Below are 533,229 nucleotides of genomic sequence, written 5' to 3' on the forward strand. Positions count from 1 at the left end.
TAAATGTTGCCATATACTGTGGTAATCTCTTTCGCTTTAATATAACTAGTTGTGCCACTTAATACAGTGAAGTAAACTCCTTCATCTGTCAAAAATAGATTTAGGAAATGTAGTCTGCAGCTCTTCCTCATGACCGGAAAGAAAGTCTTCCTGTGGTGTATGCAGGGCCGACGGACTGGGAGGAAAAGTGATACAGTCGTGGGGGGGCCCAAGGCAGAGGGGGGCCCGTAAAAACATTTTTTATTTTTATTTTTTTTTGTTAACAAGCTAAATGTGGGGCCCCGATCTTCGAAGGCCCTGAACAATGCCATTCCAAAAAAATAAATAATTGACTGGCTCGTGATAGGCCCCTGACCCTTGCATGTGTGCGGGAGAGTAAGCCGGAGCAAGCCGACATTGAATTGAACTGGTGGCGAAAATAAACGCAGCGATGTTTCTATGGGGATATTTAGCTGTACAGAAATGAGTGCTGGCAAAGCTAGAACAGTTTAATGGCGCTTTTCCACCGCACATGTAGCTCGACTCGACTCAACTCGACTCAGTTCAACTTGGTTTGGTAACAGCACGGGTCGTTTTCCACCGCAAATAGTACCTCCTGAACGTGGGCGGGGTTGTCGTAAGGGGCTGAAAGCCTACTCCGAGTCCGGAGCAAAGTAGCAAAGCAGAAATTGTGAGCAGTTGTTGCACTATTAACTGAACCAACCGCCAAAAACACGGATGAAAAATGTTTAAGAAATACCCCCCTTGTATCTGTTTGCTAAAAGAAGTAGAAGAATATTGTGACGGGTCATTAAAAGGGAGGATTGTTGTCCCGATGTGTGACTCTGCCACACAGTCAGCTGTAGGGATGCGTCACGTACATCCCTATGCACGTAAACACGGGCATGATAAAGTTGACTGTTCAGTGCTTGTTTCAGGATACGTGTTTTCAAATGCAAGCCGTGTCTCAGCCTGAATATTTTATTGAGGTAATCAGTTCAGTCCGAGGCTTGTAATGTAATCGCTCGCTATCATGTCTGTCCCAGCTGGCTACTATATTCTATTTAGCCTTGCTGCTAGCTGCTCTACATGTCTTCTCTCGTATGTTAAAAGTAACTTCCCCGACAACCAACACTGGGTGAGCTTAGCGAATATATGAAAAAAAATTTCGGATCTGTGATGCAAATCAAATGAAAGAGAGCCAGAGAAGGCTGCACGCGGCGTAAATACACTCAAAAGTCCCGGAGAGTTGGGGAGAATAAACAACAGAATGAAGCCGGTAGTCTCTGGCCAATCAGAAGCGTCGGCAGACGGCCGGCCACTGATTGGTTAGACAATAGTCTCTGGCCAATCAGTGGCCGGATGTCTGCCGACGTCACCTTTTAGCATCGGCTCAGCTCGTTTGGAACCTAGAGCGAGGCGATACCAAAAAAGCAGCCGCTACCAGGTACCAGGTACCATGAAATTGCGGTGGAAACGCCAAAAATGCGAGTTGAGTCGAATCGAGTTGAGCTGATACCATGCGGTGGAAAAGCGCCATAAGACTCCACATCACTGTGGCAACACAACCTATCTATCCGCTCAGACAGCGCAAAGAAAAGGCTGATGAATATATGAGAGTGATGGCCCCTGCAAGTTTCAGTAAGTTTAAAGAAGTGCCACACTGTTACTGTCTTTGAAATGCATTTAGTCATTTTAAGGGGAAAACACATTGGCCCTCATTTATCAAACTTGCGTGGAAACTGGTGCAGATTCTGGCGCAAATACCTCCCTACGCCAGGTATCGCGTGGGATTTATCAAACAGTCGTATCTCGCCAATCTCAGCGTACGCCAGGCCATTGCGGCGGCTGAAAACGATCGTATCACGCCCCTATATTATCTCAGTTTAGAGGCCTCGCCCAGAGGTTTTACGACATGGGTATGCGCATTACGGCACAGAAGAGGAACTTCTCTGAAGTAGAAATTGACAGAATAACAGCGAAAGTAGAAAAAAAAAGAGTTTCATTTCGGAGCATTACAAGCGGCATCAAAGAACGACAGAAGGAAGAAGTTCGGAAGGAAATAACTGCTGCGGTCAACAGCGTTGGCGTTGACAACAAACGATCTCCAGCTGAGGATTTTGCATTTTAGGTTTACATCAGTAGGCTACTATCGCTCAAATGCTATAAAACAGCATATACAATTATATGTCGCCATTTCTTTACATAGATGAAGAAAAAGGGGTCTGACTAAAAAATCGCCACTAAAAAAGCGTGTTGCTGTTCTGAAATGCAACCAACTGAGGGTGCGGGCACAATATAGCCTAAGTGGTAGAGGAGAAACAGAATGTATTGGCCCTTTTAGATAGCACTACTCAAAAGGGTTGTAAAAACTAAAAATAACACATCTTGCGTTTTACTGTATGACAGCACGAGTGGTCAGCCCGGCCGTCAGCTGCACAAGCCGACCCGGCAACGATCAGCTGTGAGAGCGCCCACTGTCCTGCTCCACCAGCAGATCGGAAAAATGTGCCGGTTAACGGTGGAAATAAATCGCTCGCTTAAGCGATCAATGACACATTAAAAGAGGAACTAACATCTAGTGCGTCAAATAAATAAAATGTTAAGCTGAATGTTGTGCCGTGCATTTTTTATCATAAAGAGCAGTGTAGGCCTACTACATATTTAATACTGTGGCTAACATTTTGAATGAATGCAGCCCCCGTGCCTCAGTGTCCCCCCAGCTGCTCCAGACGGAGACAACTGCCCTTACGCAGTCCCATGCAGCGCTCCTAAGTGGCCGGTGTGTGCACTATTGAATCAATGCTCCTACTCAGTTGCACACCATAAGCAGCACATTTTTAAGTATATTAATATATATATATATAATATATTATTTCGGTCTGAGCAAACACTGCATTTGTATTATCTTCTAATAATTGTCCAACAAAGTAATTGGCTACCCGGCACAGCCTGCACTGCGAGTCCATGCTGTTTACAAACTTGCGTACACGAGCTGAGAGCTGGCGTGGGATTTGAGCGTATCCTACGCTCACGTCCATATTGATAAATGCCGAGGTGTGCGTGGAAATGTGCGTACACCCACATTTCTGGTCTACGCAAGGTTGATAAATGAGGGCCAATGTATTTATTATTTCAACTATTGAGTTATTTGTAGAACAGCATGCTAATGTAGGCCAACAAGATTTATTTTCTGAATTTTCAATGCTGCTTTATTTTTATGTTTTAAATTGGGAAAGACATGTTCCAAACGACCTGTCTTTAAAAATAAATCAAGCAAGTAGGCTAATAATAACCATTAATTAATTATAGGCTATCGCATCACAGTAGGCCTATTGTCCACAATAATCACAGCCCCCCAATCAATAAAGGAACTTTAAAAAGTTGAATTTGCACTTGATGTGCATACACAAGTGTATGGTCTATTATTTGTATTTAGTGTGTCTGCATAGTATTGCACCAAAACAGTAGAAGTTTTCTTTAATTGTGTTTTGTACTGTCTGTAAAATTTTACCTGCACATAGCAAACAAAATTGCACAACTGTATTCAAATAAACAGTTGTTTATTTCTATAGTGCGCATTGGCATCTTTGAGCAAAATACCCCCAAAATTTTGCCGCGCCGCGCCTCCTGTGACCCTGGCCAGTGACCACATTGACTAAGACATATTATGGGGGAAACACTGGTAAAAGTAATAATTTGGTCATTCATCAAATTAAATATTGTGGAGTTGTCTGGCTCAGAGAGCCATGTGTATTGTAAGACCGCCTTTCAGGGGGCCCATCAGGACTTTTTGTTTAGGGGCCCAGAATTTGGTGCTACACCCCTGGGTGTATGTATCACCAAACCTACACACACACATACTTGTTTCTCACACTGAAAAATGTGTGAAAACAGAAGAGGATGTGGTCAGTGTCAGAGCGCATTTGGACAGAATAGAGTTAAAGTATAGGGACCAAGAAACGGAATAAGAACTGGACTGGGACCTGGATGACACTCCGCTGACACATATCAGAACACACAACAGGTAAGTTTAAGAAAAAAAAACTTTGGGGTAGATGTGCAGAATATACTTACAGACTTTGCTAAAGACACTTTACATAAAGACATGAAAAACAAAAATACAATAAATGTAAGAACTATAAATACTGTCATTAGGAATGTTTTTGTAGTGCCACAAGGCAAACCGAACAAAATTTCTGAACATTTGCAAGGCTTTTCTATTGTTCTATGTTTACGGGTTTCCATGTTATTTTGTCCACTTTCTGTAAACTGCATGTGACATACGATGGACTCCCTTCTTTGGTGAAAAAAAGTAATACTAGTATGTAAGCATCCAAATTAATTGAATGCTTATATTTTTAGACAACACTCATGGAGAGAAATACAGCTTTCCCACTGGTCCCCGGCAATCTAAACCACACCAACAGCACTTGTTCCCGTGACAACGCTTTGAAGACGGTGGTGTTTCCCGTTCTCTACTCCTTTCTCTTCCTGATGGGGTTGTCCCTTAACAGCATGGCAGTGTGGGTGTTTTTTCGCATCCCTTCAAAGTCCCACTTCATTATATACCTGAAGAATATCGTGGTTGCCGATGTTATCATGACCTTCACGTTCCCTTTCAAGGTTTGGTTGAACAAGTATTTACTTATTAGGCACACTTCAAAAAAGAGTTAATGAGTTGTGTGTGCTAATGGATTTTTAATTTTTTTTATAGATGCATTTCCAATAAATTTGTCTACAGTCATTTATACGAACAATGTTTTGGTTGCTAGGTTGTGAAAATCTCTTATGCCAGCAAGTCATCTCTATATTCAAGCCATCAGTAAAGGGTCACATGTTTCTTGCTTTGTAATAAAGAGTCGAGTGAGCAGTTATACATGTTAATTACTCATTAATACAAATTTTAAGTTACTTATGTTAATTGGCATTATGTAAAAGACAGGGCTTTCTCAGTATCAGCAATACTCAGTAAGAAATTAGTCATCCTCAGTAAGAAATTATTTGCGGTCAAAATAGCCAGCAGCCAAGAAAACAAATACTTTACGGTCTATGTAGGTCGAAAAAAAAAATGGTTCACCTAAAAGTGAACGTGTACTGTTTTGAGTAAAAGACTAAAAGCACTATCTTTCTTGCAGGTGTTGTCAGACTCCAACATGGCTTCCACTGGGCTGCGGATATTCGTGTGTCGAGTGTCCTCGGTGCTCTTCTACCTCACCATGTACATCAGCATCCTCTTCTTCGGCCTCATCAGCATCGATCGCTGCCGAAAGACCCTCAGGCCCTTCAGGAGGACTAACGCGGCCCGCTTGTTCCGTCGCAAACTCCTTTCGGGAGCCATCTGGACCTTTTTGCTGGCGATCTGTCTGCCCAATGTTATCCTGACGCGAAAGACCCCGACCACTCCATACTTCAAGTGCAGTGACCTGAAGACGCGGGCCGGGCTGCACTGGCACGAGGTGGTAAATCACGTGTGTCAAGTTATCTTCTGGAGCAACCTGGTGACCGTGATCGTATGCTACACGCTGATCACCAAAGAGCTGTACAGATCCTACTCCCGTACCAAGTCCCAGGGCACTGGTGGCGGTACCGTATGTCAGGAACCGAGCGGGGCGACGACAACAACTCGGAAATCAGGTCAAAAGGCCAAAAGGAAAATGAATGCAAATGTCTTCCTGGTTCTAGCAGTGTTCTTTGTGTGCTTCGTGCCGTTTCACTTTGCCCGTGTGCCGTACACCATGAGCCAGACCCGGGGGGTTCTCTTTGACTGTCAACTCAAACTCTTCTTCTTTCAGCTGAAGGAAAGCACACTCTTCCTCACATCTTTAAACTCTCTGCTGGACCCTCTCATCTACTTCTTTCTCTGTAAGGCCTTCAGGACAACTCTATTCAAGACCCTGAAGCTGCCTCCCGGTACCTGTAGCCGGCTAATAGGTAGAGGGTCAGACGCTGACACGGGCAGCACCCGTCTGGGAGACTCCTCTGTCTGTACATAAGACCACTGCTGGACATATATTCAAGAGTTTTCTAAAAAAGATATCTGTATGTGTACACTCTGTAGCCAGATCACGTTGTGTAGCAGCAATTGATGATACAGTTGTTATTCTATTTCCTATCATTTTTTAAGTAATCAACATTTTGACTGGGACTGTGGTCTGTCACAGAGAAGGAGATACATTGTTTCTGTTCATTATTATTAAAAAATGATTATAATAGCATGCCTTTAAAAATCAAGTTAAATGAATCAACTTATTTTTTTAATGGCTGTGGACAACAGTCAACAACAGAATTGTCTGTAAAATAAGTTTAAAAAGCTATACACATTAATACATTGCTGATTTTTACTTACTTGTGTGGAACCAGAGGATCTGACATTGACATGTAATCCTCTTCTATGTCCCCATACCCACTAATCCTGAAAATAAAAAATGTGAAGCATTCATTAACACTGAAAATAAATCTCATATTAAGGTCATACAAAGCATTCCTCTATAGTCTTTTTTAATAAAAAAGAAAATAATTTCTAGTCTTACAAATAATCTCCCGTCAATAAAACACAAAAACTTATCTTTTCCTGTTAAATGTGCATGGAGGCGTCAATTTTTAGGTGTGTAATCTTGACTGATTATTTAGGACAATCAAACCATGTAGCAGGTAAGTGTTTCAAAATGTTGTGACTGCATACAGTTGGGATTAATTCTTGTTCAGTTTTACTGTGAACAATGATCCTCATCTATCTAAATATGTAATAACATATGTAAGGAGTAGGAAAGTACTCAAGGGCAGAATATGTGGGGTTTTCCAAATGACAAGGCTTTTTGTTCTGTTATTGGTTTCTGTTATAACCACCCAATCAAAAGATTTGGGCGCACAAGGAACCCAGACATACATAATGAAACAATAATGAAGGAAGTAAATAAATGTATTTATTGCTTGTTGTTTCTATGGTTTGTGCCATATTTGTGCTTTTTCACATTGCCAATCAAGGCTCTCTTAGCCACAATACACAAAGACACACTTAGCAATATCGTCTTGCATGGGAGAAAAAAACTACACTTCCCAACTATTAAAATGTTATCATTGAAGATATATCTCTTGGAGATGAATAATGTAATAATAATGTCCTGTAATCTAACATAATATTAATGAAAAAAATTGAGCTCGCGATTGTCAAGTTCCTCAATCTACAGTACTGTGGAATGCAACCCAAAAGTAAAAAAAGAGATAACGATTACAACACACTGCCACTGAACAACCACAGGCCAACTATAACACAGAAAATGAAATTGTATTTATAAATTATAAATTTCAAATGTTTGGACAAGTGTTGCCTGGAAACACATGGTTTAGCACCACAACGTAAACTATTTGAATACTCCCACCCCACACAGCAGCTTTCTCCTTAGGAATTTGCATCTTGAATAGCCGCAAACACTTTGGTCATTCATCTTGTGAAGGTGTTAAACTATCGGGCGACACAGTGTGGAGTGAAGGACATAACCATCTGGTGAGTGAAAAAAAACAATGTTTTGTTTTGCAACTTTATTTTTGTTCTGATAGGTGATTGAAGAAGCCAACCCTACCTAAAAGGTGGTATCAGACATTCTGGCTACAAAGTTCTAGCTACAACTGCTTTAAAAGCTGAAAAAAATGCCCATGTTAATACACAGCCCAGTGTTAATACACAGCCTGTAAACTGGCATGTTGCTAGCTATGGTGGGCCCCCTTTGTTTACATACCAGTTTACCTAGCCTTGGCTGTGTATTAATACTGGATTTCTTTGTTTTCAGCACACACAGTATGAACAAGTAGCAGATCATGAGGAAATATTCCCAGATTTTGCCAAAAAGGTTATTTTGGCAACAAGCATTCTCCAGAATCGCAGAATCCACCACCATCCACCTGATCCAGGTCCATGGCTGAGAAACTATAATTGGGTCTTGTTAGTGAACCTACTCAAAGCCCAAGTAAATTGCGATCTTTCTGTAGCAGGTGAGGAATAGCTTAAATTTACCCAAATTTGAGGGTAAAAATATAATGCAGGCAAAACTGTATCATGCTAAGACTAAATGTATATTTTATTAAGTTTTCATTTAGGTTTCAAACTCAGATTTAATAACATCAAACAATGAATGCTTCTTGTTTTGCCACTGTTACACCAGGTAGTTATTACTGTTGAAACCTATTCTCTAAACAGTACACGCTTAATATCAATCTAAATTTAACTGCACAAATGAACCCAGCATGTGCACAAAGTTTATATTAAATACACTGGTGAGGTAAATACTCTAACTGATAACACTTAGTTATCAGAACTCCAAAGAAGACACATATTTAAATAGTTGAAGCAACTATTTTGCTGCAGAAGGGACTTTGACTCATTACCAGTACCTTAATATTGGTGGATCATTTGTGTTATACTACAGCGTATGTCTCTTTTGTCATGAGAAACTGATCCAACAAGTGCAAAACTTCCGTCTTCTAGTTTCAAAAGTAAAAGTATCAGGTTTCGCATCCAGAATGCATTCAAAAGCTCCGGGTGAGCATTCAAAACAGAAACAAAAGCCTTATTAGAATAATGACAAATGCAAACCAGGTCAAATTGGCCAAACAGGACACATTTAAAGCAGTTGTAGCTCCATGGTTTTAGTTCCAGTAAAACTCAGCTAAGCTTAATCACTTACTCTAATGTTGTTCTTACGTCAATAAAGTTAGCAAATGATCAAATTTCCTTGTTTCAATTCTAAACCTGTTCAATAAAGTCAAGAAATATTCATCAAAATCAAAAGATGTGCATGCGGGTCCAGTGTTCAAGGCCTACATAACTACTCAATTGTTTGCAGATGTAAACAAGTTAAGACTTAGAAAGCGAACTGAAACTTCTTGAGTTTATATTTGATGTCTGTATTATTTTTATTACAGATTTTGCGATGGCCAACACCACTGCACATTTCTCCTCTAATTGTGATCGAGTCGGCCATGTGACCTTAAACGTGGCTGTCTCGTGCTTTTACTTCATCTTGTTCCCCATCGCGCTACTGCTAAATGGGGTGGCAGCGTGGGTGTCTTTGAACCTCCGCTCCACCTCTACCTTCATAGTGTATCTGAAAAACCTGGTGGTTTCCGACCTGCTCATGACACTGACCCTACCGCCAGTGGCTGCTGCCATGTTACCTGGAATGGCAGTAGAGTTAAGGGCGTTCGACTGCCGCTTCTCTTCTGTGATTTTCTACTGCTGTTTGTACACAAGTATTTCTTTAATGGGTCTCATCAGCCTCGACCGCTTCTTCAAAATTGTTAGACCATTTGGAAAGTTGTTGGGACAAAACGTGGTCTTCAGTCTTGTAATGTCAGCCTTGGTTTGGTTGGTGTTGTTCGGCGGTACTGCTATCCCCACGATCATTCTCACTGATCGAAATCCTGTGAATGTTACACATGATTTCTGTATGTCCCTGAAAAGTCCAGCTGGTGTGACCCTTAACAAGTATGTGGTTCTGTCCATGGAGGTTCTCTTCTGGCTTGTCAGCGTACTGATTTCGTTCTGCTACATCTGCATCACCCTGAAAGTCCTGCAGTCCTTCAGAACTTCCGGGAGCAACAACAGCCAGGGAAAGAAGAAGACCAAACTACGAGTCTTCTTGATCCTCTTTGTGTTTTTTGTGTGTTTTGTGCCTCTTCACATTATCCGCATTCCATACACACTTCACGAAATCCACGCCATTGACGGCTGCAATCAAACGTGGGTGGCAATAGCCCATAAATTAGCCCTGTGGGTCTCTACCACAAACACATGCCTGGACCCTCTTCTCTACATCTACCTGTGCAGGGAATACAGGGACAAACTTGTTGACATGTTGAAAGCTAGAGGAATCCATCTCGGTTTTAATTCAGAGGGAGAGGAGACTTCACAGTAGAAAGAAGCTTTGAGATGTAGTTGTAAAGAAATGAAATATATTTAAATTAGAGAAATGATGTTATTATGTCATAAGTCATGAATTAGACTGTTGATGTGAATAACTTGGGCAGCAAGAGAACATTAGTAGACTTACAGTCATTTATTATCTTTAAATGTTTATGATGTACTGCCCTCTAGTGACCTTGTGAGGATTATCATCTACTTAGACTAATGGTACAATCAGAGAAACAGTAGTGTGAAAGTAAATTTAATGGCAAAAATACGCAAATCAATTGTTCACTGGGTTCAAGCTTTTGAACGCATATAGTCTGTGTTAAACTTCAGTGATCATGTGTGTCTTTCATGCATGTATAGTGTACTATAATCATGTGTGTAGATAGACTGTATGTATATGTACGTGGATTCTTTCAAATGTTGTTTGTATAACTCAACACTATGTTATAATCCCATATTGTGGTGTTATTGTGAGACCAATATATATAATTTGAATTTGAAGTCATCTTAATAGTTTTGTTGTTCTCTGATTGAGTGGCCACGGACACACTCCTAAGATTTGGCAGTTTGTTTGAATTATAATGTAACCCAGCCTTTCTTGTCTTCATTGTTATTCTCTCAATCATTATTACTATGTTTGTATTTCCTGCAACATTATAAAATAATAAAAACAGGGAATATTACTTCAAGGGTATAGCTTGAACAAATGGCAACATAAATTTTCCTTAAGCAATTTTCATAAATCCTGTATGCAACTTTAATTGCTTCACTATTACATTAATTTATTTAACTCAAATGTATTTCTTTAGTCTTTCACGCCACATTAAATGATTACATTTTTCTTTAATTACCCTCTTAGTAATACAATATGTGCAAAACTGTATTCTAGTGCTAAGCAGCGGAAAAAAAATATAAATTAAAACAAAGTACCAATGCATTGTTACTGAAAGCCCTATACTGTACAGTACATGTTCTTGCTATTGCACTTTCATTTAGTAGGTAGATTGCCAGTGCACGGTAAGAAAAAAGGGCATCTGGCCCGAAAACGTAATTAAATAAACCAATACAATTTGGAGTGTTGTCCTTATCTTCATCTACAATACTTTCTTTAGGTAGACAATAAGCTCCAGAGTAGCCTGTTTTGGTTGGCTTTACTGTAACAGCTGAAGTCAACCTTTGGTCACATGTTGCCACACTGAGCCAGTTGCTACAGAATTAGCTTTGCAATTCTCGCAGGAACTGGTGAAATCAATCAATCAATAAGCCACTCAAGTAATAAAAATAAACAAACTAACAAATTAAGAAAACAAAAAGAGAACGTTTTAAGAAAAAAAACTATTCAACTCAACTATTCATCAAATAATCACCAGTTGTTGCTGCAATATATAGCAAGGGAACGTTTATTTTCCTCTGCCAGCAATGAACAACCCAATTATGGTAAATGGGGAAGAAACAAAGTGTATTGAGCCCTCATAATGATGCTCAGAGCTAATAGCACATTTAATATTAGGAACATTTGTAATGCTAATGGCCCAGAGGATGTTGATGGCTAGCATCAGGTATTCAGGAGAGTTCAGGTAAAGGTTTCTTGTCTGTAAAAACATACTTTGTTCAACTCCATCTTTAGGCGGAGACAGGAATATTAATGTTGAAGGTTCACGTGCAGGCCAAAGGAAGCATTGAGCCAACCCTTCACCCCGTCCAATCATCCAATCTATTTTCATTTCATTTAACTTTTATTTATCCTCGAGAGACCAATTGAGGGGTGACCCTCATTTTCAATGACGTCGAGTTCAAACAAATTCCAAGGAAAAACAACAATGCATACACAATATTCAATGCAAATACATCAAATACACAACAACAGGTGAAGAGAAGAAAAAAAACAAAAAAAAAACAAAACAAAACAATTGAAACATTTACATAGTGGTGAAGAGTGGCAGCTGAAATGTTGAGTGGTTTTCTAGGAAAATCAACTGACACCTACCATATCAGTACATTGCCACTCCGGTTCAGCTTGCAGCTTTGTGTCAGAGAAGAGTGAGTCCAGTCATCAACTGTAAGTAATATGTGTCTTATTCCTATCATTAGTTCATATTGTAGGATCAGTCAATCAGCTAATTACTTTAAAATATCTCCAAATGAAATAGAATGTACACTGTGCCAAAAACAAAGCATTGCATGTTTAATAGTTTTGACCAAATGTACAATTGCTCTAGTTAAAATGCTCATCAATAAGGCTGTACATTTTTTTTTTTTTTAAATAACATAAATGTGAAAAGTCTAAATGAATAAATATGGATTTAAATATAGATTTTTTTATCTATAAAGTCAACTATTGTTTACTGATAGTTATATAGTACTTAAACACAGAAGGAAAATATTTGATTTGAGTTAATAAATATTTAGTTTGAGCATTGTGTTAGAGTAGAGGTGTTTAATTGGTTTAAATAATTATTGTAGTCTACTACAGTCATGCTGAAAGGAAACCTACGTGCTCCACTTAACTTTAAATGTGTCTTCAAATGTATTTACATTTATGATTAAGGTTGACAAAAATAGGGACAAAGGAGTACAAATACCACTGAATAAAAACGCAGGAAGATTATCATATAAAGATTTTAGACCAGAGCATGTTGTGAACAAACATCATAAACTACCCTCTGCTCCCTCTGCTTTGCATAGCCTGTAACCCTGACTCGGATAAGAGACGGGTGATGGATGAACGGATGGATCCTCTCTTTGACATTAACCGGCAGAGTGAGTTGAGAAATAAATTAAGCCACACTACTGATCCTAGAAAAGAAAAAAAAACACAACAGACACAAATGATTTCCTGTTGAACGATTTCTCTGGCTTCAGGACACTGTTAGGATCACCAACTGTCCAAATAAAATGGCAGATTTTCAGAGGGACAATCTGCTTACACAATGCATTCTATTCTTTATAACCTACATGAAGTTGATGTCTCGAATCAATTTGAATAGTGGGTACTAAAATGTATTTGTATATGTTCCTTTCCTCAGGTGCAGTGATGCCGTCCAACCAAACATCTGAAAATAGTTTGGAGTGTGGAGGTTTCATTAACGACCCCTATTTCATCCCAGCCCTCTACTTTTTATTGTCCCCCGTAGCGCTGCTGCTGAACGGTGTGGCAGCCTGGGTGTCCCTGCACCTCAAGTCCACCTCCACCTTCATGGTGTACCTGAGAAACCTAGTAGCTGCAGACATTGTTCTGGCCTTGATCATCCCTTTCAAAGTTGCGAGTGACTTGCCGGGCGCGTCCAACAGGTTGTTCATACTTTCATGCCGTATCTTCAGCACCGTTTTCTACAGTACAATGTACACATGCATCGCTTTGTTGGGCTTAATAAGTCTCGATCGTTTCTTCAAGATCATGACACCCAACAGCAAGTTGTTTGGGAATCTGACCTTTAGCAAGCTGATATCAGGGATGGTCTGGGTAATACTGTTTGTGGTCACAGCTCTACCAAATATGATTTTAACTAACAAATCAGTGGCCAATATGACAGTGATAGGCTCTTGTATGAATCTGAAAGGACCGGCCGGACTTGAATTCCATGAAAGTAGTGTGATTTTCCTGAACGCTTTTTTCTGGCTCGTGAGTGTGGTCATTGCAGTTTGTTATATTTGCATTACACACAAGGTCATCCAGTCTTTTAGAAACTCCGGCAGCAATAACAACCAGGGAAATCAGAAGGTCAAACTCCGTGTTTTTCTGGTCGTCATTGTGTTTTTTGTGTCATTCGGACCGTACCACATTGTCAGGATTCCATACACGTTTCAACAAGTCAACGATCCTTCCCACACTGGCTGCTCTTACTTAAAGATCAGGTTTGCCAAGAGACTGAGCCTCTGGTTTGCCGCCACAAACATCTGCATGAACCCACTTCTATATGTCTTTCTTTGTAGGGAGTTTATGGAAAAACTGATGTCCATGGTGAAAAATGTTTTTCAATCTCATTCCAAGTAGACTTAGCGGGGAATAGGAGACACCTCATCACCAAGTAGATATTGATTGGATTACTAAGATCTTGTACATTTTGTTTTAAATGCTTCCTCTTTTTAAAACGCTCTAACTTCCATGTTGATCTGTCACTTTAAATATTGTCACTCTCAACAGCTTGAAGACCATCAACAGGAAATACAGAAAGGGATGGTTGAGATAAACAGTATGAGACAAGAGGATTATGTAATGCTGTTTTTAATGGCAACAAGCAAATTTTTTATAGTTGCTCTGCAAATGCAAAATCAGAAAGCAAATAGAGTTTTAGTAGAAAGACTGTACATAAAGCTGCAATGTAAAGCAAGTTGAGTTAAAGGAATACTTCACTTAAAAGGAACCAGTGTTCTATCATTATAAAATAACTATTATAATATAATGAATGAGGTTTTTATTCCCTCAGTCTTCCCTTAGTCTTCCCTTGGCCCAGCTGTCCTGTTAATCCTAACCCTTACTGTGATGTCACAAGAAGGAAACTGTAGGGTTAGACAGTGAAACCATAAAACACTCTTTCTGCCTTTTCTCAGGCTAAGATGATCCGATTTAAAAAAAAATTTTTTGCACATTTATACTAAATAGGATCTCCGAGTTCAATACACCTTCATATTCCAACCAGTGAAGTAGGTCTTTAAAGCTAGTTAACATTTACATTTCTCACTGTAATCGTCTATTTGTGGTAATGGTTAAAATGCCTCATGTCATTAATAGGTTTTAGCGGATGTGTCTTTCCGCCGATGTTATCATTTTGCTGCATGCTACAGTAGTCAGCATTTAACGTGTGAAGTTACTGACTGCCTAGAATTAAGGATGTCAATGCATAAAAAGGAATGTTTTCATCTGTAAAACAAATAAAGTGTGCTGTAAATCTGTAAATTGTAGTAATCGATAAAAAAATAATAAAGTAAAATACAACATTGAGGCAATTCTGCTCAGAATTGAAATGAGGTTGAGGTTTCATAATACTAACTGGTGGGCTGCAAATATCCCTGTGTTACGTGCATAGAGTAAAAAAGATTCTGATAAAACAACAACATATCATCACAGAAGTGAAAGTTCACTTGCGGGTCCATGGAGAAAACACATGCATGTCATTTCTCAGCTACTTTTCCCCCCTCATCTGTCACAATTCCAGGCCCAGATCCAAGGAAAACCACACAGGAAATCGTGTTGTGTTGTTCTCAACAAGCACTATTTTTATCAAGAGACAGCACAAACCTCTACGAATGCAAAACTTGATCGGATATGAGCGGTGGGCAATTTTTCAGTCACTTATATACTGTACTTAGTCTGCAGCATTTATAGTTATAGACAACATATTCTATCTAAAACAGGGAGTATGTGGCCTTAGTAGTGTATAAAAATAAGGGAAAATACACTTTGTAGGAAAAAAAACTACTGTGCTAAATAACTTTGTAAAGGAGTTAAAGGAAACCACAACTTTTTTTATGGCCTCTAGTTCGTGCTACTTAGTCTCGTGCTGGTAAAAGACAGACAGATAAGTTGCAGGACGGGGGCGGTGCAGTGTGGTGCAGGAGATCTTTATAGTTGTGGGTCATGAAATGAGTCTATGGTTTCAATGTCAGCCTGTCAGAGGCTACACAAGACTGACGCAAGCTAGCGGAGGCAGGGGGACTGGCACGGAGCAGAACAAGCCTCTCAGCAGACAATTGGAACAGGAAGCAAGGACGGAAAGGGTCTTTCACCCGCAGGAAGACTGGCAAACTCCTTGGGATTGTGACAAGACAGCCACACAGTAGCTCCAGGGACCACCCATTGTAAGAGCATCAAACACACACACACACACACACACACTCACACTTAACGATAGAGCGAGGGAGAAACACTGAGAAAGAGAGAGATGCTAAAACCTCTTTAGGTTTAGCCTCTGTTTAAAGAACTTAAGTAACACTAAGAGGTTTTTAGGTTAGGGCTTTCCTTTGATTTCATTTATGCTGGTAAGAAGCAGAAAGGGGAAATAGGTATTTCACTTCCTACTTGTTTTTGAAATACTGTGTATGTTTTCATTGCTTTATTCATTATTCTTCTAATGCCCCGCAGTCAGGAGAGGATAAGGATACAATACGAAGGTAAGACTTAATTATTATACATCTTCTAGATAAAATACCAGTCTCATCTGGGCACACAGATAGAATTGGTGAAACAATACTTGTAACAGACCTAATTACCATTACTATACACACAGTACAACAGAACCAATGTTAAAGAGTATTGTATAACTTGGTTGCCATAGCACCTACTCCGGCCTCAATGTTATTCTGAGCTGTTAAGGATTCCAATGTAAAGACAGCACATAACAAGAGAGACATACTATCAGGGACGAGGGTAATTCAAAATGATCAAAGACAAAAGGTAGTTGCCGCATTGAGCTCTACAATATGTCTCATGCATTGTATTGAGTGACCGCTTATCTAAACGTGGTGAAACAGAGTGCTTACACTGTATTCAGTCTATTCAATGTTCATACAAAATAAAGTATTTAATGCTCCGGAAAGTTGCCTTCATTTGATGTTTAAAAAATAAACGAGAATCATGTGGATTAAGTCAGCGACAGTTCTTCTGAGGAATTTCTGTGTGATCCGGCAAACTGGTTGAATTGCATACGTTTACATGCGGGGAAAAAAAACATCATAGTGTTACCACTTTAAATAATTGATTTGCTTTTAGAAATCTCAACTGTCCCTTAATTTGCTTCCTCTGTGTATAAATCTTCCTCCCCTTTTATCATCGCTACTCTCTTTCACTCCTCCGAAGGTCCACTGAAGATCAGAAGATGAACAACAACACCCTGTCCAACGCTTCCATCAAGTGCGTTCGGGATACCAGTGTGACCGCTGTGGTTTTCCCCTGTCTATACAGCATCCTATTTATAGTAGCACTGATACTGAATTCCCTGGCTGCATGGATCTTCTTCACCATCCCCAGCACCTCTACATTTGTTGTCTTTCTTAAAAATGTGGTAAGACATGAGGACCTTTGCTTAAAATATTTGTTTTGCCAGACAGTGCGGGAAATTTTTAAAAAAAATCCTACATTAACAGGTGGTGGCTGACTTGCTGATGACCCTGACCATCCCTCTGAGAGTCTTGAGTGATGCAGGTGTGGGTTCCTGGCAACTTCGCGCCTTCCACTGCCGATACTCTGCGGTTCTCTTCTACATCACCATGTATATCAGTATCCTCTTGCTGGGCCTAATTAGCCTGGACCGCTACCTGAAGATAGTCAGGCCCATTGGGATGAGTGGCCTACAGCGGGTTCGTGTTGGTCAGGTGCTGAGTGCAGCCGTCTGGGTGGTGATGCTGTCTCTAGCGCTACCCAACGTTATTCTAAGTGACCAGCCACCAAAGGTCATTAGAGGCAAACTGAAGTGCAGCTCCATGAAGAGCAATGCCGGCCTGATCTGGCATGAAGGCTTCAACTACTTCTGTCAGGTAACTAAAGGAGTAGTTCGAAGTTTTTTGGGAAATGTGCTTTTTCTCTGAGAGTTAGAAGAAAAGATCAATACCACTTTTCTGTACAATATATGTATGGTAAATATAATGGAAATAGGTTGAAATAGCTCACCTTGCATTGTCAAAATGTAACATAATCAGCCCATCAGCACCTGAATTTGTTATGAGCTGCTGTCCCCACTATTTTCAGTCTTGACGTTAATTTTAACTAGCAAAACCTAAATATTTGCTGTACCACATGGGTGGTATACATCTTCGCCTCTAACTCTCAGCAGTTAAAAAAAAGTAGTTTGCCAAAATGTTGAATTATTTTTTTTGATTTTATATATGCACAGTGATATCAGAACATTGAAATAAACTACAGAGTTATTAAAATGTTGATACTACAACGAACCTTTGAAATACAGCACTTGTTGCGAGAAGAGCTTGTGAGAAGAGCTCACTGCTGTGCTTAATGTTTTTTTGTGTTTACTTTCAGGTGGTTTTCTGGGGCACACTGGCCCTGATGGTGGTTTGCTACACGTTCATTAGCAAGAAAGTGTATGAGTCATACAAAGCCTCGAAGAGCAAATCACAAGCAGCCAGTCGCAGAACCAAGGCAAAGGTCTTTGTGGTGGTCGGGGTATTTTTCATCTGCTTCGCTCCCTTCCACTTTACACGAGTTCCCTACACGCTGACCCAAACCCGCAACATGGCGAGTCCCTGCTGGGTAGAGAACGCAATCTACGTTGTCAAGGAAACCACCCTGTGGCTGTCGGCCACTAATGTATGTCTGGACCCGCTCATCTACGTGTTCCTGTGTAGGGTGTTTAGGAAAAGACTGACAGCCGCACTCTGTCGTAAGCCACTCCACCAAGGGGCCATGGACTCTCCCACAGCAACATCTACTCAACTGGAGATGTCAAAGATGGCCCAAAATAACATATAATGGGATGTCACAGTGGCAGGCTGGACAATGGGACCTCAAATACAGGTCCTTCTCATATAATTAGCATATTGTGATAAAGTTCAATATTTTCTGTAATGTACTGATAAACATTAGACTTTCATATATTTTAGATTCATTACACACAACTGAAGTAGTTCAAGCCTTTTATTGTTTTAATATTGATGATTTTGGCAAAAAAGTAAAGAAAAACCAAAAATCCCTATCTCAAAAAATTAGCATATTTCATCCGACCAATAAAAAAAAAGTGTTTTTAATACAAAAAAGTCAACCTTCAAATAATTATGTTCAGATATGCACTCAATACTTGGTCGGGAATCCTTTCGCAGAAATGACTGCTTCAATGCGGCGTGGCATGGAGGCAATCAGCCTGTGGCACTGCTGAGGTGTTATGGAGGCCCAGGATGCTTCGATAGCGGCCTTAAGCTCATCCACAGTGTTGGGTCTGGTGTCTCTCAACTTCCTCTTCACAATATCCCACAGATTCTCTATGGGGTTCAGGTCAGGAGAGTTGGCAGGCCAATTGAGCACAGTAATACCATGGTCAGTAAACCATTTACCAGTGGTTTTGGCACTGTGAGCAGGTGCCAGGTCTTGTTGAAAAATTAAATCTTCATCTCCATAAAGCTTTTCAGCAGATGGAAGCATGAAGTGCTCCAAAATCTCCTGGTAGCTAGCTGCATTGACCCTGCCTTTGATAAAACACAGTGGACCAACACCAGCAGCTGACATGGCACCCCAGACCATCACTGACTGTGGGTACTTGACACTGGACTTCAGGCATTTTGGCATTTCCTTCTCCCCAGTCTTCCTCCAGACTCTGGCACCTTGATTTCCGAATGACATGCAAAATTTGCTTTCATCCGAAAAAAGTACTGGACCACTGAGCAACAGTCCAGTGCTGCTTCTCTGTAGCCCAGGTCAGGCGCTTCTGCCGCTGTTTCTGGTTCAAAAGTGGCTTGACCTGGGGAATGCGGCACCTGTAGCCCATTTCCTGCACACGCCTGTGCACGGTGGTTCTGGATGTTTCTACTCCAGACTCAGTCCACTGCTTCCGCAGGTCCCCCAAGGTCTGGAATCGGCCCTTCTCCACAATCCTCCTCAGGGTCTGGTCACCTCTACTGGTTGTGCAGCGTTTTCTGCCACACTTTTTCCTTCCCACAGACTTCCCACTGAGGTGCCTTGATACAGCACTCTGGGAACAGCCTATTCGCTCAGAAATTTCTTTCTGTGTCTTACCCTCTTGCTTGAGGGTGTCAATGATGGCAGAGCTGTACAGTGCGACAGTTTTGATCGCATTTGCTACTGAAATTGATGACGTGCGATGATGAATACAAGTCCACTAGCACTAGTGCGACAGCTTGCTAATGAGCAGATGCTGTCCGTCTGAGACACAGAGGAGAGATGCACAACACTGCGCAACACTAAAGTCAACAGTAGTCGACATTAACACTCTCCAAATGCGGTCTAAGGCAAGTAAGTTATTGAGTCCACCCTCCACTTTGGCAGGTACTTGTGCGGAGATTCCAGCTTGTAATACACTTCATCAACGGTAATAACCGGAAGGAGATTACCGCAGTTAAGTTAGCGCGAGTGCAAACAGAACATTTCCTGTGCGCCTTCACATTAAAAGCCTGTTACTAGCCAAACGTGAGTTGACTTTTATTTTGAAGCCGGTAAGAACAGGAAGTTAGCGCTTCACAGCCCTGCAGTGCTCTAGCTAGAAAGGCAACTCATTCAGCTGCAGAGAAAAGTCAACAGTAGTCTAAAAACAAAGTTTGAAATAAGCCACTCAAGAACTACTCCCAACACATTCACAACAACCTATTTAACTTATCCTAAATTGTACCAATATGTATACTTATTTATTTAATAGGCTATATGTTTTAAAGTTTGGTTTTAATTAACAGAAAGACATTTACCAAAAATGTACAAAATATATAGCTATATATATTAATTTCATGGGGAGAAATTATTCTGAATCAGCAAAAAATTGCAATTGGCAGGTTAGATTATTTTGTCTAAATTGCAATCAGTGCACCCCTATTAATTTTTCTACAATTATTACTGCACACACTAGGATATCATATTAATTGAGAATTTCAAATGAGACCAAGATGACATGCTCAAAAGGTAATTAGAGCGAAATGCATGGGTTAAGGTTATGCAAGTTTTCGATCATACTTTGTGTGCTACTGAATTTATTTTTGTGCTACTGATTATTTTTGCTTGCTAGCACCAGTGCTACCACCTAAAAAAATAAGCGTACAGCCCTGGATGGCCTTCTGGACAGCAGTCAGGTCGGCAGTCTTACCCATGATTGCGGTTTTGAGTAATGAACCAGGCTGGGAGTTTTTAAAAGCCTCAGGAATCTTTTGCAGGTGTAGAGTTAATTAGTTGATTCAGATGATTAGGTTAAGAGCTCGTTTAGAGTACCTTTTCATGATATGCTAATTTTTTGAGATAGGAATTTGGGGTTTTCATGAGGTGTATGCCAAAATCATCAGTATTAAAACAACAAAAGACCTGAAATATTTCAGTTGGTGTGCAATGAATCTAAAATATATGAAAGTTCAATTATTATCATTACATTATGGAAAATAATCAACTTTATCACAATATGCTAATTATATGAGAAGGACCTGTATAACAGACTCTACATTTGTTTTGTTTTATATACGTGTAAATAGAATTTTATATTAATGACAAGGGTTGTAGAAATAGTAAAACAATTGCAAGGTGGTTCAAATTTGTTGGATGTACAGTGTTAACAGTCAAACTTACAGAACAGTACAGTATAGATACAGTTCTAACCGATCACTTCTGCCCCAGTTTGCTTAGTCATCCAGCACGTTTCCTTAACTGTGGATACTGTCATTTTCCACTTCCTTCTCTCTAATCTCGCTCTGACTGCACTTTCCCTTCACACAGCTTTGGCCAAATGGTGAACATCCTGGGAACATTTATTCTCAAATGATTACGACACATGCACAATGTGACCATGGGACTGAACGGTAACAAAATGAGGATGACAATAAGGAGTGCAATAGTCACCACTTTTAGCTATACCTTATGTAAAGTATATATAACCAATCATAAAATGTATATTTTGCATACTACAGCTGCATGGCGCTTAACTTTTATCATCTTTTTAAATCTTAATACCAGAGCTAATACTAGCATTAATATAAGGGCAATTTGGTTGGGGGGGGGGGGGGGGGGGGGGGGTTACAACATGAATCTAACAGTAGACAAGACGATTTCCACTCATCTTTTTATCTACCACTAGCAGTGCTCAGTATTTGAGGAACTTCTTAGGCCGGCAAGAACTGCAGACACATATTGCTCTCTGCTGGAGATAAGGTGCTTGATACCACTGAAAGCTAAACAAATCAATGTCCAGCAAAGGTGTAAGCTAGGCATTTGCAAGTATAGCAAGACACCTTTCACAATGTTGCAGTGGTGTCACTGCATTAATATTGTTTTAATTGAACAAGAGGAGGGAAATAAAATCGAAATGGAAAAATATCGATTTTTTTCCAACACCGCAAGACTCAAAGACTGGTTTCAGGACACATTCACAAACTGGTTCTGCAGGATTTAATGTTGCTTCCAATCTGATTTACAATCGTGTGTCCATGTGGGTCTGATTAATGCAATAATGAAATATGATGTTCCTTCATCCCACCCCCCTGTCGGCTACGGAAGAAGCTGATATTTGGGCAGGAAATTAACGAGCTACTGAGAGGGCTGGAGCAGGCGACCGCAGCCAGGGGAAGAACCGTTCGTCACCCTGCAGATTAAACCCTCTGACAGATGACCCCGCAGTATAGTGAGTTATGAGAAATTCTAAATGACATTCATGGAAATTAAATAAACCCTGGAGATAGTGTTGCCAGGCACTATGCAAAGACACAGGTTGGGGGACAGAAAAGTGCCATATAGTGGGCAGAGAGCAGAGGTGGGGGGGCTGACGGCTTCATATAACTGGATGCGTGCAGAGGGCTAAATGAAAGAAGCTTGCATGTCAGAGAAACCTGTCAAGTCAACATGTCAATGATGTCAAGCAGTGGAAGTTTATAAATGGTTTCATGTGGAGAGACGCCCCAGAGAAATGGCTTACAGGCAGCTTTGTGGAGCTTATAGACTTAAGCTTTAGGTCAAAAGAATCTCTTTATGACACATTGTTCAAACCCCTGGGTGAATTTTTTCAGGTTTACCTTACCCTTCTCATGCCCTTCAGTTCAAATGGGGGATGTACATATTATCACATATACATAAATTAATATTAAACTGTACTCACAAACAGAGCTGGAACTTGAAAATGTGCAAAGGTACAAAAGGTAACCTCAACTGTTACATATATGCAATAATTAACTTGACCACTAGGGGGTAAAATAACTCCCCCAAAAGCAAAGGGATACCCAGAGCCCAATTTCTTTCGCATGAGAGTGGAAACTAAACCCTTTCCTTCACAGTACTCTGTTTATGGGTGCGTAACATACAGTGTGGCGTCAGAGATTGCTGAAAATGTCTGCTGTTTGATGCTGAAAACAAAGAAATGGCAGCATTGAGACGGATCAATAAAAATGTCATGGTGAAAAAAAATGTATACAAATCTCAGTATAACCTTAAATTTGGGTTATAATTCCATATCGTTTCAATCTTCATAATACACATAACACTGGTAAGAAGAAGAAAGTGGATGGATTAAATCATCATCAATTAAAACAGACTGTTAGCAGTGCAGTGTATGCTACATCACCTATATAGCTTTGCTCTCCTGTAATATTGTGGAATACTAATGTATAGCAAAAAAAAAAAAAAAAAAACGAAAGTTACAGCAAGCAGTACCAGTAATAGGCTACTATCTTTTTTTTAATAACATGCATTCATAATACAGCCAAACAATGTGCCTACATTACCCATAATGCAACCTGACAGAACGGTCAGAATGTGTAAGATCCCTTTAAGTGGCAACATTTTTAAAATGTATGTAGATGTATCATTTGAATAGCCCTCCCCCTCTCTAATATAAAAGTAGCCATATGTAAAATGCATTTTCATCAAGCCCAAAATATTAATTTTATACTACAATTAGCCTAGAATGTAGTTGTAATCTTTTAGCCTAGTGCAATACTTATGATATAATCTGTTACTTACGAGATAGGCCTACCATTGTTTTTTTGTTTGTTTTTTTACTCTTAAAACTTTCCCTGGGAAATGCAGTAGTAGCCTACTATGTATTTCTGTCCAACCAATATCTGTGTAGCAAAGACCTTTCAGTCCGCGGCGTGGGCTGGCTGCAACCATCTGTCACTTCCTCCCAGGTGAAGATATGCCTTTATCCACCTGTCTACTCACAAATCAATGAAGCATCTGACGCTTTCGCGCGCTCTCCTCCGCCAGCACCGCGCTAGGATAAACACCGGCGTGTCACGTGACATGCCTGCCGGATCATGTGATCGATCTACGTCCTCTTCACTGCCTTCAACTTTTCCCCGTAGCAAATCCCAAACGGACAAACATGGCGGACTATGAGGAGCGGCAGAGCCTGTTGGGAGAGGAGGACGACGGGTCGCCTACCGGCCGACAGGCAGCGACTGGAACCGGCAGACCCATGCCGGCCATTTGCGACCCCAGCCACCTACTGCACCGAGTGGTTGTCCTGGGGTTCATGTGCTTCCTGGGATTTGGTGAGCAGGAGAAAGCAACTTCCTCAAGCCCCTTCAATGGTTATAGCAGACATATGTGTAGTCTAAGTGCAATACGTTAGCCTACACTCGATTTGAAAATATCTTGTATTGTTGGTGCTCAGCGTGGCTCATTAGCGTCAAAAGAACTGAAGTATCATTAATGTATCCTGTTGATGTAGCCTAGTTAATCTTTTCCAGGAAGCTACTTCTGTTATGACAACCCGGCTGCACTTCAAACTCAAGTCATCCAGGTAAATAACTCTGTGTGAATGCAAAGTTGTTCTCCAGGGTATTACACCTGTCGTGGGAGAAAAGCAGAATGATTGAACGTTGTTGAAGCAAAAGGGTTTATTTCAATAATAGCAAGGATCTCCGCTAGTTTTCCCCCACACACCATAAATGCAATCATTCACATTTCTGTCAGGCTGGGACTGAGTCCCCCATTAGTTAAAATATAAATATATATTGTTTGTGCATAGTTCTTATAGTGAAATATGCATAATAATCCAACCAAAACACTGAAATGAACCTGCTCCTAAATGCTCCAATTAGAGGCCTATTATTTAATCTCAGAACACAGTAGCCTTCAGCATATGGGGAAAACGAAATCCCAAAGCAGTCAAAGTTACCAACTGTGATTTGCTTCCTCCCTGACTGCACCAGAACCTGGACCTGAACACTGCAAAGTTCATGCAGCTGTACGCCTGGTACTCTTGGCCCAATGTGGTTCTCTGCTTCTTTGGGGGATTCCTGCTTGACAGGGTTTTTGGCATCAGGTACAAACACCAACAAGTGGCTTTTGTTTTGGCTATTAACTGTAAGTGAAAGTGAAAGAGCTGTGTTGTCTTTGTGCTTGTATTCTTTACCATTCTCATCTTTATTTTTTATTTTTTTAACTTAGGCTGGGAACCATCATCTTTTCCCTTTTTGTCTGTGTTGGGCAGGTAGGTTCACTTTGAAATCTAGATGATATGAAAAAGGTATTTTATTCTATGAAAGAGAAAATATAAGAAGAAAAATGCATGGCAATTAGCAATTGTTTTTCTTTGTTGCATTGTAACTTTCCCACAGGTAATATTTGCCACTGGAGCTTTGTTGGATCACTTCTGGCTGATGGAAGTTGGACGTTTCGTATTTGGGTGAGAAATGAATGTGCCATTTGTTTTCCCAATACAACGCAACAGCTTTGTCTCCGTATGTACGATACACACGGTCACACATCCAACACGAAGCCTAGTGTGTCCCAAACTTGCTCAACGTCCTTCTCCCGTGAAAAGAGCATTTTTGTCTCAAGTTGGTCTTGTTGTATCACATAGCTTAAATGCTATATGCAACTGTTTTTCTTGTCCTGGGTAGGATTGGAGGAGAGTCCTTGGCTGTGGCCCAGAACACCTATGCGGTCAACTGGTTCAAAGGAAAGGAGCTCAATCTAGTGTTTGGCCTTCAGCTGAGCATGGCTCGACTGGTAAGTACGCTTCCAACGGACCTGTTTTTAAAATAATATGTTGACGTTTTTTATTTATTTTTTTGTACTTAAAGTTGCACGATGCAGTTTCAGGGGAGGGGGGTTTACTCTAGAGTCTACATGTAATTCTCAGTATTGAATAATTCTATCATCATGAATCAAAACCAAATTATTTTGAGGCACCAGGAACCAAACATCAAACTGAAATATGTTTTTAAACAAAACTGCGGGCCCGCTGCTGTGAACAACAACAACAGTGAAACACTTAACTTTTCAGGTAGCTTTCTAACTTCAAACATTGTGTTAGAGATCCAATTTGCCTGTGAGGAAAGTTTGTTTATTCAGGAATATACCTTACAAAACTTTAGTTTCTCTGACACACCCAAAGTTACATAGTGCACCTTTTTTTTAAACATTGGGATTTTAAAGATAAATAAATAAATACATGTCATGGTGATTTGCCCTCTTCTCCACTCGTCTCAAGGGCAGCACAGTGAACATGAACATCATGGGCTGGGTGTACAGCAAAGTAGCAGACCTGGTTGGCTCTACTGGACACACCACACTGGGCATATCACTCATGATAGGTAAATAGTACTATACACTTTTGGTTTTAGCTGTGGTTACACAAAATTGGCATTGGCAAGTTTAAAACATTGGGACTCGGGTTACGTGCGCTTTAAACTCTGTCTCTGCTAGAAATACTAGATCCTTTCCTCTGTGACTTATGATCTCAGATAACACAGCCAGCAGATACAGAGAGAGAAGTGGTATAGAGAACTTAAAGTGCTTCTGCCTGCTACTACACATGAGTCACATGAGTTACAAGAAGTGTCAGTTCTTATATCCCCCCCCCCCCCCCCCCTCGTATAATGTGCTGAAATTGCCTCCATTTTTGCGCACCTTGCAGTAGTGTGTTTCCTTCTTTAGTCTGTCTCCACTGCCACTGTTGGTTAAACTTAAATATCACCATTTGAGCAATAGAAGCAGTCTGCAGTCGCCGGGCATCTTAATTTGCACTCCCTGATAATCTTATTGCAAAATTGTATTTCATTACTACTTTTTTTGTCTCCTTTATCTGTATTTATTACTTTTGATTTGTTTTTCTCCTTTCTCCCTAGCTTCAGTAACCTGCCTGTTTTCACTGTTCTGTGCCTTGGTGTTGGGATTCCTTGACAGAAGAGCAGAGAAGATACTCCACAAGGAAGAAGGCAAAACCGGTACAGATTACAAGATAAAGTCTTTTCTTATCTTTTGTTTTTTCCTCTTTGGCCTCACCTGTCAATATCTTGTAGAGAGAGCTTTGTTATTGTCTGTGGAGGCTTCAATGGGTTCAGTGTTTTGTTTTTCTTCCTAACATCGACCTTGTGCCTACACAGTTCATTGGCTTTAGGCGCTTTTTGTCCGATAAGCCGCTGTCCTCCTTTTGCAGATGGCGAAAGCAAGTAGTGCTCTCAAGCTAATCTGAATGTGTGTGTTCATGTCACATATTAGGTGAAGTGGTCAAGCTGACAGACGTGAAAGACTTCTCCTTCCCTCTTTGGCTCATCTTTATCATCTGTGTGGGCTACTATGTCGCCATTTTCCCCTTCATCGGCCTGGGACAGTGAGTATTGCATCAGTCCCGATACACACACATTTACTTTGTCTCTACATTTTCAGCGTTTGTCCCTTGGTCATCCTAATCAGTTAGGATGACCTAGGGTGTGGATCGTTAGCTAGGCCAAGGTTATTATGTGTTGGTACATTTTTGTTGTTAAAAGACAAAACCGATGTTGATTATAATTTTTCTTTCTATATATATTATACACTTTATTAGGGACACGTGTACAATTGAATGAAGCGACATAAAGTCAACTTTTATGATGCCTGTATTGTTTAGTTTGTGTCGACACTGTAATAAAGAAGTTGATTCAATTATGTGCTTTAGCACTGAGGTTATAGGTGATGATGTACTAGACATCTTTATATACTGTATGTAAACAGGGAGCACACAATATGAGAAACACCCTAATACAATGTAGTCCAGTACAAATATGACCTTAGTAATAAGCAGCATATCATTTAAATGACATGTTTAAAAAATGGAACATTACGAGCTGACTAAAGACGGATGTTGTGGCAGAACTGTTTTATTGGATTGAATTATATTGCACCGGGTGTATCTAATAAAGTTGCCACAGTTAATTTTTCTAATGGCAACAAATCCCACAACTTTTTGACCTCTATACCCTGTTTGTATAAGCAATTTTCTTACATGGCTGGTCCTGTAGTTTATTTCAAACAATAGAGTAAATAGTTCACTGCAGACTATCTTCAGCTTTGGCTCGCTACCATAGATAGTATATAAAATGGATGTAGCATCTGGGCTGACCTCAGTTTTTCCAACTGCATCCAATCGTCCTGGCTTATGCGCGTCGCCATCTTGTCAGATTTTTACTCTGCCTCATTTTCTCTTACCGAAAAAGGGCATTGATATACCTCCGAGGCGAAGTGAGGGCCAACTAGCTGTCACTCAAGAGGCTGCACCCCTAATTATTAATAAATTTTAACCCCCAATAGAATAAAAACTAGCCTGCTAGAAAACAAATCACCCTCCTCAGTGTTATCATGGAGATATGACTTAAACATACAGACTAGAATGTTTTAAATAGGTTTAATAATGCTGTGAAAAAGGCATATTTAACATGGGAGTCAATAAGAAATTGCTGTGTTTTGAAACCTGCCCTTAGTGGCCACTCGGTGAACTGCAATTGTTGTTACTTCCGCATTGGATGCTGGTAGAACTAGCTGTGGTTGGGGCTTGCTCGCTACACATGTGGTGCTCTAGTCCGTGTAGGCTACAGTATATGGCAGAAGGAAAGTTGACTCAAAAAAGGAGTGACTCAAAAATACTTGTTCATTTTAATATAGGAACATGCAACCCAGTTCAACAGTGGAGCTGACTGAGGTGTTTTGTATAGTTTCTGGACAATACTAGAACTCTGGCTGAGTGTCATAAGATACTGTAACTGTATATAGGGCTTTGAAAGCTCAACGTTTTCCTATTAAGGGTCTCTCTGTGTAAGATTTAAACATCTCTGAAAATTGGCAACCTCTGGCAAGTGCTTCCAGTTCTCACCAAGGTTTCTGACTCCAAAAGAGAAAAATTGAGAGATGCTAAAATCACATTCTAATTTATTTCCTATCCAGCATTTCAGGTGTTGTGCTTGATTAAAAATAGCTTCATCATTACACGACATCCTGTGTATAAAACAAAAAATTAGATTAAACGATTCGCTCAAAAAAAAGAAAGGATGGCATAATGATTCAATTGTTTTGTGTGAATTAAACGGATAACCTCCATTAAATCAATTACAATGCCTTGTGTCTGAGGACAACGTTGCAACCTGACAATGCTGTGTTGTCATCCAACCCACAAAGGGAGTCGGAGCAGGCCAGGAATGGAAAGAGCTTTGACAAATGGGTTTACAGTGAAAGAAACCAATTGAAGCTATCACAACCTGCATTTCCTTCGCTGAAAGGCACTCTCAAATCACTTAGCAACTGACATGTTTTTCACAAAGAGGGCAGGTGCTTACAGAGCAAATAGTTGTTATGCAAATGGGGCAAATACAACGTGCGGAGTGGCTGAGAGCTAACCTAAGGCTGAGCAGCAGTCTGCACTGTGAACTATTCATCTTAAGTTTTATTTTTCATTTACAGGGTGTTCTTCATTGAAAAATTCAACTTCTCCCCCGCTGAAGCAAGAGCTGTGAACAGGTAAATCAGATCAGGTGTAGTAGGCCATTGAGACCAATCTACCTTCAGGCACTAAAACCGTTATAGCCTGCCGTTGCTGATGTATCTTGCATTTCCTTTTGTGTGGGGGTGCATTTTTATTATCCCAACGGCGGCAGACTAGCCAAATGACTTTCCTCGTGTGGCAACAGCAGAGTTTGAGCTGAGAGATGTGCAGCTCCCGGAAACTTGGAACATGATACTAGACTTTTAAAACCCCCGCATACACAATGAAAACCAAAACAAGGTGGCATCGCATGCATTTGGCAAATTGATTTCCTGTACTCAGATTTATATCAGTAACCAGGTTGCCATTTAGTTGTGCCTGAAATTTGTATTAAATAAGTTGGACGTAGTTGTCTGAGGCCTATTTTCAGTCTACCTAACAACAGCCTCACTTTAACAGCATGGGTATTTAACAATCATTTTCCTTTTTAACAGATATTATCTCTTAAGCATTGCCCTCCCCCATCATGCCATTCTCTATCTTCCCCAGTATCGTGTACATCATCTCAGCCCCTGCATCTCCACTCCTGGGCTTCATGGTTGACCGGACCGGGAGGAATGTGATCTGGGTGCTAATCGCCGTGGTCGCCACACTCGCCGCTCACATGATGCTCGCGTTCACCTTCTGGAACCCATGGATCGCCATGGTAATGCCCCTGGAAATTTCCTTTCACCATACGCCCCCTCCCCCAACATAATTCTACTTTTGTTTAGTCATAAACAGTTGAATGATGAATAGAAGGAGTTGCACAACTTATTTTAGTATATTCAACAGTGCTGTTTGAGTTATTGGAGTCCATGCTAGATGGAAGCACTGCAAGTCATAATGGTCGTAGATGCAAAGTGAAATTCATTATCGTTTTGACTTATTTGTAAAAATTCATCTATTGAGTGTACTTCCAACCTTAGTTGGTACAAAAATGTTAAGTTTTACATATAAAGAAATTGGATTTTTATTTAATGTGGAATCTAAAAGTTTACATACCACTGTAGAAACATTCCTCAATTCCCAGAAGTGGAAAGTAAATGCATTTTATCATACCATTACATCATAGAAAATAAAAGTCAATTTTAGGTTGTAGATCATCCCCTGAAGTGATGACAGCAGGTGTGTCCTCTCTTGTTTCTCCAGTCCTTGCTGGGTGTGTCCTACTCCTTACTGGCCTGTGCACTGTGGCCCATGGTAGCCTTTGTGGTACCTGAGCATCAGCTGGGGACGGCCTATGGCTTGTACGTACCTGTAATGGCAATGCTTTGACTCATCGTATACATGTTAAAACACTGTTATGACTGTTCATTAATGTCATTGTGATTTTACATTGACCCCCTGCCGCCCGTCCTACAGCATGCAGTCCATCCAGAACCTGGGACTTGCTCTCATTGCCATGGCTGCAGGAGCCATCTTGGACACCAGGGGCTACCTGGTCCTGGAAGTGTTCTTCTGCATGTGCATTTGCTGTATGTATTTTTTCACTTTCTCTGTTTGTGTGTGGGGTTTATAAGATAATAGCTCTTTTTTTTTGCGAGTGATTTTCCACATTGTTTTCCCTCCCTTTTCCTGTCTTGCAGTGGCACTGATGGCAGTGGTGACGCTGTACTTTGTGGATTATCTCAGAGGTAAGAGAGAAGACCCGGAGCCCTCTTAATTTCTCTCACTCCTCTCACATTTCTCTTCTCTCTCCAAGCCTATACCTCTCTTTTTCTATTTCTCATTTTTCAAATCCTCCCTTCACTCTGTCGCTCTTCAGCAGGTCATCTCTCCTCTCTTCTACTCGCCACCAGACACGCACTCCATTCTTTAATCTCTCCGTCTCCCTCTCTCTTGCTCCAGGGGGAGATTTGAACCTGTCGGCCGCAGCCAGAGCCAAACTCCAGAAAGAAGCCACTTCAGACGCCGAGTGAGTAGATTTAACCTTTTTAAACCCTGCTTTTGCACCGACTACTACACCCTCCAAACAATAAGGCAAGCATCTCCAGAAAAAATAAATAAAAAATGAACAGGCACAGGCATATTTTTGGACAGGAGCACTTGTAAGAGTTCCTAATACAACATTTACACTGAATGTGTTCTTTGATTTTTTTTTTTATCCAACTCCACTCTTGGCCACATTTATCTATCTCATTCTAGTCTGAGGGTTTCCGTGAGATACAGAAATAAATCATTTAACTGGTTGAGCGTGATGGCTACGATCTGTGTCGATGTGTTCCTCATGAGAGAGATGTTTTTATAGATTTGTTCTTTGATCCCTCATTCCTGACCCCCAGCCACATGACTTAGTTGCAGAATCATGCTTCGTGTTACTGTATATCTACACAGCTCCAATCTTTTCATACTTTACAAGGTTAAGGCGTGTAAAGTGTGTGTGTGTGTGTGTGTGTGTGTGTGTGTGTGTGTGTTTTTGATCTTTCAAGTGATCATCGATTCGATCTGCTTACAGGGCTTTCAGTTATCATTGAGTGGTTATTACAGCAAAACGAGTGTCAAATGATTAGGACGCAGTATAGTGCATGTCCGTGTGTTGTAAGTGTGAGGGCACGGACTCTTTTTCGGCTTGTGAGAGTGGTTAGTGACACTGCATCAACTAATGCCAGTCAGTGCCACACACACCTGATTGCAATGAGTCGAGTGTCACTAACCCCTCTCACGGAGCTGAAAGATTCCGTGTCCTCACAGAAAGCGAATGAACGAGAGACAGCAGTATGGATCATGATGAGGTAATGTGTTTATGTTGTTATAAATAATGACTATTTCCGATGAATAATGGTCATCTGATGATGATGATGAAGCAAAGTAAACTTTGTTTTAGTACCGCTCATTCATTTAGGAGTAAACACTGCAGAACTAGTTCACTCCCGTGAAATTGTGTACACGTTGTTTGGCAACGCCCTCCTCCCGCCCGTCTATCACTCTCCCTTTTAGCTTTTCTTTATTGAAATTTCTTTTTTTCTTTGATGGTTCAGCCCCGTTATCAGTCATTATGACGACAAATAACTGTCTAAAACAAGGCTCCCGCTCCCCTTCCCTCACCTGGAGGGATAGGCTACTCAAATCGCGTTGCTGTGCTACACTGAAATCTGCGACCAATACGAATATGTGACCATAGAGCCTGCATGTGCAAGCCGAAAATCGGACTGGGTGTGCGACCAGACCAAATGCAGTAATAAAAACTATATAAAAACGTCTTTCATTCAGAGGAAAAATTTGCCTGTGTTAAAGATATTTAAAAGTTACTCATAGCCGCTTTAATGGTTGTCTCTTATAAACAAATAACATTTTATAAATGTGGCTCAAAAGAGAACAGTTTCTCTTACATTGACATACATTCTGAATGTCACATGTCAATAACCACCCACATGTGGTTGGTTTATTTTGTGTTTGGAACAGAAGGCCAGACCACAGCAGTTCTGTAAGTGGGCGTGATCTACTTTCTGTTCTCGTCTGGAATTCAAGTGGTCGCAATGAGCAGATGCTGCGGTTACATCTCTGTCTGTCTATCTATCTCCAAGTCCCTGTCTGCCTGTTCTATCTCTAGACAAATTGTTTTCTATGTTATATGTGAAATACAGACTAATATTTTCCGGTCCTTGCTGTGACTGATATTTTCCAGATGATGATGAGGATGGTGATGGGGGAACACACATAGTCCTGGGCTTGGGAGCGAGAAAGGCTGCACTGTCCACCCCAGAGCTGTCCATCAACATGCCAGGGGGTTGGGACTGCGCTACTGACTCCACCCAGTGCTGCCATGTGTGGCTCTTCCCACCCCAACTGACTGTCTGGCCCTGGCTATTACATAACCAAACTCGTATTCAGAGCGTACTGTGCCCTTATCAGGGCATTGACAAATGACACATCTCAGTCTTGGACTCCACAGATATTCTCTGACTTCTCATGCTGACTCATCTCCTCCAATTCACTGGACACTGACTGCCTGACTGACTGACTGACTGACTGTGTGTGTGTGTGTGTGTGTGTGTGTGTGTGTGTGTGTGTGTGTGTGTGTGTGTGTGTGTGTGTGTGTGTGTGTGTGTGTGTGTGTGTGTGTGTGTGTGTGTGTGTGTGTGTGTGTGTGTGTGTGTGTGTGTGTGTGTGTGTGTGTGTGTGTGTGTGTGTGTGTGTGTGTGTGTGTGTGTGTGTGTGTGTGTGTGTGTGTGTGTGCGAAACTTCAGCATTAAGTCTCCGTAAATTACAGAAGAAAGTGTAGATCAGGGGTGTCCAAACTTTTTTCACTGAGGGCCACATCCAGAAAAATCTACGAAGTGCTGGGCCACTTTGCAAAATAACACATTTATCAGGACATGTAGCTGCTCTGATGTTTAGTTTCATAGTGTCTTTGTAAATTGTAATCCTTCTTCACGGCAACACTTTCCTTGCAACCTAAACAGACACATTTCCCCTTAGGGCTGACCAAATCATTGACTATTGTTAAATGCCTTTGAGACACCCAGTGTTTTCTGCTATTGCCTCTAATGTAAAGCTGGGTGAAAATCGTAGCCAGCCGAGATCCCAACCCTCCTACGGGGGTCGGGGTATGCCCCCTCGGGAGATTTTTTTAACTTTTTAAAGTGAAATGCATGAATCTGGTGCACTTAGAGAGGAAAATTAGGAGGCTTAATCTGAAGAATTTTGTATGAAAAAAATAATTTGGAGACACTGTCAGATGAATTAGAAGCTATTGAAGAAGGACACATGGATTTTCCAAAAAATAAATAAAAAATAAAATAAATAAATAATATTACATTATATTTTCTAAATCGGCTGCAGGCCAACAAAAAGCGGGCTGCGGCCCGCGGGCCGTAGTTTGGACACCCCTGGTTTAGATGCTTGGAAAGTGTTGGTAGATATCTGAATAACTTTGCAGAAGATTCTTATCAACAGTACTTGATTTTATAACATGCCGATGCAACTCACAGTTCCTATATTAACTCAATTGTTTTATATGTACATAAGGATAATTTTTCTAAGTCTTTTTTTATATGTTCCCTTTTACCAAGTGTTTTTAGCTGCACTCTCATCTTACTTTGCCTTATTGCAGTCAACTTAGCACTTCATTTACGTCACCAATCATTTGTCAGCACTCGCAAATAATTGCCAACAGAATTCTTCCTTACTGGACTCTTCTTGGGAGCAGTGAGTTCATATTCAATTTTATTCCTAGTCATGCCTCATTGACCTTATATGATGTCTAATCTTGAAAAGAGCATAGCTCTTCTTTGTTTAAATCTTTATTGCTCAATGTTTCTTTTACTTATTAATTCCTTTATTGTTCATTGGTGTCTGAAGTTCATAAAAAAATATTTTTTCTGTTTCATCATCAAATGATACATACTGTAATGATAAGAAAGAGTAGAAAAAAGAGAGGGGCACACTTTTACCATTTACCCATGTAATGATATTCACAATTTAACGTTTTTGCAAACTGTTGTATTAAGTTGTTACAAGAATCAGTTTCACCTATAAATTATGTTTTGTAGACTGTGTTTCACTCATTTATCAACTCAGGTAATTAACTTTCTGTAACCACTGCCCCAAATCCTTGCTTTCTTCATCTGAACATTGGGACCTACTTCTTTTCTTTTGCACAATTTTTTTAAAGCATTCCAGTATCATGGCAATAGCTTTATACTGTATATACATGTGTTGTTAACAAGGTTGCAGACTGTGGATTATGAAAATTCACTACCTCAGTTGGGCAAAAAAGTCAATGAAATGCTCACAGTAACTAATCTTGTTTTCTGACCTCCCATTGTTTAACTGTGACATCACTGCCTGGTTTGGTTAAACCTGTCAGGGATGATGCGTGTGGTGAGTCAGGGGGGAAACAGATTTGTTAATTTGAATCAGAAATGAACCACTGATGCTCAGTTACTCTTTGAATAATGAAAAAGCCCAACTCGTGTAAGAAGTCGGTCAGTAGAATCAAATGTTGTGTTTGCACATTAACACGACCACAGTGTCAGACGGACAGAAACATGCTGCTCTCCTCACCTGTCACTCATTTGCACTATTGCGCTGTGGCAGCACTGCAGCCTGTTGCTTTAACTGAGAATATATTTGTGTCAAACTCAGTGCTAAATGATTTTGAGATTTGTACAAGAAATGATATGCCTTGAGAAATGACCGATCCATTGTACAATCAAAGACGAGGGGGTGGGTGGAGGTTGGAAGGGAAGTCACTTGGAAAAATCTATTTTTTGTAGAAGCAAATCACATTTGTTAACAGATTGTTCATGGAACAATGACATTTAATTAAACAAATGTATGAGAGCATTTGAGTTCTTTTTTATTGCACCACTTATTTTTCTGCAGTGTTGATTCACCCCCACACAACTTTTATGGCAATTAGTAATTTTCCTCAGCCTTTAGCTGCAGACGGTGGGCAATTACTCCTTTTGGTAATATAAATGTATTTGGTCTTGTGTTAGCGCTTTTGCTGTTGAGAAGATAAAGATGGCAACATTATTATTCCTGCAGGATTAAAAGACGACCCAGTAAACCCACAGAGGGTGAGTTTGCTAGATTAGCACCCATGTCTGCTTTTGGCTTACGCAACCGGTACCTCTCCAGGCTGGGCGCACAGGTATGCACAAATACACACACACACACACACACACTCACACACACACACCACTTATGAGTAGACACAATTCAAAGAAAAAAATCCATTTATTTTTCTGCTACAAATGATTGAAGAACGTCAGGAGCGTTTGGTTTTACTGCTAAGTTGTCGCTTATCCACTTTGACTGTGATCTTTCCATCCCTCCCAACCTTTAACGTTATCTTTCTTTTCCCCTTCAGCTCCCAGACCACTGTTCTACCCATCTGTCATCCCTTGCCTACAGGAGTGTTCTGAAATGATGCCCTTCATTCAGCTGTCTGCACCTCCAAACATGGGCACAGCTCTGTGGCTCCACTCGAAGTATGCACAAAAAGAAAGGAGGGTGCTAGTTTACAAAGGGCCCCCTTCTTTGAAAAAGACGTTGTACCACTATTTTACCTTGAAGGAACTTTTAACCTTCACATGACATGACTGTTCTGCTGGGTATTCTGGGGTTATCTGACTTTATTTTTTTTATCACCGTAGGGACTTTATTTATTATCACCAGAGAGAATATTTTTGGGCCTATCTTCACTTTTTATTTTCTATTTGCCCCACACTTGAGGTGCTGTGTGCCTTTTTTTGTTTTATAGAAACCACAAAACAGAAGTATTTCTTTTTCCCAGCCACGAGATTGTATCATCAAATTGAATTGATGCTTTATGGTGCCTAGATGTTTCTTTTGAGTATCAACCCCTCTGCAAACGACAGAGGGCACCAATTCCCTCCCATGTTTAATGTTCCGTCTGGTCACAGTATTATCACTGCTTTTTTTTAATGACCGCCTTTGGCAGGATCGGTGTGTGCACAAGTTAAGTTCCTTACTTTTTTGCTGTTCCTTCTGATTTTATTGCAATATGACTGAATAAGTGTTAATAAGAAAACATGCCTCACAAGTCGGTGACTTCTATGACCTGTTGAATGTTGCCAAATACATATTTTTAATAAAACGAGTTATTAAAAACAGATTGTAATCAAGTGTGTGTACAGTCCCTGGTTATTACGGCCCATATTGCTTGGTGATAAAAGTCCCTTATGGATTAATGAGACCTGTAATGCCCACGCTCTAGTCTCTACCATCCGGACCTGTTAGTGCTGCCTACATCCACCACCAGACACACGCTGGGCTGCACTCTCCTCTTCCTCCTCCACAGCCACGCGCGCAGCCTCTGGCGGTGCCGACCAGAGCCCAAGAAGTACAGGAGAGGATTGGCGCAGCAGTTCAAACTGACAGCAGGCTTCCACACCTTGAAGGAGATCATGACCACGTTCAGTGCATTGCAATCCTCGGGCATGTAGACCCTCACAAACAGGTAGACGGTGCGAGCAACGTGGTAAGGCACAAAACACACCACAAACAGGAGACACACAACTAGCAGGGTGTGCAGGGACTTTTTGCGCATACGCGATGTCCTGGCATTATAGATGCCAACTGCGGCCCTACAATAAAGCACCTTGATCATGGAGCAGTAACAGGTGATGACGACCAGGAATGGGATCAGAAACCCAGATATGGCTAGGAGTAGACCATAGGGGAAGTAGAGGTTAAATTGCCGCGGGTCTGTCATTTCAAAGCACACGGTCATGTTGTTAATTACGCCCGTGTGCGCAAAGACCAGCGTCGGTAAAATCTCTGCAGTGGCTACGATCCAAACCGAGGCCGTCGCACAGAGGGCCAGTTTTTTGGTCCTGAGGCGCACGGCGACGATGGGGAAGCACACTCCGATGAAACGGTGCACGCTGACACAGGTGAGGAACAACATGCTGCAGTAGAGGTTGACGAAAAAGAAAAACCTGACTGTTTTGCAGATGACGTTGCCAAAGGGCCACAGGTCGCCCATGGCATTGCTGATGATGAGAGGCGGTAAGGCCAGCACATAGAGGAGATCCGCCACGGCGAGGTTGGTCAGGTAGATGACCATGTTGCTCCAGCGACGCTTCTGGCCGCACACACACCAAAGCAGGGCACCGTTTAAAGCCAAGCCCAGCAGGAACACGAGGCTGTAGGACACGGGTAGAAGGATCCTTTGGTAGTAGGTATTCACTGGGCAGATTGGTAAATCCTCCATTCTAACTAAGTACATAGGCTATCAGTTTAGGTGTTCCGACAATTTGGAGGCCTGATCACTTTACTAAAAGTTGGACCAGTTCTCCTCATACCTCACCTGTCTGCATCTCACTGATGTATGACCAGTGCTTCTAAAAGAAAGAAAAAGATTAAAAAAAAAATGCAGGTGTTTGTTCAATTTATGCATGCCTCCTGTTCCCAGACCACACCTGTGTAATGCAAACCATTAAAGCGCCATATCTAGGAAGTGAGCAAACAGATTGGCACACTGTGAGGCGTTTCAAAAAGCCTGACATAATGGTGCCGAGATAGTGTAGTGTGCTATTGCCTTTTTCCCCGGAGAGGGAGAGAAAGAAGGCGTGCAGAGTAATCATTGCCGTGATTTAAACCGATTGCCAAGTTTTAAACGACACCGCTGTGACACGCGCTGTATAGAAGCGCGAGCACGCACGCTCAGCGTCCCATTGGCTGCGAGAATTTCTCCCAAGTCTGGTCTCTCTCCGGCTGCTCTCCGACTCAAAGTGTTCACTTCATCTCTGTCTGAGAGACTGAAAGCGAGAGAGAGGGAACAAGAGAGCTCATCATGCTGAGGAACGGCACACACAGGTTAGTGTCACATCCACCGACTGATCCTTCTCATAAATGCAGCAGGGCAACACTGTTTATTTAGGATTTTAAACGAGATGCTCCAGCACGCACTGCTCCGACATGCACTGATTGGTGATAAAATCCTGCGTGACGGACGGCACACTCTGAAGCTGGACAGAAATGAGCACAGGCTGTTGGGATAGGTTACTGAGGGCTTGTAGCATATTGCATATTTCTTGAGTTTTTTTTTTGTGTGTGTCTTAACTTGAGCGGTGTCCTTCCAGGAGCATGTACCAGGGACAGGAGGCGAGGCTGCGCGGCGGGAGTCTGGCTGTGGCTCGGGATAGGAAACACCTCGCTCTGTGCATTAATAACCAGGTAAGAGGCATCCAGGAGAGAGGGCAGGCTAGTGAACAGTCTATTACTTGATATGTCATTGCTGGGTACCTGGATGGTAGGCTATAGCCTAAATGTATCTACCTCTCTGGGAAAATATTGCTAAAGGAGGATGGTGTCTCTTTCCCGCGAGGGGACATTTCAGCAATGATGTAATTCACTTTCTGATCTTTTTTTAGGAGCAGCAGCAAGTTGGTGCTCATACTGCTCTTTCAGCAAAGACTCCCCTAAGGCAAAAGAAGAGAAGAAGCCCATAGACTTTGACAGCAAATTTAAGAGAAGTATGATTCTCAGCAGTATAACAACGCATATAGGCAACTATTCCCCAGTGGCTTAGCAGCTTGAGAGAGACCACATACTAGAAGTATCAGCACCATGGACAGTGAATCCTATACTGTATAACCCTTTGCAAAACTAAATCTCTCCCATCCATGCAGTAACCTTAACTGCCTCGAATCCTGCTCCCCTTATTCACCCTTTCCAGTTTGCACAGTCTGCTGAATGCAATATGGTTTGGGGGAAATTGCTTTTTTTCACGTTGGCTTTGGGCCACTTAAAGATTTTTTTGTCATGGCAGCTGCTGAAAAGGTCTCATTAATACTACATGTTGTACCTCGCGCTGCAAACAACTTTATAATCAGCAGGATATAGTGAAGGCATAGCTGAGCTGCCCTCGTCTTCAAGTTGAGACCAGAGCTCGTGTATGGGGATAATAGTTTTTGAAATAATCGCTTTCTTTAACGGAAGTATCTGGCGTTTTTCTTTTTTGTGCTTGGTTGAGCGTAGGTGCACAAGTTCACCTGGTTGTATTGAGCTTCTGAATATTTAATGCCACTGATGTAGTGTTGCGCATTATCGGTGGATGGGGATATTGAGCGTGTGAGCTCTGAAAGCTCTCTGTGCCAACACAGCTTCCGACTTACTCTGCAATATATTATGATGGTGCACCCCCCCCCCAACACACACACACCCACACACCTTGTTCATTTCATGTCCCCCCCCCCCCACACACACACACACACACACACACACACACACATCTTATTCATTGCATGTTCCCCTAAACTTTCTCATTTTGTCTCCAGATGTGTTCTAATCCGTTTCCACTGCACCACCTGACAGTTGAATTTCATTATCTCTTTCCCAAAATGACATTTTCAAATTGATCCAGCTTAACTCGGCGAGACGCCATGTCTCACACGGAGGAGGTTCATATCAGACTGCCGAGGAGGACACGAAAAAGCCTGCTGAATGACTAACCAGTAATTGGCGTGTGAAATATGAGTGAGGGTAGAAAATGCAGGTTATTGGATATGGAGGCTGCTCCACTCGCAGTGTCTGTGAGTGATTCATATTCATTCTCGAGGCTTGAACCCCCCGAGAAACACATCAATCTATCTAGCTATTACCCCATAATCAATGGGACAGCTGAATTTTACGGCCGCGGGCTCCGTGTTGTTAACCATTTTACACAGAGCTTATTTAAACAGCATGCCAACAAGGGTCACGTTTAATGGGGTTAATCAGAAAATACACAGCACCGGTGACGCTGTTGAACTCTTGCACCTTGAATCTTGAAATCGCTCTCATCAATATCACGCATGAAACCCGTTGTTGCTCTTAATCAGTCAAAATGCATAACAACACGAATGTCCCAGTTTGTCTATTCCTTTAAATTATCGTGTGGCTGTGCTCAATGGGAGCAGAAATCTAGCATACACAGGTTTCATTCAGATCCTGTGTCATAAAATAGGGCAGCAGCAGTTCGCCAACGCGACACAGATAGGCTACAGCATACTGTAATGTATAAAAAAAGATGTACATAGTGGGAGTGTGGTGCCAGGGAGGGGTGTCATATTTCAGAAGTGCATTATCGTCTCACCCCCAGTGGGACAGAGCTGTGCTGAGTGCTGTATGCGCCGGCTCACTCAAACGCTACGCGATTGAGCTGTAATATCCTGCGCAGGAGCGAGATGGGCCTGCACACTGACAGATAGGTGTCCCTCGACTCGCCATGGTCAAATGAGGGAGGGATGCTCTCTCTGTGTGTGTGTGTGTGTGTGTGTGTTTAATTTCTTATTTCTTATAAAATGCCATATAAATCCTTTCAAACATAGACAAAGACGCATGTGTATATGCACAGATGCACAAACACACACGCAAAAAAGTCCTGACAACATTGCAGTCGTAACCATTCTATTCCATTACCATATCTTGGAAGGTTGGTTGGGTTCCAATTTCCAATGAACTGTTACGCCTCTTCTTCCGTCTGACAGCTTCCTTGCCTCCCTCATTGTACACCCGGAATACTTTTTTTTCCCAACACGGCTCAACACTTATAGGGAGTAATCAGTACATCAAATGTGTCAGAAAATTAATCCACAACGATTTATCAAACTGAAAATTCAAGTATGAGCGCGTTCCAACTTCTCAAATGTAATGATTTGATGATGCTTTTGACTATTTTGATATCATTGTAAAATGAATACACTTAAGTTGTGGGCTGGTGTTGCTGGTTGCACAAAATAAGCACTTTAAGCACTTGTAGAATTTTCAAGAGTATGTGACTATAGTTTATTGACTCGTAGGGGAGCCATTCCTTTTGAAACATCCCTAGAAAACCTAAATATGCACTAAATCTTATATCCGAATGTGTGCATGATGTTCCTTATATACGCCTCGTCGGTCAGTTTACATTTACATCTTGTGTATCCAGACAAAATTTGAGCAAAAATTGCATAAAGGCATCCGTTTCCTCCAGTAATTTTACCCCGGAGCCAAAAGCACTGCAACAAAACAGCATTTCCAATCGTGTAATCACATGAGCACATCAGCAACACCTACATCTCTCAGCGGGTGGGTTTTTTTGTTCTCAGGGACTCAGGCGAAAAGAGTAAATGTTGACTTCCATGTTACTCCTTGCACGCACTGCGCATGTAAATTGATTTCCGATGTGGCAATTAATGAGCACCTCCACTGGTACAGCTCCTCTCCTGATTGGACATTTCCCCGTGTTGATCGGCAAGCTGAGCTGAGCAGTCTGATGCAGATGTTCCAGCGCATCACCAGGCTGAAATCAAATCGTGTGTGTGTGTGTGTGTGTGCTTACAACTGTGTGGGTATGTGTGCATACATGCCTGTTTGGTTCTCAATAAGAGACCATATTCATCTGAGGAGCACATCTTTCACACACCTAAAGGGAATGTGTTTGTGTGTGTGTGTGTGTGTGTCTGTGTGTGTGTGTGTGTGTGTGTGTGTGTGTGTGTGTGTGTGTGTGTGTGTGTGTGTGTGTGTGAGAGAATGTGTGTGTCTGTGCATGGGTGTGTGGATATTCAGCCAAGTCTGCCATCGATCTCTGTGACAGAACTAGGACTCTAGGAAATTATGATTTTAATAACTCGTAAATTAAAGGGCAGCAGACTTTCTTCTATGTGCTGTTGTTTCTCCTCCCCTCTTTTTCTTCCTTCTCTCATTTTTCAGTGACATGAGGCCTATTACTGTCCACTATCACCTTCCCTAGCCTTTCAGTCTATTGATTGTCCTGATTTCGCTATGGAAAATAATGTGATTAAGCTGTTTACATGCCCAGCAGAACAGGGTTCTGTTAATATCCTGGTTCTTTATGAAATCATGTATTCAGTTATTGATTGATGGTCACGTGTGCTATTAGGCTATAGGCTATAAGCAATGCGTGTCTTCAGCTGCAATTTGCTTGCTCCCTTGGACTTTCTTTGGCTCTCATATAACTTTTAGTAGGCTATGTTTTATCTGGTCCAGAGGCCCAAGACATTGGTTGATAATAACACACACAAGGTTGTTGCTGTAAAACATGTATATAAAGCAATTCTTGAAGGAATAGAAATAATTCATAATGAAATGTTAGCTGCTATAGTCCATGTTTTATTCATAGCAATAATAATGGTCTTAATGTTGGACCATTGTTCATGATAATGTCAGTATGACTGTGGCTTTAAATTGTAGATTTCTTTCATTGAACACAAATGTGTATTTCAGCATATAAAATGTAACTTTTTAGAATGTTATTTTAAAAACACATTCACTCATTTTCCCTCTCAAATTAAACACTACCATTGTCATTGGTCATGGATTCTTATTTTAGCTTCAGCACCTGGACAGAGTCTACGGTTGTTAAAGCGTGACACTTGTTGAAACCGTTATAATTTAAACCCTCTTTGGCCTTTTGCCTGGCATCCTGAACACTTAATCCCTGCTCACTGAGAGAAAAACCAAACACATTCAGAACTGTTGAAGTAATGCGAAAACAGAACATGCTGTCTGGACTGCATAATCTTGGATGGACACAAACACCCCCTATGTGTTGTGGAACATTTTGAAACCACAGTTTAAAACTGTGATAATATGCATTGTTTAGTTCGAGCAAATACTGCATGTAACTTTTGGTCAACGGGACAACATTCTTTAAAAAAAAAGGTATTTGCGCTTTCACACCAAAAATGAACAAACATGAACAAAAATACTCTCAGCTTACACCCTGTTGGCTAACTGGGATATTGAGTGAACACTTGAGATGGAGTGTGGAGCTGCTTTGCTGCTTCGGGAGCACATCCATCTGTCCAGTCCCATTTGAGCTTCATGGCAGTGGCCCCAGAGAGAGGTGCCTGGGCTCAGGCCTCGTCCCCCTGGCCTGCAGCTGCTGTCTGCCTGGCCGCTTGGCACCTGCAGAGCACACACATGCTGTTATGCATCAGCAACAGCCTAACTACACACCCACCCAGTTGTTTATCTTTCCCTACGACTATTTGTGTTTTGAGACTATGTATGCGCAGAGAACCCAGAGAAGCTGTTACTCTCGAGGTTAATAAACACATAACGGAAAGAAACCATAAAAAAGAGCAGTTTTTTTCTCCCCCCCGCTGCTCCGGCTTAGTTATGGAGCTATATACCAGACGAACAGTATGCGTGGGTGGATGATGTGATGCAATTACACATACAGGAAATGCTGCAAATAGCTCACTGTATCATATCGAGGCAAAGCTCCTCCCGTGTCATATCCTTGGCATGGAAAAAAAATTAAATAAAAAACTTGTTGACTTATCGGAGTGTTTTCGCCTTGCAGGATGAAGTGAAGAGGTATCATCGCTATTGCAACCACAGTGGAGGGCAAGCTGCTCCCAAAGTGGAGAGGTAAGACGCAAGACAGTATCCCCGAACAGAATCCTCTTTATTGTATTAAAAGCCCTTAATCTACAATGTGGATGGTAGACTGAACTGCTTTTCTCATTATTATAGCAGAAGCCGTCCTCGTAGGACTGAGGAAGAGGATGACAATAGCCCCCATCGCCGTGAGCAACGACAGCACCTGGAGATCAAGGCTATTGTGTGAGTAGTATCACCTGTGGCCCACTTATGTGTCTGTGTGATTTGTCTTGGAAAATATATGTTTCCTTCCTCCATTTTTAATACAATTTCCCATGAAGTGTCAGCGAACGTGCGTTACCTATGACCCCTTAAAGTGCATTATGTTTGTTGTGTTGGAGAGAGGGGGAGCAATTTGCGCGCGGCTATAACTCAATCTTCCGTCTGATAAGGTTTCAGCAGTCAGGGTCAGAGTGGACTCTTGAGTTCATGAACCCCGCGCAGACGGCCGTCAAGCACCATTTTACTTAAACACTGGCCCCACGCTTTTATAGGTGTAACAGAGAGAAGGACAACTCTCGCCTCAAGGCTTTCGTTTTCCCTGAAAGTCGAGGACAGAGAGAAAGAGATGGACAATGTTTCTGTGTGTGTGGAGTTAACATGATTGGGGTGTAGAAAGGTTAGAGACGGATAGGGGAGAGAATGAAGTGGAGCAGAGAACGGGGGGAATGGAGAGATAGAAGGAGAAAATAAAAGTGGAGAAAATAGGGATGGAGGAAGAAGAAGACGGTGGTGGTGGGGGGTGTATTGGTTTTTTTTGGATCTAGGAGTTATGGCTTCATTCAGTCTGTTCCATTTGGCTCAGCTGTCTCTCTGCTCCACTGGAGGTGAATGTGTTTCACCATCGGGTAATTGATCCAGCACTCCATCGTGGGCTGACTACAGGGATGAAAGGGAGTGGGAAGTGAGCGAGGGAGAGAGAGAGATCTGTGGAGTTTTGAGAACGGAGGGCGAGGTAGGTGGTGAGGGGTCAGGAGAGTATGTGGGCGAGAATTAAAGGGAGAATAAATAGGGGGAAAACGATGGTCAGGCTTAGAAATGAATGTATAAGATAGGAAAGCCCCAGCAGAAGAAATTATGAAGATGAGAGCGTAATGAGATATGGACATTGGGGTGACATCATGTTTTTATAATGGCAATGAGAAAGAATGATGACTAATTCTACAATAAACAACGTTATATTTCCTGTTATGCCTACCACAAGTATGTCCCACTAATTTGTGTGGGAAAAGCCAATTCTCTTCTTACAACTGTACATTTCCATTTCAAAGTTTTTTTTATTGATATTCTCACTGTTTATCAACAAAGAAATACTGGAGTTTATGTGACAATTAGACAATACCATAGTTTTATGTTTTGACCATCGGTTGGAATTCTTTCAACTATCTAATATCTAAAAAGGTTTTTCTTTACTAATTTTGTTTGGCTCTAAATACTACAGTACCCATGAGTCTTAGCTGCAATTGCAGTGGAATAGAAGCCAGGCAAAACCGCCTGAATCAATCCAAAATGTACCCAGAATCTGAAGGATAACGGTTTTAAATGGCTGGATTTGTGATCAGATTTAACAAAGCATATGTATTTGTTTCAAGCATTAATGCATGAGCATTTTATAATCACTAAAATGCTTCCTTGAAGTTGACTTAAATTGCTAATTTTATTTTTATATTAACAGACTTGCACCTTTTTTTAACCTTTAAAAAAAATCCAATAGCATGTTCCTCCTCTTTTTGTATTGATAATTTAACTCATTTCAGGCCCATCCAAACCTTGGAAAATCTCCCAACATTCAGTCCTTACAATGTTGTTGCAGTAAATAGATATGACTGACTCGCATTACTCCCTTCCACATGACAAATCCATATCTTCATCTAATGGACCGATCTGTGTATTTTGCCACTTATGTTCCCAGCATCCAGCGGGCCTGGCGTGCAAGCACGACCCGCAGGGGCAGCTGGCAGGAACAAGACAAGACCTGTAGCAGCCTTCCTTTGGGTGAGACGGAGCCTTCTGAGAGCCTCCCTGTGATGACCACCAATGGTTCTCCGGTAAGATGGCATGAAGAGAATGACGTAGACAAACAACTTTAAGTCATCGGCTGTGTAGTTAGTTAGTTAGTTAGTTAGTTAGTTTATTCGTCAAATGCACAACATAACAGGCAAGCAGTCATAGCTGGCAATGAAATTTTTGTGTTCCAAGCTCTCCTCAATAATGCAACAATAAAAAATTTAAAAATAGTATAGAGTATATAGAGTAAAAGAGTATCAACGTATAGTGCAATAAGAACCAAATTTTAGATAAAATAAACCTAGAATATATGTACAGTATATATACATATATATATGTATATAGTGTAGTGGTCGCTGGTGGGGATGCTTTTTTTCTGCAGTGGATGAAAGAAGAATGGGTGAGTGGATGTGTGAGTGGAAAGACCAATAAAGAAAAAGCAAAGGATGGAACGAGGGAGGGGTGTTTACCTCCAGTGTCATCTGGGGGGGGCAGCGGGGGGTCGTATTGTTGGAGGTGGATGGGATGCCAGCTGGCACCGTGCCCAGGTCTGTAATTAGGCGTTAATTAGGTACATTTTCAAAGCTGGTTGATTGATTAATGAAGTGCCTCTGCCCTTGTCCTCCCCCCGTCTCCCACCTCCTCACCCCTCTCTGTTCCCAAGGGAGCACGGCTGAGAATTAAACTGTGCTTACAGGGCATTGCAGCCAAACAAAAGCAAGGGGGAAAAACGACTGTATGAGCAGCAGATAAACAGTGAGAAGAAAAGAAGGGAGAAATAAATTATGTGTGTGTGTGTGTGTGTGTGTGTGTGTGTGTGTGTGTGTGTGTGTGTGTGTGTGTGTGTGTGTGTGTGTGTGTGTGTGTGTGTGTGTGTGTGTGTGTGTGTGTGTGTGTGTGTGTGTTGGGGGGCAAAGATAAGGCAATGAATGCCGAGATGCGGTAAGATGCCTTTAGATCGCCTGAGGTTCTAAGTGACAGACAAGGACATAGAGACACAAACAAACACATACGCACAGTCTGCTCTACAGTCTGTGTTGCCTTTCGCAGTGTAGTAATCCCACGGAGACACACTAGCTACCCGCGCACTCCTGCCCACGCTCTTTGCAGAGACTCGGCACAGAAAAATATGATGTCATGTATCCGTACTCGCTAGTGTGTGTGTGGGATGCATTCTCCCACTCTCCTCTAAAGCAAGATTCCCTGTGCAAACAGATGGGCTGGTATCCTGGTGAGACTGTGTGTGTGTGTGTGTGTGTGTGTGTGTGTGTGTGTGTGTGTGTGTGTGTGTGTGTGTGTGTGTGTGTGTGTGTGTGTGTGTGTGTGTGTGTGTTCTTTGTTTCTAGGTTGTTTGTTCTGCTTGAGAGAGTTTGTTGTTCATTAGCACAGCAGCAACTGTCTTCCTAATTAGAAAGTTACTATAACTTAAGAACCAAGATGATAAAGACACCCCCCCCCCACACACACACACACACACACACACACACACACACACACACACACACACTTCTTTTCTCTCCTCCATCTCTCCCCCTTTACATAATTTTTTGGGAAATATAAAACAATGTATTATATCTACAGTCCGGCCAATCCCAAACAACGCATTTGAAGTGCTATACAAAGTCTGCCAAATATGGCTTAACAGTCACTCAAAATCTTCAAAAACGAGCCATGTTTGTTTTGAGATTAAACATTTCGGTCTTCCAAACCCCCTTTAATTTTTTTCAGTTGGATTATGATTATTTATTTATTTATTGGACTCCTTTACCCTTTCCACTCCCTTGCATCACTCCTCTCGCCTTCGTCTGTCCTCATTCACATTGTATCACTCTCCTGTGGCTCTTGTGTTCTCCGAAGGACAGGCATTTATCAGCGTAAGGCCAGGGTGACACATTATTAGTGTGTGTGTGTGTGTGTGGGTGCACGAGGTTGGGGGTTCATGTGAGCTCAGGTGGGCTTGAAAGACCTTGCAACTGGCCTTTAGTGAGGGAGGAAGAAGGTCCAAACATATTTCATGCATATTTCATGAAACTGATATTGAGCTCTACACACACACACACACACACACACACACATGGATTCCCACATGCTGTCATATATAAGACACTTCAACACACAGTAGTTGTCTGCTATATAGAAAAACTCCTCAATCCAAACTCTCACTTTCTTAACACCTGCCAGAAATCACCTCTGTTCATATCAAAGCCAAGTTGTCTGCTTTGTTGGTTTGTGTCATGTGTACTGCATATGTTGTAGTTGCCCAGCGATGGTGGGCTCAAGCCAGTAGTCTTAACCCAAGACCTAAATTAATTATTTATACACAGAGGGGCCAGGCCCTACATGTCTTGCTTTTGTCCTGCCTGGTCCGTTGATAGTAAATCAATAGGTCTGACTGTTCTGAACACGCTCCAGCTGTATTCTGGCTAACATGTGGAGACTGCTGTGTAACTGATTATGTAAGATGTTGGGTTGCACCCAAAATGTAAAAGTAATAGCATGGAAAGTATGTGGGCATTTGAAAACCACAACTTCTCAGCAGCTGGCAAAGTATCAAAAAATAACGCTAAAAGAACCCATCAGATAGGGTCTTTGTGTTTATTGTTTTATTATTGGCTTGGAGTGAGAAGACTGATTCCACTTTCATTCCTGTTAATATGAAGCTACAGCACAGAGACAGTTAGCTTGGCTTGGCATACAAACAGGAAACAAATAATACAATGGTATGGTAAAATGGTTGCAAAATCCCTTTGCTTCCAGTCTTTATGCTAAGCTAACCATCTGTAGTTTCATACTTAGCGTAGACATAAGAACGTTATTGATATGCTCTACATCTGACTCCCTTTACCAAAACCTAAAATACAGTTATTTAGCAACACAACATGTTTAAAGCATACTACTGAATGCTAAATGTATAATAGTGAAAGCCATGCTTCTACACTACCTCGAGATTAGACTAAATACTGTGCATGTCCATTTATCCAGGCAAATCTGATAAAGTAATGCAGATGCAAATGTATTCTTGGAAATAGAGGAGAGGTCTAATAAATAAAGACCTGCAAGCTGTAATGGCGGGTTTTTCAGGGATGCTTTTAGCATAAACGTAGATTATTGTTTGGCAGCTTGTGCAATTTGCTCCATATTTAGCTTTGAAACTGTGCCTCCAATGTGAATGTGTGCATTAAGTGTGCATTTGCATGTGAGCGTCCGTATGTCCTGACTTTGATGCCTGAGTGGATCCCCGTGATTCACAGCTGAGTGAGCCCCTCCGGCATGGTTCGCTGACTTGTTTCATTCAGAGACACAAACCGGTGATCAAAGTCAGAGTGCTGAGATGAGGATGAAGATGAAATGCTTGGATGCTGTGCCTGTCTTTGCAAAAAAAAAACTAACGCGGCCACCGGGCTGCCTGATCACTAATGAAATGATTTCAGTGATGGATAGTTAAGAGAAAGAGAGAGCTGAGTGTGAAACATAGATAAAAACACATTACATCATCTACGCTCAGGCTGTTTGTGTGTGTGTGTGTGTGTGTGTGTGTGTGTGTGTGTGTGTGTGTGTGTGTGTGTGTGTGTGTGTGTTTGTCGATGGCTGTGTTTGTTTGCTAACAGTGTTTGTGGCAATTGATCCGGTTCTATCTCGGTGACATGTTTGCACCCCCTCCCCCACCCCCCCTCCTTATCTCAGGCCGAGGCAGAGGGGAAAGTGTTAGTGTAAGCATTCCTGCAGCCTGCTTGGGAGATCATTCTCTCATCTCTCACTGCCAAGAATATCACTAGGCGAAGTGATGGCTTCATCCATTCCTCCACCTCTACCCCCCTTAATCCATTTTTCCCACCCTCATTCTATGTCATCCCTCGCTTTTCCCTCCCATTGCCTTTTGACACACACACACACACGCACGCACGCTTGCACGCACGCACACACACACACACACACACACACACACACACACACACACACACACACACCAGTCGCCCATTTCTGTAGACGGATGCTAACAGATAACTTGTTTTATTGGTGTCAGTTGGTGTCTCATTGGAAATAAATTTATATACCCCCGGCCCGGAGTTGACATCGATCGGGCTTAACTCATATAATAGCCATGACATTTGCCTATTAGCTTATTTACTGTCAAAACAGGCCCAAGCTCCGCTAGCTTCTTGAAAGACTGTAAGTCCTGCATTTGTATCCATTAGGGGGAGAAATGAGATGGCTGGTGCAAAATATAGACTCCGGAGTAATATTCTATTCAGTTCACAGACATGGACTCCCACATTTAGAAGTTAACACTCATCATGTAGAAACTCAACTCATTTGTTGTAATGTACATTTCATAGATTTCCGGGGACTTTATTCCACCCTGCTGCACACGCTTGTATACTAGAGACTTCTCTACTCCCATTGTCCCAGTTTTGCTAAATATATTGTATCCTATTTTAGGGACATGTCTCCTTGTTTTTGTTTTCTAATAGGCTCCTCTTACTTTAGTTTGCTTCTGTTGCTGCTGTCTCCATGTATGGTAGTGCAAACAATATGATGTTTCCCTGTCGAAGTCCAAATATTATACATTTTCTCAGCGCCGATTCCATCAGTACAAACAGAGAAGCCTGCCATACCGCTACTGTGTTGCTCCGAGCTTCTCTTTGTTAACCCGTCCACTGAAAAGCAGTTGCCCAATAATAGCTTATAGCAAACTGAATGCAAAAGGAAATACTTGTTTTTTTCAAAAACTAAACAAAGAGTAGATTGGTGAGCATGACAGGACTGTTTGAGGTAGTGTAAATGTGCATTGTGCATGTGAGCCATTACAGCCCCCACCTCAATGTTCTTTCCCTGCCTTTGGTTGTTCACACTGTACATGCCCCCAGCTATTTCTCTGGGAACTCTGAAATTACTTTTAATAACACATTACTATTTGTGAGCTTTCAGGATTGTGAGAATATACATAGACATAGTATATATGCCTCAGCACGCACGCAATCTTATACTCAGGAAGTGATGCTCCGAAATAGCCATTGATTTTGTGAAAGGGAAGTTATCTTAGAGATTTATCGTGGCTATGTAGTAGAGAGGGTAAATGAGGAGAGAAGAGAGCTCATGTCTGCAGCAAGGTAGAGAGAGAACAATGAATGGCTTCAAAGCCGAGAGGAGGAGGAGGTGAGAGGAACATGGGGAAGACGCGGTAGATTTTGGAGTGATTATGAGGATAATAACTCTGCATTAGAGTCCCCATTTGTGTGGGTGTGTGAGATGGAGTGAGTGCGCAGGTGCAGGTATATGTCTGTCAAAGTGTCTCTTATTTCTTCTCCGTTGCTGTCTCAAACCGAACCGCACTAAAGATTCATGTGGCCCATTATGTCTCTTGGTGTCTGCATAAGTACCCACGCTTAAATGCCCACATCAGCTCATGTATACAAATATAAACACACCACACGGTCTTCAGTGGCACATTAAGACCGTCTTGTGACCCGCACAAAGAAAGGGACAAAATCAATAAAAGCTGTTTACGCAAATGGGAGAAGAGATGGATTTGGAAAAGGAGAAGAGGGGCAAGATGGATCTTGATGGAGGCATGCTGGTGGGAAAGACGGGGTTAATGTGGGGTGGAAAAAAGGGCGTGCGACATCTCAGCTCATTTTAAGTCGTCTCACTTTGTGGCATTTACTGTTGTTTTTTTGCGAGCACCGGGGTCCTGAATCACTTGATTGGTTATTTACAGGCAGGCTGTGTGCGGCATCCCAAATGAGAGCGATAGTTTACTGGTGTATGGGGATTTGATTTGGAGGCGGTAGCTCACTGCAAAACTCCCCCCTGAGCTTCTAAATGGTTATTTATCTAGAAAAAACAACGCCATTTAGCTGACATTACTTAAACACAACAAGCACATAGAGCCGCATGCATGCTCCCAATATGGCCCTCGTGCAGACATGGGATGTGACACACATGTACGCGCGCACACACTATAACGAAAGATAAATCTGCTGTAGGCGTCTCCCGAACCATCTGCAGCAGTAATGGCAATCTGGTACCTAAGGCTATATGCTGCACTGTTCTATTACAACACACACTTCTCTTCTCTCTCTCTCTCTCTCTCTCTCTCTCTCTCTCTCTCTCTCTCTCTCTCTCTCTCTCTCTCTGATCTGCAGCCTCAAGTTCTGCTGTCATCCGTTCCATCTCTTTCAGTCTCCTTCTTTCTCACCCCCACTCACTCCCTTCTTATTCTTACGCAGAAGGCTTGTCCCCTGTCTTTAGCCCATTTGGTAGGCATATAGGCTCAGTCCTCATGGAGAGCAGCGAGGCTTCCATAATGAGTTCCCTGGAGGAGAGTGGAGTAGCTAAAGAGCAGAGTATGGGAGTAAGGGAGGGAGAGGAAGAGTTGAGGGGTTGATCTCCCTCTTCTCTGACCTGCCTCGGTTAGGAATCCTCTGCAATAATCCCCCCTCCCCCAATACACTACACCGCCTTCTCTCTTTGAGCATTGTCTCTTCGCTCCTCTCTCCCTTGATCAGCCATTTACCATTACTGTCCACTGTGCGGATCAGAGGCATGGTAACCCCATTCTGACAGCATCCCTGCTGTGTGTACAGCCCAACCGGTGGGCGGACGGAAATTTAAAATTGGTAGCGGTGTAGTTTTATCTCATACGACGAGGTTGCAGGCGGGTCCCTGAGGTTTTCATTAATGCGTCTGTCCCGATCGGATCATTGGCACCTTGCCTTTGCACCACCAAGCCACAAAACCGCAGTCCTTAACGAGAGGAAGTCTATTGTCAGCCACAGAGCTCATTTGAAGTTAGTCCTCACCCCCCCTCTTTCTAAAATGACCTCTCTTCAGTCAAAATCATCAACAGTTTAGTCCTCTTTCCGTGGATCATAACAAGGGTAAGTAGCAAGGAGTGATGAGCCGGTCAATGACTGTTAAACTAAAGGCACCTCCCTGATATCATAAAGTCCAGGCGGTGACAGCTAGCCACTGATTGTGTCATTAGTCTGTTCCCTAACAGAGAGGGGCAAGCAGTCCTGCACTGTAAAACTTTTTACCACAAATTTACAGTATTTTACTGGCAGCAGCTTCGCCAGTAAAATACTGTTTAATTACAGTAAGCATACTGTTTTTAAAAACTATGGTATTTTACTGTAAATAGACATACAGTCTCTTACTGTATTATTTAAATTTACAGTATTTTACTGGCAGCAGATTCGCCAGTAAACTACTGTTTATTTACAGTAAGCATACTGTGTTTTAATTTACAGTATTTTACTGGCAGCAGATTCGCCAGTAAACTACTGTTTATTTACAGTAAGCATACTGTATTTTAATTTACAGTATTATACTGGCAGCAGATTCGCCAGTAAACTACTGTTTATTTACAGTAAGCATACTGTATTTTAATTTACAGTATTTTACTGGCAGCAGATTCGCCAGTAAACTACTGTTTATTTACAGCAAACATACTGTATTTTACTTTACAGTATTATACTGGCAGCAGATTCACCAGTAAGCTTCAAATTCCATCTTATAGGTACGATCAAATAAACAATCAGTCTTAAATAACAATGGAAAAAGAGAAAATAATCAATTTAATTAACTATTTATTTTGCAGTCACAAAATATAAGACTTTACATATATTCTAAAGAATGTGCCCCACCTTTTAACAGCTGCAACCTTACATTCATGTACTTATAATAATTCAAATCAGATCGACACACATGCACTCAATCAGTATACAGTATAAGCAACAACATTTTAACTCAACATTTCCATATGTATGAATATCCTAACAGAAGTCAAATACTAGTCAAACAGTTAAAGAAACATATATACAAACTGTAATGTAACCCCACCCAAAACTCACACGTAAAATAAATCAATCAAATCAAAAAATACAATACAGATAGATAGATAGATTGATTGATTCTTTTAAAACACTTTCAGTTTTATGGAGGGGCAAGGTCTAACCATTCAATTACATCTGTTTGGACCCAAACGCTGGTTGTTCATTTAAAGCTGCAGTGTGTAGAATATTGGGTTTCATTTCCTAGCAGATCTTGTAGAAAATAATTATAATATCCATAAGTACGGTTAATTTAGTGCATAATAGCTGATTTTTTATTTATTTAGAATTATTATTTTTTTCCTTAGAAAGGGTCTCATATATGTCCATTATTGTTTAAAATATAGAATTGTTCTTGTCCTTGAAGGCCACTGTAGCTTCTGTTATTATTCTAAAGGGTTGGGGTTACCCAGGTAACCCCAACTTTAGAATAATAACAGAAGCTACAGTGGCCTTCAAGGACAAGAACGATTCTACATTTTAAACAATGCACCTGATGACATTCCAACTATGACACTTTCAAGATGGCGGCACTAGGCCTTGGTCCAAAATATGCAGAAATATGGACATATATGAGACCCTTTCTAAGGGAAAAAATAATAATAAAAAAAAAAAATCAGCTATTATGCACTAAATTAAATGTACTTATGGATATTATAATTACTTTCTACAAAATCTGCTAGGAAATAAAACCCAAAATTCTACACACTGCAGGTTTAAGAAAACAGTGCCTAAATATGATGGTTCTCAATTGATATAAAAAACAAAAAAATTACATTACATTATTACACCCCTCAGGACTATGATACATACCAAAACACAACGCTGACCAAATGCTCCATATTAAAACAAACTGGGATGAGACTGATATAAAAGCAAGAGGCAAGATCAAGGCACCATGTTAGGATGAAATAAATAAGTAAAAGTATGTCCCAACGTATGTGCCTACTGCATCCTAACTAGATTATTTTTATGGTCAGATGTGTATAATAGAAAAAAGAAAGACAATGTGATTTGGAATGCAGGGCTATGCTGTGGATTCAGTAGAGCTACATTGGTCAGCTGCAGCCACCTGTGTTTATGTTTTGTGTGTGTTTGTGTATTGCCTCGCTTCCACCGAGCAGAGCGGGTCGGGTCGGGGCCGTTCAGTCCGCTTATTTTGGCTTTTCATTTTCCAAAAGTTGGGTAGGATCCCAAAAGAAGCGCACTGGTAGGGCGGGGTATAGGCTTCTTCTTGTCATACACTATTGATTAACTGTTTATTTTATTGTATTGTATTATATTGAATTTTTTAAAGTGTATTTTATATATTTTTGTAAAAGTGTAATATATATATAACCTTGTTTTCACTTTTAGCACTCCCCTCCCCCTTCCCCTTCAGGCTGCACTTGAACATAAGAATTTTGTTCTTAATTTGCTTGCCTGGGTAAATAAAGGTTAAATAAAATAAATAGGCTGGACTGCGATAGCCGCCGCCAGAATATGGGTCAAACTATCGTGCCGTGGAACAACTGTGGTCAAGCCAGCGTTCTCTTGTTTTTGCTTGGCCAAACCAGCCGCTTCTATATTCATTCCCCCGTGTTGTGAGCAGCCACCTGTGTTTGTGTTTTGTGTGTATTGCCTCGTTTCCACTGAGCAGAGCGGGTCAGGTCAGAGCGGTTCAATCCGCTTATTGTGGCTTTTCATTTGCTAAAAGTTGGGTATGGTCCCAAAAGATGCGCGCCTAACCGCTTTAAGCCGCTCCCATTTTCGGTACCCCTCCATTGGGGTACCACCCTTTTCGGCACCCTTTTCGGACATACTAAAAATGGGAGCAGTTCAGAGCGGTTTAGCGGACCAAGACGCTCTGACCCGACCCGCTCTGCTCGGTGGAAACGAGGCATTAGAGTGTGTGTGTGTGTGTGTGTGTATGTCCGTCCATGTGAGTGTGAGGGTGTTAACGAGACAAAGATTAGACAAAGTCCCACTTGAAATCAACGAGCTTCTTGATGAGTGACGAAACCTGGGGTTGACGGTGGAGGATTTTTTCTGGACCATCTTTCCAGTTTTTTTGCTAGGCGCCTGGCCATGGTATGCCTTTGATCCCCTCTCCGGATTGATCCCAAAGCAGATCCTAAATGACAATACAAACAGAAATACAGTATATGTATAAGTTTAAAAAATGTATCATACTATTTAATTTTTTTTTAAGATTATCTTTGGAGCATTTTTGCTTTTATCAGATAGGTTTGGAGGGACAGAGTTGAAGTGTGGCAGAGAGGGGAAGACATGCAAAGAACAACCCGGGCTGGATTCTAACCCGGGTCTGCTGCGGGTTCTGGGCACGGGGGGCGACGCTCTGACCACTGCCCCACAAATCATACTGTTTTAACCAATATACAGTATTAATACTTTCCAAAGGAAATAAACAACAAAGCTGCCAATAATCCAGAAATGTCCATAAATAATAATCTCTTAAAAACAATATTTAAAGCCTAACTTAATCATTAATTTGATAGTTTTCTCCTGCATTTTTTAAATGTCCAGGGCAATGATGCAAGGGCACCAGAAGTGCCCTTGCATCACCCAAAGATAAACTAGCATGGCTTACAATAAACTGAGTAGAAGCACTACTGCTAATGCGACTTATTTTACTATTGTTTATAGTTAACCAAATCAAATAGCATAGTATTTGTCATGTATAATTCAAATGTAACAGGTGGTGTCCTCCACACAGTCAAATGCTTAAAAGTTAAAATAGAAATATTGAAAAGTGTAAAACGTGTAAATAAGATTCTAGTTCTAGTGCTCATTCTGCAAGTGGGGGCTAGTACTCGTAGTATGAGCATTAGCACCAGTCATGTTACACAGTACTAGGAGTAGCAGCAGTATTATTGTTAGCCAATGCTGCTTGTAGTAGGACGACAACAGCAGTTTTAGCTATGCACATTCTAAGCTTGGAGCACTTGTAAGTAAATGTCAATCCAGGTGTGCGATGTGTGGAAAGTCTCCTACCTCTGAATGAATTCCTGCGTGCAAGCTGCATTTTCCTGGTACTGCAGGTTGAAATTGTAGTATGCAGAAAAGAGGACAGCAAGCCCCAGCACAAAGGACGATCCTTTGCTTACTACATGGCCCTCAATGCTCATGCACCACCGCTGGTCAGTCAGTGAAGTTGGACCTAAAATAATATGAATAGTTATTAGAAATGGCAACAAAATGATTCACTGTACATTCACTTGAATTAATGGTATATTCATTAGTTTTATCTATGGCATTTTGGCTTAACCCAACCAATTAAAACCCAGACAACAGCAATAAATAAGTTTAAGTATTGTTTGTCATAGGTCAATCCCCTATATCCACAACTTTGGCTAATGCAAAAAAGGTAGAAATGTTGTCAAAAAGCCCAAATTAAAGGATATTTCCTTATTAAAAAAAGCTGTTTCTTAATTGAAGAAAACAGTGCCTAAATATGATGGTTCTCAATTTGATTTAAAAAAATAAATAATAATAATTACATAACATTTTTATTTTTTTTACTTTATCTGTTATTTAATTCATTATTTTATTTATTTAGTTTTAATTATTTGTTTAAGATATAACGGCTATTTATAATAATAATTTAATTTGTTTTAATTTTGGTTGATCATTATAATGAATTCAAAAAGGCAAGGTATGCTTATTAGCTTTATTTTGACCATTTGTCTCATTTGTGGTCTTAGACTGCCATCTTGAGGCAAAACACTAGAATTGCCACGGGGTAAATTTGACCTTTTAGTGGGTGTAGCTATACAGCGAAACCTGGTGGTTCTAGCTTAGTGTTTTAAGTACATTTCCCCCCCCCCCACAGACTACATACCAAGCACAATTAAATTGTGTGCTTTATAGTCCAGAGCTGTAGGCCTACCCTCCAATCCACTTCGCGAGCGGGACAATACCAAGAGAGCCAAGTTAATATTAGGGATGTGAACGACTTATTAAGATCGCGAGTCAACAAATCAATCGAATTACTTTGCCCCTTTTTTTTCTTCCCACAGCAGAGGTTGAGATGCAGAAAATAAAAATGTTGAACCCTGCCTCTAGTGTTCTCTCATTGATGATGGCGTTGTCGCTACACAATCTGAGGAACGTGCACGATATGAGGAGCGCATGCGCAGAACAGCCACCATCTTGGATAGCCCGGTATGGCTACACCAGTTGTTCATATGTGTAGGCCTATACAGTAATACTTTACTGCAGCGCTTTCTAAGACAGTCGCCTAGGCAACGCATGTTTTGCGTGTATGACTATATCGGGGTTAGTTGCCTGCATACCCGTGACTTCTGTCTGCTCATCCAAGCCTTCAGCCTGCTCACTGACACACTCTTCCTGAATATTTGCTCCCATTTCTAAAGAGAGACCTCTCACTGCACTTTTTTTGTGATTTCTTGACAAATGTGACGAAAATGTAGACAACAGTGAATATTTTATCACAGTTTGTAAATGGACATGAAACTGACCTACCCTCTCTAATATGACTCTTCAAATGAGAGGATACATTCGAAATGCTGTAACACTTGACGGTGCAGAAATCCACATGACATGCTATGCTAGTTTCATGGCCAACAAAATGACTAGATGGCCTCTTAAGGCCAGGACACACCAGCCCGATAATCGCCGTCGTCAAAAAAAAAGACGAATCTGTTTGGTGTGTGCCGTGACGTCGGCCGACGTAGAGGTCGTCGGGCTTGTTTTGAGCCTGTCGGCCGCCGACTGAACATGTTCAATCGGCGGCCGACCGTCTTTCATTTGGAGCAATTTGATTGGTGGAGTACTTGCGAATCAGTGAAGCCCGGAAGTGAGGCGGGTAGCACAAACAGCTAACAACAGCTAGCCATCGTTTTAATGTGTTTGTTCGTTTCGTTTTGAGAGTACTCACATGCATCAACCCTTGTTGACTGCTCGACACTCTCTGCTAAAAATTGTGCTCTTATGGTCCATAAATATAAATACGTATTTCTATCTATGTTTATGCTCTAGAGAGATGTCCAATCATTTCCGGCTTTCGTATTTTTTCGGGCCACAATACAGATTAGCGCCGCCTGCTGTTGTGGAGACATTACGTCCCGCGAGTGTACGGAAAATAAACAGTCGTCTCGGTGTGTTCTTTGTCCGCGACGGGAAGACTGGAGCTTCCTGAAACGGCCGACTCCATTTTTTGCGTAGTCGGAACATGTCGGACTGGTGTGTCCTGGCCTTTATCTTTACCTGGGTGATTCCTATATACATCATGGGTTTTGAAAACTGTTATGTTTCTGAATGTACAATTACAATTAGGTAGGGCACATCTGAAGGACAAGTAAGGGAAACTCCTGTGAATTTTCATATGCCTCACAAATGCAAATTTAGTGTCACTGTCATGACCACAGAGTTGACAATGGAACATTGTGTTAGATAAATGATCAGATAGCAAAAAATAAATAAAAAAATAAAGGTTTGATGGCTAAAGTTAGTTCAAGAAGAAAAGCTGAGCCAATTTGAGACCAGAGCTTGCTACTAGGGGTGTGAACGTTTACAAAAATGTCTAAACATGTACGGAATTTGTTTCGTGTACACGGTTAACAGTGACGTCATTGTCCTCGTGCGCCCGCCGTCTTGTAGGCGCGCGCGCACACACACACACATACGCGTTCGTTCGCCTGTAAACCCACAGTTGACATGAACCACGCTCGTTTTTATATACTTTCTATGGTTTACACAGCTCTTATAATAGGTCCATGGCACACACATACACGTTCGCCTGTCATGTGTTTGCCGTCATTATCGCGCTTCATTAATTTCCTGATTAATATAGCCTATACGTGTATGCAGGTTGAACAGGTGTTATAAAGTTCGGGCTACTTACGAGCGTAGTTCACGTCAACCGGGTAACTTTAATCTTTAGGTTATCTTTCATCACTCGTGGCTGTGAGTCGAGCCCCAGCACCGCGACTCCCCGTGTGTGTTTGTGTGTGTGTGCGCCGATACACTCACTCACACACACTCGCCAAGGGACAGACAGATTCGGCAGACTAGCTTTTATCATCCCCACCATTTATCATCAGTTTATTAGTGATGTAAAATCAATCAATGCGTGTCTCCAGAACATAATTTGAAAAAAAGAATTTTAAATTTGAAGATTTTTTTTTAAACGGTTTTAGTTTATTGATTTTTCCTAAACGGTTATGATTTACTAAACGGTTACGTGCACACCCCTACTTGCTACAGAACATTTCCCAAGTAGATAGGCTACATGTTCGTTAGCATAAAAAAAGCCTGTATTAGCTAGTTAATTTTAGCAGAAACAAGGAGAAAATCTGAGGTTCAGCATTAGCATGAGGATTTTCAATACCTTTTTAGTATGTGTAGCTCGTGCTTCAAAATTCAAAATGTGTGTATGAAGTAGGCTAACTGTTAGTGGTTGTGATCGGTAGGCTGGCTAGCTCATGCTACCTAGCTCTGCTAAGTGAGCAGTTGCAATCACTTTTCTTGCAAAAAAAAACAAATACTAAAAAAATACACTTGATGTTCAAGGCTTGCAGGCAATACAGAGATTTAAACTTACATGAATGTCGATTTGTCGATGAATCACGGGTCTGTCCTCTTGACACAGCTACGCTGCTCCAATGTGCTTTGTTCCGAACAGACTGACACCGACTGATGCCGTGCGACAGTCCCTGTTCGAAAACCCCGCAGAGAAAAATGATAAAAAAAAAAAAACTAACGGTCTCCTTATTTCTTCGGTCCTGGCCAGTGGTAGTTCCAGAAACACAATACAACACAAGAATAGACACAAATAAAATCCTGGGATAGTCTTAAGTGAAACCATAGACTATAGGCTTTATAATAAGAGTGAAATGAGTTGTCTTAAAATGGACTAGAGAAAAATTGCCGCCTAAATATTTCAAATTTTAATTCCCGCCTCTTCCTTTATTTTCCCGTCATGCACTGCTTTTTACAGAAAATACCTGTAAACTGCAACATTCTCAGATATTGCTGTAAAATTATTATTTTCTCCCAAAATGCATTGCAATTTACAGTATGATCTTGTAGAACATCAATACAGTATGATACTGTAGGATTTTAGCTGTAAATTTACATCAAAGGTTTACAGTGTGTACAATGAACTGCTAGTAAACATGCTCTCTGACGCATTGTTTTTGGTGGCACATGCAGGATTCCCCATTCTCTGTCTCTAGTTATCAATCTATCTTCTCCTGCTTATGTACGTCTGCATACCCTTCTATTTGTCTATTGCTAAGGCCTACTTAAGAACTTGCAAGCGATTATGCGGAATATGCATTCAATTGAGTAGTTGACAAACGGATTCCATTCTGTAGCAACCCAATGATCTCTATCTTGTTAACGAGTTGCTTCGTCTTTGTCTTTCATTTTTATTTTTATTTTGGCATTGAAGGCATTTTCTCTAGTCATTGTCAAAGCCCACAGCTATAGAAGATTTGTGAGGCGCTACAGGCCTGTAGCTGCAAAGATCAATCAATTCTCGGTCTATGTTTTCAAGACTATTGGCGCTGGCTCTGAATAACTGACCTTGTGAGATTTAGGCCAGATTCTTCAAATCTAACCTACCACCCGGCTATGTTGAAGGGAGAGTGTCCCTGTGTGTCTTTGTATGCAAGTGTGCATTTGTAGTATTAGATAAGTGTTAGGTATGCCAGTAGAGCCTCCGGAGATGTCCCCCGGGTGGATTTCTAACATGCATGTTTGATCTCCGTCTGCCCCTTCAAGTGTCTTTTGGATCTGTGAGTCGGGGATGAAGGGAGGAATATTTGTCTTCTTTTTTTGACGCACACAATGGGTATCGGTTCTTTACCGCTTCACAAAGGAAAGAGCATAACACATATAAAGAATGGCTGAATGACAGGCCTTCCTCCAATGCAGTCCATGTGTGTGTATAAACTTAGTGTTGTCAGATGTGAGTTTGCTTTAGTGTGTTGGGGAAATCTTCTTCCCAGCCAAAAGCCTTTGCTTTGAAGTTGTGCTTTTGTCTATTATAGATTGTTGAATCTTTGAAGCCACTGTGAAAGTATTTGCATATGCATTTACATAAACTGTAAAGGTACTGTACAGGCATGTGTGTGCGCTCAGGAGGAGTGTGTGAGGAAATGGGCTAGGGAATGCACACTGTCAAAATGAGGGTCCTCACAAAGACAGATGTGTGTGTGTGTGTGTGTGTGTGTGTGTGTGTGTGTGTGTGTGTGTGTGTGTGTGTGTGTGTGTGTGTGTGTGTGTGTGTGTGTGTGTGTGTGTGTGTGTGTGCCAACGAATACAGCCCCTGTCTAGTTGACCCTCAACCAGTCTGCCATAGCCATGGTAATGGTGAAGTTGCTCAGGATGTACTTATTCACTTAAGACGTGCTGTAAGTCTTGAAGCTGTTAATCACAATTCACTGTAGGAAATTCTGCCAAAAAGGTGTGCTGTTTCTGCTTATGTAATGCCTGTGTCAGACTACAAAATTAAACAAACTAAAATCACAGTAGTGAAGATGCCGTTGCAACTTGCGAGTCACATTCTTTTTTTTTTTTGTATTTTTGGAGCTCAAGACACTCAGCAACCTGGCTTCCCACACCACTGTCTTTTTACACTGTCGTTGCCTAATGATTTATTCCCGATGACATCACGCACGCCGTGGATGAAGACGAAAGAGGCCATTGTTTTTCCTTCCTCTTTTCATTAGTCTGGCTTGAGCCTTCCCCTGAGCCTTGAACTTGAATTAGCTTGTTCTCTTCTTTTCGACATACCAGTAGCACTTACTTCAGCTTCTTCATCTTTCTCCTTTCTTCTTCTCTCTGCCTGTCTTTACTTCCCTACTGCTGTTTGCCTCAGTGGCTCCTTCCTAAAAAATCTCTTCCGAGTGTCACATTGTTTTTTAAACATTTTATTGAACACTTCACCTTATGAAACCACTGAATGTGTTGTGCTTGTGTGCTATATGTATGTCAAAATGACAAATTATGCAATGAAGTTGTATAGCAACAAAATAAATGCAGTACCTTATTCCAGGCAAGGTTGATTTGTCTGTTATCGGATGATCCATATGAGATGAGAGTCAGCACCTCCAAGTCTGATGATGGATTACTCCTTTTTGAGTGGGGGATGAATGAGAATGCAGTGGGATGCTGTCCCAAGTCAAGCAGTTCAAGTATATTTGTTCAAGATATCATGAAGATGCAAAATAACAGCTTATGGCTTAGATACCTGAAATTATAGATCATTGGCCCTGGTGATTTGTCACTAATTGTCCTGAATAAATTATCCTGATCCCGGCATATATAACACAAATAGCTCAGTTATCCTCCTTTTCAAAAAGCCTAATAATCAGTAATGGAAAACAGGAAACACTCTACTGTGTCTGTAGCCACTGTGCATAGTAAATGATGATGGGTTACTGTACTATCTCCCTAAACATAATGGTGTGTGTGTGTGTGTGTGTGTGTGTGTGTGTGTGTGTGTGTGTGTGTGTGTGTGTGTGTGTGTGTGTGTGTGTGTGTGTGTGTGTGAGGGAGAGGGGTTTTACGATACAGTTTACAGTAAAATGTTTATACAGAAGAATGATATCGCATCAGCCCCAAATGTTCCTCCTCCTACTGGCATTTAGAACATGTGGTTTCCTGTCAGAGAGTTAACAGGGTGTGAGGGAGCAGAATCAGTATCTAACCCAAAATGCCAAGACAGGGAGAGAGGAAGGAGAGAGGTGGAGCATTGGGAGAAGGCAGAACAAGCGGTTGCATTCACTGAATGTCATCATTTCTCTACTAAGAGCTGTGAGCTATTGACAACAGAGATCGTTTTTGGAGGGTTATATGTGCTACAGATCGCTATTTGGAGGCAGTTGAATCTTCTTTAAAGAGGACCTATTATACTACTTTTCTGGTCTTAATTTCTTGTTTTACACTGCTATAGAGCAACCTGACACGAATCACATCACAAAAAACTATGTAGATTTTCGGGAAGCTCTTTCTCTTATTTTGGCGATCCAGCACATCCTGTCAACACTTGAGTGTGTGTGCTTCGGCAATCTCCGCTCCCTCCGCCTGTGCATCGGCCATCTCCGCTACCCTCCCCCCCCCCCCTCCTGCAAACCCCACTCCGTTGTGATTGGTTACCTTCCTTCCGAAACACTTTCAGTGGCGGGAAGCGCGAGCATGGACCTATAAGGGCGCGAGGCAGACGCGAACAGGGAAGTGACAGCATTACCATACATGGAAACATCCGCGTGGTCACATCACCAATTTTTATGCGACGTCACCAATTATGAAAGGGTAGACCGCTTTGAAGACGTGACTTCTCGACTGGCTAGAATAGTGTTTAGTGCTCTGCACAGACACCCCAGACGGTCAGCAGGGAATACGTCGAAATGCATGTAAGTCATTATTTGATAATTTAGTATGGTTAAGCATGACTATGAATCATCATAACAACGTTTATAGGTCATAAAAGTCAAAAAGCATCATAGGTCCTCTTTAAAAAAAATTTAACTTAACTTTCTTTTCTTTACGTTTTTCAATAATACGGCAATTATATTGTACATGTTTCACTAGATTATAAATAACCCTAGAAATATTTGTACTCCTACATTTTCCGTGCTTTCTGTTTCGCTGGTGGCATCATTCCAAATGACCTTGTCCTTATCTATTCAGATACAGTATATACAGTTCCAAGAGAAAACCCACTGTTGCGTCTTTTATGAGTCACAGCAACTGCAGTTAGTAATGATTATTTGAAATATTTATCAAATCGTTTAGTTTCAATCATTGATAGTTATAGTGACCCTCACATATTTAAATAATAATGATATAAAACAAGAGAAAAGGAGCAAATATTTAACTAATATGTGGACCTTTTTTATGATCAAAATAGTTTATTTTTCAATTAGTCCATTCATTTTTCACAAATTTTGACATATATTTGCTCTTTCAGCCAGGCCCGGCCCTGGGCATAGGCAGTATAGGCAAATGCTAGGGGCGCATCCATCCGCAGGGGGCGCCGCTACAAAAAAAAAAAAAAAAAAAAAAAAAAAATGGGCTACCAAAACTTTATTTAATTTTTTTTTACTAATACTGTTAATACTATAATTTCAAAATACGAGTTCATCTTAAAATATGACAACTACTGAGGATAGACAAACTCTAAAAAAAAGTTGAAGCGCCCCCCCTCCCCCTCTCCTCCGATAGACTCTTCCAGATTTCTGGCGATCAGTTCAGGCCTGAACGGTAACTTCACCGGTCGGAACCGGAAGAAAAGAGCGCAAACCATGTCAAAAAGACAAAAGCTCTCTCGTGCCATGGGAAGACTGAAAAGGAAAAGAAGAGGAGGAAAAACGTGACAAAGACAGAGGTAGGCCTACAGTGACGTTAATGTGATGAATGAATAGTGTGCTGCATTGTTTTAGCCGTTGGAGGAGCAGTGTGTTAACTTGCTAGCTTACTTTTGGAAGATGGATGGGTAACGTTACTCCCAGCTTAAATTCATCAGAGGCATTTAGAAAGATTTTTCAGGTAGCCTACATCAACTGTCATAACTTGCCAAAGTTTGCACTGCTTGTAATGGTTATTAGAAAGCTATTCCTTTTCCACTATAATTAATGGTTGTCAACCTTGGGTGTATTGTGTTAGTTTACATCAGTGTTAAAATTGCACAGTATAATAACTGTTAATATTGCCTACCTGAGGCAAGTCAAGTTTATTTGTGATGCACTTTTCAACACAAGGTAAATCAAAGTGCTATACATAAAGCCATGAGATATCATCAGAAGGCTTGATCCTGATTTAATAAAAAGCAGGAGCAAACTTTTTCGTTTGATTGTACCTTACCTATAGCTCTCCATTAGTTACTGCTTCTCTTCACTCTGGTTGGATGCTAAACTGCATTTCATTTTAATGACAAGAGTTTAATCTTATCTAATTTCCATTTTAAAGCTTTTCACCATGTATTAATATAAATAATGTAACAACCTGTATACTTCTCTTTTCTCTTCAGGTTTTCATTTGAAATACTTTGGGCCACCTGTCCTGCAGACATCTTCTCCACCTCAGCACAGCCCAGTGATGCAGCATGAGGAAAATAAAGGCTTCACCAAAGGCAAGAGTAGTCAGGCTGTAGCAAGGTGAGGTGAGCTTGTTGAGATATGAAGATGAGGTCTTAACATCTACATGTAGACAGCTCTCTGTTGGAATCAAGTTAAATAGCAGTACAGACCAGAGGTCTCTGTCATTTAATTTTGTAATATAGCTTTTGTGTGGAATTATATTCAATGCAAAGTTATGATTTATTTAAACTATACTTGTAATAGATTATAATTTAAAATTTTAACGTCTGCATTTTTCTGTGCGAATCGTAATATTGTATTAATTTTTTAATGCTATGTCACTTGTTTTGTAATATGTTTTTTATTTTGTGGGTTATTTCCTATCTAAAATAAAATGTCAAAGACAAAGCTATCCAGTTCTGTGTGAGTGTATTGCCCCTGATTGCAATGCAATGGGGGGCGCCAGCTAAAATCTTGCCTAGGGCGCCAAATTGGTCAGGGCCGGCCCTGCTTTCAGCATTAATGTAGCTGCTGTGGGTAACCGCCTCTCTGCTCCTCATCTCATTATTGACTCTTTTCTCAAGCTCCAATGCGAAGCTATATTATAAATTAAGCAAGGGTATGTATGTAGTCATATTTGTGCAGTACACAAAGAGACGGAGAGAAGTTTTTTTGTAGGTATAGTTTTAAGCCCCCCCCCCCCCCCCCAAAAAAAAATAAACACAACGCATTATTATGTGTATTGAAGGAGAAGTTGGCCCAGAGTCAGAAGAGACTTTCAGTTGGCAGGAGGATGAGGAGATAAAGAGCTTAGATGAAGAATCGCTGTATGAATCTTTAAAACTGTAATATGGACCTTTCAGGGAAGAAAAATGGCTCTAGAAATAATTTAGCTTTTTCCAATTAAAGGCCACATGGAACCTTTTGAGTGAGGCAGCAATGAGAAATGATGTTACCCTTATTAAATATTGTAGGAGGGTAAAACCGTTACAGCATAGCCGCTAATTACTAACCCCAGATGGCATTCTGATCTTGGCTCCGATCTTTTCCTCTGGCGGAGTTTTATTTACTCAAGACAGTTATTTGATTATTAAAAATTCTCCTCATACAGTATATTGTACTACTATAATTGGTGCAGTGGTTAATCATCATACTGGTGGTGAAATTGGCCCACACAAGCGTAGAAAAAAAGACAGTTTGAAATGTATCAAAGACAGAGGAACAATTACTGGGTTTATGAGCTCAGTTTTAATTACCTCTCATCTCACAATGTCTGTATCTTTTTATCTCTTCTCCTCTCTTTCTCTCTTGCTCTTTTACACTTTCTGTGTTGACTGTTAATTGACTAGTCTGTAACTTACAAATAATGCATTCCACGATGTGTGAAGTATAACAAAAACTTTTTAAACTTTATTTTAGCCTCATTTTTTTGTTTAGCTCCTTTGACTTATTTTTAAGAATCGCATAAGTATAAAGCAGTTTTGGGCAAGAGGATATATAATTTTTGGACAAAAATGGGACATGCTCTAACACAATGACTGATGGTTTCACACCTGAATAATTTATGAGTTTTTGAGAAATGGTAACCTGGGATAACCTCAGGCTTGACAAAATGATTAGAGATTTGCAAAGTATTGCATGACAATGGTGTGTGTGTGTGTGTGTGTGTTTGTGTGTGTGTGTGTGTGTGTGTGTGTGTGTGTGTGTGTGTGTGTGTGTGTGTGTGTGTGTGTGTGTGTGTGTGTGTGTGTGTAAAAAAAGTTCTGCCATGTCTGCACCAACAAACGACTTATAAGCTTCTCACTAACAAGAGCTAATAAAATCAACTTCACATTTGTACACAAATATGAAGTGTGTCATGATGTTTTGTACACTGTTGTGTGTACACGCTTAGATAAACCTGGATGAATGCTGTGTCAAAATTCTCATCGAATTAGAAAGCATTTATTTTAAAAGTAAAAATATTCCTTTTAATGTCTCATTGTTGACAAAAGACAACCAGTATAGGCTACAGGTTTCAAGCAAATCCCCACCATCTAAATAAACTGACTTAGCATACTTGAACATTTCCATGTCTGTGTGCACATGTAGCCAGACACACTCGAACTACAAGTGAAGATAATTCCTGTTGGACAGTGCTGGTCTATTCCAGTGACAGCAGGGTCTGTAGTAAGATGTGTGGAGACTCCTTAATAGCTATATTTAGCCTCTTATCCCCCAGACGGCTCTCTGAGCACACAGTCGCCTGGCACAGCAGCCTTTTCTGGGTAAGAGGCATAACAACTGGGGACATATAATTCCATTCTGACCCAGACAAAACTAAAGCCTCCAAAATCAATGAAGATAATTATCTTTTTGTTTGGTCAAAACATTTGCCAATTTAATCTCTTGTCCTTAAACAATGTCTTCATTTTGCAGCGGTTGTCAGTTTTATTCAAAACCCAGATTTGCTTGTAGCCTAAGAAAAACAATTTTCTTATTCATTTCAATTCCTATGATTTCTCCTTACCGGTATTGTATCTTTACCTTCTTCTTTCATTCTCTCCCAGAGCTGGTTTCCCTCTGTAATCTGTCTTTTGTTTTTGTGACAGTGTGTGATGTTCCTTCTGATCCCTCCTAATGTTTGAAGCTGCATTACGTCAGACTCTGCCTCTGAAGCCCCTCCGTCATAAGCTATAGTGAACTGTGTGCAAGCAGTTAGAGTTGAGGCATTGATTTTCTCAGATACCCTATATATATATATGTGTGAAACCCACACAAACACACACCAGATATTTTGCTTGCATACCTACAGGATTGCACATAGGCACAAAGTGAATGCATAAATGCATCTACACTGCACACGTATACACTTACAGGTACTGTATGTGCGCAGATGACATCAGTATATTCTGCTGCTGCTGGAACCCCGGTGCTTTTTCTTCTGCATTATAGATGAGGAAGCTGTGAACAGCATGTTTGCTTTTTAAATGAAGTTTTTCTCTCTTTCTCTCTATCGCTCTCTTTGGGTTATATTGCATGTTGGCTCTTTACACCTCAAGACAACCCAAAGCACGAGCAGGTCAGTGTGCGTTTGTGCTTTTCTATGTGTCCACAAGTGCAAGGAGGCTCTCTGCTGGTATTTGTTTGGAGCCTTTCTCATCTTTAATGCATGCTGGCCTGTGTATATGGAAGAAACACCCTGTAAGCTAGAGGCTTTCCCACTGGTTAGCCTTTAGCAGAGTATACTGCTAGGAACAACCGTAAGCACACACTCACACACATTCAGGCACAATTCCTATGTAAGACTGGGATTGAGTCTTTCCCTCCGTATCGATTTGGCATAAACAGGAACCACCATGGCTGAACACTGAAGTCTTATTGTGAAGTACATAACATCACTCGATGAATAGTAAGTAAACACACTTTTTTGACAGATACATTGATTCAAATGCCTTGGTGACACTATGAAGATCTCATTTTATTATGAAGGGTTAAAAAGAGTACACTCTTTTTTTTTTGGTCATGATAGCCTTGCTACCTCAACCACCCAGGCTCCATCTCGGAAAATCTGAAATCCATGCCAGCCAAGATGTGACATTATCTCCATGTCTGTGATTATTTTTCCACTATTAGTTCATTGTTTAATGTCTCGCTGTGTCTCTTTTTTCATATCTGACACAAAAAAATAAAAGATTGTTGGATTGCTTTTTGTCAGAAACAATAATCAGTGGCAATGTGAACACTTCCCTGTGTGCTCCTGATTTGATCAGAACACAATACCCTGAAATAACGAGATCAAATATCCGGCAGAGTCATTTCAGTGACATTTATTCACAATAAATCAAATTCTATCGTATAGCACTCCCTTGCTGCACAATATGTTAGAATAGTTTGCTCCTTGAGAGTTGTATTTTTTCAAACAAATATTTGCTAAGTCCTGAGATTATCTTATTTTATCTCAGTTACTAGATGTCTATTGGATCAAGTAGGCTAGTGTCTGCGCTCTGGATAGTATTCCCCAAAACCTACATCAAAGCATTATTTTAATGGTATCCACCAGACTGTATAAGCTCATCAAAGACATCCTCCAAGCAGGAGACCACTCTTTCATAATACAATATGAAATAAACTATCTTATCTCATTTATTTTGTAGACTGTGGTTGATTTAAACAGCCTACAAAATCAGACATAGCATATCTTATGCTACACTAAGCTAAAAGGTGTGTGTGGGTAGATAGGTGTTGTGCTTCACGTAACACTTTATTGGCTCTCATATGTTTGTCTCTGCCCATCCTCTCACTGAGGTCTTGGCGGTTGGTTCAGAAGTTCCTGCACCTTTTTATATAACCTTTAGCCAGACTGGACGGTGATGTCCTTTTCCATTCCTTTCTGGTTTAAATTCCCTCTGGTCAGACTTTGACAGAGCTGGGTCGGAGGCCATTGATTGAAAGAGAGACAAAGAGGCAGCCAGAGGGAAGACCCACAGAGCTGCTACACAGGTTGCTGGTGCAAATGATCACACGCACACACACACACACACACACACACACACACACACACACACACACACACACACACACACACACACACACACACACTAACACGTGTATATTTCCAAATAAAGACATGTTGTTCTGCTACAATCACATGCATTGACCACATCTTCAAACAAACAGAGCATTATTGCCTATTGTGCTTGACTGGATGGTGGTGATTGTCCTGTGAATGCCTCTGTCCTGGGTTTCATCTGTATCTTGTGCTGAGGTTGATCCTTAACCTTGAATGCTCTCATGTTCACCCCATTGACACACACACACACACACACACACACACACACACACACACACACACACACACACACACACACACACACACACACACACACACACCAACTGACAAATGCATGGCCAAAAACCCATTTCCCAGTCTAAAAGCATAATTCCATATCCATCTATATAAATGTCAGCCAGTGACCCTCTCTCCCTTACTGGATGGGGTGGACAGAAAGTTGGAGAGGAACAGAGAATAAGAGAAGGGATGGTCTGACCTCTGGCTCTCTGCCCCAAACTGACAGACGGCATGAACAAGAGAACGAGAGTTAAGGAGGGAGACAAAGAGATGGAAGAGCGATAAGTCATCTCTCCTTGACATTCAAGGTAGTCACTCAGTGCAGCTACATGGCACAACTAGATTGGATTAAGACTAGACACTCGAACGGACCATGTCACTTGTCTGAGTATACATGGCCTTTCGGAAATCGGATAAATGGCTGTCTCCACTATGCTAGGTGTTCTTATCCGACTTCTCTTGTCCGAAGTAGATCGGATAAAGGTGTTTACATGCAGTTTAAAAGTCCTGTTGAAGTCTTATTCGTTTAGTTACCCGATTATGAGTCTGCATGTAAACGCACTGACTGTGCCTGGCATGGGAATAGGCTCTGCAGGACAAGAGGGAGTATTCCAAGTGAGAGACATCACACACCATTATAACATTCTCTGGATCCCAGAGACTGGGTAATGCCTCTGTGTGTGTTTGTGTTCTTGTCCATCGAGCTTTTTGAGGACCCATTTTAATTTGTAACCTTGGGGAGGATATTTTTGAAAAGTGTGTGTCTGTGTATGTGTGTGTGTCTGTGTCTGTGTGTGTGTCTGTGGATTAAGATGTGCCCTTTAGCGCAGAATCGAATGATTTTCAATCTTGTCCACTAATGGCTAAGTATAGTTTGAACAATTTTAGACTGCTTCTTAAATCTTATCAGGAAGTAATCAGTGAAGGTGAAGCTCCATTGTGACAAAACTATTACCAAAGATCAGATTTGGATTTTTTTTAAGTTTCTGTATCTTTGAAGAGGCCAGCATTTCAAAAGATAATTTTCTACCTCAGACAAAATAATCTCATCTCAAGGTCCACTTACAAACTTCTACAGAGTCTTCAACCAAATCTAATGGTTTTATCATGTACCGTATATGACCACTTCTTATCCTGGTTTTGGTCCGTGTACACACACTTCTCAAGGTCAATACTGAACTTGAATTCAGGATTGTTTTTCATGTGATTTTGGGTGAACTAATTGGTCTACACAGTCACTTTGACAGGAACAACTCTAAAGTCTGGTCATGCAGCTTGTTTGATGTTTGGAACTAATGCGTTGTGGAGCCTGAAACTCACATCTGTCACAGGATGCAAATAATCATTTTCACACACAATTTAGCTTTAAGAAGATAGAGCATAGAGACAGCTTATGCCAAAAAAAGTGTCCTCTTGGTGTAGCTTGCAAACTGATGTTCGGAAGCTGGCTAGTCCATATTTCATTTGACTTTTGAATCGTGAAAGTTAATTCTTGACCTTGAAAAATTGCCGTTTGTTCAAAAACAATTCTGTAGTAAGGTTCACTTGCTGTCTTTTTCTTTAGTGTTCACCCACATGAGACCGTCTTTATCAGATAGTAAAATTTGCTTGATTGTCAAGGAGATGAGATTAGAGCCCAGTAAACTTGTGTTACAATTTAAATCTCCAGAGAGGGAGAGAAAGAGAGAGACAGTGATGCTTCATTTAAAAAAAGAAAAAAAAGATCCTTCAGCAACATTCAGGTCTTGGCCTTGCATGGGTTTGTGTGTGCCAGTGAGTTCTGAAATATCATTGTGCATATGGGGCAGCATCTTCAAAGCATTGAAAATCTTAACGTGCGATAGCGAGGCGATCCCCTCCGGATGCGGCTACGTACACTCATTAGCTGTAGAACAGAGTTTGTCCACGCTGTGAAAACACGGTATGACTGTGCATCCTCTCGAACGGTTACCCAGAGTGCCGCTCTCCTAACTAGCAGATGGTCAAGCCGTCCATCTAATGCCGATATCGCTTTTGACAGCTACATCGGAGTTCCCCGCCTTTTATTCTCTTGGGTTTTATTATGTGCTGTTTGAGATTCTGTACCCAGCCATGCTCTTTGTTCATTGCTTTTATCAGTGGACTTTCATCTCCCCCTCCACAACCTCCATCCTCCCACCACGACCCCGCAGTCAGATATGGCGGCCTGCCCCTGAACCCTGCAAGCTTCCGGGGTGGCCAGCTGCTCGCTCCTGCTCTCCTCAGCACCTTTCCCAGCCACCTCCAACACTGTCATGAAAATAATCAATTCTCTATAACCTACTGTAGACGGGCTTATAGACACAGGCTTCAGTATGTTTGATGATCACTCTTGTCACTTTGTAAGCACAGGCAGGTGTGAACATACAAATGAGTTACAAAGGGAAGCATGGGAGCATCATTGTAAAGGCATTTTAAACAGTAGAGATAGAGTCAAGATGGCTTCATCAATGAGGAGCTCTGTAGGCAGCTCATGTCTGAGGGCCATCTAATTAGATCTGGCCAATTTCCCCCTTACCCTCCATCTCCCCCTCCCCTTTTCTCTCCTTTAGCATCTCTCGATCTCTTATCTCTTTCATACCCATTTACAATAAGCTGCCCACACGCACAACATATTCAGCTGTTGCCTTTTAGGGGATGACCCCTATAGCTTGTTACGGGTGCGGGTATGTGCACACATATTCATGTGCCTATAATATCTAAATATGGTAGCTGCGCAAAGGTGGGCGATATAAAGGTTGCCGATTGGTCGAGTAGACTGATATGTAAAACAGGTCGCATCGACAAGGACGTGGGCGTGTCAGTGTGTGTGTGTGTGTGTTTGAATATTTGCTGACATAGGCTGCTTGCCCTCCAGCAGTTCTCTTTGCTTACCCAACTCTTATTAAAGCTGTAAATATGGCCAGGACATAAATTTGACGTCATGATTTAATTCGACTCTCTCCCTCTCAAACCCCCCCCCCCCTCCCTCTCTCTCTTACCATCTTTCAACTCTCCAGTGTTGCAGTGTGTAGAGTCTGCGCTAGTGTTTGTGTGTGTGTGTGTGTGCGCGTGCGCTGCCATTCATTAATGGTGTATTTTAATTACAAGGAGCCAAGAATTGCCCGGGGGCAAAGTTAGATGCATTCTTTTTCAGGGCGCACCTTGCTCCTTTGAAATATGCCCACCTATAGGTTCCTCATCAATCTAGTTTAGGCATGGTGATATATTGTAGCGTGTGTGAGTTTTTATGAGCGTGTGTAATTGGAGTTTTATGTAGATGTTCTTAGGCTGTTAAAGATCCAAACGGGCTCCAGGTGTTACCATGCCTCCATCTTAGAGGCAATTTGGAATTTGGCTGCGACACAATGTGATACGAAAGGGCATGCGCTCAGACGATATCAACAATGTACCTAGGAATGAACCGCGTTATCAAGTACGCAGGCCTTTGCTCGATCATTTGCAAAAGATGAGATAAAAAAAAACTGTCAGGATTGCTGTAAAGATGACTGATTCCCTCCTCAAGTTTTGCACATTTAACTTTAGAAGAGATTTAACTGCTTCACACATCACGTGATAAACTTCCTTATGACATGTTTACGACTCTGTTGGAAAACTTTTGATTTATGTATACTCATTTAGTTAATTCATTTTCCGTGCCATGCCAAAAATGGCTGTATATCATCAAAACAGCGTATTGTAAATTTTCAGACATCAGACATACAGCACGTCAACTTCCAGTACAGCCAAAAGAAATACATCAATAATTACTCTACACTTATATTTATATTAGTGCTGTCAGTTTAACGCGTTATTAACGGCGTTAACGCAAACCCGTTTTAACGGCGATAATTTTTTTATCGCGCGATTAACGTCATGGCCTAGCAAACGGGTTTTTCACAAGCTGTTGAATCAACTAGTAATGTTTGAACAACTGAAACTTCACAAACTATACATATGGCTCACAGGCGTATAGTGTGTCCACTCCACACAGTCTGAAATCAAGGGACATTTAGGCTAGAATAGATAAAAATGCGATTAATCACGATTAATCGCGAGTTAACTATGACATTAATGCGATTAATCGCGATTAAATATTTTAATCGTTTGACAGCACTAATTTATATACAAAATTGCAAATAAATCATGCACCGAAAAGCTGAAGAAAGGAAGATAAAAACTTTCAAAACCTTCAATCATCTCCCAAGCACACTTTACCCATTTTGTACAGTTTACCCCTCACAACTGCTCCAACTGCAGAAACAGTTGTGCATTGTTACAACTGCAGAAACAGTTGTGCATTGTTACAACTGCAGAAACAGTTGTGCATTGTTACAACTGCAGACTAAAAACAGTAAGCCTGCATTGAAAAGTGGACATGTAAGAAAAAAAGAAAAAAGACCACGTTTGATGTCAATTGTACTGAACAAAGACAGAAAAACAAGCATTTGAATGTACTTTTGTCAATGAACAAACCTTTTGTTGAAACCTTGTTCCTATTCCAAAGTGCACATCTTCTAGCTTCTTACAACCTAAAGAAACTCACATATGCTCTGAATAAGGCACATTAATACATCATTAGTGTTATCTGTTAGTACAAAGATATTATGTCCAATTTTTGTAATATTGAATAAGAAAGAAATGTAATTTGCTTAACTAATGGACTGGATTTAAAGTTGTCCATGCACACAGTTTTGAAGCGAATCTATGCAGGGGCAACACATCGCTATGTTCCTGACAAGTATTTACCCTAACATTTATGAGCCCATTAAAATCATAGCAAGCCATGGGTCCTTGCTCTCTTAATTCACCTGACACTATGGCACTTTGGAATGGGAGAGGTGGGCCCGTGGAAGGGGAGGTAAGGTGAGTGGGTTGGAAAAGTAAGGTGACACAAAGCGTTTGTACTGAGATTAGAAGAAGGGTTAAGAATTGTTTTTTAATGCTATAACTGATTGTACGATATAGTCAACATACTGTATTAAAATAAATTGCTTTGCATTCTGTCATGTGGAATCTGGACCTTCTCTCCACAGGTGTCATAAATACATGCCCATGTCCATAGGCGAACACACTCACACTCACGCACGCACGCACGCACGCACGCACACACACACACACATGCACAAAACTTTTCCTTGGTGAATAGCTGTGAAGAAGGATTCTCTGACTTGTGTTGGATCCATTTGGGGCAGTGCAGAGAAGGAATTGAATGGAATAGCACAAGGGAAAGAACACACACACACACACACACACACATTCTTTCCCTTAAGTATATGATGGATGTCGAGACACTATTATTAAGAGTGTGAAAGGACGAGTGCGTAGACACTGAACACCTCAGGACTTCAGACAGGTTCATTTTCATCACCCAGCTGATAGAAGGACCAGATTGACTTTTTGTGAATTGTTCTGTTGAATATAACTGCAGAAATGAGAATATCCCAGCTTTGTACAAGAGCTGTGAGGTTAGAATGGCTTTCTGTTAACGTTGCCTCGTAGAATTAACTTAGGGCCATGTCGGTTTTCCTTTGTAATGTTGAACAATCGCCTATTGAGTTACTCATTTTGTATATTGCCCTTTCTTCTTTTCTGCCTATGTTCATGACTCTTCATTTCCCCTCCTCTCTCCTAACCTCTTCTCAGTCCTTGTCCCGCGGTTACCTTGGAAACTGTTTCTGACTAGTTTTGCTTTAGTGGTGAGAAATTGAGACGAATGCAATTTACTTTTGATATGATATTTTACATTTTCATGTACCTTATTGGCTTGTTCAAATAGAAGCTATAAAGACATATGACATTTTCAAACACGTGATTGAGGGTTTTTATTGGCTACCACCTTCAATTACGTGGAAATATTTTGGATGTTAGATATTCAGTTTGACATATTTGGCATCTTTAGAAATGTTTTGAATTTCCACTTTAATTTTTGAATACAGCTGTGCTGTTTTTGTTTTTACTAGCACACTGCTAAAACTGCTAAAGTTATGTTAAAGGGATTGAAAGTTTTTTTTGATTATGGAGAAAATGTCTCCTATGTGGTCACCTCCATACTGGTGAGCTGTGGTATGTGATACATTTCATACACTGAGATTACAATGTCACGCTTGTTGCAATCAAGTTGTTGTGACAAGGAACATTACGTAACCCACCAAAGCCTGTTGGAAATATCGGTTGTAAGAGTGTGATCATAATCAACAAAGGAGAGTGTACTGTTTGACAGGGACGGTATTTTTTATGATGAAATTCCAAGCCACTTCGTGCTTGGCCCATCCCATCAGTAGCCCTGGTAACTTCAAATAGCACAGCTTGCTTTCTCTCGCTGCAGACCTCAGACTTCAAAAGAGATGTCCTCACTTTGCTAGGGCTGCTCAGTCGTTCACAGCAGTAAGGAAGGAAGGGAAGGCTAAGAGGCCTATTCGTACTTGAACGAACATGAGTGCTCAATTTGGATTCATTTCTCAGATCGGGTTTTTGTTTTTGTTGTTAGCCTACCATATTCAATATAGGCCAATATCAACTGGACCCATTTTGCATGTTACAATTCACTGCCATTTACTCCACACTATTGACACAAGTTTATCATCCTGTATCTGGAATTGTTATTGAACTTTTCTCACCAAACGGTTGCACCGCAATACAGGTTCAGCTGGATCCGTGTGTGTGTGTGTGTGTGTGTGTTTATACCTGACAGGGCCCCAGTGTGTGTTAGCTGAGCCCTGTCACCAGCTCCCACAGTGAGGTGAAATTCTTTTCACTGCTCGCTGCCTTTTCTTTTCTGTGCTCCTCAGGCTGCATGAAGCAACCAGGTGGGGACAGCAGGCAGAGAATATATTGAAACCCCAAGGCTGTGGTTTGTGTGTGTGTTTGTATCTGGGTGTGCATGCGTGTGTGCGTGCGTGATGTGCGCATGTGTGTCTATTTTTCTGGCATCTGTGTGTGCGCACAGTGTGTATAACTGCATGATTTTCCACCAGCCGAGTGTATCGAAAAGCAGTGACATGGCTGTAGGCAAGCTTTCTCTATCCAGCGCTCCCCTCACAAGGCTTCCTCCCTCCTGCTACTGCTTCTACAGGATTAGAGATGCCACCAATGGCCTTTCCTGCGTGTTTGTGTGGCTGTCTGCTTCACAGTGAGCATTGCGGAGTGATTGAACAAAGAAGTAGAGAGGGATATGATATACTGTATATGATTCATCCTTGTACAGCCAGAGTTAATTTGTTTTCTAAATTCAGGTGATAGAAGTAGTTTTTGCTTGTAACACCTTAGCCCACCTCCATATTCCTAAGTGGGAACTCGCTGGCAGTCTCCGCCACTGCCTCATTAACTCCAGCATCAAACTGCATGACTAATAGACTAATATTACACTGATAACAATCCTGTTTGTGGTGGTAATTGTGTGAGTCAATTTCCATCCACATTACTGTAGCTCATCTGTCCTGGACTGATAAGAAGCAGGGTAGCCGTGCCATTAACTGTCTAGAATTAGACATTAGATCAACAAATATCAGGTGTTATGGTTGTCACTGCTAGTGGACGTCAGAAATCTCTTCAGTTCAGATGTAATGTGTCTCGCAGCTGGCACTGGGCCCAATGTTTGATATCTCTGTGAATTTTTTGGAAATGTGGAAAATGAAACTGTCTAATAAATTAGCTTAACTCTTGTTTGGCCTCTGACTGGTGGAGAAATAGTAATCAAACATTATTGACTAACAGTTTTTTGCCCAGGTGTGCAAATATGTTTTTTTGCTGTCACATAAGGAAAATAAGATATTAAAATACGTCCCCACAGCTATCAAACAGAGATGAGAGCAGTGAGAGTGTACCTCTATATTTGAATGTACGCCCTCACAATCAAAACAATGAGCTGTAAAATGCTAAAACGCTCTGCTTAGCTGAGGGTTACAGCAGATTTGGATTATTATCGCTCTTGGGGTTTCTTACTAAGAGTTTGTTACTCCTTTCACGACATCACACATTGTAGTTTGATGAATAAAATGATTGATTAGAGATACTTTAAGATTAGAGTAAAGGGAGGCCAGAGAATGAATATACTGTAGACGAAAAACAAGCCTGAGTGTCTTTTAGGGGCAGTTCACACGGTGAAAACGCAACGGTTTTCCCCTTTACGTTTTCAAAAGTTTCCACGTTCAGACGCAATTGATTTGAAGACTTCACTCGTGCAAATGGTTTTTGAGAAAACGGACCGAAATCGCTGCATGCCAAGCCAGTAGTCGGCGGTGACTTAGCATAGTAGATAGCTCTTCCGGTACAATTTGATGCATAAAACCTTGCTGTAACCGAAAATTAATGCCACTAAGCGGTTGGTGTAAGTTTAGGGTTACAAGTATTGCAAATGACAAGCTTTCTGTCCTCTTATTTCACCACGTAAAACTTGTGAAAATCGAAGACATGCTGTTAGTGTCTGGAGCGCTGCAGAGCTGTTAAGGGGCTGTGTCAGCGGCTACTTTCCTGTTAGGCGTTCTTCAAAATAAAAGTCGACTCACGTTCGAAATGCTAGTAATGCCAAGCCAGTGAAATGTTTTTAATGTGTAACTGCAGCCTTAAGGCTCTGTTTGTTTTAACGGTAACTTAACTTCTTCGCGCTGATCTATAGTGTTTTTTAATGTAGAAAGCCGTCCCTGGCATTACTGGTGGTGACTCAAGTTTATTTTGCTAGAAAAAACCGGCAGAACCCAAATCTTTCCCCAGCCAAAGTGGCGGGTGGTCTCAATAACTTACTACTCGCTTAGACTAAATGTACCCGCATTTGGTGTGTTATATTTGAGCCCTGCACGAGACTCTCTGCTGATCACATTGATGGTGCCGCGGAGACACTGTGCATGTTGTCTTTTAACTTCATAACTCCCGTGTGGGTATTTTGATAGCAGATGTAATAGAATATGCATGTGTGAAGTGGAGCCGTGACGTCAGCGTTACCAGAGAGTAGTTTACAAGGTTCCGCTGCAGTTGCGTTTTCAAAAGATTCCACCCTGGAAGGTGGTTTCAAAAGTTTGGGTTTTCAAGCCTGCGTTTTCTGTTGTCATGTGAATGATTGGCACCGTTTCGGTTTCCAGTGTAAACAGGGCCTTAGAGAGAAGCACGTCCACTCGGATGGTAAATGTTAAAAATCCAATTGTGCTCTCAAAAAATATTCCGAGATTGGCTGCAAAGCCCTATCTCACTTACTCACACAATGGCAAACACACAAACATATACACAAACGCAGGTAGACACACACACACACACACACACACACACACACACACACACACACATATACCTGCTGCTCAATCATTCACTGAGATAAGCAGTGGAGCTTATCTGTGAAGAGCACAGGCTGAGACACGGCAGCCAAGTAACCTGCCTGCTCCCTAAGAGCAGACAATAATGCCATTCACGAAACACACAGATGTGCATGCCCTTCACTGTCAACACAATGAAGCAGATAGAGCGCAATCAGGTAATGACCACTGTATTCGAATAATGACCCATTCACTGACACAGCCAAAGACGCATCTTCAAATCCATATTCATATTCCAGTTAAGGATTTGTCCAAATTAGGGCAGCAAACGTTCCAAGAATTGCCTTTATTGGCTTCAGCCCTCCTCTGTAACAGAATACTGCAATATTGGCATTGAGCAGTGTAGCAATTACACCAGAGATTATATTCTTTACAGAAATGCAGCACTGTAGGAGCCACTTACACATTCCAGGTGGCGCTGGCAAAGTGCCCGTAATCATAACGAAGAGATGTTGTGAAGGTGAGATGGGTAGCACTGAGTTCAGAATTAAAGGGCCATTGCAGGCTTTTGCATTTATCCCCCTCCTTAACACTCCCAGTCCTGTTTCAGACCCGAGCAATAAATTCTAGAGAGATTCTGTGGGTACAGTACTTGTGCCCATAAACCTGCATAAATCTTAACGCCACCGGCAGCACTTGTGAATATTAAAGGGATCATTTTAAGGGCTTCGTCCATGTTCAACTTGTATTACTGTAAACTCCTACTTGCCAAAGCAGTAGCGTATCACCAGTTTCCCGAACTTGCGCTGCAGCAATAACCATACATCATGACCTCATGCTGAAATGGCGGCAGCATACGACATGAATGTCAGACCGTAAAACAGATGTACTACAGCATAGCTTTAATTCTTCCGTGACTCCTGACCACACAAAATGTTAGGTATTTTCCATCACACTCCTTTCCCACGTGAGTCTGCCCCTGTAAACATTCCTTAACCGTTTCTGTTGTGTTTGTATTACATTTAACTCAAACTACAATCTTTCATTGGATTATATCATGTACCATTTTAGTTAACAATTTCATTCTAAAAATGTAATCGACACCATGTATAGTGTTGTGCATTGTCAGTATGAAGTGTGAATGCATCTACATACAATTAGTGTTTCCTATGTTGCACCATCATATTAGTCTTGTTATTACTTATTATTAAATTCAAAATGCAGTCACATTGAACTCATAATCCCTATAATGCATAATATAAGACAAGCCAACACTGAAACCTGAGTGTGAATTCACAGCTGTAATTGGATTTAAGAATGCCCAGTTGTGCACACATGTCCGCTCCAGTGTTGCCACAGACACTCACTCATTCTCCATCACATTGAGTTTGTGGTCTCCTGGAGGGTTGTTATCCAGAGCGCTCAGCTGCTCTCAGTTCAGCTACAACAGAGACACACATGGGGGGGGGGTCGAGACTGGCACAGTAACATGGCATATAGACTCTGCTGGAGTATGTGTGTAAGTATGTGTGTATCCCCCTCCACCTGTGAGTTTTTGAGTGGAAAGATGTCGTGCTGGGAGTGAGGTACGTTGTGGCCCATTAAACTTCTACCCTCCACCCAGCCAGCTCATCCCTTCTCTCTCTTTCCATCAATCCTTTCTTGTTTCCCTTGCTTTCATTTCCCCTTCCTCCCCTTAGCCACACTGCTCCTTCTCTCTCTCTAAACCCTTTCCTTTCAGCATGCTCTATGTCCATCCCTCTGTATTTTCAACTTTTTTATCACATCTTTTTGCAGTTCTTCCCATCCGTAATTCTATGCAGTACATCTCCTTTTTTCTTTCTTGCACTTCAATTATACTTTCCATATACCTTCCTCTCCCTTTATTGCATGCTATAATTTCTTTCTTTGTGCTGCTCCTTCTGCTACCGTTTCCTTTCACCTCCCTCCCCCACCCCCAGTCCTTCTCTACCATTACGTTGTACTCGTTTTTTTGTGCCCTATCCCTTTTCTCCATCTTTACCTGTAACAATAAACCTTTATTTGAGAACCCAGCTGGAAAATGCATTCCCGGCCAGTCCTGGGCTCCTATAGAAGTGCAGAGAGTCATCACACAGGAGAAAAATATTTTACTTTATTTAGAGTGAAAATAAATGCATATACTGTATATTTTCATTCTCACCCAGGATGTACTTGCTAAGGTTTCTGGCAAAGCTGTTATGTCTTATGTTTCAGTTTGAAAAACATTCAACTAAAGGCCTTGTAGCAGCGTTGGGAGTAGTGTCTTCCTCAAATATTGTCTTTTCTCTGGAAAAGCAGCAACAAGTGGAGTTTTTTAGCCCTGGGTTTAGCCCCCCAGGCCCTCACTTCTTGGTGAAAGAGAGTCGTTGGAGCCGTCTTTATAGGAGCAATAATGACCATTAGTAAGTCTGTGAAGAAGTTCTACAGATACTACCCAGTGAAAAATAAAGGCAAACTTCCAAAGTAATTTTTTCTGATAATGTTTTTATTTGCAGAAAATATTCCCATAGTAATAATTCCCATTTTTATTTATTTTATTCATCTCCTTTTATTTTTACTAAACATACCACCCACTATGTCTTGGTCCTTTGTTGTATCTCCCACCCTTCTCAGTTGTCCCTCCCTGTGTGTGTGTGTCTCTCTGAGGTGGCTCTCTGCTTTAATCTCCTTCAGCCCTGAACATCCGTCAATCACCAGCAACCTAACCTGCCACCTGTTTCCATTTCCCTGGTTGCACTGTGTAACACTTTCCCCATAGCAGGTCCATCATCTCTCCACCCATCTTTCAGCCCATCCTCCAAGTCTTTCTCTCTCCACACATTTCTTTCCTCACGCTCCTTTTCAGGGTATACTAGAAATGCAAACACATCTTATCCTCTTTCTAATTTTCTTTTTGAATATTAGTCTCTTCTGTTAATTAAATTACCAGCTAGGTGTGTGTGTGTGTGTGTGTGTGTGTGTGTGTGTGCGTCTTCCGGTTAATTTGTTTGACCTTTACCCAGCCCTGCCTCCTATCTGATGTGTTAAAGGATCAACATTGAGAATAGATGTGGGGCATTTTGCTGACTACTTCATCCATAATAAATGTATTAATAGTTGGAATTAGCTGCAGGATTGGAAAATTATCTTTTGCGTACTAACTCTTCACCTTGAGACGAGGCTAATGAAATGTGAAGAGTAAGGAGGGCGCAGATAGCAAAAAAGCTATCCATCAGGGGTGTGTGTGTGCGTTTGTTGGGGGGGGGGAGATTTGTGGTGAAAGGCATGATGGGTGAAGATGTGAGGAAAGAGAAATGAGGAAAGCAGGACTTGCAGACAGCTGGGAAGACAGAGAGGTCTGGTGATGGGCAGAGGGCAATCTGTGGGAAGAAACGGCGACGGAGAGAGACAAAGAGAGAGGGATGAGGTGGGAGGGACAAGATTGCTGTTTTAAGGAGATTAGCTTTCTGATAAGGCGAATGAGACAGACAGCACGAGAGGCCGAGTGATGACAGCAAAGTCACAGCTTTAAGGGTATAAGGAAAAGGAGAGAAAATTGTGGGTGTGGGTGAATAGGCCGTAAATGCTTACAGGGTTTGTTTTAGCCCCGTCTGATTGACGAGGCTGTTTGCGGGGGCTGTAATGTCCACAGTGCAGAATAGAGAAAGTACTGATCAATTGAATGTCACCCCTCGGAGGAAAAAAAGCATTGCATGCTCCATAAAACCACTGCTCAGGTTTTTTTAGTAGCCACCGCACTATGTTGACACTACAAACAACCCAACCACAAAAAATATCAGGACACTACCTATCATAACAGATTGGATAGCACAGAGTTGTTGTTGTGTTTTTTTTTTTTTTTTTATAAAAAGATCCCACTTCTTGATTTGTCAGATTGTTCCTCCTTTTAATTATGGTGTATTTGCTCCGGTGCGAGTATACGTTGGAGATCTGGTTGGGTGAAACTTGACCTGTTTACGAGGCACCATAACACAGGATTTATATTAAGGGATAAACGAAAAGCCGGCAGGAATGAGGACGAGGTGGGGTGCGGACGAGATGGATGGGAAGAGGAAGCGGTCCAAAGAGGGGGTCAGTAATCACGCAGCGGTGCACTTTGAAACATTACCAAAACTCAATATTTACTATGCGTACTGACCGCCCGACATCAATACGGCTGAGTATGAACAAATGTAGATTTCATTCCGTGCTAGCTTTTGATACACTCTTTCTATAGAGAAATAAATACACCGACAGACAAATCCATTAAACCACCACTGCCCGCACAGCTTTTTTTTTGCCATCAGTGTTGTTTTAGCTTCAAGTGCAAGTTTATTGACCACATTCCAGCCACAACTCAAGAAGTGACGCAATGCCAAAGAAATGGGCCCACACGGGAAATACGGCGTTGGTCAACATAACGGTAAATCTTTGTGTAAAAAATCCTTTGACACACACATAGGCAATCCTTCCATGTTCTTTTTGCCCTTTCTTTTAGGGGTGGCTAAAAGAAAGCAGGGTAAACTTAAACTTGACCTCATAGCCATGGCTAAATCCCCTCTCCATCTTTTTCTGTCGTGGTTCATCTTGCCTTGGCGATTTTTTTCGGGCTTTGTTTTTCAGGCCTCTCCTTTCCCCAGTCCATACGTCCTGTATAATCTTTACTCCCCGTTCAGTTGTCTTGGGCTTTTTCTGAGTGTTGCTATAGTTACTGATCTAAGAGCAAAAAGGGGCATCTGGTGTGACACATCAGGGGGGCTTCGAGACTGAGTGTTTTGAATGAAAGTGAGGTCAGGACCTGATGGATTGCCACATGTGGCACCCGAGCTTGATGTGCACGTTGAAGCCAAAAAACCTTTTGCAAACATGCTTAAGCAAATGCAGAAACATATATCTAAAAAACAATATATAGAGGACATTCACCAGCGTTGCATTATAAATAAAAGCTTCAGAAGGTCAAGATCAACAGTATAAGGAAATCAAAAAGACATTGTGTACCACATATCACCTGTTTGTGCATGGTCTGCATTACACTGCATGTGCGCATACATGTATGTCCATACATGTACTGTACAACCATGACCATGTGTGGGCGGATGTAGAGAGGGAAAGCTTTATTCTGCTGATTCCCTTGTTTTTTTGCGATTGAATTATTCATTCGGACAGCAAAACTCTTTCATCCCTCTCTCTGCCCTGTTCCCTTCTCCTCCTCGCTGTCTGTCATGCTCTTTCAGTTCTACTAAACACAACACTTTTTCATGTCCACTTCTCGCTCCCGTCCGTCTCCTATCCCCGCCCTCTATTTCTCTCCTTCCATTTGTACTTCCTCTATCGCTCTTTTTGTACTTTAGATTTTCATCGCCCTTTCTCTCTCTCTCTCTCTCTCTCTCTCTCTCTCTCTCTCTCTCTCTCTCTCTCTCTCTCTATCTGTCTCACTCAGGCTCCCTTTCATTTTATTTCTGCTGATGACACTCTCATTTTAACTTCCCCTTTTTGTCTCTGACCCAGTCTAAGTCTCTCTGCACTACTGTTTCCCTGACACATGGTTGTCCTCTATTAGTATTCCCTCAGGGTGACCAGACTCCACAATGTGTTGTGCGTCACCTCACCAAAAGGCAAACTATGAAAAAAGGAAATGTCTTGAAAAACCCCAGCAGCGGGGATACATGAGAAAGAGGAGGTTGAACAGGAGGGAGCAGAAGGTAGCGACCCAGACAAAGAGACAATGCTTTGTATTGGAGGAGAACAGAAGCGATTGGTCTTCAATATGTATGGTGGTACAGGGAGACAGACAAGACTGACTGACTTGGAACATGCTGACTGCACGTAGAGTGAATAACTGCTCATTTTCCCTGCTCACCATAAAACAACCCTGCTGAGATGTTATGTGATTATGTATGTCAACGTGATGCCCCACATTGTGTGTGTGTGTGTGTGTGTGTGTGTGTGTGTGTGTGTGTGTGTGTGTGTGTGTGTGTGTGTGTGTGTGTGTGTGTGTGTGTGTGTGTGTGTGTGTGTGTGTGTGTGTGTGTGTGTGTGCGCGTGTGTGCGCATGACTGCTTCATCTTTTGGTTGTTGAGCCCCAATTTTGTATGAAAGCGTAATCAACTGGACAGAAAATTAGCAACAATGCCAAACATTCTCACTGGTTCAAACCTCTTGAATAAAAGGATGTGTTACTTTTCTCTGTGCTATAAAATTGTCAACTGAATATCTTTGCAATTTGCGTTTATCAGACCAGCTTGGCCAGAGCTTGAGCAACTTTTACTCAAAGTTCAGTTGATTAATAAGAACTAGAATACGTAATGGGAAAAAAAACATTAATTCATTGCAGCCTTAAGTTGATGTGTATTCACTGTATGATCGCATGCTTACATCCCCCCTTGCAGCCAATTACCTGCATACAGTAACGCCAGTTCACAGTGTACTGCCAGACCAAGTGTTCTTGTTACAGCAGAAGTGAGAGCCCAGAATGAGCAGGTGCACTAATGATGAGCGTTTTCCTCTGTGTTCCTTTTATTCACCACGGTTAGCTAAACAATGGCTGGCAGTCGTAACCCTGAGCAGTCTTGTCATCGCGCAGGGTATTCATGAAATGCACAAGCGTCCATGAATATGAAATGCATATATTATTCACTGTGACTGTGATCTAGTCCTGTATCTGATTTGAACCTCATGCCTGTCTCTCTACAGTAAAACACCAGTGGCAGGCCCACTCCTTTTTCATTTGCTGGAGAAATATAGTCAGTGCGCTGCTGGAGGGTTAGTCCTAACTCTTTTTCTTGCACGCACCCACACATTCACATTATACTAATGTGCGCACACACGCACGCGCACACACACACACACACACACACACACACGCACACACACACACACACTCACTCATAGTCCACGCAGCAGTCAACAATCCCCTCTCTCACTCGTCCATCTCTAAATTTTCAAAGTCAAGCATGTACTCAAGGTCTCCCTTTTTTCACACGCACGCGCGCACACACACACACACACACACACACACACACACACACACACACACACACACATACTTCTCCTTCTATATAGAGAGAGCTAAGTCAGAGTGATATAGAGGGGGTCTCAGTGTATATGTCATGTGAAGTAACTCAGGAGCAGGGTTAGTGACAGAGTGAGTAGGAGAGCGAAGGTGGGATGGAGGCAGGGGGATGAAAGCGTGAGATGGAAAGGAGGAGGTAGGAAAAGAGAACATCGTCACAGACCTCTCCTGGGGCCAAGAGATCATTCCATCTTTCTCTGAGGCACAGCACGGTGACCCGGCAGGTCACACACACACACACACACACACACACACACACACACACACACACACACACACACTCACACACACACACACACACACACACACAAATAACTATACGCTCCTTCCACGCACATTGAAACACAAAGATCTGGCACACACTATCACTCACACAAGGGTAGACCAAAATCGCATTCATCAATGCTGTATGTCGCACTAGACGAGCTGAACATTTGCAACTTTAACATTGCTATGATGCCATCAGTTGTGATATGATATATCTGACTGCAGTACTTCCAGCAGGAGGCTTAACCCAGCAGGGAGTTAACAAGGCTGGAGAATAGAGAAAGAAATGAGACGGGATAGTGTGGGGTTGTGGGTTTTTTCGCCCTGCAATAAGGTGCCCCCCTGCTGTTGGCAGTCTCTCTCTCTCACACACACACACACACACACACACACACACACACACACACACACACACACACACACACACACTGACCTTCAGTGGGTACCTTGGTAGACAGGTGGTGGTGCCATTGCCTGTTGCTAAGCAATTACCAAGTACATTACCACTGCAACATGCCCATAATGTGTGTGTTTTCCCCCCTCTGTGTGTGTTTGTGTGCTGACTTGGTTATAAGTGAGTGTGCGTGCGTGCATATGGGAGAGACAGAGACAGAGAGAGCTTTAATGAAAGCATGGTGAAAAAAACACAAGATTTTACTGTTTTCTAACGGGAACGGGGGAAGAAAGGCACAAAAGATTGTTCCAGGAATTTTACTACCTCAGGGGGTAGTAAGACTGCCGACACGATCTGTTCCGCCTCTCTGTATAAATGCGGCTGCTTGTTGATGCGGAACAGTGTGACGTTCCATAGCCTACGTTCTAAACATGCGCCCATGTTAGCAGTTGAAGGACGATATAGTTTAGCAATATCACATAAGGAGTAATGTAAATGTTTAACTGAATGAATCACGGCAGCCCGATGTCCCGTAAAAATCACCAAAGGTTGATAATCTTTCCCCTTAGTACACACATTTTGCTGCTATTTATTTCAATCAAAACTTTACATTTTACATTTTTAATATTAAACCTAAGTTACTTCATGCTGTTTGGGTGGATCAGATAGCTCTCAGTTATCTGAAAACCGGGATATAAATGTACCCCAAAGAAGCTTTTGAGATTGATTAAAATCAATTAAATCTGTTGAAGCTAAACAGCTTCAGGAGCATTAATGCCTTCCGTCTAGTCTGGACTGGGGCCCGGCAGAACCAAGACCCATTGCAAATAGTTTGATCTGGTGTGTTAAGTGCTGCACATTTAAAGCAGCAATACATTTTTGTCTGACCATGTGTGAACAGCAGAACAATCTGTTTTATTTCAGCTCTGCTTTGGTATCAACTCCGGGTTGAAATATTTGTCCATTAAACTGCTTAATCAACTATGTTCATCAGCAAGTTACTAATGTTGTCTGCCTGTGTTTGGTGCTGGGCAGGAACTACGTATACATTTGAATGTATTTTTTTTTTTTTGTGGTGAAAACAGCTGCCTGCTATGTTAATGAGAACAGTTTCAGTCAGCCTAAACACAAATCAGAAATAATAGCTATAAGATGATGAAATGCACCATTGAGCAAAGAGACACATTGCAGAATGTACCTATTTGACACATTGTTAGTATAAAAACATTAAAGGTCACATATTATGCTAAATGCACTTTTTAAATGTGTTCTAACATATCCATGGGTCCACGGTGTGCCTAGAGACTGCCAAAATATTTTAAAAAATAACACTCTCCTTTTCTCACTCTCCCCCTTTCTGAAACCACCACCCCTCCCCCACCCAATATACTCCAGTCAGAATTCTCCTCGTTTCTGACCTCACAAACTGGAAAGCCAGAAGCTTCCACTGTGCAGCCCACACCCCTATTTCTTATTGGTCCACGGCCCTGACAGACAGAGGGCGAGGCGTATCTGGCTTCGCTTCCGGACAGGGGGCGGGGGGAGCTCAAAGATTGTATATTTACGAGGGGAGCTGCAGCTCTTTTTTTAAAAATAGGCCATTGTGAGATTAGCTGAACATCAGCATAGTACAATAAATTATCTGAAAGTTTTTTTCAGCAAACAATTAAAGAAAAACGTATTAGGGACCACTAAGACCATATAATATGGTGTAAAATAGAACCGAAAAGTGTATAATATGGGAGCTTTAACAAGGAGCAGCTTTTATAGGTTTGAATTTTGTAAGCCTCTTATTGCTCCGCAGTGGTTTCCGCAAATACATTTTGTTAATGCTTTGTCTTTAACTTTTTTATTGTTTGCCAGATACTATAGGAGCAAGATTTATTGTCGTGTGCCTGCATCGAAGTCCAGAGCATTACTATAATTTGCTGTGTGTGTGTGTGTGTGTGTGTGTGTGTGTGTGTGTGTGTGTGTGTGTGTGTGTGTGTGTATGTGTGTGTGTGTGTGTGTGCGTGTGTGCGTGTGTGCGTGTGTGCGTGTGTGCGTGTGTGCGTGTGTGCGTGTGTGCGTGTGTGTGTGTGTGTGTGTGTTTGCTTGTGCGTTCCTGAAACACACAGCCTGATATACGACTGGCTAAATGCAGCAGCATGTGTTGCTGTAAATAACTAGAGAGCTATTAGAAGAGGCAGGACAGCAGTATAGGTGGCAAAACACACTGCAGACATACTGTACATGCAGGAACCACTTCATAGCCCTGCACTTTCAAGCTCACAGGTTCATGGACAGATGGTCAGATGGACGGACACAAACTGTCCAACAACCCCAGCCCCTCCATTTCCCCCCAGCGGTGAGAAGAATTGATGTGGTTTGATAGCCACTTGGAGTCAGATAGCCTTCCCCTAACAGTCAGCCCGATTGCGGGGACCTATATGCCCCCTAATGCAAAAATGATTGGCACTCTAATGCGATTACCTCTACCCAGTCTTCTATTAAAATTGCTCCTCTCTAAAAAAAAACAATTGGGAAAAGTAATTTGACTTTTTCCACCTCCCCTCCAACCTCTTTCTGGCCATAACGTACACAACCCCTCTCTTTTGTGTAGAGAAGGGTTGTTTAATGTAACTTTTCCCTGTAAAAACTCACACGTGGTTGTGTGCAAAGTACAGCTTGCATGTTCATGTCAAGAACAATCAAGTGAAAAATGGACACACAGAGAGCAATGTCAAGTACTGTCAATATGATTGTATTGGGTAACACTCAATGACTCACTGTGATGGGTGGAAAAATGTTAAATCACTTAGTTTCTTTTGTTTAGAATTTAAAATGTTCTCATTTCAATCAAGCTAATAGACTAATTTACAAGACAAAATTACAATAAAAGTGGGCTTTGTTACATTAACACTCCTGCTGCCTTTTGACAGAAAAAAAAGGTTGATGTGCCTGTGAGATGATAATTATATAGTTTTGGAATTGAAGATCTGAATAAGCTTGATTTTTTAATTTCTGAGCTGCCATGCACCATGCTCGCTTTACCACCCGTATTTATGTATTGCTCAAGGGGAGTTCAACTTGACACGAGGAACTAGGATCAAACCATCAACCTTGCAATGACCCACTGTTTCTCCTTGAAACACAGACTCACCTATGGACCGTTTTGGGGCTGCAACAAGTGAAATGTGAAAATGACTGCCCCTGGGGAGCAATTAACCAAGGTTTATGATACTGATTTTTAAATAGAATCTTGTTGGAGATTATTTTCTTTTTTTTTCTAACATCCTTGCTGAGATTTATAGAATAATGATACTATTATCATGTCTCAGCTGGTTAGATTAATTTAGCAAAATGAGTGGAAACAGTTGGAAACAGCCTTGGTCTGTTTTCTTTAGTATCAAATATCCCCTCTCAATTTACCACACTTCTGATGGGGGCCAGAGTTTTTATAACTACCACCCTCCTGTCCAGTGCCATAGATAGAACCAGCGACGTGTGAGCTTTATAGATGCTAGCAGGCAGTGTTGTGTTACTTTTGGACGGAGCCAGGCTAGCTGTTTCACCCTGTTTCTAGACTTTGTGCTAAGCTAAATTAGCTTGCTCCTGACTCTAGACATGAAAGTTAATTATTTCCATGAAGCTATAAGTCTCTGCGGGAAAGCGATAATAAGTGAATTTATATTCCTTAACAGTATTTCCAGTGCACACAGAGTTGGCTATTAGATTTCTTATTTGAATACAAATACAAAGTCATCACAAATTTGACATTCATTTTATAATTTTTTCATCAACTTGAGGTTTGAAGTAGGCATCGTAAACCAATGTCTAGGGCTTGATGTGACAGCCCTTCGCTCTCTTATTTGATTTTATATGTGTGCAATACAGCAGCGACCATGTTGCTCACCACATTTGACTTAAGCTATATCGCCTTTCCCCTGCATCTGATTCTTTTCTCACTCCGTTCACACATCTCCATCTTTCAAAACGTCCTGTCACTTGCCCCTCTTTATTACAAGCTGCATCTTGTTCTCCCCCTTTTCTCATACGCAATCCACTCATCCCCATTCCTCGGCCTCTGTGGGTGGGTGTGGGCCCCCAGTGGTAGTGGAAAAGGTGATTTATGGCACATGGCTGTAGGCTCTAAATGGGATGTTTTATTCAGTGGTGGGAGGAAGTCGTCTGCTTTTTTCTACCACTTTCCAGAGAGTTGCATTAAAACGCACAACACAAGCACACACACACACGCGCGCACGCATGCACACTCAAACACATGATCGAAACGAATGATTTACACTGACATTTCCCCTCACATTTCGAAGCAGCACTAGACAGACAGACAGATGACTGACTGACAGATGGAAAGTATGACAGGCATGTATGCAAATGACAAAGAGTTACACACAGAAGGAGAAATTACTTCTTAAGTAACTGTGGAGTTGACTATTGTGTGTGAGGGTGTGTGTTAAAAGTCAAGGTCACCCCAGTGGGCTGCATTTCTCTCCTTGTTGTCAGCCTGCTCGCCTGACAGCTGCGCAAACAGTTGCGCGCGGCACAACATGGAAATATGTCTACCACTGTGTCTGTCTTTCTTTTATTTGTATTATATGGTTATGCATCCGAATGTGTCGGTTGAAGTGAGTTAAAATGCAAACTTGCGGAATACGCGCTTGAATGATGGTGTGTGTGTGTGTGTGTGTGTGTGTGTGTGTGTGTGTGTGTGTGTGTGTGTGTGTGTGTGTGTGTGTGTGTGTGTGTGTGTGTGTGTTGCTGTGAATAATGCAGTGAGAATAACAGTGTGAATATTCATTAGCTGTGTACCAGTGACAGTTACCCATGTACATTTCACTCAGAGCCTCTGGTGGGTACAGTGTGCTGAATACAACACACACACACACACACACACACACACACACACACACACACACACACATATCCTTGAAAACATGTTCTGTTCACAGTATTCTGCCTCTGCATTCAGTGCATTGGGATATTTGTATTATTTTGTTTTTCTATTTGAGTTTATACTAGTGAGTTGTGCTTGTTTGTGGGTGTTTGGGGAATGTGTTGATTTATTTATTGCATCTGTCCCTAATGTAAGCGGGATAGACTCCCGCTTGTCTCCTCTGTGTGTTTATGACCTCCGGTTGATGCTTTCATGGCAGAACTCCCAAACTCTCTGCTTTTAATTCTAGCAGCAAGTCCTGCTGGAGAGACAGGTGCTCTAAAACAAGACGTATCCCTCATGCCCCCCTATACGATTGGAAACTAATTGAACCTGTGTGTATGTTTGTGTGAGTGTGTGTCTGTGCACTTTGAAATGCATGCACTTCTTCCACGCGGCATACATATCCCCGGATCTAATTTCTACTTCATTCTCCCTCTGCGATTCTCGGAGAGCAAAGACAAGTCATGCAATAGCTCAGCGTGGAGCCGTAAACACGGCAGGTGAAATGGGGCTCGGAGAGCACAAAACTCACCTCGAAGCTCCCCAGGAATATTCAGATAGTTTTCATTTTCCACAAGATTGGCTCTGGGTGATGGCCACTTGCTGGAAGAAAGAGACAGGAAAATATCAAATTAGGGGACTCGTGCTGGGGTAGGGCAATATGAGTTTGTGTCAAACACGGTTCAGTCCCTCATTTAGGCTGAGAATAAAGCAGTTTACAAGAGGAATGGCAATATGTTTCCTTCTGCCATCTTGCATTGGGGATGTTACAGGTTTTTGCATATCTCTCACCTCATTTGCTCGTTTGTACATTATGGCATGATGATATACTTACTAATGTGCATTGGTGTGCACATGTTTTCATAGACCCTGGAGGGAAGAATATCATGGCAATGATACCTGCTGGAATGAATGTCAGAAAGTCAGGGTTGAAAAACAGACAAGTTTTCAAATTTTTCTGAAATAACTGACGAAGGGACAGAGTGTCATAAAGAAACACTGGCAGTACATGTTTTGAAGGAAACCTAAGAAGAGGACACGGTGGAAATATAATTGGCTGTTAGGAAAGTAGAGATATGGGGGCACTGGCTTCCTCTCTAAACTCTGGACTTGACCTTTTGAGGGGGAAAAATATGTTTGTCCTTCAATGTCTTTGTGTGTTTCCCTCTCTGTTTTCCCTATGTCCTTTATTACTCTATCCCCCCTGTGTGCGCCCAATAGCTAAATCATGTTCTATATGAGTGTGTGTACGTGTGTGTGTGTGTGTGTTTGCATGCTTGTTACTTGTGCGTGCCTTTTTTTTTCCAGCGTTGTTGCAGCTTCTCCTGTTGTTATGAATATACAGTAGTGTATCCATAGGGTCAGATAGAGACAGAGACAATCCCACTATTAAAGCTACCGGTGGCCTACTATTCTTAGCTCAGGCAATCAAAGCACTCTCATTATTCCTCAATAGGGTGGAGGCATGCAACTCGTGATCTCTCATCATCTGCTTAGCCATCGGCAATGAATCCACATGTGATTTTGCACACACACACACACACGCTAAGCTAAGCTACTTTTATTACCCACCTCTGATATTCTTAGTATAAAATAAATGGGGATAGGAATTGAGACGGGAGATCCATCAATACTTAGTGTAACAGCAGTATCCATGCGGATAAGGCTCCTTAGCTCTCACACTGAGTGCAGTGGAAAATTGTATAATGCGTTTTAGAATCCTTTTGTCCTCTGAGTTGGTAAACATGTTGTGAGGGGGAAATGTATTGGGAGTGAAGGTGATTAAAAAATACCAATTTGTGTTGTGGTTGTCTAAGCCTTCTGTATGTACAGGAACCAAAGCAAAGAAATAATTGATTACAAGGGCTGAAAATAGAGCTGAAACCTGTAAGATGACCGCACGTGGTCGGGGCCCCGGGTCTACTGATATGTAGCCATTGTGACGTGATCCTTCTTGTCTGGAGCTACAACTCTACAATTTAGCACCACGGGATCTAGATAGCGACACTTTTTAGATTAAAAAACCTTAAGATCTTTGGATTTATCGTTGTAGTTCAAAGAAAAAACTAATCGGGCCGAGAGATAATGAGAAAGAGACCCTGGGAGTAACAAGAGGCTTCCCTCCTTCCTCCTCCCTGCTCCTGCTGTCATGGCCCGTGTGTTTGTGGGTGTGTGTTGGACAGGCGGAATGGCTTGTTTATGGGCAGATTAATTGCTTTTATGGCCCTGTTTCTTCCCGTGAATGGTGCTGGGTGTTTTAATGAACACCCTGCCTGCCCAGCCTGCCGTTCCATTCATGCTGCGGCTTTTTAGAGCTTAGCCAGGCTTTAGCTATGGGCCTGCCACAGCTAATGCCTAACGCTCACTGCATGGCCCTGCACAGGTGGCTGGTTTCATTGGTGTGCGTGTGCGTGTGTGCGTGTGCGTGTGCGTGTGTGTGTGTGAGCGTGAGCGCGAGCGCGAGGCTGTGCACTTTGTGTGCGCTTTCCTAAGAAGCCCAGCACAGGTGGGTGGTTCCACTCGAGGCCCACAGGGCTGAGGGCAACCAGCAGTTAACTGGACCGTGACTTTAATCATTTCCTGCCGAGTTATAGGTTAGCCAGGCTTTCCACGGTGCAAAGCTACGGTCTTGGACAGAAGAAAGATTCTTCAAAAGACTTTTAGTGGAAGCGATACAGTGATAGCTTTGAGAAGGGGTTGAGAGAGGGACCATTTAGTACAGAGGTTGAAGGAATTAAGACTAGCTAAGCGCTTTTCATTGCAGCTTTGCATTGGATCAATTAAAAATCAAGCACAGTCTCCCCCTCTCTTGTTCTCTGCCCTTCCCTTCTTACTTCATCACCTTTAATTATGCATTACTCTCTCTCTGTCTCTCTCTTTCCAACCCCGATCCTCCCCTTTCTGCTCTCTCTCTTACATTCATTAATCAGGTTTGCAGGCCTCCTCTTTCCTTTGGCTTTTCTACTTCATTAAGCCTGAAACAGCGATGGCCCACTGCTAATGGACAGTCTCAACTCTAACTCACAACTCAAACTTGGCTGTAATCGTTTGTGTGTGTGTCTCTGTCTCTGTCTCTGTCTCTGTGTATGTGTATGTGTATGTGTATGTGTATGTGTATGTGTGTGTGTGTGTGTGTGTGTGTGTGTGTGTGTGTGTGTGTGTGTGTGTGTGTGTGTGTGTGTGTGTGTGTGTGTGTGTGTGTGTGTGTGTGTGTGTGTGTGTGTGTGTGTGTGTGTGTGTGTGTGGTTTTAGAGTGGCAGTAAAACAACAAGCACATGAAACAACAAGCACATAAAGATGACCTTCCCTTTACCTCTATCACACCTTTAAAGGGTAACTCCACTTAATTTTACATGTTAAGATACATTTTATAGTCACACTGGACACAATACATCAAACAGCTTTCTGTGGTGTTCGGGTGGCTTTGAAAGGAGCTTTGTGTCGTCCAGGACAAGGTGGATTATGGCAAGGACACCGTGTTTTCGGAGCTTGACTGAGTTTTATTGGCTAAAGATCAGAATAACTTGTGTGTTTGTGCTGCATCGATTTGACCATTATTTTTCTTAAATTTATCACTAGTAAGTTCCCTAACTTTAAGTTTATGTGCGATACTAAATCACTGGAGGACTCTCTTGAGGCCACTTTTAGTGTCCTTTGGTTTGTAGGTGCAATTTAAACCGATCTTTGAGAGCTCATCTCCAAGGGCTGGGGGATTGGAAGATGCAAACTAAAGTGGTGTCACACTGAAGAGGTCTTCATCAAAAAAGTTTTTTATATTGCAAAATAAAGTGCCAAATAGGATCATGTCAAATGAAATAACAAAGCCCCCAGGGAGTTTGTATTCCTTACCCTGTATCTCTTTTACGACTCTCTCAACAACTGCCTTTACAGTCTTATTAAGCAATAATGCCGATCCCTCCATTTGAGCATACTGCCCAATAAAATAAACTTTATAGTTGCATACATTTACTTTGCGTTCTTTGCATATATATTGCCCCCCACTCCAGGAGTGAAGTTGTTAGTACAGTGCTCTGCCTGGGCGGCTGTGGAGGACAGGTAATATTGAGTGGTGTTGTAAAAGGGGGCTGCTTTACTGTTGTGTTTGTTCTGGCATGTTAACGGCTGGCTTTACAGCTCTGATTATGGCCCACCAGGGGAGCTGGGAGTGCTAACTACACAAGGAAAATGCTGCAGGCCTGGAAAGACAGGCACTGGTGGTAATGTACATGAGCTCAGGGCGAGCATGCCTTCACATTGACAATCAAAAAGATCCTCTCATGGCTACATATTGTTCTCTCATGATTTTTATATTTATTTATTTTTGCTGAGAAAAATGTGTAGTATTGTTCTGGGTGCAATGCCTTCTTGCTCTGAAAGTCCTGTTGTCCTTATTGTTGCTTTATGTCTGTGCACCTGCGTCACCGACACCAATCCCTGTTACATAAATGTTAAATAAATCAAAAATCAAATCAAAAATGTAATAAAATGGATTTTTATTCCGGTGCTCCAAATCCCAGACAGTTTATGATCTGACACAGATAAGCATGATTGACAGGACTTTTATTTTCATTTTACTCCATGATTTAGTCGCACATCCTGGAAAATGTATCGAATTAACACGCAGACACATGCATGCACACACACATGCACACACTTGCACATAATTATATTTCTTCACTGCGGACCGGTTTCTGTTCTGACACCACACAGATGCTCTTTCTGTTTCCTGGACAACCACAGACCTGCTACAGGGTGTGTATGTGTCTGTGTATGTACATACATTTACCCTTGGAAATTCCACTCATCTCCTTCACCTGGCATCACTGACAGACTGGCACGTCTCGGCTCAGCTCACTCTCTCCTCTGAATAATATATTCACCTGTAGTGTTTTTGTTATGCAAAAAGGAAACTCAGAAAAACACAAGTCTTACAGAGCTTCTCACTAAGTTTTACTATCATTAACATAGTCATTGTCATTTATTAATGTTTGGGTGAAACAGCAGTGATGTGTTGTTTCGTGTGCCTTTTCTCCATGGTTCTGTATTATATTATATTATTAGTATGTATTAGCTTGTGTGACTGTGTTAAGGTTTTCTCCCTGCTCCATTTCCTCTTTGTCAGTATGCAGCTCCTCTCCTCCTCTCCTCTCAGTCACTGACACCGCTGGTCATTAGCCTAACCCCCAGAGCAGAAAGTATCTATGTGTGTGGGGTAACCATAGGTAAGATATTACCTTCTATGCCTGACAACGCCACCTCCAATTTGATGGGCAGGAGGAACCCGTTTACATTAGCTATGAGTGTGTAGTTTTTACTGATGTATCTTCCCCTAACATGAACAATGAAATTGAGGCATGCATTGGTGCAAAAATATATCTTATTTATTGAAGACTATAGATTAAAACCCTCTTAAGAGAGGGATGCAATAGTAGACGTCTCAGATGACAGCATTACTCTCCTTTTGGTATAAAAAGGTCTGGTCCGCACGTGCACGCTGAATAGCCACTGTGGAGGACAAAAGAAACGAAAGCAACAAAAGCCAACACCAAACAAAAAGGGGAAACACATGCACTATCTACAAAATATGTAACATAAGAAGTAAATAATAAGAAATGTGCATTTAGCAGTACAATAAAGTGTCAAACCGTGCAGTCCCACCACAGAAAGCTTAGACATGTGTCGCCACGGGCCCAGCCTTGTACAGAGATCCCTGAAATAGAAGGAGAGTAATCTGAGTCACAACATTCTAGCCATAAGAGCTACTGATGGGTTCTAATAAAACAGACAAACATAAAGAAAATATAAAAACAGTAGAAAACAGTGGCTGGCCTGGTCCCTTTTAAAAGAACAAAACAAAGTAACAATTAGTTGCCAGCCCGATGGTATAATCAGCAAATATTGTCACAATGTAGATGAGCCTACATTGTATGAGTAGCCTCAACATACACACTAGTCCTGCCTGTGACCCAGCAATTCAGGAAGGAGGGGGGAGGGACTTCCACTCTACAACATAAAAATAAGATTATAAAAAACCATGGCTAAAAGCAAAATAAAATACAACAAAACGTGTGCTTAGTTTACCCGTAATGAGGCTTCTTACTGGCCACAGCAACCCTTTGTCACGTTCAGTGACCTGAAACAATACAATAAAAACGGGTGATATAAAACAGACATGTACTAAAAACAATGCAGTAGCGCAACAGGTTGTAGAACAGGTGGTTAAAACACTCGGAATTACCTGCCAGAACTGACCCAGTTCTCTCCGTTAAGAGAGGAAACGTGTGTCCTTATATCGCTAGGCAGCACAGGGGGAGAGCTGAGGTGCACACAGCAAAGTAGCGAGAGGGAGTGTGTTGACACCGCCAAACTTTTATTGCTTCCTGCCTAATTGTGTGCCGGTCATGTGACATCGTCACGTGGCTTACTTCATGATTCCCACATGTGTGTGTGAGTCTTCGTGGGTGCGCATATGAGAGTGCAATAGAAAGAGATATTACCAGCCTGCTTTCATTGCAGGGTCACTTGGGGACGACATTGCTAGTGTCTGGACAATGAATCCCAATAGATACTTGCAAAACTACGCACGCACGCCAAAACACACACTTACACACACACACACACACACACACACATGCATCAGCACACAAACATTCACATACAGGTGCCAGAAGACACAGTGTCTGGACAGGAACTGCTACAGATAACAGTACTTGTCCTTGGTTGCTATCACTCACTCACACACACACACACACACACACACACACACACACACACACACACACACACACACACACACACACACAACTGTATTGACAGGTTCTTTGTCCCCGTGGCATAAGAGAGCAATGAGGATGTGAGTGTGATGGCAGAGATGGCGCAGACTGGCTGGCTGGCTGGCTGGCTGGGCCAGGACCCCAGGGAGGCTTGACTGATAGAGGCTGCCTCCAAGCCCACTGGTTTGTGTGTGTGTGTGTGTGTGTGTGTGTGTGTGTGTGTGTGTGTGTGTGTGTGTGTGTGTGTGTGTGTGTGTGTGTGTGTGTGTGTGTGTGTGTGTGTGTGTGTGTGTGTGTGTGTGTGTGTGTGTGTGTGTGTGTGTGTGTGTGTGTGTGTGTGTGTGTGTGTGTGTGTGTGTGTGTGTGTGTGTGTGTGTGATAGCTGACCTATGTAGAATGGCAGATGGTATGATGGTGTTGAAACCAGTCATGTTACCATCATCACCATGGAACAGGTCATGAGGGCTTTTTGGCTGAAAAGTGAGTGGAATAACTCTGGGCCTCAAGGTCATTCCATTATTGGGTTAGGAGGACCTGGTTGCTGTCCAAACAAAGCTAGCAGAAATATATTTCATGTCTGTAGGGAGGGACAATAAATGTTTGTTTGGCAGTCTTTGTTTGCTTACTGATGGCTTACATGTTGATATTAGTAACAGTAAAGAAAACAGCAGTGGAGAAGTGTTTAATCACTTTGCTTCTGTGCAAAGTTAACCCATTTGTAGGTTTCTTTAGGAGCAAATAGGTTTTGAAACATGCTGGTTTGTCATTTTTTCATCAGATTTCAAACAGTACAAACAATATTTGCAATTGTATTCCCCTTGCATTGATTTTGATTGTGTTTTCACACTGGTTTACTTTTCCCTGTGTCTTTGTTTAGTTTTGATGTGGAACTTCTGGTTGGTCGGCATCACGAAAATTAATCATACAATTACGTATCTGATTAATTATAGTTTAAAAGAAAATCCTTATGTCTGTGTTCCATAAAAAGTGTGTGTGTCCGTGTCTGTGTGTCCGTGTCTGTGTGTGGCTGGCTTTCTGGAGACTGTGTACCAGAGTTAATTGAGTTCATCAGGAAAACAAACACAGCTGGCCGATGTTCTGCAGTGCTGGAAGAGAGTAGAGTGACAACCTGGAATCGGTTGCCACTTGCCAGCACTTCACATCAGGAAGCTCATCAAGTATTGAAGAGGGAAACCGACTCAGACTTAGAGACCGGATACTGAATACAAGACTGACAAGAACAGATGAAAGAAACAACGTATATATCAATGACAAGGAAAACCAGAGAATATGCCATGTGTGTTATGTTGCGGAGAGTGTGTGTGTCTCTCCTCCTCTCTTTGTCTGTCACTCTGTACCCCAAAACTGAGTTAAGGAGGCATTTATAGGAGCGGGCGGGCTGTTTAGATCACGTGTGTGAGTGTTAGTATGTGTGTGTCTGGATCAGTTGGAGGTGCAGCAGGGGGACAGATTTACGCCCCATGTATAGGAGAGCTGAAGGCCACTTCCCAGGCAGGCCATTTCTCTCTTTTTTTCCGTGTTTCTCGGGGTTGGTTGGTTGGCTGGCTGGCGTCGGTCCAGTTTAATTTCTTCAGCGCCCGACAGGCTTGTGCTTTCACCGCCGCATCCCTTCTTCCTCTCCGCCAAACGGAACAAGCCTATACTTTCATATTCCCCTTCCTTTTTAAACTCCCTCGCCGACGCTCAGCCGAATCACTTTCTGTCTCTCCGCAAAGTGCTGTATCTTTATCTTTCCCCTGCCCTTTTGTCTGCACGCTGCAGCCGAGGTATCTAACCTCTCAGAGCGGCCATCACTCAGCCCCTCCCTCTCCTCCTGTTGTCTCTCCAACACAACACAGCTTTTTTTCCCCTTGTTTTATTGTTGCGTGAACCTTTAACCTTTCCTTCCAGAGCTAGATGAGCCTTTCCAGATGATTATCCCGTGGGAAAAAACTGCAATCTTTCATGACTACAATGCGGAAAAATTAGTTACATGACAAATTGATATGGATGAGATCGGTATTTAGCATTCTGGTAAATTCCTTTTGTGTCTCTTATATGCTTCCAGAGCTGATAATGAATCCAACTGCTGAGGAACAACACAAGCATGTTTTCAAGTAAGAATGAGTAAATAAATACATTTAAAAAAAAACCTTAGGAAAGACTTACTTTCTTCTGAAAGGTCACGTCCAGGTTAAGTCATTCTTGATTGCCCCATTATAAAAAATGTGATGTGCAGCCAGGTTTTAAAACATTATATTAACAAGACAAGCAGTGACACCCCACACAAGTGCAAGGCAATAAAGAAACAACAACAACGAGGCACTAAAAACAATAAGACTGTAAAAACAATATATAAAAACAATAAGCAGTATAAAATCCCTGGGATGGTATCAGCAGTGAGGGAGCATAAAGTGCAATTGAAAGACAGAGAAGGCTGCATTTGATGTGCATGAGCTACTCCATGTTTGGCATATTGATAGCTATTCAATATACAAAGGCAACCTGTTTATGGTTTTCACATGTTAGTGTGGCCTGAAGACAAGAGCTTGGATTCTTAGTGCAGAAAGGGGTCCGCCATGTCTAAGATTGTTTTTTTTAGGACTTCCTAAAGACTTGCCGGTTAGCTTATAGCTCAAGCCACCTGAGCTGCTTGGCCCATTGAGTGTCTTCTTTCATGTTTAGAAGTGAGATCATCTGGGGCCGTATTCACAAAACATTTTAAGGCTAAGAGTAGGTCCTAACGTGCTGATTTAGGAGTAACTCTCAAAAATAAGGGGCGTTTCACTCCTAGTTTTAGGACTCCTAACTTTTTAAGATAAGTGTAATTCACAAAGCATTTTAGCGTTAAAACTAGCTCCTAAATCTATGAAAAGCTAGGAGTCCTCGAGAGGACTCCTAAGTCACTAAGAGTAAATCACAGACAACCATTTGATGGTGTTTTGGAGAGATTTAATGCTAGTGAGCTTTATGAAAGGTACCTTTAATAGCTGTAAGGGTTTAATGATCGTAAAGCTATATTTAGAAAGTATAGACACATTTATATTTATTATATTTATATAAAACATTATTTATTAAGTTCCTTTTCCTGCAGTTGCTTTGGGTTTACGATGCACTGAAAGTTACTGTTGGTGTCACGTTTGGGTTTAATTTCCTACTAGAGTAGGCCTATATGTGGCGCTTCGCAGCATCTCCTCCGTTCCATAGATCCGCTACTGTATAGTTGCGTGTCTCGCCTTTTTCCTTCCGCATGTACTTTACGATTTCGCCGGCTGTTGTTTCTGAATTGTGAATTTCCTGGTGTGTCACTGTCTGACTATTGCTGCATAGTCCGCCGTTGAGAAAAATACAGTGAGAGTGCATGGCTTGCAGCGGTTCAATGAGGATATTTTTTCCGATTCAAATCATTGTAAAATTTAAAATTAATAGGCCTATGTGGCGCTATTGTAGGTTAATTGTGAACGAATGTGTGGGAAACCCAGCAGTATCTTGGTTTCATGTTAAATCAGTGTCACTTGTCATTAATTGTGGGCTATATAAAAACTATTTACTTTAATACAGCGACACAATATGGATATCTCCCACAGTGTTTCTATCATAAATTCACTCTTAGGGACTCATTCCCTCTCAGCCAATCACTGTGGGCATAGAAGGTATGAACATGACGTCATCCATAGCAACAGGGTCAACCACACCCTCTATTATTAGCTTAGGAGTCCCTCCCATTCCTTAGTAAAAGTTGGTCTTAGCAGCTTTGTGAATAGGTTTTAAGAAATTACTCCTTACTAAGAACTTTTAGTGCTCCTTAGGAGTACTCTTAGCGCTAAGATAAAATGTTTTGTGAATACGGCCCCAGAGCATGATGTACAGTATATTATAATGGTTCATTTTCCACAAGAGGAGAATATGTCGTATTTTCTCAGAATTATGGAGAAGACCTCCTAAACAACTATTGGTCCTTTGTTTTATCCTACTGTACCCAAGTTCTCACATTGTCCCCTGTTCCATCTCTGTTAAGTCTGTGCTTTCTGGGGCGCCCTTAGCTCATTTGGTGGGGCGCCCTTAGCTCATTTGGTAGGGCGCCCCCCCCCCCCAACCCAGCAGCAGACCCGGGTTCGATTCCCGCCCGCGGTCGTACTCTGCATGTCACTCCCCTCTCTGCCCCATTTCACCTCTGTCTCTTCATACTGTCAAATAAAGCATGAAAAATGCCAAAAAATATTCTCAATGCCTCCTCATGCTTGTCTTATTTCCTTTTCATTTTCTCTTTGGGAAGTGGAATTAAGGAGAAAAGATTGGTGAAATGGGAAAGAGGTGGAGAGGGGAGGGGAAGAAATGAGGGATGAGTAGCATAGGAGGGCTGGTGGTGTGTATTTGGCTGTCAGAAGCTCTATTTCCTCTGTTGGTCTATAGTGTGCTCTGGGTTCAAGGTCTCTTCTCCATCAGCATCTCCCTCTCTTCCTCTCTGCCCCCTCTCTCTGCTCGACCTGACTCCACCATAAATTCACCAACACACATATTTGCACACACACAAGCGTGGACGTGCACACATATACAGACACACCAATCAATACAGGCCTGCTTGGCACTGCCAAAGCCCAAAATGACTATAGATTTTCTGTCGACTCAGCCACTAAATTATGCAAACCTCTGGTTTATGTTCCGGTACTTTTTTTTGGTATTCTTACTCCACATACAGGATGGTGTTTATCACTGAGCCTGGATGGAAGGATTTTGGGTTTGGGTTTGGATAGCGGAAGAAAAAAGGGTTTTGGAAAGGATCAAATACATTGTTTTGACAGCACATAAAGCCTTTGCGTTGGTACAAAATAATTACAAAATGTATATTGCTATAGATTGTGAAATCAATACCATGCATTAAACTGGTTGTAAATGTCTTGCTGAAGTCAGGGTTATGTTTAAGTGGTGTATAATGATCTCCGGATATCAGTGTTGGGATTTATGTTGTGCGAGCACACACACACACACACACACACACACACACACACACACACACACACACACACACACACACACACACACACACACACGTGAAATACATGATATGCTCTTCAGACTTATGCTCTTCAAACTAATTGTTGGAGTCACCAACATTATTTGACATTTCGATGGGATCTGACATTTCCCCCCTTGGAAGTCATATCAAAATCTAAACAAAAATGTTCATGAATAGTATCCGAGTTGTTATCCCAACAAGCTACATAATTACAACAGTAATGTCACCCGCTAATTATTCAGTCTGGGAGAGTATGAAATTATCTGTAGCAGTAATGCTTTTGTCAACATTTTGTTTGTGCTTAAAATGACTGTCATTTAACAATTTGCTACGGGTTTTTGTATGCAGTCACCAAGTCATTATAATAAGATTTAGCATAATCTCTGTACTTACTTGTTTTATGGGATAAATGAGGAGCTAAGTGGTGAGAGGATGATACTTGTAGTTGAGCTGTGGATGCAGAGGCTAGTACATCAATGGATATTGCCTCTGTATGTATTTGGTGCTCTCATGTGCATGAATATGTGCCATCACTGTAGTAGGCTTTAAAGCGTTCATATGTACATGTTTTTCCGTGTGTGTGTGTTCGCATTTGTTTCTGAGGTACAGTATCTCACAAAAGTGAGTACACCCCTCACATTTCTTCACATTTTTCTTTATATCTTTCCATGGGACAACACTGAATAAATGACACTTTGGTACAATGTAAAGTAGTCAGTGTACAGCTTGTATAACAGTGTAAATTTACTGTCCCATCAAAATAACTCGACACACAGCCATTAATGTCTAAACTGCTGCCAACAAAAGTGAGTACACCCCTTAGAAAGAATTTACAAATTGGGCCCAAAGTGTAAATATTTTGTGTGGCCACCATTATTTTCCAGCACTGCCTTAACCCTCTTGGGCATGTAGTTCACTAGAGCTTCACAGGTTGCAACTGGAACCCTCTTCCACCCATTTATGACAGCATCACAGACAATGACGGATTACCGCATGGGCAAAGTGGGCACATGTCCAGGGCCCTGGCCAATAGGGGGGCCCTTGATTTTTTTTTTTAATTAAAACATTTTGACGGGGGTTTCCCCCCTGGGAATGGGTCGTAAAAAGTCGGGTTGTTTTATATTCGGGGTCTTATATTCGGCCGGGACAAGCGTGTGTGCGCTTGGATAGAGAACGGTGTGTCTAGAGAAAAAAAGGCACGGGAAATGGCCAAAGAGCTCCACATCCCCACTGAAATCAAAGCCTCGACTCATTGTGTTGCGAGTCAACGTATCAGAGGCACGAATCGGTACAGCGATCGACCTAGAGTGGCTTTTCTGCTGTGGCAGTTGTAGTGAGGAGAGTTTGCCAACTGTGCGTTCCCTTTACGCACCAGTACCAGTGTAACGAGCGAGGCGGTTGTTTCACTTTACAGTTAGTCGGCAGTGAGATTGGGGTATCCAGGCTCGGGACATGCAATCAGATCGCGGAGCCTGTCCCCTCGACACCCGTTAACGTGCAGGAATCCCCTGTGATCATTTAGTTTTAAACCACAGAGTGTGTCTGTCTCACTGTGAACGACACCAACACAGCGTTTCACCGGGTGACGCGCTGCTTCGCTCAGACATTGAGTGTAGGCTCCGAGGGGGGCAAGGGTTGGCCAAAAAGCAGGCGCAGAGATCTTACAAAGGCAAAAAAAATCTGCTCGCGCGCTTGGCGCGCGCTCGCATCGTCGGTGTCTCTGCCCCAATCTAACTGTCTAGTAGGCTCCGGCGCAAAGAATCTCTTTCTCTTGCGCAGCACCAGAGAGACTTTATAGAATTGTATTTCGCTCTATCTCTCTCTTTCTCTCTCTAGGCCGTGCACTGCATTATAATGTGTGTGATTGTGGATTGCACGGTGTGCTAGTGCGTGTATTTGCGTGTTGGTAGGGGTCCATGACTGGTTTGTGTCCAGGGCCCGTGGTCATGTTAATCCGTCCTTGATCACAGAGCTGGTGGATATTAAAGACCTTGCGCTCCTCCACCTTCCGTTTGAGGATGCCCCAAAGATGCTCAATAGGGTTTAGGTCTGGAGACATGCTTGGCCAGGCCATAACCTTTACCCTCAGCTTTTTTAGCAAGCCACTGGTCGTCTTGGAGGTGTGTTTGGGGTCGTTATCATGTTGCAATACCACCCTGCGGCCCAGTTTACGAAGGTTGAGTGCACATGGTCAGCGTCGTACACAGAGGTTGGCTTTGGAAAATAGACGTATGAGTGCTGCCAGCATTGCTGAAGGGCTTGAAGGGGTGGGGGGTCAACCTGTCAGTGCTCAGACCATACGCCGCACTCTGCATCATACTGGTCTGCATGGCTGTCATCCCAGAAGGAAGCCTATTCTAAAGATGATGCACAAGAAACCCCACAAAAAGTTTGCTGAAGACAAACAGACTACGGACATGGATTACTGCAACCATGTCCTGTGGTCTGATGAGACCAAAATACATTCATTTGGTTCAGATGGTGTTAAGAGTGTGGAGCGGCAACCAGGTGAGGAGTACAAAGACAAGTGTGTCTTGCCTAGAGTCAAGCATGGTGGTTGGAGTGTCATGGTCTGGGGCTGCATGAGTGCTGCCAGCACTGGGGATCTACAGTTCATTGAATTCTAACATGTACTGTGACATACTGAAGCAGAGCATGATCCCCTCCCTTCATAAACTGGGCCGCAGGGCAGTACTGCAACATGATAACGACCCCAAACACCCCTCCGAACGACCACTGGTTTGCTAAAGAAGCTGAGGGTAAAGGTTATGGACTGGCCAAGCATGTCTCCAGTCTTAAACCCTATTGAGCATCTTTGGGGCATCCTAAAACGGGAGATGGAGGAGCACAAGGACTCTAATATCCACCAGCTCCTTGATGTCGTCATGAATGGGTAGAAGAGGGTTCCAGTTGCAACCTGTGAAGCTCTAGTGAACTACATGCCCAAGAGGGTTAAGGCAGTGCTAGAAAATAATGATGGTAAAACAAAATATTGACACTTTGGGCCCAATTTGGACATTTTTTCTTATGGGTGTACTCACTTTTGTTGACAGCAGTTTAGACATTAATGGCTGTGTGTCGAGTTATTTTGCGGGGACAGTAAATTTACACTGTTATACAAGCTGTACACTGACTACTTGACATTGTATCAAAGTGTCATTTATTCAGTGTTGTCGCATGGAAAGATATAATGAAATATTTGAAGAAATGTTAGGGGTGTACTCACTTTTGTGAGATACTGTAGGTTAATAGTCTGTCAGTAACACACAGTAAGTCCAAGAGGAAATTTAAATTATCCGCTCATTCATTCACACACACATCTACCCTCCTTGTTGATTGTTGTCTCACCTCTCAATCATTGCCTCTTACTCATTTCTCATGTCTCTTTCACTTATGAAGGCTATATTGGAATTATTTAAGTTATTTTAGTGTCCTTCAAATTCGGTTCTATTGCTCATTCCGCATGGCACTTGCCTGTTTTAAGATTACCAAATGATACCTGATTGTGTGTGTGTGTGTGTGTGTGTGTGTGTGTGTGTGTGTGTGTGTGTGTGTGTGTGTGTGTGTGTGTTTGTGCACGCTAGTGAATGGACTGTTTACTGTAAGAGAGATAGAGAGCATTCTTTCTACGGTAGTATTAGTGTGGACTGGCTGAGGTTATTTTTTCATAAATCCTCTTTTCTACAGAAAGAAACCGAGATGGAAAGACAAACAGACATGGAAAGATTACACACCAAAAAAAGCAGCTCCTTGCAGCAATCATTGATCACTAGTCAAAGTCCTTGATTCTGTCTAATGAGCTGCTTGTTCCTTCTGGGAGGGAGATTAATGAGGAAAACAACACAGTCTGTCACAGTCAAATTGGACACAGCGACAAACAAGATACACCCTTTATTGAAAGAAGAAAAAACATATGATGCTGGTGTGTTTCGACAGCTACTTCTCGTTCAGCTGAAAACTCTGTACAACAGTGTTTCAATTAAATAAATACGTATGTGCTCATTTACACTTCAAAAGGATACTTTTTCTGAGACTCTATCGTACTTACTTTGAGCGACACACACACACACACACACACACACACACATATATAATATATATATACAGTCATATGAAAAAGTTTGGGAACCCCTCTCAGCCGGCATTATAATTGACTCTGCTTTCACAAAAAAAAGATAAAAGTGGTATGTCTTTAATTTACCAGGAACAGCTAAGTACTGGGATGTTTTCCAAACAAAGATTTTTTGAAAAGCAGTATTTGGTTGTATGAAATAAAATAAAATGTGAAAAACTGGCTGTGCAAAAATATGGGTACCCTTGTGGTTTTGTTGATTTTAATGCCTGTAACAGCATGTAAAACTGATGAATTTAAACACAAAGTTGGTTGGATTATGTTGTTAAGCCTTGAACCTCATAGAAATGTCTGTTTAATCATGAGAAAATTTATTTTAGGTGCCTAAATGCAAGTTGCACTTCTCTTTGACTCTCTGCTAAAGTGAGACAGAATGGGATCATCAAAACAGCTCCCAAAAGATCTGAAAAACAAAGATTGTTCACTGTCATGGTTTAGGGGAAGGCTACAAGAAGCTTTCCCAAAGGTTTCAATTGTCAATTTCGACTGTAGGGAACGTTGTCAGGAAATGGAAGGACACAGGCACAGTGGAAGTTAAACCCAGGCATGGCAGACCAAGAAAAAAACAGGAGTGGCATAGGTGGAGGATTGTGAGAATGGTTGCACACAACCCACAGATCACCTCCAAAGACCTGCAAGAACATCTGGCTGCAGATTGTGTATCTGTACATCGTTCAACAATTCAGCGCAATTTGCACCAAAACATCTGCTTTTTATAAAGACCAAATAACTTAATTTTTGTCTCATCAGTCCAAAGAATTTTCTTCCAATATGAATCTGGCTTGTCTAAATGAGCTTTTGCAACTGTATCTGTGGCGTGGGCGCAGAAAGGGCTTCCTTCTCATCACCTGGCCATACAGATGTTTTGGTGCAAATTGCACTGATTTGTTGAACCATGTACAGATACACAATCTGCAGCCAGATGTTCTTGCAGGTCTTTGGAGGTGATCTTTGGGTTGTGTGCAACCATTCTCACAATCCGCCGCATATGCCGCTCTTGTACTTTTCTTGGTCTGCTAGACCTGGGTTTAACTGCAACTGTGCCTGTGTCCTTCCATTCCCTGACAACGTTCCTTACAGTAGAAATTGACAATTGAAACCTTTGGGAAAGCTTCTTGTAGCCTTCCCCTAAACCATGATAATGAATAATCTTTGTTTTTAAGATCTTTTGGGAGCTGTTTTGATGATCCCATTCTGTCTCACTTCAGCAGAGAGTCAAAGAGAAGTACAACTTGCATTTAGGCACCTAAAATAAATTTTCTCATGATTAAACAGACATTTCTATGAGGTTCAAGGCTTAACAACATAATCCAACCAACTTTGTGTTTAAATTCATCAGTTTTACATGCTGTTACAGGCATTAAAATCAACAAAACCACAAGGGTACCCATATTTTTGCACAGCCAGTTTTTCACATTTTATTTTATTTCATACAACCAAATACTGCTTTTCAAAAAATCTTTGTTTGGAAAACATCCCAGTACTTAGCTGTTCCTGGTAAATTAAAGACATACCACTTTTATCTTTTTTTTGTGAAAGCAGAGTCAATTATAATGCCGGCTGAGAGGGGTTCCCAAACTTTTTCATATGACTGTATGTGTGTGTGTGTGTGTCACATAATTACGATATACAGTATATCGTTATGTGCTGAATATTAAACACCTTGGACTGAAACATCGAATAACCACTGCAGTGCAGGCATTTTTCCTGGTATGCTAGTGCAACTAATAGGTGTAATTTATTTCATAGTGTGAGTCGCTTTATAGGCCAATCTTCCATCTAATAGGGGCAATATATTCTTACATGCATACTTCATTATGCTGTAATATAGAAATCTAACAAAGTGAAATAAAAATGAGGAATTCTGCTGGTTTCACTGTAAACACACACACACACACACACACACACACACACAAACACAAAAATGCGTTGTGATGTAGCATGTGGTTGCTTAGTGCCCTGATGTGACCCTCCTGGCTCATCAGGAAGAACTGCTCCACTTAAACTTTGTTGCTCCCTTGTAATTGAATTAGTCTGCTCAATTATGTAGAGGCAGGCCCGTCCTCGTTACACAGCACTATTAAAGCTGGAGGACGGAGCTGAGGGGAGGAGAGCAGCAGGCGTAGAGCCGAGCTAAAAGACATTTCAGTGAAAGTGTAAAGTGTCATCGCTCTCATCTGCAACCTGTCTGCCACATCTGTACGAAAACTGTGCCGTAGTTGAGGCAGTATATTCTGCTGCATCTTCTCTGCCTTACCTTGTCTTGCCTTGTGTCTCAATGAATGACTTTCCTGAATCGCATCTCTCTCTCTCTCTCTCTCTCTCTCTCTCTCTCTCTCTCTCTCTCTCTCTCTCTCTCTCTCTCTCTCTCTCTCTCTGTCTCTATGTGTGTGTGCTTCTGGGCCAAATGCCTAGAAAACGCTGAAGCGGCAAAGTTGGCCGAGTTCTTTTCAAAGCTATGCTATACTAACTTCACGAGAAAACATCTAACAGAGCCGAAATGCTGCCAAACCACCTGCTGCAGGAGTCGCTGAGCTCAGCACAATGATCATACATCCTCCAACCGTTTGCTAATACATTGCACACGCACACACACACACACACACACACACACACACACACACACACACACACACACACACACACACACACAATATAGGCATCACCTCTTACTGCAAAGGGTTTCTGTTGTGTTTGCACCAAGGCATTTCATATGATGTCATTATTTCTGATTTCTGGCTCTGTCCCTCTGTATGTCTCTCCATCACACAGGAGCAGCTGAAAAACCTCCAGACTGACTTCAAGCATGTTAATGATGAAGGTTTCCAGCTGCAGAGGTGAGTTTACACACAAACACACACACACACACACACACACACACACACACACACACACACACACACACACACACACACACACACACACACACACACACACACACACCATAAACACAACAAACCTGCTCTTGTGCTGCTGTAAAAGCCAATTTCCCTGCAGATGTGTCCGAGCCATCACTGTTTAATTACTGATAACCCAGACTGAGATTGTGTGTGTGTGTGTGTGTGTGTGTGTGTGTGTGTGTGTGTGTGTGTGTGTGTGTGTGTGTGTGTGTGTGTGTGTGTGTGTGTGTGTGTGTGTGTGTGTGTGTGTGTGTGTGTGTGTGTGTGTGTGTGTGTGTGTGTGTGTGTGTGTGTGTGTGTGTCTGTCCTCTGAATGTCCCCTACACCCCTTCCCCCTTCTCTCCTGGCTCAGTAATCATCGGACTACGGACCTCGACAACATCATCAATATCAACATGCCGTCCATTGAGACCAAGGTGTTGATGTGAGTATCTTCCTGAAATTAATTCAAATGAAAGTTGAAATTTGTTCATATTTTTATGCGATTTGTCACAAAGAAGTAAAGTCTCAACTAGACTTTACTTCTTTTTAAGGGTGTCACTGCTGGTACAGGTGGAAATACAGCTGAGGAGTCTGATCCATGCACTTTAAGACATTAAAGACATTTGAATTTCCTAAATTGACTGATTGTAAGGTGGACCGACCTACTTTAATGTTAAGATCTCAGCAAACTCCGAAATGCATTATGTGTTGAGTATCAGATCCAAATGTTAAGAAGACCATAGCTATTTTAGACCCTAATACATAACATCACCACCAACAAAGAAATGTATAATAATTATGATATCGGACAGTATCAAACCCCCAGATATCAGAACCGGATCGGATTGAAAAGTAGTGGATCGGTGCATCTCTAGTGTTAAGGCTTGAATGACCATCGGGTGCATGTGTTTATGTGTTATCTATATTTCTTTGGCTAATTGTAGTATCCAGCGAGCCTGGCGGGACTTGGTCCAGAGACAGGAAGCAGAGAAGAGGAGCCCCTCTCCTCCCTCCCTCTCCTCCTCTGACAAGATGAGCATGTCCATCAGCATGACCACTCTGTCCGATGGCAGCACCCCTGTAAGTCATGACTTCACTCAAACATATTCTCTGTTACAAAGTCAAGGCATTCACACAACACTGTGAGTGACAGCAGTGTGTCAGGAGGATGTGTGTGTCTTTAGGGGGAAAAGGAATCCAAATGGACATGTTGGCTGTTGCAGTGGTTTATAAATGTGTTTGAACTGTCTCCCAGAAGCTTTGCATGCACAGACTTACTGTATGCTGTTAGTATGTGATGTATGTTCGAGATGGCGTGGGTAGAGTTTCGTGTTGCCTTAAAGGTGGAGAATATGGGACAGTGTGTGTTGTCCCTTCCCTGTCCAGAAGGGGGCAATGTCTCTCAGCTCATTTCTTCAGTATGCACACTCAAAACCACACACAACCAGCCTCTTCTCTTGGAGCACATGGACTAAATATACAATGATCTTGTGACACACACACACACACACACACACACACACACACACACACACACACACACACACTCAGAATCAGTGAATCAGTTGAAGAGCCTCTTGTGCTTCTTCGTGTCATTTAACCATACCGCAATAAATCCCCAGGATTTTCTCTGCTGTGTCTGTTCTGGTCATTATAATTCTATACTGTCGTCTTCCGTAGCCCCTCTGGATGAATAGCAAGTGTGTGTGTGTGTGTGTGTGTGTGTGTGTGTGTGTGTGCGTGTGTGTGTGTGTGTGTGTGTGTGTGTGTGTACACTTCTCAACTAATCTCTGGGCCTGGAGTCGACAGGCAGGTTAAATCTTCAGAGATGGCTGGGAGAGTTTTGAGTATGTGAGTGCACTCAGGTGGTACCCTATCCGTCCACTCCATCGCTACAGAGAAGAAAGACTGTTTGATTTGGATTCTTGTGGATAAAAGGGGATCAGATGGGTTTATATTTGATTTGACTTTGGCTTTTTTTCTGTTAATAAAATTCAGCAACTTGCTCTCTTCGGGAGTCGTACAGGTTTTACGTGAGCTTGTGGATAAGACCAGCAGGCATTCTATATGGTCATTCTCACACATAGTAAATATTGGTTGTGTTTGATATCCTTTGGTACTGCTAGGAAATGCTTAGCTCAGTGTGTGTGTGTGTGTGTGTGTGTGTGTGTGTGTGTGTGTGTGTGTGTGTGTGTGTACTAGCTTCCTAAGGTCAAAGGAGATAGAGGAGAGGCGTAGAGAGTAAAGGAAGATGAAAAAGCGATGTTGGTTCACCGGTTGAATGTGCTGATGGTGTAGATCCCCTCTCCCCTGTGTGAAACAGAACAGAGGCTCAGCTTCTCCACCCATACGAGTCCTTTCTTCTTTTAGTTTTTATTCTTTACCTGATTGATCGCAACAGTCCTCCAGATATCTGCTTTATATTATCAGAAGAACTATGTCTTACTTTATACAATCTCTTTTTGTCCCTTTCAGTCTATGTTTCTAACGTCTCCTTTCTCTGAAATGTATACATTTGGTGAGCTCCCCTCTGTTTGAATTTTAAGCAATGTTCTCTTCTGTCAACCCAGCGATACATTCTCAAGACACAACGGAGTCTATACAGTCATAGTTGCCCGCACGCTTGCACACACACACACACACACACACACGGAAGAAGACACAGTGATGTGGCAGCCATCTCTACAGTGATTGAATTTGTAACCTTTGCGCCTATAACATCAGTCTTTGACGAAACCTTGCTTATGTAGTTTGCGTGTGTGCGTGCGTGTATTTGTGTTTGTGTGTGTGTGTGTGTGTGTGTGTGTGGTCTCCTTTCACTTCGGCCTGTGTGTGTCCCTATAAGAAAGCAGTTTTTTCCCCCTCCTCAGCACTGTATGACTGAGATATAGTTGACATTTGACTCTTTACTGTGTCAACGATCGTTCACGCTGTCACTTAGCTCACTCATTGCCATAGCAATACCGCGAAATATAGCAGCTCTGGATGTCTCTCTCCATGATCGATCCCTCTGCTCCATAGCAACAACACAGAGGGAGGCAGAAATTATAGGTTTCATTAAAAAGGAACCTAACAAAACTCTGGCTTTTATGCCCAGATATGAATCAGCTGTCTACATTTTATTGTTTCATATTACTGTACCGCATCAACAACCCCCCTCCCCCCCCCCCCACACACACACACACACACACACACACACACACACACACACACACACACACTCCCCCCCCCCCTACACTTCCCCCCCTAACCGCCCCAGCCATCTATACAGTACACACAGGCATGCACACACTCGAGGGAGAGTGAACACACACAAACACTCAGACTCATGGACACACAGACCACTACAGCTTTAATTTCAGACTGTCCAGATGATAGATGTCTTTTTATAACCAGACATCAATCAATACTGTTTGGGGACCGGCCGCATGTTTTTCTTGCGGGATTGCCACTAAATTACTGGAGAAACGAGGACAGTAATAAAGATCCGGAGGAGATCTAAACCCACACAAGGTGTTTGGGTTCTTTAGGAGATCTAAACCCACACAAGGTGTTTGGGTTCTTTATTTCTAGTTCAAACTTTTAGGTGTTTCAATCTTGCATTTCTAAATACATTCCAATTTCTTGTCTCCCCTCTTAGCTTATTGCTGGCCTGGTGTGTTGGGCATGGGAGCTTTCCATTGCATTGGTGCTGAACTCTGATCCATGATGTAGTAGCCCAGTTTTGACACTAGAGGGAGATCCTGTATCACAGTGGGGTGTTTTTAATATTCATATTCTTATGTTTTATTTAAATATTATTGAGCAGCAAATACACTTTTTCTTTTTTTTGGAAAGCAACAACCATGAGATCGCAAAAGCAATATAACCGTTCCACTATTTGAATATCTGGAAAAGGATAAAGGACCCAAAAACTGTTATTCTTGCTTGTTTTACTTATTAAAGTATTATTTTCCTTGTTTATGTTTCCAGTTGGCATTTACTTCCCTTCAAACACAGTATAGATGGTCCTCGTACTATCCAACCAAGTGAATAAAACTGGGCAAGTACTTACAGTATGTATTGTGTATTATTGCCAAGTTAGTTCACCAATAGTGTGTGTGCGTGTTTGTGTGTGTGTGTGTGTGTGTGTGTGTGTGTGTGTGTGTGTGTGTGTGTGTGTGTGTGTGTGTGCGTGCGTGCGTGCGTGCGTGCGTGCGTGCGTGAGTGTCTTTGTGTCTGTATGCTAGCTGGTGAAGGGCAAACAGTGGCAGGTTAGTCCATCTGGCCTGCTAAGGTGCAGTGAGACTGGGCTGAGAGCAGAGCAGCGCCACCTTCCCCGTCTGCCAGCTGTCAGGCTTCTCCATCCATCCCCCCTTTAACGTTCACCCCCTCCTCCTCCCCTTTTCTGTCATGTTTATTTTTGCCTCTGCTTTTCATATTTAATGTCTTTCTCTCTTTTCCGCAGCTGCCTCTCTCTCTCGCTCTTTCAGGCGCTCCATCGCTGTTACATTGTCTGTCCCTATATCATTCACCCATTTGCCCTACTATTCTCTTGGCTTTATCGGGTCATACAGCTGCTGCATCAACAGCTATGGAAGCCTGGCAGGAAAGATAAAATAGTATTTGGCAAAGTTCTAGGATTCCTTGTAGAGTTACTGTGTTTCTACTTTTTACATTAAGCAGTAGTTGACTCCACAGAGATAAGAGACATTCAGCAGTGTTGCAGTAACTATCTGGGTCTCCAGGTTAAAGGTGCTACGAGGAACTTTTTTAATATTTCAGAATATATTTCGGTCTCATTTTTCCTCTGATGATCATAAATGACATGTAATAGCAAACGAGAGCATCAGTGCAAAGAATACCATTTTTATTTAGTTTTTTCTTAATGCCTTTGTCATGGGTACATACAACCAATAACTACAGCTGGCGTAGTAAAAACACTACCGCTTTTGTCAAAAAGGGGTGCAAGAATTTAAAAAGAAATTAAAGTTCCTCAGAGCACCTTTAAGTTGAGTTGTCCTGACACAGCCCATTGACTTTTCTCTGGCTGATTCAAATTCATCATTACACAAAGCATTAGAACTTAAGCGGATCACTGAGCCCGCAGCCCGACAAAGACTGTACCTTGTGTCAAAGCATTTAACCTCCTTATTCATTTCCAACCATCTAATCCAAAGCGAGCTACAAATTGTTGCCCTGTCACTGAGCTTGCATATTTTTTAATCCTCAGTCTTATTTCTCGTCAGTGTAAACCAACCTTTCATGACTATGGATGGGACAGCTCAGTGGTCTACTGCACACTTTCAACCAATGGCATCATTACCAAATATAGCCTTTTCTGCAGCTCTTCTGGACACAGGCATCAATATGATGATTTATGGTAATTATGCCGATGCTCAATAAGGCTGTGGAAATGAATGCTAACCCCAACCAGTCTGTTCATCACTGGAGAATGGGTGTAACTGCAGGCACTGCTTCTACAATCCTGTTACTGTAATACCAGGGACAATGCAACAAAAAAAATCCTAGGTCAGACGATTAAGGATTCCCTTGAATTATTTAAGTGTATTAGCGCCTCACATAGCAATTCACATGTTAAAGCATTTTTTCCATTCATGAGGTTCAAATTGATTGAAGAGGCAGCCTGCACATGGGATTTGAGCATTCCTTGGTAGCGCGTCTGGGTCTGTTAGCTGCAGATATAATTGACACGATCCCTGTTGTCATAATCTTTCACCTAGATGAAATGTACTGTATGGTAGCGGTGCAGGTGTGGGCGTGTGCTGAGGTCTTCACTGTGTCTGAGGTTTGGAAGTAGGACAGAGTGACAGCCCTGGCATGATGTTAGAAGAAGCCCGAGGCCATGATTGACAGAATCATTAGTGACCTCTCACCACTCCATCACCACCTTATGTGGCTCTAGATCTAGGGACAACAGAATTATACATCCTCTTGTAACCGCAACCAACCGAATGAACTCCAAACTATTTTAGCCTCTTTCTCTGTGAGCATCCCAACTCTATGTTTCTTTCCTAATGTTTTAAATCCCCCTTCGGCCATGTGAAGGGCATTCATATGACTCATATAATTATGTATGAGGGAGATGGAAGCCTTCTGTGTACAAATGTCTTGATGGAGGGCAGCGAGGTCTGACTTCTCTGCTAATCACCTGCCAGCGGCGTGTCAAGTGGAACACGGGCCCTTTCTCACCTTGGACATGTTGTGTCATTCACTCTCTGAAGGTTTATAATACACATTACGTCCATCTGACATGCTGGACATGGTAGACGTGATGAGTGGAACTAAATGCACACTCTTAATTAGCTAAACCCCCGGAGCATGTTCCTTTTTTCATATGCAAAGTGCCTAGAAAAAAAGCTAGAAATGAAATGTGTCAGTTAGTTTCTGTACTGGAATCCTCACTACACATAGAGTAACTCTATGTTTGTGGGACAGTTGTTGACAAAATGATAGCGGCTCTTGCTTGACACTGACGTCATGTTGCCTTTTGTATTATCTAGTAGGATCCACAGGGGGTCACTGTTCTGCTTTGTTGGGACAGCGTATATAGCCAGAGAGCTGGAAGTACAGTCCAGGTCCATCAAAATAGTGGGCTTGTTTCAAAATGGATTCAAGCTCCACTCTGAAGGGTGTTCTTGTCCTTCTATATTGGATATCAATACAGTATCCTTCTGGAACCACTTGACGAAGGACACAAACAGCCCCTTCTCTTTCCCTCTGATGACAGTAGGCAAGGGCCTCTTCTTTTAAAGATAACAACCCAATATTGACATACAGTATCTTTAATTAAAAAGAGAGGTGAGCTGCTGTTTTTTGTATTTCAGTGGTTTATGTAGAAGCCAGACTAGCTCTATCCCCGTCCTCTTCTTCTCTCCTCCTCTCCTTAAGCCTTTTAATTTCACAACACTTCAATTAAATATTAAAGTGTTTCTGGATTACGTCAGACTTGTGAACAAGCTGCTGGGTTTTTCCAGCTTGCCTTCCATATATAAATTCCTTTCAGTTTCAACTTGCTTTAACTGGCATTAATGTTGCCAGAATATGCAGGAATGAAGACCTAAACGGGGACAATGACAATAATTTAATCTGCCAATGATAAACAATGCTGGACCAAACCATTTAGGGCACATAAGAAGGATTCGATTCAAGGCATTGCTTTCCAATGAATGTACCGATGCTTAAACATACAATGTGTATGACATAATAAATTATACATTATACATAGCAACCTACTTTACGTGGAATGGGGAAATGGTATGTTATAGTTTTGCATGGTTGGTTTATGTAAATATATTTTTCTTGTTATAGCTCAAGGTCCATGTTTTGCAATGCGCTCAAAACTCAAGCAATATCTGATGTTATACCATATGTATGATTATATTTCTTCTACAGAGAGATACACATAAGTGCTAGTCAGACTTCTTGAGGAGCCGATACACACACCCAATAACAATGCACTGTGAGGCCCTGTTTTGACACAGAACATAGAACTGAACTGGATGTGTTACTATCAGCAAAATGTAGGATAAGAATGCTTCTGAACCTAGCTTAGTATGTCTGCTTACATGCAGATTGAGAAACGTTCCATTCGTAAAAAAAAAAATTAAAAGTCTAATGAAGCATCACCCTATTATCTATAAAAAAAAACGTCATTATAAAAATACTTTAATTTGAAAAACGAAAGTAGTGTATTGAATACATTATTAAAATCCTACTTCACCGGTTTGAATATGAAGGTGTATTGAATTCTGAGATCCTATGTAGTATAAATGTGCGAAAAAAATTGAAATCGGTTCATCCTAGCCTGAGAAAAGGCAGAAAGAGTGTTTTTTTTAACCCTATATTTCTCTTTCTCGTGACATCACAGAAAGAGAAATATAGGGTTAAAAAAAAACTTACTTTGTAAATATTACTGTGATGTCACAGTAAAAGACATTATACTACATAGGATCTCAGAATTCAATACACCTTCATATTCAAACCGGTGAAGTAGGCCTTTAAGGTATTACAATTCAGGAAGTTTCTATGCTTTTCCTAAATATCTGTTGTTGTTTTTTGCTTTCTGTTCTTATCCTCATACCAAGAGTGCCTTTCTCTCTTCCCCCGATTCCACAATAACCACCACATTATCTCATTGATCTCAACCACCTCGACACAACCATAATTGATCATTAATGCCTGATTGGGGGACAGCGGCGATATTCGGAGCAGCAGATTGATACAATTACGAGTCGACTCAGCTCTGGAATCTATCGATTGGGGCTTTGAATGGGTAATCAAGGCCACATTAGCCACATGCTGCAAAGTGTGAATCCATGATACAAAATTTCTATAAGAACCATAAGTGGCTCATTCAGTTGATGGATATAGGACACGATTCACTGATGAAAGCGTCTGAGCTACACTTCAGGTTTCTCCACACTGAGATAGTAAAGTAGGACTTCATTAATGTGAGGAATAGAGTATCATATAATGTTTCCTTTCTGTATGAGTAGTGAAGAGAGGGGACATCAAACCCAGAGGTGAAATCGTATCAGTCCCATTAAAGTATGTATTCATTCTTTATTTTTATTACGCTTTTCATTGGTTTAGTCAGTTGTTTTGAAAAATGATACCAATTGTTGTGGATATCAAATTTTTCTATATGGAAACTCCTTAGTTGCCAAAGACGTGTTCTGCCATATGTTATAAAGAGATTTGAATAACTGTATGTAGAGACGGTGGTTATAATGCATTATACAAAACATTATTTTTAGGTAAAACCCTCATTTGAAACTGGCTTAATTGCCAAATGTAAAAAAAAAAACTTGGTAGGTATCTATTTTTTTTTACAATATAATTATCAAGAGATAATTGAGTCCAACAAAACAATGCAAGTAAAAATAACAGCAAAGAGACGTATGAACAGTAGGTCCCACAACATGCTGATCAAAAAAGACCCTAAACCATAAAAACCTTGAATCATTTATCAAAATGAGAATTCCGTTAAATAACATTTAGATCACATAAACTCCCTACAACCATATCAGAATAATTGAATTGATAAAACAAAACATTTGGATGTGTAGTGTTTGGCAGGTTTAAGATAACATGTCTGAATCAGATTAGGGAATAAAAGTTTTGATTTAAACTAATCTTTGTGCACAATTATAGTATTATTTTTAAATCTCACCAGAGAGGAGATGAGATTAAAAAACTGTTTTGATGCTGCAAAAGAAGCATGGCATTCTTATTCTCAGCTTTTTGTGGCGCAGGGGAATCATCAGTGGTCATGCTCTCAGCCTCGCCCTAGGAAATCAGGTATTCACACACACTAAAGTATTCAGACACACACAAGCAGACAGGAAATGAATAGGTAAGGGAAGGTGTATTGCCATTCATTTGTAAGTTTTGCAAGAGCTGTGAGAGGTGCAGGCTTGTGTGTGTGCCCGTGTGTGTGTGTGTGTGTGTGTGTGTGTGTGTGTGTGTGTGTGTGTGTGTGTGTGTGTGTGTGTGTGTGTGTGTGTGTGAAAATGGGTGCAAAGAAACAGCCCGCAGCACTGTGCATATCCAGCCTCATTTACCAGATTCCACTCCTCCATTATCAGCGGGATCATTATCCTCTCTCCTCTCTGCCCTCGACTCGCTGCCTCACTTTTAGTGGGACTCAAGGTGGCACACCAAAATATCAACACACACATCACACTCAGCCAGAATGCTTGTTATTCTGCACTCATTTTACATGCCAGCCGAAAATAGTCACCTGCAGGGATTGTATGTGAAAATAGTTTGGTTTTTCACAGTAAAGGAAAAGACCAAGATCCATGTGCATCAGAATAGAAGGGCATGGAGATAGACAGCTAGAATGAGGTTACTCTTTCAACTCTGCTGGCAGTGGAGTAACACTCAGTCATTGTCTGTTTTCATGCACTGATGTATATCGCACTGTTGAGCATAATAGAGTGATTTTTATGTTGCACATCAAGGTCACATAAACATGAAAGGCCATATTTGTCTACACAGGTGGGGATATCCGGAAATGGCGCATTAACCATATTCTGTGCCCTTGAAGTTTTTCTTTTATTCTTTTTTTTTCGATTGTTTATTGTACCGCTGCCTTTTTTTATGTTTTTTTGTCAAACTGTCATCCTTCCGTCCTCACTCCTTTTCTAGGATTTTCGCTGCCTCGTCCAAACTCGTATTTCTGAGAAGTTGGCTTTGTTGTTATTCAACTTGAACAATCCCACTGCTTATCCAGCCCTTTGAGATCACACTAATAGTCACAGTGGCTGCTGAGGCATGGAACAGTAGGTTACACCAAGCCGCCTCTGGAAATATATGAGAAAGTGTGCACAAGTGCGTGTGTGTGTGTGTGTGTATGTGTGTGTCTGTGTGTGTGTGTCTGTGTGCATGCTTGCGTGCGTGCATGTTCGTGTGTGTGTGTGTTTGTGTGTTTGTGTCTGCTCTCTCAGATGTGACCATCTAAGCTGTGATTTTTATTAAAATACTGAACATGCAGTCTGTTTGAGAAGTCGTAGGGGGAATTTAGTTTCTTTCGGTTTATTGGTTTGGCATTTACAGACTGGAGAAACCCCAGCGAAGAAGAAGGGAAGGAAATGTATTGAACAGAATGGAGATGAAGAAAAGGCTTCCTCCTTCTCCCCCCTTACCCATCCCCATTTTCCTTCTCTCTCTAGTCTCTAACCTAACTCTCACGCTGAAAATCCATCTTGGTAATGATTTCTGTGTGTAGGGAATGATTATGGAGCAGATAAAGAGAAAATCAGCCAATAAAAGGAACACAAAAACATTCTACTGTATTATCATCTCTCAATGCACTCTGCGGGTGAATGGAGATAACGTGTTATCATGAAGTAAACATCAGACCTCTTGCAAAACACAAAGTCACAACCTTCTCCTGCCGAACAAGCTCTCCACTTTCACAACCAGTTTGCATATGTCACCAAAGCGGTAATGAATGAGTACGCTTTAATGTGGGGGACAAGCTCTGCATGCGCTGTGCATAGTAATTGATTATAGAGAGTAAGGTTTGATTTGAAAAATAAATACATTAAACAACAAATTTTTTAAAGGTGCAGTGTGAAGTTAAGGTGTATTCTGGCATCATCTAGTGGTGAAGAATCTAGATTGCAATGCTCCCTGTATACCCCTCCTTTTCAGAGATTCAACAGAAGCTATGGTGGCCTTCGAGGAAAAGAAACTCGTAAGGCCGTTAAGTTTGTCTGTTCTGTGTTTCAGTAGAAAAAAGATGGTGCAACAGTGAGGCACGCCCAGCTCCTATATGCAGTTATGAAACACTCATTCTAAGATTATACCATAAACAAAAACTTTTTCAGCCAATTATACACTAGTTTGAACATACTTATATTACATTATTACCAAGTATGTTCTTATTAAAAAACACTGATTCCCACTGCACCTTTAAGGAGACATACAGATGGAGGAATTGAGGTAGATCCCGGGTGGTGTGGAACTCCTTCATGCCTCATTAACCCAGTAAACTGATTTCAGCGAAGACGTCCCTATCACTGTAAAGGAAAACCAAAAAAGGACAACACAAGGGAAACAAGGGATTGTTGACGACGGAGAATGAAGTTTGTCTTTAAACTGTACAATCTCAGAATGATGTGAAAAGAAAAGCTGAAAACAAGGGATATATAAAGTGGTAGAATGGTAAGACTTTCACAGATGGAACGGCGGGGTGAGCAAAAGTACCATCATGGGAGCGACCTGGAAGATCAGAAGCCCTCAGTGCAGTGCCCCACCTGCCTGCCACCGGGGGAGTCTTCACAGAAAGCGTGTTACAAACCTCATTCACAGAACATTACTCGGGGAGTGCAAACTGTTATTAGAGTGTCAGAAGAGAGGGGACAGGAAAACTGAGGCGTAAAGGGAAAAGATAGGTAATTAGGAACAGGGCATGTCTCTTGAAAAGCAGGATGTTGTCAAAACAAGGCCCCCGATGTTATGCATATAGTGTCGTGGAGTTTTAAAGGTGGAAGGAAGTGCCGAGCAGGGATGAGGCAATGGCAGAAGGTCACACAAGGGTGAGGGAAAGGAGAGACTCTTGGAAAAAATGCAAGCAGGATAACGAAGGAATAGAAACATTCAAAAGTATAAAGATAATGGTAAGGTTCATTGATTCATTTTGTCCCCACTTACAATATTTGGGGTCGCAGTGAGAGTTTAAATAGACTAAATGACTCCTCCTTTCCACCAGCTGCTTCTGGGGAAAACCATTGTGCTTCTGTCCTAGCTAGGAGACCCCTCCTCCTGTGTTTCGGTTCTCTAACCCTAACCCTCTCCCCTCAGGAACTCCCTCAGATTCCCCATCCCATTGGGGCAAAGGATGCCCGTACATATTTGCTTTACCCACATTCATATAAATGGTATGAGTTGTTACTATTGTGCGAAACAATTTAGCAGTACCACAAACTGCATCGCCATGAAGTTGGATCAACACAGTTCCATGTAGGATTTCTTGATGTATTAAACTTCATTAGTTTTGGCTAGGTTTTTGTGATAAACCATCGCCTCAATCTTTTTGTGTTGTGTAAAGGTTTATAAAGTATTCAAGCTGTGTTCATGTATTCAGTAATATAGTACATTTTCCCCTGTAACACGGGTGCCTTTGTACTTTGTTGTATACTGAATGACAGCAGATGTTGGCACATTCACATCAACTGTCTATAGGAAACGATGTGTGCTGGATTCATACAGCACACGGAAAATGCCTGACAGCTTTGATTTGACAACACGTTTGCCCCCACAAGGAGCTCCACGCTCTCAAAAACGGTCATTCACCGAGTTCATTAACTCCGGAAAAAATCTAAAGAGGGAGTGAGAAGAAAAGCGATGCGAGAGAGATGCGTAATGTGGGGTAGAGAGTATGAGACGGAAGAGAGCATTGTGGGGGAGAAAGAGAAGTCTCTACATTAACTCTCTCAATCATGAACAACTCTTCAGTGGCTTCCCACTCCCGCGGGGAGAACATAGGTTCTGCTGAGAAAGGATAGCACATCGCTATTAAGACCAAGGCCTTTTAACTGTTTTGTAGTAAGCATATCCCATTTGGGACTAGCAGAGGTAGAAAGTTCAGCTGGTACAAGCAGGGAGAAGCTAACTGGTTTAGAGACGGGTATGTTTTTTCCGTTCCAGTTATGTTTAATTAATTCCAGTTCTGGAATTTAATATCTTGCCAAACTTCACCGCTATATGCTCCTTTCTGCCCTACATCTGTGTAAAATGTATTTAGTTGTCTCTTCCTTTGAGCGCACCAGCTGTTTTTGCTCTTCAATGTAGATAAATATTTAATTTGATGGTTTCCATTCTCCAGTAATAGGCAGCTGTCTCCCTGCCATAAAGGCTGGAATATGGAAATGACCAGTCTCGCTGGCACCGTAAATGTATTCAAATCACACAGCATCAATCACAATATGTATCTAATTCACTTCTATTCCACCATCCCTTATTTGCATATGTTTCAGAGTCTTTTACAAATTCAATATTGTGTTTTTACAAGTAGCATTTTGAATGGTGGAATGTGCTCTACATACATAATAAGGTACAAACAAATCATTATTCAACACAGATGTGTTGGGTTTCCAGTACAAATCCATCTTGTTCAGTAAATGAAGGCAACATATAGGCACAGCTCCCATATTTCAGTCAACAAGCGTAATTAGTTAACAAATGACTAAGCAGAGACCAAGTTGTTGAACAGGAGTTAGTGTGATATATCATTGCAGTAGAGGGCAAAAAGTAAGCAAAAATATGTGTAGCAGGAGTAGTTGCTGCGGAACATAATTAATCAGATGTAATGGAATGACGTCCGTGAGGATATTCTGTTTTAGTCAAGTGCATACCAATCAGGATGGATTTATCTTAATTTCAGATGCAGTTTTCTTTACAAGATAAGATTTCAAAATGTTGCCACAGCACTCTAATGGAATCGTGTAGCATGAATGCAGGTTAAGATTTGAAAACTTTTTCCACCATATTATTAACACACAGTTTAGATTAAATACACTTGTAACATCAAACACCAAAATTCCATATTTTATGATAATATGAAACATCAGCAACACAATGAGGTTCAGTCTTTGTTGAAATAGTTTAAGAGTGTTGTAGTTTTGGAGTCTGCAGTGTGTGGTTCGGTTGCATTGTATTTAACCCACTGATTTAAATAGTATGACCAAAATCACAGAATTACCTGTCAGTATAATGCAATATGATTCAACAGCACGACAAACAATATGTAATATTCAAAATAACCACATAGTTGAATTAAGTCCTCATATTAAACAGTTTCAACAAACAATGAACATAATAACCTTCATGTATAGGAGGATATATTGCAGGACTGTTGTGTAACACTGCATCCGTTCCCAACATACATACATACTGTACATACATACATACATACATACATACATACATACATACATACATACATACATACATACATACATACATACATACATACATACATACATACATACATACATACATACATACATACATACATACATACAATTGACAATTGTGGGCATATCCAAGATTCATATTTCATCAAGCCCTGCATGAGTGTACAAAGACTGCTGTTGGCTTGTGTGAGCGCTGGTATAGCTGCATTTGCTATTAAATAGAAGTCACTGGACCGTGCTTCCATATGGCTGGCCTCAATGCAGCCAGTGTTATGCTCAGCCAAAGGAAAGCACACTCTAGTCTATTCTGTCCAGCACTCTGTTCTCTCTCTTTGTAATGATGGAAAACCTTTTCTACATTTCTGTGGTTTAGATTTCTGCGCTGGAGTCAGAAATGTACGTATGTGCTGTTAAAAAAGCTCCAACATTGCCCAATGTGGGGAGATTTTAACTTTGTCATACACTGTATATTATTCACATTTCATCAACAATTCCAATTACGTAATAATGGAATTGATTTGCTTTATTGTAAGATTTGTTATTAGAATCAACATACCTTTCCTTTCAAGAACATTCATTATGTTGTGTAATCATTAGAAAAGCAACAGCATGTGATGCTGGAATAATGAAATGAAATCTTCTTCAAAACCAAAAGAAAACAAACAGGTGTCTCTAACCGTTTGAAACTGTTACCTGTGAGAGATTTTCCATAAACAACTGTCATATCAGTGAACCGGTGTTCGTCTCTGCATGGCTACTTATCTGGTAGGAGAGAACACTTGGCAACACGGTTGTTTTGGATCCAAATCACCAAATCCCAAGGAAAAAAACATTTTGCCATGGACAAGTTTGTCGTAGGATCAGTCGTAATAGTGTTCACCCTGCAGACTGAGCACTAAGGCATTTGTTTCAAAGTTGCTATGCTATCAAATAAATGTGGTGCTATGTTTATCTCACTTTTGAGTGTGTGATGGCATGTGGCGGTTTTCTGCGTCTGTTTTTTTTTGCATCCAAGCTCCTTCAACCCTCAGTCCCAAGCTAACACACATACCTTTGATCAACTCAGATGTTTTATACACTGAACACGATGAGACTGTGTAATCTATCTGCACTGTTTTAGCCTTTTCTTCTGCCCTCCTTTCTGTCACTAATAGAAAACAGCCTGGCATTTCATCATGAGGAAGAAATGAAATATCTTTTGTCCCACAAGGCTTGCTGTTTGTGCTCATCCTGTGCTCCCCTGTTGAAGCAGATGTACGCCCTGTGCCCAGCTACAGTACTGACAGTATCTGTGGTTTGCTCAGTCCATCACCTGTATTATGTGAGTTTGCGGGTTGTCTGTGAAGGCATTATTAACACGGATGTTTTACCAGATAGACAGAGGGTTAGACGGGTTAAGGAGAATGACAAAGAGTCTGCAATGGATTCCTACAGTATACAGTGTATGGAATTGTAGAACTGCTGTCTCTAGTTAGAGGAAGATCTACTCCTAGCTGTTGACAGAGATGAAAACAAATGGGCGGAGAGGGCCGCGGCACACTCTGCATGTTTCCCCCCCTTGCCCAACCCAAGATCATTCTGAATAGTGTGGCTACAGTCGAAGTGAGAAGGGTGGAGATAAAAATGTGAGTTATGGAATCTGTAATGAATAGTCTCAATGACACCACCAGCTGCCAGATTGCATAGTTTAGATCAATCCATCACCAAAGGAACATTTTCAACTATTCCCCCCTCCGCAGCTGAAAATATTCAAAATCTAGCTACTCCGTCCGCTTTTAATACTGAAGCCATCGATTCACCAGCCACTATCTTCTGACCACAGCCTTTAATTACATTGTATCGCATGTGCCATCTGCCCTCCCGTGTAAGCCTGGTCATCATTCAGTATACGATGAGTGAGATGAGCCTATTCTAATTAAATAACAGAGAAGAGGAGAGATGAAGAGAGATACCAATACCAGTATGTAAACTATGGCTTGTGTGTAATAATGCCTACATGTTTGGCAGTCAAAGGGTTTATAAACTGCTAAGATGTGAAGTCACACTGCACTTACAGTATATAAGATGGCTTGCAAAAGATATGAAAACACCCACAACGGAGATATCTGCCCCAAACATGTTTGTTCCAAAAAAAATTTAAATATTGCAATGTGTCATGCTTCAAACTGGCATAATCCAGGGCACCCAGAGGAATTTTTAATCTCTTACCTTTTTTCAGTACTCAAAAATCACATGCATGGTGGCATGCAATTACTCAACAAAGGCTTTTGTGTTCGTTATTTGGGTTTAGAGGAGAATTTCTGCATATTCTAAGAGTGAATAATTACCTCACTCTAATACAAACATATAACCTTGTACATGGTGAACTTGACACTTTGTATGCATGGTCACAGGAGAGGTTCCAGAAAAAAAAGTTTCCTTTCTTGTCAACCCAACGAGGTGACTTTATGTGTTGAAATTGAACAAGTTAAAGTAATGCTCTGTTCCAGAGCTGTGCTCTGCTCATACAGTTCAACTGAATGAAATGTAAAAGATTAGACTTTGCACTCTCTGTATCTTTTTTTATACCATTACTGGCAGAGGGCAGAAGGCACCATTAGAGAAAGAAAACAGCTCAGTTTTCGCGCGTGTGTGTGTGTGTGTGTGTGTGTGTGTGTGTGTGTGTGTGTGCGTGCGTGTGTGTGTGTGTGTGTGTGTGTGTGTGTGTGTGTGTGTGTGTGTGTGTGTGTGTGTGTGTGTGTGTGTGTGTGTGTGTGTGTTTGTGTGTGTGCGTGTGACCCCGTGGATGCTATACTGGAAATTCCTGAAAACAGCTCACTCATGGCCCTGAATCAGTAAATATCTATAATCCCTGGGATGTTCCATATACACTCAACAAAAATATAAACGCAACACTTTTGTTTTTGCTCCCATTTTTCATGAGATGGACTTAAAGATCTAAAATTCATTCCAGATACACAATTGTACCATTTCTCTCAAACATTGTTCACAAATCTGTCTAAATGTGTGATAGTGAGCACTTCTGCTTTGCTGAGATAATCCATCCCACCTCCAGGCGCGGCTGGCCCATAGAGGGCGCTGGGGCGCCGCCCCCCTCCTTCGACCCCAAAAAAAAAAAAATATATATATATTATTTTTTTATTAATTTGAGGCAACTAAACTATTTAATTTTACTTAAGAATGCACACTGAATTTATATTATGGCACTGTATTTACATTTCATGGCGAAATTCAAGCTCGAAGCTGACTAATTTGACTTCTACGGGCGCCAGTTCACGGCGCCCCAAACCCTCGTTCACTCAGAGTGGCCCTATCAATTTCTATTACCATTCAGTTGTAACGGAGGGTTTGGGGCGCTAGGCATTGGCGCCCTGTAACTGGTTACCTGGCAACAAAAACAACAACATTCGGATCTACTACCGGTTGCTCGCGGAGTCGCGTGCAGTGTTGCCAACTTAGTGATTTTGTCGCTATATTTAGTGACTTTTCTACCCCCCTGGCGACTTTTTTTTCAAAACAGCGACAAATCTAGCTTTTTTCTGGTGTTATTTGGGACTTTTTCGCCAAGGCAAGTATCATTTTTAACTGTTCTCAACGAGCAGCGGGAGACTCCCCGGCCCCTCCCCGTCACAGAGCACTGATAGGCGGCGGCCCGGTCCTTGCGCACCAGTCCCTCTCAGCTGCGGTCAGAGCAGGAGACACACACCTCTCTGCTCGTGTTCCGTTAGCATCCCTATTAGCAGTTGTAGTAGCAGCTTCCCCCCCTCTTCTACAGTCTATGAGTAGTGCAACTCAAAATATTATGCAGTGCTTTTTTAAACTTTGAGTATGTATGATATGATTACTGCTAGACTTACCATTATCACGTTGTTTATGCGATTGTCACGTTCATAACACACTAGAACCTCACCTATTGCCTAAGTTTGCATCATGCCTTTAGTGTGCATATTGTATATAGTTCTCTGCAAACCTATGTTGGCATCCTGCTTTTAGTGTGCATATTGTATATATATAGTTCTCTGCAAACCTATGGTGGTGTGACGCACACAAGACATATGGTCACAATTTGTGTTTATGTATTAATTGTATCAGTGATCATAATCACTTGTTTCCCAGCACTTGCTGATGATTTAAATTTCAACTTTTATTATCTCTTATTCAGTCTTTTAAGGCTTGTACTTCTGGGTGTGATACCGATTAACGCCAGAGAGAGAGAGAGAGAATGTTAACTTGTGTATAATTCTCAATTGTTATTTGCACTTTTAATCTTGCTGAATTCTACAAGGAAAATAAATTAAGTTAAAACCTAGTTCCCCTGCCCCATTTGTCTTTGTAAGGAAATGTTCTATTTTGTCTTTATTATTTTGTCAGAATGCACCAGAATGCTTCATTTGTATGTGAAAATCACCAAAAAATCTTCTGGGGGAGGATCCCCCAGAAGATTTTTTTTTGTTTTTTTTGGTTTATAAAATTTCAGCCCCACCTAAAAGAAAATTCACCAGCCGCCACTGCCCACCTCACAGGTGTGCCACATCAAGATGCTGATCTGACATCATGATTAGTGCACAGGTGTGCCTTAGACTGTCCACAATAAAAGGCCACTCTGAAATGTGCATTTTCTTGCTTTATTGGGGGTCTGGGGACTCAGAACCAGTCAGTATCTGGTGTGACCACCATTTGCCTCATGCAGTGCAACACATCTTCTTCGCATAGAGTTTATCAGATTGTCAATTGTGGCCTGTGGAATGTTGGTCCACTCCTCTTCAATGGCTGTGCGAAGTTGCTGGAGACGGCTTATGGTGGAGAAATGAACATTCAATGCACGAGCAACAGATCTGGTTGACATTCCTGCTGTCAGCATGCCAATTGCACGCTCCCTCAATGCTTGTGGCATCTGTGGCATTTTGCTGTGAGACAAAACTGCACATTTCAGGGTGGCCTTTTATTGTGGACAGTCTAAGGCACACCTGTGCACTAATCATGATGCCAGATCAGCATCTTGATGTGGCACACCTGTGAGGTGAGATGGATTATCTCAGCAAAGCAGAAGTGCTCACTATCACACATTTAGACAGATTTGTGAACAATGCTTGAGAGAAATGGTACAATTGTGTATCTGGAATGAATTTTAGATCTTTAAGTCCATCTCATGAAAAATGGGAGCAAAAACAAAAGTGTTGCGTTTATATTTTTGTTGAGTGTACAATAGATCCTATACCTCCCACCTGAGCCAATTAGTTTACCCCTGCCTTCGGCATTCTTGTTTGTGTGAGGTGCATGTATAGGTGGCCCCTGCTCGAGGTCTCAATCCTCAGTATGGAGCGTCGTGTAGAGCCAATCTGATGGGCAGCCATCTCTCTCGCGGTGGGACACCTACACATACACACACATGCACACACACACACTCACACACATTCTTCTCCCAAAGCAAATTGAAGCACTGCATGTATCCTTTAGGGGGGAACATTTGGGAAGGAGGCGTCAGGGTGAAGGAAAGGGTTAGAAGCTTTTTGTGAATTCAGCTCTTTTGAACACATTCCTTATCATCCAGTCCAGTGTCCAGTTTTTTGTTGTGGCTGCACCCCCAACTAAGGTCACTTTATAAGGGGTTGTGTTATCAAATCTGACCTGTAGTTTATACAACACATCATGTGACTGACCTCCATAGGGGAGGGGGCAAACTACTGAGTCCTTGACCTCAGATCACCTCCCAACGCCCATTCATTGATTTAACAGAGCCGTCCGTGAACAACCTTTAAGGGGATTACGTGGAAGATTTATGAGTTGTTCTTCCATCCAGGTAATAGGCTTTTAAGTGCAGTGAGATACACAGGGGTTAAATCTCCTAGGAATGCGGTACAGTTTAATTTCCGGTTGAGTTTTTCTTTTCTTTCTTTAGTTTATTTTTATTTTTACTCTTGCAGTGCAGCGAATTTATATTCCCCCTATGTCTGCCCTGTTGCCTCCTCTGCCCCTTATGGGCTTAGTTCCCCAGAGCTGAAGACACAGACGGCCATTACGGCTCTGCCATAGACAGTTTCACAGTAAACAGTGGCTTGTGACTTCACAGCGCTGGGAGCAACTCAGATAGGGGGATTATGGGACTGAGATGGACTGAACAGGACATTGAGTGTCGGCGCCTCAAAAACAGCCCGATCAGCAGCTAAGGGTTATTAGGCAGCTTCCAGACTTAAAGACTGACTGTGTTTATCATTTATTGTCCTCGACTTTCCCCCCATCCTGCCCTTTCCCTCTCTTTCCTGCTACTTTCCTGATTCTGCTTGACTTTTTTGGGTCGTCTTATCTCCCCACTATATATCCTACTAATTGACTTACATCGTTCCTGCCATAACTACTATATTTGGCACCTTTTCTGTTTAAATGTTGTTTCCTCTTCCCTTTCTGTTATACTGCTTATTCGTTCTTTTTTAATAAATGTGCCAGCATAGGAGTGAAATTGCAGCTTGCATTCATCATAAACGTATCTAAACTGTTATAAGTAATACTGTGTGTGTGTGTGTGTGTGTGTGTGTGTGTGTGTGTGTGTGTGTGTGTGTGTGTGTGTGTGTGTGTGTGTGTGTGTGTGTGTGTGTGTGTGTGTGTGTGTGTGTGTGTGTGTGTGTGTGTGTGTGTGTGTGTGTGTGTGTGTGTGTGTGTGTGTGCTGTATTTTCCACTCCTCTTTTTAGTGCCGTCGATTTTAACGCCAAGAAAATATATGTTCAGCTCTTCAGCCCTAATGTGTGTGGAATGGCTGAGTGCTGTAAAAAAGAACCATAATTGCAGCACATCTGAAAGGAGAGGGCAGAGTGACGATCCCCCAAGGACCCCCAACCCCAACACAAGAGCAGATAATTACTCAGAGAGACACAGTCACCACCTTGTTCTCCCTGTGTAGTGTCAGTCGCACCGCCTGGATGGATTATGGTGTAAAACCACTTTATCCACAGAAACAGTAAGGTATAGAGTTTGTGAGTAATCCAGGTTAGGTTTTATGTGAAAGGCCTATGATAAGCCACAGTTGGCTTGATGGTGACGCTCTCTGATCTCAACAGAATGCCTTTTAACACCAGTTGTTCTTAATGTCACAGAGACAAGGGTGTGATGCCCTCAGGGAGCGAGGAGAGTTACCATACACAGGCCTGCCCAGACAAATGACTGGGCCCCTGAAAAGGTCCAGTCATTGGGCCCCCTTTACTCATACTGAACTTGTATCAATGTGCATGATGCGCTTATTTCTACATAAACACATACCTGTACACAGGACCGGCCCTAGCCAGTTAGAGTAGGGTGGGCTACTGGAAATAATAGTGGGCAGAGATACGGATGATGCGAGCGCGCGCAGTGCGCGAGCGGAATTTTTTTGCTCTTGCAAAATCTCTGCACCTGCTTTTTGGCACATTTAATGTAACATTGACTGTAATGTAAGCTTTTAGACACACCAATGCTGTAGGGGGGTTTACCATGATAGCACTGCTACCAGAAGCATTCCTCATCAGTATAACAACCATCTGCCACCTTCGTTTAAAGGCTAAATATGTAATTTTCAGATTTTCTTAGAAAATAATAGATAACATACACAGAATAATTTGCAGACCACCCTCACAAAGACACCTCAAAACTTGATGAAATATCACTGTATCTCTGAATTGAAAATCCACTTCTGCTGGCAGAAATACTGATATTAAGGAATTTTCTGGGGGTCTAAAGCCCTTGAAAGTTTCCTCTTTTTTTCCTTTCTTTTCTGGTACCCTGATTTATGTCCAGGTCCTGGCAACACTGAGCTTGCTAGGTTAGCTTGCTCATCATCAATACATAGCTAACGCTTGTTTGGTTGACCTGCTGCATGCAACGGTTTTGACGGGGAAAAAACGACCCATGATACTTTTAGTTTTTCAATATAAAATGTGATATATTTTACCCAAGTAAAATTAATAAAATGTTTTCTTTTATAGAAAGTTCTCTTGCGAATATAGCGTTCATAATAAAGGTTGGCTAAATTAGGTAATTGCAACAAAAAAAAAAAAAGAAAAAAAAAAAAAAAAACCTTTCCCACTTTCTACCCCTTATGGGCGGCCCTGACCATACATGCAAGAGCCTGGTTCAATGCTTCTTGTTTTTTATTTATTTTACTTGTTTACACATTTTAAAAGTATTACTACAAAGCCTGGTTTTATATATATTTTTTTAATTGACCTTGTGCTTATCAATAGAGGAGATGGAGCGCGAAGGCTGTGTCTGCCATGCCATGCCTCATATACACAATACTGTGCAAACCCATGCATGCTAAAGAAACTCAAACATTAAAATAAAATAAAAAACTTGTGGTAAGTCTTGTTGACAAATTATTTTATCAGACATTTACTGATTTGATTCACTGCTTTGCCAGTTGTGCACCAATTCATTTCCACAAAGACGCAGCAGTGTTAAGACAGCACTGCTGCGTTCAATGAGGTTTTGAAGACAACCCTATAGCTTGTGGTTTGATAAAGCACAAACTGCTGATGTTTTCCATGCAGGTGGTTGGCTACCACAGCAGGCAGTGCTGGGAAGAGGGTTCAGATTGTCTCCATAGGTAAAAGTAGACATTCCTACACGAAATAAACACTATTAAGGCCCTAAATCAAGAATCTCGCTAAAGTAAAGGTACTGTGGTTATATCAGAAAAATGTACTTAAGTGAACAGCACAGCAGTACAGTATTTTCCACTGTTGACAGCTGGTGTGTCAACTTACTTGCCAAGCCATAGGCCTCCACTCCATTAACTTAAATGCATTAACACAAAGACAAATATAAAGACAGTGGAGGAATCAATCAGATAGTAAATGGAATGAGTTTGTTTATTTGTTGAGAAGAAAGAGGGAGACAGATGATCGAGTTCAGCCAATTATGTCTGAATGAATCTACAGAGGATAGAAGTAATGGAGTCGAGTTGATCGATAGATGAGATGCATGCTCCAATCTTTCATATTAAATGTAAAGCATGGAGACAAATACACTGTTTCACAGATAAATTGTTTGACTTTGCACTCACAAAAAAGCATGCTCACAATTATACATCATTCAGTAAGCATTTTTAAAATCAATGCCTTAATCTGTTGCCATTGAGGTTTATACAGTGAGACATTGCTTTGTTTATGTGTGTAAGTAAAGGAAGCACACACAGGCTCATACACATAGCAAAGCTTTCAACATCAAAGCCTTGTGCTGTCTCGTATGAGACATTCTTTGCATATACAAAAGAACCAGTCACGTCTAAACTCTAGTTCTCACTCAGTCAATCCCCCACAAGCCATTTACTCGCTCAGCAGGGGGGCCGAAGGTACTCATTCCCCATTCCAGTGGCATTTGTGACTGCAATCATCTTTTACTTGTGTTGTTTGTGTGTAATTCGGAGAAGAAATAAGGGATTTAGAGTTGGTTTGTAAGGTCCAATCTCACAGTAAAAGCGCTACTGTCACCACTGGCCTTCAACTCTGCTGTTCCCTGGCTAGGCATGGAGCCCAAACAGCTGCCATGTTTCATGTGCAATGATGTGGACTGAACTATTGAAATAATGTCATAGCTGGCCCTCACTAAGAGTTACTGGGAATGTCTGGTGTTAACCAGACTTGTCGTAAAGGTCCTTGCCCTCGATATTTGAGTCTTGTTGACAATCATACTGTAAGCACAGCCTTTCTCTAATCTCCCAGCCCCTTCATGTGAAGTGATATGCTCTGGAAAATAAAAAATAAAAAGCCTTTCTGTAATGAAAAATGTCATCAAAGCGGCGGAAAATTATTCTCCTCAGCCAAAGAAAACCAATTTAGTTTTTTTTATTGTCATATTTCCAGCAAATGAATTATGTTTTATTCTTTTACTATAGTGGTGAAAATGTTATAATCCTTATTGCAATAGGCATAAAAATGATTGAGTCAGAGCAGAGAGAGGTCAACACAAACACGCAAACACACACACACACACACACACACACACATACACACACACACACACACACACACACATAAACACACACATACTCACACTCAAGGATAAAGGCACACATGTGCGTGCATACATACAGTACATACAAAACATACACACACACACAAAGGTTTAGTGTTTCAATAATTTTTTTTTAAAATTATTATCATTGTATTTATTTTTTTATACTTAGTATACTTGGTAATATTTGTGTTGTTGACGTGAATAATCATATAGCGGCTGCCCCCAATGACTGTGGTGCTGGGGGAAATCAAGCTGAACAGCACCCAGCATGGACCCCTCAATTCCATTAGCTAAAGTGCAGGTAGATCAGCCCTTCCTGCCCGACTCCCACTGTCACGTCCACAGAGGAAAATGTGTATGTGTTCATGTTTGCGGGCAGGTGTGTGTGTGTGTGTGTGTGTGTGTGTGTGTGTGTGTGTGTGCTTGTTTGATGTCAGTGTGGTGCGAACACTGGGACAGCTATGATCACACTATGCTGCCTGCACACACCTACCCGATATGCAGCCATTAATCATTGAGCAAGCCCTATAAATACCTTCTAAAGGGATTCTCTAGTGTGTGAGTGTGAGGCTGTAATCAAGCAGAAGAAGTAGCCCTTTGGTCTTTCCTCACAGTCTTTTCTTCTTTCCTCGTTCCTCCTCTTTGTCGTAGAGGAGAGATGAAGGCTGTTATTGAAGTTTACACCCAAATGTGTCCTTGCCTCATCTCTCTGATGAACACTGCCTCTGACCTGGAGGAAGAGCCTTTGATTGAACGTGACAGCTGCCAATAGTCATGGATTTTCCCCCTTTTTATTCATAGACCTGTGTGTGTGTGTGTGTGTGTGTGTGTGTGTGTGTGTGTGTGTGTGTGTGTGTGTGTGTGTGTGTGTGTGTGTGTGTGTGTGTGTGAGCGTGTGAGCGTGTCTGTCTGTATGCATGCACGTCTGCCTGTGTGCATGCACGTCTGCCTGTGCTCGTCCACATGATTGAATGCAGTTGGTCTGTCTGTCAGCCACGTGTCAGTCATTAGGAGCATATCCAAATCAAACCAAACTGCACCTCTCATCTCTCATTTAGCCTGATGGACCCCCCCCCCCCCCCCCCCCCGCTCTGAGGTAGAAGCACAGAGGGGAGACACATGTCCCGCTCCGCTCTGTCTGTCCTTCTCACTCACTCTCCCTGTTTGTTTGAGCGTGGATGACTATCCGTGCCTGTACCCGAACGAACGGCTGAAGGGCACTGAGTGCAGAACTGTATTTCCTTCTTATTAAAATGAACACATATTTCCCTATCATTTCTCAGTGTTATAGCATAAGCTTCAAATTGGACAGATAAGAAGTTATTCCAGTAGAGCAGCATGATTGGTAGCAGTCCACTGTCATTAATGTCTGGTTTGCCTAAACCGCTGAGCTCATGTTCCATGAATGTATGGAACAATATTTAATGAGCTGTGGGTGTAATTACACAACGATGATTAGAGAGAGAGAAGGTCAGCTGTACATCTTCTGGAATGGATGCAGTAATATAGAAGTGAGGGAATTGCCAATATTAAGACACATTTAAAATGCACTTGATTTCAAGACGTAAGACACAGATGTAACAGTATAATAGAAAGGGGTCAATTCAATTGTTATTCTTTGTTTTCATCCTGTAGATCAGGGGGAATAGTTCCTTCTAGTGAAGATACTCCAATCATTAAAATATCAACCTTTAAGGAGTGGCTTGACATTCTTGGAAATATCAGTGTCCATCTTTTTGATAAAGAGTAAGCATAGATGAGAGGACAGTCACCACTATCATACAGTATACGTCCATAACAGATATAAAGAATCAACCAGGAGATGGTTAGCTTAGCGTAGCATAAAGACTGGAAACAGCCAAGAAATAATCTTGCACATAACCTCCCATTAAAAGAAAAAAACACTCCAGTCATTTTACTCATTTTGTTTCTCTACAGATTAAATAAAAAAAGATATAGTGCGTTCATTTGGGAGGTTTGGAGGTGCTGCAAACTGGATTTTAGCACCTTTTGCACAGCCAGGCTACATGTTTCCCCCTTTTTCTAATATATTAGTTCTTAACTAGGCCATCACTCCATGGACCCAGCTTCATATTTAATAGACAGATATGAGGGTGGTATCAATCTTCTCATCCAAATCTTGGAAAGAAAGAGAATAATCATATTTCCCAAAATATCACCTGTCAGCTGTCTCTGATTGCCTCATCTGATGGCAGAATTCAGTATAATACCCATCAGTCCACATTCACTGCCACCTCTGCATATCATCCTGTGCATATCAGAGATAGAACAAAGCTGAACAATAGCTGCGGGCTGATCTTACATCAGTCATAAAGCTCTCCAGGCATATCAGTGTCAGACATATGCCAATGCTGTTTAATTACTTCACCGAGATAATCCACAGGTGATTACTCCTCTTTATTAATTTCCGTCTTTTCAACGTCCCCCATATCCATTCTTTGGATATTTCCCATTCGTCGAAGGTGCTGAAGGGCTGTGGAGGAAGGCGTTATGTATTTTGGAAGGAATAATTTCAAAATGTAGTTTTTCCTTTTTTTCATTGCATGGCTACGAGCCATTAGATGATTACTTACTGATGGAAATAATATGGTAATGTTGCTCACCTGCCTGCAGGCTCCTGTATCCAGCTGCAATATTGTTGGTTCGGTGCCTTGAGCAATTATGTAATAACGCAACATAAGGCCAAGTCTGGGTTTCAAATTCAGTTCAGCTCCCTAGTACTGTTTTTCTTTCTTAACCTTCTAATGTCCCCCAATTTTCTCCATTGAAAGGCGTTAATAAGAAGGGGTGCTATATAATTTAGTATTTTCTCTCTTCAATACCTCTTACTTTTCTGTGAGTAAACAGAGAGAAAAATACAGTGCGTAAGAACAAAGACAGAGATGGGAGTTGAGCAAAGAACTGAGTGAAGATAAGACAACGTGACTAGACCAGCAAAACAAAGAAAAAAGTGCAACACGAAAAACAAGAAGACAACAAAGTAATGTGAGAGAGGAAAGGTTGTGGAGAGCAGGATCATTATGTTTCACCAAAGGAGTACCTTCCTTTCGGACATCTTTCTCCCCGCTTCCAATTAAGCCCTCCAAAAACAGATCTTTGCAGATGGGAGGGAGGCACTCAGCTAAGACCCCGAATGTCTCCCACTGGTCCAGTTTCTGTGGATAAGCAGTGGATCAGTGCAACTGCAGCACTGCTGTGACGGAAGAGACTGGGGCCTGCTCCATCAAGCTAAGGAAGCTCCAGCTGTTTCGGTTGCTATAGGGAGCTGAGGATGCATCCTTTACCGGAATAAAATGAGCCCGCCTGTAGAGAGCACAGGAGCTCTGTGGATCTATAGCAGGCACTTTCAGCACCAGCCAAATGGTTTTTGATGTAATCAGGCCTTCACATCACAAGAGACACACAGCTCCTCTATGCCTTTTTTTGTCATATTCTCACGCATACACTCTATCTGAAGATATCCACTGAGACCTATATATGCCTGAGGTGCATGTACAATGCCCTCTGTAGAAATGAGCAGAAACCAATTATTTTATCTCCCTTATTCCTCTTCCTTTAATTGAGCATATGCACTCCCCTCATTATAGAAATAAATCTATACAGAATATTTATGTGTATAATATATACAACTATACAATACAGACTTCCCCATTACACACAAGGCACATATTATTTGGCATCAAACATTTTCTTGTTGTGCATCGTAATAGAGGTGTTCGGGAAACTCAACTATGACTTGGCTCTTTGTTGATGACTTATCCTAATCATCTCCAATGCCCAACCATTTAATTTTTTTTCTATTATCTCCAACCTGTTCCCATAAATCGGAGGGGCTGCATTTAAGTAATAACGTAATCATTGGCTCTCAGCGGGATATTTCAAGCTTTCTTTCTGTAAAGAAGGACGGTCAGTTCGGGCATCCGAAGTTATTAATCCGCCTGGTAACTTCCATCAGCCAATCACAAATGCGCATCCGGTTGCCAGGCAGATTCGAGTCTCCTTAGAATGTTACGGCGGGAAACGTTAGTCCGAAAGTAACAGACATATGAGACGGAGAGAGACGCTGTTGGAAGAGTGCTGTTGTAGTTTAATGAGAAATATACAGTTAAAGTGTGTTTGCTCGACATTAATGGTTATGTGTGCGTCCATAGAACCGTGAGTAGTATTTACATGGTTGCAAGTTCATATTGTATTGTGTATATTGTCATTTGTCTGCATGCTCTGGATTGTTTAATGTGAGAGCAGTTATTTGAGTTTACCGTGTACGTAATGGCCAGTATTTTATATGTGTTAATTAGATGCATATGTTTACTGTTAAGTTTTATAGAACTTATTGGGGCCATCTTATGTATTATTTAGGATTCACTGTAATTGTGTTCACATCTGATTAACATAGGAATTAGTACATATTGGTTAATCTGTACATAATGTATGGCAGAGCATTTAACTCCTGTTCATAATAATAATGTATATTATTTAGACTGATTGTATTATTTTATGTTTCTGTTTCAGAACCACACACACACACACACAAACGCTACACACGTGCTTGCGAACTGTTAAATAAATCCGTGAAGAGATAATCCTCGTTCCTTTTGCATTCTTACCGATGCACCACAGTGGTCACAAACTAACTAACCAACAAGCATACAGTCCTCCATTACAAATTGGTCCTTCGAGCCGGATTCGTGTGACTGCTGTGGAAAGAGAGGATGTTTCCGTGTGAGAGAAGTGATGCCTTACCCCCCGCTGACATTCGCCGTAGACGTCAAATACGTCCGCCTAACTGGTTTGCAGACTATGACGTCTCCCTGCCTGCGATCGAGAGACCCCCCTCAGCTTTAACACCCCTCGTCCAGCCTCCTCGACACCTGCAGGATCCTTACAGCAGTACAACGAGGATTGACAATATGTTACCTCACATCCCTCCGCTCTACGAGGACTGGACTTCAGTAGCTGGTGCTCACCCAAAGATTCCCACAGAGTCAGTGCACTCAGGACCCCGTCAGCACAGCACCCCCGACCCAGTGTCTCGTAGAACGGACCCAGAGGCTCTACCTGCCGTACTAGCAGAGCTGCGACAGATCAGGGAAGATAATCAAAGGCTTCAACTCACCGTAATCGAAATGCAACAGCAGTTAAATGCAAGCAGTGTGCCAAACCCCCTATTGGCCACCCCCACAAAGGACCACAGTCCTGATGCTCCCGCAGGGCCTCACAATACATCAGTGCCTCTGCATAGATCCATTAAAGAGGAGGAAGATGATGAAGATTGGCCACTCCCCCCTCCTCCAGTGGTAGAAGAGGATGGGAAACCTCAGGTACCCATAACCACATTGTCCACTGATTTAGTGACACAGCTGACATCACTTCTTAAGAGGATGGGAACGTCCCAAGACTCGCCACCTAGAGTCCCAACGCCCGACTACTGTGAGCCAGCCGCATCAGACCATGTGAGAGGGTTACAAGACTCACCAGCCCATCCCCATCCACCGCGTCCTCCACAGCAAAGCTTACCTGGAGATCTGAGACAGGATAACTCCAGTTCTCACCGAACCACAGAGTTTATCTATCGTGGCCCCAAACCAACCATCCCAGACTTCAGCAAAGGGGACCCACGTGGTTTTGCGAGGTTGAAGACCTCCTTAGAGAACCTCCTACCCCCGGATGCTACTGAGAGGTTCAAATATCAGATCCTAGTAGACCACCTCAAGTTCGAAGACGCACTTCTCATTGCAGACTCGTATACTAACTCTGCTCAGCCGTATACAGACACCATGGCCTCTTTAACTGAGCATTATGGGCAACCCCACCAGCTTGCGCTAAGGCGCATTGCTGACCTGATGGAGGCACCCAACGTTCGGAGCCATGACACCACCGCCTTCAAAAGATTTGCCCTCAGGGTGAGAGCCTTGGTTGGTATGCTTGATCAGCTTGGAGAGAACGGCCATGTGGAGCTTCAGTGTGGATCCCACGTCACCAGACTGATGACCAAGCTCCCCCAAGACATGCGATCTGAATTCATGAGGTATTTACACCCCCTCAGCGTCCGTGTTCCCACACTGCGGGACTTTGCCTCCTGGTTGGAGTTCGAGTTGAAGATCCAAGAGTATGGCTGCGGGCCCCAGCCTAGAGAAGAGAAAGAGAACACTGATACTAAGGGAGCACAACGATGGGATTCTAAGTCTAGTAGGCCAACTACAGTTCTTCTTGGGTCTGAGCAGACCTCAAGCAGCCCTCCTACCCCACACTCTCCATCTGTTAGTGCTGGGCCACAGGATAACATTGTCTTGTCATGCCCGTACTGTGCCGATGCTCTGCATTACCTAAACCAGTGCACTAATTTCAGCCAGCTCACAACGGAGCAGAAGAGGGACTGGGTGAAGACCAACCGGCGCTGCTGGCGTTGCGGACGCTGTCATCAAGCTGCACAATGCAGACTTAAGGCTAGATGCAAGAAGTGCGATGGCAGACACTTGGAGGCTCTTCATATTCTCAACATCAGACCAGCCCCAGAGAACACCTCCTGCTTGGTGAGTACCGCCAATGAAGTGCTCTACCTGGATAGGCACTCCGGCTGCAGTCAGGTGCTCCTAAAGGTCACTAAAGTTATTCTGCATAATGGGAAGCAAGCCATGGAGACGTACGCTATACTTGATGATGGATCAGAACGGACGATGCTCCTTCCGGCTGCAGCGCAGGAACTCAAGCTTAAAGGGGACCCAGAGAACCTCGCCCTACGCACAGTGCGCCAAGACCTGAGGGTTCTGCATGGAATGTCCGTCTCTTTCTCCATCTCCCCAGCTAGCCAACCCCATAAGAGATTCAAGATACAGCAAGCCTTTACCGCTGACCAGTTGGGGCTAGCAGAGCACTCCCAGCCCACCAAAACGCTCCAGCGCAAATTTAAGCACCTGAGAGGTCTCCCGTTGCAATCTCTGGACTGCGTCTATCCGATGGTCCTCATCGGATCGGATTACACTCACCTGATTACCCCCATAGAGCCAGTCCGTTTTGGGCCCCATGGAGGACCAGCTGCTGTGAAGACCAGGCTGGGTTGGACAGTCCAGGGGCCAACCAGGATTTTCAGACGGTACCGCAAACCACAGCAGTGTCTTCACATAGCAACTCAGTCACGCTTTGCAGAATTTCATCCTGTGGAGATGCTCCGGCAAACAGATGTTTTGCCCTACAAGAGTGAAGAGCATGTTACACGCGCAAGGCAAGACCAAGAGGCAGTCCAGTTGCTGGAAACCAAAACGGTGAAGGTGGAAGTCGATGGGATGTACAGTTACGCCACCCCGCTGCTGCGTGTGAAGGACATGCCTTGTCTTCAGACTCCCAAAGAAGCTGTGGTAGCAAGTCTGTGGAGCACCGAACGACGCCTGAGGAGAGATCCAGAACGACCATCAGCCTACAGGGCCAAAGACTCGAAACTGGTGCAGGCTGGTTGTGTGAAAGGGATCACAGACAAGGAGCAGACAAAGTCAAAAGAGCTCTGGTCTATACCGCACCACCGGGGAAATGACAGCCAAGCATTCGTACAGCCGTCACCTGATCGATGGCCTACTAAGCCAGAAGCTGAGCCTTTGGAGGAGATGGAGCTACGCAAGATGACCTTCTGCGGTTCCAGCTGCAACACTGCTCCTTCGTCTCCCGTACCCGATGCCAGCAAGTTCACATGTTTTAAGGATCTGGTAGAGGCGGTTGTGTGTTCACGTCACGGGGCGGCAGGTAATCAGTTTACTCCATCTGCACAGGATTATCAGGAAGCTGAAAGAGACCTACTGAGACAAGCCCAGGCCGACTGCTTTTCCCAGGACTTTCAGCACTTGGCAAATAACAAACCTGTTCCTGCCACAAGCCACTTAATCACCTTAGCCCCTGAGTATGATGACAGACTAAGGCCGATTCGGATTGGAGATAGACTGCAGCGCAGTGAAACGCTCAACCAAAAAACCATGCACCCTATAGTTCTGGACCTGAATCGCCATAAATGGAAAGTGAAGGCTGCAATCCCACAGATGGTGGACCTCCCTCCTGCCCACCTATGGCAAGCTTTCCACTCGAAGCCCTTTGGATACGTTCCCAGCGACGTTGCAGACCATGACCCAGTTACACCAAACATGCTCTTGATGGGGCGGCCCGACCTATCGTTGCCTCAAGTTGTGTATCCGGAGTCCGAGCTAATTAGCCGTCGCCGCTGGAGGCACACACAAGTCCTCACCGACCAGTTCTGGAGGTCGTTTATCAGGAAGTACCTTCCAGCCCTGAAGATCCGCACCAAATGGCAGAAGGAAGCTGCCCCACTGCAACCAGGAGCTGTTGCTATGATTGTGGACCTCCAGCTCCCAAGAGCGCACTGGCCGGTAGGCCACATCACCAAGGTCATCCCAAGCGCAGATGGGCGGATCAGAGCAGCGGAAATCCGGGTGAACAACAGGGACTACACCCGACCAGTTGCTCGTCTTGTCATGCTTCCAGCGATACCTGAGACAGTACCTGAACCCATGAGTCCTTCTAAGTGGTAACAAATTTGACAGTGCAAATTTGGGGGCGGCTGTAAAGAAGGACGGTCAGTTCGGGCATCCGAAGTTATTAATCCGCCTGGTAACTTCCATCAGCCAATCACAAATGCGCATCCGGTTGCCAGGCAGATTCGAGTCTCCTTAGAATGTTACGGCGGGAAACGTTAGTCCGAAAGTAACAGACATATGAGACGGAGAGAGACGCTGTTGGAAGAGTGCTGTTGTAGTTTAATGAGAAATATACAGTTAAAGTGTGTTTGCTCGACATTAATGGTTATGTGTGCGTCCATAGAACCGTGAGTAGTATTTACATGGTTGCAAGTTCATATTGTATTGTGTATATTGTCATTTGTCTGCATGCTCTGGATTGTTTAATGTGAGAGCAGTTATTTGAGTTTACCGTGTACGTAATGGCCAGTATTTTATATGTGTTAATTAGATGCATATGTTTACTGTTAAGTTTTATAGAACTTATTGGGGCCATCTTATGTATTATTTAGGATTCACTGTAATTGTGTTCACATCTGATTAACATAGGAATTAGTACATATTGGTTAATCTGTACATAATGTATGGCAGAGCATTTAACTCCTGTTCATAATAATAATGTATATTATTTAGACTGATTGTATTATTTTATGTTTCTGTTTCAGAACCACACACACACACACACAAACGCTACACACGTGCTTGCGAACTGTTAAATAAATCCGTGAAGAGATAATCCTCGTTCCTTTTGCATTCTTACCGATGCACCACAGTGGTCACAAACTAACTAACCAACAAGCATACAGTCCTCCATTACACTTTCATTGTCCTGAAACCTCAAAAGGAATTGAAATGCAGTTAGATTTGATCAGCAGGGATGCAGTAGATCTGAGTTCTCAATGGGCTATGGCTGAGAAAGTGTGTGTGTGTGTGTGTGTGTGTGTGTGTGTGTGTGTGTGTGTGTGCGTGCGTGCGTGCGTGCGTGCGTGCGTGCGTGCGTGCGTGCGTGCGTGCGTGCGTGCGTGCGTGCGTGCGTGCGTGCGTGCGTGCGTGCGTGAGTGAGTGAGTGAGTGAAGGAAAAGTTTGTGTATTCTGAGACGGTAAGATTGTTGCTAGGATCCACATCTCTCCCTGAAGGAAATTAAATCTGGATGACAGCACAGCAGCAATCAATTAATTCTCCATGAAGTCAGCACGGAGTCACACGCACTCTAACACATGCACACATGCGTTGTATCACAAACAAAGTCATACAGCGGCGACGTGGCACTGTACTTCAGACTGCCCATTGTGCAGTACGTTCACCAAGAGTTGATACAAGCATTGAACAATTTCTATTTATAACTGACCTTCACTGCTAAGAGCTTCTGCAGGTGTATGTGTGTGCGGTATGTCTGTATGTTCATTCATATATGGGGGCGTCAACGAGCGGGAAGTCTGCATATATCAAATGTTGGGCTGCTGGAGCGAGCACCCACGCTCTAACACAATTAGTGCATAGTTTATGCAGTAAGTTATTGGCCTTATTGAACCACAAAACAGAATGACTCTAAAAGCCAGACAGCTCTAGTGGCTCATGAATAACGATTTCCAAGCTCGGTAATTTGATTTATCATTGCATACTTTTAGCTTGGAGTCTACTTTTTCTTCATCGGTGGATTGATTCCCAAGGTTGAAAGACAGCAGGATGATAGTACTCTATTGGGTTTGGTTTTTAACTCTTTTTGTTTTTACTTCTTTAATAATATAAGTGGGAGCGATTGAAAGAGGCAGAACGTGAGAGAGAGAGACAGAGAGAGACATACAGACAGAGAGAGAGCCTTGCATTAACACAAGATAGGATCCATCAATATCGCGGCGGCCCTAATTATTTTCATTGCGAGTGATGCGATGGCACAGTGCTTTGTCTCCTTTACTCCTCCGTCCCTCTCAGCTTCATCCCATTTAATACCTTGCCCACAGTCTATCACATTAACTCTGCAGCCATTCCTCTTCATCAGTAGATCGACTCTTGATGCCCACGTGAAACATCAGTCTTGCCGGCAATCCAACACAGAAGAAGGGGAAAAACAGAAGCTAGATGGCCTTGTGTTGCACCGCTGCTTGTCATGAGAGCCAGTGAAGCCTTGTCAAAGGCACAGGAAGATGCTGTAGATGCTCTTCTGACTACACACAAAGACACAATACAACCAAAGCAAAAAGGCTTTGTATACATATGCATTGGGGGAAAGGAGGCTCGTATAGTAGTATTCTGGGACTGATTCCGCGGAGGTGTATGTGCATTGGCAGAGAGCATTAAAATAAACAGTGAATATAAGGAGGACTTGTTCGCCAACATATCCTCCCAAGTGTACAGGTTCCCTTTTATACATGACAGAAATATCAAAGGGCTGTTTGATCTCGCAGCCTGCTGTTCACCCTCCGAAACAAATCGACATGGTTCAGGGTCTTTTTTTTGCTTTCTTTTTCTCTCAATAGCTGCTTGTTGGAGTTTTGATGATGAAATGTTGCAGTCTGTTCAATCCCTCATGCTCTGAGTATTCTTGGCTCCTCCCTTTTGTGTTCCTTCTTTAAAGCTGGGGTGGAGGATTTGGGGAGAAAATGGCAGTTGGGATAGAGATTTGAATTCAAATACCTCAACCGCTCCACTTGTTCTCTTTGGTCCCTCCCCTATGGTCCCTCCCTGACATGCTCTACACCAACCAAGTCGTGCCAAAGTGAATGGACAGTCCCAACAGCCAATAAGAACAGAGAATCTAGCTCTGATTGTTTTTTTTCTAAATGCACCCCCCTCACCCTCCAATCTTACTGTCACACACTCCCACTGTTACAGGCTCTTCACATTTTTGTCTGGTTCAAGTTACTCTCAGTGTGCTTAATGGCCACCAATTAAGGCCCAGGCTCATTTTGGATCGAGCATGTCTGATTATTTGTCATTCGTCCCATCAGAGCTGTATTGCCGGACTCATAACTGCTACTTAATTGGCTTGGAGACAGAACACTAAGTCTATATGGGTGCTTAGGCTGGCTACTGTCTGATGATGATGGCTAGTGTGGGACTGAGAGCCAATCTGAGGGATAATGGAGACTGAATGGATGGTACCCTGCAGATGTCTTATGTTTTCCACTTAGCCCACATAAGCCCTCGTGTCTGGACTGTGTGTGTGTGTGGGGGGGGGGGGGGTGGGGGCTGTTAGAGGTGTGCCAAGTGCATGAGAGTGTCAGCGCTCCATGATTTAATTTATACATGGAAGCCATAGTGCACAGCAGGAAACTGAAGAGTCAGTATCGTCGGACAGGACAGACATAGAGCAACTTGCTAGAATGATAAACGAACATAAACTTTTGAATCAGCATTTTTGTTGTATTATTTTTGATGCTGATGCAACAATACAATTTCCCTTTGGGACGTATAAAGTATGTAGTAGTTGCTACATTTCTTAGCATGTTTCTGCCACCAAATATCGCTCAGAGAAATGGCGGGTGTCATGTACAGGATAGTAACCCTTTCATTTAATAGACATTAATAGCCTTTGAAGTACTTGGAAATGTACTATTCCTTCCTCTGCACACCACATACTGTATATTGCATGTTGACCCTGAGGGAGGGATCCTTCCTCTCTTGCCCTTCTTGAGGTGTCCTCCATTTGCACCAATCTAAGGAAGGTTTTTTGTTTTCTTTATTATTATTATTATTATTATGACTTTATTTGAACAGGGACAATGTACAAAAGAAACATTAACCTTGTTTGGAACAAGAGGAGAGATGCATTGTACCAGGTTTTAGCAAACTGCTATTTTCCACCTGTAGTCCCTGGGCAGGTAATAAAAAGTACTAAACAAGACACAATAATATCTAGACATGGGATTAAACATTAAAAGGATAACAAGATACAATGATATAAATACATAGAATACAAAATAAAAATAAAAAAAGTTTATGAAAAGCACTAAAAAAAAAAAAAAAAAAAAAAAAAAATACCCCTATCCTACTAGCACTACAACATTCTATAGGTGTGTGCAGGTCTGCTGCGTGAGCAACCAAACCTTTGTCAGACGGGAGAAAGCCCGGAAATCACCATCGGTTATAAGATCTGTTGGGAGACTGTTCCATTGTTTAATGCCTACAGCGGAGAAGGACGACTTTCCAAATGTAGTTCTGCGTTGTGGGATTCTGCATTCTCCCCTAATTGTTGACCTGGTTGCTCGTGCTGACATTTCTGAGCCCAGTGTCACAAAGTTCCTTAAGGGAGGGGGTGCAGCATTGTGTATGATTTTGAAAATTAAGCGCACATTAGCATACACAATGCGATTTTCAAAATTAAAATTTATTAAAATAATTTAATTTTTATCTGAACTGGGTGCCTAAGGACAAAAGGTTTGGAAACTGAACAGATTGTAAAGCACCCAATCGCAAATTGTGTTATTTGTGGTATCGGTCTATATACATAGATAACACTGACTTGACTTGCAGGCTGCAACAGTGTGTACAGTGTCACCCATTTGATTGTGTGTGCATACGTACATGTGCAGCCTCATTCACATGGGTAAATCATGAAATACAACCATAGCTGGCACCAGTGGTCAAAAAATCCACAGCATTCCTTGAACCCCCAGGGGACCTGCTCATTGGCCCGAGAGATAACACATGTGGGTGTGAATATACAGTAATGCAACTGCATGATTTTGATGTGCAATGCTGGAAAACAAGATAAGTGTTCAGTCAACTTTACCTGTGTAAATAATGGTTTAAAATAAACAGGGAGCGGTGTGTTTAGTGGATTGGGAAAGATGGACATCACCTCAGCAGATAAGACGGTAGAATGCAAACAGATAAAGAGTCAGGCTGATAAGAGACACATCGGATCAAACTGTGAATAACAGCATGCTGTAGCTCAACGGACAAGTGGATGAGCAGAGGCAGTGGAAAGAAGAGCTGATATGGTGTGGAAATATGGGACAATGGTGGAGATGGGGGGCGGAGAGGTAGGGGGGGTCGCTCTGGCTATTTGCTCAAATAGAAAAAGTATAGCCATCTTTGGAAGATGACAGGATGAGAGTGTGAGAAAAGAGGAAAGCAATGGTGGAGAACAGGGGGTCATTGCTGCTACATCTTGTATGTAGTCAGACTGAATCTGTTCATTTCACACCTGGCTTCCATGTCCACTCGCTCCTTTGCGGCTTCTTCATCTTACAAGTCCTATTTCATTAAGGAACATGAACATATTCTCCGGGTTCACTTTCTCATGTGCTGTAACCATAACAACCAGGGGAGTGATCATTTTTCTGATATTCAGACCTACACTTGAGCACTGTGTGCTCTTTTTGACCAGAGCCCATATTTTTCATTCTTTTTTTGCATTTCTTTTTTTTTCGACATACGTATAGTTTTGATAATCCAGCTCCATTATCCATGTCCAGCCATGATACTTTCTGTTGTTTTATGTGATCAAAAGTTCCCCAAGGTTAACTAGGCAAACTTAATTTGTTGAAAAAAGAAAAGAAAAATGAAGGCTGTTGAAACATTATTCCTTAGATTGGACCTTGGAGCTTAGATTCTCTTTAACGTGCAGAGAAAAATATTAATTTTCTTTCCCTCCTGCTCTACAGTAATACAAAGCACACCCACGTAGACATTTTACTTCATCGACAATGCATCAATTCTTCATTATTTTGATGCATCGCTGAATGTGAAATTGGTGTTTTGAGCTGAAGCTGATTACCATTAATTGGTGTCTGACACTTCCTCAACTTTGAATGTTGGTAATTTGACATACAATTACATATATAACGTTTTATTGTTATATAATATATGGTTATAGTAAAGAAAGGTATCCAGGAAATGTGTGTGTGTGTGTGTGTGTGTGTGTGTGTGTGTGTGTGCGTGTGTGTGTGTGTGTGTGTGTGTGTGCGTGCGTGCGTGCGTGCGTGCGTGCGTGCGTGCGTGCGTGCGTGCGTGCGTGCGTGCATCAGTGGAGACTCTTCACTCTTGTGTTCGTCTACAGAGAGGCACTGAATGTGGGGAAGGGAGAGACAGGAATTCAGAAAGAAGAAAAGAGAAATGGAAATAGATAAGAGGCATATGCAACAAAAGAAAAAGACAGAGAGAGTGAGAATGCTGTCTGAATAACACTAAAGCCCCTCTTTTGGAACTAAAAAGCAGAAAGGTCAGCTTGTCTGTTTGAGAGAAGCACCGCTTCAGGCTCCACAGCTTGATCTTTTACCTACCTCCATTTTCTCCCCCTGTTTTGACTACTTTAATTTCCCTCTGTATTTTGCCCCTCCCAGGTAGCCAGGGGTAGATAACTTAGAGTTGAAATAACTGCACTATTTTCGGAAAATACAGGATTTTACAGTAGTCGTGGAAAATACGAAGCGGGATAAACCCATATTATACACACGACCAGCAACATGTCTTTTTCCTTTTTTCAGGGAGCATAACCTCTGCTGGACAGATAGCAGACTGGATGCTACATATCTTGTTTTTATTTATTCTCCAATTCCCTCACTCTCTGTGCCTCCTTTCTCTCTGTGCCCCTCTGTTCACCGGTGATGTCATTGATGCAGAGATAAATATGTTGCTTTAAAGAGAGGCTCACTGCTGAGGGACAGTCCGCAGTGCAGAGGGGTGGAGGGAGGGAGACAGAGGGAGGGAGGCTTAGCTGAATGAAACAGTGTGAAATAGACAGACGGACAGAGCAACTTAGTTTTAACCCAAGCTACCCCGCTCTAACGGCATGCACTCGCCCACGATGCATGACAGACAAGCAGACAGCGGCTGAGTGGCAGAGAGAGAGCGAGGGGGAAATGGGGTTCTGTCAGCTCATGTTTTAAATATGCCTGGCTGCTCAGTCACAAATCAATGGGCTAAGCCTCATTGAAATCAACAGAAGGGATCCTGTTCTAGAGATTTAAATAATGATCTACCACAATTCCACCGCACCCACCCACCCACACACACACACACACACACACACACACACACACACACACTCACTCACTCTCACTCAAATACGTGCACAACCACGCCCTAACACATGTGCACATTCGTAAACTTCAGCAAACGCACAGGAAAAAAGCACAGGCTGGGTTTTTGTTCGTGCAGATGACTTGCAGAAGAGGTGATTTATAGCCTGCCAGCTCATTCCTAGCTGAATTCTCCCATGAATCATTGCACCTGCAGTGGTGATGGCAGACAGGGCTGTGTCACTATAGCTTCTTCCTTTGTTCAGTGCTACATGACTCCGTTTAGTACAATTTGCTTGTTTTCTTCATCTCTTGTTGGATCTTGTGTCCAAAGTAAATTGTACACACAACTCCAAAATTGTTATTTGGGTTTTCTACTAGGTTTCATGGTGTAGTGTCCAAAACGCCTTTTATATTTCTCACAGTGCCATTTCTGATTCTCCTCTTTTCAGCCTCTGTCTAAATTGCTCCATTTTAGCGCCTGTCTCTTCAAGCCCCGCCTTCCAAAAAGCCCAGTCTGCTCTGATGGACCCTGAATCGAACTGTCAGTTTTGAAGGGGATTAGATTAAGGGGTGGTATCTGGGTGTGTCCTTATCACAGGTCGTGGTAGTGCAGAGTTAGGTTAGCTAAACTTTTGAAATGAGATGCAGTATCTGTATTTTGTGATAGTACTTTTTCCACCGATCTGTATACAGTACAGTACGTGCCCAGATACAGCGGTGCAAACGGCTGCCCATATGTTGCAGTTTATACAACCAAGTGTGTGTCTAGTTTGTTTAAACATAGTGGGAGTGTGAAGCATATTTACGTTTTTTTTGTTGCTGTACAGACCTCCATGGCCCCTTTTTTTGCTGTGTCGTCAGCTGCTCAGTCCTCATCCACTCCACTGTGTGTGTAAGTGCTGAGTAGCATTCGTTTAAGCCCAGATAGACCACAGGCCTGCACACATATTTGTTTAGAGAGAAAAAAAATGCAGACGCATCTCAACTTGCACACCCTTGTAAGAGTTTTTGCAGGGGAGAGAGTGGGAGGCTGAGGAATTTGATGAAGGATTTTCTGCCTCTCTGTCTTTAATCACGCCGCTAATTAAAGTTTACTGGCTAATTGTGGCTGAGATAGTGTTTCTGTATACGCTGCCTACTTCTCTGTGCTATATGGCCTTGGCTAATTACAGAACTAATGGCCTATTGGTCTGCTCTGCTGTGGACCCACAACTCTAATGCATGAGCAGTAAAGTGATGGATTAGGGTTCCACGTTCATCAGTCCTGGTCCCTCCAGAAGCTTCCCCAGGAGAGGTTCAGGTTGTGTGCTTCTGCCCATTGATGAAACTGGAAAAGCTCCCGAAATCCATCTCGTCAGTCACCCACAGCAGTCAATAGTTGTCATTTCACGCCAGCTCATGAGACTTTCTTATCAACCTGAAGTCTTCTCTACACAGTTAATCCACAGTGCAATGTGCTCTGTGCTCATGCATGGGCTCTCTTCCCCTGTCAGGTTATAAAACATTGACAGCTGATACTGACAGGCTGATATCCTGAGGTTGGCGTGAGTGTGTGTGTGTGTGTGTGTGTGTGTGTGTGTGTGTGTGTGTGTGTGTGTGTGTGTGTGTGTGTGTGTGTGTGTGTGTGTGTGTGTGTGTGTGTGTGCATGTGTGTGCATGTGTGTGTGTGTGTAGTGTTTGTGTATTCGTTAGCCATAATAATGATTAACAGGGTTAATTGGGCTGGCTCAGTGAGGCTCTGATTATGCTAGGGGGCTCCTGGAAAGCTGTCACAGAGTGCTGTCGAAACGCAGCACACTGCCTTGACGTCTTGTGTGATTTCTGTCCTTGCAAAATCCCAGTAGATCAAGTCAGGGCTGCGCATGGCTCTTCCTGTGAAGGTAGATTTCTCTGTGTCTTTGGTTTTAACAATCAGTGTCACCTTGTCTATGTAGTGTCAGATATGAAAAGATGGAGCTTTTTGTGTCTGAGGTATCTTGTGTTATGTTTGCCAAAGACTCACATAACCAGGTGTTGTTAATATGCCATTGGCCGTGCAGAGAGAGCTGTGAAAGAGACAGACTGATGTACAAATTACACAGAAATGTTGTATACTGCTGAATTCTTCTATTTTGTCATCCTCATTCTTCAACCTTGTCATACTCACGCACACACAAGAGCTCAGTGGGCCCGGCATTCCGGCATTCCGTCATTCCTGAGAAAAGGGAAGCAAAAGACTTCCTTTGAAATACTTTCATTCAACACACGCAGAGTGTCGTATTTTGAAGAACTGAGCTAGGCCGCGTCTTGGATGTGGAATCTGTACAGAAGTCTGAGGTGATTCGGTTTGTTCTACACAAAGGCACAGGGACATAACGCTTGGAAGGCAAGCCTATTATAAACACGGCTTTCTTTGAATATTCCTGTGTGTGTGTGTGTGTGTGTGTGTGTGTGTGTGTGTGTGTGTGTGTGTGTGTGTGTGTGTGTGTGTGTGTGTGTGTGTGTGTGTGTGTGTGTGTGTGTGTGTGTGTGTGTGTGTGTGTGTGTGTGTGTGTGTGCGTGCGTGTGTGTGTGCGTGCATGGGTGCGTGTGTGTGATGATCTGGGGCGTGTGTGTGTGTGCGCGCGCATTTGTTGGCTTGTGCGTGTCAGTGTGCTTGTGTCCTTTGCCTTTGCAATCGGAACTCTATGATCTCTTGACTGTTTGTCAGACGGACCAAAGCCCTCTGTGGGCAAAATAAATGATAAACACAAGAAAAAAGAAAGAGAGAGAGACAGATAGAGAGAGACTGAGAGAGAGAACTATTTGAATTAGGGATTCCTCTTTCTTCGCTGCATGCTTTGAAGCTAGGGGAAAGCTTGGTGATCGGATCAAGGGTGCTGTAGAAATGGGATAAAGGAGGGGAGGGAAGGGGAGAGGATAGGGGTGGGGGGAGATTTTCCTCTGTCAGGGAATATGGGAATGTTCTGAGATTAGTACCCTTGTGTACACAGACAGTGACACTAAGCTTGTCATCGTGATACTGGTGTGTGTGTGTGTGTGTGTGTGTGTGTGTGTGTGTGTGTGTGTGTGTGTGTGTGTGTGTGTGTGTGTTTGGAGCTGATCGCACACTGTCAGAGCTTTCCTGATATTGGTGAATGTTACACAGAGCCACACACACGCAGAGGCGTGCCCGTTTCTAATGGCAAATCATGTTTGAGTCTTCATCCAGCATATCCAGATCCTTGATTGAATTAGATCACCATGCATTGGCCTTAAGAGGATTTCTCCACATGCATTTTGTATGAGACTGTAATGGGCACTGTAGCTATCACAGCTGCTATTCATGGAAGAGGATTAAAAGTGAAGATTACAGGCAACTATTTAAGAGATTCTAAAAAATTAAATACAAATTAAAAAAATAATTTCACCACCCACAGAATGATCATTCAAAGCCACCTAAGGGAAATAAATGATAAAAACGGCAACTGAAGTATCCTCTTTTCCCCTCTCTTTGAAAAAAGCTGAGATTTTTCATGATTTTTTTTCTCTCACCCAATTATCATCTTATGCTGACCCAAATCCTTTTCATGAGTGCCTCCACTTGAACAAGCACTGTTAACTATGTCTCTGTGCCCTTACTGCAGTGCCCTGCCTCGCCCCGCCGGCTGATGTATTGATCAGGACAGCCTAGAGCTCTCTGCATTGTAGTTCCCTGGAGTCCAGATGCTCTATACGGCTCAAAGTGTGCGCTGAATTGAATAATTTGTTACAGCTTTGAGGATACACCCCAAAAAAAACTGTGTTTTTACATGCTGCTGATGAGATGAGTACTCTCACCTGGGCAGATACACTCACACAAATCATCTTCTATTAATACTGTTTTTTCTGTCTTTATCTTTTATCCCGGTATTTGTCTTTAATTCTCTGGTAAAACTGCAGCTAGGCAGCAGGGAGCGAGTTTATCTCCCTCGCTTCCTCTCTCTGTCCGATCCCTGCGGTTGAGTGTGTGTACCTGCCTTCTGTCTCTCTACAGTATGTGCCTTGAACTGTGCTTTGGAGTAATTACCTGGAGTGGCAAAGAAATGAGAGGGGAACACCTGACCTTTAAGTCTTTATCAGCCCACAGGCCTGGAGGGGGACGACACAAACAAACACACAAAACACACAGTCACGCACGTACACATTCACGTCCTCACAACATGCAAAAACAAATGCAATTCAAACCTGTCTGGCATGCAATTGAGATAAACGAACGCTCACACAAATGGTGCTAAATAAACAATAATGATACACGCAAATAGAAGTCTGACTCTCTCTCTCTCTCTCTCTCTTACACACAGATACACACACACTCTCTCACAAATACACACACACATGCGATCAATGTTCTCTTGGAAACAAATGGCAGTGTGTGTGTACAGTGGTGACAAGCCATCTCTGTGAGGGATTTGGTCACATCAGCCGGGCGCATATGGCAGGCCTTAATTACACTTGCCCACAGACGCACATAATTGTTCATGTAATCAATTAATTACTGTGCCCCCTCCCCCTTGTTAGTGGCCCATGAAGCCCATTTGCTTTTACAGGTCATTAAAATGATGAAGGGTTAGAAAGCAAGGTTGTAAAAAAATATATACTCACGGATAAGTAATGGCAATAATAAGGCGGAGAAATAAGGAAGGTGGGAGGAGGATGTGTGTTCAGTGTGTGTGTGTGTGTGTGTGTGTGTGTGTGTGTGTGTGTGTGTGTGTGTGTGTGTGTGTGTGCGCGCGCGTGCGTGCGTGCGTGCGTGCGTGCGTGCGTGCGTGCGTGTGTGTGTGTTTGTGTGAGAAAATGCCTAGAGATGATTATCAATTCCTGTCATTACTCTTACAAACATCCACAGATACGAAACTGCAGATACACACAAATACCACACACACAAAGACGATATACTCCGTCTGCACACATATCTACACCTTTAAGGAGAAATTTCCCCCATCTACTGCATTTGGCCTATTTCTCTCCCTTTGTCCCACTTGTTTCTTCTCCTCCGTCCCTCTCAGCCTTTTACATTTTCTTACTTCCAATAACCAGCTCTAGTCCATTTGTCAGTTTGCCACCAATTCCCATTCACCCATGCACACAAGCACACACACACACACACACACACACACACACACACACACACACACACACACACACACACACACACACACACGCACACACACACACACACACACACACACACCAGTCAGACGCAGGCAGGTGTCTGTGAATGTGTTGGAAAATGGAAATGAGGATGAGGATGAAGGTTCTCGTTTCTTTTTTTTTTGCAGTGGATTATTTTATTCAAATTTGAATTGGCTTTGTGACGGTGAAATGAGCTCGGCAGTCAGTCAGTCAGTCAGTCAGTCAGTCAGGAAGATGAAGTTGTGGAGAAGAAGAGAGATGTAAGAAACTTGCTTTTTTTTCTTTTTTTACAAGGGTTTTTTTCTTTTTAGCCAAACCTTTCCCATGTGTCAGATTTCCCTGAGGAGGTGGGTGAAAAGGAGGTGGGATGGTCTGCCCATACCTGTCCATCTTGTTTTCAGAATACTCAACACTGGCTGCAGAGAGCAGAGTAGACTGAAGCTGTGATTTAACACATGACTGCTGTCTCACTTCATCAGTGTCATCTCTCACACACCACACCACACCACACCCACCCCGTATAACCCACAATCCCATCTCCTATTACTTCATCATCCACTCAAGAACCCCAGGCTGGTAGTAGAGGTGGTTTTACAGTATGTTTCTGTCCAGCTCCCTAGCCCAGAACCTAAAAAACCTGATTTTACATTTCACTATTTTTCATAGTAAAGTCGTTGATTCATTATAGGTTGATTATCAGGTGTTACTTTTTGTCGTTGGTCCATTTATTTATCATTAATTGATTAGTGAAGAGCTAAAGAGTTCCTGTTTTGTCTGTTGGAATGTATCTGTTTTGAAACTGCCACTGCCTTGTCGACCTGTCTCCAACTCCTACACAAATCTGAAAAATCAACCTTAGTGGGCTGAAGGGTATCAGGATTTGTTGATGGCTAGCATTCTACTTGGCTTGCTCACACAATAGAGAGTGACACAGATGGTAAAAACCTGCCTCCCACCAGTTTCGATTGTATTGTTTTTACATACGTACATATGCTCCGGCTCTAGCTCGAAACTCCCACAGCCGCCCATTTAGAGTTTTTATATGCATTTCTGACAACATTTATAGTATTGATAGAATTTTTACAGCTCAATAAAATGTTTAACTATCACAACAGAGCTTTTTCGATATTATATGAATAACAAGCACAATATATTTCAGTATGGATTTTTCCCCAAAATGAACACTCAATACACTTTCTGTGCCAATTCATTATTGAATTCATGAAGATAGAAAAAAGAAAAGTTGGCTATAGGTGTTTTTTACATACATTTGAATGAGCTGAATTTCCTATAAGCATATTGTGAATTGTGTTCTGTAAATTATGTAGCAATGTAAGCATTCGCTACAGGTTTTTTTACCTGCTCCGCCATTGTAGGCGCATTCGCTACATTGTCTGATAGGAAGCAAAAAATAAAGAATTATTTTGAAGCAGAGCGGTGCGTTAACATGACAAATACAGTAGGATTATTCAATTTGCGCTACTGTCCAGAAATTCTTTTTACATCTCCGTATGTCTTTGCTGCTGCATCGTCCCAGTTTCTCATAGGGGGAATCATTCAACTTTCATCTCATCCTTTAACTTCTCTTGGAGCAAAAACCTCAAGGCTCTTATTCTGAAGGCACACCACCAGCACACTGCAGCAGCATACATCCACACTGGCTGAAAAACCTCTTCCATTGTGTGTGCTATATTAAAACCCCTGTCAGTGGAGACAGATGACAGCCAAGGAGGGAGAGAGCAAAAGAGAGGGGGAGTCAATAGCAAGGGTGCTGAATGACTAATGACATATCAGCTCGCAGAGACTTAAGTTAAACAGGGGAGGAAGTTCAAGCTAATGGGTGTGTGGAGAGGGTTATTTGCACATTTGAGTGTCTGGGCCAATAATAAACACACTCAACGCAGAGATCCAGCTTGGCCTGCTTTCTGCATGGCTTTATGTCAAATTGATTCATGGCAATGGACACCGCTTACATGAAGTCGATTTGTAATAACATTATCTGCGTGATAAAGAAATATGTCATCCACCATTCGTACAAGAGCAGCATGGACTATTGTTATGTGTGTGTGTGGGGGGGGGGGTATTTTTCTCACCGGAACTAAGTAAGATAACTGGTCAGTAAGCGGGAACATGTAAGATATAGTGCAAAGAAGAAAGAGCAAGAACAAATCACTTGCAAGAGGTGGAGGCTGGCATGGGTGTGTAACGGACGAGAGCATGTGTCAACTAACACTTGCTTGACCTTAGTTGAGGAGAGGAGAGGAGAGGAGAGGAGAGGAGAGGAGAGGAGAGGAGAGGAGAGGAGAAAAAAGAGAATGTTTGCCACAGCATCAGAAATGTTATTGCATGTAAAGATAAAGTGCCTCAAGAAAAAAGAGAGACAATAACAATAAGAGGCTGACTTTGAGAAGAGCTGCTGTATGTTAAGTAAAAAAATGTTTTTAAAGATGGTGAATGTGAGGCTAAAAACTATTAAAGTGATATTATTAAAGCCTGAAGGAACCAAATATTACCAGTCACGACCCACTGTTCAGCAGATACTGGCCACCACTGCACATTTAAAAAAAATATTGACAGGCAATCCAGCTCAAATTTTGCGTATGCGCTTTATATAAAGCAAGGAGTGTTTATATCATAGATTGTTTTTCGGATTAAAAGCCTACCTATCAAACACGCATACACAAGTAAAGGAGACGAGAGGTTATGAGTGTAATCGATCCACATGCCATGCCTCTTCATGAGCGTGTGAGTGCATGTGTGGGATGACAGACGTCTTGCTGCTATACCCTCTGACATTCACACTGGGATGGAAAGAGGGTCATTTCCTCCACCAGTGCTAATTACAGTGTAAAACTGATAAAGTATAGCCAGCAATATATGAACCAAAGGCTGTGTGTGTGTGTGTGTGTGTGTGTGTGTGTGTGTGTGTGTGTGTGTGTGTGTGTGTGTGTGTGTGTGTGTGTGTGCGTGCGTGCGTGCGTGCGTGCGTGCGTGCATGCGCGTGTGTGTGTGCGTGCGTGTGTGTTCGCCGTCACAGCAAAAGAATGTCATGCGGATGTTTCATGATCGGAGCAAGTGCGGCAGTGGTGTGTGTTAGAAACGAGGGGGTGGAGGAAATGAATTAGGAGGGTGGGAGAAAGGGGGGATTTATATTTAAAAATTGGATTCACATTGTAATTTATGCAAAGACTTGTCACCCCTCCACACCTGATCCTCCCGGCTCCCTTTCCAGTGTTGTGTTCTTTCATTTCAGAGCCCAGTGGACACAGCGTTTACAATTACACTTGTTACTCCGTGGGAGAAGTAATATAAGTTAAACATCTTCATGATGAGTGCGGCTCCACATCTACGTATTTGCAAATGTATATCTTTTTTTAACTTTAATCTTGGTATGTTATCTACAAACAGAACCAGGTTTGAGCATTTTTTTTTAATTGTCCACAGCAATTTGTGTAGCCAATGAATATGCCTGATTTATAAAAAACACACATTGTCCTCTTTACTCGACCTGAAAATTAATAAAGAACATTTTATTTTGGTGTTTTCATCCTCCAGAGCTCTTCCTTGAGTTTGCCCCATGTTAATTGATCACTTAGCTAAAGTATTTGCTCTTGTCGTTTTGCTAAAGTGGCTAATTCAGTATAGGGTGACATTGTGTGTTATCTGCGCTAAAAAGATTATTAAAATGTACATTTGAAAATGGTGTTGTTGTTCTCCTCATGAAAATCAAGGGACCTGAAATGTTTTTTACTTGGAAAAAAAGAAACTTTCACTTCCTAGAGGGCTCATTATGTGCATCAAATAAGAGGGCATTGTCTTCCTTTCAATTAAAAACTAATTAACAACTAATTATAGTGACAATCAGTCAGGGACAGAGAGTCGATTATTTGTTCTTTCTAAACCCCAAGATGATATTTAGAGGAGTTAATAATGTAACAACCTTACTGTTGCTTATCCGTTTTTATTGGGATTTGTGTTTCTCGATACCTTACAACTCCACCGTGATACATAAATACACAGGCTCTCATTTACCCCCACCTATATTGGACAACTAGGCCATCTATTCTTTTCCACACACTAGTGAGCCTACTTTTCCAACACCTGTCTGCACATTCAGCATCCCATCTACACAAACAGACATACACAGAGACACACAGAAAGGCTGTGCTGTGACAGACAGACAGACAGACAGACAGACAGACAGACAGACAGACAGACAGACAGACAGACAGACAGACAGACAGACAGACACCTCTCTGTCCACCCTTGACCAAATGACAGTGGCAGAGCTGTCATCCGTGAGAGGGGTGTCTCTCTCTCAGAGTTTGGCTCTATAAATCACTCAGAACTGCAGAACGCCTCCTGGTTCCCCTGTCGCAAACACATCTGACAATCAATTCATCACGATAAGAGTGTAGGTAAGGTGGGGGGGGGCTTAACCAAACCTAAGCTTATTGACAGCTTTTGTGCGCGCGTGTGTGTGTGTGTGTGTGTGTGTGTGTGTGTGTGTGTGTGTGTGTGTGTGTGTGTGTGTGTGTGTGTGTGTGTGTGTGTTGGGTAAATCCATTCACTTACATAGAAAAACCATCCATTTAGAAAGAAAAGGACGTGTTCGGAAAAGAATGTAAGGAGGCTCAGAAACACGTAGAGAGGAGAGGTCTCATTAAAGAGCTGGTGGCTCTCCCGTGCCTGCATGGGTCAGGGTTCATGGGAGCCTGCTGAGACAGCGCAACACAACATCAATGTTGGATTGAACACATGAGCAGGCCGAGCATTCACATTGGCTGTTAGTTTGAAGCATATCAGACACACACAAGGGGGAAAACACACTCGCAGACAATCCAACATAACACTCCTCGGCTAATAGGCAGAGCCGCTCTAGGCCTTGAGTGGCCTTGGGAGCCTTGTTAAAGGCTGTGGATAAAGGTTGCTATGTAAATTGGTCTATTTGCAGCAAGGCCAGGGTCAAAGGGGCTGTCCGTACTGTTTAACATTTCCAGCAGCACCCATCATGAGTCACGATGTCAATGTCCCGCCGCACTCTAATCACCTGTAGGAAGACGATTAAAAGCCATGGCACGTGTGGATGTGTGTGTGTGTGGTTGAAGAGGAATGGTTTACAGTACAATTTATGCGACCTTTTTCTCTCTGTTGGTATGTCGTGCATTGTATCCATATACACACACATACAGTATATTAGGGGTCTCCTTATTCTATAAATCCTCGATTGAGTTTTATTTTGAATTGATACCCAATTTCTTTTATTTATTGTTGTGCACAGATGGCCATGCCCTTTTAGACTAGTCTAGCCTCAGATGATTTGTTTCATGCAATAAACTAAATACGTTGTTTAATTCTTATTTCAAAAGATGGTTTACATGGTGGCATGGGTGATATAATCTCTATCATTCATCATTTGCAAGGTACTTGCATTAAAGGTGCTGTAAGCGAAATGGTTATTTTAGCTAACTTCCTGTCAATGAAGTTAGCAGTCCCCTCCCTCGTCCCTACGTCACCACATTATTGCACTTCGGTCTTCAAGCAGCGAGTTAACTAGCATCATCTCAGATCTGTAAGTGCGATAAAACATGATAGTAAGGTTTTTTTACCTGCTCCGCCATTGTAGGCGCATAAACATTCACCCATCTGTCACTCTGCGCGTGCACCGGCAGTGAGACGTGCAGGTTTGTAGCGTTCTCGCTTCTGATTGGATATCAGTTGTGGGATCCCCAAAAAGTTCATTTGCCGATTACATGCAGAGCGAGTGACTGAGAGATCTGAGTTATGAAACGCGCACAGTACACCTTATATGTGATCACTGTATAAATGTAGAGCGATTTAACACATATATTAAAATAAATATATCTCTTACTACACCTTTAATTTTTAATAATGTCTATATAGGCTGCAATATAAATATAACTATAACTTGTTTCATCAGTCAATTGTAAACAACAGTTAAACAAAAGAAGAGAAGTCGAAGAGAGTAGGCTACCTACCATCATGCTCCATCACAGCTGACTCGAATCATCAACTCGTTATAAACCCCTGAAGCTGCTTGACAACAAGCTTATCAATTTGGATTTAAAAACACTGCTCTGGCCTCAAGATTGGGGCAAATCTTTGTTTTGTGTAAAGTCTGTTCTTGCCTGTATGCTACAAGTGCATAGCATGGCCTGCAAGCTGTTGTAAACTTACCAGGAACCCAAAGTACTTCCACACCGGTGATGGCAGTTAGATTCAGGTTTAAGTCCGGTTGACATTTTCAGCAGTTGCCATGGTCTCTTTCTGTCTACAGCTGCAGGTAGGAGGTTACACACGCAGCAGCTACAAGCTTGTGACACTCCTAATATATAGGCAATATCTTGCTTGATTGTTTGTTTGTTTGTTTCGATTTCCCCATCCACCTCCATCTATCTTAGTGTGAGTGTCTCTATATATGTTTATGTCTACCCTCTCTCTGTGCCCACATGCATGTTAGCGTGTCCGTGTGTTGGTTATCATCGATGGAGCACCGCGTTTAACGAGGGACATGGGAGGAGAATAAAAGTAGTGCCTTTTGAAAATGATTTCTTCTCATCCCTTTATTGCCTCTCATTTTCCTCCATTTATTGTGTGGGAGAGAGGTAAAAAAAACACGGAGAGAGAAAAAATTTGAATCATTACACCCCAGTGTCAACATGAGTTTGTCTTCCTTTATGCCTCTGTTCGGCTTTATTCGTTTTTTTACTCTCACCACAGCTGGGCACCAGGCCCGGTTCTAGAAAGTCAGACTTGGGTGGGCCTGTAGAAATTTTAGGTGGGCACACTTTTCAGGGAGAACGAAATTTTTTGTTCTCTGCGTCTGCTTTTTGGCACATTTACTGTGAATTGTGTAGAACACAATATGCAAATAAACGTTGAGTGTTGCTGTGTGGGAGATTTGATTCTTGCACGTTTTTTCCCCAAAATGTTTATGAATAACATATAATATACATTATATACAACATAATGTATCTATTTTTCTTAATCGCAGTATTAACTGTAGGCAGCCTGAGCTGATTGAAGAGAAAGCTTTGGGACTGGGCAACCTGGATGGTGGTAGTCCAGAGCTATATACTATACACACTACTTTCCACTATTGCCTCTGATGTCCAGCTGGGTGAAAATAGTAGCCAGCCGAGGCCACGACCCTGCTAGGGGGGTCCGGGGGTATGCCAGCCCGGGAGTTTTTTTTTTTACCTTTTTAAAGTGAAATGCATGAATCTGGTGCCCTTTGAGAGGAAGATTAAGAGGCTAAATCTGAGGAATTTTGTGTGAACAAATAATTTGGAGACACTGGGTCAGATGAATTAGAAGCTATTGAAGAAAGACACATGGATTTTCCATAGAAATATACATTTGAAATAAAATAGTATGCAGGGTCCTCTGTGATGGGCTTGGTGCTCTTTTTCTTTTACGGGACATATTTTTCTGTAATATAATGAATTAATTTAAATGCAGTGAGAGGAACGAAGCAGAATAACTCTGTTGTCCAGCTACTGTATCTTTTTTTCCACAGACGAGGCTGAAATAGGCTATAGACTACAGTATACACAGTGCATGGGCAACTGAGGGCAGCCCCATTTTCAAATATTTTTAAATAAACTCAATACACACTGTGCATGCCATGGACTTCAACGTGATGTGATCAGTTAACCTCGGATTACCTCCCAGATGAACTGATTCAATTATTAAGCTAATAACTATCTACCAAAACATTATATTCCTTTTATTGTATGATAATTTACATTTACATAATATGATGTTGATATCAAACACACAAACTAAAAAAAAAAAAAACAATGTTGCCCCCCTGGCAGTCGGGACCCTAAGCAACCGCTCATTCCACTTATGCCTCGGGCCGGCTCTGCTGACCAGTGACCACTATAAGCGGGTGGGTAACTTGGAGGCAAGCTGTCCTGCCCACCCAATAATACAATTAGAAGCAATGCATGGTAATGGTATATTCTTTAGTATTAATTAATTGTCTGAATTTTATTTGACATTTTCTTGGACAGCGAATGAACAGGTCCGTCCGATAGTGGATCTGGACTTCCACCAAAAAAAAAAAAAATTTATTATTTAAAAAAAAAATATATATATATTATTATTTTTTTTTTGGTTGGGTGGGCACAGCCCACATTTGGGCACTGTGAGCTCATCATGGCGACGGTGATGCATTTCAGGGAAAATTGGCAGTATTCTATTGAAAAAATAATGAGTAAATGTCAAAGCGTTCCCAAATGGTATGCATACATTATTCCCTGCAGAATGGTGGGTGTACCTCTTTGTCTACCTTCTCTAAAGCTACCGTCCTCCTTTCATATTGCTAATTGGTTTGACATTTCCTGTCTCTAACCTTAAGACAACCTGTCACAAGATGAGCCAACCAACAAGAGTGGTGTGTAGAGTGTTGTGTGTGCGTAGATATAGTTGTGTTTGATTGCCAGTCTTGAGAGGTCACGAAATTTCCAATATTCAAGATTGTTCTTATTTCCTCTCCCTCTTTTTCAATTTCCAGCAGATAGCATGGCGAGGCTCTGTGCACTTGCTGTGCTTGTGATGTATTTGGCGGGATGTCAGAGGTTAGCTGTTGTAGTGAGAGAAAGTGGGGATTCTATCAATTCATGAGTGGCGTACCCTGTAATGGTCTGCGCACAAGAACAAGGTTGGAAAAAAAGTATAGGTTTACAAATAAACAGAGCTGATCGTCAGTCTGGAGGAATAAGACATTATTTTGAAAAATGAAAAATCTTTGACAAAGCGGAAAGGACAGTGGTAAAGGGTAGGAGGAATAATAGGACTTTTAAAGCGGAAATTGGCTAGTCTGTATAGGTCCTCAGGGACAGCTGCAGCAGGAAGGATAAAGGACATATGACCATTACTGCACAGAAAATAAGATGTGGAGAAGTCACAAGAGTTTGAGAGATAAAGAGAGTGAATTCTTTGCACAGGGACACAATCATAACAATCATTGAATGCACAACTTTTCAGGTATCCCTTAGCCTACTCAATTTTTTTAATCTTTGGGCATGAGTGTATGTCGTGCTTCAGAGTGAAGAAGCCTTCAGATCCGCCAGTAAAATCCTTTACTCTCATCAAATGTGTCAAAAAACAAATCTTTACAGCTGATTCCATGTTGAGCCATATAGGCCATGTCCACATGTACACAGATATTTTAAAAAAATGCTTTTTTAAAATTTTTGCTGGAGTTTTCAAAACGCTGTGTCCAGTTGCGTGTTGACAAAAGGCCAAACCCCACAGAAAAAAGATACGCTTACCAAAAGACCTGGGAACGTGCGGACATGGCCATATATTTGCATGCTTTATTTCCCAGTATTTCACTCCAGAGAGGTTATAAGGTTAGATGATTATTTTTTCATGTGGCTTTAATGTGTGTGTGTGTGTGTGTGTGTGTGTGTGTGTGTGTGTGTGTGTGTGTGTGTGTGTGTGTGTGTGTGTGTGTGTGTGTGTGTGTGTGTGTGTGTGTGTGTGTGTGTGTGTGTGTGTGTGTGTGTGTGTGTGTGTGTGTGTGTGTGTGTGTGTGTGTGTGTGTGTGTGTGTGTGTGAGGTCAGAGCTGTCAACATTAGGACCATTCCCCCGAGGAGCTGGGCAATCAATGCTGTGGCAGAGGAGCATTCTTCTCTTTTCTTCAACTCTTATCGATTCTCATTTACCTCCAACCATCCACTCACTGCCACTGTCCAGTCCCGAGGAGGGCAAGCGGTTTTGCAAGCACAAACGTGTGTCTGTGTATGGATGGAAGGGTGTGTGTGACATAAATTATGTTTATCATTTTGATAGTCCTTAGATTGCTGTTTCTAAGTCTGCCTCCAATCGTTTTACCTTACACCACCTGCTCCTGTTCACTGTACTGTTTCCCTCACATTGAATGTGCTCTCTGGCTGCCACACAGCTTGAAGTGAGAAAGAAACAGCATGTGAAAGTATGTACTGGTGTTCCGCCTCGAGCCCTTCTCTTCATCTATCCTGCTCTCAAATGTTCACCCTTTCCCCCAACTCCCTCAACCAACGCATTTCTACACGTAATATTTTTGCAATCCTCGCCGCAGTAAAAACGTCAATAGAATGACACTTTTTCGAGCTTTTTCCTCTTTTCAATTCAAACACATATCACAACAGTCTCAGAAAATGACACATTTTTCATTAACCCCCCTCCCCTCTCTCTCTCTCTCTCTCTCTCTCTCTCTCTCTCTCTCTCTCTCTCTCTCTCTCTCTCTCTCTCTCTCTCTCTCTCTCTCTCTCTCTCTCTCTGGACATTTTGTAGGTCTTGCTATAATATACTGTGAGGTGCAGCGATTAAGAGAGTGGGCAGGAGCCTGGGCCTTTAACTTGTCTCTCGGTTTATTATATGTGACATGTTTTACCGCTGTCTGGTTTGCTCAACACCTCGGTCTCTCTCAGAACAAAGACACAGTTAAAAACCTCTGAACCTGGGTGAGCCTGTGTGAAGGTATATAACAAATATAAGCAAATACATTACTGTGCATTAATGTTGCTGGGAGGGGCCCTCCATAACAGCAAATTGCAACATTCAAACCTGTGCTGTTTCACAATATAATAATTAGTGGTGGGCCGTTATCGGCGATAACGTGCTGCGTTAACGCAAAACTCTTATCGGCGATAAAAAAAATGTCGCCGTTAATCTCTTATTCCACCTCCTGTTCGGCTCAGGGGAGATACTAATAGCCGGGGGCCGTTGTTGACACTTGAGGAGCCTTTATTCTCTCACACACCCGCCGCTCTCTCTCTCCATCACTTGCCCACGACACAATCGGGTATTGGAACGCAGGGTGGGTGTGTGTGGACACCGGTCGCCACGTGACTATAAGTTTCCAAGTTTTAAACACTTCTATCTCTTCAACGTCAACGTCACCGTACCCGAATCCTAAATATCCCCATAGCAGACGCTATATTTCATCGGGGGGGAAACTTTGTTTTGCGCCACAGTTCGGCCGTAATGCTGCTGCACACACACACACACAGACACAGGCGCACACACACACGCTGCATGACAGAGACGAGGGGCGCTACCAAAAAGACGAGAGGAGCGGTTGGAGCAGTTGGTGCGTTTAGAGCAGTGGTGTCAAACATACGGCCCGCGGGCCGGATCCGGCCCGCGAGATGATTTAATATGGCCCGCGACTTGTAGAGCACACATTTATGAGCATTTCAAAAAAAAAAGTAAGTCTCTAGAGACACATGCGTGCACATTTATTTACATAAAATCGCAATCGCAGTCATTTGTGCAGTTATGTAAAATGTTTCACTAAGGAAAATTACAGAAAAAGTAACGCACAGTGACTTTGATGAGTAACTTTAATCTGATTACTGGTTTGGAGATAGTAACGCGTTAGATTACTTGTTACTGAAAAAAGAGGTCCGATGCCGGTAACGCGTTACTAAGTAACATCTTGTTGAACATTATTTATTTTCATCACCAATTATCATAGTAGAACAGCTTCCTCAAGCAGTTTGTGATGCATGTTGGAAACAGGAGATGAGCCCCTGGTCTGATGCGCCACCTGGCTTGAGAAACACGTTCTCAAAGACTTACTTTGAGTCATTATTTAGGAGCACACACATATTATGAATGAATTCAAATGAGCCATTTTAATCTAGATTAATCTAGATTAATTCCAAAATTAATCTAGATTAATCTAGATTAAAAAAATTAATCTATGCCCACCTCTAATAATAATATAATATCCCAACAAATACTGTATAGTAATAGAGCAAACGATTACAGTACAGTTATCCATAAATCATGGTACGAATGTTCAAATATAAGCCAGTACACCGTGAAACCTATACCCCTAAACTCTGTTTATGTAGAGAGAAAAGTAAGGTTGATGATTTACTTTGTGCAATATTGCTCATATATTTATCCCTCTGGATCATATGATTGATGGTCACGCTACATCAGTACAATATCATGAGTGTCATCACTCATGCAGGCAAACGGCTGGGGCTCATAGCTACCCAGAATAATGTAGCAATATTATACACTGACAAATCCTAAACGGTGTGTACTAGGCATGCACTGTTTGTTTCTGGGCACATGTGTGTATTTCTCTCACCTACAAGGTTATATGGGAGAGAAGTGCATACATATATTAGCCATGGACCTAATCATGTATTCTACAGCAGCACTGAAATCTAGAGTCTTGGGACTTTTTTGCAGCACTTTGGGTTGGAAATGATGAGCATTATTCAGGGCACGGTTATCAAATCTGACTTTTAAATTGTACACAAACGCACATCACACATTCACTGACATCTCCTTTCCTCTGTATGCCCTCGAAAAATGTTTTCCCGTTGTATTTTTCTGTTTGCCGTCTCTCCAGGGAGGACTCTTATGAAAGGTCCAGAGCCCAGGGACATGCTCTGTTAATAGCCCCTCTAAATGAAGCCATCCATAATGTTACAAGTCTCAATGCACACACACACACAAACACACACACACACATATGCACACACATTGTCCTCCGTATGCCCCAGGACATATTGGAAGCAGAGTCCTTTGGGATGGCAGTGTAGAAAGGTCAATTTGACTGGATAAGTGAGGAAAAGATTGAATGAGTGACCTTGGAATAGGAACACAGATGAGACCCAGACAGGGTTGAGTTTGATTAAAGGTTGGAGGAGGTGGAAGACAAGTTTGCAGGGGGATATGAGGGGAAGAAGATGGTTAAAGGTCCTTAAAACGGAGAAAGAGATTGACGGAGAGAAGTTGTGAAGGAAAAGTTATGGAGGTGAAGTCTGATCATGGTGTCCCAGAGGTACATTCTAATTTTAAGGTCCACATGCCTATGCATATTCATTCAGATTCTTTGTTCGCAAAAGTCATTAAATCAAGTAGCAGAATTTGCATCCCAAATGCATCAAACAATCTATTGAGATGTAGCAAATGGTATATTTTTGGAAAGGCGTTCTAAATTTGTCCCATTATTTTCGAAACTTTGGAGATGAATATCAAAGCTGGACGCACAAACAAGATTTTCAACGAAGCTCGGTTCAGTGGGCGTTGTTCCAGCATTGCAGCTGCGTTACGTCACCGAGAGCCGGTGTGTTTCTGTTCCTGGTCATCCCCTGAATATTTCACACTGTCATTCGCCCCGGGGCTCTCAATCTCAGAGAGAAAGGGAACTATAATAAATTGTGCTCAGCATCATCGCCCTACTTCCCCTTATCATCTATCTCTCTCTTTTTCTCTCTACCCTCTTCCTACATATACCTATATCTCTCTCTATCCTTACCTCTCTGTCCACTCCCTCAGTTGCCTATATGTCTGCCTTCCACCTTAACCCCCCTTACCAGGCAGAGTGGTAATGGGTCTGAAAGATGTATGTGATGTAATCCAAACAGACTGTGCTTTTGTGTCGGGGAAGCCGCTCCTTCATCTCCTTCCTGCGGTCCCCTGTCCACCTCCACCCACCTCTCATCCTGCACTTTCTGTTCAGACGCAAGGACACATCTCCTCTGGCTGGTGTATCTCACTGGCTTTATAAGAAAAAAGTATTTTGGAATCGGCCAGTCTTTCCCAAGCCAGGACCCTGTGATACCCATCTAGCATTCACAGAATTAGGCCATATACAGAAGGGGGATGTGGGATCCTCTACCAGAAAAATGTAGATATAAGATAATTAGAAGATCAATTAGATCATACCATCCCTGTCTTGATCCTGTTACTTCCTTTTTTGGAAGTACGGGGCAAAAGGTGAAACTCTACATCAAGGGGTAACGTGTTCTTTTTTCTTTCTTTTTTTACATTATTGCAATGCGCAATTGCAGTCGCTCTGTTGCAAATCCTTGCAACGCTCATATTTCTTATGTACTAGAAATGAGTGGCAGAGCTCTGCGCGGCTGACCTTATGAACCGTCGGGGTTCTTGAGGGCTGCAGACAGGCACTCGGCTGATCAAAGGATGAATAAACGCGGTGAACTTTAGTACCTGCATTCATATCAGCCTTCTCCTTTCATTCTGTCACTCACTTACTAACTTTCTCTCCCTCGGAGCTACCGAAAGTGTCTTGTCAAAGAGCGACAGTACTTTCATCTTTGTGTGCAAAACAGTGGGAAGGGGGGGAAAGCAGGTGGTGTGACTGTGCCAACAAACATACATTCATACTTATATTAAGTGAAATTGTTTATGTCAGTGCTGTTGTTGGCTAAACTGAATTCAATCTTTACATTAAAGGTGCAGTGTGCAAAGGGAATTGCCGTTTCTTCACACGACTTGTTTGATATGGAATATAATATCCAAGTTTTTTTTTAATTAGTATGTAATCGCTTGAAAATAAAAGTTTAGTTTTTTTATTTTTACCTATAATAAATAACTAAATACATCGTCACCTCATCACTTGATATTGTGGACCTGAGGCAGTGGTGGACAATGCCATCTTTAGTAACTAGTTTGTTGTCCTTGGCCACCGTGGCTTCTGTAATGCTCCAGGGGGGGTAGACACGTAGCCTTGCAATATAGAACTTTCACCACTTGATGATGCCAAAATACACAATATTACGCACTGTACCTTGCATCCTGTGTTGTATCTAAATCAACTTCTTCATTCCGCTGCTTACAGGTGGTTGCATCTGCCATTGACTGTGTGAACTGCAATAAAGCCTTAAATGTAGGCCACGCTCTGAATGTGGGGCAACAATGTCTATTGCTCTAAATATGTTGCAGGCCATAATTATGTCTATAATGAGTAATCTAGTGGCTCATTGAAGCGGTGCTCTCCAGTTGCATAGGTTTGAGCTAAGCACTGGCTCAAGTGGATGCCAATGGACACAGTGCATGCACTGTGTTGCAGGTGCACACACTGGCTGGCTCAACAGTGAATAATAGATCATGCTTACAAGCGTATTCATTAGTTGTTGTTAAACCTTGGAACCCACACACAAAAATAACTAAAGTGGCTTAGTACATTGTTATGCACACTTCATTTCCTTTTCTTAGAAAGAGGCACACACACGGGAACAAAAGAAAAAAAAACATATACGACATTATAGACCTGCAACATTCATGATGTTCATTTTCATTCTAATGTTTAATGTAACCCTACATGTCTATTTTTGATCTGGTGAGGCAACAAAGTTTTTAGTGAAAGCAGCTTACAGTATTGAAAGGTTTTGCCCAAACAGCCTCTTTGCAACATTCATATTTCTCAAGTGGTCATTAAGCCCATTACTTTAGAGCACATTATCTAGCTCTCCTCTCCTGTTATTATTTTTTACTTCCAACCTGTGATCATGTGTTCACTTCTAAGTAGGGCTGTCAAGCGATTAAAAAAATGTATCTAATTAATTACAAGCTCTGTGATTAATTAATCTAAATTAATCGCATACTTATATGACACTTTTATGCCTGTTTATAAACAACTGTATAGGCTACCGTTTGTCTCTCTCTCTCTCTCTCTCTCTCTCTCTCTCTCTCTCTCTCTCTCTAACTTCTGTCTCCTCCTCTCAGCCAGGTTACTACATTAAATAAACTTAGGAACTACTAGCGCCGAAAAAAAACACAAAAAAACAAGCAGGCTAAAGGACTGTCTATCTCCCACAACAAACAGCGCTGCACTGCCACAGGTGCAGTGCGCATAGCCTATGCCGACTCATTCACCGTCCTTCTCATTGCCAGAAATATTTACACACACACACACACACACATACACACACACACACACAAAGGAGGAAAAAAGACAGGCATATGCTTGGAAGAGTGAGAGGGGGCGGGTGTCCGTTTGAAGGAGACGATCGCAGCTAGCAAACAAAAGTGAGACACAGAGGAAGATTGAGAGATACTGTTTTGAACCTATTGTTAATTAGGCACCCACTAAATCAATGCACAGACACTGCGGAGAATAGCATAAGACGTATTCCTACCTTCATGCTTATTTGCCCGGAGCTTCCCATAAAACGTCCCTCTCTATGCTTCTTTCTTTACTCTTTAATCCTGTGCGGGCCGTGGCAGCAAGATACAGGTGCAGCTCCGCTATCGCCTCACCTCTTTTGCACCGGGTCAAAGGGCAATATAGAAGTGATAATATCTACGTTAATTTTTTTTAATCGCGTACATTTTTCTGTGATTAATTAATCGAAATTAACGCGTTAATTTGACAGCCCTACTTCTAAGTCATCCAGGTTTTAGCTGCAACGGCGTTGGTAATGTCCAGTGGGTTACTGTACGAGGCCGACAGCTAATCGTAACATGTCGGAAGGAGTGAATCAATGTGACAGCGAGTGATACTGCTTCCTTTTTTTTAGAACAAGTGTTTGTCAAAGGGGGGCAACAAGACCACATAAAAACAGTTTCCAAGCAACCGCTGCTTAAAGCTTGAACTTTTCCTGTTTCTGTTACCTTTGAATTTTTAGGCTTTTTATTTATCAAAAATAGACCACTACACACACAACATAGCAATGGCTATGCAGTTTTGTTTTATTACACAACATCAGGAAGGAAAATGGATCAGAACTTCAAAATTGTACTGCATATTAGAAATTGAATATTAGGTGGCTTTCCTTTGCATCATGGTATTATAGAATGAAACTTTCAGGATTTGAAGTTGTTTTAATAATTGTTCACACATATCCATGTTGATGCAGTCCCATCAGCACATGGAACAGCATAACTTTTCCACTTGCTTGCAGGCCATTCCCATTAAACCTGTATGATGCCTTTTAATTACAAGAAATGTTCCTATCCACAATCCACTCCCTACATTCACACCTAAATAAAATCTACAAAACTCACACACTCATGCCTACTGTACACACACTCTCACATCCACACTAATCTTCTCCCTAACTCCTTCCTGGCAGGGTGTCATGCCAGCTTGATGAACACTAATGCTATCTCCTCTCCGTAATAGATAAATCAATGTCGCCCTCTGCCAATCAGAATGCTGCTTCAGCCCAAACCGATGCAGCGGGCGCTCATCTCTGCAGTAACGATCGGCCCGCCTTTGCACTGACAGAATTGATATAATGTTGTTATAATGTTGATGCTGGGCTTATCGATTTCACCGTGTATCACAGACAGGAGAGAGGTAGAGGCAGGAGAGGAAAAGAAAGGAGGAAGAGGGGTGGAGTGAGGAGGAAAACCAGATGGAGGGAGGAGGTAAATACCTGCTCTCCAAGTCAAAGAGCACTTGATAATCAATAGTAAACTCTTGACTTCACAGGATTAGGGAGAGGGACAGAAAATAAAAGAGTATGCAGGATGTCGTTTTAATGCACTGACTAATACCATCAGGTGCTACATTTCACCTCAAGGCTGCTTTGTTTTAATTTTGTATCATCTGTCATCTTTTCCAACCTCTGTGACATGAGCAATAATGAGCCGCGATCGGGTCTGGGTTCAATTCAAGTCTTCACTCTTCAGGCTGTTTGGTGGATAGTGGGATACATAAAGCGAAAGTAGCAATGCAGTAATGCAGTTTTTAAATGTTTTAATGACATGGGGTTATACAGGGCATAATCTTTTGAACTGATATATTGATATTCAACTTTTCTAACGCAGGAGGTGGAATCCAGATTTCTTGAACTGATCAACAGAGCTCTGTAATCACAGCCCAGCACTACAGCACTACTGTAAAAGGAAAAATTGAAGATTATGTGTCGTGCCATGTTGTGTGACTGAGATTTTTTTGTCAACTAAAAAATGCAGGTCAAATACTGTCTGTACCCATGTGTGTGGACAATACTAGAAAGGCGCTCACTGCTGCAGAGGCTATACAGGCTCAAATCCAGTTTCCTGGGAAACCACTCCTCATATGTTATTTGATATTGAATCTAGCTTATAGTGTGCTGTAACATCTATGTATTTCACTACCATATCTGCTCTCACTAGAAGACAAAACCAGAAATTTGTTCTAATTTGAAACTTTACTTGGACTCTTTTATTTGCTAAAGTAAAATCTCATTATCCTATTTAGATTACTTGAAGTTATGTAGCTTCTGTGCACAGAGGCAATGTGTGTGTTATTTTTGACTTAGAGTGCACTCTAAATATATGAATTCTGGCAGAGTGTCCTGTTTTCTTGATTGCCTGCTCTGTTTCCTGTATAGTTGAATCGAACTGAATCCAACCTCGTATGAACGGCGGCTGGTTATACCCCGCTTTATTCTGCTCCAAAATCTGCATGGCTTGCCAAAACTAATCAGCAGACAAGTACACTGACGTACTCAGTAACCCTTTGCATATACTCCTGTGATAGTGAATAGGGTGAGAGTGACTCATGCTTGAAATGTAAAGCAACAGCTTTAAGTGTACAACCACAGAAGAAACAGGTATTATTTATGTTTTTTGTGGAATATTTCATCATTTTGCAGAGGAGCTATGAATAGTATCATATTTTTCTCTCTTCCTGTTTCCCTCCTATTCCAAGTTGAACTCTGCATAGGCAGAGACAAACTTCACTATTGATATGCTGAGTGCCGCCCCTCCCCTAACATCTCAGGGAAATGTTAACTCAATAGAAAAACTTATTTTTTCCTTCTCCTTGTTTCTCTCCTTTGTCCTCTCTGCACTGCCGCCCCAGATAGCCCTGCAGTAATTCAGAACTTTTGACACATGCACCATCTTTATGCCGTGTGTGTGTGTGTGTGTGTGTGTGTGTGTGTGTGTGTGTGTGTGTGTGTGTGTGTGTGTGTGTGTGTGTGTGTGTGTGTGTGTGTGTGTGTGTGTGTGTGTGTGTGTGTGTGTGTGTGTGTGTGTGTGTGTGTGTGTTAGCAGCTCTAATGTGCGGGGCGTGAGCCTTTTACAACATGTTCAATATCACACCACAGGGCCTCACAATACCGACAACAATTCTAACGATGCGAGGAGAGAGAGAGATAGACAGAGAGAGAGAGAGAGAGAGAGAGAGAAATGGAGGGATGTGAGGAGAGATGGCACTGAACTATCAGTGCAGAGTAAACCCATTTGTCTTCCTCTTCCCATATTCGCAAAAACCCCTACAGCCTATAAAACCTACCGCACACAAACATACCCACGCACACTAACAAAGAAACACCATCTCATCCAAATTCCACATTTCACTTCCCATAGAAACTGAACCACTCAGATTGCTAGACACATAAGCCATTCTCCAACCCGAGCTATGCTTCAATTACCAGACCAACAGGGCTGGAAAGTGGAGACAGATTACACAATATTTGGACCATCTGTGTTACCATGCATATTTGTAATCTTATAAGATCTGCCAGTGCAATGAGGCAACTCCTTTGCAAAATCCCGTAATGTTACCTTCAGATAGGCCTGAGCAATTGGGCTGAAATCGATTAACTTGGATATTTTTCCAACAGCATGCAACATATTGTTTACCATCAAATAGGAATAAATGTAAAATGAAGATAAAGTAGAGAGGTCAGCGCTTCGTTTAGTTTCAACCCATAGGGATCTTACTCGGGCAATGTCGGTTTAGGTTTAAGTACTATTCCCTGTCAGTCTATCAGTACTTTCAGAGCAGCCTTTATTTTATTTAACATGTCAGACCTAATTAGTCCATCGTCAGACGATAGACATTTAATTCATACTTCGACTTTAGTCAATCATGGTTATTGTCCTTGTAAAATATTGACCGATCTTGTAGAGCTTCCGTATTCTGAGGCAGTCATGGGTTCACTGGCATCACACTCAGTCGACATGGACATATAGTTCCTGAGCAGATTAAATGTTCTCTATACAGACAGACCCAGTGATAGTTTGACAGACGAGCGGATTGAGCGGAGATATGCGTGCTAATATTTGCCCGGTTATCCATTGATCCATAGGGATGAGTGTTGAGGCTTTGTAGATTAGGTGGCCAGCCTCGGGGCTCTGTGGAAATCGCCAGGATACTCTCTCACATCACGCCATCTTAACTGGTATCCGCTCAAAGGAGGATTTAATCTTGTCATTGCAAAGCTGACTAATAAAGATGTTAAAGCATTTGAAAGTTGTTATAGAGGGACTCAATGATTAACTGGGGCTATACCAGATTGTGCAGGGTGACCCGACCACCCTGTATATTTAATTAGTGGTTACTGATACACGGGTATAAGATGTTTAGCTCTCTCTTTCCAGGCTTTCTCGGCTCCTCTGTTGTGCAAGCAATGTGATATAGCTTGTTGAATGATGTCTCCAGTGGTGTTTGTGTTAACACTGATCATTTTACATGTGGGTCTGATTACTCTTCATTTATTGGTGCTAAAGCTGCCCATGGGGTAAATTACCATGGGAGGGGAATATGATTATTGTGTTTCCCACTTAGTGATATGACTTTCACCAAAGGGGTTTTCCAGTATCGATGCTGTGTCAAGTATTGTCTTGTTTTGTTGTTGTGGATTTTTTTTTTAACACAGTATTGCTTGCCTCGCAATAAACACACGCACTATCGCCATTTCTATTTCAGGCTCAATTAGGAACACATTGACTGGGCGACGATCAAGTGAACACTGGAGAATGTGGACTATAGGGAGCAGCACAGGCTGAAAAGATGGCAGCCTGGTGTGGGGGTATTGTGAAAAATCAGAATGGACACATGCTCGGTCTTCTTTTCTTCCCCCTAGTGACTGGTGTTCCTTAAATAGTGAATGAGTGTGTTGTGTTCTTGAGTGCGTGTGCGTGTGCGTGTGCGTGTGTGTGTGTGTGTGTGTGTGTGTGTGTGTGTGTGTGTGTGTGTGTGTGTGTATGTGTGTGTGTGTGTGTGTGTGTGTGTGTGTGTGTGTGTGTGTGTGTGCGTGTGTGTGTGCGTGTGTGTGCAGGATGTAAAAGCAGGACAGCAGACGCTGAGTACCTCTCAGCTCTCCTCATTCACATGTGTTCCCTAGAGATGGTTATAGGCTTGTTTTTTAAGGGGTGGAAAGACAAGCGAGAGCCAGTGAGGAAGCTGTGGAAAGCTAAGCATTTATTTTAACCCTTCACCGTCAGGTGCCTTATGTAAGCAGAAAAATAGTGCTGTGTATATTCTCAGTGTCTTTACTGGCTTAATGAGATCCCACCGACTCTTCCCAACTCGTTTCCTTTTCCACCTCTCCTCAATTTCTTTTATCATTCATTCTCTCTATTTCTCTCTGTTGCCCACGATCATGCTCCGGCTTCTTTTTCCTTATGCTCTATACCTGCCTGCCAAATTTCCTATTTTTTTCTCGCCCACCTGAGCCCCACACCTGTGTGAGCAGAGAGTTCCAGGAAATAGATGCCTGGACGGCATCACAAGCCTGTCACAAGATCTCTCCCGCTGGGTAGATACCTCACACAGCCTGCCTGCGTTCCCTCTGGAGAGCCAGAGCTATACCCCCAGAGATGTTGTGTTTCTTGCTACACACACTCTGAATTTAGGAAGCCAGGGGACGTTCTTATCTAGTTTCTTAATGTAGGTGTAGTTACGCGCTACACATTCAAACACAGCTGTTGCACGCAGCTGCAAACACAGAACCACGGAAACACATTGTACTCCATAACAAGCCTGGTAGTGAGTCGTGATGGCCCTCTAGTCCGCCACCAGATGGCCCGCTCTCACTCACCAGTGTAATGATCTGGCAGCCAATCACACGCAATGTAATATTCATGAATGAAAACAAGGCAAAATGAGTTGAGTGAAGTGTTTGGTGAGGAGGAACAGACATTATGTTTGTTTCTCTCATTCTTCTGTCAGATTTAGAGCTTTGTTACTACATTTATGGTGTTTGGTGTAGCTGTTACCCTCAGCCCACGGTGAAGGAGCACTCATCGGTTTTTGAAGTGTAAACAAGAGTTGGACGGGTTTGTCAAATTAGGCTGCATCCTCAGCTGAGTAAGCACATTATGCAGGAAATACACCGTGTTCCAAATTATTATGCAAATTGGATTGAAGTGTCATAAACTTTAAATTTTTTGTTTTTCAATTAAACTCATGTATGATATTGTGTCTCAGGATGCCTTGGATCATTGAAATTAATCTCATACACCTGTGATAATTAGTTTGCCATGTGAGCCCAATCAAAGGAAAAACTACTTAGGAAGGACGTTCCACATTATTACAGTTTTTCACAATTGCTTAAACACATTTCCTGATAGACTACCTCACTTTTTCAAAACCCTAAACACAAATTTCAAAACTCAAACACAAAATGCAAAATCCTTCACTTCTCTTGCAAAAGCACACATTACCCTCAAAACAATGTTAACTCTTCACTAAATGGTGTTTTCTTTTCAAATGACAAACACATACATCATATGACTAGACATTTCTAGCACTCATTGAACACTGGTGTGCAGAATGGAAAACACTATAGTATAAATGCAAACCACTATATGAATGCTTTATCAGTAGAATTATGCCTTTGCATGTTCATATACTTTCACCTACAGTAACAACAAATACTTTACGTTTTTTGCCAAATGCTAACACACATGTAGCAGAATAGTTTATTTTGCCATTTCAAACAAACACAATGAATAGGTAGGACTGCAGTTCAAGCAATTCAGTGTGTCAGTATAAACTAAGAAAAAATTACAGTAAAATTAGGGAACAATGGTAAAAAAAAAAACAGCGCTGGGTGGTTGGATTATGAATCCTATTATGGATTCCGCCTCCTGTTTGTGTCTGGCCACATCGCCTCATCAACATCACACTCAATGTCATCTTTTGAGAAGCAACAGGGAAATGATCACCTGATATCCAGACTAAATCTCCTAATTATGGAGCGACTCAGGTTGGGCTGCACTCTCTGTCCAGGCTCCCTCATTGATAGGCCATGATCTATAACATAGTCCACTATAGTGTTCCTGTTGTGTGTGTCTCTGTCTGTTGCCTTCTTTGACCTCGTACTCCTGTCGCTCTCTCTCCTCCTCTTCCCCTGACTCTTACTGTTTCAGAAAGGAGCTGAGCTCACCTGGGGTCTATTTGTAGTGCTAAGGTTTAGACTGATTGGTATTCAATTAGTTTAATTTTTTTTCAAGAAATGTGTTGGAGAATTTCAAACACAGTGCAAAGCATATATTGTGTTTGTAGGGTTGGTGCTTTGGTTTAGGGCATAGTTACAAAAGTTAGAGGTTGTGGTCATAGCAGTCACTTTTAGTGTTTACAGTATTCGGCAAAATCTGTATTTGCACCAAAATGTGCAGTCTACTGTAAATCACAGCAAACAGGAGCTCATCTCTGACCCTTATATAGCTAACTGCACAAAAGCCTTTTGAGTTTAGAAATTTGATTGGCAGTGTGTTCTGTGTGAATACCAAGAGAGAGAATTCAGGAAGAGTGTGCAAGGTATAGAGAATTGTGTGTAGTGTTGTGAAAAATGTGTGTTTTCAAATGATAATATGAGTCTAAGGCAGGAAATGTGTTTGGAGTTCAGCAGAATTGGTTAAGCAGTTGGTAAATTAGTTACAGATTGTGCACATTGTGTCTGATGTTCCAAAAAATGTGTTTAAACAATTGTGAAAAACTGTAAGCAGGCCACATGTTTCAAGCAATACGGGAAAGAAAAAGGATCTCTCGGCTGCCGAAAAGCGTCAAATAGTGCAATACCTTGGATAAGGTATGACAACATTAGATATTTCACGGAAACTTAAGCGTGATCATCGTACTGTGAAGAGATTTGTAGCTGATTCAGAGCACAGGCGGGTTGGTGCAGATAAAGGCATAATGAGGAAGGTTTCTTCCAGACAAATTCATCGGATTAGGAGAGCAGCTGCTAAAATGCCATCACAGAGCAGCAGACAGGTATTTGAAGCCGCTGGTGCCTCTGGAGTCCCGCGAACCTCAAGGTGTAGGATCCAGAAGTTTGCAGTTGTGCATAAACCTATTATTCGGCCACCCCTAAACAATGCTCACAAGCAGAAACGGTTGCACTGGGCTCAGAAATACATGAAGACTCATTTTCAAACAGTCTTGTTTACTGATGAGTGCCGTGCAACCCTGGATGGTCGGATGGATGGAGTAGTGGATGGTTGGTGAATGGCCACCATGTCCCAACAAGGCTGCGACGTCAGCAAGGAGGTGGTGGAGTAATGTTTTGGGCCGGAATCATGGGGAGAGAGCTGGTTGGCCCCTTTAGGGTCCCTGACGGTGTGAAAATGACCTCTGCAAAGTATGTTGAGTTTCTGACTGACCACTTTCTTCCGTGGTACAAAAAGAAGGACAGTGCCTTCCGTAGTAGAATCATCTTCATGCATGACAATGCACCATCTCATGCTGCAAAGAATACCTCTGTGTCATTGGCTGCTATGGGCATAAAAGGAGAGAACCTCATGGTGTGGCCCCATCTTCCCCTGACCTCAACCCTATTGAGAATCTTTGGAGCATCCTCAAGCAAAACATCTATGAGGTTGGGAGCCAGTTCACATCAAAACAGCAGCTATGGGAGGCTATTCTGGCATCCTGCAAAGATATTCAAGCAGAAACTCTCCAAAAACTCACAAGTTCAATGGATGCAATAATTGTGAAGGTGATATCAAAGAAGGGGTCCTATGTTAACATGTAACTTGGCCTGTTAAGATGTTTTTGATTGAAATAGCTTTAGATTTCACTAAATATGACCTTCACATCCTGCAAATTCAACAAATGACCATTTTTATTTCTTTACAAGCTATTGAATGTTTTGAAACTCTGTTGTGCATAATAATTTGGAACGGTGCATTTTGAGTTTTTTATTTTAGAAAAAAATACCGTTATCATTTGGAGGTTTGTTCAATAAAATTTTAATCATACTTTAACGGTTGATGACTTGAAAATTATATTGACTGTCATTTGCATCGACTAATTAGGAAAATCTGAGAAAAATATAATTTGCATAATAATTTGGAACGCACTGTACTTCCAAAGCCTTTCAGAATTCAAGTTCTTTATTGACTCTTCCAACACATTAGGACCATAATCCTTCTTGCCGTAAACCATTGCAGAACTAATAGCAACACTGACAGAACCAATCTGGACAAATAAAAAAAGGACAAACCCATAAACATTTAAGAACTTGTAAAATACACCGGGAATACTACAACAATTTGTCAGCCCATTTTGAAATAGCAGGTCTTAATAGTAGTTATTTATTTAAAAAATAAATAAAACAGGCCAATCTTCATTGATGTTCCATTGATATGATATACTGTATATTCTTGATTATACTGCTTACAAAAATGTCTAATTTAAACAATAACCCATGGTGACATGGGCTTGGGGTCATTTCTTTGAACTCCTTATTGTCCAACACCCAAAGACATGTCTTTTTTCAGTTATTTATAATTGTACAAAACAGAGAACGTAAGCAAATGAATCAACTTATTATTCCTGCACAATGAACTCAGCGAGATTATTGTATTGACAATAATGGAAATGATTTATTTCTTCTATTAAGTTTCATCCAAAACGTAAAAAAAAAAAAAAAACTGCTTAAACCCAGCAGAGAGCAGAGCAATTGAACATGACACTTCTTTACTATCTGTGCTAGCCAATTACCTTCATACATTCCCGCGCACAGTCGCACAAATATGGATAAATACACAAATAGTATATACCCGCACAAAGGCCCACCCTAACGACATACAGCTGTAGTGTTATCTGTGATATGCGATTAGGGGAATATTTACCATTGTGCTGATGGTAGCGGTAATGAGCGTAGTATTAATAAATTAGTATGCACAGGTTGTGTGTGATTTGCTCTGGAACACCAGCCAGCATTGTTAAACCCAGAGAAAATAAAGTGTCTGCCGCAGTAATGTTCTCTCTGACTTTGTTTATCCCTCTCTCTTCTCAGTCCATATAATATCTCCTGGTCTTTCTTTCAGCTTTCCTTTTTCATTAAATTTTTTTTTTTTCAAAAAATTTATATATTTGCTCTATTCATTCTCATTCGTATTCTCCCATACCTCTGTTTGCATGTTTTGCAGAAAGAAGACATTTTCATTACTCAGTATATGTATATAGAACATGTTCTAATCTATATCAATAAAAGGCCAACAAAGACCATCAAAAATAGTTAGTATCTTGTTTGTTTTGTAAAAGTATGATTTTTTTACCTCTCTTCCGTCTGCCCTTCTTTCTCCCTTTGCACCCTCGCTCCCTGGTGTAATGACTCATCTAATGTGTTCGAGGTCAGGCTTTCAGCCAGGCCACTGGCCTCGCAATCTAATACAAAAAATAACGTGGAAAAGCTTGGACCTCATCTGTGCACCCGAGCAAGTCATCCCCTTTAAACCAGGACAGAGTGAGAGAGTGCAGGCGAGAGGTGGAAGAGAGGAAGTGATAGGTGACCAAAAAGGAAAAAAAACATAGGAAAAGGAGGGAGAGCTTGTAGCCTACATCTAAAGCAGACACAGAAAAACAGTTGTCGAGACAGAGTATAGCATCGAGAAAGTGTATAGGCATATTTGTTACCGGGTCTACTTATTATTCTACATGCATGGCTTGAACACGCTGTTAACTTTAAACTGTACCATGAAAGAGAAATCGTCCCTCTGACGCCTCTTTGAAGGACACGGTAGGATTGCAGGGATCCCATGTGAAGACGCACATCTTTTTCTTCACACACTCACGTACTGACACACACAAATTCCTCTTCTCTCTCTTTCTCCCCCTTCAGTGAGTCATCTGTGATGTGTCAGAGCCAGATCGATATTGGTCGTCTCTTCCACAGATAGAATGGCAGGCCAAGAAAGCCTTTGGAAAGGAGGAGAAAGTTAGGCTAAGGAAATGTGTTCCGTCTTGACTGCTAATATTACCATTGACTCATTCCTCTGGGGGGGGGCCATCCTTAGATCGCAAGCAAGACTCACAAGTGGAAATCTGCATACTGGCACTTTCCCGTGAACAGCATTTAGCATGAAAATGCCAGCCCTTTTAAGTAGCGAGAAGAAAAACCGCCTTGCTTTTAAGCCTGGTAACACATTTTGAGAACACATTTCTGACATGATTCAGTGGTTTCTGAGCCCGGGTAAGTGAATTCTCCCGGTCGTCATACCAAAATGACAAAATAGGTTGTTTGTCATTGGCATTTCTGGTGCCCCTTGTCAAGAAAATACAGAACAATTTGTCAGTGTCCTCCAAAATAAATGGTTTTGAACAATTTTGACCAGCACAAATATTTTCTTAGGTTGTATATTGTAGCAGCCGTTCGCTTTAGGCTTGTTGCAAAGCAGCAGTACATGTTTTTTCTTAATGAACAGATGGTTTTCTATGCCTATGTACAACCCTAGAATCCATCATTTGGCTGATTCAGTCTCTCTTGCTCTCTTGTATCCATTATTGCCTGTTTACACCTTTGACTCATATCTTCTCATACACCTCAACACTGCCTGACTGCGCTGGAAAAACATCCAACCAAAGATCGATACGACATTCAAGTTGTTCGGTCCATCCCTTTGCAATATGATGCACCTTGGTGACCGCTTTGCCAAACCCAGTGGTGGATCTCTGTCTGGAAGAAAATGCAGTTCATGGGTTCATCTGTGGGTCATGGCTTTCAGACACATCCCGAGCTCCTCACACTGCCCCACTTTTCCAGTGTGTGTGTGTGTGTGTGTGTGTGTGTGTGTGTGTGTGTGTGTGTGTGTGTGTGTGTGTGTGTGTGTGTGTGTGTGTGTGTGTGTGTGTACCCATGGATTTGTGTCTTCTGCGGTGTATTTTCAAGGTGGATGAGATGAGTCATTTGCCGGAGGCCTGGAGCCATTTTTGCACACCGCAGTTCTTATCCATGTACTTCACATCTTACAAGTCCCCTAACCTGTGTTTTCTTCTCATGATGCATCTTGTGACCTTAATGTGGTTAAGTCTCTTAATCATATCTCTAGGCTGTGGATATTACAACCATCTCTGGAAATCTTGTCCAAGTAGGACTTTTTATAATACCCACAAGGATGGCTGGGGAAGTAACAGTCTTTGTTCCCTCATGATCTAATTCTTCAAGGAAGTTTAGCTCTTTTCAGGGGCTTTTTTAGTCACGCATTGATATAAGGGTCTTGCATATAGAAAGGGCTCTTTGTTTCAAATGTTGTGTGTTTTACTGTTTTAATGTATTGAAGATTTTTTTTAAAGACATTAATCATATGCACTTTCAGTATAAATAACACTTTCCGCTGTCCAAGATATGTTTCATCCTTGTTAATGAAATTTTTTCTAAAAGGAACAAATAGGTTTAATATATGTTTGCTTGGTTTTGTGTTTCATGTCGGATTTCTCAACACACAACAACGTGCTTTCTATCACCGCCTACTGTTAAAAAAGAGAGGCCTCATTGGATGGAAACAGAACAGATTAAACCAATAAAGAACCATTGATTTGTTACAAAACTATTTATTTTTTAACTTCTCTCCCACAAAAACAACAAAAAAAAGGAAAGATGACAGAAAACCTTGCAGGAGATGATTCTGCCAGTGCCTGTCAGTTCTTCCATACAAAGAAGCAGAGCCTATTAGAAAACTTCTGTCAGTCTAAAAGGATACTGGACCCGTTTGTCTATTCCTCTGGTGTCCAAGGTGTCTATCTCCAGTAGTGCTGCACCACCACAGCAGCTCCTAAACCGCATTACAGTGAGTGTATAGTATTTGATGGGGAGAGGCCGAGAGACATAGAGCTTTATTCACAGAGCATGAGAACGAGCGTGAGAGTGTGCTGGAGGTTTAGTTTGAAGCGAGAGACAGAACGAGGACAGGGCAGAGGGGTTTTCTTTTTTCGTGACAATTCATCAATACGACCTTTCAGAAGTGAAATGAGAATCTGTATTATCATGGCCACACAATCCTCACATGCTGCAGCCCTGAGAGGCAGAACAACTCACCATCACCATCACGCTGTCTTTTCTAATCTAATTCATTAAGCCGTTCTCTTGCCTCTCACTTTCTCATTTTTCAAATTTTTCTGCTTTTCTATCTTCTTCTTACTCTTCTTCCACCTGCGGAACATATGTATACACACGCACGCATGCACGCACACACACACACACACACACGCACACACACACACACACACACACACACAAACACACACACAGACACGCCACACGCATCTTCACCTACCACACCTCTAATTTCTGCAGTGCTGGCTGGATTGATCTGCTCTTGTGATTGATTGCAGTGGCTGAAGAGTTTAACTCGCTTTTTTTTAACCTTCAAATGAGCGCTCTTTTGGCACATCACTATAGTTTTGTGCATGAGCGCACACACAAACACACCTGATGATGCACACTATATTCACCGTAAACAGACAAGCTGTCGTGTGGTTAAACAGCTCTCTGTGATTCCACTCCTTTGAATGGACTTTACTTCTATAATGCAGAGTGTTACTTTATTGTGCAATTATGCGGGCTGTGGAGCTGTTTTGGAGACTGTAACAAGTAGTGTTACTAGAATTATTTCATCAAACTACCCAAGTGTTTGAATAATTGAAACTGAGTCAGGCCTTCTTGGAAGCAGGTGAATTTACTTGCAAACAGCATGCAAGGGTCAAACAACATGTATCACAAATGGACTTACATGATTGAATACATCGAATGAACAGTGTACATGGGATTATATGCAAGAGAAGGTGGTGTGTGCGCAAACACACACTAAGTTTGGTGTGTCCAGCCCTTATTTTGCTGGCGAAAGCAGAAATGTTTTTAATTAGGTAGATATTCCCAGAAATTCATCTCAGCTGGTGTTATCCTTCATACAATGTCTGATAACAGAATATGGGGAGTGAAACTACTGTGCACATGAATGCGTCATACCTCTGTATTGTGCCAAAATCTTATTAGGCTTCAAGGCTAAACAACAAACTTGTAGCAAAACTGGGACAAAGTTCAACAGCCAGAAAGCATGTATTGTGCATTAAAATATTATACAATAAAGCAAATTAAATTCTGTTAACATTCCACCCTTTTTATAATATTTAATGCAACTTTCTGCAACACTTCAAAGCAAAAGGGCAAAGCATATGAGTAAATATATTTCAGTCAAGCAGAATAATATCAAGTACATCAACATCACAGTTGTGAAAATGCAAGTTTGTGTACTGGTGCAACAGTCTATGTACAGTTTCAGAGAGGACAGTTTTTTGCAGAAGCCAGGGAACAGGAACCTAGGTCGTCTTGATGGTCAACAAGTCCTTTTTGTGGCATTTTGACGCAAAGTGTCCTTCATATCACAGTCACTGGGGGAATGGTTATGTAGGATATTACCATAACCGATTCAGATTGTTCCTCAGTGTCCAATTGTCCTTATTGAAGCATGGTCAGCTTCGTCTTCTCCTTGCATCTGAAACAGAATGAATTTGAGCAGTAACATGTTCTCAAAAGAAATGCTCATCATTCTGCCAGGGTTGTTTCTAAAATATCATCCTATCCATTTTGCTTGCTCTAGATGTCACAATTAACGCACAACAACATTTTAGGATAGGTTTGATTTCGTTCTTCCACATTTTTTTGTCTGTGTTTGGGCAGCATTCAAGCACACACAGGCAGTCAGTGAGACAGGCCCTCCCTTTTCTGCATGGGACTGAATCACACACACACCACATTCCTGAGAAGCTCTCTACTTCTCCAAATCTGACATGGTGTTATAGTTTGTTCTTCAAATAACACATTATGATCACATTGTTCAGCACACAAATCCCTTTTAACTTGTAGTTCAAATCAAAAGCATTGAATAATTCTTTTTAGTGAACATTTTCATAAAAAGAACACAAAAGGACGCTTTTTGTAAGTTTATGCTGGGACTTCAAATGATTGACTGCACCTTTAATCTTTAAGGTTTACTATGGGGATTGGCAAGATATTTAGCTCTAAACTTTAAAGCGTTTAGCAATTTAGTCAGAACTCTGGTCATCTTTAGGAGACAAGCATTTTATAACCCATCATAACAGCATAACAATTGTATGCACACTTACAAAACCTTCTATCTCCCTTCCCCTACATACTTTTTCTTTCTTTATAACATCCATAAACAATCAGTTCCAATCAATCTTTTTCCTCTTACACTTTCAACAACATTCTCTTATCATCTCTTTGGCCACCACCTTTCTCTTTACTGTTCTTTATCTGATTCTCTGGACCTGCCAGCAGAAGAGCAGCTGAGGAGCCGGGGTTTTGGGTCTCAATGGAAAGAGACACAGGAAGGGGTAGAGGAGACTTTTCTTCACCAGTCTCCTTTTTTTTTCTAATGTCTATCTTATCATTATCCATATTATGTAATTAAATTTTTTAAAATGTAAAATCTAATATCAAATTACCCAGTAATCTATTTAAACAGGGTGAACACCCCTATTCCCTCCAATTGATTAACAAAATTCACCAATTTAAAACTAGAACACCCTATGTGATGTATTCTAAACAAAACAAATAAGTCTACTCTGCAGTTGTAGACTATTGACAAACATAACAAAACAAAACAAATAAACAACCTGTCATAGACTAACTCCCTGGAGCAGTACTATATCCCCAGGCTAAGTAACAACAAGCAGCCAGATATCAATTTGTTTCCATAAAACCTTCCCGAATTACAAAGAACTCTCAGTTTAATGGAACAAACTATATCTGTCAGAATAAAGGGACCACCCTCGACCCCACACTAATGATCATTTAATTACGTACGTGAGACTTTTGTTTTTGACAGTGTAAATTCTCAAACACCAAAGGCTGAGATAGGTTTGTCTCTAGTGCATCTCCCCAAACACTACAGGTTGAGATAGGTTTGTCTCTAGTGCATCTCCCCAAACACTACAGGTTGAAATATTTTTCTCTTTAGTGCATTTTCCCAAACACTACGATCAGTTATTCTCCCTTACGGTAAAACCATGAGAAATACTGCTTCATAAACTAGTTTATCTACCTAATACATAAAACAAAGGAATTCCTAATTCCTGGACAAAACAAAATCAGCTGTTTATATTCACCTGATTTCAAGAAAGCCTCGACTCGCTCAGGCTCTGGATTCCGTCACCCCTCTCCGTCCAAGTCGAGTCTGCTGACAGCCTCTTTTGTAGCAATGTTCACTGGAGGTCTTTTGTCGAGAGTCGTGGACTCCCCCGTCGTCACGGTGCAGGCTCGTCTTGTCCAGAGAAGAAGATGTTGGATCCGGCTCGAAGGACCATTTGTTACTAGAATTATTTCATCAAACTACCCAAGTGTTTGAATAATTGAAACTGAGTCAGGCCTTCTTGGAAGCAGGTGAATTTACTTGCAAACAGCATGCAAGGGTCAAACAACATGTATCACAAATGGACTTACATGATTGAATACATCGAATGAACAGTGTACATGGGATTATATGCAAGAGAAGGTGGTGTGTGCGCAAACACACACTAAGTTTGGTGTGTCCAGCCCTTATTTTGCTGGCGAAAGCAGAAATGTTTTTAATTAGGTAGATATTCCCAGAAATTCATCTCAGCTGGTGTTATCCTTCATACAATGTCTGATAACAGAATATGGGGAGTGAAACTACTGTGCACATGAATGCGTCATACCTCTGTATTGTGCCAAAATCTTATTAGGCTTCAAGGCTAAACAACAAACTTGTAGCAAAACTGGGACAAAGTTCAACAGCCAGAAAGCATGTATTGTGCATTAAAATATTATACAGCAAATTAAATTCTGTTAACAAGTAGATAATGGGGTATATAAATGAGGGCAATCTTTGTAAAAAATCATATTAAAGAAACGAATGAATAAAACATGAAGAAATGCTGTAGCTTCTTCTCGCCCTATATTGTCATTCTGTGCTGTTGAAGGCTATAAGTTGAAGGCCCGAGGACGTGGCTCCAGCAGATAGGTTCATGTTATGGACTTATCACAACCAGGGGAAAGATAAATGCCGTTTGTCCCTGTTTATGGGGAAACAGAGGAGAGGGGAGTGTGGATATAAGAGACGCAAGAATGTTGATGTTTGCCACAAATGTGTTGCCGATTCCTGATAATACACAACTGCTGCCTTCGTCTGTGGACTGATAAAAAAAACGACTTTAACAGTGTGAGGAAAAAAAAACTTTAACTTGTTCTGGGGTTATTTCAGTTAAGGGATTAAGGGGTTAGGGCAGGAGTTGGAGTTCTATCTTTTGGCATTAGCATTCAGTTCAGAGTATAGAGAGTTAGGTCAGGTTTATAGATTTTGGTTGTTATTAGAGGTCTTATTAGGGGTTAAAAAAACAATAAATTATAAAAAAGCTTTTGTTAAAGATTTTTTAGGGGCCAAAGACTTGCTGCATCATGGACATGCAAAACCAGGGATCTCTCCATCTGTGAGGCTATAGGTGTCAATCAATAGTGACCTTTCAGCCTCTTCTCATGCAGTTAATCCCTGACTCCGGGGGCCACCCATGGACCTGACTGTGTATGAACTCATCAAACAAACTCCCTGTCCCTTTGCCTTTCTCTACCTCCGTCTCTCTCTCCTTTTCATGTCTGCTCTATCCTCTCATCTCTGTGATTGATGTTGGACTCAAACCCCAGTTCTCTCCCTATGACGCTCCCTTATACCTCCTCTCTGCTTCTTCTTTCGGTGCTAACCCCTCTTTTTAACAGCATGATAACGGGCAAAATTGGCTTTTTTATGTTCCCCTCTCGCGTTTCATCTTCAACCCTCAGTCTCCGTCTGGCTGTCACTGTGTTGTTAAGGGTTTGTTTATTATTGGCTTCCTCTGATATCAAATGCCTCAAATAGATGAGAGAGTAATGTTAAGTTATGTGTGAGACATCAGGTTCAAATGCAGGGTAATTCATTCATTCAGACACAATCTGTGTTGACATTTGTCTTGGTTTTAATGTTGTCTGTTCCGCATTTATACGTTAGTGTACACTCTCTCAGTATCTGTGTTTGAATTGAAGAATGTCTGTTATGTCAAAGCTCGACGGATACGTCTGCGGTCTGATAGTGTCAGAGGATGTCAGGAAATCATATGCACTTGCATCAATGTGTAAGCCCTGAATAAAGAAAGTGCGGAGCAGTCAACTGTAGCAATACATGTTCTATTGGCAGCGCTTTATGTATATTTGACCTTTATATTTGATTTGAGTGTGTTTTCTTTTAAATCCATGTTTGATTTAGTTTGATTTCTCCAAGTTCTAAAGAAATTCACTCTTAAAACTTTGCTGAAATTCTGTTACAGTAAAATATTTTTAAACATAAACGTCTATATCACAAAATGTGCTTACAATAGTTTGACAATGACAACTGTTTTATTATTAATCTTTTCGGAATAGCTTCACTATCTAGATATACAGTACACAGTGTCCTTTGGCCTTCATCTAACTGTGGCCAATGTACTCATGGCTTCCCTCTCATGAACTGTCGCGTGCGGAAGGTCTTTAGTTTTTGTCATCTGTCCTCCTTCACTTTCATCTCATCATCCCTTCTTCGGGGCTAATAATAATGACAACCAATTAGCACTTGTGGACGGATGCTGATTGGCTCATCAAAAATATGCGCGAGTGTGTGATGAGAATGTGAAATCTCAGACTGATTTGGAATGTCTTCACACATGTTTCCCTTGGTGGCAGCCCTTTCTCTCCCACTGAGTTACTGTGTGTGGTGGGGGCACTTCCTCTTTCAATGGTGTTGCAGCCTATAGTGTAATAAGGGCCGATAATAAAGTGATATAAGTATAGTATAACATTATCCAATCCAGTGTGTACATTTTTTAAAAAATAAAAAATTTAAAGGACCAGCCAATACTGTAATAACAATAATGTCTGCTAATAACTCAATACATTATAGGCGAAACATTATTACATTATGCCTGCAGATGCACTAGTTACTAAGGTACAAACACACGCATGCACAGGCAGACACACTCACATTTAATAACTGTTCTTCCCATCGGGCCACTGGCAAAGTGGCCTTCTCTGTCAGATTTAGTGAAGCAGGCTTTCCCACTGCACTATCACAAAGACACATACACACACACACACACACACACACACACGACAAATGTGGTCAAGGTGTTGATTGTGCTTGTGTTTGCATGTGCACACAGCCTCTCAGTCCGCATTCTCTGTCCCCCTCCCCACATCAATCATTGTCCTCCCTTTTAATGAGGACCAAAGAACAGACTCATTAAAGCACCTCATTCTCCCACCGATAGAGCCGGGTGAAGAAAAGGCGGATGTTAGAAGGAGAGAGAAAAACTCTGAGATAGTGGTAATGAAATAGAGAGAAACAGATTAACATATGGAATGGAGAAAAGGTGTTCGACAGCGGCACTGCGCGCGAGAGACAACAGAGTTAGAGGGTAGACAGTATAGACAGAGACATTGGTGAAAAACAGTCAACAGACAGAGGGAGGGATGGGTGGAGGATTCCTGGAAGGCGAGGGAGAGCGAGGCTGGTTGGGGGGGGGGGGGGGTGTACCTGGATGATAGTTTCATTTGTGCAGGCCTCCACCGTGGCAAATGGAGAAAATCGCCCAGATTTCCTCTTTTCATGTGCTGTGTTTCTGATGAGGAGCCAATCTGTCTGCTTGGCCAAAACTCAAAAGACCTATATTTACTCATCCCCTTCTCTGTCTCTGTCTGTCTGTCTGTGTCCCTCTCTCTCTCTCTCTCTCTCTCTCACACTCCCTCTCTCTCGCTCTCTCTCTCTCTCTCTTCAGCTTTCTGTTCTCCTCTCCCCTTTCTCAGTGGGCCAGAGGCTTTTTCGAAAGCTATACTCTAAGCTCCTCGTGCTCAATGTAGGCAAATGGTTTTCATCGGGCTTCTTACAATCACATCAAGCATAGTGCATAGTGTTACCTTGTCGTTACCTTTTTTCCTAGTTGTTACTACACTGCATCATCAATTCTGCCCCCCCAAATTGACAGCACAGTTCCCTTTGTCGTCCTTCTTCAAGGCATCTAATGTTCCTGCCTTTTTAACTGATATTGCTGTGGCCCTTCTCAGATCTACAGTAATTGTCTAGCTTTTGAAATAGTATTGTTTTGACAGGACTGCAGCATGTGTTTGTGTAAATGGGAAGACAGTGAAAGTGAATGCACACAGATCCGGATGGATGGCACCAGGCCCAATGCCCTGTGGAAGACAGAAACACTGTGCTAGAGGATTAACCGCTGTTTAAGCCCTTATGTCTGGGGCTGCTGCACTCTTTGCTCCTTCTGTGTGTGTGTTTGTGTGTGTGTGTGTGTGTGTGTGTGTGTGTGTGTGTGTGTGTGTGTGTGTGTGTGTGTGTGTGTGTGTGTGTGTGTGTGTGTGTGTGTGTGTGTGTGTGTGTGTGTGTGTGTGTGTGTGTGTGTGTGTGTGTGGGTGTGTGTGTGTGTGTGTTTGTGTGTGTACGGGGCGGGTTGCCATTCTGTACGTTTGTGTCTGGACGCTTGTGTGCTGACATGCATGCACGCCGATGTGTGCAACAATGTCTGCGGCTAGCAGATTAGCACAGAGAATGAAAACAATGGCCAAGCTTCGAGACAAGAGAGGCAAAAAGGAGAAGAAAAAAGCCCGGGAAATGGAGAGATGATGAAGGATGGAGAGTAAATATTGACTGATGTTGGGAAATGAATAGGTGAATAAGAAAAGGGAAGTATTAAATGTGAATGAAAAGAAGGTACCTCTCAGCACGAGTAAATGAGGTTAGGAAAGGTTTGATGAGATTTGAAAATGGAATGAAGAAGCTCAGGAAGCAAAGATATTTATGAGGAATGCAGGCTGAGCCTTAGATAGAAGTTTAGAAACCAGAGTGTGTGTGTGTGTGTGTGTGTGTGTGTGTGTGTGTGTGTGTGTGTGTGTGTGTGTGTGTGTGTGTGTGTGTGTGTGTGTGTGTGTGTGTGTGTGTGTGTGTGTGTGTGAGAGAGAGAGAGAGAGAGAGAGAGAGAGAGAGAGAGGGAGATGGATGGACAGATGAAAGCATAAAAGCCTGCCGATTTAGGCTCACTTATCTGTGAGGCAGCAGTTAAAGTGCCCGGGGCTTCCCTCCCTCTCTTCTGCAGTCCCATACCAAAGGAGCCTGTTAATTATTTGGGTTCCAACATGTTTGTCGCTGTTATGCATGCGTGCACACACAGATGCCTGCTTAGGCGTTCATAAATTCACAGCGTGAAGCTGTACATGTGTGATAGATTTGTCTTAACAAAAATGGCACACACAGACAAATACACACACACACCTAGTTGCAACCATCCATGGGGCCGTCCCCCAGTGTGTCTTGTTGGCCAGCAGGTGTCACATCGAGAGGAATCTTGGCTCAAGCAGAGCCCTTGGCAGTGGACCATGCTGTCCCCATGTCAAACACACACACACACACACACACACACAAACATACACACACCAGCCCTCGCACACTATGCTTGCACACAAATAAACACTTGCTACTGTACAAACACACACACAGAAGGTGACACACACACAGCTGCTGGCATGCCTCAGTTTTCTGACAGGCTGACAGAGGGCTGCTGGCTTTACACCCATACAACTGTGCAACCCATTGGCCTTCAACTCCATCAATCTCTGTAACATAAAACATAAGCACGCACATAAGCCCGCTGGCATACAGAATGTGTGAAGAGAGACAAAGAGAAAAGTAGAGAGTGTGTTTCTAGTGGTGAAGATAGATGAATACATTTGACTAGAAATTGAAAAGAAAAGGGCTAAGACGATGCCGTCGTGATAATCAGACGGCAATCCAGGCTGAATATCAGGCTGTCAGCAGGAAGCAAAGCCCTGCAATTATTTGTTTGATTTGTTTGATCAGATCATTAGCATCAAGTGTTTACAAGGACTGCGCATGGAGCTGGGTTTTTAACTCAGGGGCCAGAGGTCTAGTGCTGAGTGTGCTACATTATAAATGCACTGTAGATAAACATAACCGATGTTTTCTGGCACTCTGTGGCCACATTACGCTCCCTCTTTTTACTGTAAGATGATATTGTTTCCCACTGTTATAAAAGCCTGGAAACACAACAAGACTTGCACAGTGTATGATTAAATGTAAAAAAAATTAAATTAAATAAAAAAGTGTTAATGGGAACCTTCTTACTTACAGAAGTTCCTAGACAAAGGCACATGGTGTTAATACTACACTTTAATTGGTTCTCATTAGAGAACTAAGATCCCTTTTATCCTCCCTGCCCCGGTGTGTGTGTGTGTGTGTGTGTGTGTGTGTGTGTGTGTGTGTGTGTGTGTGTGTGTGTGTGTGTGTGTGTGTGTGTGTGTGTGTGTGTGTGTGTGTGTTCGGCACACTGTATGTGTATACTGCAGTACGCACTGAATGAAATCCCTCTTCAGACTGCTTACATTCCCACACACACATGCACATACAAATGACAGGTGGTCCCCCATTGGGAGCTCCCTGTATAGGGTCAGAACCATCGTTTGTGGATCTCTCATTATGTGCCATTACTGCTTGGCTGTTTGAAGGGGGGGGGGGGTTCAGGCAGAGGAAATGCCAGCAAGTGACAGCCAGCCGTCAGAAGTCAGCCAGGAGACCATGAAAAGGAAATCCTGCTTGGTTTAGTGCAGAGTATGAGGTGGCCACACTCTTTGTGCCCATTGTTTGTTCAGTGTTTTTCCGCTTATTCTGAATGCTTTGTTGATGTTGTTGTTTTTGTTTTTTTGTCAAACTATTGGCTGGAGAACAGTGGTGGAGCCTCTTCATGCAGTGTGTTTGATGGTTCTGAGTGTGAGCAGCTGGGCTGGACGATAGAGCAGAAGGAGAAAGCTGCCTCTGATTGTTTGAAACTGGAATGAAACACAATTGGATCCTGCCCACCAACATCCTTGATGAATGTAGTTATTTGTGCTAATCAACAATTGAATGGTCAATTTAAAAAAAACATACTGTTTGCAAAGGAAGGCAGAGGACAAAAGAGTAGTCTAGAAGTGGAGGTAAAATGGCTATACCCGGACAGGTGTATTTGTTTCAAGCAGTGACAAAAGAGTTGGAGGCAGGTTTGGGGGAGCCGAACTTGGATGAAAAGGGAAATAGAGTATAAAGGACAACTGTGGAAAACAGGACAAGTTAAATTGTTCGTGTAATTGATGGCCTGAACATAGGATAGATAATATCCAGGTATTTTGGAAGCAGTGACACACTGACAGAAAGATGAGTAAGGCAGATAAACAGCAGTTTCCTAGAGATTCAGCCAAATACAATTATGTTGTGTGGACCTAAGACGAATAATCACATCACGTGATATTTAACACGTATTATACCTCAACCACCTGTTTATGGGAATTATCTCAAGTCAAGAGATTTCAAAACAAGCGACAATATCACAAATTATGTTTTTAACGCTTGGCTGGGGGGAAAGAAAGAGGTCCACATGAAAACAGAAAAATATCATGAAAGCTTACAGTGACAAATTCTTTGAACAGATTGTATTGACATTAAAGTACTTCTTCTACAGCTGTAGACAACAGAAGCGCTCATGGCAGCCGGAAAATTAAAGAATACAAAGAGCAGAGGGGATATGTAACAGCAATACCACAGGTTTTAGTCCGGGAAAAAGACTATTGTTGCAGGACATATTAGCGGATGAAATCATGCTCTTTGGTACACATGGATCGGAAGAGACAAATTTACTCATTAAAAAAGAAACATCTTCCTCCAGAAACACCACATGGCATCAGAGTTGCTGGTCCTCGATTAGTTCTGTCATTTTGTCACATAATGTAATAATCTGTTCTAATGTAGAAACAATTGCAAGGAGTTCCCAGAAGCCACTCTGACAGACGTCTGTTTAGCTTCTAGCGCTGTAATTCCCCCCTCTAACACACATAGATTTTTTCTCTACAGAACCATACATTTCCACACACATTGACACATTTTATTCCGCTCTTTTCATACAGCTCTATCACTGCAATCAATAATTAGAGCAGGGTGCGGTTGTAAATAGCAGATGGATAAACTGTTGTGAGTTTTTGGCCTCATCAATGTAGAAACATCTAGGGGCAGGATGGAATGTGATGTAGAAAAGTGGAAAGGCGGAATGAAGTGATGGACAGAGGGCTGGATTCCCCTCTGCAGTGTTGAAGGTGAATACCAATGCTCTGTGGTCCAGATCAAAGCACTGGCCTCCTCCTCTTATCTTTCTCTTCATCTCCCCATCCTCGCTCTTCTTTATTCCTTCCCTGTCCTCCCCTCTGTCTTTCATCTCTTCTCCTCCTCAATGCCTCCTCTTCTTGTGGTCACTCTTCCCTTCTGCCATTCCTACTCCTTCTAACACCCCTGTATTCCCTCTGTTTTTCTCTTCTAACTCCCATGGGTTTGTGTGAGGAATGATCCCCGCCCAGGCTATCTCCCCACTATACCTCCGTCCTTTCCTCCCTCTCTCTCTCTCTAACTCTCTCTCACTCTCTCTCTCTTTTTCTCTCTCTTTCAGCAGTATGTGAGGGATTGTGTACATTCGGTAGCCCCAGCTATCTCCAAATAGGCCATAAATCACTGGGGCTTGGCATGGCGGGGAGAGACGGCCAGCCAGGGCAGAACTATTAACACAGCTGAACCCCACTCATCATTGTCCCCCCCTCTCTTTCTCTCTCTCCTCCACTGTCCCTCACTTACACCCACTGTCTGACTTTCGCCCGCATGTCTGACTTTTCCCTCTGACTCATATCAGCAGAAATCCTTTGAAGACTTTCGAGCGCCCACAATGACAGAATCTGTTTGAGCGCGTCAAAGAATCTGCAAGATTTACCCCAAAAAATGTAAATATTGTGTACCTTTAGCTTCTATAGCTGGTTTTCAGACATGCTGAAAATTCAACTTTGAGATTTCCACATGGGTTACAAAGTTGAAAGATGAGTGAATACACCCACTGTCTGACTTTGTTCGCATAGGTCTATACAATATTAGATTTTGTTTTGTTGGTAAGTGTTTTTTTTTTGCAGATTGATTTAATAAGTTAAACACTGATCTTCATAGGATTTCTGCTGATGCGAGTCAGAGAGAAAAGTCAGACAGGTGTGGAATACGTGAGGGACAGCCAGACAGTGGGTTCGTCTGTACAGTCTAGCTTCTCAAATGTGACCATTTGCCGATTTCCCGACCTGCTGAAAACGTAACTTTGAGATTTTCACAAGGTTACAAAGTTGAAAGATGAGTGGATATACGTTTAAGCAGTCCCTGTTCACACTTGCACTTTACAAAACTGTTCAGCTTCTCCAATTTCCTTTTTTTTCTCCACCTGTCCTCAAATCAAAGAGACGTTCCTCCACTGAGCCACTCAGTAAAACACGCCGTCTGACTGTGAGGAAGCTAACATGTTGAGCTCCAGCTGAGCTCCAGTCAGCCAACACATGGATTAAACTCTGTCACTGTGATGCATGGCTTTCATTTACCAGTTTGCTGAATGTCTTCTGTAGCCACTCATTGGTATTCATTGCACCTAAATGCCTCTCTATACGATGGACATTTTATTAGGCTACAACACTAACGTGGGGATCTCCTCCGCCTAGCTAATCTCTGTGTGTGTGGGGGGGAGGCAGGGAGACATAATGCCAGCCTGTTATTGAGCTGTAATCCCTCAAACTATCCCTCCCTTAATTTTTCCACATTTAAAAGGGATTGAGGCAAATTAATGAACGAGGCTGTTCAACAAGATCATGTAAAGAGGCGCACCTGCAAATCAGATATCATGTCTTGCTAATTCGGTGCATGTTATTCATCTCTTTTATTTTTTCTTGGTAAGAACCTCTATAAAAAAAAGTAATGAACCTGCTACTGTGGTGCACAATCCAATAACTCCCAACTGTTTGAACGGTTGAAGTTTGTGACCCATGAAAGGAACGAGCGAGAATCTAAAGGGGAAGAACACTTGAGGCTATTGGGATTGGTTTTTATTTCCTCAGCTTTTCAAACAGATGCTCAGCTTGTCAGCCTGGGACGGATACACTAATGCATTGGTCTGGATGTGTCAGTGGGGTATGCAAATTAATATTCATTTAAATATGCGCCTCTCATCATCAAATCAATGCCCTCACCCCCCTGACTGCAGACAGCCCATCTGCTAGGACAATATATACATTCATGTATATTCACAAACTGCATTTATCCTCAGATAGTCTCTTTCTGTCTTGTTCTCCTCTCTCTCTCCTCCCTCTCTCTATATACATTTTTCACCCTCATAAATGCACAGCCATATTAAAAACTCTTACATCGAGTCATGGGAATATGATTGGGAACACGGAGAGAGATTACTGATATTGTTTAATTTCCCTTGGGTGCACTGTCTTAGAAGAGCCAGGAAGCATATGGCCGACTGCCTGTTGCATTTTTATATTTGCTTATGTAGACAAAATATGAATTTTCTTAATTTGATATGCGTTGCTTTAAGTTTACTTCTTAAAGTGTAGAAGGATATCTCCATGCCAAGCTGTCTCCATTTTTTTTTTGTATCTTGGGTGTCTGTCAGTTTGTGTGTAAAATGTTGAGTGTTCAGCTTCACATCCCCTGTTCAACAGAGTGGTCAGGCAGGTTTACAGTGACCTCTGTGTGTGCTGAACCTGCCAGTCTGTGCCTCTCAGCCACCTGTGTCTGCTTGTATTGCTTGTGTCCCATAGGGCTTGGATGATTGATATGTCAGGCAGTTTGCTGGCCACCTCTTGGGTCCTTACACTACCTCAGGTCTCATCCCTGTGGTCCAAGGATGACTGATTTGCTGAGGTATCCCTACAGCTCCTGCTTCTTTTGCACCCTTCAGGGCCTCCTGAGACCAGCTGAATAGACTTTCTGTAGAGCTGTATGTCAACTTTCACAGTATGGATGATAGATGCTATATATTTGCTCTGTTTTTATTTCTTTTTTATATCTTGTTCTTTGGACTCCTTTTTTATTGCCTTGATTTCTCCCTCCCCTCTCTCCCTCTCTCCCTCTCTCCCTCTCTCCCTAGCCATCTCAGTCTCAGAATATCTTATTGGTTTTTGACTGAATGAACTGGCAAAGCAGAGTTATGATTTTGCCTCAGACATATTTGCTAGATTTGCAACCTGTCAGAGAAACTTATCCAGACACATTAACAAAGGAAGGGACTTTTTTTAGACTTTGTCTACTCTACTGTTTGTGTTAGAGAAAGAGAGACTTGATGTCCTTGCTTCTATGTCAGTCTGTGACATGACATGCGTTTCATTACATGCACAAACACTCAGGTGCATGTGTGATTGGATGTAAATGAGGAAGGGTTGGGCAGAATGCGTTTTGTCTGACAGCCTTGGTATCACTGGCATACCAATCCGGATGGCGTAGTAGCTCAAGATATGCAGATCCATCCATCACTTCCCAGTTACAGAGCTCTGGTTGAGGAAGGAGGGGAGGTGGTAAAGGTGTATGAAAGCACAAAAGTAAAGTAGGGAGTTGGTCAGAGCATAAAGAGTCCGTGCTCATTGTCTTCCTTGTTGAAAACCTATTGTTGAGGGCTCTGAAGATGCAGTATACACTTTCTGAGTCATTGTTAAGTAGTAGACTGTAGGTGGATTAAAGAGGATAATGCGGCCTCTCATCTTCAGAGTCAAAGACAGCCACCAGGCATAGGGGTAGGAGTGGAGATAGACTCTGATCATTAAGCACAACGACAGCTTCAAAGCAGAGTCAGTCTGGAATAACATTGTAGACTTTGGAGCTCTGTTGGCAGAAAAGACAGATGTTCTCATCACACATACTCACTCACACACAGGTTCATTTAAAGAGATTCTGAGGACCACTCCTCCCTTTATAAACCTTATACTGTACGTTCGTGTGTGTGTGTGTGTGTGTGTGTGTGTGTGTGTGTGTGTGTGTGCGCGTGTGTGTGTGTGTGCGCGCGTGTGTGCGTGCGTGTGCGCGCGCGTGTGTGCGTGCGTGTGTGTGTGCGTGTGTGTGTGCGTGTGTGTGTGTGTGTGTGTGTGTGTGTGTGTGTGTGTGTGTGTGTGTTTGTCGCTCTGACTCAATTTAACTAGCAGCTGTCCCCTGTGCATGAAACCCTGCTCTTCCCAAACATACTTGACAGGTGACACAGATCTACCAATCACACACACACACACACACACACACACACACACACACACAGAGCAACACAAACACACACACAAACACACACAAGCACAAACACACACACACACACTCACACACCACTTCTTCCAAAGTATCCTGCAGATAGTGAGTGTTAGCCAGCAGCAGTTTAAGTGAAATTACTGAATGTTTTTATAAGGAGAAGACAAGATTAACATACAGAGATGGGGACTGCACAATCACTATGGTTACACAGATGGACCCAAGAGAAAATCCAGCCAGCACGAGGCTGGAAGCAAATGAAACACACACACACACACACACACACACACACACACACACACACACACACACACATTCACACACAGGCAACTACGTAACACAGATAAACTGACACACTGTATATTGTCACATGCCTGCTGGAATATCTCCCTTCTTCCAATTACTCACTCTTTAATTTGTAGAATTTGTGAATGTTCGCATTATTGGATAATGCACAATAATCTCTCACATAATATTTTTTTCAAATATTCTCTATTTTTATGTATGATATAACATGTGTGACCTTTAAACCCTGGTTTTGGTGTTGCTATTTTGTTGTTTGGAGATGTATTTTGAGATTTATACAGTGCAACATTGTATCTTACAATGAAAATCATGAATAATTCTTAGTTTTGATTTAGCTGCTGTATTATTTATATTCTGTCTTTGACTTTTTTTCTGAAGTGCCCCATTGTGATTCTCTCTCCTGTCCATCTCTGTGCATTTAACTGAGCCTTTAGGCCCTCTACAATATGGCCTATATGACAGCACGGCAGACAGGAACTCTTTTCTCTTCACTCTATAAAGTTTCATTGTCCCTTTTCTCATCAGAGAATTGCAGTAGAGATAACATTAAAGTGAACGATATCACTTGTATGTGCTCCATATCCACCGGGACAGGCAGCAAATATATCACTTTGAGGAAAAGGGGGATCAGGGTCGGGAAAGATGGTGTAGGACTTTCCTGGTCTGTCTTCACTCACACACCGTATTACCTTTAGGGGTTAAATTACATTGCAGACTATAACTCCTCTCACTTTTTGCACCTGTCTTGTTTCTTTTATCTTTTTTCTCTGTCCCCCTCCCTCCCTCTGTTCTGCCTTCCTATCTCTCCTTCTGTCCCTGGCCAATCCCTGAGGGGACAAACATTGTCATCCCTCCCGTCTCTGAAGACTCTGTAGCCTGACAACCCAGCAGCCTGTTGTCCCCCCGGGGGCCCAAGGGTGCTGCAAGAGAAATAGAGGAGAGATACATATACTGTTGTGAGCCTGGGGGAGTGAAATGGGAGACGGGAAGGGATCTGGCTGTGGCCAAAATAGAGTTTGAGATGGGGCATGTTTTGCTCATACACACTTGTGTCTGCCTGTGAGCTCATGCGTATTAACAGAAAATGCTGTTGACGAGTCGATATACTGTATAACCGTGAGATCCTGTTGTGTGTAAGCTGAGGACATCCAGTATACTGTATGTGAGCTAAAAGGCTCTCTCAGTGAGTCGCTGCTTCACACTATTCCAAACATGGAGACACTGATATACTTGCCACTTTATTTATTTAGGCTGGGGTAACACCTGTTTGCGCTAAGACAGGTGCTGACATACACACAAACAGAGAGCCATGACATTATATGCTTATGAATTGTAGTTTTGAGGCTATGTGGTTGATAGTGATTCTTTTGTCTAAGCTTATATTGCTTTCCATCCATCCATGCATCCTTCAAACATTATATTGTCTGTATTCATTCATGATAATTCTACCTTATCCAAACAATTGTCCATAAATCAATAAAATATTGATACTGTGATAAGGAACTCAAAGTAGTTGGTATTTTGGGATTGTTTGTCGCAATCTTAAGGTGGGTGACAAATGAAAGAAAAAAACAATATACATTTTCTCAGTAAAGTGTAAGGCCACGATGAACTTCCAGAAAAGCTTCTGATTAATGATTATTCCTAATGTTATTTGGTGTTTTCAGTGGGCGACTGCTTCTTGGTTTCAAGTAAATAATAGAGACATTTTCAAACTATCTTTGCTCAAAGGGATTTTTAGTGCTGCACTGGTTTGTACGTACAATAATGGCTGTGTTTTTCTATAGAGAGGGTAGACCCTTCGCAAGGCAGACATTTGGACTTGTCACAGCAGCAACTTATAATAATAATGATGGCTACAATCCATTTAGTGCTCTGGTGTTGCTCATGCTCGCTCACCGACATGACTTGCTCTGACACTAAATAAGATAGAGCCTTCAGTGATTATACATTAGTGATGGCTTTGTTGTAGATAGTATTCACCTGTGTGCTTTTTGCTGCTGTCTGCCATGGAAGGGGCCTCCAAAGAATGTGGAAAGAGAGCTCTAACTTAGCCAACTTTCTCACCTACACACAAAGCGAACATATATGCCGTATTGTCGGTTTCGGTGAGTTAAATCTGACTACCATGTCAGCTGATCCAAAGGGATTCCTCATAGCTGTGTTACAATTTCAATAGATTACTTATCTTATGTGAGTGTTAAAGCTCTACAAAAGGAACAGTGAAGAATTCAGCTCAGTTGGTCATCATATGTTCCCATTGCAAAACATTTTGAAAGTGTTCACAGGGTCTTAAAGCAGTAGTGACCCCGCATTGCATTGTTACATTATTGATATCAAAGTATTTGGGGGAAAATATGTTCATGTTAGACAATGTCACAATATTTCAACATTATCCCTCATTGCTATATACTATACAGTATATCTTTGTTGTCGTGGTGTAATATCGCAATATTGTTGAAGGAACTTTTTATATGGCCTCCGCCTCCCGTGTAACCGCCTGCCCCTTACTTCCATCCTTTTTCATCACCCATCCATCCTCACATCCTTCTTTTCATCCATCAGTGCATCCGTCATTACGAACAAGCTTTTTCTATTCCTCCCTTATATTATCTTCATAGCGCCTCTGTGCCGTCTATGTTTCTCTCATAGATCCATCTAGGCGTCCCTGTATCTCCAGTTTAAGAGATGGCGATGACAGTTTGGAGAGCTAGCAGCAGACCAAATGAGTCTGTCTAGCTGTGACCAGACCCTGGTGGAAGTGCTGGCCTCGCCGTCAACGTGTGACACGGGGAAGCGGCTGGAGCTGCCAGACAAAACCAGTCAAGTGCAAAACTAATCTACCTATCCTATTTGTCTGAGAGCAGCAGAGGCAGGAGACGGAGGTGGTATAATTGTGTGCCTCGGTGTTATAAGTATTGCCGCCCCGCTTTTTTTCTTGCTTCTCATCCCCTCTATATGGAAGCCATGATTTCACAGCCCATTCTTTTTTGCAGTGCTCTGTCTATCTCAAAGCTGTTTTAAGATTTCACAGACATGCTGATAATTGAATGAAAAACAGGTCCTGTGTAGGTCGGTTTTGTGTTTGTAGGGGTGTGTGTGTACGTGGAGCTCAAAGCCTGGCTGCATTTTATGAGCAATAAGCTGTTGTCTGTGATCCTCTGTGGATGCATAGATAATGCCCGTCTTAGTCAGCAGACTGGGAGCCTAGTATATTATAAAACTGCGCTCGGGGTAATTGACTGTAAGGAGGCGAGACGAAAGAATAGATTCAAAAAGCTGCATTGGGAAAATTGTATACATTGATGCAGCCATAAAAAAAAATTCAACACATTATGTCTCTATCCAGCGTGAATTTGAGTTTACACTTTAACACAGTCTGTGAGATGAAAATGTGTCACCCCAGTGAACAACAGTTATGACTGTAAAATATCTTTGCATTATATCAGCACCTTCCCATTCACTTTGCCCTTCTGACCAAAGCACCTATGTAGTTAAAATGTTAATGAGTTGGATCAGTTTAATAATGTCACCAGAGCTAGGCTCATCAATCATGGTTTCATATCGAATATCATAATGCTGACGTGACTACGGACTCAATGCAAATTAGGAGTCATTATGCCCCTAGCTTTAAGAAAACGGTGGCTTAGTATGATGCCTAGAAATTGATTGCAGGCTACATACTGTACATCATAACTGCCTTCCATCTTTAAGTTTCCCTTTATACTTTCCTTTCAAAAATTGTTATGCTCCTTGACTTCATAGCTGCTTTCCCCACACGTCTCTTTTGAACGTGCTTCTTCTCTCCAGACATTTCCTTTTCAGTTTTGCACGGCAACTTGCTGTCGTTTTTTCCTTCAGTTGTCTGTTTCATGTGTTTTTTCCACACACATTACAGTACACACAAGCAAGAGCACACACACACACACACACACACACACACACACACACACACACACACACACACACAACGCTAGCAGTGGTGACGTTGCCTTTGTTGCAATGAAGATAATGCTGTCACTCCCATCTAGATGTTAGTTTGGATGGGTTAAACCAGGATGGCAGAGCGTAGCAGGTCTCTGTGTGTGTGTGTGTGTGTGTGTGTGTGTGTGTGTGTGTGTGTGTGTGTGTGTGTGTGTGTGTGTGTGTGTGTGTGTGTGTGTGTGTGTGTGTGTGTGTGTGTGTGTGTGTGTGTGTGTGTGTGTGTGTGTGTGTGTGTGTGTGCGTGTGCCTGTCTGTCTGTCTGTGAGTGAGTGTACTCCAAATTTCTGTATAAGAGAAATTTGGAGTTGAAAATGTGCTATATCACAATTAACTGTACATAAATATAATTTTACAAGAGTTGCAAAATAGCAGGAGCTATTTAGGACACACCTGGTTCTAACCTCTATAATAATTTAATATTCCATAACGGTTAGACATTGAGGGTATGAAGATTTTTTTAAACGAATTCAGGTGTGGGAAAAATACTTTAATAATGTTTTACCAGCAAGTCTATACACTTTGCATTTATATACTGTTTTTGAAGATTTCATTCATATACAACCTTCCCACTATAGCTACTTTACATACTGTAAGTACAAGGGTGCAGGACCGAATCCTCTGATGTCCCTTGGAACACTTACACACATACGAAAAAATAAAAACATACATAAACATGTCATTCGTGCCAAATTTAGTTAGAATTAAGCATGTCTCAGGGAGGTCAGCAGTTCATGCTACAGTCAAATCACAGTCTGATAAAAATACATAATCCTAGCGTCTTGCAGTAAGTTAGTTAGTCACACACTAATCTCTCCCAGGAGCAGCGCTGATCCAAATATAATACTGCAAATTCTTTTATCTTTTTGTTTGTGCGTACGCGCCATGTTACGTGCTTCATATTTTTTCTCGCGGCCCCATTTCCCTTTTTCATCTCAGCCTATATGCTCAATGCAGGTTGAGATTACATAATTTGACTTCCCATCTCAGGAGAGTGTCTACAATTCCAAACAATTTAGGCACACAAGTATGGTGCATGCATTGTGTGTTTAAAAGCCATTCATTCTCTTGTGTATGTGTGGGGGAAGTTATTGCCCACTTTTGTGTATCCCTTTTATCTTACACAGCATACAGCAGGCCTCATCCATTCCTAATTAGTGTGTGATCGATAGCTGGTTGTTGTGATGCTGTGTGTGGGGAGCCGTGTCAGAGCATGGGGAACAGTGACATTTCAGCGGACAGGGATTACTCTGTTGACCTTATTGTTGTGATTAGAATTCAGCCCCAGTTTCCCCCGGAGAGGACCTCACGGTGTTCACACTGCGCCGGTATGCTGGAGGTTGTTCAAAACTTGTTTCTCTAATCTGTTGTACACCTCTGAAACATCCTCAGCAAGCAAATATTTTTTGCTTGCTGAGCAAACCTCTCTCCTATTCTCTACAAGTGTCGCGGTATCTCGCTTTTAAATTATTGCTACTTCCGTCTTTACATGTTAAATGAACCTGCTATGTTTCAACTCTAAGACTATGCATCTCAAGATGTGCAACTTGCTTCTGTGTGTGTGTGCACCATGCATGTCTGAAGTTATGAAATAATGAACAAAATGACAGCTCTTTGCAACTTTTTTTTTAATCCTTCGACAAGCCAATTTTTTGTCTTTTTTGATTTTCTGATGTTACGGTGACAACAGGCAAGCAGGACCCAGATGCAGAAAGTTTCAAGTGAGGGTAATTTATTGTCCAAAAAAAACACAACTCCAGAAACGCAAAAAGGCACAAAGGCAAGGCACATGGACAGACTCACCAACAGGTACAATGCTCGGACAGGGAACAAAGAAACACTGGGAGTTATATACACACACAAGACAGGGTAGACAACGAGGGACAGGTGAAACACATTAGGGAAGGGAGCAGTAATCAAACAAGAGGGAAGCTTGACAGGACATGGGGAGGAACAAGACAGACGTACCAAAATAAAACAGGAAACCCGGGTAACACCAAAACAAGACAAAGACAGACCATGACAGTACCCCCCCCCCCTAAAAGGTCGACTTCCAGGCGACCACACTGGAAAGAAAAAAAAAAGTCAAACCCAAACAGGGTGGGTGTAGGGGAGCCAGGAGGAGGGAAACAAAAAAAATGGCCTGGGGCAGAGCACGGGGGTGACCGGCTGGTCAGGGAACTGGAGTGGGGCAGTTCACAGGGTGACCGGCTGGCCAGGGAACAGGAGTGGGGCAGAATGGAGGGGTGTCAGGCGGGCGGCCAGAAAAAGGCCCCGGCAGGAAGCTTCAGGCGGACGGCCTGGGGGGCAAACAGGGGCAGAGTGGAGGTGACCGACGGCAAAGACGATGAGGGCTCAGTCCCTCTGGAGGCCTGCAGCGACGAAGACGAAGGTGAGGAACCCTTTCTGGAGGCCAGCCTCGGCCAAGAAGAGGACGATGGAACCCTCCTGGAGGCCGGCAGAGGCGAAGGTGATAAACCCCTTCTGGAGGCCAGCCTAGGCGAAGACGAGGGCGATGGAACCTTTCTGGAGGCTGGCAAAGGCGATAAACCCCTTCTGGAGGCCGGCGGCAACGACGAAGGCACCCTGCTGGAGGCAGGCAGCGTCGACGACCCACAGGTAGCCGGCATCGGCGAGGACGGACCCCCGCAGGACACCGGCAAAGGCAGAATCACTCAGGCGGCCGGCCACGGCGAAGGCAGGCCCCCGGAGGAAGGCAGGGCAGAGGGCGGTCCCCCTCAGACAGGAGCGACGGGCGGACCCCCTTGGGCAGGAACAGGGGGCTGGGCCCCTCGGGCAGGGGGCGAGACCCCTCAGGCAGGAACAGGGGGCTGGGCCCCTCAAGCAGGAACGGAGGAGGAGACCCCTCGGACAGGAAAAGAGGAGATCCCTCGAGAGGAGGAGACCCCTCGGACAGGAACAGAGGAGATCCCTCGAGAGGAGGAGACCCCTCGGACAGGAACGGAGGACGGTCCCCCTCGGGCAGGAGCAGGGGGCGGTCCCCCTCAGGAAGGCGAAGCGGCCGGTCCCCCTCTGGAAGGCGAAGAAAGCAGGCCTCCCCTGGCAGGCCTGGAGGGCGGGTTCCCTCACGAAAACGTGGAGTGGGCTCACAAACTGGACAGTGTTCTTGTGGTTGCTTGAGTTCCTTCAGGAGCTGGCAGCTAGCATGCTGGGGCTGGTAGCTAGCATGCTGGGGCTGGTAGCTAGCATGCTCGGGTTGGTAGCTAGCATGCTCGGGTTGGTAGCTAGCATGCAGGGGTTGGTAGCTAGCATGCTTGCTGCTGGAGGCCGGGGACTGGAGCTTGCTGCTGGAGGCCGGAGGCAACTCGGGAGCTGGAGAGCACTGAGGAAATGGATGGCAATCCAAACTCACCACCCCCACTCTGATAGTCCTTAAGGCAGGAGGAGGCTGGTAGCTGGGGCCCAGGGGCTGTGGCTGGAAGCAGGCTGTGGCTGGAAGCAGGGAACCGGAGGCAGTGGCTGGAGCGTGGAGGCTTAGGACGGTCGCACAAGTCCGGTGGCAGTGGCATATAGCTCTCAGGCCAAAAAACTGTGGGGTTGAGAAGCTCGACTGCCCACTCGGGTAAGGCGCCCTCCAACTCGGGCTTAGCAGCGACAGCCTTGTATGTACGCCCCAACACATGCACCTGCTCCTTCCTGCTGGGAATGTTCTCCCAGCCGTCCATGGCACTGATAATAAAAAATAACATATCTTCCAACTCACAGCAAAAAAGAGCTTCTGCTGGGTCCAATCTTGGTCCGAGCATTCTGTTACGGTGACGACAGGCAGACAGGCAAGCAGGACCCAAATGCAGAAAGTTTCAAGTGAGGGTAATTTATTGTCCAAAAAAACACAAAAACTTCAGAAACGCAAAAAGGCACAAAGGCAAGGCACATGGAACACAGGGAGAGACTCACCAACAGGTACAATGCTCGGACAGGGAACAAAGAAACACTGGGAGTTATATACACACACACAAGACAGGGTAGACAACGAGGGACAGGTGAAACACATTAAGGAAGGGAGCAGTAATCAAACAAGAGGGAAGCTTGACAGGACATTGGGAGGAACAAGACAGACGTACCAAAATAAAACAGGAAACCCGGGTAACACCAAAACAAGACAAGACAAAGACAGACCATAACATCTGATTTGTTATGTAATCTTCAAATACACACAGAGACGCAGACAACTATGCCACACCCCTCCTCCGTGTTTTTGGTGTCCCTATTGAACTGCAGTTTAAGTGCAAAAGTAAAAAGAGAGGTTGAATAAAGGAAGAAGAACTCTCCTCTGTTTACTCTACTCCTCTTTTCCTTGTTAGAGACTGAAAGAGAAAGTAAAAAGGGAGCGTTGTGGTTTTGAAAAAGATGAACGCATAGTCACATTCTGCATCCACTGGTCTGAAAAGCCATATATAAATATCTGTGAATAATTCAGTGACCCAGACATTGTTTCTGGAATGACACATCACAGGAGAGTTTCTTAAAGCTTTTAGCACCTCAAACCAAATTATGATCATTGTCATTGTATTGGATAGCAGCAGAAATATGATTTATATCTAAAAAGTTGCACAAATATAACAAAACTGCATGCAGTGTTAAAAAATCCCATAAGAGTAAGTGGGAAAATATAAGTTTTTTAATATGTGTTTTTGTAGCTAAACCGAAATGGTGAGTAAGGCGGCCTGAGCTGAGCTAAAGATTAACGGTTGAGTACAATATGTGTCATTTACCACTGCTTTTAAAACCCTACACAGTCATCTGAGGGCAGCAAGGCAGGCACTATACGAGTGTTCTCTCTGCAGCTCCTGATTAAAAAGTGCCATGCCAAAGTGCAGGACCATTCCCCATAGTGATCCATTGTTGATTTAGGACTAAATCATGTAGAAGGCTGCTGCAAAATCAACCACATTTCTGTTTCACTATTATTTATTTCAACATTTATTTCTGTAATTTCATTTTACTACAGATGAAGTAACTGAGCATATGGATAATGTGTGGATGACTGTGTTGCAAGGAAAACATAATGACCAGACGTTAGGGGATAAATTCAACCAAATCATCTGCCGTTAGCTGCATGATAGTTATGCCATCTGTTTGTACCTCACCTTTTTGAACCTGCGGAAAACGGAATCAACAATACCGTTCTTTATCCATCCACACCGATCTGTTGTGTTTGTCTGTTGCAATATTTCATCTCTCCAGTGGAGCTGAAGCTTCATTTATTCACCAAGCTTTTCCATTGGACTTATGGCACATTTTACCTTCCATAATTTGTCAACCTCAGCCAAGCTTTTTTGCATTATTTCTATTTATGTGGAAATTGTAAATAGGTGGATGAAAACTTACTTAGTGTGATTATCACAGCTGCTTAAAAATAAGTGTAAAACAAGAGATGTAGCTGGCTGAGATGGTAAACATTGGCCCAGTGTGTACTCCGCCCAAATCTGTACTTAAGCGTGCATAATAACGTTTCATGCACAAATCCGTGATTTTTCATTATTGTTTTACCTGAATTTGTTCAATTGACACACATCAATGGCAAGTAGCAATATGGGCACATCCCAAACAGGCTGTGCACTAGTAATTAATGTATTCAACTTTGGGTAGTGAATGTCTAAATCCTACCTCATAATGTCAAAAGTTTGTAAAAATGTTTTGAAATATCTCACTTGTGGATGTTTGCCAAATAATTGTGTTGGGTTTGTCATGTTGTGCTGACAGATAAGGTGCTCCTTGTCTTCCACCAGTTTCAATCTTTTTCATCTAGCTCTTGTTCTAAAGTTCTAACTTTAATGTCACACCATTTTTTTTCTACCTGAGCCTCAGTCCATGTTTTAGGGGAAACAACATTCACAGTGGCAGTTATTGAAGCCCAAGCCTTTTCTTAAACCATTGCCTGAAAGGAAACACAAATGTTTCCTTTTCTGGCTTCCTCCTACACTAAATGTATTGTCTCAATTTCGTCAGTCGCAAAACATTATTTCTTTGGGGGCCATTTGTCTCCCTAACACATCTGGGCTAAAGTAAAGCATGGCCTTAAAAAATAGAAATTTGCTGATTGCAAATGGTGGGTGAAGCAGCTGTCACTTTATAAACCAATCATTGACTAACATACGCACAGTGGTGATCATACAGAATATTAACAAAAATAGAAAAACCTATCAGTACAGGCTATTAAAATTGCAAGAAATGGATGTCCGCTCTCATCATGCACAAACATGTATTGTATCAGCCTCGCTTTGTAATTGTGCATCCACTCGTTTATTTATTTCTCGCTCAATCGTGTCTCACCAAGTCATGGATGCTTGTCCGAGGGCCATAGCCGTTGATTGCCAGTGCAGTATTGTCATCAGCAACACTTGCCTAATCGCTGGGTGACTGGCACACATCTGGGATATGACACAGTAACTGCAGGGGCGGTATAATGGGCCACCAGCAGCAGGTGAGGGCGCAGGATTGTGGATTTAGTCGCAGCGTTTTGGTTCTAGCCGGAGGGGATGGAGTCAGTTGGTGGTGGGAGAATTGCAAACCTGTCACACCTGTTTGAAGTCCGCTCAGCTTATCAGAGAGTTTTTCCAGCTCACGGAACACAGCCAGCCTGTCACCTAGGAGAGGAGAGGAGAGGACAGGAGTGGAGAGGATTCGTTATGGCAAACACACACACACACACACACACATACACACACACACACACACACACACACATTGGATGCGGGGAAGGGATAATGGTATAATGGTTACAGTAGTGACAGAGGAGGACAGCTGTGGAGTGATGGCGGTTAAAATGGAGATGGAGTGGTGGAGGGTTGGATGGCACCGGGGGAGCATTCCAGGCGTACCAATTCCTCTGTAGCCTCCCACTGCTGCCAGCCTAGTGATAACATGCATGAGTAGACCTCAGGTGAAAGAAGATGGGAAGCTGAGGAGGGGGGTTAGGGGGAAGTAGGGGGGAAGTTGACAGATTGAAAGGAAGCAAAGTGGTCTGAAAGCTTCCAACATCCTACATCCCCTCCAATCGTCACAGGGGGGGCCTGCTGAGGATGTTACTGTTCATTAAAATTGCAGCATGTTTACATAAAAGTAACTCAGCCTTGCGCTGCCTTGACCTCCTACGTCATTTCCCCCTCTCACACGACACACGTACAAACAGTAGTTCATTGTATTTACAGATGAGCAAGCAATGCGTTCAATTGTCGATTAAGATGCAGTATGTAGTCTTTATTCTCCACTTCATTGCCATTGTACATGACTTCATTTCATAAACTGCTTTTAATGTAAATTACAACATTCATGATCCACTCAAGTGCTGCAGATGTGAAACTCGTTTAAATTTCTTGAAGTTATTTCCCTGAGCTGGCTAGCATTTTGTCAAATGAAGCGAAAGTTGCACAGCCATGCGCAGCACACACACACAAACACACATGCATGCACACTATTCACCTTTCAGCTACTAAATTGATGTGCTACTCTGTTGTGTAGCTTTTGAATGATTCAACACCATTCTATGGTTCATTTGCTGGCTGATTCCCTTTGTCAGGGTGGGTTTTCTCAATATTCTGCTGATGATCCCTCCCTGCGTCTCTGCAAGGGGAGCTGCGGGGCTTGATGCCCTCGTGCCTATTTACCCTCTCAGCCTCTTCAGCAGCAGAACTGACGTTGCATAAAGCATCAGAGATGGCACATACAGAGCTCAGAGGGGAGAGATGAATAGGGACGCTGAATGTAAAATATTTTTTTTAAAGTAGAAAGAGAGGAGAACTGAGTCGGGCGCCGACCAAAAAAGACTCACCATTGTTTCATTGTAAAGCTCTGGCGAAGGAGGAAACGTGACAAATGGAAGGGAGCGCATGAGTGTAGTTGTGAGAGAGTTGGGTGTTCATGGTGACTGAATTGATAAGGCCCCCGCCAGGTGTATGCTGAGCCAAAATGGCCGATGTGACATCCTTCCTTTTCAGTCCCGGGGGCTTTTCTTGGCGCTGCCTCTGACAGGGCAATGCATCTCTACAGGAGTGGCCCGTTACCAGTATGGCTCTCTCAATAGTTCAGGCTGGATTGCCTTTAGTAAAAAAATATGGCTTTTCAGTAGAGAAAATGTTCAAACCTCCAGTGTAGGGTTCTTCACCAATGCTGTTGAATGGATTTTTCTTGTTTTAACAAAAATCAGCACAGCTCTGGCAGGCAACATAAATATTCCAATTATGTTATATCTTTTTTAAAAGCATATCCCTAACGATCTGCCTTACCAATCAACCTGCAATAGTTAACTTGGAGGCGTCTATTGGGTCTATTTACCCCTGTCTCAACAGAATGCTTTCTTTAACAAATGACACGGATGTAATTACAGAAACCAAAATATCGTTTGATATAACCTCTGGCCATCTAGTCACTGATTATTCCATTACACCTGCTCTGTGCTCATGGATTAGCTCTAATCAGAACTGTTGGAATGTATAATCCACTTGAAAAAAAAAGGCTATTATGATTTAAACTGCTGTAATCTGATCTAATTTCTTTCACTGTCTCCTCAATTACTTCATCATTCAGCTAATCTCTAAAGGCATCTTCTATCCACACCGAAATTTTGGAGTTTGAAACTGCTGCAGTAAAATAACATACGTTTTCATCACTTACAGGAATATTTGTGTTTACTATAAACTCAAGACAACACCATCCAAATGCACATGGATAAATTAATAACACGTGTGAGAGAAATCATTTGAAGAAATAGAAAACGTTTACTGAATGTCTGGAGGAGAGGGAACTGATATATGCTGTATGCTAGATATGTTGTTGTGATAGGGCTCATTGACTGCACAATGGTTTCTTTTTGAATGTCTATGACCCCCCCTGTAGGGAAAAGGTTGTTAAAATGCTAAAATCTGAACGCCTGGAGATAACCATTGTTGCACAGATCATTATTTATCCAGTTAGACAGACACTGTACAATAGGCACTGACATTGGGAGACTTAATAACTTGCTGTTGACTTTCAGATTCAAATATTATTGGGAAAAACTGGCCCTGTTTTCCTGGTAGGCAGCGAAAGCAAGGAGAATGTCTGTTTATTTAATGCAGCATTTGGGCGAAAAGAGCAAGTAGCAAATAAAACTAGAACTGCAAGCAGTTGTGAACGGGGGCCAAGCCTCCCACGTGACTCGGGATCGGGCGTCGTCGTCCGCGGCGCCGGCCCCTCGCTTCACGGAATCCGGAGATGTAAAGTTTTTGAATGTGTGATGTTTGGTGTGGAAGTTATAGCCCCACACGCGTTTTCTTTGCTTTTTGTGGTTTTGGCGCCCCCTATGGATGACATCCGCCAAACTATGTTAGATGGAAAGATGCAGCTCAATGTACCGAACAAGTGGATGTCAAGTTTTTGAATGTGGGATGTTCGGTTTGGGAGTTATAGACCAAAAGGCAAAACAATTGCAGAGAAAGATGCTCAAGTGGATAAGGAGATGTATACTTTTTGTGTTTTTGGCGCCCCCTTTTGACAAAATTTTTCAAATTTTTTTGAGGATGTTCATTAGGACAGTACGACCATATTTCTAAAATATTGTCTTGATACGTTGTATAGTTTTGGATTTATGATCACTTACGTACAAGGTATTACAAGGAAGCTAATCGGCGAATCTTTAAAGCGCTACCGTTTGGTCTTCGGATGGTCGTAGAAAAATTATTTTACCAACTTTTGCTCGTGGGAGTCATTAGAGCATAATGCTTTTGGTTTCGTCCAAATCGGGCGAAAACTGTAGGAGGAGTATGTTTTGGTGACTGACACAGTTTTTGCGACGTAGCAAAAAATCTATCCTATCGCAAATGGGCGTGGCCTATCTCAAAAGATGCAGCTGACTTGTGGGCATCTGTGGATATAAAGTTTTTGACTGTCGGACGTTCTGTGTGGGAGTTAAAGCCTCAAACGCGTTTTCCGTTGTTGTAGCACCACCTAGTGGCCGGGATGTCTGAATTGTTTCGTCTGTGTACCAGGCACGGACCTGGATCTAGTCATGCAAGTGGCATGTCCCAGCCCTTTACGGTTTGGGCTGCAGCACCATTTTAAATAAAAAGAAGAAGAAATGTTCCATATCGAAAAATCGAATCTTTAAAGCGCTAGCGTTTGGTCTTCCGATGGTCGTAGAAAAATTATTTGACCAACTTTTGCTCGTGGGAGTCGGTAGAGCATAATGCTTTTGGTTTGGTCCAAATCGGGCGAAAACTGTAGGAGGAGTATGTTTTGGTGACTGACACAGTTTTTGCGATGTAGCGAAAAATGTATATATACGGAAATGGGCGTGTCCTATTTCAAAAGATTCAGCTGACTTGTGGGCATCTGTGGATATAAAGTTTTTGACTGTCGGACTTTCGGTGTGGAAGTTATACACGTTTTCCTTTTTTTGTAGCGCCACCTAATGGTCGGCATGTCTGAATTTTTTTGTCTGCGTACCAGGCACGGACCTGGATCTAGTCATGCAAGTGGCATGTCTCAACCATTTATGGTTTGGGCTGCAGCACCAGTTTTACGTAAGGAATAATAATCCCTACAAGAACAATAGGGTTCCCTGCCCAGCAGGGCTATGGAACCGCGTTGCTCTGCAAAACGCGGTCCCAGGCCCTTCTCGGGCTTGGCCCCCTAATGAGTTTGTGCACGCACTGTTAGATTGGGGCTATATTTTTTATTTGCATGCTTTTAGGAACTGTAAAAACAGTTAGAGTGGCTATTAGCTAAAAGGATAGAAACAGAACTCTTACTTACCAACAATACCATGAGGTAGTATTAGTTCATAAACTGAAAAGATTACAATAAAATGTAACTTAATCTCCATCAAACATAGAGAGCTTAACGTTATAAATTAGGCCTCATATACAGATGAGGAGTTACATTATCCGAATGACAGTTTACTCCCACAAGATAGAACTTGAGATACACCTTCAAGGACTCAGGTTACTCAAAGACAGGGGTTGGGGGAGATAACAAGGAAGGCAAAATGCTTATGCAGTGATGGGTTCACATGTGAAATCCATATGGAGGAGCTGCTACCGGCTGTTGAATGAACATTCCACTGTCGGAGTCAGTGGGGAACATACGGAGATTCTCTGTAATTGCCTTGACAAACAAGGAGAAGCGCTGTGACATTTCTAACCTGTTTGAAATGTCACAGTGGTTCAGTGGCAGACTGCTCGTCTCAATGACACCACATAGAACTGAATCAAACCTCAAAGAAAGATTGTTATCTGAAATGCTGAGAAAATCTCTGTAAGAGTACATGTACATTTGAATGCCATGTATGTATGTGTAGTTATACATCATACATGTGTTTGAATATGTAAACATGTCTGTCTTTCTCATATAGGTGTATGTCATTACTATATACACATATATACAGTACATTATGTACAGTGATGCCTACAACTGACAGCACGTATCATAGTCTCCCTGGAAATCACGTTCATATTGGATGATACTGCGAGGCACTATTGAAATCAAATGCCAGCGGTCAGTGGCAGTGTAGGAAAATACTGTGCCCTTATGTAGTGAGGCAGAAACTAACAGTGTTGATTTGGCAGTGTTTTCTGCACTTTTGGGACATGTAACGTTCATGCCAGAGACCAGAATTTGCATCCCATCATCCAATAACTGTACACATTTCAACCACAGTCTTTCCATTACTTCACAACAGAAATCAGCCAATATCAGTGAGGTCCTTTTCTCTGTGATGTTCAGTTATGAAGCCATGTCTGAGTGTGAGTAGTATCTCACACCTTGCATTCGAGATCAGTAATTGATCTAGACGGGTTTCCACCACCTGCCAGGGTCGCCTCAGGGTTCACACACACACACACACACACACACACACACACACACACACACACAACATGTCATTTTCTCCTGGTACTGTAATGATCTAAACACAGCCAACTCAGGCACAAGTTGTCACTCAGTCGCATCACAGCTGATCCGATGTCAGATTGCGTTTAACCTCTACAACGCATGTGACCTGGCAGACTGTATGGCTGCCCCTGGGGTCAAATTGTGCAAGCTGTAGATCATTAGTGGCTGTGTTGATGCTTGGCTGGCACTGACACCAGCAGACTACTCCAGATTCCCATACCCTATTTTCCCGGAAATGTTTACCTTTTCACTGTTGTGCACAAAGGGGTTTACCGCAAAAGTCTCTTCTTTTTTAAATCAACCCTCAACCCCTTTTCCTTTGTTTTTTTCTATCTCATTTTCGCCCTCCCTGGTTTATTTTGCTCCTTAAATCAACCATTCCCCCAATCTCTGGATGTTAAGCCGTTTACGAGAGAAGGTGGAAAACAGCAGTGGCGAGGCCTGCACAAAACACCGGTATAGAAGTGATCCAATTTGGTGTGGGCAGTAAATTGTACGGACATCTGCGCACTGCAAGACGTGGAGCCGAGTGGCCAGGCCAGGCTGTATGCATATCTCTGCCTAGCTACACTGCTGACAGGGCACAGAAACAGCCGTGGAGGGTTGCCAGGCCAGGCAGGCAGCACAGCTCACAAGAGAGAGAGACCATGGATTGGTCTCCGTCTCCGTATCTGACTCTTTAACCACTGAGGATATTTCCCCGCCGCGTTGCAGAAAGAGCAAGAGGGGGCAGAAGCAAAAGGATGTAGGGGGACATAAAGGAGGAGTGAGAGAAGGAGACAGGTAGTCTGGCCCTAAAAATTCATCCAGTTTGCGAGAGACTAGGCGAGTTTAAGAAATTAATGGAAAAGTGTTAGAAATCTCACCATGAGAATCATATAAATATCCTGTGATTTCTGTAAATGGTCTTCACTTCTAGATCTAATAACTAACTACATACAACTCTGGCTTGTAACATAACAAAAACAACAGCATTTTTAGCCTGATGCAAACTGCTGTGCGTACTAAACAGCCAACCACAGCCGCAACTAATGTGGCTTTTACTCACAACAGTAGCAGCACACAGCCCCAGGCCCTGAATCTCTCCTCCTCGGCCCCACAGGACGCTTCTCCAGGCCGGGCTAATTGAACAGATTACAGACCTTCCCTCCTTTTTACTCTAATTAGCATGAGTGTGCCTTGGACTGAATGGGTCTGGAGGAGGTCTCAGCCCTCCACTCTTTGCAGGTGATTAAGATCTCCTTCCACACAATCACTCTGGTCAGAGCTTCATTAACGACTTGGCTGACTTTTATCCCAAACTCTTCTGGTTGCTGCCTCCCCCGAGGAGTTTGGGTTCTTAATTTAGCTTCACCCGCAGCGTGAAGATCTTTGTCTGGATTGGAACATCTTTCTTATAGATTTCTCAGCTCCTGCAAAGAAAAAGCTTCTCCTTGTGTCCACTATTCCTTTTCAGATGTATCCAGGCTATATTGATTTTGATTCATTTTTACCGTCCCCTTACTCCTACATGGTCTTACAAATTATTATCTTCATCAGCAAACGCGTGGCTGTAATCACTCTGATTTCTGCAGTGATTGTCATTAGCAACTTTTTCATCTTCCTCAACTTCTTTGCTGTTACACTCTTCCTCCTTCTCCCTCTGCAGTACCATCGCGTCCCCCTTCACCAAATGTATCTGCGTTGGTTTTTCCGCCCTCACAGTTATGGCCCTGTGCATATTCTGGTCTTTTCTGTAATTGCAGGTTTGGAATCAAGGCTTTATGATTCATTCTTAATATGAAATGCAGTCTACCACCGAACGATCCGTTTAGCCTCTGTAAACCGAGCTGTGGATTCAAACAGTTTGGTAAGTCTGAGACTGCACCCACACTATATACTGCAAACTGGAAGCCAATGTGCCTCCCCTTTTAAATGAATCTAATAGCTGTGAGTGCAGCTGCATATTCATTGGACAAGATTCAGACTCACAATTCATTTCACACTTCGTTAGCAAGTGAAATTGTTGGCTGGATATATACAGTATGGAAGGGAAGATCAATTTATTACAGGCAGGCATGAGTGTGGCGCACAATCCAATACAGCCGCTGCTGTGGGTTCGACGGATTGTGTCAACACAATTACAGAAACATGATACAGAGGTGCATGGTTATGCCTCGTAGCACATGAACACATATCTTACTCAAACGTACACGTGCCGATGTCTGCGCATGCACATACAGATATAGTTGAGTTGGAAATGAAAACACCCAGAAATACACACACACACATACACACACACTCCTATTCACTCACTCAGTGATTTGAATGGAGTAAATCATCATTGTGTTTAGGAAGGAGATTGATGGTCGGTCTCAATGGTTGGGCCCCCCTTTCTTTTTCAGAATAGCAGGTCAGTCGTCCAGTTAAGGATTCGAACTCTATTGTGGCCATCTGACATCTCTATTCATCATTGCTTCTGCATCCTGCTGCTGCTGTCCCAAGGCACAGCCTCCTTTGTGTGGCACTTTGTGTGTGTTTTGGCATATGTGGGGGAAAAGGTGCTTGTCCACATTGGATTGACAGTATGAATATGTCAAAAGTCAGAGATGTACCATACTTTTTTTAGATTGTGATTTATATCCTTTTATAACAGCATCTCTGTGTATATTAGTTCACTCTAGGACTGTTTTTATGGCAATATAGAATTGGTGTATGATTTCTCTGCCTCAGTTTGATCCAGGTTCCTTTCATTCATCTGGTGTTCACCTCTTAAGTTCTGTTTTGGGTCCTGGGTTCCTTTAACAGCTTAAAAAATATATTATCATTTGTTTTATCACGTTGGTTCTTTGACTTATGTATTGAGAATTTGTGGATGAAGAATATTTTTAATGATGAAATGATTCATAGGTCTGCCACAATGAGTGACACATTACTTCTGTTTTGAGTGTAAGCAAACCCAGCCTTTATTATATATTCTGTAAATACAGCATTTTTTTTTAACTTCATCTCTATTGGTTGTTGCATAGTCCATATAACATTGTAACACATAAAATATGTTCATATTCTCCGATCAGAAGCTGTTATGATCATGTCCTTAATCAAATGTGCAAGCCCAGTTTGTGGCACTTTGTAAACAACATCGGGGTTGAAAGGAAGTCAGAAGAAAGGAGATGTATTAAAAGGTATTATAAGGTATTAAAGTATTTAAAAGGAAAGAAATTGTTGATTTCTCAATTAAGATGACTAGTTCACACAAACAGGGTGAGTGGGAGGTAAGCTAATGCCAGCAAAGCACAAATCACCATTGTGCAGTGTATGTATTTCTTAGTTAGTTTGCATTTAGTTTAGTTTGGGTTTTGTAGTACAATTTCACCATTTTACTTCATTAGCTTAGGATAGGATAAAGCAAAGCCCCTGAAATACACAGGAGATGTATCAAGTGTAATACAACAAGTCAGGAAAACTGACTGACCTGAAAGGGTTTTCTGGTCCGCTTTATAAATCCTCTACAGACGAGATTGAACAAGAGATACACAGGAACCCCCAGTCAGACAGTAATAGGTTGGTAAATGTTTACAATTTTTCCATTTACCCTTACATGGACGCATCACTTCCTTAAAGCCTATAGGACATAACACTCTTCGTGGCATCAGGTAATAGATAGTAAGGAGAATAGCCTATGTAGCAACTAGGGAGTCATGTAAATGGTAAAAGTGGTAAGGTCATACCTTATACAAAAGTTATGCGTCAAAGTATAAAGATTTTATTTCTTGACAGCCAGGATTTAGTCTTCTTCATGACAAAGACATGACCCAGTGAGAGAGCTGATTGTTCAGTCTTGTTTTCTTGCCTCTCGTGGCCCCGCGTCTCTCATAACCAGGGCGGACATTTTCCAATCTGCAGGTCCTGTCCAGGCCCCCAGGACTGTGCCTTCTCCGAGCAACCAGCATGGACATGTGGCCAACCCATTAGTATTGCATGGTGAGGGGTGGAGCTTATTTTCATACGGCCCGTAGGCAGATTTCCCTGTCCACACAGTACAAGCGGCGAACAAGATTGTGTCTCTGCAAAATTTTTCTGGATATCAATCATAGGCTCATACTTATCTTTAGACCATATACTATTAAAACTGAAGTTTTCTCATTTCAAAACGCCACATCAAGCGTTTTATTAGCCCAACGGCTTTTAACGGCTTTCAGTTTGTTTTCGCCAGGCTAGATGCTACAGAACGAGAATGATTCTACTCCCGCCTCCAGTCCGCTACGCTTGCCGCCCTCTTTCTTGATAGGTCCATAATGCAGCTACGTCGATGCTACGTCATGCTTTGGGCCGTATGGAATTTCCGGATTATACTTCCTTGTTGCTTCTCTGCGCCTATGAGCAGCTTTCATAGGAATGAATGGGCGCCATGTTTCAATACGGTGTCCATTTCTTTATATGTCCATGGTCCTGTCCTTGTACCACAGTCATGTTTCTGACGCTTCATTTTCTGTCGTCTGGTTCAGTTGCCCAAGTCTCCCCCCCTCCTCGGTTCTTGAAAAGAGGCAGAAGAAGGGAGAGGAAAAAGTGAGAGGGAGTAGTATTCTCCAAGGTCAATCTCAGTGTTTGTCCGTTAGAGTTGGTGGGTTCCTGACAAGGCAAAGACGGTTTCAATTTCTCACCGACCGACTGTCAGAAGCTCCCCTGTTTTTTAAACACCTGCGAGACAGATATAAGCCGAGGAAGATGTTGTCTCTGACTTTTTCCCGTATCATCTGAGGGGCATTCTTCTTCTTTTTCAGCCTTATCTCTCCGTCAGTAAAAATAGGCCTTCGGTGATTCCTGCCAGGGAGTTGGCTGCGGTTGGACTGTTCAGGCAGGCAGGCAGATGGAGAAAAAAGCTTTTCCCAGATACTGTAAATCTAGAACCTGGCTGATTTTGTCCACATGTGTCTGCCCCTCGGTGACTGGTAAATCCCATTGAATGGCAGTTTGACAGACACCGCACCTTTGCTTATTAGTAGAATGGGTGGGGGGGACAACACAAAGGGAAGAGTGATTGTTCCGAGGGGGCCTGGAGTTTTTCGCTGTGAACTTCCTCTGACCACCTCCTCAATCAAAAGTGCCTTAAAGGAAGTCATGGTCTTCTTCCTAGTTTGATGGAGACATGGATCAGAGAGCTTTGATGTGACGTGACGTAGACATCTCCATCTGGCGCATACTGACTTAGAGTGTGTTGCTGCTTTTATTGTTTTGTGAAACAATCCACAGAGCAGAAGGATGCCATGTCAAAACTGTGGAAAACAGCAACTTCAAAGAAAGTAAACTGTGTGTGTGTGTGTGTGTGTGTGTGTGTGTGTGTGTGTGTGTGTGTGTGTGTGCGTGCGTGCGTGCGTGCGTGCGTGCGTGCGTGCGTGCGTGCGTGCGTGCGTGCGTGCGAGAATGACCTAAACACCTAAACAATAATGGCCTCCTGTTGACAAGTTAATGGTGAGTTAATTGCCTGGTGAGCATATGAACTTATAGTCCTCTCATTCTCCAAGATAAAACCCCCTAAAGTAGCTTATCCTCCTTACGGGCATTCTGTTAATTCTACAACTCTTCACTTTACTTCACTATGGCCGATTAATGTTTGGGGAATTGGGGAGTAAAAGCAGAGGGGGAGAAAGGGAAGGACTGATGATAAGAGAGTGTGAAATGGCGTGGCAGCAATAGGCTTGACTTCTGCTGCCTCCTCTTTGGGGAGATCCCCACTAGCTCTGTCCCTATACTATAGTAGAAGGGACAATCTCAGCCAGGGGCCTTTGAAGTACTGCTCTGTTATTACATGGGTGAACTCATTTGCGCTGCTATTATACAATCTATGCACCATGTCCGAGGCAAGCTCCCATCCTTCACACAACCAAAAAAACGAGGCTGTGCCCAGTCGGCCGTGGAGAGCAAAAGGCAGTTGTGGATCACGGAGAGATTCCCAACAACTTCATCACTGGAGCATATCAGCATCACTTTTATGTTGCCAAATGCAAAGTGTTTGGCTTGCCACCCAAGAGATGCAAAGCCAGTTTCTAATCATAAGTTAACACTTGTTATAAAAATGCTCCGGAGTAAGTTTTACTCCTTCTGTGGATGAGATTGGTTTATCACTGACATTCAACGTGATGTCCATCTCGGAATATGTTAATAAGCAGCTGTCGCAAGAATAGACAGAATGCAGCATGAAGATATCATACCATGTTGATGTTAGACCCTTTTCAGCTTAGACACTGACATATGTGTGTGTGTGTGTGTGTGTGTGTGTGTGCGTGCGTGCGTGCGTGCGTGCGTGCGTGCGTGCGTGCGTGCGTGCGTGCATGCATGCGTGTGTATAATGATACTACACTACCACAGAATACCCGGAAGATTTTAATTTACAAGATATTGGTCAAAAATCTGATGTTTATTTTCATAAGGAATTTATTAATTAGTTTAGCTTGTCAACGAGCCAAATGTGACGTCAAGGAGAAGCTGTTTTAGTCTCAGAAAATGTACAAAATCCAAATATATTCCATTTATTCTCATGTACAGTATGACAAAGAAAAGCAGCAGCACCTCAAATGTAAGAAAGTAGAGGCAGCAGTTTTGGGTTTTTTTTGCTGAAAATATTAATCAATTATAAATTAATTTCATGCTGACTAAAAAATCAATTTATGAGTTTTAGCTTGAAAAAGTTCAATATGGGTTGATAATGTTAATGTTTCCAGGCAGTTATTTGTGTGCCCGTTGTTGTACTGGTACTGTACTGGTTTTATTAGAGAGGTCTAATATTCTGATATGAGGCTGGTATAGACGGCCAATAATGGTGTATTGTTGGAGTGAGCTACCTGTGCACTGTTTGGGATTCCTACAGCTCTGTTAACGGTATATGGACGTCTCCTATTGCAATACTTTGATTTCATAGGAAAACTTATTTTTGTACAATAAAAGCTGGTACATCTAACCTAACAGGGTGCCTATCGTGTGTTGGGAACCTACTTTACCTGATGCGGGTGCTAGAATCTGTATCTGGAAATACATTTATAATCAGGAATAACAGAAGTGGTTTAATAATTCACCTATATATTTTATTCTCTTTCTCTCCCTCTCTCTCTCTCTCTCTCTCTCTCTTTCTCGCGCGCGCTCTCCCTCACTCTCTCTCCTGCCATTTGCAAGGTCAGTGGGTGCAGAAGGTTGGGCTTTAGTTGTGTTCTGTCGTCGTCACTTTCTCCTCAGAGCTGGAGGCTGCGACAGATAGCGATAGCCGGCTTCCACTGAGAGAGAGCCGCCACAAACGCTGTGCCAGCCAGCCAGGGAGCAGCAGCAGCAGCATGCTTGTGTTGCGCTCAGTTTGAAATTTCCACATAACTGAAGGGCCGACTGGTCGTGTGGAAGCTGTGTAACGTGCGCAAGCCCACACTATAGTAACTAGGGGACGCACTTTACAGAGCCTATTTATTTTCCAGCTGACGTGGGAAGCGAGAGAGCGCCGGGCTGAACTGTTGGTGTGGGCATCTCTCCGTGTGCCGGGGAGGAAAGGGAAGGAAAGGAAAGGAGGGGAGAAGAGACGCGGTGTTGACCTTCTGGGATTTTAAGACATCCAGTGCGGCATTTTTATTTATTTTTTACTCTCGGGACTCAAGACTTCCTTTTGGCTGATCTGTGTGGACGGACTACACACTCAGAGCGATGACAGTACTGAATTATCCACCGGCTCTCTGTCATTTCTCCAGCGAAGCCTGTCCCACCACCACAACCCGCCCTTAAAATAAAAGCTGCTGTAAAACAAGTCAGCACCTTCGCCGTTGTCCATCAGCTGGAATTTACACTTTACAATGTCTTGAGACGCGACGGGGAAGCTGCAAAGATGATGACAGTGAGTATCGGCTCGTTGAGATCATGATGGCACTGGTGTTGCATCCCTGGCTACTTTTAGCTCGTCTCCCTGGGTGGGTTTGATTAAAGCAGCCGGTGACTTTAATTCTGACCGATAATAGTAGACCGAATGGGGGCGGGGGGGTCAGTCTGGTCACATCTGTAGTTAGGTGTCAACTGCCGTGTGATATTGGGCGTTTCTGTCACCGCTGTTGCCGGGGGATATCAGTTTCCTCTCGTGACTTTTTGGGGAAACATTACATCATATGTAGGCTATGATGAAAATTGAGACAACCCACGAGTAGGCTATTATCCAAATGTGCCTTTCTCAAGCGCATGCCATGTTCTCTATATCTATATATATAGCCTTCGTGTTACCAGATGTAATCATGCAACTGTCATGCGTGGAGTGCGCTCGATGCACGTAAAGAATGGGCGTATTCGATGATGCCCCCTTTGCAATCCACCCGAGACCGACTGGCATAGTTGTGAGGGTAGCTCTTTGACATAAATTAAACGCCCCCCTCCCAACCAGCCGCCCGGCTAAGGGGTGGGGATCGGTGCAGCTGTCAATTTGCATGTGTTTTTGTGGCCAAATTCAGCCTGCGCGCGGTCTGCCTTCCCTGCCTGCCTCTGCCTGCCTGCCTGCGCTTCTGTTAATCCCTCAACGGATCAGCTTTACCACTCCAGCCGGCCGCTTTTTACAACGCCTTTCTGTCGCCCTTTCTGTGTTTCATACACAGGCACTTTAAATGATTACATTGTTGTAATCTGGCTCATGTGATCAACCATCATATTGACCCGTTAATATCTGGCAACCGCGAGCGAGCGCCGGTTTAGGAGGCAGGCAGCACACACTCGGGTTAACACTTAAAGGAAAAGGATCGGCGGTGGCCGAGATTTGAGACGCGATCGCAGCCTGGATACTCCCGCTTCTACTTAATGGTTTTCTTACTTTGAAAGGAAGACCCACCCGGTTCCTGAATCCGGGTTTTTTTTATAGCTCACGAAGCAGGGGGTGACTAACGCCAAGATGACAGGCCGGTTCACAGTCACGGGGCACTGGTGACCGTGTGGTGATCCAGCGCGTTTGATGAACACGTCGGCAGGGGCGTTGCACCAAATTCTGGGCCCCTATACAGGAAGTCCTGATGGGCCCTCTGAGAGGCGGTCTCTATGTTTGTCTATAGTCCAAAACGTATGAGTGACTGGTCCCTCTCTGAGCCAGATAACAACACAATGTTTCTATTGATGAATGACCAAATCATTACGCGTACTTGAACACAACCCCTGGTCTAATGACTCTTAATAAACATGCACACACACAGTGTTTCTCACAGGAATTTGGGAGACTGTGTCGTGGACCCTGGACCTTCTAGGGGGGTCCGGGGGAATGCTCCCCCGGAAGATTTTTTTTTAAATGTTTAAGTAAAATTCATCAATCTGGTGCACTTTGAGAAGAAAACTAAGGCTAAATCAACTGTTCCTATGTAAGCTATTTAGTACTATTTTCTGGAATAATTTATAGACACAGAATGACCAAAAAGCAGAAAGAAGAAATGTACATGTTTAAAAAATCCAGTCAGCTTTGGGAATTTTCCCTTCGTTTGTATTTATTAATGGCCCAATATAGGCCCCTGATCTTCGTAGCCCCGAACAATGTTATTTAAAAAATAGCAAAAATGTACTGACGAATGAAAGGCCCCTGATATATATTTTTTTTTCCTAAATAAAATTTTTCGGGGCCTAAATTGAGCCAGTAAAAAAAATTAAATAAAAAAAATACGTTTTTATATTTTTTGGGTGCAGCCCCCCTCTGCCTTGGGCCCCCCAAGCCTGTTCGCAGTCCTACGGCCCTGAACGGAACTGACCATCGTCAGATGCTCATAATTACCGAGTAGAAGTTGAATGCGTCATAATACAATACAATGCAGCCTCTGAATGGGCGCATAGGCTACTGGAGCACTGTCAGACAGTAATATGTGTAAAACACATAGTCACTGTAGTAGTAACGTTCAGTTATTATAACTACAGTAGGAACCGTTGCTCTACAATGAACTGGCGACTTTTTTTTTTTTTTTCTTAAATGAACTGGCGACTTGATCAGAGTGTAGCGCGGCCAGATGACAGCTAACGTAGGCTCCAGCCTGCGCCCCGTCAAAGGTAATGTTATGAATAAACAAGTAGTAGGGTAGGCCTAATTGTTTCAGCCTCCCTCTGTAGTTTTACTCTCACCATTCTTAGAAAAACTGTTTTTGATGTCCTGGGCCCCTGCTCTGCTGCTCATAGCCTACTCTGGTCTCCTTCTCATCTCTTTTCTGGTGTGCGAGCTTGTGCTTTTTTGGGGGCATCCTCGCCTGCTGGAGTTCACTTCGCTCGCGCTCACTTAATTCCAATGAGGAAGAACGAACCGCGGGGTGGACCAAACCATTTTTTAAGAAGGGGCCAAGGGGGTTATTGAAATGATTACAATTAGAATATTGTATGACTTGTGGCTTTGTTCTAATTCAGACTCATTCGTATGATTATATATTAGTTCACTGTATAGGCCTACACAATAATTTTGTCATAGATTCTACTGGGGGCTGTGTGGGCCCTAGCTGGCTGTGGGCCCTTATAATCGTCATAACCTTTACCCCCTTAACGACGGCGCTGCACGTCGGTAAGGTTGTTCCCCGCTGTGCTGATATATCTATATATTCGTACGATTCGATAGGCTACTGAGTTCACATAGGCCTACCAGTTAGCATATTCGTGATCCGGGTAATTTTGTTGTAATATATACAGGAGATTGTTCAGAGTATTAGTGGCCACGAGTCGGGCCCCCCCCACCTCCCCCTTCCCTTCTTCCCTTCAGTAGTAAACCCACAAGGGATCCTTGAGTTTTTCATTTCAAGAACCCACTGATTGTTGGACATAACCCCAAGGACTGAATATGGGTTATGACGTGTTATTAATGTCTAGACTGCGGTAGTAGTAGGAAAATGGAAAAACAACAGTCATACATTTTGGCACTGGTCTAATTCATCAGTCATTCATTCAATAATACTGAAATGTAAACTCTCCCCCTGAACACACTGGGGGCGGCCCAATAACAATGTGATATGTTACCAAGACCCTCTTACATAGTTTCAACTATCTGATAACAGTTTGCCATCATGTCAATATATAGGCACAAATGTGGCTTTGGTGGGCCCATGTGTGTAGCAAATGTACCACCTTTCTCCCTTCACTTCTGTTCCTTTTAAACCTGTTAGCATTTCATGGAGAAATGTGGCCCATGTCTCTGCGACGCACCATCAATTTGTGTATCTCGTCTCCAAGATGCTGAGTCATATGCCTTTTCCCAACATAAATATGTTCTGCATTGTCCTTTGACGTCAACAGCCCGTGTCTGCACAGGTGTGGTCTCGGAGCCATAACTCAACGAGAGCTTGTTGTCATTAGGATAATACTGGATTTATTGTAGTTGTCCTCCCTCTTGAGTCTCATGAAAGAGGCAAAACTACTATTAGTCATCATGGCCTTAACCAGTTATCAGCCTTCTTCATAATTAATTCATTTATTTTTCCTGAGCAATTCGTAATGTGGTTCACGTAGGATTGTGTCGTTAATTTATCTTTGCCCTGAGAGGATTTTAGCTTCTTCCTTGTGTTTCATTAACTTTTAAAAGAGGTGAGAGGCACTATGATAACGCACTCCTGCAGAGAAAAGACTCCGACAGCGAAGGCTCAGGTTGGGTGGAGAATTGTGAAGGGTTGTAAACAACGTTTTCATTAGGTGTGAACTATTCAGTCAAGAGGTGATTGGGGGGCTTCGCAGGGGCAACCCAGTCAAGGTTAGACAACCGTTCTGGACTTGTGTGCCTGTGTCACGGTTCAGTGTGCTGTTTAAAGTGTCACTCACTCTAAACCCCTCATAACACCCAGTTTGGGTCCCTGTGGTGCTGTGCAGATGTAGCAGTGGGTTGTGGGATATTATTCTCACGCAGACTGTGCATTCGCTGTGTATGCCAAGTGTTGCACAAGCCTACACACATAAACATCCAGAAATCCAGTGGAATGGTATAATCAGTTAGCATAGTCTAGTTAGTAAGACTGGAGAGCTTTGGAGTTGTATAGCAGAAGGCTGTGGCCAACAAGTTCAAGGGAGACAGTGACTTTTTCTGTGCAGAAAGGAAGTTCCTGCGGGACAGGAAGTGCTTTGTGGTCGCTGGTCTCAAACCACAACACTGGCGTTGACTAATCTAAAGCTACACACTTCCCTCAATTCTCTTTTAATTTTCCTCTTTCTCCTTCCCTCGTTTCCCCTCTTTCTTTCTTTCTTTCTTTCTCTCTCTCTCTGTCTGTCTACAACCCTTTTTAAATCTTGTTAATTTTTTTTCATAAACTTTCCTCAGTGTAACTCTTTTCTCTTTCTCTGTTCCTCCTTTGTGGTTTGCAGGATTACCGGGAGGATGGCATGGACCTGGGGAGTGACGCTTCCAGCCGCTCCAGCTCAGAGTCCAACTCCAACAAGGTCACGCCTTGCTCCCCTTCTCTGGACCTGGCCACCTTGGAGGACTACAAATCCTCCCCCTCCCCGGACCTGGTCACCTTAGAGGACTACGAGCAGGACGAGGACTACCAGGAGTACAAGAAGAAGGTGATCGAGGAGTGGGAGAGTGAGTACGGGGAGGACTACACCTCCCCACAGCCTCCCAGTCTGGAGGAAGGAGGAGGAGGAGGGGTGGTGGGGGTGGAGGGCGAAGGCGAAGGCTACAGGAAGACGGTCAACAGTCGCAGCCTGGCCGAAGAGTTCCAGGATGTGAAGCCTATCCCGCCCCTCCCGGCCCCCGGCGGGCGCACCGCCACCTCGGTCGCAGCCGTCCCCGAGGAACTCAAACAGAACGGCAATCTGATCCTGCCCTCCAGCTGCCAGCCCCACTCCCCTGGTACACCCCAGAGGGGCACAGGGACTCCCAAGCCCAGCAAACGCAGCTCTAGCCGGGGCAGGGGGAGCCGCAGCACTGGAGGGGGCGGTGGTGATGGAGGAGGAGGAGGGACAGGGGGACAGAGGAGGGGATACAGAGAGGAGGAGGCAGTAGAGGAAGAGCCTCTGCCCACCATGGACTGGGCCGCCCTGGAGAGACACCTGGCTGGACTGCAGTGCAGGGAGCAGGAGAACCAGAACCTCAACCAGAACCACAACATGGGCAAGAGCAACTACACCTCGGTATGTCTTTAAGTATTTTACATGTATCTGTTTGTTGTGGTTGTTTTATTTATTTTTTTAAGATTTGGGGCTTTTCTGCTTATGTGTGTCAAAGGTTATTTCATCATATTTCTTTCTTAGTTTCCCATGAACTGGTGGGCATCTGTAATCCAGCAGTTAGCTGTGTCAATTGGACCCTGGAAACATCAAGTTAGGTTAGCTGGAGTGAGGTAGAGGGATTAGTCTGCTAATGTAGCGCTAAGCTATGTGGCCCAGCCATTAACCTGACCATCAAGGGAGTCTGGGCTACTTAAGTACACTGTGGTACACACTGAATAGGTGTCATATTTGTATTAGTAAGAGCTATTTTAGTAATCTTTAGTATGTATTAGCCTTAACTTTTGACCTTACAGTCTTTTGTGTCTTTTTAACCTTTTTTTCTTAAAACATCTTGATGTGGTCAAAAGTGGCCATGTGGTGTCTCTACCAGAAGAGGTCAGTGTTGTATTGACATTCTGCAGGGGAGTTGCTGCTGCTTGCCTCTGCTGCCACACCAGCAGCAGCTCCTGCACTCAAGGCTGTTATGAATCATTAACAATAACGTGACATCATTCAGTTTAAATCAAAGTCCCAGCAAGAGCTTCGCGGTTTATTGTTACCCTGTGGGTCCAAAAGGGTGTAGCTTCAAAACTGTTTAGGGAGGAGTGGGCTATATTTGTTTACCGTTTTCAGTGCAGTCACTTAGCTCTTATGTCACTGAGTTAAAATAAGCGAGGGAAAATGTGTGCTTGAGCAAAAAGGGGGGGGGGGGGGGGGGGGGGTATTGGTGCTTCTTTTGGTATGCATGCACCAAGACCTTTTCCTCAGCGCACGGAGACAATGGCCGCGGCCAGTGCCATTGTGAGCGCGTTGTGTGTGTGTTGTGTGTCTTTGTTTGTCTGTCCTGGAGGCCCCCTCCGTCTCCCTGAGGCATGTCAGGAATGCAGTGGGAGAAGGGGGGATGAGAGGAAGGAAGGAGGGAGGAAAGGACAGGAAGATGTTATCTTTAGGACCGGGCAGTTCATGGCCACATGGGCTGTGTGTCTGTTTGTGTCAATGTTCATTACCTGCTGTCCATCTTATATGAGAAGGTCACCTCCTGGCTCGTTTTAGTCTGGGGAATGTGTGCTATTTTTCTCTCTCTTTCTCGTTCTCTCTCTTTTTCTCTCTTTCTCTCTCTTTCTTCTCTCTCTCTCTCTCTCTCTCTCTCTCTCTCTCTCTCTCTCTCTCTCTCTCTCTCTCTCTAAGCAGTGGGCTGAGATACAATTGACCTGTGTGGAAGAAAATCTGTTGAAACAGAGCCTCTGTCTCCACATGCGACCACTGTCTCATCCGCACACATATAAACATTTGTGTTTTGCACATGCGCTCTGCACCATGGACTCATTCTTGATCTCTGTTGGTATCTTGCATGTGTGTTCATGAAGGTATTGTAGACTAGGCCTGGTGTGGTGGATAGAGATAGCCTGGCCCTCATGGTGCCACAGCTTCCATCGGTCTCCCCTATTACGAGGAAAAACCAACGCCTCAGATGTGGATGGCCCCGGGTAGATAAGAAATTGGAATTAGCCGTGTAATCCCACCTGAGCAGGGAGCACAGGAGATAAATCAGAAGAGAAAGGAGACGCAAGGTCATAACCTGGACAAAATCATTGAAGTGCTGTTGCCGCTTCTATTGATGGCTATCAATACAATCCATTATGGTACATTGGATGTGTTATTTGACCTATTTTCTTTCTTTTATTCCTTTCTCTGAGCTTCCACACATGGTGTTATAGGCAGTGACCCCGTTGCTAACCTGCTAACAGGAGCACAAAAGCTGTAAAGTGTCTATTTAGGAAGGGGACACATTCCCACAAGACATTTTTCCAGATGTCTTTCTATGCCAGGGGGCGTCTGGGTTTCTTAATTCTTAAATTTGCTGGATTTAGCAGACACCCCGGAGGAAAAGGGGGCGAGCTGGGGCTTTTAATATGTTGTTAAATATTTGAACATCCACTCAGACTGATGCATGTGTTCATATAGTGGGGTCTGCCTGTCGGGGATGTTGCCGGGGTCCAGAGGGACAGAGATATTCACGCTTCAGTAGAGCTTCATAGCATCCGTGTGCTCTCAGAAAGACGGGACACGGTGGAGCCCAAAGCTAATAATCTGGAGTGGTCATTAAGTGCCCCGGAGACTCCTTTAGCGCGTCCCCAGTCAGATGCAATATAGCTTCCTGCAGCAGAGCCCATACACACACTGGCCTGTAGTTAAGAGTATTTGTGTCAACAGGGATCAGGTGAAATGAGCTGTAAACCAGGCATACATTGCATCACACAGAGAATACAAATACACAAGGCCATAAGAAGTGATACCTCTTCCTGTCCACATCTCCATGGTAACCGCCCTTTTTGCATTGTCTGGACGTCTTTGAAAAGTGAATTTAGCTTCATTTAAAGGATCTGTTTTGTTCACTTTCCTGCCAGGAGCTAAAGGTAAAGATTGACACCACTCTTGTGTATGGTAATTAGAAAGTTACAGTCAGCAGCGGGTTGACTCAGTGTAGCCTGAAGACTGGAAACAGCTAGCCTGGCTCTGTCCAAAGGGTAACAAAATCCACCAACCAGCCATCTCTAAAGCTCCCTTATGAACAATTGATATCATACTTGTTCAACCACACAAACACCAAAGTGTAAACAGGACAGGTTTTGGTGTCACTGGGTTTTATGTGCCTTATCCTTATCCTTTGTAGTTTTTTAAATGAAGCCAAAGGTCAAACTATTCCTATTAGATTGAAAGATTTGTAACACAAACCTGGCAGAGTTGCACTGATTTCTCACCATGTTACTTTTGGTTTGCTTGTAGAGTATAGCACAGGTTACTTCTGTGTGTGCCATACAAAACTTTCACCTATCCTGCCTGTTGTTTCATTTATTGTATTAACGTACCAGTTGTATTTGTGCAGGTGTGTTTAGTTAGGGTGTGGTTTCTGGCAGCTGTAATCTCAGCGTCTGGTTGCAGGCTATGTGGAGGTGGGGTCAGGAGGATTGGTGAGGATGAGTGGCATGCTGACCTGTTGGTAATGTGTTTCTAATTAATTCTGGAGTCGCGTGGCAGAGATGGGCCCACTGGGACCATAAGTACGCTTGGGGTAACACTACCACTAACCCTTCATTTAGCTCCGCACCCCTGAAAGCTAAACAATAATATTATTCTTCCGATTCGGGTCCTGAGGTGAAAAAGGCAGAGATGGGGGAGGGGGGGCAGTCCACATGCATGGCTATCCATACTCCATATACGTACATTTACCTGTGTGTGTTGTCTGGTGCATTCTGGAAAAGTGTTAAATATGTGCCTAGAGGCTACTTCTTTTTCAATCTCAGTGTGCACACACCCAGGCTTACTCACACAATTTAAAAAAGAGCCAGTGGGCATATTGTGGTTGTAAAGATAGGGTCTGTGCTGAGACCTGCAGCACCACTCCTGTTTTAAAATGCAGAGGGGAGCTCTGTCTCTCACACACACACACACACACACACACACACACACACACACACACACACACACACACGTACACATCTACTGAACCTCCCCTTATCATGCCAGAGGAGCATTTATTGTACATGTGAGGGCATAGTGTGACAAATTTGTCAGAAGCAGCAGGTAGACTCATACACAGTCATACTGTTCAGGCACAGGTTCACACACTTATTCACTAATGCCTCCTGACATCTGTAAAAATCAATCCTATACATATTCACACAGTACAGTTTGATGATTGGGTATATTGCTACTAAACACCCTTGCAACGCTTATACGTGTATGTTTTTTCCATAAATTAAAGTAGCTATGAGGAGTTCCTAACTTTTTTTAGATTCTAGTGGCACTTTTAGGACAAGTGTTTTTAGGACACTAGCGGTGGAGCCTGCAATGTTTTGCAAGCGAGTGAAAAGGAGACTGCAGGATGCACCGCGCTGAGTTAACGTATATTTATATGTGACTATAGATTAATTATGGTAATATAACCATGGCGATGCAGATTAAACTTTGATTTTGTACAGTTCGGGAATCACAGGTTGTTACCATCTGCTGATGGTCTTGTTTGCTGTTACAGGACATTTATGATCATCAGAAGAAAAATTGCGTAAACATTTAAAAGTTCCTTTGGCCATTTTACCTTGTTCTGTTTCCAGCTGTCAGAGCAAGTAACAGGTCAATGAACATCTACTTAATAGGAAAGTGCTGCTCAAGCACACCATTAACAATGAAAAGGCCAAGAGCCAACACTGAATTGTGGAAGTGTGGACATTCTGCCCCAGAAAAGCACTCAAGGGCTGTAAAGGAAAAAGAAAAAAGGATAAGATAGAAGCAAAGAGAGACCTTAGAGAAAAGAACAAAAAGCAGAGAGGTGGTTTCTCAATTCTACGATCCCCCCTCCGTGCTCTCTGTGATTATGTAAGTTCAGTAGTTGAACTGTGCTCGCCACCCTCCACTAACGACCTAACTACTACCTTCACCCAGTGCTCAGCGAGGGAGTAAATTGTAGGGTTTGAGAGGCCTTTTAGAGCAGCTATGGTGGATATAGAAAGCCACAGACAATGAGTTAAAAGTAGTCACACTGGGAGTTAGGTCCTGTGTGGGGAAAACAAAGCAGGCAGCGTAGGCAAAATGTGGGGAGGGTGAGCTGGAGAGTGATAGGTAGGATCAAAAAAGAACTTTGTGGAAGAAGAGGAAGGATTTTTTTTGGGGTCAGAATTATGGGTTGTGAGCAAGCCAAAAAGGGCGGGAAGTATGCAGAGGAGATAGTCAACATACTGTATAGTGGGAGGAGGCTTCAGAGATAGGGAAGGGGTGGCAGGGATTTTTCCAGGTGTGGGGGAGGCTCCGATGTCTGGTTCAGCCCCCCTAGGCTTAACCACTGTTCCTCGTGTGTGAGCACATGTATGTGCCGGTACCAGCCTAAACACGCCCGACCCCTCTGCACACCAAAGCTCACACACACACTCTCTCCTTACACACACTGACTGCTCCGCCTGTGCTTTAGAATCAAACAGTTTTCTGTCTCCTGTTAGTCCACACACAGACTCACCTCACTAAATCAAAGGATATCTTTTTGTCCTCTCTCATGTTATCCTGACAGTCTGCCAGTGTTGGTAGGTGTTGTTTTTTTTCCTTTTTTTTCTCTCCGTGGAGTATTTTTCATCTCAGCTTAACCTTGGATACCTCACAGCAAGTCGGGCACTTTACTCAGGTAAAGCAAAACCTCTTTTAAAAATGTGCCAGTCTTTTCCGTCCGGTTTGTAAAAAACCCTTTTCAACATTACATGTCCATGTGATGTGGCTATAGCCAAACTAAGAGCAAAACTTCAGAAAGATTCAGACTCAAAGTTAGATGAAATATGTAATCCTTATGTAATTGTAGCCTATGGCACTACATTCCTCTGCTGTCAAACGTTGTCTTTTAAGTTCATATGTAACAGCAAAGTTAAATATGTGCAGAATGGAGCATAAAGTGGTACCAGCTGTACATCTGTCCATGCATTTCTGTTTCCTCAGAAATATGTTCTGTCTGACCCTTTAACAAAGAGCAGGTTCATGCTGGCAGGACTTGGACCATACCGTTGCTATTTGGTAGCCCTGTGTTTTTCTTTGCTTTCTGGCAAAGAAAGAATACCATCAAATACACAGCCCATTTGAATCCTGTTTTAAATAAGCAAAGCTTTGTGCTTGGGCCTGTTTTGAATGTTCTTTTACCTTCAGCTAAGGTAGAGACTCTTTTTCACACACCAGCTCACTAGCTCAGAGAACTAGCGACGACACAACCCAAATTATTACAAATATTTGTGTTCCTTCTGGATGCCTCATATCACATCAGGTCTTCTGTATAAAGTTAACATATACACTTGCACATGTGTACACACACAAAGACTTCAATCGACTGATGACAAAATTGTCATACATTCTGCATGGGCATTTGCACAAAGGGAGACATAAGACAAATACTAGACAAAAAGACAAAAACAAATGAAAAACTTATATAACTCTCTTATAGACACTTGAAATAGAAATTGAGAATGAGACGGATAAAAAGGCGCAGCTGACACTATAAACCTCAGCTTTGCACTGACCTTGCCGGTCTACAGTCTTGTTTTGCTTGTGGTAGAGGAAAAGAAACGGCAGAAGCAAAACATTAGAACAAACTTCCTTAAATGGGTAAAAAACAGATTTGCCAATCTGAACAGTCACCCCGTCCGTCTGCTCTCTCTCTCTCCGTTGGCGATGAAACACGCTCGACCTGCCAACTGTGCCCGATGATGGCCAATGGTCTGCTCGGTGTGTCAGGTAGCAAAGATACATAGCCATGCTTGGAGCCCAGCATTGAACCAATAAGTAGGCCTGCACACATGCTCACACGCATGTGAAATCAAAACTGTTAAGATTCACCTGCTGGCTAGTGGCTACTAACAAAAAATTCTACTTCGAAAACTCCACACACAAACTGTAACCAGGGCTAATAAAAAACGTCCAATAATATCCCATGGGTTCTAAAGGAGTGGTTCTGTCAGAAGAACTGCCCCTTATCTGGTGTCAAAGTGCAGTTCTAACAGCTGATAAACTCCCCTCATCTGCACAGGTAAACAAACCATTTGTAACACATTTGTACTGGTGAGTCAGTCATAATGATGCTAAAGGTGTGTAGATGGTCTGAATTATCACCAAGTCACCAAGGGACCAAGGGACAGGCAAGCTGCATTGTGGGTCAAACAGATAGAGATGGTGCTATGCTCGCAGATAAAATAATAATGTTTAGCTGAAAAAGGAAAGACATGGCCTCCAGCTACACATTCCTCCACTCCTTGTCTGGTTGATCATCTCGATTGATACACACACTCTGGCACAAACACACCCTTCCTCTGATTCATTCGACTGTGATTCACCATCACAGCCAAAGCCCGTCTCTTCAGCATACAGTATGTAATATCCTCAGTCAACTTAGCCTCATACCAAGACTCTGACTCATTTTACTCCTCAGTTGAATATCTCTCCACCTCCTCCTCATTCTTCTTTTCTTTTCTCCTCTACTCGCTTTCTCCCAGTCATCCCCCTGTCCTTCGCTACCATCCCAACTCCTGTTCCCTGCTAATTGTCCTCTTCCTCAAGCTGTCAGGAAGCATTATAGCCTAATGTTCTCACACAGCCAAAATACAGCAGGAGACTTTTTTCCACCCCTCCGCCTGGCTCCCCCTTCTCTCCGCCCTATGAAAACTATCAAAGAGGGGCGCAGGCCGTGAGTGGCAGAGCGTGCTGTGGAGGAAATGGGGATTTATGTAGCAGTGAAGAGACGGCCTAATGGTATAACTTTGTGTCAGTCCTCTTCGCGAGCCAAGTACACACACACACTCACACACACCAACACACACACACACTCACACACAGGCAGGCTTTAGAGAACGGGCCCCAAGAGATAAAAGAAAAGGTTTATTGAAGGAAGGCAACAAAAAGAGAGAGAGAAAGCTGAATATTGAGAAAGAGGGTTTATGTTATTCCAAGCAGTGAAGGATTTTACGCTGTCTATCCATCACCTCTTCCAGTCTCTTGTCGGAGGAATAAAAAGGGTTGAGTCAGACAAACACAAGCAGTGGCCCGTGTTTGTGTTGAGAGTGTGTGTGTGTGTGTGTGTGTGTGTGTGTGTGTGTGTGTGTGTGTGTGTGTGTGTGTGTGTGTGTGTGTGTGTGTGTGTGTGTGTGTGTGTGTGTGTGTGTGTGCGTGCGTGCGTGCGTGCGTGCGTGCGTGCGTGCGTGCGTGCGTGCGTGCGTGTGTGTGTGTGTGTGTGTGTGCGTGCCTACGTGGACGTGTAGTCATTTTGGGTGGAGCCAAAACATGAAACACTGCTCTTCTCTGCTCCTAATTATAGAGTGTGTGTGCATGTGCGTGTGTGTGTGTGTGTGTGTGTGAGTGAGAGAGAGAGAGCGAGTGTATGTGAGAGGTAGAGAAGTGGGTTGTGATTTCGGCCTGTTTATTTCAGGCTAAAAATACCAAGGTCTAAATTACGTTTGCGCACACACTCACGCAAAACCCTGACAAAACATGGGTATTTTTATCCCCCTTTTTCTGATTCTGTGTTATCTAAGCTGTGTGTCTGTTCATGTAACTTTGTGCCAGGCCATGCTGAGAGCCTCGTCTGTTGCTGTAGAGAGCAGAGCTCTTTCATCTCCTCACATACACCCCAAAGCACCAGAATATAATCATTCCATCAGACTGAATTAGGGCTGTAACTAATGATTATTGTGTTTGAATCGGGTTATCAGCTAGTCTTTAAAATGTCAGAAAATTACCTGTTTTAATTCTTCGTTCGTTCCTCGTACTGTCAAGCCAACAGTCCCAAAGCCCCAAAGTGTTCAAGTGGTCACACTAAGGCAACATCAACACATTTGAGAAGCTGGAACTAGGGAATCTCTTCATGTCCGCTTGTAAAATGACTTAAAATGATCAAATTAAATATTTCTTGATTATCATCTGTCACTCAACTCTATTATTATAATAGGATGCAACTACCAGTAATGGTTTTCTTGATGGATCAATCGTTTAGGTATATAAAATGTCACAAACTGGAAAGACGTAAAAATACATTTATAATCATAACAAAGATATTCATTTTGCATTTAAACAATTAAGAAGAGCAAATATTCATATGTGATGAATGATGATTGATTGACTTTAATGATGGTATGGACTTATCTTTCAAACCGTTGACATTGTTTCATCTCAACACTAAACTCAATCATTTTTCTGATTTCTTTTTTTTTGTTGCTTTCCCCAATCCGCTCCATCTCAGTTGCTTAGTATTCACTGTGTCTCACACAGCTATTGCTTCTTAATGGACTCGGAGTGTAATTGGTGGTCAGTTAGTCGTTTACTCCATTGGTACACAAATCTGTTGACGCGTTTAAAAAATGTGAAGCAAATATTATTACAGCTTGGTGGTCACAGCACGCTTCATCTTCCCCACCACCGCCATGCAGACAGCCCTCATTAGAACAACCTCTGGTGGGCTGATCACAAGACTGAGCGCCCAAACACACACATACACCCACACTGCACTCCCTGGCCTTCCACATCAGTTCCTCCCTGTCAGAGCCAGCTCATTACCGCCAGAATCTGGCCCTCACACTGAGCCAACCTGCTTTGCTATGCAGTGTTTTTACGCTGGCACAAAATGTCAGATCGCTAAAAGCATCTGTGAGTCCCGTCTTCCTGCTGGGAAGGGGAGAGGGGGGGGGCCAAGGGGAACAGAAACAGGGAGAGAGAGGAGGATGAAGATGAAGAAAAGTGGTGAAAAGAAAGCAAATGTCTCTACACTGAAAGGCCAGAGAGAGAGAGAGAGAGGAAGGAGGGGTAAATGGAAAGGAGGCTCAAAAAGAAAAGGGGTAAGCTGTTTGTCAGAGGAAGGGAGGAGGCGTCACACAGCACGATGTAGTTATTTCCATGAGCTGCACAGTTGTGTTACACGGCATTAGTCACTGCCTACAGTATCATTTCCAGCTCTGTATGTATCCCCACTAGTAGAGTACATAAGACAGAGAACTTCCATGGCATTCCCTCTTTTATCAGTGAGATTATTCCTGTTTGCATCTCTAAATATGCAGCCCAGTTAAACACACAGAGGGCCCACTGGAGTGGTGTTTTGATGTGCTTGATGATGAGAGGAGGAAAAAACGAGGATAAGATGAGCTTCTCCGGCTCTCAGCGTTCACAACACACCCTAACAGACAGAGTGACACGCATAACAGCAATTTCTCCAGCTCTGTGCAGGCATAAATTACATACTTGGGTTGACGTTTGGCATTTGCATGAGCATACAGCTATATTTTAAGCAGAAAGGCACTATTGGCAGCAGTTCCACTTGTCTTTTAGTTCACTCATAATGTGTACGAGTGTGTGGGAGGCTAACCTGCAGTCTGCCTGCATGTTCGCCTCCGCCAGTTGTCTTTGTGCTGATTCAGGCCACTTACATAAGTTGTTGGAGTTTGTTTGATTTTATTTATTTTTTTATTAAAGGCAGCTAATATATAATTCTTTATTTCAGACCCAGGGGGATCCATATCAACACAAACAACATAAACAAATACACAAACACAGAGTAAAAAATACACAGCCTTTCACAATATTCAGTGCCAAGCATACAGACATGATCGCCAATGGTTCCACAGTCTGGAAGAAAATCTGACCGAACTGCATAGAGGGTTGACCAAAACTGCAATTAAGTTATTTTCAGACTCAGATGCCCTACACATACATCCATACATCAGGCCACGTAACACAGCAGAGCAGGTAGGGACCCCAACACTTACAAACATTTGTCTTGCACTGGAGCTTCTTGGAACTCTCAGCAGTAGCCTCATGCTATCATTATAGGCCACTGTAAGCTTTCTAATGCTGCCTTGTAATACTCATTAACAATTGAGAATCAGGGTTTAGACCCCCACTATACAGTCTGGTTGGCGTCAAATATTGTTTGCTTTTTCCTGTGTGGCTAAAGAGGTGCCGTCTCAGTCTCCACCTGTGCTATGACTCAGATTGTAACCTTGACAACCGTGTGAAGGTCAGTGGGGGGTTTCTTTGGAGCGACTGCTGCCATGGTGATGGGAGGAGAGAAACGGGGGGTTGCTGTGGCTTCTCGTTTCAAAGCATCGTTCATGGATGTTGAAAATCAAAGTTTGTTTTTTTCACTTCTGTGTATGTGTGCGTACGTGAACCAGAAAGACAAATCAGTAATATCTATACACAGTATTCAAGACAGAGAAGCATAAGGCTTGAATGCATCTGTAAAATATCTTAATACTGGAGCTGCTACATAGACCTGGCTTCCAGAGCCTCCATATTAAATGCTGCTGTTGGGATGAGGCTGATTTCAATGTGATTGTGCTGGGTAGTCCACTTTCATTCAACTCAAAATCTTAACTTTCTTTAAGCAATTGATGATCACTAGAGGGCACTATTTTTACTGAATTCATTTATCAAGTTCTTATGTATTAGACAACACCTAACTTGACATGTCCAGCAGACACACGGATAAAAAGATTCAGGATCCCTTGTTTTGCTTAATGTTTGCTGTACATTGGCCAAGTTTGTAGCTATTTTATCATGCAATAAAAACACATTTTGGTAAAAGTCATGTACAGATAATAAAGTTAGTGTGGGCACTGTTCCACTGTGCCCCAGCTAGGCACAACACACTGAAGGCCAAGCCAAAGCCAGTGATGTGCAGGCTTGAGCAGAGGGATCAGAGCAGGGCGCTCCATCGATCCACTTCCAGGTCATTAAACCCACGAGTGGTCTTATCGGGAAAAGCAGCGTCACCCAACAGAGATCAATAAAGGATAGAGAGATCTGGCCTGGGAGAAAGGGGGAGATAACAGGAGGTGTGTGTGTGTGTAGCTAGCTGATGTTTCCAAAATAAAAAAAGTTTGAAAAAATTGAAAGCTGAAACAGATGTCACAGATTTAAATGCATCAGGATGTCAAATTCCCCACATTCTTGTGCAAAGCTTTTCCGCTGCTTGAGTGGGAGTGTTGACAGGAGGCAAATAAACAGACTAACAGCTCTGGATTAAACTAAACCTCTTGTAAAAAGGTGGATTTGAATTGAAATAATTAATTAAATACAATTCTGATAAACGATTAGTTGTACAGTTGATCTTTTTGGTATGTAGAACATTTTGAAAATTAGATTCCTAATTCTCAAATATGATTGTTTGGAGCTTTTTATGTGTTTTAAATTATTATAAATTTAATAAAAACTTGGTTTGAACTGACTAGACTTATTGCAGCATTTTATATACAGTATGGGTGTTTTCTTTTAGCGGGAAGAGTTCTTTATTATTCGAACCAATGCTCTAAAGATACAGTATGATGTAGTATAAAGCCCCCTGAGGAAATTGTATGTACTTTTTCATTTTGGTGCTTTATTAAATAAACAGACTTGACTTGACTCAAAGATTAATCAATTATTTTTAAATTGATCTATAAATGATGCGATGATGCACCAATGCAAAATCTCACAAAGCCAGACACGTGTGACATCAAGAATCATTGCCAAAACAGAAAACAAAGAGATGGATTAATAGTGGTTGGAGGGCAGGATAGAGGAAGAGGAGATGGAGAAGGGAGAGATTATCAGAGGAGGTTAGGCCTGTGTTTGGATTATAGAGCGGCCGGCCATCTGCCACTATGGGATTATAATCCTACAAAGAGACAAACAGAGAAGGAGGGGAAGATGTAGCCTACATGGCATCAGTTTCCCACTTAATGTATACTTTTACACAGTGAGGAAAAGATGACACAAGCTCACACACCAACGAGTGAAACATCTTTGGCAAATTAATGACATTTTGTCTTAAATCGGGAACTGTCTGATCAAACAATTAGAGGAAGATCGACCACACATTAAATGCCTTTGGAATTTTAGACATTTTTGAATATTTTGAGTTAAAAACACATTTTGGGGTTCGAAACTCAGCTTTTTCTTCATTAAAAGTATTGCGTCATCCTGTCTTTATTTACTCCATGCAGCACAGACATAGGGATTAAGATCAAGTTGAAGGGAGAAAGTCATTCCTCTGCCCTTCTCTTCCCCTCACTCTCTCTCTCTCTCTTTCTCTCTCTCTCTCTCCGTCTGGCATGACTTCATATGAAACAGCAGAATGACACCCTGACCCTGACCCGCGCCAAGCCTCATACCCTCCCTCCCTTTTCCACAGTCCCCTCTCTCCTCTCCCCACTGGCCAACTCCGCATACACTCAGCCCACAACAGCTCCTCCTCCTTTTTTTCAGTCCGAAGCAGACAGAGAAAAGCGTCCGACCAGGAGTGTATACTATCCTCCCCTCCCTCCTTCCCTCCCTCTTTTTCTCTCTCTCTCTCTGGCGTTCTCACACCCCTCCTCCGGTCTCAAACTACCCCTCCCTCGTTCGCCTTTTTGGGGAAGCGGAGAGATCAGACCCTGCCCTTCTCTCTTAACGAAACAGAGCGGAGAGAAACAGACATAGAAAGCAGAGGGTGAAGAAGACTGAACTGACTTGCCAGCAGAAGAATAGATTTTTTTAAGGTTTTAGTTTTGATCGAGGACTTGGTGGGATCCCTGCTCTCCTCTCCTCCCTTTCGCTGGGAATACCCCTGCAGGGCTGGGAATCTCACCCCCAATTCCGCTCCTGTTCCCATTGCTTATAGCCAGCTCTGCTCTATAGGATGCTGTGAAGGATGGTCCACCAGGAAAACTGCTCTTACCAGGTATAGTTCTCAGAGCTACATGACACATAGCAATTCTTTAATTGCATTGCCCATTTTTCGACAGACACGACCTGATGTAGATTTTGTGCGGTTAATTGTAGATCCTTGAATCACTGGGGCCTGCGCAGGTAGTACCTCTCTGTATTTCTGTGGCTACGTGATTGTGTTGTGAATCCTCCTGCTGGCTGGTTGGTTGCTAAGAGAGCTCTTGACTCAAGAGAATAATGTCCAACCATCCCCTCCACCTTCTCCTCATACGGCCTCATCAATCCATGTCAAGGAGGCATGAGGTATATCGCCTACATGCAACGGCCAGTTTATAGAGTCATGACAGAACTTCTGCAATTGCTGTGACTTTCATGCAGTAGAGGATGCGTGTAATTCGATGTGTCGTGCAGGCAACATAGTGATACAGAGAATTTAAATGTCAATGGTTTGCTTGGAGGGTGGTGTTTGTGTGTGTGCGTACATGTTTATGGGAATGTGGGATTCTGGTGGGACATGTGACAGCGTGATCTAACAGCAAATGGGTGTGGGGGATGAAGCAGTCGTGATTAAAGGAGAGAGCGAGAACATCACAGCTGTACATCTGCTTTTCCATAACCAGCTCTGCTCCGCAATAAAAGTCTGCAATGCAGTGGAGATGGAGAGTGGGAACAAGCGAAGAGGTAGATGAAAGGCAAAAGAGTTGAGCTGAGTATACCACGGGAGGCAGTAATGGGGGGGAGCCTCTTTGATGGGGAAAAGCAAGTGCAGAAACAGGGAGGGATGCACGGAAAAAAAAGATTCAGAGGAAGTGTTGAGAAGGAAACACCAGGGTCCCAGAGAGATGGATGGGCCTTGTGGGTGTATTTACAGTGTTTTCTCAACATGAAAGTTGAGAGTCCAAATTCCGTCCTCTTTACATTTAATTTGGACTTCAATGGAGTCACATTTTTGATGTATGGAGAATTGGAGAAATGTGATTGATCTTGTATACAGCTGTTTTTGTTATGTAGTCTTGCGGTTTCCAATTGGAAAAGCTAATCTCTCTGTCATTATAAAAATGTAGAAAATCTGTGCACATCCTCCTAATGCTTGAGATTACGTTTGGGAATTAATAAACTGCCCTTCGGTCTCTAGTTTAGGATTTATTGATTTTTTTTAAAACATTTGTATTAATCTTGATGCAAGTTTGCATGTTTGCATGTCAGGAGGGGTGGACTCATGTGGCTTATGTGAGTGAGGATAAGAATTCCCTGCCATGTTTGGTGGCAGATGAAAGATGATAGATTGAGTGACAGAAAGCGAAAAGTGACACCAAAGGCAGCACATGCAAGATAGAGATGAAACAGCAACAGAATAGGTATTGACAACGCAGGCTGTGCAGAAAAACTAAGTAAGAGATGGGTAGGGGAGGGGAGATCAATGAGAACGGCCTATCGCTTTCTGAGACGACTCAGATTATACATGATAGGGGAGAACGGAAAAAAAAGATAACAGACACCGGCAATTATGAGGAATGTAAATTTAGGGAGACATTGGAGAAAAAAAGGCTAAGGAAGGAAGAGGGAGTGGAGGGAGTTGACATGACTGTAATGCATGGGATGTACCAGATGAGAAAGATGGAGAGAATAAGAGAGAGAATGAGAGCGGTGAGCCGAACAGAGGGTTCAGGCTCTGATAACAGCTACTCTCCAGAGGCCCCTCAATTAGACTGGTAACCTGGCAACCAGCAGGCAGACAGCGCCCCTCACGCACACACACACACACACACACACACATCAAGGGATGGAGAGAAGCAAAGTGCAATGGGGGGAAGAACAGTGGAATAGAGGATTGGAGAGGGATCTAAGGGGTTTAATGAGAGAATGAAATGGACAAGGAGCAAATAGCGTAAGTGGGAAAAGATGGCGGTTTAGACAATAGATAGTATATAGAAAAGTATATAAAGGTTCAGACACATGCTGTTGTCCCTGTGTTTGTGTCTGCCTCACGGGACAGTCCATACCTTGGGGCAATCGTTTTCTTATTTTCTAATTAAGGTGTGGTCCTAGTCTTTCTGTTTGGTTTTGTATTGTTCTTTTCCTGTTGGTGGGCGGAGAAGAGGAAAGAAAGAGGGAGGTGGAGGAAAATAAAACTTAATGTTTTGCGGCAAGCTCCCACTTTATGTCAAAAACCATTAGGCAGCAAAGTCCCAGGCTGACCCCTGGGAGAACCAATAAAGCAAGTATTTCACCCATAGTTAACCGAAACAGTCTATCGATCTGAAGTGTGTTTATAATTTACAAATAAACCATGAGGACAAGTAAAAGCACAAACATTTTCTATCTCAGCCTTCCCCCATTATCTGGACGCACGCTCTTCATTTTGTGAAGTGCCCATGAGAGCTAAAAGCACGCCGTGTGTTTACTAGAGGCAGGGGTCTCAATATGGCATCCTGTTTTCAGATCTGCATGTAGATCTATAAATCTGTCCGGGGCCATACTGCTGTGTGTGCTGCATTAGCAGTACCAGCAGGGTGAAGGGGTGGTGGGGCGGTGGCCAGATTTATCCACTTGGCCACAGTGTGTCAAACCCAAACACTGTAGGGCTTGCCAAGGCCCCAGGAACCCTGATTGGATTTTGAATCCTGTCACACACAGTATTTCATTTGTGTGTGTGTGTGTGTGTGTGTGTGTGTGTGTGTGTGTGTGTGTGTGTGTGTGTGTGTGTGTGTGTGTGTGTGTGTGTGTGTGTGTTACTTATTTGTATTTATGTTATGCATATGTGTCTACAAGCGCATGCAGTTTTTAATACTTGACTGGAGAAGGGTTGAAAGAGAGCTCCAGTGTCAGTGTAACAGTAGCCTATATGAGGTGTGGCCTGATGAATTATAAATGAGGACTAGTAGCAGTACAGTAGATACCACTGATGGATCATGCTGGAAGACAGGATTGATCAACAAGGCTGGACAAGAAACCGAATGTCTGGAATTACTGATACAAAAAATGGGTCTAGTTTTCTCATTTTTAAACCACAAATTAAACTAACAAAAAGTATTGTTTGGTGTTTTCCCCTTCATAACAACAGTATAGTCCGTCCTAATATTGTACAATTTGTGGGGGAAAAACCCAGTTCCTTCAAACACTGGCCTCTGTGTGAGTTAGCAGACTTCCCGTTGGGCCGCCCTGTGCTCCTTTTCTCAGCCCAATTTGTTTGGAACACGAAGCATCGTCATGAAGAGAATTCTATCCATGTTGCTATGGTAGCGGGCCCCCGTTTCTTTTTCCTCCTGCTTTCCAAAATAAGATCAGAACAGAGTCTGTTGCATTCCTTTCATATGTGTCAGCAAATTCTTCCTTGTGTTATAGAATAACCCAGGCGAACACAGATATACTTTAAGAAGCAGCGTGCCACTTTGTTGACATGGAAAACCCATAAACAAACGTAGGGGTTGAGGCTGATAATATAAAGGAGCGGGTGCAACACAAGCGTAGGTTCATTGGCTTCAGACGTTTGCATGTTCACACACACACACACACACACACACACACATAGCGCCATTGGCCTTGGATCCCAGGCTTACAGGAGGTGCCAGGAACCTTCTCTCCCACAGTCACCCTCTGTTCACTTGGAACAATAAGCCATTCTGTCTGTGTGTGTTTGTATCTCTCTCTCTCTTTCTCTCTCTCCCTCTCTCTCTCTCTCTCTCTCTTTCTTTTTCTCTCTCTCTCTCTCTCTCAGCCGACCCTTAGTCAAGCGTCAGAGTAATTGACCTGTGTGTACGTCCCACATATGCAGCTGAAAGTACAGCCAGCTTTTTGCCCTTGAACTGTCAACTGATGATGCTTGTGTGCACGTCAGGTTGTAGATTCCCGGTGCTGGCCTCCCTGCGTATATGGTAACCCAGGTAACCCCTCCGCCTCGACATCCTATCCCATTTAAATCAGCACTGACTTCACCTTCACCATGAAGTCAGCCTCTGTAATGAACTAACGGGCTGCCCCACCCTGCAGCACATAAGCAGGCCACTCGCGCACACAACTGACTGTGTGTGTGTGTGTGTGTGTGTGTGTGTGTGTGTGTGTGTGTGTGTGTGTGTGTGTGTGTGTGTGTGTGTGTGTGTGTGTGTGTGTGTGTGTGTGTGTGTGTGTGTGTGTGTGTGTGTGCTGTCATGTATTGTCACCAGGAGCAGCAGTCCAGTGTGAGAGGATTCAGGAGACAGCCAAACAATTCAATGTACTCTACCCATAATCCTAAGGGATCAGCACTGAATCAAACCCACTTCTTTTTTATTTTTTATTTAACCAATGTGTGTGAGTGTGACTGTCTGTTCAAATGCTCTTTGATGTTATCATGCAAATGCATGAATCCCAAACTGTCTTCCTCTCTGATTCTATTTTCATGTAATGCTGGTCTTCTCTCTCCCTCTGTGTCTCTGCCTCAGCAGAGTAACAGATGAATGTGACTCATGTTCATCAGCATCACTTTGTCGTTCTCTTCCCCTCTCAACTTTCTCCTCTCATTTCTCTTGTGTAACCCTTTTGTCCTTGGCTGGCTATTTGGTTTCTTATCTGATATCCCTGTCTTCCCGTCTGATCTCTGACTATTTAATATGACTCATTCTCTTAATCAGTCTGCAGTTGGAGGTTTGATGAAGTACTGACGTGCAGTCCCATAGCCCTATACTGCTTCTTTAAATGTAGAACCTAATATACATTGTTTGTCTGTTTGTCAGATAAAAAGCTATTTTGTTGTGCTTGTGAATTTGTAATTGTATTTTTTCACAATTTCCTGACATTTCATAGACAACTAGACAATAACCAAAAAATATATTTAACTGATTAATGAATCAAGAAAAATATTCATATGGTTGCAACCCTACACTAAACACAGTGCATTCCATTTAATCATTACACAGTAAAAATGGGTGCGGTCCCCCTGGTTTTGGTGCATATGCCTAGTGATTTTATTTCCACTTGAGCATGGTAATGATACCTTTCATACCTTACCATTTTTTTTCCTGTGTAACCAGTTGAGGGTTTGTGTAAAGCTGCGTGCCCCCTGTGTGTTTCTGCTGCCTAATGTGGACATCGTTTTCTGTCTGGGTGACTGTGACAAATATATGAGTCACAGGTCGATAACGTCTGGCTAAGATGAGATCATTACACAGTGTGGAGAGCTCAGATTGAAAATGTAAGTCGCTGATACAAGGGGCTAGCTGTGTGTGTGTGTGTGTGTGTGTGTGTGTGTGTGTGTGTGTGTGTGTGTGTGTGTGTGTGTGTGTGTGTGTGTGTGTGTGTGTGTGTGTTTGAGTGAATGAGCGAGTGAGTGACCACGTCTATGTGTACATGTGTTTGTGTGGACAGACTAATGGTCCATTGTGCTCTGTCAGGGTTTATTTAGCTGGCCGGGGCTGTGGGGCTGCTGGCTTTGGAGTCCAGACGGGGCACTATTTTTACTTTACCCAGGAAGGGAGCACACTGCCTCCTGTGTTACATAAATACGCGCGCTTTATATGGTTATTTCACCTCAAATATGTGGGCTAATCTACATTTTAAGTTAATCCCTTTCGAGAAAAAAACATACAAATAGCCATTCCAGATAAGAGGGTTAGAAGGCTAAAAAGAAAGATACAAAATTCAGGAACGGAATCCTGGGTGTAAAGTGAGGGAGAATAAATATAGACAGTGAGAGATGGTGTCTGGGAGACGCTCCAGACACACACACACACACACACACACACGCACACACACACACACACACACACACACACACACACACACACACACAAGCTATCTAAACACACACTCCACTCACACACACTTTGGCTGTCCCATGGATGAGGTGTCTCTTTCCCGAAACCGGTTGCAAGCAGCTGCTGTCCTCACGTTAGGGCGTGAAAATGGATAGAAAAGACCACCAGTGTGAGTTTCTCCCTCTCTCTCTCTCTCTCTCTCTCTCTCTCTCTCTCGCTCTGGCTCTCCCTGGCTGTGAGAGGCCTCCCCTGACCAGAGGGTTGGAAGGTAGGGAGTGTCTAAAGGGGCTTTACCTCTGACCATTGTGCTTTCGCAGTCCTGTGGGAGAGGCACAACACCCAGAGGGGAACTTACCTACCTAGGAGAGAGTGGAGTAAGTCAGAAAAATCCTAGGACAGGAGAGAGAGAGAGAGAGAGAGAGAGAGAGAGAGAGAGAGAGAGAGAAACGGTGTCACAATATGTAAGAGAAAGGAGAAGGAGAAGCCAACAGAAGAAGGGTAGTTTTTTATCTTCTATGTCAGACCATGGCAGAGGTGAGCTGGCTGGGAGTATGATGTGCACTGGCTGGACTCAACCTCAGGAGTTGGCCTGGACTGTCCTACTGAGTAGGGATTAAGAGAGGAAAAGACAGGAAGACAAAGAGGGAGGGAAGGAAGGATGAGGGAGGCGCTGGATAACGTGGATGGATTTGGTGGAGTGGATGATGTCATCAGGCAAACATCTGGCCTCTACCTCAACGATGACTACAAAGAGGTAAAGGGCCGCGTGAGGTCATATTTCATTATTATGAGGACATTTTTAATCGTTAGCTTTATTGAGGGCTGCTGAAAAAAATCAGTGTGGTCAGTGGAAGTGGCATATTTCAGGTGACTCTATTGTCTACGTTACACGGTGTCTGCCAATTAGGTCTGTTGTGAACACACAGTAATCGCAATTAGGCTGCAGCCAGCAGACTGTTAGCATAGCTTAGCTCAAAGCCCTGGATTGAACTGTATACTGGACAGACAAATACAAAAGTGGTTCTGGATCTTCTTTAGATCTAACTCTCTGCGGGAAAGCCAACGCATTTCTAAATATTCCCTTTGTAGGGTTTTGTGTGTGGTGCATAGCTATATGATACTCCCACAAAAAAACTGAGGCTGACGTAATGCTTGAAGTTTGGGAATTAAAGTGTTTATATATTTGGGGCAAAGCTATGACATAATGGTATGAGTAACCAGTCTATTATAATTAAATCTGCTTCATTCTTTGGGAGATTAAAAAAAAATTGCAGATTCCTCCACAGAATCCTTTTTCCCACAAATCCATAGTCTGGCTTCCTCACAGAGAGAAGGCTCAAATGTCACTGGGAGACCCATTGTCCTGTCTGAACCCACTTCATGCTTCCCATCTCTCCCCCCTCCCTTTGTCATCCCCCCCTTCTTTTTTTTTTCCTTTATCCCAACGTAACCCTCCCCCACTTATTTTACCACACACACACACGACACGGACACACACACATACGCAGGCTTCTACCTCTTGCTGAGTTGTTCTCCTCCAAGCTGAGTGACAGGAGCAGCCTTGCACTGACCTGAGGCTGAACTGTACGAGGGCTCAGAGGTCAGGTCCCTTATCTGGGATGGAATGCTGCACTGCCGAGACAGACAGCTCTCAGATAGCATGTGCATACAATTTTTAGCCTTTCGAAGACAGATATAAACTTGAAGTGTGTGTTCTTCGAGGAGCAGTTTGATATTCAGGGGAACTCCCTGGTCTCCTATTTTTTATTTTTTTTTACAGATTAAACAAATGAGAAATGGACTAATTAGTGAGCTTTAGAGCTGGTAGGCGGATTTGTTTCCATTGGATAGAGCGAGGCTAGCTGTTTCCCCCTGTTTCCAAGCTTTATTCTGAGCTAAACTTAGCATTGGCTAGCTGTAGCTACATAATTACAAACAACAGAGTTGTAATAATGTGTACCAGCAGATGTGTACTGCAAGAACATCTGGTTGGTCAGAGAAGCTATATATCACAGTCACAACAGCCTCTCTCACACATAGGCACATAAAAGACACAGTGACCTTGTATCTGTTTGTAGAGCTCAGGTCTGCAATTCTCATCAGAGTGAAGCGTTTCCGATTCTTCCAAACACACATGCCATGCTTTCACTGTTGCTTCACTTACATTGACATGTAGGCTGTACTTGCAATATCTGGTATTTGTGTGTGTGTGTGTGTGTGTGTGTGTGTGCGTGTGCGTGTGCGTGTGTGTATGTGTGTGTGTGTGTGTGTGTGTGTGTGTGTGTGTGCGCACAAGCGTGCATGTGTGTGTGTGTGCGTGTGTGTGTGTGTGTGCCCGTCCCATTCGTGTGTGTGTGTGTGTGGTTGTGAACAGTGGCTTCTTGTCTCCAGCCAGGGAGGGAGGTTTCGGCCAGTGAAAAGCCCTCATTGTGGGGAAAAAGGGAGAGCAATTTGAGTGAAGAATGGAGGAAAAGATTTTTTTTTAAAAACTACTATTAATAAATGAACAGGTAACACATTTAAAAGGAAGTGTAGCAGAGTTTATAGATACAGCAGGAAGGCTAAAGGAGAGACTGGAATCAAAGTAAAGCGAAGGGGCAGAAGTCCAAATGCATGCAGGGACACAGAAATATGCATTAAAGTTCATCCAAGATCTTAACCACTTTAACAATTGCTTGCCACACGAGCCAGCAATTTGGTGGGAGGACGCTCTTTGTTAGCACAGATAATTGAATTAATCTCCCTTCTCCTAATATAGATTTGCAGGGGAGATTTGAGAGTCCAAAACAAGCAAACTGTCGTCCAGGGCCAGGGCTAAATCACCCCTCTATGTCTGTGAAAGAGTGGAGGAGAAAATGTCTTGATCAATAAGGGTTTATTCAGCAGGGGAAATTGCTTGGTAAATTTGAGGGAAAACACAAATTAGTCCAATTGTGGAGGCCTCCCAATCTAATTTGGATGGCAACGACTTTGGCGCTCAAGGCTAGGAAATGAGGGAGGTGGTTAGTTCTGTCACTCAATATATCTCTCTCTGTCTCTCTCTCTCTGTCTCTCTCTCTCTCTCTCTCTCTCTCTCTCTCTCTACTCCCTTTCCCACATGCATCTCAAAATGTTAATGTAATGGACCCAGCAATTTTCCATGTCATCTGCACTTGGATACTGGAATTCGCATTATTCAGCATCCTTGGATTTCACAAGAGGCTCTTGTGGTTGAAATGACCCATTAGAGCACACAAAGGGTTAGGATAATGTGGTATTCATGAAGACCTGAGGGAATGAACCAATCAAATGAGCAGGAAGTGTGTGTGTTTCGAAGCCTTTGACACACAAGCGTTTGCATTTAATTCACCAAAGAAAAAAAACACACACACACCTGGGAGAGGAGCAATAAGCAAACATGGAAACTGTGAACATGAAAGGATCTGATTGCTTCCTGAGTGATGACATTAGAATTGTGTAGAAGGAAAGGCAGGATCATTCGTTTACTGCCCATTTCGCATGTCCACCTCCCAGTGGCCATTTCCACACCTTTGTAAATGGTTTGCGGGTCTTCCGTGATGACTGTTTTACCACACACAGCCCACCCACCCACACAAACACACAACACAACACAAACATGCTGTACCGTATATCAAATGATGTTTTTTACAAAGACAGGAGGTCCTGTTGGAAGGCAGGTGTTGGGATGCAGAGATGATGTCCCAGCTGTGGACCGTGATGGCTTTTGAGTTGCCAGTATTGTTTTGAGAGTTATTTGTCCTCTCTTATCATGTGAAGGTAGCGTTTTACAGTTGATTTCATTGTGATGTGTGTGTCTTAACTGTATCTTAAATGTTAATCAGACCTAAAGAAGACTTTCAAAGACATCACCATGGGAGGTTAAACTGGTTTCTGACATTTTATTGTCTAAAATGATTAAACAATTAGTCAATAAAATAATCAGGGGAAGGATTGATAATGTAATGTAAATAACGGTTGGTTGGGAGCTGCAGCCTTTAGTGTGATTTATTCACTAGTCGAATCAATGATAGCGTTTCACCCTGACTTTCTCATAGAGCTCACATGATGTAAATGAGCAGAACAAGCATAAATTGTAAAACTAATTTTCGGCGCAGTTAAAACATCGCTCCTATGACTGACTGCATGTCATCAAGTAGCCTTGTGCAATGGTGTGTCCTTGTCTGTCCGTGTTAATATAAATCTAAAGACACGTTAGCTTGTCCTCGATGGCTGATGAGCTTTGCCGGTGGCGGCGTATATTCAAGTGTTTTTCATTTCAAAATCATTGCAGCAGCATATGCTCAGTGTTCTGCCTCATATACTTTAACAACTCTCAACTCCGATCACTTGAACGTAAAAGGGGGAATATTTCATCCTGTTGACGCTTGAGTTTCAACCGATTTTGTGACATCTCGGAGTTATCTCCAAGTTAATTTGCAAGAGGTGTTTCCAGTGTGGGAATTGACTTATTCATTCGGAGGGATCTGTACGTGTTGACATGAGCACACAGCCCTTTGGCATTCGCAAACTGTTTCTAAAGTGAGCTGTAAAGTTTTATGGCAATGCTGATGCTGTTTAATTACTCAGTATTGTCATGCTAAACATTTCCTGAGCCTCCCTGAATGTGTCTTTTGTTCCACCTGGACCTTATAGCAAACCCCCGTTGTTGTTTTTTCTCAGTACTCACCTCACACTGGGGCTTCATGGTTTTTGCTTGGAGCAGAGCTGTTCTGTGGAGTAACTTTGACTGACAGCGTGTCGGCTGTGCTGTAGTCAGGCTTGTAGAGTGATGTGCCTGTACATACATGTGTGCCCGCTCTGTACCACACACAGGCTGCTGTTGCGCCTTTTGAAACAACAAACCGAAACTCTTGAGTGTTTTCATCTTGACTCCCCGGGCTGTCTTTCAAACACACACACACACACACACACACACACACACACACACACACACGCACACACGCACACACACACACACACACATAAAGGAGCAGGTTCCCCCTTCTATGTGCCAGTGTGTGTGCTGGCAGTGCCAAGTGCATCCTGTGGGCTCTTGTGTGGAGTGGGATTATGTCAATTTGTCCTTGGTGGAGGCACTCTAGCCAACGACTGCAAGCAATTGTCAGGAGAGACTGACAGAGTGAGAGGAAAGAGGAGAGAGCGAAGGAATTGAGAAAAAGGAGTGGGAGAGAGGTACGCAAGTGGGAGAGAGGGAAGAAGAGAATGAAGAACCGCAGAGAGATAGTTTGATGGAGGAGTAGGAGAGGCCTCAGGCTGACCGAGGGAAGTGGAAGGAGTTGATAATGATGTAGAAAGGGGGCAAGACAAACGACTGCTAAAGGTATAGGTAAAGAAGCAGCGGAAATGTGAGGAACAGGGATATATGAGTAAGTGAAAGGTATAGAGGTGACACTCCAGGCCAAAACCACCGGCATCTCTTTCTTGCAGGGCCAACATACCCATTCATCATCATTTAGCCCTTTCTTTATATTGCAAGTAAAGGGTGCAGACCCGAAATATGGGGACGGGGGGCTCCAAGTCCTATGAGGTCACATCATGTAAAACCGTTTAAACCCTTCCGCTCCTTCTGTCCGTCTGGCCTGTGACTTCTGTTGGAGAGAAGGGCCGGAGCACTGCAGTGTTGAGGCTGACATACTGAAAACTTTTGTTCCAGGTCGAGGACCAGTATAAAGTCCTCCCTGCCTCCACAACAAAATGGGCAGTAATGCGTGTGTGCCACAGTAGGCTGATGTGGTGAAAGCGCTACAGAGAACTGAACGCTTCCCATTTGATTAGAAACAGTCTTTGTTGTGGCACTTCAGCTGGATGTGTGTACCTGCTATCAGCACAGACGAGACGTCCTATTGGGAATGGTGTTTGGGAGTGTGTGTGTGAAGTGCTGCCACAAGCTTAAGGTATTCCGACTGAGGAATTCAGGATTGGGAAGACATCAAGGGAGAGTTTTATCTGGGGATTGTGTAATGTTGGGATCCTTGCAAATTTAAGATTTATGTATGAAACAGCTTTTTGCCGTTCTCCATCTGAAGTTTACCATACATAAACTAATCCTGTGTAAGTCTTGTAGATCTACTTTATGTGTGCTTCTGTGTTGTCACGCTTACTGGTTGATCCCTGAGACAACAGCACCACCTGCTGTTGAATGCTGGTAACTTGAACTTGTAATGATCCCTTACTTTGATGTTTTTTTTACACATTAAAAAAAATCTCACTGCGTCGGCTGACTCCACACTTTGTATCCGAGCGTGTTAGGGTGACACTGAACCTCTAACTGCAAATGAAGAGGAAGCCGCTGCTATTAATATACTGTCAGGGTAACAGCGCTTCTTTTTGTGCATGCAGCTGTTCGCGAGGGGGGAAGGAAGCGTGTTAGGTGTATATATGACGTAAAACTATATTCAAGTGCCTTCGTTTAAGGGGCCGTGACAACAAGCAAGCACCCTGCTGGACAGTCTACCAGCCTCATCTCTACCTCATTGTAAAACTTGACAAAAACATGACAAAATAATTCATCAAAATGGTCATAAAAAAGGGTAACCATGGGCTTGTTTATCTCCCTCTGCAGGCCCAAAAGAATGAAAGAGAGTCCATCAGGCAGAAGTTGGCCCTGGGCAGTTTCTTTGACGATGGGCCGGGCATCTACACCAGCTGCAGCAAGAGCGGCAAACCCAGCCTGTCCTCACGGTAAGACCTCTGATATTTATTTATTTTTCTTCACTCTCAAGTCTTTTCCTCTAGTTTTTCTGGTACTTTTTGAAGTGTCATAATTCCCAGAAGAAGTGTGTACTGTAATGACCATTCAGTGGCATTTAAGGGTAAAGAAAGTAAAGTAAAAAGGTGAAAAATAGGCTGTTCTAATCTAAAATACCCCAGTTTACTGTCATGGGTCAAACAGTGAGGAAGAGATTGATAGGAAGAGGAGAGGATTTACACAGCGTGAATGAGCCACACACAATCAGCACTTGTGGCTCTCACTTCCCAAAAGAAACCTACATGTGAGCACACAATAACACACACACTCACTAGTACTACCACCTCCTACTCTGTACCTTACTGGAACAAGACGTTCTGGAAACACTCCAGTGCTCTTTACAGTCCTGTGATTTGAATCATGTGGATTTCTGCAACAGATCGAATGACTGGCTGTGATGCTTTATGCCTCACTTATGATAAGCACAGTGTACAGACTGTTATTGTGCGATACAATGTGATACATTGTCTTGGATGGCAACGTCATTCACACGCTGTATCAAGGGCAAGCTTATACTGCATGGTTAAGGCTGGCATCGTTATTGCTGTTTGAGAGCTGAAGAATTTAAAAAAAATATGATTTAAAAAAAATAATTATAATAATTGTGGAAAAAGTATCTTCACACTGACTCCAAAACCACAATATTTATTTTGAAAATAATTAAATTACTTGTCAGCTGGTCTTCTGAAAAGTTAGGAAACGCTCTCACATAATCTATTACATTTTGAAGGGAAGGGATGTTTACGATGCTGCTTCTCCTAAAAAAATAAAAATAATTTAATGAAATCGACCGCTCAGGTCCTATTTTAATCGGAGCTGATTGGATCCATGCTGTGTAACCAATCAGCCCTGTTTGTAATTACTGCATTGAATAAGCAGATTATTGATCCACAGTGGGCTGGGGCTACACATAGTGATATTCTGCTCCTCCGTGGCACGAAAAAACACCCCCCACCGGTGGCAGGCAGATTGGATCAGACCTACCGGAGGCATCCTGAATCGATCCATATTGAAGACAAGAGGGGAGATGATTAAAAACACCAGCCCTCCTTTATTCTATCCTCAGCGGGCTTGAAGGCAGCAAGCATTTCTTGGGATTCTCTTTCCATTTTTCTTTATGTATTGCACTCTGCACTCTGGGCATAATCACTCAAAATGCTTTACTGAAGCACAGCACTTTGTTGAACTCATGAAGCTCTGTTGACATTGCTGTCTGTTTTGGCCCTGGTCCGAGTCAATTAGTGCAGTAAGAGCCAACGCTGAACTGACTCGGCTCTTATCTGCTTTTATGCTAATATTAACTTGTGTCCCTCTGTTTGAATCTCTCTGTCTGTCTCTGGCTGCAGGCTGCAGAGCGGGATGAACCTACAGATCTGTTTTGTCAATGACAGCGGCAGCGACAAGGACAGCGATGCCGACGACAGCAAGACAGAGACCAGCCTGGATACCCCTCTGTCCCCTATGGTACGCACCCACGCCCATGCATGCACTCTGGAGCCCGCACAAACTTATTATACCATTTCTCCAGTATTCAAAATTAAAGAAATTCAGTTTCTCATAATTCAAATTTCTTTGAGATTTGTCCTGTCTTGAAATCTCTAAGAAATGTGTTTTATGAGAAACAGGATTGATGGCGCGAACGAAAAGTGTCCCACCGATCTGATTGTGCGAAAGCAAGATTGAGACGGATTTGAAACAGCAGTTAAACAGGGGGGAGGCATTCATTATGAATCAGAGAAGGTTGCTGGCGATTTGGTTGCTCTATGAATGTCTTTGCTCTCGTTTTCTGGCCTGTTAACCAATTCACAGGCGGCAAACGAGAGGTGAATTGGAGTCCGCTTGCCATGGCCACGGATGACTGGCCGTGTTAACCTCCTGTCAGCCTGAGACACATTTTAACAGAAAGAGAGAATTGTCATGTTTTCAGATGTACATCCCACTCTGTCTTTCCTTTCGGTGTGATAAAACCACATACTAAAATGCCCCAAAAAATACATACATATCTTTCTCTTTACTGTACATTATTTTCTCCCCCATTTTTTTTTCATATTGTATAACATTGTGCCATTTTTGTCTTCGCTCCCTCTTCTCCATTCCGCCACGTCCTCCCTGCAGTCCAAGCAGAGTTCGTCCTACTCGGACAGGGACACCACAGAGGAGGACTCTGAGTCCCTGGAGGACATGGACTTTGTGAGTCGACAGAAGAAGCTGCAGATGGAGGCCAAGCTGGCCCTGGCTATGGCCAAACCCATGGCCAAGATGCAGGTGGAAGTGGAGAAACAGAACCGCAAGAAGTCACCAGTGGCCGACCTGGTCAGTACCAGAATTACACAGTGAAACGCTCCTTTAATTTCCTTTAATAAAGAACTTTTCCACCTTTTCGACATAACTCTGATATACCCTAAAATAACACAGTTTGTGTAAATGGAAATGCCTGGGGGGGAGTGATGTAGTTTAAATACAGATAAGGTAAGCATGCAATTGCAATGCAAAATGAATACATTGTCACCAATAGAGCTACTAATTTATTGAACATATCATAGGAAAAGAGTTTATCAAAAAAAAGGGACTCTTTCATGCCTTTGGTTTTACTTTTATATTATTAACAATGGATCACATGACGATGAGAATAATCACCCGACTCTGCAGTTCCCCTCATCATCTTTCAGTCTATTAAGGTTTTTACAACCCACAAATTCACTGTTTTGTTTCACTCTCATCAGGGTAGTTTTGGGTAAATATGCAGCTGTTCTTTTAAGGGTTAGGTTCAAGGGTGACCTACCTGCACATTACCAAACAACCGACAGCCAAAGTAAGCGACTAGCTGGTGAGGAACCTTTAGCAACAAAGCAGAATCAAGTGGGTTTTTTTCTCTAAAAGTATTGATACACTGACAAACCTATGGTGATCATTTCGTAAGAGGGGTTTGAAATTGCTCTTTTTCGGCTAAAACAGACCTGTAATGGAAACAAATCTAAAATGTCACATTTCCAGCAAAAGGATGAGTCAGAAGAGACACCAGATATATTGTAGGCACATATTATCCTCACAACGTAATTTGCTTTTTTACGGTTTTAGAACCAAATGTCAGCCACAGTGTCATGTGACATTCAGTTTTTATCTATACCACCAATTAAAAGGTTGAGTGCGTGTAACATATGAGTAGTGCATGATGGGAGCTGAGCGGGTCACATGTTGTGCTGACGTCACAGGAAGCCTCCCCCTCCTCCGTTCCCTCTTGTCCTCTGATCCCATTTAGAGGAAGGAAGGTGATGACGACCCTGCTCATCATTATTTCATCCCTTTTTATCTGCCTCACTGCGTCTTCGGAGGCAGACATGCGCCATCACACACACATACACACACACTCACACACACAGACACACACACACACTCACACACACACACTGCGTTTCCTCCCGGACTTGCAGGCAGAACCGCTTTACTTATTCAGAGAAGAGAAGGGCAGCTCGGCCCGGGTCCATCTATAATGCATGTGCCGGAAAGCATCGACTTCAGTGTTTAGGGATGTAGCAGTGCTCAGCAGTCGAAAGACATCACTGTCACATCAGGACCGAACACACAGTGAATATTAAGATGTATTAAGGTTACAGCCACGTGCCATGTCCACAGCACTAGAGGGATATTAAGCTGCAGAAGTAACATGTGCTAAAATGCTTGGCTAGAATAGTGATTCCCCACCATGTTGTACTACTGCAGACTTACTTCACCCCAACTGATTTTGAAAATATATACCCATCCAATTAGAATGACGGGTGAGAAGTCAAAATTGTTTATTAAAAGTAACAGATACATGTTTTTGCTAAGAAAGGGAAAAACAAATAGTTGGGTGAAGTTATGGATAAACAGTTAAAGTTAGATTCTCATAATAATGAATAACAAGAATAAGAAGTTGAAGAAATCTTGACCCATAACTTGTGGATGAACTGGGGAAATACTTGTAATAGCAATGTAATAGATAAAGAGTTAGAATTGTCCAAAGTTAAAATGAATAGCTGAAAGTAATGGATACAGTAGACATAATTTCAGTAAAGGTCTGGATAAATTGTTTAAGCAGTCTTCTAAAAGTAGAATGCATCTAATTAACATGTAGGTGGGGTAATGTCAGACAGAAATGGCCACAGGTCACTCTGCCAGTTAGTTTAAGTCAGTACCAACTAAACTGCATGTTACTTCCCGCTTGTCAAGGGCAAGGAATAGGAATTCAGCCAGCACTGTGAGCCTGTATTCAAACGTCCCTCTGTGTACTAGGGGTGGGGGTTTTCGCTTTGATTTGTACAAACACTGAAAAAAAGACAATTGGAGATATTTAGATTCTACTTTCAACTTCGTGCAGAGAGGAGTGGGTTCCTCAAATCTGATATGCAGTCATTGCTGGAGGGTCATTCGCTGGTATTGAACACTCAAACAGTGATTTGTATAGTTGTGGTGTGTTAGATGTGCCACTGAAACTCACAGACCAACAATCTACAATGCTTTTTCCCCATCGCCCACTCGTGTTGTGGTATGACATCACATTTCTCTCTATGTCACTCCGGAGTCATCGCCATGTGCAAGTCACTCGAAACTGAAACTGACACATGGCAGACTCCAGTTGCCTCAGTGCCCATGTGAAAGTGAAAGAAGTGTGATAAACTATACAGAGGGAGGCACGTAGACACAACAGGTGTGGCACATGTAAAGAAAGAGCGTCTGTGTAAATGTTCCCACGTTTTTCAAGACTGATGATGATGTAGGCGGGAGAGAGAGAAAGAGAGTGGGTGATGGAGGGAAAGAGAAAGAATGTGGACCGGTTGGATTGGTGTGTCTGCAGAGGCAGAGTCTGGTAAACAAAGAGAAAATTATCTGTCCATTTGTGGTTGTAAAAGCCAAGTGTTTTTGTGTCATGTTTTGGCTACACATCTGAGTTTACTGAGAACATGTAGCAACTGCTGGTGGCAGTGGGACTCATTAGCACATACACAAAGCGGAGGCAGTGCAAAGCACATTCAATTTTATATAAAAAAATAATAAAAGCACATTTTGGGGCCTTATTTAGGCAAGTACTGGTCAATACGACAATAGGCTCCAACACAACTTCAAAACTTCCATGACGCTGTATCACGTGGCAGGTTTTCATTTTCACTTGTGGTAAATGTTTGTATTTTTTCTCACCCTTCTATTGTAAACTCCACCTTTATCTGTGATTACATAACAGATGTGTTCCCTGCTGTAGGTGAGTGGGAATAAGTGATACATTTTAAAAGCATGGATAGAGAAATCATATTCCAAATGTAAGATGGCTTGGAGTAAAAATGGACCAGATTGCTCTAGTGTAAACTGTGCTGTGAAAGCAGTCGGTTGGCTCTGAGAGAAAAGGCAGCGTCACTGCTGGCCTCTGCTGGGAAGTTAAAGCTATGCACAGTCACCGAGTTCATCGGCTGTCTATCTGTATAAAAATCACTGTGTTTGTCACCAAACACAGCAGTCTACTTGAAATCCCCCAACTTTACAGTCTCCCTGCTTAAAGTGGTCAAAGGGTGATATTCCCTTTTGTTTCATTATCAGAGGAAAGTGAGAGCCTGATAAGCACTCACCAAGAGGGAGCAACAAATTAAAAGCCAATATAAACAGCTGAGTCTTTGTGTTACTGATTTGATTAAATGTCCCTGCTCTTATTCTGTTCTATTCTTTTGATCCAATTTCACCAAATGCAGCAATTACATTCATTACCTTATAACCTCCTGATTATTACTTTTCAAAGAATTATTATTGTTATTGTTATTATTATTATTATTATTATTATTATTGGTAGTTCTGTGTCAGAAAAGAGTGAGAAAATACCAGAGATAATTGCCAGAGAGAGAAAATCAAAAAAACACCTCATATTTGAAACTCAGTCAAAGAATGATTTAAAAGATTAGGGGGAGTCTTGTTCAAAATCAGTATGATTAGGTCCATGAGTTTACAATAGTATTCAATAGCATCTAACAAGAAGGAAAGTGGTTTGAAAGCAAATGTTTTTTTAAGAGAATTGCATAAATATCTAGAAAATAAATGTGTCATACAGCAGCAACATTTTCTCTGTGGCTGAACCTTGTATTTATAGTTCTCCTAATGACTGAACCTGCAGATAGAGAAATAAGCAATGTTTAACCTGTTGTATTTTGTTTTCTCTCGCTCTCTCTCTTTGTGTGTGTGTGTGTGTGTGTGTGTGTGTGTGTGTGTGTGTGTGTGTGTGTGTGTGTGTGTGTGTGTGTGTGTGTGTGTGTGTGTGTGTGTGTGTGTGTGTGTGTGTGTGTGTGTGTGTGTGTTTGCGTGTGTGTGTTTAGCTTCCACACATGCCTCACATCAGCGAATGTCTAATGAAAAGAAGCCTGAAGCCCACCGACTTGAGAGATATGACACTGGGGCAGCTCCAGGTTATAGTCAATGACCTGCACTCCCAGATTGAAAGTAAGTTGACCACACACACACACACACACACACATACACACATACAATGAAAGAGACAGAGAGTCTGACCTCTACTTTCAATTGCAGAAATGAGCAAGAGATTCAATGGGGAAAAACATGCACAGGCATACTGACCCCCCTACCCTTTTAAGTGAATGTGAAAGTACTTTTATGCATGTTAGTCAGTTCAAAGAAATGTACCAGTTAACAGCTTCCCCTGAGCATTTACTGTTACCGTACTGTGCAGTTCATTGATCCTGGTGTTAAGGGATGAATAATGGGACATAAAGCAGCTCCAAAAGAAATCCCCAGGAGTCCAAAATCATGAGCTAGTTTTTACCGAGCAGACAGACCTTCCGCCTAAAATGTCTTTTGTTAATAACTGAGACATGTGATGTGAAAACAACCACAACCGCCTATGTGTGGTCTGTCAACGCTCATAATGTTTTTGATATGTTTATGAGGTCATTTTAATGAAGCCCTTTAGCTAGAGATTTTAGGCTGTCACAGTTACTTTCTATTTATTGATGAGGGTGCAATGGTCAACATGTGGTCAGTGTTGTGTTTCAAGTAATTCCATATTGTGATTTGGGGAAAAATGTCTTTGTTGTCATAGAAATACCTTTGTTTTTATATTATCTCTCATATTATCTATCACTCCAGGTCTGAATGAGGAGCTTGTACAGTTGCTGCTGATTCGAGATGAGCTACACATGGAGCAAGATGCCATGCTGGTTGACATAGAGGACCTCACCAGGTGATGAGGAACTTATTCAATGCATTTCACATCACGTCCTGAATCACAGTGTGTATTATTTAGAATGAATACAACAAAAAATGTATGATTTTCCTAAAACATATCCCACTTAATAAGCACTACATTGTAACATTGTTTGTGTCTTTTTTTTTTTTTTTCCACATATGTTTCTTCTTTATTAAAACTTTACCCAAAATGCAACTCAACCACTAATCGTTCAGTCTTAGATTTGTGTGTTTAATGGTAGTACAGACTAATGTAGCATCAAGCAAAGATGAGGAGCGAGCAACAGAGGTCTAGTTAAATAAATTAAAAAATGTGTTCTCATACCCAACTGACGCTAACATTGCAAGCAATTCAGGCTGGCATATTTGGAATTGAATCCAAATAAAGAACAGCTCCAATGTCGATGGCACAAAAAAATATGTCACCCAATACAAAAGGGAGGCTCAATGTAGGGTTCATAAAAACGACTGAAGCCATTTCTTTAACTGCGGGTGCATTTTTGAATAAGAAATGGCCAAGGGGTGCTCATCAATAGTTAGCTTAGTTTAAATACTGGTAGTAAGGGTAGCATTAGCCTGCCTCTAAAGACAGTCAGACGAAAAACTTCATAACATCACTAAAGATCCTGTGTGGTTGTTGGGACTTCTTTATTTACCACGTTATGTTGCTCTCTTTATTTTTACACTTCATGTGATTTTAGAATGAAATCCATAGCCTACTTAATGTAAACCGGGGACTGCACATGAAGGTTCTGTAATCAGACACTTTGGTGAAGAGACGAGAAGACGTCGCCTGTCAAATAATGATAAAAAAATGTTTTAAACATAACAGACTCAACCTTTAAGTGACTAGATGTTCTTTTTATCTTTTTGCAGGCATGCCGAGAGCCAGCAGAAACATTTGGCTGAGAAGACCCTATCAAAATAAGATGCCTGTCCCTGCTCCACTACCCCCCCCCCCCTGCCAAGCTAAAGCTCCCGCTCCAAACCAGGCCATTCCCCCCCTGTCCCGTGTCCATTCAAACCCTGCCCGCTCGACCCAAGTATTTTGCCCCTCGCTGCGCTGCTCCCCCACCCCATCTACCTGTCCGACCCACTGGCCTCCTCCAGAAGTAGCAGCAGCATAGAGGAAAGGCCGCCCTCTTTCATTTGCTTCTGTGGTTTATTCTCCCGGGCGCTATAAGGACTGAGGAGCACTTTCCCTGCTTCCTGGGAGAAGAGGACACTTGATTGTGTGTTGTCATGGATTCTGTCCCCCCAGCTTCCTGTGCAGTGATCGGCCTTGCTTTGCGATTGTTTCTTTTTCAAAAACGTTCTACATTCGCCACTAAATTATAACTGTCAAATGCAACAACAAAAAAATTGTGGGGAAAAAAACAAAACAAAGATAATAGTGAAAAAGAATTTAGTAGAAAGTCAAGTCATGAGAAAAAAAAGAAACAACGTTGTATAAAATGAAAATAATAAGAAAAAAACCAGATGGGAAAAACAAACTTCTTCAGACCATTTTAAGTTGGACGGTGATTTTAAAAGTATTTCAAAGTCGACCTGTTTTTATTCTGCACAAATGGTAGTTTTCAACTGAGAAGTGTTTATTTGAAGGTGCTAAAAAGAGTGTAAAGGAAACATGCCTGCCTTGTAGTGGAGTCGTAGCTTTTGGTAATACGTTCACTCTAATTGCTCTTCAACATTTTGTGAATGTTGATCCTCTGACACGAGTCATTTTAAATGAATAAGTGTGTTAATATCGTTTTCATCCTATTGTAATCAGAAACTTTATTTGAGCGAAGAAATGTTTATGTACAGATATGTAAAATAAAGAATAAACTTTGTTTCATATATGTCGTTTTGCTGTGCAATCTGTTGAGTTGGTCTGGCGGCACGTTGCTGCAAGTCAGCTGGATCCTGAGTTTGCTCTTTCACACGAGCTTCCTCTTTCTAATGAATGCAGTAAGTGTGAGGCAGTGAGAATACAAAACATCACCGCATTACACTTAGAATGACTCAACTCCCCACTGTTTCGGTCTTGCCTCATCATGACACTGTCTCTCACTCACTCTCTCGCTCGGGTTGGTTTAATGCTCTTGAAGGGAGTTCATGTTCATTTGGACAGCCCCTTTGAAGCATAAATTAGGATTTTTTTTTTATCCCTTCATGTGAAAAATGACAGTTTGTGGGACTGATGAATGGTCACTTATGGCCCAGGGTTTGACTGTATGACAGAAAAGGTTTAGTTATGATCACAATGTTATTTTTTCATATGATGAATTATTTCTGAGAAAGCCCCCCACCCCTCCCCCCGTCTCTCAAACAGTGGGTCATCTGCCAGATCATATAGTCAGTTGAAAGAGTAATGGTAGGTTTCACTCTTTGATAGTCCTGTGGTGGAGCCAGGAAAAGGCCAGGAAACTCCTGTCAACCACTCACTGACCACTGCAGTTTCAGAGAGTGCATTTGTTTTTCAAAAGTCCATTCCACGCAGCAAGTGGATCACGGGTCCCTGAAACACTGGAAAGGAAGCGAGGGAGTCAGGAGAGGATGAAGCCATGCTTTCTGTAACAATTAAAAATGTCACATTTGTCTCATTCGGAACTTTCTTGGATACTGATTAAACAAAGGCTTTTAAAATTATCCTTGGCTTGGTGTGCCTGAAGTAAGCCTCAGTTCTTCCTTTTTTCATTGCCTTTTTGTAGAACACCTTGCATTTACCTGGAGTCTGATAATCAGTACCTGGTGATATCTCCCCTTCTTATCACTGATTAACCAACTTTTAACGTGCCATACCATCTGATTGAAAGTTCTACATTCTAAGTGAGAGATATTATAAGCAGAATACTGTAGATTTAAAAAAAAATAAAGTTCTTAACATGCAGAATGGCTCCTCCTTTCAGAGTGCTGTATAGCCTGGCCTATTATACATTTGTTTTATTCATCATGAATGAATGAAGCAGCATGCAGGTCTAGCTTTTTAGGATGTTGATTTTGACTTCTAGTTTAGTGGTTTTTCATAAGCTGATCATTATATAGTTTGGATGTAAAATCGTCATTGATAATGGCACCATAGCTTCAGGTGTCAAATACATGCAGTGAAGTAAAAAGTTGCACAAAGTACTTTCAGTTGTATGTATTATTATCCCTAAATTACTTTCTAATAAACCCATGCGCATTTGTGCACAAAACATCCTTCCCAAAAAAAAAAAAAAAGTGAGAGAAAGAAGAACCACTTTTCTGCACTGACATTGGCAGAGGCATTTACTGGACCTGACTTTGGGTTCGAATAGATATATTGTGGTATAGTGGTATCAGATGTCAGGAATCTCACCAGTCAGATTCACTTTCTTTTCCTTTGGGAAAATGCTAAGAACGTGATTTTCTTAGTTATTTGTAAGAGTAATATAGGCTATGGTCAACTATTAAGGTTATAGCCTTCTCATCTATCATAATTTTACGTAGACCGACGCATGCAAAATTCAAACCACACTTTGAATGTTTACACCCCACGCCCACCTTGTGTTGCTTTCTGCCAAAATATGAAACAAACGTGGGCACTTCCCGTTTTACGTTGTGTGCTGGAAGGTGGACGAGGAAATAACATATGACGTTTTAGTTTTCTTTTTGCTGGCGCTCCTACAGGCCGGCTGAGGGAATCCCCTGAGAATGCATGTATAAATCCTTCAGACAAGAGGGCAGCCACACAGTGTTGTGTTTGACCTGGATCTACCAAAGATATCAATCTGATCAGAAACATGGCAATCTTTCATTTCTGTAAGTTGACAAGTGTTTTGCCATTAAAAAAAACCTGAGCACCAGTGGGTTTGTGTGGACCCATAAGACGCATGTGTTGATGTTCATGATTCTCTTTGCCATGCAGACTCTGCCAGCTGTGCGCTGCTGCTGCTGCTGACCCTGAGCTGGCGCACAGCCACGGGACTCCCGGTGCCCGCTTCGGCCACAGAGCAGTGCGGAGACTGCAAAGGGCTTTTCAAGGACCTCCTGGTGAACATCACAGAACTTCTCAAAAATGTGAGTACAATTTACTTCAGCTATACTATGTTACTGGTAATTTGTATCTGTCTCACACCTCTTATTAATGGTTAATGGTAATGGTTAATAACTTCATTTTTGTACAACAGGATGCTTTCTGTCATGGATCCTCTTCCAATAATATTGAAGTGAGTAGAGCTGAGACAGTACTGGCCTGCGCACCCACTCTGACTCAGGTGAGACTTTGATTTATCAATGATTAGACAGAATTAATTATTATTATTTGTATTGTTATTATGATGATTATTATTATTATTATTATTTTTATTATTATTATTATTATTATTATTATTATTATTATTATTATTATTATTATTATTATTATTATTATTATTATTATTATTATTATTATTAAGTAAAGGCCAGCTTAAACTTGAATTCTATTTTCTTTTTTTTGTAAGGGAAGAGTGTATATATATTTTTTTTTACATTTTCCAAATTTGCTTTTGGACATAATAATAGAATCTGCCTCCAGCTTTGAAATTTCAGCTTGGTCTTTACTTTTACTTTGTTAACCACATATAATAAATGAAGTATATGGACAAAAAATAAATCTAATCAGATCCTGACAAATGGCTCATGTTTAAAATGTTTTGTCTTTACTTAACAGAATTCAGGGTGCATGATGCAAAGAAATTCCTCCTTCAATGAGGTATGCTTGAGTTACCATTCATATTTTCACTATGCTTTTAAGGATTATCAGGCAAACTGTGTGTTATACAACATACTGTAACTATAAATAAGAAATCCAGTGTCTATTTTATCAAAATAAAGCTTTTCGCAGGTTCTTAATCTGCTTTTGTATACCTAAGAATTACATTTTAACTGATACAATCATTCCATCACTTATTCCTCTTGTTTTAGTTTTTATTTAGCAAACAGTTGAATGATGGTTATTGCTTCATTGTGTGTCTTGACAGGGTGAATGTCGGAGTAACATTGTGAAGGACTTGGCCTACTATGCCGCTGCTTTTCAGTCCTACCTCAACCCTGAACTCCGACATCTTGGGAAGGAACTTCTGCGTCCAACTGTGAATATAATACAGAGCCTGAGGAAGGTGTGTTTAATATGCATGTGTGTGGGAATATAAATAAATACAGATCATTGTGAAACAGTCATAATGTAAAGACAGGAACAGTGAGGGGAGAATCTCTTGGGAAATAACATTTGAATGTTGCCTGATTAAATATTGCTTTGGTTTATACAGAACTGCTCCCTGATGCCAAATGAAGAGAACGACACCTCTGAGGTACTTCTTCTATTCCTTGTTTTTGTTTTCATTTTACACCTCAGAAAAAAAGTCTGAGACACAGAGAATTTGATTATTGTGTGTTCATGCTCTGCTATCTTCTTTAAAGGAGAAGGCTGCCCAGATGTGGAAAGATTCCACCTTCAACAACAGACAGGAGATGTGTAAGATGATGAGGGGCTTCCACGTCAGAACCATCACCATCAGCCGAGCCATGGGCTACATGTCCTCAGGAGACCACAAGAAGTAAACATCAACCACAATATCTCCATTCCTTTAACTTATCACAACTGAACCAGCCTTCCATATCTTTCACTACCGTCATTTACAACTACTGACCAAGTGCTTTACACTGCTACACGATTGTCTTGCTAAACTAATGTTTAGGTAAGCAGTAGAGGCCATGTTGGCCCTTTTAAAAGTATGAATGTATTCAACTATTGGGGGGGTGGGGACATTTATTTATTTGTTATCTATTTATTCCATTTATTTATTTATGGATGTGTTTATTTATCTATTTATTTGATGGTATGTGATGTTATTTATTGTAAGGTATAATAAAGTGTATTTTAGTACCATGTGCTGGAGTGGGAGTGACTTTCTAATGAGAAAAAAAGGGAAGAAACTTTGTTACAGATCAAACTATGGAAGAAATAAGGTCACATGAAAAGCATCCAGGATAGCTTGTTTCTTTTCTTTTATTCAGTCAGCATTTACAACATTACACAATTCCTCCTTGGGGCTCGGACATAATATAGAAATGAGTGCAAAGCCTGTTTTCCATGTTGTATGTAAATGCAGCTGCATAATAATATCAACTCGGACGAATATAAAGGAGTTAACGTGCAACGAGCCGCAGCCTTTTTTCCGAATAGTGTTGAGATGTCTGGAAAACATTATGAAAATATATAAAACACAGTGACTAGTGTAGGGATGTTGAGAACATTTACCTGAAACATTCCTGCAGGCAGCTTACAGCGTTCTTTGTTTTGTTTTTTCAAATCAAAATTAGTTTTTAGCCATGCAGCTATGAAATAAGCTTTGAAAAAGGTGTCTCATAAAAAGATATGATTGTTGACAGGCATACTGTAGCTGCACTCACACAGGTAGGATACTTAAATTCATCCCTGTATCTTAATGCTTGTCCCCAAAACTGTACACTTTTTTATACAAATACAACATTTACACGTAAACACAAGATGTGCACAAACAGGCATAACAGACTTAAAAAATATATCACAGGTAAAAAAAACAGATATGTACATGACAATAAAACTATAAAATGTATGAGACCAGAGAAAAACAGTAATTCAGTCTATAATTCTTTGGACAGTCACAAGAATGTGATGGAATGCCTAATTGCTTTATAAAAAATAAAAATAAAAGTCCCACAAACATAACATAAACATAAAAGTGAAACAAGACACACAGGTTGTATTTTTCCCATTTTTTGCAGTTTCAACACTGCAGCACCGACATTTATAATCAGTTACTGGCTACATAATTAGCTACTAAATAACTCAATGTCCTCTCAACACTGCCTCTACTGGTCATTTCTGAACCTGGTAATGCTTAGCTCCAAATTCTAGCTACACAAATGAAGCTTCAAGTACAGTTTGTCTGTTCTGTAGTCATTACAGAATCAAAGACTACATTTGAACAAAAACAAGGATAAGTGCCCATTAAGGGTTAAGGCAGTGGTCATTTTTCATGTCCAGGCAATATTCAAGAGGAACACGAACTGAGAGAAGAGCAGATGTTCTGTCCATAGGTCAACTCTGCTCTGTTGTATTCCTGAGATTTAGTTTTCTTCCTGATTTAGTATGACGCGTATCCAGTAAGTCAGTTTAGGTCTAATCCCTTTCACTTAGCTGCTCGGTTGTCCATCATGTCTGAAAACAAAAGCGAATAACACAATTAATTGTCTGCGTATATATACTGTATATACAGTACGTATATATACACACATGTGTTCATTAGACCTATGATGGATGTAAGGATTACGCCAACAAAAAGTATCTGAAAAAATAAATAATAATAGTTAAGTTAAGTTACTTTATTAGTCAATGGTTACATTGAAATTTGTCTTTCCGCATATCCCCTCTCAAGTAACCACACTTCGGAGGGGCTCAGAGCGCAATTTATGAAAATTGTAAGAATTTTTTTTGCTTGTTTTTTTTGTAATTTTCTAAAATTGTTTAGATACTAAATGTTTCATTCCATGAGCTGTAAGCCGTAATCATAAAAAATAAATAAATAAAAAAAGGCCTGAAATAGGTATAAAACAATCTAAAATATATAAAGGTATACTTTTTGAATGGACTTTTCCATGATATTCTATTTTTTTTGTTTTTGTTTGATGCACCTGCAGTTGTTTTTACCTTTCAGTGTCTGATGGACCTCATTGGGCAAGTCATCCAGGTCATCCAGGCTTTTGCAGAGGTGGCGTGCCGTGGCCTCTCCCGGCCGCCTCCTGCTCTTCCACTCCACCAGCATCTTCAGCTTCTGCATGGTAACATCTTTCTCCGTGGCCTGGATGTCGTCCAGCTCCCTGGAGTTCAGGTCTAGGTATATGGCCACCTGCTTCCACTCCTTCCCCAGCCGCTTGGCCACCTGCAGTAGCTGCTTCTCTGACATGTCCTGGCCCCGAGCCACCGCTGTTTTCACTCCATCTGGCGGGTGGTGGTGGGAGAGATGCACAACACACACACACACACACACACACACACACAGGTACTTTATTTTAATATCATTTTAGACCAACAGGTGAATCTGGAAGTAGGTCAGGCGTTGACTGGTTTAATGTTCAACCCGGAAGTTCCACTCAACTCAGTAGTTAGGCCCGGGCCACACATCCTGCGTCTGCCTTTTTTTTAGGCGATCGTATTAACACACTACAGCAGCCACACGTCCAACCTCTGACACGCTGCAGACACTCGTTGGAGGCAGGTCTGCAGGGACGCACCAATTCCCCTCAGGAGGCTCGCCTATTTTCATCAACGCACATCTCTCTCTGACCTCTCTGACTCTCTCTAACTTCATAGTAATGGGAATTATCTATGAAAACTCTATGTAGAAAGACAGGGCTTTTAGAAGCAGCGCTGCAGCAGCAGCAGCAGCAGTGAGACATTACATTAGTGCAGGGCTGTACGCTTATTTTTTTAGGTGGTAGCACCGGTGCTAGCAAGCAAAAAAATTCAGTAGCACAAAAATAAATTTGGTAGCACACAAAGTAGGCTATTGAAAACTTGCATAACCTTAACCCTTGCATTTTGCTCTAATTACCTTTGAGCATGTCATCCTGGTCTCATTTGAGATTCACAATTAATATGATGCAGTAATAATTGTAGAAAAATGAATAGGGGTGCACTGATTGCAATTTAGAAAAAAGAATCTAACCCGCCAATTGCAATTTTTTGCTGATTCAGAATTATTATTATAATGTCCTTCTGTTAATTAAAACCAAACTTTAAAACATTAAACATAGCCTATTAAATAAATAAGTATACATATTGGTACAATTTAGGATAAATTAAATAGGTTGTTGTGAATGTGTTGGGAGTAGCTTTTCAGTGGCTTATTTAAAACTTTGTTTAAATAGACTAGGATACTGTTGACTGCTCTCTGCAGCTGAAGGAGTTGCCTTTCAAGTTAGAAAAAAGCGCTAACTTCCTGTTCTTACTGGCTTCAAAATAAAAGTCAACTCACGTTTGTCTAGTAACAGGCTTTTAATGTGAAGGCGCACAGGAAATGTTCTGTTTGTACACGCGCTAACTTAACTGCGGTAATGTGCCGTCTCCTTCCGGTAATTGCCGTTGAAGCCGTGAAGTTTTTATACCTAGAATCGCTGCATGAACACAGATCCCGAGCACACATCTTTCACCAGCCAAATTGAAGGGTGGACTCAATAACTTACTTGCCTAAGACTCATTTACCCGCAGTGTTAATGTAGAGCCCTCTAAGCAGTGTTGTGCATCTGACCTCTGTGTTTTAAAGACAGCCTCTCCTCATTATCAACCTGTCGCACGAGTGCGAAAGGATTCGTATTCATCATCGCACATGATCAATTTCAGTAGCAAATGCGATCAAAACTGTCGCACTGTACAGCCCTGCATTAGTGGCCGACAACAGAGAGAGAGACGCAGCAGTAACAGACGCAGACACGCTCCAGAGGTAGACACAGGATGTGTGTCCCGGGCCTTATAGTAGGAAAAGACTTAAGGAAGTCACCTGACTCGTCCTGCCAGCGGGGTCTTTTGCAGGACGTTTCTTCTTCTGAGGGGCTGCTGCTTCTCTGCCTGCCACCTAGAGGGACATATGTGATGATGTGAGTCAACCTACAGAAACCCAAAAGCATGTCTTGATGGAAAAGTTTGATTATAAACAAGAAAAAATACAAGAAGCTTACTGAACGTCCTTTTCCTTGGCTTCTTCTCTGTGTTATCTACACAGTCGCCTGAGAACAGAGGGATACAAATATAAGTCATCACTCTGGAGTAGAAAACCGAATGGCACACATTGCACACAAACTATAAAAAACATGTGGAGACCCAGTGAAAACAGTTTTTGGTTAACTAGCAGATAGAAATATCCAAGTGTCCTGTTACTGTCAGATAACCAGAAAAATTATAGTGCCTGATTTTAGCCTCAAAACCTTGATTTAAAAAAAAAATGTACCCCAAATATACTACAGTGACACTATATGCAGGGCAGGGGTACCTTCTCTGATGGTGGCAGACCACACAGTCTCTTCAGTGTTGGTCTCTATGAGAGACAATTTAAAGGGAGGAGGCTGCTCAAAGAAAGCTTCAAAGTAGCCTTTCAACTTGGTCACCGCAAGGGTGAATTTCAAATCCTGCACGGGGGAAACAAACATCATTAGAAATAACTTAATTAAATATAAAGTAGCCAATGCATAACAAATGAGAACGCAACGATGTGATAATGCTGTTACACTTGTCAAAACATAACGTACTGTGAATTTCCTGTGTTTTTTACGCAAAGAGACACACACCTGAGGTTTGATCTCTCCCTCTGGCTCGCTCAGGAGACGATACGACCCCTCTTCCAGCTTACACGTGGGGGGCTTCTCGATTCGAATGTAACGATTCTTGTAGCAGCGCACCTGTTTGCCTATGTCCTGGTTTGCACAAAGGGCGAGAAAAAGACCAGACAGAATGTGAGTCATTTCCTGTCCACTAGTCCAGAGTGGATGAAACCTGGAGGTGTCTCATGAGAACAGTTCTGGCACAGTCAGCGAATGTGCCGGACAGAGAAAACATAAAGAATAGCCTACAACACAGTGAAAGGGAAAATACATCAGCTGGGGAAACATGAATTATTACATTTTTCCGGGTTGTAGTAAAACAGTAGGTTGTAGTAGAGATTATTCACCAGCCGCATCCTCTTAAAACACACACACACTACCGGAAACACACTTCCTGGGTGACCTCAGCACACGTAGGAAAATGACTGTGTGTGTTATTGTCATGTGGCTGTCAGAATTACGTGGCACACTAACGGTAATACAAACATCAGTGGCATCAAAACCCTTTCCCGATACATACCACTGTCATATAAACTTGTCCAAAGGTTGTACTAAAAAAAAAAAAAGTACTGTCCCATAGCACAAAATTACTATAATATATCAGTGGGCGTTTAATAAGGTCGCTTCTAGCGGAAAGTCAATGATCACTTGACCGGAACATTTCTGCTTTCCATTTTATAATATGGATGAAACGAATGTCCACTCGATCTTTGTTTCAGTGTATTACACAAGGCTAAAAAATCTGGAGCCTATCCAATACAGTATCACACAGCATCAAAGCCAGTGCAGATACAAACATGAACAAGAAGTGAAAGTTATGTTTAAGCTTCGATTCTTATTTTTCAATAGGCGTTGTTATCAAAGCACTTACAGGCATTTTGCTGGAGTTTTATCCAGTGAGCAGTTTGCCAGATTAAAAAATTCTGCGGAGAATCAGGTGACGGTCTCATGAATGGAATATTTGTTTGTGCTCTGCTATAGTATATGAGGCGCTACTTCGCATTTCAACGGAAACATTTCTCAATAAAAACCCAAAATGTGTTTTGAAGTGAAAACTTTGGGGAAACTTTGGCATTAGCCGGTCCACGTCAGTATAAAAGTGGGTCGTTAATGGTCGTATTACTGTACACATAAGACATGCTAATTAAATGTGGAATATGTTACTGTTACTATTACTGAAGCGGTGCATAAGTTGTGCATTTCATAAATATGTGCACACACGCAATGTCACAGTATTTCATCCCAGTACACAGAGGAACAGAAACTTCAATGTTAGACAGATAATGGAAGCAGCTTTTGAGATATAATATGTGCTGCTGACTTTATTTATCTATTTCCTTTTATTATGGAGAAATTTGACCACATTTCCAAATAAGCAGTTATTTATTTTCCGACTTTAAAAAAGCATAATCTTTTTTTTTTAACATTATTTTAAGAAAATGATTAATTGCCAAACCCAGGCACACAGTGTTCACCAACTCCTTACCTTGATGTCAGATGTACTGTTGGTGGCCAGGTAGATGTGGAAGCTGTAGTTGTTGTTGCTGGTGTCTCCATTCTGCTGCTTGTAAACCAGGACCACCCCATGGCGCTCCACAGACTGGCTGGTCTGAATGATAGGACCCACGGGCGACAGGGACGTCACATTCCACTTGACGTGGCTCCCCGAGTGGTCCACTGTTGGCTCGATGAGGGGACGGTTGTCCTTTATGTGCAGAACACTGAATGTCATCTCATTATCCGGATCTATGTATGTGATAATTGGGAAAGTAGAAGTTTTTATGCTTCACCTGGAGCAGCCTTAAAATGACAGATTAAAGATTACATGATGCTAAAAAAAAAGTAGTATTCTATGTAAAAGTTTCTAAATGCAATGAAGAATTGTAACTCACTTTTTACAGACATAGAAAATTTAACTAAATTAAACACAACCTACAGCAGGTTACATCTTCATTGGAATATTTGATGTTGATAAGCTTGCCTTATGGGCCATGAACTCACAGTAGGAAGACGAGATCATAATTATACATTATTATGAAGTATAAGAGACGCAGGATGTCAGCATATAATGTATAGTATTTGTGTGTGTGTGTGTGTGTGTGTGTGTGTGTGTGTGTGAACAAGTACATAAGGACGTTTGGCACGGCTAAGTGTGGTGTCTTTGTATTACATTTCTTTTATTTATTCATCTATTGCTTTCTTCTTTTTGTTATTCTAGGTGAGTGTACTCCATGTTCAAGTGGGTGGGGTGGGATGTATTTGTTGTTTGTATGTATATATAAAAAAAACTATGAATGTGTTAATCAAATTGTATGCTCAGCGTATTCTATGTTTATCAACATTTCCAAAAAAAAAAAAAAAAAAAAAAAAAGATGCAGGAGCAGGACTGAAACAGCCTGATTTTCCATTCTTACCGGCAAGGCAGATGGAGTGGGGGAACTGGATGGACTTGAGGACTGACGCGTCCTTGCCGACCGTGTCCACATTAAAGATGGGTCCGGCAAACTTCCAGGAGTCGTGGAGGAACGCGCCGAATTTGGACCAGGACAAGACAGAGTACCGCACCATGACAGGCTCTGTGGCTTCAAACACAAGGCCGGTCACAGTACACTCATACGTGCCCTCTCCTTCCAACTGCACCCTAAACAACACACAGAGTAAGTGACGCTGCACATATGGAATCTATATAACACATGATGTATGTACAGTGAAGAAAATAAGTATTTGAACACCCTGCTATTTTGCAAGTTCTCCCACTTAGAAATCATGGAGGGGTCTGAAATTTTCATGGTAGGTGCATGTCCACTGTGTGAGAGATAACCTAAAAAGAAAAATCCAGAAATCACAATCTATGATTTTTTAACAATTTATTCGTGTGATACAGCTGAAAATAAGTATTTGAACACCAACGTTAATATTTGGTAGAGTAGCCTTTGTTTGCAATTACAGAGGTCAAACGTTTCCTGTAGTTCTTCACCAGGTTTGCACAGACTGCAGGAGGGATTTTGGCCCACTCCTCCACACAGATCTTCTCTAGATCAGTCAGGTTTCTGGGCTGTCGCTGAGTAACACGGACTTTCAGCTCCCTCCAAAGATTTTCAATTGGATTTAGGTCTGGAGACTGGCTAGGCCACTCCAGAACCTTGATATGCTTCTTACGAAGCCACTCCTTGGTTTTCCTGGCTGTGTGCTTTGGGTCATTGTCATGTTGGAAGATCCAGCCACGACTCATCTTCAATGATCTGACTGAGGGAAGGAGGTTTTTGGCCAAAATCTCACAATACATGGCTGCAGTCATCCTCTCCTTAATACAGCACAGTCGTCCTGTCCCATGAGCAGAAAAACACCCCCAAAGCATGATGCTACCACCCCCATGCTCCACAGTAGGGATGGTGTTCTTGGGATGGTACGCATCATTCTTCTTCCTCCAAACACGCATAGTGGAATTATGACCAAAAAAGTCAATTTTGGTCTCATCTGACCACAAAACTTTCTCCCATGACTCCTCTGGATCATCCAAATGGTCATTGGAAAACTTAAGACGGGCCTTAACATGTACTGGTTTAAGCAGGGGAACCTTCCGTGCCATGCATGATTTCAAACCATGACGTCTTAGTGTATTACCAACAGTGACCATGGAAACAGTGGTCCCAGCTCTTTTCAGGTCATTGACCAAGTCCTGCCGTGTAGTCCTGGGCTGATTCCTCACCTTTCTTAGCATCATTGAGACCCCACGAGGTGATATCTTGCATGGGGCTCCACTCCGATTGAGATTGACCGTCATGTTTAGCTTCTTCCATTTTCTAATGATTGCTCCAACAGTGGACCTTTTTTCACCAAGCTGCTTGGCAATTTCTCCGTAGCCCTTTCCAGCCTTGTGGAGTTGTACAATTTTGTCTCTGGTGTCTTTGGACAGCTCTTTGCTCTTAGCCATGCTGAATGTTTGGGTCTTACTGATTGTATGGGGTGGACAGGTGTCTTTATGCAGCTAACGACTTCACACAGGTGCATCTGATTCAGGATAATACAGTGGAGTGGAGGAGGACTTTTAAAGGCGGACTAACAGGTCTTTGATGGTCAGAATTCTAGCTGATAGACAGGTGTTTAAATACTTATTTTCACACAGTGGACATGCACCTACCATGGAAATGTCAGACCCCTCCATGATTTCTAAGTGGGAGAACTTGCAAAATAGCAGGGTGTTCTTCACTGTATGTATGTGATAAAGGTGCACGAATCAGATCAGTGGTAGAAAAACAAACTCACTGTAATCGTCCCTTACGGATCCTCCTGGGGGTAACAAGCTCATTGCCATGGCTCTGTCAAAGCGACACAGTTGGTTTATTTAATTGGAAAATGATAACATCATCATCAAAAATATAGAAGGAAATTGGCACAGGAGGAATGGCGTATTAAGTACTTCCCAATTTCAGATAAACGTCTGTCTCAGGGTGCTCACCTGTTGGATGGCTTTGCATTTTTCACAGCAAAATTTGAAGTTATCTGTCAGGATGAATGACAAAACAAATGATATTCACACTATCAAAGACGCTATCTCCAGAGCATTTATTGTGTTGTAACAAAAACAAATTTTTTGTATCCGTTTACCTTTTGAAACCTCTGCTTCAGGTCCAGGGTCCGACTCTATAGGGGTCAAATTAAAATCATATGTCATAGGCTGAAATCCTGTGCAGACGCACAAGACAAACTTTTCGGATTATATGCTATTCATTTATCATGAGTTAGGTCGGAGCATGCTTCACAGTAACACGTCAATCTGTTCAAACAAATGCTGGCAGAGTCTGACATTTTCTGCATAATTACATAGTATGGAGGCCATTAAGATGCGGTTGTGGCTATAGTCCACTGAGTTACCGCTAAAAGCATAGCAACTAGGACAACAAGCTGACATGGAGGCCTGGGTGTAAATAAGAAGCTAGACAGATTTTGAAAGGCAAATCGCTCGCCTCGTCAGATTATGCAGGTATTTTTCTAGACACAATGTTGTTATGTGAAGTGTCACACCATTTTTAGGCTCCTCTGCGTCAGCCTCTTCATTGTCTGCAAAGATTGCAATGGAGATAAACTTGGTTAGACACAGTTCTATTTTTTCTTTTGTTAAATGCATTGAGTTAAAAATGGTGTTATTAGGATTTATAATATGGCCACTGCTTCTTACCTTCCTCTCCTCCATCCCGCACAGCACAGCCTTTTGTTGAAAATAAGAAAAAGAAGGGAGGGTGAAAAACAGACTAATATCACACACACTATAAATATTAAGCTACCACAAGTAGCCAGTTAGCTTAGCTTACTAAGGAAACATGGGGAAGAAGCTATCCTGGCCCTGTCCAAAGGTAATAAAAAATCTGCTTACGACCACCGTCAAATCACCATATTTAATGTACAGACACAAGAGCGGTATCAGCTTTGAATGTAACTCTCTGCAAAATAGAAAGCAAATTTCCTAAAATGTTGACCTTTTCCTTTAAAAGAATAGGTATTAGCTGTGATCATTGTGTGATCAGTTTAAGATGAGTCTCTCACCAGAATCCTCCTCTTCCTCTTCCTCCTCTGAGCTGTCCTCGGTGGACGTCCCCGTGTTTTCTGTTCAATAAATCAATATGCAGTGGGAGAATGTGTGAGAGATGCAAATGTTGCACTGAATTTCCAATGAGTATGGTTAAAAAAATATATATAAAAAAAAACGTGATTCATGCCACGCTAAGGTTAAATGTCAAGAGAAACTTTCGATATAAATGATTCAATAAAATGTCAGCAGATGATATAGTTCTTGTTAAATAGTGATATGTCGCTCTCACCTGAACTACTGCCGTCACTTTCTGTCAGATTATCTGTAACAAATGGCGAAGCTTTTAGAGTTAATAGTGCTGTTTGCGCTGTAAAAAGTAGTAGTAGTATCTTAGGCATAGCTATTATTACCACTTTATTAATATTTGTTGTTAACCATGCCAGCATCATCATAATCATCATCATCATCATCGTTATGGGGACTTTACAGCTTCTAGAGGTTTGATCACACCATTGTCAGGTTATTATAATGCCCGGCAGTTTATGCATAAGCAGCCACAGCTTTCAGGAAGAGTAAAGCTATTCAGAATGCCTCATCATGTTAATGTTGACAACCTGAACAGGAACCAAAACTGCACTAACAACACACAAACAGCACCCGATAATATGTAAAAAGCTTTTACCTATCATTGTTACTGTGTAATGGGGGAAAAGTCTATGCGGTGAAAATGTGCTTAATTTTGTCACGCAACAAAAGCCAGCATGAAGAGAAGGGAAAACCTCAAGTGCGGCCACAGGCTCTTGTTTCCTCAAGTCATCTACACACTCATGGCTTTTCAAAAACGTTCTTCACATAAGGAAAGTAATAATAGAAGTGTCAAAAAAAGTAGAGCAAAAGTACAGAGTTGAACCATGGGGCTCCTTTAGTTGACAGGTGCAGCCCCAGTGAGAGCACTCTACTTTTTCTTTACTCCTATGTTTGTGTACTTTTCTTTTTTTAAATACATATTAGTCATCCAGAAATAAAGCCTTCAGCTTTTTACATAAACCATCACTCCTTGACGGTTGAACTGTGGCACCCTGTGAAGAAGCCTGTGATAAGTGTGTGCACTAACATTCTGCCACTTATATATACGGATGGGTCCCAGGGAGGAGCTGCTTCTCTTTCTCCTCACAGCAGCAGTGAATGTCCGTGGACCGGGCCATCTGGCTCAGCGCCTGGCTGCCTAATGGATGGAGCCCATCCCTCTGTGGCCCACAGAGTTTTATCTTAGACTAACAAGCAGATGCTGCCATCGCTGCTCCACTCGCAGCACCTCCCTCATCAATCTCCCTCCTCCACTGCACTCCATCCGTCTGCTACACCTCTCTTTCGCTCACTCCCTCTCTCTCTCCATTTCTCCCTCTGTCTCTCTCTCCCTGTCTCTCTCTCTCTCTTTCTCTATCTCTCCCACCCTCTCTCTTTCTCTCACTCCCTCTCTCTCTCTCTCCCACCCTCTCTCTTTCTCTCAATCCCCCTCTCCCTCTCTCTCTCTGCGCTCCCTCTCCCCTTGTCCTCACTTGCCTCCTTTGGCCCATATCTTTCTCTGCTGCCCTCATCTTAGCCAGCAGGCATTCCTTTTTCTCTCCCTGGCATGGCTGCTTCCCTTCATCAGACTGACAAACAAGGTGGAGAGCAAACACACCCACGCAGATACACACATGCTGGTGAATAGTAGTCACACAAGCACACCCACACGTTTGCGTTCAGCTTCTAGGCTTGGGATAGTTTAATGGGTCTAGCCTGCCATCTACTGGTCTAACAAAGCCAAGGACATGAAAAGGTTGATGTGTGCTGCACAGAAGTGTTTCTTAGGGTGTATTCACACTGGGAAAGTCCGCTAGTTCACTTGCTTTGGTCCATACCAAACAGAATTCAGATTTTTTTTGTTTGGTAGGTCCACTTTCAAATGGCCCCTTTTGCAAGTGAACCAGCAGTACGAAGCAAAACCACACGTGATCTGAGGTCATTCATTCATTGGACAGACATTCTGGGGTGGAGAGAAGCAAGAAGCACAAAGTGAAAACTGCGAAATATATAATTGATATAATTTGGGGTTAAAAATAATAAATAAATAGGCCTACATGTAGCCTAAAAATAAAGAAGAAAAACATCAAATTATTGTTGTTTCATATGGTTGTAATATGCAGGCAATGTCAATGCCGCATTAAGTGGCTTGTAGCCTACGATGTGAAACATCATTTTTACTCTATTTTTGATGCTAGACGTGTGACTCGCGAGAGTAGGCTCAGCTGGGGGTCAGGTCGGCGCAGCTCAGCTCCAAACTGACAATGGGATAGTATTGACGGTCCCATTAACATGACACAACTCCTCATTACCTTTTTAAATAAGAGGCAAATGATATGGAAAGCAGGCAGGCCAAACAGTCAGATGAGAGAAAGGTGGGAGGGCATATGGAGAGGAAAGAAAGGAAAACAAGTGTAGTGAGGACAAAGATATGAGGATGGAGGCCTTTTAATTATTAAAGATACCCAGATATGGGGTCATAGCACAGTCACTGTATAACAAATACATAACAGAGACACATGTGCTCTATGAGAAAGAGGAAGAAGAAAAAGAGAAACCAAGATTGAGAGAGGTGAGAAGAAAAGGAAAAAATAGGCTGATGTTTACCTTTGTTTTCAGGCGCGGGAACATCTCCGTCTCTGTAGGGCAGAGGAGATAACATTCAGACAGGTTTAAAAGCGCACAGAAGGGGGGGGGGACAACTGGGATGTGTGATGACAATTAAGGAAGAATTTAGAGGTTAGGATGTTTGAGGCTCTTGTTATTGTGCAGCTGCAGACTCTGGTAGTAGTTACACACCACTTCTGCTTTCTGAACACATTGTCTAAACAGGAAACGTGTGCAAGGCGAGCTGCCTGCATGCATCTCACTTTCTGGCGCTCCTTTTTGACACCAACCCATCCTGTTGAAAACGATTGATCCACCTTCCCACCCACACTCTCACCCCTCTGACCCACTTTAAGAGCAGTTAAACCAGCCATGGAAAGATACTGTCTGGGCACTTTTACCATTTAATAAAAACTGGTCTGATTCATAAGGCCATTCTAAATGGCGTTCTTCTGCTTACCTCATGATTCGTATTCAATTGAATCACCTACTTACTTTTCAGTGGTACCATATTGTGATGCTATGATGATCACATTGTGTTTTCAATTATTTTTTTCTGAGTGCCAGGCATCAACACCACCAGTCCCTCCTGACTATTTGGCTCTCAATGTCTTTTGACATGATGTGCCTGCTCTGTTCAGGAATGCAGCATAGCATAGCAAAACAAAACAACGAGCCACATCCAAGTATTATAATAGTTCACATCTTGTGTTTGCTGGGCGCAAGGACTGGAGCAACCCGTTGGCACGCTCTAAGCTACAACAAGAGGGAACACGTTTGAGCTCTGTCAGGGGGGGGGGGGACAATAAGAGCCAGTTCACCACCGCCACCAGCAGCAGCAGCAGCAGCAGCAGCCATGGAGGAAAACAAAGGCAAAATTATGTATCAGGAAATTAGGTTTATTAAGCCTGACCAAATTGTGGCATATGTTTGGCGTCTGTAGAATCCTGATAAGGCAACTGTAGTTTCCTTTATTTTCAAACATCTGTCCAGGAAACACTTTTCTTTTCTTTTTTTTTATGTTCAAGGTCGATCCATATGCGGCTCTGCCAGATAGTCACAACACCACCACCACAACAACACAGAGGCTCAGCCGTGGTGATATAAAGAGTTACTTTTTTTCCCATCTCTCAAGATGTTTACAGTTCTCAAGACTTTCTCTGCTCTCACTTCTCACTCTGTCTCCCTCCTACAAAGTATATCGCAAAAACCCTCCGTGAATGGGTGTTGCTCTGTATCTGGCTGAAAGATAAAAAAAGGCCACAACAATAACATGCTTACCCTTAAACACAACTAAGAGACAGAACATCTGTGTGGAGATAAACAACTGTCACTTTTAGTCCGCTTCTAATACACAGGAGCACACAAAGTAATAAACTGTTTTTGACCTTTAGTCATTAATCTCACTGTTTTAGCTGTGATATTTACAGTGGGTCATAAACATAAAAAGTGAATGTGTTTTTATAGGTTGTACAATGATTATGACACCTTGTGTGGTATTGTTGGTTTAGGGGCTTTTCCAGTCCTAATCTAAGGTATATGATACACAGGCCAGACAACAAACACAGTAGCTTTCACAGTGGACAATGAGTCACCCAGATTACCTTACCTCACCTGTCTGTGGTGCACAATACATCTGATAGGCAACTATTAACCCATTTAATTCAGAACCCAATAATGTATATTATATTATTATAGGCTAATGGTTGATTTCTAGAGACCTTTTAACAAAACATTTTTTTAAATAATAATGTACTTGGACTAACATCAATAAAGTGATGCTTTAAAGCAAATGGCCTATACATGATTATTTTTTTAAACGATTATTGATTCAAAAAACAGGTGGTCAGTCCTCCTTTGTATTATTATTATTCAGTTATTATTTTTCTATATTCAGTTTATTGGATTGGCTCAATTTTAGGTCCAGTTCTTTTCACAATTTATATAAATAACATTGTTTCATCGCTAAAAAACTGTCACGCCCATCTATACGCTGACGACACAGTACTGTATTGCATCTCCGATTCGGTGCACCAATCTATTGAGAACCTACAAAGCTCTTTTAATACTCTGCAGGACTGTCTAGTAGACCTCAGGCTTGTTCTTAATACAGACAAAACCAAATATATGTGTTTCTCCAGAGCAAGAACTACAAATTTGAATGATTTTAATGTTTTTACAAAGAATGGATTTTTAATTGAAAGAGTCACAGAGTACAAATATCTCGGCATCTGGTTAGATGATAAACTCACTTTTAATTTCCATATAAAAAATCTTGTTTGTCGACTACGACAAAAAATTGTCTATTTTTATAGGAACAAAACCACCTTCCCTTTATTTAGTAGGAAAAGGATTATTGAGGCAGTTTTTATGTCTGTCCTTGATTACGGTGATGTGGTTTACCGGCATGCATCTCATTCATGTCTTAAACTCCTAGACTCTGTTTTTCACTCTGCTTTAAGGTTCATCACAGGAGATGCTTATGACACACACCATTGTCTTTTATATGAAAAGGTTGGGTGGTACTCCCTTAAAGAGAGACGTGATGCACATTGGCATATTTTTATTTACAAAGCCTTGACCGGGAAGCTTCCTCGTTATTTAACAGAAATGTTGCAAATTTCAGATGGGCTTTATCAGACCCGCTCCACTGACATGCTCATGCTTTATGTCCCACAAGCCCGGTCTGAGCTGGGAAAGACAGCTTTTAGCTTCAGTGCCCCCGACTCCTGGAACAACTTACAGCAACAAATTAAACTAAATACCTTCATATCCTTCAATCAATTTAAACAAACTATCTTAAATCTGCCAAACTCTACCTGTAACTGTTTTAATTAGGCTATATTGTACTTTCACCCATTTAATTTCATTTTAATTGCTGCCACTCTTCACCACTATGTAAATGTTTCAATTGTTTTTTGTTTTTTGGTTTTTTTTCTTCTCTTCACCTGTTGTTGTATATTTGATGTATTTGCATTGAATATTGTGTATGCATTGTTGTTTTTCCTTGGAATTTGTTTGAACTCGACACCATTGAAAATGAGGGTCACCCCTCAATTGGTCTCTCGAGGATAAATAAAAGTTAAATGAAATGAAAATGGATTAATATCACAGCAGTAAAACGTGTGGGTGTTTGGGTCCACATGTCACTTGTTTTGGGTGCTATGTTGGCATATCTAATCGGAACCTCTTGAATTTACTGCCTTTCCTCTCTGTCTAAGCACCCTTGAAAAGTGTTTTGCATTGGAAAGGGCGGGGGGATCTGAACGTGTTAAAGATTATCCAAGTTGTAAACTATTGATTGTGGGTCCCGTGGCGCATGAGTTTCATAGCACCATCGATCAAGAAGTCATATTAAAATACTTGTTTGGCAATAATCGCTTTAGATCCTCAAACACGCTTCTCCGCGTAAGCATACTGACTCCTCTTCGCTCAGGATGATACATTGTTGTCATCACAATGTAACAACACGGCAGCGTGCAGCACAGCGAGAAACCAACGAGCACATAACGACTCTAATTAGGCTATTTCCTCTTTTGTATCCTCGCTCAAAGGTATTTATAATGAGGAAGCAATACTTGGAAAAGTGTTTCATTTCCTCAAGATCCACAGACTGATGAACTAAAAGCAGACAACAACAACAAAAGACACCACTTCACTTCCGGCGTAAAAGCGAAGCGATTTCAGTTCAGCGTCGCGTCCACTACACACATGGTGTTACCCAAATTGTACATGTACAATGATGAGGCTTCCATTTGTCTGTTCAACTAGCAACATACAAAAACAAAGTCTTACCCTTCCTCCAGATGACACGCCGCTCCGCAGCTCGCCATACTCGCCACCATCCTCCTCCGCTCCCTGTGACCGAGTCCCGTTACACTTTCGGTTCTTCCGCAGCGAGCGGCACCTGCGCATAAAATCACCTGAATGGAACCGTACCATGGGCTATCAGTGTCTAGTTAAAGCGCAAGACAGTAATCGGCGCGATCGCGGTAATCGGAGCCCTCGTGGCTGAACAACCTCTGCTCATCACTTGTCTCTTCGCGTGCAGCATACAGTTCTTCTTCGGAAAAGCAAACCAAAATAACTGAGAAAATAAAGGCGCATATAGCATAGTCTCCAAAATCCACAAAGGAAACAGCGGCTCTGCAGGGAAGATGAGGATGTATTGTTTCCTCTCAGACACCGTGCTTGTGTTGTGTGTGCGAGTAATAAATAAAAAAGGATCTTCAAACCATGTGTTTCAACGCTGCGCCGTTTGCAGCAGCAAGCGCAGTTTACCAGATCAGCGGTGCTGCGCAGTTGTGGCGCAACGCATGAAAGCTCACCAAAGGACGTTTCATGTGGGCGGGGTGCTGCAGCCCGCCTTCACTATGGACTTAGTTGATAATTTACTGACGGATTTTTGCCAGTTTTCTTACCAAGAATAGGCCTACATCACTAAATCTGGAATGCATTAAGATGATTGTTGCTGCACATTTAACTGAAAACCAGCTGCATGTTTGGCCCTGTTGTTAGTAGAAGGATAACGTGAAATCAATTAACATTTGAAAAGTTTAAAAAGTCTCCATGGAGGCCTACTCACTTTATTTGCATTATATTCACACTCCCACACGTTTATCCTACAAGCAAGAGAACAGAGACAATAGGATCAGTTTGAAAATAACAAGCAAAAGCAGCATTTGTATTTGTTTCTTTTCAAAATAAGAAGTCTGCATTCAAGAGAGACATTTGTTGCACATTTTCCTCCACACATAAAAAAAACAGCAGCCAGCAACACTCCACAGACAGTGCAACTAGGTCACTTTGAGCGGGAAACATTCACATCAGATCCCAGAGCTGCATTACCGAAAATATGCCACCAGAGGTCGCATCAGACAACAAAACAAGTGAAGGGCAGCAGCCCAAATCATGCATCCTTCAAAAATGTCTTGGCACCAGAATACAAATTCAAACTACATGCATGTATCTGACATGAGGACTGATCCGACTGTCAACATGGCATACAGCTAAAAGGAAAATGTTAAAGGAATCAAAGTATCCACATGTGGCACAGGCTCAACGTCCATCATAGAGAGAGAGAGGGGGGGGGGGAGCGAGAGAGCAGGCTCACTGTCAGTCATAGAGAGAGTGAGAGAGAGAGAGATGGTGTCCAGAGGGAGGACTGAGGGGAAGGTTCAACGGCTCTCCTATTGATCTTCCACTCATTGATCTTTTCCTTTCCTCTTCTCTCCATCTCCGCCAGTCCAAGTTTGACCGTGTAGTTTGAAGAAGGGAGGAGAGACAGACAGAAAGAGAGAAAGAAAGATTTCTCAGACTGACAGGGACATATTAGTCTAAAGGGAGAGATCAGCTCCTCATCGCAAGAAGACACAGCCTAACATCAGACTCAGTGGCGAAACAATACCCCCAATAACTCAGGAAATTAGAGGAGATAAAGTGGGATTGGAGGAGAGTGTGTGTGTGTGGGGGGGGGGGGGTCAAGGTCAGGAGGACACCAGGGGAAGTGAGAGAAAGGATTAGGTCCAAGAGAAGCAGAGGAAGAAGAAGAGAGGGATATAAACAAACCAGAGGCTCTGGGCTTAAAACCTGACACTTGGAATCGATTTGGTGTTGAATCAGCAAAATGACGACATGTGACTGGACTTGAACCGGTCTGCGTTGAGATTTTACTCGACTTGAAAGAAAAAGATGAGGACACCTGACCTCAGATCAATTCATGTTTAACAACATATATAATGTAGTTAGTAAGTGCACATGCATGGTGTAGGCCTTCTCACATTAGGTTATCAGCACTAAACAGATGGAATCAGTTTTAGCCAGTATGTTTAAGTATTGGACTTAGTTGAATTTTGACCCAAATGTGGAGCAAAAGTTATCACAATTCATCCTAAGGGGGACATTCCAACGGAAAACCATCCGTCCATCCAATAATTTGAGACATTTAACTCAGGACTAGAGGAACAGTCAGAAGACCATTGAAGTCACTTGGATTCATGAATGTCTGTACCAAAGTCAATGCCCATCCATCTTATCCAGGCATTCCACTGGATAAGTGATAACTTAGAAAAGTTAAGGGATCACTGAAGTCATCAGAATATATCCTTTGGGGATCATGAATGCCCTTGCAAAATGTAATCTGAATCCTTCCAACACTTGTGAATTTTTCTGTCTGAGACCAAGGGACAGACACATATCGATGCTACATTACTATAGCCACTGGATGTTAAATGTTTAATGACTGTTTCCATGGGGGGGAGGGGAGAATTTGTTTTGGATTTTATTTTTTATTTTATTGTGCTATCTTAATCAGCCTGCTGAGCATTGGCATCTTTTTTTTTACTCGTTAGTCATGTAACAAATACTGAAGGCTGGACTTGGATTAATCCAAAAGAAAAACACACCCTGAAAATGATGTATATCTCCACTGTGATATAGTCATAAAAAGCTGAACAGCAATATATTTTCAAAAGTGGGTATTGGGAAACATTTTCATAACAAAACAAAAAAACTGACTTATACTTTCCCTCTGCTGTGGCTCAGTTAAAACAATAATTCATTGTTTGTGTGTGTGTGTGTGTGTGTGTGTGTGTGTGTGTGTGTGTGTGTGTGTGTGTGTGTGTGTGTGTGTGTGTGTGTGTGTGTGTGTGTGTGTGTGTGTCTGTGTCTGTGTATGACAGGGCTTTTTTTCTAATAGATCGACCAACCTGTTTGGAAACGATGATGTCACACACCCTAGAGGGTTAATATGAGCCCTCGTTGTGCAGACCATTATCCATCACACACACACACACACACACACACACACACACACACACACACACACACACACACACACACACACACACACACACACAGTATCACACTCTCACACTCACAATAACTCACAGCCACTCACATATAGGGCACTCTCATTTGGGCAGGAAGAAAACCCATACATGTTTTGCTCAATCCCCTTTGTTACATACAGTAGGCCTACATGCATTCAGACACGCATATTCACAAAAGGTGTCCTCTTACTGTGGAGATGAGGAACGCCATGTCCTTTCAATTTGGATGGGCCATTTGGCCATCCCGGCTGACTTATCACTGGAAGGATCCATGGTAACAAAAGGTGAACAGGGACAAATAGAAAACACCTTTGCATAGAGGAAATGGGAGAGAGGCTCTGGAGATCGTCCTGCCCTGAGAGATTTCAGAGGCAACCTCTTTCAATCCCATGCAACAGTATAATGTATAATGCATGGGCTTAAGAGTTGCCAGTACTAATATAATAGGATCTCCCTATATGGAAGCACAGCAGCACAAAAACCAAGCAGCATTGTTGCACTCTTATACAGGGTTGATTTAATAGCACACTACTCCTGGATTCAACAACTTTCAACTGAACTTGAGACTGAAATCATTGCCATACACCCCCTCTCCCTTCCCGTTACTCAAAGCCTATTTTTGATTCTTCTTGATCTTTATGTTTAAACATTTTATTGTTTTTCGTCTGTTTGCTGTAGCCGTGGTACAGTTTTTTGCCTCTTGGGGCTGAGATGTATTTATGAGTCCCTTGGGGTTTTTCATCTCACCCACACAGCCCATACTGCTTCTGTTTTCTATTTTTGAGTGTGTTGTGACTTATATGGGGGAAAAAATTACCTAAGACCCTGAAACTAATGATTAATTGAAATGCGCCATAAAAACAGCAAAGAGTTTTCTGCGGAACCTGAGCAGCGGGTTTGACATGACCCTTTATTTCAACTGCTGATGTAGGAAATTAAAAACAATGTGTTTTAAGCGCAGCAGTGTTCACCAGTGTTGGGGGCGATACATTGTATGGTGGTTGATCCAAAGTCTACCCATAGAGGAATTGGACACCTACACAGTCATATTATGACGGCTTTGGGACTCATTCATTGTTCCCTCTTTCAACAAAGGATTGGCTTTAATTGTTCTGCATGTTCAAATAGTAACAGTTTTCTTGTCTCTGGACATCCATAAAACCTGATGGAGGGAAGAAACTGAGTAATGGGGATGATCATTTTCAGACAACAGGGGGATAGAGAGCGGCCTGTGCCTGCTGCGTGGGTCTGACTTGTTGTACCCCTATCCCTTTCTTTCCCTCGCACTAGTTTATGCCCTCCCATCTCTTACACAAACCCTCCACTTATTGCTCTACATTACACTATGCATGTCAGCGTTTAATGTGTGTCACAGCCTCTTTCTCTTATTTTAATATTTCCTGCTGTTGTTGATTCATTATTTGGGAGCCCTCTGGGGCTACCGAAAGACGAGTACTGGGATGTAACGTGGGCGTTGGGTAGGAGGGACGCAACACAAGGCCCTAGTCTAGTCACCTTCCAGAGACGCAGACCCAACGACCTTTAGGAGTGACTCAGCAGAGTAGTGCGGGGGAAGGGGGTCAAAAATCCCCTGTCCTCCGCCTCCGCCCCAAACATGTGGGAATGGGAAAACTTTATCCTATATTTAACCTCCAGGTGTCTGTCTGGTTGTGTGTGTGTGTGTGTGTGTGTGTGTGTGTGTGTGTGTGTGTGTGTGTGTGTGTGTGTGTGTGTGTGTGTGTGTGTGTGAGTAACTGAGTCATCAGCAGCTGGGAGTTATAGTCGGGTTATCTTATAAGGGGAAAATGAGGTCGTCCTTGTTCTTGAGGGTTGGTGGGGGTCTTTTAGCAGTCTAGGAAAAGCTGTGTTTGCCCCCTAATGCGCCACACTCACCTCCCTCTGATGGGAACTTTCCCTATTAAATCTGTCAGCTGTATTAGGCGTGTGTACATTGGATTTGTGTGAAACTGCACCCTTCACTTCAATTGTGTACCTACACTGTAAATCTAATTCCATCCTACTGGTAGATAGTAAGCAAGATAATATTGCAAAGTTTCTTACACAAATAGTAATGTTGGCTGAGTTTGTAGCAGTGTGGATGGGATGTGTTCCCAAAAGATAACAACGCATCACAAAAAGTTTTTTTAATGCACATCTATATAACTCTTTCCTGGCAATGTGAGGTTCCCATTTGAACAGAAAGCACCGATGCTGAGTCAAATCACTTACTGCAGTGTATTATCGCCTATGACCATCATAAGGGCAACTTTATACGATTATTCACTGTAAATCAAAAAGGCCCAGCTCAGCGAAAACCTTCCCAACTCATCAATTTTTTTTAAGAGCAAGTGAAATTGATTCCACAGAGACAGAAAAGGGATTTTACCTCTCTCTACTGTTAGGGATATTTTAAGCTCTGAGAGCAGGTTTTCTCCTCAAAGGAAGTCAGGATTCTGACTCTTCCCCAAGCCAAAAACTACACAAAGCGGGGAGGAAAAAGCCACATAAAAAAAGCTAAGAGGCACACACTTTTAAACGTATTTGCTAGAAGTGGCCACATCCACACGCTTTCATTGGCCATGTCCCTCTCTTAACGTCTCACGTCCAGTGACGCAAAAAAAGAAGGGAAAATATCCATGAAACTTTACAAAGACACCCACACAAACTAAACTAAAAACATAAATATAGTTGCCCCATACTCCCCCCCCCCCCCCCACACACACACACACAACAATCCCATACACTTAAAGACCTCTGAGCCAGCAGAGCGATAAGATTAGAGGAAGTATGTGGGTGTGAAATAGCTGCGGTGTGGGACTTTCTGGATTCACACAATCTGCACTGACTGCAGGCCCTGCTTTTTATTAGGGTTCAAGCTGATGGGAATACACCAGTCACTGATGACACCCACACACAGACGTGTATATCCTGCAATTCTGGGGCTAAGAAATGCAAAGATATAGTATTAACACACCACACACACACACACAAACACACACAAACAAAACAAGCCAAAACATATGCATTCATTCTCCAAACTCACACAATGCCATTCTTACACAGCGGGAGATTCTTTATAGAAAATATGTGTTTGACATTAAACACTGCTGTGATGCGATACACTCAGTAATATATCACAACAATATGTCACATCATGTACGGATTAGATTGTTGCTTTAAATACTGTCAGTAAAGGAGCCAGAGAGGCCAGAGTTGGTCTCGGGGCAGTAGCCCTGAGGTTTTGACTTCTGCTCTGAAACAAACAAAGCAAAACCCAGAAGCATCAGTGGGTCCATTAACAAAGCCTGAGGCCCGACAAGGCTTTCTTTGTTTTATAATTAATGCAAAAGTGATAACCGTGACATCGACAGTTAGGTGGTGCAGTACATCAACGTCTCCCAAACATGAAAATGAACGCTGCCATTCATCATAACACAGGGCTAATGGAGTCCATAAAACTGAATTATTAAGCACAACACAAGAGACCTTTGTGCCAGATTAATGGACGCACACAGCGCAGCACATTCATTACAGCGACGTGGAATAGTCAAGTGTGTTATCGCATTGATTGTTAGCCATACAGGAGTCTGCGATTTCACATTATTGTGTCAGTTAATGCAACAGGCAGAAAGCTGCCTTTGCATTGCTGTTGTGTAGGCTACATATTTGTCACCGTTTCATCTCAGTCAACTGTCTACCATAATCTTCTCCTCCTCTTCCTCTGTGTGGCCTACCAGTCTTGTGACATATGTTTGAGCACAGACTCTTCACTTTCTTTAAATATACTATGCATTATGGGAAAAAAGACCACTTGTACTTTTTCTGTTTCCTATGGGATGTACAGTAGATGGTGTCCACTTCGTTTGATGCATTTGCTGAAAGCTGCTCCTGGATGGACGATGTGAAACAAGAGTGGGTGTGGGGGAGAGAATATATTCAATCAATCTTAGTCAGACAAAGAACAGCACTTTGTGGTGAATTTCAGGGAAAGAGGGAAAAGGAGGCAGGATGTGGTGCTTTAGAAACCGACTTGAGGAGGAGAATAAGTCAGTGAAAAAAATCAATAGTGAGAGAATAAGGAAGGTACTGTATTATATATTGTCACTGAATTATTGTGATCCGTTACAAATCAATAAAGAGAAAAAAATATCATGTTTTGCACTTTCATCTCTCCTCAGTGAATTAAGCTCCTTATGATCAAATTTCTTACCTTATCTTCATAATTGCTTATGCGGTTTTGATTAGGCTGTGATTGAGGAGCCAATGTTTTCCTTGTAGACAGCAGTGTTTACTGGTTTCCCACTATCCAGAGGGAGAGAGTTCAATAACTGTGAAAAAAAATAAAAATAGCACTCGTTACCCATACATGTCAATAGCAGAATTGCAGAAGTGATGGGAAAGCCCTGGAAACGGGGGAACTGAAAGTGGTCATTGACAGAGCCACTGTCTGCAGGCTATCGATTGTGTATTTGTTTATCTGGTTAGGAGAGGAGCCATGCGATCACGTTTCCCTAATTATGGCAGACTACAGAACAAAATACGATGCTGCATAAATGATGTGGCATGATGGCACCCTTCTTCTGAATTTCACGTCATGATGCTCCAATTAGATTGGGTGTATTGTGCATTAGGCCTTGTTTAGGGAGAGGAATAGACTGGCTTTAAGCGACAAATAATAACATGAAAGCAGGAGGGGGCTAAATTGTTCATGTAACTTTTAAGAATTTGCTTTATTTTTTTAATTTGATTTACATCATGAAGAGTTGACCCAAGACTGACTCTTTATTTAAAATACAGTTAAAGGCTAAATATCATGAATCCTATTCTCAAAGGAAAAGAGGCCATAATCCTTTTTAAATCCATCAAGGGCATAACGCTCTGAAAGTGACCTTGGCACCCCATTAAATAAAATATATGCACACAGTGCAATACAGCAAATTATGCTTTGTGCTTTAATTAATCAGTATAATATTCAGTAGTTGTAGAGCAGCTTTCTGAGCCGTCTGTCAATCTTGGCTGTGATCCAAAGAGAACATCTTCAGTGTAAATTAACACGATGGGCGAGGACACGGCTGTTTAAACTGGAGCTTTAGTTTTTACGGTTATGTTCTTCAATGCTGCAGATAACAAGGTCCATAGGGTGATGCTGGACTGCTGTGGATCCAAGACACTCTTCTAATGGGGGCCCATTACAGCCCGCACTGCAAGAACTAGGCTATTCATTTTTTATGAGAGGGGTAGATCTGTTGGCGCTTTATATCAGGGGTATTCACCCTCACTGGTTTCATCTGGCACCGTGACCATGCAGGGTTTATAAAGGGGTCAAGCATAAAGCAAAGGTCTGCCTCTTGGTGGAGATGGATCATGGGGTCCTCCTGGATGACAAACAGGGACACTTTGGAGGATTGCAGGCCACCAGTCGGGTACTTGTACTTTACTTGAGTATTTCCATTTTAGGCTACTTTATACCTGAACCCCACTATTCAATTCTGAAATACTGTACTTTTTACTCCAATACGTTGATCTGACAGCTGTAGTTAATGGTTAAGCTACTTTACAGTTTAAATTTACCTTAACCAAATACAACAGTCAAATACACATTAATGCACCAGTATTTAGAATCTAATACAACGCAAGGGACTGTTTGTATGCACTAATGAGTATTTTTACTTTTGATACTTTAAGTTAATTTAGCTAAAACTACTTAATGTAAACTAAAATGTAACCCTTAAAAATGTAAGTGACTTTTTTAATGTGGGACTAGGCTACTATTAATTTAAGTTTAATTTAATTCATTTAACTGCTTTCACTTGTTCAATTATTCTGGAATGAAGACTTTAGCTTAATATCAAAGGCTGTGGTGCACACACTATAAGGATTTCCCACTCTCCCATCTGTGGCTGTCCCCCCTCTGCACACAGGACTGGAATGTTGATGTGAAACAGTTGGGGTCAAATGTCTCTCTGACAATTCAGGTAAGGTTGAATATGTGTCAAGTGATTGGGACCACATCTGTTGGTGGCACTGGTAGGCTTTAAGGAAAAGCTATACAAATGTATTTACTGTACTTAATGACGATGTATATGCATGATTCTCATCACTGCTCCCACCAAACTGCCCCAGTCCTATCGCCAATAGCCTACTAAAGCAGACAGGTCTTCCTTGAGGGGGGGGGGGGGGGGGACACCTGCTGTCCCGCTTTGCGCTGCAGTGGCTGAGAGAGCGGATGAGAGAGAGCACACGATCAGTAGCATACACAGTTGGAAAGCAACGCAGACCTGTAACACCTGAACGGACTTGAACGTTAGGACTACAACATCGCACGCACGCGCGCAAGCACGCACGGGAGACGCAACACAATACGCCCGTTTGGCTTTCCATCCCCAGGAGATCTAGAAATGATGCCCCGTCTGCCGGGCGGTGGCAGGAGGAAAACCTGCGGGACCACGGGCACCGTTTTGTCAGCATGTCTGCTCTCCGCTTGTCAAGCCCTCCGGAGCTGCGGGGAGGTTCAGTGCGGCGATGGCCAGCAGTGCTGTCCGCCCATCGTCGCCGGCAACGGCACCGCCATCTCCACGGTGCGCTGCTGTAAACTGCCAATCCACATCTTCTTCGACAACGTCGGCTGGTTCACGCGGAAGCTGTCGGGCATCCTGATCCTGCTGCTGCTCTTCGCCATGGGCTACTTCATCCAGCGGATCATCTGCCCGCGGCCCCGCCGGCACCCGCAGCACGAGCGCAGCGAGGAGCCCTCCCTCTTTCACGTGGGCCACTCATCGGCTTCTCAGGACTCCCTGCTGGACCGGTACCCCGAGTTCAGCCTGGGGGACTTCGCCTCTCCGAACCTGCCAGCCTACGACGAGGTGAAATATTTGCCCACGTACGAGGAGAGCATGCAGGAGATGCACAGAGACCGCTCCGACGATAACTTGCTGTCTGAGAACGAGAGGGGCGCTCGCGCTCAGGGGGGCGGCAGCAGCAGCAGCAGCAGCAGCAGCAGCAGGGTGAGAGCGGTGGTGGGACCGAGAGCCGGTGAGCAGAGGCGGGATGTCCTGGAGGTGTCGGGAGCGCAACACAGCAGTCCAAGGACGTCTCGGAACTCTGTCTGAAGAGTAGACAAAGATTTGGGCATAGAGACAATAAAGCATTCGTATTTTCACATAATCAGGGCAATTATCGTGCAGTCTAGAGATTCAAGTGCAATTATAATCCTGAATGTTAAGAATAAAAAGGAGGAGGCTGAGAAAATGTAACGTGTTTTGTAAGATTATAGGGGATTACTCGCCTTTTGTATGCAAATCAGCCCTTGGGCTAAGGCTAAAGAGATTATAAAGTAAGCGAAGGCGGCAGAAATGGACGCTCTTTGTGTTGGGGACAGCTAATTTGGCTCCAGTACAATCGCATTAAGATTTTTACCTAAGAACCTCAATTTCAAGTGGCACCGTGAAACTGCTTTTTTTTCTTCTGTCAAATTCTCGTCCTTTCTTAGTCTAAATGCTAAATATTCTGCTTGACCCGAAAGACCTCCTTTTTTTAAAATTCATAATTGAATTTGCATACAAAAGGAGGGATATTCAGATTTCTCTCTCAGTAACCTGAAATGTGGGCTGAAAGAGGGAGTGAAGAGAGGAATATCAATTTTTGAGGCACACATTTATTTATTTTTATCAGCCAGTTTTAGAGTTTAGGGTGAATTTATAGTTTATCAGCATGCAAGCAATATTATCTCAAACTGCACGTATACACTTCACTGGGGGATGCAATATAAGCATTTCATCAGTGACCTTGGTCGTCTCATGCCCTCTGCAAAAGCTAAAGCCACCTCAGATAAGTGCAGTTTTAAAAATAAAAATGCTGTGATTCCTAGGAGCCCTGATGCCACGAGGCAACACGTAGGCCTATCAGTGCCTCCCAGGTTTTGACTTGAGGGAAAACAGTGACAGAGATTAGAGCTGGCTTATTGATATGGGGTATAAACTGCCAAAAACCAAAGTTGTATTTTGATGATAGCATGTCAGTTAAGCTCACAACTGCCAACTGACATTGAAGCCTGAAGCTCAGCAAGGGAAAAGACAAAGGGACATTTGACAGGAAGACAGGCCGAGACAGAAGGCGGTCATTTTGTTGTTTCTTTGGGAGAGTGGTCTGAGGAGGCAGACAGAGAATACCTTCAGATATTCTTCTTGTAGGTTGGATGTAAGTGTGCAACTATCCCCTGCTAATTTGCATACCTGACTAATGACACAAGGAGCATCTTTTTCTGCTGCTGCAGACGCCTCATTACATCAAGCTTAATGGCCTGTTCAGCTGGATTTAAGCAATGGGTGTATTGACTTTCCATTAAAATCTCTCATCATGTTATAATATGGAAAAACACTGATGTGTCTTTGGACATGACTGTACTTTTACATTAACTGGTTGTGTGCGTAAATAGTCATACACTTCCCATCTCCTCTCTCCAGCCCAGACTTGAAGAAACGTCAGCACATCAGTTACAGGATCTCAACAAGGGCAGCAAATTAACAATCAATCTCATTAATTAATTATTGGATAACCTGCCAGAGACCAGTTTTTGTGTGACCAGCAGTCCAAAATACATTTAGGCACAAAAATCCTACACATAAAAAAAAATTTTGCTGGGGGGAAAAATGACTAACAAATGATTCTCAATCTTAATCAGTTATTATCAAAATAATTGCCATCGTCATCGTTTCAGCCATAACGTCCAGCCGTTCAATTAGACTAATTTATTTTATTTACTTATCCTATCTTTAGTGGTTTCTATTGTGCATAAGCAGGTGTTACGCACCCAGTGTTTATCTATTCAAATATGGAAGGAGGAGTTGCTGCTAAAGCATCCGTATCCACAAAACCTGCACTTTACAATTAGAGACCCTGAGCAGCTCTAATGCTGTGGACACTAAAGTCTGAGTGTGATTGTGGTGGCTGGTGTAATCCAACACCGGCCACACCATCCAGAAGGATTGTGGGTAGGTGGATGGAGTTTTGCACTTAGAAGCATTTACAACCCATGCTTTAAACTCACTGATGGCTTGATGAGATGGAGTATGTGACCCCTTAAAGATGTATGATGCCATGTGTTAGTTCTACTCAAACCGTAATGAATGTTGCCTTTCCCTCTCTCCCGTGAACGACAGAGTTACCACATCTTAGCAATGACAGTGGGTTTTTGGAGCAGAGGGCTTACCCGGTCTTCTACAGTTCCCAGCGGGAACCTTTAATCAACCTTAAGCTGGGACATCCCCTGGCAGGGGGAGAGGACAGTGATTGAGATGGTTTTCTTTTCGCCTGTATTACAAATCCAGATATATACAGGGGGGGAAAAGGCAGACATGCATACAGATAATTACATGGAAGAACACACACACTATGTGCCAGTGATGCAGTTATTCTATTACTCACTGGAAAAAAAGAGAAAATCGTCTATAAAAGGTCAAATCAATGAGCATTATTACCTTCATGAATTCTACATTACATCCGGGAAGTGTATTTCTGGGTTGCTGCTGTCTGGCCATCAATCTAATATATGAGAACATCATCGATAATGGGAATACAGATTGGTGGTTTGAGAAAAGTATCCATTGGGAATACAGATTGGTGGTTTGAGAAAAGTATCCATTTGGTATAGTGTGCTGTGCAGTTAGTAAATAATACAAAATACTTAGACCAAGTCCGTTTTTTGTTCAGTGCCGGCGAGAACTAGGACTCGAGGCATCTTTTATTCTAAATCTACAGATGAGGATTAAAATGTATAGTGTAAAGTAAAAGAACTGAATAAGAAAACACAATATAGGTTTAACAAATAAATTGCAAACAAATCCTAGTCCGATGAGGATGAATGCAACACATACATCTCAATTCTCATTTTCAATGTGTGTGGCTGGCAGCTCAGCGGAAACGCATGTGAAACCCGACTCCTCACTGATAAGTCATTTCATATAGGAATGGTGTTTGGTCTGGATGACTACGGTGTAAGTAGGCTTAGAAAGAAAGCGGATGGAGGGATTGAAACAAGAGAAAGACAGTGAGTCAGAGAGAGAGAGAGACTGAAGGCTAGAGGTGGGTTATAGTGCATGGCGCTACCTTTTTCTTCCTCTGATGTTTCAGCATCTGTGGCCACTCAACAGTTTTCAGGGATTATGCCGATCACTTTCTACCATATCTACTATACAAATCACATAGGCTGGCAGTAAGTGTTTTTTTTCGGTTGTTTTTTGTAGAGAGCCCTGAGACAGATCTTCTCCCTCGTTCGTCCCTACTGGCCGTCTAGTGGAGATGGATAGGCTATAATGGTCCACTGATGTACTGGCCTTCTGCCAACCAGGGGGTGGAGCTGCATGGCAAGCAGTTGGTTTCACACCTCAGCAGAAAAGGAAATACAAGAATAATTCAAAAGTGAAGCACATATTGTAGATATATTGGACTCTAAAACACACGCACCCCGAAATACCCTCTCTTAAGTGCAAGTGTGAAGTTGGAAAAACATCTCAAAGATACTCTAGGATCTTTGTATAAAACCAGTGAAGCATCAAGACATTAAAAGGGAATATGAAACATTGAGAAAGCAAGGTAAAAAGAGGTTATTTTGGCTGAATATATACAGCATTTCCATATTTTTTTTATTAACTGAAATTCTTTTTAGTGTTTACAGAAGGCAAACTTTTGAATATATAAACTGGAAAAATATCTATACATATAAAAACACGAGGTCAAACATCACTGAACAAAGCGATACATTTGTGCATGACTGGGCACAGACAGTTACGTTTGACAGATTGCAAAGAAGAGATAATGATAAACACACAGAAATAACCCAGAAGCTGATATGACAGAAAGGCCATAATGGTGTTGTTGCTGAGAGCAGTACAGCAGCAAGTCAAATCATCCACCTGCGGTAACAGAATGCCATGTACAGTACAATGTTGTGCCAATGTCTCTTTTCTTTTTTACTACATTACACAGCATATTCCACAAGATTGCAGTGAGAGTTCAAAGTGTCATATTATACACATACTACTTATATTCACATCTCCAAATGTTACCATTTGTCTTGACTTGAAGTTAATGTACTTGTAACTAATGGTGGACATGATACCTCAAGTACAGACACCTTTCTTATTACTCTGAGGCAGAGCCAAACCGCCTCATATCCAACCAAATGTCTAAAACATACAGTATGCAAATCGCTTTTCTGCAAAGCTGACGTTTTTCTTTTTTTAGAGAAGGGTCCCCCTGAATGTTAACGTCGTGAGGCCACGCTGCTCCTCACAGAGGCATTCGCTGCTTTCTCTCTCTCTTTGGACAACTCCATCTCTATCTTCGCTTGGATTTTCTCCCAGTCCACCTCGACCTGGCGGAGAGACAGAAAGACCAGATGAATGGGGATGACGTGAATCTACTCTTTATTGTGCTTTGGTCAGCATGGTATTTAATAACGCAAAGTAGATAAATTACACAAATTATTACATTATAAGGCTGGAAAAAAAGGGTAAGTCACCCCACTAATGCATGTGTCATTAAACCGCTTCTAGGCTTTCTCCTGTTTTTTTGGTTTTTAGTTCTGCCGGCTCTTCCGATAGGACCGCAGAGAAAAAAAGCGACAGGACAAGAGTGTTTTTCAACCTTTTTCAAATGGAGGCACTAAGAGTGTATGAGCAGTGTGTAAAAGACTGATAGCCCCTTGGAAACACGATGCCCTCCACTGCTAAAAATAAATAAAAAATGCGTACAGCGTGATCGCCTATCCGAATCAATAAATGCAGTGCAGCACAGTGGCTGGCCTATAACTTACCCCTTCAGCATACTGCAGGAACCTCTTATTGGTCTCCTTCCTGCCAAATTTCTGTAGGAACTTCTGCCTATAGGCCAACACGGTGTCCACGTGGGTCTTGTGTTTGACTGCCAGCTCCAGTGCCCTGGACACAAGAGGACAAGATGTAGATACAACTCCCTACTTTATGGACAAAAAGGTTTCATCCTACCGCTCGCTCAAAGATCATTTTAAAATAAAAAACAAACAACAGGGTAAGAAAGAAGAAGCATACTTCAAAATGACTTGAACTGGCCCTCTCCTTTAAGCTGTACCTACATACACACTTTAACACAAAAGTAGAGTTGTGTACCTCTCCCAGTTAAAGAGGTCAACGTTAGCTTGTATGGCCTGGTAGATGAGACCAGCTTGTAGCAAAGTGCCCTCAGCCTCCTGGACCTGACCGCTGAACATCAGCATGTGGGCCAGAGACGACTCCTTCGATGGCTGATCCTTTATAAAGTTGATGTACTGCACCCTGGGTAACTGAAAGAAGAGAGGGAGAGGATATGCATAATTGGTCCCTTTGACCTACCTCTTCCGTCAAAATCCTTGAAGTTTCAATGAATTCAATCGTGTGTGTGTGTGCTTGTGTTGAAAAGACTGGCTAAAATAAAATTGTGGTTTGACTGAATTGAGCCATTGAACTAATGCTCTTACCTCTCCAATGGCAGCATAGGCCATCTCAGCTGTGGTCAGCTCCCTGTTTGCCATTGCCATACCAGCAAGACATGCCCACAAAGATTGGTCCTATAGATATGGGGAGCAGAGGCAGTGAACCGCTTTGAATGACAATATCTCACAATCTGACACAATGATCTGACCTCAATTTCCCTTTTTCCTTTATCTCCACATCATTTATTTACATTTGTATATCAAAATGATTTACATTTGTATATCAAATGTACTCTCTTGGCCGTGTGCCTTACTGTGAAGCTCATCGTAATAATGACTCATTAATAATGACTCATTAATAATAACTACTTGTACAAATACTGTATTTGAAATGCAAAGTCAGTTGTAGCTAACAGTAATTTACTAATGTAACAAAGCATGACGGGGTGTGTTCACTACATGCACAGGGACAGGGTATAATGATGTCTTTATAGCCCCTATTACATCCTACTCATATCCTGCAAGGCCTCATTGTAGTCATGCTCCAAGACATTAAGACAAAATACATGACAAACAGAAAAACAAACAGAAACATTCCGTAGACCTTTGCCGAACCCACAACATCTATGAACGTAAACAAATGTGTCACCCCCTTTCATTCCATGCAGCTGCATTCGTTAACACAAGACTTAACATCAAATTGGCCAACGGCCTCAGTGTGAAGCTAACACTGGAGTCACCACTGTAATTCCCCCTTTAATCAGTGTCCATCAAGACAAACAGCTCTAACGGGAAACCACTCCTGGAAACAAATAAATAACAATGTCAATGCCCGAGGTCATAAACTTGTTACAAAACTCAACTACAGGCAAAATTTACCTCTTGGGTGCCTTTATCATACTTAGATTACTGATGTAACTCACTGTATGTTAAGTATGCCAGCTTTTGTGTATGGCTTTAAACTATTAGACGTATCTACTCCTATCAGGTGAGGGCTTCCGGACAACGACTGTGCTTCTGGGAAAGGCCCCGCTGCCACCAAACTCTTACCAGCAGTAGAGGTGGGAGGGGAGGGGTCCAGGAAATAAGCTCTTAAAACCAGTGCCTCGCTCTCCATTCCCTTTTGTCCCACCCTCCTCTCGCTACTAGCCATCCATTTCTGCAGGGTTGTGGTTATTGCATCATTGCCCAGGCAAAGTCTCTCAGTCGACAGTCTAACAGTGCGTGTGTGTGCATGTGGAGAGTTTACACATGCACATAGTGGAGTATGTATTTATGAGTTAGGGCTATTGGGGGCTAAATCCGGTAAATGGTGTCACCAGGCTAATTGAAGGCTAATTAAAGCCTGCTGGTCTGGTCCCATAAAACTGTCTACTACCTTCTCATTTAAGACTGTTTCTAGCTCTCGTTCATACACACATGCATGTGTGCGTGTGACACACACACACACACACACCACAGGAACCTGGACTTTGCCAGAGCCCTAGACCGCAGGATATGTCACCCCATCTTGAGGTCAATTATATAAATAAAAGATGCTAAATAGAACAGATGCAGTTTTGTTTGGGTATCCAACATATAAAGGCGTACTACAAATGGGTGTGCAAACACTAAGACCAGGTGTAAGAATGATGTCACAGAAAAGTTAAATTCCACAACTTCACAAGCACAATTAGAGTACATTAATAGACATATGTGGGGGGACCTTACCTTGGCAAAGCGGCAGAGGCGCAGTGCATCCTCCCAGCGTGCTGAAGCGCTGTATTCGTGCAGCAGGGCTGGGTAAGGAGGCACACTGCTATACACCAATGACCCGTCTCCTTGGCGTAACGTCACCTTGGTGCCGACATAGCTCAGAATACGGGGTGCACGGCTGAACTCACTTTGAACGGGACAAATGGACAAACCCGCACACACCAGAGTTAGAACAAATGCATTGAAATACATCCTCAGTTTTGTTGTCACAGAAAAGCCAGGAAGGAATACATTTGCCTTCTGTTTCGTCAGAGTAATGAAAAGTATGAATGCTCATATTTGAAGAAAAAGACTGTTCAATAAGAAAAAATTGTATAGGTTAGATACAGTCAAGTGCGAAAGTTTGTGAACCCCTTGAACATTTTGGAATTTTATTTATTGTAACCATCATTAATTCATTTTTATCAATACCAGTATTTTTTATATGAAATAACAGATGTTTGTTTATCAATTCAACATTTTTCTTTTCCAGAAATCAATTGTTAAAACAGATAAAACAAATTATTTGACGAATGTTGTATGTGCAAAAGTTTGTGAACCCTGAGCTGCATTGCTTAAATGGAGCAGGTAAACACAATCAGATGGGCCAAATTGAGTCATGAAATGGACCAATGTAGTGAGAGATCTTTAGGGAAGAAATTGGGCGGCACTAGATACAACAGAGATAAAACCAGGTCAGTTTAGGCTCACCAAAGTGAACCCATACAGGTCAGACATGCTAAAAGGGGAAACAATCTCAGAGGATCTCAGGAATAGAGTTGTGATGCTGCACATTTGTCTGGGGACAGCTATAAATTATTTTAAAAAAAGTTTGAGCTCCATCGGTCCACCGTGAGGCAAATCATCTACAAATGAAGAGCTTTAAGAGTGACTGAACATCTGCCTAGAAGTGGACTTCCTTCAAAAATATCCACAAGCGCCACAAGATAAGTGATTTTTCAGTTAAAAGCCAACCCAAACATTACATCTGGTGATTTGCAGACCTCTCTTGCAGCATCTGGGACAGATGTGCATGGTTCCACAATAAGAAGAAAACTCAGTCAACATGGCTTTCATGGGATGGTTGCTGAAGAAGCCTCTGCTCTCAAAAAAGAACAAAACTGCTTGTCACAACTTTGCCAGAGAGCACCTGGAGATACCTGAAGTCTTATTCTGTGGACAGATTAGTCAAAAATTGAACTGTTTGGTCATAACCAAAACCGCCATGTTTGGGCAAAAACGCAATTCTGCCTACCACCTAGAGAACCTTCTCCCAAGTGAATAATGGTGGTTTCAAATTGTCTGCAAATCTCCAGGTGTAATGTTTGGGTTGGCTTTTACCTGAAAAATCACTTTTCTTGTGGCGCTTGAGGATATTTTTGAAGGAAGTCCACTTCTAGGCAGATGTTAAGTCACTCTTAAAGCTCTCCATTTGTAGATGATTTGCCTCACGGTGGACCGATTGAGCTCAAATTTTTTTTTATGAATTTATAACTGTCCCCAGACAAATGTGTAACATCAAAACTCTATTCCTGAGATCCTCTGAGATTTGTTTCCCTTTTAGCAAGTCTGACCTGTATGGGTTCAATTTGGTGAGCCTAAACTGACCTGGTTTTATCTCTGTTTTATCTAGTGCCGCCCAATTTCTTTCCTAAAGATCTCTCATTACATTGGTCTATTTCATCAACCAATTTGGCCAACCTGATTGTGTTTACCTTGCTCGATTTAAGCAATGCAGCTCAGGGTTCACAAACTTTTGCACATACAACATTCGTCAAATAATTTGTTTTATCTGTTTTAACAATTGATTTCTGGAAAATAAAAATGTTGAATTGATAAACAAACATCTGTTATTTCATATAAAAAATACTGGTATTGATAAAAATGAATTAATAATGGTTAAAATAAATAAAATTCCAAAAGGCTCAAGGGGTTCACAAACTTTCGCACTTGACTGTATAAGTTAAACATTGAACTTGTTAACATGCAGAGTATGACGGATAGTGTGGCCTTTTATTGTGGACAGTCTAAGGCACACCTGTGCACTAATCATGATGTCAGATCAGCATCTTGATGTGGCACACCTGTGAGGTGGGATGTTTATCTCAGCAAAGCAGAAGTGCTCACTATCACACATTTAGACAGATTTGTGAACAATGTTTGAGAGAAATGGTAATATTGTGTATCTGGAATGAATTTTAGATCTTTAAGTTCATCTCATGAAAAATGGGAGCAAAAACAAAAGTGTTGCGTTTATATTTTTGTTGAGTGTATATCCTATAAACCGAGACACATTCATAAAAAGTTGCCCTTTTGTATTTTCTCTTTGTATCTCTTACCACTTGATATCTATCTACTGTTCCCTATCTGCAACTTATAATGACTCCCATGATACAATCTGGCAACTGGAGCAGCAAAATAGATGACGCAAAACAACAACTGAAAAATAGCAACAGTAACCTGAAGAAACCTACAACTGAAAAAAAAACTGAAAAAAAAAACTATTAAGAGCTAATGCATAATGTCTGAAAAAGTATGATGATTCAATATTTAAAAAAAGTGTAAAAAAGTACAATAGCAAGCCACTGAAGGACACAAATAATAATGAAATTAGCATGGGCACAAATAAAAACAATAATATGCAAACAAAAATGTTCTATTTAGTGTAGCAGAGACATGCAAAAGCTGTCCAGGATTGCGTGTAATGACAGCGCAGGAACTCTGCCTTAGAGCCTCCTGTACTGGCTGGAGCTGAGGTGGATTATTGGGCAGGAAGCATTGTACAGTCTGACAGCAACTGGCAAAAAAAGAGTGCCTTCAGACTATGTTTTGCACCTTGGCGAATGGGCTGGATGGTGCAAAAAAAAAATAAAAAAATAAAAAATAAGCTGCATCTATCCTCTTTTTTTCAATATACTTTTCATCCATGACTGTATTACGCTCACATGAAAATCATCAGGGCATCATGGCTAGACTTTTGCACTCCTTGCAGCTGGATGCATGCAAGTCTGGCCAACTTGTAATTCTAACATATCCACTCTGGTGAACAGCATTGGACTGCACATGTGTAACACTACCTGCCATCCTTTATTTGTAGTGTTTTCGGCAGCAGTTCCTTGTCAGTGAAGACAGCACTCGGGTAGTACCACACCGTCAACTGATTGTCTTGGACTCCACACAGGATGTTAGCAGCGTCATCCCAAGCCATACTGTGAACCATGCTGCCTACAAGACAGAGCACACATACAACAATCATGTAACTACTCTTATTTGTTTATAATAATAATAATAATAATAATAATAATAATAATAATAATAATAATTATTATTATTATTATTATTATTATTATTATTATTATTATTATTATTATTATTATTATTATTATTATTATTTCCTTTATTTAACCAGGTTTGTCTCATTGAGATTCAAATCTCTATTGCAAGAGAGACTCGGCCAAGGTGGACAACAGTACACAGTTACAACATAGCTCACATGATAAAATACAATTTCAATACTTAAGTGCAATTGTGAGAATACAATTAAAATGATTGATTAAAAACATTAGCAATTTCCAATGGAGTCTTATTTCAAACTCTTAACAGCTTTACATTCATGGAGAGTCATAGGTCCTGAAGTTTGAGCTGATTCTGCAGGTTATTCCAGGAAGCAAAACACTTGAAGGCCTTTTTACCCAGCTCTGTCCGAGCTTGATGAACAGTCATAAGCACTATGTCCTGAGACCGTAACCCATGGGATACACATTTTCGGTACATATACAATGACAAATAATAGGGGAGTTATCCTAAAATCGCCTTGTAGATAAAAACATACCAGTGACTTAGTCATCGCATAATAAGAGAAGGCCAGTATTAACTTTTGAGTACAGCATACAGTGATGAGTTAAGAATCTGTTTTTTTGTGATGAACCTCAAGGCTCCATGATACACAGTATACAACATCAGTAGACAGCGAGCTGATGCATTTATGTACAGATCACCATATTCAAGAACCGGCAAGAAGGTAGCTTCAAATAGTCGTCGCCCGGCATCAGGAGAAAAGCTAAATCTGTTCCTAAAGTAAAAACCTTAACTACCTAACTTTAGTTTCAGCTTTAAGTTTTGTACGTGAGTTTTAAAAGAAAAATACCAAGTTATTTTTTTTAGCATTGAGAACAAGCTTCAGTTGAAAAAGCTGAGCCTGAGCACTTTGCTCTAGAACAGAATCCCTACACATCTCTTGCAAATCGAGTTCCCTCCTCCTCATCTCACCAATTTTGCAGATTTTGGGTTCTCGGCCAGGATGACGCACGGAGGTCAAGTAGAGGTCACGGTTCTTGTCTATCAAAGCAATCTTCCTTTCATTGGAAGGGCCACACTGGTCCAGAGCCACCACCACCACCTCCAGCTACGTATGAATAATGACACACACAAGCACAAAGGTAAGAGGGAACCCAGGGGTGAGTGATGGAGGGACGACAAAAGATCAGGAAATTAAAGAAACGGGGGGAGTGCGGTTTATACTGTGACCCAAAAGCCCCTTTGCCAAGTGTGTGTGTGTGTGTGTGTGTGTGTGTGTATGAGAGAGAGAGAGATGGATAGATAGAGAGATATTTAGTGGGTATATGTGTCTAACTTGTGTGAGTGAACTGTGAGTGTGTGTGTGTGTGTGTGTGTGAGTGAACTGTGTGTGTGTGTGTGTGAGTGAACTGTGTGTGTGTGTGTGTGTGTGAGTGAACTGTGTGTGTGTGTGTGTGTGTGTGTGTGTGTGTGTGTGTGTGTGTGTGTGTGTGTGTGTGTGTGTGTGTGTGTGTGTGTGTGTGTGTGTGTGTGTGTGTGTGTGTGTGTGTGTGCTTGGAGAGAGCCAGCTGGCTTCAGTGCAGTGTCTTGGAGCTGTGGAGTACTGGCAGACACAGCCATGCTGACAAACAGTTAAGTACTGCTACCTCCACTTCTTTTCCTTTTCTTCTAATTCTTTCCTTCTTTTTGTGTCTTTTCTCCACAGAATAAATCCAAGGCCCTTCCCCCATTCTCTTCTTGTATCTTCAATGTACTGTATCTTTCCCTTCTGGATAAAGATTAGTATATTTTAAGCAGAGACACTTACTCTAAAAAGAATGTCCTTTAACCAGGTCTATTTAGATAATACTTGCCCCCCCCCTCCCCTGAATGTTCAAAGGCATCCAAAACATTTAAAGTAAGACAGCATAAATCTGATAATGCAGGCTGGGTCTCGCCAGCTCAAATTAACAACAGAATATTTTAGGGGAAAATATTTTTAACTTGGCACAAGATCTTTCCCTTTTTTGTCTGGATTTTGAATATAATGTATTAAAAACACATTATGTGTTTGTGTATTTAATTATGTGAAATATATACTGTAAATACTCTACTGATATTATCATTTGGAATAAATAGGTTAAAATAACGCATTTTTGTCATAGATAACTGAACTGTTTTTGTAAGAATGTTACTAACCAAATTAGTCTCTACGCTGGAGCACTCTGTGTTTTAAATGAAGAAATATTCTATCATCTTAGGTGTTGAACGCCACACTAAGAAAGCTTCTGTTACAATATCATGTTGTCACCATCACATAACAAAACACAAATACCAACACATTCTGACCAGTCAGCATGACTATTATAAGAGTAACATTACCAGCGGATGAGGATTCCCACTTCCGATTTAGACAGGAAATTAAAGACAAAAAAACAACAGTGTCAGAGCACTTTCTTGTTGCTAAAACACATATAAGGTCAATATAAGGGTTAGAGACTACCCACCTTGTGAGTCAGGGGCTTCCCATCGCCAAGGGCTTTCCCAGTAAGGGCGTCAAAGAGTAGAATCACTGGTCAAGAGAAAGGAAAAAGAGAGTTAAAGCATAGTCCACCACCACATTTATAAAAACATAGTAATGATGGCGATCCCCTCACCTTTTTCATCACTCTTGTCTCGGATGGCAATGGTGTCGTTACTCAGCGAGACACCCTGGGCATTCAGGACATCAGGTCTCATACCAGAGAACTTGGGGGAGGATATCAATCGACCCTCGTAGGAGAACGTATACAACCCTGCTCCATCCACTAGCAGAAAATGTCTGGGTGGAGGAGAAAAGAGCATAGAGGTGGTTAGAGTGGAGGAAGTATACTGTGTGTGTATGAGCATGGAGAGGAAAGAGTCAGTAACAGTTCATCAACTGACACGAGCTGGTAATACAGTACAGAACATTAACACGGCATTGACTCACTCAACAAGCCTCGTCAGATTCAACTGTGATTGTCAGTACGACCAGTAATCTATTTAGCTCCATGCTGAGTGTCAGGGACACTTGCACTGGAGTATTGCACAAGAGCTACTCCATATTAACCTAATCATTTTACCCAAAGGTTTCACTCTCAGCCTTATTGTATGACAAGGCTGGCTAATCTAGAGCACAGCCCTTCTATGTGTGTGTGTGTGTGTGTGTGTGTGTGTGTGTGTGTGTGTGTGTGTGTGTGTGTGTGTGTGTGTGTGCATGCGCTTGGTTGGCTGCTTGATGAGTGGTCAGTGTGGAGTAATGAAGCATTAGAGACGCTGATAGTCTGTTCTCTCTCTTGCTGCTCCTAGATGGAGAGACTCACTTCTCCGCTTGCAGGATGAGGCTCACTGTTCCCTCCTTCAGGTCAAAGATGAGGGGAGTATTCCAGTTTCTTGAGCTGACACCAATAAAAGATCACAAACACACACACGGCAGAATTTGTGAAAACACAAGACATTTAACACCAAAGGGGCCGTACTAGTATATTTTAGTTGGACCTGAAGTTCACCCTCAGGATTTGGTCGGCAAATGGAAAAGACGAGCTTGATTTGCACAAATCCCCAAACGTGTGGGGAAAAAAAATCCTAAATCATAAGATGAGTATTTTCAGTCCCGTATGGGGGAAATAATAGGGGCATGAGAGGACCAGAGGAGAATAGCAAAGTGGGCTACTGACTTGTAGACATAGCACTGCAGGGAAGTGGCAACCACGAGGTGACCGTATGCCAGTGAGGCTTTGATGACCCGGTCTCTAAACTCCAAGACGTCCACCGCATCGTTCATCACATTCCTCACCTGGGACAAAATAAGAAAAGGAGAGAGGAGGCAACAAGATGAGTTGAATGAGAGAAATACATGATTAGGGATGAATACATTTCGAAGGAATTACTGAACATGCATTAACTTAATACTACTTAGCAAACACTTTATATTTAAACTCGCCAGCGACAAAGGGGAGACATTGGCCTCGCTAACAGAGTAGTGAACACAGTCACGTACACATTGGAGTGTATTTATTCTTTATATACACAGGAAACAGTCTTACAGTATGTGTAGACGTAGGGCAACTGCGGTCAGAGAAAGCACTTTTTACTGTTTTCATTCTGTGCGTGCAATGGTTGGTACGGTACTCTTTTTTTTCACCTGCATAGATAAATACTTCCCTCCAGCTCTCTCTGTGAATGAATGAAAAACCCTTTTCCAGCACCAGGTGAAAGGTGGGGTTATTTTTACAGCTTTACAAATCTTCCTTCTCTGCTCCCTCAAGCAAGCCAAATTTACATGCAACACAACCAGGAATAAAAAAACATTTGACCGCAAGGTGGTAAATTTAGCTGGCTGATTCACAAACCACTGGCAGATGTGCACTTTTAAAAAAAGGACTGCGAGGAGGAGAGGGGGAGGAGGGAGACAGAAAACCGCCTGCGAGGCTGAAAATAAATGGCTGATGACCCGACTTTGTTTGGTTTACACAAACAGCACTTGGTAAAGAAGTCTATAGCAAATGATTGCACACGTGTGTTGGCACGCATGCATGTGCGTGACCTTTTTTTTCTATAGGTGTGTGTTTGTATCCCTGAAAGTATACAAGCATGTGTGTAAGCGTACATTTGGGTGTGTTAACTGCATGTAAACGCTACCTTCTGGTTAGCATGAGTTTTAAACAGTGGAGTTTAAATGGTGGAGCTGGAGAGGCGGCTAGACAGGCTGGTCATTGTCACTATAAGGCTGCACACTGCCACACTGGGAGGGTCTCACTTTAATATACGGCCACAACCAGTCAAGTCCTGGGAAGCATTTGTTTTTAAAAATAGCATATTCCCTCACCCATTCACAGTTCGCCTTTTGCATAACAGTACTTTTTAAATCCTCTTTTAATAGAGCTTGGCTCTGTTAATGTTAACATGGTAAAATATCTATTCATTATCCTTCAAGACACACTGATTTTCAGTGATGTTTGTTTGTAATCTTTTCAAGAGACCTTAACACCATAACTCGTATAACAAACAGACCAGGGGCCGGTTGCACGAAGCACCTTAACTTTTCTCCTTAAGTATTACACTTAAGGTTAAATGTGTCCTTAGCTGACTTAGGGAGTTGCACAGAATCGCTTAAATGGTTTCCTTAGCCATGGAAAAACATTAAGGCATTTAGTGCAGTCAATCAGGATTGGCTTCTAGCATGATTATTTTGTGTTTGTTTCACACAAAATCTATTTTCCTTCTTTTGGTTTTTGACATTGCTTTGTATTATATCAGTCTTTTATCACTTTTTTTTCCCCTCCATCAAATTGACTCATGTGACGATGTCGATTCACTCGTTCTCTAGACAAATCTAAACTGACTTTCTCTCAGGTTGAAAAGGAGCAGAGACATAAATGTGGATAAGCGTATGGCTATCTTTCTACCTGCATGGTCCTCCTCTTGGTAAGGGTGATCACAAAGTTTTTCCACTCCCAATGCTGCTCCACCACATGGGCAAAGATGACATGCCCGTTGCCACAGGCCCCGGCCAGCTGGGTGCCGTCTGCAGACCAGGCCAAGCCGAACACACTGCCTGTATTGGGCTTCTCCAACGCATAGGACCACTGGTGGAGGAGAGAGGGAACAATATAGTTAATGGCTACAGGTATTAATCAACAATCTTAAAACAATTACCTGGGTGGGGAACTAAAAACAATGAGAAGAAGCAGTGAGAGTCAAGAGTCTTGTATGAGCAAGTGTGTGTGTGTGTGTGTGTGTGCACATAATGTAAACTCTGCTAGAAAGACAGGGGCCCAGTCAGTCAGTCATTGAGCTGTGATGAACTGTGAGACACTGAAGTAGCGCTAGGCCCTGCCAAGTCCAGCACTCGCACTCGTAAACATACACTCTGCTATCCTCATCTATTACATAGGGGGCAGGGGTACGGTTAGGTTGAGGGAGACTCTATATACGAGCCCCCAAACTGAAGCCAAAAGCTGATTAACAAGACCTCTCCCTTCTTTTTATAAGAAAAGAAAAGGTTTGAAAAGGGGAGGTGGGGGGTCTCCATGTCCACTGTGCTGCGTCACATCGGCCAGACTCCGTTGACGACTGTCAGTGATGGCGAAAGACACAATTGAGAGATACGCGGCCCGTTACGGTATCTACCAGCCCTGCCATCTTTGCCTTAGGTATCCCTTTTCTCAATGTAATCCCTTTTATATACGTCTCCGATTCCAGTTTTCTGTGGAGTACTACAACAACAACAGCAACACATTCTTGTTTTTAAAATCAACCCAAAACGGTTCAGACAGCAGCAGTTTAAAGTTCTCAGAGTTATGCGGCTGGTTGATCTGAGTAAATAGCTCAGGGGTTTCTCGGCTGTGATGTTCCACACAAATCCAATTGCATTCACACTGTAAACGGCCTGTGAAGGAAGGAAAGTGCTAATGTTAGCCTTGCGCTTTCTGCTTGCCTGAGATGGAATGACACGTGTGGTGCAGTGGGCTAAATGCTACGGTGAAGTTTAGAGAAAAGGCCTCAGTGTGTTTGCAGCTTTGTAGAAATGCAGCTGCAGGATGTGAGGTGAGGTGTGGTGTGGCGTGAGGTAACAGTCGGCAGGTTGCAGTGAATCAGGATTGGCTTGGAGCTTGACTCACTCTGCAGGTTATAGGCCTGCTGCTTGGTTCTCTACACCTTCTTCTGCTCCGTCTGTCCTTCTGCCTCATGCACACACCACTTAGCTAATATGGCTGCAGTTTAGGTCTTATTAGGACACAAAAAAGTTGCAAGGGGGAAAAAGGGAGCAGTACAGCCATCTGCACACTACAGCCAAGAGACAATTTGTCATTTATTGCCATTTAATTTCTGTTCCTTCCCTCCTCCCTTTGATTTCCGTAGCTCCAAGCTTCCGTGCGTATAAACCCTGCAACAGGAATTAGCCTTTCTTTATATGGGGATTATTTTTCCCCTTTTACAAACCTGTTGAGTCTATCCATCTGCTCATGCATGTGCTTGCATGGGCTCCACAGCTGAGCGGCCTGGCTCAGCGTTTACAATAATGAGAGATCTCATCTACTCTTCAGCTAACATCTTGCGATGGCCCGCTCTGTGTTAAAGCACCCCAAGGGGAAAGTAGAGGGGAGGGATGGGAGAGAGAGGGATGGATAGATGGAGGGTCAGAGATTCAGCTGAATGTATACACCAGACTGTAATGAAGCAGGACATATGATATCGGCCCGAGGAGCACTGCTGGATCTATGCTTACCTAATGCTTTTAACACATTGAGCCATTTGACTCCTTCCAGAGCAAAGCCAGCAGGCCAGCAAGTTGAGTGTGTATGTGTATGTAGTATGTGTGTGTGTGTGGGAGGGAGGGGGGGTTGTCTTCGTTTGCGTGTGTGCGCAGTACGAATGCATTTCCGTGTGTATGGCTTGTGTAGGGCTTGCCTATGTGTGTTTGTGAGAAAGTATGGATGAGATGACGAAAGTATAAATAATTGTGAGAATAGAAGACAATAGCCTTATACCACATGTTAGTGTGCGTTAGTGTGTGTGTGTGTGTGTGTGTGTGTGTGTGTGTGTGTGTGTGTGTGTGCATGTAAAAGAGGTGAAAATGATCTGGCTTGTCAGAGTTCTAAGCTTGTGTCCGACTATTGGACAGAGTGGGATTCCTATAGTTGTCCCGGGATGGACAGACTGGGCCAGCAGAGAAGAAACCTGGGGCACGAAAGAAACATTTTCCAGGGCAGCTTTCAGATACAAAACACAGCGTCTCTCTCCCCTTGATCTCCCTTTCTTTCATTTATTCCCTCCTTTCTTACAGGTGAAGAGTTCAGTTTTTTTTTTCGACAGCTGGCTGGCTAACAAGGAACTGGTCAGGAGAAAACACTGCATCAGGAAATTCTTCAACGGGAGAGAGAATTTATTTCAAAGAGGAGAATTTAAGACCAACTGAATAAGTGCATGTCCACACAGGGGTGAATACAGCAAGTAGCAGCAGACGTATGCTATCGTTCTGGATATTATATTCTTTCTTTTTTTCACAATACAAAGACTCACTGGAGTTTTCAAATATTAAAAAAACGATGCAAGGCTTGAAAGAAAGACGTGGTGAGTACAGGAGAGATGGTGGAGACGGGAAAAGGGAGGGATGTGAACCCGTCAGTGGCAGTAGATTTGGCAAAGGGGATGCTGGAACTCCACCGGATACATAGAACTTTACTGGACATGGCTGGAAGGACATTCAAGATAAGTGCAGACGGTTATTACACTGCAAAAACAAAAAAAAAGGTGTTTGACGGCCAAAGTGAGGATTTTAGAGTGGGAAGTGGCATGTGAACGGTGGGCCTGGGCCTTCATAGCTGAAAGTCCACTCTCTGGTCACTGAACCCCGTCTATCCATAATGGGCAGCTTTGTGGGCCAGAGAGAAGGTGGCAGACATGACGTGTAGTTCTCAGCTGAGCTCTGGGGGAGAGAGGAGGAGGCCCCTCGAACTTACAATGAGCTTACACAAGCAGACCACGTTCATACAAATATAGCAGCAGTGCATGGCTGAGCGTGGAAGTCTAGGTGCACGCTACAATGCGGGCACACACGCCCACACATGTACCTGTGTCAAGGACATGGCAGGAGGAGACCGAGGCTGGTAGTCCTAACACTTGTGATGATCACTTTGAGCACCAAGCAAAAACACCCACACACGCATCCTGTGTGTGTTGACATGTGTGTGTTAATGTGACTCAGACGCACAGACGTTGGTTGCGTGTAGGTGACAAAACCCTGAAGTGCTGAACTGGTAAAATAACCCTGTGTGAGTGATGCTTTAGAACCACACAAAATCATTTGATAACGCTGCTTTACCATCTACCGTCCTCTCACCATATTTGGCTCGTGGTGTTACTATCTGGATCTCTTTTTGTTTCAGGGGCAGACCCAAGTGATGATCCACAGACCCCATAGGCCCCACACAGACACGCTGACAGTTCTGCACACCACGGCACATTTGCACGTGCACACACTCAAAAAATCCAGCAAATCTACAAACGCAAAGCCTCTTTAAGGAGCGTGCTTGCAGTGTGCTTGCCGTCTCCCTCCTCCTCCTCACTTTCTCTGCATGTCTCGACACATGTTTACCATTAAGACTGGCAGGTGTTGTGGGCCTGCCCCTTCTCTCTATTGTTGCCCTGCAGCCGCAGCCAACATGGGGAGGCCTGCGAAAAGGTTACGTAAAAAGAAAAAAGGAAAAAAGAAGTTAGCTCAAAGGCAAGGACGTTCTTACTCTGAGAACTCCCAAAACTACGATCCAAACCTGTTACTTAAGGCACCCATTGCCTCTTATTCTCCCTGTGCTTCTGTTTATATTGTATCGTTACAGCTAACTGCCCTGTACAGTTCTTAAATGATGTTGGTTAGTGCAATAAAAAAAAGTATCATGGTGATCTATCATGTTGTCACAAGCAGCTTCATTTTGCCACCGACGAGTGGAAGCTGTGTATTTAGACTTTTTTTCTTTTTCTTTTTACGAAAGAAATGAGTGTTTGGAACATACTGCACATGGAGCAGGAAAACAAAGCTCTTTATAATGCTGCAGGACCGGTTTGAGAAGATACAACGGACAACTTCTGATACCACGCAACAAGAGTTATTAGAGTTCATTGTAAGTGACATGATGCAGACCACAGCAGATGCAGCCTTCATCGCTCCCTTTTACTTCTTCCTTTAAAGCCATCTCAGCACATTTTAGTGGAGCGTAACTTTTTACTATCAAAAGAAACTTATTTTAAGTCGCTATCTGGAGATGGTAATATGCAGTATACTTGGCTGACATATGGAACGCTGACTGAAAAAACATGTACAGAAGAAGCAAAAGCTATCTTGAAAAACAATGCACTGAAGAAGAGAAGTATGAGGACGCAGTGAAAATATAAGAAAATATGATGAAAGTATTCATCTGTGCCATTGGTTGACCCCTCCCCCCCACCTGAAACAGTGCTCTGCTCTCCATGGCCTGGGCTGAGGGGAGTGGGGGGTAGGGCTCAGGCCAAGGAAAGGGTTAATGACACATGTCTGGACTAATGGCTCCCAGTGGAGCTATCTGCTGATTCAGCCCCATTACTTCACAAGCATTAAATATGTCTGCCCTGACCGCTCTCTGCACCCCCCCCCCCCCCGCCCCCACCCTAATGCAAGTCAACAACATGCTAATCAGAAGGGGGGCATTAGATTTCCAGACTTTCTATGCTTTTCTAGCCCCTCCACTCTGACACTCACTGTCAGGCCGAAGCAAGCACCTAGGACAAACTGGTAATGGGTCAACCCGAGTCCGTGACCCTGCAAAAAACCTGCACTTTATGATGCTACAACACTGCTGGGCCTTGGCATAAAAAAGATGCAAAAATGTGTGAACACAATGTAGTACATATAACTGAACTTAACACTAAGGACTCGGGACAGTAGGCAAACTGATGTCACATATTCAATCTAAATGCACAGCGAGTGTTATTTGACACACAATCCTCAGTGAGCAAACGTTAGTAGATCAGCTTGAAAAAAAAATGTGCGGGTGAAATCTAGTTTGCACACGTTTTCATACTAAATATATTGAACATATATTGACAGTCGCCTATTTTTTTTTCAACATTATTGTCAAGTGCACTTGTGTTACATGACATTAAGACAATTTGATAGTCTCTAGACTGTAATGACACCCGTATGAATCTCCAGTGTAAAACAGCATTGTGTCACCCACTTTAAAGGGCATGGAAAATGTGACACTGGTGCAGTATTTAACTAGGATCAGCAGCAGTGTTGTATTAATGGTCAAAAGTGGGTAAAACATGTTTAAAATCCAAGATCCCACGGAAGCAGCAGAGGAACCTTTCTCAACAGAAGAGAAAAGAAAAGTCTTTGTTTTACTGTAGATTCCAGACAAAATATTGAAAAGAAATGTTGCCCAATTCTGTCAAGCCATACTTTTGACTATCAATTACTGTTCTATCTGACATGTTTACCAAACAACAGTTTTTAACGTGAAATAATTATTTTGCTCTAAGTGGTATAAGAAAAAATAAAATAAAGATTTTGCCACAAATATCCCCAGACTTCTGGAATCAAAGTGTGTGCACTTTGTACATTGGTGAAATAAGGGATGCCTTCTCTATTAGTTTATCACTGTGCTAGTGGGCTAGTGGGAGCAAACCTAGTCCAGGGTTAACAGTCTTACATAAATCAGAACAGATGGCAGACTCTCTGCAAAGCCAGCTGGCTTCAGTTTGCCTGTGTGTCTGTGTGCAGGACAGGACCTGGCAGCGCAGGTACAGAGTGTAACTCCCTGCACATAATAAACAAAACACACATGTTCGAGTGTAATGGACACTAGACACATACAGGCAAGTATGAAATGCTGACACAAATCTACTCTTCAAGACAAAACCCATTCCCAAACTAGTTCTGTGAGATGAGAAAGTGTTTGAGAGTGAAACTAGAAACATAGCCATTTGTTTTGAGGAAAGGAGGAGGTGGTTTTGGATGAGGGTTCATCAATCTCTCAGCAGATTAGGAGGCCTTGTAAATGTCAGTTTGCACTGACCCTCAATGGGGGATGGGGTTGACTGTTAGGATAAAGACAAGCTGGGCCCAAGTCCAGGACTGTGCAGACCAATGGGTGTTAACGAATCACCACACCTTTTCTAGACATGATTGCTATTAGGAGTCAGACTACCTGGAAATGAATATGCATTTTTCAATGCTCTAACCACTACACCACGAACACCCCCCCCACCCCCCCCATGTTGATTACATCAACATGTAATCAACATGTTCATGTAACAATGGTACCAACACAGTATTCTCAGTCATTTTGTTGACATATGATAATTTTTCATGGTAAACTATCAATAAAAAGCTGCATGTAATGCATTTTGCTGTATAATAAATCTTAACCCCATCTATCAAATTACCTAATATCAAAGTGAATGAGAGCTCTGGCCCAGAGCCGCTTACAAATGTTTCATGACACAGCATAGGCTGAGCTTCTATGATCTCACACACACACACACACACACACACACACACACACACACACACACACACACACACACACACACACACACACACACACACACACACACACACACACACACACACACACACACACACACACACACACACACACACACACACACACACACACACACACACACACACACACACACACACACACACACACACACACAAGTTTCATTTATTTTCAGCAATACAACACCCTCTGTCCTAAGAGCCACCACTCATGCCTCATTTCCACCGAGTAGAGCGGGTCGGATCGGAGCGGCTCAGAGCGGGACAGCTCACTTTTAAGAATCTCGGTGTTGTTTCCACCGCGGACCCTACCTTTACTGGTAGGGCGGGGTTTATGACCCTACCCTTACTGGTAGGGCGGTGTTTAGGCTGGACTGCGATATCCGCCGCCAGAATATGGGTCAAACTATAGGGTTGTGGAACAACTGTGGTCAAGCCAGCGGTCTCTCGTTTTTGCTTGGTCAAACCAGCCGCTTCTTTATTTATTCCCCCCGTGTTGTTGTGAGCACAGAGACTGCTCGGTGCAACTGATAGACAGTGAGCGAACAGCGCTGGCTACGTGACATCGTAGCAGTGGGACACTGTGTAGCCAACTGATTATTTTAATGACGAGGAAAAACACCACACAATAAACAGTGCCGCGCTCACATTTTCGCCAAAACAAGACTCTCTTCACTCTAGCCGAGGTGACTACACACGGCGGAAATGATTCTTTCGACCAACTGTGGTCAAGCCAGCGCGGTCTCTCGTTTTTGCTTGGTCAAACCAGCCGCTTCTTTATTTATTCCCCCCGTGTTGTGAGCGTGTATTTAGCCTAAAACTATCTAGGCTATGGCGTAAACACACAGAGACGGCTCGGTGCTGCGGCAGCTACGTAGCAGTGGGACACGTAACTAAACCAACTGATTATTAATGACGGGGAAAAACACCAAACAATAAACAGTGCTGTGCTCACATTTTCACCAAAACACAGACTCTCTTCACTCTTGCCGAGATGAATACACATGGCGGAAATGATTCTTTCGACCAACCAATAAAATGACGGCAGCGTGTAGCTCCGCATTTTCGGTCCGCTTTCAGGCGGCTAGTACCCCTACGGAGGAGTACTGAGATCTGGAGCGGCTCAGAGCGGTTAGGTGCGCTTAAACCGTACCCTACCCAACTTTTTACAAATGAAAAGCCAAACTACCCGGACCGAACCGCTCCGATCCGACCCGCTCTACTCGGTGGAAATGAGGCATCAGACTCATGTCTAAATGCCACTATTCACAAGAAATGTATTGTGATGTTAGATGTCTATGAAATCAAACTCTGCACTTCCTCAGTAAGGTTTTAAAGAAATAACCAAAAAGCAGTTTTAAAGGAATTTGTAAAGTTGCAATTGCAAGAATGATAGAAAATTCAACTTATCACTTTATTATTTTGATAAAAGCATTATTTTTCAAAAGCACTGTCAGAGGAACATTTTAGTTTTTTATTCTGTGTACTATGCATGTATATTTCCCTTAAAGTTATTCTCAGTTTACAATTCTTTTCTTTGTAGTATCATAGAGCTATGGCCTCTGACACACAACACAATGTGAATGTTCAACTGTTATTAAACACCAAAAGAAATAATCAGCACTTAAACTGTTCTCTCTGTTTGCTTAACAGTAAACCATTTGCATTCCCTGACTATGCAATAACACACAATAACTACAGCTATCATATAAGCCAATTTCTAAACATAGGCCAGTGAGAGGAGCTCTGCAAATCTCCGTATTGAAATACCCACTTGGCTCAGCCAGAGAGATACAGAGGCTGGGCCTACGATGAGTGTGGAGTGGCAGAAGTTGAAGCTTTGGCAGTGCAAGGGGAAACCGGGGGGAGAAGCGTGTGCGTGGATATATATATATATAAATATGAGAGAGAGAGAGAGAGAGAGAGAGAGAGAGAGAGAGAGAGGTGAGTGTGTAATGATCTACACATGGTTTCATGCTGGAGCCTCAACATAGTAACCATAGACACATGCGGGGGCCCTCCTGGGACTCATCAGCAGGACACAGCTGTGAGCTGGACAGCAGAATTCTATTAGCACCAACTATGCACACATGCACTGTCAAATACTCACACACACACACACACACACACACGCACACACGCACGCACGTACGCACGCACAGGTAATTTGGGTATTTGACTGTGTTTTAGCATGCTTCAGACGGCACAACACATAAGACCCTTTACCCTCCAAAGGACCTAATGCCTCATTTCCACCGAGTAGAGCGGGTCGGATCGGAGCGGCTCAGAGCGGGACAGCTCACTTTTAAGAATCTCGGTGTTGTTTCCACCGCGGACCCTACCTTTACTGGTAGGGCGGGGTTTATGACCCTACCCTTACTGGTAGGGCGGTGTTTAGGCTGGACTGCGATATCCGCCGCCAGAATATGGGTCAAACTATAGGGTTGTGGAACAACTGTGGTCAAGCCAGCGGTCTCTCGTTTTTGCTTGGTCAAACCAGCCGCTTCTTTATTTATTCCCCCCGTGTTGTTGTGAGCACAGAGACTGCTCGGTGCAACTGATAGACAGTGAGCGAACAGTGCTGGCTACGTGACATCGTAGCAGTGGGACACTGTGTAGCCAACTGATTATTTTAATGACGAGGAAAAACACCACACAATAAACAGTGCCGCGCTCACATTTTCGCCAAAACAAGACTCTCTTCACTCTAGCCGAGGTGACTACACATGGCGGAAATGATTCTTTCGACCAACTGTGGTCAAGCCAGCGGTCTCTCGTTTTTGCTTGGTCAAACCAGCCGCTTCTTTATTTATTCCCCCCGTGTTGTGAGCGTGTATTTAGCCTAAAACTATCTAGGCCATGGCGTAAACACACAGAGACGGCTCGGTGCAACTCAGTGAGCAAACAGTGCTGGCTGCGGCAGCTACGTAGCAGTGGGACACGTAACTAAACCAACTGATTATTAATGACGAGGAAAAACACCAAACAATAAACAGTGCTGTGCTCACATTTTCACCAAAACACTCTCTTCACTCTTGCCGAGATGAATACACATGGCGGAAATGATTCTTTCGACCAACCAATAAAATGACGGCAGTGTGTAGCTCCGCATTTTCGGTCCGCTTTCAGGCGGCAAGTACCCCTACGGAGGAGTACTGAGATCTGGAGCGGCTCAGAGCGGTTAGGTGCGCTTAAACCGTACCCTACCCAACTTTTTACAAATGAAAAGCCAAACTACCCGGACCGAACCGCTCCGATCCGACCCGCTCTACTCGGTGGAAACGAGGCATAATACACCACTGACGGCAGGAATCGGATATACTGGATCACATCTAATAGATTACACACAGGTTGAAGGGTTTGAAAAAATAACAATGAATAATGTAGCCAATGAGCCGAGACAACTTTCTATTGAATCCCTACTGACACAAAGAGTTTCATATGCGAGACACTGACAAGCACGCCTCTACACTGTCTTTCAAAGGGTTATGTAATAGCTGTTGATAACAGCAAGTCTGAATTTCATCCTTAAGTTACATCTTGGCTATTCTTCCAAAATCACATAGGCCCGAGAATACTGGTTTTAACATAACTTGAAAAAAAAACATGTATCCACTAAGCATTTTAAACACACACACACACACACACACACACACACACACACACACACACACACACACACACACACACACACACACACACACACAAAGCCAAGTGCATACGTGAGCAAATGTGATGACAAGAACTTTTCTGTGGAGGCAAACCAATGTAACATTTAACAAATTATACAAAATAAAGATCCAGTCAATCAATTATTCAATGTCAAAGCATGGCACCACTGTGAGTGACCCAGCAGAATTGGGGGAGGAACCCCAGGGTGCAGCCAAAATGAAACCCTTTTAAATCATCCTTTTCTGGATCTTGGTCCATTGCCTCCAGCCCAGCCCTCTAAGTCCTCAATAACAGCCCTTAATGAACTCTGGGTTGGCAGTGAAGCTTGAAGTGATACCCCAGTTACACACATGCTCTTGCGTTTCGCCTACTTGCGTGCACCACCACCACCACCTAAAGCCCTTTATTTGCTCCCTGCCTAGGTCACTCAGAAGCACCCTTAATCCTTACACACGTTTTGTCCCACTTTCCCCTCTTCCTGCTTCTTTCTCTTTGTGAGTGTGACATGTTTGTCTAGCTAGGAGGTAGTGATTTAGTGCCGCTAAGAATGATGACTCTGCCAGAGGGGCTGGCAGGGCACTGTCTCACTGTCATACGCTTACTCCAGCCACGGGGGGAGGGAGGGATGGAGGGGTGGAGAAGTAAAGAAAAAAAAGAGAGAGAGAAACTTGAGGGAAAGAGAAACCACCGTCTTTTATGGAGACCAATCCTCCAAGCCTCACTGCCTAGGCCAACTTTACAGGATATATTGGACAGTTCCACACACTACCCCGCCCCCCACCCCTCCGACTGCTCTCTTCTCTCAGCTCTTTTTCATGCTCCCCTCTTTTTGGTTTCCAACAAGGCAAGCCTTAAGCCGAACTCTAGAGAGGTGTAAAAATATAACCATGTCAACAAGTGCCTTTTAGTCTTACCCACTTTACGCACAAAGGCACCAGCTCAGACACACACACACGGAAAAAAATGGGGTCAATCACCTGCAAGAAAGAACCAGAATAACTTCAGCAACACAGAAAACCAAAAGCCTGTTCTGCACAAAATAGCTGAATTACAAAGGAGAAACCATTTTCCTTACTTTCAGGTGGACGGAAAACTTACTAAGCTCCTTAGGTTGATAGATTAAGTCTACTACATGCAAGTGCTGCATCATACAGTCTAATTCTGGTAACACACTCTAAACTAGGCTTTGGGAACCTGGTGGTGGCAACTTCATCAGAATGTGTTAAAAGCAACACACTCAGAAAAGTGAAAGGGGGGGGGGGGGGTTACAAAAACAAGAGATAAAACAATGGAAGAAAAGGTGAGCGAGACCCCAATTTCCCTTTTCCAGAACTTGTGGTCTCTCTTTCTATCAGCTCACTGAGTGTACGAGGGGGAAGCTGGCTTACGACAGCGAGAGAGCAGAGAGGAAGAGTGCAGAGAGCAAGAAATAGCATGCAAAAGCACAGATTTGTAAGGGAAGGGAGAGAGGGAGGGAGGGATTAAGCAAGTGGGGAGGGAGAGGGGGAGAGAGAGAGAGAGAGAAAGAGGAGTAGCCCTGCCCAGTTGCCTGGGGAGAAAACTGCTCTGCTGCTGACTCAGGACTCTCTTTGTTTGACAATGCTCCCTCTCTCTCTGTCTGTGACACACTCACACTCTCAAACTTACTTGTCTTTTTTCAAATATGCAGTCACCATAGTTTCTCATGTGCACATGTTCTTCTTTCTTTATCAGACTTACGCTAATAATTTCACATTGACTTACTTTTCATCTTCTCTGCTGTTTTTCTATCCCGTGTCCTGTGTGTGTGTGTGTGTGTGTGTGTGTGTGTGTGTCTGCCTCTCCATACTTCTGTTGCCTTTCCCTTCTTTTCGCAGTGACATTTTTCTCCATCTGAACTATGCAGTGCTTATGTCCCCTTCTTGTGTGTTGAAAACAGATAAAGGCTATAGCAGTCTAATAAATCTGCATGGGATTTATTTTTTGCCTTTTTCATGCTCCACTAATAATGGTTCACGATTGGGACTCTGGGCCGTTTTATTCTCTTCCAGCGGCGGCAATTTCCAGATGTTGGCCCGCCGGCAGTGGTTGGCAGCAAACTGCCAGTGTAGGCTCAGGTACAGTATATATGCTACCAAATGATAGGGGAGGGGGGACTATTAGAGAATATTATTGAGAATACAGGGAAGCATGAAGGCTGGCAATCAGCGTGAAGGTGGCATGGAATAGAGGGTGACAAGAAAATATACATATATATTTTTTTTAAATACCACAAGGAGACTGGAAGACTAACAGGCAGTCAAGAGTGATAGACACTGAGATAAAATAATGGCTGGCAGCTATAAAGACGGCAGACAAAGATCCTATAGAATGAGGCTCCACGTTTAAGAGGGAGAGAGAGGAGCGATGGTGATTCCAGCTGGACATGGACCCATTCCCAGAGTGGCAATGCTGAGCAAGGCTCACAAAGACCCTAAGGGGGGGGGGGGGGGCACACACACACACACACACTACCTCCCCCTCCTGCCCCTGGACTTGCCCAGAAGAAAAAGGGAGGTAAAGAGAGCCTTGGGTTATAAGGCAGGACGGAACGGGAGCCAAGAGGGGGAGCACTGATAAGCACGAGGTCTAGTCCAACACACCCTGACACTGGGAGGAGGGAGGCATGTGCAGCAAAGTAGAGATAGGGAGGGATTTACACTTATCCTCAAAATGGGAATATTCCCTTTCTAAAAAGGAAAATCCTGCATATATCTCACAGACAAAGAGGAAGGAAAATGATGTTAAATCTCCCACTTAAGTTCATACAGAAGTATGAGTAGAAAGAAGAGGTGGTGGAGGGGGGAGATGTCCACTTGCTTTATCAGCAGGACTATGACAGGAACCTGGATTGTACCACAGCTAAGCTCAGCCACGTTTTTCAGTAAGAGCTCCGTTAAAGCAGAGCAGGCGTGGGAGGGGAGTATGAATCACCAAGTTCAATGAGATATTGGTTCTTAGGCCACGTACAGATTGACATTAGCCCTGCGTGAAGGCCAGTCTGGGGAACGCAGCATTGTCCGGCACAAAAGTTTAACGTGGCAGAGCTTTTGAAAAAACAATGTTGCTGGGGGCCAACCAAAATGAAGGTAGATAGTGAAATATTTATTAAATATGGCTTTGAAGCTGGGTTTCCAATCCAACCTAGAAAAGTACACCCACGCAACTATTACATTATTGTATGTGAGCATGGGTGTACAGTGGAGAGAGAGAGAGAGTGAGAAAGAGAGAAAAAAAACAAGCACAGGGAAGGGAAGGGGGAGGCGGAGAGAAAGAAGCAAGAGGGTGCTCGCCTGGCACAATGAGTCTTACTTGTTAGCCAGTGACAGTGTCAGGGATCGTGACAGGGTCCAGACGCTAGACACCAGCTGCAGCGCCTCGTAAATAGACTGCTGTCTCGCAGGCACATTTGCACGGCAATGGTTGCACACACACACAGACACACACAGGCATGTGGGCACATGCATATACTATGGCAGGCACACAGACAGACACTGACTTATTGTCTCTCCCAAATCTTGTAAAAGGGACAGTAAACCTCTTTGTGCCTTGTGTCCTGTTAAAGCTCCTGTGAAGAGAATATGTACTCTGCACACAAGAACTCCCAACTCTACACAATTGCAACTCAAATAATGAAATATGTATTAATAATTCAATAAAGTATTCAATGACAACTTAATATTGATGCTTTATGGGAAAACAAGAATGGCTCTCGGGACTACGAGGCTTATCTTTCCCAGTACTTTTGCCTCAATTTAAACCTTGTGTACGAGTGAGTGAGTGAGTGAGTGAGTGAGTGAGTGAGTGAGTGAGTGAGTGAGTGAGTGAGTGAGTGAGTGAGTGAGTGAGTGAGTGAGTGAGTGAGTGAGTGAGTGAGTGAGTGAGTGAGTGAGTGAGTGAGTGAGTGCGCGTGTGTGCGTATTCCCCATCCCTCCATGGTGATAATGAGGGGGGTAACGCACTACATCTGCCCTGTGGTGCGTGGAGGAGAAGAAAATGTGGAGGAAAGAAAAAAGGGGGAAAGAGTGGGAGAGAGTCATGAGTTTACGGCGAGAGTATAGAGCCGAGCTGGCCTGGGAGGTGAAGGGGTTAAATGTGCGGGGTTGATCCTGCTGAGCCAGCAGCAATACGTTAAAGTGCAAGGTTTCATTGTAGCAGATACAGAATGAAACTCCTTCCCATTAGTCACGCTAGTAACTGAAAAGACTCTTTGCACTGCTTAACCCCTTACTGCACCGCAAACAAACCACAGCGACAACACCGGTCCAGCTCTTGTAATTGGTTAACGGCTTTACGTAGTTTGCGTGTAAACGTACACAATGAGATGGTTACTAATTATAGTACAGCGACCAAGTGTGCCTATTTCTGCAAATGTAACTTTCTCCCTCACTTGATGCTTGATCGGTTCATGTCTGAATTCACATGTATGAAAGATAGAGTGACCTTTGAGGGGGATTTTTCTCTTTCTTGGTTTCTCTCCCCCCTCCATGGTCTTTCTCTTGAGCAAGCCTCCCACGCCATGCTACAGTACACACTGTCTCTGAGGGGCTTATAGGGAGGAGAAGGCAAGCATACCCTTCCTCCAGTTAGAGCAGTGCAGAACCACAATTATCCTAATTATCATCATCATCACACTGCCTTAACCAAGACACACCACAGCAAAGCAAGTGTTGCAACGTCGAAATAATGGGAAAAAATCGACCACGTAAACAAACCCATAATGGGAGGATGTAAGGTGAACCGGGTCAGTACAACAACAAAAAAGGAGCAAGCTGTACTCATTTTGTTTCTGTTATAGTTTGAATGGCACAATTATTTCTGTTTTCAGGACCCAAGCTGCCTTTATTTGAAGGATTCTGTCAGCTCAAGGCTATAATCTGGCAATTTTCCCCAAAACACTACTGAAATCCGAATTACATAACCCAAAAGTTATTGTAAAGGATAATGAATGTTCCCCTGTCTCGTTTTGGATGTTTATACACATACACATTATATTAATGTAACCTCTCCAAAACACACACCTTACCCCTCTGGAGAAGACATATGTGTTGGCTTAGACCTCTCCCAAGACCATTTGTTTAAGTGTTCCAGAATAAATAAATAAAAAGAGAGAAAAAAACAAAAACTTTTGATCCTAATTAAATCAAAATGGAGCATGAAATGCCTCGTGATCAGCATACAAAAATCCAGCCCTGGCTGTTTGTTTTCTTTACAACCGCTCTGAAACAGCAGAGCACTGACATCTCCGAGTAAACTCAAAGAAGCCCTAAACGTCCGATGAGAGCAGAGCAGGGAACTAGTTATATTGTTCCTGGCCAAACGTTCGGCAATAATAAAAAAAAACAATTACCATTCATCATTCTCTCATTTCCTCTCTCATTACAACTCCAGTTACCATCAGCACCAGGTAACAAGAACATGTGGCATGCAGACTGATGTGGTTTAGAGAGAGATGAACAATGTTATAGAAGACAAAAGGCCTGTAGTGGTGGGCTGCACTATGTAAACCATACTGCACCAGACAGTTTGACAGTGTATCACAGATACTGTTTGTTTCTGGGGAAAGGGACTTAATGGGCAGAGAGAAAAACACACGGGAACCCTAGCTCTACAGTTGCATAGCTTTTGCGAAGGTTGTCGGCAACAACTGCATATAACTGTCATTGCAGCATCTCAGAGGCATTCTAAGGTCTACTTCTTGTAATATGGGAAGGGTTTATACTCATTTTACATCAGAGTGCTGAAGTCAGAAATATAACGCTCAAGTCTATTTAGTCAGCTTGAAATGGTTATGTGCTCAAAAAGCAGAAAAGAAGTCTAAGGTCAGAGAAGGGCAAGCATCCCTTTGTTTGTTCGATGAAGGAGTGTGTCATCTATAGCATGCTCCAAGTAAAATGTTAATATATTTTTTCTAATATAAGGGGAATAATTACCCACCAATACATGATTTTTCGTGAGGCTTTAAGACCCCCTAACCTCCAAAATAGAGCAAAGGCCATGGTATATAGTATTGGTTCAGAACTATTTCTTACGATGTGTGGTCTCAGCCATGTATGAAAAGAAAAGTGTTTACAATTCTTCTGATTGCCTACACTCGAAGAAAGAGTGAAGAGAGAGAGAGAGAGAATCAAAATTGTTTGAATACAGTTGTACATAAAAAGTATTCTATATACTTTTGTCAAGAAAAGAGAGAAAGAGAAAAAAAGACCTAGAGAGAACATTGCCTTCTCTCTCCCCACCATACAGCTGGCCAATCAAATCAGCAAACTGGGGATGAATGCGGGATTGATTGCTGGTTTTGAAAGTTTCAGAAAATGGTCAGACACAACACCCCTAATGTGATGCTGCAAAGGTATGGGGGTGAAGGGATTTCAGAGGCTAATGGACCATCAGACAAGCAGTTCTGACAGAGTATACTGGCCCTTTAAACCTGCATCTGCATATTGACTGACAAGCTGAACTTAAACCAGAGAGGAAACACCTATCAATGAAAACAACAATTACCCTGTCACATAGCGACACATGAACACATGCCGATCACTTTTTAACAGTCCTTGGTCACGTATGAAAGGGGTATTAGACTGAGGACTGACGACTAATTGCAGCGTTAATACAGGAGCAGTTGATAGTTTACTAGTGCTGGTAGTGAATGGGGCGCCTGGCTGAAGGCACTGCAGTACAGCAGAGTTTTATTATACAAAAATAAAAATTAATTTATTACGTCCGAAAAGTGCGACATGTGACAAAAAAAAAACTCAGCAAACTACATTATAATCGTTTTATCCCGCAGTTTACTTTATGCCATGCAAACCGTTCTTCGGTTTCTCCTCCTGTTATATTTTCCTGTGTTTTTTTTCAAACAGTCGTCTGTCTCCAGTATGAATGTTTTTTTAAGTTTCTACAGCTGCTAATTGTGGACATCCCATGCTATACAGAGTAAAAGGGGTTATTTCTTACTCCAGTCTTGTCACAGAGGCGCAGGGTGTTGAAGGAGCCCACAGAGAACACCTCTCCATCTGGTGCCCAGGACAAAGAGGTGACTGGGTAGTCATCAGGAGACGAGGAGTAGAGCAGACGGCCAAAGCTGTCCCATACCTGTTGAAGGAGGACATTTTGGGGAGTGAAAAGTTTAAAAATAGAAATAATTCCAAACAATCCCAAATACCTTGAAAATGACACTCATTACGCCTTACCTTATATTTACAGTCTTCTCCACCTGAGAGTATGAGGTCATTGACTGAATTCCAGTCCACCTTCAGAACAACCCCATCATGAGCCTTCCACTAGAGAGAGACAGAGGGAGAGAGAGAGAAAAAGACTATTCATTCTTGGTTTTGCAAGAACAGATACACGATTCGTTTTGATTCTTTTTTTATTCCACCAACACAAACAACAGAAAACAAATCCAGCTACAAGTTTACGAAAGTTTTCATCAGCCTAACAGAGGGTTTACTCAATAAATTATTGTGTGTGTGTGTGTGTGTGCGTGCGTGTGTGTGTGTGTGATTAACTGAGAGAGCTACGGGTTGAGAAGGCGCACATTAAACTCTCCACTGTTTGTCTAAGGTCCCAAGCGCTATTCAGCTTCAAGAAGAATAATAAGCAAATGTATATATTAACAAGAAAAATACTCACTGGTGTGCAAAGTCCTCTGTGTTAAACCCTTTCTTAAAGCAGAAGCACCAAAAGACATGTAGATCTATTGCATTTCTATTCATTTTATTTAGCCTTAATTTAGCAATGGAAACCTACAAACCTCTAGTTTAACTTCTAAAGACCTGAAAAAGGACAAAAAGTCTACTGATGCCGGGTCCTTACTTGACTCATAAAATAACACAAGTTACGAACTATTACTTAAAGTTTCAGACAACAGAAAGGAAACTGACTATTGCATACTATATAGGTTGCAAAGCATTGAGTCATGCACAGCCAGACCAAACTACAGCTGGTATAAAGCATATAATAGACAAAGCTTCAGAGCCCATATACTCAAAAAGAAAAAAATTGTAAAAATAAAAGTAACCCATGGGCAAAATTGTAGGGTTACTATTTTACATCAAGGGAATGTTTGGTGCATAGCACTTGAAGTAATCAGTTATACTTTGTACGATCATCAGATTTACTGATACATTGGGAACTTAAGCTGAAACTTTGCCACAATAAAGAAACAAAATCTACTTATTTTCTGTCTATATTGTGTAAAGATAACATAGAAGTAAAAACCAAGAAATTGCAACAGTTTTTGCAATTCTTCCAGTACTGTACAACATAGCTGTGTGTTGGCTCTGACATGCAGCACACAGATAAATGATAGCAGCCTGCACAGCAGAGCAGCTAAATTACAACCTCTGAATAGCATGCTGTATATTGTATAGTGAGGTCTGTCTGAGTGAGACCTGAATGTCTGCCTTTGTTGTTTGACAGGTCTAGCCAAAGTTAGTTAACGGGTATAACGTATCTCACTTCCTTTGATAATCTACTCGTCAGGTGTCCCTGCGACTTAAAGAAAATAAATGACATTACAACATATGATAAATTACCATAACTTCAAGAATTCTAATTGATTAGCAGATTAAGTTATAAGGTTATATGTGGCTTTGATTTATTTGAATCTTAAAATGTAGATTTTGAATTAAATAAATAAAGTGAGGCTACCTGTGTGACTTTGGTGCTAGGCTGCAGAGGCTTGATGACTAGCTGTCTTCCTGATGTGTAGAGGATTCTGTCTGAGTCTGGACCCCAGGCCACAGAATACACAGGAGACCCTAGAAGATATGAAGAAACAAGTACATACACAAGATGAGATCTTGTATTAACCCTCGGCCAAGAGCAATAATTTGGCTATGGCACATAAGAACTTCGGACTCTTACTTGATGTAAGAATTAAAAGATGTGAATTAAGAAAGATGGTCTGTGTGTGATCTGTGTCTTTCTCTTTGACAAACTAGGACTTGGTATGAGCAATAGGTCTAGCATACAGTGATGCTTATTCCTCCTCTCAGAAGGTATTGTATTTCTCAGAGCTCTCACCTCATACAGCCTATGGAACAGCACTTAACTTGCAGGCTCACCAGCTGAGAAAACCTGCCTAACCTCTGCAGCATAATTGTGTGTGTGTGTGTGTGTGTGTGTGTGTGTGTGTGTGTGTGTGTGTGTGTGTGTGTGTGTGTGTGTGTGTGTGTGTGTGTGTGTGTGTGTGTGTGTGTGTGTGTGTGTGTGTGTGTGTGTGTGTGTGTGTGTGTGTGTGTGTGTGTGTGTGCGAGGGAGAGAGGGAGAGAGGGTTGGTTTGAGGCTCCGTGCATGTGGAGGGGAGAGGCCTTGACATTTAACCTCACTCCAGGTGCATGTGGTTTCTCACAAATGCCAACTGGTCACATGATCCAAATCTGACAAAGGTGACGAGAGGGGTTGAGACAAGTTCTTCTCTCCTCCCTCTTGCTTACTCTCTCGCTCGCTCACTCACTTCCAACCTCTTCCTAGAGCTCTCTCTCTCTCTCGCTCTCTCTTAAAATGGGTCATAGTACCCAGGAAGAGTGTGTGTGTGTGTGTGTGTGTGTGTGTGTGTACATGGGGTTGTGGGCTCAAGAGAAGCAACACCTGCAGTGAGCTGAGTGCCATGTGGAGGATAGTGTGCCTCTGTGGCAATGCTGCTATTTGCAGGTGTTCTACAAATCTGTAAGTCTGCTGAGTGGCCCACCACCTAGCAGCTAAGGAAATATTTTCCTAAATACAGGGGCAGAATTGCTGTTCCCCTGCTAGGTTTTTCACAGCATCTGTCAATCAGCAGGAGTGTGTCATCTGTTTTCCTATAAGTCAACTTTCATCTACCCTACATCTTTTTTTTGTCCTATAACTGAAAAGGAACTTTTTAAATAAGTCCTGCATCTCAATGAATCAATGAATAAGTAAGCCATTTGAATGCCGGAGAGAGATCTACCTTTGAACATTTATGGCACTTTTAATTTAAAGAAAAAGAACTTAACTGGAAGACAGAGTTAAATTACATTCAAGGCCTGACACACACACACACACACACACACACACACACACACACACACACACACACACACACACACACACACACACACACACACACACACACACACACACACACACACACACACACACACACACACACACACACACACACACACACACACACACACACACACACACACACACACACACACACACACACACACACACACACACACACACACACGCACTGCCAAGAAGAAAATAAAAACGTTTCCTCCTTCATTGTCATTTTTAATCATCTGGCTGGAGTAAAAAGGCAGCCTCAACACAAAAAAACAAGTCTTGCAAATTGTTAGGCGAGTGAAGACAGACGCACATACGTATGAATGAAAGTGCCTAGTCCTCTTCAACAGGTCTCTACTGCTCACTGTTTTACTCTCTGTCTCATTTCTTCTGTCCACAACAGGAGGCAATCTGATCCGGGAGGTCCAAAAACCATGAGTACTATATGTATGCATTTATGTACGCACGTGTGTGTGTGAGTGTGAGAGAGAGAGAGATAGAGAGACTGTAGCCCCTTTTACACAGCCAGTGAAAGCCGGGAATATGCCGGAATTTCGGTCCTCCACCCTGCTGTATAAATGCGACCGTTGCGGAACGAGGGAAGAAAGGTGCGAGAGATTGTTCCGGGAATTTTACTACCTCGGGGGGGTAGTAAGATTCCCGACACAATCAGTTCCGCCTCGCTGTTTAAATGCGGCCAGCTTGTTGATGCGGAACAGGGGGGCGTTTGACGTTCCATAGCCTACGTTCTAAACATGCGACCATGTTAGCAGTTGAAGGACGTGTGTTTAACATTAACCACGGCGGCCTGATGTCCCGTAAAAATCACCAAATAAAAGGAACGGCGTATAATCTAGCTGGTCATAAAGTCCACTGCTCAATCCAAAGCCCCACGCTTCATTTTGCAGAGGGTATGAGTCTATTTCTGCCCGGGGAAAGTTGTACAATGGGAAAGCTAGGCTAGGCTAAGCTAGGCTGCGACCGGATCGCCGCCGCTATTATTATCCTAAATCTGAGCGTATATCCACACTTTATTTCTGCCTCCAGTAACGTGACTTCACACACTGTGTGTATGTGTATAGTATGTCCGATTGGCAGATCTCTGCCCTCACAAAGAGACTCGCTCACAGCCAACATGTCACACAAACACACACACACAGACACGGCGGCCTGATGTCCCGTAAAAATCACCAAATAAAGGAACGGCGTATAATCTAGCTGGTCAGAAGGTCCGCTGCTCAATCCAAACCCCCGCGCTTCATATTGCAGAGTTTATGAGTCTATTTCTGCCCGGGGAAAGTTGTACAATGAAGTGGGAAAGCTATTGCTATGCTAAGCTAGTCTGCGACCGGATCGCCGCCGCTATTATTATCCTTACGTCTGAGCGTATATCCACACTTTATTTCTGTCTACAGTAACGTGACTTCACACACTGTGTATGTGTATGTGTAGGCTATGTCTGAATGGCAGAGCACTGCCATCACAAAGAGAATCGCTCACAGCCAACATGTCACACAAACCTAGACACAGAGGTGAAGCTTTTGCTTGTGATTTTGTCAGTTCGGTTAACAGTCCCAGTGATGTTGGACTCAGCGCGTAGCGAGATCAACTGGCACATCGTGGGGACAGTAAAATATGGCCCTCTTACTGCAAGCTCCAGCACTTCTGCTCTCAATTCACCGGCCAGTGTTGTTGTTGTAAAGCAGCTGACCGGCGCGGCGCTAAATGTTTACGTCACACCTGATGCTGTTTACAAGCACCTCTATCATTCCGGAACGCTGTGTAAAAGGGGCTACTGATGCGCCAGCAGGCCGGCGTTCTGATTCTGACATGGAGCCACCTTGCACATACAGATCTAAGCCATTTATCTACATGTGTGGACACAATGAAGGTTGAGATGATTACAAGTGTTTTGTCTTCTTAATATCTTAAAAGTTGGTCACAAGTTTCTTCACCGTGATTAGCTGACAACTTCACAGTTACATAAAAAAAACTAAATTAAACTGTGTACTAGCTTCCATGAGTAGCTTTGTATGCACCAAAGAGTTTTAATGTAACAAATATTTGCTTAGGCGCCTCACCCTTTTCCAAATTCTACCCATATGGACTTTAAGTTGAAAAGATAAAACAATCATTTGTTTACAGTTTAACTATCTAGTTGTGTTAAGTAGGTGCTAACTCATTACTATATCATGAAATAATTCTACAGAAAGACTGCCTCGAGTCCTGTGCTTTATAACATGACAAATACTCCCTTTTCTTTAATATCAAAACAATGGCATGTTGTGTTTCTTTCTCCAGGAAACAGTGTTAATTTCGTAGACTAAGACTATGACGAAAAATATTCGTCTACGAACCTTTTTCACGGACGTAAACTAAATAAAAACTAAATAAAAAGGCAGATGTGATGACGAAGACTGAGACTAATTTAACTGACACTATAGTCTACGAATAGGAACTAGACGAAACTGTTAGGGCGGGACGAATGGAGAAGAGATCCAATCAGAACTACTGTTTTTGTGGGACAAGTTGGGAAGAAATCCAATCAGTGCAAAGCAGCGAATTCAACCCTGTGTCGGTGAAAATCGACGGGAGACCGCGCAGGTGTGAGCGGGTGGAGTGAGCCGCTGTGCTGAAAAACTCTGCGGTATGATGGACAAAAATGATAGTCAGGGATATCCTGCCCGTTAACGATGTCTAGGGGAACGGCTAAGTTCCGCGATCTGTTTGTAGTAGGCTCTGTCTCGAGTTTGAATACACAGAGCCATGTGAAACTGCCGCCTCAGTCCGTTAGTTTCTGTTTTTAAGTTACAATCAACTCCGACGCATGGACAGCGTTCAATTAAAACCTCTAATTGTATTAGCCTATCTAAAAGGCTTTGATGCAAAAGAAGTCCGAACACACACAGCGGCAGCAGTGTTGCTTGAAGGAAGGCGCAGTTGCTCAAATTTATCAGCACCTCAACTGCGTGCTGCTGCTGCTGCTGCCCAGGGGCGGCCTTAACGATCTCGGGGCCCGTTTCAAGACCTAGTGTGGGGCCCCCCACTTTTTTAAAATATTTTCTTTATTTTATTTTATTTTATAAATAATGCTTGTGCATGCTCCCCGCAAAAAGAAAAAATATTGTGGAATCCAGTTGGTTCATAGACAGATCATGAGATAATGGACCCCCGGGCACAGGCTCTTAAAGCCCCCCTTCCCCTCTATCCAGTCAGGTACACTGATTTTATGTGAGATTATTACTAATGAAATAGAATACATGTTTTGTATTACAACCATTAAATCTGTGTCTGTATTGCATATTCAAACCTTAATATCATTCAATGAAGAAAAACACTTAGTCGACGAAGTCCGCTGTAGATTTAGTCAAACTAAAATCTGATTATATTTAGTAGACTAGACTAAGACTAAAATATTTTAGATGACTAGAATAGGACTAAGACTAAATGGTGTGATATTCAAAAGACTAAGACTAAATCAGAATTTGCTGCCAAAATTAACACTGCCAGGAAGCAATGTTAATAGTGCACAGACACAGACCATGGCATGCATAGAACATAAAACGGATTCGACAGGCAAAATTTTCCTTTTTTCTTTAACTATTCAGTCTATTAAAGCAGCTCCGAGTAACATTTGAATATCTTTTAAACAGCCTCATGTTTCCTCTCATAATCATAAATTACCTTTAACAGCAAACGAGACCATCAGTGCAAAGAAAGACGTTTTTATATAGTTTTTATTACTGCATTTGGTCTGGTCGCACACTCAGTCCGATTTTCGGTTCACGCGTGCATGCTCTATGGTCACATATCCGTATTGGTCGCAGATTTCAGTGTGGCACAACAACATGATTTGAGAAGCCTATCCCTCCAGGTGAGGGAAGGGGAGCGGGAGCCTTGTTTGAGACAGTTATTTGTCGTCATAATGACTGATAACGGGGCTGAACCATCAAAGAAAAAAAAGAAAATGCAATGAAGAAAAGCTAAAAGGGAGAGATAGGCGGGCGGGAGGGCGTTGCCAAGCAACGTATACACAATTTCACGGGAGCGAACTAGACTCCTAAATGAATGAGCGGTAGCCTACTAAAACAAAGTTTACTTTGCCTCACCAGCATCATCAGATGACCATTATTCATTTGAAATAGTCATTATTTACAACAACATAAACACATTACCTCATCGTGATCCATACTAACTGCCATCTCTCGTTCATTCGCTTTCTGTGAGAACACGTAATCTTTCAGCTCCGTGAGAGGTGACTGCATCAACTCATTGCAATCAGGTGTGTGTAGCACTGACTGGCATTAGTTGATGCTGTGTCACTAACCACTCTCACGGAGCCGAAAAGAGTACGGTGCCCTCACACTTTCAACACACGGACATGCACTATATTGCTTCCTGATCATTTGAATCTCGCACGCCCGGCACAAGCTAGAAAACAGCTTCACGACAGCTGGCGTCGTAAAAATACTACCGCTTTTGTCCAAAGGGGACGCCAACGTGCCATGTTACTCGTAGTGGCTTTAATGGTAAATGATAATCTGCAGCTTTTATTTCGACAATACAGTACAAAGAATGCATGCATGTGCCCCGCTTTGTACACTTGCTTTGTCATTTTTGGTGATCATATACAATCATATGAAAAAGTTTGGGAACCCCTCTCAGCCGGCATTATAATTGACTCTGCTTTCACAAAAAATATATAAAAGTGGTATGTCTTTAATTTACCAGGAACAGCTAAGCACTGGGATGTTTTCCAAACAAAGATTTTTTAAAAAGCAGTATTTGGTTGTATGAAATAAAATAAAATGTGAAAAACTGGCTGTGCAAAAATATAGGAACCCTTGTGGTTTTGTTGATTTTAATGCCTGTAACAGCATGTAAAACTGATGACTTTAAACACAAAGTTGGTTGGATTATGTTGTTAAGCCTTGAACCTCATAGAAATGTCTGTTTAATCATGAGAAAATTTATTTTAGGTGCCTAAATGCAAGCTGCACTTCTCATTAGCCCCTTTTACACAGCCAGTGAAAGCCGGGAATATGCCGGCCTTTCGGCCCTCCCCCCAGCTGTGTAAATGCGACAGTTGCGGAACGAGGGAAGAAAGGTGCGAGTGATCGTTCCGGGAATTTTACTACCTCGGGGGGTAGTAAGATTCCCGACACGATCAGTTCCGCCTCTCTGTTTAAATGCTCCAGCTTGTTGATGCGGAACTGGGGGGCGTTTGACGTTCCATAGTCTACGTTCTAAACATGCGACCATGTTAGCAGTTGAAGGACGTGTGTTTAACATTAACCACGGCGGCCTGATGTCCCGTAAAAATCACCAAATAAAAGGAACGGTGTATAATCTAGCTGATCATAAGGTCCGTTGCTCAATCCAAACCCCCGCGCTTCATTTTGCAGAGTGTATGAGTCTATTTCTGCCCAGGAGAAGTTGTACAATGGAAAGCTAGGCTAGGCTAAGTAAGGGATAAAGTATAGCGAACGGGTCACTTGCTAGAAATAAAGACCGACAAGCTGAAGCAGGAGCCCGACGCGCAGCGGAGGGCTCTTGTTCAGCTTGAAGGTCGACCTAGTAACGGGGGAATAGTCTGCTCGCCCCGCTAGACTGTCTGCTTCAGCTGACTGAAGGCTCCGGCTCAGCTGTTAGCCACAGAGCTACTGTTTTGCTAACATTCCGCCGCCGCTATTATTATCCTAAGTCTGAGCGTATATCCACACTTTATTTCTGTCTACAGTAACGTGACTTCACACACTGTGTGTATGTGTATGTCTGATTGGCAGATCGCTGCCCTCACAAAGAGACTCGCTCACAACCAACCTGTCACACACACACACACACACACACACAGAGGTGAAGCGGTCGGATTGATTTAGTCAGTTTGGTTAACTGTCCCAGTGATGTTGGACTCAGCGCGTAGCGAGATCAACTGGCACATCGTGGGGACAGTAAAATACGGCCCTCTTACTGCAAGCTCCAGCACTTCTGCTCTCAATTCACCGGCCATTGTTGTTGTTGTAAAGCAGCTGACCGGCGCGGCGCTAAATGTTTACGTCACACCTGACGCTGTTTACAAGCACCTCTTTCATTCCGGAGCGCTGTGTAAAAGGGACTACTGATGCGCCAGCAGGCCGGCGTTGCTTGGTTCTGTGTAAATAACACAGAAGCAAGCAAAGCCGGCATATTGGAGTGATGTTGTTCCGTCAATATGCCGCAATCTCTGTGTAAAAGGGGCTTTTGACTCTCTGCTGAAGTGAGACAGAATGGGATCATCAAAACAGCTCCCAAAACATCTGAAAAACAAAGATTGTTCATTGTCATGGTTTAGGGGAAGGCTACAAGAAGCTTTCCCAAAGGTTTTAATTGTCAATTTCGACTGTAGGGAACGTTGTCAGGAAATGGAAGGACACAGGCATAGTGGCAGTTAAACCCAGGCATGGCAGACCAAGAAAAAAACAGGAGCGGCATAGGTGGAGGATTGTGAGAATGGTTGCACACAACCCACAGATCACCTCCAAAGACCTGCAAGAACATCTGGCTGCAGATTGTGTATCTGTACATCGTTCAACAATTCAGCGCAATTTGCACCAAAACATCTGCTTTTTATAAAGACCAAATAACTTAATTTTTGTCTCATCAGTCCAAAGCATTTTCTTCCAATATGAAGTTGGCTTGTCTAAATGAGCTTTTGCATACTCCATGCAACTGTATCTGTGGCGTGGGCGCAGAAAGGGCTTCCTTCTCATCACCCGGCCATACAGATGTTTTGGTGCAAATTGCACTGAATTGTAGAACCATGTACAGATACACAATCTGCAGCCAGATGTTCTTGCAGGTCTTTGGAGGTGATCTTTGGGTTGTGTGCAACCATTCTCACAATCCGCCGCATATGCCGCTCTTGTACTTTTCTTGGTCTGCTAGACCTGGGTTTAACTGCAACTGTGCCTGTGTCCTTCCATTCCCTGACAACGTTCCTTACAGTAGAAATTGACAATTGAAACCTTTGGGAAAGCTTCTTGTAGCCTTCCCCTAAACCATGACAATGAATAATCTTTGTTTTTAAGATCTTTTGGGAGCTGTTTTGATGATCGCATTCTGTCTCACTTCTGCAGAGAGTCAAAGAGAAGTGGAACTTGCATTTAGGCACCTAAAATACCTTTTATCATGATTAAACAGGCCTTTATATGAGGTTCAAGGCTTAACAACATAATCCAACCAAGTTTGTGTTTAAAATCATCAGTTTTACATGCTGTTACATGCATTAAAATCAGCAAGACCACAAGGGTTCCCATATTTTTGCACAGCCAGTTTTTCACATTTTATTTAATTTCATAAAACTAAATACTGCTTTTCAAAAAATCTTTGTTTGGAAAACATCCCAGTACTTAGCTGTTCCTGGTAAATTAAAGACATACCACTTTTATCTTTTTTGTGTGAAAGCAGAGTCAATTATAATGCCGGCTGAGAGGGGTTCCCAAACTTTTTCATATGACTGTATATTTACTGTATGGATAGCAACACACAAGCACAAGCCACATTTGCATCTTAACTTGAGTGAAGTAAAGCTAAAGGGTCTATAGCTTTACCTTGGCTGGCTAGAGTTGAGCGTAACATCCCGCTTTTTGACCAGATCTTAATTTGTCCATCTTCTCCAGCTAAGTAAACATGGAAACAGATGACACTGACCTTAGCATACAGGAATTAAACAACCAAATTCACAACATTCAAATGTCATTAAATAACAATTTTATAGCAGGCTACCAGTCATCTTTACCTGTTATGAGAGCAGTCCCATCATAGTTCCATCTTCCAGCCAAAACAGCTCCTTTGTGTGCTTCAACACACTTCTCAATGCGCCCTACCTTGGAGACCAGGTGGAACTTCCCTTTAAGACAAAGAGAGGCTTACTGAATGGCAGTTCCACACTCCAGGTCCCGGTTGATGAGAGTCTTTACAGTCTATAATTTAGAAACACTAGTGTCTGCTTTGATTCACTGGCTACTACGTGGCTGTCGTCTTATATAAAGAATACAAGTTGCATTATTCTAAGGGATTTAGGTTGCTGCGTTAGGCAAATGGGGCCGAAAACTTTTTTATGGCAAATCCAAAAGGAGAAAATATTTAGTCCCAGAAAACGAATCCGGCACTATAAATAAAAGCATAATTATAACTATCAATCGACTAACACACAATTAGCATCAAAGCTATTTTTAGCTCCCAATTAAATTTATAGCATAAGGCGGATGAGTGAAACTAAAGGGTTTCTGTTAGCTGAATTAGGGCAATTTTCTATTTGCTAGACACGAAGGGTGATCAGGCATGGAGACAGTTATTGAAGACGCTAGCCTAACATATACTTTGTGGTAGTGTGTATTAAAAAATTCTGAATGTTCTATGTAATTTCTGGTGGCCTAAAACTGCAAATCAGCATGCTGCTGCTCTCTCCCATTTCTAAATTTGGACATCCAAACAAAAGTGGATGTTTCTGGTCCAGCAGGTAGTGAGTGTAACAAGCATGCACATTTACACTGAAAGAGTCTTTAAAATATTTTTTTTTAAACATAAAACATAATAATTTCTCACTCACAATTATCTGTGTAGCCAAACATGCTGTCGCAGTGCTTTTATCTGCTGAGTTGTTAGTTTGCTTGTTGTCTGGCAGGTGGTTTTTATGATATCTTATCATGACAACTAACCCTTAATTTACTTCTATTTATACATGGTTTGATGATGCGTCTGTGTGAAATTCATTATGACCCCTCTTTGTAGTTCCACTGGGTAAAAGAAAATGAGACTGACGGATTGTTCTGTTCCAAACAGAAGGCGCGGTTAAGTCCTTCATGCTTAGTTTGGCCCTTTTTAGGACAAGTCTTCTATTCCACACAATACCCTTCCTGGTATAAAAGAAAATGATGCATCTAAGTTTTGCAATTATGCTGAGCCATTTTGAAATATTAAACATCCCCAAAACAGCCGACAAAAAAACTGGAAGAAAGTCAATTCGCATAAGCACAAAACTGAATTTCATATTTGGCAGGCGAAAGTGTGGCGGACTGATCAAATAAGGTTAGGAAAAACCACAACCTTAATATTGAGTCCTCCTATCCAATAAAGCCATGGCTGTTGGACTACATACATGTCCATCGGTCTTTTCAACTATACTATAATATTATTAATATTATATTAAAATTGTGCGACAAAATGTCTGTGCAGTGTTCAGTCACAAAGAATAAAAATCTGTCGGTGTGTGTAGTTCAAGCACTAACTATAGCAATACTGATGATTGTTTAACTGTAAGAAGGCAAGACGCAGTAGAAAGCTGAAAAAAAAGGTATCTCTGAGTTTTCACTACTCACTGGTCTGCCAGAGAAAATTGCTGCTTCAGTTTGTGGGTGTGTTTATGCAACCCTACACTGCCATTAGTGTTGTGACCACACATTGCCTGCCATAACAGAACCTCCATATTCTGTGTGTTTATATCTAATATAGGCTGAAGAAGAAACATAAGTAGAGTTGCCAAGTTTGGTATTCAAAATAAACAGATCTGATGCAAACAAAAATCCACCTTTAGCGATTTAACATTGAAAGCAGTGAAAACTAGGATGGGCACATTCTTCACTACGAAAACTAAAATATGCTTCTAGTGTGTATTTGGGGTGATGGTTTAACTATAAAAACTAACTTTGGAGTTGTTTATTCTTCCATCGATTGATCAAGAAAGATGCTGTCATTATACTCAATAGAATAAGTAGAATTAAACGTATAACATATAGTACTGTAGTCATATATTGTGCATAGTTGCTGTAGTATAGTATCATAAAACATTAGGCAAAAGGTAAAGAATAAGACCAGGTGTAAACCAAAGTGGTCCAAACTTTTAGCACTTATCATAAACAACTTATGAAGCAAAACAGACCTATTTGTTCTATGTCTGAACTCCCCCAAAAAAAGCCCTGCACTCAACAGTCCACAGGTGTGATTTTTGTTAGAGAATGAAAAACCTTACCATCAGTACTGGTAAGGACAAAGATCTCAGTCTGGTTCTGTTTCTTGCCACCACCGGTTTTGGGGAACCAGTGTAGGTCCGTGGGGTAAATGTCCTCTGGCAATTTGACAACCAGACTGGTCTCACTGGTCAGCAGGTTCCACTTGAGGATCTGATGGTCCTCACTGCATGAGTACAGTTCATCTGCTGTAGTCCAGCCAACACAACAAACAAGTTCCTTATGTGATCTTCTATTAAGGAAAGTGATTCAGGTGGGTTATTGTGGTATGTATTTTAACTGATTGTATGAAATGCCAATGTAGCTTCTAAAATTAATAAGATTACCTGAAAAATATAATGAAGATATTCGAGATTTTGTACAGGCTAGACGTTAGGTGTTGTGAGTCAACCATGTATTAACTACTGTTGTATTGCTAGCTAGACCTACTTCTCGAGGTGCTAACAATGATGATAATGTACAGTAATAGGGTTATTTACGTTGTGTTACGTAAATACATTTGAGCTGTACAGAAACACAAAAATAAGGCTAGATAGATAACGACATCATGAAAAGGATATGTTTTGGTTCCTGTAGCAGCGAGGTTTTCAATCTCATGGTGGATGTTTGCTCTGTTGATCCCTAAACGAACAAGAAATTATCAGTTAGTGACAGTAAATATCAAAACAAAGGTTTGTATATCACTTGATGTCAGAGCAACACACATTATGAATAAAATTAAAACTATATAGAAGAGCAACACTATGAACCCGTACCACGTAAATTAGGCGAGTTAAATGTTGGCATGCTCCGGTAGCTGAAGGAAACAAGCGTCTGCTGTTGCTACGTTACCTGCCACTGTTGCTAACGTGAACCCTCGGATGTCCCCGACTCTTTCTGGTGACTTGAATGCTAACGTAAACTTGGGTTTCTGGTTAAAACACACATCGTTATGTCACTGCCGACTTCACTATGGGGCGAACAGAAATGTGTGCGTGTCATCTACTCCGACAAGGGATGCACAAGTTGTCAATACAGAACGGAGCGAGCCTATCCATCACTATTCAGCAACCTATTGCTAACGCTATTAAAGCTAACAGTTGGTAATCTGGGTCACAAGCATGCAGCTTGAAGCATGGTTTATCGCGAGAGTTGCCAAACTCGCTTGCTTGAGGGATATTTCCCTATTTCGAATTATTTACAAGTACAGTGTAACACACTTCGAATATATGTTTTCAATAAGACTCAATACAATTACAACTAACAGCTAAACAATTTACTGATACGACGAAAAATATTTTCTGAAATGTAAACTATTCCTCCGGGCGGGACTTCTGCTCGAGTAACCAGACAACTGTTTGAACAAGTGAAACATGAGGCTTCGAATCTGTCAATAATCTTAAATATTAAACAGTCTAAAGAAGTACAGTTAGTTTTTATGTTTTTCTCTCTTTTTTTATTCTCGTCATATGATCATCGTTCCGTTTCTGAACGAGGCGGAGTTGGCTTCGTCCCCTTTTTTGAATTTTTTTCCCCCGTTGCCCTTTGAACGTTCCATGGTGCCTTGCGTCAGTTTGTAACGAATTTGGTTTGACGGCACAGTTTAGGCGCCATTTACAAGTTAGTTTTCAAGAAGGAGAGCGATCCAGAATGAGACGGGGTTGAAACTTCTGTGGATTATATTTGCCAAACCTTTGGATTTAACAAATACTTTTTCGAAATCGTATTTTTGAGGTTTAGAAAGGAAGGACTCTTGACAGATCGTGCCTATTTTGTGGAAGGTACATAGAACCCTGTTTAGTAGAGAGAATGGCTGGGTTCCGTCTATTTGCTGAAATGCACAACGTTAGTTCCATACAACATTATCAACACGTTTACCTGGGGTGTATCATTATCTACCGTGGAAAACCTTCTGTCTAACGTCAACAGTAATCAGGAATGTAATCAAAATGCGTCGCTGTATTGCCTTTCATTACATTTGACGCAGATTTAGCTATTTCGTAGACACACACACCCCTAACAGTAACATTCAACTTTTCCGACTGTAAGCCAATTTTAATTTGCAGATGGTTGCTAAACTCTCAGCTGCAACATAGTTGTCTCGTTAACGTCATATACTTAATGTTAGTTTCAGCAAAAGCTATTTTGAGCGCGCCTTTCATTTCGGATAACTGAGTATTGTTGTGTTAACGTTACAGATCCACAACGCAGATAAGTTGCCAGTCACAGTAAGCCATTGCGTTAGCTTTAGCTTTGCTGCGTTATTTATCTTCGGAAGAGTAACGTGGCATAGTTTACGCTACGATTTTTTACACCAGTGATCAAGCTAGCGTTAACAATTCCCATTATTTATTTATTTTTTCAAATATTCGTACTCCTAAAACGTCACCATTAGTCCATCGTTACCGTTAAGTCTGACTTTGCTTTCCAATTGGCTTTAGCGGGTTGGTTATCCCATCTACTCCACACACCTCCGCCGCCCAACATACAGTTTAAGGGAATTAAAGTTATTATCAGTGTCGGTGTGAGATCTCGGTCAATTTAGGACGGTGTGTCTTTGCCATCGACCGCAGAGCCTATATTTGCTGCGTCTGACCATACAACATTGGCTGGGCTAAGAACTGCGGGGACGAGAAATGAGCTATTTTGCATATTAACTGAATTTGTTTCCCCAGTTGACGCTACGTTAACCATATTTTCGTGTTTTTCCCAAACATCGCGAGGGTCATTATCCGTCCAACTTTGTGACGCAGAAATCAAATAGCCTACCCACCAGATGCACAGGGGAACTAAATCGACTCTGTCACAGGAGGAGGCCATTCATTTTTAATATTTTAATTTGGGTTTAGGGTTGATTCTAATTCGCTACAAGCAGGCAGCCACCTCCACTAAAGTTATCAGCCTTTCTTTTTCAATAACTTTATACAGGTCACTAACACTCTTGTTCACGTTGTTGCCCTATATTCTCAAAAGAAGATAAAAAAACACAAACTGTTAACATAAAGAAAATATACGGATTAAGTTACATGGGCGGCAGGGATGATTGTGGTAATGATTTAAGCCTGACAACGGTAGCTGCGTGTGACCGACTAAAAGTGGAGCTGGGAGATTGACAGGCACAAAAACCACTCATGGATATTCCTTTTTTCTTTTTTTTCTTTTCACCAATGACCCCTTCAGATTTCAAATCATGCCATCTAAAACTGCGAAGAGCTCAACTGCCTCCGCCAAGCCAAGAGGGAAAGGGTCGCAGCCTCGGGATGACTCCGAAGACGAGCTGGATGTACCCCCTCAAGAAACCAACTCCAATGGCAAAGAGGAGGCACCGACAACTGGCAAGTAACAAAGGGTGTTTTGGTGTCTGCTAATCTAAATAAATTGTGTTCACTGAATGGTGTTGTGTATTGCTGTGTTGATATTGGTCAATTGGCACAGCTGTGACGCTTTTTTTTCTTACTTAAACTCTCTACACGTGAGTAGAATGGCTGGGGAATTTTTTTCTTTAGTGTCATTCATCAATAAAGGTCTTATGGTTTTTGAGATGATTTTGATATCGTCGAGTGCACTTCTTCCCCGGATCTTCTCAGCATACGAGGTAATTTATTTCGGATAATGAAGCGTTTTATGTAGTGGACTAAATTGGTGTTATTCTTATTCCTTGATCATTTGTATAATGACTTGTATGCGGAGCTTAAGATGCACATAGGAATTAAGTGATGTTCGTGTTCTTGAGAATTTTGTTGAAATGTTTCACCGGGTGTCTTCATGCATGAATTTAATTTGAAAACATCGACCCCATAGCTTGTTTATGCTTATGTGAGCACAGTAGATTTTGGACAGGTCGTTGTGGCTTGGTGTGATGGCAACATAATCGGGGTTTACGTTATAAATGATTCTCACAAAACAAGATTTTCACTGTCAGTGTTTGGAGCGCAGTTCTGCCTGAGTGAAAATGTGACGTTGATGACCGAAATGTTCACTTTAGTTATTTATCATCGACGAAATGAATGTGGCGCATCTACACTCGCGTATCGACGCTTCTGGTGGAGAGCGTTTGTATAATAATGTTAGTTTGTTCATATGCGGCCACGGGCTCTTTCACTTTTGGGGTTTGGCTCCTGTTTTCAGAACAAAGAAAAAATATCGCCTGTCAACTTTCTCTGGAGTCGTTGTTTGACTGCTGGCTGGAACTTGCTGCCTGTGTTTTGTTTGTTTGTTTTGTTGCTCCTCCACCCCTCCCCCACACACCACTGTCCCCACCTGGAACGGCTCGCACAGAGGAATAAAACGTTGTACTTTTTTCCTTCTGTGCCACAGATTCGTCTCGCGGGGAAGCTGCCGAGTCGCTTGATAATCGAAGTTTGGAGGAGATTCTCGGCAGCATCCCTCCACCCCCGCCCCCAGCAATGACCAATGAACCGGGCGCTCCTCGCCTGATGATAACGCATTTAGTTAATCGCAACTTTAAATCTTACGCAGGCGAGCAGATTCTGGGGCCTTTTCACAAGGTACGACCAAACATGGTTAAAAATGTCAAACCCTGCGTGGGAAATGCCTTGTTAATGTGTTGTGTTAAAGCAAACAGATATATCATGATTTGTAGTATTTCACAATTTAGTTTTATTTGTCTATAATTTCAAAAGATACAATTGTTTACATGCTGCATTTTGTTGAAGTGGACATGAATAAGTACAACACAAATTAATGGTTCCATGTTATATGATTATTTTATTTTTTTAAATATTTTTTCCAAGTGGAAAAAGTCACACTCCTCCATTTTGATTTACTTGGTGTATTGTACAAGGGGTAGTGATCTAGTGATGTGGTGACATTTCCCTTAAATTATGACTTTCTTTAAACTTTGTCTTGTCACCCTTTTCTACTCCCCTCTCTGTGCTCTGCACATATTAGATATATTAAATCTTAACTACACCCACTTGGAATACACTCCCTAGCACAATCTAGCTGTGCTTAAGTGTCGATATATAGCTTATAAAGTCATGACATTTACATTATTTGTTTGTGGGAGATGTATATTTTTTATAAAATTGACCTAATAATAATATATTTTCATTTTCTCTCTTATCTTTCTCTCAGCGCTTTTCATGCATCATTGGTCCAAATGGAAGTGGGAAGTCCAATGTGATAGATTCCATGCTCTTTGTGTTTGGATATAGAGCTCAAAAGATCAGATCGAAAAAGCTCTCAGTTCTTATTCACAGCTCTGATCAACACAACGATGTGCAAAGCTGTACTGTGGAGGTGCACTTTCAAAAGATTACTGATAAGGTATATCTATATTTCTGTCACACTGATACACTATACACTCACCCTGCTGGCCTCTCCTAAATTTGTCAAGACACAGTCAGAATGGAAAGGCCCGGTTTAGAAATATTTTCTAGTTGGTAGATATTTTTTTTGTATTTTAAATATATTATTTCCTCGCTGTTCATGAGGTTATATTACTGTGCAACTATCACACAAGTGACTAAACACACTCAAATCAGTCATGAAAGTTACAACTAACACCTACACATGCATTAGTAAATTCATAATTTTGCTAGAATTGATTCCTCTATTTTAAAATAATTTTTGAAGTGTACCATTAAGTGACTAGAACCTACCTATTTGATTGTACTGTGAAAAGTCAATAAAAAGGGTAGTTTGCATCAAGGGACCAATTAATGTAGTGCAATCAATCATACATTTCTTCTAAAGCTAATTTAGAAGAATTCGGCCCAAACCTTTTTCTGTATTTGATCTGCTACAGTGGGTGTAAGATTTGCTTTGAACACTGCTAAATACACTCAAGACTCTTTTGTTTAGCCCATCAGTTTACAGTAAATTAAAATAACTTCACTAAACTTTTTATACTGGTGGCATAACTGTATGAATTCTGTGGGCTTTACAATATGCAATTTCTAAACATTTCAACATTTTTAAGAAGTGGTGTACACACTACTTAATTTTTTTTTTCTTTTTTCTAAAATCAATAGTTTTGGGCGAATTGCCAACCTTTTTGCATTGCCGTTTAAATCTGATCATCTTATTTAAATTGTTGTTACATTTGTAAGTGTAACATAATGTAATATACTTTAATAATAATTTGTTTATTTTTCATGTTGTTGTAGCTGGCCTAGGTCTCTTGTGTGCTATTTTAAACATGCATTTTTCTAAGTGTTTTCCCCTAACCACTTTTGGTGGATTTGTCTGAAATATGACTATTATTATTTGATGTGTATAGTTGTTTGAGTTTCTCCTGAAGTGTTCTGTTCTAAGCTGCTGTGTCTTCTGCCCCTCCCCCCTCTGAGCCAGGAAGGAGATGACTACGAAGTCATCCCCAGCAGCAAGTTCTGTGTTTCCAGGACTGCCAACAAGGACAATTCGTCAGCCTACCATATCAATGGCAAGAAAGCCACGTTCAAAGAAGTGGGTGCTTTACTGCGAAGCCATGGTATTGACCTAGACCACAACAGATTTCTGATCCTCCAGGTAATTATACATTTTTAATGACATTTCCTCTTCCGCTTGTGAGTGCTTAATTATTATTATATATTTTTTTTAAATGTTCCTTTCTGTGACCATCTCATTCTGTCAGAGATTTCCTACACTTCGTACCATGCCCATATCCCAGTCCTTTTTTAGTCCATTTTTCATGGCTACAATAAAGCCATGCCTGTCTAAGGGAATAACCTGTTGCACTGGAATTGGAAAGGAGAGGATGTGTTCTCTGCCAGCCCTTAGACTGCTATAGCAGCGCATCATGGTTTGAAACAATGTGGAAAAGGTGCGAACCATTATTTGCTGCTTTAGAATTGTAAGGAATAAATGCACCTTCACCCATACATGGACCTGGATGTAAGTGGCTGTAGTCTGTTGAACAACTAACTCAGATTTCGTAGTAGGGGGATCTTTGATGGGGTTGACCCACCAGTGGGGACAGGTTCAGCCTCCCTTTCCCATGTACCTGCCACGCTTTAGCAGCACGTAAATATTGGCGTGTGAGAATAGACCCCAACCCCAATATTAGCAGTGCTGCTTCAGTGTGGCCGGATCAAACACTCTCCATTACCATGGCTTTAATATTGGTTCAACATTTTTTTTTTTTATATCCTCCATTGTGAATTTAATGCATTTCTTATGTTTAAAAAAAAATATGTGTTGTCCGAGTTGATTATTCAATTTTATTTAATTTTTTTTGTCTCTGTGTTGCACTGAGTTTGCTCACTATTTACACTCCTTCCCCTTCTGATTGTATATCATGTGTAACTAACCCATTATAAATGATTAACCCAAGGCTTATGGGGCGTTGACTTATGTCTGATCCTTTTTTTATTTTTTATTTTTTTTATTTTACTGTATCTGGTAGTTTCATGTGAAAACTGGTTTCTGCCCTCCACACTGCTTTTGTGGGTGTGTGGTGTGTGTAAATGTTGTCCATTCTCACTCTCTTTGGTTGATAGATTTTCAGCTCTCAGTCTGAGACATGGCCGCATGACTATTGCAAGAGCCTTTAGCTTGTTCTCCAAAGTCACTTTTCCAGGCCTCTGGCTAAGGGGAAGCTGTCTATTTTGTGCACTGGTCAGAGCAGAGGATGACTTGGGATTCTTCCCTTTCCTCTACTGGCTTCTCCTTTCTTTCATGCATCAAAGTTCTATTTAAGCTGCTTTTTTTTCACCTGCTGCCGGTACCTATTAATGAAAAATATTTGAAGACTTAGTTGGTCACTAAATGACTAGATCTGGATTTAATATGTGCTTAACTTGTAAAGTATTATGTAGCACATTAGTTTCAAGCCAACCTACCTAAAAAAGAAAGAATAATAATACATGTTAAGAACAATAACATTACAATGGTGTGTTGTCCCTTACTTTGGCCCAAGTAGTATGCATGTACAGTGAATGGAAGATCAACGTTTGCTTGAAAAATGCAAGTGTGACTTTTAAAATTACTAAGAATTTGGTTATTATAATTTTAATTAAATATCTTCAACGCGTGGGGTCTTGAGGTGATGTGTTATTAGAAAATGAATACCTGTACTACACTTAAGATAAAAGCACTATTTACACCAGGTTGCATCATGTCCATAATTTTTGAAAAATGAGTAGTCCCGTATTTTAATATGGTTCTTTTTTGTTTTAAAATGATATTTAAGTGTTTCTCCAGCCCAATGTGAAACTAGGAATTATTCTTAACTTCTCTGAGTCAGAAATATAATTGTGTTGTCAAAGGGAACCTCTAGAAATACGTGTGTGTGTGTGTGTGGCAGACTAGCATTATTGCAAGTTTAGGCCTATGAATTCAATTGACCACAAATTAATAGTGTGTGGTGTGTAATTTTTGCTAATGTTTTTTTTTTTTTTTATATATATATAGGCCTATATAAATTATAAGAGTTATTTTATTTGAACTTTTCTCACTGTTTTCTGTGAATGATTGGATGCCTGTCTGTGTGCATGTGTTGTGGACTATACTTAGGGCGAGGTAGAACAGATTGCCATGATGAAGCCTAAAGGTCAGACGGAGCATGATGAGGGGATGCTGGAATACCTCGAGGACATTATCGGGTCCTGTCGCCTCAAGGAGCCCATCCACACCCTGGCCCGCTGCATTGAGTCACTCAATGAGCAGAGGGGAGAGAAGGTGACATTCACTCATACAATGCTTACACACACTCATAAGCTAACCAACTCTCCTTCCTGTGCCCTGACTTCATCTGATTTGCATTTATACAGTAGAGGTCAGAGTTTGAAGAGGCTTTGTTTTGTGTTTGGAAGCTTTTCATGGGCTTTTCAGATATGAAAATAATAAATGTTGGTTGTTTTGTTACTCGAGTATGTAAGAGAAGTTGGTACTTGGCTTGACCAACTCACCCAACCATGATTCATGGTATTTCATTAACTTCTGAAGATTGTGCTCTTTTATCATGTTATACATGATTGATTAGAATCAAATGAACACTACATTTGTATTTGTATTAAACTATAACATGACCTCAGAATGATGAGGAACTGTCAGAATTATATATTTATTAAACAAATGTTATAGGTGTTTTGTCACCTGATATTAAGTGCTGCAATATGTTCAATGTCTCAGCTAAACCGAGTAAAGATGGTGGAAAAGGAGAAGAATGCTTTGGAGGGAGAAAAGAACAAAGCTGTGGAGTTCCTCACCTTGGAGAATGACATCTTCAAACACAAGAGTGAACTTTACCAATATTATGTGTGAGTGCACCAGTCCCGTTTCTCTGTCCTGTCCCAGAAACATTGAATGGATAATATAACCACAATAAGTCTCAAAGTAAAAAAACACCAGATTTAAAAATAAATAAAAAAATCTGTAGAGGCAAAAATACTTTGAAAAAATAGACCCCATTTTCTTTGTTTTATGTGTAAATGATGAAGTTTTTCCTCACTGTTTTTCCTGATGTCTCTTTGCCATTAGTCATGATCTGCAGAAAATTGTAGCGGATAAAGAACAGGAAAAGCAGAAGATCTTGGAGGACACCAAGGAACTCACAGAGAAAAATGCAAAGATATCACAGGAGACAGAGAAAATGAACAAAGAGCTCAAAAATGTGGAGAAGTAAAGCAATTTTTAATTTTTTTTGTCCTTCCTCTTCTTTCCATCTACTAACCAATCTAACGTGCATAGGAGTTCACTAACCTTTCTACTAATTGTGCCATTTTGTGGTTGTGGTTAGGGCCTTTTTTGCCATGAACACTTACATTTTTTTTTTTAGATTCGAAATTTCGGTTCAAGTCTGTAAGAGTATAGAAGTAACAGTAAAATTGTTTCACAGATTTTGGAGAAAGAAAAGTTCAGAAAAATTGTAGTAGGGGGTATACCTTGGGTATACAAGGGTATACCTTGTCGTTGTTCTTAATGCCATAATTCAAAAAAATTTGGTTTTGTTTACCCAAATATATAGGGGAAGGTGGGGTGATTTGTGCAACTTTTTACTCAAAGTGATTTTAAAGTGAGGCCTTGACAGTTATGTCTCCAACTCAAATATGTACATATATTTCAGGATGTTGTGCATCCCTGGCAATAAAAACTTTGGATCTGGAATAAACTGTTTAAGAAATATAGCTTTCGGAAAAAAAGTTGTCTTGTCGCACAAATCACCCCACGTAGTGGGGTGATTTGTGCGTCATTGTGTCACAATGACAAAGTCACCATCATCATCTTTCTGGCCATCTGAACTCTCATCAGTGGTGTCGTTAAGTGGAATTGAGATGTCACTCTCTCCTGAGCTACTGTAGACTATCACTTTCTTTTGGTGACCAGCGTATACAGCCATGCCACTGGCACAACTCTCAGAAATGTACTTTGCACTAGTTGCTCCGTGCTTGTGGAACCAACTGCCACCTGACAAATGTGATTCCCCCTACATTTCTGCCTTTAAATCAAGGCTCAAAACCCATATGTACACCCTGGTGTTTCCTCCCCATTAACCTCTGCACTACTTACTTACCTCTGCACTACTATCTGTGTTTATGTGGATGTATGGGCTTTACGTCTTTTATTTTGGTTATTGTTATTTTACCTTCATTGTTTACCTACTGAATGCACTATGTACAGCACTTTGGACAGTGCAAACTGTCATAAATGTGCTTTTATAAATACATTTTACTTACTTACTTATAACTCACCCAGGCCCTTGCGCACAAATCACCCCATCCCCAGAATTTTGGATAATAGGCATGATGCAGCAATTTAGGGTTGACATTGTGCTAACTATATAGACTCAAAGTGTAGCATACCAAAGCACTAAAACATGTGTCAAATGTTTTCAAACGTGTCTATAATTGTTCAGACACAATAATCAAAAAACCTTGATCATGGAAATTTTACTTTGAAAGGCAAAACACAGTTTTTTGAGCTTAAATGTGCTTATATCTTATTCCTTGTGTCTCCCTTCTTTACAGGATGAGTCAAATGGATGGCTCTTCTTAAATATGTGGTCACATTTCCAATTTCTTCCACGGTTTTCTAGAAACAAGGGGTTTTGCAACTTCCAAAATGCACAAATCACCCCACCTTCCCATATATATTTTTTTTTTTAACTGATTTGAACTATAAAATGTGTAGGAACTGGAAACTAGCTGAGCTTTCCAATGAAGAGCTTTCTGTGTTGCCGGTTATATTTAGTTATGTAGATATTGTTTTAATTTGTTTTCAGATACAGATAAAGCTTATCTAATGTTTCTGTGGATTTTTCCACAACTGACTTAAGTGTAGGCCTACCCAGTAAAAATAAATAATAGTAATGTGTTCCTCCACCAGGAAACAAAATAAGCTCAACAAGTACATTGAGACCCAGAAGGAGAAATTCACCCAGCTGGACCTGCAGGACGTTGAAGTGCGTGAGAAGATTAAACACTCCAATAGCAAGAACAAGAAAATGCAGAAGCAGCTGGAAAAGGATAAAGAGAAGGTGTGTGTGTTGGCCTTTTTTTAAATTGTGGTCCACTGTTACACACAGTTCAGCAACTTCATTTAACTAAGTGTTACTGTTTGCTACTCTGCAGAAGTTGTGATTATTTTCACTGTGACTGTATCACAGTGGGTATTCACAGATAGTTCAGAGTTACATAGATCATAATCTTGTCAGGAGGAGAGTGAAACTGTAGCCATATTTCCAATGATTTCCAATACATTTCCATTAACAGGCAAAACAAGCTAGCACCAGTGGTATGATACGCCAGTGTTACACTGTTTATTTTGTCCCGTGGCCAAGAAAGAAACAGGGCACTAAAAATACAATTTCCGTTGCTTATAGAAAACACACAGGACGTTTTTTTTAGGCCAAGAGAAAAAAGACATTTCTCAAGGCTCTACAGAAAGCAGCAAGTGAATAATGAATAGCAGAATTAAACGACTAATTAACTTTTTCCCGAAGCATTCCTAATTTTAAGGTTCCCTGTTTTGAAGTTGTTAACACACCAGTCTGTTTTTTGTCTTTTTTTTTTTTTTTTCAACTTTGGTTAATTTTATGTTGTCATCTTTTAGTATATGAGTTTTTTTACATAATAAAAATAGATTCTACGGTCAGAAATCTACTAGAGGTAAATAACTAGACCAATGTTTTTGGCTTGGTTTAAAAGATTACACTAATTTGTATTAAAAAAATATTACTAGTAATTTAGCTTTTTAAATAAAACATCTGGCTACTTGTAGATTCTCCTGAGAAATACAACTGGTATCATTCTGCATACATACAGCCACTACAGTGAAATTGGCTTTTGCACAAAAAAATTATGAATAATAATACTTACCGGTACATGAGGCAAAAAAAAGTGTGTGGAGACCTTGCTATATTTTCTTTCCTTTTTATAACCTACAGTTAATAGAGATCCCTGCATTTCTTCTAAATGAATTAACATTATCCATAGAAAAAAAATCAAATGAAACCTTTTTAAGACCTGTAAATCAAATGTCATGGCAGGAAGGGCTATCTGCCATCAACTAGCCACTAGGGGGCTGTGAAGTAGCACACAAGTTGATTGTTAGTGTGTGCCTATTGAAAGCCCTCTCACAATCTCTTTCACTTTTGACGATGTTCCTGTCTCTTAGGCTAATGTTTCTCTAACTTGTTCACTAATTGAAAAATGTGTTCGCACAAACCTAGGGGTTAAGAATTCCCTCGTAACAGTAGTTATATCTCCTCATCGCCCTCTCCGCTCCACAACCCTCTCTGCTCCACCTACTATGGCTGTGTTCTGGAAACGTCTTGGTCAGAGGCAGGCAGACCTCTGGGGAGCAGTGTTCTGCTGCGTTGTAGTCAACTATGGCCTGGCTTGTGTAACACTCCCAGCAGCCACATTCACATTTCACCCGCAGTTAACCCTACAAAGCATAGACTATACACACACACACACACACACACAACTCCTTGCGTTGTTTCAGCCCTGCCAAGCAGCAGACTGTTGTGCCAGTCTTAACCAGGCTTTGCTCAGTCTACCGAATGTGTTTATAGTTGATTACAGTTGTGTGTTTGTTTTGGCCTGCACTCTGAATGTGTAGCACAGTTGCTCGTAACTGGCACTGGAACAAAACATATTCAATCCATTTTTACTTTATACCTCTCTCCTCCTAACGTCACCCCAATGCTTTTATTTCATCATTCATTTCAGAGGTAAAGGGCTATTGACTCTGCAGTGGGATGAAGTGTCTTGACAGGAGTGTAGCTTTTGAACACATTCTCATCAGTTTTTTTTGGTACGTTTCTCCTGTCTGGCTCATCTTCTCAGCTGGAGGAAGTGCGCGGTGTACCAGCCAGCAGTGAAAAGGCCATCGCCGAGGCAACAGCCAGCAAGGAAAAGTTGGAGAAGCAGAAGGTTAAAGAAGAGGAAAAACTTAAGGAGGTGATGGAGAGTCTGAAGGAAGAGACCAGCGGCTTGCAGCAGGACAAAGAGGTGTGTACACATCCTGGTCTTCATTTGTTGCATTCTTTCTAACATTGCTTCCTTCTAAAAAAAAATTCCATCCTTACCTACTAGCATCTGTCGTGTGTGTGTGTGTGTGTTTGATTTTCTTGGAATGGCGTGTTCTGTGTATAAGACAACCTGCTGCTTATAGCTAATTGCTCCTAGTGGGATTAATAAAGTTGTTTTGAATTTGAATTTGTTTGGTCTTCTCCAGACCCAAGAGAAAGAGCTGATGGAGCTCAGTAAGGCTGTGAATGAGACTCGCTCTCGGATGGACCTGGCTCAGTCAGAGCTGGACATCTACCTCAGCCGCCACAACACTGCCCTCACCACGCTCAACACGGCCAAGCAGACACTTCAGACCACCTCCAACACGCTGCGGGAGCGCCGAGCCGCCATTGTAGACCTGGAAGTCAAAATACCTCAGAAAGAACAGGAGCTCAAGAAGGTAAAAATCGACATTGGTTAGATGACAATTTCTTTAGGCACCATTTACATTTTGCATCGATTAAAAATCAGTAGCATCCATGCATACAAATGAGTCGTTTTAGACGAATCCCGCTTTTTTTTTTATATACATTCATTTTGGTGAGGAACTGTAAAGGATACTTCACATCACATCTGGTTTAAGCTGACACTGACAAGTCCCACCAACTTTAGAAAACTCTCCGACATCCAACTGTACTCGCTTCATCTGTTGAGTATGTCTTACTAGTGGAAAGGCGTCCTTTGTCCAAGCTTTCTCCTTGAATGGCTCCTTCTTTATTCCGCAGGACGAGGCAGAGTTGGCGCAGCTGATGAAGATGGGTACAGAGACTATGGAAGTGGTGAGGGAAATGAGGCAGAAGGTGGATGAAGCCAAGAGTTCTCTGTCGTCCAATCGCAGCCAAGGAAAGGTCCTTGATGCCCTCATGCAGCAGAAGAAGAGTGGCAGAATAACTGGCATCCTTGGAAGATTGGTACGACATATCAATATACGGTGTGACACAGAAACAATTGAACTTATTGTCATAGTATATCGATGGTGAGCGCAAAAGACTTGAGCATCGTCATTGCTATAGTAACTTCAACTCCACATTTAAATATTGTATTTTTTATTTGACCTATAAGCATTGAGTGTCTGGAATGGAAAGCAGAAGTCGTTGGTATCTGTATTTTAATTTATGTTCGTGCTTGTAGGGAGACCTTGGAGCCATAGATGAGAAGTACGATGTGGCCATTTCCTCCTGTTGCGGTGCTCTTGACAACATTGTGGTTGATACCATTGACACAGCTCAGAAATGTGTTACGTTCCTCAAAGAGCAGAACATTGGGATTGCCACCTTCATTGGTCTTGACAAGGTAAAAAAATAAGATTGGTGTAACCCTAGGCCTTTTTTTCTTCCTTTACATGGATTTTTAGATTCTATATTTTAAACTAACCCTCAAGTCTTTGCTGAAATCTGAACAAACATGCCAACACCAATGATTGCTGAAGCTGATTGCTAAGTTGATGCTTATTAAGCATTAAGTAACGGTTAATTAAAGCTAGTGTGGAGGATTTGGGGAGAAAATGGCAGTTGGGATAGAGATTCGAATCCAAATACCTCAACCACTCCACTTGTTCTCTTTGGTCCCTCCCTGACACGCTCTACACCAACAAAGTTGTGCCAAAGTGAATGGACAGTCCCAACAGCCAATAAGAACAGAGAATCAGAGCCTCGCTCTGATTGGTCAAAGTGTCAGCTCATGTTAACTTCTTTGACCAATCAGAAATCATATACCCCAGCTTTAATGTACCCTTATTGTGAAGTGTTACCTGTATCGTTATATCTGCCTGCCCAGGGACTAAGGATGCAAACTTGTTAGCTCTGGTGCAATTATTTTAAAATTATGCGCTGTGTCTGGAAAAATAAGTAAGCAAAAAAATAAAGGGGGTACGTTTACCAATGCAGTTGAAATGTTTCTCTCACAAAATTGTTCACCTTTTGTTGCTGCTAATTCTCATTCCTCCAATCTTTGTTCAGATGAAGTCGTGGGAAAGGAACATGGCTCCCATTCGAACTCCAGAGGACTGCCCTCGTCTGTTTGACATGGTGCGTGTGAAAGACGAGAGTGTGCGACCAGCTTTCTACTTTGCCCTGAGGGACACCCTGGTTGCAGGGGACATGACGCAAGCCACCAGGATGGCCTTCCAGAAAGAGAAGCGCTGGAGAGTAGTCACCCTGAAGGGACAGATTATAGAGGTGGCTGGTGAGTGGGCTTACGTTGTCTGTCTAAAACCTTCACCTGGCTGACCCATTTTCCATAGGTTGTTTTCTTATGGCTGTCTCTCATCGAAAATGATAATGCATGCATGCATACATTCTGTGTTCACCGGTCAAGTATGTGCTTAACAGGGACCATGACTGGAGGAGGACGAGCGATGAAGGGCAGGATGGGCTCCTCTATTGGCACAGAGTTCTCCCAGGAGGAGGTGAGTGCAAAGTACACACGGCTACACCGGAGCACTGCATAGCCATACGTTAAATTTTTACCTGCTACAGCGAGCCATTAGTGATGGAGACACAATGGTTTTTCTTGTGTTTTCTGCAGCTGGATCGTATGGAGAGCAAGCTGAATGAGAAAGTGTCCAAGCTGCAGGGATGCCAAGAGAAAAGGCTGAAGCTAGAAGAGAACATCCAGAGCCTGAAGCCACAGCTCAGAGATATGATGAACACCCTGGAGAAATATGCCAAGAGCATGACGGTAAAGCAAATACACCTCTTTCTCTTCATTCACTGTGTTTCCTGTCCCACTCGTTTAACTGCGCTTGTGATGTGAAATAAATAACCTCTAATGTGCAGCCAACAACAAACTGAGACGGTAATACCCGACAACGTAACGATAAGCAACTTGTCGCTCTTTGCAAACCTGTGTGTCTTGAGTATTATTCTTTTTCCTTCATTCAGAGTCTGGCTGACCAGGAGACTAACTTGAAACTTCAGATGAAGGAACTTGAGGCCAATGTGTTGGCTGCTGCCCCGGACAAAGCCAAACAGAAGCAGTTGGAGAAGAGCCTGGATGCATTCAAGAAAGGTGGAGTCTTCCTGTAAACTGTATATTGTTGGTAATAGTTAAATCTGAGATTAAGAGGTGTATATACTCATTTTGTTGTAATAGTGGTTATAATGTCTAAATGACTACATGACAGTTTGATTCATGATATGTATAATTTGACATTGAATGTCCCAACATGAAATGTATCATTCTGTCTCACTCATTTCTCCCTTTTTTTTCGAATCCTCTCTCAGACTTTGACGCAGCATCCAGTAAGGCTGGGAAGGTGGAAGCAGAGGTGAAAAGGCTCCACAACCTCATAGTAGACATCAATAGCCACAAGCTCAAGGCTCAGCAGGACAAGCTTGACAAGGTCAACAAGGATCTGGATGACTGCTCCTCCACCATAACCAAGGCTAAAGTGGCAATAAAGACAGCTGACCGGTGAGGATATAACACCTGTTTAGTTAAATGTGTTTGCATTGTTCACACACAATAGCATCTCTATAGCCTAGACTAGAGTATAATAATATCGCAAGTCTATTATAATATTTAAGTCAGAAATGTTGAGCCATGAGCAGCCACTAAGGTTGAGCGCTTATGTTGGTACAGTGTCTGCTTTACGATTTGTTTCTAAGGGGAATTTTGAACCGTTTTTATCCATCTCTCTTTCTCTACAGACTTTTTTAATTTTAGTCAATATTATCAAACCTGGCCGTAAGAGATTGTCCATGCAGTAATATGGTTGCAGACATCTATCTTGTCGCTCACTCTATATGGAGTTGTCATCAAAGTCCAACGCTTATGTTATGCTTATTACTCAAACATTTCAACTTTTCTGTCAGGTTTGAACATCACATGTAGGTTATATTAGCTCCTTTTCCTATCGTTGTCATTGGTTGCTTTGAATTAATCATTGTTGTGGCAGTAGCAACTAAAATGGGCGGTGAGTCATAAGCATCTGTAGCTGGAACATTGAGATTGATTTTTGTGGACAGGACAGCCTGGCAGCCTGCTGTAGCAGAACAACACTGGTGGCTGTATTTGACATGCTGTCCAGCTGATTAAGAACACAGTGGAGCCCTTAAACTGAGACACACTGCGAGAAGGATCTTGATGGCAAATACAGCCTTGATTTTAACATCTAACCATGTCCCATATAAAAGATGCATATTTTTACTCTCCCTTTTGGCTTTCCATACACATTAATCAGGCTCAACAGTGCGGTTCTGGAAGTAAAAATCCCATTCATTTTCTCCATAAGGGATTTGATTATTAGCCACAATGTCATAACCATCCAAGGCAGGCTTAAAGAAGAAGTAAGTGATATGGTCCTTTTAGCTAACTTCCTGTCAGTGACTAAAGTTAGCAGTCCCTTCCCTCGTCCCTACTTCACCACCACATGAACACACAGCTGTCTTCTTCAGAAAGTGCCGCGATGGAGAGCAGCGAGTCATCGTACACGGGCACAGAGACCCGCCTCTTTATAGTGCTCTGTCTCCTAATTGGATAAATTGAGCGGGATACTCGAAATTGTATCTGGCCATTACTGCAAAGCTGAATGGCTGGGAGACCTGTGTTATGAACTGTGCATACAGTTTAAGTGATTGCTGTATGAATATAAAGTAATTTAACACGTACATTTACATTGCGTGCGCTACCCGAGCGTGACACAATGGTATATAGTAGAGCTGCAACGATTAATCGACGAATCGATTATTAAAATAATCGCCAACTATTTTGATAATCGATTAATCGTTTCAAGTAAAAAAAAAATTCTCCAAATTCTCTGATTTCAGCTTCTCAAATGTGAATATTTTCTGGTTTCTTTAGTCCTATTATGACAGTAAACTGAAATATCTTTGTGTTTTGGACATAAAAATACATTTGAGGAAGTCAACATGGGCTTTGGAAAATGTATCAACATTTTACACCATTTTCTGACATTTTACGGGCCAAAACACTAATCAATTAATCGAGAAAATAATCGACAGATTAATCGATTATCAAAATAATCGTTAGTTGCAGCCCTAGTATATAGCAGTGTTTCCCCCAGCGCTTTATAGCTAAGGCGGCCGCCTTAGCAACGCCAGCCTCCCGCCTTGACTACCAACCGACCCCCCCCAAAAAAAAAAAAAAAAAAAAAATTAATTTAATTTTTTTTTTTTTTTTTTTTTTCGTGCTGCACAATTAATGTACTAGCAAGCGCGATGTGTGTGTTGTGCATGGTCATAACTGCGCGAAAGGCCGCGATTTGCGGTAAAAAGCATGTGTCCCCAAGCGTTTCTCTATCAGCTGCTCTGTGTCTGCGGCTTTGCGCGCGCGACCGCGTGCGACTACGGCATGCACGCGGGAGAGTTAAACGAGCAGAAGCAAACCGAGATTTAACTGGTGGCGATAATAAACGCAGTGCAGTTCTATGGGGATATTTAGCTGAACAGAAAGAAGTGCTCTGCAAAGCTAGAATAGTTTAAGACTCCACATCACTGTGGCAACACAACCTTTCTATCAGCTAGGACAGCGCAGAGAAAAGTTTGATGAATGCATGAGAGTCAGAGCCGGCCCGAGGCATAAGCGAACTAAGCGGTCGCTTAGGGCCCCCGACCGCCAGGGGGGCCCCCTCAAAAAAAAAAAAAAACATTTTTATTTTTATTTTTATTTTTTTTGTTTCTGTGTTTGATATCAACATCATATTATGCAAATGTGAGTTAACATACAAAAAAAAAGAATAACATTTTTTGGTCTAGATAATTAATAGCCTAAAAATGTAATCAGTTCATCTGGGAGGTAATCCGAATCGGATCATGTCACGTTCACATCCATGCACAGTGTGTATTGAGTTTATTTAAAAACAATTGGAAATGGGGCTGCCCTCAGTTGCCCATGCACTGTGTATAGTCTATAGCCTATTTCAGCCTCGTCTGTGGAAAAAAAGATACAGTAGCTGGACAACAGAGTTCTTCTGCTTCGTTCCTCTCACTGAATTTAAATGCATTCATTATATTACAGAGCAATATGTCCCGTAAAAGAAAAAGAGCTTCAAGCCCAACCCAGAGGACCCTCCATAATATTTGATTTTATATTAATATTTGTATGGAAAATCCATGTGTCCTTCAATAGCTTCTAATTCATCTGACCAGTGTATCCAAATTATTTGTTCACACAAAATTTCTTAATTTTTCTCTCAAAGTGCACCAGATTCATGCATATCACTTTAAAAAGGTTAGAAAAAATCTCTATAATAATCTATATCTGTGTGAATAATATTTAGCAAAGATCTATAGTTTCAGCAGCGCTAACATTGGACTTGAAGGCTTGGGCCGGCTCTGAATGTATGGTCCATTATTTGTATTTAGTGTGTCTGTATAGTATTGCACCAAAACAGTAGAAGTTTTCTTTAATTGTGCTTTGTACTGTCTGCACGTTTACACATAATTTGTACCTGCACATAGCAAACAAAATTGCACAACTGTAAGGTCAGTGTCTGTTTTATTTCTTTACGGCGCATTGGCATCTTTGAGCAAAATACCCCTAAAATTTTCGCCGCGGCGCAACGCGCCGCGCCTCCCCTGACACAGGGCAGTGACCACCTTGACTAAGACATTTTCTGGGGGAAACACTGTATAGTATATACTCAAGTTAACATTATCAACCTTGAGAATAACAATGGATTGTGGGATGATTAGTTCCTTCACGCCCACTAAATATTATGTTTTAGTGCTGAATAAAATGTCACGAGTATTTGGGTTGCTGGTTGGCTTGGTTCCGTGGTTAAAACGTTTGATAAAAGGAATTGTTAAAATGTCAATAGAGGTTTAATGGGGAAAATGTACATCCGGAACCAGAGCCACTAAAAAAGGGGAGCGGTCACTGTTGAGCCCTATATTATTCCTGATAGCTAATTTTTGAATGATAGTATGCCTCATCTCATAACTGCAGTCGTTGATCTGTGTTTCTGTTCATGTTGGATTATTTCACAGGCATGGCCATATTCATTTGATCTAGGGTCCCTGCAGCAGTGCAGTGATTACTGTCAGCCTTGTTGAGAAAGTAGTATTTACGAGCCAAATCTAATGTACTTTACCCTCGCATGGAAAAATCCATCCGTTAGAACACCTTGGGTGTGCACTTAACTATATTGAAACGTAGCGCAAGTGTTAGTGAAGGCCCGAGGATGTGGCATAGTAGATTTATCATGCTTAGAGCAAGTGATGTGTCTAACAGTGGTATGTCCTATCACGCCATAACTTTCCAGATAATAGCTTGTTGTGTATATAAACTATTATTTGTACAATGCAAAACTTTTGGAGAACAATCTGAAGGCACTAGTGTGGAAAGAACCATATTAATGATATGAATGAATTTGTCTACAGACAATTGTTTTATCAATAAGGCTATTTATAACAGGCCAGATCTTTGTAACCCTGTAGAACAGTTTTGTAAGACTGAACCTGACATTTTTACTAGTGTTTTACTCTCTCTCACTCACACACACACACACACACACACACACACACGTATTAACCACTGCCTATATTAATGTCTGTGTCTTTTGCTCTCCCTGCAGCAACCTGAAGAAGTGTGAGGACAGTGTGACTCGTTTGCAGGGTGAGCTGGAGGACAATGAGAAGTCGTTGGCTGAGCTCAGTGAGAAACTGAAGAAGCTGGAAGACGAGGCCGGGGAGATCATGAAGGACCATCAGGAGGCTGAGGTTGGTCCCACTTTGTTAACACTGTGTTTATTATGATGGGTTGCTTTGAGTTTAACAGGATTTTGACATAGAAATGATTTAACATCCATGTATCAAAAAGTAATTGTATTCTCCATTCTTTTTTTAAAATAATGTCCCACAAAGGAATGAAAAAATAATGAACACTTCCCTTTCACTTTTTTTTTTTTGAAATGCCGTCTAGGCCGCACTTCCTGAGGTGACGGAGCAGTATGAGGGCGTGGTGAAGGAGATCAAGATCCTGCAGCAACAGGAGCACGCACTGCAGGAGGAATCCCTCAGTGTCCGGCTGCGCATAGAGCAGATCAAGACCACAATCGAGGAACGCAACAACAAGATTAAACACTGGCAGAGAGAGGTGTGTGCATAAACGTGTGTGTGTGTGTGTGTGTGAATTAAAAGTACAGCTCAGGTTTTAATTTATGTAACTCTGTTGGTTCACAATCACCAGCACTCGATTCTTCTTTAATCCCTTTTCAAAAATTCACTCAGCTGTTTTAATTTGGCAGTGTTAGTTGTTGTGTTCTGTTCTTTATAAGCACTGTTCTAAGTGTATATCTTCTAATCTATCCACTCGTTTGCCTCATTATAATAACTTGTGCAATTGATTTGTAATGTGGTCTTTATTTATTGAATATTTGGAAGTTGAATGGTTTTGTCCCCATGAATGATTTATAGCAAATGTGTGGGTACATGACTTATCTTTTTGACTGCGTGTTTTCTCATCATTGTTTCCATTTTTCAGGCCAGCAAGCTGTCCCTTCATACCATCGAAGACAAGCCGGCAGAGGAACTCCCTGTTCTTACTCCGGCTGAACTCGCAGAAATCACAAATCCGAGTGTCATTGTGAACAAGGCGGCCGCGTTAGAGACCCAGCGTGCTCAAATGAAGCCTAACCTCGGGGCCATTGTTGAGTACAAGAAGAAGGTATGCACAAATAGGAACACATCCTTTCATAAGACCTTAAGAGGTTCACACATTGTGTTCATAATTAATCATTCAAAAGTGGTGGGAAAATCATGATGAAACCTTGTTATTATTACTTACCATTACTTTACATACTTAACCGAGCAAACCATTCACTGCGTCATTGTGCTTGTGTGTTTTCAGGAGGAGCTGTACCTGCAGCGTGTGGCCCAGCTGGACGAGATCACTGCTGAGCGGGACAGTTTCAAACGTGGCTTTGAGGACCTGCGCAAACAGCGCCTCAACGAGTTCATGACTGGATTCAACACGATCACTAACAAGCTGAAGGAAAACTACCAGATGCTCACACTGGGTGGCGACGCAGAGTTGGAGCTGGTGGACAGTTTAGACCCCTTCTCAGAGGGCATCATGTTCAGGTAAAGAGAGGTCAACGGCACATTTAAGTTAACTAAAGGAGTTCTAGATGTAAATTCTCTCTGTTTTTGTTTGAGCTTTTGGTTTTCTGTTCCTCCTTTCTAGTGTGCGTCCTCCAAAGAAGAGCTGGAAGAAGATCTTTAACCTTTCAGGAGGAGAAAAGACCCTCAGCTCCTTGGCTCTGGTCTTTGCTCTGCACCACTATAAACCCACACCGCTCTACTTCATGGATGAGATAGACGCTGCTCTCGATTTCAAGAATGTCTCAATTGTGGCCTATTACATTTATGTGAGTACATGGAGATTGGTAGTACGTGATTCGGCTAGCAACATGTTAAAATGATGTCCAAAATACACTCAAGCAGCAAGGTGTTGTTATCTGCTTAATTTGAATGTCCTTGATTAAGGCAGCGATCCAACTTCATTACATTGGCCAGTTAATTTTCAGAACTGGGGCTAATTATTGTGGTAATCACAGACTAATAAGAGCTCAGTGTTTCTGTTAGGCAACACTGGAATAATGAAGGAGTTCAGCAAAAATCTGTTTTTGGGAGCTGGAACAAAACAAAGCACTTAAGCCTTTAACCGTTTGCCTCCATTGTGTAGGCACACACACCTCAAAGCTATGTGTCAATTGGGACAAAAACAAATTCAATCTCCCTTGTGATCAGTCATTTTATGTTTTGTTTTTTTCTTCCTTTTCCCTCATGTCCGTGCAGGAGCAAACAAAGAACGCTCAGTTCATCATCATCTCCCTGAGGAACAACATGTTTGAGATCGCCGACCGTCTCATCGGCATCTACAAAACTCACAACACCACAAAGAGCGTGGGAATCAACCCCAAGACCATCGTGTTCAAAGAGCATGGTGCCGTCACTGCTTAAACTCTGATGGCTGTTTTACTATTTTCAAGTTATGTACATATTTTATCATTTTTTATCATCCTTTACAATGACATGCTGCTATTCTTTCCTACCTTTTTAACCAATAAAATGTGTATGAAAAAATTGTTTCCTTTTAATAAAGACACTTGTTTACATAAACAATAACCTAATAAAAATTAATATATTCAGACGAAGTAGTGTGTAAGGGTTAGTCACTCTGAGGTGACTTAGATTTTTGTAAATCATTCACATATTTTTTTGTGAATAAAATATTTTGACTTGGCAGCCTGTAGATTCCAAAAAAATGTTAGCTAAACGGCAGTGATATGTCAAAGTAAACGTGGGGATGATTTACAATAGGCAATATATAAAATATAACTTGTGCAAGACCAGCACAAACAGCCATGTGTGAACACTGGTAATGGCTTTGACATCTTATATTTCACACTACAAAGACAACTTTAGCGAGCATCAGTTAATTGATCTCACGGCACCACTTTGAGACATACTGCAGCAACATTAATCAAATTGTCCTCCATCTCAAACTGGCACACGGGTAGCTTCAGAAAATGCGGTATAAACAAATAATTGAAACAAATTTATTATTTTTTAAATACAGAAGCTCAGAAATTTAGGAAATACAACCACTACAACAGGTTTAGGTTAAAAAAAAACATTTGTTAGAAATTTCTGACATTCATAGAAAATACCATTTGGTACGGTCCCACACATACAGTAACATGTAAAATCCTAGTTTGCAATCTGCATCTCGGCATACTGTCTGCACTGGTAGATCTTTTCTAAAGGCTGTAAGAATAATTTTATCAGTTGCACCCTTTGAGTAAAAAGAAACACTGTCCTCAGCAGGACCTATTGATCATGGTGAAGTTACAGTGCACTCCAATAAGGCTGTTAAGTGGGGCATCTTAAAGGCACAGTTGGAGAGGCACTCAGAGCGGTGCATCGCTGCAACATGATCTGTGCACCGCTATGTCTCGTTCCACTCATCAGGCTCTACAGTTCAAATACAGTAAACAGTAAGAAGATACACTATACTGGTGTCCTGAGCTTTGACACCACAGCTTAAATCTACTGAAATGTCCCACTGCATGATGGGAAAGGTCACTCAAGAGTCTCTAGACAGCGGTTAAATATTGAAGGTTGCTTTCTCCAAATCTTTTATCTATGTAAAGAAATTTTTTAGTTTGTGTTTTATTATGATGATTAATGATTATTTCAGTGTGACCATAACGGATAATAATACAATCACAGAGGAACAAAACACTTGACCATAACACTATTCATAGTTATAAAACATATAGGGCCAGTTTCGCAGACATGGATTAAGCCTAGTTCTGGACTAAATTGTACTTTCAATGGACAATCTCTATTCAAAATTCCATTTAGTCCAGGACTTGGCTTAATCCATGTCTGTGAAACTGGCCCATTGAGTAACAATTCAAATGCATATAAAAACATTTCAAATATATAAACAAAACCATTTCAGGTTACATAAACAGATGAGGACAAGTTAGAATAGATTTTTGAAGCGGACAGCTAAATCTGATATCTGTTTTAGACTTTTTTTTACTATTAAACTTAGAACATCATCATAACATAACAATTCATTCCATAAACCAATAGAATGAATAATGCACATCCATAAATAGCAGGCTTTAGGGTGATGTTTTTCCTTTTACAGGAACGGAGTGAGGATTTCTTTAGCTTCTTAATAATACTTTGGAGTTTGGTCCCCTGTTTTTAGTGGGATGTCAGAGTTTTGAATAATGCCGGCAGCTGCTGGAAGGCCTTTTCTCCCACCGATGAGAGGTGGGCGCTCCATCTTTCCACGGCGGCCTCCATCACGGTGTAGGCCGAGCCCGCCGTGTCGCAGACGGACGCGATCAGTTCGCTGCTGAGCCCGTGGACCAGCTGACTGCACTGAGAGAGCAGGGAGAAGCCGAGCGACGCGCCGCCCACCGGGTTGAGCCACAACGCCGCCAGGAGCAGCAGCAGCCCCAGCAGCACCACCGAACACGTGGGCTTCAGCTCGCGCCACAGATCCTGCAACCAGCGGACGTCTGGCCGATCCCTCGCGGCGTCCTGCTCTGCTTCCACCGCCGCGACGGTCTCCACGCCGCCGCATCGGGCGCAGCAGCACACCTTGGGGACGGGCGCTTCCTCCAGGCTCCCGATGGTCACGGCGGGCCAGTGCTGATGGAGGAAGTCGGACGCCCGCGGTGTGACGGACAGGTTGATCAGCGAGGGCAGAGGCGTTTTAATGAAGCCCTCCACCCGCTCTCGGAATAAATGCACCTTCTCCAGGAAGACCAGCGGTGAGTCCTCCTCCTCAACCGAGGAACCCAAAGACACCAGGTCCAACTGCTCCTCCTGCGGGGAAGCAAGACTGTCATGGTGCTGCTATGGTACACCCTGGGGAGCTCTGAAGACAACATTTTATCGACAGTCTCATATTCAATTAACTTCTCATCAAGCAGAAATAGCAATCATTTGCTCGATCCTTCATAAATCTTGAACACATTTGGGGTTTTGTTTGTCAGAAAAAACCAAATCCACAAAATCCTTCCACTTATGTGATTTGGGGAGTGGGTTGCATGATAGTAATTATCTGAAAAGAGTTGGGCATATTATCAATCCTAATGAAAGATAATGTTGTTTAAGTTTGATAAACTTTACAGAAATGTGTTTAAGATGAGGCGGGCTATACTCTGGTTCTTATGACACAATATGAACCAATCACGTCAGTTCTCTGCCAGAGTTTCCTAAAAAGAAAATGACTTGCCATTGAGACGGTTTGATACGGCCTGTCAAGCAGTCTAATTTCTAAACAGTTTTATTATATTTATTACATTTATTTACAGATTTTTGTAAAAGCTGATTGAGACACCTAACTTTGATATCACTATTGATTTTCACTCTTTTAGACCAGGTTTCCATGGGCTTTAAGTTCCACTTGTTGAGGACATGTTATATTCTGACATGTTACAGAATGAATGATCGATTATGAAAATAATTGTTGGTTGCAACGCCAAACATAATATAAAACCCACTGAAGTATTTTAACCAGAATTTAATGTGCCAGACCAACACGTCATGATCATAGTGTCAATGCTGCATTTATAGCATATGGGAGTTGTTGTAGTTACTAGTTTTCCATTTGTAAATAGACTTTATTATGAGACGGCGACTGACACATGTCTGATATCCTACATGGTGCTAAATAATTGGTAGGTGCCTGAAAACCAAACATCTCATGTCAGCCAAAGCTCATCATTCAAAAGAAGCTACATCCAAATTCAATGAGTACTACTGTGCTTACTTGTCAGTGCACTGTATTTTATCCTCACACCAAATCTGAAATCATATAGAAGCCTTGAGGCATGCACTTCATTAAGATGGGAATATCTTCCATCTCTATCTGTCCCATATGACATGAATGCAGCACATGTGTGTGTGCACCAGTCGCTGGCAGCAGTTGAATTTAAGACCATCTGAGGCACTTGTCATAACTTTGTCTGGTGCTCAACTCTTCAGTGAGTCAGCAGACATTGCATGGCTGTGGGGCACACCATGAGTTTAACGACCGAGAGTTGGATAATAACAAAATTTTTTTTAAAAAATCAAGGCATTTTTTTTTCGGGGGGGGGGGGGGGGGGGATCTGTAAATTCACTTTAAGTGCCTCATTATTGGGAAAAACCTGAGAAACACACACACACCTGTAGCTCCTTCACTCTGTGGATAAGTGGGTCGTAGGCCCGAGAAACCTCGGCACCTGCCTTATCCAGGGCCTCCAGGAAGCCGTGTCTCTTCCGGGCCAGAGCCACCTCCAGTGTCTGGAAGAACTGGTTGACCTCCAGTCGGTCCTGCCGAACCAGACCCTCACAGCGAGCCTTCTCCTGCTGCAGCTGCTCCCCCAGCTCACACACCTGACACAGGGACGGAAGGAGAGGCCAGTCAGCACAATAGGAAGCTCATTTTTTATTTTCCCTAGAAGATGCTTTTTCCTAATGTCCACAAGCTTTGGCTCCCCACACCTGTGCCCATCTACGCTCAGAGAGTCTGGCCAGCAGTAGCGACGGGGTCTTTTTTTCTCTGATGAACGCTGTCTGCAGGTCGTCTATGGGATGGCCCTGGTGCTCGCCGACAGTCAGACACAGGCCGCAGATCAGCTGCCGATCCTGGATGCAGTACATGTTGAGAGGCTGCCTGTGGTGCTCCTGACAGGTGGGGGGTCGCGGCTCACTTTCACTCTGGTACTGAGAACAGAATGTGTCACATGAGCACAAACTCTGAAGCACAAAAAGTATTGATATTTAAAACTGAAAGGAAGACATGTTTCTCTCCTACTTTCTCTATGATGGCCCGCAGACACACATTGGTGGGCAGAGCGTCCACGCCGGCCGGGGGCAGCTCCACCACGTTGCGACAGACGGGGCATTTGAGCGGCAGGCGGAGCGGACGCCAGATGGAATAGTTGGCGGACACCTGGAGCAAGTTCTCCAGGCAGCTCTTGCAGAAGGTGTGTGAGCACGGCAGGACTCGAGGGTCGGCGAACAGGGAGTAGCACACGGAGCACGTTAGGTCCTCCTCCAGGTTATCCATGACGGAGACGAGAGGTCGCGGTTTAAGGAGAAGAGAATCTGGCAGGACAGCAGGATGGATGAGAGGCTACCTGTTGCACCGGGTTTAGCAGAATACATAAACTTGCTACAAGTGAACATAACCTGGTGACTTTAAAAAAAAAAAGGACAAATTGATTTAGTTTAGATAGTCAATCCACAGAAAACTGATAACTTGTTTCATTTATTTTCCAAGCAACACATAATATGTGAAATGACGCTTTGTTTCTGTCATAAAAAGACAGTAAAGTGTCAGTTGTATTCGAACTGTTTGAATATGAAGAAACTTACTCCCTCACACTAAATACACAATAATTGTTAAAAATTATATTCCAATTGATCGATAATGGAGGTTGTTTCAACCACAACTGGGTAAAGTAAAACAAACATTCCTTGAGTGTGGCCTTTTAATGTCTGTATAAATGACCAATCTCCAGTCCCCCAGCATGTGACTGTTAGTGTTACACAGTATAATATGGGCTTCCCTATTATCATTAGGAGGGTTGGGCTGTAGGGATTGCCTCATTCAACTAAGTCAAACCAGCATGTGTTATAGAAAATATTTTGTACTGAAAAACAAAAAGAACAGCCAAAACAGGGCTCAGCTCCTATTAGAGGGTCAGTTATGGTGTGTGCGTGTGTGTGTGTTCTCTCGTTACAGGCAGCACTGCAGTGACAATAGGAGGCCTTCTGCCAGCACCCACCCAATCCCAACACACAAACACACACACTCTTTGTGGTGAGGACAGGCCCTTTAGCTATCCTCATAACCTGATCCCAGTATGGAAGCAAATTGCAGTCCGTAAGGCGCCCAGATTCAAACAGGTAACGGGTGTCCAGTGGTGGCCCCATCAATAAGATCAGTCAAGTTCCATGTCAATTTAAGGTGCACTACGCAGTTTCAGAGGAGGGGGATTTGTTTGCAGAGCCTGCAATTGGTTTACAAAACATATTCAATCTACATATAATTTTTTGGACTGAATAATTCTATAATAAATCCAAACGAAATGAATTTGAGGAACCTGGAACCAAACGTAAGACTAGAATATGTTTGCAAACCAAACTGTGGGCCCTGCTGCTGTAAACAACAGTGGAACAGTTCCAACTTCAGTGTTCCATGGATCACATTTCCCCGTGAGGAAAGTTTGTTTATTCAGTTATGAGAATTTACCTTAGAAAATGTTCAATTCTCTGACACACCCAAAGTTACATAGTGCATCTTTAAATTAAATGATATACACATGCGCAACCTCTGTCACTTTGTTTTCATTTTACTCTATACTATTAAACAACTTTACGGATAGGTTAGCATCAGCAAGTAACTTGTGTTCGTTTAACCCTCGATTATGTTTTATCTTAATCAAAGACAGTTAACTGCTCTTTTTTAACAAGATGCAAAGCAGACCAACAGCCTGTGTCCAAATTAATTGGTATTTTATTCAGATTTCAACTAAGTTGGCACCTCTTTTAGAAAGGTCACGTTACAAAACATTCCAGTTGTTGCAACTTTTTATCAGCAACTCTAGTCTTGTTTTATCATACGTTTTAACGTCGGTGACACAACGCACACAATTTTAAAGTTAGTTTTGAGCGAGAATGTAACACTCACCGTCTGCCTCGAGCACTGTCTTTGGTCTTTCCACAACAGGAGCTCTCATTTCCTGTTCCTTCCCGTGCCGCATTCAAGTGCTCTCAGTAAACTCATCATACTCAGGGCGGCAGCAGATGGAATGGGGTGCAAATGCGAAAACTTCTTTTTTAGAAAATATTAAATTAGTGGAGTAGAAAATGTTTTAAATAAAATTGTAAACGTGTTATGTTTTTCTTTTGATGCTCGCACGAAGTAACATGCATAGTACGCGTATAAAGTATTTACAACTTTAAAGTGTTGACTGAAGTAGTCCACCTCTCGAGCGCTAAATTTCCGACAGTTACGAATGCATAATTTTTATTTTCTGTAGTGCGCATGCGGATTAACGATCTCCCAGGCCAATCAGGCCCCGCTTTTTCTCTATTTGAATACAAGGTCGACCGTTGAGACCTTTTATATGCTATCTCTGGTTGAGAGACACATTAGGGCGTTTAGCATTTGTACAGGATTTTTAAAATGTGGGGAATGAAACGGAATAAAAAATAAATAAAAGGCATTAAACCACACCACTTCTTCACAACAGACCACACACAAATCCCGTTTGGGTTTCACTATTTATTTTCTCGAAGACAACCTATCCTGTGTAGCCTATCTCCCAAAAACTTATTTTTTCTGGGGGGTCAAAACCACTTTTTCTTCTTCCAGGTCAATATTTTAGATTTGAAACCACACGTTTGCTAACAAGGAATGCTGCCAAAAAAAAAAAAAAGAATACCCCTATGTTTCAACAGAAGGTGTATGAGCACAACGTGTAATCATTTACTACAGTGTTTGAAGTTAACACAAAAAAATGGGTAAGCAAGGGTAAGCTTGTACACCTAGCTGGTATAAGAGGAAGGAGTATGGGGCCGATAATTATGCAATGTACTAAAAGGGTACAGCAAAACTTGTTCATGGGTTTATCATTCAGGAGAACCCACTCAGGACAACTCCTGTCTGACCCATTGGACACCCTTTGACCTTGAGAAAAGGGAGATTGAATCCCCTCTTAGTCTATCTGAGATACATTAGCAGATTAATTACTGCTGCTCCTGAAATAGTCATTATTTTCTCAAGTATCACTAAAAAGCATAATTGGATTACTCTCGAAAGACAACAAAGATTGTGGTTGAGTGATGCATATTGTAAGAGGTTGTTGGCGGGTCAAAACCTATGAAACCGACCAACACACCTTCAGAAAGACTTCGGTACAGTCCACTTTGCAGTACATGTGCAAAACCATAGATTATTTAGCAAATCGGACACTAGTGAGGGGTAAGGGGAAACATGTAACATTTAAGCACAGTTTTACTTAAAAAATGAAAATTACACTGTATCCACAGCCTAAGGAAACTAAAATACCCTAAAAATAACTGTGCTATAGTTTAGTACATGCAAAGGTTATGATTCACAATCCTACGTTAAATGGCCATTGTTCTCTTCTCCCTTGGTGATAAGTCAAAGCTATGGAAACAATACTGCAAAGCAGGGCTTTTGCTGAAAATTTAAGAGAAATGAATCAAGTGTCACAAGGGGAAACAGGTCATTTGGTTGATTATAGTGATGGTGTCAGAATTTCACAGCATCAAGCCCATGTCTGGTGCGTAGGGTAGGGATTTGGGCGGGAGGGTGGGATACGATCGTCATCAATCACCTTTACAGAAGCAATGAACCTAAAAGCTGAAAATAAAAAGTTTGGTAAAAGGAATACACTGGAGGCAAAACAAGAAGAAGCCCAAAAGCCACCAAATGCATCTTAATACAATGCACTGCTGCTCCACACCTGCCAATAGCATTGTCCAGTGTCAATTAATACTAACTTAACAATAATTGAAAACAAAACAAGAATCCTTGTGATGACGATTACTTTTTTTTTTTTTCCATATCCAAAGCTCTTCCTTTCAGGGACTTGAGGATCAGCCTTTCTTTCCAAAGGCAGAATTTATTTCCTGAAACCTTTGCTAGCCTCTTTGCGTTTCGTTTTCTCAATTTTGTTTCTCTTCAGATGTTGTAATTTTTTTTCTCCATTTCCCGTCCTTCTCTGCATGCGTTCTCACCCAGCCTTGCATACTTCCCAGTCACGCACGCAGCCAAGCACACACAACTCATCCGTCCATTCTCTCGCACATGCGACACGCGCAGCCGGACTCCTGGCCCCGCCCGCCAAGGGGGGAGAGGATGGTGCCCCGTGGAAGGGCGTCTCGTCGGAGGAGATGAACCTGGCTCCTCAGCACTGAGTCCAGACATTCGTACACAATGGGTCCATTCACACACATGTCTGATAGCGTGGCCGATTGGGGGAGGGGCACATTGAGGGTGGCGCCCTCTGTAGTCGGAGGACCGCAGGATTGTGATGGTTCGTGGTTCATCTCAGTTCATAATTATATTCATGTCTGCATTTTGTCGTTTTGTAATATTTCTCAAGATCTCTTGATTTCTTATTTTTTGTAGATGTCCTTGGTTCTCCCCGGGCAGACTGAGTTTTTGTTTTTGTTGTCATTTGAAGTAGTTTTTTTCCCGAAGACGACAGCTCCGATAACGCATAAGTTATGTTGGCATGTCTCTCAACGCATTCGATGTAGATGTTTGTTTTTTTGCAACATGTAGCCACTCATTCTCACTCGCACCCACTCGCCATCTCAAACTTCATTTGGGCTGGTTCCCCTGGAATGCCAAATGAAATCCAAACATTTTTCTCTCAGATAAGATGCAGCCATGGATCCCACGAGCCAAGCACAATGGATCAAATTTCTCACACTCTCGCTCTCTCTCTCACTCTTTCTCTCCTAATTTTTTTTATGTTGAACAGAGTGCTGCATCGTGAACAAAACTCCAGAATACCCCAGATGCCGTCTAGAACTGGAATCCCTCAGCTGGCACGTTGGCGGAGTTAAAGCCGTAGGTCCCGCCCTGGATGGCTTCGGGGACCAGGCTGGTGTCTTCATCGATCTGAACCAAGAGAGACAACGACAGTTAGCAACATACAGGAGATCAAACACACTTGTGTTGAGTTGTGTTCACTGCATCATAAGTGAACAAGTTCATTCATCAACTCTAATGTGATCAAACCTTTAACCCTTAACCATACAACACAGCAAAAAGAAACAGAAAATCACTATAACACAAATAATTTTCACTATAGTGATGAAATCTACTTTTTTTTTAAAACAAGAAAAAAACTGCATCTGCTACTTGTAACTTACATCATCAGACGAGAAGAATTGATCAATAATTTCGTAAGCCAATTTGTAGATATCTTCATTTTCGTGATTCTGCAGTTGCTCCACTTTTTCCAAACCTGGGAGGTAGAAAAAAACCTTGTTTGAACTTGAACACCTAATGTTAATTTATTCCAATATATAAGAAAATTATTATATATTTAAAAAAAAAAACATTGTTGGTACAAGCTGAACATACCTCCGCATTCCTCAATAAGGTTAGCGATGGTTTCAGCCTCATCGTCTGCCATCTTGAGGATATTGCTGAGGCCGTCAAGAACAACCTGCACGACCTGGGCGTCCTTCACTGTCAGCAGGTTGCAGAATGGCGGGATCACCTGCTTCTCGATCAGGTGTGCAACCTGTAAGGCAAGCAGGGAGACCATGAACAACTCAACTAATCTGACATCGTGGCAAAGGAATGAATGCTAACCCTTTACATTTCACCATTACATTTGAAAAACAAAAATATATATAGTTTTCCACACTAACATCGTTTTTGAAAACAGTTTTGTGATATGCTTCAATGTCAGAAATAAGGTTAGTACCTGATCTTTCCTCCCACTTATTGTCAGGTTGCTGATGGCCCAGGCTGCTTCCTTCTGAGTGCCAAAGTCACCCTAAAGAAAATTGAAAAATACATTAGTGAGTGATACGTATTTCTTACTATATTCTTTCCAAAAACACAAAAGATGAATAGGCACACACTTTGTCGAGCAGGTGAATGATCATGGGAACCAGCTTGGCATCGATGACTGCCTGCACCTGCTGCTGGTTGCCTGCTGTGATGTTGGACAGGAACCACACTGCCTCCTGCAGGACACAAAGCACAAATACAGAGAGTCAGTGAGAACTTTCTACAGTGTCTACCCGTTCTGATCCTTAACTTCTCAGAGAAATCCCCTGCCAAAGACACTGACTGGAATGAAACATGATTGTCCATCAATGCTTCTTCTGGGGGAGCTTAAACTCATCACAATAGAGTGTGACTCTGAACAGGATCAGAATCCAGAGGTCCACTCTGAGAGTCAGACCTCTGGTCGAGACAGAGTGCTATGGGTCGGGGCTGGGGCTGTTTTGAGGCTATAATCATTGTCCAGGTCACAACAAGATGGGGCCTCTTTATCTTTGCCAGTGACTGGTCTCAGATGCACTCCGATGTCAGCAGAGGACACATGGTCTTCAGCACCCTCTAGCCACCAACCCATGGTATCACACATTCAATCACATGCACACAGACTTGACCAACCCAAACCCTCCCCAACCCCTACACTACAACTAGCCAGCCACTAGGATCCTCTTCGTCTTCTTCATCCTCGCGGTTCTCCATGTCGTCGATTGATACAAGTAGCTATTCTGTCTAGATCTTTCACACAGCATGCATACTAGCACTGAGTCTCTGATTTCATCACTTCTAGAGCAGAGGGCACATCTTGCAGTAGTTTTGAGTTGTGTACATGTGTAGGAGGAGGAAGATAATTGAGGATGTATGATTATTACCTTGTTGATTTTCTCCTTGGGGTGTGTGAGGAGAGCGGGGAAGTGGCCTAGAGCGTCACAGTTGAGCACCACCTGGGTCTGTTCGTCTGTGCCGGTCACTATGTTCCCGACGGCCCTCAGGGCGGCAGTCTGGGTGTGGACAGAGGAAAAATTATTCTTCAGAGTCAAAACACAATGACAATTGGAAGAAGAATCTTTAAACGTGTAAAGTGGTGTTTCTCTGATGGTTCAAGTTGCATCAATGTTGTGCTATGATATTAACAATTGTATTGTTTTTGAGGCCTTTCAATGATTTATGTATGGTGCTGATGCTGTTATGGAAAATATCTACAGTCAACGCAGCTTGAGTAACATAACTGAATAGCAAAATAAGTTATATTCATTTGATCCCAGATAAACTCAGGTTGCGTTGCGTTCCGAATCGCATACTTTCTACTATATAATATGTAGAAAAAAGATTTAGGATGTCCCGATTCTTGTGGCCAGATTTAAGATGGTTAGAAGCACCCGGATGTCGTACTTCCTCCGGGCAAGATTGTTAGTGTTGAAAACTGCATCCTATTTGGCCGATTCTGACCCACAATCCAGTGTGCACGTGAAATGACGTCACATCGACAAAGGCTCCATATGAAAATAAACGGGGATGCGCCGGATATAAAAGCAAGAGGCAAGATCAAGGCGCAATGTTATGATAAAATAAAAGAGTAAAAGTATGTCCCAATAGTATGCCTACTGCAGCCTAACTAGATTATTTTTATCGTCGGATGTAGTATGTGGAATAGAAAAAAGAAAGAGTATGCGACTCGGAACGCAACCTCAGTGTCATGCCTTGGTGTCTCTTCATACCTGAACTTTGACCTCCTGGTGACTGAGCAGAGGAACCAGGTGAGGGACGATGCCGGAGTCGATGACCATCTGGATCTGCTCGTTGCCGGCGTCCGTCAGATAGGACAGAGCCCACACTGTGTCTACCAAGATCTGGAGGCAGCCAACAAGGAAAGAAAGGAAGCCACTGACTTTTTTTTCTTCTTCTTGCAATCCCATCCTCAGATCGATGTAATTTAACGGATTTTTTTTTTTGTGGGAATACTGCGCTGCTTAAAAAAAACCTTTTGTCACACAGTCTATGTTAAAAATATGTGATAAATCAGGGCAGGAGTGGTACCATATTTCGATTCCAGCCCTCTGACGTTTGCTGCATGTCTTCCCCCCAATATCCCCTGCTCGGTTTCCCATCTATCTCTCCACAATATCCACCAAATTGCCAATAAAATATATAAAATAAAAAAAGAAAGCGCATAATAAATCAAGTCTACTTACACTGACATCAGTGTGGTGGATCAACACGCAGAGAGCTGGCAGGATCTGAGAATATAGACAGGTGGAATAATTAGGAAATGACAAAAGAAAAAACATCAACGTCCATATCATGTGATTTATAAAACACCTTAATGACCTGCTTAATCTGTATTCATTGACATCCCTCTCTGACTATCCAATCATAAACACTGAAATATTGTCTTTCCATTAATAGATAAAGTGTTATTCTGGCCCTCTCCCTACTTCTGCACACATACACACCTCCTGGATGGTCTCCATGGGTGGTGGAGGGTCCTTGTGGCGGCACAGATTGACCATGACCCAGGTGACATTGCGGAGGAAGGTGATGGGTATGGAGGGACTGATGAAAGAGAGCAGGGGCTTCACCACGCCCAAGCTGATCACATAGTCTCTGCATTGAGGGCCATCACCTACAAAGGAAACACACACACAAACACACAAGATGGAGCGCGTGTCGTCTCGTGATTGACTAAATGTTATTTTTTCAAGTTTGTGGTCGCACCAACAGCCACTCACCTATGATGTTGCCGAGGGCCCACACGGCCTGTTCACACACGTTCTGGTGAGGAGAGTGAAGCAGCCTCAGGAAGAGGGGAACAGCATCTACACAAAGTCAAACAAGACCGGTCTCAAGCCTCTACATATGAAAAGAGCCATGTTCATATCTTTTTACTAAATGGTGTCCAAATAAATTCAGATCTTTAGAAACAGATCTTGAAAGGAGAAATGCACAGCCACTATGACATACACCCATAAAAGGGCATCATTTCACAATCATGTTGGTAGTAAGTATTAATGCCCAACATAATTCCGGTAAATATTGATACAATATGTTCTGCAGACATTTCTATTTTTGAACGGGTGCAATTGAGCATGTATGAGGTTTTCTTTCCTTGTATGATGGAAACATATCGTTCACTCAGTTATGAAATAAGATAAAGTTGTGAAGACATCAGATGCCACAATATAAACAATAAGAATATCAAGCAAAGCAAAGTTAAGTCTAAAATGTTTTATAAATGTGTAGTCGTTTTTCCTTTGATTGAAAAATACAAAAAGGTCATATTTCAGCATAAAACGGCACACTGCACCGATATAAATTCAGCAGTTATCTGAGCTTTCAAAATCTTTAATACATCATGGCAAAGATAAGAAAGAAAAAATTGGTGTGTTGTAGGGCCCGACCGATATGGATTTTTGAGTGCCGATGCCGATTATTTTCAGAGAAAAATTACGATAACGATCAAATCGGCCGATTATTTATTTTTAAAAATCCCCAAAATATATATTGAAAAAATTTACTTTTTGAACCCTTACATATATATAAATACTTGTTAATGTCGATAGGTGTACAGGAACATTTTATTTATTGAAATATGCATTATCTAAAAAAAATAAAGTGTTACAAAATGTCTAAAGTGACACAATGCATTTTTACACTCAGACATTAAGCATTTTATGTAAATGCACCCAACCCTCTGGAACTCCCTCCCTCCCTCCAAACATCAGCATCTCAGACAAGATAAACTCATTCTAAAGTCAACTCAAAACTCGCCTCTTTAAGAAAGCATAATTACACCTGACTCCATTCCAAACCTTATCTTTAATTTGTCTGTATTTTGTTTACTTTTTCTATAAGTATGATTTTCTATATGTATGATAAGTGTCTTTGAATGACCTCCAATAAAGCACTATATAAATTCTATCAATTACTATTAACAGTCAAGAGATGACCAATGACTCTGCCATTGGTGTCAGGGGGAACTGTCAAGTGTGAATGAATCCAATGTATTACAACACACCTGCTGCTGCTGTTAATAGGCTATAAGGATTGACCTTATAGCCTATTAACAGCAGCAGCAGGTGTGTTGTAATACATTGCATGTAGGCTACTTCCGGGCAGCAAAGCATCTCACTCAACATGAAAAAATAAAAATCGGCAAAAATCGGCCATTTTCTGCCGATTTCGCAGAGATGTGCTATAATCGGCCGATTAAATAGGCCGGCCGATATATCGGTCGGGCCTAGTGTGTTGTGAAACCATAAGGCACTTACTGGACTGGACCACAGCTTGGGTCTGCTCTGAGGTACCAGATGCTATGTTGGTTAGAGCCCAGGCCGCCTCAAACTGCAGGGATGGGCTGCAGAGAGTTGAGAGATGGGATGTGTGACTGGACAGTAGCTTTACACAGTAAGGAGAATGGCTGATGAGTCATTAATACTTCTGCCATTCCCGGGGAGATGATAACTAGCACACATTTACATAACACAGTTCAGATGGAGGCTGGGCTAAACCCGGGATGACTAGTTTGCATAACTTTGAAATATACATAAACTCAACATGAAAAACTTGAGCTATAATGCACATGAAAAAAAGCCTGGTTCACCATTAATTACAGTCGGCTTACTTACTTGTCATCTCTGTCCAGGCAGTGCACCAGTATAGGAAGGATCCCAGACTTAATCAGGTCATCTATGGGAGGGTTACGGTCACTGGACAACAACTTCCTACAAAAACAGACAAAACAAAGGGCCATTACCCACACATTCATACTTGCATAGCTTTACTGACACATAGATACAAGAACCAATTGCATCTACAGAGAAACAGCCAAAGAATGTGACCTGTCAACACGTCACAAATAAATCACAATCCCAGTGACTGTAATCACAGAAGATGTCAACTTGCTCATGAGCCAATTTCAACATTACACAACATCACAGCAGAACTTTAGTATCGAGATCAAGCTGGGGGAGAGGGGGAGGCTTCAAAGGGGGAAAGGAATAAAAGGCAAATATAAAGCTAAAGTATTACCCTGGATTTCATGAATTCAGCGACCTAGTGCTGCACCTGACAGGACATAACGAGGGCAGAAACACTAAGCCGCAGTGCCATTTATAATGTCCATTAATCAGACTAGGCTGACTTACTGTAAATCACCGCTGTCTAACCAAGCTGGAAAAATATTCGGTCCCTGAAACTACAACACTGAACTTGTATTTTCCAAGAGGCCATAAATAGTAATCAGAAAAACTTTTAAGACAAAATATCGGTATCAGCCTCTCTGGATCACAAATACCACATGACCCAGGTGTGAATAGGGACATCTGAGCAACAAATCGTGTTGACGGTCTACTTTGCTTCCACACCACAAATTAACTGCACCAGCTTGTACTTTTCCCGTGGTTTTCAAACCAGCCCAAAATATCCACACTAAACAGAATCTGTGTAGCAAACCTAGACACAACTAATGCTGTTAACAGACAATCAGCAGTTAGTGTTGTAGTTGTAGTGTTTTTCTACCTGGCAGCCTGTACAGCACTCAGCTGGATTCCCTGGTTATCACTGGTGGCATTCTGAAAACACACAACATTTAAAACAATAGATTATATCTATAGAGTCTGAACAATATACGTTAGCATAATCATTTTAAAAAAATGGAATAAGCTGCAATAGGTAAATTATTTAACATCCTACTTACTTGTACTATTGCTTCAAGAGAGGTGTTTTGCTGAAAAAGAAACATTTTGGAAAGTCAGGCATTTGTAACACAATAATATGTACTATCAAAAGTTGTGAAGATCATCAGTAACAGTATCAAATGAGGATGAGCATAAATCTGTTAGCATCCTACTTTACATTAAAAACAATATACGCTCCAAAAATTATGTATACAAGTCAACAAAGCACCACTGAGAACGGCGAGGGGAGGGGAAACGCATCAGAACAAGAGTAGTGACTTGCATTCTGGATTCTTGGTGGTGTAACAGCCAGCAGGCTGGATGTGCAGTCAAGCATTCAAAATGATCATTTGCCAATTGGCAACCTCACTAGACACCCTCTAAAGGGAGTTCAGAGCCGTCTCTGGTAGGGACCCCAAGTATTACGCTCTATCAAAGACTGGGGGCCCTTTTAGATAAAGCTAGCTGATGCCTTTGATAGCCAGCAGTTGGAGCCGATTGTCTGTAAACCCTCAAATAATAAGGGGGACAGTAGAGTCACAGTAAATTTAAAAAAGAAAAAGAAAGCATAACCCTTGGAGCTGATTTACATTTGTGTTTACATTCAACAGCTGTGGGACAAGATTAAAGAGACTACTGTGGCCTAGTTTGGTCCATGGACATAGCACATTGTTTGTAAGAAGAACTTACTTAAGGAAAAGCGGGTCCAAATAACCACCACAAAATGGGAACCAAAAACAAATGCGCACAAGGCAAAACAATCTGTTATTTTAGACTGACTGCAGTCATGCCTGGTTTGTTTAGTATTTAAACGAGATTGGCCAGCACATTTTTTCCCCACAAATGTCTTGCAGTGAGTCAGAGCAGCACGTCATTGTTGATAAATTGCTAAGCAGCTCGTTTTGAGTCAGCCCCTCTCATTACCAACGGGCGTTACTGTGATTGAATTTCTGAACTGCTGAGTCGCCATTTTAATACAGCAATGCCGCCAAACGTAGAGCCCCTTAAGTGACGGAGGGGTTCTTCATCCGTCTTATTTCTCATGACGTATGTCTGCTGCTTTGCCAAAGCTGGATACACAAAGTGATGACTACTGAGACTTTAACTGTGGAGTTCTAAGCCCTATTGCAGGGGCCGTACCGATCTGAAATCTCCGTCGACGTCGGAGTCCTCGCAGATGTCCTCGTTGGGAACGTTTCTCCTCTTCAGAAGGTGCTCGTCTCTTTTGTTCTGTTGCGGAGGGAACGGAAACATCAATCCATGTGTGTACTCCAGCAGAAATTAATCGTGATAACAGGGAAAGTTCAGCATCTTTCAGTACAATATTTCAAACGATATTTACCTTTCTGAGTTCCACCACGACCTCAGTCCTCTGTCTTCTCATAGTCTGTGGGTTGAGATAGCATGTGATCAGTATTCAACAACAAGAAACTTTTAATTCCAGAGAAAGTAGAACTGGCTACAACATGCAATCTAGGCATAGGCTGAGATCAGGATTTAGTTTGTGCTACCAGAGCAGATCAGCAGCTTCAGTCATACCCTAAGCCTTTAGTCAACAGTGCATACACTGCATATATGACAGCACCCAAACACACTTCACACTGGCTTGACTGAATACAACTCATCTTAAGTTAATGCCAGACCATTGTATGTGCCCTATCAAGATAGCCAACCCTCACAATCTGACGTATGCCTTTTTTTTATTATTATTGTTCATACCCATGATAAACACAACAGTCACAATGATGCGATGCACTCAGTTGCTAATTTACTTGGCACATTGAAAGCAGTGCCGCAATAAATTCTACTTTCATGAAGGCTTTATGTTGAGTTCTTGGTGAAACCGTTTCAGAGAGATGCAGGTTCATATTTATGTCTTTATTAGCCTGTAGACTGTGCCGCTGTTCTGATATATGCCGTTATTATTCATTATTTAGTCTACCTGCATTGCTATGGATGAACTAGAAAAAATATTAGAAACACCTCTCAGTATGATAGAATGTAACACTATATTGCAACATGGCCTTGAATATTAATCAACAACTTTCTGAAACAGTTTCAACTAAATCTAACATTTTAACCTTCATGACAGTATAGTTTTTTTAATTAGTTTTAGCCAGGTGTACCTAATACATTAGCAACTGAATAAAAGGCCTGTGATGTACTGTATGTTGATAAAGTTGAAGTTCATCAATTGGTCGGTCATCAGTGACAGGCCTCCCACCGCGAGTGATACCTTCAGTTGTAACACGTTGCTACGCAGGACAACTTGTGTGCACTGTACAGGCCTCGCTTGCAACAGCGACTACTTGTCAAACAGGATGTGTGAGTATTTCCTGCTCATATGTGTTAAAGGCAGTCCGCCTGAAAACAACATCGCCCACTGATGGACCCCACGCTAGCTAACGTGTAGCTCTGATCTCTCGCGTCATGTGGCCGCGATAACTAACACTTAGCTAGTCGCCTTAACATCGTTTTCCACCAGCCCGTGTCACATTAGCAAACCACGCAGTCACATTTTAAACACTACGCCACAATTTAGACTGATATAGGTAACCGGCCAGCTAACAAGCCGACTGGTTTCCGCCATTGTTTTTGGTAATAAAGACGGGGGATGGGTGGACCTGCAGCCACCAACACCGACCACCGAGCTTAGCTAGCATGCTAGCACGCAGCTTAGCCGACTGCAGTATCAAAATAACACTAATCTGACGGTGTATTAGCTTGCCAATCAAGAGAGTATTGGCCAGAAGAACATCCTATGGTCATATACATTTACTTTTTGATACACATTGATCGTTTTCACCGGCTAACAGATCGACTCAAAACGACCCGGAGGGCGCTTTACTTAAGCTAACATGTCCCCCGCGGGCCCTGGCTAGCAGCGGAGGCAGGGAGCTCCGACTAGCTCTTGTGACATGTTTCGTAACCAGCGCGGGCTCATGGCGCAGTGAAACCGGTGAAACCCGAACGGGGAAAAAGCCCGACCGAGGCCAGCGAGATAAAACACGGTAGCTGGTGGAGGCCCAGGCCGAGGCTTTGGGTGCAAAGTCCCCGATGGTGGAAATTAGTAACGACGTCACAAGGAAGCCAGGAGGCGAACCTGGCCGCGGACAAGAGAGCTTCGACAACGATCTGCACAACTTTTACCTCCAAATCACGGCCCTTATTCTTGAAATTCTTCAGCCGCTGGTTGTCCAGTTTCTCGTTGTCAGCCATGTTAGCGGGTTTTCTTGTTACGGTGAATACAGTTGAACTCGTGGATTTCGCTCGTGAGCTAGCTACCCCCCTTTTCTGGTTCCCTTTTCTCAGCCTTTCGTTAACGGACTATTTTTTGCTGCTCTGTCCGCGGTGCATACTGGGAATGCCGGTGGTGGAGGGAGGGCAGCCTCGCTCTGGCGTAGAGGAAGGGTGGGGAAATCCCCTTCAATCTCATTGGCTTCACTCTTCACATCTATCTGCAGGGCGCGCCACTCAACAACATATAAACTCAGATGGATTATCATTATGTACAGTCGTGTACAGTGACAATCAGCGTCCATTTTATTTTACAACATAGCCTACAGTTGTAGGCAACTAGGCTACTACACTCAATGTACATTTCATTTTTAATGTAATCTCTACATTCTAAGTTTATTTATTCATTTAATTTGGTTGTTTTTTCACTAGGCCCTTGCCTATGTGTTTATGTCATTAATCTTTCTCCAAATATTTTTTTTCTTCATCTCTTATGTTGCTTTGATAAAAGTGATCCAAAATTCCATTGCCAACCATTAATAATTTAATTTTTTTTCCAAGTGAGAATAGCTATCGTGAATCTATAAGTGTCAATTGATTTTTTTGTAATTGATCTACTGCTTTTTGAATGGTTAAGTAGGGCTATACCTTTATTTGTGATGTGGGCCTGAAATATTAAAGGTGGAATTTCTTCTTTTTGTTTCCATTGACAGTGTTTTCAGAAGAAAAGAGAGTAGCCTCGGCCTATATTGTGCAAAAATTAAAATATTACTTTGGAAGCTCAAATTACCTTTTTGTAATATTTATTGAAACATCCAAACTCACGAAAACAATCCCATTCAAGTTCAGATATTTAACAACTTTATTCATCCATGCAACAAAACACTGAAACATGTCGGTGGACCATTTTGACACACACACACACACACACACACACACACACACACACACACACACACATGTTTTAGTCATCTTTGAGTTGCTGAAGAAAGTCTTTACAATTAAACATATGGCAGCAAGACAACACAATTTAAATAAACCTTGTGTAATATAGTTAACGAAACACAAGCACATACCAATATGCCTTTATGTTTTATACAAATGAATACAAATAAATAAAAATGGAAAAGGCACAAATGGAAAACAACATTTCTCTGAGCCACAGAAACATGACAGACAGAGTTTTTCTGTTCTTCTCCATGTGCTGTATGCAGACTGTCAGACTGTATGTGTGTTTGCAAACAGCCTATCAGATGGTGACACACTGGCTGTGTCCCTAAAGTTTTCCAAGAAAACTCATAGTTTCTTCACCACCATGACCCAAAGACAATCGGTCTTCACCAGTCTTGAGTAAACGTTTCTTTCTGCCTCAGAGATGATCCGGTCTTCCGTTTTTTATTCTTGCCACGGCGAGTCCACAGGCGAGAAGGAATGTGAATTAATCTTCCCAAAAGATTTTCCTGCATCATCTGTTGCAGATGAAGACTTGTTTCACAGTTGAGATACTGAAGCCCTTGGACTTCATCTTAACCTTGATGTCCTCTTGAGTCTGTTTGAATGGAGTCTTCAACAGATACACTATCCTCCTGAAACCTTCCTCCAGTCCCATGCCGGTGGTGGCTGAACAGGGCTGGATGAACCAGGCCCTGCCTCCACACACTCTCGTCAACTCCAGTTTCAGGCAAAGGGCTTCAGTGCTTAGAGATCCCTGAAGGTCCTGCTTGTTTGCAAGGACCACAAGGGGAACTCCTCGGAGACTCTCGTACCTCAGGACCTAGAAAACAAAAATTCCTTTAATTACTACAGTCGAAAATATTTTATATTATATTATATTTATCAAATATAATATACAACAATAGTTTTTAGAGGAACCTGACAACTGTATGAAGATATTGTGTTTTGCTACACATCCCATCAGGGGAGCTCTTTACTTAATTATGTTTTTTCTGCATTGAGGCGTAAACAAACGTGCAATTATATAGTTAGCAACATGCTGTAATGTAGGCTAGTTGTATACAAAGACAAGGACATTAACAGCGTTTATTAATGTATTTGACAACAATTTTAACTACTTTGTATGCTGAATCTGTAACTGGAACATAAACAGCTGAATGATTGACAATATAAAACAATATTGATGAAATATGATATTACGTTAAGCTGTTTTTCTTTAAAGAAATATCTTCACTTAAAATACAAATTTAGCTGTGTTTGAGCGATTGCTCTGTCTGTGTGCACTGTTTGTGCATACTGTCTGTTCTGTTTTTGTTGTTGTACTTCTCTATTCTGTAAAGAAAACAAAAATCCAATAAATATATGGTTGAAAGAAGAAAAGCAGAGATATTTTGCAAGTCTAACATGAATTAAAACATTTTTTTTTGTCAAACTACAATTTCCAAGCTCAAGAATTAACCTTAGAGATCCATGTTTCCTAATGAGACTCGAATGCGATCTGTTTCTGTAATTTATCATTATATGTAAAAAAGTAAAAAAAAAAAAAAAAAAATCAGTTAGTTATAGTTGTCAATATATGCATTAGAAATGTTCTAATATTTTAGTATAGCTACAATATAGTGTGTCCTTTTGTGTCCGATATTGTTTTTCACAAAAAAAAGGTAATTACTCAGGGGAAAATTCTTAATAAAAAATCCGATCTATGAATATGCACATTATTGTTAATTTCAAAGTGTTAACTTGTGGACAAAAAGAGTCTGCAGCTGACATCTTTTTGTCAATAAAAAGTCCACAATTACAACAATGCCTGTGTCAGACTCTGGATAAACATTTTTCAGAATGATGAAAGTCAAACAGGAAAACACATTTTTAAGTGCTCATGTACTGCTGCTTGTGAATGCTCAATTGAGGTGTTAAAGTTTTCACCCTCATCATGAAAATTTCAAGTAGACCTATATTCTCTGACTTATTTACCCGATGAAGTTCCTTGCGGGCCTCATCCAGCCGCCTCTGGTCCCAGCTGTCCACCACAAACACCAGTCCGGCTGTGTCGCTGTAGTAATGCCTCCAATGGGGCCTCATCTTCCTTTGGCCCCCCACGTCCCACACCGTCAGGCCTGGGCTGCTTCTGTCTGTCTCCAGTGGCTCCACGTTAAAGCCCACGGTTGGCACGGTCACCACGCTCTCGTTGTACTTCAGCTTGTAGAGCAGGGTGGTCTTCCCGGCTCCGTCCAGGCCCAGCATCAGGACCTGTTCCTGAGGCTTGGATTCATGCGTGCCCATGTCCTATTATAAGTACAGCTTGTGTCAATACCGTGAAAACTACAGCTCCCTCTTCTGCTTGTATGGTGTCTGCACCAAGTGGCTCCCTTTGTACGGCCTATCTGTAGCTTAGTGTGTTCGGACTCTTCTGGAGACTACGATCAGTAGCCTATGCTTTATGTATACACTGAGCAGAGTAAATCCCACCCCCTCTGTTGTGATGATGGGATTCCTTCTGTCACTGCGTAGCTTTCAGTAAGGCTATTTATATTCAAAGTGACGGTGCAAAATAAGTGGGGCTGAATGCAGTGCTCTAGTTACAGCAGCATAGTTAGAGGGGTGACACATCACACCTGCCCCAGATCATCACACACACACACGCACACACACACACACGCACGCACGCACGCACGCACACACACACACACACACACACGCATGCACGCACACACACACACACACACACACACACACACACACACACACACACACACACACACACACACACACACACACCAAAGGCAAGGAAGTCCATGTTTGGCACAATGGGAATATTGTTGTGTGTCTTCCCAGCTGGATGTCCCAAAGCTATGACATCACATGGACATTTCTCTGGAGTAACCCTCGTCCCAGCGGCTGATGGGTTAATTAGGTTTTATCTTTAGACTGACATGTAAAGGCAGAAGGTACAACTTCCGGAAATCTCTTTCTTTCTCTCTTTCAAAATTGTTTCTAGTAATTTGTTATTCTTCTCAAATGAACACGCATGTAGGCTACATAAAACGTATTCAGAATTATAATGATAGACTACAACACTGCAGTAATACTGTATGGACTTGGGGGTGTGTTTATGGGCATGTGGCTCTTTCGAATCAATTTGAGGAGTGCCTATGGGTTCGCATGTTCCACATTTTATCACAAGTGTGTAATGTACTGCACTGGTCCTGGTCATGCCTCTGTATCAACCTGTCTTCGTATTGGTCCTTGCCTTGATTTGGTCTTTGGGTTTAAGTCAGTGTGACTACAACACTGGCTGCAGCTGTTCTCAGTATTATTAATCTATTTATTAACTAGCATGATGATTAACTATTATCATGATGTCAGTGGTGTAAATGTATCACATGATCATATATTTTACATATATTTTATTGTTGGTATATATATATATATATATATATATATATATATATATATATATATATATGTGTGTGTGTGTGTGTGTGTGTGTGTGTATATGTGTGTGTGTGTATATGTGTGTGATAGGATGTGTTTTTCTGTGAGCTGACACTGAGCAAGATTGAATAACACAGACTGCATTTTAAATCTCCAGTCACACATGGACAGTCAGTCACATGTGCATTCTCTTTACTATAACCTCTCAAGCAGTCACCATCCATTGTCATATTGATTTGCATTCATCACTCATCGTCATGAAACAAAGCTTCTGATCGATCGTGCTGCAGGATCCTGTTTATCCTTGATTGTGAGCCCTCTTGCTATTAATCAATCAACTTTTGTTGCTCAAGTGAGAGTCAATGGTACCCTATCAAGACGCTTTCACATTCATAAGGGAACTAGGCAAGGGGACCCAATGTCAGCGTTGATCTTTGCTATGTGTATGGAACCCCTTGCTGAAGCAATCAGGCAACAAGACAACATAAAGGGATTAACTATAGGCAGGGCTGTACGCTTATTTTTTAAAGTGGTAGCACTGGTGCTAGCAAGCAAAAAAAATCAGTAGCACAAAAATAAATTTGGTAGCACACAAAGTATGATCGAAAACTTGCATAACCTTAACCCTTGCATTTCGCTCTAATTACCTTTGAGCATGTCATCTTGGTCTCATTTGAGATTCTCAATTAATATTATTTCCTAGTGTGTGCAGTAATAATTGTAGAAAAATTAATAGGGGTGCACTGATTGCAATTTAGACAAAATAATCTAACCTGCCAATTGCAATTTGGCAGGCTGTCGCACTAGTTAGGGTTGCCACCTTGGATTTAGGAAAAAAAGGGACACTTGAATGTTTGGGGCGGAGGGCTCGGCCATTATTAGGCTACCAGTTCAGACTGACCAGTGTAATGACCTATAATAACCATACACACCTACAGTGCTTTTTACAGTATAGGCTAAATAGGGAGACTGAGGTGGGTGGGGACCCTGGACCTTGTAGGGGGGCCCCGGAAGAAAAAAATGCAACCTTTTAAAGTAAAATTCATCAATCTGGTGCACTTTGAGAATAATATTGCATGCAACCATGCCCAGGGGCCCAAGGGCTCGGGGGGGGGGGGGGGCCTAAGCCAGAAATACTGATAGTAACTTTAAATGTTGCATTGTCAAAGAGCTCAGTCACTCATGTCAATAACAGGGTCCAACAAGGAATAGCCTAAATATAAGGAAATAAATCATCATGGCCCCAACTAGGTGACAAATAGAAAAGCAAGTGCAAAACAAAAGCATTATTAGCTCTGTCTAAGGGGCTTCATGAGGGACAGCTAAGCCCCCCACACACAAACAGGAATAAGCTTGCTATGTGTAAATTCTATACTGTTCATGAAAAGTAGCTTTCCACCCTGTATATGTTGCAATGGGCCCCTCCATCATATAACATGAGTCTGCAGACCAATCTACCGTACTGTTTTCACAGTTGCAGAGTAAAGAGTGCCTGTTTAAGAAAAATAATGTTCCTTCTGCAGCTCAAGATTTGATTAAAATGTTCCTCTGCTCTGATGCATTTAACTTTAAAACGGTACAAAGAGTCTGGGCCCATTATCTCATAATCCGTCTATGAACCAACTGGTTTCCACAATCTTTTTTATTTTCGCGGGCAGCATGCACAAGCATTATTTATTAAAAAAAAAAAAAAAAAAAAAAGTGTGGGGCCCCACACAGGGTCTTGAAACGGGCCCCGAGATCGTTAAGACCGCCCCTGCCCGCCCGCCTCTCCGATGCAATAGCTGGCGCAACAAACTCCTCGGCCAGTGTGAGACGGCCTTAACTACTGAACGAAGGAAGGAAATCAAATGAGGTTTTGGCATTTTCCCCAAAAAACGGGTCACAGCTGGTGAAAAAAAGAGAACAATTCTGGGAAAAACGGGACGGGTGGCAACACTAGCACGAGTGCGATTGGAGTTGTATTCATCATCGCACGTGATCAATTTCAGTAGCAAATGCGATCAAAACTGTCGCACTGTACAGCCCTGACTATAGGGCAAGAATCTCATAAATTAGCATTGTATGCAGATGACATTATTTTATATCTTACTTCCCCTGAATACTCACTCCCAGAACAAATGGAAACAATAAAAGAATACAGTGACCACTCAGGATACAAAATTAATTAAAATAAATGTGAGTCTTTATGCATAACAACTGACAGATTACTCTAAAGGAAACCTCAGATTTAAGTGGAACCAAGATAAACTGAAATATTTAGGAATAATAATCCATAAAGATTTAAGTAAAGTTCACAAAGTTAATTATCAGAATCTAGAGAACAAAATCAAACAGGATCTGAACAGGTGGAAAACTATACCGGACTCTCTTTTTAGTAGAGTAGACACAATTAAAATTATGATACTCCCACAATTCCTTTTCCTTTTTCAGAATCTGCCAACATCAATTCCTTCCCAAAGTTTTAAAAGATGGAATGGCATAATAACTAAGTTTATATGGAATAACAAAAGGAAAAGGGTCAAATTTAAAACATTAATAAAATCGAAAGAACATGGTGGACTAGCACTTCCAGACCTCCAAACCTATTTCCATGCCACACAAATAAATAACATAATGAAATGGACTAACGATAATATTAAAGCGAAGTGGCTTCCGATAGAAAAGGAACAAACTCCATTTTCAATAAAAACATTACCATTAATTGATAGAAAAGATATGACACAAAGGAAAGGGCAAAATAGATGGATTAACAATACTTTATGTAATTGGAAACAAATTTGTAAAAAATATAATATAAATAAGGAACTATTCTATCTTAGAGAAATGGCATGGGATCCAGATTTCAAACCAAACAAAATGGACAGTGTCTTAAAAGTCTGGTCCTTAAAAGGACTACAAATATATTCACAAATAATAACTAAGCATGAAGTAAATTCCTTTGATGATATTTTAAAGAAATATGATTTAGTCCAGTCAAATTTCTACAAATATTTACAGCTTAGAAACTATATAAAAACCTTTCAAAAAAGAGCAGGCATCCACGAGCAGCATCCCTTAGTACAATTTATGATTAAAAGCTATAATATTGACATCAAGAATACACTTTCCAAAATATATAAAACACTACAAGAAAAGAATGAAACACAAGACACGGTGGCATTGAAGTGGAACTTAGAATTAGGGGGACAGTTAAAAGAAGAGGACTGGGAAAACATTTATAAAACAATACATAAAACAACAAACTCTAGGTTTTGGAGGGAGTACACATGGAAAATATACACAAGATTCTTTATCACACCAAAAATACAATCAAAGTTTAGGACATTAAATTCATCAGATTGTTGGAGAAATTGTGGGGAAAATAACGCAGACCATTCACATGTTTTTTACTTTTGCCCATCACTAAAGACCTGGCAACTGATTGCAAATTCTATTATGAAAATTTTCCAAATTAACCAGGTACCTGAACCAAAATGTTTAATTTTAGGTGTAACACCAGCTGAACTCATATCAGAAAGAGACAAATACTTATTTAGGATACTTAGGATAGCAGCAATGAAACAGATAACAAGGAACTGGCTAAAACCTAGTCCACCATCTTTTAAAAACTGGAAGTCAAACGTAAATAATATTTTAGAAATGGAAATAATTACCTATAAACTTAGAAACCTAGAAACTGAGTGTTCGATACGATGGAATAAATGGTTAACATATATATGTAATTAAACTATTATTATCAATATTCTGAAGAAAGTCGTGAAGAGCTGGAAGAGTTTAACTCGTCTGTATATACTTTCTGTGTTCTTTTTTTTTTGTGTGTTTTATTTTTTATTTTTATTTATTTTTTTCATATGTAGTACTGATGAATATATTTTGGCCTAGGCATGTGTGGATGTACGTGTACATATGTGTGTATATATATGTATATGTGTATATATGTATGTATGTATGTGTATATGTGCATGTGTGTGTTTATGTGTATGTATATACTGTATATATATATATATATATATATTATTTATCATTACTATATTTTGTTGTTTTTGTTTATTTATTTACTTATTCATTTATTTATATTGTTTACATTTATAAAAAAAAATGTTTGTAGGATGATGTAAATGTAAAAATAACTAATCAGAAATACTATATGATCCTACAATAATGTATTAAAAAAAAAAAAATCAATCAACTTTTATTTATATCGCGCTTTTCAAGAGTAGCTCAAAGTGCCTTACAACGAATAAAAACAACAACAGAAAAATACAGATAAAAACAGCTAATAAAATCAAGAGAAGAAAATGAAAAGAACCCAACCCTCCCACCCCCATAGACATGCACAGAGACATACACAAATACATACACACTCATACACACACTCACACATACACACACAGACACACAAACTCACACACTCACACATACAAGCTATCACTAAAGAGACATGGCTGGACGCTAGGTAATATCATTAACGTACTTGTCCAACCTATATACTGTACTACATTCTGTGTTGGAATATGTTTTTTTGTCAGACCACTGTCTCTGAATTTCTATAATATACTAAATAAAGAACTTGTTATTTAAATGACTTATTTGTTAATTTCTCAACTGGAATTTAGATTTACTCTACATCAGTATATACTGTATATAAGAATGTAGTGTGTTGCTCAGCTCTAACACACAGTAATAGTCAATGTGACCTGCCTGCTGTAATCAACATCTTGAAAACAGCCAGCAGATGGCACAGACTGACTAACATCAAGCTTTTCAAGTGTCTGAATTTGTAATAGAAATTGTTGCATTCTTTTTTTCTCCAGAATGTTCTCTCTTTAAGCAGGAATAATAAACCATAAGAGAGAACTTTATGTGGTGTCCCTTTAGGCATAATATGGATTTAAATAACGTGCACAGTATCTGTTCAGCATTTGAGGTGACATAAATCCACTCTGAGGCTGTTTTACTTGAATGGAATACTTTTTCTCCATCCTTTTATTTGTGTCACAAACACGTTATCGCTTATCCTATATCTCAAATTTTTTATGGATAAAGACCCCATTGAAAATCTCTAATATTTTCCCATTAACCTGGAAATATTAAAACCTTAAGGATTAAGAAACATTTCAAAACACAATTTGTTGTAAGAAATATTTAACATTTAACTTTATACACTATTTCTAGGTCTGCAGTAAAATGTAGGTAATTATTGACATCGATATTAAAGAAGACTAGACAGGCACAGACAGTGGAAATTATATGATCATTTATCATTTTAATGTTACCATTTTGATTTACATTTCAAATGTTCAGCTTTTTTATACAGTTTATTAAAGTCAACAAAAAAAAAACAAGTACAAATGCCACATAAACATCTGTAACGTACATTATCAACGCACATATCAAGGATTAATTAGAACTGAAAAAGCACAAATCTTTCAATCTTTTTATCTGGTATGTATCTCTGAAGTTAAACAATCCAGGAACAGGCACGTCACTTTCTTCATTGCTGTATAAACAGTGGAGGGCTGACACTAACACGAGTACAGTATGTACATTCATCTTACAATGTCATGTCTCTTGGAGACATTCTTCTCAACAATGCTATTCTACATATGAGCTTAATGAGGTGCGACACTGAGCGATGTACATGGTACGATCGACTGCATTACACTAGAAAGCTTGGCAGCAGAATTCATGACAGGGAAATCAAGAGTTGAAAAAATAAGGCAACAATAACGCATTTCATTCAAAGGCTCGTTATACATTTTGAGTTACAGTTCGGGGGAAATGTGATGCATCCTTATGAAAAAAAGGAAGATGAGATGACATTAACAGATGACATTGTAACAGTAAGTTGTTAAACCCACTACACTGATATCTCATTGGGTCTAAAAGAATAATGTAAGAAAGGTCGGGTAAAGCAGTAGTTAACCAATGTTTGAAAAGAAGCCTATTTAAAGGGTTTCAAAGTTAACATGGTAATCTTAAATTAACTGCCCTTTATGACTGATAGATCAATTAATACCTTGTTTCAACAAGATTAAATTAACGGTCATAACAGATAATTAGTAATACTTGGCATTATTACTATTATCTGAGAGGGTGTTACTTTAAAATGTTACATTGCGTTTCCACAGATTTTATAGTGAGATTAAGCCATATTTAGAAAACCTGCTGCATTATCTGACAGTTATTACATTATCAGTAGTTACGTGTTGCTGAACAGCGTGACAGAACAAATCAAAACAGAGTCCCAGCTCTAAAAAACTTTTTTTTAATCAAAAGTCAAAACGGAAATTAGACTTGATCACCAACAGAGAGTAACAGCAATCATTTAAAGTGACTAAGACATTCACCAACTAAACTTGAAAAGGAGCAACTTGAAACAAAAACACTCAAAAATCCCCACATACAGCAACTGTGATATGACATTGAAGGTTCTCCTGCTGTACAGTATGATATTAGAACATTCATATATTATCATATGTGTTCTTCATGTATTTTGAAGGACCGTATTGATCATTTGCACCAGTAGCATTTCTTTTGAATCAGGGAAAAAATAACCGGACAACGCATTAAAGGAAAGACTTTTCAGTGCAGACTCCTGGCAGATGTCAATGCAGTTAAATGACGTGGAACTAAAAACACAATATTAGTGGTCACACACACATTGAGTGAAAGACAAAATAGTGTGGAAGTGAAACTCCATGCTATCTTGTAGGCCTACGCTCTAAATGTCCCATTATTGGCTAGACAATGTATTGGTTGTCAATGTGACACTATGAGTTTATCACACGAAGACGGACATCAATCACGTTTTCTCCTCTTAACTCTCACACTCTCTCTTACACACGCACATGAAACACACACACACACACACACACACACACACAATGTGTGCAGAATCATGGGCGTACCCCATATAGCTGCACAGAGCAAAATCTTTGCATAACAGTGACCCAGCTTGCATTACGGTGTCTGAAGGATATGGCTAAACCTAAATGAAAGACGTTTTCGTACAAGCGTGACTTTTTCAGCAGTAAAAGGCCTATAGAGAGAAGGGGCCTGGGGATGGAGGAGAGGGACGTATTGATGCAATGAAGTGCTAACTTCTGTAAATATCTATAGGATACAAATAGTTCCTGCTCAGAAAAAGTTGTGGGGCTCGGTTTTTAAATCTTTCATCTTAGGCCTAGTTTATCCCTTACTTATATTCATAGTCATAGATACTGCATGTGGTAGGCTATAAAGGTGGCTTGCTTTGGTCGCTGGCTTTGCCTTTGAACTTGACCACCATGACAGTGATGTTGTCGGGGCAGCCGCGGTAGTAGGACTGTAGGACGATGCTCTTGGCCCCAAAGTGAGGCTCGTCCAGCCGCTCCCTGACAAAGCGCACGGCCTCCTCGTTGCTGAAGGTGTCCCACAGGCCGTCAGAGGCCAGGATCATGAACTCAGGCTGCAGCTTGTTCAGGTCAAAGGAAATGATGTCGGGGTCGGGGATGAGCACGTTGAGGTTCTTCAGCGGGTAATCGCCCAGGGAGCGCGACATGGCCAATATGCCCTGGACGCGCCACGAGCCGTTGAAGCTGATAAACCCACCTAAAGACAAAAAAAAATGGTCGGAAAAATGTTTGAAACAGGGAGCAAGGGGAAGTGAAATATAAAGGTGGAGGAGGAAGGGGGAGAGAAAGAATGTAAGGAAGGAGGATATAGAGCAAAGACAGGGAATACAAAAAGGGAAATTATTTTGTTTTCTTCTTTAAAAAAATATCTGGAATGTTAGTGGTGATATGGTACTGTGGCAAATTATTTGAGCCTTATGTCTATCCACTGTTGTCGCTTTATTGTCATCTGGAAAATTCAATAAACAAAAGTGTTTTTTTTTGTGAGAGGAAAAGGGGAAAACCAGATGTTTTCCATGGAAATGCCTCTAAACCGAAGAATCTAAAAGATTATTTTTGTTCCCAATAATAATAATGAGAATCAGCGCCACTGACATGTTTTCACTCAATGCTCACCATTCATGCTCATGGAACAAACTGTTTATGTTGGATAAGTTTCAATCCATGTCACATCCTGCTGCAAGTACAGCTGTGTGTCCTCTGACTTCAGCAGATTGCTAAGCAGGGAATTGTACTGGAAATGACTAGATAAGACCAATACTTCCATACTAGGTCAGGCTGCATTCCTACATACTAGGGAGCAAGGCCAGTAGGCCACGGACAGCATTCTTTCCTTAACACTCAGGTTAAGAGTTCAGGCTTAAGAAATCCCATTACGTGTAACGTTTCTAAGATAGATTGCACTGTAGTAAGATAATATCCCCCCAAATCTCTCAAAAAGAGCTTCTTCGTCCTCAATAATAGCTACTTTAGCAGCTAATACCTCTTTGGCTTGCTGCTTGGACAAAATGGTTGGGAAAATGTTATGCACAAACTGTAATTAGAAACAAGAGAGACCTCAGACATCCCCTAATGTGTCACTGAAGTGCTATGAGGGAAGCAGTTAGCCACTGAAGGGCAGCAGTTACGCTAATAAATGCATTCATTTTTCAAACATTTCAACCCTCACATTACTTAATTGTCTTCTTAATACCAATGGCTTGTATTTATTTGAAATACATTTTCATTACTGTTACTGGCATATATTCTTTCTTATTTGCAGTGCATGAACTGCAGTTCATTTAGCGTTGAAGAGATTAAACGTTTGAAAGAAAACCAGGTTTGCATCATTAATATGTAAATGTATGCAGCAAGGTTGCACCAAGATCTAATCAGATAATCAAGCCGTAGCATTGGAGCCCGTGGTGCAAGTATAACTTTTCTATGATTAACTGTTCTTGGGAGTCTATTTACATTACAGGAACGTGTCACAGAGAGACAAACAGCACCGCAACAAAATAATTCCACCCCATGAGAGGTGGCCCCTGTCTAGGCAAATTATAAATTATGGCCTACTAGTGTTGCCTGTGAATGACAATTCATGAACATCAAGTGTCCCCTCGCCTGAAGGTCACTTAAACCGCAACATAATGCAAACTAGATCTTTCATTTTTTTTGCCAATCCAGACCAGTACCCAATCAAACCATTAGATGGAGATGGTGGGCTATCCTGCCAATGACCATTCATCTGGCAACCTGGCATCAAACTCTCCTCAGTGCACATGAGTATGCAGATGGGTTGGTGTAGAAAATACACCTTAACTACTGTGCACTGTCTGGCTGCATTTGATAACATGCTGCTTTAGAAGAAGATTGTGCGATCAGTCACACGGGTTTGATGTCAGCCTCATGCTCAAAGACACAAGATGTGGGGGGAAAATTGGGATAATGGTGCTTTTGCTTTGATCATAAGAAGACTTATTTTACGCTTAACAATCTGAGGTTTGATGGTCCGTCAAGTTTTAACTATGAGGCTTTTTGTGCTGCTCAGTAGAGAAAGGCGTGTGTTGGTCTAGACCGCAGCAGTTCTTTTTTCATCCTCCTCACCAGCCTTCTTGATCCTCTTGCGTTCTTTCAGCTGGTAAGGTTTGTGGTCGTGCGATAGAGGAATGGCGTTGCCGTCTTTATCACAAAGAACTCCGCGCGAGTCTCCGACGTTGGCCACTGTCAACTCCTTATCGGACAGCAGGGCCACCAGACATGTAGTTCCTGAAACAGAGGGAGGAGAAAGGGAGAGCAGCAGGGGGACAGGAGAGATGGAGAGAGAGACATGGAGTGGGAGAAGGGTTGGGGAGAGAGAGAGTTGTTATTGATAAATTTTCTGGAAAATTTGAAATCTAGCAAAATAAAATAGCCTACAAAACAGCATGCAGCTCATAATGAAAACATGTTGGTGTTTAGCAGGTAGGCCTGCAATGCTTGCTGGGTTCACTGTGTATTTGAATGTGTTGGCATGCTATCATTTGCTAATTAGCTCTAAATACAAAGCACAGCCGAGGACGAAGTCCCCCGCTTTGGAGGTATTTGGTCACAAACCAAAGTAGTGGACAATGCAATTCAATTCGTTTGACCAGGTGATGGCCCTTAAGGTAGGTCCATCCTCAGGAAAACATGAGCAATCCATCAAATAATTGTTAATTGTGTAGAGATATTTCCGTTCCCACCAAAGCGCTGGACCAACTCATATATTCAACTTGCCATCCATAGGCTAGTGTGGCTAGATAAAAAAATCTAACATTGCCATAAAAAAAAAGTTGATCTGGACAGCTGGAAAATGTCTTATGACCTAACCCTGTATCACAGCAACCTTAATTAAATATGGCAGTCATCTAAGGAGAAAAACACGCTATGCTTCCAGTACAAACACTTTTCCCCCGCACTGAAGTGAAGCTTCTGCTGTGCAAACATTGCAAAAAAATCTTTGAAGTAACTTCTCTCCCTTGCACCGAAACGCTTTCATTTCTTCTCCTCCTTCCTCTCTTTGTTTGGCTTCCCCGCCAGGCAGAACAGAGCCTGGGCACAGAATCTGAGGCCTATTGTTTGAGATCCTAAGTCTGTAGGGAAAGAACAGATCCTCCTGTTTGGATGTCTGCTCACATAGAGCAAAGGCAAAACGAGGGAGAGAGAGAGGGAGAGAGAGAGAGAGAGAGAGGGAGCGAGAGAGAGGGAGAGAAACAGGAAAGGGAGAGAGAAAACAAAAGAAGAGGAGAATAGTATGGGGGTCCTACTGGCATGGACCACCCGGACGGTGAAGTAGAATGGGAGGGGTGGGATACAGGGAGAGATAGCGGGGAAAGTGGGGCCTACAGTGGTGACATTCTCAGGATTATATTGTAAAGAAATGCCCCCAGAGCTTGTTTAAATGCCAAGGAAAACATGTAGACAACCTGCCAACTTTTCAGACATCCCTTACAGGTTCCACATCTTGGTGAGACACTGAGTGACTTAGAGTCAATGTTGAGCTGAATTTTATTTATTATTATAATAATGTAATGACATTTACTTCACTGCTACTCTGGCTTGATAAAGTCAGTATGTGAGCAACGAGGAATGGATGGATACAGAAAAGAAAAGAGACAGAAAGTGTGAGAAAGAGCTCCATCTGGAAGTGAGGCCAAGATGAATTAAGTGAATATATTGATGCCACTTTATTAAATGATCAAAAGTAAATGATTTGCACAGTTTAAAAAAAAATCCATTTCTATTAGTTTCATCATTGTAATAATATTTAATTTTGCATCCTTAATCTTGCTGCCCGTGCATCATAGCTACCACTGCACTGTGCAATGCTGTCCAGCTCATTATCCTTATCTGGTTCCCATGACAATAAGAGATAATGGACTGAGGTGACTTGCTAGACTCCTTTCCCCAATTAGCCCAGCCATGCCAAGCACACGTCCGGCATTCCCCCATTAAAATTGCACCACGGCTCACGTGCAACCCTGAGCTCATGCTAATGATTGGTATATAGCTCGGCCACGCATACCTACAACTCTCCAATAAGATTAACATCTCAGCCCTCAGTTGGTCTCTGACTCCAATTTGTATCATTGCACTGATTCACTCTCTCCGAGTTAGCTAAGACGCAGAGCTGGTGCTCCAAATAAGTCTGCAAAGTGTCCTCCAGAACCGCCAATACATCCTCCCATGTATTTATGTTCTTAACCAAGCTGCTTGGCATTTAGGTGAAAAATGTGGAGGCAATGACTGTTGCCTCCCTGCTCACCCCATCTCTATTAAAACCTTACTATAAAAAAACACTACCTGCCCATTAGTCCACCCACAGAGAGCTGCCACGCTGTCTTACCTGCCCTGAAAGAGATTTAGAGAAATCTTTATTTTTAGCATTTTGCACTGCATGAAGTATTTTGAAGCGCTTCTTCAAGTCCGTGCAACACTTTGCATACTATGCCACTATGAAGATTTAGACCTCTTTCTGTAATAAGTTACCAGCTGCTTCGGGCCAGACTCGGCCCTTTTGGAGCCCTGTCTGAGGATTTTCTTCAGGCTCCTGTACATTTGAATGTACAGTGTTCATTGTTCCTTTTGATATTTTTAATTTGACACTCAGGTAAAATGTTGGTAAAGAATATGATGCAAGGAGGTTTTAGCAACATTGGCAAAGTAAACCTTGTGGATCAAGTGGTTTTAAAGAGGCTTAAAAAAAGAGGTAGAAATATATTATTTTATACCACAAATTCGTCTTTGACCTCCAAAGCATTGTGCGTCATTACCCTAAGTACAACGTGATGGCAGAATGTTGACAGTCTGAAATTCGGTTGTGTTATGCTAGTAGTGGCACATTTAGCCTCAAACTGCGTGCCTCAAGCAGAGATTAGGAGCAGGCTATAGAGGTCTGGTTAGTTTGACTTCTTTCCAACTCCACACCCACAGACTGTTTTGATTCTCAAACTTGTAGTCTTCAACCCCAGCTGACACAGACTCTAGTGACATCACTTTAGGCAATTTATCAAACTTAAATTAGCTTTCTCTGGACCCACAACAAGGCTTACAACTTTATTAAAGATCCAGTAGTACTCCCCATGACCCCTAAGTCAGTGGAGTTCCCTTTAAGAAAATCAATCTCACAATACATTCCCTCATCACAGAAGAATAAAAAGGCCCAGTGCCAGGAATCCATACAAACTCTAAACAACCTAAACACCATCATCCTAAATTAAATCCTCGAGGTTGTCATGCAGAGGTCAGGGTCAGAGCACTTTGAATCCAATGTCAAACTTTTAAAGACTTGAAACTTGATCGAGATGAATTCCTCAAAAAGAAAAAAAAAACACTGTCCTAGCTATGTAATGGTCATGCAGCAAGCAGAGGCCACTTTAAAAAAAGTCTCCTTGGTGAGTTCAGGAACCTCAGGCACTTGAAATGTAAAAGTCAGAAGCACGGTAATGATGACTTTTGTTGTTCTTGTTATATAACAGTATACTGTTATATAACACAAGAACTGTCACGTCTCACACGTCAGAACCTTTCAGACTCAAACCTATTAGGTCTCTGACAAATGTTTAATTAACATTATCCAATGCCTTCAGGCCACACATTTCCCAGTGCTCATTTGTCTTCAGGCACATTCAAAAATCTCTAATGGGATATTATTTTAATCTTTATGCGTCTTACTTTTTCCTGCCAAAAACCTATGCCTGCATCATTTAAAAAGGTCCATGCACATCTTTAATTGTTAATGAGCATTTGATTTCGATACATCTCTTTCACTGGTCACTGTTATGTGTAGGCCAAAGTTAGGGTCAATTTGTGATTGTGTTGCTGTAGCTTCAGTGTGCATTTTTCTAAGGTGAATAAGAGGGATCTATTCAGATCTGCAAACTACTGTCAAATGAACGAGATGAATTGATTATGTGGTGAATGATTACGTGGAGAATGACCCTGCCTGACCTGTCACCATTGAAATGACTTGATGTTGACACACTGGCTTAAAAAGGGGAGACTTGGTGTGGAAGTAGTTCCTATGACAGTAAATAATTTAAGTCAGAAGTGAATAATAAAAAAAGGCTTGTTACAGTGTTGTGTACATAACGGCTGAGAGGCCAGTGTGGTGTCATTATTTGATGCCAGTTCAAATGGGGTAAGGAGTAAACACTGGTGAGTTTAAACAAACGGCTACAAACATACTGAACAAACATTTAGTCAAAAGGGGAACTGAATGAAAGTGACAATCAGACATTTCACAGAGAAAAACAATCCAAACAAAAGACTTTTGAACATTATTGAAGCCACAGTTGAAAGAATGACTCATGGCAATAAATGAACAAACATTCTGCTCTAAAGAATTATGATCGCAAACAAATGCAAAGCTGAGAAAAGCAAAAAAACAAATGACTGGTATATAAACAGAATGGAGCTCCACTCTGAGGACATTAAAGAGAGGAAAAACTTCAGAGAACGGCTGTGTTTTGAGAACATGTATATATGGTGTCTTGCAGTTCAAGGGAGCCTGAGGAAATTTTTTTAATTAGTGTTTGTGCTCTTAAACTAGGGTAGGGGAAACATAGTTATTAAAGCCCTAAATATAGAGATACATTTTCAATAGTCTGGCACCAGTCACATAAATACTTTCCATTGCATCACTAAGGCAGATAGATTTCCTTACTTCCTGCAGGTATTTCATTTTTTAAATGTTCCGCTTTTTCTGCCAGTTCAGACTTTTGCCAGTTTGTTGTTGGCATGATGCCATGTGTGCTCACGATGTTGCATGTTATAAGAAGCCTCAGTTATTGTGCATTCACTGTTATATCTCCTGTCTATAAAACATAAAGCTCTTAATAATGCATTGAGTAAATACATCAAGTCATTTTCGACTTTGATTTTTTTCCTTCTTCGGACGAAAGATGATGGTGCAGATAATATATCAGGTGCATAAAATGTTTTCCCAAAAATATGTCTGCACAAATCTCCATCAACTTATCTAAAACACATTTTTTACAAAACCCTGGACATGACTGAGGCCAGGCCTTTATATTGCTGCTTGCAACAACATTTATATTGATTATTGGACTGATGCACATTGCGTTTATGTCCTTGCATAGGTGACAGAGTGTGCTAAGGGACATGTCACGCAGCCACATTAAGGTTAGAGCAAACAGAATACCATGCCGCATTAGGGAGACTGTTTTCATAATAGACTCTGAGCTCCTGGCCATTCCATCAAAGTCTCATCTTCCCTTATCTTTCTTCCAAGCGCTTTTGTTTCCTGATAAACAACAGAGGGATAAATCTGATACGCTTGCGCTCCTGGGGACTGCGAGCGAAATTGACAGCGTTAGCTCTCCATTTTCCCTCTCTCTTCCCTCCCTGCCAGCTTAATTTAGGCCCCTGATTTCGCCAGAGCAGTGCACCCTAAATGAGGTGATTGTTGAATCAGATACAGGGACAAGAATGCACAACGATTGCCTGATAAGCAGACCCCTCTCCCACAACACCCACCCACCCCCCCGCCAGATTCACAGACAAGCTAGCTACGACTTATACTGCAACAAATCAAATCCCAGAACATGTAATGCCTGGGCTAGACAACAAAGGAGTTTTTCCTTTTGTAAAGGAGCTTAAAGTTTATCCATAAACGTTGGTGTCAGTCCTTCTCGCTGGGATGTCTCAACAAAGGATGATAGAAATATAGAGGAGATAAGACGAAGATATGGTCAGATCTTTGGAGCCTGTATGCAACAGGTCATGAAGCTTGAGCAGCGAAGTATAGGCTTAGCCAGAAAAGAGATTACATTTTTGGCTGTCGTGAGAGTCACACAGATGAGAGATACACATATATCAGCGGCTGAGGAAGCACGCTGTGCACGCCACCTCTTGAGATTCTAAGTCTTGTGAATCAGTATATCACATGACCCATCTTTCTCCATGAGGCCTCACCTTCTCAATGGCCCTTTCATTCCGATGACCACCTCACCAAATGAATGTACATGCGGGTCACATGTCAGTTGTCTGTGCTGGGTTTTACTTTTCATTCATGCTGCAAACTGTTCAGACTTGTAATGTAACTAGAAAATGCATTTCCTGCTGAAAATGCGTGTGAATGCTGAAACAGCTTACGCTAAACTGGATAGCTGAGTATGAAGATTTGAAAAAGTTTATGCAGGTCATAATTGTATAAAAGGAGTTTAAAAGGAGTTGAAAAGTTGAATATACAGAGGTTTGAATAATATTTATTTCTGAAATTATGAATACGTTGAAAGACATGGATAAAAAACTTAAAACTGTGAAATAGTAATTGAATAGACTTGGAGCTAAAGTACATTGATGCTTGATGGAGGGCTCGTCTGAGGACGACCTGAGAATGTATATGAATCAGCTAAAGGAGTATGAAGATGTGGAAAAGTAAGAAATAGTCTAAAGTATGAACGGTAGTGAATTGTTGAACTCTAATTGAAACAATGTGGAATATTTAAAAATTTCTAGATAAAATTATTATTGAAAGACATGACATTTTTTTTCATGTGTGAAATAGGCCTTCAAAGAGCAGAGTGTTTACCCCATTTCAACTTTGTCTCTCCAAACTGTCTAATAAAGCGGAAAAAAGAAGAAAAAAAAATCTAGAAAAAAAAGTGAAATTGCCCTATAATGGGCAGAGGGAGTCACCCAGCTGAGTGTATGTCTTATTGAGGGTCTTTGATCAGACAGAAATCCCACCTTTTAGAGGCCTCAGAGAGGTCATTTCATCCGAAACTTCACCTCAAACCACTGTCTCTAACTGACGGACCGTGAGTCTAACTGACAAAATCATTTTATTGTTAGAACCAGAAGAATCTGATGAAGACACAGTGTGAACATTGTTTCTGTAATGTGAAGAATATGAGAACCAGAGCATTTTAAAAGTGTGGTACAGTCTGCCTTTCTCCAGAAATGTCATGTCTCAGTTATCAAGGCGGCAGTTGGTTGGACACCATTTAGCTTGGAAGCCCAGACCTCCCATTGTGTAGGTCCGATTGCTTCAGTAGTCACATCTATGCGACCGGCAGAATATGTCCTACATTTTGATTTGTAGGAGTGAGAGGCAGTTATATCATAGGTTTTGGTGTTTTTTTACACCAGTTCTACACTGTAACAGTTGGTTCCCCACTCTGCCTCTGAACATTCCGTCCCATCCGGATCCCATTATAAATTTAGAAAGAGGTTGAAAAAAGCTTAAAACTAAAACTGTGTTTGTTCAAAGACAGTTGAAGATTTTAAAAAGTTGTCAAAGAATTTAATAGCTGTAATTCATGTGAATTGTTTAAAGTTTGAATGGAGTCTGTAGCTGAAAAAATGCGGGAGGAGATACGTTTCAAAGCGGATGAAGTTTTAGCGGTTTGGAATGCTGCTCCCATCCACTTCAATGTTAAAATATTTGGTTAAAAAGCTGAACATTTTAAATAGTTTAAAAGGTAGAAAAAAGCTGAAAGTTGACCCATCATGTCCATACAGAGCTGAACATTCTGGTATTTGAATCGTTGAAATAGCTGAAGATTTGAAGGAGTTGAAGTGAGCCAAAAAACGTACGGAAGCGGAAAAAGTTTAATAATAAAGATTTGAATAACTATAGTGTGAATGCTCCAGCATTCACCCTAATTACAAGCTGAGCTGCCACAATCTCTTCTCAGGAGAATTCTGTGTAATGTGAGTACAACGTTGTTATTTATTATCTGTAGTTATGGAGGCCAAAAACTTTGAAGCTAAAACCCAGGTTGTTTGTGAGCGGAATTTACCTGTAAGCAATGCCAACGCTACATTCCTCCATAATTAGTTTCTCTGTGACAAAAATAAAATACTTTTTTTTTTTTTTTTTTTTTTTTTTTAACTGTGTCTCCAATTCTGTACTCGTATACAATATCCTTTCAGGGATGAATGAAGTAAAGTATCTATTTGTCTGTATGTACTAGCACTCACCACTCAGCTTAGAGACTTAGTTTATTCAGGGGCAAAAGATGCGGAATTCTCGAGGATGTAGCATGTCACTAGTTAGTCTATGCAATCATCTTAAAATCTATATTTAGACTATCTTCCCCCCGCACGTTCAATAAACCAATAATGTTCCCATCTTATGAAGAAATAATTCTTATTGTCCGGTATTAACATCATCATCTTGGCCTTGTCTTATTTCTCATGTTCCTGCATTATCTCCCTATAGCATGGAGGTTAAATTACAAAAAATTAACTCATTATTCTGCTGCAGCTCCCACTTACTGCTACTCCCTCTGACAAAAAAACTATTCTAAACTTATTTCACCTTTGTAGTAATCTTAAAAACAAGGCCACTATGGAATATCCAACAAAAGTCAAATGTCTTTATGAATGAAACCCACGTCTCTCTACGTTGCCCTGTATGATTCTGCTGTGGGACTTTTTCGGGACAAGGTTTGTTTTGGTTTATTTTGGATTTGTCTTTTTTCATCAGCCTGTGCATGGTTTCATTCTCTTCACACTTTTAATTTTTTTTCTTCCTTTCCTAACTCTATTGTCAAATCACTTCCATATAGTTCTTCCTTCATTTTGCAACTCACGCGGGTTCCCTTACTACCGTCTAGCTCTTAGAAGCAGAATGTCCTCCTTCCCACACATACTGTACGTCCGTCCCTCTGACCCTTCTCCTACCTCTTTCCATCCATCACTCCCTTTCTCTTGCAACGGCCCTCCCCTCCAGAGATAATTACTACAAGCCTTGTAAAGATCAGCTTGTATTTAAACAGCTGAATAAGCAAGGCCCAAGGCTGGCGACAGTCACTACTCAACAACAGTCAAGTGAAACACTGGAGTAGAAAATAATAATTTTGCATGCCTCTCAAGTCAGAAACACACACACACACACACACACACACACACCTGCTTCATTATAGGTGGCAGAGAGCTTGTCCAGCATTTCTTTATCCAAACTCAAGATCTGCTGCTGCAGGATGGAGGGATAGGACGGGCCGCCCCTCTCCTTCTTTTCATCTTTCTCTTTGTCTTTTTCTCGGTCTCGTTCTCTCTCCCGTTCGTAGGTCAGTAGCTGCTTGCGGAGAGCCTCGGCCAGGTGGGCCTTGGCAAAGTCAGCAGCAGCCTGATAATAAATGAATAGAAAAGAAATTGCTTAGTTTCAAGAAATCACCAGGAAGCTTATACATTTCATAAACTGAACCATTTTTGAAAAAACTGGAGAAAAAAAAAACAGAAGAATTTGCTATAGTCAATAGCAAAGTGTGTGCAGATTGATGTCCGCATATGCAAATGAATGGATCTGGTTTGGGACTGCAACTAAGGACAGCCTGGAAATAGTGAATGTTTTTGTAATTTTGATACAGAAAATGTTTCCTGTTTCATAAATCTATAAACTACTCAAACACAAGTGGAATGCACATCGGATTACAGTGGCAGGAACCTGCTTGTCCTTCCCCCCTTCCCAAGCAGATAAATCACAGATAAACAAGAAAAGGAAGAACGAAAAAAGTGCATCGGCAATCAAACACACACAAGCTCACACTTACACCCCGCTGTGGGATAGAGCTGAGCCAGAGAAACTGTCCTCACCTCTTTCCATTTTACTCTAAGGGTAAAACACACACACACACATTCCCACTTTCAGAGCAAATAAGGCCTCCCTCTGCCCACTGGCTCGGTGCCAAACAGGGAAGATGAGCCAGTCCAAGGTCACCAAGTGCAAATGTGGGATAATATTCTGCTGACGTGTCACTGATCTGCAGCATCCCAGATTCATACGGTTCATATTTCATACATGATTTGCAGTTGTATAAAAAGAAAACATCTGCAGCAATTAAACAGCAGTGGAGTAGGAAAAAACAAAGGGATCCAGTTTCCAGACTCCAGTGCAATTTCCTTGCTCTGAAATTAATATTTTTGAGGTCATATGACAGAAACCCTTCGATGAACCCAATGTCTCAGGTGTTTGAAACGCTGTCCCCATTTAGTGCCCTTTCTCCCATCTATACCTCCCTGTCTTTCTCTCTTTCCTTCCACCTCACTCTGCTCTGGGAAATTACTTTGAAAAAGGGACCCGGATAACCCCGTCTCCTTCTCTACACATGGAAAGAACCCATCTCACTCATCCCTTGTTTTATCTTGTCAGTGTTATTGAAGCTCTCTCCCCACTATCCAATGAAACCCAAACCCACCATTGGATATCTTTCTGCGTCCCTCTCTTGACAGTTTCCTTTCTCTTCTCTGAAGACAATCACCTTTGGGCAATGGCATACCTTCATTGTTGCGGTTACCATGCAGAACGCAGGAGTCATAAAAACTGAGTTCAGAAGGTCATAATAAAATAGAACAGGAAGGCTTTTGTCTGCCCCTGGTTATACTATGCCAATTACCATGCAGTTTAATTGTCCACCTGTCAGCGCTACACAAAGCACAGGGGTCGCAAAAAAAAAAAAAAAAAAAAACTTCAAGCTACAACATTCCTCCAGAAGCATTTGAATGCACATGCACGTGTATGCAACAATCAGTCTTTGACCTGGGGCACAGCAGACAGCCTTAACTGACCGTGAGCTGGAGGCTGAGTCTTTATTATCTGACAATCTAACCTGCTGGCTAACCTCATCAATACATCGGAACCCCCTGGCTGTGGCATCTGCATGGGCTTAGTGGATGAAAGCAAAGAAGAGAGGATGAGGGAAGGACGGTGGGATAGAGGGATGAGGACAAGATGGCAAGGATCAGGGATGGTAATACAGGAGGGAAGAAAACAAAGGATGAGATTAGTGGTTAGTTTGGCATGAAAGTATACAACGGAGGAATGCAGAAAGGGTGAGAGGGCAGAACTAAAATAACAGAGGTTGTACACATGGACTGTCTTAAATGGAAGAGTAATTCTAGCTGAAAGAGAAAGAATGGTCGAAACAGCAGTGCTCTGGAAATGTTTTTTTTTTTTTTTTTTCATCATTAAGGCTACCAGTGGTCTTAACTCAACAGTGTACCTTGAACTACTGTATATAACCAGAATAAAGTGGCACCTAATAAATGACAGAGCTATATCTACTGGTTGGTTTTTCATTTTACTTGAAGTATGATGATTATCTGCCTATCTGGTTATTATTAGTCCAATATATAGAAATATATATAGCTCTAAAAAGCTAGTTAGTTACTTTGTCTGTCTGTTGTTTGGATGTGTTTTTGGTGTAGAACAACTCTGAGAAGAGAGGCCATTTTTAATTAAAAAAACTAAATTAAAATCGATGAGCTGAAAACAAGCTTAATCAATCCATGAAGCTGAGGGGAGGTGCAGAATGTTTAGCTATGGTGACAGGTTTAAGATTTTGGAATGACTGGAAAGATGCAGTGTCCCACTGAGGTGATTCAAAATAAATTATGAAATTTAGTTTATCATATTAAATAAATAGTGAAACAATACCACAATTTTATTTGACACAATAATCTGAGTAAAATAAACAATTTAAATTGATATAAACCATGCTGTGAAATTGGAACCAGCCAATGTTCGCCAATTTTTTCTTGATAATTGAACTAAACAATATAGTTTTGCAATCGTCAATTCACTTTGGATCAATTCATTGGTTTATCAACAAATGTTTGAAAAACGTATTACAAAAAAGCTTAATATTTTTGCTGTAGAGAGAATTAGAATTGCGATTTACAGTCCCTGCCCAGGAGATTTCTCTCAGGGTGCAATCAGTCAATGATGTGCAGAGCATCACATTGGGCTCTCCTTCACACAAGACTTCACTTGCAACACACACATGCAAGTACAAAGGGCTTGTATGCACATAACAGTAAGTACACAAACCAAACAGCAGAAAACACACACACATCTTCCTGTCTGCACAGAGCAACCTATACGCACTTTTCATCATCCGCCCCTGTTACCCCAAGCATTTCCCCATGACCGCTAACTGTGAGCCACTCAGATGAACAGTCCCGACAGAAATAGTCACAGGCCTTTTAAACACTGTCCATCCATCATGTCGCGAGGCTAGGCAGAAACGAGGAAAGTCATCTGAGTTTTCCTTTAGAAATCACCCTGAGGGAGATTCATAACCGAAGCAGAGAAATCTCTTTCTGCCGTCTCTTTGACAGATCAAGGTGGCAGATGGAGAGCGGAAGAGAAATAGGGAAGGCAGGGAGGAGAGACTGAGGAAGAGTGTCACCACCACTTATTAGCATCGCTCAAGCACATCATTGAAGAAAGAGAAAGAGAGAGAGAGTTCCTTAGGTTTAAAATACAGTGTCTGGGATAAGTGACAGACAAACCATCAAAGTAAATACAGAGGAAGTCTGGAGGAAGAACATTTCAAAATATTTCCCTTTGTTGATTTTCTTTTCACGCTTTTTAAAATATAAATCACAGTATTCTCTGAGGAGCATACAATTAGCATTCTTCTGGCTATAAATTGTTATGTGCTATACAGACAGGAAAGATAATATTTGTCTTTAACTTAAATTGACCAGGACAATTCAAAACAAATAGAGTCCATAGTTAAGTAATAAAGAATGGGGAAAGGAAGAGTTCTCAATAGAAACACATGTTTTTGATGCAGAGGTGTAGGTTCTCCTCACGATGACATTGCAGAGCTCTGTTTGACCACAGGGCCGAGGAGAGCATGAGCACAGAGGCCTATTTTGGCCTATCTATAATTTAGGCCAAACTCGATCTGCTGAGGAACATTATACGATATGATCCAATGGTCCAGAACTATTAAATAGGCCTAATCATGAAATCAATTTAGAAATTTGTTTTACAAATTAATGTTTTCTTCTTCCTTTTTTAAAGTTAGAGTAATATATTCTGATGAAGGTTGTGAGCTGAAACCCATACAAAGATAATTACATTTTATGTAATTGAATGTCATTTGGTGTGGTTTTACAATATTGACTTTTAGGCCTCAAACGATTGCAACTTTACTACCCTGAAAATACATTTGTAGATCCAGTTTCAAAGGATTGTAAAACAGACTATTGCCCAGAACCAGATTGGAAGTGTTGGTGTGGCCTTGAGCTCCCCCTTGCATCCAAACACACATATTTTTACCAGGCAGCCCAAAACTATTTGGCTCTCCCAGCCCTTAAAGCTCACTCAGACACCACAACAAACTCTATGAGCACAGATGGGCTCAATGATGGAGGCCTGGGGTGGGGGTGACTGTGGACTTAAGAGCCTGTGCGCGCACACACACACACACACACACACACACACACACACACACACACACACACACACACACACACACACACACACACACACACACACACACACACACACACACACACACACACACACACACACACACACACACACACACACACACACACACACACACACACACACACACTAAACCACTCAGAGCAACATTCATATTCAAATACCAGTCATGTCTCTGAGGGTTCCATGTAACACTGTGCTGCTGTGTGGGTGACAGTTGCATGGAGGACAGAAATGACTTCTGTAAAGTGAATTAGGATTTCAAAAGCGAAAAGCTGAGCTATAAGAGTGGATCAGTTCACTGGAAAGTTGAAAAGAAGTCCATTAAAAGTGCCAGGAAATGCTTCAGTGCTTTCAGACTTTGGAAGAGAGAGAGAGACAGACAAAGAGAGAGAGAGAGAGACAGTCAAGGAAAGAGGGAGGGAGATCGACATTAAATACTGCCTCCTGGCCAAAAAGAGTTTCTCCAACGCTGACTGGGAAAGAATGAGAGGTGTAAGACCGGTATCACAAGAACATCTGGTAACCTTGGTTACGACTGGCAAAGCCTCCAATTGGCCAAACATCTGTCCCGCCCAGGCAGACGAGACAGCTCATCTTTACTCATAAAATAAAAAGGGAACTATTATGGATATGATTCATATTCAGGCAGTGAACAAACTCGGAGCCATCAGTCTGCCTCTCCACTAGCAACACACACAAATTAGGAGTAATCCAACCTTGTGTCCTTCCAGTAACGGCCGGATCCATTAGAGGAGGTGAAAAAACTAGTATCACACCGAAACAGTCTATGAACAGGAGGCAGTGTGTTTGATACATAGCTTCCTATGGCCTATGAACATCCTGTCAGTGTCTACGGCCTGGACCCCAACTCAATAATAGACTAATGTTTACTTTATAGAAAAGGAGGCTAGGCATCATTTCCAAGACTTTGTGATGCTGGAACATGATTCGTATAACTGCAAAGACATGCAGGGGTTTGAGCTGCTTCCATCACAGCCTGTCTGTTACTAGATATCTGCTGATGATAAAACCAAAAAATAGAAGAATGTTATTAAGTGACAATATATTGGCTGATACCACAAAAGTTTTTGGTGACTGAGTAACCCTTAACAAGTTATTATATTAGGTATTTTGATCAATGCCAACTCTTCATAAAACTATATTTCTAATCTTTCTACCGTGAAGCTTTGGCTCTCTTAGATGGCATACTCCACCAGTAGCCTATTCAGCTGTTTATATTTTTGTTCCCCAAACTATCAAAATTGTATTGTTGTACAGCATAATGAAATGTGAATTAGATAAAAAATGATAATATAGATAGGATGAATATATATTAACAACATATTAAAAGTTTCCAAACTAAACAAGATATGACATTTTATAGTGCCGTTGCGAGCTAGCAAGCTAAATTAGCTGCAGAATAACTGCAAAAATGCGTTGTTTAATGGCCGTTACATTTTTACATTGACCAGGGAGAAAATGGGACCATTGTTCATTTACTCTTTTACTGCCTAGACAACACTCAAGCAATAAACAGAGTTAGTCAACGGTTCCTTTTTTTGTGTCTCACTCTGCAATATCTGTAAGCTAGGTTCCTGTAGCCTAAGTAGCAAAAACACAGCATTGGCATGGCTCATCTTTTAAGTAATACATTTAATACGCTAATTAAATTAACACATGAAAGTGTGTAAGTGTTTCTTTTCCAGTACCTCTTTACTGTCATTTTATCAGCGGACATGTGTATGTGTGTGTGTGTGTGTGTGTCGCAGATAAATAGACAGAGTTATAACATTTGGCCCGGGTGCTCCACACCTCGCATGCCTTTCTCCCAGAGAGCAGAGGGGGTGGCAATTAGAATAACTCCAACTAGCATAAATCAGCACGGGCCATAAACACTAGCCCAGTGAGGGGAAACACAGTGATAAAAGTAAAAAATAGAAGGAAAAAAAAGAAGAAATAACATAAGAAGGAATAAAATAGAGGTGATAAAACTGTTTTAAATGTTTGCTCTGTTCAGAAAAATTAGGAGGAAAAATAGGATGCAGAGAATAGAAAACAGCATCAGTAAGGACACACACAAACACCTTACCAACACCTACATTTATATGCCTTTGTCATTTGCCTGAGTCGCACAGAACGACATGTTCTTCTAAGGGGCACTTTACACGGTGAAAACGTGACAGTTTTCCCGTTTTTGGTTTAAAAAAAAAACCCGTTCAGACACAATTTATCTGACATCTTCACTCATACACATGTTTTCAGAGGAAACGGGCCGAAATCGCTGTAGTAGCAGTGTAGCAGCCATTCCAAGCCAATAGTCAGCGGTGACACAGCCTAGTAGATAGCTCTTCCGGTACAATTTGATGCATAAAACCTTACCTTACGTAACCGAAAATGAATGCCACTAACGTTCATAAAGCGGTTGGTGTAAGCTTGGGGTTACAAATATTGTAAAAGACAAGCTTTCTGTCCTCTTATTTCACCGCATTGAACTCGTAAAAACAGAAGACTTGCTGATAGTGAAGGGGCTTCGTGAGCGGATACCTTCCTGTTAGGCGTACTTCAAAATAAAAGTCAACTCACGTGTGTCCAGTGAAATGCTATTAATGTTTAGCCAGTGAAATGCTTTTACTGTGAAGCCGTAGCCTTAATGCTCCTTTTGTTGAACAGTAACTTAACCGCTGCGCGCTGAACTATGGATAGTGTTTTTTAATGTAGAGAGAGCCGTGTCCCTGCCCTGGCATAGAAGCTACACACGTTTATTTGGCTAGAAAAACCGGCAGAGCACAAATCTTTCCCCAGACAAAGTGGCCGGTGGTCTCAATAATTTACTAATCGCTTAGACTAAATTGGCGAGTGTTAGGCTATATTTTAGCCCTGCACGTCACTCGCCGCTGATCACAGTGATGGTGCCGTGGAGACACCGTTCATGTTGTCTTCTAACTTTATAACTCGCTTGTGTTGTGGGTATTTTGACAGCAAATGTTATAGACTACGCACGTGTGAGGGTGGAGCCGTGACGTCAGCGTTATCAGGGGAAATGGTTTCGGTGTTTACAGGAAACCAAAACCGTTAAGTTTTCCAAAAAATCCTCCCTGGGAGGTGATCTCAAAAACCTGCGGTTTCATGCCTGCGTTTGCCGTTTTCCTGTAAATGATATAGTGCAACCGCGGGAATTTTTACGCGTTTGCACCGTTTCGTGTTGTCGTGTAAAGTGCCCCTAACACACATTACTTCGTTTAACAGGTTTTAGAAATTCACACAGTGTCACTTTTACCACCCCAAAGCTATAGCTCATTTCAAGAGCTTCATTCTACAAAGAATCTAAAGAGGTTTCCTGCAGAGCGAGACTTCTAGAAATTATTAGGGGAACACGTGCTGGAACCTGATGTTACTGTGCGAAAGGTGCTGTTTTCTTGTTGTTATCGGCTGCACAGACAATTGCTCTGGCTACTTTCTCACCCTCCACCGTATGCCTATTACTGCGAACAGCTTCTAACAACAGCAAATTATAATCCCACGCCAAAAGAAACAATAGATAATTCTGAATAAATATTACAGTATACACATTCCTACTACATTACCAAGCAAAGGAGACTTCCCACGAGTCTCCTCTTCCAAGTCTTCTTTAGAAAAACCTCAGACTCTGACCATATTAGCTGAAGGGGGGTGGGGGACAGGGGGGCTGCTGAGACAAATGGAGCAATGTCAGAAAGTTGCAGGGTCAACATTTCCACCACACAGATGAGCCTGTGTCTTCTGGCAGGCAAAATGCAATATTGATTAGTTTAGTGCAAGCAGAGGCATTACGTACCAAGAAGGATGGCCCTATGTGCCTTACACAACGGTATCTATCAGGACATTGTTCTTCTGATTATATAAGTAACATTGCTTAATTGGTCAGTATAGTACGGTGGCCCTGAGAGCTCACAGCACTGCAGAATCAGAAAAACACATGCAAGAAGACAAAACACAAGCAAATTAAGAAAACATCTTCATCAATTTGACAACACATGCGCAGCATTTAGAAAAACGCTGCAAATAGCCCGAAACACAACGGAAGTAGGCCGAAACACGACGGAAGTGCTTCCGTAAGTGTTTCCAGAGGACACTCTGAAAATTGATGCACACGTCCAGACAGGCTTGTTGTTTATGCAGATTTTGACCATGATTTTGACTCACAGTGCTATTAAGGTTATCTTTCCGTCTACACTAGCCTACGCTGTGTCTACGCCTACGCACTTCCGTTGTGTTTCGGGCTATTTGCAGCGTTTTTCTAAATGCTGCGCATGTGTTGTCAAATTGATGAAGATGTTTTCTTAATTTGCTTGCGTTTTGTCTTCTTGCATGTGTTTTCTGATGTTGCAGTGCCGTGAGCTCTCAGGGCCACCGTAGTATAGGGCTGAAATGGTTAGTCAATTCATGCTTACTTCCATCAACCGATTTTTTTTCAAAGATTAAAACAATTTAAAATAAATAAACAATAATAATATATAAAGCGATTTCCCGCTTTAACTCCTCTCATCAAAGCACAGTGAATATGTTTTGAAGGTTTATGGAAATATAACAGGCAAACCAAACAAGCAACCAAATGATTAATCACTTAATACATAAAATAATCAGTAGATAATAAAAATACTCTTTATTTGCATTACCTAGAAAATGGTTGTGAGATTGGCAAGGAGGCATAGCAAAGCAATATTTTGTGAGTTGTAATAATTATGGCACTAGTGTTGAAATATTTAGCCGACTAATTGATGGAACAAGTTATAAACAAAAACTTTGTGCGACAAATTGTGACATTTCACAGGTCAAAACAAATAATGAATTTATCGATAAAATAATCGCCAGATTATTCGATAATCTATATTACCACTGGTTACAGCCTCACAGTACGGATTCTAGCCTTTCAAACACAAGGATTTGTTGATTTGTTTTGGTCTATTGCAATGTTCACATCTAAATAACATGTTTCAGATTTTTCTGTAAACTAAACATTCACTTGATTAGTTTCAGTAATGAAAATAATCATTAGTTGCAGCACTTTAAGGTGACAACATAATGAACAAAACGATAATAGTGACATTCTGTATAAACAATCAATATGGACTCAAATTGGCAAGTAGAAAATAAATTGATAAGATCTCAATAAAGCCAAACCCCAGCAAAAAGTCTGCTTTGATGAAACAGTAAATTATTGCATATAATAGCAGTTTTCTTAAATGAACAGATGCGAGGATGGAATGATGACTGTTTCTGTTGAGGACCCAGAGGGTTTGGCTAAGCACTTCTCAGATAACCAATAGCTCAAAGACGTCCTTGTGCCAAGGACAAAGCCACCATTATTACAAGTTTCTGAAACACAATTGGACATAACAATACAATAGGTCCGTACGGTCTACTCTCGCCTGCACATCTATGTTTGAATCTATAGGTAGAGAAAAGGGAAGGACGGAAGAGAAGAGGAATGAAAAAATAATCAAATATAGATGCCTGGTGTCTCCATAGGCTTGTCCTTTGGCATCTATTAGAGTTTCACTTGTCCTTCAGACCCCTACACCTACCTCTGGTCTATTTATACACACACCCCTGCACAACTTCTGTGTGAGTGCAGCGTGTACCACTGACTTTTACTTGTCGTCATTCTCCTTTTAGCAAGAAAGAGAAAGGGGAGTTTATTTATAGCACACTAATCAGCAGCAATGATGATGATTCAACTAAAATCAAACTTTAAAGAACAGCTTCATAATGTTCAAGCCTATGTTAATCCAATACTCATAGGCCCATATGTACAATACAAGTTATCATTCTCTGTAATCACTCCTTCTTTCCATACTGGCTGTGAAATCCTCTCTTCCTAATGTAATTCCATTGGAAGTTACAATGGTGGCGACAGTAGTCTGAATTACTCAAACAAATCAATGAGGTGTCATGGAGGGACTTTAAACTAATAAGACTGTAGCATTTGACCTAAACCATTTGATTCGACTGCTGACTCCTCACTAATAGCTCCAGGGAAGGGGAACGATCACAGCCTTAAAACTCTTCTTACAGTGCATATGGGCCTGTACTGTAAGTAGTACACAAAATTATCTTTATCGTGACAATGATCAGTCCAATGTCCAGTCAACTGACTGAAAGACTGGTTGATATTTCTGAGCTTTTTCTTATAATAGTTGTTTCTGTATTTCATCTTTTATTATACTGTACGGTACCGTAAGACACAAAGCTTATTTTATCAAGTCCTCTGAACAAAACAGCTGTATGTAATCCTAGTCATTTTGTGACAGAGGCAGGCAAAAGTAAAACAGAAAAAAAAAACACAATGTGTTCCTCTTCCCTCTTTTGAATGTGGGGCACAAAAAGCCTAGAGGAAAAGAGCTAAGTAAACGTCAGATACATCTCTCATTCTATCTCTCTCTCTGACACACACACATCCACACACACCTATCACAGCTTTACACCCTCCTGATTGCTCATGCACTCCAGGGCCTATAATCTCCCTCTGCGCCCACACACTGATCACACGCACACACATCATGGCAAGTGTTCTTATTTGTATTTCTGCACTCTCTGGCATACACTGATATACACTGATATATCTATATATCGACAGATAGATAGATAGATAGATAGATAGATAGATAGATAGATAGATAGATAGATAGATAGATAGATAGATAGATACACTCAACAAAAATATAAACGCAACACTTTTGTTTTTGCTCCCATTTTTCATGAGATGGACTTAAAGATCTAAAATTCATTCCAGATACACAATTGTACCATTTCTCTCAAACATTGTTCACAAATCTGTCTAAATGTGTGATAGTGAGCACTTCTGCTTTGCTGAGATAATCCATCCCACCTCACAGGTGTGCCACATCAAGATGCTGATTTGACATCATGATTAGTGCACAGGTGTGCCTTAGACTGTCCACAATAAAAGGCAACTCTGAAATGTGCATTTTTTTTGCTTTATTGGGGATCTGGGGACTCAGAACCAGTCAGTATCTGGTGTGACCACCATTTGCCTCATGCAGTGCAACACATCTTCGCATAGAGTTTATCAGATTGTCAATTGTGGCCTGTGGAATGTTGGTCCACTCCTCTTCAATGGCTGTGCGAAGTTGCTGGAGACGGCTTATGGTGGAGAAATGAACATTCAATGCACGAGCAACAGATCTGGTTGACATTCCTGCTGTCAGCATGCCAATTGCACGCTCCCTCAATGCTTGTGGCATTTTGCTGTGAGACAAAACTGCACATTTCAGGGTGGCCTTTTATTGTGGACAGTCTAAGGCACACCTGTGCACTAATCATGATGTCAAATCAGCATCTTGATGTGGCACACCTGTGAGGTGGGATGGATTATCTCAGCAAAGCAGAAGTGCTCACTATCACACATTTAGACAGATTTGTGAACAATGTTTGAGAGAAATGGTACAATTGTGTATCTGGAATGAATTTTAGATCTTTAAGTCCATCTCATGAAAAATGGGAGCAAAAACAAAAGTGTTGCGTTTATAGTTTTGTTGAGTGTAGATAGATAGATAGATAGATAGATAGATAGATAGATAGATAGATAGATCTCAACTGCATGAATATTTATTCTTCATTCATTGGTAAGAGTGGCAAGCTTCACCAGCCCCCTCTCTTCTCGCAACTGTTATTACGTACATAAACGCATGCACACACTGTTGCGGCCAAGCCCCTATTCGAAGCCACTACCTGGTTGTTTAAAGCTGGGAACACACCGCACTGGCCGCGCGGCGAGATTACATACAAAGTCAATGTACTAGCGCGTGGCCGCGCGTCCACCCAATAATCGGCGTCCAGCGGCCGGCGGCGGGGGCTTGCGCGGCGCGTGGTGAATCGGGAGCGCGGCCATTAGCGGCGCATAGAAATTGTGTCATCGAAGGAGCGTGAATCGAAGGCTTGTGCGGCGAGCACGGCGCCGCAGAAAAAGATGAAATTTTTCATCTTTTTCTGCAGCGCCGCCGGGCACCGCGCCTCCACAGCCAATCAGCGTTGAGATTGCCCGGTGGCGGTGGTCTGCAAGACGAGGTGGGCGTGTGGAGTGAGGACATCGGGCTTCCAATACATTCTGCAAATATGTGTAGGCTATTTTGCATCTGTTTAGCTGTTGGTTGTACTTTAGCCAAGGTAGCGCCGGTTAGCATAGTGAAACTCACCAAGCTGTGTGCTGTTCCTGAGGATAATATACCCAAACTTGACGGCGGTGTCCGTGTGGAATTCCAATATAGTGCAGCGAAGAACCGGTGTTGTCCTCCGTCAGCCGGCACACTTTCACTTTCAGGTAGGCTGATGTTTGCCTTTATTTTAGCCGCTGAGCACACACTGCTGTTGTTAATGTGTTTAGTATGTTGCTGAATTGCTGTTAATGTGTGTGTATTTGAGATCGGGGTGCGTGTTCAGGCTGTTTTAATGATATTTGTGACAAGACTGCCGCTGGTTACACAGTGAACCTACATCTGTATTTTTTGGCACAGCTGGACCATGTTATTGTTGTTGTTGCACCGTAAGTGTGACGGGTCTGATCTCGGCGTCGGCGTCAGGAATATTTTTTCATTTTCATTTGACTTTTATTTATCCTCGAGAGACCAATTGAGGGGTGACCCTCATTTTCAATGACGTCGAGTCAAAACAAATTCAAAACAACAATACAAACAAAATATTCAATGCAAAAACATCAAATACACAACAAGTGAAGAGAAGAAAAAACAAAACGATTGAAACATTTACAGAGTGGGGAAGAGTGGCAGCAATTAAAAGGCATACAGTACAATATAGTCTAATTAAAACAGTTACAAGTAGAGTTTGGCAGATCCAAGATAGTCTGTTTAAATTGGCCAAAGGATATGAATGTATTTAGTTTAATTTTTAGCTGTAAGTTGTTCCAGGAGTCAGGTGCACTGAAGCTAAAAGCTGTCTTTCCCAGCTCAGACCGGGCTTGTGGGACATAAAGCATAAGCATGTCAGTGGAGCGGGTCTGATAAAGCCCATCTGAAACAAGCAGCATTTCTGTTAAATAACGAGGAAGCTTCCCAGTCAAGGCCCAATATGATCAAGCGGCGAGCCTCCTGCTGTCACGCGGCCAACCGCTGCCTACGATGAGGCTGCGGTTGGCCGCGGCGGCGACTGCGGTGAACATGGCCCAATATGACCAAGCGGCGAACCTCCTGCATTCACGCGGCCAACCGCCGCAGGCAGCCAATGCGGTGTGTTCCCAGCTTAATGGATCGTTCCGACGTGCGCCAAGTGCGCTCAGTAAATAATAAACAGTATAAACGTTTTACTGTAGCACGGCGCGTTTATTCTCCCTTTAAATCCATTCACCGGCAATATACTTTTACTCATAATATACTTAGAAATCAAAACTAACAAAACGAATTGCTGAAAGATAAACGTAAAGAGAACAAAGGGGACAAAGGCACAAAGGGCACAGGGCACAGTCGAAAAACAGTTTTCTTCCCAATTAGACAACACCTGTTTCCTGTTTTCCCTTGGCTTAAATCACCTCCTTGGGCTGACCCAATTACCTCAGCCACACCCAATACAGACCCCTAGTGTTTAAACATGAACATAACATAATACATTAATATGGCTCCTACACACACATACGCACTGACTCTCACACTACGGTGATCATGCATTCCTAAACAATGGTAACCTTCCAGGTGCAGTTTGTGCACATACCAAAAGCCAATGAACCGTGTGTCACACACACACACACACACACACACACACACACACACACACACACACACACACACACACACACACACACACACACACACACACACACACACACACACACACACACACACACACACACACACACACACACACACACACACACAAAATGGATGTCTTGTCTTCAAAAGAAGTGCATCTTTGTCGTTTTCCTGCTGCTTATCAATCATTTTCTAGTTGATCACTGGTACAGCAGGGGCCTATTGCATAAAAGTGGAATAAAGACATCCAGGATGATTGATAAAGCCAGCCTTGACAAAGTCTAGCCTGGGCACTTTGGATTAGTCAGTTGCATAAATGCCAATCCAGGATGTAAAGGGGCTGCTTTGTCAAGCCAGGTGTAAGTAATTCTGTTAAGTGCCAGCCCACAGCTTTCAGAAGTAGACCCAAAGATCGAATACAGATTTACTGATGGAAAAATGGAAAAGACGGCCCATTTTCCCACAATGCCTTGCTAGTTTAAACCGTAAGTGAGGGGGCAGTTCATTTCATACAGGAGATGTATTCTCTGCCAACTAATCTTGATGTCCCTGCATTGTTTTATGATAAAATAGTTGACAGTGAGCAGTCTGCAGGTGCATTTAAAAAATAGAATATCAAGGAAAGTCCATTAAAATAGTTAAACTTTCATTACACAAAGTGAAATATGTCAGGCCTTCTTTTTGGATGATTGATTAATCATGGTATAAAAAAATCCAGTATCTCAAAATATTAGAATATTGCATACAACCAATCAGAAATGTCGACCTTCTGAAAAGTATGTTTATTCTAGATTAATTTCACTTAATGTGTAATGAATCTAGAACATATTTAAATTTCACTTTTTGAATTAAATTACAAAAAAAACTTTCATTGATATTTAATTTTGTTTTAGATGCACCTCGATATAGTTATAAGTACAAAGTGAATTTATTTGACCCACATTTGCAACGTCATCTGCCATCGATAATCAATTGTATAAATATAGCTTGCAATATGAACAGACTATCACATAAATTATTATAATTTATATAATTTCATCTTAATGTAATTATAATTAAGTTAATTATAAATGGTTCAGGTTAAATAATAAAAAAGAAGAACTATTTAACTAAATGACAATGCAGTCTTTTATGTGGTACTTTAAAAAAGGTTATTGAAACTTAAGCATTACACAGAAGATCATGGAATAACTGTTTAACACCTTCAGATCGGAGTGACAGCTGACTGAGCCAGTCAGGCAACAGAATAAGTTTATCCTTTACGTTTAGCCTGGTCGGGACCAGGCTAAACGTAAAGGATAAATCTCCAGGGTAACTTATGTCCCTCCGCTTTTATGCAACCAGATCATGGCTAACGCAAGCCAGGATAACCGAAAAATCCTAGGTTAATCCCTTATCCTAGTTTTATGCAATAGGCCCCAGATCTCCAGGTAGACACACAAACGTAACACACAACAAGGAGTATCCTTAGATGCCCCTCTTCAGCCATTGAAGACAATATTGGGAATCTGGTATAATTTCACAATAAAAAAAATAAATAAATCAGTAAAATAATGGACAAGAACAAACTATAACCCAAAACTGAAGCCTAACTCCTACATGAAGACTCACCTATATAGGAGTCTTAGTTGGACACCGATGTTGTCAGCTTCATTACAGTGGGAGTGCAAAATGTCCCTCACCTTTCTGTGGGTAGGAAGCCAATAATGTGCAATGGTGGCAGAGAGACAATTTAGGACCTCTATCACTGTGCATTCATCATCTGGGCCCGCTAACTTTCTCTCACGTCTTCACAGCTCATTGCTCCCATGCTCCGTCTCTTTGTATCTCATACACACACACACACACACACACACACACCGCCTCTTATCTGAAATATCGATTTGCATTTCTCTCCCCTTCACTGCAGGCACAATGCACATCAACGCACAAATAGGCTAGCATATCATTCATTCGCAGTGCAACCTTGTCCTTGTTTTTTTCAGACTCACTTTCTCTAGCTTTGAATGAAAGGGGCCATTATGCATGTGGCCTTCGTAAAGCAGAATCTGCAATTATAACTATGTTTCTCTCGCTACTGCTCCCCCTCCTACTCTCTTCAGGTGAATACATCCTCTACTCTTATCAAAAGACAGAAAGGCAAGGTGAGCATTGCCAAGAAAATGAAAGTGGAAATGAATAGAGATGGAGTACAAAGTCCTGCACTCCCAGTTGGATCTACACAAGAGGATGGAGGAAACACAAAGATTCAGGGATGAAAGAAGCGCGTGTGAGATAAGAGAATTTCCAGTAGGGTTTACGCCAAAGCTGTAGTTTGGAAAGCAAACCCCAGTTTGATGTTAACAGATTTCTGTTGTGCGAGTCCTCTGTCGAACGACAAAGCCTTTACTGTGGGACATAGGGGAAACAGCAAGATAGGAAAAAAGTAAGGAGGTAAGGAAGGAAGGAAGGAAGGAAAGAGCTGTTTACGCATTTAAGTAAACAAACCCTTGTGTACTGTTTCTCAATCTCCTCCTTTCCCCTTCACCACAGAGGGGAAGACCAGAGGGGAAGTAGCATGTATTATCCAACAGTAACATAACTGGTGTGACAGCTCCTGGCACCTCCTGATTGGCAGGCTTCCAGGAGCTGATTGCTGATCACCAACACCCATGCTGGCTGCTCTCCTGAGCTATAAAAGCTGCAGGAGTCAGCCACTTGGCCCTCGCTCCCTTGATGTATGGTTTGTTTTGGTTTGGTTTAGTTAGTTAGTTAGTTAGTTAGTTAGTGCTGCTTTACACACACCATACCGCACCCATTACTGACATTCACGCACCATTTATTAGATTACGTTAAACTTGGTTAAATAAATTATAATTTGGTTAAACTAATTCTCTTGTGTGGTTCCCTCTTTGTCCTTCCCTTGAGCCGGGATGTGACACATGGGCACACACAATTTGTTTGTATTATTGATTATTGAGGTATGTTTTGTTTACTCAAACTTCACATTTTAATAAATCTTTTTGAATCTTATGATTTCTATGCTCCAATGAATGGTTCGATCCACTCGTCGTGACAAATGTTCTTAATGTTAACATGAATCCGCATCCACAATAAGTATTGTCCATTGACTAATGGTTATTCAAAGATTTCGGCCACAACTACTATGGACAAAGAAGACGAATGCAGCATTACTTTGTGCAATACTTCAAAAGGAAAGCAGGCAAAAATTAATATTAACCTGCAGATAGAAACAATGCCGACAAACGACAATGTAATATTGTGTTTTTTATTTATATCACAGCACAGTCTCAGTCAAGACTACAGGTAGCCACAAAAATACAAAACAATTACTCGTTTTAACCTAAAAAAAATGTGGGGTCTTAAAAACAGGCCCAATCTGTACAGGTCCTGCCCACTTTATTAACTAAGGAGCTAAGAAAATGGGCTGCACTATTGTATCATAAATTCATACCATATTCAATGCAGATTGCTACAGCCGTTACCAGGAAACGTTTGCTGGATGAAAAATACCGTAGATTAATTATTTATCAAAACTTCTGCCAAATCATTTCCTGTACGTCGACGAATTGATTAAATCGACTTCATCTTTCCGGCTCTGTAATTAATGCAGACGACCTGGTTATTATTGAGATGCAGATTGAGTCGTCACATTCGTTGATATTCTGAAAGTATTCTTCCAGCGCGAGGCACACTGCAGCACACTCTGCCAAGTAGCACTTTCGCCCTGTCCTGTCGAGTCGACAGCTTCCTGGGCTCCATTCATCCCTTCCTGTGTCTGTCCATTCATGATGGCCTCTCATCTCCATACAGCTGGCTCTCTGTGGCACGACAACTCTTTCAATTAAACAACCTGGCATGCGCGAGAAAAATAAATAACACAACATAGAGCATATGGTGCAAAGTAACCATATTCCATATTTCACATGATGTGCATGCACCTGATTTCCATAAACACATACGGCGTGTGGAGCAGGCAGCAGGCGGTAGCTAGGCCTATAATTGGAGCATACATAAATAAGGAACAGAGTGACGCCTGGAATTTTCTGCTGATCTGTTTTGCACAAAATGCGTGTGTGCGAATACACTGCTAGCTCTTCATTTTAATAACGCCGCTCTCCGCCCGCCGGTGTCATCCGGAATACTTCCTCCCTCTCTCGTACACTTACACTAGGACCAGCTCACACAAACTACATCTTCTTCGTTCCATTTCTTGTCTTTCTCTCATTCAAGATAACTCTCCCTCTCTCCTCCGCTCTCGCTCTTTCCGGTGCTTCCATCTATATCCTCCTCCTGTTCCCTAAACCCTCCTCTACCTCCTTTCTCTCGCTGTCACTCCGGAGACAAATGTTGCATTTATCACGTTAATTACAAAACTGCCTTCCTCTTTTCTTGGTCTGATTAGTGGCAGAGAAAAAAAAAGAAAAGCCACAAATAAAATTGATTCGCCGAGGACAAGGCTTTGCATGATGAAACTATAATTGCAGGAGCAATGCAGTAGAACTGGTAGGAACGGTAGGTATGAGTAAGGGTTAAGAGAAGTAGTTACTTCTAGCGTGAGTTGTGTCTGATACAACTGCGGAGACAGAGGTAGATCCTGCATTACATCAGGCCGTCTGACAGGCTCAGCCATTCCTTCCCACACCCAGAGACACTGGCTCAAAGTAAGGGAAGCCCCCTAGACTGAAAAGCAACAGTTTCTTCAATCTGCACAGGAAGGAAAAAGGTGCTCGCTCTCACTGAACATAAATCAGTTACTGTCTGGAAGCAGATGAACAAAATGTTCATTGCTGCGGTGACTAGCCTGATTAAAATGTTCCTTTATTTATGCCTGAAAATCAACCTTTTCCCCCCTCAGGTCAAACCGCTGTAAGTGGTTAACAGCTCAGCGACGCATGACGAGGTGGTGACAATTATACATGCTCCTCAATGGTGGATCAAGTCTTTGGTACAGCCGAGTTCCCATAACATAACATAACATAACATAACATAACATAACATAACATAACATAACATAACATAACATAACATAACATAACATAACATAACATAACATAACATAACATAACATAACATAACATAACATAACATAACATAACATAACATAACATAACAAGGACAAGATGTGTAGTCAAAGACTAAACCATGTGCCCACTGCTCGTTTTCCAAAACAATCCCGAATATTTGCCCATTACAGCTCAAAACCACTGCGGGCTTTACGTTCTATAAGCCTCACATGGAAAGTGTCCAACAACTCTGCTTTCAGTAGAGTCCAGCTAATACATTGATGGGGCCTATGTGCTGAATCAGCTTGCCCGCGAACAGAACAATTTTGGATTAAAAATGCTTCAAATAATTTTCGTTAACTTTTGCTTTGCAAGCTCTTGACAGCTTGAACATTTTTTGTGGAGCTCGCTTAGTGAGGGAGGGTAGCAGGCGCAGTGGCAGCAGAACCAGCAGAGCCAGCAGGCGCGAGGCCACGAGTCTTCAAGGCAGCCCAGTTTCCACAGCAGGTGCAGTACCATCATGGAGCTGGCCCACACCTCTTTGGCCTGCATGCCCATTATTTCCAACGACCCCCAAAGGACTGTCAGCTAAGAATAGAAGGAGGATAACTCAGCTTTTGCTGTAATACATTTTTACTATTCCTTTGTTTTTAAATTTGCACTCTCACAGGTCCCCTAACTTTGAGAGGATTTTGTTGTTTCAAAATCAACACTAGACTTTCAACAAGATATGAGCTATTATATAAAGGCTGTTACTACTTGAGGAATTGTAACTTGACTAGGGTGACTTCCCATTATTGGTATACTTGGGATGATCGTGAATATCCTAACATGAGTGACTTCAATAAGCTGCTTAGCTCAGTCCTATATTGATTTCCTGGTTTATTTTGATTTACCTCAAGGGGGCCATCCATCTTTCCAGTCATTCCTAAATACTAAACTTGTCAGCATAGCCAAATGCTAGGATGCAATAAAAAGAACATCGGTTTCATAATCAATTGTAATATAAGGTAATGGGACTCCAGTAAGTTATAGAGCCACTTTAAGAACTTTAAGAATATTTTGATGGTTATTGGGAAATGTCAAAATCGCAATTATGGCAAGGGGAATCATATCATGACATTGCTATATCGCCTAAATGACTAATTTTGCCACATTCACTTCAACAAAGTCTTTCATTTTCTTGGAGCCACCATCTCAGAGCTATTAAAGTAACTGCTTGACCACAAGCAGCTTAGATGAGTCAGGAGTCAGGACTATCGCTTGCATATAACGATTCTTAGATATTAAATTACATTTTTCAATACAATACAATAAATGTTTCTCTTTTTTGGTGTGCGCTATACAATTTAAGAAAGAGGTTAAAAAATGCCTGTGAAAGATTCCATTACTTCAAAGTGACGACTAAGAAGGTAATGTTTTGTCTGACCAACATTTGGAAAGCACAAAGTAAAGAGAAAAAACATATAAAAATCAGCAATTATAGGTATAGACCAAGAGAAGTTTGACAGTTTTGCTTGACGAAGTATTGAAAGGATTACCCAATTACCAAAATAGTTGCCAATGCATTTTCTGACAAACTAATGTTAACTGGGATGTGCACTGCTGACTGACACTCATACAGGCATATGCTTTTCTCACAGAACATAAGCTTCTACAGGGTCCCAATGGAGCACAGTTTGTCAAGACTCTGTGTTCAGTCTGTCACTCTGCAACAACTGGGAAAAGACTCAAACAGCAAGACAAAAATGAGTAGTTTGAGCAAAGTGCAGTGCTGCAGAGTGGTGCTATCTTCATAAGACATTATGATTTAGGGTGTGTGTGTGTGTGTGTGTGTGTGTGTGTGTGTGTGTGCGTGTGTGTGAAGTAAAAGTCATGGACTCCCCTCAGGACTGGAGGCAGCAGACTCTTTAATATTTCAAAGCAGTGATAAATAAGTCACACAGACTGCAGAGAGATAAGGTGACTCTGTGGGTGGGGGGTGAGAATGGGAGGGAGAGGAAGGAGGGAAAAGGAGAAGGGGGAAATGGATACAACGGTGTGGTGAAAGATATACAAGCTAATAGATCAAAAGGTCAGAGATGACATGGAGAAAGGGAATGGGGAAAAGAGATTTATTATACTACAGAAAGGTAGTATAGCCAAATCCAGACATAAGGGCAAAAAGGGAAATATCTGCTTAAGTAAGCTCACTACATTACATACATTTTCCACATATAAACAGGTCAATAATGCAGATCAGAGCCTTACAAATCAGTCATCCTTCAATCAGATATCTGATATCTGTCCTTCATTGTTTCTACTTCCTCAAACACTCACATATCTGCAATTACACACACACCCTTGATAACATGGACTTGGGTGAATGGCACAGATTTTGAATTGTGAGGACAAAAGAGATCACAGAGAGGGGGAGGTCAGAAGGAAAGAAAGTAGAAGTAGGTAAGGAGCAAAAGGAAGGGGGAGCGTAGGAAGGAGGAGAAGAGAGGGAGAGAAAACAGAGACGGTTACTGTGGGGAAAGGTCAAACAGAGAGACGAGATGAAAAACAGAAGAAAGAAGGTGGGAAAAGTATGTCATGCCTTCTCGGGGGGTGAGGAAATGCCCCATGGTGCCGTGGCCTTGCGTCTGACAGACTTGACGATCAAAAGATGAAAAAAAAAAACGTACTGGCACTTCACACACAATCTCAAATCAAAGCTTGTTGCACTGATACATTACACTTATGCCTATCTGTGTCAACTCTTTGCAAAAAACTTGGTGCTTTCTCACTTGGCACAAGTCACGCCGCCGCAACCCTGGAAAATCTTTAGGCAAGACGTCGACTCCGTGTTTTTATCCCCATCTCCTCTGATAGAAATGACTTCTGCCTTTTCTCTACCTGCTAACAGCAGCTTTAAGGTCTCTCTTTCACTATCCTCCCTTTTACTTCTGTAAGCCTGTACCCATATTATTAGTTCTCCACTGCGCTTTTGTAGATCATCCTTTCCCTTTTTGCTCTCTGCATCTTTACCACCTTCCCTTCCTGTATGTGTGAGAGCTTGTGTGTTTGTGTGTGTGCGTGCGGTGTGTGTGTGTGTGTGAGTGAGTGAGTGAGTGAGTGAGTGAGTGAGTGAGTGAGTGAGTGAGTGTTTGGGGGCACTTATAATCTGTGATATAATTTTCCTGTCCTCTCACCCTCAATAAAGCATATCTCCTCCTTCTGAGCAGTTGTAAGTATAGCTGCCAGTGCCAGCTCTAATGTTGGGTAAATTCATTAATCAACCCAGGAAGAGGGCAACATACAGGCTTCTTAGGATAACAAACACATGAAGGTACTGGAATACAACAGAATGACGCAGGTATCTAAAAATATCAGAGAAAGTCTAAAAGGGAAGGGGAAAGATGACTTGATTGGGGATTGGGAGAGAGGTGTGAAACTGAATCCATGAAGAGAACGTAAAGTCTCAATCTCCCTAGTGGGATTAGTGTAAATCTAATCTGTCCCGCCGTCTCTTCTCCTCCTTTTAGCGTCGGTTTAGAGACGCTCTCAGGAAGAGAGCTCCTAACAGCCTGAGCTGCTAGCATTAGCACACATCACTGTAAGCTTCCTGTGCACCACACTAATCAATTACCAGCCCTTCTTATCTGCCTCTAACTTTCCCATCCACTCAGAGCCGTCACCAGCCCCTGCACATTGCGCGGCTCCTTTTAACTGAGACCCATCACCAACACGTTGGATCTGATGTATACTGTGTATATCTGTATAGCGCACCAGTGTCTGTTCCAGTTGGAAATGATCACATCAGCACAGTTGAGTGTACAGTATTCCATTAACATTTTAAATGTAAAAACCTGCCATTTGAGGCCAGTTAACCAACTGAAAGAGAAAACAATTGGCAGATAAATCAATAATGAAATTGGTCATTAGCTGCAGCACCATAGTGTCAAACACAGGGTTGCCCATAAGGGGTAGAAAGTTGGAAAGCTTTCTAGAGCCCAGCCCTTTGGGGGGCCCCAGGTCTTCGGAGCCAAGAACCTAACTAAGGCCGGCTGGGGCACTGGCTCTGAGAGTCAAATATTAATGTGGTTAGTATAAACATAAAAAAAAACATTCGCCAAGTGTTCGCCGGAGAGTACCAATATAAACAACATAACCCAGGGCAGGTGGACTGGGTACCACAGAACTGAGCTTAGGGGGAATGGAGGTTGGCCAGGGATCTTATTTAACTTTGACCCCTTATTTATGCCTTGTAGGCTTCCCATCTAGTTTGGGATGTGTTAATCTCAAAATAAATATCAATTTATTCTCCCAGAAATTGTAGAAACTTTGAGCCCAGCATCCATTTAATTTGAACTCTCAAAAAATAATCTAGTCTTGAATAGCTTTTTTAAGTTTGAATAACAGTAAAATTCTTTCTTTGATGAATCCAGGTGTCTCCATGTCAGATAGATGTAGTTCTTTAATAGAATGATGCATTACTTTCCTTTACTTTTTTTGTGTGCCATATGGTTACAAAATTGGGTTTTGATATATAGTTTTACAGTTTTGGCTGCATTATTTTACCTGAGTCGTTACTTGTGTCTGGGTGTTGTCCTGTGAATTGTGAAAAGTAGTTGGACCCCTCAGGTAAAACTTTTGTAGTTCTTCTACATTCTTATGTAGTAGGCAGGGTAATTACTCTGTGGTATTCCTGAGTCAACAAACAGGTTTCCATCGTCACGTACATTGTTGCGAGTATTAAACAGTTGCGTGAGTGTTAGGGTATTACAATAGATTGGTAAGTTAGTCAGAAATGTCCTATACTATTTAAAAATATATATATATTGTAGTGATCTTACATAATTCACCTATGGAACTGAAGTTCCGGGGTTCCGGGGGAACTCTTATGACTGGGGGAATTTCCTGTTTTGTCTTGTTGGCGTTTTGAGACTATCAAGAGTTTACTGTCTGCTCCGTTGTTGTTACTCGACAAGTGTATTAATGTCATTAAAGCAGTTAGCTCCGTCTTTTGACACTCCGCCTCCGACTCCCGTCTCTACACGCCACATTGGTGACCCTGACGTCAGTCCCGCTGAAGATTCCGAGACTGATTTGAATATCGATCGCAACAGCATGGCGCTTTCCATCGTTCTCAAACTGCCGAAGTTCTGGGAGACGTCCGCGGCAACGTGGTTCGCACAGGCAGAGGCTCAGTTCACCCTCCGTGGGATTACGGATGATGCCACACGCTATTACCACGTCGTCTCAGCACTGGAGAGCTCCACTGCAGCCAGGGCAGTAAGCTTTATTACATCTCCTCCTGCCCAAAATAAATATGCAGGGCTCAAGGCTTACCTCCTCAAAATCTTTGAACTGTCAAGATCGGAAAGAGCCCGGCGTCTTCTTGCCATTCAAGGCCTGGGGGACAGCAAACCCTCCGAACATATGGAAATGATGTTAAACCTGCTGGGCACGGAGGTACCAAATTTCCTTTTCATTGAACTCTTCCTGCGACACATGCCACCACACGTCCAGACAGCGCTCGCGAATACATCCATCACGGAGCCACGGGCTCTGGCAGAGGAGGCAGACAGGTTCTTTCTGGCCACCCAGCGTTTCGCCCCGGATGTGCTGGCCCCGACACGCAGTTACACTCGTGCGGGCAGCAGCGCTCCCCTTGGCGGAGGACACGCGTCCACCGACAGCCTTACCGCTGCGGGCTTGTGCTATTTCCATGCACGTTTCGGGGCCAAGGCAAAAAAGTGCCGCTCTCCGTGCACTTTCAACGCGGCGGGAAACGCCAAGGCCTGCGCTCAGTAGTGGCCGTGAGCGCAGGCACAAAGGGCCGGCTGCTGTTCATCGTGGACACCCTCTCCAGGCGTAAATTCCTTTGCGACACCGGTGCACAGAGGAGCGTGGTGCCGGCTACGGTGGACGACGCCGCCGGCGGGTTGCACGGCCCTCCCTTGACATCTGCCAACGACACCCCGATCCGAACGTATGGCACGAAGTCTGTGGATTTATGTTTTGGAGGTCAACGGTTCACATGGGATTTTGTTACAGCCGACGTCTCCTTCCCCCTCCTCGGCGCAGATTTTCTGTGCGCACACGGGCTGCTGGTTGATGTCAAGAACGAGCGCCTGGTGGACGCATTGACCTTCTCCTCGTTCGCATGTGTCTGCGATGAGGGGACATACGACGGCCTTTCTAGCTCGCTCTCTGAGGGTGACAAGTACCAGCGGCTGCTCAGAGAATTCTCTAGCCTGCTGCAACCAACCTTCTCGTCCACGTCGACGAAACACGGTGTGGAGCACCATATTGAGACGAAAGGGCCCCCTGTCCATGCCAGGGCCCGACGGCTCGCTCCGGAGAGACTGGCGGTTGCTAAGGCTGAATTCGCCAACATGGAGCGCCTGGGCATCATTCGCCGTTCCGACAGTCCGTGGTCCTCGCCACTCCACATGGTTCCGAAGCAGGATGGCGGCTGGCGCCCATGTGGAGACTACCGCCGCCTGAATGACGCCACCACGCCCGACCGCTATCCAGTGCCCCATATTCAGGACTTCTCCGTGCATCTGGCGGGGAAGCTCCTGTTTTCCAAAGTCGACCTTGTGCGGGGCTACCACCAGGTTCCGGTGCACCCTGCGGATGTTCCGAAGACAGCTGTGGTCACTCCGTTTGGGTTGTTTGAGTTCCTCAGGATGCCATTCGGCCTGAAAAACGCGGCCCAGTCCTTCCAGCGGCTGATGGACTCGGCGCTGAGGGACATGCCTTTCATCTTCGTCTACTTGGACGATGTCCTGGTCGCCAGTTCCTCGGAGGAGGAGCACCTCACACACCTCCGGGCCCTCTTCACAAGGCTCGACCGCCACGGCTTGATCATTAACCCGGCGAAGTGTGTTTTTGGGGTGCCGTCCATCCAGTTCCTCGGGCACCTCATCAACAGGGATGGTGCCGTCCCCCTTCCGTCGAAGGTGGAGGCTGTTTCCAACTTTCCCCGCCCACGTTCGGCCCGGGGGCTCCGGGAGTTCCTGGGGATGGTCACCTTCTATCACCGATTCATACACCGGGCGGCCCACACTATGCGCCCGCTGTATGAGGCCCTCAAGGACAAGGCGCCCGGCCAAGACGTCGACTGGACTGCAGAGAGGGACAGAGCGTTCGAGGACACTAAGACTGCATTGAGCCGGGCCGCGTTGTTGGTCCACCCGTTGCCCGGAGCTCAGGTGGCCCTCACAACCGACGCGTCCGACTACGCGGTTGGCGCGGTGTTGGAGCAGTGGGACGGTGGCGCCTGGCAACCGCTCGCCTTTTTCAGCCGCCAGCTGGTACCCCGGGAGCGCAAATACAGTACTTTCGACAGGGAGCTGCTCGGCGTCTGGCTGGCAATCCGTCATTTCCGCTTCGCCCTGGAGGGCCGTCAGTTTACGGTTTTTGTGGACCATAAACCCCTCACGTTCTCCATGTCCAAGGTAGCCGAGCCGTGGTCCGCCCGCCAACAGCGCCAGCTGTCATTCATCTCTGAGTATACCACGGACATCAGGCACATCGCTGGCAAATCCAACGTGGTCGCGGATTGCCTCTCCAGAGTGATCGTCGGCGCGGTGCAGCTGGATCTCGACTACTCGCGTATGAGTGCGGAACAGGCCACGGACCACGGTTTTCAGTCCCTCAAAGACTCGGACACCGGGCTGCGCCTGGAAAAAGTGGCGATCGGCGACTCAGGGGTCAGGTTATGGTGTGACCTCTCCACCGGCCAGCCCAGGCCACTGGTCCCTGCCGGCTGGCAGCGGGCTGTTTTCGAGGCAATACACGGCCTGTCCCATCCCGGTAGGAGGGCGTCCGTGAGGCTGGTCTCTCAGAAGTTTGTCTGGAAAGGACTGAAGAAGGACGTACGGGCCTGGGTCGACTCGTGTGTGTCCTGTCAGCGTGCAAAAGTGCACCGCCACACCAAGGCCCCGTTGGAGCCATTCGTCGTCCCTGGTAGGAGGTTCGACCATGTCAACATCGACCTGGTGGGGCCACTCCCCCCTTCGCATGGTTTCACCCACCTCCTCACGATGGTGGACAGGACGACGCGTTGGCCTGAAGCTGTGCCACTCACCTCGACATCGTCTTCCGATGTGGCCCGTGCGTTTATCGGCACGTGGGTCGCGCGCTTTGGGACACCTTCGGACCTCTCCTTCGACCGGGGTGCACAGTTTACCTCGGAGATCTGGAATGTGGTTGCCAAGGATCTGGGGGTTAAACTGCATCGCACTACCGCATACCATCCTCAGGCTAATGGTTTGTGCGAGCGGTTCCATCGCTCCATGAAGGCGGCCTTGCGTGCCAGTTTGACGGACGGCAACTGGTTGGACAAACTTCCCTGGGTGATGCTGGGGCTCCGGACGGCGCCTAAGGAGGACCTGCAGTCCTCGTCTGCCGAGTTAGTCTACGGTCAGGTGCTGCGAGTTCCAGGGGATTTCATTCCGAACGCCACAACACCCTGGTCGGCGGCCAGGCAGCGGTCCTCTCTGCTGGAGGTCGCCAAGCAGTTCGCACCCGTCCCCACTTCGCATCACTGCACCCCCGTTTCCCTGGTGCCACCCAATCTGCACACGGCGGAGTTTGTGTTCATCCGCCACGACGCCCACCGTGGACCGTTGCGCCCCCCCTATGACGGGCCGTTTAGGGTCTTGCAACACGGGGATAAGAGCCTGGTCGTGGACGTCGGTGGTAGGCCCGAGACTGTCTCTGTCGACAGGATCAAGCCTGCCCACGTGGACATTTCCAGACCGTTGGAGTTGGCCCAGGCTCCGCGCCGTGGAAGCCCCCCGTTGCCACGCCCCGCTGGGCTCCCTGCCGCCTTGTCGGTGCCGTTGCCGCCCAGTCCTGGGCTTGGTCCTGCCGCACCCACCACGCCCCTCCCCTCTTCGGCCCCTGCCACTCGTTCTAGTCGCGGCCGGGCCATCGTGCCTTTCCGGCTTGTGTAGTGATCTTACATAATTCACCTATGGAACTGAAGTTCCGGGGTTCCGGGGGAACTGTTATGACTGGGGGAATTTCCTGTTTTGTCTTGTTGGCGTTTTGAGACTATCAAGAGTTTACTGTCTGCTCCGTTGTTGTTACTCGACAAGTGTATTAATGTCATTAAAGCAGTTAGCTCCGTCTTTTGACACTCCGCCTCCGACTCCCGTCTCTACACGCCACAATATATAATAATCACAAAAGAGCCCTTTTTCTCACTTGAGCCCCTGCTCCCCAAACTGTCGCTGCACCTCCCTGGTTGATAGTTTGTCTCTCTACAAATACATTTATGTGTTTATTTAGGGATTGCACACACATTGATACGAGTAAACATGAGTGAGGGGGGCCCATTGACTGGAGGTTTTCAGGGGCCCAGCCATTTGTGTGGACGGGCCTGGTCAGACACATTGATGTGCGTTATTTGTGAGTGAGATGTATGATGGTACTGGGTTCAAAAATGAGCACATCATACAATAAAAAGTAGATTGTCGAATAGCTATTTGTCTATTTACATTTCATGTCAGCATTAAATACAGGTATGAATCAAAGTCCAGTTTTCACTTCAGAAAATGCTTGATGGCCAATGTAAACAAAAGCTTTGAAATTAACAGGAAATATGTGTGTGAGAGAAGTTATGTCACCGGGGCCAGAGAATGTGAACAACCCATTTCTGATTTGAATGAGGCCAGCGATACCTCTGGAGGCCCCAAATATTAAGCTCTGGCAGACAGAAGATAGCCTCTCTCTGACTAGGAAGGGGATAAGTACAGGGTTTACACTCAGCTCAGGGCTGTGGCCTTTAGCCAATGTTGGCTTGGTTTAGGATTACAAACAAAAGGTTTTTACAAAACCAGATTTTAATCAATTTTTGGGAGATAAATCTTTTTTTGTATAGCGCTTACTCTGATGAACTAAGCTTCAATCTGTTTACTTCTTTACCCTTTATGTCTTTTTCATTCCCTTTTTCAGCCTGATCTCCTCAGTACTAACAACTTGTTCTAATCCTTGCATAGCGTTAGATTGGCCGTGCACCACCCTTCTGCAGAAGTGCCCTAAAAAAAGAAGGAACCACAGAAGATAACAGGGTGGATATTAAAAAACTCCTACAGGTCATAAATCTCAAAAAGCCATAATCAACAGTCGATGGCAGAGATCCAGCAAGGACCCTGGTACACACACACACACACACACACACACACACACACACACACACACACACACACACACACACACACACACACACACACACACACACACACACACACACACACACACACACACACACACACACACACACACACACACACACACACACACACACACACACACACACACACACACACACACACACACACACACACACACACACACACACACACACACACACACACACACACACACACACACACACACACACACACACACACACACACACACACACACACACTTAGTGCACAAGATCCCTCTTCCTCCTCATTTTAAATCACAAGTGTTAATAAATGACATGCTGTGGTGTCACACATCCTTTCACTTATCCTGCGAGCCTTCAATTCGGTGCAAATTAAAGACAACCTGGCTCGGGGTTGGCTCGCCGCAGAATGCATTTGAAGTTTTGTAGGCCTTATTGAACAGAAACCACGTGCAAATATCAAACATCCGTATCAGCTGCATTCCTTCTGTCTGGATGGATCGAAGTCAGGAAGGCGAAGCAGCACATGTGTGCGGCAGACGAGGCTCCAGCATGCAAACTTCTTTAACAAACATGTATACGTGGATGGGATTAGACACTCAAAGAGTCAATGCAAAAAAAAGCTTGTTCTACAAATGAAAAGCAAAGTTAGATAAATAACATTTTTAAATGGGGGTACGTCCAATTTCTTAGCACGTAGGCCTATGATGATAGGAGACGGTGGCAGACAAACCCAACCAGGAGCGCCTGTTTCCATTTACCAGGATGCACCTGCCCTACCCACAGGCCCATCTGGCCAGCATGAAAGAGGGTAAGAACCACAACTGTGACAGTAAGAAAAAAAATCCCCAACCAACTCCGGTCTCTTCGCGCGCACAATCACACCAATGTCGCTAACTCTGAACAGCTGCAGCCTGCTACCTTCTCTCAGGCCAACATTCTTCTGCCGCTGCGCTTCACTGCCAAGACAGCGAGCGGGGCAAACTCCAACTGACTCATCTATTCTCCCAATCGCACACAGACAAACAAACAATTGTGGAAGCTGTGGAGTTGGCACACAGACATATAGGCTCCTGCATGGATTCAAATTAGGGACGACACCCAAAAGATTGAAAAACAAAAAAACGCATAAGCATTCTTTCATTTCAACATTTTATATAACTGCCTTCTATGCAAAGAATCACGCCCCTCCCCCCCCCCCCTTCAAAATAAAGCGTAGATAAGACCAGGCGGCCCAGTCAATGCCAGGCATGTGATTAGATTTAGAGGCTAATCAGCTAGCTACACACCGAAACGATAACACACATAAGACTGTACACTTATAGCATGTCTTTGGACAAATATAGTACTGCTGAAGGCGGGACACTATGCATGCCAGTTTGCTGGATCGAGCCATTGAAACTGGCAAGCAGCCGAGGCAAGTGTGGACACAGTGGGGTCGAGGAACATGCTTAAAATGGGTGGTGGGGACAGGAGGTTGACATGGCCTTGGAGATGGGATTTTTGTGGCCCATTCATTTACTGCCAACAACCCCCTAAGAGAGAGAGACAGAGAGGAAGAGATGGAAAGAAAAGGGGGGGTATTAGCATCCAAACACAACAGCTCCATTACTAAACCTTACCAGCCCCAGTGTGAGAGAAGTGGGTGAAGTGGTGGAAGACAAAGAAAAAGCTAAACACCATGAAGCTCCAACTTTGCAAAAACAACTTTCAAGGCTAGACCTCCTCCGTGAAAACTCAACATACAAAGTGAGATGTGCGTGTGTGTGTGTGTACAATGACCTTGTGGTTTCTTTCTGCTTGGAGTGTGTGTATATTTAGTCAGGGGGTTTTAGCAGAAGTGTTTGACTGAAGGGGGGTGTTAAATTATTGAGCAGTCATTCCAAGAAGAGGACAGCACACTGAGGATGAAGAAGGAACTCTTATCTGGCACTACATGCCACACACACACACACACACACACACACACACACACACACACACACACACACACACACACACACACACACACACACACACACACACACACACACACACACACACACACACACACACACACACACACACACACACACACACACACACACACACACACACACACACACACACACACACACACACACACACACACACACACACACACACACACACACACACACACACACACACACAAACCAAGCCACTGAAGTGCATGTTCTTTTTAGCCTAACAAATTATCTGATCTTAGATACAGGAGTTTATAAGACACACCCATGAGAAAAATGATTTAAGTGAGTGGATTTCCAAATGAGCCTCGCATTTATTTTACAGGCAAGGGACGGCGGTGGAAAAGACAGCGATTACGGAGGTTTACTCTCCAGGGCTAAACATTCAGGTTGCTTGACAGGGAAAAGCCCCATTCATCCATTTATTTGGTGTGTTTTACTCTGTGACTCCACTCGTAAGTCGCTCCCCGTCAGTCCACTCACAGCAAGGAAAACAAACCTCAGCACCGGGGACAAATTAGCAAAAGGTCAGAGGACTTTTCTTCAGCAGAAGCCTCCAGCTCTCCAGTCTCTTCCCTGCTGCAAAAATAATTTCCAGCGGGACACAACCTCCCGTGTGCTTTTCCACTTCCTGCTACACTTGGACACAATTGACAGAAGTGGGCACAGGAGGATAACGGTATAGCAATGAGCAATTTCTACCGATCCTCATTTGAAGAATTTTACTTTTTTTGCCCTGTAAAGCCATTCTACAGAGGAAATTGACGGAGCTGTTAAAAATTCAATACAACCCGAGGACATTTCAGCGTATGACTGAAGCATCCACAGCCCGATTCTGATAGTGAACGGACAGTCTCCCGTTTCACTTTACCCATCCTGCAAAACAAATTAGCCATTTGTCACAGTTTAGAAACAGGCAATGAGCTGGCCGGTGAAAGCATGTCCACAGAGGTGTTTGATGTCCTGAAAACAGCAGTAGCAGATTCATTGGCCACTTGGGAGCTGCAGCGGAAACAAGCTGTAAACAAACAGCACTGAATCACTTATCACTTCTTGAGTTTATATTATGAACTTGTGAGCACACCACAGCATTTAATTGGAGTCGGAGTTGTGATCACCTGATGAAGTATTCACTCTCCTTTTAGCTCAGTTTGCGGGCCGTAAAACCAAATAATGAGCTTTAAATTAGCTATATATTATGTTGGTTCACCACTACAGGAATGCCCTTAACATTCAAAAGTAGCAATGCGGACCTTTCAGTTTTTGTTTATTCTAGCGGCATCTTTGGGCAAAAGCGGTAGTGTTTTTCTACGACACCAGTCCCCAAACACGTGCCGGCAGCTATTGTTTGCGACCTGCCTGCCGTAAATCGTTTTGTCTAAGTTCCTGGGAAATTGGACCTGTGCAAAGTCATTTATATAACCATATACAAATAGCGTTATTTTCAATGATGGTCTCGTTGCTGTTACAGGTAATCCATGAACATCAGAAGAAATATTAAAACTCTTTAATAAACATTTAAAAGTTCATCGTAGGAGGTTATGGTAGTCGTGTGCTACATTGTCGATATAAAAATATTGATTATAGCTGCTCTGACAATTGTAAACCTTTCCATCTTTTTTTATTAAGTTAATATGATTTATTGCAAAATGAGTCCCTGTTTAGTCTAACTTATAAAGTTGCTGGAGGCTCTGATTGACGGCGTGATGTGAAATCATGTGAAGCAGGTGTCTGGTTCTGATAGGCCTTCAGCATCTCAGTCTCTCATAGTGAAGCCGTTTCTCCCTGAAGAGCAGATATCTACAAACTGCCCCTCTGATCTCCATGTGAACCCTGCACGTCCACGAAGGAGAAGCAACACTTGAGCTTGCAACACACACATTAATATTCATACACCCTATCGACACACATCGCTGTCCTTGGTGTTTCACACACACACACACACACACCTCACTCTAATCCTATAATGCCAACAGTGCAATTAGTCACATGCCGGCTCTTTCTTTCATCTCTCCGGTGAGAGCAGACTCTGGAGGAATTCAAAGTGCTTAGTATCTAAACAATGTGACCCACCTTGGTTCCTGGAGTCAAACATGTACATTAACAATAAAAAAAAACAGCTTTTCTGAAAATAAATTGTCCTTCACCTTCACTGGGATGTGGCAAAGACGGTGAAATATGCTGCATTACTGCTTAAATTGCTCTCAAATGTCCCATCTGGTCTGCAATTCAAGTAAATAATAATGAAGCGAGCTGAGCCCGAAAAAGGGACTTTTCCACTTCTTTAATCCGCGCTCTGTAATCGCCATTTGCTGTAAGGGACAATATCTATCTATTACAACCTACTGGTGAAAAAACACCACTGATCGAAACTACTTGAAAGAGTGAGCAGCGTCCAACCCAAAATTGACTGAATACAAGCTGAAAGGATGGCATAACAGACAGAGAAAGCAGCCCCCGCACTCACTCACTAAAAGGCTGTAACGTTTCTTCTCAATACTCCACAGTTCAGGTAATTCTGCTGCGCCTGAAGACACAACCTGACAGCGAGGCAAGGAGGAGCGCAGTACGGCTGACTCTCTACACGCCAGCAAGAAACAAATGTCTCACATTGCCGTTATATGGTTGGAAAGCCCAGGGTTATCACTTTCATGCAGGTGATTCCCATGTGTCGGCCAAAATCAATCTCCATTCAACAGATAAATCCCTCTCAGAGCCAGGATGACGCCGATGGATACTTTCACATTAAGCACTGATTTTAAACACTTGCAAAATTGAATTTGTGTGTGTGTGTGTGTGTGTGTGTGTGTGTGTGTGTGTGTGTGTGTGTGTGTGTGTGTGTGTGTGTGTGTGTGTGTGTGTGTGTGTGTGTGTGTGTGTGTGTGTGTGTGTGTGTGTGTGTGTGTGTGTGTGTGTGTGTGTGTGTGTGTGTGTGTGTGTGTGTGGTGCGTTAGGTGCGAGAGAGGAAAAAAGGGGATTTTTAGATGTTATCTGCACTGACTGTTGATTTATCTCTTCCTAAGCCGATTTGTTCCAGTAGAATGGTGACAGGGTCGGACTTACTGAAGGATTCAGTCCTCCAACGTGCTCTATTCCAATCATCCATGACCACGGTTCAAATGCATAGCATAACGACTTGAACATGGAAGAAATAGCTAACCTGTCCCTTTGAAAAAAATATACCCACGGCTAATTTTAATGTTGTTACTCGTTTGTTTAATCTGTACACAAACAGAAATTAAAACATTACAATGTGGGCTTTTACCAGAAATGTTTTGCTATAACAAAAGCCATGACATTCTAGAGTTTTGTGGCCACCATGAAGTTGCTACATAAAGAATTACTGCACATAGCCTACCTAAACCTTTGCTAGTGATGAAAAGGTTAAACCAAGTAACTCCTTCGAACACCACAAATGCATGTATTCACACATACTACTTTTTTGAAACGTTCTAAACCCTACATAAAATGTGTAAATCGCCTACTTGCTCCAGTTCCATAATTATTGCAGACATGAGTTTCCTTTGATCTCTTCTGGCAATGGCAAACAAGCACACTGATTCTCTCTAGAAAACCGCACGCACCCTGAGGCCTTTTATTAAAAGATGCATGACGTTCGTCTTTAAACATCCGGTATTGCAAATAGTCATTTACCTACATAAGCAAAAGCTCCATTTAACATTCTGTACTCTTTCACAATACCTGCTAAATAACGTATTGATGTATGTCTGCGTTATAAGATAGAAAGCAAAGAGATGAAGTTGATGCGATTACATTGCAATTCAGCAACAAAAAAATGAAATTGTATGAATTACTTGATTACAGTCAATTTTACCTCCCATTACGTATTTTCCGACTTCTCAATTATGAGAATGTTTCTGCTTTTCTTTGTCTTCTGTGATATTAAACTGAATATATTTGGGGTTTTTGATAGTTGTTTTTTATAGCATTTTCTTCCAAATTATAAACAAGACAGTGAATTAATTAAATTAAAAATTAATCTCTATAGTTGCAGTTCTAATTGCGTTTACAACCACTACCTCTTCCCTTGATGTTTTAGTTGAATCTCTGCTCCAATTAGTCAACACACATATACCCCAGTAAAACGTATTTTAAATGTCTGCCTATTACACGCTTGTTAAACAGTGCCCAAGAACCTGTTGATGCCGATGCAAAGATTCGACGGCTGGAGAGATGTCTGACATCGCTCTAAGGACTGCGTATGGATAGGATTGGAGGAGAAGAAATGAAAGCGGCTGACACCTCACTAACTAGCCAGCTGAGGCAGCTGGTATTCCTGGTGTGGCCTTGGGCCACTCAACATGGCACTGCTGCATTCAGTGTCCTCTTGCTATAGGAAGAAAAAAAATCTAAATTTCAGCTAAACACGGAAAGTTGTTTCTGAAGGCTGATGTCTGGCAAACGTTTCACACACTTCAAAAAGTGGGTGTGGGAATGAAAACAGACCAACTTGATGCCCACAGACATGCAGTGATAGAACAGCCTCTCGCCTACATGGGCACATATCTACACTCACCATGGATGCCCTCCCACTTGTTTTCTCCTTTTTCTGTCACATGTAAAGACATAACATCTCCTCTTGACTATTCATTTCTCCTAACCATATATGTGGGTTGGCTGCAGCAGGGTCCACACAGGTTTGTTCACCGATCTCTAAAAAGCAATTCCACAGAGGGAAGAAGCACGGGAGGAAAAGGCTGCAGGGAAACAATCCAATGACCACTTTTGGTCAAAAGCTGCAGCAGTCAGCATGGCGGCCTAAAATTCAATTTCCCCTAAAAGAACAGCTTTCCTCCATGCCTTTGGCGGCCTATTTTTAGCATGTTATCATCCAGCCTCGATCAGAACACAGCAGTCAAACTCAGACATGAAGACGGGCGCTGCTTTAGGCTCTTTCTCAGCATGAAGCTCCTCAGCAACTGGGTGCCGCTGATCAAAACGTGTGTAATGTTTAATGTACAAGAGGAAGGAGGAGGAGGAGGTGGCATTCCCTGTCCTTGTTTATTTATTTTTACTGTGCGGCTTTGTCGCATCAATACAGTCAGCTGAAGTCATGGCTGAGGCCAAGAGACAATGCAAGTGTTCAAGCATGCAATGACTTCATGATTGATGATACATCAATGTTTTCCTTTTCCCGTCATCTCAAATGCTCTTTGTCCCTTTAAAAAGGTGGATTCAGAGATTCTGGAGAATGTTTGTTGTCGGAATTACTTTTTGTAAAAATCAGTGAATATCTCCTTACGAACAGCTACCTGTCCCCACAGAGAAAAAAGTTGGTGCTGTAAACTGGTATGTAAACAAAGGGGGCCCAGTGTAAAAACGTACCGGTATAGCTGACGAAGCGTGAGGAGATATTCACTGATTTTGACAACACGCATTCTCCAGACTCGCTGACTCCACCTTTAACTGAACACGTTTTTTAAGGGTCTTGTTGCAAGTCCCTTTGGTGAACGCTGCTCTTGTGGTTGCAATAGCACAGAGGAAGCAGAAGGAACAGAGATTTTTTCTCAGCCTAAAACAAATGTCCACAGGGTCAAACATTGACCAGAAAATCAGTGATCTAATGACCCACTTGCCTACAGAGCACACAGATTTGAATTCACCCTCCTCTTTCCAACTGTAATAGCTTAATGTTAGACAATGGGGCCTTTGTCTGCATTCTAAAAATGTTGTTTTGAATATTTGTGGAAAGATTTCAAGCTGTAAATAGAAAATAATCTGTTGCTTTGCTGTTTGGAAGTGAACAGTGTAAGTGTGGGTGGATGTGTTTATAGCAAGGAATCAAAGCCTCCTACGCAGAGTGGGGGAGTCTGGGCACCTGCTGCACTTAACCATTAATACTCGATTGCCTTGCCAGTCTTGCTGTGTGTCACCTGGTTTGCCCCAACTCAGTTGAAAGCTTGTATGGGAATATGGACAAATACCACACAATATCATATTACATGATAAGGGCCTGCTTTATTACCTGACATTATGTGCCTGTTATAAACCTGACTTAATGTGTGTTCAATAGATTGATCATAGAGGAAATTGGTGCAAAGGTTTATTATTCCAGCAGACAGAAGGAACTGGTGCCCAGCAGTTGCCCCTTGACAGTTTGATCCGGCCCTGCAAATGTATGCAAAACTAGTTAAGTGTAGGCTAATCATAAAATGATCACTCCATCAGGTCAGCCAACAAAAATATTTATCCTGAAATCAAGAATGTGGTGTAGCTTGTTGTTCATAATAGGCTGGATCACATCACATTTTTCCCCAAAGTAGCCTATAAAGAATCTGGCTTGCTCCACTTTGTCTCACTTGTGGATTTAATTCATTCTAGACATCAGTTTTACAAGCAACCCATAGCCTACAATACAGAAAAAAAATAGACACAAAACTGATAAATAAACTCTTGAAGTTATTAACCCAGACTTTAGGGACCCCTTTGACTACGTGTGGGACCCCGGTGCCCGAACGTAGGCCTATGTGTTTGTGCTACAGAGACTCCCATCCATGAACGCTGCACTCACCTCTCCTCCATGGCCATCAAAAACGCCAAATATAGACGGGTGACTCTTGTTGACGAGGTCGGTGAGCACCTCGAACCGGTCCTCCATGTGGTCTCGCCGGCCTTGGATGGAGTACACGGCCACGTTGTTGCTCTTGAAATCCCAGGTCTTGGAGAACTGCGCGTCCAGCACGTCCAGCCCGCCGAAGCGCTCGTTCTGCATCATCTCCGCCACTTTCCCCTTGACCATCTTGACCGCATCGCGGCTCGACTTGACGATGGTCTTCACTTCGTCCGTGTGGAAGAAGTAACTCCACAGAGCCAGGCTGATGCACAGCAGGAACAAGGTCTCCGGTCTGAACAGAAAATAACGCATGATTCGACCCAACAGAGACAGCAGGGTCATCGTATCCTCTAGCATTTATTTTATTTACACGCAGGAAATCGCGGCAGGTTGTGTGTCGTTTGCCGCCACCGCAGGTTTCAGTCCATAGTCGTCGGCGCAGGTGCTTTGGTAGCGGCGAAACAGGCACATTCAACCAAGCGCTTCACACCGGGACACATTAACTACACTGCCTTAACCCGGTGAAACCTCACTGCATTTTGACCGGATACAGCGGGCAGGAGGTTAGGTGTAAGGTTGACAAACACTGTGCTCGCTCCGGCTGGTTCCCTCTCGCACGCCGCCCTCTAGTGAGCCACCAGCCGCTGTCCGTTCACCACCTGGCCCGGTCCGAGACCACCGACAACCCGGGGCAGAGAAACAGATCCCCCGTTTGGACTTCAAATTAAGCCACTGTGGTTAGCGTCCTACTACAGTGGAACTGTGGGTAGAGCTTCGTCCTGCAGTCAGCCCCGTTACTGTTCCCAGTTCTGAAAATAGCGGTCTGCGTTGGTTGAAACCCTCGCATTCCCAGCTGCCACACTGGCTCCGAAGCTCTGCTGGTGACTGACTTCAGTGGAGGTGCTGCCTTCAGGCGCAGCTCGGAATGCCGGAGATCCATGAAGGGGCAGGGCAGTGTCCACTCCTGACCACATGCAGAGTTATTGGAGAGGAGAGAGTGGCCTAAAAGCATGAGGTAATGTCTTAATAAATCTAGGCTATTGGGAGATAATTAAATAATATCCTTGATATGGAGAATTTAAATAAATTATTTTAAATATGCTAAATTAGGCTAGAATATGTAAATGTTGGCATCAAATCACACACAGAACAGCCAAACTAATGTTCAAATCAGTTGATTGTGTTGCATTGTTCCACATGACATGTTACCAAATTCTCTATATGACCAATAAAGGATAATTCAACTTAATATTAAAAAAAATATGTTTATGACAATTCAACTTTATCTGCGTAGCACGAAACAGAAGCAATTCAAAGTCTTTGACGTAAGGCTAAGAAATAAATTAAAATACATTGTAAAAGCACAATAAAAAGACAAATTAAAATAAAATAAATAGAGACAAATTAAAAGATAAAGAGTAAGTAACTCAATTCCAATCAATGAGTTACTTTCCAGTTAGTTCTAAAAGATCACTAAAAAGCTCTATTGATCAGAAATCTAAACCCAAGCCAATTTAGTCTAAATAAAATCCCTTTAAAAGATCTTATGCCACCACTAACTCAATTTTCATATCCTATTGTCCATTAGCCTAATAGTCAGGACTTGGTAGCATAGCATAGTCTTGTGTTTTCCCACGTTTCCTGTCCATAGGTTTAAGTACTGTACACTAAGGCAGTGCTTATCACAGACTTGCCCGATGAAGCCGCTTAGTATTTAGAGGCGCTCGTTGTGAGGTTAGATATTTCCGGCAGCACATGAAGGCATCCAGAGTGCCGCCATATTCTACAACAGGTGCTCTCAAAGACCGTGGATTGAGTTATTTAAACATATTTAAACACGCGGCCTTAAAGGTGCAGTGTGTAATATGACATCATCAAGACAATTCTAGAAAGTTCTAGAATGCAACGCTCCCTGGGTAACCCCACCCCTTTTGAATAATAACAGAAACTACAGTGGCCTTCAAGGACAAGAACAATTATACATTTTAAACAATGCACCTGATGACATTCCAACCATGACGCTTCCAACATGGCGGCGCCCATGCCTTGGTCAGAGATATGGAGAAATACGGAGATAAAAGAGATCCTTTCTCAGGAGAAAAAAAAATATTCAAACATTTTTTTCAGCTATGATGCACTAAATTAAACGTATGGATATTATAATTATTTTCTACCAAGTCTGCTATGAAAAAAATCCCTAAATTCTACACACTGCAGGTTTAACTATGCTAATGACAAACTCATACAAATCCCCAAATGGGATTCACAATGTGTGTGTGCTCCCTGTGACCCCAGGGAGACAAGCCAAAAAGCACTTGGTGGCAATAGGCCCACGTTTTTCATGTTAGGCCCTTATACTATATGGTTAGGCCCTACCTGCCAACCAACTGAAATGACGAGAGGCTAAGGTGGTGCATTATTTTAAAAGTCTGTTAGTTTTTAAACTGTCATTGTCGGTCTGTTGGGACATATTCCAAAATAAGTTGTGTGTAGTCGAAACCCCCCAGCAAACCTGCGGCCAGCAAATAGTATATATGGCCGTGGTTAGACCGGAAATAGGATACAGCACATGTACTCGTTAACAGATATGTATGTATTTTGCATTGTGAGTAGTCTTAAAAGATACGCTTCGCCGAAGACGGTTTAGCCATGACTCTATAAGTCAAACAACACTTCCTAATGTATCCTAGATAAGTCAGTAAAAGCAAATTATATAATCTCCTTACAATAATGTTATTGTTAAAAAAGGAAAACAAAATAAAATGCAAATTAGGTTAAAGGCTGTTATTATTATTAGGCCTACAATATATACAGTATCTCACAAAAGTGAGTACACCCCTAACATTTCTTCAAATATTTCATTATATCTTTCCATGGGACAACACTGAATAAATGACACTTTGATACAATGTTAAGTAGTGTACAGGTTGTATAACAGTGTACATTTACTGTCCCCTCAAAATAACTCGACACACAGCCATTAATGTCTAAACTGCTGGCAACAAAAGTGAGTACACCCCTAAGTGAAAATGTCCAAATTGGGCCAAAAGTGTCAATATTTTGTGTGGCCACCACTATTTGTCGAGTTATTTTGAGGGGACAGTAAATGTACACTGTTATACAAGCTGTACACTGACTACTTTACATTGTATCAAAGTGTCATTTATTCAGTGTTGTCCCATGGAAAGATATAATGAAATATTTGAAGAAATGTGAGGGGTGTACTCACTTTTGTGAGATACTGTAATAGGCTACAATGAAATCCTACCTAATTATTTGTTGTTACGGTCCTATATGTACAAATATGGCATACATTTGTGGACAATTAAGTTATTTATTCACTTTGCTTACCTAAACGGCACTAGGCCTATAGGCTAGTTTGGTTTCTATTTTTCTATTATTTTATTTTATTTATTTATTTTAAGTTGTAGCCTTATTATAGGCTACTATTTCCTTGTTACTGTGGATGAGCTAATAAGATAACTGAAATTAATATTGGCCTTTTTTAACGTTTTTTTCTTAACTTTATTTTAATGTGAAAGTTGAACAATAGCAAATTTGAACCTATGATTTGAACGCTTGTTTAGCTCTTATGACATTTTTATTCAGGCAGACGCAGACAGCCCCCGGGGTCCTTGGGCACTGGGTGACGTCATCAAGCCTTCCATATTGGTCCACGGTGGGGAAAACGTGGAGGACTTTATTCCACGGTGTGTTGTGGACTTTCCATCAAAAGAACTTCAGTAAGTATTGTCATCTCTCGCTCGTATCAGATCTAGTCATTTGTTAGTTTTGGTTGATATTATGCGTGTTTTTCCTCGCGAATATCATTAATATCACCGGTCAACACTCGATTTAGCATTCAGAGCTAACTGTCTGATACTGAATCCAGAATATCAGCGTTGACTGGCTTAAACGAAGCATATATCTTTTCTGGCTGAACACCTATAAATACGAAGCTAAATCATTATACTATAAAGGCCTAACTGCTGTTAGAAACCAAAGTTAGCTGCTTAATTGTGTCTGTTTCTGTCCTCAGAGATCATCACGCTACACAAACATTCACAAACATACTCTGAACTTACAAGAAGACCAGGATGGAGTACATGCTAGCTCCTGCCACAAGCAGCCAGGGGAATATGTAAGTATTTTTTTACGCATATTTCTTTCTGACGCATTACAGACCTATACAATACAATTTTACATCTCTTGGTGGGGAAACAAACACCCATGTTACTATTGACATTGTTTGCTGCAGCTCTTCCATCTTAAATACACATGTGTGCACAAATATGTTATAGTATGATCTGGTCTGATGGTGCACACAATAAACATTAACATTGGAAAACTAAAGTAAAGCCATATTCCAAAGAATACATAGAATAATACAATAAAGCTTTATTAAATAAAAAGAGAAATATGTGCAATATATTTAATATAAACAGCTCTGCAGGAGCTCTTCCATAGCATGACAAACATTGAATTTCGAGTGAGCAGGATGATCAAATTGTTCAAATGATCAGTGTGCAGAGGTAGGGGTGTGTTATGTATCACATTAAAGGTGCCGTAAGCGTTCTTTTAGCTAACTTCCTGTCACTTACTGCAGTTACCAGTCCCCTCGCTCGTCCCTACGTCACCACATTAATGCACTGCGGTCTTCAAGCAGCAAGTTATCTAGCATCATGTCAGATCCATAAGTGTGATAAAACATGATAAAAACCATCAAAACAGAAATTGGGAAGGATTTTTACCTGCTCCGCCTGGCGTGCACCGGCAATGAGACCATGGAGTGTATCTATATGAGTGAGACGAGTGTCGATTTCTAGCGTTCTCCCTTTTGGGATACTACAATAAGTTTATTTGCCGATTACATGCAAAGCAGCTGACTAAGAGATCAGATTTATGAAACTTGTACATTATGTAAGCGATCACTGTATGAATAAAGAGCGATTTTACACTTATATTAACTAGGGTTGCAACTAACGATTATTTTGATAATCGATTAATCTGTCGATTATTTTCTCGATTAATCGATTAGTGTAAGATATTTCAGTTTACTGTCATAATAGGATTAAAGAAACCAGAAAATATTCACATTTGAGAGGCTGAAATCAGAGAATTTGGACATTTGTTATTAAAAAATGACTTGAAACGATTAATCGATTATCAAAATAGTTGCTGATTATTTTAATAATCGATTAATAATCGATTCTTCGATTAATCGTTGCAGCTCTTATATTAACATAAATAAACCGCTTACTTCACCTTTTAAGGAGATTTTAAGTTAATAAGTGTAGTGTTTATTGAAGTGAGAATAGTCAGTTTTTATATTATATTATAAAATATATAATTGTTAACTGCGTTTGCTATGTAAAGCCTAATGTTAAGGCCATTTAGACAAAATCACAGACCACCAGACCAGATCATGATGATTCATAATCTGGTCTGGTCATGATGATCCGATTTCAAATCAAGCCATCTAACCAGTGACTCCTTGAAAGATGAGAAGGCAAGAAAGTAAACTACGGTCGGCTTTGGGAAATAGTAAGCGGTAATGTACAGTATATGTGTTGTCTTTGTTGGATAGTCAACATATTTTTTTTTGCATTGACTCAGGTATAAAATGCAATCTAATACAAAAAGGTTCATTTAGTCTAACTTGATACATAATATATTATTTATTTTGTTGTGTTTTATTAATGTTGCTTCTCTCCTTCACAGCCTGTGCTGTACCTGTGGCGTTCCCATTCCTCCTAACCCAGCCAACATGTGTGTGGCCTGCCTGCGTACTCAGGTGGACATCTCGGAGGGAATCCCCAAGCAAGTCACAGTGAACTTCTGCAAGCAGTGTGAAAGGTTCGTTATCAGCACATAGAGCTGCAACGATGAATCGATTATTAATCGATTATTAAAATAATCGCCAACTATTTTGATAATCGATTAATCGTTTCGAGTAATTTTTGAATAAAAAATGTCCAAATTCTCTGATTTCAGCTTCTCAAATGTGAATATTTTCTGGTTTCTTTAATCCTATTATGACAGTAAACTGAAATATGTGTGTGTTTTGGACATAACAATACATTTGAGGACGTCAACATGGGCTTTGGAAAATTGATCAACATTTTTCACCATTTTCTGACATTTTACGGACCAAAACACTAATCGATTAATAATCGATTAATCGAGAAAATAATCGACAGATTAATCGATTATCAAAATAATCGTTAATTGCAGACAGCACAAATGATTTTCTTTACTTATTTTTTTCTCTGAAAAACTCTGTTGAGGCTTGAATGTACATCTTCCTCTTTGTCACGCAGATATTTGCAGCCTCCAGCCACGTGGATGCAGTGTGCACTGGAGTCCAGGGAGCTACTGGCTCTTTGCCTGAAAAAAATTAAGAGCTCTATGACCAAAGTAAGTGTGATACTTACTGAACTTCACAAAAGACAGCAGTATGTGCCCTTTTCCCTAATCCATAATGTGATTCTTTGTTTGTTTTAGTTGCAAGTTCCACATTTAAACCCCACCCGGCCAAAAAAAAATTGCACGCTCCAAATATTTTGTTGAACCACCTTAAAGGTTCAGTAAGCGGAATGGTCAGTTTAGCTAACTTCCTGTCAGTGACTGCAGTTAGCACTCCCCTCCCTCGTCCTCACGTCACCACATTAATAATCTCAAATTGAAAGAGTTGAAAGAGACTGAATATAAATATCTCGGCATCTGGATAGATGAAAAAGTATCTTTTAAATTTCACATAAAAAATCTTGTCTGTCGTCTGCGACAAAAGATTGGATATTTTTATAGGAACAAAGCCACCTTCCCGTTGTTCAGTAGGAAAAGGATTATTGAGGCAGTTTTTATGTCTGTCCTTGATTACGGTGATGTGGTTTATAGGCATGCATCTCAATCATGTCTTAAACTCCTAGACTCAGTTTTTCACTCTGCCTTAAGGTTCATTACAGGAGATGCTTATGACACTCACCATTGTCTTTTATATGAAAAGGTTGGGTGGTCCTCTCTTAAAGAGAGACGTGATGCACATTGGCATATTTTTATATATAAAGCCCTGACCGGAAAGCTGCCACTCTATTTGACAACAATGCTGCATATTTCAGATGGGCTTTATCAAACCCGCTCAACTGAAATGCTCATGTTATATGTTCCATATGCCCGGTCTGACCTTGGTAAAACTGCTTTTAGCCATAGTGCCCCTGACTCCTGGAACAGCCTACAACATCAAATTGGAATGAATACACTTATAACTGTTAACCAATTTAAAGTTGTTGTTTTGAATCAGCCCCACTCCACTTGTAACTGTTTTAATTAGGCTATTGTTCTGTTTTATTCAATTGATCTGAATGTTTTAATTGTTGTTGTCTCTTTGTAAGCTTGTTGTGTATTCTCATTGTATATTGTGTATCTGTCTCGACGTCATTGTAAAAGAGGGTAACCCTCAATTGATCTTTCGAGAATAAATAAAGGAAAATTAATTAATGCATTGCGGTCTACAAGCAGCGAGTTATCTAGCATCATCTCAGATCCATAAATGTGATAAAACATGATAAAAACCATCAAAACAGACATTGGGAAGGATTTTTACCTGCTCCACCATTGTAGGCGCATACATATTCACCCCTCTGTCACTCTGCGCATGCACCGTCAATGTGACGGGTGCCGGTTTGTAGCTTTCTCTCTTCTGATTGGATACCAGTTTCGGGATCCCCAAAAAGTTTATTTGCCGATTACATGCAGAGCGAGTGACTGAGAGATCGGCTTTATGAAACGCGCACACTAGATAAGTGATCGCTGTATGAATAAAGAGCGATTTAACACTTATATTAACATAAATAAATCGCTTACTTCATCTTTAAGCTTTAGTTACGGCACATTTTGATAAACTTTTTTTGGCACATAAGGTTGCTGAATCTAGACTTGACCAACTGAAGCAACCCCATAGCATACTGTAGTCTGCCCCCACAGGCTTGAACAGTAGGCACATGGCATGATGGGTACATCACTTCATCTGCGTCTCTTCTTACCCTGATAAGTGCTTTTCTTAAGGTTACACAGCTGTCAAGTCCTAATCTCTTGAGCTCTCTTCACATCGTGCATGTGAAAATGCTCGTACTTCCCTGATTTCTGTTTATTTTTTACGATTAGATTTGACCAAATGTTAGTATTATGGTTGTATTATCATTTTATTGGTTCCAGTTGTTGCGACGCTTGTGCACCTTGTTCACTGCAGTACTTGAGAATATTCAGTCAAGGCCTCAACACTTCTCTCCTCATAGGTGCGTCTCATTGATGCTGGCTTCCTGTGGACAGAGCCACACTCCAAAAGGATTAAGCTGAAAGTGACCATCCAGAAAGAGGCAAGGAAACCAGAGTGGAAGTGATAAGTGTGGGAGAGTGACATTTAGACAAACAGATAAAGGCTCATTGGGGACCCAAGACAAGCAACGTGTTTTTCCTCTAAAAGGTTGTCTGTGTTATTTAGTCAGTGGTCTATTAGCGTCAAGAGCCGTTTATGTTTGGATTTAAAGTGTAACACAGATACATCCAATTACTTTAAGTGACATTGAGATGATCACATATATAGATATATAGACATATAGACTGTAAGATGTATGGATTAATCTGTTCTTGACTTAGTTATGTGTTTGAGAAAAGTGAGTTTTGCCAGTGACTGTCATCTCATCTCCTGAGCCCTGTGTATATATAATACTGTCTCCAGATCCCAACATGGAAACATGTTTTGTTTTGTAGTTTTTCCCCTAGAAGTGAAAGTCCATAGGCGCAGAGTTTAGCTGCGTTTCAATACTAGTTCCACTTCCCCTCGTTCACTTACCCTCAGCCCTTGGTATGACGTAACCGCATACGTCGCACGGAGGGAACTTGGAGGGAGAGTGGGCGGGGAGGAGCGGGGATTTAAATGGAACCAACTTGCCCTTGTAGTCACAATGGACCGTCAGTAGGTAGTTCTGAATGCAAATTATAGAGAATTATGACATTCTACTAAAGTATATTGCATAAAGCCATTTCCATAGCATGACAAACATTGAATTTCGACATGATTACTCAGATTATCAAGATATTGTTACTTACACTTGTAAATTGTTTGGTCCGACATATTTTTTTAGTTTCTGTTAGTTTCAACCAAAAACATCTGTTTTCAATCAGCCTACTAATTGCCAGCCGTCGGCCTTATAGCAGCAGTGTGTAAACTGCAATGCATTCACTGGATTATGGAAATAGGATAGGCTAATTGAGGTGTTTTGGAATATATATATGTGTCCTGTGGGTGACAGCAATGTGCCTATAGGCATACAGTCTGCCGGAAAATAAAAGACGACGATGAACTGCAAAGCACTGTGGGTGATATCCACCTCGGAGTGACCACCGGTGTTCACTCGATCACTCAGCCCTCCGAGGGTCCATCTCACCAAGTTCACTTCAGTTTTCAGACAATTGGAACAACACTTATGATGGCGGTGGGGATTCCCCCGAGGACATGTTGAACAAGTATTGAAACGCAGCGTTTGTGTCACTCTTTGCCATTGCAGCTACAGCATATGGATTAACTTGTTGCTGCCTCTACAGGTGATGAACGGTGCTATCCTGCAGCAGGTGTTTGTGGTGGAGTATGTCATACAGTACCAGATGTGTGATGATTGCCACCGCGTGGAGGCCAAGGACTTCTGGAAGGCCGTGGTTCAAGTTAGGCAGAAGGTAAGATTCTGTGTTTTAATGAAATATCCTATAAATACATTGTTTTTTTCCCCATTTTGTTTATCTGTCGTTTTATTTTGACCTGAACTCTACTCACTTATTCAACCGGTTACAAATATATATATTGGTATTTCCTGATTAGTTGCAGTTTTATTTTGTCAAAGGGTATCATCCGTGAATTCGGTGGTCCAGGTAGCAAACAGTCTTAAAAATCGTCTCAACACATGCAGAGCTAATTGATACTGAAGGGCTGCTTAGGCTGTAAAATGTATGACACATTCATTAACATTATGGCCAATTATATTTAATCTAAGATGTACTATGTGATTATGCAGCTACTCCACAAAAAAAAGATGAAGTCCCTTCTCTTCACTTAAAAGATGTTTTGAAGTGAACTACAGGAAGTTTTGCGTAGAATTCCGTCTACTTGTTTCCAGCCAGGGCTTTGCTTCTTCCTCTTGCACTAAACATGGAGAAAAAGCTTTCAGTTTCTAAACGCCACATATTTGAAACAAACTCCCTTGCACTTGAGGTCTGCTGTAACTCTCAGCTCTTTTAAATTAAAGCTGAAGAGCTTTTGCTATTTGCCTCCTAACCTGTAACTTTTTATTTGCTTGTTTTTAATTGTCTTTTAAATGCATTCCCCTCATTTTTAACAATCCGTCTGCCTGTTTTCGGTTTTGCTGATATTATTTCTTAAATTCAATTTCATGATTTCCTTCCTTATGTCTTATTTTTAATTCATTTGTATGCCCTTGTCAAGCACTTTGAATTGCCTTGTGAATTGTGCTTTATAAATAAACTTATCGACAGTTTGTGGCGGATGCTGAGCTGTTCATCCAAGTTTAATAGCAATAAATGTTGAAATAACTGGGATTAGGGGCTGAAGAGCGATATGTATGAATATCTCTATGATCACAGTGATGCTGACAAATATGTATTATTTTTCCTTTTTTTTTTCTTTTTTTTTTTTACAGACCATGCATAAAAAGACGTTCTACTACCTAGAGCAGCTGATCCTTAAGCATAAACTCCACTCCAATGCCCTCAACATCAAAGAAATCCATGGTAAGTCAATGGCATAAGGTCTTATATATGTTTAGTTTTTTTATTCATGTACACATCTTTAAATGGAGGGCGCTTCTTGTTTCCTTTAGGCCTTTAACTGAATTACACTGAAAAGTGGGAAACTTATCTCGTTCGTCACCAGCTAAACTAATGTGGGTTAGAAATAAGCAGAACATAATGATGCGTCAAGTGTTAATTACCCCTTCCCGTACCAGACGGCAAGCCATGCAAGCATATCACCGGCGCCAATCAGGCCATACAGCTGTCCTTGTGTTTGTGGGCCTCCGTGGGGCATGCGTTTTGCATCTAATCAGTGTGCTGTAATCAGAACAGGCATGCCGCACCAGATTCCTGCAATGCAAGCTCAATTTCTACTCTATTTAGAGATGCCAACTGCTACATCACACACACAGTCAGGCCCACATGCTGCGCATTGAGTGACGGCTCAGCAGCGGCACTCAGTGCCCTTGGACCGGGACTGTGAAGTGGAGTTTTTGGCTCAGAGTGTAATTTAAATCATCTCCACATCTCGGCAGGACTTAAAAGCTTTACAGAGGTTACAACATGTGGCTGCCACATTTTTCTCCCCATTTTCATCTGCTCGTGTGTGTGTGTGGAGGTATGCATGCGTATGCGTTATACAGTTGCGATGACCCGTCTAGCGTGCCTGTTATTAATTTATTGCTGAAGTGTTTTGATGGTATTCTTCTTTTCTCTCAGAGGGCATTGATTTCTACTATGCCACCAAGCAGCACGCTCAGAAGATGACGGACTTCCTGCAGTGCACTGTGCCGTGCAGGTGAGACACGTCTCTGCCTGGGCCTATGAAGGCCTCGTCCTCATGAGGCTTAGTATTAGGACAATTTCCCTTTTTTATTTACATGATAAAAAGGATTCAAACTGGTCATGATTGCTTCTTTCAGTCGTCCTCTTCATCCAAAAATTCAGAAAAGTATTGGAGAATGTGATAGTACATGGAGAAATAATTTGCTTGTAGGTGTTACTTAAAATATGGGTTGTAGTGAACAAATGTCCAACTAAAGGACTAAAGCTCTGTTAAAGTGTACAGTCACAGTGTACGCTTGGTAATTTGCACAAAAAGCAGCAGGTGATGCTTCTAGAAGGCACATTACAGAATCATTCTTCTGGATGTACATGCAGCATGTTCACATAACCGTTGAGATGAGAGACTGTAAAATACACTACACTGTTTTCCATGTATTGCATTAAGGTCCTTTTTTTTATGTGATGAATTGTCCAACTGAAGCTTTGTGAATTGAGCTGTATCTCTTCATCACATGTCATAATAATATTGATCCTAATAATAAATAAAACCTTTCTCTTTTCTATTTCAAAGGTCAAAGACGTCCATGCGCCTCATCTCTCACGACATCCATTCAAACACGTTCAACTACAAGAGCACCTACTCGATGGAGATCGTACCTATCTGCAAGGTATACAACCAAGTGATGTTTAATTTAAGTCTCATTTGGGGTCCACTGAGCTGAGAGACGGCGTTATCTACTCAGCACCTCAGAAGAGGCAGAAGCTGTCACCTTTCTTTACCGCTGCCTCCGAAAGCCCTCGCTGTGTTAGTTTAGTTCTATGTTGTGTTAGAAAGATGTCTAGATATGCAGATGAAAACCTGAGGCTGTTGAGGAATCGGTCATGTCATAATTTGAGTTTGACAGTGACAGATGATAATAAATGAAAGTCAAACTTTTATATATATTTTTGCGTTATACAAAGCTGGGTTATTGACAGGTGAGTATTTTTCATTTTCACTAGTGGCACCTTCCCATTTCACATTTACCTTCAGGTCTTTAGCGTAAAATTGCAATACCTAGGTTTGGGGGGGTGTTTTTGACACAGGTCCATTCCATTTGACCCCAGGTTGTGTGTTTTTTTTTTCTCTGTTTGCCAGGACAACGTGGTGTGCCTTTCTCCACGGCTGGCACAGAGCCTAGGGAACATGGGTCAAGTGTGTGTGTGCGTCCGTGTCACCAGCACCATCCACCTCATCGATCCCAACACCCTGCAGAGTAAGTCTTTCCTACCACCAAACTACTGCTGAGTTTTAACAGGTCCAACCAACTCCAAGGTCCTCACCCTGTTGTGGTTGAATGCAGCTGCAATGTGGAGGATTTCATCTGGGTCGTAGTTTGAATCAACAATTTAATCCTTTATAAATGATGTAAAATTACTTGAAACGTGATTTTGTTTTACATCTAGACTTTATTTTATAAGTTTAAACTTTGGTTATAGCTGCTATAAGGTTAACATATCATACAACTGAGAACTGAGTTTTTGAGTGTTTAACAAACTGTAACTGAGTGTCACTCACTGCTTGGCTGAACCCCTTCATAGCTGCACTTAACTGCTCCCAGTCTGGCAACCACATGTTAGTCATAGTCTTTCTTACTCAACAGCTTCCCTCAGTCACGGCACAAGACGCTCTCACAAAAAAAGAAAAGAATCGAAGACATATTTTTAGCCTGCATTATGCGTGCTGTCGTGGCAGACTTATCTCAATGGGACAGATTCATAATCAATACAACTTTGGTGACAGTTAGAGATGATGTGTTCTCGCTGTATCTGCTGTAATCACTCATTGTGTAACCGGCTGAGATGCTCCTCAGCAGAATTCTGACATTTTGGAAGCAGCACATGCGTTTTATATTATTTGTTTAAGAGGAGGCTATTTTTGTCGCAGAAAGTTTTTGAGGAGGCTGGATAGCAAAAGCTGCCTTGACGCAGAAAGCTTTGTTGCTGCAGAAGGCAATTAACTCCAGCATCCAAAATTTGATTCGCTGTTTTTTTTTTCTGCTTGTGTGTAGTTGACTTAAAGTAAAGATGGAAACAGATTGTTTGGTTTATCTGAAAAAAAATACAGATAGAAAAACACACAGACAGATCAATTATGTTAAGTGGCAATATGACTTGAAGATAAAGGAATTAATAATATGAGTCTGAGTTTTTAACTCGACTATCAAGAGTGATGTAACTTTCAAAGGTTGGATGAAATTCCTGCTTTCTCCTGTTCTTTAACTATCAAATAAAATAAGAAGGTGCAGTATGATTTCTGCTTACATGTTTGGCTGTCTGCTCTAATGATTAGTCTTATAGATGGTAATGAATAAATGATTTCTCACTCTCTAGTTGCTGAGGTGGATGGGAACACATACTGGCGCACCCCCTTCAACAGTCTCTGTAACCCAAAGCAACTGGAGGAGTTCATCGTTATGGACCTCGAAATCATCAGAGACCAGAAGCTGGGCGCAGGAGCCGGCCTAAGGTCCAATAAGGTGAGGGTGTGTTTGTGTGTGCTGTTGCAGAACAGATTGCATTATGGGGTAACATTGCTTCTCTTCTGGAAGCAAAATCAATAGCGAACCATTACATTATGCCTGAGCCTGTATGCAGGATTCAAGCCAAACACGGCTTGTTCTGATGGCACGTGGGGGATGAGTTTTTGTACGGACACCGTGCGCTCTGTCTGAATGTTGCATTACTATCGATGCAACTGTCTGAACCAATTGGAGGAGACGAGCTAAAGTAATGTGGATTCAATGGCTTAAACTTCATTGATATTCTATTTGTGTGTGTGTTGCAGCATACCCTGGCCGAGGTGTGGGTTCAGAAAACCTCAGAAATGGACACCAGTCAGCAGTACCACTGCCGTACATTCCTGGGACACCTGCTCAACATCGGAGACTTTGTGCTCGGGTGAGTGAGAGCGATTGATATGAAGTTCAGATGTTGGTCAGGATGACGGTAAATAATGTTGCAGGCTGTGAGGCTTGCACTCAGTGGCTAATTTACTTTTCCTTTCTGAAGGTTTGACTTTGCCAACTCCAACGTCAATGATGATCACCTGGAGAAGATGAACTCTCAACGCGTTCCTGATGTGGTAAGACTGAACATCCTCAGTGTATAAACACCAGGGGCCCCATTATAAAACTGTGCGTGGGATTCACGTGGAAAGGTGGCATACGGAAGAAACGGAGGAAGTGCTTGCTCATCAAATTATTCAGATTTATAAAACGATACACACTCATGTCCTAAGTCTGTTCCCCTTTATAAATCCCAATCCTCCCCCAAATTAACACTGACCTCTAATGGCAACATGAAGTAGTGTAGCTCTAGATTTACTCAAATTCTAGGAAAAATTCTACATTCCTACATGTCATGGCATCACTTAAGAATGATATGTAGACGTCTGTTGTATTGTTTAAATTTGTACAACCTGATTGGACAATCTAAAGGTCCTGATCAAGAAAAGCTTCGACCGCAGCAGGAGGGTGAAGCGCAGGAACTGGAAGCTGCAGGAGATGGACAAAGACCGTGAAGGCCTAGACGTGGTTGATGAGAGGTAGGAGGGTAACGCTAAACTTCTGAAGTGAATTAATTAAAGCCTCAAGAATTTGTGCTCTCAATCACAGGCTGCCATTTCTGTGTGCTGCATTTCGGTGTGCTGCTAGCAATATTTTATATTTCTACTTGAAATGTAAGTGATATGACTCCACAAAATGTTTTACAACTATTACTCATACAGGATTAAAGAGTGTGGTTCCGTGGACCATATTCAAAAGCGTAGTAATATGTTACAAATTTGGTGCTCTAGTGGAGTTCGGCAGTAGACTTGTGTATACTCAATGCAAATAACTGTGTTGTCATGTCAATTTTTACAACACCTTGTCCTTCAAAAATACTATCGTACCTCCTGCACTTTGAGATGTGTGTGATGGTTTTCTGCACAAATGCCCCAACTATATAGAATACATGAATATACTTAAAATGGAGTTTAAGGAAATGGCATTGTTTTGGTAAGTTAGTGAATAGTCCAAAAACATGCCAAGAATGACAAGTATCCTGTGAATAATTGGTTTTCCCTGCAATGTCGCACCACATGGGCTTTCCTTTAACTTGCCTTTCTGTCTTCAGACAATACCAGGACTTCCTTGAGGACTTGGAGGAGGATGAGGCACTGAGGAAGAATGTTAACATCTACAGAGGTGAGCAGATGAACACTGCGGTCTTTTCACTGCAGCGATTTCCTGAGAGACTACAGCCATTCAGTTGACATGAACATGATAACATTGTTGCTCCTTAAATGTTTAAGATTTAATATTGATGGCTGCCTAAGCTGCTGATAAATCTCTTGTCACACCGTTTATAATAGTTTATGTCTAAGAGTTAAAGAAGTGATATGGTCCTTTTAGCTTACTTCATGTCAGTGACTGCCGTTAGCAGTCCCCTCGTCCCTACGTCACCAACAGATGAACGTGCAGCCGCCTTCGTCAGATAGTGCCGCGATGAAGAGCAGCGAGTCATCGTTCACTGGCATAGAGACCCGCCTCTTTATAGCGCTCTGTCTCCTGATTGGATAAAAACGAGCGGCATACTTGAAATTTTATCCGGCAATTACTGCAAAGCTGAATGACTGGGATACCTGTGTTATGAACTGTGTATACTGTTTAAGTGATTGCTGTATGAATATAGAGTGATTTTAACAAGTGAATATAGTATGTGAATATAGAGTGATTTAACAAGTATATTAACAAACATATCACTTCTCCTTTAATTAATAGAGATGTGAATTATTTTGTTTTGTTTCAGATGCATCAAAGATGCCAGTGGAGAGCGACACGGAGGATGACGATGCCCCACGTATCTCTCTGACGGAGATGCTGGAGGAGCTCACTCTGAATGATGCCACAGGAGAAGACGGTGCCGACATGATGACAGAGTAGCCAGTCGCCATCTTGACACTGTTCAAACATATGTCCGCTGATGATACAGATATACACATGTCCTCTGATAAGGCCTCACAGCATATTGAGGACTGATTGAACCATTGACAAATAACATTTCACACCGTCAAAAAACACAAATCCCGCTGTAATGACTGATTGCAGTTGAAACCCACAACCTGTGGGTTAAAATGTTGCCACACAGTTACAAATAAGGTTTTTGCTGAGGAACTAGAGTTCTAATTTTCCTCATCTTAGAGGATTTCCTGGGCCTACCATATTAAGATATTTCAGCTATTTTCAAACAATTATTTTCCCCTTTTCATGTTGAAGGTTGAAGTGATGTGGTGGTGATCAAAATAACCATTTGTCCTAATGACACTTTTCATTGAAGTTTCCTGCTTGGAGATGTTAAAGACAATATGTATGCTATGCAACATATTAATTATACACAATATGAACTACATACTAATAGTCATTGCAATTATACAGAATGTTTCACGTCAAATGTCAATTAAACTGCTTCTGCAAATCGTTTTGATTTAATTCTTATTTTAGCTTATTTTCCACTGTCTTTGTGAAGTAGCTCCCTCTTTTATGAATTATTGGAGAACTGTGTGCATCGACAGTACTTACTTAGTATCCTCACTGTCTGCTTTGGGTCGGTTTATTTTGTCACTTTTCTAGTGTTGACACAGAATGTGTCGTGTGTCGACAGGTTTTGATTATCAAGTGACTAGATAATTAAAGCCTGACCTGCACTATGTCTCAACTACATTGCCAAGTACTTATCTGTATATCCACCAGAGGGAGCTTGAGATCACTCAGAAAAGGGAAGTAATGCATATGCTGTATAGCCATACTTCAAGTAAGCCAAACAAAGCCTGTTAATGGTGTCATTTGGCTATGATTGGTCAAATTCAAATAGTCAACCAGCTGCACCACCTTTTTAAGCCAGAGAGTGTTGTCTGTGGTCTGATATGAAATAAGCAGGAGCTACAAATTAGAATTTAAACTGCTCTGTGATGTCCTCATTTGAACTGGAGTGATGTGCAACTGATTGCAGCCATGTTTCATGTGTAAACAGCTCCTGACTCACGTGTCGCCCAGTATACACCATAAGTACACACAAGCAAAAATCCAGACTTCATCAACCTTTATTGGCAAAACAACACATGGTACATTTGGACAATTTTAAAAGGAAATAGCCCATATAAACAAAGAAACTTTCTAATGTCAGGCATATATTGTATGATATTCCGGTAGTAGTCTTATATATAAACTTAGCTCTTGAGAATACGCTTTAAACAAATAATAAAAAACAGAAAGTAAAACATTAAAATGGGCAAAAATAGCGTATTTCTGTATATCTTGACTATATAACTTAAGTTAGATGCATGCCGTTGCCTCTGCTTCTGTTGGAACCAGAGGGAGAATATGGATAAAATACACCTTTGAGCAACTTTATGGGAATCTTAAAAATGGTGGAGGGTACGTGTGTGAGACAGTTTGCCTTGACTACAATATAGGAATAGCTTCAAATAACTTGGAGAGAAGAGTTTACATCAGTTTTAATATCAAACTTTTTTGATGATTTTCTGACTGTAATGCTATGACATTTGCTCCCATGCGTCCTTCTCTTCAACATTTAATCCAAGCCATTATTTAACTTGGATTTCAAGAGTTTGTTTTGGCTGTCCAGACCTTATGATGTGTTATTTAATTTAAGACACCGCCAGCAGTTTGTGTATGTCTGTGCTTGTATTGGTCTGTGTGTGACATGTTTACATTATAACATGAAGAGGTAGGAGGAAGCCGGTCTTGTTCAACAGTAATCAGATCCACTTGGGAAAGTGAATCAAGTGAATACCCTCTGGGTGTGTGTGTGTGTGGGGGGGGGGGTTCTCTTGTTCAACCGTTGTTTGACCTTATTTTCGCACCAAACTGCCCCTCTGGCCCAAATACTTAGCCTAAAACCCTAATATATTTCATTTGTAATATTCAAGACTCAATTTCTTAGTATAAGAAGACCTGTAGCATGTTGTTAGAGCTCTGATTCTCAAAAATAGCGCTATTAAGATCTAACGGACAGGTTGTCCAATCTGATTAATGATTTCCAAAGTAGGCTACCTGTAGTCGAGCAAGGCAGGACAGTTCATTTAAGGACAACAGTCGATATTTAGCCTGTTCTTCAAATATCTGTGAATTTTGTGAAGACTCTCGTTCATCAAATGTCCCTGACATTTTAAAGCAGTTGTCCTCTTTTGGGGACTCTTAAGAAAATCGCAGTGTATCCATGCGTAACCGTTGCGCCACTCGTTGCCCGTGTTTACAAATCAATAATGTATAGTGGGTTCTCGTAAAACCTCAGACAGACAGACTGGAGATAAGATTTCCTAACTGTCTATGACTAATGGCCCAATAAAAATGGGACATCACTTCAGCTGTCAATTTGATTATTTTCTTGGGTTATGCTTTTTCCCCCTCTTGGATTTCTGTTTTGTAGGCATTGGTATTTATTGGTCTCTCGAGGATAAATAAAAGTTAAATGAAATGAAATTTCAGTTACCCTATTTCCAAAATGATTTCTCTTTGACCTTGTTATGCAACTCTTACGGCATTTCATTGTCTTTTCACCTGGATTTCGAAATAGTCTAGGTGCTGGGAAAGTTTTGTATGCGCTTCATTTAGCGGAGAATATCTCAACTGTTATAGACTAATATGACCCCAGTGAACAACGTGGGATGTGTGACAAAATCTCTATCCGGGGCGAAAGTCCTGAAAATGACCACAACAGGTTACACTAGTATCACATGTGGCTTTTTTCTCCTTTATAGATATCCCCCATACTTTTTTTTTACCAGATTAATCTTTATATTATGAAAAATACTTTTTGTATTACACTTTGTCTAAAACATTTAATAAAATATGAAAATTAGGCAATATCTCATTCAATATGCGTACATACAGTACGTAATAGGTTGACTGTTTTTAGCCATTTTCATTATATATCAAATCAGAATGTTTACACTCTTCCATGTAATCATTGTCATTGTGAACATTGTGATCCCCTCAGAAAATCTGTAACTTCAAGGGTTTGAAGTTACAGATTTATTTAATGAGATATTGGCTAATTTGCATATTTTATTAAATTTTTTAGACAAATTGTAATGCAAAAAGTATGTCTCTTAATATGAAGATTAATCTTGTAGAAATGTATGAGGATATATATAAAGGAAAAAAAAGTCCCATTCACCATGTAGTGTGATACTAGTGTAACCTGTTTTGGTCATTTTCAGGACTTTCGTCCCGGATAGAGATGTTGGCACACTTCCCATGTTGTTCAATGGGGTCATATTAGTCTATACCAGTTGAGATATTCTCCGCTAAATGAAGCGCATACAAAACTTTCCCAGTGTTAACAAAACTTTGTTTCCTTATATATTATAACATTTTAATACTAAAACATTCATGCTTTTTGCTGTGAACTTTATTTGACTCACAATAACAAGTTGCTCAATCTTCACAAGAGAAGTACTGTGAATGGCCTTGGAAAAAAGGGAGTACAGACTCCCACCTTCTGTTCTCAGACATTGGATGAAGAATAACACCTGCTGATCATTGCTGGGAAACAGGATGCAAGTTTCTGGGAAAATCCTTATCAGTTTAATTAGAACTCATCCACGTCAGCAATGACCCTGGACACACGAACAAAATGTGTTCACATCAGGCCCGGTTCTAGAAAGTTAGATTAGGGTGGGCCTGTAGAAATTTTAGGTGGGCACACTGGGCAGAGAGACCGAAGATGCGAGTGCGCGCAGAGCGCGCAAGCTGGATTTTTTTTGTGCCCTTTTCTGCTTTTTGGTAGCCTGGAAATCCAGACCCTGATATCTTGAACGATAGAGGGTCTGGCGACGATCAATTGTAATTTCCAACTCAAGGGGCGGCTCCTACTCGTGCATTTCAAATGCCACTGCACGCAGTTGGATAGCAGTACAACCAATCAGAGCGATGCACAAGGCGACGTAAGCCCCTTTCGTTTAGCGAACAGCTGTTAAACTGTTAAATTAAACGTTTGCCGTTGTCGGTCGGCAAAATAGAACATTCCACTTACTTGCTAATGAAAGATTTGAGTGCCGTCTTCCAAATCGTTAAGGGTCGAGGCCAAAGCAGTCTCAAACTCACACAACATATCCGCAGCCATCTCTGATGTTTACTATCACGGCTTCGACGTCGCATGCACGTCACTGTCGTCATCCGGTTACGTCCTCCCCAGAGTACCATATAAGGGGCTCTGGCGCGCCCGCCAGATTTCTGGCTTTCTTGATAAGCTTCAACGGAGCGTGTCCAGACCAACACGCGCAGCAAATTTAATTTGCCATCGCCTAGTGGCAGGTCTGGGAATGCCAGGCTAGCTTTTTGGCACATTTACTGTGAATTGTGTAGAACACAATATGCAAATAAACTTTGAGTGTTGCTGTGTGGGAGATTTGATTCTTGCATGTTTTTTTTCCAAAATGTTTATGAATAACATATAATATACATTATATACAACATAATGTATCTTTTTTTTAATCGCAGTATTAACTGTAGGCAGCCTGAGCTGATAGAAGAGAAAGCTTTGGGACTGGGCAACCTGGATGGTGGTAGTCCAGAGCTATATACAGTCATATGAAAAAGTTTGGGAACCCCTCTCAGCCGGCATTATAATTGACTCTGCTTTCACACAAAAAATATAAAAGTGGTATGTCTTTAATTTACCAGGAACAGCTAAGTACTGGGATGTTTTCCAAACAAAGATTTTTTGAAAAGCAGTATTTAGTTTTATGAAATTAAATAAAATGTGAAAAACTGGCTGTGCAAAAATATGGGAACCCTTGTGGTCTTGCTGATTTTAATGCATGTAACAGCATGTAAAACTGAGAACTTTAAACGCAAAATTGGTTGGATTATGTTGTTAAGCCTTGAACCTCATATAAAGGTCTGTTTAATCATGATAAAAGGTATTTTAGGTGCCTAAATGCAAGTTCCACTTCTCTTTGACTTTCTGCAGAAGTGAGACAGAATGCGATCATCAAAACAGCTCCCAAAAGATCTTAAAAACAAAGATTATTCATTGTCATGGTTTAGGGGAAGGCTACAAGAAGCTTTCCCAAAGGTTTCAATTGTCAATTTCTACTGTAAGGAACGTTGTCAGGGAATGGAAGGACACAGGCACAGTTGCAGTTAAACCCAGGTCTAGCAGACCAAGAAAAGTACAAGAGCGGCATATGCGGCGGATTGTGAGAATGGTTGCACACAACCCAAAGATCACCTCCAAAGACCTGCAAGAACATCTGGCTGCAGATTGTGTATCTGTACATGGTTCTACAATTCAGTGCAATTTGCACCAAAACATCTGTATGGCCGGGTGATGAGAAGGAAGCCCTTTCTGCGCCCACGCCACAGATACAGTTGCATGGAGTTTGCAAAAGCTCATTTAGACAAGCCAGCTTCATATTGGAAGAAAATGCTTTGGACTGATGAGACAAAAATTAAGTTATTTGGTCTTTATAAAAAGCAGATGTTTTGGTGCAAATTGCGCTGAATTGTTGAACGATGTACAGATACACAATCTGCAGCCAGATGTTCTTGCAGGTCTTTGGAGGTGATCTGTGGGTTGTGTGCAACCATTCTCACAATCCTCCACCTATGCCGCTCCTGTTTTTTTCTTGGTCTGCCATGCCTGGGTTTAACTGCCACTATGCCTGTGTCCTTCCATTTCCTGACAACGTTCCCTACATTCGAAATTGACAATTGAAACCTTTGGGAAAGCTTCTTGTAGCCTTCCCCTAAACCATGACAATGAACAATCTTTGTTTTTCAGATCTTTTGGGAGCTGTTTTGATGATCCCATTCTGTCTCACTTCAGCAGAGAGTCAAAGAGAAGTGCAACTTGCATTTAGGCACCTAAAATACATTTTCTCATGATTAAACAGACATTTCTATGAGGTTCAAGGCTTAACAACATAATCCAACCAACTTTGTGTTTAAAGTCATCAGTTTTACATGCTGTTACAGGCATTAAAATCAACAAAACCACAAGGGTTCCTATATTTTTGCACAGCCAGTTTTTCACATTTTATTTTATTTCATACAACAAAATACTGCTTTTCAAAAAATCTTTGTTTGGAAAACATCCCAGTACTTAGCTGTTCCTAGTAAATTAAAGACATACCACTTTTATATTTTTTTTGTGAAAGCAGAGTCAATTATAATGCCGGCTGAGAGGGGTTCCCAAACTTTTTCATATGACTGTACTATACACACTATATAGATATATAGTCTTTCCACTATTGGCTCCGATGTCCAGCTGGGTGAAAATAGTAACCAGCCGAGGTCATGAACCTGCTAGAGGGGTCCGGGGGTATGCCCCCCCGGGAGATTTTTTTTTACCTTTTTAAAGTGAAATGCATGAATCTGATGCACTTTGAGTGGAAAATTAAGAGGCTAGATCTGAGGAATTTTGTGTGAACAAATAATTTGGAGACACTGGGTCGGATGAATTAGAAGCTATTGAAGAAAGACACATGGATTTTCCATAGAAATATAAATTTGAAATAAAATATTATGCAGGGTCCTCTGGGATGGGCTCGGTGCTCTTTTTCTTTTACGGGACATATTTTTCTGTAATATAATGAATTCATTTAAATGCAGTGAGAGGAACGAAGCAGAAGAACTCTGTTGTCCAGTTATCTTTTTTTCCACAGACGAGGCTGAAATAGGCTATAGACCAGGGGTGTCCAAACTTTTTTCACTGAGGGCCACATACAGAAAAATCTACGAAGGGCCGGGCCACTTTGCAAAAATAACACATTTATCAGGACATGTAGCTGCTCTGATGTTTAGTTTCATAGTGTCTTCGTAAATTGTAATCCTTCTTCACGGCAACACTTTCCTTGCACATTAAACAGACACATTTCCCCTCTTGTTTATATGCCAATGATACACCCAGTGTTTTCTGCCTTTGCGTCCAATGTCCAGCAGGGTGAAAATAGTATCCAGCCGAGGTCCCGACCCTCCTAGGGGGGTCTGGGGGTATGCCCCCCCGGGAGATTTTTTTAAGTTTTTAAAGTGAAATGCATGAATCTGGTGCACTTTGAGAGGGAAATTAAGAGGCTAAATCTGAAGAATTTTGTATGAAAAAAAAAAATGGAGACACTGTCAGATGAATTAGAAGCTATTGGAGAAGGACACATAGATTTTCCATAATAATATTAATTTAAAATAAAATATTATTCAGGGTCCTCTGGGATGGGCTTGTTGCTCTTTTTCTTTTATGGGACATATTTCTCAGTAATATAATGAGTGCATTTAAATTATTTAAAAATTAAAAGCGCCATATTATATTATATTTTTAAAATGTGCCACGGGCCAATCAATCAGTGTTGGACACCCCTGCACTAGTGGGTTAACTAAGAAATGCAAAAAAAAAAAAAAAAAAAAAATTTTTTTTTTTTTTTTTTCAAAGGGCCATATTACATTATATTTCAAAAATCGGCCGCGGGCCAATAAAAAGCGGGCCGCGGGCCGCAGTTGGCCCGCGGGCCGTAGTTTGGACACCCCTGCTATAGACTATACACAGTGCATGGGCAACTGAGGGCAGCCCCATTTTCAAATATTTTTAAATAAACTCAATACAAACTGTGCATGCCATGGACTTGAACGTGACGTGATCAGTTAACCTCGGATTACCTCCCAGATGAACTGATTCAATTATTAAGCTATTAACTATCTACCAAAACATTGTATTCCTTTTATTGTATGATAATTTACATTTACATAATATGATGTTGATATCAAACACACAAACTAAAAAAAAACGAAATAAAAAAAAATTGTGGGGGGGGCGGGGGGCCCTGGCAGTCGGGACCCTAAGCAACCGCTCATTTCGCTTATGCCTCGGGCCGGCTCTGCTGACCAGTGACCACTATAAGCGGGTGGGTAACTTGGAGGCAGGCTGTCCTGCCCACCCAATAATACAATTAGAAGCAATGCATGGTAATGGTATATTCTTTAGTATTAATTAATTGTCTGAATTTTATTTGACATTTTCTTGGACAGCAAATGAACAGGTCCGTCCGATAGTGGGTCTGGACTTCCACCTAAAAAAAAAAAAAAAAAAAAAAAAAAAGATTTAATTTTTTTTTCTGATTGGGTGGGCACGGCCCACCCTGGCCCCTGGCTACCGCCGGCCCTGGTTCACATACACATTTTGTCAGACATATTAACTCTGTTATTTCAGTTCAGTTTTTGTATTCAACCATGTATGCACCTGATACATTGTTGTTTGACCCTTGCATCAGCTGTTTGCAAGTAAAAACCAACCTGCTTTGAAAATGCCTGACTGATCTCTTTAAAAACACTTGGGTTTTTTGATAAAAGAATTCCTGTAACACCCAGCACCCCCACTAAAACGCACAGTGTACAATTATGAAGACAAAAGAGCAGAGGCGAGATAAGATATTATTCACACGCCATGTAGACGGTCAGCGGAATATTAACTTAAATAATAAGTTTGTGCCTATTTGTTAAATAGCATAATAAGTTTGTGCCTATTTGTTAAATAGCGGAGACTAATAACACGACTGTTATATCTAAAGCCTTCCTGCGACGCGGTATGCTATGTGCATATACCAGTGTAGTAGACCTCTGCTGTCTCGGCTTGTTTTCCCATCATGTGCAGTAGAGCAGCTGTCTACGTGGTGCTGAAGCGTGGTGACTGGCGGCACAGATGCGCAGGAGGATGCAATGCCGACTGAAGTACGTTTATAGACGCTAGCCTCTAGGTAAAAAGTGACAGACACTGAGCGACTCCTCCTGCGCCACACACACACACACACACACACACACACACACACACACACACACACACACACACACACACACACACACACACACACACACACACACACACACACACACACACACACACACACACACACACACACACACACACACACACACACCACTCTACCTGCATTAACTGTGTGCCTGGTGAACGGTGGGTATAAGCACGTTAAGTGGGTGTGGTGTCGTCGTTCTCATGGTGTGTAGGGCCAGTTGCAAACGAGTGAGGCTGTGTTTCGTTCAGGCTATACACAAAACAAGCGGAGCAGCAGCGGGACGCGGGCTCACGTCTGTCGCTCCATCCTGTAATTATCTCTGCCAATAGAAATCCAGGCGATCCCACATCGGCTGCTGGTGACGTTAGGTGAGTCAATATATGGATTCGGTTATACACAATACAGAGCTGATTACCCCTCTAATAGCCTGTATATAAAACATCTCAATCAACTGAGTAGTGATTCAATTTAGCATTGAAGGTCCTTCTCCATTTATAGCCTACCCCAGGGAGTAGGCTATAACTTTAAATTCTTCTGACGTTAAATTGAACAGATGTTTTAATTTAAATGTTACAAGTAAAGACCTTTTAATTAAGAAACCTTCCTAAAATTCTGATTTTAAAAATGCTGATCATTTGCGTAGTATTTGATATTAAAGGAGTTACTTTGGTTGCATCTTGTATATAACACAGTAGCTGCCCTGTGTTGAAAAAGGACGCACCTTTTCCTATTTTTCCCCGTTCAAAGTATATTCTAGAAAGCCAGGTGAGTGCAGGGCACCTGTTGGCCCCGCCCCCTCTTATCCAGCAGGTTCTAATAACTGAGGAAATGTAAACCTTACTCACACAAACATACCTGCACCCTAATCCATGCAAATAAAGCTTCTTAAAAACAAGTTATTTTGTCAATGTGTGCGGCAACACAAGTGTACGTATATAAAGTGTGCCAAGAAAATGAGTGAGGACTGTATTATGTCCATGTGGAACTCCTGGGTTCAACACACAACTGTTCCCAGTATAAGACCCTGGCTCCCAGGAGGACTGCTTGATTTTGCCCCTCAGGGCTCTGCTGTGGGTTTGGAGGGGTTTATACAGTTGTGTTCAAAATAATAGCAGTGTGTTTAAAAAAGTGAGGCAAGATCAAAATCCTTATCATAGCTTTTATTTCCAAACACGCAAATGCATTGGGGACATTGCACATTCTATTCCAAATCCAAATATGAAGAAACTTTTGTCAAATGTTTCTTCATCTTTACAGAAAGTGAAGAAAAATGAATATTAGACTGTTCAAAAAAATAGCAGTGTCTGCATTTTTCTTTACAACTCAAACATTTACTGTATCAACTGAAAATGGTGTTGGGTCTATTTATCGCATACCATGGATCATGGATCAGTTTGGATACATTAGAATACTTGAAGAGGTCATGTTGCCTTATGCTGAAGAGGAAATGCCCTTGAAATGGGTGTTCCAACAAGTCAACGACCCCAAACACACCAGTAGGCGAACAAGATCTTGGTTCCAGACCAACAAGATTAACGTTATGGAGTGTCCAGCCCAATTCCTGGACCTTAATCCAATAGAAAACCTATGTGGTGACATCAAAAATGCTGTTTTTGAGACAAAACCAAGAAATGCAGAGGAATTGTGGAATGTAGTCCAATCGTCCTGGGCTGAAACACCTGTTCAAAGTGCCATATGTTGGTCGGCTCCCTGCAACACAGATGCTCAGAGGTTATACAACTAAATATTAGCTCAGTGATTCATAGAAAAGCTAAATCTTCATGCATTTTTCAGTTGATACAGTAAATGTTTGAGTTGTAAAGAAAAATGCAGACACTGCTATTTTTTTGAACTGTCTAATATTCCTTTTTCTTCACTTTCTGTAAAGATGAAGAAACATTTGACAAATGTTTCTTCATATTTGGAGACGGAATTGAATGTGCAATGTCCCCAATGCATTTGCGTGTTTGGAAATAAAAGCTATGATAAGGATTTTGATCTTCACTCAATTTTTTAAACACACTGCTATTATTTTGAACACAACTGTAGATGAATGCTCCCCATTGCCTTTCACACCTCGTTATACACCTTTTTCACAACCCATTTAAATTCTTGCAACCCCTCCCTCTCAACCCTCTATCTTCCTCCCTGCAGCTTCATTGTGTTATTTACTTTCTCCGCACATTCTCCTTCACACCACCTCTATCATTACATCTTGAATCTCACAACACTTCACCTCCATTTCCCTTCCGTCCAGCCAGCCCCGCAAGATGATCTTCAAGAACTTTAGGGAGTACCTGGCCTGGCTGTACTACCAGTACCTGCTCATCACAGGCATCTATGTCCTGGAACCCTGGGAAAAGTCCATCTTCAACTCCATTCTCTTCTCCGCCATCGCCATGGTGATCTACACCTCATATGTCTTTGTGCCCATCCACGTGCGCCTGGCACTTGAGTTTTTCTCTGGGATCTTTGGCGGCCAGCCCGAGAGCACTGTGGCACTCATGAACTGAAAGGAGGAGGTCATATGGGGAGGAGAAAGAGGTAGGACCTGGGTCCCCAAATCATTTACTATTACTTACCTCGTCAAGCTCCCAGAGTACCAGCAGCCAGTCAACTCTGCTGATCCAGGCTGAAAACATGAAGATCTGAATGGAATGATCTAGAAATCGGAGCCTTACTTTCTTCTTTTACATCCCAAACCCCTCTGACTGGCCTTACCCCATGGTATTATACGCATGATTGTACATTACTTTCACACACCCCGCTGTGAAACAATCTTGTAAAATGTTGTTTGTCCCATTAGTTTTGTTTTTGTTTGTTTAGTTAGTTCTCAGCACTTGTCCTGTGTGACTGCAAACACCTGTGGGTTTTTGCATGATAGGGTCGTCTCACTACAAAATACTTCTAGATTTGCTATTTTCCATCGACTTTTGAGCTACATTCTTTAAAGGGGCATTCTACCGATTTAGCACTTTCATGGCATCAGGGGACTTGTTAGGGACAGAGCCTGAGTCTGAATTGGTGTTTGGTGTGTTTTGTCCTCCCAACGGAGCCTTCAAGGCAGCTGCCTGGAAAGCACTGTTGGGGGGACAACAGTTAGGGTTAGGGTTAGAGTTAGTGCCTTCCAGGCAACTCCAGGCAGCGCTGCCTCCAAGGCTTTTTGTTGGGAGGACAAAACACCATCGAGCGTCTGAATTCAAAGCATGAAATGAATGCATTCAAAAGTTGTCACTATGGAGTGAAAAATCCATCCCTCAATGTAACAAGCATTTTATAAATGTAAACATTATTCAATCCTTTACAATTATGTGACTCTGCAGCTGCTTACCAAAGATTAAATTAATAAGTGTTCATCATTGTACAGGGAAAAGTTAATTAGTGATAAAGGAACTGATGTCATGCACGGGTTTGGAAAAGCTCCACAAAAGTAATTATAAAACTTTTCGAAGGTTGAGAAGAGTAAACTGAGCTTGATGTGTAAAAAAAAAAAAATCAGTTGAGCGTGTTTGATTATCTGCTGCATGTGTGACTTTGCGTTATCACAAAATATGCATTGCTCTCTGATCAAACTGGGAAAAACAGTTATGACTGGTCCCAACATTTCTGACGTGCACTTACTTTTTTTATTAGCAATACAATCCCCATTTTGTAGTTGCCTTTATGCACTGTAATGCTAACCAGCATGATGCATGCACACTGTCACTGTTTAGCTGATCTTCAAAGAGCCAATAGAAAAGCCCAAGCTCTGAAACGAATCTACAAAAATATAAGTCACCATCAGGGATCTGTTAGTTCGCACATTTTTTTCTCGATTCAATAGAGTAATTAAATAAAATAAGGGCATACTGTAGATGTGTGCTGAACTGTCGCTTTATCTCCTGCTTTGTTATCAGATGCTGGTATGTCAGTAAGGTGTGCTCAGCATTTAGCACAAGCAAATATTGATACATCACTAGGCTTGGCTTTTCATAACGACAACGTACGTAGCTCTACTTAATCAACAGCCTCTGAGCAGAGCTGTTTGCTGTCACATGCAGCATGCAAAGACAATGCAGTCAAGATGACCTGATAGAAAAGCAAAACCTGACTGGCCAACTGAAAGCACTGATTTCTTTAACCTATAGTAGAGAAAGGAGAGGAGAGATATCGAGTTGCACTGTATCTGGTAGTCGCGGCGAACAATGTGTTTTGTTGGGTGCTTACGATAATCGTTGATTATTTGTGCTTTGATTCAAGGGCTCGCTTAATATTGATCTAAGTCAACTTTATTTATATGGAGTTATATATTTATATGCACTGGTAAATGCTTGGCTGGTTACAATGTCAATTACCACACTTCTTTGATTGTTTATATAGGCCTACAGTATGTGTGTCCTCTTGTGGCCATAAATAACATACTTTGTTCTTTACTACTTTTATATTGTTCTGAGTTTATGCCACTTCATTTCAGTTTTGTTGAATATGCACTAATCACAAAGGTCTTTTTTTTCACTGTTCACTAAATTAATGTTATTTTTATACATGATTACAACACATCACTGCAATATTCAGAAAATAAAGACATCTGAAGATACTTGGACACTTTCTTTCTCATCCTAGCTGGTTGTTAGTTATGAATGTATGTGCACACTGATAGTCTAAAATATGCATCCACGCAGCACACAGTTACTTTGAAATGGAAGAAAAGGACAAAAACAAAGGCTCATGGCTTGCCCATTCCTGACACTGTACCACATCAAGTGATGTGAAGCACAATAAGAGGCAGCACCACCAAACCAGTTCTCCTTAGACATGGCAGGAATGAATACCCGGGGGCTTTGCTTTCCCTGCTGCAGATACCGACAACATGTCTGTGCCCACAAAGCACTATTTACCTGGCGCGGCCATGTCCGACATCTTTTGTTGGAGCGGACACAATTTAGATCCTTGTAAGGGATGGTATGTGCAACCTGTTTTTAAAGACTTGCTCAAAGAACGGTGAACAATACATGGGGCTGAAATTAAATCTGCACTGCGCATGCAAGTTTCATGCAACATTACCAACATGGACGGTGCAGGAGGGAGCAAGAAACTCCTGGATTGGACAGGGACTAGATTGGTAACTATATTTATTTCTTGTAATTGGACACCTTTAACCTTTTCCCCCAGGAATACAATATCTACAACAACGTGCATATCCAAGCTCATCCCGAAAAGCACATTCCTCTCCTCTCCTCTCCTCTTGTTAAAGGGCTGGGTACCATGTTTCATCATCAACCATAGTAATGAAATGTGTTGTGTTTTCTTTCCTTAAGGGAATTGTTAGTTCTGTTTACACTCCACGTGTAAATGTGTATCCCATGAAGACAGGCCAGAGTTTATCTCCATAATGACAAGGTGTAAACAAAATTATCTGCAGACTCTCAGGGGGTGGTGGTGTATTGTTTCCGTTGTGTTTACATGCAGCATGTGACCTTTTCTCCCATATATGAGGGACTCCTAGCAACTATCAGGTCCACAGACGGACAGGTATGTGACACAGGAAACACACACACACACACACACACACACACACACACACACACACACTGCCAGTGTAGGCATGTTTCACTTTACAATGAAACCCCAGAAAGACTAACAATAATAATATAATAATAACTACTACATTGTTGTGTATCATACTACATATTTTTTTGTAGTAACTACTACATAGTTACAAAAAATAAAAAAATATGTTGTAGGTGTGGTGGCAGATATTGAATGTTGGAATGCTTATTAATGTAATAGGGCGATGCATAACTATGTTGTGGTTACTAAAAAAAAAAAATATGTAAAGTAGTAGGTAATGCATAACTATGTAGTTGTTACTACAATTTTGTGTACCTTATTGTAAAGTGTTACCCACAACATGTTCATAGTCGCAATATACAGAAAAAGTTAACTGTACTCTCAGTGAATATCTCCTCACAATCTGTCCGTACGTGTGTGCGCTGAAAACAAGATGATGTGCGAATACACAGCCTAGACTCTGTAACTGGTATGTAAACAAAGGGAATGTGAACAAAGCCCACTTTGTTTATTCATTGTGATACCCAATACATTTAGCAACATCTAGTTCTTGGGTCACATGGGGGAAAAAATCTGTAAGATCAAAACTGAAACAAAGAAAACAACAGGATAAAATAATGACTTGTTATTATAATGCATTGTTGTGCCATTTAGCAGGCTTGTTTTAAAGGAACATTGTTTGCACTGTTGGGTGTTTGCTTCTGTCTCTGATATTATTTAGTGTTTTAGTTGGGGGTTTGGCTCAACACAGTCATTTAACTGTATTTCATCTTTTAATGACAAGAAGACGTGATTATCAAAAAGTCCAACCAAAAAGAAATGTTTATGGATTTATGATTTTTTACGATTAAACCGAAATCCAGGCTGGCAAACAATAAGCATATCAGTTAACACACAATGGTCTAAGTGGTGAATAGAATCCCATTCACAACAGAGATCAGGCACAGGCTGAGATTACATTGATAAGTTATTTTTTCCTCTCTTTTTAGACTGATCTCCTTGCAATAAGACAAGGTGTGTGCTGTGGCATTTGGAATGATTGTGCAATTATTTCCATGCTTTGTTGATCAAAAATGGAGGGGGAATTCACCTCATGACACAGCTCCGAGCTCCACAGTCTATCTATCTGAGATATGAATCAGTCAATATGATTCTAGGAGGGGTCGGCCTCATAAAAACCAAACCCTGAGCCCAGAGGAAGGCGTGAAACCACAGCCGGAGCCAAACCCTGCATGGTCAATGAAAACATGGTGTGCTATGAAAGTGAAAGGTGGAAAAGAGCAGTGTAGCTTAATGTTTTCCTAAATATACTTAATCATCACCTGGATAGTGAGAATTGTAAAGATTCAAGAAATCAAGATATGAACTGCTTTAGAGTTTTATATAGACCTCAAATTCATTCCATGACTTTTTGTGTGGTCTGACCAGGAATCCTATCAGTTACACCAAAAAAAATCAAGGTCAGTAACTGTAAGGATCCTTGTGATTAACCCTAAGACAAGTCTACCATCATGTGGTCAGGTTGAGAAATAGTATTTTGCTCAATGGGGTACAAATGACTTTGACAATAATCTTTCCACAAATAAAATCATCATTACATCAATCACTATTTTCCTTAAGACGACCTGGTTCACATTGAAAAGCATGCCGCTATGTATTCATGGAAAAGAGGGACATTTTCTTCAATGTGTACTGTTGTGACGGAATGTTTGACATTTACCAAAGAAGATTTTATTGTGAAACACCAAAGGTAAGGACTGAGTTTTTTTATTTATTTTCCAATGAATACCAAACCTGTCTGATCCTCACAGGGTCAAAAAGTCTGTTAGGTGAACTTTACTGTGGAGGGAATTGTGAATAATAAACGTATAGGACTGACGTTAAAAGGCATATTTGTTGTTAATTTGAACCTTTTAGGGTGTTTATTGTTTTGGGTTTTGGTTTACTAAATCTTGGACCATTGTTGGGTATAAGGAAAGGTACAATGAGGATGCAGCAGTGTTGTTACACCTGTAATCTAAAGAACAGTGATTTCAAGATGTATGAAACAGAGCTGGGAATGCTTATCCATCACTGCAGCAAGCTTCAAATACTGGAGAAAAAAAAAACATAAACAAATATTTTAAGCTCTTTTTTTTCTTGTTGAGAGTTAGATGAGATTATGGATGTCACTTTCATATATGATCATTAAATATAGCAGCCACTTACCTGGAAACAGGCTAAAATTTTGCATGCTTTGTCAAAGGTCACACAATCTGACTCCCAGCACCTCTTTATCGACCCAAGTACGCTTTTTTCTTGTTTGTTTTATCCACTAAAATTTTGTGTGGTTTTATGCATGGTTATGTGAATATTTGTAGCTGAGAGCTGTCATTTCCTCAAGTCTAGTCACCACCGCAAGGAAACATGCAGAGACTTCCAGAAAAAGCACAATATAATGTGTTTATACTTTAGCTAGAAGGTGGATTTGTACATTGACCATTGCATGGAGCTGGGCTAGTTGTTTCCCCGTTTCCAGTCTTTGTGCTAAGCTGCCCAGCTACTGGCGGTAGCTGCATGATTAACAGACAGACATGACAGTGTTAGCCTATCAATCTTCTTATTTAACTCTCAGTAAGCAAATCGAAACATGTAAATCTATGGTTTGAAGCTACAATTAACTGATGAGGGCATCAGTATAACAACAGAAAAGGAAATATCAAATTAAACTCAGGAGGGATTTATAGAAAACTAAATTATAAACAGAATTAAACACTTATCTCTTGTGGGAAAAGGCCTTTGTTCATACATAACCAACCTCAAGCCCATTAGAAACCAATTCCTAACATCAGAGGCTCGTCAGAGAAAGTGTGGCAGGAGAAAGGCTTTCTGTGCTCCATCTCAGATCTCACTAGATGAGATGAATCCGCTCCCAGCAGATCTCTTGCCAAAGTCATTAGTTGCTAATTCAGCAGGATCTAGATTTCTCTTTGATAAGGTCCCACTGCTAAAACAACAACAGTCTATGGCCACATTAGTACTGGTGAGCACAGCAGGGGACTAATCATACAGACTGGATGCTGTGTCTGTCACTAAACAACTCTCTATCTTATTGTCTTACTCTCGCCTTCTCTCACACTAAACACATTCACTGCAGCTTCAAGATCTCCTTTACATGGATAGGGTTAATGTAAGGCAATACACCTCCATCCATCCAAGTCATCTTTGGTCCTCTCTCTGCTCGGCTGCACCCCCTGAGTAAGTTAACTCTTCCTTATCCTTGGCTGTATAGTGTGCGGGGCTTGAGGCTGAGGCCAGGGCCGGTGCCAGTGTTAAATGAACGGACAGGTGAGTGGTGCCTGGGTCCTCTGTGGCCAGCTGGTAAGCTGACCACCACTGTTGTGTGTGGTCTGAATGGAGCTGGGAGATCATGGGGTTGAGGTTGGGCATGGAGAACCCCAGTGGAACCCCACTCTCTCTCAGGGTTCAGCTGCATATCTGACGCTACATCTGTTTGTCTTCTTTAGAGGGGCACGTCAGGGATACTTCACCTGAGCTGGTGGGAAGAAGAGCTTTTAAATGAAGTTGGGGAGCTAAAGAAAAAAGGTGTATGTTAGAAGATACAAATGGTGTAAATAAACACAATCATCTCCTATTCGGTAACCCTCTCATCCATCCAGCCAACCTTTAGTCCTCTCTGTTTCCCGAAATTTCATTTCCCTTCTTCCTGCTCACTCATAGCTGGTCATAGATCCCTCAGAGGAGGTGAGGTCTTTGACAACTGAGGCATGTCCACAGCTCAAGCATTCTTTGTCACTGGCAAGTCGAGAGTTTCGACTAGACAGCTACCAGAAAATCACTTCTCTATGAAAAACCCAATGCTATCTTGTTACACGGTAAGAATGATTCTTTGTCCAGCCACACAGTTTGAATCATAAAATGGAGCTGCCAGTAGCCTCAGAGGCTCATGTGCATAAAGTTGGTCACAGTGATCGGGCAAGCATTGCAACTGCACTGATTTAGGGACGATAAGCTGGTTCCTTTGACAAACAGCTCAGGTTTATCAGCTGTTGAGTGATGAGATTATCAATGCTCTTTGAGCTAAAGCTTTCTTCTGGATGTTAACCAAGTACCAGTAGATGAGCTCCCTGTGCTGCCGACAGTTAGCAGATCTACTATTAAGTCAGTTTGAATAAATTAATGCAGATATTGTCATGAAGATGTACTCTAAAAGACCTAAGTGGTACTAAACACGAAATAGAAACGGTCAACTTGCAGGATTTTGAGGGGTACTATACAAGTTACAGAACAGTAAAAACAAGGTAAATCTTCCACTACATGCAAAATAAGTGTCCAAACCTACCCTTGAAAAAAGGCTGTTGAAATGCCCTGGCCTCTGTCAGAGAACTTTCTTTGCTTGGCATTGTCCCCATGTAAGAGTCTGGGTTGTAGGATGGATGTTGGAGGAATGCCTCCCATATCGGATGACCCATTGCCCCATGGCCTTTGCTCCTCGCCTAGCTCGCAGCAAGGGAGTGCTCCTGACGGGCTCTGTATCCTGTGTCACAAAAGCACCTTTCTACACAACAGGGGTACAGAGAATGGGCCACAGCACAGTGGTTCTCCTTGGGTCGGCTCCAGCCTGCCATAGTTGGATTTCAGACCTCCCCCTGTGCTTCCAGCAAACACCCTCATTGGTGGGTATGTTCTTTCGACCCAACCTGGCAGAGATATCAGAGAGACCTGGAGTGACTTGTGCTGCCTCCAAGAGCCCGCTAGAGAGGATAAATGACCATACCACTTATGCATAACTGGGTGAGTCTTTTCAGTTTTCTTAAATCAAACATTTAGCACAGAAAGTTGAATGTCAGCATGATGTGTGATCTGGTAAAATGATTAGGATGTGTGTCAAGAAGTTAAAGATATTTAAGTAGAGGAGCGTGCTGAAATGTTTGTACCTGCCTTCATTGCAGTCAAACATTGTAGTAGGATAATTGACTATACCATCAGCTATGAATGGTCAAACAGCATACTTATCTGACAATGGCCTATGACCGTTATGTGATCAATATAGCTGTAACTGGAAAATTGTGATGTGGAAATGTACAAGTGGAGCTAGAGAGACAGAGAAAAATACATATTTGTATAAAATTTACTGAGAATGACAGTAGACAAGAGGAGCGATAGCATCATTGATTACTACTGAGTGATTTGAATGTGAGAATGCATATATACAGTTGACTGCTTATCAGCATGTGCTACTTTTGTAACATCTTTTCTCAAAGAACATGGAAAATGAAATTAGTGCAGACGAAGGGAAGAACATTGTCATGTATGAACTCATCTGTTCTCAGATCCCTGTCAACCATGAGGACTTTCTCCAGTCAGTCAACCCTTGTGGGTTTACTTGTGGTTACACTCACTGTGGTGTCATTCGCTGAAGCAAAGACTACACAGAAGCCAAAGTACCAGTACACCAAGAAGCCCATCCCTCAGATCACCATGCACAACCCTGTGACCACCAGCATGCCCAAGACTCACAAGACAGTGCCAAGCGTAAAACCCGTGGAGCCCCATCCCCTGCCCACCACAGAGAAGACCATCTACCACACAGAGAGCACTGAGCCCCCTGGTGTTGGCTCAGAGAACTACACCATAGATTACAACGAGTGCTATTTCAACTTCTGTGAGTGCTGTCCACCTGAAAGAGGCCCCAGGGGGCCAATCGGAGACAGAGGCCTGCCAGGTATAATAATATTTCTGTAATTTAATCAATTAGTTTGTTTGTTTGAATGCTTGCTTTCAGAATTTTGAATTGATTATGTTGTCTTTTCTAGGGCCAACAGGTGAAAGAGGCATAACAGGAGAAGCTGGTTTACCTGGACAAGCAGGAATTAGTGGTCCTATGGGGTTAAGGGGAGACACAGGTGAGTGTAATATGATTGAATACGTACATAAAATAGCTAAATGCAAAATATTTGAGGATCAAATATGGCAAGAATGCGGAAGATACGTATCTTATCATATCATTGAGGAGGTATTGGACCCCAGGGAACCGACACATAAAGCCCAGGGACCCATTACACTTCAGTACGTACAACAGCAAGTGAATGCATCGTCGTTTACACAACCGCAATATTCAATACTTATTCAGGTTGTCGTCAGTTCGGTAGTACATTAAGTCAGCTGCAAGTCAAAGATTTTACAAGCAGTTCAGCTAAAACCTCAACCCAGTCAAGCAATGTACATTAGGCATAATAGCTCAGCAGCCTATAATTTACAAGTGTGTTATCAGTTTATGATTGTTTCTGTGGCTTTCACTGTGTGATATGCTTTTGAGAGGAAGTGAGATGCTCTGACTCACCAGTGAGGGGAGCTCCACTGCTAAAAACTAATGATTTGGTCAACAATGGGAATTCAGCATAGTCGGTTTGCTTTGATAAAGATTTGTGCAGAGATAATTTGAACACCTAGTCATTTTAGCCCACTGACCACTCAGGTCTCTTGGCCTGTGCTATGTAGGCCTTTTAAATAAATTGAATTGAATAAAAAAAAGGATAATAAATATTCATATTGCTTATGTTGGATATTGTTAATTTATTTTCCTTTTTTTGTTGTTGTTAATCTCTTAGGGGAAAAAGGTGAGAGAGGGATCAGTGGGACAGGTGGATCACCAGGAGTCCCAGGGAAACCAGGACAAAAAGGTGCAAACTTGTTTAGGTGATTGTTGAATTATTTTATATTTCCAGACTTTTAATAATTCTGTAACTGTTTCCTTTTACCTTTCAGGTGAAGTTGGCTCAAAAGGTGAGAGAGGTGGAATAGGGTTTCAAGGTGTCAGAGGTGATAGTGGGGAGAAAGGGGAACCGGGCCAGAATGGGACTGTTGGTGAAAAGGGAGCACCGGGAAAAGAGGGTCCAGCTGGACCTTCAAGAGAGGCTGTTTCTCAGGGTGCTAAGGGAGACAGGGGAGATAAGGGGGAATGTGGCACGTTCGGGGATAGAGGACAGAAGGGCGAGCCAGGGGACCCCGGGCATTCTGGCATCCCGGGAACGATGGGCATTCCAGGAATGAACGGCAAGCACGGTTCACCTGGTCCTGTAGGCGTCAGAGGGGATCCAGGACTTCCTGGACCACAAGGAGAGCCAGGGTTTAGGGGACCTCAGGGACCACTTGGCATAAGAGGGATGACTGGGCCAAAGGGGGACAGAGGTTACCCTGGGGTGAGAGGTGATCGGGGCATTCGTGGTTTCAAAGGAGCTAAAGGATCATGGGAGCCCCAGAAACGCTCAGCTTTCAGTGTGGGTATCTCTCCAAGAAAGTCCTTCCCTCCCTCTGGCTTACCAATCCGCTTTGATAAAATCTTCTACAACGAAGAGAACCACTTTAACGTCACTTCCAGCAGCTTTACATGTGTCCACTCCGGGGTTTACGTCTTCTCTTTTCAAATCACAGTACGCAATCAGCCACTGCGAGCCACACTGGTAGTGAACGGGGCACGGCGGGTGAGGACACGGGACTCACTGTACGGCCAAGACATCGACCAGGCGTCCACCCTTGTGGTGCTGCAGCTGGCGGTGGGTGATCAGGTGTGGATGGAGACACTCAGAGACTGGAATGGGGCATATGCCAGCAGTGAGGATGACAGCATCTTCTCCGGATTCCTGCTTTACTCAGACAAAGCCTGACACTATACTCAAATGATTTTTTATCCTACTACACAGTAACACCTTGACTATATTCATGAAGAGGCCAAATACCCGTGGTGCTACTACTACACTGTAGTCATTGCTAATGAACTGCTCGACAGGTGTACTGTGCACTAGTCTGAAAATGTATGCACTGGTAATGTTAAGACCATGTTTATTGTATTCAAGGTCTACCTTTAGTTTTGCCCTCAGGTAAACATCATGAAAACATCACCCTCACCTCACTTGTTTGACCAGAAAAGTTTCCTTCATCAACTCATTCTTTGTGCTTCCCATCTTCCTCCTCATTGTACACTGCAGTCTCTTTTGCTATGTCTTCGTCACACTCTGATCTCGGCATGTTTGGTAAACTAACAGCAGGATCTGCACATGTAAACTAATTACCCTCCTCTGAAACTACATGGTGCACCTTTAAGTTAACAAACAATATTACTGTATACTTAAACTGTATTATTACTCTTACTGTAAATCAACCGTTTTATCAGTGATTCTTGAGAAGTGGGATAAATCAGGGTGCAATGTTGAAACAATGTAAACCTTATGTTTAGGAAAATTAAATTACATGTATGTATCCAACATATACTAAGCTACTGAGCTAAGCTTTGACACAACCTCCCAGCTTTTGTCCTTTTTTATCAAAATGGATACAAAAATACCTTGCCATTCCTTATTTTGTGTCAACACCATCAGACACCAAAAACACAAATTAATTAATTTTCCCTCAATTTATGCTAGACCCATGAGGTGTATAGTGATCACAAATATTCACCAAGACTGACAGCGGCTAAAAAAAATATTTTCAAAATGTATACGACTATACATTTTTTTGACATCTGACGGTGTTGACATATTTAACGTTTCAACAGAACAAATGGAGTTTTTCTAGTAGCCATTTGGTTTTTCTGTTGATGATAGGTGCTAGTATGAACTACTTCAGGAAAATAAAATTATCGAAACATTTCAATTAATTGTAAGTTGGTGTTGACGTATCATGGTTGTGACGCAGGACTTTCAAGATTTGGAATGTAAAATATTCTAAAACTACAACACGTATCTGACTCTAATGTACTCTGCAGAGGTAGAATGTGACAAGAGGTCCTTCATAGTGACAGCTGCCCCTTATTTTGACTGATTTTATTACATTTTAATGGATTATCTGACGGTGGTGACAAAAAGTGTTCCACCACCTTATAAAACATGAATGTGTTGTAGAAAAACAGTTTTTATTGATATAAGAGATTATTTAGTGTTGCTTTTGATGAAAAAAGCTATTTTTAATAATTAAAGTACATTTCTAATAGGTTTATTGCATATGAATGATTGAACCCTTCTCTGTGGACACACTGTTTTGGACGTCGTGAGAAGATAACAAATTAACATGTCATATATTTGACATAATAATGATAAAATTAAACTAAGGGGATAATTGTGCTCCAGACATTCTATTCTTAATCCCTAATAACATCTACAATTTTAAAATGTTTTACTTTTAAACATAACAGCAGTTAATATTGGAAGACGGTCTCTTGTCTCGCTTCTCAAGAATCAATGTTATGTTATTATACCGATGCGTCTTATATGCAAGTAGAAATTTCTGTACAATATGGTTGTAAAAAGAGATTGTGCCAATTAAAGAAAAACACTCTTACTTCTCATTTATGCAATGCTTTATTTGTTTTAACCAACAGTTAGTTAACACCATTGATGCAGTTAGTTTTGTACATATGGAGTTAATAATGTGAATCTGTATAATTAATATTCCACAATTAATCATTAAAAAAAGTGAGCACTGACAGTACAATGGCCCTGTACGTGTGATTGATATCAGATAGCTAAAGATATGGCAGCTGCACATCAAAACTGTGATTTAGAATCCTTTTTGTGCAATGGTGAGTAGCATCATGTATGATGAACTTGTCACCGAAAAGAAAGAGTCTAGAGAGACATGTCACCCGATCCCTCCAATATAGTGGCCGGTTCTGGGGTAGCAGTGTGGTTGAGAGACTGGACTGTAGATAGCACAGTATTTGGAATTCGCTGTGAGGGCTTCAGCAGTCGATAAGCTGAGGATGGGGTGCTCACAGCAGTAGGCTGAATAAAAGTAGGAGTTGCGGTAGATGGGCGAGGGGAGGGCCGGGCCGTGGCTGGTTCAGCTACAGGAGGCTGGGAGTGGTCTGGGGTGGAAACTGGGGGAGCCAAAGGCCATGGGTCTCTGCGGTGAAGAATCGGGGGCATCATTCTCTGTATTTCTATTGGGTCAGAGACAAGTTGAACTCAGAAGTTGCACAACTGCTGTGCATTGTTTTCCACAATTCTGACAAATTCAGAAAAAGCAAGTTAAAATGTTAACATTTACTTCTCACTACCTGTCCCTTGTTTAAAGCTTTGGGGCTGACTCCACCTGTAGATGTCCAACTCAGGAACCTTGGCCTTGCAGCTGTACTGACCGGGAGACATCATGACCAGATCATAGTTTTTAGAGGTGGCTGTACCCAGACGGTCGTCATTCTTGTAGAAATAGTAGTGAACTGGAGGGGCGGGAGCTCGGGCGTTGTATTGTATGTGGCAGATGAGCGTCATCTTATTCATTGGAGTTAGGTCATTGTCTGCAACAATCTCCAAAACTGGCTCCGACAGAATCTCTGAGAGAGAGCAACAGAAGAGGAAACATTACTGAATCATATGAAGAGTTGAAAAAGGTTCCTAGAGAATCGTTTCTCCCCTATTTTTGGATATTGAGTATAGGGACAGGTTTCTTTACAGAAACTCTAAAGATCTAATTAATGATCTATTTTGTTTAATCCATAAAAAAACTGATGTATGAGATTTTGATAAACAGATTTGGTTTGTTTGAATAGAAGCTGTCTCCAGCCATTTCCGGTCTTTGTGCTAAGCTTAACCATCTGGCTGTAGACTAATATTTACTGTTCAAGGTAGGTGTAAAAACTATTTGTGGTTTTACAGGTGGTTATACGTCTGACAACAGTTGAACCAAGACTCCACCAAGTAACTAAATCACTGCTCCTTGACGAGATATAGTCCAGCACCTTATACCCACAACCACAATAGTTTTTTTTTCAAACTTTAGTTTTGTATGGATTATAAAAGATATCATTTTACATATGACTCCTGCAACCTCAACCAAAGCCATCCCATTTAACCCAGTATATAAACTCACCTAAAACTTGCAATGGAGCGTCAGCTGAAATGACAGAGTGTGTCTGTCTCACTTTGTCCCAAGAAGCCCTACACGAATACATTCCTTGCTGCTCCAGGCTCAAGATGGTCATGTTGAAATGTGGGCTGAGGCCCCGTTGTCTCATAACTTCGACACCATCTTTGTACACAATAACCTCATGAAGTTTGGGACCGCCTCGGACGCGACATGTGACCTCTAAGGTGTCTCCAACGAGGCTGGGACCAAGTGGGACTTGCAGAATCGCCCAACCTCCTGAACAAAGTGCACAGAGAGGAGCATTATCTCAAACATTTTGTAGCCTTATGTTGACTTTCACAACAATATGCTGTCATTGAAAAGAAGCTCAGGGCAGTAAGTGGCAAAAGCTGTAGCAAATATAAAACTGGAAGAAGGGGTACTGTCCTGAGAATCAAGGAGGTTTCTAGTAATACTAAGATCTTACCATCCACGTTGATCTCCAAAGGAAGACTCTGAATGGTGAGTATGTCTCCCACTTTTGTGTCCCTCACTCCCTGGCAGTAATACTTCCCACCATCTTGAACTTTGGTTTTCCACAGAAAGAGGTGCTGACCTAAATGTGGGAGCTGCTCTGATCCCCTGAACCACCTGTAAGTCCAAACGGAATTGTGGAGGTTGGGAATGCTGCACTTCAGACGGACACTCTCCCCAGAGAAGACCCTGGAGCTGCCTGACACCATCTCAAGTACAGCTCTGAACGAGGCAACAGGGGCTATGGAGACAAATACAGATGGCTTTGCTAGGGAGGGCAATTCAAAAGGATCTTAATCATCCGCATTTTAAAGAACGTTAATGTGCAATTTGTCAACAGCTGAAATATTATATAAGCTCACATATTGATTATATTAAAAAGCGTATAAAATGTTATGTTATATTATGTGAAGTTGTTCTATTTCTTGCATTAATTGTGAAAATATAAGGGAAATACCTTGAGGTACTACAAGCTGGGGTAGTACTGAAATAACTGAAAAAAGGGAAAATAGTCAAGTACAAGTTAGAGTAGATAAACAAAATGTTAACTTTTTGAGATTTTTGCGAATGAACGGAAGATACTCACTCAGGAGGGGTATGAACGGGTCCATTTTGATCACTCGTTTGTGAGAAAGACTGAGGGAGATTCTTTTATTTCTAAAGGGGAGGGAAGTGAAAATAACACAACACCCAGGATATCCCCTTTTTAAAGAAATAATGTTTATTCCTGACATAAGTTTAATTTTAAACTGTAAGCATATTTAGAAGCGATGGGGATTTTTTATTATTTTTAAAATAAGCAAGTGAGAGATATGACATTATGTTGGGGACTTGACACTTATATGTATTCAAGACAGCCAAAACAGGACAAGACAGATAAAACTAAATTAGCAGGAATTCATGGCATATTGTCACAACCGTATGTTGAGGGTATTGAAAGGCAGTGTATGTGTGTCTGTGAATTACTTTTTATTTTATTGTGGGGATTTCTTTTAAAAACAACAACCCCCATCTTTTGCTATATCAAAGTTAATATATGTTTTTTTATAGTTACTGTATATTAATAATGTGGCAACCCAGTATATAAACTCATCTGAGGTTTACCTCAATCCTGGGAAATACACAACAGAAAGACAAAGGGACGTGAGAGTGACACAATCTTCTTTAGGATTGATTTCGGTTTCAGTGTCAATTTGGCAATGCTCATTGAGAAATAAATATGGAAACAATGATAAAATAAATCACAAAACACTATACAGTTTAGATAAAAGACTAAATACTGTAAATGCTTATTTCACATCTCTCTCCAATGAGTAGTGGGTAATTTTTGGCACTGAATAAACTACAAATACTTATGAAGCATTATTTTATTTTGTCCCATAAGTAAAATGATAGGTTCACATCTTTTCAAGTACATCTTGTGTTTGGCATGCTGTAAGATGAGAACTTCCCCTCTGGGGAAAGTCTCTTTAAGGCCTTTATTCTTGGCTATAAAGCAAAACTGAAATTACTCTATTCATAAACTGTTAAGTCTACAGGAGCCTATTGATTGTTCATGGTTCTTAAATTGTTATACTGTTAAACTTTTGACTTTCCTTTTCATTTCTCCACTTTGATACAGAACTGTATGAATAGTTAATTTTGTGTCATCTCTTATTTTTTATTCAAGCTTGCAAAATCATGAACAGATACTGCACGTGCATTTCAAATTTTTATTTCTTATCACACACCCATAGATGCAAATAAACCAATACTGCCCCAATAAGTTACATTTAAATAAAAGACAGTATTGAGCTACCTTCTCCCAAGATACAATAACAAACCTATAAGGTTACAAAGATGATGTTTTAAACTTCTTTAAAATACCTGATAAATGGCTTCTGCATACAGTGCAATACAAAGTTATTCAAGCTATTGTTAAAGTTTGCATTTCTCAAACTAAAGTTGGAGAGCAACTGCACACTGACTATACTGGTGCAAAAAAATAAAAATCAAATCAAAATCAAATCTAGCAACATAAGTGACTCTTAGCCCATGAGCAAAGGAAAACAAACATACAACTCTCCCAAATATTTCTTCCACTACATGACTGTCAAATACAATGACTTAGACATCTGTGTTGCAACAGTCCACAATACTGCTCTCACTACTTATGCTTTCAGCTGAATATAGCCATTCAATCCTTCATTAAAAGGTACTTCTAAATTAAGAGCCTTCAAACAGAATCAAACAGAAGAAAAGTGCTTCAATTGGTTACGTAATGATCTTCTGAACTAGTAAAGCAACCAGCCATAGGAGTGTTTCTAAATGTGTTCTTTTGTATCTAGGGGAAAACAACGCCATCTGTTTCTTGTCTTTCCTTCTTAATCCAACAGTTAAAAAGAAAGAAAGAAAAAAAACACCTAAAAACATAATTTTTTTAAATATTTTTTTTAAAATGGGACATGCTTATGAAACCCTCTTGAGAAGTTTAATGAATAGATGAAAATTTTACTTTTGAATCATTAGAATTCATGTAACATGTCTTCAAGCAATGTTCTTAAACAAGAGTAGTACTGTAAATATTACAGGATCAATGTATCCTATTGCATCCAAAAGAATTGATATCTGCCACTCTATAGAAAAATAAAATCACTTCTGTACATCCAGCTTATGACTGGAGCGAGAGGTCTGGCATGAAAAACATTAACGGAACATGTCCATGCAACACACACACACACACACACGAATGTGCTCGCATGCACAGCCGCCACACGCACTCTCTCGAATACTTCCTTGCATACAGCGAAATACACAGTGTACATCACAAATCACGAGCATGAGCTTGAGGGTTATTTTAGTGGGAGGGGAAGTCAAGTTTCGCACTGCTCAGATTCTTTCAATATCCTTTCCCAAAAACTTTACTGAAAATTCTTGGTATGTTACTTAGTAGATGTTACTTGGGGGCACTTTCCAACTTTGAGCTTAAAGTTTTCTCAATTCACACCTGGAGGACATCACAACATAACAACAAAAACTTTGTCTGAACAATGACAAAAACAAAAATCCCATCCCATCACATTTATCTCCTCTGCACAAATGTAACAATAACAACCAGGATGAAGAAGTACTGAGACGCTGAAGGTGCCCTTATGGAGAGACCATCAGATGACTTTGAGAGAACTTGGGAGTGGAGTCATTAAAAGGAGCCAGTTGAGGTGGAGGGGGCATCTTGTCAGGATGACTCTGGTCTGGACCTCACACTGTGGAAGGTTACCCTGCACATCTCACTTTGGGGGCGGGAGGGGGTTGGGAACACCAAAGGGACATGTTTGGGTTAAAGATGGCAGCACAGGTCTATCCTGAAACTGCACTGAAACTGTAATAAGAAGAAAGTCAACGCTTGGACTGTACAAGGCCTTTGGGACATTCTGGGAGATGTATTTTTTTTCCTTCAAGAGTTAGATGAGAAGACACAATCTAGACAAAATAGATCTAATTGTGTCAATAAGTGAGCGTTAGAGGTGTTTGAAGGCAGACAGTCAGCTAGCTGTTGTTCCCTCCTATTTCCAGCCTTTATGCTAAGCTTACCTAACTGAATGCAGCTTCATATTAACTGTACACACAGGTTTTTTTTAATCTTCTTACCTAACACTCCAAGAAAGTACAGTGCCTCCCAAACTGCCCAAACTATTCCTTAAATACAACAGTTCTGCTACTGTTCAGTGTATTTTCAGGGGCCTATGGGACAATGGATGGATGGAATAGAGATGGCTGGAGTGAAATAGGGTCCATATTGGAGGTTTGCTGTATATGGACAGCAAAGTTTAACGGCAAAGGGAAAAGGTGGGGAGGGTGGAGGAAAGCGCCTAAGGGATTTTCTTTCCCCCTTCCTCGCATCAACCAGCAAACACTTGTGGTGTCAGTGGCGGGGGCAGGAGCTCATTCTCCACGTTATCTGCGTCTATGGCCGACGATGGAGCAGCAGCAGCAGCAGCGGTCCCGCTAGCTGTGGCTGTGGCGGGAGGGTCCTCTTGGGTCTCTGGTGGAAAGCTCTCCAGAACGCTCTGCACCTTCTGCTCCACCTCGTCCGTCCAGTCGATGAGGTCGCTCTCCAGCTGTCGGGCCTTCTCCATGACGCGCTCCTGCCTTTCCCCGAGCCCCGTCAGCAGGTCCAGCCCTGTGTGGACCTGAGTGAGCGCTGCGCTGCCTGGGGAGGAGGAGGAGGCTCCAGGGGCTAGAGGCCAGCTGGGGGAGGCCTGGCCCGACATGTACAGGTCAAACTCCTCAGAGCTTAGGTTCAGAGACTGGCCGTCCAGCTTCTCAATGAAGGCCACCGCGCAGCACTGGGGAGAGGGGAGAGGGTCAGCGGAAAACTATGAATTTGGGGTTTATTGGACATTTGAAACAGAGAGGACATGAAACTTTATCACTCGCCCTAGTAAGGTGCCCCACATTCACTCTTTAGACTTTAGACCCAATTGGAGCAGTGAACGTGACCAATTTACAATAACAACAAGATACAAATTAATTCAGTTGTTGACAGATGACACCAGAAGAACAGCATAACAAAGAGCTGTAATATTTTAAGGCTTTTACAGTTGAATTTGAATGTAAAACATCAGTGGATTACTTAGATTAAGGCACTGACTCTGAACCGTAACATTCGTGTCCAGCCAGGTAACTTTGATATTTGTTATGTTCCATCTCTCTCCCTTCTTTCCTTCGTGTCATCCCTGTATTGTGTATCTCTTGTTAATCTATGAATGCCGCAAAACTGCTAAAGAACTTAAAAGTATTTAAGAATGTTTCAAAGATTTGAACAACAATGTTTCAACACTCAGTTAATTGCAGGAGGTAATGTGTGGTTAACACATTTTTCCCACTTTGCTACCAGAACACAGGAGTAAACAACAGTATATTGAAGCAAGAGGTTTTCAAAATAAAGATTAAGTAATTAAGGTTCAGTTGCCAGTTTATGATAAAATAATAGAATCATCTTATCACCTGTTCAACAGCATAGGTATAAACACCGATAAACAATATAAACCCAATCAAGCGTGCAGTGGTTTTCTCACCAGATTAGTGAAGTAGTAACCGTCCTCTCCAGTCATGAGTCTGCTGGGGTTGGAGAAGCGGGTGATGTACTGGATGTTGGACTGCAGACGCGGAGGGTTGGCTTTCAGCACGATGTAGATGAGCGTGGGGAGGAAGTCATCCGCAGACGCAGCCTCTTTCTTGGTGATTTTGATGGCGTTGAAGATGTGCTTGCTGCAGCGCGTGATGCACGCCAGCTTGTCCTTGGGCACGCGCTTCGAATCCATTTCGATCACATCTTGAAATGATGCGGCGGATTGCAAAAGATAAGATGTGGTGTCAGAAAATATTACTTGATCTCTACCACCAAGATAAAAAAAGAAAAGAAAAAGGAAACAAGACTCACCTGTGATGGCTTTGACTACGCTGTCAGAGGCCTCAGGGATCTCCTCGTCTACAGGAACAACCAGCATCTCAATGGTGACCCAATGCAAGGATCTGGAAGAGGACACAAGGGGTTACTCGCAGATTGTCATCATTTATCTATTTTTAGATGCTTTTCGACCTTTATTTGACAGTTCAAGTCAGAGAGTAAAGAGTTTAAACGGGGAGAGAGAGAGAGAGGGGGATGACGTGCAGAAAAAAGTCCACGGGTCATATTCGAAACCCGCGACCACAGAGTGAGCCTATATGATACGCGCTCTACCGACTACGCCACTGGAGCGCCCCCCGATTGTCGTCATTTCAATCAAGCTTTACTACAACTTTTTGTTTGCTAACCTGATTCTCTTCTGAATGGCCAGGTCTTTCTTCTCATCGTCCGTGGTCTCTGGACAGAAGACTTCCTTGTAGAGTCGAGTCATCATGTACTTCTCTACTTGATCCATAACGCTCTCTACCTGATCTGAGGAACCTATGAACAGAGGCACAAAAGGTCAAAGCTATACAGGCCAAGGGCTTCATGACGTTAGTGATATTCACTGTTCATTTTGTTTACAGCCAATTCTTCTTGAGGCTACGATTCAAGCAGTACCTTTGAACTGGGTCAGGAGGCGATCAGAAAGGTTTTGGTAAAAGTCCTGCACACACTCTGACAGCTCATCGGCAGCCATGTCCTGAACAAGGAAAGGAAATTATCAAACACATTTTATAGTAACTTACAAAGTCATGCCAAAAACAATATCTCTACGTATTTAGACTTTGAGTTCGGGCAATATTAGAAGATTGTTTCATTTAACGATGAGTGGGACAAAAAATCAGGACAGATGGTAATGAAACAGTAGCAGCAGAATAATGGTAGAACGTAGACAATGGTGAACTGCAATTGCATTTAATTGAAAGATATCAGTGTTGCTATCAATGTCGTTGAACTTTAAAAACGATGTTCAACCAAAAATCAACTTATTATGCTTTTCCGTCTTTTCTAAACGATAAATGTCATATCATCATGTTAAACGATGTATGGTAGAAAGAGGGCGATTCCCAAAGGTCTACACAGTGTACTGTGTAGTCAATCATATCAAGCTGCTCTAAAAAAACAAAGACTCGGAAATTACTATAATATGTCCTCTTTAAGTAAAAGCAATTTGTTAACAAGTAATCCAGGCATGCAGAACGATTAATACATAATGATTAAGTGGTTCCTTCAAGCTCATTTTGACCCTCTAGCACACAAAAACGTGACAAATAATCCAATTTAGCTCACCCGCTTATAGACCATGCTCTCAGTGAAGGCTCTGCACTGTTTGAAGATCTCCCTGCCAGACTTCAGAGGCTTGAGAAAATCAATGAACTCTCGCGTTGCATGGTCACTGTCCACAGAGGAATGCCGGCCTGAAGAGGAGCTGGGGGACTGCGCGTCAAAAGGACCAGCATCTGGGGGAAAGACATTGAACTTAGCTTTTATGAAACTTACAAACTCTTTCAGACATTTTCTCTTAAAATCCCTTGCCACATGCGGTGGTGGTTTTGTGCTGTGGCCTAATAGCCGCTTTTAACCCCAAAGTGTGTGAGGGTTCATCAATTAAATCTGGGGAAGTGGTTAAAACTTCCCTCGATCAAAAATAGATTATTGAGCAAAAGTTTCAGTGACCCAATTTTTTTTTTCTTCAGTGATGTTTTTCCAGTAAAACAGGTCACCAGAAACAGTTCTGCTAAAATACCGGCAGAGGAAAACTAAGCAAAAGAAAATAATGATAGAATCCTCCATCTCTACTACTTGATAATGACAGCATTAGAAAACGATAAATAAATAAAGAATAGGTTAAGTTAATAACTCTTACGTTTGAGCAATGGTAAGTACCTTTTTTTGATGCTGTTTTTGTGGAAGGACTAAAAAACTTTGTGACTGTGTGGACTTTGCTGGACTTTTCCTTTGTTTTTCTTTCCTCAAACTTGCTGAAGGGCGCAATGTTGGACTGTGATTGGGCCTTCTGATGTCTGTAGGCTTCCTCTTCCTCTTTCTGAAGCCTGGGAAGGAGGAAAGACAGAACAACGGTGAAAGTCGTTAGATGGACAGACGGACACAGGCAAGCCAAGGAAAACAAGGGATAAGAATCCAGAATAATAATAACACTACACTTGAAACAGAGAAAGACAAACCTCTCAGCAAGTGCCCAATCTTCTTGAATCTGTTTTTGCTTTTCTCGCTGATTTTCCTCACGCCAGCATTTTGAGCACAGGCCCTGCCAGCCAGTGTTTCCATAAAAACCACAGCCCTTCTTGCAAAGCAGCTCTGATTGGTCCAGATGGATCCCACGCCGCTGGCTCATCATCCTTCACCAAAGGTTTCAAAGACTACAGGGGGGGGGCAGTAGAAAGTTAACAACCGATGACAGAGAGTACTGTAAGACAAATAAAGACGGTGACCAAAACTGTGCATGACAACAGAAAGTGCCTCTGAGCTCATTAATCCATTCAAAATTGTAAACAACTTCCAAGAGACGAATTGAGTATTTAGATCCTAAATTTCACCACAAGTTGTTTATCAGACACTTTCTTCTTAATGATGCAGTTATTTGTTGTGGCATGGTAAATCAAAGCTCTGACTACTACTTATTGGATTCCTCTTTATGGGGAAATCACATTTTTCTCCAGCTTTGACCTATCTGGTTATTTGTTAGCATTAGCTGTTATAGCCAGGGGCTGGGTCTCGCAGCACTGAACTAACAGAGCAGCAGCTTTAATAGAATATTCTTCTCCGAAACAAAGATGGATATATTGTATAGTTTCGTCGGACAAGTGATGGTTGCACTGCGAGGTTTGTTTCGTATTGAAAAACGCGAAATAAATAAACTAAGCTAGTCTACAGCTAGCTCCCAGTGTTTACCTAAGCTAAGTTCACAGCTAAGACAGCAGACTTAGGTAACTAGCCAAGTTGACGTCGTGTAAATAAGATGCCCTTGGTTGGCTACGTGACTTTTGTGTGGACATAAACGCTCATTCGCAAAAGCGAAAGTCAAAAAAGCTGTAACCTTATCCTCCGGTTCCAGCTCCAGAATACAGTTGGCGGATGTTTACACCACTGAGCTTTGTCCCACGGCCATTTTGTCTGTCACTTTCTTCTTCTCAGATTTTGAAATTGGTGTTTTACAAATTAGGTCAAAAAGTTTATCGCCGCCTAGCGTTTACACATTGCAATAGCTCCATATTATTCCTTGTATTGTTGAAGTTCAGGTTTCATTTATCATTGCAAACTACAACAGAAATACAGGCGCAGTCGTTAAATTAAATTGTAATCTCTGGCCTCTCTATCTATGCAACATTTAAAAAAAAAGTAGGCCTATATGAAAACGCTCAAGGGAATGTAAGACATAACACAACAAATGTGCAACACATTTAAAATGAAATAGAGTCATAGACTATGAATTTAATGTAACATGAAGTATAATATGCATATACAATAGGATAAAAAAAGTACGGAGTTATATGTATGGAGAAATGACAATGTTTATTATTTGCTACAAATAAAGACTCTTTCTTTTCGAGTCAAATATGCAATCCAAAGGCACAAGACCATCAAAAAAAGGAAAAAAAGAGAAAAAGAAGAAGACATGTTTTAGACCCCCAATTTCAGCACGCCTACAGGCCTTTACTGTAAACGTTGTGTTTGTCTGGTCTGTTCACCCAAATTACACCAAGGCTATAGTCTACAAGTACACTGCTGAGGCTGTATTGTGCATTGTGAATAAGAAATAAGAGCTGAGGTCTAAAGTTTTTCAATATTAGACTAATCATGTCTTATAAACGGTACGGCGGGTGCTGTCAGAGTAAAAGTCCTGAAGACCTATCAAATGGGTTGATCATGTAGGCCTATAGTGATAATAATTGTTGAGATATGTGTTGGACGACAATGACCAATGTATCACCGTAAGCCACGGGAGAGATTTTCATGTGTGATAGACCTCTAATTGGGTGAACAAAGACTTGAAAAATCAACTGGAGAGATGTAAAATGTAACATCAAGTAATCCTTCCTCTGAATATATCAAGGACACTATGACAAAAGTCAGTCTTTCAAATCAACAATGCAAATAAACTTAAAAGTTCTGCATAAATGCTATGCAAAAAGTAGCCTACTTAGGCCTTCATATATTATCAGCTAAATGCACCTTGTATCACATGATAAAAGTGCTTGATAATGCATAACGACAGCTTTGTATAAAGTTTAGTCCGATGCTTTCCAAGTTAGACCTGAAAATAAATGTGATTAATATAGTAAGATAGAAAAGTAAAGATGAACAAATTTGTTTTCAGTTTTTGAAGTATCCTCCTATGTTTGCTTGTTTTGTGAAACATTGGATAATTGGTCTACTTTTATGGAAACATTTGCAAAGTAACGAATTACAAATGCAGTCAGATCGGTAGAGTAAAATGTACAGTATTTCAAACGTAGCCTAGATAAATATTTCGCCAAAAGTAGCCAAAAATGGAAAAACAGTGTGTCTGAGCCCAACATGAGTCGCCTAAAGTAAAGAGGCCTGTGTCTCCATGAAGAGAAGAACAGTGAAGCTACGACCATAAATATGTGTTCTATATGGCTACCTACGACCCTTGACACCCTCCCTCCACCCCCCCCGTGCCAGATGTTTTCTGTGTAGCAGCCAATCTGTGAACTAGTTACACTGCGTAGATTATTTGATGCGTAAAGCTTCACGCACTCATATGGACGGATCTTCCTCACATGCAGGGTGGAGTTTAGGCGCGGATGTACGCTCGTTGAACTTTCGTTTACGCGACTCGTTGACACAAATTGTATGAGAAATGGCAGGTAAGAGGATTTGCTGTTTAAAATGCACTTTGCATACTGGTTCGACACTGGAGTTCTTGAACCGATCTATGTGTGTGTGTGTGTGTGTGTGTGTGTGTGTGTGTGTGTGTGTGTGTGTGTGTGTGTGTGTGTGTGTGTGTGTGTGTGTGTGTGTGTGTGTGTGTGTGTAATTTTTGTGTTTATTTTTTATGCAGTAGGCTACCTGTTTTTGCTGTAACCTACGAAGATTTCCATCTAATCCAAGCAAGATTAGAATCAAGATCAACCTCCAGGCAAACCTGTTGGGCGTATCCATATTGGCACACAGCTGCAGTATATAATAACTTAGAGAAGCTCCTAAAATCCCCGCAAAGCAATATAGAAACACACTATTCCGAATTTAGTATGACTGTGACTGTCCTTCAATCATCAGAGCCAAATATCAGCAAAGGAAGTGTGTTCACAGCATACATGAATCTGAAAAGTTGGAGGCCTACAACACATAGTTTCCATACTGTGCATACACAATCTGATTTTTACTACTTAGTCCTTGAACCTAACATGAATATATTGTAGTTTTGACTTACTTACAGTACTTTTACTGACAGCAATATTTACTATTCATATCAATATTTTACGTGCAAAAAAGGGGTCCGCATATAGAATAAGATGCATTAGTGTATTGAACAAGCCATCAGTATTTAAATGTGTTAGTTAGCTTCACCTCAACAAATTACAAGATTAAAATGTTGCTTTGCAAGCTGAGTGTTTTAAAAGAAATGTTTTACACTTAAGGTACATTTTACTAGTAGTAAATAGTATTTTTTTTTCCCCCTGCCAGTAGAACTTTAACTTCTGATGGAATAGCTTTAGGCCTACATAACAGGATGGCACTACAATATACAGAATACAGTGTAACCAACCATCCGACCATCTGAAGAAAAATATTTTTCACATCCTGTATTTTCCTTTCATGTTACTTTCAAAGTTTCTACTGCAGGCCCTCAGATCTATTCTGTAATGAAATTCATTTTTGATGCCATATTTATCTTTAAAAAAACATTTAGTAATGTCTGACGGTATGTTTGGGTAAGAATTATAACCCTATAGTGATGTGATTTACATGGTATTCTTACTTCTATATACAGAGCTCGCCAGGGTGAGGACTTCTTTTGTGGAGAAGGTGTCCAAAGACATGATAAAACAGCTCCTGGACGACCTTTTAGAGGATGGTGTCTTGAATGAAGGGGAGAAAGACTCCATAATTGAGGAGAACATGACCACAAAAGACAAGGCACGTGCTCTCATTGACTCAGTGAAGAAGAAAGGAAACGTTGCCAGCAGGAAGATGATCGCTCACCTCCAAACCAGAGATGCTACACTCTATGCCACTTTGGGTCTGAACTCTGGTCAACCTCTTTAAGCAGTTGTGTTTACATACTTCAGTCAGTGAACACCCTTTGACTTTTCATCCAGATTCTATCCAGGTTTTCCAACGGTCTGGTGCCCTACACACTCAGACTGTCCCATCCATATCCACACCTGTCCCTGGTTCCCTCAGGACCTGGTCCGACTCCACCCACCTGCTCATGGGCATCTCATTATTTCATCAGCCACACACTCGATAAACTGGATTCATCTTTGTCTTTGTTATGTTACCTGTTAACAGTGTACCCACCTGCTTACCAGACAGGTACCAGGCATATCTGCACACAACACTAACCTAAACTTTCCTTTACAAATCACTGATTTCACCCTGTGTTATGTAAAAAATTAATATGGTTTTACAGCAAAACTAATTGCATTAAGTTGAGTACTTGTCCCAAATCAAGGTGCATTGATAAACGTATAATCACTTGTCTTAAATTCAAAATCTATGCATATGTATTAATAATGAACTGCATACTTATGTTTTATTTAGTAACTGTGAAGTTGATATGTTTTATTCAGTTCTACTCTGTAAAATATACCTATTACAAACGGTATATATATTTTTAACCGTGACCATCAGGGACTTTGGTAAAATAAAACATTCTATCAGCTTCTGTGACTATGTATGAATATATCATGTGCAGCTGGAAACATTTACTGACAGGGAATCTATTGCATTTAACAGGTCAACACATTCTCATCCTGTACTTTGTTAGGGGCAGACATGGGGGACTGTCAGACTCGAGTCGCAAATTTGAGGACTTGAGACTTGCTTGACTAACACTGATAAAAGACTCGACTTGACTTTGACTTGGTCTTCATGACTTGAGACTTGACTTAGACTTGAGACAGATGACTCGAAATGACTTGAATTTTTAAAAGTTAGATTACGTTAGAAATTATGTTTTATTTTGAAACATGATCGGGTGATTTTACAGTGCAATGCACGCAGCGCGCTGCACGGACAAACAGCGTCAGCAGGTCAACACAGGAGCAGCAGTCATGGAGGCGGCTAGACCTTTCTTTATATGTCCATGGGCTAGACCAAGAGTAATTCACGTGAGCCTCCCACACGCTTATCACAGTAAATATGTAGCGCCTTCTTCCCTTCCCTTTTCACGTTGTAACGGCCCCGGGAAGTCTTGTAAAAGAAAACGAAAATAACGAGCGTTTCCTGCAGCGCTGCTGCCTTGATAACGCACGCTTCCTTATCGAGCGCCCTACCTCCATGGACTGTAGGCTTTATATAGGCTAAGCATCTCTGTGAGACAAAACAGCGGTTATTAATATGATGCAGTTCAACCTTCCACGTTCACCGGCTCCTTCCGACAGCTCACAGCCGCCGCACCCGCACCGACAGCACAGCAAACTGCCCGTTATGACAGTTCGCCCCCCAGTATGAAAAATTAATTAATCGGGATAAATCAAAATGTGATCCTGCCATAAAATAAAAGGTGATATGATATGTTTGCCATAGCGCAGATCCTTGCCCTGTTTTATTCTAAATGCATTATGGGGATTAAAGGTGCAGTGTGTAATATGACATCATCAAGAAAGTTCTAGAAAGTTCTAGAATGCAACGCTCCCTGGGTAACCCCAACCCTTTCGAATAATAACAGAAGCTACAGTGGCCTTCAAGGACAAGAACAATTCTAAATTTTAAACAATGCACCTGATGACATTCCAACTATGACACTTTCAAGATGGCGGCACTAGGCCTTGGTCCAAAATATGCAGAAATATGGACATATATGAGACCCTTTCTAAGAGAAAAATAAATAATTCAAAACATTTTTTTCAGCTATTATGCACTAAATTAAATGTACTTATGGATATTATAATTACTTTCTACAAAATCTGCTAGGAAATAAAACCCCAAATTCTACACACTGCAGGTTTAAGTGTCTGTTTTGTGTAGCCTAAGTAGTAGGCTATCTGTTACTATTTGCCTTTCTTGTTTTCCATGTTAAAAGTAAGCTACTTGAAAATTGAAAGTAGCCTAAATGTGGTTGAAAGAAAAGGAAATGTGCGGTGTTGATCATATGTGATAGATAAGGGGTCGCTATTGGATGCAGACATTATGAGATTCGGACCTTTGCTGTAAGAAAATGTTGTCAACTGGACCCATTTCAATTTTAGTTGAAGACCCCTCGGTCAGACCAAGAATAATTCAATTGTAGTTCAAGGATGATGTTGTCGATGACGGTATGAAGAAGAGAACTGTGAAATGCAGGTCTTTTAAATGTAGAAACTGGGTTAGATAATATGATTTTTGTATGACTTGACTTGTGACTTGCTTGACCTGAGCAATGACTTGACTTGTGACTTGCTTGATTCTCACCACAGTGACTTGGACTTGCTTGAGACTTGAAGGTTATGACTTGAGACTTGCTTGTGACTTGCACATTAGTGACTTACCCCCATCTCTGGTTAGGGGGGATTTAAAGTTATAAAATATAATACTTTTATGTGTCGTATTTCACTGTCATGACATTTTTACAAAAGTAAAAAAGTTTGGATTTATCTTAGCTGGTGGGAAACTATCTATAATGACAACGTAATAACCACCACTAGCATGGAGCCTACTCATTGAATAACAACAACATAAATATTAGAGCAATGTTCATTTGATTCCTCCAGTTTTACATGCATTGCATTCTGTTTGCAATCTTAATGATGTAATCCGGTTTAATAACAACTTCATGGGAAACAAACAAACTGTGCTTGGTTGCATCTCAAATAGTTTTTTTTTCAGTTTCACGATGACAATACAAAGCGATTTAAATTTGTGGTGCGTAAAAGTTGGAGGAAGATATTTGTCACTCTTAGAGAACGAGTGTGTTTCATAATCGATATGGATTTCCATAAAGCCCACAGTTGACTAATTAATCAATGGGGTTCATGTTAGAGTTTAAACTATTTCAAATATGATTTAAGATCAGCGCACACCAACATGAAAAAAACATTACATTTTTTTAAGCAACACTTCCTGCAGCAGTATAAAGTGCTCCGCCGTACTGATAATGTAAAGTAGGTCACAGAACAACAGGAAACATCAAGTTACCGCCATACGCACGGACTGTTGGCAGCTGGGGTGTTTCCACGTCTAACTTAAAGACTTAAGTTTAAACAATTCTGTGATACGAGATTTGAGAAAAAATGGCAGGTAAGACATTTTCGGTCGAAATGCACTTTTTAAGTGACCATGATTTGGGTGCAGGCTACGTTGGCTGCAACATGCTGTGGATCAGCCTGCGAGAGTGGGACACCTCGAGCTGTTTTTACGAAAAGTGTTCATGATGGCGGAGAGAAGGATGAGGGTTAGAAATATGATTTTTTACTTTTCCTTTGTTTTACAAAATCCGCCCAGAAGAGTTTTGACCATTGTCCTTTTTTTGCGTGAGCCACGTATTGGTTTCACTTTACTGGCGCTCGTGCCCAACCCATTATATTTATTTATTTAGCATATTTTTTTAAGGTAGAAGAAACAAAAGCAGTAATAAATGCTCACATTTGTTCGTTCAAAGTCTTTGTTCAGATAAGGATGATTTTCTTTGTGGGACTGCAATGCCCCAAAGTGTGCAGCTCAGACCTCAAAGTTTGTGTTATTCGAAGTGTGTCGATTCCCTCTGACTTCGTCTGCATTAAGTTAACCCTCCTATCCTTGGCGTGATCCCATTCAATGTTTAACATCTCTAAATGAATGGTTCACAAGATTGTTTTTTCTTCATATTTTATAACTATTCTTGACTTTACGCAGACAACTTAGTTCCCACCAGGACATAGATAGTTATGGGGAGGAGGAGCAAACATCTAACAGCAGCACAGCTGCATTCTTGACCATCTGTCTTGATGCTCTGTGTGCTTTCTCTTCATTCGCTCTCTACTGAAAACTTCTAATAAAATGTTTTGTGCATGTGAGGTTTGTCCCAGCTATTTGACAGTGAAAGTGACATAGAGGAGAATGTGTCTGAAACAGAGGATAATGTTGAGGACGATCCCAATTAAATTATGAGGCTGGTGACAATGAGACCTTTGTAGTGCTATTGTCTATCAACCACCAGAAGACAAGTTACTTTCCTAAAATGAAAGTTATTATGGTCCTGCTCCCAACTTGAAATCGACAGTGAACTAACACATGCAACTATCCTTGATAACAAACATTTCTTTCATTCCAGATGTTATTAATAACCCCTTTTTATTATAATCATTTTCTGGAGGTTTAAATGACTGGGTTCAAATCGACACCAAGGACAGACATTAGATGGTTATATCTTTATAAAATCATACCACGGAATAAAATTGTTACAATCCTATATTTGCATTTGCATTGACCATATGCTATTCCAATTGCTGTTGCTGCACGTGGAATAGCATATAAGCAATGGACATATAGCTGTAAGTTGACCTCTCTACACTGAGAAAAGGAAGGGCACAGATCACCACCCACCCTCCGACCCAGCAATAAATCAAAGCAGAGGAAGACTCCATCTTAGGAGTGAAGCAGGGGTGCTGAAGTCCACCTTAATGGAAGGCTCTACTCACAGTTAACTATTACGATAGCTACATGTATATTGATAACACTTTATGATCTGGGTAATAACGCACAATTATGTTTCACTGCAGCACCAACTACAGCCTGTAAAATGAACATGATGTTGAATGAACACCCCTTATAAAGGTCGAAATCAATTAAGGAAAACCATGTGTGTCCAGATTTGGTTATTTTGAATTTTTAAAGCTAGACAGAGCGATTATTTGTTGATTTATACATTGAAAATAATGTCCTTCTTCTGAAACTGAAGAAACCGTGCAAAAACATTTTTTTTGTAGAAGAAGGCATTCTCATAAAGCTGTAAATAGAGCAGTTGTTTTTAAAAATGTGTAGAAAGATTAGAAAAACTTATTTTGGAGATACAAGGTTTTTACAGGAAAGCAATGTTTCATAACTATTTCTAATGTCTTCTTCCAATATCACTACCTTTGTCGGAATCCTCTTAAGAGGCAACTACTTGAGGTGTGTAATTATTTTGTTTCATATTTCCTTTTCTAGATCAGGAGCTCTTCAGGGTGAGGAGAACATTTGTGGAGAAGGTGTCCAAAGACATGATAAAACAGCTCCTGGACGACCTTTTACAGGATGGTGTCTTGAATGAAGGGGAGAAAGACTCCATAATTGAAACGAACCTGACCACAAAAGACAAGGCACGTGATCTCATTGACTTGGTGAAGAGGAAAGGAAACGTTCCCAGCAGCAAGATGATCGCTCACCTTAAAGATAGAGATAACTGTCTTTTCTCTGAACTGGGTCTGAAGGATCAACCCAAGGATGTACCCTCAACCAAGCCCATCCAAACTTCAGGTGCAACCGGGAAGGAAAAACCGGACAATAGAGATGTTAGTTGTTCATAAAAGATATAAAATATCTCACATATGTCTGTATAGATTTTTATTCCAGTAGTGGAAACAATGGAGAAAATTAGTTTTACTGCAACAACATAATTTAATATATCCATGTGCATCTGAGATGACCTGTCACTTTGATATGAAATTAGTTGGAATAAACTTGTTTCGTAGTTAAAATATTTCTTTAAGATGATCACATTGATACGTGGTGAATTCTTTGTCTAACTTTCTCCCTGTAAACTTGCCTTTCAGATTTACCCCGTGTCTGAAGATTCCATGAGGAGTCGCGTGGCCCTGCTAATCACCAACATAAAGTTCACTGATGAGAAAATGAACAGAAATGGAGCAGAGAAAGATGAGGAGAACATGGAGAACCTGCTCAAATCTCTCAACTACGAGGTGGTGAAACACAGCAACCTCACAGGAAAGGTACTTCATAAAAGGGAAATAAAAATCAATCAATATTTTTGTCGTATTCATTTAGCAATGCAGTAACTTTTATATTGTGTCATCCCAGGAAATTGACCATTCATTGGTTGAGTTCTCCAAACATCCTAAACTCAAACAGACAGACAGTGTGGTGGTGGTTATCATGTCTCATGGGAAACTGGGAGCCATCCTAGGTAAAGACTGGAAAAGACTGGATGAGAACCCAGATGAGTTCCCAATCAACGACATCTACAAACACCTGGGCTCACATAATTGTCCTGCGCTGCTCGACAAACCCAAGATCATCATAATCCAGGCCTGCAGAGGAGGTGATTCTCACACCAGATATCCATAAGAAGTCTGTTAATGTCTTGTTTGTTGTCTTTAAAATGTGCCACATGTGTTTCAGATGGGGAGGGATCAGTACTCGTAAGTGATGGTCCAAACACAGCCGAGGTCTGTGATGAGGAAGAAAACATAGAGGAAGATGCTGTGCAGTGTGTAAACAAAGAAAAAGACTTCATTGCTCTTCTTTCCTGCACCCCTGGTCAGTTAATTTAAGTCAAGAATAATCAACAATAGTTTCTTTGAAAACAGCTTTTTGTTGTTGTTACCTTGTGAGACAATTAACTAAATGTATTTTTATGTTTCTATATGTTTTTCCTCCAGATACTCTCTCATATAGAGACACGTATAGTGGGTCTTTCCTTATCAGTTATATGTTTGAGGAATGTAAGAAAGCCGCACATCAGCTTCACATTGAGGAACTTTTCAGAAAAGTAAGTTTCCCAAGTGCAAACTGCTTTGTGGTCGCACAACATCCATGTATAATAATACAGCAATGTCAGGTGTGAGCAAAGAAGATGACTTAGTCTTAAGCATTGTTTAATTTCATATGTTTGTTTCAACCCCTGCAGGTCATGCGACGCTTTGAACTTGACTTCAAAATCTGGAATTTAAGACAGATGCCCACCAAAGAGAGATGCACTCTAACTAGGAACTTCTTCTTTTTCCCACCCAGCTCAGATGAGTTTCACAGTTTTACATCACAGTCACAGACTTGTAGCCGTGATTGAAATTATTCCTGCAATGCATTCTGAGGTGCCTTTTGGTGAATACAGGGCTGTATGCTTATTTTTTTAGGTGGTAGCACTGGTGCTAGCAAGCAAATAAATTCAGTAGCACAAAAATAAATTTGGTAGCACACAAAGTATGATCGAAAACTTGCATAACCTTAACCCTTGCATTTCGCTCTAATTACCTTTGAGCATGTTATCTTGGTCTCATTTGAGATTCTCAATTAATATTATATCCTAGTGTGTGCAGTAATAATTATGGAAGAATGAACAGGGGTGCACTGATTGCAATTTATACAAAAGAATCTAACCTGCCAATTGCAATTTTTTGCTGATTCAGAATTATTATTATTATAATGTCCTTCTGTTAATTAAAACCAAACTTTAAAACATTAAACATGTTTTAAATGTTCTGTTTGTACACGCGCTAACTTAACTGCGGTAATATGCCGTCTCCTTCCGGTTATTGCCGTTGGTGAAGTTTTTATAGCCTACCTAGAATCGCTGCACGAGCACAGATCCCGAGGACACATGTCTTTCACCAGCCAAAGTGGAGGGTGGACTCAATAACTTACTTGCCTAAGACTCATTTACCCCCATTTGGAGTGTTAATGTAGAGCCCTCTAAGCAGTGTTGTGCATCTCTCCCCTGTGTTTCAAGACAGCCTCTCCTCATTAGCAGCCTGTCGCAAGAGTGCGAATGGATTTGCATTCATCATCGCACGTGATCAATTTCAGTAGCAAATGCGATCAAAACTGTCGCACTGTACAGCCCTGGAATAGCTAAAATGTATTGATGGATGACTTAAATATAGACACCTTAGGCATACAAACATGTGTTGCTTAATCATGGACCTCAGGCAACCAGTAAATAGCAGTTTTAATCTATTTTGTATTATTTTTGTCAATGCTTTGATTGAAAGGAATTAAAAGATTACCAAGCCATTTTAAATTACTGTGTGTATTGTATTTGTGTGTATTGTATTTTGCGCGGAAATCTACATTCAGCACTGGTTTTTAAATTTTTTACGAAAAGTTGAGCTTATCCATGCCAACACGACAGTTAGGTCAAGGCTTTTGTCAAAAGGGACCTTTTCTTAACTTGGGCCCAGTTTGGATGTCTGATGTTGCTAAAAAAAGTACAGAGTTAAAGTCAAATCAAAAACCCAATCCCAATAAATCTAATCAACGTGTGTAGATAATTAAATAACTCAAACAAATGTGCAGTTATAAGTCTCGGTAGATGGAACTGGTTTGACTGAGAAAAATGGGAACTTCAGAGTCCACAAAAAAGCTGATGAAAAGTGCCCAGAGGAAATAGTTGCCCATTAAAAAAGGGAAGTGAATCCTTACAATGCAAGGAAAAAATGCCCCTGACTGCAAAAACCACATAATCCATCACTTGGGACAAAACTGATGAAAGAATATAGAACATTTTCTGTCATTAAAAGTTTACTCATGTAGCTCTATGGATCGTTAAAGTGTCCTTTAAAATGCATAAGACTGCTGTGTCATACTGAATACTTAGTTCCTGTTTTTGCTTTGATCTGATGTGTTGGCTGAGCGTATATTGTGTTTGAAATGTATAATTTTAGTACGCAGAATAGCGAGCCCTTTCAATTCATGTTCTCCGTTTTGTAGGTTCACCTGCTGCTGCTTTGTTTGAGTTTTTTGTTTTGCCTGTTGCCTACTGTATGCAAAAGTAGGCCTTTACATTTTAAAGGTCACCTCACATCTAGCTAATAAACATTTCAACTTGGAGAAGAAATAATCCTGAAGCTGTCCACCTCCTGAACATTGTGGTTTAACAACTGCACAATTTGGCCGATTTTTATTGTGTAATTATGCACCTATGCACCCAAAGCACTTTAATTTATAGGTTGTTTGATGTTGCAGCATTCCCTTGTGTTTAACCCATCGTTTATTCTACAGTTGTTTTATGCTTTAACGTTTATTTATTTCTTACAATATATGTATTTGTTGTACTTCCCTTTTTATATAATACGTTTATATATATATATATATATATATATATATATATATATATATATATACACACCATATACTGTTATCTTTTGTTAGGAATTTTGCAAACCTGTATATTATACATTTTCCCCTACATTTATCTGATGGATATGACTACCTTGCAGATACATATTTTACATTGAAAATAATATGATTGGTTCATAAAGGAGACAAAATAATGTTACAGAAAAACAGAATGTCCAACCTTAAAATTTGGCCCACCTGTTAATGTATAAAACTGTAATAATACAAATCCAATAATATACAATATAAAATAATTTGCAATTGATTGGGCCATTCAGAAAGTACTTTTACTTTAAAGGTACTACGAGTAAGACGGCACGTTGGCGACACCTTTGAACAAAAGCGGTAGTATTTTTACGACGCCAGCTGTCGTGAAGCTGTTTTCTAGCTCGTGCAGGGAGTGCAGGATTCAAATAATCAGGAAGCAATATGGTGCATGTCCGTGTGTTGAAAGTGTGAGGGCACCGGACTCTTTTCGGCTCCATGAGAGTGGTGACACAGCATCAACTAATGCCAGTAAGACGTGCTAAACACACCTGATTGCAATGAGTTGATGCATTGTCACCTCTCACGGAGCTGAACGAGTCCGTGTCCCCACACAAAGCGAATGAACGAGAGATGGCAGTTAGTTAGTATGGATCACGATGAGGTAATGTGTTTATGTTGTAAATAATGACTATTTCAGATGAATAATGGTCATCTGATGATGCTGGTGAGGCAAAGTAAACTTTGTTTTAGTAGGCTACCGCTCATTCATTTAGGAGTAAACACTGCAGTCTAGGTTCGCTCCGTGAAATTGTGTATACGTTGCTTGGCAACACCCTCCCGCCCGCCTATCACTCTCCCTTTTAGCTTTTCTTCATTGCATTTTCATTTTTTTCTTTTATGGTTCAGCCCCGTTATCAGTCATTATGACGACAAACAACTGTCTCAAACAAGGCTCCTGCTCCCCTTCCCTCACCTGGAGTGATAGGCTTCTCAAATCGCGCTGCTGCGCCACACTGAAATCTGCGACCAATATGGATATGTGACCATAGAGCCGAAAATCAGACTGGGTGTACGACCAGATCAAATGCAGTAATAAAAACTACATAAAAACGTCTTTCTTTGCACTGATGGTCTCGTTTGCTGTTAAAGGTAATTTATAATTATGAGAGGAAACATGAGGCTGTTTAAAAGATATTTAAATGTTACTTGTTGCCGCTTTAAGTGTATGTACATTTTTACTGAACACAAAGTTAATTTTTGTTCTTTGACTTCCAAAGCTTTTCAATGCAGAACATTTTGTTTTAAAGAACTATTATTATTATTTTTTTTAAAACAATATAATAAATGATTGATTATAATGTTAAAATAGTTTTTAACTTGAGGTAAACTTACAGTAGCTTGTTATAAGGGAGGATGGTGCACTGTAACCAAAGCAAAGCACAAACTCTGAAAGGGATTTTTTTCAGACAAACTTTACTTAAACACAAAACAAAAACTAACTCGTATCGTACAAATGAAACCATTTCATCACAATACAACATAAAGGCAACAGGTAGAGTAGGCAACATGGTCACATGGTTGCAGTCTGTGCATGTCTGATGTGTCACCGTGTGAGTCTTTTACATGGCTACTTTGATTTCATGCTGACGCTTTCACAGTCATCGAGTTCACTCATAAAATATAAACAGACGTAGCTTTACAGAAGGATATGCTCTGTGGGTTTAAAAAAACAAAACAACAAGCCTTTATTCACTTAAAGACCAGAATTATCAATCCAACCAGACAAAACATCATTTTAATATCTTATTTGAACATACTGGCAGTGTTAGAGAGCTTTATATCAGTTTACACTTTTTACAAAACAAAGACACAGGTGGCTAGTAAAAAGCACTAATGTTCTCATCCAATGACTGGCACTCTGCACATTCAAACAATTAGCTACAAATGATGCATGCAAGCGCTCACCCCCAACACTGGAGCAACTGTCAGTATTGCTGCTCAACCGTAAAGCCAGATGAAATAAGGTACAGGAGCCTAGCTTTTGTGAACTACAAGAGATGACATTAGAAAAGTTTGACGCGTGAGGATTCTGCTGTGAAAGTAAACCAGTGTACGACATTCAGATTGATCATTTATTCTTTGTGTTTGGTTGTTAAAATATGCTTTCTGTAACTGTGACTAATCCAAATGACTTCAAGAAGCAGGAGATGTATAGCACATCCGTGCATGCCCCTCAGCGTGGCCCTGTTAGCATTTTATTATTGGTTGTTGTGCTGTGAAACAAGCTCAGCGCAACTCAAGATTAACAAACTGTTTTGGTACAATATACTATAAGCAATGGTTGTAAGCCTAGCTATTAGGGTGAATGCCTCCATATATTGTACACACAATGTATTCAATCGTTTTTGTTGTGTATATTTTATGTGTGCTAATCATTGTTTATAGGCAATTTTCCACAACACTACCAGCAGAATATTCAGTGTGTCTTTTTTCCACTGTGCAATAGAAAACATAACAGCAGCACTGTGCTAAGTGTCCCATTTTGAATTTGGAATGTACGAGTATTGTGTTACACACAGAACCACACATTTACAAAATAGCAACTCATGTGCAGAAACACCTCAGGCCCTGTACATTGTGTGTAAAATGTGTTGTACAGGTTATAATGCACCTTTTACTGAATATGTAATAGATTGCATTCGTATTAACAGGAAACTAAAATTGTGAATCTGTCGTGTTTTTGCTTTTGTTGTGTGTGTCTTTTCGTGTGTCTGCGGTTGAGGTTTAGGCCAGAGTTCCCCCAATGATGGAAGCAACGACTATTCCCAAAATCACACAGCATATGTTAATCATAATTTTCTTCTGTAAAGTTTTAACAAGAACAGAGAAACAGTCATCCGTGGCAGTGTTTGTGTTTATTTTTTTGCATTAGGCTACTTGTTTTTGCTATAACCTACGAAGATTTTCGGTAACACTTTAGTTTGATAGTCCACTGTTGACACTCAACAAGCCATCAGTAGATACGCAGTTGCATATCAACAGTGAATGAGTTGATATTGTAGTGAACCATGGGCTGTGATCAGAGAGTGAGCCACAGAGTGGTTGTTAATTAGGTAATTAGGATGATGCGATGCAGCTGAAGGGAGTGGGTTTGGGAAGAAGGAGGGTAGAAAAAGGGCCAAAGCCCAGACCCCGAGGGGGGGGTCTCAACTCCTGGGAGAGTTAAGTAGCTTTTAGATATAGATATATATATTTTTGTATTGTGTGTTTATAGCTTTGTTAATGAATTGTATTTTAATTAGACGCGGCAGTACAGGGGACCTAGTGGGGGAAATAGTGGGGGTAACAACTCGTCCAGTGCGCACAGGGGGGCTCTGACGCCACGGGTTGCCGTGTAGTGGGTTGCAGTGCCGGTTTGATGTGCAGTGCCCTAAGGGGTTTGGTGTGGCTGCATAGCAGCATTTGTGTGCCGTGCCCTGTTGCTGGGGGTTTGTGTGGGTGGCTAATGCCCGAGAAGTGTCACCTAAAGGCTCTTCCACATGTGTTCCCGTCCCGTGTCTCCTACCTGTTGTTCAATAAAGATAATTGATTGGTATTCTTCATTGTCCTCCTCGTTTTGTTTCCTTTCATAACTGTTAAGGTGCTCTCTATCTCCTCTAACCCAGAGGCAAGGTTTATTACAATATTCAACAGAACTATCTCAACAGATAAGTAACATGTATTCAACTAACTTTAAGTTAAGTATAAGTTGCACTATTAGTAGATTGTTAGTTGATATTGATTGATTGTCTTTATTTCGAACATGCAATAAAAAAATAGATGAATAAATAACAAACAAACAAAAGCAAAACAAAGAAATAGAATTTAAAAAAAAACAAAAGAAAAACAGACATGCTCGAAAGGGGGTAGGAGGAAGTAAAAAACTTATCTAGTCCTACCCCTTAACAGATCAATTTTGCTTGGATAGATTATGTTATTAGCATGTCAGTATAATAAAAAGCTATAATAATGCATATATATAATGCAACATAGCTTGTTCAACAGATAAGAAACAAGGAGTCAACTAATTGTCTGTTAACTATAAATTGCACTATTAGTTAATGTTTAGTTGATATTCAACAGTGAGTTAGTTGATATATATTTAGCATGCATTCAACTAACTGTCAGTTAACTATAAGTTGCATTATTAGTAGATGTTTTGTAAACGTAGCATGCATTCAACTAACTTTCGGTTAACTATTAGTTGTATTATTAGTAGATAGTTAGTTGATATTGAACAGAGCTCTTTCAACAGATAAGAAACAAGCATTCAACTAACTGTAAGTTAACTACAAGTTGCACTATTAGTTGATGTTTAGTTGATATTCAACAGTGAGTTAGTTGATATTCAACAGAGCTGTCAACACATATGTAACATGCATTCAACTAAGTGTTAGTTAACTATAGGATCATTTTATTTTGTTAATTTCTTTTTACAAAAACAGTCTGCAACAGACATTATAATTTTTACTACATGTTCTTTACAAATATTCAACTATCAGTTGAGTGTCAACTTCTAGTAAGTTGACTATCAACTGCTGTTATTAACCAATACTCAACTTACGTTTCATATGGATCAACTTTCCCCCCACTCACAAAGAACACATCTAATGAATGAACATTCAAACCTCTGTTGATCATATATGTTCATTGTAAAATAAAGATGAGAATATTGTATCAATCAATAGGCACCGTGTGTAGGTGACTATCTGTTGATTGTCATGACTGTCGACAAACTATCAGTAAATATTCAACTAAGCATAAGTAGACAGGTCTTAGGACTGTCAAATTAAAGTGAAAACAGTTCTAGTATCTGTAGACAATCTACGAACTAGTAACAGTAGAAAATAGAAACAAGTTTTGCTCAACTGATGAGTAACACTGGATGACCGCAAAGTAAAGTTAAAAAATATGTAGGCAGCATATCTGAACAGGAAAGCACATTTATTTGAAGTACATTTAACTTTTTTCAGTAGTTACATAACAAGTAGGTACACAGCAAGTACCATCAATACCTCAAAAAAAGACAATAAAACTAATGCATGTATTTATTTAGGTGTCACTTAGGCAATTTCTTAACAACAGATTGTCCAAAAATTGACATTCAAAAAGCTCAGTAAAGTTTACCATAACACCCAGCACCACTAGTTATGATACTGAGCAAACATATGTAATATATAACATCAAATCAAATCAGTTTTATTTGTATAGCCCAATATCAAAAATAGACATTTGCCTCAGTTCTCATGAAACGCTTTGTTATGGTAAGAAAAAGATATATAATTTTGTTATGGACCAGAATATCTGAAGCTCCAAGTACCTCGGGAGAAAATGGATTACTAACAGCAATGGTGAAACAAGACACTGATTCAGCAATTAGGTTTGATTAGGTTTAGATAAAACAACTAAGGGTGTATTCACACAGGGAAAGTCCGCTAGTTCACTTGCTTTGGTCCAGACCAAATAGAGTTTAGATTTTTTTAGTTTGGTGTGGTCCACTTTCATATTGTCCCTTTTGTAAGTGAACCAGCATTACGAAGCAAAACCACACGTGATCTGAGGTCATTCATTCATTGGACAAACATTCTGAGGTGCATGAAGCACGAAGTAAAAACTGCGAAATATATAATTGATATAATATGGGGTTACAAATAATAAAAAGGCCTACATCTAGCATATAAATAAAGAAGAAAAACATAAAATGATTGTTGTTTCATATGATTATAATATGAAGCCCTATGACAATGCCACGTTATGTGGCTTGTAGCCTACGATGTGAAACATCATTTTTACTGTATTTTTGCTGCTAGACGCGCGGCTCGCGAGAAGAATAGGCTCATGCCGTCACTCAGCTGATTAAGCTGTGTATCAGCTGGGTGTCAGTTCGGCGCAGCTCAGCTACAAACTGACACAGGGATAGTATTGACGGTCCCGTTCATGGGAAGTAAAATAAAAACACACACTTCTTGCGCAGCGAGAACCTGTTGGCACTGTGCGGGAGACGCTCCCCTCTCCTTCATCTGATCGCTGAACACATTCAGCATTTTTACGCATCCTCTCGATCAAATGTAATATATTGTTCTGGGCTCCCGGTCAACCCACAACTTATCGTCCTAACAATGGCGACAACAACACTTTCCCATAATGTGAAGCTGACTGCAATTTATTAAAATAGAAAAGGCGCAGTGCTTCCTGCATTCGGGTCGGTTCGAGTCAAGACAAATTCACACCACAAACGAACTGCAGCAGAGTGCGTTTGGAAACGCACCAAGACTACCTCTTCATCTGGGTCTCGGACCGCTTGTTTGGTCCGCCCCCGAGTGCGATTGCTGTATTCACACTTGCCTGAAAGATGCGCACCAAAGGCGGAAGTGCATCTGAGTTCGTTTCAACCGAACTAAACACGGCATGTGTGAATACACCCTTAATTATCACCAGTGTTGGGAATAACGCCGTTTAAAATAACGGCGTTAGGTAACGCCGTTCTTTTTTCAGTAACGGGGTAATCTAACTAATTACTTTTTCCGTCGTTACAACGCCATTATCGTTAGGCCTACTGAACGTTGAATGCGGTGCGTTACTATGAATTGATTGAATAAACTGTGTTATCCGAACGCACCCCTGGCTCCATACTACACAAACTGCTAGTGAGGAGACCGGTGTGTTTTAAGTTGTGTTTTATTCAGTGTGGATGTCAGTTAGCGCCGTCACGTCAGTCAGCCGGAGTGCCTGTTTAGTGAAGTTTCTTTTTCTTTCTCTCTCTGTTGTGTGATTGCCGCAGTAACCACCTATCCACCCACGGTTGAAACGTGCTCTCCCTGAGTTTGTTTGCATCGCCCTTGTGAGTAAGTGCATGGAGTTTTCCGATCTCTAGGGCCTATAAATTATAATTTATGCACTTTATTAAACGGCCGCGATTCGCCGGTTGCAACAGCTGTTTAGCGTGTCATCACGAGCCGAATATTGCTATTGTTCTTTTCCTGGGATCTGTATGCTGCTGTGCATGTTAAAGAAGGAAATAAACATATGGATAAAATACTCCTCCTCTCATCGTCTCATGCTTCATAGTCTGACGTTTTTGGCCTTAAGTGGTGTTTTAGCCGACACCCCTGAAGTGAATCCAGTGATAGCAGATCAGCACGGTACATTCAGCAGTTTCCTCTACTACTTTTGTTGAGAACAAAATACTTGAAGTGCAGGATAAACCTCTTGCTGTCTGTTGATGTGCAATAAGTATTGAAGGTTATGTAGCCCAGGGCCGCCCATAAGGGGTAGAAAGTGGGAAGGCTTTCTAGGGCCCAGCCACTTGGGGGGCCCATGGTCTTTGGAAGCCAAGAACCTAACTAAGCTAAACTTTATTTTTAGATATTTATGTCAATATCTATTCAAAGTTGGGTGTTTACACAGAGCTGCGGCTCCTCTTACGGCCATTTAAAAAGCAGTAGAAGAGCAGAAATTTTCAAAAAATTTCAGATTGAGCACAGCGGAGTGTAACTGTTTCAAACATAATCCATCCTATAAACCCTTTGTGTGCCAAATGGTGACAAGATTGGGTTTTGATATTAAACAGTTTTGACTGGATTATATTTCCTGACTCGTTCCTGCTCACGGAAAACACATGTAGGCCTACCTGCTACTTGTGTCTGGGTGTCGTTGTGAAAAGTATTTGGACCCCATGAAAAAATAGGTTGGGTACCTTTTGTAGTTCTTCTAGTTACTCTGTAATTTTCCTGAGTCTACAAACAGGTTTAAATTCTCTCTCCACAAAATGTAAATTTTTGTGATAAGGAATTTCCCTTTGGGGACTATACCCTCTAAAGGCTTTGACATATTCTTCAGGTTGACACGACCAGCCAAGTCTGACCAGTTTTTCAGAAACCTGGCCAATTGACCAACCAGATGGGTCATACCACAATGAAGCTGACGAGCAGCATCATCCTGTTTTAATTATTGCCGTAACCACCAAGGTCCTGCTTTCTGTATTGTTTCTAAAAATTAAAAATTAAAATAGACCTAAAAAAGTTCTTAATGCAAAGAAAGACACAAGGCACAAAGAAGTTGGAAATAACTGAAGGAACAGATTTGAGTTCAAAGATTAAGAACTTTTTTTGTGATGATTTCAGTGCTTTTGCAGTGATGAGAGGAGAATGAACTAAGCCTAAATGTTGCAACCAAACATAGGCCAACTTTATAGTTTTGAGGGTAGGTTGGTTTGGTTATTCATGTAGAGAACCGCCTTTTTTCATTTGTGTGTGAAGAATTTGTGGTTGATGTTGTTTTTTAAGTGTTATTTATTTCAACAATACCACCAACATATTTCAAATGATTTAATGTCATGTGCAGAAATACAAAAAAGGGCAATATTTGGTGCAGTCAATTAGTGTAAATGTATCTTACCAGAATAGTAGCATAGAAAACGTGCAAATTGTGAAAAAACTGTTTGCTTTAGTGAATACTAAAGAAGAACAATGTCTCTGTGTGGACTGATTATTTTGTAGAGATCTGTTGATCTGTTAAACAATTGAGTGAGTGTAAGGGAATCAAAATAAATTGGTAGGTATGTTGGGCCAAGTCAGAAATGTGCTACTATTTTAAAATAATAATGAGCCCTTGCTCCCCAAACTGTCCCTGGTTGATAAGATAGTTAGTCTCTCTACAAATACATGTATGTGTTTATTGAGGGATGAGCGCACTCACACTCATTGTTGATAGGAGTAATGGGTAAGGGGGGCCCATTGACTGGAGGTTTTCAGGGGCCCAGCCATTTGTGTGGGCAGGCCTGATGTAGCCTACACGTAGGCCTACCTGTCTGTTCTACTCATTTCAACTGACTTGTGAAAACTGCTCAGAAAAATCCGAAATTGTTGTCATGGGCCTATAGCAACTTTTTTTTTTCACAGTAGGCTAACGCAAATAGTTACTTTCCCTGGTAACTAGTTACTTCTATTATAAAGTAATTCAGTTACTAACTCAGTTACTTTTTGGAACAAGTAGTGAGTAACTATAACTAATTACTTTTTTAAAGTAACGTTCCCAACACTGATTATCACTCTCTTGTGACCAACCACTAGTTATCCTGGTCCTGCCACTCTTATTTGAATGAGCACATTTGAATAATTTTTCGCTCTCTTTAGATCCAGTTGTTGGGTTACTAGCCACTCCAGGCCTACTGTACTCCTCTTCAATTGAAGCAGTTGGGCTGAAGAATCCAGGAATCTTGTCCTATCACCCAGTTGATGAACATAGAAAGAAATGATCTGAGAATTAGCACAAAATAGTTCAAATGAATTTTGATTTCCTTTATCTAAATCATTATAGCATTGTGGTTCCACATTAAAACACATAATGCTTTATATTGCTTTAATGAAATATATTTGGTACCCTAATCAAAAAAAATCTCACTGAACCTTGGACAAATTTAAATAATTTTTTAATTAAATAAACATGTAATCTCTATGATACCCAGGGGGCAAAACCCTCTTTTTTTGTAAAACAGACATGGGCTGTTGTAAAAGGTTGTTCACCAGAAATGATATCTAGGACCTTCAAGGATCACAACCTGGGTGGACAACCTGGTCAACTACCTGCTGTAAAGCTACAGGGGGCCGGAATAGAAAATCGGAACCATGGTTTAATGCGAGGGTAAAACATTTTTTTTTAACTTATAGATATCATCTTGAAACTTTGCCAGTTGATTACTGGCATTAAAACAATGATTTTTTGTATTGAAGTTTTTTTCAATTTATTTTGAATATATATGCAAATTTGGCATATTTCACAAATTATGCACACATTTTCACATCTTTAAAACCAAAAATCTAGATATTGGATAAAGCCAGAGTTAAAATCTTTATTGCGTTTTGACATTTTATAAGTGTGTTAAGTTTCTACATAACAAACTTCCTCTGTGAGAAATGGTGTGATAATTCTGGTTTGATAGTGGTTAGATTGACATGATTTGATATTTTTTTTCATTACTCTGACCCAAAAATCTCAACTTCTAAAGCACTTACATCAACTAAACTTTCCATAATCATTCTTAGCACTATTCTGAATGTTATTAAAGAAGGATTTTTTACACAGCCTTATTACATTTTATAAATCAAAAAATACTATGTACAGGTCTTAAAAATGCATTACGGCATGTTTTGAAGAAGAAAATGTCTCATAAATCAGACTATGAACAACATATGAAAAAATCCATCTTCAATAACCTACAGAATAGTGCTAAGAATGATTATGGAATGTTTAGTTGATGTAAGTTGTACTGTTCTCACTAGATGAACATCCAGCTATCCAGCCGGTAAACATGAACTTAAATAACTCAAGGAGTTATTTAAGTTGCCCCTTTTGCAAGGGGCAACTTTCATATTGCCCCTTGCAAAAGGGGCAATATGAAAGTGGACCACACCAAAAGAAAAAAATCTAAACTCTATTTGGTCTGGACCAAAGCAAGTGAACTAGCGGACCTTCCCAGTGTGAATACACCCTTAGTTGAATGCATGCTACGTTTACAAAACAACATCTACTAATAATGCAACTTATAGTTAACTGACAGTTAGTTGAATGCATGCTAAATATATATCAACTAACTCACTGTTGAATATCAACTAAACATTAACTAATAGTGCAACTTATAGTTAACAGACAATTAGTTGACTCTTTGTTTCTTATCTGTTGAACAAGCTATGTTGAATATCAACTAACAATCTACTAATAGTGCAACTTATACTTAACTTACAGTTAGTTGAATACATGTTACTTATCTGTTGAGATAGTTCTGTTGAATGTCAACTCATTCACTGTTGATATGCAACTGCGTATCTACTGATGGCTTGTTGAGTGTCAACAGTGGACTATCAAACTAAAGTGTTACCAGATTTGCATCTAATCAAACGTCTAATCCGAGCAAGATAAGAATCAAGATCAACTTCCAGGCTAACCTGTTGGGCGTATCCATATTACGCACACAGCTGCAGGATACAAACCTAGAAAAGCTCCTAAAATACCCGCAAAGCAATGAAGAAACAAACTATTCTGAATTAAGTATGACTGTCCTTCAATCATCAGAGCCAAGTATCAGCAAAGGAAGTGTGATCACAGCATACATGTAGCATAGCAGTACCAACTCATTAACTCACCATTACCTAATGCTTCATTAATGCAGTATCTTCTTGTCTGTTTAACAGTAACGAAACTGATTGAATCAGTCTCCCAGTACCTACTCATTAACTCCCCATTACCTAATGATTCATTAATGCAGTCTGTTTACCAGTAACTAATCGAAAGTGCTTGAATCACAGTCTCTCAGTACCTACCAGTACCTACTCATTAACTACCAGTACCTACTCATTAACTCCCCATTACTTAATGCTTCATTGAAGCAGTATCTTCCTGTCTGTTTACCAGTAATAAAACAGTGATTGAATCAGTCTCCTAGTACCTACTCATTACCTAGTCTCGCAAAGCTAGAACAAACTACAGCAAGTATGGTCTGGAACTACGCAATTTAGAGACGTCTATCCGGGGGGAAACTGGGCTAGCCTGTTTTTATTTCTTTAAACCAATCAGAATCGTCTAGGGTGGGGCTGAGCCCAGGAAGCAGCAGTGGTGTCCGTGCAAAATAGTGCAGAGGGGGGAATTGTTTTGCTGGAACGTCTGCACGTTCAGAGGCTGTCAGAGAAATGGCTAAATCCCAACCGCAAACGCCACAAAAAAACTATTAAAGACAAAAGGAATAAACATAGTTAATTGCTTTCTCACCAGAATGTCAATACATTCAGGCCTCAAGGAGCTCACGAGATAACTTAACAGGAATGAACTAGTCCTACAGTGTTTACTCTTGTAACATTAACAACGGCGGCCCGTTTTCCTGTAAATCACAAAAGAAGAGGAACGGCGGCCCTTAATCTAGCTGGTTATAAGGTCCGGTGCTCAATCCAAACCCCCACGCTTCATTTTCCAGAGTTTATGAGGGTATTTCTGAAGTCTAAGCGTATTTCCACACTTTATTCCTGTCTACAGTAACGTGACTTCTCACACCCGCTGTTTGTGTGTGTGTGTGTGTGTGTGTGTGTGTGTGTGGGAGAGCGCTTCCCTCACAGTCAGACACACAGGTTGGCTGTGAGCGAATTTTTTCCGAGTTTTAGGGGGAGCTCAATACGGAAAAGCCAGCAACAGGAAGGGGGGGAGGGAGTTACGCTGGTAGCCAGACTACTCATTACCTAACCATTACTTAATGCTTCATTAATGCAGTATCTCCCAGTCTGTTTACCAGTAACTAATCAAAAGTGCTTGAATCACAGTCTCTCAGTACCTACCAGTACCTACTCATTAACTACCAGTACCTACTCATTAACTCCCCATTACCTAATGCTTCATTAAAGCAGTATCTCCCTGTCTGTTTACCAGTAACTAATCAAAAGTGCTTGACGAAGCACTGAGAAGTGCAGTCTCAGTACCTACCAGTACCTACACATTAACTAACCATGCGTTCATCAGTAACTCACTTTTTGTGACCCTTATTGTAAAGTGTTACCGCAAAGTTATAGGCCTACAACAACACATCATTTCCATACTGTGCATACCACAATCAAATTTTTACTACTTAGTACTTGAACCTAACAAGAATATATTGTAGTTTTAACTTACTTGCAGTACTTCTACTGACAGCATAGTGACTATGCACATCAGTATTTTACATGCAAAAAAAGGGGTCCGCATATAGAATAAGATGCATAAGTATGTATTGAACAAGCCAACGGTATTTAAATGTGTTAGTTAGCTTTACCTCAACAAGGTTGCTCTGCACGATGAGTGTTTTAAAATATTTTTTTTTACACTTTAGGTACATTTTACTAGTAGTACATAGTACTTTTAAAAATTCCACTGTAGTAGAATAGTGGAATAGCTTTAGATAACCGGATGGCACTGCAATATACAGTGTACAGTGTAACCAACCATCCGACCATGTGAAAACCAGTGCATTTTTCACATCCCGTATTCCTTTCATGTTACTTTCAAAGTTTCTACTGCAGACCTATTCTGCAGACCTATTCTGTAATGAAATGTATTTTTGATGCCATATTTATCTTAATATTTTGTAATGTCTGATGATATGTTTGGGTAAGAATTATAACCCTAGTGGTGTAATATCCATGGTATTCTTTCTTCCAGAAAAAAAGAGCTCGCCAGGGAGAGGACTTCTTTTGTGGAGAAGGTGTCCAGAGTGTTAAGAAGAGATATAACAGCTCCTGGACAACCTTTTAGAGGATGGTGTCTTGAATGAAGGGGAGAAAGACTCGATAAATGAGGAGAACAGGACCACAAAAGACAAGGCGCGTGCTCTCATTGACTCAGTGAAGAAGAAAGGAAACGTTGCCAGCAGGAAGATGATCGCTCACCTCCAAACCAGAGATGCTACACTCTATGCCACTTTGGGTCTGAACTCTGGTCAACCTCTTTAAGCAGTTGTGTTTACATACTTCAGTCAGTGAACACCCTTTGACTTTTCATCCAGATTCTATCCAGGTTTTCCAACGGTCTGGTGCCCTACACACTCAGACTGTCCCATCCATATCCACACCTGTCCCTGGTTCCTTCAGGACCTGGTCCGACTCCACCCACCTGCTCATGGGCATTTCATTATTTCATCAGCCACACACTCGATAAACTGGATTCATCTTTGTCTTTGTTATGTTACCTGTTAACAGTGTACCCACCTGCTTACCAGACAGGTACCAGGCATATCTGCACACAACACTAACCTAAACTTTCCTTTACAAATCAAATCACTGATTTCACCCTGTGTTATGTAAAAAATGAATATGGTTTTACTGCAAAACTAATTGCATTAAGTTGAGTACTTGTCCCAAATCAAGGTGCATTCATAACTGTATCACTTGATGTCTTAAATTCAAAATCTATGCATATGTATTAATAATGAACTGCATACTTATGTTTTATTTAGTAACTGTGAAGTTGATATGTTTTATTCAGTTCTACTCTGTAAAATGTACCTATTACAAACGGTATATATATTTTTAACCGTGACCATCAGGGACTTTGGTAAAATAAAACATTCTATCAGCTTCTGTGACTGTATGAATATATCATGTGCAGCTGGAAACATTTACTGACAGGGAATCTATTGCATTTAACAGGTCAACACATTCTCATCCTGTACTTTGTTAGGGGGGATTTCAAGTTATAAAATATAATACTTTTATGTGTCGTATTTCACTGTCATGACAGTTTTACAAAAGTAAAAAAGTTTGGATTTATCTTAGCTGGTGGGAAACTATCTATAATGACAACGTAATAACCACCACTAGCATGGAGCCTACTCATTGAATAACAACAACATAAATATTAGAGCAATGTTCATTTGATTCCTCCAGTTTTACATGCATTGCATTCTGTTTGCAATCTTAATGATGTAATCCGGTTTAATAACAACTTCATGGGAAACAAACAAACTGTGCTTGGTTGCATCTCAAATAGTTATTTTTTCAGTTTCACGATGACAATACAAAGCGATTTAAATTTGTGGTGCGTAAAAGTTGGAGGAAGCTATTTGTCACTCTTAGAGAACGAGTGTGTTTCATAATCGATATGGATTTCCATAAAGCCCACAGTTGAATAATTAATCAATGGGGTTCATGTTAGAGTTTAAACTATTTCAAATATGATTTAAGATCAGCGCACACCAACATGAAAAAAACATAAAAAAAATTTAAGCAACACTTCCTGCAGCAGTATAAAGTGCTCCGCCGTACTGATAATGTAAAGTAGGTCACAGAACAACAGGAAACATCAAGTTACCGCCATACGCACGGACTGTTGGCAGCTGGGGTGTTTCCACGTCTAACTTAAAGACTTAAGTTTAAACAATTCTGTGATACGAGATTTGAGAAAAAATGGCAGGTAAGACATTTTCGGTCGAAATGCACTTTTTAAGTGACCATGATTTGGGTGCAGGCTACGTTGGCTGCAACATGCTGTGGATCAGCCTGCGAGAGTGGGACACCTCGAGCTGTTTTTACGAAAAGTGTTCATGATGGCGGAGAGAAGGATGAGGGTTAGAAATATGATTTTTTACTTTTCCTTTGTTTTACAAAATCCGCCCAGAAGAGTTTTGACCATTGTCCTTTTTTTGCGTGAGCCACGTATTGGTTTCACTTTACTGGCGCTCGTGCCCAACCCATTATATTTATTTATTTAGCATATTTTTTTAAGGTAGAAGAAACAAAAGCAGTAATAAATGCTCACATTTGTTCGTTCAAAGTCTTTGTTCAGATAAGGATGATTTTCTTTGTGGGACTGCAATGCCCCAAAGTGTGCAGCTCAGACCTCAAAGTTTGTGTTATTCGAAGTGTGTCGATTCCCTCTGACTTCGTCTGCATTAAGTTAACCCTCCTATCCTTGGCGTGATCCCATTCAATGTTTAACATCTCTAAATGAATGGTTCACAAGATTGTTTTTTCTTCATATTTTATAACTATTCTTGACTTTACGCAGACAACTTAGTTCCCACCAGGACATAGATAGTTCTGGGGAGGAGGAGCAAACATCTAACAGCAGCACAGCTGCATTCTTGACCATCTGTCTTGATGCTCTGTGTGCTTTCTCTTCATTCGCTCTCTACTGAAAACTTCTAATAAAATGTTTTGTGCATGTGAGGTTTGTCCCAGCTATTTGACAGTGAAAGTGACATAGAGGAGAATGTGTCTGAAACAGAGGATAATGTTGAGGACGATCCCAATTAAATTATGAGGCTGGTGACAATGAGACCTTAGTAGTGCTATTGTCTATCAACCACCAGAAGACAAGTTACTTTCCTAAAATGAAAGTTATTATGGTCCTGCTCCCAACTTGAAATCGACAGTGAACTAACACATGCAACTATCCTTGATAACAAACATTTCTTTCATTCCAGATGTTATTAATAACCCCTTTTTATTATAATCATTTTCTGGAGGTTTAAATGACTGGGTTCAAATCGACACCAAGGACAGACATTAGATGGTTATATCTTTATAAAATCATACCACGGAATAAAATTGTTACAATCCTATATTTGCATTTGCATTGACCATATGCTATTCCAATTGCTGTTGCTGCACGTGGAATAGCATATAAGCAATGGACATATAGCTGTAAGTTGACTTCCCTACACTGAGAAAAGGAAGGGCACAGATCACCACCCACCCTCCGACCCAGCAATAAATCAAAGCAGAGGAAGACTCCATCTTAGGAGTGAAGCAGGGGTGCTGAAGTCCACCTTAATGGAAGGCTCTACTCACAGTTAACTATTACGATAGCTACATGTATATTGATAACACTTTATGATCTGGGTAATAACGCACAATTATGTTTCACTGCAGCATAAACTACAGCCTGTAAAATGAACATGATGTTGAATGAACACCCCTTATAAAGGTCGAAATCAATTAAGGAAAACCATGTGTGTCCAGATTTGGTTATTTTGAATTTTTAAAGCTAGACAGAGCGATTATTTGTTGATTTATACATTGAAAATAATGTCCTTCTTCTGAAACTGAAGAAACCGCGCAAACAATTTTTTTTGTAGAAGAAGGCATTCTCATAAAGCTGTAAATAGAGCAGTTGTTTTTAAAAATTTGTAGAAAGATTAGAAAAACTGTTATTTTGGAGACACTAGGTTTTTACAGAAAAGCAATGTTTCATAACTATTTCTAATGTCTTCTTCCAAAATCACTACCTTCGTCGGAATCCTCTTAAGAGGCAATCATTTGAGGTGTGTAATTATTTTGCTTTATATTCCCTTTCCTAGATAAGGAGCTCTCCAGGGTGAGGGTCAAGTTTGTGGAGAAGGTGTCCAAAGACATGATAAAACAGCTCCTGGACGACCTTTTGGAGGATGGTGTCTTGAATGAAGGGGAGAAAGAATCGATAATTGAGGAGAACACGAACAGAGGAGACAAGGCACGTGCTCTCATTGACTTGGTGAAGAGGAAAGGAAACGTTCCCAGCAGGAAGATGATCGCTCACCTTAAAGATAGAGATAACAGTCTTTTCTCTGAACTGGGTCTGAAGGATCAACCCAATGATGAACCCTCAACCAAGCCCATCCAAACTTCAGGTGCAACCGGGAAGGAAAAACTGGACAATAGAGATGTTAGTTGTTCATAAAAGATATCAAATATCTCACATATGGCTGTATAGATTTTTATTCCAGTAGTGGAAACAATGGAGAAAATTAGTTTTACTGCAACAAGAGCATTTAATACGTCCATGTGCATCTCAGATGACCGCTCACTTTGATAAAAGTAGTTGTTTAACCAGCTTGAATAAACCTGTTTCGTAATTCACATATTTCTTTAAGATGATCACGTTGATACGTGGTGAATTCTTTGTGTAACTTTCTCCCTGTAAACTTGCCTTTCAGATTTACCCCGTGTCTGAAGATTCCACGAGGAGTCGCGTGGCCCTGCTAATCACCAACATAAAGTTCACTGATGAGAAAATGAACAGAAATGGAGCAGAGAAAGACGAGGAGAACATGGAGAACCTGCTCAAATCTCTCAACTACGAGGTGGTGAAACACAGCAACCTCACTGGAAAGGTACTTCATAAAAGGGAAATAAAAATCAAACAATATTTTTGTCGTATTTTTTTAGCAATGCAGTAACTTTAATATTGTGTCGTCTCAGGAAATTGGCCATTCATTGGTTGAGTTCTCCAAACATCCTAAACTCAAACAGACAGACAGCGTGGTGGTGGTTATCATGTCTCATGGGAAACTAGGAGCCATCCTAGGTAAAGACTCGACAGATGAGAACCAAGATGAGTTCCCAATCAACGACATCTATAAACACCTGGGCTCACATAATTGTCCTGCGCTGCTCGACAAACCCAAGATCATCATAATCCAGGCCTGCAGAGGAGGTGATTCTCACGCCAGATGTGAAGTCTGTTAATGTCTTGTTTTTTAAGTAAGAAAAGCTCTCGCGCATGGTCTTTAAAATGTGCCACATGTGTTTCAGGTGGGAAGGGATCAGTACTCGTAAGTGATGGTCCAAACACAGCCGAGGTCTGTGATGAGGAAGAAAACATAGAGGAGGATCTTGTGCAGTGTGTCCACAAAGAAAAAGACTTCATTGCTCTTCTTTCCTGCACCCCTGGTCAGTTAACTCAAATCAAGAATAATCAACAATAGTTTCTTTGAAAACAGCTTTTTGTTGTTGTTGCCTTATCAGACAATTATCTAAATGTATTTTCTATGTCTATATGTTTTTCCTCCAGATACTGTCTCGTATAGACAAAAAGATCTTGGGTCTTTCCTTATCAGGTATATCGTTGATGAATTCAAGAGCTCCGCACCTCAACAACACATTGAGGAACTTTTCAGAAAAGTAAGTTTACAAAATGCAAACTGTGTTTTGGTTGCAAATTATCTATGTATAATTAGTATTGTCATATTCTAGCTAAATGCAAAGTTTCATGCTTTTATCGCAAAGTGCACTATTCTAGCGGAAAATAATATTCATCCGCTAAAGCAATATCAGATGTAAGCAAAGAAGGTGATGCTTTTGTTTTTTTAAGTCTTTAGCCTTGTTTCATAGTTTGTTTCAACCCTGCAGGTCATGCTACGCTTTGAAGACTTCAAAATTCAAACAAAAAGACAGATGCCCACCAAAGAGAGATGCACTCTAACTAGGAACTTCTACTTTTTCCCAGCCAGCTGAGATGAGTTTCACAGTCACAGACTTATGATTGAAATTATTCCTGCAATGCTTTCTGAGGTGCTTTTTGGTGAATAGCTAAAACGTATTGATGGATGACTTAAATATAGACACCTTGGGCATACAAATATTTGTTTGTGTTTGTTTGATACACTTTGTATTCAACAGGTTGCTTAATCATGGACATCAGGCAACCAGTAAATAGCAGTTTTTTTTTCCAACATTGTATTTATTGATTTTTAACATTTTGCACATACAAAGTCTTACACATTAATCAGCAGGTTTGTACCCTATATTAGCACCAAGGTGTAGGACATTACAAAAAACATATATGAAAAAAAAAAAAACATATATATATATATATCACAAGTACAACAGGATTTAAATAACAAAAATAAAAATAACGTGAGACCCCTCAATTCAGGCGTCTAACAAACAAAACCAAAAGTATATAACAGACAAACAATAAGTCCTGTAGTATTTCTAATGTTGCAATCGGGGAATACAAGTAAAATCACATTACAATCTAGTATTCATCATATAATCACGTGAGCGTTGCAGAGGGCAATTTATTCATCCCCAGGTTCTTCTATCATATGTGCTATATCTCTCCTCTCCAGAAAACTTATAAACGGACCCCATATGTTATTAAAGAGTGACTCCTTGGCCTTGATAATGTATGTAATTTTTTCTAAGGGCAGAGTTGTAGATAACTCAGTAATCCATTTATTTAAACTGGGCATGCCCACTTTTTTCCATGACAGAGCGATTATTCTTTTAGCCAACAATATACCAATTTCTAAAAATATGCGGTGTCCTTTCCTAATATTGTATTTTTCTGGATATAGGCCGAGTAAGAAAAGTTTGGCATCTAAAGGTATTTGTATTGGAATAATATCCTGGATACACCTCCTCACAGCCTCCCAAAACTTATTAACTTCTTCACAGTGCCAAAGACAATGAAAAAGAGTACCCTTTTCCTTCTCACACTTGATACAGATATCTGGAACGTCACTGTTGAATTTATTGAGTTTTTCTGGGGTGATGTAAGTTCTCATGAGCCAATTGTACTGCAGTAATTTAAGACGAGTGTTAATTGTTTGTGATTGTGCTTTGGTACATGCTCTCTCCCAGTCCACAATGGTTATGTTGTCATGTAGGTCTTCCCTCCAAGCCTCCAGCCTCTTTACCGATGACTCTGAGGACTCGACTACTAGAAGGTTATAGAATTTGGAGATTATGCCCCGCCCCAAATTGTCCGTACACATTATCTTTTCTACTTTTGATAAGGGTGGGATAGACAATGATTGGCCCTGTTGTGATCGGATAAAATTCCGCAATTGTAAAAATTTAAAAAATTGATTACGGGGGATATTATAGTCAGCAGTTAGTTCTTCAAATGATTTCAGATATTTCGTGACTGGGTTAAATAAATCTCCAATTTTTTGTATTCCATTGTCAGCCCAGAATTTGAATCCTGCATCGGATTTACCTGGAGGGAAAAAATTGTTTCCCCAGATTGGACTGAAGAGTGAGAGAGAGACATGCTCCCCAAGATGTTTGTTAACTTGTTGTAACACAGTAATCATATTTTTAACCATGGGGTTCTTTATGATTTTTTTAAGCCTTTTAACATTATCTGAGTACAGGAAAAGGGGAAGAGGGAGGCCCAGCTGTTGGCTCTCCATCTCCCTCCAGAGAGGGGCTTCCTCTTCTGAAAAATAAAACATCAGCGTTCTTAACTGTGTCGCCCAATAGTACCAGAGCGGATTGGGGCACTTAAGCCCCCCTCTATCATATGGCAAGTATAGCAGTGACAGTCGCAACCTGGAGCGTCTATTGTTCCAAATAAATCGGATGAAAAGTTTCTTTAGGTGAGAGAATAGATTACTCGGTGGTGGCAGTGGTACATTTTGAAACAAATACAGCAATTTTGGCATTACATTCATTTTAAGGACATTTATTTTCCCTATTAACGACATTGGTATAAATGACCATCTATCCATCGATTTCTGGACTTCGTGCATTAATGGACTGTAATTAACTTCTACAATATTCTCAAGATGGGGTACAATTTGAATGCCCAGGTATGTAAAACAATCAACAACTTTAAATTGAGCAGTTTCCTGAGGTGGGGATTTCCTTTCCAAATGGTTTAACGGCATAATTGAAGTTTTGGATTTGTTTATCTTATAGCCTGAAATGTTTCCAAATGTCTTGATCAATTCTAACAGAACCGGAATAGATTTTCCCATATTTTTTAAGAAAACAATAATATCATCTGCATATAATGCAAGACGGTGCTCCTGCTCCCCTATTCTAATTCCAGAGATATGTTTATGAGTTCTCACTGCAATAGCCAATGGTTCGATTGCTATAATAAATAATAATGGGGAAAGAGGATCCCCTTGTCTGCATCCTCGTTGTACTTTAAAAGGTTTTGAGATATTACTATTTGTCAGTACCTCTGCGTATGGATCAGTGTAGAGCAACTTAATCCATTTCCCAAAATTTCCTCCCAGGCCAAAGCGATCCAGAGTTTCGAAAAGGTAAAGCCACTCGACTCTGTCAAACGCTTTCTCAGCATCTATTGACAGAAAAGCAGTATCTTGCGCCCCCTTTTGGCTGTGGAGAATATTCAAAACCCTTCTGACATTATGGAAGCCTTGTCTGCCACGAATAAAACCACACTGATCTTTCCCAATTATTGTCGGTATTATTTCTTCAACCCGTCTAGCTAAGATTTTACACAGCACTTTCAAATCGGCATTTAGAAGGCTGATTGGCCTCATATTCTCGCATTTATTATTTGGTTTACCAGCTTTTGGCAGTAAGGTAATCATAGCTCCTCTTAACGAGAATGGCAGGATTCCATTTGAAAACGATTCTTTAAACATTGCCAATAATGGAGCTTGCAGCCTATTTTTGAATTTTTTATAGATTTCAATGGGTAGACCGTCTGGCCCTGGTGATTTACCTACTTTAATATTATCAATTGCTATGGACATTTCCTCTAGAGTTATGTCTTGTCCTAATTCAATCCTGTTATCTTCTGATGCCCTGGGAATATGAATTCCATCTAAGAAATTGTCCAATTTAAGTTTGTCATGTATAACCTCAGAACTATAAAGTTTCTCATAGTATTTCCTGAAGGAATTGTTTATTTCAGTTGGTTCTACTATGTCGTGTCCCTGGTCATTTTGAAGTATAGAAATTAGTCGTTCACTCTGTAGCTGTTTGATACGCCAAGCAAGCACCTTGCCGGATTTTTCCCCCTGATCATAGAATGTTTGTTTTAGGCGAAGCAGACTGGATACTGCTCTTGATGCAGAAATCTCGTTATATTTTGTTCTTAGCAGGAGTAGTCTTTGATGAGTTTCAGCAGAGCGTGAATGATAATATTCATCCTCCAGTACTTTAATTTCGGTTTCCAGCGTCTTTGTCTCCTGGTATGTCTTCCTAGCTTTGGAACTAGTTATTTGGATTATTTGGCCCCTGATGAAGGCCTTAAAGGCCTCCCACCTAATACTGGCTGAAGTTTCTGTTGTATTTGTTTCAAAGTAGAATTTTATTTGTTCATCTAAGAAGGAAACAAAGCCGGGATCAGTTAACCATTTTTGCTTGAAACGCCATCTAGGGGGATCCCTCACCAATTGGAGATCTTGATATACTATGGAAGTTGGAGCGTGGTCCGAGATTAGAATAGCGTCATAAGAGCAATCTTTAATTTTATATTTTAAGCTGGCTGATATCAGAAAAAAATCAATACGCGAATAAGATTTATGTGTGCTGGAGTAACATGAAAAGTTCAAGTCGCTAGGATTTGTCTCTCTCCAGATATCTATCAAATTCATATCCTTCATGAAATGGTGTATTACCCCCCTACTTCGAAGATGAGATTGGTCACTTCCTGAGCTTCTATCTCTGACTGGATCCAGAGTACAGTTGAAATCTCCTGCTAAAATATAATTGCCGGAGAGATCAGACAAGGAAAGAAACAAGTTCTGAAAAAAATTTGGGTCATCAATATTTGGGGCATAAATATTTGCCAAGATAATTTTTTCCTTAAGAATATTACCCTGAATGATAAGATACCGACCCCCCTTGTCTTTAATAATCTTATTTACCTGTAAAGGAATAGACTGATGCACCAAGATAATAACTCCTCTTGCTTGGGAAGTAAAGTGGGCTGAATACACACTGCCTCTCCACCTTCGCCTTATCTTTAACTCATCACTTTGCATCAGATGTGTTTCTTGAAGGAACACTATATTAGACTGTATCAGTTTGATTCTATTCATCACCTGTTTAACTTTCTTGAGTTTTTGTAGTCCTCTGCAATTCCATGAAGTAATTTTAATTTTTAGCTCACTAGACATTAAACGAATTAAAATTATTTTCCCCGACGTTTGAAGCAACTACCATAAAGTAAAAACAAAACATGACAAATACAAACTTGGATGGAACAACCAATGAACATTGAGCAAACATACCCCTTAGCCCCTTCAGGTTACCTGACCTGAATACCCTCCCCCCTTAAATCGTATGACTTCCTGAAAGCTTATTACTGTTCTACCCTAAAGAGAAGAACAGAGTAGCTGTGCTATCAACCTTGTATCTTGAACCTTAACTCCTGTGCTACAATTTGAAAATAAAACTCTTTTCACTTGAATACTATAACAGAGCAGAGGGATGCATTATGCCTTTTTCCAGCAAATAAAACCACCTTAAAATAAGAGTGAGGAAAAAAGGAAAAGTTAAAAAAGGAAAAAAGGGAGATAAACTATCTCCTTTGACTGTAGTGACTGCCCACTGGTCCAATAATGTTGTCACACTTGCCTCTCAAAAAATATTTTAAAAAATAAATAAAATGGGTCAGAAAAACATACAATATGTATGTCCATTTGAAAACAAAAGGTTTTCTCTGTATGACCCGTTTTTCACTTGTATACTATAACATAGCAGAGGGATGCATTATGCCTTTTCCTCAGCAAATAAAACCACCATACAAAAAGAGTGAGGAAAAAAGGAAAAAATAAAAAAAGGAAAAAGGGAGAAATACTATCTCCTTTGACTGTAGTGTCCGCTGGTCTAATAATGTTGTCACTCTTGTCTCTCACTGTATATAAAAAATATTTTAAAAATAAATAAAAAAGGGGCAGAGATGCATACAATATATGTCCATTTGAAAACAGAGGGTTTCTCTGTATGACCCGTTTTCCCAAACAGACCTTCAAAACTGACGAGAGAGTTTAAAAGTAACTAAGGAAGTTAAACCAAACACTTCTAAAAAAATAAAAATAAAGAAGTTCCAAACCGAGCTAGTTCTAAACAAGCCATATGTAATATCTGCAATCGCTCATTATTAAACCACGATACATGTTACCTTCAAATTGACGTCAGCGTTTGCAATGTATGGGTTTAGTCCTTTCAGTGCTCCTCTGACTTGATCCTCCTGATAAAGCCTTCTGCCTCGCTTGGGTTGTTAAAGATGTGAGATCGTCCCTTATGTGTAACAATAAGTCGAGCAGGTGGGATTATACCGTACCGGAGTCCTAATGATCGGAGCTGCCGCCTCGCCTCGTCAAACTCTTTTTGCTTCTTGTGCAGGCCTGCTGCCACGTCTTGGTAGAGCCTCACATGGTGGTTCTTGTAAAGGATTTGTCCTTTCGACTTGGCTGCTCTTACCACCGCTTCTTTATCTTTATAGCTCAAAAACTTCATTATGAGCGTTCGGGGTGCCGCATTGGTGTCCGATCTCGGACCGATCCTGTGTGCCCTCTCCACCGTTGGTTTCGCGCGTAGCTCCAGCACCTCCGGGATCCAGCTCTCCAGGAAAGTACATGCATCTTCGCCCTCTGCTCCCTCCGGTAGATTCACCAGCCTTAAGTTTGAGCGCCTAGATCTTGCTTCCAGGTCCAGTATTTTCTCTTCCAAGTCCTTATTTTTACCTTCTAGAGATTGCACTTTAGTTTGGAGCGTTGTAACGCTGTCTTCGGTGGTGGAGATCCTCGCCTCTGCCTGCGTCACTCGCTCTGTACAGTCCGAGACGTCCTGCCTCACATTCTCAATAGCAGTGAATAAGCCGTCGAATCTGGTTGAAAACTCAGTTTTCATGTTGTCGATAGCTGCCAGTATGGTGTCGGTGTTGGCTCCCGACTCATCCGTTGCAGTCTGGTCTTGTGTTGTTGTGTCCTCATTTAGTGCTATGCTAGCTATTTCGTCCGTCTCATGGTCCGTCTCCATAGCTTTAGCGCGAGGAGTAGCCGTCGAGCTAGCGGGCGAGGTGAAGTTCGACATTTTCGTTTGATTATTTCGTTTTTGGCTTGCTTTTTTCTGTGCGCGAGGCATAACCGTAGAGTATCTGCATTAAAGTGACCAAGCAGCAGTTCTCAAATAGAGTTTTGAAAAGGATTTAAACACTATGGTAGCGGAGCAGGAGAATACACGTCCACTCAGCAAGCCGCCATAACCGGAAGTCCGTAAATAGCAGTTTTAATCTCTTTTGTTTTAATGCTTTGATTGGAAGGAATTAAAAAAACATTTTAAATTATTGTGTGTGTTGTATTTGTGTGTATTGTATTTTGAAAATCTACATTCAGCACTGGTTTTGAAATTGTTTTACGAAAAGTTGAGCTTATCCATGCCAGCATGACAGTTAGGTCAAGGCTTTTGTCAAAAAGGACCTTTTCTTAACTTGGGCCCAGTTTGGATGTCTGATGTTGCTAACAAAAGTACAGAGTTAAAGTCAAATCAAAAACCCAATCCCATTAAATGTAATCAACTTGTGTTGATAATTAAATAACTCAAACAAATGTGCAGTTATAAGTCTCGGTAGATAGAAGTGGATTGACTGAGAAAAATGGGAACTTCAGAGTCCACTAAAGAGCTGATGAAAAGTGCCCAGAGGAAATCAAGGAAATTTTGCCCATCAAAAAAGGGGAGTGAATCCCTTGAAGAGTTGTTTTGATGTTGCAGCATTCCCTTGTGTTTAACTCATGGTTTATTCTACAGTTGTTTTATGCTTCAATGTTTCTTTCTTTCTTACAATATATGTATTTGTTGTACTTCCCTTTTTATATAATATGTCTTTTTAATATATTTATGTATATATATATACACAGTATACTATACTATATACTGTTATCTTTTGTTAGGAATTTTGCAAACCTGCAT

At 41.7% G+C, this 533,229-nt stretch overlaps 22 protein-coding genes across 32 annotated transcripts; 13 read left to right on the top strand and 9 right to left on the bottom strand.

Annotated features, from left to right (window-relative positions):
* Positions 1-3,866: 3,866 nt before the first annotated feature.
* LOC307271593 (P2Y purinoceptor 12-like) lies at positions 3,867-6,434 on the top strand. The gene is made up of 3 exons (XM_080054125.1): positions 3,867-4,006; positions 4,345-4,605; positions 5,118-6,434. The coding sequence occupies exons 2-3, from the start codon at positions 4,354-4,356 to the stop codon at positions 5,973-5,975; spliced, it is 1,110 nt and encodes a 369-aa protein (XP_079910251.1). The 5' UTR covers positions 3,867-4,006; positions 4,345-4,353; the 3' UTR covers positions 5,976-6,434.
* A 2,475-nt stretch (positions 6,435-8,909) lies between these two features.
* LOC307248396 (P2Y purinoceptor 13-like) lies at positions 8,910-9,893 on the top strand (the record flags this gene model as incomplete). The annotated part of the gene is made up of 1 exon (XM_080024794.1): positions 8,910-9,893. One exon carries the CDS (start codon positions 8,910-8,912, stop codon positions 9,891-9,893), a length of 984 nt encoding a protein of 327 aa, XP_079880920.1.
* A 3,030-nt stretch (positions 9,894-12,923) lies between these two features.
* On the top strand, positions 12,924-13,883 carry LOC307248397 (P2Y purinoceptor 13-like; the record flags this gene model as incomplete). The annotated part of the gene is made up of 1 exon (XM_080024795.1): positions 12,924-13,883. The coding sequence occupies one exon, from the start codon at positions 12,924-12,926 to the stop codon at positions 13,881-13,883; it is 960 nt and encodes a 319-aa protein (XP_079880921.1).
* Positions 13,884-15,472: 1,589 nt separating this feature from the next.
* LOC307248398 (P2Y purinoceptor 12-like) lies at positions 15,473-18,311 on the top strand (the record flags this gene model as incomplete). Its single annotated transcript, XM_080024796.1, is given in 5 exon segments — positions 15,473-15,618; positions 15,620-15,688; positions 16,686-16,890; positions 16,973-17,362; positions 17,862-18,311. Coding segments are annotated over 5 exon segments (1,260 nt in total).
* A 5,542-nt stretch (positions 18,312-23,853) lies between these two features.
* Positions 23,854-36,788, top strand: mfsd1 (major facilitator superfamily domain containing 1). Of its 3 annotated transcripts, XM_080025295.1 has the most exons (17): positions 23,854-24,025; positions 24,224-24,276; positions 24,689-24,801; positions 24,927-24,969; positions 25,097-25,164; positions 25,382-25,490; positions 25,975-26,077; positions 26,612-26,710; positions 26,985-27,096; positions 29,196-29,252; positions 29,767-29,923; positions 30,409-30,506; positions 30,622-30,734; positions 30,846-30,893; positions 31,108-31,174; positions 35,752-35,857; positions 36,077-36,788. In XM_080025295.1, exons 1-17 carry the CDS (start codon positions 23,857-23,859, stop codon positions 36,134-36,136), a joined length of 1,575 nt encoding a protein of 524 aa, XP_079881421.1. In that variant the 5' UTR covers positions 23,854-23,856; the 3' UTR covers positions 36,137-36,788. The 3 variants fall into 3 exon arrangements, with proteins under 3 accessions (XP_079881421.1, XP_079881423.1, XP_079881422.1); XM_080025297.1 differs by lacking the exon at positions 36,077-36,788 and having other exon boundaries at positions 32,885-35,801; XM_080025296.1 differs by lacking the exons at positions 24,689-24,801; positions 24,927-24,969.
* A 161-nt stretch (positions 36,789-36,949) lies between these two features.
* LOC307248399 (P2Y purinoceptor 3-like) lies at positions 36,950-37,945 on the bottom strand (the record flags this gene model as incomplete). The annotated part of the gene is made up of 1 exon (XM_080024797.1): positions 36,950-37,945. One exon carries the CDS (start codon positions 37,943-37,945, stop codon positions 36,950-36,952), a length of 996 nt encoding a protein of 331 aa, XP_079880923.1.
* A 582-nt stretch (positions 37,946-38,527) lies between these two features.
* schip1 (schwannomin interacting protein 1) lies at positions 38,528-264,568 on the top strand (the record flags this gene model as incomplete). 4 transcript variants are annotated; one of them, XM_080053917.1, is made up of 15 exons in its annotated part: positions 38,528-38,550; positions 38,817-38,910; positions 44,027-44,094; positions 44,203-44,289; positions 46,019-46,154; positions 111,435-111,499; positions 111,915-111,986; positions 112,489-112,624; positions 228,989-229,759; positions 255,350-255,468; positions 256,882-256,999; positions 257,651-257,848; positions 261,868-261,991; positions 262,655-262,748; positions 263,630-264,568. In XM_080053917.1, the coding sequence occupies 15 exons, from the start codon at positions 38,528-38,530 to the stop codon at positions 263,679-263,681; spliced, it is 2,157 nt and encodes a 718-aa protein (XP_079910043.1). In that variant the 3' UTR covers positions 263,682-264,568. The 4 variants fall into 4 exon arrangements, with proteins under 4 accessions (XP_079910043.1, XP_079910044.1, XP_079910046.1 ...); XM_080053918.1 differs by lacking the exons at positions 38,528-38,550; positions 38,817-38,910; positions 44,027-44,094; ... (3 more) ...; positions 111,915-111,986; positions 112,489-112,624 and adding an exon at positions 224,261-224,546; XM_080053920.1 differs by lacking the exons at positions 38,528-38,550; positions 38,817-38,910; positions 44,027-44,094; ... (4 more) ...; positions 112,489-112,624; positions 228,989-229,759 and adding an exon at positions 242,801-243,047.
* Positions 264,569-268,735: 4,167 nt separating this feature from the next.
* Positions 268,736-285,416, bottom strand: LOC307271337 (uncharacterized protein). Of its 2 annotated transcripts, XM_080053755.1 has the most exons (17): positions 285,093-285,416; positions 281,298-281,329; positions 278,914-278,946; positions 278,639-278,698; positions 278,274-278,303; positions 278,120-278,155; positions 277,703-277,738; positions 277,554-277,597; positions 277,361-277,413; positions 275,509-275,735; positions 274,581-274,840; positions 273,062-273,187; positions 272,767-272,902; positions 272,456-272,503; positions 272,278-272,352; positions 270,429-270,719; positions 268,736-269,939 (listed from the first exon to the last, which is right to left on the bottom strand). In XM_080053755.1, the coding sequence occupies exons 1-17, from the start codon at positions 285,140-285,142 to the stop codon at positions 269,911-269,913; spliced, it is 1,566 nt and encodes a 521-aa protein (XP_079909881.1). In that variant the 5' UTR covers positions 285,143-285,416; the 3' UTR covers positions 268,736-269,910. The 2 variants fall into 2 exon arrangements, with proteins under 2 accessions (XP_079909881.1, XP_079909882.1); XM_080053756.1 differs by lacking the exon at positions 278,914-278,946.
* Positions 285,417-294,525: 9,109 nt separating this feature from the next.
* On the top strand, positions 294,526-295,365 carry c15h3orf80 (chromosome 15 C3orf80 homolog; the record flags this gene model as incomplete). Its single annotated transcript, XM_080053518.1, has 1 exon — positions 294,526-295,365. One exon carries the CDS (start codon positions 294,526-294,528, stop codon positions 295,234-295,236), a length of 711 nt encoding a protein of 236 aa, XP_079909644.1. The 3' UTR covers positions 295,237-295,365.
* Positions 295,366-297,859: 2,494 nt separating this feature from the next.
* ift80 (intraflagellar transport 80 homolog (Chlamydomonas)) lies at positions 297,860-341,604 on the bottom strand. Its single transcript, XM_080053726.1, has 18 exons — positions 341,387-341,604; positions 339,155-339,265; positions 338,967-339,035; positions 329,992-330,101; positions 328,530-328,619; positions 328,294-328,431; positions 311,012-311,191; positions 309,281-309,399; positions 308,927-309,001; positions 308,240-308,403; positions 308,090-308,154; positions 306,576-306,711; positions 305,384-305,531; positions 302,283-302,454; positions 300,618-300,707; positions 300,271-300,443; positions 299,940-300,063; positions 297,860-299,498 (listed from the first exon to the last, which is right to left on the bottom strand). The coding sequence occupies exons 3-18, from the start codon at positions 338,992-338,994 to the stop codon at positions 299,388-299,390; spliced, it is 1,923 nt and encodes a 640-aa protein (XP_079909852.1). The 5' UTR covers positions 338,995-339,035; positions 339,155-339,265; positions 341,387-341,604; the 3' UTR covers positions 297,860-299,387.
* Positions 341,605-343,002: 1,398 nt separating this feature from the next.
* Positions 343,003-364,887, top strand: smc4 (structural maintenance of chromosomes 4). Of its 2 annotated transcripts, XM_080053466.1 has the most exons (24): positions 343,003-343,144; positions 344,544-344,698; positions 345,681-345,871; positions 346,461-346,652; positions 347,679-347,855; positions 349,842-350,006; positions 350,460-350,587; positions 350,808-350,948; positions 352,653-352,803; positions 354,620-354,784; positions 355,011-355,244; positions 355,570-355,755; positions 355,976-356,137; positions 356,803-357,028; positions 357,175-357,251; positions 357,371-357,523; positions 357,727-357,853; positions 358,069-358,258; positions 362,382-362,526; positions 362,729-362,902; positions 363,290-363,472; positions 363,656-363,888; positions 363,992-364,175; positions 364,606-364,887. In XM_080053466.1, the coding sequence occupies exons 2-24, from the start codon at positions 344,554-344,556 to the stop codon at positions 364,768-364,770; spliced, it is 3,894 nt and encodes a 1,297-aa protein (XP_079909592.1). In that variant the 5' UTR covers positions 343,003-343,144; positions 344,544-344,553; the 3' UTR covers positions 364,771-364,887. The 2 variants fall into 2 exon arrangements, with proteins under 2 accessions (XP_079909592.1, XP_079909593.1); XM_080053467.1 differs by lacking the exons at positions 343,003-343,144; positions 344,544-344,698 and adding an exon at positions 344,875-344,958.
* A 484-nt stretch (positions 364,888-365,371) lies between these two features.
* trim59 (tripartite motif containing 59) lies at positions 365,372-371,117 on the bottom strand. Of its 2 annotated transcripts, none has more exons than XM_080053739.1 (5): positions 371,021-371,117; positions 369,140-369,464; positions 368,827-369,048; positions 368,509-368,718; positions 365,372-367,161 (listed from the first exon to the last, which is right to left on the bottom strand). In XM_080053739.1, the coding sequence occupies exons 2-5, from the start codon at positions 369,392-369,394 to the stop codon at positions 366,532-366,534; spliced, it is 1,317 nt and encodes a 438-aa protein (XP_079909865.1). In that variant the 5' UTR covers positions 369,395-369,464; positions 371,021-371,117; the 3' UTR covers positions 365,372-366,531. The 2 variants fall into 2 exon arrangements, with proteins under 2 accessions (XP_079909865.1, XP_079909866.1); XM_080053740.1 differs by having other exon boundaries at positions 369,140-369,432; positions 371,021-371,036.
* Positions 371,118-371,602: 485 nt separating this feature from the next.
* kpna4 (karyopherin alpha 4 (importin alpha 3)) lies at positions 371,603-383,937 on the bottom strand. Its single transcript, XM_080054007.1, has 17 exons — positions 383,713-383,937; positions 381,905-381,949; positions 381,703-381,792; positions 380,583-380,612; positions 380,405-380,457; positions 379,513-379,608; positions 379,156-379,241; positions 377,617-377,703; positions 377,341-377,510; positions 377,080-377,124; positions 376,606-376,737; positions 375,760-375,888; positions 374,968-375,072; positions 374,808-374,879; positions 374,459-374,621; positions 374,245-374,339; positions 371,603-373,990 (listed from the first exon to the last, which is right to left on the bottom strand). Exons 1-17 carry the CDS (start codon positions 383,779-383,781, stop codon positions 373,895-373,897), a joined length of 1,563 nt encoding a protein of 520 aa, XP_079910133.1. The 5' UTR covers positions 383,782-383,937; the 3' UTR covers positions 371,603-373,894.
* Positions 383,938-385,264: 1,327 nt separating this feature from the next.
* Positions 385,265-387,036, bottom strand: LOC307248400 (ADP-ribosylation factor-like protein 14; the record flags this gene model as incomplete). Its single annotated transcript, XM_080024798.1, has 2 exons — positions 385,265-385,573; positions 386,728-387,036. 2 exons carry the CDS (start codon positions 387,034-387,036, stop codon positions 385,265-385,267), a joined length of 618 nt encoding a protein of 205 aa, XP_079880924.1.
* A 6,359-nt stretch (positions 387,037-393,395) lies between these two features.
* Positions 393,396-445,123, bottom strand: ppm1lb (protein phosphatase, Mg2+/Mn2+ dependent, 1Lb). Its single transcript, XM_080024964.1, has 4 exons — positions 444,243-445,123; positions 406,470-406,686; positions 397,674-397,835; positions 393,396-395,784 (listed from the first exon to the last, which is right to left on the bottom strand). Exons 1-4 carry the CDS (start codon positions 444,639-444,641, stop codon positions 395,429-395,431), a joined length of 1,134 nt encoding a protein of 377 aa, XP_079881090.1. The 5' UTR covers positions 444,642-445,123; the 3' UTR covers positions 393,396-395,428.
* A 2,774-nt stretch (positions 445,124-447,897) lies between these two features.
* On the top strand, positions 447,898-461,363 carry nmd3 (NMD3 ribosome export adaptor). Its single transcript, XM_080054119.1, has 16 exons — positions 447,898-448,027; positions 448,324-448,425; positions 450,006-450,140; positions 450,605-450,701; positions 452,579-452,659; positions 453,888-454,016; positions 454,994-455,084; positions 455,805-455,883; positions 456,442-456,538; positions 457,009-457,126; positions 458,244-458,389; positions 458,698-458,810; positions 458,922-458,994; positions 459,350-459,456; positions 460,029-460,099; positions 460,704-461,363. Exons 2-16 carry the CDS (start codon positions 448,382-448,384, stop codon positions 460,835-460,837), a joined length of 1,515 nt encoding a protein of 504 aa, XP_079910245.1. The 5' UTR covers positions 447,898-448,027; positions 448,324-448,381; the 3' UTR covers positions 460,838-461,363.
* A 10,629-nt stretch (positions 461,364-471,992) lies between these two features.
* Positions 471,993-472,235, top strand: sptssb (serine palmitoyltransferase, small subunit B; the record flags this gene model as incomplete). Its single annotated transcript, XM_080053508.1, has 1 exon — positions 471,993-472,235. One exon carries the CDS (start codon positions 471,993-471,995, stop codon positions 472,233-472,235), a length of 243 nt encoding a protein of 80 aa, XP_079909634.1.
* Positions 472,236-480,618: 8,383 nt separating this feature from the next.
* Positions 480,619-482,939, top strand: otol1b (otolin 1b; the record flags this gene model as incomplete). Its single annotated transcript, XM_080024714.1, has 4 exons — positions 480,619-480,997; positions 481,089-481,178; positions 481,884-481,955; positions 482,041-482,939. 4 exons carry the CDS (start codon positions 480,619-480,621, stop codon positions 482,937-482,939), a joined length of 1,440 nt encoding a protein of 479 aa, XP_079880840.1.
* A 1,703-nt stretch (positions 482,940-484,642) lies between these two features.
* On the bottom strand, positions 484,643-487,264 carry LOC307271375 (high affinity immunoglobulin gamma Fc receptor I-like). Of its 3 annotated transcripts, none has more exons than XM_080053802.1 (6): positions 487,235-487,264; positions 487,106-487,141; positions 486,602-486,889; positions 486,139-486,411; positions 485,327-485,602; positions 484,643-485,209 (listed from the first exon to the last, which is right to left on the bottom strand). In XM_080053802.1, the coding sequence occupies exons 1-6, from the start codon at positions 487,257-487,259 to the stop codon at positions 484,896-484,898; spliced, it is 1,212 nt and encodes a 403-aa protein (XP_079909928.1). In that variant the 5' UTR covers positions 487,260-487,264; the 3' UTR covers positions 484,643-484,895. The 3 variants fall into 3 exon arrangements, with proteins under 3 accessions (XP_079909928.1, XP_079909930.1, XP_079909929.1); XM_080053804.1 differs by having other exon boundaries at positions 484,967-485,172; XM_080053803.1 differs by having other exon boundaries at positions 484,967-485,209; positions 485,317-485,602.
* Positions 487,265-488,352: 1,088 nt separating this feature from the next.
* Positions 488,353-495,215, bottom strand: LOC307271217 (rab5 GDP/GTP exchange factor-like). Its single transcript, XM_080053623.1, has 9 exons — positions 495,138-495,215; positions 494,266-494,460; positions 493,967-494,133; positions 493,370-493,539; positions 492,698-492,779; positions 492,445-492,577; positions 492,071-492,162; positions 491,706-491,962; positions 488,353-490,973 (listed from the first exon to the last, which is right to left on the bottom strand). Exons 2-9 carry the CDS (start codon positions 494,436-494,438, stop codon positions 490,527-490,529), a joined length of 1,521 nt encoding a protein of 506 aa, XP_079909749.1. The 5' UTR covers positions 494,439-494,460; positions 495,138-495,215; the 3' UTR covers positions 488,353-490,526.
* A 1,618-nt stretch (positions 495,216-496,833) lies between these two features.
* LOC307248401 (caspase-1-A-like) lies at positions 496,834-506,189 on the top strand. Its single transcript, XM_080024799.1, has 9 exons — positions 496,834-496,932; positions 498,060-498,308; positions 498,388-498,504; positions 503,396-503,739; positions 504,001-504,177; positions 504,266-504,506; positions 504,587-504,724; positions 504,847-504,956; positions 505,095-506,189. Exons 1-9 carry the CDS (start codon positions 496,926-496,928, stop codon positions 505,251-505,253), a joined length of 1,542 nt encoding a protein of 513 aa, XP_079880925.1. The 5' UTR covers positions 496,834-496,925; the 3' UTR covers positions 505,254-506,189.
* A 15,922-nt stretch (positions 506,190-522,111) lies between these two features.
* On the top strand, positions 522,112-527,288 carry LOC307248306 (caspase a-like). Its single transcript, XM_080024707.1, has 7 exons — positions 522,112-522,253; positions 524,142-524,485; positions 524,757-524,933; positions 525,022-525,256; positions 525,355-525,492; positions 525,614-525,723; positions 525,952-527,288. The coding sequence occupies exons 1-7, from the start codon at positions 522,247-522,249 to the stop codon at positions 526,054-526,056; spliced, it is 1,116 nt and encodes a 371-aa protein (XP_079880833.1). The 5' UTR covers positions 522,112-522,246; the 3' UTR covers positions 526,057-527,288.
* The last annotated feature ends 5,941 nt before the right edge of the window (positions 527,289-533,229 follow it).

This window comes from Ammodytes marinus (assembly GCF_949987685.1).
Source record: "Ammodytes marinus genome assembly, chromosome: 3".
Lineage (NCBI taxonomy): Eukaryota > Metazoa > Chordata > Actinopteri > Uranoscopiformes > Ammodytidae > Ammodytes > Ammodytes marinus.

Excerpts from the sequence above, each read along its gene's own strand:
- LOC307248306 (XM_080024707.1), top strand. Across the intron at positions 524,934-525,021 it reads ACAGCAACCTCACTGGAAAG|GAAATTGGCCATTCATTGGT; the intron begins GTACTTCATAAA and ends GTGTCGTCTCAG. Across the intron at positions 525,724-525,951 it reads TTGAGGAACTTTTCAGAAAA|GTCATGCTACGCTTTGAAGA; the intron begins GTAAGTTTACAA and ends TCAACCCTGCAG.
- smc4 (XM_080053466.1), top strand. The coding sequence starts at position 344,554 with ATGCCATCTAAAACTGCGAAGAGCTCAACTGCCTCCGCCAAGCCAAGA. Across the intron at positions 357,029-357,174 it reads ACAGATTATAGAGGTGGCTG|GGACCATGACTGGAGGAGGA; the intron begins GTGAGTGGGCTT and ends TGTGCTTAACAG. Across the intron at positions 364,176-364,605 it reads TTGTGGCCTATTACATTTAT|GAGCAAACAAAGAACGCTCA; the intron begins GTGAGTACATGG and ends ATGTCCGTGCAG.
- kpna4 (XM_080054007.1), bottom strand. The coding sequence starts at position 383,781 with ATGGCTGACAACGAGAAACTGGACAACCAGCGGCTGAAGAATTTCAAG. Across the intron at positions 380,613-381,702 it reads TCGACGGAGATTTCAGATCG|CAAAACACCTCTCTTGAAGC; the intron begins GTACGGCCCCTG and ends TTTCTTTTTCAG. Across the intron at positions 374,340-374,458 it reads CCTTATTGAGGAATGCGGAG|GTTTGGAAAAAGTGGAGCAA; the intron begins GTATGTTCAGCT and ends TCTACCTCCCAG.
- LOC307248401 (XM_080024799.1), top strand. Across the intron at positions 503,740-504,000 it reads AAAAACCGGACAATAGAGAT|ATTTACCCCGTGTCTGAAGA; the intron begins GTTAGTTGTTCA and ends CTTGCCTTTCAG. Across the intron at positions 504,507-504,586 it reads AATCCAGGCCTGCAGAGGAG|ATGGGGAGGGATCAGTACTC; the intron begins GTGATTCTCACA and ends CATGTGTTTCAG.
- LOC307271593 (XM_080054125.1), top strand. The coding sequence starts at position 4,354 with ATGGAGAGAAATACAGCTTTCCCACTGGTCCCCGGCAATCTAAACCAC. Across the intron at positions 4,606-5,117 it reads CCTTCACGTTCCCTTTCAAG|GTGTTGTCAGACTCCAACAT; the intron begins GTTTGGTTGAAC and ends TCTTTCTTGCAG.
- ift80 (XM_080053726.1), bottom strand. The coding sequence starts at position 338,994 with ATGTTACGCTCAACTCTAGCCAGCCAAG. Across the intron at positions 308,404-308,926 it reads CTCATCCTGCAAGCGGAGAA|ACATTTTCTGCTAGTGGATG; the intron begins GTGAGTCTCTCC and ends TCCTCCACCCAG. Across the intron at positions 308,155-308,239 it reads AGACAAGAGTGATGAAAAAG|TGATTCTACTCTTTGACGCC; the intron begins GTGAGGGGATCG and ends TCTCTTGACCAG.
- LOC307271375 (XM_080053802.1), bottom strand. The coding sequence starts at position 487,259 with ATGGACCCGTTCATACCCCTCCTGA. Across the intron at positions 486,412-486,601 it reads TTTGGAGATCAACGTGGATG|GAGGTTGGGCGATTCTGCAA; the intron begins GTAAGATCTTAG and ends CACTTTGTTCAG. Across the intron at positions 485,210-485,326 it reads AAGCTTTAAACAAGGGACAG|AAATACAGAGAATGATGCCC; the intron begins GTAGTGAGAAGT and ends CTGACCCAATAG.
- nmd3 (XM_080054119.1), top strand. The coding sequence starts at position 448,382 with ATGGAGTACATGCTAGCTCCTGCCACAAGCAGCCAGGGGAATAT. Across the intron at positions 459,457-460,028 it reads CTAGACGTGGTTGATGAGAG|ACAATACCAGGACTTCCTTG; the intron begins GTAGGAGGGTAA and ends TTCTGTCTTCAG. Across the intron at positions 460,100-460,703 it reads GAATGTTAACATCTACAGAG|ATGCATCAAAGATGCCAGTG; the intron begins GTGAGCAGATGA and ends GTTTTGTTTCAG.
- LOC307271337 (XM_080053755.1), bottom strand. The coding sequence starts at position 285,142 with ATGGTGGCGAGTATGGCGAGCTGCGGAGCGGCGTGTCATCTGGAGGAA. Across the intron at positions 278,699-278,913 it reads AAGTGACGGCAGTAGTTCAG|AAAACACGGGGACGTCCACC; the intron begins GTGAGAGCGACA and ends TTTATTGAACAG. Across the intron at positions 272,353-272,455 it reads GCCAAGGAAAAGGACGTTCA|GTGGCAGGCAGAGAAGCAGC; the intron begins GTAAGCTTCTTG and ends ATGTCCCTCTAG.
- ppm1lb (XM_080024964.1), bottom strand. The coding sequence starts at position 444,641 with ATGCTAGAGGATACGATGACCCTGCTGTCTCTGTTGGGTCGAATCATG. Across the intron at positions 397,836-406,469 it reads TGCCACCTATAATGAAGCAG|GAACTACATGTCTGGTGGCC; the intron begins GTGTGTGTGTGT and ends CCTCTGTTTCAG. Across the intron at positions 395,785-397,673 it reads CAAGAGGATCAAGAAGGCTG|GTGGGTTTATCAGCTTCAAC; the intron begins GTGAGGAGGATG and ends TTTTGTCTTTAG.
- mfsd1 (XM_080025295.1), top strand. The coding sequence starts at position 23,857 with ATGGCGGACTATGAGGAGCGGCAGAGCCTGTTGGGAGAGGAGGACGAC. Across the intron at positions 25,491-25,974 it reads AGCTGAGCATGGCTCGACTG|GGCAGCACAGTGAACATGAA; the intron begins GTAAGTACGCTT and ends ACTCGTCTCAAG. Across the intron at positions 29,924-30,408 it reads GGAACCCATGGATCGCCATG|TCCTTGCTGGGTGTGTCCTA; the intron begins GTAATGCCCCTG and ends TTGTTTCTCCAG.
- trim59 (XM_080053739.1), bottom strand. The coding sequence starts at position 369,394 with ATGGATAACCTGGAGGAGGACCTAACGTGCTCCGTGTGCTACTCCCTG. Across the intron at positions 368,719-368,826 it reads CTGAGCGTAGATGGGCACAG|GTGTGTGAGCTGGGGGAGCA; the intron begins GTGTGGGGAGCC and ends TCCCTGTGTCAG. Across the intron at positions 367,162-368,508 it reads ACAGAGTGAAGGAGCTACAG|GAGGAGCAGTTGGACCTGGT; the intron begins GTGTGTGTGTGT and ends GCTTCCCCGCAG.
- LOC307271217 (XM_080053623.1), bottom strand. The coding sequence starts at position 494,438 with ATGATGAGCCAGCGGCGTGGGATCCATCTGGACCAATCAGAGCTGCTT. Across the intron at positions 492,578-492,697 it reads CCTCCTGACCCAGTTCAAAG|GTTCCTCAGATCAGGTAGAG; the intron begins GTACTGCTTGAA and ends CTCTGTTCATAG. Across the intron at positions 492,163-492,444 it reads GCCATTCAGAAGAGAATCAG|ATCCTTGCATTGGGTCACCA; the intron begins GTTAGCAAACAA and ends GTCCTCTTCCAG.